General features: G+C 38.7%; 15 protein-coding genes, 3 long non-coding RNA genes and 4 pseudogenes across 31 annotated transcripts; 14 read left to right on the forward strand and 8 right to left on the reverse strand.

Annotated features, from left to right (window-relative positions):
• Positions 1-12,406: 12,406 nt before the first annotated feature.
• On the reverse strand, positions 12,407-229,830 carry LOC130077302 (SLAM family member 5-like). Of its 3 annotated transcripts, XM_056242508.1 has the most exons (7): positions 229,769-229,830; positions 229,391-229,513; positions 218,138-218,341; positions 217,235-217,546; positions 216,482-216,601; positions 216,284-216,345; positions 215,895-216,043 (listed from the first exon to the last, which is right to left on the reverse strand). In XM_056242508.1, exons 1-7 carry the CDS (start codon positions 229,815-229,817, stop codon positions 215,996-215,998), a joined length of 918 nt encoding a protein of 305 aa, XP_056098483.1. In that variant the 5' UTR covers positions 229,818-229,830; the 3' UTR covers positions 215,895-215,995. The 3 variants fall into 3 exon arrangements, with proteins under 3 accessions (XP_056098486.1, XP_056098483.1, XP_056098485.1); XM_056242510.1 differs by lacking the exons at positions 229,391-229,513; positions 229,769-229,830 and adding an exon at positions 218,683-218,979 and having other exon boundaries at positions 218,138-218,458; XM_056242511.1 differs by lacking the exons at positions 215,895-216,043; positions 216,284-216,345; positions 216,482-216,601; ... (2 more) ...; positions 229,391-229,513; positions 229,769-229,830 and adding exons at positions 12,407-12,744; positions 12,866-13,201; positions 218,683-218,979.
• Positions 31,560-62,720, forward strand: LOC130077293 (zinc finger protein draculin-like; annotated as a pseudogene).
• LOC130077306 (uncharacterized) lies at positions 67,421-68,417 on the reverse strand. The gene is made up of 4 exons (XR_008805729.1): positions 68,342-68,417; positions 68,033-68,088; positions 67,865-67,940; positions 67,421-67,563 (listed from the first exon to the last, which is right to left on the reverse strand). It is a non-coding gene; the product is annotated as an uncharacterized LOC130077306 (long non-coding RNA).
• On the forward strand, positions 73,301-95,024 carry LOC130077273 (zinc finger protein 271-like; annotated as a pseudogene).
• Positions 99,259-261,494, forward strand: LOC130077299 (gastrula zinc finger protein XlCGF7.1-like). 3 transcript variants are annotated; one of them, XM_056242498.1, is made up of 3 exons: positions 99,259-99,396; positions 101,641-101,817; positions 106,797-107,724. In XM_056242498.1, exons 2-3 carry the CDS (start codon positions 101,736-101,738, stop codon positions 107,690-107,692), a joined length of 978 nt encoding a protein of 325 aa, XP_056098473.1. In that variant the 5' UTR covers positions 99,259-99,396; positions 101,641-101,735; the 3' UTR covers positions 107,693-107,724. The 3 variants fall into 3 exon arrangements, with proteins under 3 accessions (XP_056098473.1, XP_056098471.1, XP_056098472.1); XM_056242496.1 differs by lacking the exons at positions 99,259-99,396; positions 106,797-107,724 and adding exons at positions 101,486-101,500; positions 260,080-261,494 and having other exon boundaries at positions 101,609-101,817; XM_056242497.1 differs by lacking the exons at positions 99,259-99,396; positions 101,641-101,817; positions 106,797-107,724 and adding exons at positions 255,861-256,083; positions 260,080-261,493.
• Positions 117,745-135,121, forward strand: LOC130077292 (zinc finger protein 585A-like). The gene is made up of 2 exons (XM_056242486.1): positions 117,745-118,096; positions 131,303-135,121. Exons 1-2 carry the CDS (start codon positions 117,826-117,828, stop codon positions 134,941-134,943), a joined length of 3,912 nt encoding a protein of 1,303 aa, XP_056098461.1. The 5' UTR covers positions 117,745-117,825; the 3' UTR covers positions 134,944-135,121.
• LOC130077295 (gastrula zinc finger protein XlCGF26.1-like) lies at positions 125,263-152,106 on the forward strand. 2 transcript variants are annotated; one of them, XM_056242488.1, is made up of 3 exons: positions 125,263-125,274; positions 141,149-141,331; positions 150,462-152,106. In XM_056242488.1, exons 2-3 carry the CDS (start codon positions 141,226-141,228, stop codon positions 152,009-152,011), a joined length of 1,656 nt encoding a protein of 551 aa, XP_056098463.1. In that variant the 5' UTR covers positions 125,263-125,274; positions 141,149-141,225; the 3' UTR covers positions 152,012-152,106. The 2 variants fall into 2 exon arrangements, with proteins under 2 accessions (XP_056098463.1, XP_056098464.1); XM_056242489.1 differs by lacking the exon at positions 125,263-125,274 and having other exon boundaries at positions 141,122-141,280.
• Positions 154,459-347,496, forward strand: LOC130077312 (gastrula zinc finger protein XlCGF7.1-like). Its single transcript, XM_056242516.1, has 2 exons — positions 154,459-154,498; positions 346,508-347,496. Exon 2 carries the CDS (start codon positions 346,513-346,515, stop codon positions 347,494-347,496), a length of 984 nt encoding a protein of 327 aa, XP_056098491.1. The 5' UTR covers positions 154,459-154,498; positions 346,508-346,512.
• On the forward strand, positions 179,408-199,379 carry LOC130077297 (gastrula zinc finger protein XlCGF57.1-like). 3 transcript variants are annotated; one of them, XM_056242494.1, is made up of 3 exons: positions 179,408-179,572; positions 186,020-187,109; positions 198,090-199,377. In XM_056242494.1, the coding sequence occupies exons 1-3, from the start codon at positions 179,500-179,502 to the stop codon at positions 199,144-199,146; spliced, it is 2,220 nt and encodes a 739-aa protein (XP_056098469.1). In that variant the 5' UTR covers positions 179,408-179,499; the 3' UTR covers positions 199,147-199,377. The 3 variants fall into 3 exon arrangements, with proteins under 3 accessions (XP_056098469.1, XP_056098468.1, XP_056098467.1); XM_056242493.1 differs by lacking the exon at positions 198,090-199,377 and having other exon boundaries at positions 186,020-186,398; positions 186,567-187,197; XM_056242492.1 differs by lacking the exons at positions 179,408-179,572; positions 186,020-187,109 and adding an exon at positions 191,266-191,575 and having other exon boundaries at positions 197,852-199,379.
• On the forward strand, positions 226,941-227,057 carry LOC130077329 (5S ribosomal RNA; annotated as a pseudogene).
• Positions 240,010-475,106, reverse strand: LOC130077301 (uncharacterized). 7 transcript variants are annotated; one of them, XM_056242506.1, is made up of 5 exons: positions 474,695-475,106; positions 474,237-474,572; positions 473,548-473,871; positions 241,522-241,850; positions 240,010-240,251 (listed from the first exon to the last, which is right to left on the reverse strand). In XM_056242506.1, exons 1-4 carry the CDS (start codon positions 474,741-474,743, stop codon positions 241,681-241,683), a joined length of 879 nt encoding a protein of 292 aa, XP_056098481.1. In that variant the 5' UTR covers positions 474,744-475,106; the 3' UTR covers positions 240,010-240,251; positions 241,522-241,680. The 7 variants fall into 7 exon arrangements, with proteins under 7 accessions (XP_056098481.1, XP_056098480.1, XP_056098482.1 ...); XM_056242505.1 differs by lacking the exons at positions 473,548-473,871; positions 474,237-474,572; positions 474,695-475,106 and adding exons at positions 421,464-421,805; positions 422,479-422,814; positions 423,106-423,264; XM_056242507.1 differs by lacking the exons at positions 473,548-473,871; positions 474,237-474,572; positions 474,695-475,106 and adding exons at positions 241,994-242,305; positions 242,462-242,791; positions 244,660-244,778.
• LOC130077294 (piggyBac transposable element-derived protein 4-like) lies at positions 252,620-255,327 on the forward strand. The gene is made up of 2 exons (XM_056242487.1): positions 252,620-252,921; positions 253,443-255,327. The coding sequence occupies exons 1-2, from the start codon at positions 252,773-252,775 to the stop codon at positions 255,319-255,321; spliced, it is 2,028 nt and encodes a 675-aa protein (XP_056098462.1). The 5' UTR covers positions 252,620-252,772; the 3' UTR covers positions 255,322-255,327.
• Positions 262,225-315,489, forward strand: LOC130077311 (zinc finger protein 845-like). Its single transcript, XM_056242515.1, has 5 exons — positions 262,225-262,392; positions 268,623-268,759; positions 301,222-302,256; positions 313,943-315,023; positions 315,077-315,489. Exons 2-4 carry the CDS (start codon positions 268,669-268,671, stop codon positions 314,938-314,940), a joined length of 2,124 nt encoding a protein of 707 aa, XP_056098490.1. The 5' UTR covers positions 262,225-262,392; positions 268,623-268,668; the 3' UTR covers positions 314,941-315,023; positions 315,077-315,489.
• LOC130077309 (uncharacterized) lies at positions 310,018-312,293 on the forward strand. The gene is made up of 2 exons (XR_008805732.1): positions 310,018-310,095; positions 311,762-312,293. It is a non-coding gene; the product is annotated as an uncharacterized LOC130077309 (long non-coding RNA).
• Positions 367,457-368,421, forward strand: LOC130077313 (gastrula zinc finger protein XlCGF8.2DB-like; annotated as a pseudogene).
• On the forward strand, positions 371,234-373,095 carry LOC130077296 (gastrula zinc finger protein XlCGF57.1-like). The gene has a single exon (XM_056242491.1). The coding sequence runs from the start codon at positions 371,244-371,246 to the stop codon at positions 372,765-372,767; it is 1,524 nt and encodes a 507-aa protein (XP_056098466.1). The 5' UTR covers positions 371,234-371,243; the 3' UTR covers positions 372,768-373,095.
• Positions 386,536-389,825, reverse strand: LOC130077298 (uncharacterized). Its single transcript, XM_056242495.1, has 4 exons — positions 389,127-389,825; positions 388,836-388,991; positions 387,094-387,186; positions 386,536-386,981 (listed from the first exon to the last, which is right to left on the reverse strand). The coding sequence occupies exons 1-4, from the start codon at positions 389,793-389,795 to the stop codon at positions 386,667-386,669; spliced, it is 1,233 nt and encodes a 410-aa protein (XP_056098470.1). The 5' UTR covers positions 389,796-389,825; the 3' UTR covers positions 386,536-386,666.
• On the reverse strand, positions 407,768-408,689 carry LOC130077305 (E3 SUMO-protein ligase ZBED1-like). Its single transcript, XM_056242512.1, has 2 exons — positions 408,384-408,689; positions 407,768-408,132 (listed from the first exon to the last, which is right to left on the reverse strand). The coding sequence occupies exons 1-2, from the start codon at positions 408,627-408,629 to the stop codon at positions 407,806-407,808; spliced, it is 573 nt and encodes a 190-aa protein (XP_056098487.1). The 5' UTR covers positions 408,630-408,689; the 3' UTR covers positions 407,768-407,805.
• On the forward strand, positions 413,118-414,276 carry LOC130077314 (zinc finger protein 501-like). Its single transcript, XM_056242517.1, has one exon. It carries the CDS (start codon positions 413,119-413,121, stop codon positions 414,274-414,276), a length of 1,158 nt encoding a protein of 385 aa, XP_056098492.1. The 5' UTR covers position 413,118.
• Positions 418,984-420,889, reverse strand: LOC130077308 (uncharacterized). The gene is made up of 3 exons (XR_008805731.1): positions 420,800-420,889; positions 420,642-420,703; positions 418,984-419,191 (listed from the first exon to the last, which is right to left on the reverse strand). It is a non-coding gene; the product is annotated as an uncharacterized LOC130077308 (long non-coding RNA).
• Positions 475,107-476,117: 1,011 nt separating the features above from the next.
• Positions 476,118-479,937, reverse strand: LOC130077300 (uncharacterized). Its single transcript, XM_056242500.1, has 7 exons — positions 479,837-479,937; positions 478,480-478,539; positions 478,008-478,343; positions 477,484-477,780; positions 477,011-477,127; positions 476,824-476,891; positions 476,118-476,216 (listed from the first exon to the last, which is right to left on the reverse strand). The coding sequence occupies exons 1-7, from the start codon at positions 479,877-479,879 to the stop codon at positions 476,166-476,168; spliced, it is 972 nt and encodes a 323-aa protein (XP_056098475.1). The 5' UTR covers positions 479,880-479,937; the 3' UTR covers positions 476,118-476,165.
• A 13,847-nt stretch (positions 479,938-493,784) lies between these two features.
• On the reverse strand, positions 493,785-495,540 carry LOC130077316 (CD48 antigen-like). The gene is made up of 4 exons (XM_056242518.1): positions 495,473-495,540; positions 494,988-495,311; positions 494,230-494,529; positions 493,785-493,849 (listed from the first exon to the last, which is right to left on the reverse strand). The coding sequence occupies exons 1-4, from the start codon at positions 495,513-495,515 to the stop codon at positions 493,785-493,787; spliced, it is 732 nt and encodes a 243-aa protein (XP_056098493.1). The 5' UTR covers positions 495,516-495,540.
• Positions 495,541-523,861: the final 28,321 nt, after the last annotated feature.

Consider the following 523,861-nt stretch of genomic DNA (forward strand, 5'->3'; position numbering starts at 1 on the left):
AGGGGATTTTGTCCGGCTAAAAACTCATTCTCTACGATGTGCTCGTCTAACAATTTGCGCTGAGATGTCCACAGGATTTGAAAGAAAATGTAAAGCCATTGCAACAAACACTGGGAATTAGTTACGTCACCTATATGTTTCTTTGCTCACAGCTGATTGGTCAAACTTCAGTCTGAGATCTCGAATCCAGAACTTAACCTGCCCCGGAGCAGGTTAGCCGTGCAGCGTAAGATACCATGGCAACGAACACCGATTAAAGCCGAGCTACTTTCATAGTACCTAAAACCCAGGGTTGGCGGAAACTAAGCTGAAACATAGCTGGCTAGCCACCTAAACCGGCTTCATGGTATAGGCCCCTGGAGACATGGGTAAGGAGAATGCAGAAAACAAAAGGTAGGTAAAATAAAAAGTGTCTGGATCCAAAAATCTAATTACGTACACGATGCACCCAATGCCCAGACCCTGTCTCTGCAATAATAATTAATAAGAGCTGGTTTCTAAAGTAGGCCTACTTCTTCCTGCCTCTATGTATTAATTTTCATGGGTAGCCTAAATGGGTTCCATTCAGACCTTAACATTAAGTCTTTTACTGTTATATGTCAACAAGACATTTTCGCCTGGCTATACCCAATGTTTAGATCTGTTTAGGTATTTATGCAAATTAGCACATACGTAATTAGATTATGCACCGTTTGTCCATGTTAAAGGGACACTATGCAGTTTTTTTTAGCTTAACTGAACAGCTTCGGAGTTATTGAAATGGTTATATAACTTCTTTCGGGTTGAATGGTGGCCGTCTCGCGCTTGTGATGTGCACAGACTTAACAGGACGCGCGCTTCAATCCGTTGCGGTGAGACTCTCTATATTTGTTACGGTGAAATCACAAAACCTAATGCACAAAAAAACGTGTCCCTGCTTGATATACAACCACTAATAAACAATCGGTTTTGATAGACAATAGGCCTAACAATAGTGCCTACTTAGTGCGGATTAGAACCCAGAACCTCTGGCACGCTTGGCAAAAGTTCTGCCACTGGACCATTAAAGTACATGGGAGGTAATAGTCGGATCTATGTATTTAATCATGTGAAAATTCTCACCATAATTCATATAATAATAATTCATTACATTTATATAGCGCTTTTCTAGGCACTCAAAGCGCTTTACATAGAAGGGGGGATCTCCTCAACCACCACAAATGTGCAGCATCCACTTGGATGATGCGACGGCAGCCATATTGCGCCAGAATGCCCACCACACACCAGCTTACTGGTGGAGAGGAGACAGTGATGAAGCCAATCAGTATATGGGGATGATTAGGAGGCCATGATAGACAGAGGCCACTGGGCAAATTTGGCCAGGATGCCGGGGTTACACCCCTACTCTTTCGAAAGACATCCTGGGATTTTTTGTGACCACAGAGAGTCAGGACCTCGGTTTAACGTCTCATCTGAAGGACGGTGCTATTTTGACAGTATAGTGTCCCCGTCACTACACTGGGGCATTAGGACCCACACAGACCACAGGGATAGCACCCCCTGCTGGCCTCACTAACACCTCTTCCAGCAGCAACCTGGTTTTCTCAGAAGGTCTCCCATCCAGGTACTAACCAGACTCAACCCTGCTTAGCTTCAGTGGGCAACCAGTCTTGGGCTACAGGGTGATATGGCTGCTGACCACCACTAACAACATATATTAGATCTCATTAAACGACAAATTAAACACAATGTACTATTGTATACTATGTAACACGTCACGCCATGCTCTGCGTGAGTGGTATTTACGACAGTTACATTAAATACAAGTACTCCACAGCGATTCTAGGGGTCGCTGTTTGACAAAAAACGGAATTCCTGCATAGCGTGCCTTTAACAGACAATTTAAAAAAAACTTGTAATACATTTTTTTGTTTGTCTTGATGCAAGTAATCAACTCAGTAATTTTCATGGTGATATCTAAATTTTATAATAATTACCCTATATTCACGTGAGAAAAATAAAGTATAGGCATATTAAAGGTCCCGTTCTTCATGTTTTTTTAAGCTTTGATTGTGTTTAAAGTGTGCAATATAACATGTGGTCATGTTTCGCGTGTAAAAAAACACAGTATTTTTCACACAATTTACTTATCCGTATCCAAAAAACGGGCTGATGACTTCCTTGCTCTATGAAGTCCCTCCTTCAGAAACACGTAACGAGTTCTGATTGTGCCAGCGGTTCCTGTGTTGTGATTCGACAGCAGCTTAGCGCACGTTGCTCGGAAAGGTCACGCCTCTTACCATAACGTGGAGATGCAAGCGCAAATGTTCGGGAACCGGGTTAAACATAAATTGTAACCATTGATCTCTAAGCACAGCGTCCCTGGAAAGGCCAGACACAGGTGAATTGACTCCCGCATGAAAATAACAGTGTCTCGACGACATGGCGACAAACACACTCTACAAACGAAACTCTTCCTCTTCTCCGTGGAGTGCAACAAGACAACGCCCCCTTTTTTGTGTATTCCCGTGGGCGGAGATTAGTCAAAAGACTGTTTTAGTGACATCATTAAAAACGGAAGTAGAGGGATGTAGTCCAAACCGGCCGTTCGGTGTAGGCTTTGAAAGTGGACTTCTGTTAAAAAAAATATCTCGCTAGGCATTGAACTTTGAGCTTTATAATTTTACAGGTATTATTTATGCTCTAACAGCTACATTACACACTAACTAAAGTTTGAAAAATGGAATCACGAAGAACGGGACCTTTAATAGACTATATTTCGAAACTTTCCCCTAATGAGATTCTTCTGGGCTTTTTTCCTTACTCGGACATATTGAGGATCAAAATCCGTTGAGTTTGCTTCTGTTGCAATTTGTTCAACCTTTTTTCATAAAATGACTGGACTACAAACCCGATGAGCGGCCACGCGCCATGCTAAGCTTGATTATCATACGGACTGTGTTGACATTCTGTGTCAAGCAAGGGAGTCCAGGCATTTCAAAGTAGGGGACATGTCGATATCCTTCTTCCCTGATCTCACCTCTAAAGTAACTACTTTAGGAGATTTCCTGGAATTAAATTTGGACTTCTGCATCCAGCCCGCGCCTGCGTGTCACATACGATGGCTTGGAGAAGCAGTTCAATCGTCCAGATGAGGCAGAAGCATATGTCAAGCACCCAGTGTCGCAGGTTAAAGGATCAGACTCATGAAAAAGACAGCAGCCTATATACAGTATCTAATGTTCACTTCTATACTGACACTGAGTTAGGTAAGCCAATTGGCTTTTTGATCTTCAGACTTGGTTCAATATACAGTACATTGTGCATATTAGTATATCTTATGTTTTTTTTATGTGTGTATATATGTGTACGTGTCAAATATCAGCAATTCTTTTTTTCTCTCTCTTTCCGTCTGAAATGTTTATTGTTTGTTTTCTGGCGACTAGGTGGCTCAGAGTTTGTATTGTTTTTTGTGTATTTGTAAATAGTTTTAATTTACTGCCTGCAGAGCTCCATCGGTTGATGGTAGTTCTCTAATCGTGAGCCTTAGACATCTGATGTGGCTCCATTGGAGTCTGCACAGTGGGTTACATCGTTTGGGGATGTGGACACTAAATGTGCAGGGGGGGGGTGGGACTTGTTTACGGGGTTCGTGAATGTTCTGTGCAATATTTATTTATTTATTTTATTTTTTTGCAGGGGATGCAGATTTACTTTCATTTTGTCAATAAGGTTTAGGGTAATATAAATAATAAATGACTGACACTATTGGTCACTCCAGAAATTACACCAGGTTTTTTTTTTCATCAGATTTCTGACTTGGAACGTTGAGGGTGTCTGTAATCTGATCAAGAGATCGAAGATATTATCTCATCTGAAATTCCTTAATAGTGACATTGTCTTTTTGCAAGAAACCCATTTGAGAAATGAAGAACACATTAAGCTCAGGTGTTCTTGGGTGGGTGAGGCTTTTCACTCAAACTTCAATTCAAAATCCAGAGGGCTGGCAGTGTTTAATAAAAGACTCCAGTTTTCTCTGACTAAGATCATAGCAGATAACAACGGAAAATATTTGATTATAGCTGGCATGCTATTTCAGAATCCTGTTCTCCTAATGTTTATGCACCCAACTTTGCTGACCCCAATTTCATAAATAGATTGTTTGAAACTCTTCCTTCTTTGAAAAGTTTTGATTTTTGCCTCTGATCTTAATAGTGTAATCAATCCTGCTTTGGATCATCCAAATCCTTGTGTGTTGACTCCATCTTCCATGTCCAAAGTGGGGTCAGAGTTTATGGCCTGCAATGGATGTATGGATCCATGGAGATTTTATAATACCCAGACTTTTCCTTTTTCTCACCAGTACATCAGTCGTACTAGTTTAGTCGAAGTTTTATTCCTAAAGTTACATCAGTTAAATATCACACTATTGTCATTTCTGATCATGCACCTCTTGGTGTAGACATTCAGCTGGACATTCAAGCTCACTGTTTACGACCATGGAGATTTAACACTCCTTTACAATATGATAACAAATTTTATTGAGTTTGTCTCTTCTTCAATTGATATTTATATGGCTAATAATCAGAACAGTGAAACCTCTTTTTCATTGTTGTGGGAAGCACTCAAGGCTTTTTTTTACGTGGTCAAATCATTTCATACTCTGAATAGAATTTGTTCCACTAAATTGCAGTGATATTTTTAATATTGATCAACAGCTAGTCCATTTCCAGATCTGTTCTCAGCATGTGGAGCTTGATCTTTTTACAACAATTAATGCAGAGCGTTTGTTGTTGCATTCTCTCAGTTCACGAACATGGTGAAAAGATAATAAAGACAATTCCGATGACTTAATTTCTGATTTAGATGGCATTAAGGCTACCTTTAAGTCTTTCTATTCTGCACTATATTCGTCTGAGTTCCCGTCTGATACCCGTATAATGACTTCTTTCTTACAGGACCTAGAAACCCCTACAATTAATTCTGCTGTTTCCAATACTCTCGAAGCCCCATTGGGTATGGATAGGGACTCTGTTTCCATACTTCCAAACTTTCCTTGTTCACCACCCAAGTTGGTATGGGAAGATTTTCTTGTGATGAATAATTATTAAATTATTGATGTAGAGGATTGTACTATTGCTAAGACTAAATATGCTTGGGAACACGGGTGGGGAAAAGAGTTTGCGGACGATTAAATGCTCTTAATAGAATTTACACAAGCTCAATATGTTCTTGGCTTGCACTCATACAGTTTAAAATATTCCATAGGGTTCATTGCTCCAAAGCTCAGCTTTCTGCAATCTATTCCAACATTGATGACAGTTGTGATAGATGCCACATGCCCTGTAATCTGAGTCATTTTTTTTTTTCTGTCCAATGCTTCATAACTATTGCAACAACTATTTTGAGACTATGTCCAAAATATTTAAAATCAAGGTTGATGTCTGCCCTACTACTGCAATCTTTGGGGTTCCCAAAGTTTGGTCTCGGTTTACATCCAAACAGTTAAATGTACTTGCCTTCACTTCTTTATTGGCTAGACGACGGATTTTATTTATTTGGAAGTCCACCCAGTGACAATGGCTTGTGGATACTATGTATTTTTTTAAGCTGGAAAAGATCAGATACTCCTGGTATGTCAACTGTATTTCTTTTCAAAACAAATAGCAATCTTTTATAATAAACTTTCACTTCCTTAAAACTTTGCATCTTGACTGTATTCCTTTAATCATCAGGTCAGATTTTCACTGTAATGGTTTCATATATTTTCCATATTGTATTAATCTACATAAACTTAGACATCCGAGGTTTTTTGTTTCCTTTCTCAAAAACATTGCCTGCTAGAGTCCTCATGTATTTGCTCCCTTCTCTTCTGTTTCACTCCGGATCTGATGTCATAAACCACAGTAGCAACAGCAGCCACGCCCACCAGCGCTGAGATGACCAATCGGATTACAGCTTCAGTAAAACCACAACAGTGGACATATTCTGAAGGAAGAAACAGAAGAACATTTAATTATTAGTGTACTTTAACTCTTCTTTGGGTGTGACATAAAACAAGCCACTAAAGAGTGAATCTGGGAGAGTAAAAAGGAATATTTTATGCTGATAACCTTTATAAAGAGCGACTCAACAGAACATAAAGCAAAAATTAAAGCATACATTTATTTTTTAAATACTTTTTAAATGACAGATATCTGAAAACTGTCCAGATAAGTAAAGTAAAAATAGATAAGTAAATGCATGCCACAGATAATCTCTAATATAATCAGTATAAATAAATAATACCTGCACATGTGTGACAGAGTTGCGTGATGTCCAGATGTGTGGTCTGGTTGCTAATGGGATTGTTGATCACACAGCTGTAAGTGTAAGAGACTGATGCTGAGATCACACACACTGATTCCTTTGTACCAGGAGAGAGTCACATGACTCACATTCAACACTGAACACACCAGTGAACATCTGGACTCTGAAGATGATGATGATGATGATGATGATGATGATGAAAAACAAGAACAAAAACAACTACACCGCTTTACAACTATAGGACAGGAAGAGCTAAATAAATGTATCATTGCATCTAAACCAACAACATGTTTACTAGATCCAATACCCACTAAACTACTGAAAGAAGTGTTACCTGTAGTGGAAGAGCCTCTTCTCAATATTATTAACTCGTCTTTATTTTTAGGTCATGTTCCAGGAATATTCAAGCTGGCAGTAATAAAACCTCTTATTAAGAAACCGCATTTAGATCAAAATAACCTAGCAAATTACAGACCCATTTCAAATCTTCCATTTAAAAATACTAGAAAAAGTTGTGTCCGCTCAATTGTGCTCTTTCTTGCAAGAAAATGATATCTATGAAAAATTTCAGTCAGGATTCAGACCGCATCATAGCAAAGAAACTGCGCTAGTTCAAATTACAAATGATTTACTTATGTGCTTGTGATATTTCATTTATTTGAAACAATACACTACAATATTAGGTAACATTTCATTATTTCAGTTCTCAAGTCTCCTTAAATTTGCTTGAGAAACAGTGAAAATCGTTTGAACTTTCTATCTGCAATCTCAGAAATGTCTGGCAATTCCTTCATTGCTGGGTGTAAAGTATGTAAGGGATTACTCTTAATTTTTCTTTCATTTAATTACAGTCACTTATGATGTAATTGCATTTGCATTGAATAACCTAAGACTATAGAACAATTATATATAAAATACAGAATTTAACATCAATGTCTAATGTGAAAATGTATGTTTTTAATGTAACTTTCTCCCTTTAAAGAGCCTATACTTACAAATCCAAAGTTTCTGGTCAGTTCCAGAATACTTTTCATCTCCTGGTTAGTTCAAGTATAATTAATGTAATTTTAAATTATTTATTTGAAAGAATCAGTTTCATCCTTGTATTGTTCAACTTTTTTATATGAGATTAAGAAAGTAATAAGTAATGCAATACAGTAATCTAATTAGACTGTTAAAGATTCCATTTAACTGCTACCGTGTTGAATAAATCCTAAAAGTTTCAAAGATACAAACAAAAGTTGTTTGCGATAATAGAGACAGAATGCAATCAGGTTCAGTGAGAGAGAATTGGATATCAAACTTTGACAGGATCTCCATTCTCCACTACAAAGTATTTTTCTTTATAATGGAAAGATCGGCACTGTTCATGATTATAATATGCTACGGACTGGAAGATATCAACCTTGAATCACTTGTGGAAACATGTCCTCCCCAACGGGAAATGCATTTACAGATAAAAGCATCTTGGTAAGGTTCAGTGAAATCATCCTGGATCAAATTGCAGTCTATTATATGTTAAGTGTTAAAGCACCTGAACACAGTACTAACAGCTACCTGAGCATTGTTAACATATAGGCTAGTTTTAGTAAAGTCCAGGAAAACCCCAAACTCCAAATTTGCATCAGACAGCACTTAGGAAAATAAAAATATTTATTTTCAAAACCATATTGTACAGCATTATATGTACATTCTTATTTTTTTTGAGCTGTAGGGACACATCAACTCATAACAAGTCTTGAGGACATAGTGTGATCTTCTCCATCAGGCATCTGTAAGAAAACAGACATGAAGTAAAAAGAGAAAAAGATTTAATAATATAGTATATATAGTAATATATTAGTAATAAATTAGTAAATATAGATAGACATGCTGCATGCATAACTTTATTAAGAATGCTCTTTTAAATTTGAGTTCAATTCCTGCGTTTGAATTGAATGTGAATCAAAGTAGCAATGTATGCGAATGTGAATGTAAAGTATGTGAATGTGTAGCAAAGATCAAAATGAACTGAAATTCTTATATCCCCATTTTTAAAGACCCAAAGTCTTTAAGTTTGAGAGTTCTAATTCCATTTCCTGTTGTTTGTGGCCAAACATAAAACAGAAACTAAGAAATACAGTGCCTTTATTGCAACATTGCGTGATTTCTGGAGAAAACATGAGACAAATCTCATGATCAATCATGTGTAAGCGAACAGACTCCTATGGTAACTCCTGAGGTTTCCACAGACAGATTTTTTTTTATACTGTACACAGAAGTAGTGTCTTACCATGTGAACACTTCGTGCACAAAATGTTGTTTCTGCATAATGAATCTCTTCCTTATCAGTCCAAACTGCTAAAAAAATTATTTCTTTATTGTTCAAAGCAGTAAAACTTCAATCTAAGAGTTATATATAAAATATCTCTTGAATGCGGTATTTCATATTAGATACTTGCCTTCGTGTCCAGCTTGTATGACCTTGTTGTAACAGCATTTCAGACCTACAGCTACAGCTCCAGCCAGAATCACAGCAACAAAAACTGATATTATGATATATAAATGATGCGGTTCTGTAAAAGACAGAAAACAATCATGGTTGTAATTGACTGTGGAAGATTTCAGGGAGATCTGAATTTCAAAAGCAACCCGTATGTGTTATCTGAGGTGAGACTACTTATACCTTACTCTTTATATCAGTGATTCTGATATGAAGTGTGAGAAAGGCGTTCAAGTACATGAATTAGTGGTTGGTGCTCTGTCTTTATAAAGCGGCACCAAACGCCAATTCCACTGAATCATCTTCAGACCGTTGACTTGTTGCCAGATTTTTTTAAGGTTTAAAGATCTCAGACTAACACATTGCCATTACTCATGTATACTTGGATTGTAGAGGCTAAAAATTGGTTTTCTGTTTATTGTTTTTAGACCAATCTAAATAGGGGTGAGCCTCAACCTCTGATTATCGTAATTCTTAACTAAGTGTACGTGGAAAGCCACGGCATGGTTATAAAAAGTTGCCATTAAATGAAGTTAAGTTGGTCAACTTGGTTCTATGGTAATGGCCATGACCTCTGGTTAGATATAATGTTACCTTTAATAAGTGTGTTCAGATCTATGTGGACTAAATCATATATTCTAGAATATTAGTCAACTCCCTCAGTCTAATGAGCAAGACTGAAGTTTGTGTTTATGAGATCGTATACCTGCAGTGCGAGACTGTCACAGTGTCTGGTTGTGTTTTCACTGGGTGTCCACTAGAGGTCCCTTCCTTCCTGTATCCATTCACTCTAGAACCACATTTCCCATAATCCTTGTTTGTTCCCATCACTTGTGATTGCACCCAGCTGTTCCCATTTATGTTGTTAGTGTCTGTGCATAAATACCCTGTCTGTGTTAGTTCATGTCACGGAGTCATTGTATTGTATGTCACTCGTCAACGCCAAGGTCTGTTTCAAGTCTGTTTCTCGTTTGTTCTTGCTTGTTTTGTTTATTTGTTATTCGGACGGATTAAAATGGTTTTCGACACTGGCACGGATGAGTATGATTCTGACTATTTGGATTACGACTCTTGCATGGATGACGATGATTTGGATTGCCCTGACTATCATGTTGCTGCTTTTGGATCCACCCAATTCTCCGCTAGCGATCGTGACAGAATGACTCCGTCCTCAAATGGGTCCAGCAGCATGAACATTTTGCAGGCGTTTGCTTTTGTGGCTCGGCAAAGGGAGGAGGCCATGACGCCCAGATTTCCTAAAGACTTTTCGTTCGACGACAGAGAGTCCTTTAGAGGAGAGCGTCTGGCCAGATTTTCGGGGACCCGTGGAGCTCGCAGAGGAGGAAGTACTAGAGGGGAGTCCCGGACTCAGTCTCTACTTCGGTCTTCCTTCGACCATGATCCGGTGACGCGCAGCCCAGAACACCCTTCGCCGCGGGGCCTGTCCCGTCCTGAACCAGCACCTCGCCAGAAGGGACGACGGAGGAGAAGAAAGACCTCCTCCGTGACTGTCCCGGTGGTCCCTAGTCCGGTGATCCCAGTCCCGGTGATCCCAGTCCCGGTGGTCCCTGTTCCGGTGGTCCCGAGTAAGGTGGTCCCGAAACGGAGGAGGAGAAGGAGACCTGCGTCTGCCCAGTCAGAGATTGTCCACGTCACGTCTGCCCAGTCAGAGACTGTTCACGTCCCGTCTGCCCAGTCAAGGACTATTCACATTCCGTCTGCCCAGTCAGAGACTGTTCCAGGGCCGGAGCCAGTGTCTGTTCCAGAGCCGGAGCCAGTGTCTGCTGTTCCAGAGCCGGAGGCAGAGCCAAGGCCTGTTCCAGAGCCAGAGGCAGAGCCAGTGCATGTTCCAGAGCTGGAGCCAATGTCCGTTCCAGAGCCAGTGCCTGTTCCAGAGTCAGTGTTCGTTTCTGTGTTTGTGTCTGTTCTTGTGACTGTTACAGTTCTTGTGGCTATTCCTGAGCCGGTGTCTGTTCCTGAGCCTGAGCCGGTGTCTGTTCCTGAGCCTGAGCCGGTGTCTGTTCCTGAGCCTGAGCCGGTGTCTGTCCCTGAGCCTGAGCCTGAGCCGGTGTCTGTTCCTGAGCCTGAGCCGGTGTCTGTTCCTGAGCCTGAGCCGGTGTCTGTTCCTGAGCCTGAGCCGGTGTCTGTTCCTGAGCCTGAGCCGGTGTCTGTGCCTGTTCCTGAGCCAGGGTCTGTTCCTGTTCCACCGCCATGGCCGCCCGAAGGGTCTTCACCACCATGGCCGCCCGAGGGGTCTTCACCGCCATGGCCGCCCGAGGGGTCTTCACCGCCATGGCCGCCCGAGGGGTCTTCACCTCCCTGGCCGCCCGAGGGGTCTTCACCGCCCTGGCCGCCCGAGGGGTCTTCACCGCCCTGGCCGCCCGAGGGGTCTTCACCGCCCTGGCCGCCCGAGGGGTCTTCACCGCCCTGGCCGCCCGAGGGGTCTTCACCGCCCTGGCCGCCCGAGGGGTCTTCACCGCCCTGGCCGCCCGATGGGTCGTCTGCTTCGCCCTGGCCGCCCGATGGACTTCCTCAGGAGTCTGTACGAACCCTGCTTCCTGCTCCGCCCTGGCCACCTGAAGGGTCGTCACCGCCCGATGAACTACCTGTCCCCCCCAGGTCGCCTGAAGGGTCGTCTCCGCCCAGGCCGCCCGATGAACTGTCATCCCCTGGTTCCATTCCCTCCCATGGTCCTGGCCCTCCGTCCTTCCCCCTGATTCCCCACAGCTCCACCTCCCTCATGGACTTGTTTTTTCGAGTGTTGTTTTCTGTCGTGGAGCGTCTGGTAGCCGCTCCGTAGAGGGGGGGTTATGTCACAGTGTCTGGTTGTGTTTTCACTGGGTGTCCACTAGAGGTCCCTTCCTTCCTGTATCCATTCACTCTAGAACCACATTTCCCATAATCCTTGTTTGTTCCCATCACTTGTGATTGCACCCAGCTGTTCCCATTTATGTTGTTAGTGTCTGTGCATAAATACCCTGTCTGTGTTAGTTCATGTCACGGAGTCATTGTATTGTATGTCACTCGTCAACGCCAAGGTCTGTTTCAAGTCTGTTTCTCGTTTGTTCTTGCTTGTTTTGTTTATTTGTTATTCGGACGGATAAAAATGGTTTTCGACACTGGCACGGATGAGTATGATTCTGACTATTTGGATTACGACTCTTGCATGGATGACGATGATTTGGATTGCCCTGACTATCATGTTGCTGCTTTTGGATCCACCCAATTCTCCGCTAGCGATCGTGACAGAGACTCAAAGTGTTATAAGATTTCGGATTAACGCACGGGTGTAATTTCAATCAAGAGTTAAATAGAATAATCAAATGCGCAGCTAAACTATCACAAATGACCAATAATCAGTTGGCATTCTAACCTAAAATCGAGGTCTTGATAAAATGGAGTCAGATAAAAGATTAATCGGAACTAAATTATTTTGCCACACTGAAAAGACAGAACATGCAGGAAACCGTCACCCGCTTATCAGAAACTGTCGTTGGACCGATTGGACAGGCCTTACACATTGTGATCCAAAGTAGACTGTAGAAACCATTGGCTCTAATGATCTACAATCTAATTAAGTTAGATTAGGTTTATGATTCTTTTGGGAAAAGCAGTCAATATCAGTGCATAACTCTAATATCACATACCTTCACATGTGTGACAGAGTTGTGTGATGTCCAGATGTGTGGTCTGGTTTCTGACAGGATTGTTGATCACACAGCTGTAAGTGTTGTTATCCTGATATTCCACCTCCAGAGGTAGAGAGAGACTGATGCTGAGATCACACACACTGATGCTGGACAATACACTGATTCCTGCGTACCAGGAGAGAGTCACATCACTCACATTCAACACTGAACACACCAGTGAACAATTCTGGCTTGATGATGATGATGATGATGATGATGATGATGATGATGATGATGAAGGACATTCAGAAGAATCACCATTGATGATAGGAATCGGTAGATGAGCTGAGAAAAGAGACCCCCCCAAAAAAGAATGATTTTTGGATAAATATCTCAGTCTGTGAAGATTTTCTATCACAGACTGATGACTGAGTAAAATGGCATGATTTACTCAGTTTTTACTCACCATGAACACTAACAGTGAAACTCCTGTAAGTGACCCCTCCTCTGACTCTGACCTGTACTTTATAAAGTCCAGTGTGTTCAGATCGGATGTTTCTGATGGTCAGAGATCCAGTTTGACTGTCCATCTGGAGTCTGCCTCTGAATTTATAATCATTATCAAATATAGAGATGATGAGTTTGTGGATTTCAGCAATACACGTGTCTGAATGGTTAACATTAAACATCCACAGTATCAGATCATCTCTCTGTAGTTCATTAACATCAGTGTTTAGAGTGACAGAATCTCCCTCCATCACTGACACTGACTTCACTTCATCTGTACCAGCACCAAACACACCTTAAAGACAGAGGAACAGTCATTCATTATTCAAATACAAAAAGTAGTGTGCACATTAAAGTATGTGATGTGGTACATGTGCTATGGTCTATCATGATATGTCGAATTCAAAACGATTAAATGTTTCAATAAAAACGTGTATGATACCCAGTGTCAGTGGTGGAGCTTTAGAGATCCCGAAAGTTATTAACAAACAATATAGGACTCAAAGTATTGTATTGCAATAGTGTATTCATTAGCGATTATATTATTTCAGGAGCTCAATAATAAAAGCAAGCAAAAAAAAAAACATAATGTCTATAATAACCGCAAAACTGCATTATGCACATGTGTATTGACGATCCAGTCTCTGATAGGCTAATTATAGCCTACTGAAAGAATCTCCATTCATAACAAAAACATTATACATGGTATAATCTTCACGATAGGCTACAACAAAACCATATTTAAACGATTTAAATTACCTTTATAAAAATTAGGTAACACTTTACTTGAAGGGGTGTGCATAAGACTGACATGACACCTTCATAACCATGACATGACATATGTCATGAATATGAAGTAGGGTTTATGCATGTTTATGACAATTGTCATTAAGTGTCATTCGCTCAATAATAACATTTTGAATGCAAATATGACATTGTTTAAGATGTCTTTGTTATGACATCTTGACATAAACCATAACATCATAACCTGTAAGTGTCTTTGTCATGACAACTTGACATTAAATTAAATTAAACTGTCATGTGGTTGGTTTTGACATTGGCTGTCATGAGGCCATTATAACTGTCATGAATATTTTTCGTGACCTCAACTACAGTGGTACACATTCAATTTGTCATTAAAAAGTTATAATGGCTTCATGACAGCCAATGTCAAAACCAACCACATGACAGTTTAATGTAATTTTAACCAATAAAGCCAAGTAGTTTCTTAAGTTTGATAATTAATCTGGTCATGTTTATGACAGGTTGTGTTGTCTTAGTAATGTCAAGTTGTCATGACAAAGACACTGACAGGTTATGATGTATTTGTTTATGTCAAGGTGTCATAACAAAGACGTTTCAAACAATGTCATATTTGCATTAAAAATGTCATAACTGAGCGAATGACACTTAATGACAGTTGTCATAAACATGCATACAACTTCCTTCATATTCATAACATGTGTCATGTCATGATTATGAAGGTTTCATGTTAGTCTTATGCACACCCCTTCAAGTAAAGTGTTACCAAAAATTCTACTGCACTGAATTTATAAAAGGACCCTGAATGCTTTGCAATTTTTATAAAAGTGTCTATAGGTGCATAAATATAGATATAGCTACTAAATTTATGCATACGGTTAAAAAATGGTTTGGCATGTTAAAAAACCCAAAATATATTAATATAACGAAACCCTAATAAATCGAAATATCGTTACTAGCCTACCGCAACATATCTTTAAGATGAAAGCTTAAGGGGAAAAAAGTGCATAGATATTTGTAGCCTATATGAAAATAAACACCAGATTAATATAAGTGCAAAACCTGCTTTACTAAACACAAAATGAAAACTGTTCCAAATGATAAAAAGAAACTACTTACCATTTGTTACAAGTAGTAAACACAAAACGACTGAAAAAGAGTTGAGACCCATGTTCTTTTACAGTTTTTTCAAATTGCTTGGAACTTGAGACTCAGTGAAACCATTGACTCGTGTACTGATGGCCTACACCCAATGGTCATGACTCAGGTGTGAAAACACTTATACATAAATTGATCACTAAAACTCTGTTTCGAGAAAGAAAGAAAATATTTTTACCCCCTTGAATTTCTGTATAAATAATATGTATAAATATTTACATATGTATGTATGTGTGTATGTATACAGTATCAGACAGTATACAACTGCAAGCAGCCTGTTTTATTATAACACATGAGCGCGTGTTGCTTCTGCATAGCATACTGCAAGCAACACATACCACAATACATACCAGGCCTACACACCGAGGAGTATGTGTGAAACAGGTGTTAAGCTCTTGCTGTGAAATGGTCCTTTTTCCGAGCACAATGAATTGTTCCACGTGGAGTTCAGTTACTAGAAATGGTATATGAATATTTTACAGTTTTTCAAATCGCTTACACACAATTTCTGAAACTATGGCTCAATTTCTTGAAACTCTACACACAAAACACAGGTGTGACATTTGTCACACATGTGACACACACACAAAACACTGTAAGACATTTCATGTTAGTTTAACTTGGAAATGCAAGTTCACCTGCTGCCCTGAAAATCGAAGTTCACTCAACTTGAAGACCTTTGTTTCAACTTAGAAATTAAAGTTAATGAGGTTGATGTAACTACAGTGTTCTAGTTTTGTTAAAGTAGTTGTTTTAGCTGATTTAACTTTTTATTACTTGGTTTAACTTCATACTTTAAGTATGGCTCTGCTCCCTCTTACCTAAACTCATTACTTCAGACTTATGTGCCATCCAAAAACTTGCGCTCTGCAAGCGAACGTCGTCTTGTGGTGCCATGTCAAAGAGGCACAAAATCTCTTTCTCTGACCTTTACCATGACTGTTCCCTGCTGGTGGAATGACCTACCCAACTCAACCAGAGCTGCTGAGTCCGTAGTCATTTTCAAGAAAAGGCTGAAGACGCATCTCTTTCGGCAGCACTTGTTCCAGTAATACTAACTTTCACTTTCTCTTTCTCTTCCTTAAAAAAAAACAAACAAAAAAAAACGGGTTCTGTGTTGGATCTAACTGAAAAAGGTTATAGCACTTACATTTTGTTGTCCTATTGTTAGTTGAACTGCTTCTATTGTTCTCATTTGTAAGTCGCTTTGGATAAAAGCGTCTGCTAAATGAATAAATGTAGCCTAAATAAATGTAAGTTAAAACAAACAATTTATTTTCTTTAATAATGCAATAAACCTTACTTGCCTAGTATAACATACATACTTTTTATGCTTTATTACAACTCACAGTTTCAAGTTATAACAACGTAACCACATTTATACTACTTTCCATTTCAATTTGTGAAGAGTTCAATTCCAAATGTGTTTCAATTTACATAATTATTATTATTATTAACTCTTTTTTTGTTGCAACACACACACACACACGCTTTTCTTTCAACTGATAACCCAAGTTCAATCAACACATACATATCTGACAAAAAAATTAAATAGTCGACCCAATGAATAAATGCAAGTTTAACTTTCAAAAACTCATAAAGTTGAGTTCAAAATCCACAACTTGTATAAGCTCGTTCAGTTAAAAATAAGAAATAAGTGGACATAACTAAATGGGTCTGTAATGTTTTACAGTGCACACACAACATCAGACATCTCTTGCAAATGTGACATAATCAGTTAAGTGATTGACAGTTGTGGTGTCCTATCAGGGGAGAGTATGATCTATTTAATGCGGGTTGGCTGTATCCGGAGATGCGTCACGTCTTTGCTCCGCCCCGCGTGCGTCATTCACTCGAGTCTCAGGTATGTGTTGATGGCGTCTGGTTTAAATCAGGTGTTTAGAACACTACTGATTTGTAGGGATGGCTGCCGCGAAACAGTCGTTCCGAAGCTTTGCGAGATCCCGAAGCGCAGATGTTTCGAAACACTAGGCTTGTTTGAGATGAGCAAAATCTGCGCAGAACCGATCACCGGTGATCAGCGCGAGATGCATGCCGGTTAGAAATGTGTCCGAGTGCGGTCCGCCTTGCTCTGATGTCATGCTGACGTGAGTCAAAAAAGTCTCGCGACCGCAAGGCGCACGTGTCGGATTCTGCAGTCGCGCGCAGTTGCTCTCCACCGACTGCGCTGATCAAAAGCATGATGGGAAACGACTTGCTGACGGCACAGCTTAATGCTCATTGGTTTAAACAACCGTGATGTATTGTTCTCTTTTAAAATGTTTGATTTTAAAACTCTGATATCATGTTTTATGTGTATATATTATGTGTGGATATCCCCAAACTCTCAGACAGTGCGATCTATTTGATGTTTTTTTTTTAAATTAAAAATAAAAACACATATCTGTAAAGAAACAAAAAAAGATTCATAAACATATAGGTCTATTTAAAATGGAATTAAATAAGTACTTTGAGTATCTTGTTTATTATATTTATTTTCATATTCAAGCAACAAAACTTAAAATACATCCAGTTTATTAGCAACACCGTGCACGAGTGTGAATCCCGTGAATCCCGCGATATCCGCCTTTGATCTCACAGGTGTCAGATCCACTGCGAGAAGAGCGATCTGTCCGGCTTGCCTGCGCTTTTTTCACTCCTCCTCTCACTGCAGCCGCCTACTCTCGACTACATTTCAGGCGAGGCAAGGCACATCTCAAACAAGCCTATTGATTCGAAGCGTGATTCAAAACACCCATGTCACGTGACTATGGCCAAACGAAGCCTCGAAGTGTTTAGGCTTGTTCGACTTCATGCAGCTCTGCGCAGACCGATCGGCGGCTGACTTGAAGCAGTGCATGCCGGTTAGAAATTTTGTCCGACTTGATACAGCGCCGACGCCACGTGACTGTGACATATGCCATCAAAATACCGCGAGAGCGATTCGAGAGTAGCCGGAGAACTCAGCCAGCGCAGCTTCTGAAGAGCGGCTGCTCTGGGCTGCACGAGCTCTGATGACGACACAGCTGTTCCACGATTGGCCGGATTCAGCGCATGACAACGATCACGTGTGTTTCGTGTTAATTCGAACTTTAGTTCCTTTTAAAACCTATGTTTAAAACTCACAAATCAGTTTTTTACAACAGTAAACACTCTTTTCAGGTAGTTGCAATGTTATATTGTGTCATGTTTATCTGATAAAACTGTTAACTTTAATCAGTTAAAGATTAAAAAACGTAGACTTGATCTTTATTCTTGTTCAAACAGACGCTGTATGAAGCAGTGCATTAATTATTGAATGGAAATGTATCTTAAACATCTGTGTATTATTTGGCTATATTGCATTTATTTCACTTCAGCTGTGGTTAAGTATGCAAACACCACGTGGTCACTACGGGAACCAGAAAGTGTCCGACTTCACGTCTCCTTTTGCAGCTCCTCCCCGCCTGCACGCGGCTACTCTCGCCGATCGCTTACATCCAGCCGCAGCCGATGTCGAACACACCTTTTCACTAGTGTTTCATCAGGTGTGATCCGCCGAATCAGCGTTTGATTGACACGGTCGGGAACAACAGACCACACAATCGCACATCTGTATAAAAGTGAAATCAACGCATAGTATTGACCTCGTGGGTTTTTGTGAGAGGAGTTTGATTTGATTTGACATCTTTATTTCGAACATGGAAAAGAAAAGAAAGTATATGACAACATTTAAAAACATAGGAGAAGAAAAAATAAAATTAAAAAATAATAAAAAACAACAACAAATGAGCAGCAACAAAATACATTTCTTTCCTGTTATTACATGTGCGAAAAGGAGTAGGAAGAAGTAAAACTTATATACTCCTACCCCCTCAATTCTTACGGTCATTCAATTTACAATTTTTATATTATTATTATTATGTTGTTCTATACATCCATACACACATATATATACATATATATATATATATACACATACATATATACCGTACATACACATACATACACATCATAGTGACTACTGACAAATATTTATTTATCTAACCTCCATTATGCCCTTATTCAAGCAGTATAAAATACAACCAAAATAACAAAACAAACAAACAAGAAAAACAACATAAGCAATGGAGCACTCATACTCTTACTACAGTGCTTCTTAATACCTCTTGAAAATAATATCTTTGTACATTTTTTTAAATAAGAATATGTTTGGGCATTGCTTTAGTTTCTCATTTAGTTTATTCCACAATTTAACTCCGCAAATTGATAAACATAATCTTTTCTTAGTTGTTCTAACTCTTTTATTCTTAAAATTTCCCCTTCCTCTTAAATTGTACCCTCCCTCCCTCTCAGAAAACATCTTTTGTATATTCCCGGGCAATAGGCTATTTCTTGCTTTGTACATGAATACTGCAATTTGGTATTCGATTAGATCTTTAATTTTTAGCAATTTGGACTGCAAAAATAGTGAATTTGTGTGATCCCGAAATCCGACATTGTGAATAATTCTCATGGCTCTTTTTTGCATTATAACTAGTGCCTGTATTGAATGTAGATAAGTGCTTCCCCAAACCTCTACACAATAATTAAAATAAGGTAACAATAGTGAACAGTACAAAATGCGAAGTGATTTAGGCTCCAGTGTGTGCTTAGCTCTCGCTAGGACTGCAATACTTTTGGACAGTTTGGTTTTGATGTATTTTATGTGAGGCTTCCAGCAAATCTTTTCATCTATGATCACTCCAAGGAATTTATTTTCATGTACTCTTTCTATGTTGACACCCTCTATCTGTATCTGTGCTTGATGATTTGACTTACAGTTTCCAAATACCATGAATGTAGTTTTACTTAAATTTATTGATAACCTATTTATGTCAAACCATTGTTTTATTTTCTTGAATTCTGAAGTGATTAATTCCAACAGTTGCTGTAAGCTGTCCCCTGAACCAAATATGTTTGTATCATCTGCAAATAATACAAAATTCAATCCTTCAGATACTTTACAAATATCATTGATGTATAATAAAAACAACTTTGGTCCCAACACTGACCCCTGGGGGACACCACAAGTCATGCCCAGACATTCAGACGAACAATCTCCCATCTTCACAAATTGTTGTCTGTCTCTCAGATAACTACTTACCCAGTTTAGAACTACCCCCCTGATCCCAATTTGTTCCAGTTTACCAATTAATATCTCATGATTTATTGTGTCAAATGCTTTTTTTAGATCAATGAATACTCCAACTGCATATTTATTTTTGTCTATGGAGTTTGTGATTTCTTCAATGAGTTCTGTTAGTGCTAGTGATGTTGAACTATTTTTCCTAAATCCATATTGGCTATCAGTGAGTAGTTTATTTTTATCTATAAATATCTCTAATCTGTTGTTAAATAATTTTTCTAAAATTTTTGAAAATTGTGGCAGTAGAGAGACAGGCCTGTAATTTGTGAAGTGGTGTTTATTTCCAGTTTTGTATAGAGGAATGACTTTTGCTATTTTCATTTTTGTTGGAAATTGACCAGTTAGAAATGATAAATTACAAATAGTCGTTAGTGGTTTGGCGATCCCATCTATTACCTTTTGTATAATTTTTATATCTATTCCATCATGATCAGTGGATGGTTTGTTTTTGCATCCTTTAACAATATCTATGATTTCTTTTTCATCAACTGCTGTCAGAAATATTGAACTGGGATTTCTTTCTATTAAGTTATTATATCTATTTTCTAATCTTTGTGGAACTGGGATTTGTTTAGCTAAGTTTGGTCCCACATTTGCAAAAAATTTATTGAACTCATTAACCACATCCTCCATATTATTGATATTTTTATCATTATCAATGAAGTAATTGGGATAAGTAGCCTGTCTAGTATTATTTTTAGTAATATTATTTAAAATGTTCCACATACCTTTAATATTGTTTTTATTATTATCTAATAGTTTTGTATAATATTCTTTCTTACAAGTTCTCATAATACTGGTTAGCTTATTCTTATATTTCTTATATCTATTTTCGGTCTCTATAGTTCTATGTTTTATAAATTCTCTATAAAGTGTATTTTTCTTTTTACATGCGTTTTGTAATCCCTTGGACATCCACGGTCTATCATTTTGTTTTTGTTTCCTGCTATATATTTTGATTGGGCAATTTTTATCATATAATAATTTAAATATTCTTAGGAATTCTTCATATGCTTTGTCAACATCTTTTTCATTATCAATAAACTCCCAGTCTTGTGCTAGCAGATCAACTTTTAATGCCTCCATTGTTTCTTCTGTTCTGACCCTTTTAGAAATTGGTTGATTTTCATGTCTGTTTAAAGTGTAGTTACTATCATACACTGTAAAAATTGGTAGGTGGTCACTGATATCGTTTATCAGTAATCCACTCACTGTATTGTTTTGTATGATATTTGTAAATATATTATCTATTAGTGTAGCACAATGAGAGGTTATTCGGCTGGGTCTGGTAATTTGGGGATAAAGGCCTAGACTAAACACAGTGTTGATAAAATCCTCAGTCATTTTATGTTTATTTGGGTTTAACAGATCGATATTGAAGTCCCCACAGATGAACATGACTTTTTGACTAGTTTTTGTAAATGTCTCTTCTATCCAATCCTTAAATGTGTCAATATTTGAACCTGGTGACCTATATATGCAACTTACAATAATATTTTTCTTTTTTTCCATACATATTTCTATTGTGACACATTCCAGTAAATTATCCACCACCATTGACATTTTTTCCACCACCTTAAACTTTAAATCCTTGTCCACATACAGGGTCACACCACCCCCACTCTTATTTACTCTGTTAATAGAAGACATTTCATATCCTTCAATTTCAAATTCTGATCCTTTTTCACTATTTATCCAAGTTTCTGTTATTGCAATTATGTTAAAGTGCTGTTTCAATTGGTTTAGATAGTGCTTGATACTGTGAAAGTTGGCATACAGACTTCTACTGTTAAAGTGGATAATGGATAATTGCTGTTCGGTCTTGATTGAACTGTTAAACTGTTCATCAGTGTAATAGTGTTAGTTATTGTTGATGGTAGCAAAGAAGTTGTTCACAGGATCAATGTCATTTTCCATGTCCTGCGCGTGGTGTTCAGTGTACTGTAAGGTGTTCAGTTCCAGGTGCTCATATTCAACCACCCTTTGTAGTGAATGACTATCTCCGTTATGTGTTTGCGTTTTATTTAGTGACATAGTGAGATTAAAATTTTTCATCAATGTATCATAGGCCTACCTGTTTATGTATTATTGTTAGCTGACCTTGGTTGTTTTGGTGTGCTGGACCGGGGATGAATGATCAGTTTATCCTGCCGTAAAAAAGCCACGTCCCCCCTTTCTCTCGCAGCTCTTAAATCCGGCATGAGTTCTTTTCTTTTCCTTCTGACTGCCTCTGTGTAGTCTTCGTTGATGTATATTCTGGAACCTTTCAGATTTCTGGTTCTTTGTAGTATTTCCATTCTGTCCTTGTGCCTTAGGAATTTTACGACAATTGGCCGCGGTCGGTCTCCTCCAGTTTTTCCCGTGCGGTGGGCCCTCTCCACCTCCACCTCGCGTTGCAGCTGTAATTTTTCCTTCACAAGGTTTTTTACCTTCTCCTCCGTCTCTGACCAGGTTTCTCCCTGTGACTCCTGTATCCCATCAAATACCAGGTTATTTCGCCTGGATTGGCTCTCCAGATACTCAATTTTGTCCGTGACAGCCAGCAAGCTGTCACAGACTTTAAAAATATCTGTTTGCATCAAGGTACTGCGTTCTTTCAGATCTGTTGTCTCAGTTTTATGGCATCCACTTCTTTTTGTGTGTATTGCAGACTGGTTTTTATTTCTTGTAGTTCCCTGGTTATTGATTCCAGTCTAGTGTTGGTGGATTCCATTATTAGTTTGACAAATCCTTTGAAGTTGCTGTGTTGTTGTTCCAGTAGTGCGGTAAACATTGTTTTTTGTTGCTGCAGCAGGTCATTTACACTGCCGATTGTCACATATTCGTCTTCCTGTTTTTCCTCTTTTTTTGGAGGCATGTTTTAGACTCAAAACGGCTCAGTTTGGGCTTTTTTTGTGTGGCTTTTTGCCTCGTTTGTCCGATGCAGGCCAGTGGTTAATGCAGCAACAGTGGAACTTTCTTCTTCCCTCTCCACCTCTCGCTGCTCTCGAGTTTGATTTTGAGATAGCGGATTTTTGGTGATATAGTGACATTTATAGTGCGATTTGTTGAGTTATATTTAGACTTAAATGTACACAACACATTGACTGATAGACTGACACAGAGTATAGTGACACATTAATAGATACATAGATATAAATATAGACAGCTAGATTATTAGATAGATACAGCTAGATTAAAGATAGGCTACATAATATACATAAATAGATTATAGATACATATCTAAATACATCAAGATACACATATCTAATTACATAGATAGATTAGAGATATCTAGATAGATTTGGATAGATAGATAAAATGGACGCTCCCCAGAAGAGATGCCGTACATCTGTGGTGTGGGAGCATTTCCATTTAGAAACCCCAAATAAAGTGAGATGTGTGTATTGTGATCGGCAGCTCGCCTACTGCAACAATACATCATCCAGTAGAAACACAGGACAGTTTATGGGAACTTTTTGATACTCGTATCCATCAAACCCAGATGATACACAATGCTACAGCTGATGCCACAGTGGAAGTGAAAAAATACATCAACGATGCGTATTTGCCCAGAACTCATGATCCACTAACTTACTGGAAAGAGAGAGAGCAGTAATCTTTCCTCATTTGTATGTATTAGCTAAAAAATATCTTTGCATGCCAGCAACAAGTGTCCCTTGTGAGAGGATTTTTTTCAAAGGCTGGAGAAATTATCTGTAAAAAAAGTCCTTCCACAGCAGATAAATTAATATTTTTGAATAAAAATATGTAAAAGAGTGAGACATTGTGGCTTGATTTATTTTATTAATATTCATTTTGCAGGACCAAAATAACATTATGCACAGTGAGGAGCCTATAGGTTGCAAGATTCACATATTAGAAAAGTACAATAATAAAAAAACAACACATTTTCATGGCTCGTCAAGGTTGTTGTCGATCTGTTGTTTCAGATCAACACCTCCAAGTGACCACTAGGTGTCACAGTGGAGACGGGTGTCAGATTGATTCGAAGCCTCGAAACAATATGAACCATTTGGTTCAACTGTTTCATTGCTTCACGAAGCCTCGATCTGCCCATCACTACTGATTTGTTGTCATCCCTTCAAATTGTAGCTGTCCATCCGCACTTTTCCGACGGTGCATGTTATCAGTTCGGAGTGAGTGTCTGTTCACCCTTCAGGTATGTTCTGTCTCTGTATTGAGTACTGGGGTGCGGTAATAGTGGGTCGCTATGTTACTATTAATGTGTTGCTTCCTGTACCCCAGTTAATCGGCGGTCTTGATGATCGCTGTAAACAGTAGCCAGAGGGAATTATATGTGAGGAATATTCTCTTGTGGTAAGTGTTATGTAAGATGGATGGAAATTGTAGTAAAAGAGCATTAGTAACATCTCGCTTCCTTTAAGGCGTGGGTCTTCTCTCTCATCCTCCGGACCGTTCTTCGCTCTCGTCTTCAGCACGATCTTCCTCCTGTTTCTGCAGTGAAGTGCGCTTAGTATAACCTGAGTGCATTTGAGAACCACGTTTACGCTGCGATCGCGCCGCCGTGGGCCAGCAGCAGGATTTGCATCGTCTACTTCCTTTCGTTTTTAATGTGATAGAAAAGTTATGATCAATAATAATTGATTGTTATTTGTACGAGAATCAGTGGGTGTGTGTGTGCACGCGTGAGCGTGTGTATGTGTATGTGCTGCACCAGCTCTATCTGCTGTGATTCTGTTCTGTTTCTTTAGTTTAGCTGTGTGTATTTTGTTTAGATTTTGTTTCTGTAATTATTTTTGTGTCGTTGTTGACCTTGATTATTATATTTTCTTTTGGCTATTTATTTTTAAGTTTTACTAAACTCTGTGTATTTGTTTTCTCAGGGACTGAGGTGGCCAGGTGGAAGGACCTTCTCGTGCATGGTGATAGTGGTGGTGTTGCAGTGGGTGACACTTTTGAAGTGCCTGTGTGTGTGATCTAGTGCACGGTGACGTGTGTGCGTGATTGCGCTTTTGGAAAAGCCATTAAGTGGTCCTTCCGCCGGTAGGCTCAGCCTGGTTGTTTTACTTTTTGTTTGACTGAAACTCCTCCTATCCTCGTGGGTAGAGGACTATGTAGGTGTGTGCCACTCATATTGCCCCCTGTGAGCACCTGGTTTTTGTGCCTCGACATTTGTGCATTGAGCGCTGTGCGCCCTTGTTTTAAGAGAAGATATTGTTTTTAACTATTTTTGTATGTCAATAAAAGACCTTTTTGTAATTAAGTTGTACTCTGGTCTCTAACCTCCCTGACACACGAACCTGTGTGACCTAATGCTAACTGCTGGGTTATTTAGATATTCCCTGATTTATTCAGGGTGGCGTAGTCGACAATTATCACCGAAAGCAAAGTAACTTATTGAAATCCTTTACCGCTCCGTCACACAAAAGCAAACACATCATTCAAAACTATAACTCAACACACAAACATCAAATGATTAGCCACACACCAAACTACACACAGATGTGAAAAATGTAAAATACCACTATCTTGTGTCTTATGCTTCAGTATGCAGTTACAGGAATTGTATGCACAATTGATGAATGTTACAATTATTGAACTGAATCAACACTGAAGTGATTTGGAGTGAATATTGACACTATTGGTGTTACAGTACAGGGACCCGGAGACAGAAGAGCAGGTGAAAGAGTTTATTTAGCAGCAGTGGGCAGATAAACAGGTAAATGGCAAACACAAGGTAGATGAGAGCACAGGACACAGACGCTGGAGATGAATGCTGGGGATGAAGACTGGAGGAATCATTGGAGAGGACACAGGAGATCGTACAGGTAAAGACACGGGAGGTATGGGTCCAAATGTTCCACACACTCAGGATAAACGAGACTGGACCATGAGGGAACACAAGGTGAGTGGTTTTATGGTGAAGTTAATGAGGGAGATCGCTGACAGGTGCAGCTGATTGTGAAGGAGGTGCAGGTGTGGACCAAGGATGATGCTGGGAAAGGAGGTGGTGACTAGGCTGGTGACCGTGACATTGGCTTGTTAGAGCTGCTTCTCAGGCGATTTATAATTTTTTACTATTGTGAAGCGGTACCTGGGGGTATGGACAGACGAGGCGAGAGAAAAGGAGACGGAAGCATGAGGAGCGACAGTCAGAGACGAGAGAGAGAAAAAATAATAATAATCTTGGTCCGATTTCCGGACACACTGCCGCTCAGTCCTCAACCAGCTGAGAGACTCACTCGCGGTGCCATGCGATGGTACTGGACATCCGTTGGGGGACGGCTCGACGCTCCCCCCCGAAAACAAAAACAAAAATAAAAACTATAACTAAAGTAAAGATGGCAGTCCCTCATGGTCGACTGCCGCCACACATAATAAAACAAAAAATTAAATAAAATTGTCCAGGCCTGCCCGCTCTCGACCTCGTCATGCTCGCCTTTTTATATATATATATATATATATATACACTTAACAAAATTATAAACGCAACACTTTTGTTTTTGCCACCATTTTTCATGAGCTGAACAAAAGGCCTATTTCTCTCAAATTGTCATGATTCTGCCTTAGTGTCCTTGATTTTCCCTAGTCGTGAGGCAGGATCAAGACAGAATCATGTTTTGTGTATAAGCGGATGGCTAATTGTTTGGGCCATGTGCTTGTGTTGTCTCGTTATGTCACCCCGCCCCCTTGTTATCCTCGTCTTGTCATTATTGTCTAGTCAGTTTCACCTGTCCTTGTCATTAGTGTCTCCCTTTATAATCCCCTGGTGTTTGCTGTCCTGTGCCGGTTCATTGTGAAACTTTGTGATTCATGTCTGAGTGCTTGTCTTACATTGTCATCCTTGTGAGTATCCTGTCAAGTGTATTGTCTACAGAGAAGTTCTGTTTCTTCGTTTGCTGTTTTGTTTACCGTCAAGTCATTATCTAGTTTTAGTCTATCCTGTTCCAGTCCTGTTTTGCCCCTTCGTGGGTTTTGTTTTCCCTGTTTTTGTCTGTCAATAAACCTTGTGTGAACGCATACTGTCTGTGCTTGGGTCCATCCTACTATCCACGTGACACAAATATTGTTCACAAATCTGTCTTAATCTGTGTTAGTGAGCACTTATCCTTTGTCGAGATAATCCATCCACCTCACAGGTGTGGCATATCAAGATGCCGATTAGACAGCATGATTATTGCACAGGTGTGCCTTAGGCTGGCCACAATAAAAGGCCACTCTAAAATGTGCAACGTTAGAGCCCTATCGCGTCTTACAATTTACGTTGTTACAATGTTGCGAGCACGTAGACAGTGACGTTGCCATAGCAGAAATGCAACGTGCCACAGACGTTGCCACAACATAAATGTGTTTGCTGGGTACTGTTTATGCATCAGTAAATCAAACCAGTGACTAAAAGATCAACCATATAGGCCTATATAGAAAGCTATCAAAGAACCCTCCCTTACCAGTAGCTGAAACTGTCAATCACACAGCGCGAGTTTATCTGGACACTTGTCAAAACTCGTTATGAAAGAAATGATGCTGTTACACTGCACAACGAAGCTCTTACTGTATTTACATCGTGTTTGCATTGTTATTTGGTGAAAGCATTCGTGAGAGTGCAAAAAATTGCATTGCAATGATGAATTCACGCGATCAACAGACTGTTTGTCATCTGCTCAATGCTCATCACTGCAACCTTTCATGTGATGGAAAAGATCTAAATATAATGCTTTAATCAATACTTTTCAAGATTCTTTAATATCGATGGCTGTAATAGTAAAAACTTTGTATTCGAGAGATTTCCACATGTAATGCTGGCTATTTCATATGCAAAGACGTCAGCCAATCACAGCAGTGGGCGTTTACACTGAAGTCTCACAGCAGACACGCCCCTTCAAACAGAGCGTTCAAATCAGAGGCTAAAATCAGGCTAGGAAAAAATGCCTTTTATTAATAAATTATGACAATTTTTGATGTAAAAATGATAACATTAATTAAAAACATTATAAGGGCACCCAGGAAAGATTATAAAATAATAAAATAGTCCAGTTCATGACCCCTTTAAAATAAAACTTACAATTGACACCCTAGTGAAAAAAGTATAGGCCTACTTTATTGTTTTTCAAAATAGATTCCCTTTTTCAATAGTACATTGCAAATATACTAACAAAAAAGTTCTATCTTTAAATATATTAAAAGTATATTAGCATCAGGCTTTACCTATTTTCACAATACAACTTTCAACACACTTTAAAATAATTGTACTTTAGTAGCCTATATTTTCTAAAAATATATTTTCTAAAAATATAGCCTAAGTGAAAATTCTGTTTATTTTTTACAAGTGTATTTATTTGCACTTTACTTAAAACATATTTTTAACTGTGTGCTGAAAATTATCATTGTAAAAATGCATTGAAAGTATTCTTTCAAAATACATTATAGTATACAATGGTATATTGTACAAAGTATAGCTTAGTAATATTTATTTATTAATGTGCATTTGTTATTAAAGACAAACCAATTTGTATTTGGAATAAGCCAAAGGTATTACTGAGCATATACTTTTTACTCAGATATAATACACTTGGTATATTGCTTGTATGTTATTAGTCTGGCTGCAGGTAGCATTTTTCTTTCTTTCACCAGGGCAAAAACAGCCCTGCTTTTCTAAACTCTAATGCTTTTTCTTTAGCATTTAAATCTTTATATAAAAAAATCCAGTCTTACTTCAACAACGAGTGTCATCCTCATCCATGGTGCAGCCTTCTTGTTCTGACTTCAGCTCAAGGTTTCAAATGTTGTGTCTAGCTCTATACTCTGACTCCCTCTAGTGTCACTGATCTGTAACTTTAAATACATTCCAATGAACGGTCAAACTGTGTTGTGTTGTGAGTTATGAAATATATATTTTATACATTATGTTTATCAGTTTGTGTTGGATTCAGTATGGTTGTGTTAAGCCTTCCATGACAAGTTTTTCCTCTGTATATTGACTTTTAATGGCATTTTGTTGTAATCAGTTTTTGTATATTTACATGCTCGCCTCGCTCTGATGACGTCAATTCTAGACTCTAGCGCCCTCACTCTACAGCGAGCGAGAAGTCACATCTGAGTGAGGTGAGTTCACGGCGTTTCGTATATTTACTGAATCATAAACGAATTTAACATTTTATTCTGCATCACTTCTGTATTATGTTTTCATTGCCGCTATTTGTGTGTCTTCTCTGGGTTGTGTTGACTGAAATAAACATTTAGCTTAGCGGCAATGTTAGTTGAGACCTCAGCGATTTTGTGTGTTTTTGTTTAGGTGTGAATGATAGTTACGATGTTTTGACGTTATAATGTCGATATTCATCAGTGCTTCAACAAAGCCACTTGAAGGCAAACCTGCAATCTTAGCCGAAAAAAACCCCTAACGGCTAACCTGATACAGGGGACGAGGCCGTTTGTGTTTAATGGATGATTGATGGACAGGCTTCACAAATGTTGAATAAACCGCTTTTCTAAGGAAATAGCTTGTCATTTAATAATTCGACTGTTATGTTTAATCTCTGACATGTTTTACGCTAAACAATATAATACCTTTGGTGGGAGCCTATAGATTTTACTATAAGGAAAATATAATTTTATTAGAGCAGAATAGGACTCATTTATGACATTACCACCAGTAAATGTGTAGCAGTATTTAATAATAGGCGTTGTGTAATATTGAGTTATATTATCTGAAGAAAATAAATCATATCTTTCTTTGGCTTTCGACTTGAATTGTAATTATGTGATTATGACTTCCATGTGTGCCTATAATGCTGATGTAATGCATTTTAATGAGTAAAGAGAAAATTAATAATTTAGTTATAAATATTATAATAATATATTGTATGCTGTTTAATGAAAATAAAAAAACTACTTTAAAAAAAATAAATTAAACTTGAATTGTAATGATTTCACCTCATTCTTTATGCTGATGTCTTCAGATCACATGTAAACTGCTACTTAAATCTCAATTTATTGGTGCCAACAGATTGAGTCAACCTACATGATTATCACTTTTGATACAAAATATAAATCTATTAACAGTATTTATTCTATTTAGTCTGATGAAACCATTTTTCATGCAAAAATAAAACAATAAAAATCAATGAACAAAACCAAAAAATGAAGTTGATCTCCATTGGTCTGTTATTTTTGCTCATCTGTACATATATTCCAGAGAATCTGTACATATAGGCTATTCCAGGGAACATTACGTGCTGTTTTTTTCTATTATCTCTTTATTAGTTTTGATATTTTTACATAGGATTTTTTTTTTTTTTTTTATAAAAATAGATACAATTAGAAATATTTAATAAAATAAATATGGTCATAAAAGAGGGACAGTCCAGTTCCAACTGTGGTAAAAAAAAAAAAAAAAAACTTGGTCTGAGGGTCAGAGGTCTATGAGAGGTGTCCATTCTCCAGAAGACATCAGTCTTGCTTCTTAAGTAGGTGCGCTGTTCCAGTCGTAATGTATCATTCAAAAGTTGTTTAAACAGATACATTTTTGTAGACCTTTGCTGATTCCAAATAAGCAAAATGCATTTTTTTTTAATGTATGATATTATGCCAATCCTTTTTACAGATAAAGGATCGAGTATACTGTCCAGTTCCATCCCAAAGAGATATCTTATAGGCATAATGTCCAATGGGGTTTCCAAAATTTGGCCAACAAATCGTGACCTCTTTCCGAAAATGTTTAAGTTTTCTAAATTCCCGGAAGATACATGCTTACGATGCTTGATCATGTATATGTTTTGTATCGGAGACATCTTGGTGATATACATTAGGATACATTTTACACAGACAAAGTGGGGTTAGGTACATCCTGTGCATATATTTGTTATTTTGTTACAATGAGGTAAAACATTCTTACATATAGTCCCCCACTGGTCTTCATCGAAGTTAACCCAAGGTAACATTTTTAAGTGAGGCCTGGGAAGAACTATGATGGTCTAAAAGAGCACAATATATATCACAGAAATTTCCCCCTTTTAATATTGTTGAATTCACCAGAATCTCCTCTATCTTGGACCACTCCAGTGATAGTTGCCCTGCCTTTTCAAAAGTGGTTTTCAAATGATGAATTTACAAATATTTGAACTCTCATTTTAAGAGGACCTAAGGGAGCAATTGGTAAACAAAATTTGAAACTACCATGTTCTTTCCACTTTATAACAAGGATTTTCCAAGAGCGGGCGGCAGGTCTGGATTGGAGGACAATATGGAGTTAACATAGATATTTCCACAGAAACTCTTTACATCTTGCCAGGCCAGAAGTGTATTGTTTCTGTTTTTTTTTAAAATATATATACATATTCAAATAATTTTTTCTATATTTCTTTGTCAGTATGCCCATATTGCAGATAAAGGTAATAATAAAAAAGTGGATAAAATCAATTTGTATAAAAAAAATTAAGTAATTTCACATTTCTAAATGTTTAAAATGTGTGTATTAATGAAACCGTTGATTTAATAACTGATATATTTTTTTATTTTGTTTTTTATAGATTTCATCTTAGGACCACAATTTAACAATAAATGCTGGAATATTCCCATCAAGTGAAGATTTTATGAGAGGTTAAGAAAGAACAGTGAGAACATGAATGATCCAGAACCCTGCAGAATAAAACATGAAGATACTGATGAACAAAGAGGTGATCCTGAAATCTGCAGAATAAAACATGAAGATACTCGAGAACAAAGAGGTTGGTGTTTATTCTTAATTCTTTATTAATAATGCTGAAGATTAAGATTATATCATTAAGATTATAAAACGTCTCAGGTTACGACTGTAACCTAAGTTCCCTTTCGAAGGGAACTCAACAATACGTCATTCGACGCTATGGGGAACGCCTCAGGCGTGACAGGTGTCTGAAATCACTATCAAATCACGTCAATCACATTGACCGGCGACAGCCCGTGAATCATTTGGTGAAATGATTAACGTGCGACCTGGAAGTATATAAGGGCGCCTTGCAAACATGACAAATCACCTTATCGTCTGAAGGGACTGTACGGCAGGCGGGCCCCGAGGCATGGCAGGGAGACGTATTGTCTCGTTCCCCGTTCTCAGGGAACAAAGGTTACAGTCGTAACCTGCGACGTTCCCTTTCGAAGGGAACTCAACAATACGTCATTCAACGCTATGGGGAACGAAATACCCACTCCGCCATGCTGAGGGGAGTGCATGCCCAAAGGCAGTGACAACTGTCAGAACCAGCAATTCAAATGAAACGCTAGAACCACTCACCATCAGGTCACACTGGGCTGTCAGTGACAGCATTCCCTACGGTCATAGCCCAAGCTATAAGCCTAGCAGGAAAACCTCCATAAACATGGTTAAATGAAAAGGCCTACCTGGGCCTGCTCAAAGGCCTAGGACCACAACTTCAATTAGAAGGGGTCCCTTCTAGGGAATGTGGCTAGGGAACCCGAAGGAACTCCAGCCAGTCACTATTCAGGGGAACGTACTCACCCCGAAGTGCCACCAGGACGTCCTGACCTGGCGTCAGAGCATAGACACTTAGTCTGGCCACTTCCTGTCTGTCCGAAGACAGCGCCTCTGCATACTTGCCTTAGGTAAGGCATCCAACCCGAGGGACTGAGAAGCTGGCAGTGAACCACTCGGCCCGGATCTCAGAGACGGGATATACCGGAGAGTATGACTCAGCAAGTGCTTTCCAACCCTTACCAGCGAGGGGAGTTTCTCTACTCGATCCATGGATCTACCCAGTGCTTGTGTTTCAAACACTGAGGAGGCCTGTGAAGGCCTAAGGGCTGATCTAACTGGGAGGCCTCACGAGAGGCCTACGACCGTCTGACCAGACTCAGGAGTCTGCGTGCTCATAGTGACCCTCTGTGAGGGGAGCACATGGTCCGCCTGGTAGGTAAACCAGGCTGTAGGCAGGAAAGAGGTTCCGGTAGGGAACCAGTAGCAGGGAATGAACACTTTAGTCGAGCCAGGGCGCAAGCTCGCCTTCAGCAGCTGCCTGATAAGGCCAGCTGAAATGATAGCAAGAGGCCACTAGCTTCCTGAACCCAGCACCGCTAGGAAACCACTCACAGGGAGGCCTGGAGAGGCCTACAACCTGATAACCACAGTATGTGGGGACCCTCAGGGAGGCCTGGAGAGGCCTACAACCTAATAACCACAGCATGTGGGGACCCTCAGGGAGGCCTGGGGGAGCCTACTACCTGACAACCACAATCTGTGGAAACTCACCTTCAGGGAGGCCTGGTGAGGCCTACTACCTGATAGCAACAGTATGTGGTCACCTACAGGGAGGCCTAGAGAGGCCCACTACCCGATAACGATAGTACGTGGGGAACTCACCTTCAGGGAGGCCTGGTGAGGCCTACTACCTGATAATCACAGCATGTGGGAACTCGTCTTCAGGGAGGCCTGGTGAGGCCTACTACCTAACAGCCATAATATCTGGGAGCTTTTTCTGCTACCCGATAGAAAGTCAGGCTAGCTGTTCAGTTGTCTGTCCTTGGGCTTGTCTCCAGGGAGGCCTGGTGAGGCCTACTACCTGATAGCCAATGTAGGTGGGGATTCGCCTTCAGGGAGGCCGGGTGAGGCCTACTACCTGATAACCATCTTAAATGGGAATTTACCTTCAGGGAGGCCTGAGTGGCCTACTACCTGATAGCAACTGGTAGCTGAGTCCGGGTGACAGTTCCAAGGCGGCCTGCTAAGGCCAGCCAGCTGGGGACTCGCCTATCAGGGAGGCCCGGTTGGGCCTACTAGCTAATAGCAAGTCAATTCTGCTACAAAGGAACACTGTTGGGAACCATACTACACCAACGTAACTATTGGGCCCACCCACAGGAGGCCTAGTACGGCTAGCTACCTGCAGCAGCTATAAAGTATGTCCCACAATGTTGGGACTCACCTCCGAGGAGGTCTGTTTAAGGCCTACTACCCACCGGTGAGTCAACTGCCCGAACCACCAAGGCCAAACAATTATCTCGAGAAGTAGCCTATAGCGCCCTCTTGGGGGCTGCTCATACAAGGAGGCCTGCTGAGGCCTACTACCTAATGGCGCAGCCTTCGTTGGCAGATAAGCTGTTTTAACAGCGCCTACAGCATCCTGGTGCCTAATCACATTGCCCATGGCAGTGTACTCAGCATAGAGAGCTAATACCCTTAAAACAAGGGGAGTACAACATACGCCACTCTGCCTCAGTGGAGGCCCCAGTTAGTCAGGGGCCTACCATCTATGCATGGGCGTCAGCACAGGGCAATGCTCTGGCTTCAGGGGAGCGTACTTCGACCAAAGAAGAAGTAAAGGCTTACTTCATACTCGACCCGAGCCATAGTAGTGCGAGGTAGGATAAAAACAGAACTGGGAGTGAAATGCTCAGACCTACTCTATATTACAGGGGAATACTCACACCTCAACCTGAGTTACCAGGGTTTGGGCCTGCCAGCGGCTCTAGGGGTAACAGAAATGTATCTGTGCCCAACCTAGGGGAGTGGGGCTTGAAAGAAAGCCACCCAACTACAACCCAAAGCTTGAGCAGTAGCTCAGCAAGGTGAGTGAAGCCTCTACTGGCAGCCTAAATCCGTAGGCCAGTTCTGCACGGCAGGGTCGGGCAGGTTTAAACCCAGTCTTCTTCGTGAAGCGAAAGACGGCCTAACCCTGCTCAATAAAGACATATATACCACGGAGGCCTGTTTGAGGCCTACCATGTCCTATAAACCATCCTCTGCACCACGCTGCATTACTCTAGTCACCCCAGAATGCAGAGAAGGGGGCGGGCCTTGGCCTAACGACTCCCATGGGAGGAGGCTGTTTATACAGGGATGCTAGAAACCTAGATTCACAAAGTGAAGGGTCAGAGGAAGAAATGCTAATTTTAGCAGAACGCCTCTATTATCCCTGGCACAGCCTAGGCCAGCTACAGAGGTGGCCCTGGTGAGGGCCAACCTGCAAGCATAGACCTATCTGAGGGCTCGGAGGAGCCACAGCCTAATAAGGAATAAAGTCTGTATTATTCGATACAAAAGGCTGCAGAATCGCTCAGCCTAATGAAAACCCAAACAGAGCTCAATGGGCGAAATACTCAGGAAAGTCAAACGGTCCCGTGGGCCGGACTTAAGATCTATCTGAAGCACTAGCGTCAGTCAACACTCTAAGTAAAAATTTTAAGAGAGAGACCAACTACTCTACCCTGAGGTGGCTAACAGCCCGAAGGCTAACATAGTTATCGTTCTGGCCACCTAACGGGGAACTTCAGGGCCCTGATAATCCAATAAAGTTCTCTTACCTTATTACCTTGACATGACCCCATAACTCTTTATACAGGGAACGAGGTCTGTAAAGAGAAATATGTTATTTTTTAATCACAACAAAATACTCTTTGAGAAGACCAGCAGCTCACCTGCGGCGTGCAAAGCGAAGACTCGCCAGACAGTTCTTTACGAACCTGGGAACCGCCACTTTACATGCCTGAAAGGGGCGTTTCCACTAACCAAGCCTAGGTGGGCCATCAGAACATAGTTCTCATCATTGGCCCATTCCCAGGTCTGATGTAATGAACACCTGGGGGTCAGAAGAGAGAGGGCAGATTTCGTGACCCTCCGGGGAGGTTATCCACTACCGACGCTGTGAGCGTTTGTTCTGGATAACCTCCCTCAAATCTCTTCTGTTGCGGGAGTCACGCCTCCTCTGCGACCTGCTCCTCGAGGGAGGGGGCGCACGAGAGGCGACACTGGCTCGCTGGCCCTGCCTACGGTCCTCAGACCGTGAAGGGCCAGGCTCTCCGGCCTGCCTGGGTGCGGACGCGGATCTCAGCGGTATACATGTCTTAAATGCTGCTGAGCGCGCCTTCGCCTCCCTGAACTTCCCCACCACCTCTTCTACAGAGGTGCCAAAGAGTTCGGAAGGCGAAACTGGCGAATCGAGGAGAAAGGTTTTTTCTTTCTCCCCGATGCCAGCTAGATTTAACCACAGATGCCTCTCCGTGGCCACCATCGCCGCCATCGACCGACCGATCATGGCAGCGGTTTGCTTGGTAGCCCGGAAAGCCAGATCTGTGGTGCGGCGCAGCTCAGCCACCGCCTCAGGGGACATCCCTGCCCCCTGGTACGCCTGCAACACCGCCATGGTATGCAGTGCAGCACCGGCCTGACCTGCTGCCGTGTATGCTCTGCCATTCAAACGAGCCGTTGTTTTCAGCGGCTTGGATGGCAGGGTTGGAGCTTTCAGTGTCGCTGCCCGCCCAGACACGAGATAGTTCGCAAACGTCTCGTCAATGGGCGGCATTGACACGTACCCATGCTCTCCGATCCCCTCAACATCAGCGAAACTGGCCCGCTGATGTTGGTGAATACGGGCAGAGTATGGGTTCTTCCATGCCTTCTCGATCACCATGTGCAGATCAGGAAGGAATGGAAGGCTCACCCGAGCTGGTGGTGTACGGCCGGGGAGAAACCGATCATCGAGCCTTCCGCGAGCGGTCCCTCCTCTAGCCCGCTGCCAAGGCAACTGCAGCCTGCCAGCAGCGCGCTCCATAACATCCACCAGCTCAGCATACACGGGGCAGGATGGCTAAAGAGGTTCAGGATCTTCCTGATCATAAACCTCCTCAACCATCTCCTGCGCGTCCTGAAGAGCCTCAGCTGCAGGCACAGTCGGTGAAAAATCTTCCTCATCGACCTGCAGCTCGCCCTCGTCAGCCGATGAATCATCTGAGAGGTTTACAGCCCTCTCAAGGTGATCAACGAGCTCCATCTGAGAACCCCATGATGTAAGTCGCCGCTCGGCCTCAGCACGAGCGGGACCTGCACCACGAGGAACAGATGCTGAGCCCCCTTCACTCGAGAATAGGGCCAGACGAGAGCGGAGCGTTTTAAGAGAAAAACGCTCGCAGTTCGCACAGAGGGTTCCCTCGAGAACCTCCCGTGCGTGCTCTTCTCCCAGACAAAAAACGCACAGCTCGTGTGTGTCAGCCGGTGTCAGAAATCTCGGACACGGGTCGGCACACTTACGAAAACAATCTGCTTTTGCTGTGCGTTTCATCTTACCTTTTGCTCGTAACTTGAGTAGCGTTTCATACAAAACAGTCCCTGAAGACGATGAGATGATTTGTCATGTTTGCAAGGCGCCCTTATATACTTCCAGGTCGCACGTTAATCATTTCACCTAATGATTCACGAGCTGTCGCCGGTCAATGTGATTGACGTGATTTGATAGTGATTTCAGACACCTGTCACGCCTGAGGCGTTCCCCATAGCGTCGAATGACGTATTGTTGAGTTCCCTTCGAAAGGGAACTTCTAGCAGTTCAGCAGATTTAGTGGTTTAAGTTAGATACGTCATAAAACATGTGAAATTACATTGAAGTTGCAAAATACCAAACACTTTCCATAAACAGGGTACTAGTAATATCATGTTTACTTTTTGAGTTTTTCATGTTTAAAAATAAAGCTTTTTACTTTCATTTTAGACATGATGAAAGAGAACAAGGAGAGTGAAGAAATTAGTGAAGCAGAAGAAAAATTTGTCAAAACTAAAGAAAGTTGCTCACAGACTGAAAGTAATTTTGAACTGAAAAAAGAAGCCAAAAATTATTTCACTTGCCCTCCTTGTGGAAAGAGTTTTCCATACAAGAAAAGTCTTAAACTTCACATAAGAATTCATAGTGGAGAGAAGCCTTTCACATGTGATCAGTGCGGGAAGAGTTTCACACTAAAAGGAAACCTTAAGAAACACACAGCAATCCACAGTGGAGAGAAGCCTTTCACATGTGATCAGTGTGGGAAGAGTTTTGCACGAAAAGGAAACCTTAAAGAACACATGAAAATCCATACTGGAGAGAAACCCTACACATGTGATCAGTGTGGTAAAAACTTTGGTGGGGCAGATGCACTAAAGGTCCACTTGAACGTTCATTCAAAAGAGAAGCCTCATGTGTGTCCTTTGTGTGGAAAAAACTTCAGTCGGGTGGTTTCTTTAAAATTACACCTGAAAAGACACAGTGGTGAGAAGAATTACATGTGCTTTGATTGTGGAAAGACCTTTTTTAAAAATGTTGAATTAAAAAAAGCACCAGAGAATTCACACTGGAGAAAAACCTTACAAGTGTTCACACTGTAACAAGAGATTCAGTCAGTTGGGAAACATGAAAACTCATGAGAAGACCCACACTGGAGAGAAACCGTACACATGTGATCAGTGCGGAAAGAGTTTCACACAAAAAGGAACCCTTAATGATCACATGAATATCCACACTGGAGAGAAGCCGTACATATGTGATCAGTGTGGGAAGAGTTTCAAACATGTAAGCGCTTTTAAATCACATCTGTATTCTCATTCTGGAGAAAGAAAATTTTTCTGTGATCAGTGTGGTAAAAACTTTTTTGGGGCAGATACCCTGAAGAAGCACCTGAAAGTTCATGCAAACGAGAAGCCTTACATGTGTTCTTCCTGTGGAAAGAGTTTTAAATGGCTGGGCGCTTTTAAAATACACCAGAAAATACATACCGGTTTTAAAGCTCATGCTTGCGTTGAGTGTTTGAGGACATTTGCAACACCTAACAAATTGAAACGTCACCAGAGAATTCACACTGGAGAAAAACCTTACAAGTGTTCACGCTGTGACAAGAGATTCAGTCAGTCACAACACCTGAAAGCACACGAGAGGATCCACACTGGAGAGAAACCGTATCACTGCCATGCATGTCGGAAGAGTTTCACTCAATTAGCTACTCTACTCACCCACACAAAAAACAGTTGTCCAAAGTCAAGGTAAGTACTTAATTACTTTTCAGAATCTGCACTTTCAGGTGTGACACTGCATCCTCTTCAAATATACGATAAGAGAAAAAAATCTGTATAAATCTAAATTTATGTCTTAACTGCTGCAGTGTGTGGCAGGACATATTTTTATCTCGTTATGATAGATAGCCCCACCTACCGGGACAATTAATGAATCATAAATCCCTCTCCACATAACAATGTTAAACATCAGATATGCTTCGGTTGGTTGTTATTGTACCACATCGTGCAGCATTGTGACTAGAATCACAGGAATCTTGTCATGTCACATACGGTTGGGACATGATTTGAGACTCGGATAAACTCAAAATTGGATATCAAAGTGAAACTATCTAGATTTGACAAATTTAAATTTACATCAAAGACTATTTTTTAAAAACAAATGGGCTGTTGTGGCTTTGACAAAATTGATGATCCATGTTATCCAGCATGACTAGAAAATCTTGAGTCACATGATCAATGTACAGTAAGTACATGTGTGATTAGTCACTAAGAAAGAGTGCAGAATCTGAAATGTTTAATATTTATCCTGCGTAATTTTTTTTGTAAACTGTTTTTGGCAGAACAATGACAGAGATCACAGTTACACTAGAAGAAGATGACATTGAGGAGTGGAAAGTTCTTCATGATACTGAAAAACAAAGAGGTCTGTCTATATTCTTGATTTCTTATTAATAATGCTGAAGGCTCACTAGATTAAGTGGCTGAAGATCATCATAAAAGTGAGGGGCATGTTAGTTTGGCTGCAACCTTGATCAAAATTAAACTACAAATCTTTTCATGTAAAAAACAGTTATCACCTATAGTACAATAAAAATTGACAACGGAGAGCACATAACAACCCAAATTAATTGATTATGTACGTTTGAGAAAAAGCCCAAAATACAGAAATTCTGGCAGTTGTAATGTCTACATGTAGCCTGGGAAAACCCAGACAACTTCCGGCAAATTTAGATTTGCTCTGAAAGTTAGTCTGGCAAAGAGCTCATTCAAGCCCATTTCCAATCTGTCGAAATCGAGGCACCAATCAGAAGCGTTGGGGCGGGCTTTACACGATGACGACAGCGCTGGGATTTTGAAGCAGATTTTGTAGCCTACATTACAAAGATGGATGCCGCCGTCGAACATCACTCGTTCGAATCAGCTATCGCGTCTGTTTTAAGCGATTTGAACGTTTCCTTTTTGTTAAAAACCGAGCAAAGAACAACACTCGGAGATGTTTCTCTGCCGCTCTGCATACGTCATCTCCTTCATCGCTCTGATTGGGTTTAGGTCTATCCGCGACGTCCGTTGGTGACGCCCCTCTGGAAATGATTTGTCTATGACGCTTTGCCAGACCATAACTCAGTTACAACTGAGAATGGTCTGGTTTTAACCAGGCTAGTCTACATGCCCTTTCACACAAAATTAGGAATTTTCTCACTCTTTTTTTTTTTTCAGGGAGTGTATTCATTTTCAGGCACCTTTGATCAGAAAGAGTGGGAACCCTGAGAAATGGGCTGGCCAATAACATAAGCTTTGGGTCACATGTCTATAGCTGCTACAAATGCATAGTGTATTTGAGATCATTTGGTGGCATTACCGCAGTGAACTTGGCTCAATCTAAAAACTTTAAGTTTATGCAGCATGAATAACTAAACTTTCAGATTGTGAATTGGCAATAAACAGAAAAAAGAGAAGAGCCTCCCTTTTAAATCACCAAGGCTTTCAATCTCTAAAGGGCAAGCTCACTAAATTCTGTACTCCGCGAAAACTCCCATTAATTGTCTTAATTGTACAATGAATGTTTTATTTACATTGTGTTTACACTTTGTGGGTTATAATGAAAAGATTTGCATTGAACAAAACAAAACCTTGTGCTTTTTCAGCAGTTAAGCAGTTGTCTGCTTTCTATTATTACATCATGACCTTTCCCTTCACATTTCTCTCAGATTTTTTTTCACGATTTACTGAAAATTGAAGCATTTTACTTTCATTTTAGACCTGATGGAAAGTGAAGAACTGAGTGAAGCGGAGGAGAAAAATCATTGAGTTGCTCAGACTGGAAGTACATTTTTTACTAAAATAAAGAGTACAAAAAAAAACCCTGCTCACATCTTGGAAACCATACAAAAAAGTATTAAACTTCAAATTCCTTTCACATGTGATCAGTGTGGGAGGACTTTCACACTAAAAGGATACCTAAAATCCATATGAAAATCCACGCTAGACAGAAGCCGCACACATGTAAGTGCTTTTAATTTACATCTGGAGAAAGACCATTTAACTATGATCAGTGTGGTAAAAACTTTTTTTTGGCAGATTCCCTGAAGAAGCACCTGAAAGTTCATTTAAAGAAAAAGTCTCATGTGTGTTCTTTGTGTGGAAAGAGCTTTTCACGACTGGATGGTTTTAAAATACACCAGAAAAGAGACAGTGGTGTGAAGTATCATATGTGCATTAAGTGTGGGAAGTCCTTGTTTAAAGATTTAGTCATCTTCAAGTCTTCTGAGGGCAGGTGAGTTGTTCACAGTGCTTCACAATTTCAATCACGGCAACTCCCTCTGGTGGTGTCTGTCTTTCTTTAAGACAGAGTTATCCTTCAAGTGAAATTGAGGAACGAACTGATGTGATGTCATTTCGAACAAAATCAGGCTAAAACGAAGTTTGCTTTGTGTTCGTTCTGGGAGGTCGAAACAACATGCCAAAGTGAACTTTCGATAAATTCGCTCTGGCTGGAAAAAACCTTCATACTGCCATTAAGTAATAGGTAGGTGTGACTCTAAAAGGCTCCTCCTTCTTTCATGTCGGAATCTTCTCTGTTTCATTTTAGTGATTGGATTTGAGTGAGATATAAATTTGCAATTGCGATATAAAGTCCAATTCTGAGGAAAGAAAATAATGACTTTACTGACAACTTTTGTCTCAGAATTGACCCTTCGCAGGGAGTTTGATTGACTGGAGATCTGACCAATCATAATCCGCTATCCGCCATTTTTGTCTGACAAAGCAGTCAGGAGAGGATTTAAGGAGGATTTGAACTTGAAAAACGGTGTGTATTGACATCTTTCCGCGGTTAAAACAAATTCCTTCTTATGTTCATTCAAGTTTATTTGATGCTATAAATTAGAAGGAAGAGATGATCGGTTCACGAGCAGCTTTAAGAGGCTCTACAGCGATCTGTCAGACACATTAAACAGCCACAAAACAGTATTGTTTAAATTTCGTTAAGAAATTACCAAATTTGAAAGTTGAGACTTTGTTTTATATCAAAAGTAACCGGGTCTGTCCTGTCTGTCAGCGCGTTGTCAGTGTCCTCTCTGCTCCGCAATGTATTTTTCACTGCGTGAGAACATGGTGTGGCGTGAGAGCGGTGTGGCTTGTCAGACATAGCAACAGTAACTAAAGGGGGCGGGTCTTTGCAAACGGTCAGTTGAGTTTATGTCTCACAATTCTGACTTTATAACTCGCAATTTTGTCTTTATATCTCGCAATTCTGACTAACTCGCAATTGCGAAAAAGTCCTCTCGAGTCTTCGAGTTTGAGTCGTTCGTTCATCACGTGACAGCATATGCTTTGGCAATCCAGTCTGTAGAAACAGATTTTTTTTTATTGAACGATGCCAGGAGAAAGGAGAAAGAAAGAAAAAAACACTACAATAATACATTTTCAGGGTTATTGAAAAAGTTAGTTCACCTCTCGAGTCTTTGGGTTTGAGTCGTTGTCGTATTGACTGTGTGTTGTATTATAGTTGTATAATAACATTTAATTATCAAAAGACATGTGCAATAAACATTCTCTGAAAAAAAAAAATCCACCCTGTTCTTGTTCCTGTCAGTTTCTTTTTATTGTTAAATGTTTTTGAGGATCTGTGGTGTGTTTGTGACTTTTCAGTTAAAAAGACAACTTTAAATAGGCTATTTTATGCGATTTATTGGACTAATAAACATAGTGAGTGAGTCAAAATTATACATGAATCCTTAATACATAACACTACATAACAAATGCAGTCCAGTCCATCCAAAATGAGTAGCCTATTTGTGTGATTTTCCCCATTATACAGATAAAGTTTAAAGCATTGATCAACTCTTTATTACCAAATTCAATGGGTTGATTCAAAATTAACGAATTGGCTTAAATCAGATAATCCTACAAAATCAAAAATAGAGGGGAGTTGGGAGACATTAAACTTAACAGGAACAGGGTTTGCATGGAAAGCAAAGGAATGGGCTACAAGAATGTCACTAAATAATATATTTTCATCAATGGTTACAATTTGGTAACCTTGGTTTTTCAGTCAACCTGAAGATGATTTTACAAATTCTTGATAGCATACAAAAAGGGCATATACTGACATGAACAGTTATACAATAGTATATTTTAGAACAGTTTACTATTAATTTCTTCCAATATACACAGATGGCTTAAGAAACCCATAGATAGGTACTAGAGCAGCACTCTATGTTCCTGAATTTAAATTAGGAAAAATACGGGAGGTTAACGGATGGGACTTCAGTATACACTGAAATGGTGGTGTCACGGTGTGGGTTTTGTGTTTTGTTCCTTGTTCTTGTCTGTCATGTGATTCCCTGTTTGTCATGTTATCCTGCCATGTGCCTTGTTTCATGTTCAGCTGTTCCCCATTTTGTTGATTAGTCTCCCCATGTGTTTCTGATTAACCACGCCCCCTTGTTATCTTGTTTAGCTTGTTTGTCTGTGTATTTAAACCCCTGTGTTTCAGTTGTTGGCTGTCGGTTATTGTTTGATGTTGTGAGGTTCCTAGTTCTGTGTACCTTGTTCTCAGTTCTGTGTACCTTGTTCTCTGTATTTACCCTGGATTACTCATTTGTTGGATCATTAAAGTGCTTGCGATTGGATTCACTCTCTGCTTCATTCCTGCCTGATCATCACAACAGGTGGCATTTCAGATGGCACTTTGTTGGGTTGAAGAACTGATGCCAAATAAGGTTGTGATTCCGTGGCATCACTTACCAACAAAGATTTCAAACAGTTAGATATGATATCTTCATAGAAATAATTAACATTTTGTATAGATTAAGACAAGCTGGAATAATAATTAATTTTGTTGGGGTACCAGGACAAAAGTGATTATGAAAAAAAAAAGTTGTACAGTATCACGTGCTGTTAGAGAGCTGAGGCGCAACAGCAATCTGTCACATTTAAAAGCAACAAAAACGGTATTTATTGTTTGAATCTCGTAAAAATATTACCAGAATATGAGAGCTGAGAATTTGTTCCATATCAAAAGTAGCCTATAACTTTTTCTGTCTGGTCTGTCGGTGTCTATAGCTACTATAGTGTCCTCTCTTTGACTCGCGATTTTTCTCTGCGTGAGAAAGATGTGTGGCGTGAGCGCGTGTGAAAAGGGTCAATTACATGAGTCTCACGGTCAATCCGGGAGGGTTGGCAGCTCTGCGAGTGGCTCAACGGGTAAATCTATAGGGAATGCGGAGGTACGTCACGCCGTGTTGCATTATGGGACGTGGGCGCCATCTTTACAGGCACGATCTCTGTTTACCTTTGGTATAATAGTGGGTGTTTGGCTAAAACGAGGTAAAATTGAAGAAGAACGGAAGAAATGGAAATGTTTAAAGAAAAAGAGAAGGGACCCTACCGGGATAAACTAAATGCCACTGCCAAAAAAACGTTATTTGGACAAACTATCCGCGATAAACAACGTTGATACATCTGATTTAGTTTTGGTGTTCAAAGCCTATGCTAAGTTGATGACTATTGTACATAAAGGTCAAGCTATTTACCCGAAAAGCAGCTCTCATAGTTAATGTTAGCTTGCTATTTTCAGCATATGTTAAGTTTTCATAGGTTGTGCAAGAAAAAAAATTGTACATTACTTTATAATGCCACAAGATGTGGTAACTTGTTAAATACAACTGTGCCTTATTGTCATCATTCAATGTTGCCACGTGTAAAAATGAGGGTATTTGGTAGTTTATTTTAAAATAGTTTGATGCATCTTTGCCCATTTATGTGTACTTAAAGGGTCTTTGTGGATGCATTCAGTACAGAAACATAGAAGTCACTTAATGTATTTATTAAGCAGTTATATAAAAACATGATTCACAAACATTTTGTAAAAAGATGTACAGAATATCAAAGCAAATTGTTAATTGAAAACAAAATAAATATAATTTGATTCATGCAATGTGTCCTGGCTTTATCATCTGCTAACATGAACCACAAATTCAACATCATTCATCAACTATCCTCCTAACTGTTAGTCATCGAGGAATATACAATACACAACCTCTTGCTTTGTACAATTTTTAACAAACGTAGTATAAAGTGGAGGACAGTAAAGTCAAGTTTTTCCTCATGATTGCGGCACCCCACGCGATCCGGCGTCTTCTCGTCAGCTCCTCGACCTGCTTCCCTTGTTGTTTTTTCCCAGAAAGAAAGGTGAAAAAACGTATTCCGTTGCTCAGTTTCCTCCCTGAACGATCGTGTGACCTGCTACGGCAGTTGAACTTAACAACCATATCGACGTTTATTAAAATCTCGACAGAAAATCCAAACACAGCTTCCAACACATGCATTTAAATACAGCGGTATTGGGCGCGATCCTGTAAATATGGCCGCGGACCCATAATGCAACACGGCGTGACGTCAGCTCCGCATTCCCTATAAACTCATCTTTCAGGCATTTTACCGACCGACGTCAGTAAAGCAGTCAGCAGACGGAAATTAGTGAACATGAGTGAAGAAAAAAATACAGCACAGAAGAATGTCATATTTAGCATGAGATTTCTTTGTTGAGCGTGAGAGCGTGAGATTGAGGCTGAATGCGTGACTGTCACGCCAGATGCGTGAGAGTTGGCAACCCTGAGTAACAGAGATCGGGCCTTTCTCAATCTGTGTTCTTGTCTGTACTTGTGTCCTTGTGTTCTTGTGAAACGTCATCTTTTGTGGCCCAAGTACTGTCCCAATACAGAAGTTTGCATTTTGGCAAGAACAGTTAAAAATCCCGGATGTGTTCTTGACACGCCCATTTTACCGAGGATGCATCGGCTGGTAACTTGTGTGAACTTGACGGCAGAAATATCCCAGCATTCAATTCGGCATTCGAGGAAGGAGAGGCAGGTCAATACAGTATTTCGTTTTTCTACAATTACGTACACTATTTCATCACTAAATTCACTTCTGAGAACATTTGATGCGAGAAATCAACTGTGTAGATTTCAAATATTGGCATTTTTACGAAAATGTATGGCTAATCGAAAATGTGCTCAAACGTTTTCGGAAGTGAGAATCTCCATAAGCGCCGGCGGGTGTAACGTTAGCTATCGAGCCAACCGGCCAGTTTGCTCACAGACTCGTTTTTCCCCACAGCCAAGAGACCATTGCAGCCTGGCTGTTATCGTCAATAATTCTCGTTATGTTTGGGTACTGCAGACGGTGTCTGTGCGGGGGTATTATTGCGCAATACCAGCAAGAACACTGTAACAGTATTAGCTGTTACTGTGATATCATACTCACCACTAGGGGGGCTCATGAGCGTTAGAACCTCTGGTATTTAAAAGGATGGGAGTATAGAAGAAGTCAGTTGTTTGGAAGAGGGAAGCATGGTTTTATTCAAGCACCTCCTGCAACACTTATTGGAGTCCTGATTGAGAAACATTGTTTCCAGTTCAATCATGTAAGTTTTGTTCCTCCTTATGTTGTGTAATTGTTTTTCATTTTGATTTATATAATAGTACTATAGATATCTTTTTCTTTTTTTGTTGTTGACGGTTGAGTCCATATGAATTGCTAAGGCCCAACTGAAATGGACGTCAAGTGGTTTCTAAACCAATGGATTGATATCACTGCATTACCATGTGGATTAACAAATATCCTAAGTACAAGACTGTGATTTTGTGGGCTATCTAGTTTTTTTATGGATTTCCTTGGACTACTGGAAGAGCACTTGAAGGTTGTTTTTTTTGTTTTGGACATTCAATTTTCTTTGTAGTGATTCCCTTAATTACTCAAAGAATCATTCAATTATAAGATTTCATTTGTAATTTTCTTTTCTACTGATTAAGTCTTTCTTTATAGACCATGAGAGTGGATATTGTTTTCATTTGTTGAACTGGTTTAATTTCAATTTATTTTCATATAAATGCATTGTTTTGTTTGTTTGTTGTTTCCTAAATTGATATAAATGTATAAAAAGTTCATTTCTGTCTTTATTGTTTGTGACTTTACAACTGGGTAACGTAAGATACAATATCTTAAGATTTTGCAACAATACGTTCTTAGCTGGTGGGCCCTTCCTATTATTCAGATATATATATGGCTGCATGCCACTAAAGTGGACAGTGGTTATATAAATGGCGCCCGAACAGGGACCACCAGACTTCATATAGGTTGTTGAAAATATTCCAGTGTTTGTCACCATATAAACCCTTACACGTTAGTAAATAAATAAATAAAATGGCTAGTCTAGAAGTGTTGGATGAGGATGAGCCCGTACCCAATACAGATTTCTCATCTGCACCATTTAGCACCCACAGAGAACCACTACGAGAGTTGATTAATACGTTCAGTGATCTGTACCTTGATTCAGAGGCGGAAGAAATTGTGGACGACGACCAAAAGGAAGTCCAATTTCTACCTCCACCACCACCTGAAATTTATGCAGAACCGACACACCATCCTTCCACAGCTGTTTCAGATATGTTAGAACAACTCACAGAACGTTTCACCAAACTCGAGGAGCAGATTACCGACATAAATCAACGTGTGAGTGAACAAGTTTCCTTCATTGATTTTGAATCGCAACGCAAAGCTACAGAAGATAAATTGTTATACCAAATAGACCGTGAGTGCAGCAGAGTGAAAAAACATCTAGAACTGAGCATTCAAGATCTTGGACAGTCAATGCTAGACTGTTTGAAGAGAAGAGACCAACAATTGGAACAGAGATTACAAGCTTTCCAGCCTTTTATATCCACCCCAAATCAGCCTAAGAATACCAGTACTGTTCACAGATCACTGAGAGATCAAACCTACAGTCTTCAGTCAAATAATCAATCTGTCATGGACAGTTCAAACCAGTACAACCCACCAGTCAAACTTGAGTTCCCTAGTTTCAGCAATAGCCCGGATGAAGATCCTATCTTATTCATCGAACGATGTGAGGAGTATTTCGCTGTTCGACCTTTGAAGAATAGTGAAATTTTAGCTTCTTTAACTGCTGTACTTAAACATACTGCAAAAGATTGGTGGATGGCAGAGAAAGGGAATGTCCGTGATTGGAAACAGTTTAAAAAATTATTTCTGCTATCTTTTCTCAGTGAGGATTATGAAGAGTTGGCAGTAAGGAAGCTGATGGAGAGAAGACAAGGTGCAAGAGAAAGTTTCAGAGACTTTGCTTTTCACTATCGAGCTCTGTGCTTGAGATGGAAGAAGGACATGGTAGAAAGAGAGGTAGTGCAAGCTATTTTACGTAACTGTAACCCACGGCTTGCTAGTTTGCTACGTGGCAATATAAAAGATGTAGGAGAACTCGTAAAAGTAGGTACACAGATAGAACGAGATTTTTTTGAGTCCAAGAAATACTGGAGTCAAGTTAATGGAGATGAGCAAAAGAAGAGAAATCCTCCAGATCACGATTCACAACGCAAATCAGCAGCAGCCAATACCAGAGTTGTCCAGACTTGCCAAAATTTTATGCAACACGACATCAGAAACCTTATCATTCCTATAACTCTACAAGACACGCATGTAACTGCTATGGTGGACACTGGCAGTACTTTGTCATTAATTCAAAAGTCATGCTGGAAACAGTTAAGCCGTCAAGAAATATACCTACCTGGTGGGGGACAAACTTTCCTTTTAGCCAACGGACAACGCCAAACCGCTGTTGGAAAGGTGGTGTGGAAGAGTGAAGTGCAGAATCGTCCAATAGAGCTTATCCTGTATATAATGAATGACACTGACTTAACAGTACCCATCATACTGGGCATGGATTTTCTGTTGAAATCAGGAATGGTCTTGGATTTCAATAATGCTCAGTATGGTTTTTTTCCAATAGAAGGCTCTGAACCACCAATTTTCTTTCCATTCCTTCATCAGGACATTCATTCTACCATTAACTTTTACCTTGCCATACCTTTACAGCCTTAAAGTGATGAAGTACTCCATTCTATACATCAACTATCGGAGAAAGCAGACACTGACATGCAGACACAGCAAGAGCTGGAAAATCTCATGTTAAGCTGGCCCACTGTTTGCAACCAGGAGATTGGATATACCAATTTGATCAAGCACCGCATCATCACCACAGATGAAGTACCTGTTAGAAAGAGAGCATACAAGGTTTCCATTGAAAAACAGAGTTTTATTGAAGATCAAGTCAAGGAGCTGCTTGATAAGAAAATCATTCGACCATCTTGCTCTCCATGGGCATCACCAGTGGTGGTGGTTCAGAAAAAAGATGGAGGATCAAGACTCTGTGTTGACTACCGTGGGTTGAATGCCAAAACTCATCTGGATGCATATCCAATGCCACAAATACAGGACATCTTAGAGTCATTACATGGGGCAACTGTATTCTCTACACTGGACTTAAAGAGTGGCTATTGGCAACTGGAAATGGAGTCTCATAGCATTCAAAAAACGGGTTTCATCACATCCTCAGGGTTATATGAATTTCTACGTCTTCCTTTTGGACTGAAAAATGCAGCAGCGTCTTTCCAGAGACTTATGGAACATGTATTGCGGGAGTTGAAAGGTAAATGTTGTATGGTTTACATTGATGATGTCGTGGTGTATTCCAAAAATGAGCAAGACCATCTCCAACATCTCCAACAAGTTTTCAATTGTTTCCACAAAGCAGGTCTCACACTCAACCTGAAAAAGTGCAATTTCATTCAAAAATCTCTCACTTTCTTAGGCCATGTTGTTTCAAGTGAGGGAATCAAAACCGATCCCACCAAGGTGTCAGCAGTTAGTTCATTTCCCATCCCACGGTCTCTCAAAGACGTTCAACGATTTTTGGGGATAGCCGGTTGGTACCATCGGTTCATTCCTAGTTTCTCAGAGAAGGCTGCTCCACTTCATGCTTTGAAACAGAAAAACTCTACCTGGACTTGGACAGATCAATGCCAACAGGCACTCGATCTCATCAAGCAAGACTTAATGCAAGCTCCCGTTTTAACCTCCCCTGACTTCACTCAACCATTCCGAGTTCAAACGGACGCCAGTGACGTTGGTTTGGGAGCCGTTCTTACACAAGAATGTGCAGGGAAAGAACACGTTATTGCATATGCATCCAGACTACTGAGAGGGGCAGAAAGGTCATACTCGGTATCTGAGAAAGAGTGCCTAGCAGTGGTGTGGGCAGTGGAGAAATGGAGGCCATATCTCGAAGGACGACTATTTGAAGTATTAACTGACCATGCCGCATTGACATGGGCTTTTCAACATCCCAAACCATCATCACGTCTCATCAGATGGACCATAAGACTACAAGGATTTCATTTTACTGTTAAGTACAGAAAAGGTCAGTGTAATGTGGTACCTGATGCATTATCCAGAGCTTCAAGCCTCACCATTTCACCTGACATTATTGCTGTAGCTCAAGCATCTAATTTAATATCATCACCAGTCAGTATGCCAGTAGATTTATCTCAGATAGCTATAGCTCAAAACAACGATCCAGAAATACAAGAATTGATTACCAAAGTACCATCTCAGATCCCACAAGACTCATCACGAGTTCATTATGTAACAGAAAATGGATTCCTGTTCCGTAGTGTTCCAGATGGACGGAAAGGTCAAAAACTTCAGCTTGTCATTCCCTCCATTCATCATCAAGCTTTTGTTCAGTATGCTCATGACAATCCTCTCAGTGGTCATCTAGGTAAACTCAAGACCTTGCTCAGACTACTGGAAACTGTATACTGGCCAACTATCAGAGCTGATGTTTGGAAACATTGTAAAGAATGCCAAGTCTGTCAAAAATACAAACCATCCATGTCAAAATTATCTGGTTACCTACAGTCTACACCCATTGTTGAACCTGGCTACATGATGGGCATCGATCTCATGGGGCCTTTTCCAAAAAGTTTCAAACAAAACGAGTATCTTCTTGTTATTGTGGATTATTGTTCTAAGTGGGTGGAGTTGTTTCCCCTTAGGTCTGCTAAAACCCCTCAGATAGCCCGAGTTCTAGTAGAGGAGATATTTACCAGATGGGGAACACCAGCCTACCTGGTATCAGATCGTGGTGCCCAATTCACCTCTCAACTCCTTGGTCAGGTGTGCAAGCAGTGGGGAGTCATTCAAAAACTGACCACAGCCTACCATCCCCAAACAAATCTGACAGAGAGAGTCAATCGAAACTTGAAGACCATGATTGCCTCTTGCGTCGGAGACCACCATAAGTTTTGGGATAGATGGATCGCCGAATTCAGGTTTGCTATTAATACAGCCTACCACGAAAGTACAGGTTTTACACCTGCTGAAGTAGCGCTTGGACGTAAATTAAAAGGTCCAATGGAGAGAGCCTTACCTAAACCGCCTGATCCTAATAACCCTGCATATCCCATCCTTGACAGACAACAAGAACTCCTTGCTATTGTGAAAGAGAATGTGAACCGAGCTCAAGCCAAGCAAAAGCGATACTATGATCAGCATCGTAAGCCAGTGCATTTCCAAGAGGGAGATGTGGTTTGGGCACGGACACATCCTTTATCTAGAGCCGATGAAGGATTCATGGCTAAGCTGTCTGCTAAGTGGAAAGGGCCAGCAAAAGTTAACAAAAAGTTAGGGCCAGTTAATTATTCTGTTTCTTTTATTTCTGATCCAGACAGTACTGAAACGTATCACGTGCAAAATCTTAAGATTTGTCATGGTTATGGCAAATCTCTTTCTGAGGAGAGGGGTATGTAACAGTATTAGCTGTTACTGTGATATCATACTCACCACTAGGGGGGCTCATGAGCGTTAGAACCTCTGGTATTTAAAAGGATGGGAGTATAGAAGAAGTCAGTTGTTTGGAAGAGGGAAGCATGGTTTTATTCAAGCACCTCCTGCAACACTTATTGGAGTCCTGATTGAGAAACATTGTTTCCAGTTCAATCATGTAAGTTTTGTTCCTCCTTATGTTGTGTAATTGTTTTTCATTTTGATTTATATAATAGTACTATAGATATCTTTTTCTTTTTTTGTTGTAGACGGACTCTTTATACGTTACTTTATATTTTGAGACGGTTGAGTCCATATGAATTGCTAAGGCCCAACTGAAATGGACGTCAAGTGGTTTCTAAACCAATGGATTGATATCACTGCATTACCATGTGGATTAACAAATATCCTAAGTACAAGACTGTGATTTTGTGGGCTATCTAGTTTTTTTATGGATTTCCTTGGACTACTGGAAGAGCACTTGAAGGTTGTTTTTTTTGTTTTGGACATTCAATTTTCTTTGTAGTGATTCCCTTAATTACTCAAAGAATCATTCAATTATAAGATTTCATTTGTAATTTTCTTTTCTACTGATTAAGTCTTTCTTTATAGACCATGAGAGTGGATATTGTTTTCATTTGTTGAACTGGTTTAATTTCAATTTATTTTCATATAAATGCATTGTTTTGTTTGTTTGTTGTTTCCTAAATTGATATAAATGTATAAAAAGTTCATTTCTGTCTTTATTGTTTGTGACTTTACAACTGGGTAACGTAAGATACAATATCTTAAGATTTTGCAACAATACGTTCTTAGCTGGTGGGCCCTTCCTATTATTCAGATATATATATGGCTGCATGCCACTAAAGTGGACAGTGGTTATAACACATCATCTCAAACTGTCAGCAGCGTTCTGTGTGCTCGTTAGCTTGTGAGTTCATTCTTCCAAGAACAACTAGCAAGAGCGTTCTCCCCAAGAACACAAGTCCGTTCTTTGCATTCTTGGTTTTGAGAAACACCCATCGGCTCGCGCTGCATTGGTCCAAACTGATAAACGCTCTGTCAACCACACAATAACGAGTGGTTTCGTTCCGCTTACATTACATTTGCCATTTGATGTTGGCTCGAGTGCGCTTGCCATGCGCAACGCGCGGCGCGCGCCTACATTTAAAATAACGAAATTTTGATCGGCAGGAAAAATGTTCCAACGAACCGTTCGGTTTGAAAATGCGTACCGAAAACCGAACCGAAAGCCTCATACCGAACGGTTCGATACGAATACGCGTATCGTTACACCCCTAGTAGACATGTATAATATAAACAGCACAAGACAAAGTAAAATTATACAAAAAGTAGAGAAGATCAGATAATTTTAACAAGACTAAGAATCAAACAAAATCAAAATATTACACTTCACATAAGGAAAACACAGTAAAGGATTATGTGATCTATGCCAAGTGTAGGAAACTGTTGATCATGTGTTGTTGTTGTTAATATGTCCTAGTAATGAACAGGAAAGGAAGCAACTACAGAGAGAACTAGAACATAAGATGCAAAGATCAGCAACAAATTAAAACGCAAAACAAGGATCTGGTCAAGTTATAAAGGCAGTTTTAAATTTTATAAGGATAGTGGATATAGATTTCATCATCTGAAATCACTTCACTCTCCAGCACAGGAGGTGGCGGTATGCACCTAAAAAGCTGGTATGTGACCCACCAGTAAGAAGAAGATGATGTGTCATTGCTCGCCAAACTCTTCTGACTGGGAGCTGTGAAAAATTTATTCTTCCCTTATTGTGAGTAATATAATAATATAAAGCAGTTTTATACTGTTTTAGCAGCTTCCTGACTCAAATAATCTCTTTCTACCTCAAACACTAGGTCAGATCTCTGATGTTGATCCTGTAAAGTTGGTTTCAGGTGAGTCACTATTAACAGCTGCTGCAAAGTCAATGCCAATTCTTCATGCCAATAGTTTGTTTCCCCACCTCATTCATTATCATGATGTGTTTAAATGACCTGTAAATTGCCACTTAAAGATCATTTCATTGTTGTCAGCCAGTGTTGGGTGTGATTAACATGACTAATAATTAAATTATTTTTTTACTTGAAAAAGTAATGGGATTACTCTTAATTTTTCTGTAATTTAATTAGTTACTGATGTAATTGCATTAAATACTGTATAGACTATAGAACAATTCTATAGACTGTAGAAACAAAATGGTGGATTTAACATCAGAATTTAACGTCTAATGTTAAAATGTATGTTTTTAATGTAACCTCTTTTAAAATACTTTGGTCAGTTTAAGAATAATTTATGCGGTTGTATTTTATTTATTTGAAAGAATTTAAATGCAGTTTCGTGTTTATTGTTGATATATGATTTAAAAAGTCATTATTAATAAGCAATGCAGTACTTTTTAGAGAGAATAATTAATACAGTAATCTAATGACACCGTTGAAGAAGTAATGAATTACTTTTAATTACTGGTGTCAACATACTGAGGCAAACTACATATTCACCACTTTTGATATCTATATAAATACACATACCTTAAGATAATACCTTTTTTATAGTCTGCACTGATTCTTCATTTTCATATAAAAACCAGCTTACAAAAGCACTGGTACATGGTAAGTTAGATGAAGTTGAAATCGATTGGATTGTTATTCGTTTCTTACAAATCTGTACATTTATTTCTAAGTTTGTTTATTTTTTATTATGGTATAAAATGAAAAACAATCCAGTAACTTTACATTTTAATAGATGAATATTTGAACAACACATAAATGCTTAAAATGTGAATTAAGGAAAACATAAATTCAGTAACTGATTTATATATTTATTTTTATTTTCACAGGTCTGTTTCTGTCACACAGCAATTCACCCCCAGTGAAGCTCCTCCTACAGGAAATTACCAATAAATGCTGGAATATTTTCATCAGTCTAAGAGTGATGAAGACAGAGTTGAACAGTGAGAACATGAATGATCCAGAATCCTGTAGAATAAAACATGAAGATACTGAAGAACAAAGAGGTTGGTGTTTATTCTTGATTCTTCATTAATGATGCTAAAAGTCATTAAGGTTATAAACTTAATCAGTGGTGTAAGCCCGTCTATTGGTCCAAAGAGGGTTTCCAATAATACGGGAAAGGTCTCTGCGTGTTGCTGTCTATCCTTTTACGCAACACAAGATTAAATGGAACACAGTTTCTCATTTTCTCGTTAATTCATCTGACTCCTGTGGTAGAAAATTTAAGCTGAATATTAAGAAAACCATGTTTTAACATTTGACCTTGTTTAACCTGCTAAATCTCTAAAACAATGTTCTGACGTTCTGTACATGAATGTATGTGTGTCGAATCCCTGACTGTGTGTATAAATAACAAATATGGGAAATGAAACTAGACAGATGACTAGGTTAGAACTTGTGATCAATGAAGTAATCGTTAAAACAAATTCTTCTCTACCCAGTAACAGAAGAGACTGTAGATGAATAACCAATCAAATTAATGTCATTATGCCATACCTCCCTATTCTATAAAAACTGTTGTTTCTGTGTTTTCGGTGGGATTCTCAATGGGATTTGTCTGAGATCCTCCGGCCATGCTTATTGCTACTTTTTGGGAGATTCTCTGAGAACTGCTCGAGAACTCCCAGCCGTAATAAAGAACATTTAAAGGACAATTGACCCTTCGCTAAGCCACGCCCGAAAACCGCCACTGGCCAATCGTGGCTTAGCAACCGTAACTAGGCGCGGGAGGTCTGTCAAGCTTTCGAGCGAGGGAAACTTGCCGAAGCGTTGTGTGTATGGATTGTGCAAATCTAATACCCGGTATCCTAAAAGTTTGGACGGTGGGGTGGAATTTTTTCCCTTCCCGAAACCTAAAAGCCAATCGGAGAAATGCCGTGCATCGATTAAGCAGTGTGGGAGACCCACTCACAACTAAATGTCAACAGGATTAACAAAAAAAAACTATTGCTTGGAAATAATGGCGGTTCTTTGTTCATAATGCATATATTTGAACGTAAAATAAGACGATTAAAGGCAAGACGGAGGCTCACTGACATAGGCCTACTTTAAAATATATTTCAGCATTTTGTTAATCGACGGCCTACTACCCCTGAGTAACTTTAATCAAATTAAAGTTTGCGACCGATCGCGGCTCTCCCGGTGTTAGTGTTTTAGATTGATTGATAAGCTGTTTGATTTATAATTATTAGATTATTTTCACATTTCACTTACCCTGCTGTGCATGAACATAGCTGTTCCTCAATTTGTGTGTTTCCCATTTGAATGGTCTGCTAAGGAGGCGGCTGCGGCTTGCGCTGGGACCTATAGGCTTTAGCTTCAATTTTGATTAAATTATTCTCTAATCGGTTGCATATTATGTCGAGAATATATCCCTCGAATGCATACTGCAGTCCCTTTTGTCTTGCTCTCTCAGATATTTCACCTGTTCGCCAAAAATGACTAATTATTCCCTTGGGAATGCCTGACACCAGTGCATTCCCACTGTAATAGACGTGGCAGCCGCGAAAGCTTGTCAGGCGTAGCAACAGTAACTAAGGAGGGCGGAGCTTAGCGAAGGGTCAATTACTCAAGTCTGTCTGTCATTAAAGCTGCGCAGCATAGAACAAGTAAGTTAGAATTATTAGCACCCAGCCGACGTCGATGAGTAGACGCGCTGAGGATATAGGACCAGTACCCAGCCGACAGGGTGGGAATTATGTAATTTTAGGGGCAAGGCCATTTGGCCTCCACCTTTTTTTTTTTTTTTTAGGGGCACCAAGGCCATATGACAGGGCACAAAGGCCATTGAGTACAATTCGATGGTTTTCCCATTCAGATTGATACCATAACATCCTAATTTGGAATAAGACGGCCTGGATTATGACTTTTTTAATAAAAAAAAAAAACATTTTTTAATGAGAGAGAGAGAGCCATTACATCCAGAAGGTATACACCCGGTCCCTCACACAACAATAGAAACAACATAAATGCCAATAAAAGCACAAGTATGATCTCATTTGAAAGCTGACACCTGGTAGTTTAATGTAAATGTAGAATTAATTATTGTCATAATGAAAAAAATAGTTATAAATAGATTTAAAAAATTAAAGTTATGAGAATTTTTTTTTTATGAAACATCTTCATGAAAATAAAATTGAAGTTGGCATTGTATCAATCTAGAAATGCACTGCAGCTAAAGCCACATGTCTGACCATGTTATACTTAAAATCTGAAGAAGATATGTCTAAAACTCTGTATTTAGGTAAATGTTTTTCAAGATCATGTCATATGACTTTATTTATTAGCTTAGCACACCATCAATATACGACAATTTATGAGATTAAAACCATGTTTGTGCTCTAAACTTACTTTATAACTCAAGTCGAGTGTTCTAAATAACCTTCTGTGATCTGATTTGGCTTCAGATAAAAAAAATCAGACAGAAAATATAATATTTTATGTATAATGCAACGATGATAAAGTCTGCCGATTAGCATAACATTTTACATATAATCTATTACAATGAAAATGCCTGACATGGCTCGAAGAACACAGGTAAGTCAAATATCATTGCAAAAATGTTTATTGTCTTCAAAACGACATAATCTGCATGTTACAGCGATCTGTTAGCTCTGTTTGTGGTCGGAGATTTGGGATTTCCTGCATTGTCGAACGCTCTTCTTCATGTGTTTCAAATATGAATAATGTGTTCAGTAGAGCGCCGGCGCCCTCAGGCTGCTGGTATGAATTGAAAACACAGCACACCAGTATACAGCGCTCATAATGATTACATCGACGCATTTGGCTATAAATTCAATAAAATATTATTCCTGTCAATAGAAATCTGATGTAAACTGATAATATATCAATATTTCTCCAAATCTGCACACTTTTGAGCTAAAAGCCGTGAGGGACGTTGTTTTGTGAATCGCTGTCATGACAGCACAGGAGTTTTTTTATGAATGGGAGCGTCTGACGCAAATGGTTACGTGCGTGTCGTTCTTCTGTTGGTGCTGACGTTACATGCTTCTTGCACTGCTGTTTTGAGGCGTGAGATCATCGATGTGATTATGACACTGCACCTGCGCGAATCCACGAACTAATTGAAGTTCAGAGACTACTTGGGTGGCTCGCTGTAATTCAAAGCAAGCCCACTATGCCGCACTGGCGCTTTATACATGGAACTTGGACAGGGCCAGGGCGCACAGGCCATTGTGGCCGTACGATGATTTTTTTTTTCATGAAGGCCAAAGTGTAGGGCAACGGCGGCCATGGCCGCGTGGCCGCGGTATAATTCCCACGCTGCCAGCCGACGTCGATGAGTAGATGCGCTAGGGTATAGAGTAGGACTTGGCTGATCTGATTAAGTGTTATACTAGAATAGTTAGTCTTAGGGAGACAAATCTAAAATAGTTAGGTTTGAAGATAGAAAATCCATCACACTCCATAAATGAAAACAGGTTTAATGATATCTGTGTATCATCAAATGTTAACGAAAGTTTGATTAATCTTTTTAACTCTTAATTATGTTTTACCCGCTCAGATTAGGAAACTATACCACTTCGAGGTCCGTGCTTCTTTCGCAGGTCTCCTACACAATCTCGTCAGTTTCCAGTCATCAAACGGAGGCGATTGGCTAAATATCTGAGATATGCCGTATTCACATGTACACAATCAAAAGATACTTTAATAACCCCCTTGAAATGCCTCCTCGTGAATTTAATTTAATCGTTTTAATTCAATAGAGATTTTGGCCACCATTAAAAGACATCAGTCAATCAGCTTCACTTCTCTCAAAATGTTTTTTGATTGGCCAAGCCCGTGATCACACACGCACGCGTATTAAAGTAACATTGAATCAAAACAGAGGTAAACGAGACACACCCGAATCTAAGCTGATCAAACAGCATTTGCTGCTACTTAGATGGAAAATATCTTGTCTCTGCACCCAAGCACGCTTGAAGTGATGCCGGCTATTAGTCGTCACTAATCTGACGCAAAACTTGTGGAAGTATACGAATCCGATAATCTATTTGGGAAAAATAATCTTAGAGTCAGTCAGAATAAAATCAAACGTTTACATTTATTGACCAGGTAATGAAGCAATAATTCAAATCCAATTAATGAAATCATCAGTTAATCATATCATAACAACAATTCAGAAATCGAGGAATCTGGAGAAATTATTACCTGGCAACGAAAATTAGACACTGTTGTGTGGGCAGTCAAGCTACAGACTCCCCGAACTTTTCTGCTCCTTTTCCTTATAAACCCAGATATTCAATATTCTTTACCAAATGGTCTTGTCTGTCATTATAACTAGATTTTGGTCCCCTCTAGAGGGGTTTACAGCTTGAATGGGTTCTTGTTTTACATACAGGAGATAGTTTGAATGGAGTATCTGGGGGAGGCGACACCTTTAAGGGACACATCAATTTCGCATACTTTATAACTTCTTTTAGCTTTTCATTATAGTTGGGAGAATGAGACCATTTTACTAGGTGCACTGAGACACTTAAAATGAGACCAAACATGTATAGTTACTTTTTGTACACACATAATGTTGCATGGGTTTTCAGTGAGGAAGAGAAGAGCCTAGAAATCTAGACGCACCCTAGCGGCAGCAAAAATTATTTTGCAGCAAAGTGTGGTCTAGCAACTCTTCATAGACTTTTGAGCTGGAAAACCAAAAACTGGTCCTGCCAATCAGATCGTGTAGAGTTGGTGGGCGGGCTTAACATAATGACGGCAGAGTTATGACGGTTCCGCGTGATTTCCATAGGTGATTTCCCTCTGCTTGAAAACAAAGAAGATGCTGCTGGCGAACAGCGGTCTTTCGAATCGGCTTTGGCCGCGACTCTGGATGACTTGGAGTTAAGAGAACGTCACTTAAGTCATTCCTAAAAAAGGAAGATGTGTTCAGAGTTTTGACGACCGGATACGGCAAAAGTTTAATATACCAACTAGCTGGTTCACTGGTGGAAAAACGCATGGGACTCACTCAGCCACAGCCGTTCGTTGCTCTGGTTGGTTAAGCACTGTCCTATTGCGTGCCGAGGGATATTGAAAGACAACCGTTTATGCCGCCCCTCGGATTGAGGTATGCCAATTGTGAGTTCCCAGACCTAACATCTTGATGTAGGTCTGGCTTGCCAGGCTAGGGAGCAGGGGGATGTGATGAGACTGTAAGAGTAAGGTGTGAACTGCACTGTGTGCTGCGTCTCGGATGTTGCTGTTACATATTGTAGTGTTACAAATTTTATTAAATGTTTAGTTAGGTTATATAAACTGAATTTAGCATTTGAGGTATAAATACAGAGTTTCCAGCTGTGTAAATGGCCAGTCCTGTTTTTGGGTATTGGTCAGATTACTGAAACTTTTAATGGCTCTTGAAGCTCCTGTCTCAGCAAGAGAGTTTCTGCCCGTCCAGTTCACCTGACTCAGTTTGAATGGTTATGCTTATTGGATTAGGATTGGTAACACTTTCAGTCTAGGGCAGGTTCCTAAACCTGTATACATCATTTACATGCTTTTTTCATCACAATGTAATGCTCCGCCCCCAAATGTTTATATTGTAATGGAGCGTTTCCCTTAGTCAGATTTGTCGTGACTGCAGCTACCAACAGCTCGTGTTCCTAATAAAGAATCCTGCTGAAGATACCCACCGAGTCTCCTGGTCTTCGCTTCTGAGTTTCCTACACTTTAGAAGGAAAAAAGTTCACAACAATATGCAAGAGGGAGTTCAAATGTTAATTCTCAGGAGAGCTCAGACGAACTGGCACCTGGCTTACAGTGGTAATGTTGAATGTGTTTTTGTTGTACTTAATAACATCATAATAGCTGTGAAATAACATAGTTAAAGTAGCAAATAATATTTGGGACACGTTCCATGAACTGGGTACAAAATGGAGCCTGAAACTCAATTTTCTTTTTTGCCTATTGCTTTAAAGCAGCGTTTTTTTTTTTAACTGGATTTTTTGGGGTAATTCTCTGAATGCGCGTTGTGCTGCAAAAAAGAAAGAGAGACTAGACCGGTTAGCAGGCTTGTTTCAGACAAACTGTCTTGCTGGTAGATCAGACAAACTCAGACTGATGATTCGTTCGTGTCATCAAGTTTTAAACTTTTGTTGTTTGACCGACCCCCTGAAAGGGGTTCTGACCAATTAGACATTGTCTTTAGTCTGGGTTGTAACTATGCTCTCCTCCCCTCACATTAATCAACATATTATCTTCTTCCCACCCATGCAGTGTACAATTCAGTCCTGATTTTTATAAACTATTCAAAAAATTGTCATAATGGCATGAACAATAAGTTGAATGGTTTAAATCGCTAGAAAGTTTGAACTGGCAAGGCCTAAAAACACATGAAATATACATTTTCACTGACACTGGTTTATCTGTTTACGAGTATATCACCTACCCATAATAACCTATAACCTACCCATTACCTATAATTGCATTAGTGTCCATCTCGAATTGCATGTTATAATTATTAATAATGTTTTTTATTTGTATAATTTTAATAATTATAATCAGTCTAGATTATGAAATACATGCTAACAGCACTATTTTTAGTAATTAAAGCAAAGAAAGTTACTACCTGTGAATACTGTGTGAATCCATCAAAGGCATTTCCCTGCATAGGACAAACAGTTTGGAAACTGGATCGATATCTGATTTAAAGAAAAAAAAAATGCTTAGATATCTGAAAAAAATATAGGTAAATTCACGGTCAAACGGTCAATCTCTAATACAGGGATGGGCAACTTCCGTCCTGGAGGGCCACTGTCCTGCAGAGTTTAGCTTCAGCCCTGATAAAAACTCACCTGCCTGTATCTAGTATCTAGTAATCCTGAACACCTTGATTGCCTTGTTCAGGTGTGTTTAATTAGGGTTGGAGCTAAACTCTGCAGGAAAGTGGCCCTCCAGGACCGAATTTGCCCATCCCTGCTCTAATATAAATGCTTCAAAATAATAGTTGTGTAATATTTTGTTTTCTGCTTTCTGCTATAACAGTACATCAGGGTAAATGTTTTATGATTTACAGAAAATTAAACCTTTCTTTCTTTCATCTTAGATCTGATTGAAGAGAATGAGGAGAGTGAAGAACTGAATGAAGCGGAGGAGAAACATCATCATGTCAAAACTGGAGAAAAATCTTTCAGCTGCTTGTGGAGTGAAAGTAATTTTTTATTGAAAAGAAGAGCCAAAAAATATTTTACCTGCCCTCAGTGTAGAAAGAGTTTCCCATACAAACAAAGTTTTGAAATTCACATGAAAATCCACACTGGAGAGAAGCCACACACATGTGATCAATGTGGGAACAGTTTCAGACAAAAAGCAGGCCTTAAGGAACACATGAAAATCCACACTGGAGAGAAGCCGTACTCATGTGACCAGTGTGGGAAGAGTTTTAGAAATGCAGACACTTTTAAATCACATCTGTATTCTCATTCTGGAGAAAGACCGTTTATCTGTGATCAGTGTGGTAAAACCTTTGTTAGGCCAGAATACCTGAAGAACCACATGAAAGTTCACACAAAGGAGAAGCCTCATGTGTGTTCTTTGTGTGGAAAGAGTTTTAGTGAGCCGAGTGCTTTAAAAATACATCAGAAAAGACACAGTGGTGTGAAGAATTATATGTGCTTCGATTGTGGAAATATCTTTTTTGATGATGCTCAACTAAAAAGGCACCAGAGGATCCACACTGGAGAAAAACCTTACAAGTGTTCACACTGCGACAAGAGATTCCGTCAGTCAGAACACCTGAAAACACACGAGAGGGTCCACACTGGAGAGAAGCCTTTCACATGTGATCAGTGTGGGAAGAGTTTCGCACGAAAAGGACACTGTAAGAGTCACATGAAAATCCACACTGGAGAGAAGCCGTATCACTGCCGTCAGTGTGGGGAAAGTTTCGCTTGGTTGAATTCTCTACTCAATCATACAAAAAACAAATGTCTAAAATCTGAGTAAGCAGTTCATCTTCAGATTCAGCAACACCGCGAACTTACCAAATGTGACAATGCATCAAGAAATATCTTCAATATAAATCTGCCGTAACCAGCTGCTACAAGAGACGGAACAAAGAAACATTATCATTATTAACATCATTAAAGTGAACAAAGTTCCAGCAGTTTCAAATGTGTTTCAGATCAACTCAAAAGATGGAAGTTTCTCCTAAAAGAGCAACTAAAAATGAAAACAAAAAAACAAATGACCATTCATTTTTTAATTACTTGAGCATGTTACTTTGTAAGAGACTTTTGGAGAAGCTTGTACAGAAATCAGAAGATAGAAACAAACCTACGGTATTATGATTCCTGTATATTTTTCACACGATTAACCCTGGGGCCTGTACCATGATAGTAGTTGAACAAACTCAGGGTTACTGGATTAATTTCGAGTTGACAACACCAAACTAGAGCCATAGAGAGAAAGAGTTGCGACACGATTTGATGTCGCCGCGACGGCTGTCACGTGGTTCATGTAAGCCCCAATAGTTCCAAAACATACGTGGGCTGTCATGTTCTTCTATGGACAGACAGCAGCGATTGCATTATTAAACGGTAAATATTAAATAAAACACACACCCAAGTACTTTTTCAGCTGTTATTGCATTTTGTTAATGTCAGTTTTGCATTTGGAGAGGCAGGGTGACAACTTAGATAAGTTTTAGGCTATATTTTTGGAGGGAAACGCTAGTGTTCATGTTCGCATGGGTAGTAGCACTGGCTTTAGCATCTCTAACTTAACTTTTCCATGTCATTCATCTGATGATGGACGTCTCGTGATATTTATTTTAGCACAACTGGGCTGTATTAGGCTATTGATTCCCGTGATCTTGCTTATAAATTCCGCTTCGTGATCACGCAAAGAGGTCTGCGGTCCGTTCAGAATTCCAACCAATATAAAATATAAATAATTACGCTGTGCATGTACAAATGAATGATTTAGGAGGGAAATAGACTGCTCCCATAACGTAGAAAGCAACGTTCGGTAAATATTCAACCGAAAAATATTCTTCATAAAATTAAACCGGAGAGATAGTTAATGAGTGAATTAACTGTTCCTAAATACATATAAGCACATATATGCATAACCCGTCCCTAACCCATTTAAATAAATGAATTGTGTGTGTGTGTATGTATATATAATATTATATATAGGCTATATATATATATATATATATATATATATATATATACATATAAAATATTATTAAAAATATTATATATTATATACATCAGTTACCGTAAGTTAGCCAACGTTAGTGAAGTGTTGGTCACGTAAGCTATCGCTGCAATTAACCTATTATCTTCCAATAAACATTTACTAAAACTGGCTACATAAAATATAACTACAGACTAGATTCACGAGAGGACGGCTAATGTGTATAAAAGTAAAAAAATACAGTAATTTCATTAATTTACCAGCGAGCGTACTTCGGAAGCACTGAAAATGAATGGGGTTCAATGGAGAAACTATCAGTGTTTGGAACTATCGGCTGCTCCACGACACGCGTTACTTCCGCATTCCAGAGTTCCTATGGCGGTCTATGGGAGTGTCGCAACTCTTTCTCTCTATGGCTCTGCACCAAACCAACCAGGCTTTGTTGGAACCATGATGCTGATCATCAACTTTCTCTCTCAACTAAAATTGTACATGTGTGATCGATTAAGGGTATGCTAATTACATAAATATTATCTAATCATAAAAAATTGTTATTCTAAATAAGCATTACTGAAAGCCAGACGATTTTGTCTTTAAAAGTCATTTGCTATGTAGTGACCTTTAATTTGGAGTAGAAACAGGTGGAGTGACTTTATCGCATCAGACGTGTGTCACTTTGCTCACTGCTGATTGGTCCAAGTTCGGTCTGCAACCTCTTACCTGGAACATAACCTGCCCCGGACCAGGTTAGCCGTGGAGCGTAAGCTACTATATGGTGATGAACACTGCTAAAAGCCAAACCACTTTCATGGTGCCTAAAACCCAGGGTTGGCGCAATATAAACTGAAACATACCTGGCTAGCCACCTAAACCGGCTTCATGGTATAAGGCCCAGGTTTAATATTTTTAGAATAAAGATTAGTTTTGATTGTGATCTGATTTCTACATTTTATTAGGCTAAGTACTTTGTTTCACTAATCTTAGTCATGTAATTTGAGAATATGTAGTTTAAAATTATGAAATGCAGATGCAAATGAAGTGTTATGAATAATTGTTTTAATGTTTTAATTTCCCAATAGAGCTTCTGAACGCCTAATAAATTATATTTCACCTGTATTTCAAACAACTTTCACTGTTTTACCCCTTTTTAAACACTTTTTTAAACACTTTTTAAAAACCCAAAATTATTTTGAAAGAATTTGTTCTAGTCAGGTAATGTGGACCATTATCATGTGGAATCAGAACAAGAACGGCACAGGTCAGCTCAAATTCTGAGGCTTTTTGCTAGCATGACAGTTTGCAAATGAATTAAGTGTTATTTGTATATATTGTTGAGATAATTATTCATTTAATATTCACTGAATACAAATGCTGAGGTGTCTCTCGTCCATCAGCTGATCTGATATTCCCAACTGTAATGAAGATGAACGTAACTTTTATTAAGCATTATTATTATTCCAGACTTTAAACAAATAATGATTTAAATGTTTTGAACATTTGCATTGTAAGAATGTACAGACTTCAGATATAAAAACACAGACTCGTTAATGTTTTCTCATAGAAAACAGGTGATTTCCATTAATTCAATAGAATTTGAGGGAATACCAATATGCCACCACGTGACGTTACTTGTCATGACTTACGATTTCTGCAGTATCCAGTATGTGCTATGTGTAGAATGCAGATTTTCTGTATTTGTCAGTATCTGCTAAATACAACTCAAAAACACTAAAATCGGTGTTCGGAATGGCATACTACCATACAACTACTATTTTACAATGTGTATATTGCGAATAGTATGTGAGTTTTCTGTATGCATGGAATTTGAGGAATTACCTACATTTGCTGAAATCTGATGTTTTCATCTGAAGACACTGCATGGGACCTGGCTGAGGTGGGATACTGTTTCCCACAACGCAACACACTTAACGGGAATAATTATAAATGTAGCCTAACATTTTTAGAAGTAGGCTACACGTTACACACTAGCTGTGTTTCCGACAACACTATCATTAAATAAATACTTTAATCTCTATGGCATTTTTCCTGAAAATAATGATTCAGTGATGCAAACAGAGTTCAATGCTTCAACAGAACAAGAACATAGTGTCGTTATTCATTGTTCAAAGTCCATTTAGTGTTGATCCAAATCGGTTCAATAACTGTGCAAATGTAATCAATTAGGAAATGATCAATTTATATCAATAACTTTTGTATGCTGACAAAATATAGTCTGCTTACCTAATGTAGGGCATAATCTACCTACCATATTCCTAAAATAATTATTTGTGATGTTTTGTAACCCAGCTATGAGTTATTTTATAATTAAAGTATTCTACACAGAAAGTGGTAGGTATGACTGCAGTAATAAGTTACCTGCATCCTTAAAATTATCCAGCCTAATAGTCAATTTCAAACATGATAATTATATTTTTAGCTTAAGTCAAACCAGTTAATTAATGTTATTACATTAAGTACATTTTTATTAAAAATATCCCTTACGAAAATTAACCATGGTTTTACTACAATAAAACTGTAGTTAACTATGACTGTAGTAACCGTGGTATTTTGGTGTGGTTACTGCGGTATCAAAACCATGGTTTTGATACCATGGTTCTACTACAGTAATATTGTAGTAATACTACAGTAAAACCATAGTAACCATGACTGTAGTAACTGGTATTTTTAAAAACCATGGTTTTGATACCTTGGTTCTACTAGTTATATTGTAGTAATGCTATAGTAAAACTGCAGTTTTACTAAATTATCTTGAATTACATATAAGCCATTTAATTACAACATCTACAAAATAAGAACGGAAAGAAGTTATCATTCTATGATACAGACTTTATTACAAAAATTACATAATCTGAAAGAAAATATAAACTTGCATTTGTTCTCACATGTGACAAAACAATAATTTGACTACAAAGTTATACAAATTTATTGGTGATAAAGTGGTGCTGTGCAATGGTAAAAAAAAACAGTTTCTTACAAATAACAAAAATAGCATTTTGTTCTACTGTAATAATGATTTATATACAAAAATAACATAGGCCTAGTACAAATAAACATGATTTAGAGCATCTTTAAATACACAGCATCTACCTCCTCTAAAATGTCTGTAACCTGTGAACACGTGTCCAACACAAGCATGTTTGCAATTTATACTGTACATACATTAAAAGGATTACAGCAATATTACTTGACAAGAACAATAAATACTATAAATTCAGAAGAAATGAGCCGATCTTTTAAGAATGTTTTAAATGATATCCACTCACAAGAGATGAAGACAGAGTCTCCTCATGGGGGATGAATAATCCACACTTTAAATTGGCTTTATGCACAGCTTCACTACTTCCTGAACTTCAGCCAGCCCTTTGTTTCCTGTCTGCCATTATTGGACAAACTGATTAATCCAGGTGTGCCTGGCCTCAGTAACAATAATCAGGCACACCTGGATTAATCAGTTTGTCCGATAATGGCAGACAGGAAACAAAGGGCTGGCTGAAGTTCAGGAAGTAGTGAAGCTGTGGCATTAAGCCTATTCTAGGTGAAAAAGGTTTTGTTGAAAAACATGTGATGCCGCATCCATGCCAGTAGGTGTCAGTATGAAGTCTGTCATATGGCCAGTAGGTTACAGTCCAGCTTTGGTTTGGTTCTGTCTCGACCTTCAGCCCAAATGGACGCAGGAGCTAAAATGAGAAGAATACACACCACATTAACACACAAGCTGGAATACTCAACTGCTATTGGTCAGTTGCACTATCGAGTAGCCATGTAATAATGTCCAAGTGTAATAATGTCCATTCAGCCAGTGTTTTCATAAATAACTCATACAGTATTAGGGCTCCAAAAGCCAAGCAGAAATAATGTAGTTAATGTTTAACACCGGGTTTCAATACCCATCCCTACATATGGGTGAGTTCATATGGATGAAGGCCTGTTGTGTTCTGTCTCTTGGTTTGTGATAGTGGCAGCTATTGTGAAACTCACCTTCGTCATGTACTGAGTGTGGATGGCATCAAGATCTTGTCCTGAAGAATCACAGGGCCAAACGATTATATCTCATCTGGTAACAAGAGCATAGCCATAACTTTAAGATCCCTGAATTAAAGAATTTCAGTATTTATCAGTAAAAAATACATAAAAATAAATAAATACCTTTGAGTTGGACAGTATGTTGTCTGTCTCATTGGCCAACATAATTAAAAACACACCTAGAGAAATAAAATAAAATATACCAATGACCATGATATCCTGTTATCATAATAGTTAAATTAATTATTATAAATATGACCATTATAACATTTGCCGTGGATTATTTGGCTGATTATTTAGCCTACAGGCTTCTCAAGGACAGTCTCACTGAAAAAAAAAAATGTAAAGTGTGAGACTTCATTCAAAAGCATAAATCCTACAGACCCCCAACTTTTGAACAGTAGTGCACTGTATGTTTAAAGTTTTGCTTACTAGTCGAGTTCATAGTCGTGGAGATTTTCTTGGACGGGGTGCAGCAGGCCATCAGCATGATGATGATCTTCTAGAACATAACATACAATGTGTCACAGAGCCAACAATGTTGCATAGGGTTTATTACAAGGAAGCAAGCTAGAGCAGAGATGAAATGCAGAAAAGAGAAATAATATATATATATGAAGAGTTTGGTTCCAAAACGCAATAAATCCATTTAGATTAATTTGAGTAAAAATGTGTTTTCTTTACCAAGAAAGTAAAAAGATGAAAACCACTATTTTCTGTTTCAAACTTTCACATTGCATTTGTAGGTCATAATAACAAAAAAAAAAAAAAAAATCCAGGTTTTGATTTTCAAAGTTTATTATAAAAACGGATAATTTTTTTCCCCAACATGCAATAAATCCATGTTTTTTTTTCAATCAAAATGCAATTAATCCATTGAATCAATATAAAAGTTTTCTTTTTCATATTGAAACTGTTGAAAATACACAACAACGTAAGTTTATTAGTATAATATTTTTATTAAGAACTGTAAAGAAGATTGAAAACATTTTTCCTCCTCCCGAGTGCCTCATCTTCTTAATCTCCTCACATAAATGATTCGATTTCGATGCCTTACATCTCTTACCCACCGCAGAAACAATCACAGGTTCATCAATGCCGTCAAAATTATTCATTTTTTGTTTGTTTGTTTATCGAAAAGTGCAAAATAGATAAGAAAAACTAGGAAGCCGGGTGTATTTAAGACGCTGCCGTTACTGTTTACATTGCGTGGAATGCTGCGTTGTGATTGGTTGAGAGCGGATATATCGCATTCTGCAGAGAAGGGAGACTGGCGTTTGTCGCGGTTTGGAAAGAAAGGGAGAAAACATGACAGAATAACACGGCGGATATCGCATTTTACTTAAAATTAAACATTGACTTTTCAATACCAACCAGATACAATACTGATTTTTGCAGTAACTAATTTTTTTTTTAAAAATGGCGTTTATCGCGTTTTGGAACCAAACTCTTCATATATACAACTTAAGGTAATAGAGGGGTTACACCAACGTCACGTTCTGGGCGGTAACCCGGATGCGCGGCCATTATGGAGGCACTCGGATGTAAACAACAGCATGGATTGCACTGTTTATGTACTACTGAACACATTGTTATACTAATAAACCACGGAAAAAACACGTGGTAGGTGCGAAATCATATAGAGAAGGACTTGGGAAGCAAGAGAGAGCGCAACATTTTGACAAACTAAAGTTAATATGTGGTAAAGATCCGAACGAGTTAGGTTCTCTAGCACGTAACATTACTGCAATTCTTCCATCTATTTATTATAATACCGACATAGGATACGGTCAGATTGTCAGTCCAAAAAAGCACATGAAATCCGTTTCAAGTTACATCCATATGTGGTTTGAAATCCTATTCAAATCACATATCAGGACATCAGCCTCAGTCTGAACGATCGGATTTCGCGTGGTATGTCTTAAAATGCAAACGTCATTTATAGGATACATGCTGAAAGTCACTGTCGAAATAATGCTGTGTTGTTGCAAAGTGCCGGACGAGCAGAAAATTATTATTTCTGAAACCAGCGCAGACGAGCGTGGGAAAAAAGCCGTACATGCAGCCTCCTACAGTTCTGCCGCAGTAGTCCAGCGCGGCGGCTACACATTTCCATTTGTAACATTCAAAAAAGACAACATCTAACATTATATTGCAAATGCAACCCCCTTATCAACGCAAAGTCATTGACATATTACCAAATAACATGCATGGACACACACGTCGGATCCGAACAGTTGCGATACACAGTGAGGACATCATTTTAGATCAGATTCCAATTTGATACAAAGATAATCGGATTTGGACTGACAGTGTGAATGTAGCCATAGTTAACTAGGTCGACATTTTAGCCATAGTCAACGCTTCATCATTTAGCAGCTACATGTGTCTGATGCTGTACCTCTCTCAACCACAAACGCCTTCTTTCATCAGTTTTTTTGCACTCTTCTCTTTAACTTTTGATAGTCTATAGCACTCGACATGTTTTTTCCCGATGTGACCGATTGGCACAGACCAAAACTCGACCATTTTTCAGCTGCAATAATCAGCCAAATTTGCGAGTCCATTCAGTTCAATGGCATTATTTACGTTCCTTGCCTCCAAAATGGCCGACTTCCGGATTGATGACGCGTCGTGAAACCCCTCTATATATATTGTGAAATAAATCATCTGGAATTATTATCATGATTAAACAATAATTTCCCCTTTGTTGTGGAGGGTTTTTTCTGTCCCTCCTGAAATCCCTTTTTTTTAATTATCGGTATTTGTAAGTGACGTCACTGATTAACAGTAACCGTTACAGTGAACTATTTTAGGTTAAATAGCTTACTTCTAATCACCCATTGACAAATTACCAGCAAAACAAAACTATCAAAAACTGTTATCAACACAAAAATATGGTTAAAACCCCAAACTTATGTAAAAAAAGAGCTCCAGTGTAACGTTAAATTAACTTACGTTACCTCTTCTGAAAACAGTTGAGATGCTAACGGACTTTTTCGAAGACACAAAACCATTTCTATAAAGTAAATATTCAACAGAGCGTATTAATTACACGTAAGAAGGGTGTCAGGAACGTTTGTATCTATTATTAGTGTGATTTTGTTAACTAAACTTACCTGAAAGCAGCGAAAACAACAGCGAGAGACGTTAGTTTTGCTGTGTCAGTTGATGACGTTTCCTCGTTTCCATCTGATCGCGCGCACGCTCCTGTCTTTGAATGCGACTCGAATGTTTACGCGCACGCGCATTAAAACCAGAACACTTCAAAGGCACGCAGCATTTAAATAAACATCTAGAATTATAACATTTTAAATCATGATTTTAAAACTCATTGTGTAGTTCTATGACCCATTCACTTCTATATTTTTCATACCATCACTTTGCTTTTGCTTTTATTTTTATTATATACCCGGTATACCTATTTTTCCTCCCATTCCCCATTCCTGTCACACTTATAACGGGACAAACATGTCAAGTGCTGAGAATTCAGTAGGCTAAGTATATATTGTGACACTGGACCTCAATTTATTTATATATATTATTTTATTTATTCAATTTTATTTATATATATATATATATATATATATATATATATATATATATATATATATAAATGAAGCATGGGTAAGCATAAGACATTATTAATATATATATATATATATATATATATATATATATATATATATATATATATATATATATATAAAACTATTATAATAAGATTATTTATGACATTAAGATTATTCTATTAAGAGTAATAAATAGCTAAATCTGTAATAAATATATACTGTAGTAAAACCATTCTTCATTTTGTAGTTGGTTCTGCTGCAAATGCTGTGGTAAAACCATGGTTCATTTTTGCATTTACTCTGGTTTTACTACAAAACAATATTAATCATGGTTACTGTAGTAAAAACCATGGTTATTTTCGTAGTTACTATGGTTTTACTACAAAAACCATGGTTCATTTTATGGTTACTATGGTTTTACTACAAAAACCATGGTTAAACCAAGGTTATTGTAGTAAAACCATGGTTCGTTTGTAGTTACTATGGTTTTACTACAAAAACCATAGTTAAACTATGGTTTATTTTGTAGTTACTATGGTTTTACTACAAAACCCATAGTTAAACCATGGTTAAAACCATGGTTAATTTTCGTAAGGGATTTGTTGTTGAGCATATCAACTTAATTAATTTTAAGTGAAAAACATTTCATTTCACAGAATCAACTTGACTTTACACCAACAAACATAATTGTTATAAGGTAAGATCAAGCCTGTTGGTGAGGAAAGGTTTCAATCAGGCTTGCACATACATTTATTTGTAAGGTAACCTGGACAGATATGCAGAGTTAATTTTCAATGATTGTCATGTAACTATAGCGTACGAAAAATTATTTGTTGAATATTGTAAATACTATTTCACACACTATTCTTAAGAATAGTATGCTCGGTGTATATTATGCAGTAAGCAGTAAGTTAGTGTGCCATTTCAGACACAGCCATTAGTCGTGTTTGCATAATTTTCGCCTCGCATTGATGACGTCACCGCCAACGCAATCACTGCGCCGATTCTCTTCTGATGTGAGGTAAGCAGTTCACAGTTCTTCGTATATTTATACTATTATAAAAAAACAGCATGTCAAAGCAACATTTACAGGGTCATTTCTGTATTGTTTTCATTTAGTACAGAGCTATTTGTGCGGGTTTTTTTTTCTGGCGTCTGCTGACTGAAATATACATATAACGTTAGCCTAGCAGGCAATGAGGAACTAAAGTTAAATTAATTAATTAAATCATCTGTTTTTGTATGTTAGTCTGTATGATTATTTCGATGTTTGGAGCAGTGAGGGGTTTGTCACTGAATGTTACTTGATCCAAAAAAAATAAAAATAAAAAAAGTAGTAAAAGTTATGGATTAATGAGAATCGATCTCGAGAATGACGATATAACTAAAAAGGCAAAAATGTGTTGTAAATTGAACTATATTTAGGTTCATATGCTGCTGTATGGTAGTTATTATAACTGGTTAATGAAACGGTATCTCCCCGATACGACTTAATAAGTGGGAGTGTCACAATAAACAATTACCTCTTCATGTAAAAAAATAAAATAATAATAATGTAAAAAAATAGACTGACCAACAGACACAATATAGATATTTAGAATATGTGAATTTGTTTTAAAACAAATGAAATAACTTTACATTTTGATAGTTGGATAAATAAAGAATTAATGAGAATTAATGAAAATATTTATTTGATAACTCATTTATATTTGTTTTTGGCAGCTCTGCTCCTCCCCTTCATCGAAGCTAGTTTCACAGCGTTTAAACCAATAAATGCTGGAATATACCCATTATTCTACAAGTGAAGGAGACAGAGTTTGAAAATGAACATTGAAAACATGAATTATCCAGAGCCCTGCAGAATAAAACAGGAAGATACTGAAGAACGAAGAGCTGATCCAGAACCCGGCAGAATAAAGCAGGAAGACACTGAAGAACAAGGATCTGATCTAGAACCCTGCAGAATAAAGCAGGAAGACACTGGAGAACAAAGAGCTGATCTAGAACCCTGCAGAATAAAGCTGGAAGACACTGAAGAACAAGGATCTGATCTAGAACCCTGCAGAATAAAGCAGGAAGACACTGGAGAACAAAGAGCTGATCTAGAACCCTGCAGAATAAAGCTGGAAGATACTGAAGAACAAATAGGTTGGTGTTTATAGATTTTTCAATAAGGTTAAAAAAAACCTCAAGCAGTTCATCAGATTTAGTGCAGTTAGAAAAGTCATAAGAGCTATGAAATAATCATAGTTAAAATGAAATGAATAATGAAAATAATTATTGTTAAAAGGGGCTTTTGCACTGCATAGTTATAAGAACTTCTTATAAGTTCTTATAAGCCAATGGAAGTTCTCCACACTTTCAGTAAAATGAGAACTCACTTAAAATACAGAAACACATCAGGAGATCACACAAAAATATGCTTTCAGTAACTCAGTCCACCAGTGCTCTCCAGAGCTTTCTCAGTCCTGGCTGCTCACAAGTCTCAGTCAGTCCCTCTCTGCCGCTTCTCATCTCCCAGTAGGAGTGTAGAAATTAATCGTTTCTACGATGCATCGCGATGCAGACAAGGACGATTCGGTATCGGTTCAGTTATAGACCATAACCGATAATAATGTACTGACGATTTTCTGACGTCATTTGTCGCGTACATGCTTTGTCGTGGTAGCATACAATGGCAGAGGGAGGCGAGACGCGGGTGCAAGTAAGCCTAATTAAAAATGCTCCAACTAGAGACTGCGCGGGAAGGATTTTTCAGTCCCGCTCCTGCCCGCAAAAATATGTTACCTTCTCCCGCTCCTGCCTGCAACATTCATGTTTTGTCCCGTTCCCGCCTGCAAAAAGTATAAATAGATTTTTTTTTTTTTGTAGCCTACCTCCATGAAATACTTTCAAGTTAGCCTGTGTGTCGCCACCACCTACACATCGCCATAAATGCTCCCGATAAATTATTTGTTATTAAAGCATTACCATTCACAAATGTTCATTTAACATAAAAGCAAGCAGGCTACTGAATGCGCGCAAAGTGCGCTCTCTTAATAATTCCCAAAAAGCTGACATCTCCGTTCATCACGATCTCACAAATCTCAGTTATTATCAATTAAGCTGACTGCACAATGAATCTTTTATAATATCTACACTTTGTTTATAATAATCAGAGGATTTGCCAGAATGCAGAATTCAGCACTGAACAAAAAGTCTGTTTTGAGCGGTGAGGGGATTCTAACTTAAATGCATCTGATTGGCCATTGCGTTCAAGAAATCAACACCTATGTGTGATTGGCTACATTGTTCAACGCTGCAAACATGTTTAAATAGAAACTCTGAATTGTTTCTATTTAGTTTTAGTTGTACTTGTTGCTATTGTGCAACAGATGAATAACAATTTATTCGTTTTTAGATGTTTTATTCATAGATATTTCTATTTTGCGGGAGTTCCGCGGATAGTTTTATTTTCCCACAACCCACACACACAAGAGTGCATTTCCGCCCGCGCCCGCACCCGCACTTGGCCTTCACACCCCTATCTCCCACGTTGATTTATACAGTCTCTTTCACCAATTACTGAATCAAGACACAGGTGTTTTGTCATTTGCTCTTGATCCACTTATGTCGCGATTGTATCCCGACTCCTCTCCCGTCACAGACCTCGCTGAACCCTTTCCCCCATTGCCACAGACAGTAATAGCCATATATTGTAAAATAAAGGAAAATTAATATTTCATAAGTATATAATTTTACCTACAGTGGGCAATTACAATACTTTTGTCTTAATTTCTACACTTGCAAGAGATAACCATGAAAACGGATTTACAAACATGTCTCGTTACAAATTTAGTGAAATGCTGTAATTATCTTTGTGGAATTTTTTGGGAAATTATGCAGATGTGAAAATAAAGCACAACTGGGGCCAACTTTGTTCCTCAATGCATGCTAAACTCGCAGCACATTCAGAGATGGAGTTAACTGCATTCTTTCACTAGCTATGTTTCCATCCACACGTTTTTATCCGAATTAAGTGATATCGAATGAAAAATGCCTTATGGAAACCGTAAAATTCGATTGAATTTCATGAATATCGACTCAAATGAAATACGTTCGGTCTCATCGGATTTTATTTTTATCGATATAGGGCTTATGCGATAAACGCTGATGGAAATGTTATTTGCCGAATAAATAATGAGGAAGTGCCATAGCAATACCATAGCAAGTGCTTGGGAGCACTTCGACTCGGCGCAGTAATATCATCACTCGTGAAAAATCCTCTCCCCCCTCTCCTCCTCCCTCTCATTTCAACGGAGAGATTCAATTTTCACGAGAGATGATATTACTGCGCTGAGTCGAAGTGCTCCCAAGCACTTGCTATGGTATTCTGCCATACAATATAGTTATCCATTTTACACGCTTAGAAAAGCGCAACGTTTTATTTTGGGTCACCGTTCTTGGTCGAGTTACACTACTCTAGTAACTGTATTTAAATAGGGAAATCGCGGAGGTGTTTGGTCGCTTCTCTGCTAGGCCGATATTGAATGAACAGGGCTGAGATAAGATCTAACAAAGTTTCGCCGCAAGACAGCGACGTAGTGCACGCACTGAGACGAGAGAGGTATGCATCAACACGTCTTAGTTAAGGGAATAACATAGTTTAATATGAAAAACCAGTAGAGTATCCCTTTAATAAACTAGTGTTTTCTAACTCGGTGTCGCTGCAAAGATGAAGGTGACGATGTTGACTTGCCTTCTCCGCTTTAGCCTAGTGAACGCGCTATAGAGAGAAATGCAACTTTAATATAGATCACGTAATCAGAAAGTATTTGTTTGCGAATTGGTTTGTCCAAAAGTTTGACATTTCAAGCTTTCTATATTTCTAATTTCTATGAGGCAAGCAGCCTATATGCTGAGTTTGGATAATTTTTGTGACGTGCTCCAGTTCACGGAGACTGAGACGGCAGAAAGCGCATTCTGTTTGTTTTCTTTGTGACCAAATTACAACGTTTTGTTGTTATTGTGAGTTCACACTTTACAATTAAACCCTTTTAAATTGTTTCAAATTATGTATTACTCTTGTCTTTAAGACCAAAAACAACAGAGTATTTTAAGTTGATTCCGTTGTTATTAGGAAAAAATGCAAGTGATGCGCCGGCGCCTCCATGTCACACTTACATGCTTAGTCATACATACATGTCATACTTTGGTTTCCACACTCCGCATAAACACTTGGATATGCAGCTAACAATATTGTACATTTATGTAGGTTAACGGCGGGGCCATGTAAAGTTGCCACTAATTGCATGTTTTAAATCATGTTTTATCTGTGACTAACGGACAAATAAAAGTTTGGTCGACTAAGCCTCTTCATTGTCGACTAACGTTTAGTAAACTATTAGGGGTAAATTTTAGTTTGTTCGACAGATACTTTTCCAAAGCAACGGTGCAAAACAACGTCAGAAAAACGTTTTTTTTATTTATATTTTTGGATAATTTTTAAACTTGTGGCGTCAAACATTAGACTTTGGCGATTCACCATAATTAATTAATGAGAAACACTTATTGTTTCATTGATTTTTGTTCATTTTAAACCAACAACTTCTGTATATTGCAGCTTTAAAGCAAATAATATCCGGATGACTTTCCATGAACTGTGTAAAAAAATTGAGCCTGAAATTTAATTTAATTTTCTTTTACTTTTGGCTTCCAACTAATCAAAGGAGGTTTGAGAAAGAATAATACTGATGGCAAACATTAGGAAGTCTGACTAAATATTTGTCTGAGCTGTTTAATTTACCTTTATTTATCTGGGTCACAATTTTTGCAACAATTTTTTTTTAACATTTTACAACCCTGACATATAGTATGTAATCGAACATACTCAATAGTTCTCATAAATGTAACAAAATTCTAATTAATGCATCAAAATGATCATACTTTCCTCTATTATGTCAGAGGTCACAAGTAATTTTCCTTTCACATTTCTCTCTTCGTATGCTTTACTGAAAAGCAAATTTTTTATATTTTTTTTTCTTTTTTACTTTCATTTTTAGACCTGATAGAAGAGAACAAGGAGATTGTAGAACTGATTGAAGCGGGGGAGAAACATCGTGTCAAAATGGAAGAAAAATCCTTGAGTCCCTCATTGAAAAAAAATGCCAAAGTGTGTTTCACTTGCCCTCAGTGTGGAAAGAGTTTCTCATGCGAGCACAATCTTAATCTTCACATAAAATTTCATCGTGGAGGGAAGCCGTACGCATGTGATCAGTGTGATAAGATTTTCACAATAAAAGGAAACCTTCTTGAACACATGAAAATCCACACTGGGGAAAAGACGTATACATGTGATCAGTGTGGGAAGAGTTTTACACAAAAAGAAAACCTTGAGGAACACAGGAAAATGCACATTGTAGTGAAGCCGTACACATGTGATCAATGTGGGAGGAGTTTCCCATATCAAGGAAACCTTAAAGATCACATGAGGGTCCACACTGGAGAGAAGCCATACTCATGTGATCAGTGTGGGAAGAGTTTCGCACAAAAAGGAAATCTTAATGAACACATGAAAATTCACACCGGAGAAAAGCCATATAAATGTGATCAATGCGGGAAGAATTTCACACAAAAAGCACCTCTCAACGAACACATGAAAATCCACTCTGGAGAGAAGCCGCACACATGTGATCAATGTGGGAAGAGTTTTACACAAAAAGGAGCCCTTATTGAACACATGAAAATCCACACTGGAGATAAACCGCACACATGTGATCAATGTGGGAAGAGTTTCACTCGAAAAGTAGCCCTTAACGAACACATGAGAATCCACACTGGAGAGAAGCCGTATACCTGTGACCAGTGTGGAAAGAGTTTCATAAAATCAAGTGTTTTTAAAGTACATCTGATTTCTCATTCTAGAGAAAGACTATATAACTGTGACCAATGCAGTAAAACATTTTTTAGGGCAGATTTCCTGAAGGACCACCGAAAAGTTCATACAAAGGAGAAGCCTTACGTCTGTTATTTTTGTGGAAAGAGTTTTAGACAGATGGGTGCATTAAAAATACACCAGAAAAGACACAGTGGTGTGAAGGATCATATTTGCTCTGAGTGTGGGAAAACTTTTTTTACTGATGGTGCACTGAAAGTGCACCAGGCTGTTCACACTACAGAGACACCTTACAAGTGTTCATACTGTGACAAGAGATTCAAACGGTCAATGTATCTGAAAATACATGAGAGGATCCACACTGGAGAGAAGCCACATGCATGTGATCAGTGTGGGAAGAGTTTCAGATTAAAAGGAACCCTTAAAGAACACATGCAAATCCACACTGGGGAGAAGCCATTCACATGCAATCAGTGTGGGAAGAGTTTTGCCCAAAAGGGAAACCTTAACGTACACATGACAATCCACAGTGGAGCAAAGCCATACACGTGTGATCAGTGTGGGAAGAGTTTCACACATAAAGGAAACCTTAACGTACACATGACAATCCACAGTGCAGCAAAGCCATACACATGTGATCAATGTGGGAAGAGTTTCAAAAAATCAAGTGTTTTTAAATTACATCTGCGTACTCATTCTGGAGAAAGACTGTTTAACTGTGACCAGTGTGGTAAACATTTCTGTAGGACTCATGCCCTGAAGAACCACCTGAAAGTTCATTCAAATGAGAAGCCTCATGTGTGTTTTTTGTGTGGAAAGAGTTTTAGTGAGCCGAGTGGTTTGAAATTACACCAGAAAAGACACAGTGGTGTGAAAGATCATGTTTGCTCGGACTGTGGCAAGACTTTTTTTACAGATAGTGAACTGAAAGTGCATCAGACAGTTCACACTAGAGAACAACCTTATAAGTGTTCACTTTGTGATAAGAGATTCAAACGGTCAATATATCTGAAAATACATGAGAGGATCCACACTGGAGAGAAGCCGTATCACTGCCATTCATGTGGAAAGAGTTTCACTCAATTAACTTCTCTAATCTTTCATAAAAAAAAATGCCTGTCTTAAAATACTTTATCATGATTTTCACATATTAATCATTAGGCTTTGATCAATTATTCAGCTTTTGCAGTTAGCTGAAATATTTAGTTATATCTGCTGGAATTTTCTGTACGAATGATGTCAACTGATGAGATGGTCCTCACTGCAGAAGATGAAATCCACGGGGAGGAGTCGGATCCAGATCCAACTCCTCCCACCTTACATATACCTAAACCTACCCATCTCCGCCCCCTGATCCCTAAACCCACCCCTAATCCCTAACCCCACCCCTAATCCTACCCATCTCCACCCTTTGGATCTTGATCCGACTCCTCCCCGTGGATCTCATGTACTACATTGAGGTGCTACTGCAACTGATTACCTATTTGATTGTATGTACTAGTGTTTCTGTATCTTTTGACAGTTCGAGGCTGGATCCTCTTACTCATTTTCTACGGCCTTTGAAAGTGTGGAGAACTTTGTCTTCAGTAAACTCTCTGTCAACTTCAACTTTGACTCCTGGTCTTCATTGAGTAGTTTGGTCTGTTTATGTGGTTTTACTGTAATTCCTTTAAAAAGAACATTAATATTAATCCAAATCATAGTCTCGGCAAGCAAAGCTGCATTGGTTAAGGCATTATTTTTTAAATCTCGGAATTGTTTGATTTTTAGAGACAATTCATAATAATCCCAGACGTAACTATAAAAATTAGCTGAATTTTGTAAGACCAGTCATATGATTCAGACTGACTAAACTTGCCTCTATCACTAAACACACAGTAACTTACAGAGAAATAGCTTCTGTGTTTTACCACTTTGTGGCAATATAGAAAACATCCATACCGGTTCTTTCACTTTTACTAATGGCGGAAACCAATGAGGAAGTTAAGAGGAAATTAAATATAAAAGAGAGATAAATGGAAGAGGGCGAGCGAAAAAAAACAAGGTTAGGTTTTCCGAGTGGGACACACGCCACCTGAAGGCAGTCACTAGTACTATCCGTTGCTGAAATCTCTATGCATGCGCTGACTGGTTGCGACGGAGGACATGAGCTCTGCATGGTTCGCCTGTCTGGTGCAACACAGTCCAGCCTGTTTCGGCTGCCTCAGGTATTGGTCTTGATGTCCATCATCTTTTAACCCCACGCCAAGTCTCAAAACTCTTTCCCAGGCCCTGAATTTGCAGTGGTGTGGCCGCTACACATCAATTCAGACGGCACCTTGTAGAAGAACTGATGCCAAATAAGCTTGTGATTTGTTCAGATTCAATGACATCACTTCCCAACCTGCAAACATTTCATACAAATTCATAGAAATAATGAATGTATTGTATAGATTAAGAAAAGCTGGAATAATAGTTCCATTTTGTTTGGCTAACAGGACATATTGATACCAGGAAATTAAAAATCTGCTAAAAATGGCTAAAATGTATTAGTTTCATTAAGTAAATACAGATAGACATTTTTTGAATATACAAAACCGTGCAAAACAAGGTAAAATGATACAAAACTTAAGTAGAGAAGATCAGATCACTTTAACAAAACAAGGATGGGCCATACAAAACCAAAATACACTTCACATAAAAGGGAAAACACATGATTATGTGAACTATGCCAAGTGAAGGAAACAGTTGATGTGTTGTTGTTATTATGTCCTAGTTATGAACAGGAAAGGAATGAACTACAAAAGAACTACAGAATGTAGGATGCAAAGAATTTATCATCAGCAACATATTAAGCAAAAAACAAGGATCTGGAAAAATTATAAAGGCAGTTTTCAAATTTATCAAGAATAGTGGATATCCACTTTATTTTTCACGCAAGAGCCGGCATTATTGTAATGAGTGTGAGCATGCTGGCAATGTGCATTGCTTGTTATATTCAAATAGTTAAAAGTGTATCTGTTGCATTAACCGTTCAATTGTCATTTTGAGTTCTCTGCAGGCACATGCTTAAAGGGACACTATGCAGGAATTCCGTTTTTGTCAAACAGCGACCCCTAGAGTCGCTGTGGAGTAGCCTACTTGTATTTAACATTACTGTCGTAATTACCACTCAAGCAGAGCGTGACGTGGCGTGACGTGTTACATAGTATACAATAATACATTGTGTTTAATTTGTCGTTTAATGAGATCTAATATATGTTGTTAGTGGTGAGAATTTTCACGTGATTAAATACATACATCCGACTATTATCCCCATGTACTTTAATGGTCCAGTGGCAGAACTTTTGCCAAGCGTGTCAGAGGGGGGGCGAGACGGCCACCATTCAACCCGTAAGAAGTTATATAACTGTTTCAATAACTCCGAAGCTGTTCAGTTAAGCTAAAAAAGACTGCATAGTGTCCGTTCAATGTGTGACACGATGCAGTACATTTGAAACAGTGCATGTGAAATGGCGTTATTAAGGTTCTAAACGTAGTAGTTTATGTATTTCTCTTTTGTGTATTTGAGCAACACATTTGTGAGCAACCACCAAAATTTCCAAATGTTGACCCATGGAAGATCATCCCTACAATATTTGCCCACTTCTTTACGGTAGAAATGTTACATCTTCTGTAATTTCTTATTACATGTGGACATCAAAACACGCAAACTCATGATGGTTTAATCTTTTATTTTGAAGTCGTGATGAATTAACAGTTCACATATATAGCAACATATTGGAGTATTCTCCTGTGTTGGTGTAGGTTTATAAATGATTTCCGTTACAAATCTGGTGAAATGGCACACATTGCGTTCCCAATAGGAACGTCAAACAACCCAAACTCGCAGCATATGCAGAGATAGCATTTGTTAAACGAGCTGATGAGACGAGCATCAAAGGCCTGTCTAAGAGTCACAACACAAAATAATTGAAAATGTGCTCATAAGAAGTCAGGCCTTGCTTTGTGCTTGCTCCCACAACATGGCTTCTTACCTACCGGCTAGCGAAACGGAAGTCTAACACATTAGAAGGAAGTACGTCATTCTATTGACTTCCGCGTTGCAAAATAAGGTGGATAGATCTCATCATGTACACCTATACTGAAATCAATTTACTCTCCAGCACAGGAGGGGGTGCCTAAAGGGTATGCACCTAAAAAGCTGGTATGTGACCCACCAGTAAGAAGAAGAAGATGATGTTGAAGATGATGTGCTCGCCAAACTCTTCTAACTGAGAGCTGTGAAAGTTTTATTCTTCCCAAATTGTGAGTAATAATACTAATACAGAGCAGTTTTATACTCTTTTAGCAGCATCAGAGGTCAGGTCAGATCTCTCCTGTTGATCCTGTAAAGTTGGTTTCAGGAGTGTCACTATTAAAAGCTGCTTAAAAGTCTATGCCAATTCTTTATGCCAATAGATGGTTTCCCCACCTCATTCATTATCATGATGTGTTTAAATGACCTGTAAATTGCCACTGAAAGATCATGTTATTGTTGTCAACCAGTGTTGGGTGTGATTAAAATTACTAAGTAATTAAATTACTTTTCACTTGAAAAAGTAAACGGTTTACTCTTAATTTTTCTGTTATTTCAATTACAGTTACTTCTGATGTAATTGCATTAAATACTCTATATACTACTCAGAATTTAACGTCTAATGTTAAAATGTATGTTTTAATGCAACCTCTTTTAAAATACTTTGGTCAGTTTAAGAATAATACATGCATTTGTATATTATTTCTTTGAAAGAATTCAATGTGCAGTTTTGTGTTTATTTTTGATATAGGATTTAGAAATGAATTGGTAATAAGTAATAGAGTAATTTACCCAACACTGCTGTCAACATACGGAGGCAAAATACATGATCACTACTTTTGATATCTATATAAACTTTATGTGAAACTTTAAATGAAAATGAGGATCTTATATATATATATATATCTTTTCTTATGATATCTTAAATATTTATAAATAGAGACGGAGAGGTATCTTATAAAGGAGATGTTCTTTATTAGGTCGCTGTAGCATCTCAATCTCGTCTAACTAAGGGAAATGTTCCCTTGCAATTTATACATTTAGAGGGGGAGGAGTTTACATTGCGGTGGAGTCACTCTGAAACAAAGCATGCAAATGAAGTAGGAACACACCCTACTCTGAGTGCATTACCAATCCAATTGAATCAGCATAACTATTCAAATGCTGATAGTGGCCAGGAACTCTGGTTCCTAAGAGCCATCCCAGAGCCATTAAAGACAAAAGGTGAAAGTCTCCCCGACAGCTAATCCAATCAACCTAACGATTCAACATCTAGGCTGAAAGGAGAGAAAACGTCTCGGTTACTGATGTAACCCTCGTTCCCCGAAGGAGGGAACGGGAGACGTGACGTCGACGTGACGACGTTAGGGGATCACTTCAGGGAGCCCTATCAACTTCGAGTATCTAAGAACAAGCCAATAAACGTTGGCGTGCGTGAACGCGCCACGCGCCCCCGCCCCGCAGCGCGGGTATAAAACAGGAAGCGGGCGCGAGCACCCACCGTTTTTCACTGAGGAGCCGAGTTTAAAGCCCATCTTTCAAGTTGAAGATCCCTGTGAATAGATGTGTAGATAAATGGTGTAGGAACTCGATTTGCGTGAAGAAATTAATCTTAAATGTGCATTAAAAAAGTTTTTTAAAAGAAATTGTGAGTAAAATTACTTCCGCTGTCAAAAACGCTCTGATCGGACGTGACGCAACAGCCGGTTAATCTCATCTCTTCGTAATGGAGTCAGCCATTGAAGAGGTTGCAGTAGGAGTTCATGTCAACTCTTCCGATGGGCCATTGCCGTATAATTATGAGCCACCTAGGCGAGAGAGGGGTCAGGCAGAGTTAAGGGGAAGGGTAAATGGACAGAGGAGAGAGATAGAGTTGTGGTGTGAGGAGAATCGGGCAGGTGTCTTGGTGAGTGACCACAGGCTATAGCTAGCTAATTGTGGCTAACGTTGTCTCCATGTTTATCACATTGCAGTATCTTTAATAAATCGTATTTAGCAATATTGCTGTCGACTTTGTTGTTTTTCAAGCATCCATGTATATTGTCACCATCTATGCTAGCAACATGCGTCTTAAAATGTTTAATTTAGATCCCAGATTTTCCGAACTTAGCCGGCTGTCATACTACTCCCATAGTATTTCCGAAGGACATTATGTAAATGAGTTCGCATGTACTGCGGAGTATGTGTATGAAAGCAGTTAGTGTTCCGGTTAGGACGGGAATATGCTGTTCATGTAAATATAGTCATTAAGGATCTTTTATTGTCAAGTGGACTGGGTGTAAGGCATGCAGATAAATGCCATTACCACCCGTTCCCGCCCGCCGAATTTCTGACCATTACCACTCGTTCCCGCCCGCGCCCGCCGAATTTCTGACCATTACCACCCGTTCCCGCCGAATTTCTGACCATTACCGCCCGTTCCCATCCGGTGTGAAGTGTTTTTCACATACCACCGTGTGTCTTGTCACCGAGGAGGCAGAGAAATTGCTTCTCTTTGCCTGGACGAAACGTATCCAAGCACGGAAATCTTTGTGTTTCTTGTTTGGAAATCGGTGGACCCGATGACCAGACAAGTTGGAGTGGTTGCATCCAAAACAAACACAAGAATTCACCATTGTGACAATTCAAACCAACTCAACTAACGTTATAACGATAACTACAAGCTCTATTTTCTGTACCACCTCTCAGACTACGTAAACCCACACACTGAGAACCAGGGCAGCAACGCCTATTTGTTTGCCTGTCGTTGCGTCATATGACGCGTCCTCTGGAAAAGGGCGGTTTTTTGAGCCTAGCTTAGAATAGGTACACTTTTTCCTGAATTTCTGCCTGTGGGTGTTGTAAAACATATGTATTCTTATGCATGTCTTTTTAAATTGACATTTTCATTCAAGATTCTGTATAAATGAAGTTATACAATTAAATTGAAAGATGGCCTTTAATGACGGCCGTACAGCGATGGTCAGCAACTGTGGCGGCGGGACGTCACGACCCCCGTTCCCTCCTTCGGGGAACGAGGGTTACATCAGTAACCGAGACGTTCCCCTTCAGTCGCTCACGTTCGACGTGACGTCGACGTGACGATGTTAGGGGATCCCATGGAAAACGCCACCGGTTGCTGCCACATCCAGTGCCCTACGCAAGACTCTCAGACCCCCAAAGCTGGGGCGGAAGACCTGCGTAGAGGGAGAACCTGCTGTTCCACATACCCACGCAGTGAACTCTTGAATAACACTGGGAAGCGTGCCTCTCCAAGGGAGAGGGACGCTGCGGAGCCACATCCTGCCCAAAGGGAGGTACCATGTGGAGAATACACATATGGACTGGCCGGTTGGGGCAGTGCAACATATGGAATGTCACTGGGGTGGCTCCACCTAAGGAGGGGGAGGCTACACCAGACAGTGACAGCAGAGCGAGCTCTGCCAAGGGAAAGACACGGGCTCACCGCAGGGAGCTGATCGTGGAAAATACTCATATGGGATCGCCGCAGGGATCACACATACGGAACCCAGCCTAGTACAAGTTACACAAGCATACGAGCACTAGGCCTGGCGTCGGACGCTCCGCAACGTCCAACTGCCGAAGGGGTGTGGAGGAACTCACAGGGTTCACCTGGGTGGGGAACTCGACTGGAGCAAAAGAGCGCACGTATCCGCTCCGTAGAGGGGAGTGGCGCAGCAAGCCGACACTAGAGCGGGAACTTCGGTGTTACCGGCTGGTTGAAGCGAGCACACAGGAAGAAACCGGCTCAACACGTAGGCTATAGAACCTAGCGAACGTGTTAGGTGTCGCCCAACCCGCAGCTCTACAGATATCTGTCAGCGAGGCGCCGTGTGCTAGCGCCCAAGAAGAAGCGACACTCCTAGTGGAGTGGGCTCTCAACCCGGGCGGGCAAGGCACGCCTTGGGCTTCGTAAGCCAAGGCGATGGCATCCACTATCCAGTGGGCCATCCTCTGCTTGGAGACAGCCTTCCCCTTCTGCTGGCCTCCGTAACAGACGAAGAGCTGGTCTGAGGTCCTGAGGCTTTGCGTTCTGTCCACGTACAAACGCAGAGCGCGGACGGGACAGAGAAAAGCCAGGGCTGGGTCTGCCTCCTCCAAAGGCAGCGCTTGCAGGTTCACCACCTGGTCCCGGAAGGGAGTGGTAGGAACCTTGGGCACGTATCCGGGCCGGGGTCTCAGGATCACGTGAGAGTTATCCGGGCCGAATTCCAGGCACGATTCGTTGACCGAAAATGCATGTAGGTCCCCTACTCTCTTGATAGAGGCCAATGCAACCAGGAGAACTGTCTTACAGGACAAGATTTTTAGCTCAGCTGATTGCAGAGGCTCAAAGGGTGGTCCCTGAAGTGCCGAAAGGACCAGAGACAAATCCCAAGAGGGTATAGAGAGTGGGCGAGGAGGATTCAGTCTCCTCGCTCCCCTCAGGAACCTAACGATCAGGTCGTGCTTCCCCAAGGACTTACCATCAACAGCATCGTGATGTGCGGCAATAGCGGCAACATACACTTTAAGGGTGGAGGGAGACAGCCTTCGCTCCAACCCATCTTGCAGGAAGGAAAGCACGGCTCTGATCGAGCATGATCGGGGGTTCTCCTCGTGAGAAGTACACCATTCAACGAATAGGTTCCACTTCAATGCATAGAGGCGCCTCGTAGAGGGGGATCTAGCGGAAGTGATGGTGTCAACTACCGCTGGGGGTAGGTCACCTAGAACCTCCGCGTCCCGTCCAGGGACCAGACATGGAGCTTCCAGAGGTCTGGACGCGGGTGCCACAGGGTGCCCCGTCTCTGAGAGAGCAGGTCCTCTCTCAGAGGGATGGGCCAGGGAGGGGCTGTCGCGAGGAGCACTAGTTCCGGAAACCAGGTCCGGTTGGGTCAATACGGCGCAACTAACAAGACCTGCTCCTCGTCCTTCCTGACTTTGCACAAGGTCTGTGCCAGAAGGCTCACTGTGGGAAACGCATACTTGCGAAGACCCCGGGGCCAGCTGTGTGCCAGAGCATCCGTGCCGAGGGTCCCCTCGGTCAGGGAATAGAACAACTGGCAGTGAGACGTGTCCGGGGCGGCAAACAGATCTATCTGTGCGGTCCCGAAGCGCCTGAAAATCAGCTGGACCACCTGGGGATGGAGTCGCCATTCTCCCGGTAGCACCTGCTGCCGTGAGAGCTCGTCGGCTGCACGGTTGAGCAGGCCCGGAATGTAAACGGCACGAAGCGACCTCAGATGCTTCTGACTCCAAAGGAGGAGATGGCGGGCGAGTTGTGACATGCGGCGGGAGCGTAGACCACCCTGACGGTTGATGTACGCAACGGTCGCAGTGTTGTCCGTACGGACCAGTACATGCTTGCCTAGTAACAACGTTTTGAAGCGGCCCAGCGCAAGATGTACTGCTAACAACTCGAGGCAGTTGATGTGCCAATGCAGTTGAGGCCCTGTCCACAGACCTGAAGCTGCATGCCCGTTGTACGTGGCCCCCCAGCCGGTGATAGAGGCATCCGTGGAGACCACAGAGTGCCTGGACACTTGTTCTAGGGGAACACCTGCCCGCAGGAACGAAGGGTCCGACCACAAGCTGAGAGTTTGGCGACAGTGCGGGGTTACTGGAACCCGGCACGAGCCGCTCTGCCACGCCCATCTCGGGACTCGATTGTGAAGCCAGTGTTGGAGCGATCTCATATGAAGCAATCCGAGCGGCGTTACCGCGGCTGCAGATGCCATATGCCCCAGGAGCCTCTGAAACAGTTTCAGTGGTGCCGCTGTTCTGCGTCTGAGCGTACTCACGCAGTTCAACACTGACTGGACGCGGGCCTCGGTGAGACGCGCTGTCATGTTGATCGAGTCCAACTCCATACCGAGAAAAGAGATCCTCTGCCCGGGGGTGAGTTTGCTCTTCTCCCAGTTGACCCGAAGCCCTAGGTGGCTGAGGTGACTGAGCACCAAATCCCTGTGTTCGCACAACTGCTCTCTCGACTGGGCGAGAATAAGCCAGTCGTCGAGATAGTTGAGAATGCGAACACCACGCTCGCACATGGGAGCAATGGCCGCCTCCGCAACTTTCGTGAAGACGCGGGGCGACAGGGCCAGCCCGAAGGGTAAGACTTTGTACTGATATGCCCGTCCCTCGAACGCAAAGCGAAGAAACGGTCTGTGTCGAGGGAGAATCGAGACATGAAAGTACGCGTCCTTCAGGTCGATCGCTGCAAACCAATCTTGGGGATGGATGCATTTGAAAATGTGTTTCTGCGTAAGCATCTTGAATGGTAGCCTGTGAAGGGACCGATTCAGGACGCTCAGGTCCAAGATTGGCCGTAACCCACCTCCTTTCTTGGGTACAATGAAGTACGGGCTGTAGAAGCCGGTCTTCATATCGGCTGGAGGGACCGGCTCGATTGCGTCCTTCGCCAGTAGGACTGCAATCTCCGCTCTGAGAACAGGGGCACTGTCCACCAGAACACGGGTGAACAGGATGCCCTTGAAAACAGGGGGGCGCCGGGCGAACTGAATCGCATAGCCGAGTCTGACAGTACGGATGAGCCAGCGAGACGGACTGGGAAGCGTTAGCCAAGCTCCCAGAGACCGAGCAAGCGGGACCAACGGCACCACAGACGTACCCGGAGTGGGGCAGCGTGACGGAATGCAGGGACCTGACTCGGGCGGCATAGCGGCCCGGAGTGGGGTCTGAACGTGTGGTGCGAGACGTACCTGCTTCCGCCGGAGGGCAGAGTGAGTGTGCGGAGGCGACAGTGCGTCCAGGACACAGCCACTGCTGCCGGCTGGCGATGGAAGAGGGGCTCGGGAGTGACAAGGCATAGCGTCGTCGACTGCCAAGCGCGCCCTCTTGGGGCCCAGAGGTTTCAGAAATTGCTCTTTCTTTGAAAAGGTGGGTACCACTGACCCGTGGGTCAGTGGCAGAACAAAAAGAAAAGGAAACAAAGGATTCTCCACCCGGCCCTCCACCGGGGGAAGGAGTGGCACGTCCGGCATCTCCTGAAGAGCAACTTGATCCACCTCTGGGCCGCCCGTCTCAGGGACGTTTGCACCGGCGCTTGACTCCTGGCTTGGCAGCGGCCTGGACGGGCGGGGTCGACTTCCTGCGGCTTGCTCCACGCCGAGGCCTGGATGATGGCTGCTGCTGGGGCTCAGCGGGAGCGGAGGACGCCGCAGGAGGCCGACCTCGGCGACGAGTAGACGGAGGAGCTGCGGCCGGCGGGCGGGTGGGAGCAGCAGCGGTCCGCCGGGGCAGGATGTGTCGCATGGCCTCCGTCTGCTTCTGTGTGGCCGAGAACTGCTGGGCAGAGCTCTCGACCGCGTCGCCGAACAACCCAACCTGGGAGAGAGGGGCATCCAGGAACCGGTACTTATCGATGTCCCTCATGTCCGCCAGGTTGAGCCAAAGGTGGCGCTCCTGGACCACCAAGGTGGACATCGCCTGACCGACTGAACGTGCGGTTTCCTTCGTCGCCCGGAGGGCGAGGTCGGTTGCCACACGGAGCTCCCGGAGGAGCTCTGGGTCAGAACCACCCTCGTTCATGTCCATGAGCACCTGGGCCTGGTGGACCTGCAAGAGCGCCATGGCATGAAGAGCGGAAGCAGCCTGTCCACAGGCCTTGTAAGCCCTCGCCGTTAGACCGGACGAGAACTTACAGGCCTTGGACGGGAGGCGTGGGTCACCCCGCCAGGAGGAGGCGGATGCCGGACACAACTGCATCGCGACAGCCTGCTCCACTGGGGGGATCCCCACATACCCCTTAGCTGCCCCGCCGTCGAGGGTGGCGAGGGGAGAGGAGCCACTAGGACGGCTTCGGGCACTATACGGTGCCTTCCACGTCCTAGAAAGCTCCTCACGCACCTCCGGAAAGAAAGGTACCGGGGCGGCGCACTGAGAACCAGCACGGCCCGCCCCGAGAAACCAATCGTCCAGCCGAGAAGGTTCGGGACGTGGTGGAGGATTCCACGCAAGCCCGACCGGCTCGGACAGCGCTACACACCCCGAAGGGGGCAACGCAGCCGAGTCGTCATCTCCAGATGACCGCTCCCCCTCCGATGCTGCGATCGACATCTGATCGTCAGCTGGTGCCCCAAAGGAAACGACTGGTCGTTCCGGAGAAGGACCGAGCCGTTCGCCAAGGGGCGCCGATGGCAACAGCACATGAGAGGCGTGAGGGGCCCGCGGAGATTGCCTCGGCGGGGAAGCCCTGACGGTAATCCTCAGATCACCCTGGTCATGCGCCGAAGTAGGCCTATTCTGCGGGGCAGAATAAGCACTAGATCGGGGCATAGGCGAGGGGACTGCACCTCCCTTGAGGTAAGCGAGTCTCGATCTAAGTGCTGTGATAGTCATATTCCCGCAATGGGAACATGAGCTATCCACAAAAGCTGCTTCAGCGTGCCGAACGCCCAAACACGAGATGCAGCTATTGTGGCCATCTGCTGGCGCCAGGGAACGACTGCATCCAGAAACGCACAAGCGGAATGACATCTTGAAAAAGACGCAGGGTCCGCTTGTGTTGCTCTTTTAGTAAAATAAAAAAAGGAAATTGCTCTCACAGTGCTGAGGCGCCCAGGGGTAGCCACTGTGTGGACACACACACACACACGCACACACACACACACAAACAATAGTGCTGTGAGAACAGCAGTTGAGAGCTGCACTGCTCGCGGCCACCGCTGATCGCGCCGTCACACCAACACTGGAACAGAGAGATCTTCCTTGAAGTCTTCAAAGGCGTTGAATCTTAGACATCAGTCACAGGAAACTCGCGCTCCGAAATGAAAGACGGTGGGTGCTCGCGCCCGCTTCCTGTTTTATACCCGCGCTGCAGGGCGGGGGCGCGTGACACGTTCACGCACGCCAACGTTCATTGGCTTGTTCTTAGATACTCGAAGTTGATAGGGCTCCCTGAAGTGATCCCCTAACGACGTCACGTCGAACGTGAGCGACTGAAGGGGAACAGGACTATCAGGAAAGGAGACTCAATAATCATCTAAATTTTATACCATTGGAGTGGAAACCTAAATTAAACATTTGACAAATTTGTATTCCTTCAATATACTACAATGTTTGACTCAAGAAGTCAGACGAGATTGAGATGCTACAGCGACGCAATAAAGAACTTCTGCTTGAAAGATACCTCAACGTCTCCTGGTCTGCGCTTCTGACTTTTCTACACTTTTAGAAGAAAATAGTTCACAACAATATCATAAGATAAGATATTTATAAGATCCTCATTTTCATTTAAAACCAGCTAACAAAAGCACTAGTACATGGCAAGTTAGGTGAGGTGGAAATCGATCGGATTGCTATTTGTTTCTTACAAATCTATACATTTATTTCTAAGTTTGTTTTTGGTATATATATAAAAAAACAATTCAGTAACTTTACATTTTGGTACATTGATGTTTAAACAAAACAAAAATGTGAATTAAGGAAACCATCATTTCAATAACTGAGTTATATATTTATTTTTATTTTCACAGGTCTGCTTCTGTCACGCAGCAATTCACCTTCGTGAAGCTCCTCCTACAGGAAATTACCAATAAATGCTGAAATATTTTCATCAGTCTAAGAGTGATGAAGACAGAGTTGAACAGTGAGAACATGAATGATCCAGAATCCTGTAGAATGGAACCTGAAGATACTGAAGAACAAAGAGGTTGGTGTTTGTTCTAGATTCTTCATTAATGATGCTGAAGGTCATTAAGGTTATAAAACTTCATCAGTTCATCATTGTGTGTTTTTGTTGTAGTTAGAACAGTCATAAGAGCTGTGAAATAACAGTTAAAGTAGCAAATAATATATGGGACAGGTTCCATGAATTGGGTACAAAATGGAGCCTGAAACTCAAAAAAAAAATTCCTATTGCTTTTTTTATTTTTACTGAATCTTTTGGGGATTTCACTGAATGCGTGGCGTGCTGTATAAAAAGAAGTAAGACTAGACCGGTTAGCTGGCTTGTTTCTTCTTAGTGGTAGATCTGACAAACCCAGACTGATGATTAGTTCGTGTCAAGTTTTAAACTCTTGTTGTTTGACCAAATCTAAAAGGGGTGCTGACCAATAAGACCTTGTCTTTAGTTCGGGGTGTAACTATGCTCTCCTTCCCTCACATTAATCAACATATTATCTTCTTCCCAACCCTGCAGTGTACAATTCAGTCCTGCTTTTTATAATAAAAATATGATACATTTTTTACCTAGAATTTATTAATATCAGCATTTCGGAGATTAATTACCAATCGCACACATACTAAACATTGCATACTTTCTATAAACTATTCAAAAGTTAGTTATAATGGCATGAATAATAAGTTGAACGGTTTAAATCGCTTCAAAGTTTGAACTGGCAAGACTTCAAAACACATCTACCCATATTCACTGGAATAATTAAACGTTTTCAGGAAAGTAAATACAAAACAGTAAATACATAATTGCATTAGAGTCCATCTCGAATGGCATGTTATAATTATTAATAATGTTTTTTATTTGTACAATTTTTCTCAGTCTAGATTATGAAATACATGCTGACAGCACTATTTTTAGTAATAAAAGCAAAGAAAGTTACTTTATCTGTGAATACTGTGCGAATCCATCAAAGGCATTTCCCTGTTTGCCGCCTGAGATACTGGGATCCAGCATCCCTGAGACCCTACATAGGACAAACAGTTTGGAAACTGGATAGATATCTGATTAAAAAAAAAAAGCTTAAATATCAGAAAAAAATATAGGTAAATCCAATTAACGGTCAATTTCTAATATAAATGCGGTAACACTTTACAATACGGGTGCACTAATAGGCATTAATTCATGCTTAACTAATGCACAGATAATCATGTGTTAATGTATGACTCATGTAGAACTAAACCATTAATTAATTATTACTGCATCAGCAACTAATAGAGATTCTATATGGTTAATATATTAATTAATATATGATTTGTTATTAATTAAATGTGTCATAAGGAATTCATTTCTTAATAACATATTTTATTAACTAAAAGTGGAAATGAATGCGTTAATTACCACAATTGGTCAAAGCAATGTACTTCAACTTCCAGTTGTCTGCTTTAATTAATCATTAACTAATGATTTGCAAATGTGTCATTATGTTATGACTACTTGTCACTTGACTATTAACTAATTGTTAAGTAATATACCATTTATGGGGTTTGACAGTTTGTACATGCAGTAAATGTAATGCAGTAAATGTAAATATCTTGGTTGGTGATGGTTGGGAATTGAAATCCATGGCTTAGTGTGGATGTCAAAACCAAAATGACATACTTAAATAGTTAATAGTCATGTGCCTCAACAAGTAAAGTCATAACATAATGATACATATCAATGAATCATTTGCTAATGATTAATTTAAGCAGACAATTCGAAGTTGAAGTACATGACTTCAACCCATTGTGGTAATTAACGCATTAATTTACTCTATTAGTTAATCAAATATGTTTTTAAGAAAATGAACACATTATGACACATTTAATTAATAAAAATTAATATATTACTTAAACTATTAATAATTTAGAATCTTTATTAGTTACTGTGATACAGCAATCATTAATTAATGGTTTAGTTCTTCATGAGTCATATATTAACACATGATTATCTGTGCATTCTTTAAGCATGAATTAATGCATATTAGTGCACCCGTATTGTAAAGTGTTACCATAAATGCTTCAAAATAATAGTTGTGAAATATTTTGATTTCTACTTTGTGCTATTACATCAGGGTTATTTTATGAAAAAAAAGAAAGAAAATTAAACCTTTCTTCCTTTCATCTTAGACCTGATTGAAGAGAACGAGGAGAGTGAAGAACTGAGTGAAGCGGAGGAGAAACATCATCATGTCAAACCTGGAGGAAAATTGCTTGTTGGAAATTTTTTATTGAAAAGAAGTGGCAAAAATCTTTTACCTGCTCTCAGTGTGGAAAGAGTTTTCCATACAAGCAAAGTCTTAAATTTCACTTGAGAATTCATAGAGGAGAGAAGCCTTTCACATGTGTTCAGTGTGGGAAGAGTTTCGCACTAAAAGGAAGCCTTAAGAAACACACAGCAATCCACACTGAAGAGAAGCCGTACTCATGTGATCAGTGTGGGAGTTCTTTTGCCTAAACTGCCGTATTGAAAGTGCATCAGAGAATTCACACTGGAGAAAAACCTTACAAGTGTTCATACTGTGACAAGAGATTCAGTCAGTCAGGACACCTCAAAACACATGAGAGGGTCCACACCGGAGAGAAGTTGTACTCATGTTATCAGTGTGGGAAGAGTTTCACACAAAAAAGAAACCTCAAGGAACACATGAAAATCCACACTGGAGAGAAGCCTTTCACATGTGATCAGTGCGGGAAGAGTTTCGCACGAAAAGGACACTGTAAGAGTCACATGAAAATCCACACTGGAGAGAAGCCGTATCACTGCCGTCAGTGTGGGGAAAGTTTCGCTTGGTTGAATTCTCTACTCAATCATACAAAAAACAAATGTCTAAAATCTGAGTAAGCAGTTCATCTTCAGATTCAGCAACACCGCCTCCTCACCAAATGTGACAATGCATCAAGCAATATCTTCAGTATAAATCTGCCGTAACCAGCTGCTACAAGAGACGGGGCAAAAAAAAACAACACAATCATAGTGAACAAAGTTCATCTTTATGACCAGCCGTTTCAAATGTATTTCAGATCAATGTAATTTGACAACATATTGTTATGGGAATTTTATTCTTTTCTCTTTCAAACCAATAATTGCTGCTACTACTGATTGATGTGAGCAGGTGAGATGGGTGGACGGGGAGAGACGGATGGACTTTGACCCCAAAGGTCAAAGGTCAGGCCAATTTTAGAGCAAGCAAGAGAGCATGACCAAACCCTGAAGCTCAGGTTATTATTATTATTTCCTGACGGTAGAGAACTGAACTTTAGTCCATCTATGGGTAGAAGAACAGACCTTGAGATAGCTGTATAAAAACTGCTCTCTCCCTCCTCTCCGGGTCTCACTTGCCTCGCAGAACTGTACACTGTCTACCTCTGTGGGCCAATTGAACCTTTCTTATAAGAAATAAATCATTTTAATTCTCAGACTGTTTAATGAATAATTTTGCGATTACAATGTAAATCGACAACATGTAGTTTATAATTATGAAATGCTGATGCAAGTGAGGTATTATGAATACGTTGTGGTATTTTAATGTTTTAAATTTCCCAATAGAGCTTCTAATTGCCTAATAACTTATTTTTCAAAGAACATTCACTGTTTTACCCTTCATATCCAGTATCATATAAAAACCCCAAATTAATTTTAAAGCATTTGTTCTAGTCAGGTAATGTGGACCATTAACATTATGTGGAATCAGAACAAGAGTGACACAGGTCAGCTCAAATTCTATGGCTTTTTGCTAGCATGACAGTGAAGGGTTGGGGGTCAGAATCTATTGTCTCTCCAATATATAAATATCTATATATCCTTCTGAATGATTACATTATTCCTATTAAAAAATAATAATCAAATATAAGCATGTTCAAATATAATCATTTCTATATTCAATGAGGGATTTAAATATACTTTTAACCACATGTTGCTGTGAGTGTTTACATTTACATTTAGTCATTGAATGAGAATGTTCTGGAGAGTAATTTTGTGGCTCTCTGTGATGGGACCATGAGCCGTCGCTCATTGACAGATCGTAGGCTTCTGGGAGGGATGTAGACTCGTAGGAGCGAGTGAAAGTAGGACGGAGCTGAGTCTGTGGTAGATCTTTAAGCAAGCGTCAATGCCTTGAACTTGATGCGAGCAGCGAGTGGTAGCCAGTGCAGAGAGATGAACAGAGGAGTGACGTGGGCCCTTTTGGGCTCGTTGAAGACGAGACGAGCTGCAGTGTTCTCGATCATTTGTATAGGTTTAGTTGCACATGATGGAAGTCCAGCCAGAAGAGCTTCTTACTAGGTGCATTCTGATGTCTGTGACTAATCCTTGTTGACCTGAAAGAGGGCGTTGAGAGAACAGGCTCTCTGGAGTGGAAAACATCAGAAGAGTTCAGGTCTGGAGAAGACCCTCACCATGTGTGGACTATATATCTGATCTAACTGAGTAGTTAAGGATCCATGGGTCAAACTCTACGTGACTTACCTGATTTGATTTACAGAATTGTATGCCTTTTATGTGTAGTTCTCTAATGACTAAGATGGACCTTATCTGTATTTCTTCCTGAGGAGGGAATGTGTTATCAGTATGTTTTGGGTAGTTGTCCTGATGATAGTGAGCTCAGGCCCTCTCCAACCTTGAGGAAACTGTGATTCGCTAGTGCTTTGTGTGTGTTGGATGTTCTGTGCAGGTGCTGTATAGCAGTTATGGAACACTCTTGTATGCAACAACCGACCCATAGACGCCTTTCCACGACCTCCGAGGTCACCACAGGACTAAGGCCCCATCCACACTACTGTGTTTTAGTTTAGAAACGGATAATTAAAACGAATACGATCTCCGTCCACACCAGCGTTTTAGCTGCGTATTAGAATTGATCTCCGTCCACATTAAAACGACTGAAAACGCGGATCACGTGACCATTCACCAACACTGGGCATGCGCGTGCCGGTGTAAACACAACTTCATTGATAAAATTATCCCACCATGCTCTGGGTTAACCCCAAACCGACGCTCCATGTACGGTCAACGACACCGCTGCACACGGGAATTGTCATAGATCGCTCGAATAATAGCTTGACTCCGGCGCATGTAGGCAGTTATAGCGTTGTAAAATGCAGAATTTACTTGTACAACAGCTGCTAGCAAAGATATACGCCATGACTGATGACACCCAATCATAGAGCCGAGCGTGAGCCTCTACTACGTCATCGTTTCTAAAGTCCTCCGTTTTGACCCGTCTACACTAAAACGCCCTCCGGAGATTCAAAACGAAAAACGGATCGGCAGCGTTTCTAAACTTCTCCATTTTGGGTCTCCGTTTTTGCCGTTTTAGTGTGGACGGGAGGTGCAAACGTAGCAAAAGGCCGTTTTTAAACGAAAACGCAGTAGTGTGGACGGGGCCTAAATCAAGGAATTGGACAGAAATTATCTTGACTAATGGCGATATACCCTCATATCTATTCATATGTGTAGATTTGTTCATGTTCTCTTAGCCAATCAGAAGTAGCAATGATGTAATGCATGCCCTTGGAAATGGTATAGTAATTGATGTGAGATTTTGTGTAAGGTAGAGTCTGCCCTGCGACCTCCTTGTGAGACTTTGACTCTTGCTCTACTGATGAAACTGCAAACTATTCTTCAGTACATTTTTCTCTATTTGATTGAACCTCATGACTCCTTGTTTTCTTTCATCATATCTGGTTCTGGGTCCTTAACTGTTACGCCCTAACAACAGTTTGCAAATGAATTAAGTGTCATTTGCATATATTGTTGAGCTAATTATTCATCATATTCATTGTAATACAAACGGTGTCTCCCGTCCATCAGCTGATCTGATATTCCCAACTGTAATGAAGATGAACATAACTTTTATTAAGCACAGGAAAATCCCGACTTTAAACAAATAATTATTCAAATGTTTCGAACATTTGCGTTGTAAGAATGTATAGACTTCAGATATAAAAACAATGACTCGTTAGGTAGTTTTCTCATAGCAATCAGGCGATTTCCTATTAATTCAATAGAATTTTTTTATGGAGCCCTATACTTTACAAAAATTTAAAAAAAAATACAGATTTTTTGCATGCGCACAAGAAACTTTTTTCTTACTCACGATAAACCATTGCGTTTGCACAATGTTTTTTTCATGTGTCCATGTGATCATGCGGGGAAAAAAAAGGTAAACTTCCCATGATGTAAACCATGTAAACCAAAGTCAGACAATATATAGATTTTGGTAACACTTTAGTTTAGAGTCCAATTCTCAATATTAACTAGTTGTTTATACCTTGGTTATTATAAACGTATTTCCAGCCACCCTCCAAATTGTGAGACATGTACCCCAAACCACAACCTTATCCTATTTCACCAGGAAAAAAGTATAGAGTCCACAGGTAACAATGGTACAGAAATAACCTAAAATCTGTACATTTAATCACATGGGAAAGGTACAGATGTTGAACAAACACTATTCTCCCATTCCATGTGAGGTCAGCTCCATCGATTACAACTTTTAAGTCTTATTTAAAAACGTATTTATTTTCTTTAGCTTTTGAATAAAGTATGTCTGTTTTGTTGTATGACTTTTATGTTATTATTCTGTAAAGCACTTCGGGGCAACGTCTGTTGTTTAAAAAATGTGCTATATAAATAAAGTTGCTTGCTTGCTATTCATTACATACAGTTTTAAAAAAAACAAAAAACAGAACAGAAGGGGATTTTCCACCACTAGAAAAAAGCTGGAAAGGTTTGTAACATGAGACTGGTAACTTTCAAATGTGGTCAAGCAGAAACAGTAGAACATAAAATGTGATGCATGTGATGGGAGATTTTGTCTAACTCAAGCTTTAAAGTGGAAATGAAGCGGTCAGTCAAGTTGACATTATTTAGTAAACTGATTTCCACTTTAAGATCTATAATCAATAATTTGTAACTCCCTGTTAGGAAATGGCCCAAATAATTTTCCCATTAAATATTGAATTGCTTAAAAGAAACCAGATCAATAGAATTTTAGGGTTAGTGACGGCCAGGCCAGGTACATCTCCCCTGTAAGTTGTTTCCCAGCTTTCCAACAATGCGCTCCACACTCCAATCCATTAGGTGGCAGGAATGCACCATTTAAGTTGGTGTGCCAACCACCATAAAAAACAACAAGAAGAAGAAAAGAAGTAGTCGAAGACTAGGACGAAGCAAGACGTCATCGTTGAATTAGCGGTGCTTTGTAGGCTTTAGTTGCTTTATGTTGTTATAATTCAAAAATATAGTCCAAAAGTTACTGACAAATACTTCATATTGAGCCTGTGAGTAGCCACGCGGGACCCTTTAAATATATCATCAAAGGTAACGTTAAACGTGAATGTATATAAATGTGAAGTAAGTTTGATAAAGGAAATATTGAAATATAGCCTAGCTCTGTCGTGCTCTTCATTTTTAAGGTAACGTATGACCTTTTCTGCACAACGATCTAGTTCTTTTATTGCTATGAATGTAAATTACTTATTTGAAACTCGAACTATAGATTCAATATTGACATATATTATGCTGCTGCACGTAAGTTCAGGGCCGGATTAACCATTAGGCCCACGACATCTAAGCGGCCCTGGGCCCCAGGGGCGGAGTGGCAATCGGGAGAGTCGGGAGTTTCCCCGGTGGGCCGGTAGTGTTTCGAAGCCGCGAGGGCCGGTCTGATAAAATGTATTCATTGCAAGTTCGCCATGCGCACTTGTGGCCCAAGCGAGGGGAAGGAAAAAAATATTTTAGATAACGGAGTGATTTAAAGAAAAGTGTGCACTTTGCTAAAGCGATCAGCATGGTTATCTGGTGTTTTCTCCTAAATAAAAGCTCAAGGGTTTATTTCTTGCAAGTGAAGAAATTAGGACAAAAGTATTTTAATTTTCCTGTATTATAGTGTAATGTAGACTAAAATATACTTTTGAAATATTCATTTATAGTACATTTATAGGCCATATGGATTTTACGTCATAGGAATAATTATATAAATCATTATTACATTATTATAATAATTGTTTGGCATCCTAAAACACCATTGATAATGTAATGTAGACTGAGACTCTCATAACTAAAAAGATGTTTGAGCCCTCTTTATTGTCCTGGTACAAATCAATGCTTTTTCTTTGTTCAACGAGCAGTTCATGGGTTGAAGCTCTTAATTTTGATCTCTCAAAGAGCACCAGATTGATGCATTTAACCTTAAAATGTACAAAATTTTCTTGCGGGGGAGCATGCCCCCGAACCCCCCTAAAGGCACAGAGGTCCACCCAACAAAGTTTGACAAATTCCTATGGGAAAGAACGACCATTTATGAACTTTACTCCAGCATAGTACAGCAAAGTTCCTTTAAGTCAGTAAAACTGTTAATGCCATATTAAAATGTCCTTGGACAAAATATACATTTGGCCTAAGGGGGGGCCTACAAGACATTGTGCCCAGGGCCCTCTGAACTCTTAATCCGGCCCTGCGTAAGTTATACTTATAACTGTAACTATAGCGGTTAATTTCTCTAACCGAGAGGGAATGGAAAAAACTCTTAAGATTAATGTCATTTGTATTTGTTTTGGATGCATTATTTATGTTTTATTGTGAGTATTATTGATAAATTTACTATTAGATTGTGTCAACTCAAAAGACAGAGGCAATCTACCATCACCACTTTTGATATATACTAGATGATACACATCTCTTAAGGGCATTTTTTTTTTTGTTATAGTCTGTGGCTGATTCCTCATTTTCACATAAAAACAGCTAACAAAAGCATTGGTAAGTTGAAATCAATTGGACTGTTATTTGTTGTTTGTGTTGGAGAATTCTACTGTCCTATACATGTATCTCAAGAATAAAAATATGTCTGTTAGAGAATGGGAGGTGACATGAGAAAAAGCCAGGTGGTGGAAAAACACCTAGAATCCTTGTATATGCCTGTGTATAGAAAAAACATGTGTGGACATGTATGTAATCAATATTGGTCCAAAGGTCATGTGAAGACATAGCTGGAAAAGTACCTAGAAGTACATGTATGTAATCATTTTTTTAAACACATGTGTGTTAAAGGTTGGCCACAGTTAAAAAATAAATCAGCAGTATGAAAACATAATTGTGGCGAAATAGTGGGGAGGAGCAAAGAGGAAAAGATAACAGAATGAGCACTAATTTGACACCAGGAGATACGAAAAATGTATAAGACCTGAGTACTGACCATTGTAAGATTCAGATGCCTGGCTACCATCTCACTTTGTTGAATTGCTCAATAAAGTTGATTCTTCTGAGACCTGAAACCTTGACTCTGCAATATTTCCTGAGATCTATATTTGATATTGAGAACAAGACTAAAGGACTCAGAATTTGCCACGACATTTGCAAATCTGGTCATTTATTTCTAACTTTATTTTTTTAATTCTAACTTTATATTTGGATCCTTTTAATTGTGGTGTATATTATATAATATATATATTTATAAAAACAATTCAGTGACTTGACATTTTGATAGATGGGACAGTCAACCATACACATAAATGCTTAAGATATGTAAATTAAGGAAAATATCAATTCAATCATTTATTTTTGCAGATCTGCTTCTGTCACACATCAATTCATCTTCAGTGAAGCTTCTCTGACAGGACATTACCAATAAATGCTGGAATATTTTCATCAGCCTAAGAGTGATGAAGACAGAGTTGAACAGTGAGAACATGAATGATCCAGAATCCTGTAGAATAAAACATGAAGATACTGAAGAACAAAGAGGTTGGTGTTTATTCTTGATTCTTCATTAATGATGCTGAAGGTCATTAAGGTTATAAAACTTCATCAGTTCATCAGTGGTAATGGTGAATGCATATTTTGGTTGTTGTTAGAAAAGTCATAAGAGCTGTGAAATAACATAGTTAATGTAGCAAGTTGTATATGGGACACGTTCCATGATCTGGATACAAAATGGAGCCTGAAACTAAATTTTCTTTTTTCTTTTGGACTATTTGACTATTTTTGTTTTCAACAATTAGTCAAGTTACCTTTCAAGTCACCTTTATTTCTATAGCACCTTATACAATAAAATGTTGTAATACTTGTAGTATTTTTTTTTCCATACTTGTAATAACGGCTGATTTTCAGCATGCCCAAGAGCTTTTATCATTGGGGAATATAAAGAGCATGATGAATCGACACATTTCATGAAAATTGACTAATTTACGTGATCGATTACGTCAACGCGTCATTCCAGCCCTAATTTTTTCATTACTAGGGGTGTAAATATTAATCGATTCGTATCGATCCATCGATTACACAGCCGGCGATTTGATGCGTCCGCAAGAGTATCGATTAATGTGTTTATTTTGCCGCCTGTCTATTTTCAGCATCAGCTCCGAAACATATGCGTACAACCTATTCCTAAGCTGCGGGTGGCGCTGACCTCATTATTTTCTTCTACTTCACACCGCTTCACACGCGTTACTTACGTTTCACAGTCTATCTAGTTCAAATTCACACACATTGTTGAGTCTGACTTTCAAGAGCGATGGAACCGTCAGAGCGAGCTGGCAATGATAGTGAAATGTTACACACTCCAGTCGGCGTCAAGTCATGGGTGTGGAAGAATTTTGTCTTCAGGAAAACAGATGGAGTTACTATAGTGTAACATACACATTATGTGAATAGAATACTGTGGCGAGCAGGACGCGGCCGACGTGAGAGAACGGCGCGAGGCCGGTGGTGTGAGTGTTTAGCCTAGTTCACACTACATGATTTTAAAACGTCGGGCTGAACTGTGCGGTTCACACTACATGACTTGCTCTCTGTGAAGTCAGGAGTGTTCAAGTTGTTGAGCTGTTTGCACCACACGACACAACGTGATTGATCCGCAACAGGAGATAACGCAGTACACGAGTTGACAACAACTGTGGGTGCTTCTCAATATCCCTCCTCGTCTCCTCGATCCTCCGTCCTCCATCCTATGACCCGGAAACCGATCGAGCTCAGCCATCTTGAAGGACATCTCAATTCTCTAATTGCACCGCGAGGAGGCGAGGATCGAGGAGTGAGGAGGCTTCCAGAGGAGCTATGAGCGAGGATGCACAGTTGTATGCTTTGCGGAAGTGTTTTATCGACTAAACGTGACGCAGGTATAAATTCTCCTCCCCCTTCACGTTGGTCACGACTCACAATCATTTTAATTTATACTTTACCATTGCAGTTTAAATAAACCACACATCTCACATATTTCAACAGGGTATCTTGCTTTATTATTATTTATTACTAATTTCTTAAATAACCAAACTTCAACAACATAAGGGCAGATCCTTTGAGCGCTGCTGATGACGCAGTGAAGTGACGCTCGAGTGATCAAGTATTCCAAAGTATAAAAAAAACTTTCATTTGATTCCTCTGTCCTCATTTTCTTTCCTTGCAGCCTTCCCTCGCATCCTGCAGGGGGTGGAGCTGAGACGCGAGGAAAGGAAGCGAGGAAAGGAAACGAGGATGCACAAATAAGAATTGAGAAGCACCCTCTGTCACCCTACGCTTCTATCTTGTCTATAAACCACGTTTTGTCATGAAAAATCATGTGATAAAACGAACCGGAAATGACGCAGAACAGCACGCACGCCAATACCCAGCAAAGAAGGAACGCAAGCCTTGTTCTGATTGGCTGTAGCTCAAAACATCACGTGAGCTTGAGTCGTGCGACAGCTCTGGATATCTAGCATGCTAGATATTTTTCTGGGCTCGGCGACGCGTCTGCGAGGCGTCTGGGAGCGTCTTTGATGCGTTGTTGGCTCTTTCATACTAAAAGATTGGTGAGGGTTCATCGCCCGCTAATCCCCCGCGATTTGCACGCGATAACACCCTGACCTGTCAGCGAGCTCAACGATCTGCAAATCGGGCTTAAAATCATGTAGTGTGAACTAGGCTTTAATGAACGTCACCTGTGAGACGCACCGGTCTCGCATCTCTCACGGAGGAGCGGCAGTATAAAAAGATGCTGTCCTGCTTGCCTCAAATGCTGTTTCTGTATTCTCAATAAAAGGCTAATTTTATTTTATTTATTTGAAATTTAATATATCATGTAAAAATATCTAGTATTGAATCGTATCGAATCGTATCGAAATTCTGAAGTATCGAAAATAATCGAATCGTTGGCTTAAGAAATCGGTATCGTATCGAATCGTCATCAAGGCTCCGATTTACACCCCTATTACTCTGCTGATTTGTTGTTAATGGTGGCATCCTGCCAGTCGGTTTATTATGAAAAAATAAAATAAAATGAAAGATTTGTGCTTTCAGCAATTTGCAATAAAAGAGACTGATAAAGATTAGTACATGCATGAATCATTGAGTCAATAGTGGACTTGCAATGTCTACATTCAACAAAATATGCTTGTTTTTAAGCAATCAAACAAACTTGTTTTTGTGAAATATTATAACTAGTGTACTTGCAGTGTCCTAGATTGGCCTACAGTTGCTCTAACACTTTCAAAGCATAAATATTGCTGCAAGCAGTGATGACGAACCAAAGCCCAGCCGCCGCCACCCAAAGCTCTCTTTTTTTTTTAAGTATCGGTCAAAGCTTAAGGTAACCTGTGCACGGCGGGCAATGTGCATTTAAAGCGGGCACATTTAAAAGAATCCTTTGAGTTTGACATCCTTTGAATATTTGCAGCTCAATTTTGTAATTCCATAAGTATTCATCTTAAAGCTGCAGTAGGGAGTTTTGGAAAAACGTTGACTTAGCCTGAAAATTTGAACAAGCACAACTTACAGGTCCCACCCCCTTGCTCTCTGCTGCGCTACAGCCCTCCCTCCACAGCTCGTCCTCCACAGCGGAGCCTGCCGTGAACGCGCAGGCTAGTAAGCAGGGCCACCGATGACGGCAGATAAACAGTTACGGCACATTCACTATAGGGACGAAACACCAGCAATATGCTTTACATTGACTAAGGCCTGCCCATACTTTGACTACAAACTTGGTCCTCAAATCATTACGTATTTTGCAATACATGTAATGCAACTTTATAACGTTGCACCCTTTCTATAAGTTATAAATAGCTAGTAAGATAATATAACGGTAACTAACGTAACAGTATGCAAGTAATTATTCTAGCGATATGTAGGCCTAATGCTAGATAAGGTTTGCTAGTACATTTGTAACGGGGTTCAGTTGTTATGGGAAGGAGGCGGGAACCGGCGAACGTTTTTGTCCGTTTTATTTTTGTCCATCAAAAGTGTGCTTTCACTTTAATTAAGCATGAGCAGAGCAGCAAAAACAGATTTGACGCCGAAACCCCCGCTTCACCGACGCTCACGCGCTCCTCCTGCTCCCGGTGTGAATGCACTCATTGATTAACATGCATGCCGAAAAAAATACACGCCGCTCACGCATGCGGTGTGAAACGGCCGTTAGATACACTCCATCGTGTACACATAAATCTCTGACCCATCGGCCATCGTCTTCTTCCTCGTCTAATTTCTGTCGCTCTGCATACGTCATCTGGTATAATTGAAACGATTGGCTATGAGCTACGTACAGGCGCATTTGATAGACTTTCTTAGCACCCAATAAACAGCTCTGGGCATTCGTAAACCATGCCTCAAATACGAGAAAATGAACATGTGGTTCCCAGCGTTAGCCAGGCTAACCTACAGCAGCTTTAAGTTTAAAATGTATATATATTTTATCAACCTTATTGTTAAGCTAATTATATAAAACTATGTTGCCAGTGTGCACTACAAATAAACTGGTTCTTGCCTGTATTTTGTCATTCAAAATCAGTCAATGTATTCAGAAGTTATAACACACTTCCAGTTTTCCCTTTTTCGCCATAAGTTCATTGCCTCGCCACGGCCAAACCCTTTGAGAGATCAAAAATCCCCTCACAATTCAGCATTTTCAAAGTCTTTGCTTCATGCACACCGAGTTTGGTGGTGATCGGATAAATCCCTTAGGAGTATATCAAATTCCAGAACAACCCATAATAGCCAACTTCTTTTTGGGCTGGCGTATGACTTAGAGCAGTGGTTCCCAAACCTGTCCTGGGTACTTTTATTTTATTTATTTGAAATTTAATAGATATCATGTAAAAATATCTAGTATTGAATCGTATCGAATTGTATCGCGGGAAATTCTGAAGTATCGAAAATAATCGAATCGTTGGCTTAAGAAATCGGCAAAAACCTGTCCTGGCGACCCACCAACACTGCACGTTTTCGTTGTCTCCCTAATCAAACACACCTGATTCAACTCATCAGCTCATGAGCTGATGAGTTGAATCAGGTGTGTTTGATTAGGGAGACAAAGAAAACGTGCAGTGTTGGTGGGTCGCCAGGACAGGTTTGGGAACCACTGACTTAGAGCACGAAAGTTGTTCGGTCCGATGAGGTCTATAACTGTATGTAGTTTGGTTACTGTAAGTGAAAATGGATGCATTACAGAGACCCTAAAATACAACCATATAAAACTGTCAGCTGCAGAGCTCCCCACGATCCCTGTGACCCTAAATAGGACAAGCATTTTGGAAACTGGATGGATTTAAAGAAAAATGCTTAAATAATGGAATTTTTTTTTGGTAAATCTCTAAGATAAATGCATCAAGATAATTGTTGTATAACAGTTCTCTTCATTCTACTATTACGTCAGGGTTCACTTTTATATCATTTCCTTTCACATTTCTCATGTTGATTTAAAAAAAAAAAAAGATTTACTGAAAATTAAACCTTTCTTACTTTAATTTTAGACCTGATGGAAGACAATGCGGAGAGTGAAGAACTTAGTGAAGCAGAGGAGAAACATCATCTCAAAACTGGAGAAAAATCTTCGAGTTGCCCACAGGGTGAAAGTAATTTTTTATTGAAAAGAAGAGCCAAAAAAACGTTAACCTGCCCTCAGTGTGGAATGAGTTTCCCATACAAACAAAGTCTTACGCTTCACATGAAAATCCACACTGGAGAGAAGCCGCACACATGTGATCAGTGTGGGAAGAGTTTCACAACGAAAGCAGGCCTTAAAGAACACATGAAAATCCACACCGGAGAGAAGCCGTACTCATGTGATCAGTGTGGGAAGAGTTTCAGAAAGGCAGACTCTTTTAAATTACATTTGCGTTATCATTCTGGAAAAAGACCGTTTATTTGTGATCAGTGTGGTAAACATTTTTTTAGGGGAGATGCCCTGAAGAACCACATGAAAGTTCACACAAAGGAGAAGCTTCATGTGTGTTCTTTGTGTGGAAAGAGTTTTAGTGAGCTGGCTGCTTTAAAAATACATCAGAAAAGACACAGTGGTGTGAAGAATTATATGTGCTTTGATTGTGGGAACACCTTTTTTGATGATGCTCAACTAAAAAGGCACCAGAGGATCCACACTGGAGAAAAACCTTACAAGTGTTCACACTGCGACAAGAGATTCCGTCAGTCAGAACACCTGAAAACACACGAGAGGGTCCACACTGGAGAGAAGCCTTTCACATGTGATCAGTGTGGGAAGAGTTTTGCACGAAAAGGACACATTAAGGGTCACATGAAAATCCACACCAGAAAGAAGCCGTATCACTGCCCTCCGTGTGGGAAAAGTTTTGCTTCTTCGTCTTCTCTACGCAATCATACAAAAAACAAATGTCTAAAATCACAGTAAGCAGTTCATCTTCAAAACCCTCACCAAATGTGACACAATGCATCAAACAATTTATTGTATAAATCTGCCAACGGAGAGTGGCAGATGGCATAATTGCAGTGCATGTTTAGAATAAACAAATTTATTTTCTGTTGGTGTGGACACTAGTTATCATTAAAGTCATTGTTCTTAGTGTGAACGGGTCTTTATTTTTGTTTGATATGTTTTGTAGAAAATTGTTTTTGATCGGGAAGAATATTTGGCATTTTTTATTTTTTAGCTGTTGGCGTGCATTGATGATGCCACCACTAGCACCCTCAATATTTGGCTTTTGATTGGGTTTTATTGGAGAAAAAGCCATTAGGCAGATGGATACTATTTGGGCTGTTGTTTAAAAAAAGTTTTTTTTTTTTTTTTTTTTTTTTTTGTTTTTTTTTTTTTTTTTTGAATGTGTATTTTAAAGCATCACAGAAAAAGAATGTGTATCAATCCTCGTTGTTTGAGTTTAACCAATCAGGGCCGAGTGAGGGAGACTGTTCAATCAGTTTGCAGTCCTGTGCTGGTGAGACGTGATGACTCATCATGAGTGACGGGTTTTGTGCAGTGGTATGAGATTTTCACTGATAATTGCCTTTGAAAATTTAATGATATTTAGAAGAGCACTTGCATAGGGGAAATGTTGATTTAGCTACTGTAGAAAATGATTTTTGTCTGATCACAACTTTTATTTGGGGTTGGTTGGGGGAATATAATCACCGGAGTGCAGTGCAATACTGGAGTTTCACTGGTTTATCGCCCTTTTTGCTAGCGGGGGCATACAAAATTGATGTTTTTTGCGCTTAAATGTCTATTTTTATAATTAGGTATATTTTTCTGTATAAAATTGACAAAGGAATATTTTAACTATAAAGTCCTGGTGGTGTTATACCCTCTGTCTGGTTAAACCTTTTTAAGGACAACTTTGGGTTTGTTACAATACCATGTTTGGGCATTGCTAGAATTATCTGTACTGTTATACTGTTAGAACCTGTAGAAATAACGTCAACAAATTATTCATCTGATTAGGCTGAGTACGCCTAACGGTGTTTCTGTCTCCTAAGTTTGAGGCTGAATCCTCAAACACATTTTATACCGCATTTGGAATTGTGGAGAACATGTCTTCAGTAACCTCTCTGTTAACTGATTTGACTCCTGGTCTTCATTAAAGGATTAGTTCACCTCAAAATGAAAATTTCCTGATAATTTACTCACCCCAATGCCATCTAAGATGGTCATGTCTTTCTTTCTTCAGTGGAAAAGAAATTAATTTTTTTGAGGAAAACATTTCAGGATTTTTCTCCACACAATGGACTTCAACGGTAACCAAATTATTGAAGTCCAAATCAATGCAAAGGAATTTGAAGAGCTTCAAAGGGCTCTGCTAGATCCCAGCTGAGGAATACGGTCTTATCTAGCGAAATGATCGGTCATTTTCTTAAAAAATAAATAAATAAAATTATATACTTTTTAAACACAATTGTTCATCTTGTGCTGGTCTGCGACGCGCCAGGCATTACGTAATCACGTTGGAAAGGTCACGCTGGATGTAGACTGAAGTACCGCCCCATTGTTTACAAGTGTGGAGAAGGATCGTTCAAATTTTATTGTATGTTGAATGACATATTTATGTCTTTGTGTCAGTTTATTGTTTAAAATGGTCCTTTCGTGTGCGTATCCTGGATGTTTAAAACAATGGGGTGGTACTTCCGCCTACATCCAGTGTGACCTTTCCAACGTGATTACGTAATGCCAGCACAAGACAAACAATTGTGGTTAAAAAGTTTATAATGTATTTATAAAGAAAATGACAGATCGTTTCGCTAGATAAGACCGCATTCCTCAGCTGGGATCGTGCAGAGCCATTTGAAGCTCTTCAAAGCCCTTTGAAACTGCATTGATTTGGACTTCAACAATTTGGTTACTGTTGAAGTCCATTGTGTGGAGAAAAATCCTGAAATGTAAAAAAAAAAAAAAAAAAATCTTTTCCACTGAAGAAAGAAAGACATGAACATCTTGGATGGCATTGGGGTGAGTACATTTTCAGGAAATTTTAATTTTGAGGTGAACTAATCCTTTAACCCTTTGATGCGCAAGCTATGGATACCCCTTCTAATGCGCAACATGGGTCTAAAAAGACCCGTATTCATTTCCTATGTTATTTCAGTCATGGCTGAATGTTTCTTTGCTGAATCTTTAAAATATATGTATTTTATCATTTGTTATTCCAGGTATTGATTAAATATCTTGTTTTTGATTTCCACAAATCATTATGTTTATGTTTTCTTTCTTACTTTATAAACAAACACAGTTTTTGTATTTCTACATCAATTTTACATACACAGGTCTAAAATGACCCGTATTCATTTCCTATGTTATTTCAGTCATGGCTGAGTGTTTTCTTTGCTGAATCTTTAAAATATATGCATTTTATCATTTGTTATTCCAGATATTCATTAAATATCTTTGTTTTTGATTTCCACAAATCATTATGTTTATGTTTTCTTTCTTACTTTATAAACAAACACAGTTTTTGTATTTCTACATCAATTTTACATACACGGGTCTAAAATGACCCGTATTCATTTCCTATGTTATTTCAGTCATGGCTGAGTGTTTTCTTTGCTGAATCTTTAAAATATATGTATTTTATCATTTGTTATTCCAGGTATTCATTAAATATCTTTGTTTTTGATTTCCACAAATCATTATGTTTATGTTTTCTTTCTTACTTTATAAACAAACACAGTTTTTGTATTTCTACATCAATTTTACATACACGGGTCTAAAATGACTGTATTCATTTCCTATGTTATTTCAGGTGGCTTTGACAGTTACAGATTTTAAAATCAAAAGGCGGGGAAAAAAGGACCCTAAACTCTTAACACATCGAACCATTTCAGCATAATGGCTTATTCAAGACTATACGGTTCTTAGTAAGGGGTTAGAACTAGTAGAACTTTTAGGCCTATTACATGTAAATAAGCTTTAAAGGGGCATTTGGCAATTTCAACTTAATGAAACCGTTTAGAAATCATTTGGATGGTTTAATAATTGTTCTGGTGAAAATGGTGACTTTCCCTGCTCCCCCCAACGTTCCTATGCGGAAAACCAACCTTGCAACATGGGGACTAACATCCCAGTAAGTTGGAAACAGGAAGTCTTGTGAGAAGCGAGAACGAGCGAGAAACACAAAATGCTTAATGGCAATTCGACATAAACACACACGCCGCCCTCAATGTGTATGATGTATTACCCACCTCGGTATAGCTCCACACGATAAAGTTGGCCGGCTCCGATAATAACAAATGCACATGAGCAGCGGTAGAAAGGGGGAGGAGGGGCCGCAAGTGAGTTTTTTTACAACATTGTTGTGAAATATACGTCCCACAGCTGTAGGGGGAGCTCGTTGAGAAAACATGCGACAACAAAAGTGAAAATCAGCGAAGAAATAGCTAGAGTTGCTGAGTTCCCCTTTAAAAACCCATCTTTTTTTAGTGTAGCTAACATTAGCTAGCTAGAATAGAATATGTCGACAGCTAGCTAGCTAATAGTATTGGATATGTTTCTCTTTCTCACAAGTAATTTCTCACTAGGATTTCATGGTCAAGTAACCATAGCCTAATATTCAAATATTATGTCCAGTTATCTTTTACAAAATATCAAATATTTTCTGTGGTTAAAATAAAATAAGACTTGCATCAAAAATACAAAAGCAGCAGTGTTGAGTTGTGAAATGTGTGGCAGGTGAATAGTATTATGTAATAATACCATAGTAATAGTATTTATGCAGTAAATATGTTCCTACTTGCAAATATGTGCAAATATCAAAGGTTTCTATATGGGTCATTTTTGACCCATGTATGTAAAATGTATAGAAATACAAAAACTCTGTTTGTATATAAAGTAAGAAAGAAAACATAAATATCAATATTTAATGAATATCTGGAATAACAAATGATAATGCATATATTTTAAAGATTCAGCAAAGAAAACACTCAGCCATGACTGAAATAACATAGGAAATGAATACGGGTCATTTTAGACCCATGTATGTAAAATTGATGTAGAAATACAAAAACTGTGTTTGTTTATAAAGTAAGAAAGGAAACATAAACATAATGATTTGTGGAAATCAAAAACAAGATATTTAATGAATACCTGGAATAACAAATTATAAAATACATATATTTTAAAGATTCAGCAAAGAAAACACTCAGCCATCACTGAAATAACATAGGAAATGAATACGGGTCTTTTTAGACCCATGTTGCGCATTAGAAGGGTTGTGATACAAAAACTATTTTTATTCAAAAAGTAAGAAAGTAAAAATAAAAATAAGGATTTGTGATGATCAAAAACAAGTTAATTGAGGAATACCTGGAATACTGAATGATGAAATTAATTTCTTGCAAAGATATAGAAAATTAAAACTCAGTCGGGTCTATTTAGACCCATGTTGTGCATCAAAGGGTTAAGCATGTTGGTTTCTTTATGGGGTCTAACTTTATGTTTACCTACAGATTTCACTGATTAAATGTGTTGCTTATTTTATTGGTATTCTGGTGAATCTATTTGTATCAAGAATACATGATTTCATAATTTTAATCGGTTAGTTATATTCAAATTAGTTATATCTGAAAAAACAGTATTATGGATACTTGATATTTCCATGTTTTAAATTTCCCGATAGAGCATTTTGAAGGGTTTCTCATTATTATGACTTAAAGCTGCAGTCCGGCGTTTTTCCTCTTTGACGCCATCTCTGTTCGAAATCTGCAATTGCAGTTATTCGCGGAATTATCAACTTTACGCGAGTTGTACTTCAACACCCTCGACACGGCACAGTGCGGATGAACACAATGTTTGAGGAGAATGTGCAGCTGTCAGTCACCGCGCCGGTGTGGATACTGGCATTCAGAATCACAGATTATTCTTTTTGGAAGTATGACCAACATAAGAATTTTCACCGGAAAATGTCATCTGAACTAGTAAGAAACATCCACTTTTGTTCTGGTTCTGACGTTGCAGTAAATCGCGCTGATTAAATCTAACAATCGCTTACAAGTTATCATATCATCCAAAACTGTGCAAATTATACTTTGTTCTCAAATTGTTAATGTTAACAACGTAAGCAAGCATTGCGTGACTACATGTAATGTCCTTCCGATATGTATCCTTGTTTTCGCAAGGGTCCGGTTGCAGTCTCTTTTTTTCTGTAGCCACTCCGAAGTCCGAACAAAGTCTTGCATTTTGTCAGCGGGTCACGGGTGAGCCTCCAGTTGTCACTGGTGTTTGTCGTTTGAACCTTTCTGGATCCGCCATCAAATTGATAAGTTTAATTATATCAAGTGCAGTGAGAAAAGGCTATAAATCTCCACCTCCAGCATCCTCACATGCAATATAGCCTACTAGCCGAGACTCTTCTTTATGTGTACAGATGTGACGTAATGACTCAATATAGCCTACTAGCTGAGACTCTTCTTTATGTGTACAGATGTGACGTAATGACTCAATATAGCCTACTAGCCCGAGACTCCTTCTTTATGTGTACAGATGTGACGTAATGACTCAATATAGCCTACTAGCCGAGACTCTTCTTTATGTGTACAGATGTGACGTAATGACTCAATATAGCCTACTAGCCCGAGACTCCTTCTTTATGTGTACAGTTGTGACGTAATGACTCATAGCCTACTAGCCGAGACTCTTCTTTATGTGTACAGATGTGACGTAATGACTCAATATAGCCTACTAGCCCGAGACTCCTTCTTTATGTGTACAGATGTGACATGCATAATGTAATGCATACATATGTAATGATGCAAAGACATGCTTGAATCTCCCGCGGAAATCCACCAGTACCATTGGAATTAAAAACATTATTACAAGCTTACCGCTTTGAATCGAGCTAAGGCAAGCAGATAGTTTTGAACACTGGCTGGTTATGTATTTTCTCAAATATGTATTTTGGATCATTTTTAACCCCAAAAAAGCTACGGACTGCAGCTTTAAAGAATCATATTTATATTTATTGCCCAATTATGGTGGAATTTGGCTTCCATAGGACAGCCAATAAGTATCAAATGATTTTTGGGCTTTTTAATTTTAAGTTTTAAAAAAAAAAATGTTTTTACTTTTCATGACTTAGATCGAATGAGATGTCTGTCTACATCACTGTTTTGATATGCAGTATAATGACACAATTAAAATAGTTTGTTCTTCTAACACTCACTTTAACTAAACTAAAATGGATTCTTTCTCCATCTCATAACATCCACAAGCAGCAGAAGGAATGTTGCTGAGAGCAAAAAGATCGCTTTAGCGTACAGTCCTCACTGTTAATTTCGTTTGATGTGTAATGTGAAAAATATCGTTTTGATCATTTCGCCTCGCCTTGATGACGTCACCGCTACCGCCATCACACAGCGTTTGAGTCTTCTGATGTGAGGTAAGCAGTTCACGGTGCCTCGTATATTTATACAACTATAAAAACACAGCTTGTTAAAGCAACATTTTACAGGGTCTTTTCTGTTTTGTATATTCATCTGCTACAGAGCTATTTGTGCGTCTTTTCTGGCGTCTGCTGACTGACTGACAAAAACATTTAGCCTAGCAGGATGTGATAAGAATGTTAAATTAATAAGTAGATACGATTATTGTGTGTTTTGTATGTTCGCCTGTATGATTGTTTCGATGTTTGGAGCAGTAATGGTATTTACTGATATGTCACTTGTTCAAAAGTCAAAGTATGATCAAGGATAATTCACAGTAATCGATCTCGATTTATCTTTTGTTTGTGGGTTAACGTTAGTCTATTTTGAACATTAATATTTCTGACATGAAGAGTCGTTTTAACGGCTTTAATTTAAATCCATCACAAGAGGTACATACATCTGAATATGTATATAAATGTGAAGAAAGCTTGACAATATGGTTTTGTGCGTGTGCATGTATTAAAAGAGCCGTTTCTGCCCCTAGAAAAAAAACCCAACATGTTTATAATATTTTTTATGACAGTATGCAATGACTGTAGTTGTAAATTGAACTATTTAGTTTCACATGGACTTATGCTGCTGTCCGGAATTTATTATAACTGGTAAATTAAATAATATCCCTGATAAGACTTAATAAGAGGGAGTCACAATTAACAGCTGCTCAAAATCCTCTTCATGTCAAAAATAGATAATACTGTTAAAGGAAAATGCCGATTTTTTGGGACTTTAGCTTATTCACCTTATCCCCCAGAGTTAGATAAGTCCATACCCTTTTCATCTCCGTCTGTGCTGTAACTCTGTCTGACGCACCCACCGCTAGCCTAGCTTAGCACAAAGACTGGAAGTAAATGGCTCCAGCTAGCATACTGCTCCTAATAAGTGACAAAATAACGCCAACATTTTCCTATTTAATATGATGTGAGTTGTATAGTCGGTTTCTGTTTTGAAGTCCATAAAGTGCATCCATCCATGATTAAAGTGCTCTACGCGGCTCCGGGGGTTAATAAAGGCCTTCTGAAGTGAAACGATGCATTCGTGTAAGAAAAATATCCACATTTAAAATTTGATCAACTAAAATAACTAGCTTCTGGCAGACAAACTACGCAAGTGGACTTACGCCAAAAGAGTAACACTTGATGATGTATGATGTGGGATGTAGATGTACTCGCGGTTCAAACAAACAGGGCTGTGCAACAAACCCAAACTCTGACATTTCTCTTTAAAAATTCTCATTTTAGACTTCTAATTTTTAAATAGTGTTTTGTTTTGCTATCCTCTGCATTACCGCGTTCGTCCATGCGTCAGGTCAAGGCTCACTCTTTCGCCGTAAATTGATGCGTACGGCCGTCTGCCGGAAGCTAGTTATTTTAGTCGATAAAGTTTTAAATATGGATATTTTTCTTACACAAATGCATCATTTCACTTCAGAAGGCCTTTATTAACCCCCCAGAAACGAGTGGATTACTTTTATCATGGATAGATGCACTTATATGGACTTCATAACAGAAACCGGCCATTCACTGCCACTATAAAGCTTGGAAGTGCCAGGACATTTGTTTGAGATGTCACGGATATGTCATACCTAGGATGGCTTGAGGGTGAGTAGCCTAAATCATGGGTTAATTTTCATGTTTTAAATCTAATTCATATGTTTTAAATCTAATTCACTTTTTTTTTTTACACAGTCAGTGCATACAGTCAAAAAAGTAGATAATTAACTTATTTCAGTTTTTTTCTAGGCACATAAACATCTCTTTCAATAAAATGAAAGTGCACGACAGTAATATTTTAATGTTTCAAATGTCATGCTTCCTTCTACTATTTATCTACATACTCAGATTCATGTACCTCTTGTGATGGATTAACAGCTGCTGAAAAGTCTCTTCATATAAGAAATGGATAATAATGTTAAAAAATAGATTGACCCACAGTAGGGATGGGACGATTACCGGTTTCACGATAAACCACGATAAAATGTACTGACGGTTTTATCGTTTAAAATTTAATTATCATTAAAACCGTGTTTGATTATCGCGATTTTAATAACTCACTATAAATCCTGTCCAGCCGGCAACAGTCTGACGCAGGCGCAGCGCGCAATGTTTTGTTTTGACTCGAGAAGGAATGGCGGAAGGCAGTGACCGTGCTCGGGAGATTTTCCAGCCTTTTAAGAGGACCAAATCTGAGGTGTGGTCCTATTTTGGCTTTTACAAAAGTCCTGAGGGAAACTTGATCGAGGATTGTCACCCTGTCTGCCGAACAAAAAGTCGCTGCAATAGAAACACTTCAAATCTTCCGAGTCGTCTTGTGTGACCATCACCCACTGTTGTATAGCGAACGCACGGCAAGTTAACTTTGACCTCAATACCAAAACTACGTCTGGGAAATAATAATTGGGCACAAAATGTTGACTAGCTTTCGTGAGGCACACTCGCAAGGTCTCTCGCTCTCTGCCGTGCTCGCGCTATGTATGTTATGCGCGCAGTATGTTCTGTCTCGCATGCGCGCTCTAGATTCCGGCAGATCTGAACTAATTTGCGGGCATCAGGGAGACGCAGGAGACTCCCGGGAGACTTGGGATGTATGCAATGGCCACAGACAATGTGAGGAAGTGGTGGGGGAAGTGACGTATCCCGTAAAGCAGTCGAATTTTGTATTTCTTTTTGTGCACGGGTTCCTACCCGAAACCCGAAGTTACATAGTGCCAGTAAAAGCGATACAGACCACGTCAGGCTATGGCAGACGTGTCATTTAACTTATTTTAAGTCGATGTACCATCACAAGGGTCTTGGAAATATATTATGAAGGTTGAAAAACTACATAGTGTTACTTTAAGGGATAGTAATGTACAGATTCATTGTACACTGATTACACCGATTTTTTTTTTATCACATAATTACGTGGACATATTGAATTGAGATTAATGTGTTAAATCTTGCCTGTTTATAAATCCATTTTGTACAGCGTACAAAACAATCGTCCAGTCAAGATGATCACAACAATATTATCAAACTCTGTAAACAATAAATCAACTCTGATTTCATTTTCAATACAATCAAAAACGGAGACGCAAGACGGCAAGTTGTATTATTTGAATGAAACAAGAGCGCGCTTAGATGCATAAGATGTGCGTTGTGTAATAATGCGTTGCTATTGATGACGGGCATTATAAAGAAGGAAATGGCACAGAATAGAATCTTGCTTAAACTGCATAGAGCTGCTTATTTATTTGTTGTTTGTTGATTTTCAAATATAAAACTTGTTGAAATGTTTTCAGTGTGAGCATCAGTTCTTTTTGAACACTTTCATCTCATTTTAACAAAACCGTGATAATATTGATAATCACGATAATTTTGGACACTTTAATCGTGATATGAAATTTTCATGCCGTCCCATCCCTAACCCACAGACAAAATATATGTGTAAAATATGTGAATTTGTGAACTAATTAAATATGTAAAGTTTGATACTTGGATAGATAAACACTAACAACATGCTTTAAGGCTGTGAATTTTTGAAAGCATTAATTTGATAACTGATTTATTTTTGCTTTTTGATCAGCTCCTCCTACCACAGTAATTCACCTTCAGTGAAGTTTCTTCCACAGTAGTTCACCAGTAAATGCTGGAATATCCCCATCAGTCTACAAGTGAAGAACAGAGTTTGCGAAAGAATATTGAAAACATGAATGATCCAGAACTCTGCAGAATAAAGCTGGAAGATACTGAAGAACAAAGAGCTGATCCAGAACCCTGCAGAATAAAGCAGGAAGATACTGAAGAACTTAGAGCTGATCCAGAACCCTGCAGAATAAAGCAGGAAGACACTGAAGAACAAAGAGCTGATCTAGAACCCTGCAGAATAAAGCTGGAAGATACTGAAGAACAAAGAGGTTGGTGTTTATTCTTGATTCTTTATTAAGTTTATAAAACATATCGTGCAGTTCCACCCCCTGACACTAACGTAAAACCAGACTTAAAGAGCAACGTGCAGGTTGGAGACCCCTATATAGCATAGTGCAGAGGTGGAAAGAGTAATAAAATATTCTACTTAAGTAAAAGTACTACTACTTCAATGAAATTTTACTTAAGTACAAGTAAAAGTACCGGTCTAAAAATCTACTCAAGTAAAAGTAAAAAGTAGCTCATTTAAAATTTACTCAGAGTAAAAGTTACTGAGTTACTTTTTTAACAGCGGGGGTGGGGGACTCTCCCGTGTAGGCTTGTAATGGTATGAGATTTTCACAGTATGATAACGTCTCAGAAAATATCACGGTTTACAGTATTAATCAATTATTAAATAAATAAACTGTATTATTAAATTATGGGTATTATTATTATTATCATCAGTTAAAATGACAGTTAAATTAAAGGGTCACTTCAGGATTTAGCATTAAGCTTTGTATCAGTAGAAAACCTGTAGTATTTTCGAATTTTCCATTCATTGTTTACATCAGGGGTTCTCAAAGTTTTGATAGGTGAGGGCCAATTTAGGAACCCAACATTGAACTGAGGGCCGCCAAAGTGGCGGGGGAGAAAACGAAGAAAAAAAAAAACTGAAAAGAAAATCCCATTTGAAATTATTTTAATGACCAGGTTGCATCTCTACAGTTTACATTAGTTGCAATAAACACATTTTAATTCATAACTGAGGCTAAACCTGGCAAAACTTGTGAACATTTTTGGGGGGAGAGAAAGAAACTTTTAAAATAGAAGCTTACCAAACAAGTCATCATCATCATTCATTTCTATCATTGCTTGTCAGTCGCGTTTCCATTATTGCAGATTTGCATATTATTATCTATCTTTTTTAACCCGTAACTGAAAAACGAAAAATGAACGTTTGTTGTCTTTTTAAAACGCAAAGTTGAACAAAATTTTAATTTGAACTGGCTTCACCAACTGCTGCGCAAAAAAAGTAAATATCGACAGACTTTTTCAGATTTTTGTTTAAATGACTTCTTGCCCCTTTATTAAACATTTTAAATATTCACAAATTAATATGGAAAACATGTCGATTTTACTGGTTTTCTAAGGCCAAATTAGAACCTGGAATTGAAATTTTTCCCGCAGTGATGAATGAGAAGAGCCATATAGCCTGTACGTGTCTGATCTAGCCTGATTTATAGGTGAGTTATAGGCTAATGATAATAAATGCGTCTGAAAAAACAGCGAGGCATTTTAATTGTTTATTAATAAACTATTGTTTTCTAAGTGTCGGCTAAAAACATATCTCCATCTCCGCTGTTAAGCAGATGCGCTTTTAGAGAGAAATCCACCTTTCATACGGATTACATAATCAGGTATTTGCTTTCGATTCGAGTTTGTTTGTTTAAAAGTGCACATTTTAAGCTTTAGCCTACATAGGCTATATTTTGTTTCAGTTCTCGCGCTCCAGTTCACGGAGATCATGAAAGCGCGTAGTAGCCTAGGCTAGGCCTACTGATTGTTTTATTTTATTTTACAAAAGCACGTTTTCTTGTTATGAGTTTACACAAATAAAAGTAGTTGCGAATAATGCATTATTATTTTCTGTATGACCAGAAATGATAGACTAGTTTAAGTTGTTTCCACTGTTGATAGGAAAATGCAAGTGTTCGCGCCCGCGAACATTTTGAAAGGTAATGGAAACGCGGCTATTAATAAGCTTGACATTGTTAAGATTATTATTAAGTCACATTGAATATTGATTACTTGGTCAACATACCCTTTTAAATTGCAATGGGATTTGTGGTGCTGGTTTCGGTTGGCCACGATTCCTATTCCTGTGTAGACAACCACTGTTCCTGGTGGCCTTGGGAGTGAGGTCAAGTGCGATCGGTCGGTCGGACCATGTAATTACCGCTTATGCCTATAGATGCCGCTAAACACCACTAAACGGAGATATTCATTTTTTCAAAGCAATAGTTTTAACAGTTTTACAGATGTTATCGCGGGCCGCCAGAAAGGTTTCGGCGGGCCGCCATTGGCCCGCGGGCCGCACTTTGAGAACCTATGGTTTACATGCACACCTTTTGTTTTAATCTAACTGAATTCATTCCGATTGGTGAATCTGAATGTAGTGTTTACATGAACGCTAAACATGTGATCGGTTCGTGTGTTTTGACATTGCTGAGAAAATTCCCGCTCCTCCGTGAGGGCCACGTTCTCCCGCGGCCCTCACTCGTCCTGCTCGCCAAAGTAAACATAATGAACGGCGACTGTAGAACGCAAAAGCCGAATCCCGGACATTTTGGGCAATCTCGAAATCCCGGGCAGACCGTCACGGAGACTCACTAGCCTAGACTTGTTGTTTAACTACTGCGCTCTGTTACCGGTAGGCATGGCCTCCTAGGGCAGCGAAGCAATTGCATTCTGGGAGTTGTTGTCTTTCATCCACATAAGCCAAAAATACATTTTCTGGCTTTTCTCAGTCTAGAAAGCTCCAAATTAAAAAATAATTTCACATTTCTTCAACATAAATGACCCATTTTACATACACATTCATCTTCCCAGAGGTGAAGTGCCCCTTTAATGAAAACAGGATTTTTTTTTGGTTGAACAAATGCTTTTATTATAACAAACTTGAAACCATTTGTTTGTTTTGTTTATTCAAATTTCAATAAAACATGTCTAATCAATTAAATTTGATAATTAATAATGAATTAGATTAACAACTTAATTTTAACATTAATAATTTATTAAAATGTTTAAGAAAAATATTGTCCTATGAAATTTTATTCAGAAAATTAATGTTTCTTTTTATGATTTAATCCAAATATATTATCAAAAACGGTTGTAATCAAATGTAAATTTAAAATTATGTCCTTTTATTTTTTGGGGAAGCGCTGCGAAAACAGATTTACTAAATTAAACCATGGACAAAAAATATATTCCTTTAAATAATGTTTAAATAAAATGTGTTATTATTGTTGTTATTATTATTATTTAGAGAAGTAGGCTACGTTATATTGTATCCCTATAATAGTAATATATTTCTGTCCTAATTTCTCCTTGTAAAACCAAACTTTTATTTTGACGGGTTGTAGTGAAGACCAAAAGTGTAAAAAAAAAGTGTTTCAAAGTGTATTTGACAATGGTTTATCTCAAATAAAATTATGAAAATGCTCATTTAGGCGTTCTCTCAGAGCAGCTCTGGAAATGTTCATGTATTCATATCCTCAAATTGTTTGTGAGACTCTGAATGTCACGCGTACTTGAGTATGTAGTAGACAAAGTGGCGCAGCTCAGCAGAACAAATAGGGTTATATTTACATGCAGTATTTGTGCTTAGCTTAAATATTCACAGACCATGTCGCGATTGGATTTATTGCACAGTTCTACTTTCCATGTATTCATCCATCCATTATTTTGCGTGTTTTACGTGACATCTGCGTTAAGTGAAATTAATTTTCATGACTGGATTCGGGGTTCCCTCTGCATCACGTACATCGGGACATACCTTTATCTGCAGGAGGGATGGTGTCCTATATCCTCCTTTTGCAGCCACTTTGCGTCCACATTTCTTGCAAATTGGATATCTATCCTCGAGGACAACCACGCTTTTTTTCTACAAAGTATTTTCATACTGGGCTGGCCATTCGCTTGGCGCTTCGGTTTCAGCTTCAGCTGGGTCTGCGTCACCTTTTTTGCGCGTTTGTTCTCCCGCCCTTCAATCAATGCAGTAGGTTTCCAGAGTGTGGTTTTTTTTTTTTCTTGTATTATTATTTTTTACTCAGTACCGGATATGATTTCAAATGTAGCGAAGTACAATACTTCAAAGAAAACGTACTTAAGTAAAAGTAAAAGTACAGATTTTAAAAACTACTTAAAGTAGAAGTACACAAAAAAACTACTCAATTACGTAACGCGAGTAAATGTAATTCGTTACTTTCCACCTCTGGCATAGTGTATGTTGATGATAAAACAACTAGATTTTCTGAACTGGAGTAATATATATTTAGCCATTAACGATATTTTGAGATAAATTGTGATAAAATAACTTCCGCGTCTATAAAGCACTAACCGGAAGTGACGATGGGCGAGGGAGTCTGGTCAAGTTCAAGCTCAGGTTACAATGGATGTGAATGAAGAAACCGAGTTCTCCGATGTAGACGAGCATGCCTATGGCCCACAGGTAGGGATGGGGCCGATACGATCCAGTATCGGGACCGGGACCGATACCAGCGTAATTCATGTATCGGATTTTCCCGATCCAACCTGCGGAGATATCCGATATCCTGCTGAAATGACTCCAAAAGTGATTCCCGCCGGCTAGTCTGCTAGCTGGCTGCAAACTGAGGAATGGATTTCCTGAACGGAGGAGCGGCTCAATGAGACACAGAGACCCCCCCTCAGGAAATCCATTCCGCAGTTTGCAGCCAGCAAGCAGGATAACATGTTCGCTGTGTGTAAATACTTCACACCGCAGAGCAAGACAGCAAAATGCAATGTTTGCGAAGCCGTATTAATTAAACCATCTGTCTGTGATGCAAAAAATCTCCAGGTCTATAATTCTCCGGAGTGAAATGTGCGCTACAAACGACCGAGTGTGTGGTGACAGACGCGGCAGTGAAGTCTGCTCTCTTCACCTGCACAAAACGCACCCAAGAACGAAAAGCCTTGTTTTTCCTAGAAGGAAAATGATGGACACGTTATCCTGACAGACCGGAATTCGTGCAACCAGCACAAACACAATAATTTACCATTATGGCATCTCTAAAACTCGATCTAAAACTTTCTCTGTCTCTCACTACCGCTCTTACTACAGCTGAACGCGAGCTTTTATTTGCCTCGGCCTACGTCATATGACGCGTTGCTAGCGGGAAAGGCGTATTCCAGAGCCTAGCACATTTTCATCAAAATTTCTACATCAAATGAGATTTCATTAGTAATTTCTACATATGTGTTTTTAAAAGACCTCTTCAGACAATGTCAAGTATTAATTCAGTTATAAATTCAACCTGCACGTTGCTCTTTAATTCGCCCCAATGGAAAGCATTTGTACACTGTCTGAATCGTCCCCTATCCCCTATATAGTGCACTATGTACCATTCACCATATAAAAAATAGTAATTGTGTGAACAAATGACCAATTTCAGCCGCAACTTCAGCGTCTATTTATAGTGTAGGGGGCGGGACACTTTCTATTCTAGAGAGCATTTGATTGGACAAGAAATCAGATGAGAAACTAAAGTGCAGATTGATGTCATCAAAATCGTTCACCCTTATTGGCGGAAGTGAGAGACTGTAAGTTTTAATCTAAATCAATCAATCAAACTTTATTTATAAAGCACTTTAAAACAACCGGATCAAAGTGCTGTGTAGAAAAATAAATAAAAGACATAAAATACATACTTTATATGACCTCCTGCGACCTGGCATCTACATACTGTACGTGGACATCACATTTTTGGTTGTGTGCACCATAATACTTGATTCTGTGTAAGTGGAACCTGTTGTACACAAACGTGGACACTTACACTGCCATCTGGTGATGTCAGAAGAGAAAACACTTTAAATAGAAATTTCAAGATGGCGGAGAACACATCTGAAAAGTCAGGCAGCCACACCAGACCAAAACGTCCACAAGGTAAAAAAAATCTAATAAAATTTCATTGTTGATTCTTAAGTTATGCATAATAGTGTCGTATGATTAATATGGCATGAAAATTTGACAAATGTTTGTAACAGTAAAGATTTACAATGCCGCTAAACTTGAGGTCCACTAATCTTTAACATTACTCTAAAAATGTTAGCAAAAAATGTTACTGTGAAAACGTAGTTTGGGAAGAATTTGTTTGAAAACATCAATTTACAATAGTTTACAACAGTATAAATTGCTATTGCATGTGTGATAAATAACTTTTTTTTTTTATTTATTTTTTTTTATGATATCATTTCCAGAGCGTATTCCAATGTCAAAGGCACTGGAATAGTACTGGAGTCAATTGCCGGGGACAACTCCGAGGTAGAGGACTTGTCTGACAATGATAACCCCGTAGAGGATTTCGATTACCATCCTCCACAAAAGGGGCCAAGCAGCAGTGAGGAGGAGAGTAGAGGTGATGAAGACCCCACTTCACAGTCCACTGAGGCCAGCCTGGGACGTAAACGTCTCCGTGGTGAAACTTATGGTTATCGTTCAGACCGTAGCATTGCCATTTTGCACACTCCCAGACATGGGACTAAGCGGGTTGAGTCTGATGGCTCAAACGATGATCCTGAAGAGCCAACACCAGGACCAAGCTTTCAAGGACAACCCAAGCAAGGACGAGGAGTGCACTGGAAGGCTGCTCAATTGACCCCAAACCAAGCCCAGTTTGAGCCTGAGAAGGAAACTGAGCAGGACAGAGAAGGCTGGGCCACACTGGACTATGTCAACCAGTATATTGATAAAGATTTAATGAAACTGATTGTATACTGCTCCAATGCTACAACACTAGCTAGGAGTGGGTACGCACTCAGCACATCAGTTGACGAGATATACATTTTTTGGTGCCTCAATTTTGATGTCTTGTGTCTAGGGGTGTAACGATATTCGAACCGAACCGAAAAACCGCGATACAGAACACACGATTCGAATCGCGATACTCTCATTGCGTACCGAACACGCCCCTCCCCGCCCCCTGCTACCCCGGCCCCGCCCAGCCCGGCTCAATGGACCTCATGTCTTGTGTACAGTACACAACAAATTCAGTTTTGTAGCCTAATAACCACCATTAACACCAAATAACAAGCTCCGTGTTTTGGTAAATGGTAAATGGACTGCATTTATATAGCGCTTTTCACAGACCGAATGGCCACCAAAGCGCTTTACAATTTGCCTCACATTCACCCATTCACTCACTCATTCATACACCGACGGGCGACGGCAGCCATGCAAGGCGCCATCCAGCTCGTCGGGAGCAGCTGGGGTTAGGTGTCTTGCTCATGGACACCTCGACACTTGGTCAGGTGGTACCGAGGATTGAACCACCAACCTTCCGGTTTTGTTACTTTCGATAATAAGCAAGGTGTAATCTTTCAAATTCTGTCTATTTGATCACGAAATTCAAACAATAAATGGCGTTTTGGCGCTCTTTGATGTGGCGTGACAGATCGCTGTATGCCTACTAAGCTCCTCATTTCAAACGGCAGCGTGGCGCGCGGGTAAACGCGATCATCTCTTCCTCAGTTACAGAATGGACACCTGAAGGTATGTTGAAAGATGCAGTATACTTACTGAAAGGCATCATAACTCGTGTAATCGCTCAATCGGTGTTTCAGCAGCGGAAAGACGTCAATAAAACAGCATAGCTTGTCACTAGCATTATATTTACCTCAACAGGCAAGTGATTCAGTGTCCACAACTTTGGTTCCTATAAATGAACTCTTGCACTAAATAAATGCACCATGTTAGCCTATATATTATATTTTACTTAACCTGTTAATGATATCTTGATTATTTAATGTATGTTTAAAATATCTTTCATGAAAATGAAAACTGTGTAAATTATTATATTTCAATAACAAATTAGAGTAAAAACACAAGTTAATGCAAAAACTGCCTTATGTTCAGTTTACATGTTTTCATACAATGTGTTGTGTGTTGATTATTATATCTAAAAAATAAATAGCATCTGAATTTAGGTTAAAAGTCTAGGCTACAACCTTTAATGTTATAGTAATGTGCGGCTCCCTATATAGTTTACAGATTTAGCAGATTTTTTTTAATCCTTGTGAAACGTTTAATTGTAATTGAATTAATTTAAAGAAAGACCATTTTTTCGTTAAACCACTGTTTAAAAAAAAGAAGCAATTTTAGCTTTCTAAACCGAACCGAACCGAGACGTCAAAACCGTGGTAAAACCGAACGGTCAATTTTGTGTATCGTTACACCCCTACTTGTGTCCCTTACCCACAGATCAGGATGTACTGGTCCAGCGCGTTAAGATTCCCAGCCATCACAGAAAGATTCAAACTCGTCAGATTTTACAAACTGAGGCAATCAATAAAGGTGGTCATTGATGATGACATTCCAGAAGACCTGAGGGAATGTGACAAATTCTGGAAGGTGAGGTATTTTCTTGACCGCATTCTGAAAGGCTGTAGGTCTCAGACAAGACCCAAGAGCGTTTCTATTCAAATTATACCATTTACAGGAGCCTGTCCTTGTGGACAATATCTGCCAATGAAGCCCCAATCCAGTTGGCATGAAAAACTATGTTTGTGCTTGACTTTGAATTATATCAGGGTGCAGATGCACTGATTGCACAGGTCCAGGAACCAGGTGAACTGGGTTTGGGAGGTTTGGTCATTGATCGTCTGTCTGAAACTCTCCATCCTGGTACAAATGTGTATTGCGATTGGTTCTTTACATCCATCAAAGCTGTGAATCGAATTATGGAGAAGCAGGTGTAGCTGACTGGTACAATTATTGAAGAATCGGGTTTCCGAAGCAGTGCAGAAGCTACCAAGTGACAAAACAATGAAAAATAATGGAAGAGGTATCTCAGCACAAGTTACCACTGAAGATGGGAAAATTTGTGTTGTAGAGTGGTATGACAACAAGCCAGTATTGATGCTGTCTGTTGTCCATGATGCACAGCCTGAAGACACCTGCCAGCGATGGGACAAGAAACAGAAACATGATGTGTCTATCAGACGACCAAGTATTGTTTGTGAATATAACAACAAGATGGGTGGGGTTGACCTCACAGACTGGATGATCAGCTACTATAGAATGAGTGTCTGTACCAAGAAGTGGACGCTTCGGATGCTCATGCACTTTAGATGTTGCTTTAGCCAACAGCTGGCTACTGTACCGCCACGACCACACAGTACACGGCACACCAAGAAAGGGCATCATGCAATTTCTTGAATTCCGAATGGAAGTGTCTAAGACATTCTTGGCCCAGTATAACAATGCACAGGAAGACAGTACAGACCTCTCAGAACAGGAAGACAACACAGACCATTCAGAGCCAGAGAAAAAGCGCCCTGTGAAGGAAGTGCCCCACATCTCAGTCTGCAGAAGAGCTAATGCACATCTTCCAGAGGTGGTCAACCTCAAGAATGCACCGTGCTGCAGAGCGACAGGCTGTTCTGGGAAAACTCGAGTCCGATGTGTTACATGCAAAGTGTTCTTGTGCTTGCAAGCTGAACGCAACTGTTACACAGTCTTTCACAGGGGTTAAATGTGATCAACTGTTCCCACAAACAAAAAGGACATTACTAGTTTGGGGTATTTAAAGTTTTGGGCTGTTCTTGGAAAACTTGAGTCCGATTTGTAACATGCAAGGTGTTCTTGTGCTTGCAAGCTGCACGCAACTGTTATACAGTCTTTCACAGCAGTTAAGTGTGATCTACTGTTCCCACAGACAAAAAGGACATTCCTAGTTTGGAGAAGTTGAAGTTTTGGAGTGTTACAAAAAAGCATAAACGAAACAAGCTAGTTGTCAAGGTTTTTTGGATATGATAGCTTGTTTCTTATAAATTTAGTTTTTCCATATCCATGTTCAGAAATTGAAACAGTTATTTATGCAACAGTAACAATGAAAAATGTTCAGGCACAGAGCTCAGGCTGTAAATAAAAGAGATTTGCACTTTGTTACTCAATGGTGTCTTGATTGTTTTCTGTGGATACAGACAGAGTGTCCACATATGTGGACATGTTTTTTTGTTTTTTTTAAAGAGCTTCATGTTCAAAGATCATATCTGGTTATTATATTTTTTGGTTCCTTCTAACCACAAATTGCTAGAAGAAATCTAAAATGCAAGCCAAACCAAAGCTCACCAAGACAGGCATGTCGACGAAATTTTTTGTGAAATTGTCCATTCAACTGCAAGATATGAAAGACAAATCAATTCAGTATTCGCATGCTTTCTGGGGGCTTCGAATGTGTTCACAAACTGCAAGTACCAAATTGACCTCTCTATCGCGTCTTCTTGCGCTAGAATGTTTACATTGGCAAGGCTTAAAAACGTGCAAATGATAAGCTTTCACGACGATGCAGCACTGGCCCGATCGAGTCCTTATTGTGCGTTTTCTGACCAAACTTGGTGTCTGTTATGACAACCATGACCTGAGGGTCCTGCACAGTTTCGGCGCAGTTCCACCTAGTGGTCAGGATATATGAAAAATGGCTCTTTTTTCTTATAACTTCTGAACACTTAGGCCAAAAAAAAAAAAAACAGGTCTTGTTAGATTCGTTACATCATGCAGAGTTAGACGATACCCAATTTTCCTTTGTTGACAATTTGGGTGTCGGCTATTATGACTTTTGTCGTAAAATGCTATATTTTACGAATACATTGGTGTATCGTTACGAAACTAGGTATGTATCTTCGGCACCATGCCTTGACAGTACTCCAAAAGTTTCGGGGCAGCGCCACCTTGTGGTCAAAAGTTATAATGAAATTTCCAGTAATGCTAATAACTTTTGATCAAATTAGCCTATTTGAATGAAACTGGTCTCAATAGATTCCGTAGGTCAAGCCGAGAACTTAGATACCAACTTTGCCATTGTTGGACAAACTTCCTGTCCGCATTTTGATTTTCTTTAAAAACCTACTTTTTCTAACTCCTAGACCTGGGGTTTTCAAATTGGGTGAATGTGAGCCTCCCCTTACAGTGGGTTAGGACAGCCGAGCCCTGTAAATATATTTTAATATTTTATTTGAAGACATTTTATTTCCACAACTTTTTTAAAAGTGCATTCATAAACTATTCTTTGCAACAGCAAATCATTTCCAACTTTATGCAGGCCTAATTGAGGCTACTTTTAAAATCACTGAACATCAGTAGGCCTAACCACAAGTCAACAAAACATGCTTAACATGTGTAATGCAATGAGTAGCAATGTTTCGCCGATGTTATGGGGTTTGCCTGCCTTCCCTATACGTGACAGATGCTTCTGTTGCCTTCATGTTAATAGTGCCAAACAACTGTATTATGCTTTTTTGTGACTGCAAATCATCACGCTTCCTCTCAAAGAATTCAACTGGCTTGTTCACTAAATTTGTGTTCATAGTTTCAATGTGACGCTGAAGTTTGCATTGTCTCATGCTATAATTTGCTAGCACCTCCTTGCAGACCACACACTGCGGCTACGACCCCGACTACTCAGGATCATATTTCCTAAGTTTTTTGCTGGGTCCTGTCTCCTCCATTAATGCTGACTTTTGTTGACTTGGGACAAGGAAACGATGCATTTTAAAGCTAATACACGCACACACAATTGACCTATGGCTAAGCCACACCCCCAAACACGATGAGCCAATCAGTGCGCATAGCTAACCCAATACACTCGGACATTCTCTGCTTCCACGTCCATTGAAATGCATTGCAGTTAGTCAGTTTTCACCCGTTGTTATATGTTTTTTCTTGTCATTTTAAGTTTAAAATGGTCAAACGGTGTGCATGGGGTACATGCAACTCCGACACTAGGTATCCCGAGAGGCTGGGCGACGGTGTGTATTTTTTACCCTTTCCCAAACCACATCTCGAGATAAGTGTCTGCTCTGGATTAAGTTATGCGGTAACGTTAGACCACAAGACCAACTAAACGTGGATAAATTAAACAAGAATTAAACAGGGATGTCTACATCTGTTCTAAGTCAACAACGTATTTGAACTAGATTTGAACGTTATCTTTAACATCTCTCACGTAACGTTAACTTCTAGCTGCGTTGAACATCATGCTTCATTAACGTATGTAAATAACCGAGATAACAAATGTTAGCAATGTTGTGCTGAATGATTCATGTAAATAATGCAGTGCATGAACAATGCTGATCCTCTATCTTGTTGTCTGAGATGGTGATGGCAACGAGATGCGGTTTATCACGTTTACGCTGTGACCTGTAAATTTTTGCCTGGAGCTGAAGCTTATTATCGACCTTCTCAACAATAAAATGATTAATATAACCCTCCAATGCATAGTTAATACCCTTTTGGTGACTTCGAGATGATACTTCTATTTAAGATTTTATTTAACTCATTTAAGACTGTTCTTGTGAGGATACTGGACAAAACGGACATTTTAGCATAAATGTGTGGGTTATTGTTCGTTCAAGCGCGAAATAGAACTCAATATTGGCGCGTCTTTCTGTGCGTCGTGTGTGTGTGTGTGTCAGGAGGACATTCACTGACAGTGCGTTCTCTTTTGTCTTGTCGCGAATTAATGGTTTAAAAGCGTTTGCGTGAATAAGAGCATGATCATATACAAAAATGTATCGCATGCATTGCCGGAATACTTTAAGCCCTGCGATATTAATAGAGCTGCATACAGAGTTATTTTTTCTTCGCGTGTCGCGCCTCCCCTGTGGCTCTTTGGCGCCGCCCTGGGAGGTGCGCCTCACCTATTGAAAACCGCTGTCCTAGACCATTTGTCAGATTTTCACCAAATTCGAGTAAGATCATCTTCAGACTGTGCCTACAAAAGTTATGGATTTCGTGTCGATGGACAAAATAGTTTTCATATACCGCAGCAACAAATTTGAGGCATTATGATAAAACAACCCTGAGGCTGTATCTCTGCAATGCTTTGGCATATTGGCACCAAACGTTGCATGTTTCATTGTCACCTCATCTTAACCACAACACATCAATTTGGCCACAGAACCACCTATTGGTCAAAAGTGATAAACCATTAAATCAAATTACTAGTGGTTGTATTCATAATTTTGCAGCCATTTTGCATAAAATCATCTTAAACTGTATTTAATTGCTCGTTGTTGCAGTTGGTCTGATGCTCCCAGCCATGTTGGCATGATTTATTGTGTTCTTTGAGCTTGACCCCGATAATTGCTGCTTGCAGCTATATTTATATTTATGTCTGATTTACTATCTTTGCAACTATATTACTACATTTTTTAACATGTTACAACCCTGACTTCTAAAATGCAGTTAATAAAACATATCTAATAGTTCTCACTACAAAGCCTGTAATTTATGCTGGTAATGTTTTAAAAAATTATATTTGGAAGATAAATATACCAAATACAAATGAATGCATCAACATGTTCATATTTTCTACTATTATGTCAGGGTTCACATGTCCTTTCACATTTCTTTCTTTGTTTTATTTTATGATTTACTGATTTACTTTTTTAAACTTGTTTTACTTTCATTTTAGACCTGATAGAAGGGAACAAGGAGATCGAAGAACTGTTTGAAGTGGGAGAGAAACAAATCAAAACTGAAGAAAAATATTTGAGTCCCTCATTGAAAAGAAGAGACAAAATATGTTTTACTTGCCCACAGTGTGGAAAAAGTTTCCTGTACAAACAAAGTCTTGAACTTCACATGAGAATTCACACTGGAGAGAAGCCTTTCACATGTAATCAGTGTGGGAAGAGTTTTACACAAAAAGGAACCCTTAGCGAACATATGAGGATCCACACTGGAGAGAAGCCGTACGCATGTGCTCAATGTGGGAAGAATTTCACACAAAAAGGAAACCTTAACAAGCATATGAAAATCCACACTGGAGAGAAGCCGCATGCATGCGATCAGTGTGGGAAGTGTTTCAGACAAAAAGTAATCCTCAACGAACACATGAGGATCCACACTGGAGAGAAGCCGTACTCGTGTGATAAATGTGGGAAGAGTTTTGCTCAAAAAGGACACCTTAACAAACATATTAAAATCCACACTGGTGAGAAGCCGTACACGTGCGAACAGTGTGGAAAGAGTTTCACACAAAAAGTAATCCTTAATGAACATATGAGGATTCACACTGGAGAGAAGCCGTACACATGTGAACATTGCGAGAAAATTTTCACAATAAAAAGAAATCTAAATGAACACATGAAAATCCACACTGGGGAGAGGCCTTACGCATGTGATCAGTGTGATAAGAGTTTCACACAAAAAGGAACCCTAAACGAACACATGAGAATCCACACTGGAGAGAAGCCGTACACATGTGGTCAATGTGGGAAGAGTTTCACACAAAAAGGAAATCTTAACAAACATGTGAAAATCCACACTGGAGAGAAGCCGCACACATGCGATCAGTGCGGAAAGAGTTTCAGACAAAAAGTTATCCTTAACGAACACATGAGAATCCACACTGGAGAAAAGCCGTATTCATGTGCTCAATGTGGGAAGAGTTTCACACAAAAAGGAAACCTTAACAAACATGTGAAAATCCACACTGGAGAGAAGCCGTTCACATGTGATCAGTCATGGGAGAGTTTTGCACAAAAAGAAACCCTTATGGCTCACATGAAAAGCCACAATGGGAAGAAGCCGCACACATGTGATCAGTGTGGGAAGAGTTTTGCTCATAAAGCAACCCTTAATGAGCACATGAAAATCCACACTGGAGAAAAGCCGCACACATGTGATCAGTGTGGGAAGAGTTTCACGCAAAGAGGAACCCTTAAGGATCACATAAGAATCCACACTGGAGTGAAGCCATACGCATGTGATCAGTGTGGAAAGAGTTTTGCACAAAAAGGAAACCTTAATGATCACATGAAAATCCACACTGGGGAGAAGCCATACATATGTGATCAGTGTGAGAAGAGTTTTACACGAAAAGAGCACCTTAATGAACACATGAAAATCCACACGGGAGAAAAGCCACACATATGTGATCAGTGTGGGAAAAGTTTCACACAAAAAGGAACCCTTAAGGATCACATGAGAATCCACACTGGGGAGAAGCCGTACACATGTGATCAGTGTGGGAAGTGTTTCACACAAAAAGGAAATCTTAATAAACATAGGAAAATCCACACTGGAGAGAAGCCACACATATGTGATCAGTCTGGGAAGAGTTTCACACAAAAAGGAACCCTTAAGGATCACATTAGAATCCACACTGGGGAGAAGCCGTACACATGTGATCAATGTGGGAAGAGTTTCACACAAAAAGGAAACCTCAACGTACACATGAAAATCCACACTGGAGATAAGCCGTACACATGTCATCAGTGTGGGAAGAGTTTCACACATAAAGGAAATCTTAACGTACACGTGAAAAGCCACACTGGGGAGAAGCCGTACACATGTGATCAGTGTGGGAAGAGTTTTGCGCATAAGGCAACCCTTACTGAACACATTAAAATTCACACTGGGGAGAAGCCGCACATATGTGATCAGTGTGGGAAGAGTTTCACACGAAAAGAAAACCTTAATGATCACATGAGAATCCACACTGGAGTGAAACCACACACATGTGATCAATGTGGGAAGAGTTTCGCACAAAAAAGACACCTTACTGATCACATGAGAATCCACACTGGAGAGAAGCCGTATACCTGTGATCAATGTGGGAAAAGTTTCCGAAAATCAAGTGTTTATAAAGTACATCTGCTTACTCATTCTAGAGAAAGACTATATGACTGTGACCAATGCAGTAAAAGATTTTTTAGGGCAGATTTCCTGAAGGACCACCTGAAAGTTCATACAAAGGAGAAGCCTTACGTCTGTTATTTGTGTGGAAAGAGTTTTAGTCAGATGGGTGCATTAAAAATACACCAGAAAAGACACAGCGGTGTTAAGGATCATATTTGCTCTGAGTGTGGGAAAACTTTTTTTACAGATGGTGCACTGAAAGTGCACCAGACTGTTCACACTACAGAGACACCTTACAAGTGTTCATACTGTGACAAGAGATTCAAACTGTCAGTATATCTGAAAATACATGAGAGGGTCCACACTGGAGAGAAGCCATACACATGTGATCAGTGTGGGAAGAGCTTCACACTAAAAGGAAACCTTAACGAACATATGAAAATCCACTCTGGGGAGAAGCCATTCACATGTTATCAGTGTGGGAAGAGATTCACACATAAAGGAAACCTTAACGTACACATGAAAAGCCACACTGGGGAGAAGCCATACACATGTGATCAGTGTGGGAAGAGTTTTGCGCATAAAGTAACCCTTTACAAACACATGAGGTTCCACACTGGGGAGAAGCCGCACACATGTGATCAGTGCGGGAAGAGTTTCACACAAAAAGAGCATCTTAATGAACACATGAAAATCCACACTGGAGAGAAGCCGCACAAATGTGATCAATGTGGGAAGAGTTTCACACAAAAAGGAAATCTTAACGAACACATGAAAATCCACACTGGAGAGAAGCCGCACAAATGTGATCAATGTGGGAAGAGTTTCACACATAAAGGAAACCTTAACGTACACATTAAAAGACACGCCGGAGTGAAGCCATACACATGTGATCAATGTGGGAAGAGTTTCAGAAAATCAAGTGTTTTTAAAGTACATCTGTGTGCTCATTCTAGAGAAAGACTATGTAACAGTGACCAGTGCAGTAAAAACATTTTTACGGCAGATTTCCTGAAGGACCACCTGAAAATTCATACAAAGGAGAAGCCTCATGTGTGTTCATTATGTGGAAAGAGTTTTAGTGAGCCGAGTGCTTTAAAATTACACCAGAAAAGGCACAGTGGTGTGAAGGATCATGTTTGCTCGGACTGTGGCAAGACTTTTTTTACAGATAGTGAACTGAAAGTGCATCAGACAGTTCACACTAGAGTACAACCTTATAAGTGTTCTCTCTGTGATAAGAGATTCAAACGGTCAATATATCTGAAAATACATGAGAGGATCCACACTGGAGAGAAGCCGTATCACTGCCATTCATGTGGAAAGAGTTTCACTCAATTATCTTCTCTAATCTTTCATAAAAAAAAATGCATGTCTGGTAATACATTAAGTAGTTTGAGTTCTGATCCTGTACTTCCAGGTGTGATGCTGCATAGTGCAGCATCAGAGATTATTTTGATAATCGATTAATCAAAAATTATTAGAATGATTAATCAACTGCTTGATTATTTCAAAGATTAATCAGTAGGCTTTGATCACTTATTCAGCTTTTGCAATTATTTAAATTGTTGAGTTATACCCATTCTAACTAATAAATAAAACAAGGAAACTTGAAAACTTCTTTGTAATAAACTTTGAGTAAATTGAATTGACCAATCTCCTTCCGGTTTTCGGCTTCAGAAGTCATCAATAAGCCAACTGCTCAGAACTGAAAAAGAAAAAGAAAACAAGCCACGCCGCTCTCACGCCACACTATGTTCTCACGCAGTGAAAAATTGCGGACCAGAGAGGACACTGACAACGCGCTGACAGACGGGACAGACCAGGTTACTTTTGATATGAAACAAAGCCTCACCTTTCAAATTTGGTCATTTTTTTAAAGAAATTTAAACAATAAATACCGTTTTGTGGCTGTTTAATGTGTCTGACAGATCGCTGTAGAGCCTCAGGTAAAGCTGCTCGTGAACCGATCATCTCTTCCTTCTAGTTAATTTATAGCATCAAATCCTCAACCACCATCAATGTGCAGCATCCACCTGGATGATGCGACGGCAGCCATATTGCGCCAGAACGCCCACCACACACCAGCTTACTGGTGGAGAGGAGACAGAGTGATGAAGCCAATTGGTATATATACATATATATGGGGATGATTAGGAGGCCATGATAGACAGAGGCCACTGGGCAAATTTGGCCAGGATGCCGGGGTTACACCCCTACTCTTTCGAAAGACATCCTGGGATTTTGTGTGACCACAGAGAGTCAGGACCTCGGTTTAACGTCTCATCCGAAGGACGGTGCTCAATTGACAGTATAGTGTCCCCATTACTATACTGGGGCGTTAGGACCCACACAGACCACAGGATGAGCGCCCCCTGCTGGCCTCACTAACACCTCTTCCAGCAGCAACCTGGTTTTCTCAGAAGGTCTCCCAACCAGGTACTAACCAGGCTCAGCCTTGCTTAGCTTCAGTGGGCAACCAGTCTTGGGCTACAGGGTGATATGGCTGCTGGTAATAAACTAGTGCTTGAGTACCCTGGCATAAACTTTCCCGGGGAGGCTGAGAAGTATGATCCCCCCTGTAGTTGGAACATCTGTATGCCTGTATGCGTGGCATCTACTTTGTATTTATTATAAAGCAATGTTTTATGCATTTGTCCCTGTCAAATAAATCTTAAAATAAAATAACACACCCTCCGGTCCCCCTTCTTAAAAAGAGGGACCACCACCCCAGTCTGCCAGCCCAAAGGTACTGTCCCCGACCACCACGTGATGTTGCAGAGGCGTGCCAGCCAAGACAGCCCCACAACATCCAAAAACTTGAGGTACTCAGGGCGGATCTCATCCACCCCCGGTGCCTTGCCACCGAGGAGTTTCTTGACTACCTCTGTGACTTCAGCTTGGGTGATGGACGAGTCCACCTCCGAGCCCTCAGCCTCTGCTTCCTCAGTGGAAGACATGTCGGTGGGATTGAGGAGATCCTCGAAGTATCCCTTCCACCGTCCAATGACATCCCCAGTTGAGGTCAACAGCTGGCCACCTCCACTGTAAACAGTGTTGGTAGGGCACTGCTTCCCTCTCTTGAGGCGCCGGACGGTTTGCCAGAATCTCTTCGAGGCCAACCAGTAGTCCTTCTCCATGGCCTCACCGAACTCCTCCCAGGCCCGATTTTTTTGCCTCCACAACCACCCGGGCTGCGGTCTGCTTTGGCCTGCCGGTACCCGTCAGCTGCCTCAGGAGTCCCACAAACCAGCCAGGCCTGATAGGACTCCTTCTTCAGCTTGACGGCATCCCTTACTTCTGGTGTCCACCTTGGGTACGGGGATTGCCGCCTCGACAGGCACTGGAGACCTTACGGCCACGGCTCCGAGCGGCCGCGTCGACAATGGAGGTGGAGAACATGGTCCACTCGGACTCAATATCTCCAGACTCCCTCAGGGTTCCGGTTGAAGCTCCGCCGGAGGTGGAAGTTGAAGATCTCTGACAGGGGACTCGGCCAAAAGTTCCCAACAGACCCTCACAGTACGTTTGGGTCTGCAGAGTCTGTCCAGCTTCCTCCCCCGCCATCGGATCCAACTCACCACCAGGTGGTGATCAGTTGACAGCTCCGCCACTCTCTTCACTCGAGTGTCTAAGACATACGGCCGGAGGTCGGATGAAATGACCACAAAGTCGATCATCGACCTCCGGCCTAGGGTGTCCTGGTACCACGTGCACTGATGGACACCCTTGTGCTTGAACATGGTGTTCGTTATGGACAAGCTGTAACTAGCACAGAAGTCCAATAACAGAACACCACTCGGGTTCAGATCAGGGGGGCCGTTCCTCCCAATCACGCCCCTCCAGGTGTCACTATCGTTGCCCACGTGGGCGTTGAGGTCCCCCAGTAGAACGACGGAGCACTTTCCAGCACCCCTCCCCAAGACCACAAGAGGGCCGGGTACTCTGCACTGCCGTTCGGCCCATAGGCACAAACGACAGTGAGAGACCTATCCCCGACCCGAAGGCGCAGGGAAGCGACCCTCTCGTTCACCGGGGTGAACTCCAACACATGGCGGCTGAGCTGGGGGCCCGCCGCCTCTCACCATGGGCAACTCCAGAGTGGTAAAGAGTCCATCCTCTCTCAAGGAGTGTGGTTCCAGAGCCCAAGCCGTGCGTGGAGGTGATCCCGACTATCTCTAGTCGGTACCTCTCAACCTCACACACAATCTCAGGCTCCTTCCCCGCCAGCGAGGTGACGTTCCACGTCCCTAAAGCTAGTTTCCGTGTCCAGGGATCGGGTTGTCGAGGCACCCGCCTTCGACTGCTGCCCGATCCACTTTGCACCGGCCCCTTACGGTCCCTCCTGCAGGTGGTGAGCCCACGGGAGGGTGGCCCCACGTCGCTCCATTGGGCTGAGCCCGGCCGGGCCCATGGGGGAGAGGCCCGGCCACCAGGTATTCGCATACGAGCCCCAACCCCGGGCCTGGCTCCAGGGTAGGACCCCAGCTGCGCCATGCTGGGTGACGTCACGGTCCTTGTTTTAATTTCTGTCATAAAGGTTTTGTGAACCACTCTTAGTCTGACCCATCACCTAGGACCTGTTTGCCTTGGGAGACCCTACCAGGGGCATATAGCCCCGGACAACATAGCTCCTAGGATCGTTCGGGTACTCAAACCCTTCCACCACGGTTAGGAGGCAGTTCAAGGAGGGGAACACAAGAACACTTCTCTTTAAATACGAACGAGACTTTGAGTATTCTAACATAAAAACAATACCTAACATAAACTCATGCACACACACACACATTCACACAAGTTGCAGAAAGAAAGAAAGTGAGGAAAGAACGAGTTTTAAGAGAGTGAAATTATAAAGTCCCAAGTTTCTAGCAAATATGCCTGTGTAGTGTTAATGCTATAGTGTTAATTTTGACAGCAAATTTGGATTGTTTTAGTCATAGTCTTTGGACTAAAATGCCATTTAGTTTTAGTCATCAGGATTATTTTAGTTTTAGTCTAGTTTTATCCGACTAAATACAATAAAATTTGCCAGTTAGCTTTAGTCATCTGAATTGTTTTAGTTTTAGTCTAGTTTTATCCGACTATATACAATAAAATTTTAGTCGACTAAATCGACTAAAATCTAATGGGTTTAGTTAAATTCTAATTCATTAAATTAGAATTTCTCTAAAATTTCCAAACACATTATATACTCCTGGAGAAAACATCTATTAACCTGTTAATGTGGATGATTTTAAAGTTTGAACATGCAATACAGACAGATTTAACTGCAGTGACATAATTTTTTTTAAATCTTAATTATCTTAAAATTAAATGAAACCACTTTTCCTAAAGAAGAACAGTTTTCTTTTCAATGAATGATGTATGCATTCTTTATAACAACTTGCATGCATCATTCTTTATTCTTTCAAGCAGACATATTTATTTATATAAATGAAATATAATTAATCCTTATTAAAAAGCAGTGAATACTTTTCTCTTTTTCTTTTGTTGTTTGATTAATATTAAGGGCACAGACGGCATTAGGTTTATTATGCACTGTCACTTTAAGACCGATGCACTGATGCACATCCTATATTCTGTTTACGTGAAGGCAGTATTAATCCACCACTGCCCTCACAGCAACGTTAACTAGTGTTTTTGTAATTTGATGCAAAGGTAATTTAATACAAAGTATAGCCTAGTGTTATAAATGTACATACTTAAAAAAAAAAATACAAAAAAACTTTGCAGGATTTACAATGCAACAGGACAGGTTAAAACGCGTCATCACAGTCTGTGAACAGGGTCCATGGTCCACCCGGGCGATAGGTGGCGGTAATGCACCGTGTCTGCGATCCGCCATAAAACAAGAAGAAGACGTCACTCTTTTGATGTGAGGTAAGCAGTTCACTGTGCTTCGTTTGTTTATACAATTATTAAAAATAACACAGCTTGTTAAAGCAACATTTTACAGGGTCTTTTCTGTATTCTATATTCATATGCTACAGAGCTATCTTTGCGTCTTTTCTGGCGTCTGTTGACTGGCAAACATTTAGCATTGCAGGCAACTATGTGAGGAACTATAATGTTAAATTCATTAAGATCTGAGCGATTATTGTGTGTTTTTGTATGTTCGTCTGTATGATTGTTTCTATATTTGGAGCAATAATGATATTTACTAATATGTCACTTGATCAAAAGTCAAAGTATGATCTGTAAGAGGAATTAATAGGGATTGATCTCTATTTATCTTTTGTTTGTTGGTTAATCTGACACGAAGATGCTTTAAATTTCAGATCCAGATTTAATTCATATCCAACACAAGTAGTAAATCTGAGTATGTGATGAATGTGATGGAAGCTTGACATTGGAAACATTAAAATATTGCTTTGTCGCGCTTGTATTGAAATAACCGTTTCTGTCCTTAGAATAAAAATGTTTATAATCTAATTTATTTTATAATAATACGTTACATTTATATAGTGCTTTTTCTGGGACCTCAAAGCGCTTCACATATGGAAGGGGGAATCTCCTCAACCACCACCAATGTGCAGCATCCACCTGGATGATGCGACGGCAGCCATAGGGCGCCAGAACGCCCACCACACAGCAGCACTGGTGGAGAGGAGACAGTGATGAAGCCAATTAGTATATGGGGGATGATTAGGAGGCCATGATGGACACAAGCCAAGGGGCAAATTTGGCCAGGATGCCGCATGCCAGGGTTACACCCCTACTCTTTTTCGAAGGACATCCTGGGATTTTTTTGTGACCACAGAGAGTCAGGGCCTCGGTTTAACGTCTCATCCAAAGGACAGTGCTTTTTGACAGTATAGTGTCCCCATTACTATACTGGGGCGTTAGGACCCACACAGACCACAGGGTGAGCACCCCCTGCTGGCCTCACTAACACCTCTTCCAGCAGCAACCGGGTTTTTCCAGAAGGTCTCCCATCCAGGTACTAACCAGGCTCAGCCTTGCTTAGCTTCAGTGGGAAACCAGTCTTGGGCTACAGGGTGATATGGCTGCTGGCGTATGACAATATGCAGTGACTGTAGTTGTAAATTGAACTATATTTAGGTTCACATGGACATATGCCGCTGTATGGAAGTTATTATAACTGGTTAATAAAATAATCTCCTTATTAGACTTAATAAGAGGGAGTGCTACAATTAACAGCTCGTCAAAAGTCTCTTCATTTCAAAAATAGATAACAATGTTAATAGAATGACCCACTGACAAAATATAGATATGTAAAATATATAATATAATTGTTTTAAAACAAATTAAATAACTTAGTCATAAAAATATATAATTAACTTGTTGCTGCTTTTTTTTCTAAGGACAGAAACAGCTCTTTCAATAAAGTGAAAGAGTATGACAAAGCAATATTTAAATGTTTCCAATGTCATGCTTTCTTCTACTATTTATCTACATACTCAGATTAATGTACCTCTTGTGATGGATTTAAATTAACAGCTGCTGAAAACCCTCCTCATGTCAGAAATGGTTAATAATGTTAAAAATAGATTGTCCCACAGACAAAGTATAGATATGTAAAATATGCGATTTTTTTTTTAAAACAAATGAAATAACTTTAAATTTTGATAGTTGGATAGGTAAACTAACAAAATGCTTTAAGTGTGTGAATTAATGAAAGCATAAATTTTTGATAACTGATTTATTTTTGCAGATCTGCTCCTCCGACAGCGATTCACCAATAAATGCTGAAATATTTCCATCAGCCTACAAGTGAAGAAGATTGAAAACATGAATGATCCAGAACCCTGCAGAATAAAACGGGAAGATACAGAAGAACAAAGCGGTGATCCAGAGCCCTGCAGAATAAAACAGGAAGACAATGAAGAACAAAGAGGTTGGTGTTTATTCTTGATTCTTCAATAAGGTTATACATCTTAAAGGCCCACTGAGGTGCTTTGAAATGTGCAGCGTTATTCAGTGTGTTGACGTAATCTCCACTGAAACGGGAAGACAGCCTGAGACATATTGCGCAGCTCCTCCCCATTTTTTAAAAAAGCCAATAGCGTTTCGTTTATGCGTCACAGCTCGGCCAGAGCCGTTGAGCTCAGCAAAGCCGCATTTGACAGCTTATGACAGCTACAGTGTAATAGATTCCCATTTTAGATTTAATATGAAATTGTTACTAAAGCAAAATAGTTAACTTAATGATGCTGAGAATGTGTAGTTTAAAAAGTGTGTAATTTATGTTGGTGCATGACACCGGTGTTATAACCATAATTTGTTACATTTATGTCGTTTATTACGTTTGTCTCTTCTACTCGTCATTAGTCAAGTCTCTCTAACCGTTTTTTCCTACTTATCTCCTCCTAATCTCCTACTTATCACTTTAAAATACAGCATTCTGTGTAGAATTCAGTCCGATATGTTTTGTGGTCTGCGCCGACTCATGCATATGACCTGCACGCACTTTGCTATCGTGTCTCTGGACTGGTACAGACTGTGTGCGCGTTGCTGCGGTTCGCGTGACACTAACGTGAAACAAGACTTTATTTGCCCCTATAAAAAGCATATTTACACTGTCTGAATCGTTCTGTTCGTGGCATCCAATAGCCACAAAGGGGCTACGTAACGGGATGGCTCGTAACTGGCTCGCACTTGGTCGTCATTTCATTACTTAAAGGAAGACTGTCGATCTTAGCTTGATTTTTACTTTTATTTTAGCTTGACATATGCAGACATGATTTACCCAACACAATACGGTCAACAGAAAGTTGGCTCCCGTTATTAAGTGATCACCTGTGCCCAAGTGACAGTGAATAACCAATAAGAAAAATCAAAGAAATAACGTTTCTACACGTTCCCTATCCCCTATGTATTGCATTATGTGCCATTCAACATATAGAAAATAGTAATTGTGTGAACAAGTGACGCATTTCCGCTGCAGCTTCAGCGTCTATTTATAGTAAAGCTGCACGATTCTGGATAAATTGAGAATCACAATTTTTTCTGTGTACAATGGAGATTGCGATTATCCCACAATTCAAAAAAAGAAAAAAGAAAAGACAATTAAACAAAATAACATGCAAACTAGAGGTTCTGACAAAATGTTCTTTGCTCTAGTCTATTTAAAAAATATATGAAATTGAACGGAATGATTACAAAATAATTTGTCTCGTCTCATTAGTCAACAATTAGTCAATGTCTCATTGATAAAAACTAAATTGTCTGTTCAAGCACAAAATGTGAAGGATAAAGCAATTTAGTATTTGCATGCTGTCAGACACTGCTTTCTGGGCGCTCACTTTCAATGACATGAGTACCGAATTGAGCTTTCTTTCGTATTTTCTTTACATTGGCAAGGCTTAATACATGTAAATGATAAACTTTCATGACAATGCAGCACTGGCCCGATCAGGACAGTGACTGTTCCGTCAACTCTTGCCGTTCGGGCAGTCCTTATTGTCGAGCCCTGCATTTAGGTCTAGAACGTCAGTTCATGTGTACGCCTCTTTCTTTCACATTGAGTTTGTGTGTGTGAGAGAAAGTACAGAAGGCTCTCTTGGCCAAGATTTCTTATAATTTACCATTCGCAAAGACCCTCCCACTTTAGTTTCTGTTGCTATGTCTGACAAGCCATGCCACTCTCATGCCACAAATCATGTTCTCACACAGTGAAAAATACATCTCGGAGCAAAGAGGACACTGACAACGCGCTGACAGACAAGACAGAGCAGGTTACTTTTTATATGAAACAAAGTATCAACTTTAAAACGTTGTAATTTTGTAAAGAAATTTAAACAATATATAACGTTTTGTATGCCAGGTTCAAGAGATGTGTTTATAGTCTAGATTTAAACTGACAGAGTATGTCTGCTTCCCGGACAATATTAGGAAGGCTGTTCCAGGTGCTACTAAATAGGAAAATGATCTACCGCCAGCAGTCGATTTTGATATTCTAAGTATTATCAACTGGCCAGAATTTTAAGATCGCAATAGACGTGAAGAATTATAATGCCTTTTTCAAGCACGTCAAAACTATATTATATACTATATTATAATATTATCATATTTAAATGATCTTTTTAATGTGTAGGAAAACTCACTTATTTAAAAATATTTTTCCTTTTAATATATATATATATATATATATATATATATATATATATATATATATATATATATATATATATATATATATATATATATATTTATTTATTTTTAACACAAGGAAATTTCTCTGGCATTTCTTTCTTTTTGCTGTATCGAAAACGTACCTAACCGTGACACCACTGTGACGTATGGAGCCGAACCATGAATTTTGTGAACCTACTTATTACAGATGTTGATCTACCTCAAAGTTTGCCTTGATTGTTCTACGTTAACACTTTTACATTGCACACATTTTGTAACATTTTATTTAAGTTCAAGGGTTTCTTTAACATTTACTTTTTTATCTTAATGTAAGACATAAAGAAGATATTTTTGGCTGAATTTGATAGATAATTATATAGATAAAAAAAAATAAAAAAACCTGTGGTTTAAATTCAAACTTTTCTACTTGTCTTTAAAAAAAAAGGTTATAAAAAATGTCAATAATTATCGAAACCGAACGTTATGAAACATTATATCGTGAAACATTTTTTTAGCTATATCGCACAGCCCTACTAAACCATTTAGTGCTTTGTAAGTAATCAGCAATATTTTAAAATGTATACGATGTTGAATAGGGAGCCAATGCAGTGTTGACAGAACCGGGCTAATGTGGTCATACTTCCTGGTTCATTATCTAATCTCATGTACACTTCATTTAGCCAAGGCTGCAAAGCCGTCTCCGTGTTACAAATATGTTAGACCTATCACTTCTGCCACTAAAGATTGCTTTATTAATAATATTCATGAACAGTTTCATCTCCTCAGCATCCCAGATAGATTAGAAGAACTCGATATTGCGACAGAAACTTTTGACTCTCTCTTTTCCAGCACTTTAGACACGGTTGCTCCTTTGCGCTTAAAGAAGATTAAAGAAAATAGTCCAAAGCCGTGGTACGATCGGGCCCTTAAAGGGTTAGTTCACCCAAAAATGAAAATGATGTCATTAATGACTTACCCTCATGTCGTTCCAAGCCCGTAAGACATCCATTCATCTTTGGAACACAGTTTAAGATATTTTAGATTTAGTCCGAGAGCTTTCTGTCCCTCCATTAAAAATGTATGTACGGTATACTGTCCTTGTCCAGAAAGGAAATAAAGACATCATCAAAGTAGTCCATGTGACATCAGTGGGTTAGTTAGAATGTTTTGAAGCATCGAAAATACATTTTGGTCCCAAAATAACAACAACTACGACTTTATTCAGCATTGTATTCTCTTCCAGTTCTGTTGTCAAACCGCGTTCAGTAATGCTGCTGACGTAAGACGCTGATGATGTTATGCTGAACCGCAATAAATAGATCTTAATTACGTCATATGTTCTCAATTAAAAATGCAGAACAATTAGTTCATGCGTTCATGACATCAAGGCTAGACTATTGTAATGCTCTACTGGGTGGTTGCCCTGCACGCTTAATAAACAAACTACAGCTGGTCCAAAATGCAGCCGCTAGAGTTCTTAACAGAACCAGGAAGTATGACCATATTAGCCCGGTTCTGTCAACACTGCATTGGCTCCCTATTAAACATCGTATACATTTTAAAATATTGCTGATTACTTACAAAGCACTAAATGGTTCACCTCCCCAGTACTTGAGCGAGCCCTGAACTCAATATATTCCTTCACGTCTATTGCGATCTCAAAATTCTGGCCAGTTGATAATACCTAGAATATCAAAATCGACTGCTGGCGGTAGATCCTTTTCCTATTTAGGACCAAAACTTTGGAACTGTCTTCCTAACATATTCTGGGAAGCAGACCCACTCTGTCAGTTTAAATCTAGACTAAAAACTAGGGGTGTCCATGGTTAACCGATTAACCGTTAAAAATTGCTTAACCGAGTGAAACATTTTGCTCGGTTAAGTGGCGTCAATGGCGTGCATTGAATTTAGTTGTAATACATTTTTGCACCACAAGAGACCGCCAGAGCGCTCCCATACATTTGTAATGTCCACAAGAAGTAGTCATGACCATTTTTTTAATATGAAGCGGGCAAAGAAAAGCACAGCGTGGGAGCGCTTTAAAATCGAGAATGACGGGGCAAAATGTAAGTATTGCAATGCAGTGCTTAGATATACTTCAAGTACAACCTCGTTGTTGTACAATCTCAACAGCCAACACCCGGGCATCATTATGGTCTGGTGTGTTCACACCGAACGCGAATAGAGTGTCAAATAACGTTACACGTCTATCGCGTCTAGCTTGAACATTCGCTCGAGTTCAAATTTTTCAACTTGCGCGGAAGACATTCGCGGCAAACGCGTCGCCCAATTTACGTCATTCGCAACGCCCGGCGCGAATGGTGCGTCTATTCGCGTCTTTGCATTTACTTTGTATGTAATCACTCGCGCATGTAATTAAATTCGCGTTCGGTTTGAACACACCATAACTGCTCTGTCCTTACCACTGCGTTTTATTTCTATAAATTAATTTTGTTTTAAATGTGGTCCAACCAGTTATTAAAGGTGTTAAAAATGAACTACCCCTTTCGCGTGTGTCTGTATCTCGGGGTTGCGGCGCGCACACTATGGTTAACCGAGTATTAACCGCTAAGGGCCTCGGTTAACGGTTAATGAAAAACTTGAAAATGTGCAGCCCTACTAAAAACACATCTCTTTGACCTGGCACACACATAACACATTATAAACTTATATAATTCAATGTTAGGCTGCATAGATTAGGTCAGCTGGAACCGGGAACACTTCCCATGAATCCTGATGTATTCATTACATCATAAGAAGAATGCCGTCTACGCTAATATTAGTCTCTCTGATTATCCTGAGGTTTACCGCAGTCCACCGTATCCAGACCTGATGAAGGACATGCGAAGGACATGCGCCTGGACATGACGACAACGCAGTCCTGAAATGTCAACTAGTCTGTCTCCTGTGAAGGCCTTCTTCCCTTCCCTTTACCTCTGTACAGATAAAACGTTGTCAAAATAATTCCAGTTCACATGGCTACGCGGAAGCGATAAACAATTCTGTATTATAAATTAAGGCCAGACAAGTAATTTGTTGAGGTCAATTTGTAAAGACTGATTACACGCCTGCACACATATATATATTAAATTGCGCATACCTATAGACTAAACACATAATACGCATGTGCACGCTGTCAGCGCTTTCACAGGTTCACGTTTTTGAAGTTTGCGCAGAGATTTTTTTTTTTTTTTTTTAAAGAGTTGCACCTTGGAACCTATTTCAAGGTTTGCGTTCTCGAGCCACCGGGCACTGTTGTGTGAATGAGCAGGCCGGAGCGCGTTAAAGGTTTTAGGACGGTGTCGTGTTAGCGGCCCCTAAGTTAATAACTAATTCACTTTAGCTGGACAATAATTTTATCCTAGAGCTGCTGTAAAGCTGAAACAATCTTTGTTACTTTAATTTCCTATTATCACTGTAAAGCTGCTTTGAAACAATCTATATTGTTAAAAGCGCTATATAAATAAGGTGACTTGACTTGACTTAATAAAATTTAGGTCTCTGAGTTGTTGCCATCTCTGAAAAGCTTTCTTCTTGGCAATGTACGTGACACCTAGGGCTGTGTATTGGCAACAAAGTCATGATACGATACGTATCCCGATACAGAGGCAACAATACGATATATACAGGGTTCTAAATTAACACCAAAATTTGCGGGTGTTAATAAAAACTTACTAGCCAGTTTGGCCGGTGATGCATAAGGTCTCTGTTCTCGGTCATTTATCCCCCTGGGAGTACTTCCTACATTTCCCATGAACACTGTGCCGTAATGCTACGTGATGACGTTTCATACGCCCATTGGCTGCGCGTGCGTGTAGTTTGCAGTGAAACCAGCGCGAGAAATGATCATGGAAATTGGAAACGAAAGGAGCGTACGCGTCCGTCCACCAGAAAACACAAGGAAGATGAAGAACGAGCCAGAGCAGGGAGCATAGACTGAAAGAGGAGGGAGGTAGTAAAGTAAAGTAAAAAGTTAAGATTAAACTAAATGCGGCGGTGGTTGGGACAGACTCCTGGGTTTAAATTTATATGTTGTTTAACGAGAGATACGTAATTTTTTTTTAAAAGGTTTTTGTCATTATTTCTGAACAAGCTTATACATTAGGCAATATACACAACAAGCTTACTATATATCTTAAGGTTTTCTTTTAGTTGAAAACATTAAACAATATGTGTGAAGAAAAAATATTAACAACAAAAGCATTTAAGCTCAAGCAGCGCAAACGAGGAAAAAACGCAAAAAGAAAAAAAGCAGCATATGATTATCATGTTCATGTTGAGAAAAACAATAATATCCACATGCTCGAGTGAGAAAACGCGCTGCGCTGACACAGACGTTGCAGAGACACGTGTGTGTGTGCAAAGTGAAGTAACAGCATGCGTTTTTCTGTTCTTAAACCTGTCTCCCTCAACGAAACTTAAAGGAAGCATATGTCTCAAAATCATTTTGCTACCAGAAGATATCGGGGTACAGCTGCTGACCTGCAGTCGTTAATGCAGTGATGGACAGCTGCTTCCTCAGTCGACTGGTGTTTTTTTGGATTTCATGTGATTTCTCATAGTGGTGGTGATATTATGATAACTCAGTTTAATTAATAATTGATTAACGTTATTCCATTACTTGGCTAGGCAGACAATGACATTATGTGATCAAATACAATCCACTTGTTAAACGCTCCACCCAGTGCATTTAATTATAACTGCGAAAAAAAATTTGAATAGTATTTTATTTTTTGAATAATAATTACAGATCAAAAATTCGAATATTCGTGCACATCCCTAATAGATAGATAGATAGATAGATCCCAAACTTGAAATGAAATGTTTGCACTTTCTGTGTTGTATTGTACTTTATATGTGTTTTCAGCCTGATCTCACGGCAATTCGTACGAATTTTACGAGGTGGCTTATTCGTACGAATTCATACGACCTCACTCGTACAAATTCATACGATTTTTGCTAATTCGTACATATTTTATGAGTTACCAAATTCATATGAATTCGTACGAATTACCTACCCCTGACCCCGCCCCTAAACCTACCCATCACGTAGACAAATCGTTCGAATTGTGCGAGTGAGGTCGTACGAATTCGTACGAATTAGCCACCTTTTAATCACTCGTACGAATTCGTACGAATTGGTCGTGAGATAGCGTTGTTGTTTTTCATGCCAACAATGTTAATAAAATGATCAAATGCATTCAGTGGCACTCATAATCTCTCTTATTTTCATGGGAAAAAAATTTGGCTAGTGAAAATTCTAAATGGTTGGTAACTTTAGAAAGTTACCAGCCACGTTGGCTGGTCATCAAAAAAGTAAATTTAGAACCCTGTATTTATACAATGCACCAGGGTTCTCAAGTCTCACGCATTGGCCGTGAGACACACGCAATTCAACCAGTTCACACGCTCACACGCCACACCGTGTATTTCTCTCGCTGAAAAGGCAATGCCAACCAAGTTGTCCTGCAAGCTTTATATATAACGTTGTATACGAGGCGCAGGCACACAAAGTGAAGTTTCCTGCTGCCAGCACGTATCTCTTGGCCAGATTGCGTTCGTTAGGCAACATAGACGCGCGTGAACACACCGAAGTTGACGGAACATTCTCGGCCACCGTACGTTCGTTACTAGGTAACCAACAACATCGCGCAAACACGCGTCGTGATGGAGAAGGGAAGAAAGCTTGTCTAACATTTTTAGGCTAGAACATTTAAAATTTAGCCCATCGTATACATTAGTATTAATGCAGTCAAAAACTCTACAACTACTTTGCAACCAGGCCAGAAGCTTTGGCTCAGTTTGGCTAGCTTACATTACCTGAAACTATAAGGGAAATGTTAGTGGGTATGGGAAGGAATGAAAATGTATTTCTTCATTTTATTTTAAATTAGCTATATATTATACTGTATTAATAGTCTTTCTAGTTACATTACGGCTACATGTATTAAAGCAGAGTGCTCTGGGTAATATTTTATATCCTGTCAAAACATTAATCATTGCCATTGCATTTGTATTTTTCAAAGATGTTAGGGAAAAAGCAAAAAGATATTTGTGTACACACACACACACACACACACACACACACACACACACACACACACACACAAACACCTTAATACTCTAATATGTCCATTTGTTCACAATGTCCCACCACACAATAAATCATTATACCATTTCGACACATTCAAAATGCAAAAAGATTTGTTTTTCCAAACTGTTTGGAGCAATTTGTTATATTTTTGTAATTTTTGTATATTTGTAATTTTGAAATATAACATTAAAGAGTAGGCTATATTTGATGTGACGAATTGCTCTGTCATTTATCAGATTTACCAATTGTTATTATTTCAATTTGTGCTGGTTAATTATGAACAATGGGTAAAATTGGGGGGCAGGGATGGGCGGGGCTCCATTGGGGCTCCTCCCCTAACCGCATGTGATCTCACTCCAAGCTTTTGATAAAACTTGAGAACCCTGAATGCACTAAACTTCAACTCAGCATAATTTAGTGTAACATTGCCAACTATGAAAACCAGGCATTTGCCCTCTGCATTATGAAGGGCCTCTGTAGCACTGTATAACAATATATTGATTTATGTCTGGTTCACTTTGTTGCAATCATATTACTAAAATTTTGAACATGTTACAACCTGACTTGTAAAATGCAGTTAATCAAACATATCTAATAGTTCTTACTACAAATCCTGTAATTTGTGCTGGTCATGTTTTAAAAATAATAATTGGATGATAAATGTACCAAATTCCAAATAATGCATAAAAATGATCAGACTTTCTACTATTATGTCAGGGTTCACTTGTCCTTTCCCGTTCACATTTCTCTCTTTGTTTTTATTATTATTATTATTTTATTTTTTTTACTTTCATTTTAGACCTGATAGAAGAGAACATGGCGATTGAAGAACCGTTTGAAGTGGGGGAGAAACATCATGTCAAAACTGAAGATAAATCCTCGAGTCCCTCATTGAAAAGATACAAATTATGTTTCACTTGCCCTGAGTGTGGAAAGAGTTTCCCATACAAGCAAAGTCTTGAACTTCACATTCGAATTCACACTGGAGAGAAGCCTTTCACATGTGGTCAATGTGGGAAGAGCTTCTCACAAAAAAAAACCTTTAACGAACACATGAGGATCCACACTGGAGAGAAGCCGTACACATGTGGTCAATGTGGGAAGAGTTTCACACAAAAAGGAAACCTTAACAAGCATATGAAAATCCACACTGGAGAGAAGCCGTACACATGCAATCAGTGTGGGAAGAGTTTCACACAAAAAGTAATCCTTAACGAACACATTAGAATCCACACTGGAGAAAAGCCGTACACATGTGATCACTGCGAGAAGATTTTCACAATAAAAAGAAACCTTAATGAACACATGAAAATCCACACCGGGGAGAAGCCATATGCATGTGATCAGTGTGATAAGAGTTTCACACAAAAAGGAACCCTAAAGGATCACTTGAAAATCCACACTGGAGAGAAGCCGTACGCATGTGATCAATGTGGGAAGAGTTTCACGCAAAAAAGACAGCTTAATGATCACATGAGAATCCACACTGGAGAGAAGCCGTATACCTGTGATCAATGTGGAAAGAGTTTCAGAAAATCAAGCGTCTTTAAAGTACATCTGCTTACTCATTCTAGAGAAAGACTACACAACTGTGACCAATGCAGTAAAACATTTTTTAGGGCAGATTTCCTAAAGGACCACCTGAAAGTTCATACAAAAGAGAAGCCTTACGTCTGTTATATATGCGAAAAGAGTTTTAGTCAGATGGGTGCATTAAAAATACACCAGAAAAAACACAGCGACGTGAAGGATCATATTTGTTCTGAGTGTGGAAAGACTTTTTTTACAGATGGTGCACTGAAAGTGCACCAGACTGTTCACACTACAGAGACACCTTACAAGTGTTCATACTGTGACAAGAGATTTAAACGGTCAGTATATCTGAAAATACATGAGAGGGTCCACACTGGAGAGAAGCCACATGCATGTGATCAGTGTGGGAAGAGCTTCACACTAAAAGGAAACCTTAACGTACACATGAAAACCCACACTGGAGAGAAGCCTTACACATGTGAAAAGTGTGGGAAGAGTTTTGCACATAAATCAACCCTTAACGAACACATGCAAATCCACACTGGAGAGAAGCCATACATATGTGATCAATGTAGGAAGAGTTTCACACGAAAAGAGCACCTTAATGAACACATGAAAATCCACATGGGAGAGAAGACACACACATGTGATCAGTGTGGGAAGAGTTTCGCACAAAAAGGAAACCTTAACGAACACATAAAAATCCACACTGGAGAGAAGCCGCACACATGTGATCAATGTGGGAAGAGTTTCACACATAAAGGAAACCTTAACGTACACATTAAAATCCACGCTGGAGTGAAGCCATACACATGATCCATATGGGAAGAGTTACAGAAAATCAAGTGTTTTTAAAGTACATCTGTGTACATATTTTTGAGAAAGACTATATAACTGACCAGTGCAGTAAAAAAAAAAAATCGGAGCATATTTGCTAAAGCACCATCTGAAATTTAATTCAAAGGAGAGGCCTTAAATCTGTTGTTTGTGTGGATAGAGTTTTAGTGAGCCGAGTGCTTTAAAATTACACCAGAAAAAAAAGACAGCAATGTGAAGGATCATGCACCAGACAGTTCACACTACAGAAATACCTTATAAGTGTTCACACTGTGACGAGATTTAAACGGTCAATATATCTGAAAATACATGAGGATTCACACTGGAGAGAAACTGTATCACTGCCATTGATGTGTAAAGAATCTTTCATTAAAAAAAAAGTAGTTTGAGTTCTGAACTTTTACTTCCATTTGTGATGCTGTCTAGTGCTGCATCCGAGATTTTGATAATCGATTAATCAAATATTATTAGAAAGATTAATCGACTGCTCATTGATTATTTCAGATAAATCAGGTTTATATATATATATGAAATAAATAAACCTTTTCATTTATTTCATATATTATGTATTTGATTTAATCAAAATTACTTTGCCACGCCAGAAACCTTCCCCCGCTGATCGGATGCCTCCATTGGGCCGATCGAGCACGAGTTTACAATTCACATGTGGATACACTGGCAAAGAAACTTAACATACTAACAAAAGAAACAACAAAAAAGGAAAACACAAAAGGGAAAAGAATACATAAACAATCAAAACGACTTAATATTTAAATCACAATTAATAATATTTAAAATCGTTCAAGCTGTTTTCAAGGAACCATGCAGACAGCAGGCGTGTCAATTTAATATAATAGCCCAAAAGACAAAAATGTCCAATAGTACTACGTATGTAATTTAGTCAAACGTAGGCTGAGTGTCCCTTTTCACATTTTTCCAGGTTTCTTAAAAGTGGAAGTCGTCATCGGGTAAACTAATATAGTAATATCACCTGGTAAATGAAGAGACTACATTATTTTTTATGCTCCCATTTGCTTAAATAGCTAAATAAAACTAAAACTGTTTTTTTTTTCACCACTTTAAAAAAGAAGAAAAAAAATAGAGAAAGATTGATAAAGACAGTCAGAAGAGAGAAAAATGTCAATATTACCACGTTTCCCCCACAGCCGTTGTATTAGAAACACCCTCACAGCAGCGCTAACTATTTTTTTTAATTATTTGATGCAAAGGTAATATAATACAAAGTATATTGTTATAAATGTACATACTTTTTTGTAGAACAAATCTAAAAAACTGCAGGATTTTCAATGCTCATGACATTTAAATCGCGTCATCACAGTCTGTGTGAAAAGGGTCCACCCGGGCGATAGGTGGCGGTAATGCACTTTGTGTCTGCGATCCGCCATAAAACAAGAAGAAGAAGAAGACGTCACCACTACCGCCATCACAGCGTTAGCCTTTTGAGCTAAGGTAAGCTGTCCACGGTGCTTCGTGTGTTTATACAATTATATGAAAAACGCACAGCTTGTTATAACAACATTTTACAGGGTTTTTTTCTGTAAGGTTTTCATCTGTTACAGATCTGTTTGTGCGTCTTTTTTGGCGTCTCGTGACTGACATAAACAGCCTAGCAGGCAACGATGTGAGGAACCAATGTTAAATTCATTAAAATCTGAGCGACTATTGTTTTTGCATGTTCGTCTTTATGATTGTTTCTATGTTTAGAGCAATAATGGTATTTACTGATATGACAGTTGATCAAAAGTCAAAGTATGTTCTTGTGAGTAGATAATATGAATAGATATTTTCTTTTGTTTGTTATTTTTAACATTAATATCTATTTCTGACACGTAGAGGCTTTTCAGCAGCTGTTGTTACTTTAAATCCATTACAAGAGGGAAGTCTGAATATGTAGATAAATGTGAAGAAAGGTTTACATTGTAAAGATAAAAATGCTGTTTTGTCATGCTCTTTAATTTTATTTAAAGAGCCGTTTCTGTTCCTAGAAAAAAACATTTTTATGATTTTTTTATGACAATGCAATAACTAGTTGTAAATTGAACTTTATTTAGGTTCATTGGACATATGCTGCTGTAAAGAAGTTATTATAACGTAAATTAAATCTCACTGCTAAGATTTAATAAGAGGGAATGTCACAATTAACAGCTGCTCAAAAGCCTCTTCAAGATAATAAGATTGACTCAGACAAAATATATAGATATGTAGAATGTGAACTTGTTTTAAAATGAATTAAATAACTTTATATTTGGATAGTTTGGTAGATAAACACAAACAGATGTTTTTGATTTTAACTGTTCTGCTCCTCCCACAGCGATTCACCAATAAATGCTGGAATATTCCCACCAGCCTACAAGTGAAGACGACAAAGTTTGTGAAAGAAAATTGAAAACATGAATGATCCAGAACCCTACCGAATAAAGGAGGAAGATACTGAAGAACAAATAGGTTGGTGTTTATTTTTTGATTCTTTAATATGGTTCTAATACTTTCATCAGATTCAGTGATTGCAGTTAGAATAATCATAACAACTTTGAAATAACTTGATTAACCTTTTCACACATAATTTTTAAATATTCTAGCTGAGTATCTTTATTATTTCCATGCCGAGGCGTCATGCTTGTCACGTGACACACCGCAGACTCAATAGAGCTGTATGACAGATGTATGGCTTTTAATTTTTCCTTTTTTATTAAAAATATTCACATTCTTGTAAACTAGATTTTGAAACATCTGATATTCCAATTGCCAAACACCTGTAAGTGAATGTGTTTTGTCGTTTAGATACCTTTTATAATGGTCATGTTAATTCTGTATTGCGTTATGGCCATCGCCATGTTTGTTCAGAGAATCGGATTTACAACATATTAGTTAATCTACTTCTCTCGAAATACATGAAACGGTGAACTGGGAGAAGAATAGGATAAACTTTACAGTTACCTACACAAAGTTTATCTGATATGAATAAAACACGGTCAAATTACAATGGAACAGTTTGTTATTGCCGCTAGCATAGACATCACTGTGTGTATTCCTTGATTAAATTAAAGTACTCAATTTTATAAAATCCTCGATTGCAATTTTCCCGTGTCGAGTAATGAACAAAACGCCAGAAGGGGTGTATTCTAGGCTTGCTATGATAGTCGGTGTTACCGGTGTTAGTGTTCAGTCAATCAAACTCCCTGCGAAGGATGAATTGACGCTAATTTAAAAGTGAAAGTGAAGTGCAGTGCACACTGTTGCACCCGCTTTTTATAAGCAATGTAAAAAAAAAAAAAAATTAACCCGGTATTACCGGTGATGTCACAAGTCGATTAACCGGTGGGAGAATATTATCACCGTCACATCTCTAGTGTATTACACGGACTAGAATCATTGAACCGCATTATTAGATTGTTTTCTAAGGCTGCACAATGTACTAAAACCGTTTAAAAACCATACTATAGCATAGTCCTCAGGGATGGAAATTAGCACCCGCCACCAGCCAAATGCGGGTGATTTTGTGTTGTGGCGGGTAAACTCGCTTCACCTACCGGCCACCGTGGCGGGTAAATAAAAATAGCATACTGTTTCACCCGGACGGCGGACACTTTTAGAGGAGGCACACCTTCAACACCCGCGCGCTGCTTCCGTCGAGGCTCGACCTTCTTTTACTGTCTATGGGCTCGACGAAGGAAGAAAACGTGGGTGCGCGAGAGGCGGTTTGCCGTTCAAAGGGAGAGCTAGCCGCGAGCGCATGGTGTATTTTTAGGGCGGGGTAGCTCTCGTGTGTCGTAAAGAGCTAGCCGCGCGAACATCTACCCGCGCGCTTCTTCCGTTGAGGCTTGAGCGCGAGAGGTGGGAGCTAGCCGCGAGCGCAAGATGTAAATGACAGAACAGGCATACCGTAAAACTTCAAATAATAGCCCGGGCTTTTATTTTCCCAAATCGTCGAACTGCACCGGCTTGTATTTGAGACAGGCCTTTATAATTTAGTGTTGAGATGTTGTTCCTAGAGTCTCTAATCACTAAAAATCCCCAAATGCTCCACGTGAAACTGCGGTCTTCCGACCTTTTACTATCGTGTCAATTGATTTTTATTAATATGCGCGAGGGAGAGAGAGCAAGACAGTGCTTGTGTTGTTTAAAGACGTGAGAGTGCGCGCGCGCGGCCGAGTCTCTCTCTTGCTCTGGTCGTTTGCGCCCTGTCAAGCGCAGCAGTCATTCTATTCTACATCACTCACCGATTAAAAAAGGCTTTGGGGGCGCCAAAAAGCGAGCGATCTGACGGGGTTTTAGAAGATTAAATACAACCCGAAATTAAATAAGCCTTTATTTACCCTGTCGCCACACCAGGCGTGTAAAAGAGACAGACTTCTATTTGGGACATGGCTATTATTTGAAGTTTTACGGTACTCTCGCAGAGAGAGCAACCTCCAGCATAGAGTGTGGTTTAGCATTGGTTCAGTTTTTTGTTTAAACTGCCCTACTCATTTAACGAAATGTATATCAGTTCATGGTTTGTGTGTATGTAAGAGAGAAAAAGAAAATGTCAGTATTTCATTGAGACTTGAGATTAAATAAACTGGTTAAGTATAGTAGATCTTGTAGTATTAATTTTCACATGCAGTTACACATTATCGGTTAAAAACAAGGAAGTGGCTGGTAAAAACATTGAGTGGCTAGTAGATTTTGAAATGTGGCCACTGTGGCTGGTGGACAAAAAAGTTAATTTCCATCCCTTATTTAGTGCTATTGTGAATAGGGCTGCAACAACTAATCGATAAAATCGATAATAATCGATTATGAAAATCGTTGTCAACGAATGTCATTATCGATTAGTTGGTCTGCTTACGTCACGGGGAGCGTTTACTGGTGATTGGTTGAAACAGGCCAATCAGGATGCTCTCTGTCTTACACGCGCTTCATGAGGCATACACACGCAAGTTCTCTCTCCCTCCGTTGCTCTGCCGCGCGCTCGCGCTACACGGTTTGGAGCACAGTCTCTTCTGTCTCGCATCCGCGGTCTTGCTTGCGCGCTCAAATCCCGGGAGTTTGAACTAATTTGCGAGCCGCTATCAATATGCGGGTGACTCCCAGAACTTCCGGGACACTTGGGATGTCTGTATTTTCAGGTTGCGCAATCAGTTCGCTCGCAACATAAGTGATGGATTAAAATAGTGCTACCGCAGAAATATTAAATTAAAATGGTCTTTACAAAGCGAAGCACTAAATATAAAGGCAGTTAATAACAGCAGCAGTAAAATATTGTTTTTTAGTCACTGTACTCAGTGGTTTTCAGCGAATGTTTGTGCACTAATGCATCATTTTTCCTGTCCTTTTAATCAAGCCTGTTAGCTTGCAGCGTACCTCCATTACGTTCTCTTTATATAGCATTTGTCTACTATTAAGTTTTAATTGTTTTTCAAACGCGATCTACAGCGGCTCTACGTTCACACGCTTGTTTTCAGTCTTTCTATATTTATTTTTTACAAATTATCCTTATAATTCAATTAATTTTAAATAAAAATTAAATGAATTATATATTTTAGATGTTTTTAGTTTATATCGTCACATATTATATCTTCTTTTTTTACATTAATCATGGTTGTCAACTTGCCATCAGCAATTATCATTAAACACAATGCAAATATTGATATTTGTAAAACTCAATGTGTGGCTTTTGCACTTTTTAAAGTACACTTTTACACATAAATATCCTAATTTAGGGTTTTAGGTAACACTTTATTTTACGGTGTCCTTGTTACATATGTTACATGTACTTACTGTAGTAATAACAGTAAATTATGCATAATTACATGCAACTAACCCTCAACCCTAATCCTACCCTATTCCTATAGTAAGTACATGTAGTTACTTAATATTACTCTGTACTTAAATATATAATTACACTGTAACAAGGACACCTTAAAATAGTGTAACCGGGTTTTATTTAGTCATAATAAACAAAAAATCGAATTGAATTTTTATCCGATTAATAGAAAAAATAATCGTCCGATTAATCGATTATCAAAATAATCGTTAGTTGCAGCCCTAATTGTGAATTCACAAAAACTGCGATTCAATTAAATAAATATATTCTCCTGTGTGTTCAATATTTATATATATATATATATATAAAAAAAGTGCACTTCAATTATTTACATGCGTGTAGGTTACGTGCGCCTCAGTCTTACGTCTTACTGTAAGACATATTGTGATGACGAACCTGGATGACGTCAGCCTAGTACTATTCTGTATTTACTTGATGTGTGTGCTGATCTTGTGATAAGTTTATTATTTGTTGCATGTTTACGATGTATTTGTGTTTATGGACAAAATCAACTTGTTAATGTTATGGAAGTTTTTTGGCTGTTTATTGTTAAATAGTAGTTATGTAAGGCTAATAGAGGGCCATTGTCTGTTTTTAATTATTTCTTTATTGGATATTTTTTTTTTAATTTTGCATACTATAGCACGTTAGATCTTACCTGTCTGATCCAGTGTTTTGGGGGTGGGCACACGTTAGTGTGTTTACACAGATACACACGGGAGCGTTTGAAAGCAGGCGTCTATCAGCGGATCCCTAATATATCTGCTTTCAAACGCTCCTGTGTGTATCTGTGTAAGCGCTCTGTGAAGACAACACGTTTTTGAAGCGTTGATCATTGTAGCGAATCACAGACATATATGTTTAGCGTGTGAACACAATGGCCAATCAGAGACATAAATGCTGAGCGTGTGAACGCAATGGCCAATCAGAGGTGTTAAGAACCTGTTCAACAGCGCTCAAAATGCAATTTTTTTAAAGTTCAGTACCGAATTGGTACCAAAGTCGGCACTTTTGCCAACACTAGTGCGCATAGCCAGAACTTGCCTTATGTACAGTTGTACAATTTTCCAAATTAGAGACCTGAGTGCTATGATGTGAATGTTTTATTTTGTGTTTGTATGTTGTGCTTGTTTGTATTATGATGATTATGTGTGTAAGTTGTTGTCATCTCCTGAAAAGATTTCATCTTCCTGTTTATGTAAATGACATCATTACGTAAAGATTGATGTGACATTTCCCAACCCGACCATTCAATTATAAATTATTATTATAAGCTTACTGTTTTACTGTTTCAAAACACTTTTTTATGTACTTTGTCAATAATTGATTGATTGATTAATTGTAGAGATGCACCGATTGATCGGCTGGTGACCGGAATCGGCCGATTTTCACGTGATCGGCCATGATCGGCGACCGGCTGGTCAGTCTGACATATTCCGATTTTATGCCGGTCAAATGCACTCGGGCGCCACATGATTAACATCGCGCAACATCAGCATCACACGCAGGGGCGGCCTTACCTATGTTTCACCCGTTTCAATTGAAACAGGCCCCGCCCTCCAAGGGGGGCCCCAACAGACCAGCAAAATCCCATTCATTTTCTCCGTAGGATATTGATTTTCAGCCATAATGTCTAAACCATTCAAGATAGATTGACTACGAGGTTGTGGAACAAAAGTTTCTGCTCCTATAAAAGCCACAAGGTATGAAATCAACCTTGTTATTCGCGATCTTCTGGAGAAATACTACACTACACACAATTCTAAGCAAAACACTGACGTCTCTGATTGGTCGAACTCGCGGTTACCATGGCGACGTTTACCGCCCCCGCGAACGGCTTAAGTGATCTGAAGTATAATATTTGTAGTTTTTATATTTATACCTTTGCCTTTTTTGCCGTTAGGGTAAAATGTTATTTTGAGCAGGAAAATAATTTTAAGAGGAAATGAAACGTACATATGCCAGTGGTGCTGAAAAACGAAAGATATCGGACAACAAAAGAAAAGCTTCAGTCTACCAAAAGTAAAGTTACCCTGCGTGAAAGGGCGAGGCTTATTCCAACGTAAAACGCTGTATAATTGTATATAGTTTTAATCAGGTTGGATTATTTCTATGTTGAGCTGCCTGTTCATGAAGCTGAAAGTGCACGTAATAAAATAATATACCATTGATGCAAACCAACAGGAATCCTTGCTTTTTCTGCTCTATTATGTTTATATTTTATGTGGGTAGGGCCCCATATTAGTTATTGAAACGGGCCCCCAGATGCTTAAGGCCGCCACTGATCACACGTGCACACGGAACGCACATGTAGGAAACCTCGTGAATTACGGTCGTTTCACACCGCAAACGTGAGCAGCGCGGTTTTTTTTTCGGCGTGCATGTTAATCAATGAGTGCATTCACACCGGGAGCGGGAGCAGCTCGTGAGCGTCGAGCAGGAGCGTCGCGTGAGCAGCAGTGAAGCGCGGGTTTCGGCGTGCATGTTAATCAATGAGTGCATTCACACCGGGAGCAAGAGCAGCTCGTGAGCGTCGAGCAGGAGCGTCGCGTGAGCAGTAGTGAAGCGCGGGTTTCGGCGTGCATGTTAATCAATGAGTGCATTCACACCGGGAGCAAGAGCAGCTCGTGAGCGTCGAGCAGGAGCGTCGCGTGAGCAGTAGTGAAGCGCGGGTTTCGGCGTGCATGTTAATCAATGAGTGCATTCACACCGGGAGCAAGAGCAGCTCGTGAGCGTCGAGCAGGAGCGTCGCGTGAGCAGTAGTGAAGCGCGGGTTTCGGCGTGCATGTTAATCAATGAGTGCATTCACACCGGGAGCAGGAGCAGCGCGTGAGCGTCGAGCAGGAGCGTCGCGTGAGCAGCAGTGAAGCGCGGGTTTCGGCGCAGAGTCTATTTGCTGCGCTGCTCACGTTTAAAGCACATTTTGATGGACAAAATAATTATGATTTCACACCAAAAGTGCCCAAAATGCACAGAATTTGCATGTCTGGTGTGTTTTAAAAAGAACTGGAGTAGGCTATGTTAGAAAAGAAAATGAATACTCAAAAATATTTATAGAAAATGTACCCATTTAAACTTGTTTTTATTATTTCCCAAACTATTTAAAGTGGTTAGAAAAAATGAAATCGGAATCGGCTAAAATCGGAATCGGCCTAGAAAATTGTAATCGGTGCATCTCTAATTAATTGATTTGTTTATTTTAAATTAGGGCTGCACCGATACCACTTTTTCCAGAACGAGTCCGATACCAATTCTTTAGTTTTTTGTACTTGCCGATACCAGGTACCGGTCCCTGGAATTCATTGTATTTGTAATTAACATAGGGTAAAAATATTTGTAAAAAATATTGGATAGAGAAGCCAAAGAATATTAATCAAATTAGTTAGCATAATTAGTTTAGCAAATATATATTTTATTCAGTTATTCAGCCTAATTATGCCTGTTGAAATGTACTGTAGAAGCTTCTGTTACTTTCATGGTTCATTCTATTGCTCTATCATATATTATCTTTCATTTAATAGCTTTTCACATATTTAGAACTGCTCAACGCTAAGGATTTTTTTTCAGCTGGCTAAGGAAATTTTAGATGCTAGTGAAACATCACAATTTTCAGGTACATAAATTGAATCAAGTAATAAAATGTAACATAACACGGCATAGTCTTCAATGTATAAAGTGAATATAGATAAATCCTTTTCAAAGTTACAAAAGTTATTCAGTTAAGGGCAGTGGGTGATTTATTTTTTATTTTATTTTTTATTTTTCTATTTATTTTGACAATAAACATGCCAGACTGAGAACATGAAAACACGGATGAAATCAACTAGCCACCTACCAATCCCTCCCTCCCAGCCAACCAACCAACCCACCCACCCAACCAACCCACCCATCCATCCATTTATTTTTGTCTTTTGTTGTTCGATGAACAATAAGGACAAAGACAAGAGTAGGTTTATTAAAGGTTCTCTAAGCGATCCTGGGTGACGTCACTTCTTGTTGACGTTCGAACTATTGTCAAACAAAACGGAGGCTAGCTAGACCCTCCCTCCTCCTCATCCGCACACTAACCCCCCAAACCACACCCCCAAACCCTTCTTGTCGGTCATTGGCTGGAACAGTTTGTTATGTTTTGGGGAGCGGGTCGCTGCAGTTTGCTTTTGTTGCTGTCTACAGAGATCGCGTTTCTTTACAGTGTGTTCAGGGGACAGGCAGCCAGCGGTTAGTGAGGAGATGTTTGCTGTATGTGACAAAAAATGTTTTGGCCATCGCTTAGAGCACCTTTAAGCTGTGGCCATGTTAAGAACTGCATGTATCCAACATAATGTGAGACACGCATTTTTTTCTGAACTGTTTACATTCACTTCAAACAATCGACTACTACTATGAAATTGATGCTTCCTTTACTCCTTGCTCCTCCGTCCTCCAGCCTGTGACACCAAAAAAACAAAGTTAACCATCTTGAAGGACATCTCAATTCTGATTGCACTGCAAGCAAGTGAGGAGTGAGGGATGAGGAAGCTTCCAGAAGAGCTATGAGAGAGGGAACATGGGTGCATCCTATGCGGAATTCTTTCTTGTCCAAAAACCTGGCGCTCATATAAATCTCCCCTTCATGTATAAAATCTGGCTTCACATCCATAGTGTCCACATTGATTTTGTGAGCTGGATTGTGCAATACAAGACTTTAGCGCACATTGTTTTATATCATGCCAATTTATAAATAAGTGATTTTAAACTATAAAGTACTGGCACACTCTCTGAGAGACGGTCTTCAGTCAGTCCGTGCTCAACCAAAGCGCATACATGTAGCCGCCTCCCGTGAGTGTCCGATTTTCGCGGCCTATTGCTCATAAACGTTAAAATACAAATACACAGTTCTGTCAAAATGCCCGTATTGGCAAATATTCCTGTCAGTTATGTGACTGTAAACAGCATGTGTAACAGTGCTGTTAACGCATGCAATTAATTTTTGTCCAGTTTAACGTTAAAATATTTAACGCCGCATCAGTATTTTCTGCCATCCTTTGGCTAGCATTACATTATATGATCACATTCTTATTCATGCAAATGCTTTTAAACCATTAAATCGCAACAAGACAAAAGAGGACGCTCTGTCTGTGAATGTCCTGCTTACGTGATACACACACGGCACAAAGAAAAACGCGCACCAGGATCGCGCTCGCCAGAATCGAGTTCTCTTTTGAGCTTGAACGAAAAATAATTCAAATATTTTTTGACATATAATATTTATATATGTCAGTTTTGTCAAGTATCCTCACAAGAGCAGTCTTAAATGAGTTAAATAAAGTCTAAAATGAACGTAAAGAGTTGTGAGAGAATGAGACGCGTGAGATCCGCGTCTCTGTCAGCAGCGGCTGGGCGGATCTTAAAGTGAGAGCAGCCTCTAATTCTGTCATTACAGTTAATCAAAGAACAAAGGTAACACAAAATCTCACTGCTCTTAAAGAATTTTTGTAGCTTTAATAAGGATTCAACTATATTTAATTTATAATTTATCCAGTGCAGACTGTTTGATAACTATTTAATTTCTGTATACAGAAATATGAAATTTATTATGGGTTTATGTGCCAAAACCTTCTACTTTATCATTAATAATACAGACATCCAATAAGAGAATCAAACAACAAAAGAATAACTTAAAGGATTAATTTATATTTAACCTATTCAGTTTTGACTATGCAGAGTTATTTTAAATTTAATTATTAAATTTCTGTGGTATTTTTACTTGAATACAACTAGACCGGCCTGAAAATATACAGCATTGTTTAATTTGTATCTTTGTTCTACTGTATTTGTGTATGCTACTGCTTCTAATGTGTTTATTCATTCTTGTTTTATTATGGACTATTGCAAAGAATTACCTCATAAAACATAAATACATTAAGAGAGCAAACATTTTGGTGAGATTTTTTTTTAAATATGTATAAAAATGCCCCTCCTTCCCAAAGTTAATGTTTAAGTATTATTATTATTATTTTTATTTTACCATGGTATCGACTTTGGTATCGAGTATCGTGTACTTTTGGTGGTATCGGTACCGACTATCTACTATTATGTCAGCGTTCTCATGCCCTTTTCCTTTCACATTTCACTTTTTTTTTTAATGATTTGCTGAAAATCTAATTTTTTTTAACTTTCATTTTAGACCTGATAGAAGAGAACCAGGAGATTGAAGAACTGATTGAAGGGGGGGGGAGACATCATATAAAAACTGAAGAAGCATCCGAGAGTCCATCATTGAACAGAGAAGACAAAATATGTTTTCCTTGCCCTCAGTGTGGAAAGAGTTTTTCATGCGAGCAAAATCTTAATCTTCACATAAAATTCCATCGTGGAGGGAAGCCGTACGCATGTGATCAGTGTGATAAGATTTTCACAATTAAAGGAAACCTTGATGAACACAGGAAAATTCACTGTGGAGAGAAGCCGTACACATGTGAGCAGTGTGGGAAGAGTTTTGCACAACAAAAAATCCTTGACGAGCACAGGAAAATACACACTTTAGCGAAGCCGTTCTCATGTGAACAATGTGGGAGGAGTTTCCCGTATCAAGGAAACCTTAACGATCACATGAGGATCCACACTGGAGAGAAGCCGTACACATGTGATCAGTGTGGGAAGAGTTTTGCACAAAAAGGAAACCTTAACTTGCACATAAAAACCCACAGTGGAGAGAAGCCGTACAAATGTGATCAGTGTGGGAAGTGTTTCACACATAAAGGAAACCTTAATGTACACATGAAAATCCACACTGGAGTGATGCTGTACACCTATGATCAGGCTACAAATAGTTTCACTCAAATAGGAAACCTTAACGTACACATGACAAACCATACTAAAGAGAAGCCGTTCATATGTGATCAGTGTGGAAAGAGTTTTACACATAAAGGAAACCTTAATGTACACATGAAAATCCACACTGGGGAGAAGCCGTACACATGTGTTCAGTGTGGGAAGAGTTTCAGACATAAAGGAAACCTCAACGAACACATGAAAAGCCACACTGGAGTGAAGCCTTTCACATGTGATCAGTGTGGGAAGAGTTTCGCACATAAAGCAACCCTTAACGAACATATGTCAATCCACACTGGAGTGAAGCCACACGCATGTGATCGGTGTGGGATGAGTTACGCACGAAAAGGAGCCCTTAAGGATCACATGAAAATCCACACTGGAGAGAATCTGCACACATGTGATCAGTGTGGAAAGAGTTTCATAAAGTCAGGTGTTTATAAAGTACATCTGCTTAGTCATTCTAGAGAAAGAGTATATAACTGTGACCAATGTAGTAAAAAATTTTTTAGGCCAGATTTCCTAAGGGATCACCGGAAAGTTCATACAAAGGAGAGGCCTTGCGTATGTTACTTGTGTGGAAAGGGTTTTCGTAATATGACTGCATTAAAAATACACCAGAAACGACACAGCGGTGTGAAGGATCATGTTTGCGCTGAGTGTGGGAAGCGTTTTTTTACAGATGGTGCACTGAAAGTGCATCAGACAGTTCACACTACTGAAACACCTTACAAGTGTTCACACTGCGACAAGAGATTCAAAAGGTCAGAATATCGGAGAATACATGAGAAGATCCACAGTGGAGAGAAGCCGTATCACTGCCATCCATGTGGAAAGAGTTTCACTCATTTATCTACTCTAATCGGACATAAAAAGAAAATGCATTCCTAAAATTACAATGAGAAGTTAGATTTCTTATCCTGTACTTCCAGGTGTGATGCTATGTAGTGCTGCATCAACAATGTTTTTGATAATTGATTTATCAAAAATTATTGCAATGATTAATCGACTGTTTCGTTGATTATTTCACAGATTAATCAGTAGGCTTTGATTATTCAGCTTTTGCAGTTAGTTAAAATATTGAGATATACCCTTTCTAACTAATAGATAAAACAAGGAAATCCCTTCAGTTTTTGAGAATGTCTAAACTTTGAGTAAACTGAATCTCTTTCTGGTTTTCTGTCCTCCTCAGAAGTCACTAATATGCCAACTGCTGAAGGATCTAAGCCACCCGTGTGTGTTACTTTACAGTTTTTCACAATTGCTAAGACACTAAACCCCATTCTCTGAACCAGATTCTCAATGATCTAAACCAATTTGTTGAATAAATTCCTCTTTCTGCAAAACCCTGAACAAGTTCAGGCAGTAAGACACTATTTGCGAATCTCATGCACTCTTTTTTGCAAAACTCTTAACATACTCAATCACTAAAATACATTGGACTGTTGCATTTGTTGCAAAACTGTAAACTCAAGCAGAAAAAGTTAAATCAACTAACAACATGGCATCATGACTTTGCGTAAACATACACGCCACTTTCAAGTCAAGTGGCGTGTTATCTATACGCATTTTGAGCTATCCGTGTGTATGTCCACGCCGAAACGAACCGTCATCTTTTGCGTGTAACGTTATGTCTACGCCGTTAAATGTCCGAGCGAAACGAAGCAAAATGTAGATCTACATCTGGGGAGCGATATTTTTTTTCCTAGGATGGTAGGGGAAGACCCATAAATGGTATTTACCCCAGTGACGGGGTTGGGGTAGGTCATATATTTATATATACAGTAATGTAACGTTAAGTCAACGGCGTTGATAAACACGCTCAAAAGCGATTATGCGTGTTGATAGCACGCCAAAAATGGAAATACGAATTGGCGTGTCATACATACGCCATTTCATGAGATCAGTCTGCAACTAAACAGTTTTCAGTCATCTACACATAACGACAAAAAATTCTAATGATGTGATCAAACCAACTGTACAAAATATAAGGCAGATCAGAGTGCACAGGTGCACTGATTGTTGATTTGAACAATGGATGGAAACAATGAGGAAGAGGTGAAAGAATACATGTAATAGATAGACAAGGAGGAAGAGGATGAGGACTAGAAAGAACAAGTGTTGTCAAGGCTGAATCCGTCAGTCCAGAGGATTTTTCCCTTTGCTTGGAAAGAGACAACATTGTGGACAGAATCAATACAATACTATACCTGCAGTACATTATACAATATATTCACCTTACTCTGTTGCGATTACTTTTTCCATAATTTTAAAATTAGTTTACTGTATGCAATATAAAAAAAATGTCTGTGACATGTTATGGATGCTGTGTTCTCAATTTCTTTGATGTAGTGTCTAATGAATAATCTGTAGTGTTTATATTATCGACTGATGTGTGTATGATCTGAAAGCTTTGTTTGATTTTGAGTACAGGTGAAATGGTTTTGAAGCAATTGTAAAAAAAAGAGCATCCGTTTGTTTTATTTTTTTGTTTTTTATACAATTACATTTTATAATTAATATTCAGTCATTTATGTAATTGTCATTTGATTTAGCTTTTAATCATATTATTATTAATTTGTCATCTTATGTTTTTATATATTTGTATTAACTTTTTATTTCCTTGCTCTTGCAATGCATGCTATTGTTGTTTAATCTTATGATTGTGTGGATAAGGGATTCAAGGCGTTTAATGTCACGGGACGATGTTGTGAAACAGTAATTTTCCATAGTTTTTGCTTTGGTATAATGACACCTGTCGGAATTGTATGAAGTCTTAGCATTGAGACATTGACATTTAGAAGAAGTCTGAGCATTGAAGCATATGCAACTAAAATTATTCAATAAACTTTGCTCTTTTTATTCTCATCACTTCGTCTCCTGCTTTTGCTTTTCCCTGGCTTTCTCAATCAAACTCTCAGGCTGATAGAAGACTGTTAATCAATGTTATGGGTACCTAACAAGACTTTCTATTGACAAGTTTTACTGGTTTTGGACACCAGACAAAAGGGATATTTCCTGGTAGGAATCTTATGTCTAGATCCATCCAATTTGTATTGCAATGCATTAGTGCAGTAATATAAAGCTTTTAACATATTTGTTCTCAAACAAAGCCACATTCACCACTTGCCACCATGATGGTAACTATCCTAAAACCTACATTAACAGAAATTCTTCTAAATTAGCATAACAAAACAATCACTACTAAATCTCCCACTTAACATTAATCTTGCACACACATACAAAAAAAAAAACACATTAATATTAGCATTTACTCTCTTCTGAGTGCCATGGGCAAAGCATGCTGGGAAATAGTAATTCAAGCTGTTTTAGTTATGCTTAAGTTCTACTAAATTAAAAGAAATAATTTCATAAAACTCAAAACAATGAAACAGTTTAGTTTAATTAAAATGTATCAGTTCTGTGAACTTAAAAGAAAAAGAAAGTGTTAATACTAAGTGCTATAAGTTAACTTGACTGAACTTATTAGTTTTTTTTATCTAAGTTTGTCCTACTCAAACCAATTAATTATTTTGAGTGTTAGGGTTTACAGTGTATAAAATAACAGGACTGTGGCAGAGTTAAAATAGGTCACAGATAAAAAAAAATATTTTCTTTTACTTATTGCTTACGTAGTGCTAGTTGTAATGTCTAGTTTTGCTTTTTGTTTCATGTCAGTCATGTTTCTTGTCTTGTTGCGTGATTCTCTTGCCCTCATGTGATTCTGCCTTGTGCTTCCCTAGTCTCATGTGTCATGTTGTCATTGGGTATTGTCTAATTATGTTCACAGGTGTGTCTTGTTTAGTGAATAGTCCATGTGTGTATTTAAGCCCTTATGTTTGCTATGCATCTTTCATTGATGTTGTGCCCCGAGACTCGAGTTTTAGTTTATAGTTTCAAGTCATGCCAAGTCTTTGTTTTGTATTTTGTATTATCAATAAACTGCAGGTTCTCCAACTTGCCTCCAAAGTAATTTATAAGTAGTAATTTGACAATTAAATTATTTTTGTAATAATTGATGTCAAATTTGATATTGTGGCTTTATATGTGATCATATACCTGCATGTGTCATTATATTACTAACACTTTACCAAAATCAAGCTCAAATTAAGTTAGGAAGTTTTTGTCCAGTGAATGTTGTTTTTTCATCATTAGAACGACTGCATCTGAGGCAGTCAGTCCATTATGTCATAGTTTCATCAGTTTAATTGTTATTAAGATTATTGTACACTGTAAAAAATGATCGTGATTTTAACGGTAAAAGACTACAGTGCAAAACTGTTAATTGGTTAACAGAAAGTTTCCTTACTATAAACGGTAACTGTGATAGATCTAACGGTACATTTAATGTAATTTTACTGTAAAATACCGTTAAATTTACAGTTTTTGAAAGTGAAAAATAACAACTCATTGTATAATTTACAGTGAAAAAACTTAAATTGACATTCCCACAATTCCCTGCGTGATATTTCACATTTGATGTATTTTTGTTGAAATAACTGTTTTTTCTTAGTTTTCTTAGTTCTTTTATAATCAGTTATGCACATTAGAGTTTTATGTTACATTTAATGTTGTTAAATTAATGTTTATTGCATTTTTTAAATTTCATGTGTGTTACCATGATGGTGTTTAATGTTTGTGCGAATGACACTGTGCAGCTTCTATATAATAGTATTAACTTTCTTATGGAAGAGCTGCTTGTGATGAGTTTTGATTTATCATGTGACTGTCATCACTGCTGTGATGATTGACGGTTGTCAGTATATTACAATGGTACAAAACAGATATTAATACATAAATAGGTTGGTAAATTAACATTATATCAGATAATGAAATACGGTTTATTACTGTAAATTTTAAGTTAAGTCTGTAAAACCAATAACGTCTCTACCATATTTTTGACGGTAAAGTTCTGGCAACCACAGCTCCCGGTATTTTACCGTAAAAATGGCAATTTATTTTTTACAGTGTAGCGGTAGCTGTGGGTGCTTTTTTTCATTTTATTTTCATTTGGCCAACATCTTACATTCTCCGCTCCTCAAATACATACAACATTTTTATACATAAAGTGTTTCAGGTAATGACAAATGAACTTATTCAAATAATTAGTTCTTAACTGTAATTTCATTTTAAAGAAGAACATTGGTGGATTATTGTTAAAGCAACAAACAAACAAACAAAACTGTAACACTTTTTTTTTTTTTTTTAAGACAAAATGTCCTTCTGGATGCACAGGTATTTAACTGTTTTTGTCTTTCTAAACAACATTTAGAGCAGTTTGGATAATGTACATTTTCGCTATGCTGTGATGTCGACATAGTACTAACTCTTGAGGTGAGTCTTAATGTAAGCAGTTGACTATGTTTTGTATATTTACACAATCATACAATTTTGCATGACTGAAATAAACATTAAGCTTGCAAGGCAACGATGTCTAAGACCCGAGTGACTTTCTGTGTTTTTTAAATGTTGATGGAAATTATTCTTTCGTTGTTTGTAGTGATAATGTTACAGGCAGTGCACACTGTCAGGGGAATTATTGGGAATACATTTGAAGGATTGCGTCTGCGATTTTAGTGTCTGCCTTTATTTCTCTGGACATTTAGGCTATACCTTTGCAATTCAAACTTGTCATAGTTACATTTTAAATATACATAAGCTACATTTTAAATTGTGTACATCAATACATTTTAAATTTTGTCTCAGATTGTGAGATAATAAGTGAGATCCTGTAAAGGAGTGTATTAACAGCTGCTGAAATGCCTCTATTGCATGTCAATAGTTCCTGTTTTCACCTCATTCATATGCTGATGTCTTAATCACATGCAAATGGACACTTATTTCATTGATGTCAACAGACTGAAACAAACTACACCATCACCGCTTTTGATTTCTACAAGATATCTCTTAACAGCATTTCTTTCTTTATAGTCTGTGAAAAACCATGTTTCATGTAAAAACAACAAAATGCTAAAAGCCAAATGAACAAAGACTCATTACCTTAGAATGAGACATTTCTTACATACACCGGGTCCCCTTACATGTTAAGTCACCATTTTGACCCGAAATGTTTCTACAGAAGCCCTAAACAGACAAGTGCGTTTCGTCATTATGTTGTTTTTCGTGCAAAGAAGCTATAGCTAAAGTCAGTGAATAAAACACTGACATAATGATGAACAAGTTACAATAATAATATTAATAATATTTGCAATAACATATTGTTTTACTGAATAATTTATTCTTAATCCAATTTCTTAATTTCTTTATCTTTGTAAAGAAACCTCATTGATTGGCTACTCCGCTGTCTCAGACATATTTTCCTGTCAGACTACCGTAACTTCTGTTGTTTTCAATTCGCAACTTCACCACTATGTAATACAAATTACACAGTGCACCTTTAATTGATATACAAGTTAAAACAGAAGTCAAATATCGACTACAAAGCACTGCACAAAACCAGCACCAACAGTAGCATTAATAGTAAGTAGTAGACTATTCAAGTCACTTGTATTTTAAATTGATACACCGTTTATTATGCAGCATAGATAATTATGCAGCAATAGTATAATAGTACAGTCCCACTGGCCAAATATTTGGACACTTCTATTTGAATGTTTTTTAAATGCTTTTTTCAGGATTCATTGATGAATAAAACATTAAATAGAACAACATTAAATTAAAATAGAAAGTCTTTACTGTCACTTTTTTTTTTCAATTTAGCACAAATCCTTGCTAAATAGTCAAGTCAAGTCAAGTCAAGTCACCTTTATTTATATAGCGCTTTTTACAATACAGATTGTATCAAAGCGCTTCACAGTGATAACATGAAAACAATATAACAAAGTTTGTTTCTAAAAGAAATTGCGTCAACGTCCACCTTAAGTAAGGCAGATCAATAATATTATTGAATATTAAATGTCCCCAACTAAGCAAGCCAAAAGCCAAGGCAACAGGGGCAAGGAACCAAAACTCCATCAGGTGACAGAATGGAGAAAAAAACCTTGGGAGAAACCAGACTCAGTCGGGGGGCCAGTTCTCCTCTGGCCAACGAAGGAACAGTGCATGATTCGGGCAGCATTACAAGTCAGATTGGATCGGAACATTTAGAGTATTTTTTGGAAGTCCAAGTAATCACGCCGGTCTTAAAGCCTGGAACACACCAAGCCGACGCCGACGAACTAGCGCCGATGAAAGCCAACTGTGTTGTCGCCTCTCGTTGCCTCTCGTCGGGGTAAAAAGCTGCACTTGAACACACCGAGAGAACTACAGCCGACTGTCAGCTAGAATGCGCGTTCTGCGCCTGCGTGTAAATGAGACAACTGTCTATTTCTGCAGATATATTCTCTATATTCGTCATTCAAAAAGGGGAAACCGACGCTGTCGGCTGCAGATACACAAACCATAAACAAAGCAGTGCGTGCTTACCGTTTTAAATATCAATCCTGCTAAACACTTTCTTTATTCCACTCCGCTCGTGTTAATATTTAAATATTCGCCAAGGAACACCCAGGTAAGATGACGTAACATAAGAACAGCCTTCTATCTGTAGAGTTTTGACTTATTTGCTCGCTGTTTTGCTATTATTCTCGTGCATTGACTCTTTCACTAAGCTGAACAGCCAATCAGAGTTCCCTCTTTCACCGACGGCCCGACGCCGATTCAACATGTCGAATCGGCCGAAACAAAGCCGACGAGGACCAATTTCAGCCAACGGCACGGAACCGTGTGGAACACACCGAGGAAACTCAGTCGGCCGACGCACAAAAACTGCCCGACGGCCGACCGTCGGCTTGGTGTGTTCCAGGCTTAGGGCCGTTACATAGTCAACGCGAGCAACGCGAGCAAGCAACGCGAGCGACGCGAGCTACGCGCTCCTTTTCATAGTACACAAGCGTCACCGGCGATGCGTGAAATGCAACACACCGATCGCGCAGCAGGGGGTAGTAGAGTCTAGAGTCGGGTCACGTAATATTCAGATCAAAATGGCAACTGAAGAAGAGTGCATATTGCTGATTTTACATCGGCGGCAACAAAGGATGTATACGAACAAGCTCGCATAACTTTTCCTCTTCGCCCGCCATTGTATTCAAATCTTCTTCTTCTGTAAACATAATAATATACCTTTTTATGTACATTACTTGCAATGTCGCCCCCACCGACAACGCATAGTATTGCGCGCATCGGCGCGTCGCGTATCAAAAACTAGGATGACACATTTGGCTACGCATCGACGCATAATGGCGGCCGAAGCGTAGCGATGTGTAGCCTTGCGCACGCGTATGCGTACCGATGCGTTGACTATGTAAGGGCCCTTAAGACGAGTAGTTGAGGATCAGTGCCGTCCACCATAGAGAGTCCATATCGCCCGTGTTGAGTCGTCACTTCACAGGCTTTGTGATTGGAGCATCTGAAGTCTCCGTGAGAGGCTGGATACAAACTGGAGCTGACGAACGCCATTTTCTCGGGACTCGCGTCCCGAGATAACAGCAGAAAAGCAAAGGGAAAATAATTAGCGTAGCTGCTGTTCATAATGATGATTTCCATAGCACAGTCGTAAATGATAAAACATGAAGACAGTGACTCTTGCGTCCCAAAATCACCCCCCTCCGTCCCCCACTCAACTCAGCCCAGCTTACTGACCTCTACGTCCCTCCTGCTGCTGAAACCTAACCACAATCTCACAATCTCTCCGCAACCCAACCATACGCGCCAACCCGTTGACTAAGGCTGTCGAGCCCCACTGGTGCGTGAATAGGCAGTTTCAGTGGACAACGGTTCCGTATGGCATACTACCTACCGCAACACAATATCTGCCCAACCACCCGTCATTCACGCAATATACACAGGAACGTAATGACTGCAAATACTATGCAACCTATACAGATAACCTACAGTCTCTTCAAGTTTTATAGTATTAAATGCATTTGATCTGATTCAGCAGTATTATAAAAGGTAAGCATTATGTAAATGCTTGGCTAAAGAGATGCGTCTTTAATCTAGTTTTAAACTGGGACAGCGAGTCAGAGCCTCGAACAATATCAGGAAGGCTATTCCAGAGTTTAGGAGCTAAATGTGAGAACGCCCTCCCTCCTTTAGTGGACTTAGATATCCTAGGAATGACTAGAAGCCTCGAATTTAGTGATCTTAAAGAACGCGATGGATTGTAGGGCGATAGAAGGTCCATTAAATACACAGGAGCTAAACCATTTAGGGCTTTATAGGTCAGTAATAGTACTTTGTAATTGATACGGAACTTGATAGGTAACCAGTGTAGAGATGATAAAATCGGTGTTATATGATCATATTTTCTTGACCTAGTAAGAACTCTAGCGGCTGCATTTTGCACTAACTGTAGCTTGTTTATTGAGGATGCAGGACAACCAGCTAATAAAGCATTACAGTAATCTCTCGAGGTCATGAATGCATGAACTAACTTTTCTGCATCAGAAACAGATAGCATGTTACGTAATTTAGCAATGTTTCTAAGATGGAAAAAGGCTGTTCTTGTAACATATGAAATATGATTTTCGAAAGACAAGTTGCGGTCTAGTATAACACCCAGGTCTTTTACCGTAGAGGATAAAGTAACAGGACATCCTTCTATATTAAAGTTGTATTGTAAGTGGTTTTGTGGATAGTTTTTTTTAACTATCCACAAATAAAAGTATTACTTTCTTTAAAAGAATAAAGAAAATTACTGACCCCAAACTTTTGATGGTAGTGTATTGGTACAAAATATTTATATTTTAAATAGATGCTGTTCTTTTTTTAAGAACTAAGAATTCTGAAAAAAGTATCAAAGGTTATAAGTATATTATAATAGAAAACAATTTGTTCAAATTGTAGTAATATTTCACAATATTACTGTTTTTTTTCTGTATTTTAGATCAAATAATATGCAGCCTTGATGAGTATAAAAGGCTTCTTTCAAAAACATTAAAAATAGTTCAGTGTCCAAACTTTTGGCCGGTTGGCTACTTATATACTATTAGACTATTATACTTATAATACTACATGCCCCTTTTTTACATTTTAGCCCCTGCCACTGAGGAACTCTCTTCACGTCCCTGATCTGTATGCCACTACGCACACACTCCCCACCCCTAATCCTAACCAAGGTTTTCAGTGCGTAGCATAGCCTATGCATGCAAATAATAATAATAATAATAATAATTTGTGGTATAGATAGCCTACTCACTTTCATGAGATCATGTTGGCCTGGTGCTGTATCACGCAGGCTGGGTAGTGCCCAGAGAGAGCATGTATGAATTTGTTTTGTGAAAAGTTTTAAACGTTTTTTTGTTTACTGAAGATGTCTATGTGCACCACGTTGACTCACTCTTCTGAAATAAGATTAGAAGTTTACAGTGCTTTCTATATTTACACAGTCATAAAATACGATTTAGTTACCCTACTTTACATTGTTAAAATGAAATTGAATACCCATTCTACATTTCAAGTTACTACTAAATATTTTATACTGAGTCTGTGAGAAATGAATGTTCTAATTTCTTTATTGCTAATGTAGCTATTGGAAAATCAAACTAAATTTAAGTTCAAATTGAATATTTTATCCCGCTGTTAGGGTAGGCTATTATTCATAAAAGAAGAAAAAAAGAAAGAAAAAAACGACTGCAAAGATGGGTGTCATTTGTATTTGTTTTGATGTTGTTGTTTTTTTGTATTACTGATGTTTTATACGTCTCAGATTGTGAGAAACAATATAGCCTACTGACAGAGAGGTTTTTTTTTTTTTTAGTTCAGCATATCCTGACTCAACTCCGCCAAGGACGGTCCCAAGCCCGGCTGCAAAAGGAGGAGGGTTGGGCGTGGGGCTAGCTACCCCACCCTATAAAAAAAACGCTAGCTACAGAAACGCCAACAGGAGATCAGGACATTTCAGCCCTGGGAGGAGATGGGACTTCGTCAAGAAGAAGTATGACGCCATGTAGTGAAAGCCGGAAGTCTCTGGAAGCTGCACGGCCGACAACCCTTCTTAATACCAGGACAACAAACATAGGAACATGGAACGTACGAACTATGTATGAGATAGGGAAGACTTTTGAGGTAGCAGCAGAAATGAAGAACTTCAAGCTCACCCTGCTTGGAGTCAGCGAGACTAGATGGACACAGTCAGGACAGAGGCGACTATCGTCAGGAGAGATGATGCTGTACTCCGGACATGAAGAGGAAAATGCCCCCCACACCCAAGGAGTAGCACTGATGCTGTCAAAGGAAGCACAGAGAGCACTGATAGGATGGGAAGCCCATGGATCAAGAATTATCACAGCATCCTTCCGAACCAAGAAAAAGAAGATAAAGATGAACGTAATACAATGCTACGCTCCCACAAATGACAGCGATGAAGATGCAAAGGACCAGTTCTATAATAGACTACAGTCTATAGTGGAGAAGTACCCAGAGAGAGACGTCACAATACTGATGGGGGACCTAAACGCCAAGATTGGGAGGGACAACACGGGGTATGAAGGCATCATGGGGTGCCATGGACTTGGGGACATGAACGAAAACGGTGAGAGATTAGCAGACCTGTGTGCATTAAACAACTTAGTCATTGGTGGCAGCGTATTCCCCCACAAGAACATTCACAAAGCCACCTGGATGTCGCCGGACCACAAAACGGAGAATCAGATTGACCACATCTGCATAAACAAGAAGTTTAGAAGGTCCTTGCAGGATGTGCGAGTGAAGAGGGGAGCAGACGTGGCTTCGGACCACCACTTGGTGGTGGCCAGGCTGAAGCTAAAGTTAAAGAAAAACTGGATGGCGGCGAAATCATCAAGACAAAAGTTCAACACAGCTCTCCTGAGAGATGCAAGTAAGCAATACGAGTTTAAAGTGACCCTCAGCAACAAATTCCAAGCTCTGCAAGACATGTTGGAAGAAGATGACAGTAGTCTTGAAAAGAGGTGGGACACGTTAAAAGAAGCAGTGATAGGGACATGCCAGGAAGTGCTTGGCACAAAGAAACACCAGCATAAAGAGTGGATCTCTGCAGACAGTCTGAAAAAGATCAAGGAGAGGAAGGAAAAGAAGATGGCTGTAAACAACAGTCGCACGCGAGCAGAGAAGGCCAAGGCACAAGCAGAGTATACAGAAGCAAACAAGCAGACGAAGAAGAGCATTAGAGCAGACAAGAGGAAGTACATTGATGACCTGGCAACATCAGCAGAGGAAGCAGCGAGAGAGAACAACATGAAAGAACTGTATGACACCACCAAGAAGTTAGCAGGGAAGTACAGCAGACCGGAAAGACCAGTGAAGGATAAGAACGGAAGGCCAATTATGGGAGATGAGCAGCAAAGGAACAGATGGGTAGAGCACTTCGAGGAACTTTTGAACAGGCCAACACCACAAAACCCACCTGACATAAAACCAGCGAACGCAGATCTGCCGATAGACTGTGAAGTACCAACTAAAGAAGAAATAAGGAAGGCCATCAAACAGCTTAGAAATGGAAAAGCAGCGGGTCCAGACAACATCCCAGCAGAGGCGCTGAAAGCAGACATAGAAACAACGGTTGAGATGCTCTACCCACTTTTTGAGAAAATTTGGGAGGAAGAACAAGTGCCTGCAGAATGGAAAGAGGGATACCTCGTAAAGCTTCCAAAGAAAGGTGACCTTAGCAACTGCACGAACTACAGAGGAATCACACTGGTATCAGTACCAGGCAAAGTCTTCAACAGAGTCCTGCTGAACAGGATGAAGGACCCCGTCGACGCCCAACTTCGTGACCAGCAGGCCGGCTTTCGCAAGGATAGATCCTGCATTGATCAGATCGCGACGCTGCGTATTATAGTTGAGCAGTCGATAGAATGGAACTCACCCCTGTGCATCAACTTTGTTGATTACGAAAAAGCCTTCGACAGTGTGGACCGCGAAATCCTCTGGAAGCTCCTCCGGCATTATGGTGTGCCTGCAAAGATCGTCAGCATCATCAGAAACTCATACGAGGGACTGACCTGCAAGGTCATCCATGGAGGACAGCTCACAGAAGCATTCCAAGTGCGGACCGGCGTCAGGCAAGGCTGTTTGCTGTCACCGTTTCTCTTCCTTCTAGCGATCGACTGGATCATGAAGACCTCAACAGCCCACAGAAAGCACGGGATCCAGTGGACGCTCTGGAATCAGCTGGATGACCTGGACTTTGCCGACGACTTGGCCCTATTGTCACACACCCAACAGCAGATGCAGGAGAAGACGAACAACGTAGCAGCTGCCTCAGTGAGAGTAGGCCTCAGCATACACAAGGGAAAGAGCAAGATCCTCAAGATAAATGCGAACAGCAACACCCCAGTTACACTTGATGGAGAAGCCCTGGAAGAGGTCGAGGCCTTTATCTACCTAGGCAGTGTCATCAACAAACAGGGGGGCACTGACGTGGATGTTAAGGCTCGTATCGGAAAGGCGCGCGCAGCATTCATACAACTCCGGAACATCTGGAGCTCCAAGGAACTGTCCGTCAAGACCAAAATAAAACTTTTTAATTCAAATGTCAAGGCAGTTCTCCTCTATGGAGCAGAAACATGGAGGACCATGGTAACCATCACCAAGAAAGTACAGGTGTTCATCAATAGCTGCCTGCGAAAGATACTCCGCATCCACTGGCCAGAGACCATCAGCAATAGCGAACTCTGGCAAAAAACAAACCAGCTACCCGCAGAAGAGGAAATCAGAAAGCGATGTTGGGGATGGATTGGACACACCTTACGTAAGCCAGCGACAAACACCACCAGACAAGCCTTAAAATGGAATCCGCAAGGAAAGCGAAACAGAGGTCGACCGAGAAATACCTGGCGCCGAGACTTGGAGGCAGACACAAAGAGCATGGGAAAGACCTGGAGTCAGCTGGAAAAAATGGCCCAGGACAGAGATGCCTGGAGATCCCTTGTTGGCGGCCTATGCCCCAGGAGGGGTAGTAGGCGAAAGTAATATCCTGACTCAAATAAAGTCATATCTCTGCTGATGATCCTGTAAAGCTTGTGTCAGGAGTGTCACTATTAACAGCTGCTAAAAAAACTCTATTTTGAATGTCTATAGTTTAATAGTTTTCAGCTCATTCATTATGCTGATGTCTTCAATCACCTGTAAACTGCCACTTAAAGCTCATTTCACTGGTGTCAACAGACTGAGACGAACTGCATAATCACCACTTTTGAAATCTACAATTTATTCTGTTAGTCTGTGATAAACCATGTTTTATGTAAAAACAACTACAGAATAAAAATCAAATAAACATTCATCTAAATGTGTTATTTGTTTCTTATTAATCTGTAGATTAATTTCTGAATCCGTTGATTATATTCTTACATTTTCTTTATATTTGGATTGTTTTAACTCTGGTATTTATTCACATTTTTCTAATGTCTACATGTCTTGTACAACTTTACATTTTGATAGATGAACATAAATGCATACAATGTGTAAAATTGTGAAAACAAATATGATCATTTATTTTGCTGTATTTGATATATATATAGGCTATATTTATATATATAAAATAATATATCTAAATACATATAAATAATATAAAAATGTTAAAAATAGATTAATTCACTGACAAACATAAATGCATAAAATGTGAAATTGTTTTAAAAAACTAATTCAGTAACTTTACATTTTGATAGATGAACATAAAACATAAAGTCATACAATTTGTGATTGGGTGAAAACCTCAATCTTATATAATTTAGTTTTGATTTTGGCAGATCTGCTCCTCCTACCACACAGTGATTCAGTGAAGCTCCTCCCACAGCAGTTCACCAATAAATGCTGGATTATTCCCATCAGTCTACAAGTGAAGATGGAGAACAGTGAGAACATGAGTGATCCAGAATCCTGCAGGACGGAACATGAAGATACTGAAGAACAAAGAGGTTGGTGTTTATTCTTGATTCTTCATTAGTAAAGCTGAAGATCATTAAGGTTAAAACTTCAAGCAGTTCAACAGATTTTGTGGTTGTAGTAAAAGAAAGAAAGAAAAACTAAAAGCTGTGAAACAACATATTTAAAGTTAAAATAAATACGTACAGGACACTTTCCATGAACTGAGTAGAAAATATCCTGAAATTCAAATGAAACATTTATATTGGTTGTCAATAGGGATGCACTGATCCAATATTCAGTATCAGCTCCAAATCTAATACTTCATGGTTGTTACTGTTAAGCTCCACAAAAGGCAAAAAAGCATAGTAAAGCTCCTGAAATGTTTTGTGGACTATGTTCCAAGTCTTCTGATGCCATTCAATAGCTTATAGTGTTGGACAGATTAATATATACTCTGTCTTAACCCTTTCGCGCGTACGATCTCACCGGTGTGATTAGAACGGTCAGTGCATCACGTGATCAACTGCTAAATTCAAACGTGCTTTGGTTTCGCCGTTGGCTGGCGCTGAGCCAGAGACAGACGCGGTCAGTGCTGTGATATATCACAACTATTCAGTGTTTTCAATCACATAATGTTTATTTTAGGTTTCAGACATTTAAATACACATAAGTTCTATATAAATATATTCTGAGTTTGTAAAATACACACTGATGTCTATGGAAGCGGCAATAATAATCCTTTCCATTATAATAAGACGACACGTTTTATTCATATCAGATACACATTGTATAAGTAGCTTTACATTTTACCCTATTCTTCTCCCAGTTCACCGGCCACTTACTTTCATGTATTTCGTGAGAAGTGGAGGAATTGCCGCGTTGTAAACTAACATGGCGCCGCCCATGTTCGCTCAACTAATGCTATCGTTATAAAGGTGTTTAAACAACAAAACACACCCACTTGCACATATTTGAAAATAAGAATATCAGCGTTTCATGTTATAGCTAATACATTTGTGAATAGTTTGAATAAAAAAGGAAAAATTACAAAAATGCAGATCATCATTCATCCAGCGCTGTGTTATGGTTGCGCTGTGACACGTGACAAGCAATGACGTGTCACCATGGAAACAAAGTGACAGGTTCTAAATAACAGTCGCCTAGAAAAACTCACAGGGGAATCAGTTAGAATATTTTAAACTTACGTGTGGAAACTCTTTCTCAGCCATCCTCCATTCAGCCTTTAAACAGCATGTCATATTCTATTACGACAGTCAGCACGGTAAAACCATAGACTGTAAAAAATATGGACAAAGCGTCTGTGACGTCACCCATAGACTTTCCGAAGAACGGTTTTGAGGCCGTTAATGGGGGGTATGGGCGGTGCCATCTTGGAAAATTGAATTGAATTGAATTGAAGTACAAGCAACAAAATGCAATTGCATCCATCCAGAAGTGCTTTAGCAAAAATGTAGATATTAGGGCTCTCAGTTAAACGCGTTATTAACGGCATTAACGCAAACCCATTTTAACGGCGTTAAATTTTTATCGTGTGATTTATATTTAACGGTCTTTTTGGTCAAGCAAACTTTGTAGTTTTTTTTTCACATGCTTTTGCAACAGGACAGGGCATGCGCGGGGCTGCGCTATGAAACCCATTCATTTCAATGGCTTGCGCGAGGACGTTGCAAGCGGATCTAGCAAGACCGGAAACAAAACAAAAGGCACGACACCGCACACACTTTTTTGGGCTTGCGAGCCGGCCAAATAGTTGGTTAACGTTACGTTTTGAGTGGATGACGAGCGCGAGACGCCGAAATGGATGCCAATAAGATTCTGAATGGAAAGTTTACTTTTAAAAAGTTGCCAAATGGTTCCATTGACAAGACAAAAGTGATCTGTGTGTTCTGTCATTGTGAACTGAGCTATCATCATCGCAGCACGTCCAGTCTGAAATACCACTTGATGATGGCCAAGCACACACACAGCTGATGCGAATTCTCCGCCCCCTCGTCAATATCAGGACCTCGTCAGTATTTCTTTCACCCTTTTATTGATGGACAGTGTTACATTGTGTGAGAGATTATTTGCTCCAAGTGAGAATGTTAGTGTGAAATTGAACACAGTATTGTCAATGTTGTTTTCAATAAAAAAAAACATTTGCACAAAGCAAGCCGATCTACTTTTCCATGTTGATAAGAGCATTAAAATGAGAAAAAAGAATGGGACAAACAGAAATCAAGAGACATTTAGAATAGATAAAAATGTGCGATTAATTGCGATTAATCGGGAGTTAACTATGACATTAATATGATGAATCGTGATTAAATATTTTAATCGTTTGACAGCACTAGTAGATATATTACAAAATGGTTATAAATATAAAAGGCTATAACAGACTATAAATATACAAGTATTAATAAACAGCTATAGAACTATAATTATTGTATTGTATTATACAGTATGATTGTCTATATAGTATTTACAGTAGGGCAGTTAAAAAGTGAGATATATATGGATAAATTATATAGTAATGATATATATGTTCAGTCCAAAAGTTTTAATGTGGGTGAGATGTCAGGAGGCAGAATTCAAGAGTCTGACAGCTGTAGGAAAGAAGCTGTTCCGGTACCTGGTGGTCTTAGTCCTGAGGCTCCTGTAGCGCCTCCCAGAGGGCAGGAGGGTGAAGAGTCTGTGTGCTGGGTGACTGGGGTCTTTGATGATTTTCCCAGCCCTTTTCAGACAGGATTTGAGGTGTGCTAGGAACAGCCGCTCTAAGCACTTGATGATTGGGGTGAGGGCTACCGGGCGGTAGTTGTTAAGGCTTGATGGGTTGGAGTTTTTGGGTATTGGAACGATGGAGGTGGATTTGAAGCAGGCCGGTACCACAGCATGGGCCAAGGACAGATTGAATATGTCCGTCAGCACCCCTGCCAGCTCCCCAGAACAAGCTTTGAGAACACGCCCAGGGATGCCATCAGGACCTGCAGCCTTGTGGACATTAATCCTGCTCAGGACCGCTCCTACATCAGTGGGGGAGAGAGTCAGTGGTAGGTGGTCTGACGTCACCACTGCCTTAGTCGCAGTTGTTGGATTCCCCCGCTCAAAACTAGCATAAAAGTTGTTGAGCTCGTTGAGGAAGGAGACATCAGAGGATGTGGGAGAGGGTTTGATGGTCCTGTAGTCCGTGATGATCTGGAGTGAGTCCTTGCCACATTCGTCGGGGGTTGGAGTTGGAGAAGTGTTCTTCTACCTTCCCTTTGTAGTGGTGTTTGGCATTTTTGATGCCCCTCTTCTGCCCCTCTTTTTGATCCCCCTCTTCAGAAAATCTTGGGAAATCCTAACCCCGCCCACCTTCTGGCCAATCCATATATGAGAATTGAGAAAAATACCCGTTTCGTGTGCTGCTTGGGGCACATAGATATATACACTAGATATATACACTCACCGGCCACTTTATTAGGTACCCCATGCTAGTAACGGGTTGGACCCCCTTTTGCCTTCAGAACTGCCTCAATTCTTCGTGGCATAGATTCAACAAGGTGCTGGGAGCATTCCTCAGGGACTTTGGTCCATATTGACATGATGGCATCACACAGTTGCCGCAGATTTGTCGGCTGCACATCCATGATGCGAATCTCCCGTTCCACCACATCCCAAAGATGCTCTATTGGGTTGAGATCTGGTGACTGTGGAGGCCATTTTAGTACAGTGAACTCATTGTCATGTTCAAGAAACCAATTTGAAATGATTAGAGCTTTGTGACATGGTGGAAGTAGCCATCAGAGGATGGGTACATGGTGGCCATAAAGGGATGGACATGGTCAGAAACAATGCTCAGGTAGGCCGTGGCATTTAAACGATGCCCAATTGGCACTAAGGGGCCTAAAGTGTGCCAGGAAAACATCCCCCACACCATTACACCACCACCACCAGCCTGCACAGTGGTAACAAGGCATGATGGTTCCATGTTCTCATTCTGTTTACGCCAAATTCTGACTCTAACATCTGAATGTCTCAACAGAAATCGAGACTCATCAGACCAGGCAACATTTTTCCAGTCTTCAACTGTTCAATTTTGGTGAGCTCTTGCAAATTGTAGCCTCTTTTTCCTATTTGTAGTGGAGATGAGTGGTACCCGGTGAGTCTTCTGCTGTTGTAGCCCATCCGCCTCAAGGTTGTGCGTGTTGTGGCTTCACAAATGCTTTGCTGCATACCTCGGTTGTAACGAGTGGTTATTTCAGTCACTGTTGCCCTTCTATCAGCTCGAACCAGTCTGGCCATTCTCCTCTGACCTCTGGCATCAACAAGGCATTTCCGCCCACAGAACTGCCGCTCACTGGATGTTTTTTCTTTTTCGGACCATTCTCTGTAAACCCTAGAGATGGTTGTGCGTGAAAATCCCAGTAGATTAGCAGTTTCTGAAATACTCAGACCAGCCCTTCTGGCACCAACAATCATGCCACATTCAAAGTCACTCAAATCAACTTTCTTCCCCATACTGATGCTCGGTTTGAACTGCAGGAGATTGTCTTGACCATGTCTACATGCCTAAATGCACTGAGTTGCCGCCATGTGATTGGCTGCTTAGAAATTAAGTGTTAACGAGCAGTTGGACAGGTGTACCTAATAAAGTGGCCGGTGAGTGTATATATACACTTGGCTACGGCAGTTCATTGGAACAAATGCGTCAATAGAGCCGACATCGTGGAACAGGGGAGCCCCTCCTCTTCAATGCATCAGCGTCAATGTAGGTAAAGGTCTAACAGAAATAAAATTACAATAAATCGTCATGAATGCGATTTTCTAGTTTTTTGGTTCGTTCCAATGGTCAGACATGTGTTTATCCAGAGTCCAGAGAAAATACAAATAAAACAATTTTTTTTTTTAAAACAATCTTTCTAGTTCAGATTTCGTTCGTGTGAACATTCATATGCAGCACAAAAGTCCGAAAATCCATGAATTCGAAGTACAGGCGGAGATAGCAGCGTTACCTAGCTACTTTTCTATGACAAGACACCTGTTCCAAGATGGCGGCGGTTTTGACGCATATTCTTAGACACAAAATAAAATGTTGCGCTTTTCTAAGCGTGTAAAATGGATAACTATATTCTATGGCGGAATATCACAGCAAGTGCTTGGGAGCACTTCGACTCGGCGCAGTAATATCATCACTTGTGAAAAGTCCTCTCCCCCTCTTACTCTCCGGAGTGATGATATTACTGCGCCGAGTCCATAGATATATATGCGCCGAGTCAAAGTGCTCCCAAGCACTTGCTATGGTATTCCGCCATACAATATTATCCACTTTACACACTTAGAAAAGCACAACGTTTTATTTTGTGTCACCATCCTAGGTCGAGTTACACTACTCGTGTAACTATTTAAATAGGGAAAACGTGGAGGTGTTTGGTCGCTTCTCTGCTTGGCCCATATTGAATGAACTGGGCTAGTTAAGTGCTATCAAAGTGTCTCGCGCGCCAGAGCGATTGAGTGCACGCACTGAGACGAGAGAGGTATGTATCAACTCGTCTTAGTTAAGGGAATAACATAGTTTAATATGAAGACGGTGGAGTATCCCTTTAATGTAATATACATTTTTCATGAATGTATTTTATAAGAATACAAATAGCTATTTTTAAGTTATGTTTTAACATTTAACCTGATTTCCACTACACTTATGGTCACTTTTTCCTCACTAAATTTAGCATTTCACTAAATGTTTCGATTTTATAAAATTACTGTGCACCAATTTTTTTGCTTCTGAATTATCAACTCTCCTTTATCATATATTTTGTGTTGTTGTAGATTGATAATTTTTTTTGCCATTTTTTGTTTTTCTCTATAATTCTCTTATTAATTAGTGTGTGTATTTAGTGCAATGTGTTTAGTAACCAATTCCACACAAAGAGAGGTATAGATATTCTACATACAATGATCAAGAAAAAAAACAGCAATGGTTTTGGATCGGTATCAGATCGGTATCAGCCGATACTAAGAATTTGGAACATCGGATGGGTTATGAAAAAATGGTATCGGTGCATCCCTAGTTGTCAACACCAGGGACTCTAACTAAATACTATCCAAGTGGTTTTATTTTACATTTTATATCTGGTTCACAATTTTTGCAACCATGTTAGAAAAAAAGAAAGCAACCATGTTAGAATTTCTAGAAATAACCATAACATTTCAAAAGTTTTTTTTTTTTTTTTTTTTTTTTTGAATAGGTAACATGAATGCAAATTTAGTGTAAATGATCCTCATTTATAGTGAGGGGTGCACATGCATAACTGGTGCATTTTACAGATTTTAAAAACAGAAGAAGAGATCTGGACTCGCACTGTTATCTGTGCCCAGTTACAACTTTTGTGTTTTTTTGTTGTACTTTTTGTACATTTGTCTACTTTCTGCTGTTACATCAGTGTTCACTTTTCCCCTTCACATTCTCTCTTTGATGTTTTTATAATTTACAGAAAATGTTTTTGCTTTCATTTTAGACTTGCTGGAGGAGAAAGAGGAGAGCGAAGAACTGAGTGAAGCGGAGGAGAAACATCATAATGTCAAAAAAGGAAATAAACACTCACAGACTAAAATATTTTTTTTACTGAAAAGAACATCAAACAAATCTTTCACCTGCTCTCAGTGTGGAAAGAGTTTCTCATGCAAACAAAGTCTTAAACGTCACATGAAAATCCACACCGGAGAGAAGCTGCACACATGTGATCAGTGTGGGAAGAGTTTCACACAGAAAGGAAACCTTAAGGATCACATGAAAATCCACACTGGAGAGAAGCCGTACACATGTGATCAGTGTGGGAAGAGTTTCACACAGAAAGGAACCCTTAAGGAACACATGAAAATCCACACTGGAGAGAAGCCACACACATGTGATCAGTGCGGGAAGAGTTTCACACAGAAAGGACACTTTAATGATCACATGAATATCCACACTGGAGAGAAGCCGTACATATGTGATCAGTGTGGGATGAATTTCAAACATGTAAGCGCTTTTAAATCACATCTTTATTCTCATTCCGGAGAAAGACCATTTATCTGTGATCAGTGTGGTAAAACCTTTGTTAGGGCAGAATACCTGAAGAAGCACATGAAAGTTCATACAAAGGAGAAGCCGCATGTTTGTTCTTTGTGTGGAAAGAGTTTTAGTAAGCCGAGTGTTTTAAAACTACACCAGGAAAGACACAGTGGTGTGAAGAATCATATGTGCTTCGATTGTGGGAAGACCTTTATCATAGATTATGAACTAAAACTGCACCAGAGAATTCACACTGGAGAAAAACCTTTCAAGTGTTCACACTGTGACAAGAGATTCAGTCAGTCATCATCTCTGACAAGACATAAGCGGATCCACACTGGAGAAAAACCTTACAAGTGTTCACACTGTGACAAGACTTTCATTAATTTAGGACACTTGAAATCACATGAGAGGATCCACACTGGAGAAAAACCTCACAAGTGTTCACACTGTGACAAGACTTTCATTCAGTTAGGAAACCTGAAATCACATGAGAGGATCCACACTGGAGAGAAACCGTATCACTGCATTCCATGTGGCAAGAGTTTCACTCATTCAACTTCTCTACTCTATCATACAAAAAACAAATGTCTGAAATCATGATATAATGTTTGAATTCATCTTCAGATCCAGCTCTTTCAACTGCAAACGTGTGCCCTGCGCCCTCATCAAACGTGACTCAATAACATGTTGAGCAATAACATTCCATATAAATCAGACATGAACTGCCCAATAAATGTTGTTTCTTAAGCTAAAACTGTTAAAAAAGCTAAAAACTGCCACCTATTACATATCTTTCTCTCTCTTGCATGGGTGACGTATCTGCATTGTATTCTTTCATGAGAATGTGTTGGAATGTAGTCCCTCATCCACCGCAGAGGATAGGAGTACTTTAATATCCACCAAACTTCTTAATGCTTTTTTTGTTGCTTACTCATTACCAGCTTAATTCCCTGTTATCCCAACATGTGTCTGTATCCAACAAAAGTACAGTTATACCCTCTGTTTTCAATCTATAAAATAATGCAGATATACTTTTGAGAGCTGACGAAGAATCAGAACAAATTTCAGAAAACCTTAAGACTTTTTCTTTAGGTCTATTGTGAGGCTGCTAAGAGCGACGAGCCGGTCCCCGATCTTCACGAGGGGAAGCACGACTCGCCACCCTCTGCTGTTGAGCCTTTCTTTTTTCTACATTTGATGCTAACGAATCGTATTTTGAGTATTATGTGTTCTCATTGAATTCTTGAAAATTGAAAGTTGTGTTTGACGGTTCATGTTTAAATCGTTTTGTGAGGGAACTATTTCCAATTTGATAATGAGGTCATCTTCTGGTTTAATGCTATTTCAGGGCATTATGATCTAGTGAGTCTTTAGTGTTAGATTTTCAAAATGGAATTTTTGGTGTGGGGAGTTTTTTTATTTTGGTGCTCGAGTAAATTCTGCGCAAACTGGGATTTAAACCCGGCTATGTCTTCTGCTGGTTAAATCAGCATTAACTATCTTAACTGCTCAATAACCAATATAAGATTAAAATAATATCTAAACATGAATGAACATAATACAGTTTTGCAATGGTTAAATAAATGTTCAGTGATAGGCTATCTCCCAAAGATTTCTACATTTTGGCGCAATTCTTTTCTCTAGAGTGTTGATATAGCAATTAGTAAATGCGCGTTTTGTCATGCTGGCGTGTGTGGAGGTATTTAAAACAAGTGTGTTATAACTAGCCCTGCATTAGTTTGTGCCCCGCTCACACCTACAATTATCTCGCCATTCAGATGCAATTACACCTTATTCATAGGACCGATAATTATTATTTTTTTTACTATAATTTTTTGCCACGACTATTCACTATCCCCTGTAAAGAAGTATGAAAAGATAAACAAAAGATAACGAGCGCTGCAGTGATGGCTTCATCGTCGTGTATTTACTTTGAATGAATTAATAAAAGCATACATGTATAACAAATACTCAGTACATTATATTATCAGTGCATGTATCACTTTACTTTTCACAGTATAATGACTGGCTGTAAACAAAAGTGACTTCAAGCATTTCTCATAACGTGTGGCATTTACAACTGACACTCTAATCTCATATTCCTACTACACATTTTCAGACTGAATGTTTACTCTTAGCCACTAAATGACAGTATGAAATTAATATCTTTTGTCTAAACAATGTTCCATCCATTGTCTCTGATATATTTTCTACCATAAACTTTAAAGTCATATACAAGACTGATAAAGACTAATGCAATGCATAACTCAATTTACATACATGGAGTTAATTTCCCAAATTTGCAAGTTTAAAATAACTCAAAAACTGAAATAACATCATGAACTTTTAAATACTCAAATATTATTGACATAAATGGCCCTCTCTCGTGTATAGCGGGCTGACGAGCTAATCGCGAAACACCCATGCTAACCATGTGCTTAGGCATACCAAACTCATGACACACTATTCATTTAATAAAAACAAAGCACTTTGAACACACACAACTCATCCGTATTGGATTAAAGAATGTTTTTACTCAAAACGAAGTATTAGTTACCTGTAAAGAAGTATGAAAAGATAGATAAAGAATGAGCACGAGCGCTGCAGTGATGTCTTCGTCGTATTTACTTTGAATGAAGCACATCACGGGCGCGCGGGCTACAAGGCGTGCGATGACGTCATAATCTAATTGTGCTGTCTTTAAAGATGGGTTAAATAAGTTATTCGTTGGAAAAAGTAAAAAAAGGTGAGCTTAAAAAGTTAAAATATTAAATACATTAAGTTAAATTTCAGTAGTTCTTGCGGGGTGCTGCCCTCTACTGGTCAGAGTTAATAATTCAGTGAAGCACTCTCTTCAGTTCAGTTGAACTCAGAGAGCTCTTCAGTTGACAGGCAAGAAAGACAGTGCTGGATTGATGTTGCTGTATTTATTTCTGATACGCTTCTGCCTTGGAGACCATGTGCCTGTAAGTAATGTGTAAATCATTTTCAAGACTTGCATTGGTAAGGAATGTCATGTTAGAAACGTTTTTATGTTTTGGTAAACATGTGCTCTGTTAGCTAGCAGTAGTTGTAGCTAGCTCTGCTATTTAATTTTTTTGTGAGTTGTAGGTGAACTGTGTTTTCATACAGTAGGCTACATTGCTTGTTGTATTCATTAGGCTACAGTGCTTAATTTTACACTTTGATAGGAATTATACTTATATGTATGCATATGTTCATATTTTGTGTACTGATTTATATTCTTATCCTGTAATGTTTCAGTTTTACAAAACAAAACAACAAGAGGAAACAACTTCAGTAAAATACAATAAAAGTCAAGCCTTGTGTGTTTATTGGAGGACTTTTGAATGTTCACTGGCTGTCTAGCTTTGCACAAGAGATCGCATTGCAAGGGCAGCACACTAATTGCATAAAGATAAATGACAAAGATAAATGTAATGTTGATTATGGCAAAACCTTTATTCAGAAATCTATGTATGAAGACAAAACCGTTTTTTCCAAAAGAGATTTTATTTGTAACTATTTCCATCACTGCAGTGTATAAAAACTAAAAAGGCTCAGAAAATTGCAGACAATAAGAGACAATGGTGATTTATAAGAGGAATGAAAATACTCCTTATACCATTTTTTTTCCAAGCTGACACGCTTGGATCCATGCCAAAACAATCGCCCCAAAACCTCCTGAACGAGGTGTTCTCGGACCGATTGCAAACAAACTCTTAAACGGTTGGGACCTGTTCACCTGAGGTGTGAAAGCAACCAGAACGGACCAACAAACCAAATGATATCATAATTCACGCTGTCCCGATGAAGCCTTGATTCTTGCTTTTGCTGCATTATAACATTTGTATAGTGTTTGCTTGTGTCTGTTTTGTGAAAAATGTAAGTGTTTTGTGTTTACTGAAGATGTCTATAATGTGCACCGCATTGACTCTTCTGAAATAAGATTAGAAGTTTACAGTGCTTTCTATATTTACACAATCATAAAATACGCTTTAGTTACCCTACTTTACATTGTTAAAATGAAATTGAATACCCATTTCACATTTCATGTTGCTACTAAACAATTAATGATCTAATTTCTTTATTGCTAATGTAGTTATTGGAAAATCAAATTAAATTTAACATTTTATCCCGCTGTTAGGGTAGGCTAGTTATTTATAAAAGAGGCAGAAAAGAAAAAAACTACTGCAAAGATGTCATTTGTATTTGTTTTGATGTTGTTGTTTTTTTGTATTACTGATGTTTTATACTCTCAGATTGTGAGAAACAATATAGCCTACTGACAGAGAGTTTTTTAGTAGTTCAGCATATCCTGACTCAAATAAAGTCAGATCTCTGCTGATGATCCTGTAAAGCTCGTGTCACTATTAACAGCTGCTAAAAAAAACTCTATTTTGAATGTCTATAGTTTAATAGTTTTCAGCTCATTCATTATGCTGATGTCTTCAATCACCTGTAAACTGCCACTTAAAGCTCATTTCACTGGTGTCAACAGACTGAGACGAACTGCATAATCACCACTTTTGAAATCTACAATTTATTCTGTTAGTCTGTGATAAACCAAGTTTTATGTAAAAACGACTGCAAAAAAAAAAAAACAGTTAATAAAAATTCATCTAAATGTGTTATATGTTGCTTATTAATCTATTCATTTCAGAATGAGTTTATCCCACTGTATTTATATTCTTACATTCTCTTTATATTTGGATTATTTTAATTCTGGTATTTATTCATGTTTTTCTACATGTCTTGTACAAATGCACATTTTGATAGATGAACATAAATGCATACAATGTGTAAAATTGTGAAAACAAATTTGATCATTTATTTTTGATTTTGGCAGATCTGCTCCTCCTACCACACAGTGATTCAGTGAAGCTCCTCCCACAGCAGTTCACCAATAAATGCTGGATTATTCCCATCAGTCTACAAGTGAAGATGGAGAACAGTGAGAACATGAGTGATCCAGAATCCTGCAGGACGGAACATGAAGATACTGAAGAACAAAGAGGTTGGTGTTTATTCTTGATTCTTCATTCTTCATTAGTAAAGCTGAAGATCATTAAGATTATAAAACTTCAAGCAGTTCAACAGATTTTGTGGTTGTAGTAAAAGAAAAGCTATAGAGCTGTGAAATAACATTTAAAGTCAAAAGAAATAAAGTACAGGGCACTTTCCATGAACTGGGTAGAAAATATCCTGAAACTCAAATGAAACATGTATATAATATTCAGTAGGCTATATCAGCTCCAAATCTAATACTTTGTGTACTCATGGTTGTTACTGTTAAGCTCCGCAAAAGGCAAAAAAGCATAGTAAAGCTCCTGAAATGTTTTTGTGCACTATGTTCCAAGTCTTCCGATGCCATTCAATAGCTGTTGGACAGATTCATATTTACTCTTCAGAAACTGTTTCTCAGCCATCCTCCATTCAGGATTTAAACAGCATGTCTTGTTCTGTTACGATAGTCAGCAATGGGGAAAGTCACTCTGATATGATTCAATACCCCGTATTTTATACTTGATCTGTAGATAAAGGTCTGTGGATTTGTATAAAATGACTTATCTAGCTGGAGTTATAATATACAGTGCCTAGAACTACATGGAAGCCTCCGTGGACTTACCCGTCCCATGTATATAAATATAATAAATTCTTCGTTTACGAGGATAAATCAGATAATTGGCAGAGATATTTGTACACCATTGGGGACATATTTCTGAATAAAAATATTGTTTTTAGAATATAAATTACCTAAAAAGTTACTTTTAGTCCCTTTAAATTTCCATAGAGGCAGGCAGATTTTTATTTTTAAAGGCCAGTTATTTCATGGATCCAGGATACTATGCATCCTGATAAAGTTCCCTTGGCCTTTGGAATTAAAATAGCCCCACATCATCATATACCCTTCACCATACCTAGAGATTGGCATGGGGTACTTTCCATAAGATTATCTCTCAATGCAAATCAAACTAGCTATGAGACTAACTTAAATTATGATTTTTTTATTCTTCTTTTTAGTCAACTTTAGCATGGGTGTGTTCACTTATGCTAAGCACTGTGTGTGTGTGTATATATATATATATATATATATATATACTTATATTATAAGTCTTAGAAGTCTATATATACATATATAGACTTATAAATATATATGTATAAATCTTAATGTAATATACATTTGTCATGAATGCATTTTATAAGAATACAAATACCAATTTTTTATTTAACCTGATTTCCACTACACTTATGTTCACTTTCCCCCCACTAAATTTAGCATTTCACTAAATGTTTAGATTTTATAAATTACTGTGCACCAATATTTTTTGCTGCTGACTTATCCACTCTCCTTTATAATATATTTAGATTGATAATTCTTTGTCATTTGTTGTTTTTCTCTAATTCTCTATATTAAGTAGTGTGTGTATTGTAACCAGTAACCAGTTCCAAAACACAGTAAGTTATAGATATTCTACAATTATCAAGAAAAAAAACAGCAATGGTTTTGGATCGGTATTAGCCGATACTAAGAATTTGGAATATCGGATGGGTTATGAAAATATGCTTTCAGTGCATCTCTAGTTGTCAACACCAGTGACTCTAAATACCTATATAACTCTATAACTCTAAACTCTAAATGCTAGCCAAGTGGTTTTATTTTACATTTTATATCTGGTTCATAATTTTCGCAACTATGTTACTAAACTTTTGTTGTAAATATTGAAAAAATTTCTTCACAGTCACATGACTTCATGATTTTATTAATTTCTAAAAATAAACATAAAATGTCAAAATGAAACAATTAAAAAGAAAATCCCTCCTGAATAGGTAACAGAAATGCAAATTTAGCGCAAATGAACGAAATACTCATATATATATAGTTTATTTTTACCACACATGTGCACCAATTATGTATGTGCACCCCTCACCATATATATATATATATATATATATATATATATATATATAGTGAGGGGTGCACATGCACCAATTATGTATGTGCACCCCTCACCATATATATATATATATATATATATATATATAGTGAGGGGTGCACATACATAATTGGTGCACATGGGTGGTAAAAATAAACTATGCGCACCATAAAACGTGGAGGGAAGCGCTTTTGAGTAGCCTACCAACATTTTTGGGGACAGGGACACGTTTACTTACTGGAGTAGGATATTTCTCCATCTTTGGTAAGATTTGGTAAGCAATCATGATGATAAGTGTGTTCATTAATTATTAGGGGTGCAACAGATTGTATGGTTGATCCGTAATCCATATGGAACAGGCCCCACGGTTCGGCACGCATGTGATTCGTGGATTAACTGCTAAATTTTTCTAGCCTGACTTCGTCATACTCATATTCTAGTCAGAATGTGAGTCTGATACTGCTCCATAGGGCTTTGATTATGAGGCGTGTCTTAACCGAACCATGAAAAAAAAAACTCTGCACTCAATTGGATAGAGCTACAACCAATCAGAGCAAAGCAGTAAGTGTTTTTTTTTTGTGAGCTACGCAAATTGTCAACAGAACTCAACTACACGCACGCTGGAAGTAGTAGTAAAATAATGAGTGTTGCTTCTTTTACTTGGTCCTCCATGAGTGCGACCAAAGGAGAAACCACAATGACCACAGGGTTTTCATTGTGTCCCATCTTCTTAGTGACCATCGGAGCCAGCTGATAAAATAAACTTTTGCCGAATCCCGTAGGAAGGACGGCAAACACATCTTTCCGATCGACAAATGACTTGATTGCAGTTCTCTGTTCGTCTTTTAAAATGAATGCGCTGTCGATTTCTTTTACAACAGACGCGATAGCGGAATCTATACATCTCGATTCTCCAGCTGCAGTCAACTTTGAGGGAAACCAGTTCAACCCAAGCGCTCTTTGATAACGTGATGATTACGTAACTGCAGATCATCTGTCCATCATCGTATAAAGCCCGCCCTGGCAATTTGATTGGCCCGACTAATTCTGAACCAATCATAATTACTCCTCAATGGATCGAGTCCAGACCGAACTTCCCGACCAAAAAATGTTGTGGCCGGGGTTCGGGCTGGCATCCAGGCTAAAGTTTTACCATCTTAGAGTGAAAGTTTATCATTTGGACGTTTATCATTTACACATTTTAAAGGGGTGATGAACTGAGGAATCAAATTTTCCCTGAGCTTTAGAAATATAAGAGGTCATCATACTATAAGAATATCCTGTAAGTTTCAGAACTGAAAACTTCCTTGTTAGTCCAATAAAAGCTTTTATTTGATCAAACACCGCCTCCGCAGAAGAAGATGAACGCCTACTTCAACACTGCCTGTTTAGCCCCTCCCACCGATTCGCGCATTACATGCAATACGCTGATTTCACGCAGCCGCCATTTTGAAATTGAAAGCGAGGCTCCGGTGGGAAGAACCCCGGAAGTACAGATAGACAACAATGCCTTGGACTACCAACCTGAAGCTGCTGCCGCGATTTACACTATTGGATGTTAATATCCAATATAGGATATGTATATAGTTTGTTCCTGCTTCCTTTTTTTACGTTCTGAATCATATATGAAAAAATAATTTTATTTATAAATGAATTTCACTGTATATAGTCTAAAGTATGAAAGAAATGTATGTACATTTTTAGAATAACTAATTTCTACATTAAACACAACAATATGCCATAGCATTCGCGACTCTCCTATGATTAAAGGCGACACTTCCGGTTTTCTTCCCACCGGAGCGATTTCAAAATTGCGGCTGCGTGAAATCAGTGTATAGCTGAATAACACGAGGTGATAATTGCTAAACCGGATCGAGATATCAAGCAATAAACATGCCTTTAACAAAATATTGTGCAGTGCCTGGCTGTGGAACGTGTCTGTGTGAGACTTCAGTGTTAACACCCACTGCTGTGATTGGCTGATGTCTTTGCATATGAAATAGCCAGCATTACATGTGGAACTCTCTCAAAAACTTTTACTGCATTTTTAATATTGCAGCTATTGAGAATAACAAATCGTGAAAAGTATTGTTTAAAGCATTATATTTAAATCTATTCCATCACATGAAAGGTTGCAGTGATGAGCATTGAGCAGATGACAGACAGTCTGTTAATCGCGTGAATAAAGATCTATTGCAATTTTTGCACTCTTACGAATGCCTTCAACAAATAACAATGCAAACACGGTGTAAAATACAGTAAGAGCTTCGTTGTGCAGTGTAACAGCGTCGTTGATTTCATAACGAGTTTTGGCATGTGTACAGATGAACTCGCCCTGTACGATTGACAGATTGGGGGATTTGGAAAGGGGATGTTCTTTAATCGCTTTCTGTATATAATTTAAACACAATTTAAATACGATTACTTTCATCCCACTGAGAGAAACGATGTGGAAGTTGATCGTTTAGTCACTGATTTATAAACAGTATTGAACGATATTGAGAGAAAGATAATCTATCTGAACTTAGTAGTAGTAGTAGTAGCCTTTATTGTCACTTAGTCACAAGTACCAGTGAAATTAGCCATCAACCTGTCCATACAGACATGCATACAATATGACAAGGGGGTAGACAGGACAGGAAGACAGGGCATTGAGGAAGAAAATACAGCATAACATGAGGAGAGGTGAGGAGAAAAAAAAAAAGGCAACCCTTTTAACCCCCAGACTATGCTCCTGTGAGGAGTACAGTTTGAGAACAGTAAAAAAATACCTCAGCAACATTAGCACATAATCGGTACACTCTACAACATGAACACACAAGACTTGCAACAGGGTAGGGGAGTGGGGGATGGAGGTAACCCAGCACAGGCAGGCAGCCACCCGGTCCTGCAGCCATTCTCGGCGCTGGTCACAGACCCGCCTGTCAGACTGGTGGTATAAAGCGTTGAAGGCGAGGCATGGGGGGTGGGGTGATTGCATATGTGTATATATGTAAGAGTTCGTGTATGTGTAGGCCTGGAGAGTCGCTGCCCCTGGCATCATAATCTAGGTGCCTCAAGTCCGCAGGATTGTCATAGCGATACACAGCAAGTTGCCATGGAGACAACCCTGATCAGGTCCCAGACAGAGTCAACAATCAGCAGGTGTCTGTGGGGAGTGGGGGAAGGAATGCAAGAGCGTCTCGCTGTACAGTGCTCTTCCGGGGGAGTTGTTGTTCCAACAGCGGCCTTGGCCAAGGCCAGTGCTGGATGAGGGGGGCCGAAAGCAGATAAGATTGGGATTGTTTGGTCTTGGGACGAGTAGCCGCATTCCGATTTACACAGCTCCTGGTCCATTTTGGTCTCCGAAACGATGCATTTGCCTTTGCAAAGCTGTGAGCTTCTCCATGATGTTATCCATATAGTGGTTCATAGTCAAAGTCTGAGTGCTGACAGCTCTGCCCACTGCTTCAATCATGACGGGCAGCCTTGTGGAGCTTTGGACAGCTGTCGCCGACTTCTTAATTCCTTGATAAACCAGGGCAATGCCTAATCCAATGAGCAGAAAACCTGTTATCATGGTTCCGAATACGTAGATATCTTCAATGTCCTCCACGGAAAGAGCCGCCAGACACACGACCCGCCACCTCTCCCACACGTCCATCGTGTATCCAGCTGCGAACGTTCCGGCAGGGCAGTCAGGTTCCCCCGAACCCAAGCTTCTCGTCGAGAAGATGGTGTCAATTGCGTTGAGAGACCAGTTGATCAAATCCATAATTTCTTATTGTGAACTTGAATAATTACACTTCAGAAATCACTGATCACAGATCAGGCATTAGAATAAAGATGGTTACTTACATGTTTGTGGCGTTGCTGGCAGATCCGTGTCGTAAAAGTCTGTTTCCAAAGCCTGTGTCGGACTCGGATATTGTGACTGATTTACTGATTTAATAAAGTTCAACCACGCATTCCTAATATTGGAATCCGAAGGAACCTTATGCAGTGACTGTCTTCTACGCCCCTTCAAACAGAGCGTTCAAATCAGAGGCTAAAATCATTTTATTTTCTAAATTATGACAATTTTTGTGGTAAAAAACATACTAACATTATAAGGGCACCCCAGGCAACATTATAAAATAATAAAACAATCCAGTTCATGACCCCTTTTAAACGTGGCAGAAGAGATGAAAATCTGGACTTGCGCTGTTATCTGTGCGCAGTTACAACTTTTGTATAGCGTCTGTCTACTTTCTACTGTTACATCAGTGTTCATTTTCCCAGGGTTCATGTCACTTCCCTTCATATTTCTCTCTTTGATTTAAAAAAAAATTATTTACAGAAAACTTAACTTGTATCTTTTTTTACTTTAATTTTAGACTTGCAGTCGGAGAATGAGGAGAGCGAAGAAGTGAGTGAAGCGGAGGAGAAACATCCTAATGTCGAAAAAGGAAATAAATCTTTGAGTCACTCACAGAAAAGAAGATCAAACAAATCTTTCACCTGCTCTCAGTGTGGAAAGAGTTTCTCATACAAACGAGGTCTTAAACTTCACATGAAAATCCACACCGGAGAGAAACTGCACACATGTGATCAGTGTGGGAAGAGTTTCACAGGAAAAGCAACCCTTAATAATCACATGAGGATCCACACTGGAGAGAAGCCGCACACATGTGATCAGTGTGGGAAGAGTTTCACACAAAAAGTACACTTTAAGCAACACATGAGGATCCACACTGGAGAGAAGCCGTACACATGTGACCAGTGTGGGAAGAGTTTCTCATACAAACAAAGTCTTAACCTTCACATGAAAATCCACACCGGAGAGAAGCCGTACACATGTGATCAGTGTGGGAAGAGTTTCACACTAAAACAAAGTCTTAACCTTCACATGAAAATCCACACCGGAGAGAAGCCGTACACATGTGATCAGTGCTGGAAGAGTTTCACACAAATAGGACACTTTAAGCAACACATGAGGATCCATACTGGAGAGAAGCCGTACGCATGTGATCAGTGCGGGAAGAGTTTCAGACATAAAGGAAACCTTAACAAACACATGAAAATCCACACTGGAGAGAAGCCGCACACGTGTGATCAGTGTGGGAAGAGTTTCACATATGTAGAAACTTTTAAATTACATCTACGTTCTCATTCAGGAGAAAGACCATATAACTGTGATCAGTGTGGTAAAGACTTTGTTAGGGCAGAATACCTGAAGGACCATTTGAAAGTTCATACAAAGGAGAAGCCTCACATGTGTTCTTTGTGTGGGAAGAGTTTTAGTCAGCTGAGTAATTTAAAAACCCACCAGAAAATACACAGTGGTGTGAAGAATTATATGTGCTTTGACTGTGGAAAGACTTTTATTACATCTGCTGAACTGAAACTGCACCAGAGAATTCACACTGGAGAAAAACCTTTCAAGTGTTCACACTGTGACAAGAGATTCAGTCAGTTAGGAAGCCGGAAATCACATGAGAGGATCCACACTGGAGAGAAACCTCACAAGTGTTCACACTGTGACAAGACTTTCATTAATTTAGGAAACCTGAAAAAACATGAGAGGATCCACACTGGAGAGAAACCGTATCACTGCTTTCCATGTGGGAAGAGTTTCACTCATTCAGCTTCTCTACTCTATCATACAAAAAACAAATGTCTGAAATCATGATATAATGTTTGAATTCATCTTCAGATCCAGCTCTTTCAAATGCAATGCTGCGTTCTCATCAAACGTGACTCAATAACATGTTGAGCAATATTATTCCATATAAATCAGATATGAACTGTCCAATAAATGTTGTTTCTTAAGCTAAAACTGTTAAAAAAGCTAAAAACATTCACGTCTCCTATTCGTTTTACAACCGGCACCTACTGCATATCTTTCTCTTGCCTGGGTGATGTATATGCATTGTATTTTTATGGGAATGTAGAATACATTCACATCCACCGCAGAGGATCAGAGTACTTTAATATCCACCAAACTTAATGCTTCTTTTTGTTATTTCTAACTACAAACCAGCTTCATTCCCTGTTATCCCAACATGTGTCTGTATCCAACAAAAGTACAGTTATACCCTCTGTTTTCAATCTATAAAATAATGCAGATATACTTTTGAGAGCTAACGAAGAATCAGAACAAATTTCAGAAAACCCTCAAGACTTTTTCTTTAGGTCTATTGTGAGGCTGCTAAGAGCGACGAGCCGGGCCCCGATCTTCACGAGGGGAAGCACGACTCGCCACACTCTGCTGTTGAGCCTTTCTTTTTTTTGTACCCTTGATGCTAACGATTCGTGTTTTGAGGATTATGTTTTGTCATTGAATTTCAAAGAGCATCGGAAAGTTGTGTTTGACAGCGGTTTGTGTTTAAATAAAGTGTTTTGTGAGGAAGCTATTTTCAATTTGATAATGAGGTAATCTGGTTTTATGCTAATTCAGGGCTGAAGGGGGTGGATTGAAATCCACTGCTGCTTCAATGTATATGCAATGATGAGTAATTATAATCAAGGTATTAATCAATATTTTTCCTTCTAAATATTAAATGAGTTGAATGACTTCTCTAGACTTGTGAGATTTTACTTTGTTATAGAAGTTCCCAGTGTGATTACTGAAATGTTCTTTTCATGTATTCTTTAATGTCTGTATTTGATATCTGAATGCAGTAACAGTGCTTGTTCATTTAGCCTGGCTTCCAGAGATGAAATAGGGACTTGTTTTGTGTTTGAGAAAGGTCTTCAGTGTGTTAAAACATATAGGGGTCATTGAAGCCAATAGTTTAAGGGACCATTTCTTTGTTAAAGCCTTACTTTCCAGTTAGACTAAAGTTGAGAGAAAGAACGTATTATCTTGATGTTTTGAGAGGACTCTCCTGTTTATAGTTAGAGCCTGGCCAAATCCAACCTTGGAAAAGCTGTGTGTTGGGGTGTGTGTTAGACTTCTTGGTTACAGGTTAAGGAACCACTGGCATTATTGGAGATTGAGTGAATTGTTGTTCGAGACATGCTGGCGCCCAGAAACCCAAAACTGCGACCACGACGTGCCTAACTTCAGGGTCCGAGTGTCAGCTGCACAATCGATGGAGATATGCTTCCGTCTATCTGTATATGTGAGGAAAATTACTGTGTTTACTGTTTATCTATTTCTTAGCCAATGAGAATCATTCAACCTGTAAGCAATGACGTAGCTAAGACCTTGGAAATGATATAACTGCTGTGATCTTTGTAACTGTAAGGGGGGCGGCCTACGAACTCCTGTGAGAGTCTTGAAGCTGACTTCTGCTGATGAAACTGCAAACTGTCTTCAGTAAAACTTTTCTTTCATTTTTTATAATTCTGACTCCGGGTCTTCATTCTTCATATCTGGTTCTGGGTCTTTGACCGTATACCCCCATTATATGTTGTGCGTTTTTGGTGTTATATTTTGGTGCTTGAGTTGGCGATTTATTTTGTAAATTCTGCGCAACTGGGATTTAAACCTGGCTAGTGTCTTCTGCTGGTTAGATCAGCATTAAGGAACTATCTTAACTGTTAAATAACAGATATAAGATTACAATAATATCCGAGTTTTCTCATTTTAAATAAACACAACAAAAATGGATGAAAAATGAACATAATACATTTTTGCAATGGTAAAATAAATGTTCAGTGATAGGCTATCTCCCAAAGATTTTTTTAATTTTGGCGCAAATTTCTTTTTTTCTGGATGGATAACTATGACTGAAGTCGGCACTGAGTCAATTATCTAATCATCTTTAATCATCCAAACCAGTTATAGAACCAACAAATCTAAATGAACATAACAAACCTATAGGCAGAGTTTAAAGACTGCTCATGTCCGGCTTAGAAAGAACCAATGAGCCGGTTCAACTAATGTTAAAGCTTTACGAGGACTTATATGTGTTGTGACGTTAATGGCAGTAAGTGAATAAAACATGTTTCTGTTATTCATGAATGATTTAAACCGCAAACAAAAGGTCTTAAGATGTAGAATTAAGTAGGCCTTTTACACAATACTGTCAACGTATTAGTAACATTTGCTTTCCAGTTGTTTATATTTTTTTAATTAGACTTAACTGATTGTTATGGATGTAAGTACCAACAATGATGAGCTATATGTATTTTAGTTGGCTCATACTAGACCTAGACCGATTGTTGAGCCAAAACCTAGCTAGAAATTAACAAATTAAACTTACAGGCAGAGTTTAAAGTCAGCGTTTTGGTTATGTCAAACTGAAAAAGAACTAAATGAGCAAACTGTTGAAGTTTTCAGAAAATTACAGAGGAGTCTGACATGAAGGGTTGGTCAAAATCCCTTGTCTCTTCAATATATATCTAGATTCATATATCCTTTTGAGTGCTTATATATTACTCTCATAATAATCAATAATCAAATATAATGCATTATCACATAATCATTTCTATATTTTTTGTGAAATTATAATGCATGTTGATGTAAGTAACCAAGCTTCTTTTAGGTGCATTCCAATTTCGTCCTTGTGCCCTCGCATGTAGGACACGTAGGCCACAAGGCCGTTTGTCTCTTTCTCTGAGATCAGTAGAAAGCGTCATGGAGGAATCCCAAAGGTGGGGTGGACACATATGGTTTTTCGTTGGACAGTCGGATGGTCAAGCTGTACCTAATTTTATCTGTTGTCATAAATTCTCTCCAGCATATTTCTCTTGGGAGTAAGTTGCATATTATCTGCCTTTCTTCCCGAGGAGTGAATGTTTTATTATGTTTTGGTTGACTGGACTGATAATAATGAGCTCAGGCTCTCTTCAGCCTTGATGTGAGCTGTTATTTAGTGGTGCTCTGTGTGTGTGTGTGTGTGTGCGTTTGACATTCTATGTAGGTTCTGGACGTTTGGATAAACATCACACACTCATCACGGCGCTCTTCTCTAACCTACGAGGTCACCGCAGACCTAAATCAAGGATCGGAAGACAACTATCTTGACTAATTGCGATAGGCACCCATATCTGCCCATATGTGTGAAATTGTTTAGGCTTTTATGTTCTCTTAGCCAATCAGGAGTGACAATGATGTAATGCATGCCCTTGCAAAATGGTATAATTGGTGTGTGATTTTGTGTAAGGTAGTTGGCTTGCGACCTCCTCGTGAGACTTTGACGCTCGCTCTATACCAATGAAACTGCAAACTATTCTTCAGTAAATTTTTATCTATTTGATTGAACCTCACGACTCCTGGTCTTCTTTCATCATATCTGGTTCTGGGTCTTATCACTGTTACCCACTAACAGTTAAGTGAGAGGCAGATACATGTGCAAGCCTATTGTTAGCCTAAATTACATTTTATTAAACCATGCAAATACCTAATGTTTAGAATTGATGCGCATCTTGTAATTTGCATCCAGATGTTTTTTTATGCAATATCAAACATTTTGCATAAAAATAGGTGGATGGAAACATCTTATGACTACAGAGGAAGAGAGGGAACATGCAGAACTGTAGAAGAGTGCTACTGAGTTTGAAAGTTCAAGTTAAAAGATAATGAGTGAAGAAGAGTAATAATAAACATTAGAGAACAAGTATTTCTGTTTTTATTTTACAAAACAGAAGAACAACTTCAGGGGTAAGTAAATGCTTAAAAAACATAAAAACAAGAGAAAGGTAAACAAACTACAAACTCAATGAAAAAAGAGAAAAGTTTATATACAAAAGAAAATGCTAGCAACCCTCATAAAGTAAATATTCCATTTTTTTTTAAGCAGCCAGTGGATATAGATGAAGATGAAGGACCCTTGTTGGGCTCAAAGAGCATCAACATGACCCACTCATTAATCCCCCCACCCTATAACCCACTTGAGAACCCAGGTCACAACTCTCCATGAGGAGGGTGAATAAGGTATGCGGTCAGCTCTTGGCTTGACTCAGGGAAGAGGATGCCTCCTGCCTTGCATAGTCCCGTGGGCAGCGCCATGTAATTAACCAGGCAATTGTCATGATTGGGCATGGGGACACAAGCTCAGGTTTGATCACCCTGTAGCTGGCCACCTTTGATGAGGGTGTTTAGTGTTGAAAGGCCGAAACACCCCCTGATTCAAAGGTACATTACTGATGATGTGTCCCGAAATTTACATCTTTCCCATGACTGAGGTACAGCTCCCACGCCACTCTCAACATCAAGGGAAACCTCATGTGCATACCATCCATTGGCACAATGGACAGTTTACCATCACGTCCCGTGTTTATGATTCTGACGGACTATTCCTCATTCTTCCGGCAACTTTGCTTTCAAGTAAACCGTTTGAACTTCCCGCGAACGTGCGTGCTCCGGAAGAACCGAAAGAACGCTTCAAACTCACGGACACAGCGAGGGTCATAACACGCCCACGCATTCTTGCTCAGCTACAAAGAACCATGCATGTATTATTTCTATCGAGATTTAAATGCGTTAAGATTGTTTGCCCCTGGTTTAAGGTGATTTGATTCTTTGCTGGCTCTCAAAGGTTAACTGTTTGTGATATTTGCCATTTCCTGAGATCTGCTCTCTCTCTCTCTCTCTCTCTCTCTCTCTCTCTCTCTCTCTCTCTCTCTCTCTCTCTCTCTCTCTCTCTCTCTCTCTCTCTCTCTCTCTCTTGCTGTCATTATTCTGTTATATGTATTCTTTGTTTAAATGTAGTCGTTGGTTTTCATTTATTAAACCCATTATACGCTTGATTGTCTCTGTCTGCTGCTCCCCTGATAAAGTCCCTTAAATGTTCGATCTGAAGCTACAAGCTTTATATTTGTTGAGTAGCCTAAGCTACTTTAGTTAGTAATCTTGTTGAACAGAAAAGTTATTTTTCATGGCTAGAAGAATAGTCTTTCTTGAGAGTCTATAAGAAGGATAATCCTTCCTGAGAGTTGATAAGAAGATCGTACGGATGGTTCGGTGGACGAACACATTATGCGGTGTGAAATTAATTCCGTTAAGGGTTGTTCTGAAAATTGGTCTATTTCTAGCCTATCAGTATATTAATAGTTAATTATAATTATTTGTAATTAATTATCCATATATACGATTGATCTATTCTAGCCTATCTGCATATTAATAATTGATTATAATTCGTTGTACTTAATTATCCATATATATGTAACAGGTACAGAAAGTGTACTGTTAAAACGTATGTATTGTTTATTATAATTTACACAAAATGGTTTATTTTCATATATCTGATATACTTGCCTGAAGAATGAGCGTTTTCCCCTTTAATTGCTGTGATGTCATCATGAGCCTACACAATTTCCTGTTTTGTCTCCTCTTCCTCTTGGCATTGTTAATGCACTGAAGGGGTGAGTTATTTTTGGCTCCTGTCAATCTTAATTAATCTTTATTTTAATTGTTGCTTTTGTGTCTAAATCTTCACTGCAATTTATGTGTATTATGTTATTTTACTTATCTGTGTGGTTATTTTTTTTATAAATTTTCCCTATTTAAGTTATATTTTTGACTTTGGTCTATATGTGGAGATGAAAGCACATGGTGATTAAATGTACATCACATTTGTTTTATAGAACAATTTAAGGGCGATTTACTCAGAGGCTGCTCTTGTTTTTGTATATCAGTAAATCCAGTGAAACCGCCGCCTGTTGTCCCATTCTATACAAATATAAAGGTGAATTGAATTGAATTTTTGATTCTGCTCTGCTCAACTCCATTATGCAGCAATCTGTTTGTTATATTAGGATGACACATTTTTTTTTTTTTTAAGTTTTCTGCTCCAGCTGTTTATCAGTGCTTCTCAGTTTCAAAATGTTTGAGTTGGCCGATCAAATCAAAGACGACATGTTCACAGACGATGAACATTCCCAGACAGCAACATAGTGTCGGCCCAGATCCGGCCCACTTCTTGTACACGTGGATTCCACACGGCCCAGATGTGGGCCGAATCTGGGTCGACACTGTTGCTGTCTGGGTTTCCAACGTAATGCTTCCTCTGCGTCTTCACCAAACGTGACCTAATAATAGGTTGAGCACTAAAAGCTCTCTTTTACATATAAATCAGGACAAAGAAACATCATCAAAAGTTGTCACTAGGATCAGAGTTAGACTTAAAGGCAGTTTCAAGTGTGAGATTCAGATATCACTTCTCTTCTTTTCTTGAGAAGCTTTGGCTATCTTGTACATCAATCAAAAGAAAAGTCTATCTCATTTGTTTTCATATTACTTATTTTTTCATGTCTCTTGGCTGCTTCACCAACTAACCCTTAAATAAACTTGTTACTCATTTTATCAACAACTTTTATTGTCCAGTTTTAATGTGTGTTGATTCTACAAATCCTCTGAAGGAATATGGTCATGCATTCCCCCATGAAATCTTTTGCGAGTCAAGGAATATGTTTGACATCTCCATGTCTCTTTTGAGTCCTCCATGTTCATCAGGAGCAGTATCCATGTTTTATAAACGGTACATGTTAGTATGGTGTATTTTAGAATAATTTGTTACATTTTTTTCTTTTCTTTGTAAAACACATATATTGAGTCTTTGGTATTGACTCTACCCATTTGGGAAGAGTTTCACTCATTTATCTTCTCAGTCACACACACAAAAAGTAGTTCATGTTCCAGCATTTACATTTGTTATTTAGCAGACTTTTGTACTAAATACAATTTATATTGCAAACATACACAATTTTAAGCATGTTTTAAATGCCATTCCAAAAATTTGTCATTAAAAATACTTGTTTACTGCCGGATGGATCATGTGAACTCCCATCCATCCTCTTTAAAGGTGCCCTAGAATGTTTTTTTTTATTATTTTATAATGTTTCCTGGGTTACCCTTATAATGTTAGTATGTTTTTTAGATAAAAAATAATCATAATTTAGAAATAAATGGCATTTTTCCTAGCCTGCTTTTAGCCTCTGATTTGAACACTCTGTTTGAAGGGGCGTGTCTGCTGTGGGATTCAGTGTAACCGCGGCCACTGCTGTGATTGGCTGACATGCTTGCATATTAAATAGCTACGCATTACATGTGAAACTCTCTCCCTAATACTTTTACTACTGCTATTATACGTTTTTACTATAACAGCTATCGAGATTAACGAATCGTGAGATGTTTTTAAAGTATTTAGATCTATTCCCATCACATAAAATGTTGCCGTGATGAGCATTGAGCAGATGACAGTGTGTTGATCGCGAGAATGAAGATCTTATCATTGCAAAGCAGTTTCTGCACTCTCTCTGCTTTCACCAATGCAAACACGATGATGTAAATACAGTAAGAGCTTCGTTGTGCAGTAACGTGCGTCATTGATTTCATAACGAGTTTGGCAAGTGTCCAGATAAACTCGCGCTGTGTGGAAAGATTGTTCTTTGATCGCTTTCTGTATATAATTTGTTCACAATTTAAATACGATTATTTTCATCCTACTAAAAGAAACGATGTGAAGCTGATATTTTAGTCACTGGCTTGACTTACTGATGCATAAACAGTATTGAACGATTTTGAGAGAAAGATTACCTGTCTGAACTTGAACAATTACACATCAGAAAGTGTTGCTTGGTAGCTCGATCCGAGGCCAGCTCTGTATTGGCCCAAGTTGAGGAAACAGTCGGTGAAATGTTTGGAAATTTCCAGAGAAAATAAAATTAACCCATTGTTTCTTCAGAGGCTCAGATGAAGGAACTAAAAAATACTTTTGTGTTCATGTGTACATCCACACTGAGCAACTGCCATGCTTCGGCTGCGCAGTTCCGCCTGGCATTGAGGGCTGGCATTATGCAAATATTTGGAGGCGTACATATTAATGATCCCGACTATTGCGTCACAGTCGGTATTGTGTGGAGAACCGACCGTTTTTCAGGGGTGTTTTTCATAAACGTGAATTAAATGAGAACGCGAAAACAGTCCAGTTTGAGATTCACTCTATGTCATGTCCATGCACTGAACTCTTGTTATTTGACTACCAAGGTAAATTCAATTTTGAATTATAGGTCACCTTTAAAGTAATATAATCATTTGGTTTTAACCAGGTTTCTGTCAAACACAGCACATCTAGATTATAATCTGAAATTATATCATTAACTATGAGTGATTTTGGAGTAAGGGATCGAATATTCAGCAACCCAAGCTTTATCATTTGCTCATCTGTATTATATCTGTTTTTTATTTGTTGAACATCAATTACATTTTTAACCTGACGTTTTTTGGATTTCCAAATTCGGGGAACAGACACAGTCTCTATATGATGATATCTAGGTGAAAGAGGCTCTTATGTGATGGGATTTATCTGACCTTGGTGACGTGAGGCCGCTAGCAGACGGTCGGTTTAGCCAGTCTGTCTGCTTCCTGACCTGAGCCCCAGATTGTCATGTTTTAACTCTAAGACTATGAGCCAAATTACTAGAGAGAAGAGCAGCACCATCCCAGGAGGGATGAATACCATCTCTTTTCAACAGGTCAGGCTTGCCCCAAAAACTTTTCCAATTGTCTATGAATTCTACATTATTTTGCGGACACCACTCAGACAGCCAGCGATTCAGTGAGGCCAATCTACTAACTATCTCATCACTCCTGCGAACAGGAAGGGGGCCAGAGCAAATTACAGTGCCTGACATCATACTTGCGAGTTCACACACCTCTTTAACCCTCTAGGCGCCACGGTCGAGTTTACTCGACGAGATGCGGCTCTGAATAAAACGGCCGATTTTGTCAAATTGGGTGTCAAATTTCGTTCGTCCTCCCTTCCACTGGATGGCAGACATGTCATACTTCATCCCCAAATCAAAAAAACGTCATGTTTCTATACAAAATGTTCGAATTAGAGCGCATTGAATCAGTGCGATCAAAAGCGGAGCTAGTGTGCGAGTGAGGCATGTTATCAGATCCTCTCCGCAATCGCGGCGACAGTATTGTGGTGGAGACTTTGTCTAATGCCACTGGGTATGTTAGACGAGGTCGAAGTATTCATAGGAGAGTTAGGAGACAACGTGGAGGCAGGGTCAGGAGTCGCAATGACAATGACAGCAGTCCGAGCTGTGCACACTCGGCGCGCTCGCGCGAGGCAGATCTGGCCGCGCTGCTCGTATCATCTCACTCATGATCAGTGATGGGAATAACGGCGTTATAAATAAACGGCGTTACTAACGGCGTTATCTTTTTCAGTAACGAGTAATCAAACGAATTACTGTTTCCCCCGTTACAACGCAGTTACCGTTACTGACAAAAAAAATGTGGCGTTACTATAATTGAACTCACTGAAGCGGCTTTCATCCGAGTAGGCTCTCTCTCCGCCATAGGACCTGCAAAGTTTTTTTCTCTGGTGTGTGTGTGTGTGTGTGTTTATGAGGCGCCGGAGTGGACAAAAGCGAAGCGATTGGCGCGAGCGCGCTCAATGCGCGAGAGAGACCGAATGTGTCCGAGAGCGCGCTCAACAGTTGCGCAAGAGAGACCGAGGGTGTCCGACTCCGAGCATTATATAGTTTGTTTATAAATAAATGACACATATCTGCAACGTTAATTAATTTACAGGGTTATACAAGTAAAATCTAAAAAATTACCGTCAGGTAACGTTCTGTTTAGGTTATAAAATAAACCCGAAAATAACCTGCAGGGAACATTCACAGAAAACATATTTGTTTGACCGGTTGGAAACACGTGCGGCAAACATGTCTAGAATTTGGCTTAAATAATCTCTGATGATGACGTTCGCTATTATAAAAATAAACCCCCAAAATATTATATTTTAGTATTATATATATTTTTTTTTTTGGTAAATTGTTCAGTATTATATTAAGAGAGCACTTGTTAAACTGTTTACTTTTGTTAGGAAGAAAATACTCAGGCTACAGTATGTCTACTAGTTGTGAAGTTGTGTAACAGTTTAATCATTTTAATATGCACAAAGAGTATGCATATTTTTTATTATTATTTATTCATTTTTGGTACATTTCTTAAGAAGCATAATTTATTTTTAAACTTATTTGTTGGCCAGTTGGGGTCTGTGCGATATTAAGTAAACCATCTATAATGTTTTATTGTTCTACTATAGTAATGCTAATATTTAGAATAATATATTGAATTTAATAGGCGTCTCTCACATTGTCCCACAGCAACATTAAAATAGTATAAATTATTATTATAAAACATTGAACACTAATCTACACTATTAAGTCTCCATTTCATTAATTTAACATATTTAATACTGGGGGCATCCAAATTATTTGACATAGGCCTATTTGATTTTTTTTTTTTTTTTTAAGTAACGCAATAGTTACTTTCTTTGGTAATTAGTTACTTTTATAATGATGTAACTCAGTTACTAACTCAGTTACTATTTGTGAGAAGTAACTAGTAACTATAACTAATTACTTTTTTTAAGTAACATGCTCAACACTGCTCATGATCTGTGCCTTGCCGTGGCGAGTGAGCGTTTGAACTAAACAGGTCGTGTCTACTTGTGTTTGTATGTCATATGAATAAAATATATTTGCCCCATACATGGAATCAGAGTGCCTACTGTATTTAGTAAATGGAAAATCTCTACAGCAAAAGGCCAATCACTACATGCATTCGGTTTGTTTCTACCATTTATTAGTAATGATTTACACAGTTTGTTTACTACTTACTATATACCTGAGCATTCAGTATTGTGCAATATAGCATACAGAAGGTGATGGACATTTTGGGGGAAAAGAAGTGCTGCATTTTATCATTTAAACATGTGACTTTTCATGAAAATTCTATAATACAAGATATGACCACCATATGACGTCATAATATGCAAATTCGATGGGAAAATGTAATCCCTACATAAACTTTGGGTCTTCCTTAATATTTCTCTAATTTACAGAAAGTCTCTATCTTTTATCACTTTTAAGATATAGCCTTTAGAAATTATGATGTCAAAATCGAACGTTTTAGGAAAAAACCTCTGGCGCCTAAAGGGTTAATATTAATTTTGGTGATCTCCGACTGGCGGAGTCGAACATCATTAGTGCCGACATGAATAATGATCTTAGAGAATTTACGATTAGCATTAGCCAGCACTTTTAAATTTGCTTTGATGTCAGGCGCTCTGGCTCCCGGCAAACATGTGACTATGGTGGCTGGTGTCTCTATTTTCACGTTCCGTGTGATCGAATCACCAATTACCAGGGCACAATCAACAGAATTCTCAGTGGGTGTTTCACTGAGTGGGGCAAATCGATTTGTTATGGGAATCGGAACGGAAGAGTGGTTCTTTGATCCGCGACTAGAGCGGTGATCTCTCACAATCACCCATCTGCCCTGCTGCACGGGCTCTACTTCAGCCGGAACCGAATCATGTAAAGAGTTCACTATGCTAGGCGCATCCAAAACACTATCTAAAGATCTAGCATTCTTACCATCCTCAATTAAAGTTTGGATGCGTGTCTCTAGTTCTGAAATCTTCTCCGTCAGCCTGACTGTCTCCTTGCATTTATCACATATAAATCCTATATTGCCATCGGAGAAGGCTATACTAAACATATGACACGTGACACAGGTGACAATAACAGGACAAGAAGACATTACTCACCGTGTTTGTTGAATGATTCTTACTTACCTGGACTTATGAACTCAAAGGCGCGAGAGAAAATAAATAAATAAATCGCACGGGTGGCGCGTTAACAGGCTAACGTTAGCGAGTTAGCGTGCTGTGTTAACAATAACGGAAGCTAGAGATGGGTTAATCTCAGATGTTGGGTAAGCTGTATTTAGTAGTATAAATAACTAGAAATGATAGTAAAAGATAAATGATGGCTCAAAACAGAAAGAAATACGAGGCTCAGGCGGAGCTTACAACCTCGAAGCAAACAAACACACAGCAGGCAGCGAGGCAGACAGGAGCAATCGATCAGCGATCCAGACAGCAAAAGTCATTTTCCTCGTTTTCCTCATTTTCCTCGTTCCTCTAAAGTCATTAGAGGAACGAGCAGAGATAAAAAAAAAAAAATTTGAAGAACGCCGAACTTTGAGTAGGATAAATATAGGGTCCACCATTGACCGTTGGAGAAGGCTTCAGGAAGATCTGGGACTAAAAACCGACGCTGACACGGCTGACTTTTTGTTGAGCAGGTAAACATTTATTTATACTTTTATGGACGTGTTTCAAAAATAGCTTTTTATCAGTTTGACAACTTGCTCATGCTGCCGGTCGGCATTGGAATGTTAGCTGTTTAGCATCGCCTATCACGGGTCAAATTAATTATATTTCTTGAAGTCCTTGAATATATTTCAGTTGGCCTAAATTAGCGGGTTTCTGTTCGAGCCGATCGAAATTTGAACAAGATGCGCTGTGTGCTGCAATAACAATTACTGTAAACCTTAGCAATACTAGTAGTATTATACTAATGGTGGTGGGGAGTTTAGAACATTTCATGTGTTGCTAATCTTGCGTTGACGTGAACTCAAACGTGACATTGAATTGTTGATGAAGCAAAAGTTCAAGTGTCTAAAGGCAATTTTACATATGATGTGTCTTTAGCGAGGTCATTAGATTGAACATTACATGAACTGACATTACATCTCAGTTCCGATGTTTACTACCGGTGATCACAGCTTGACTGAGTGACGTAGTTCAGTTCGTTTCCCGGTGGGAGGGATCAGGTAGCACAGAGGGGAGGGGTGTGTGTGTGGAGGGGCAGGATGAGTTTTTAAAAAATTCAGGCTTTCTCGACCGATTTTCAAAATCGTATATCATAGCTTTAACGTCCACCCCATGGCAAAACTCAAAAAACTCCCTCACATATTCCTCCATTGGGCGTCTATCCTGCCGGAGGCGGAAGTGACAATCTGTAGGGATGGCTGACGCGAAACTGACGTTCCCGAAGCTTTTCGAGATCCCAAAGTCCCGATGTTTCGAAACACTGATCCAAAGCGTGATTCAAAACACCCATGTCACGTGACTACGGCTAAATAAAGCTTCGGAGTGTTTCACAAGTAAATGGAGCTTCGGAGTGTTTCACAAGTGTTTCGCCAGGTGGCATGGTCCGCCGAATCAGCATTTGATTGACAGGGTCGGGAACAGACCACACAATCGCACATCTGTATAAAAGTGAAGTCAACGCATCTTGACTTCGTGGGTTTTTGTGAGAGGATTTTTTCAAAGGCTGGAGAAATTATCTGTAAAAAAAGAAGTAGGCTAAGTCCTTCGACAGCAGATAAATTAATATTTTAGAATAAAAATCTATAAAAAAGTGAGACATTGTGGCTTGATTTCTTTTATTAATATTCATTTTTCATGACCAAAATAACATTATGCACAGTGAGGAGCCTACAGGTTACAAACTTCACATATTAGAAAAAAGATCAACACCTGCAAGTGACCACCAGGTGTCACCGTTGAGACGGGTGTCGGATTGTTTCGAAGCCTCGACACAATATGGCACATTTGCTTCAACTGTTTCATTGTTTCACGAAGCCTCGATCTGCCCACCACTAACAATCTGCTGGATCCATGTTGGGTTCAGTCCTTCTGTCACGGGTGGTCGAAGCAGACGAGGAAGTATAGGATCCATTTGCAGCTTTTCTTTTATTACACAAACTTGTCTTGTTTCATGTTTAGCTGCTCCCTGTTATGTTTATTGGTTTTCCCAGGTGTTTCCTATTAGCCACGCCCTCTTGTTATCTTGTCTACCTCTGTATTTAAGCATGTGTGTCTAGTTCAGTGTTTGTTCAATCCTGTTTGCTCGTCGGTTGTTCTGTTCCTGGGCCTTGTTTCCTGAGTCTGAGGTTACGTTTGTGTAGTTTGAGTTTGTGCAATAAAAGAAATGCTGCAAATGGATCCTACTTTCTCGTCTGCTCCTTGACAGAGTTGTCACATGTGTCAGTGCTTGTAAATCAAACACGATACGCAAGGTTCAGTGGGTTCCCTGGTATTCCTGACTCAACTTTAAAGAATGTTTTATGTCAAAAAGGGTGAAAAAAACCCTTTATTTTTAAGCTAAATCCCTAAAATGATCACATAGTGGAAACCCCTAAAATGTACATAAAGCGCCTGACAGAACCCTTTAAGGTTCTAGAAATATTTATTTGTGAATATTTTTCGTAAATATTTTTTTTATTAATGTATTTTAAAGAAAATAATCAGCCTTCAACACATTGCAAATGAACTGGTGTGCACATAAATTGACATTTTGTGGTTCAATATCTTAGATCAGTATTTCAGTGAGCTTTATCTTGTTTTTACACTCACTACTCTTGCTGTGCAATGTGCATGCAAATGTGTCTTCGTCTGTCACAGGACTATTTGGATATGCAAAATATGGCAGTCAAATTATTTTAGCTGAGCTCTTCTGTCTTCCTCTTCTGCTTAGCTGGAATTCAAAAAAGGGACATTTTTCAGCTCAATCCACACATTTTCTGCTCAGCTTTAAATCAGACAAAGGCATTCTGCTGAAATGCGACAGTAAGCTTTCAATCAGTGAAACTTTAATCCTAACTCTCAAATGATGCTGGAGTATATAGTTTCCTCTGTTACAACAACAAAAGATAAACTACAACCAGACTAACCGGGGAACAATCTCAGAATGGTGGCTAACGTTCCAACAAAGTTCTCTAAACTCTCTTGAGTTATGAACAAACGCTCTCTCAGTAACTTTAATAGAATGTTTGTTCAGTTATGTGGTCTTTAACAATGATCTTATAATGTTAGCATGAAAACATTATTTATACATTAATCACGTAAAAAAAAAAAACGAAACAGTTTAGTTGGACGTTTAAATGTAACTACTTGTTTTCAGAATGTTCAAAGGACATTCAAAAGTAACATCCCATAAGGTTTGCAATTTGATAAAATGGAATGTTTCCTTAACGTTCCAAAACCAAGAAAAAATAACGTTTTTAAAACATTTGGAAAACTGGATGTTTAGAATGTTCAGAAAACATTCATAACTTAATATGAGCATTAGCAAAACACTCTTAGAACATAATTCTGTTAGCTGGGAAGGACTGTGATGAAACGTCAGCTTTAAACACTTCAAGAGAACATGTGTGACCACCACATGTCAGAATTCAAAGTAAGAAACAGTGCAGAGGGGGTGAATCGAAACAAGTAGTGGACTGGGAAGTCCCTGAATGGGCGGCCATTTAACTTCCTTTACATCACTTCACCTATCGGTAAGAGAAGAGGACTTTATTCACATTTACATACAGTGAATTGCTCATCCGTGAATCTCACAGCACATTACAACACCTTTTGGAAATGGGGAAACTGACACATTCTGAACGGCTACAGTGTTGTGAGACAAAACAACACCTGGTGGTTATTACTCACACAATGAGTTATTTTGTCGGTCACATTGGTGTGCATTCATCATTGTTATAGATCTGCCCAGTGAGAGTTAATGCATGAATCTTTCGGGTTTATCCAAAGTGCCTTACAAATGAGAAACATGACAAGCAATTTATCATATAAGAATATAACAAGTAGGCTTTAGCAGAACTGAAACTGGAAGGAAGAACAGCCTTTGTGTTCGTGGAAGAGCTACTTTCAGCTGTTTCTCAAACGTTGTGATGGAAATCGATGGAGGCTGGAAACTCCTTCCAACACTGAGGAACAGAGAGGATAAAGGGTCTGGAAAGCAACTTTGCACCTTGTTTCGATGAATCCAACAGGAGCTGATCGTAGAGGAGGGCACATAAATGTCATGTCTCATTTAGAAGGTTGCGTCCTCCAGGGGTCGCATTTGTCAGCCACAGAGAAAGCCTCATTTCAAAGTCATCAAGAAATTACAATTTAAGCTTCACAAGAAATATTAACAGGTCAATTTTATAATGGTTACCTTTCTTAAGTGAGACATCATTGACGAAGTATGCGGCCAACAAAAAGACGAGCGCTGATCCAGTGCAGCTGTTCTGAAGGTCCCAAAGTTCACATTAAAGATAATCAGAGCATAAGATACTGTAATTATCCCCATATAAAATATATAGGATGATCTTTTAAAGTCTGTTTTAAGATGAGGGTGGAGATACAATGTAAACTAGATCTTCCTAAATTTTAAAACATGTTTAAACACCAGTGAAAGCACAACTGCAGGGGTCAACAAAGGCAAAATAAACAAATACCAAACTAACACAGAACTAAATTACCAAATGAAAGAATAATAAAATAAAATATATAAAAACGTATGCAAAAATAAACAAACAAAACACAAAAAAATTATAATAATTAAATATAGACGTATACGTAATAAATGACACAAAGTATATAAAACAACCCCACAAGAAACAAGCAACAACAAACGCTGCACTATACAAAAGGTTTTAACAACAATATCAAGCTGAGCGCCACCTTTAGAAACCGTCCCTTTAACACTGATTTATTCTTTATGGAAATACTGGACTGGTATAAAAGGTGGAGTTAAACAATGAGACACATTGACAAAAATTACCTCACTAATCTGACTTCAGACTTTAACTTTAGCTGCTCCTAAATGAAATGTAATGAAACGGAGTAAAAACATTAATGATGTCAAAGTGATCAGATTGGGGGAATTGCCAGAATTCATGGCATTGACCTGCAATATAACAATAAAAAACAGTTGGATATTCATGTCACAACAGTTGAGTACACTGTGTGATCTGCTGCAATGATGTCCTGCAAGGAAACAGAGCCAGAATCAAAAATCAGACCAGGAAGATTAAAAAAGACGAGCCATACTGAAGTATACAAGTGACGGCAACATACAGCTCTAATTCCCACAAATGAGTGATAAAAACCTTTGGCATTATACCAGTAAGATGCTCAGAACACTACAGGAATTTAAAGAAGCCGAAGGAGTTTACATAATTAAAACCCGGCACAGTTCATTCAGAAATAAAATATACAGTATCTTACCGTACTCTGAAGTTTACAGAATGTTGGAACAGTGTAATGCACCTCTTCCTCATGACTTGTAACTGTTTTAATGAAAAAACAGACATTTAATAAACTAAAATACATTTAATTAACTTGAAATGGTCATTTACTATATATATATATCTATATATATATATATATATATATATATATATATATTTGGACGTCATTACTTACCTTTTTTTCCTGGTTGTTTACATCTTCTGTGGCACCTCCAACCTCCAACGACGGCTATTGCTGCCAGCAGCGCAAGAGTAACAGCTATTACCATCATGAAGCTTGAATGCTGGACCGGTGCTGTAATGAAAAGAGAAAACAGTCATTATTGTAATCTGAATATAGTACAGCTAAAGGGTTAGGGTTAGGGTTAAACCATAGTTATGGAAATGTGATTTAACATGTTAGGTTTCAACTAAGCAGGCGTTTAAGTAAAGTACTTGAATATTTTGACATCTATATGATAAAGAGTCCAACTATCTATCTGGTCTTTACTTCAAAGTTCATAACTTATATTTACAACTATTAAAAATTATTTGATAAACACCGTTGGTTTCACTGTTAAAGTATTTCCTTGAAACACGATGTTTGGGTGGGACAAATCGAAGACGTGTCATTTTTAAAAAAACCCGCCAATAGACTTCATTTTCTTGCAAATGTCACACCATGTTCATCTACCTGCTAGTCGGAAGAAGTTATTTATGATATAGGTGGAGGAACATTCAACAGAGCTCTTTATTAGACAAACATTTGTATATATGATAACATCTGCTAACAATGAACTGTCAATATTTAAGAGAAAATATTATCTATATTTTATATCTATATTTTTTTAGCATAGATGACCTCAAAGCTCATGGATATTAAATAAAAGCTATAAACGTAAACACACAATTTTGATTAATTTACGAAGTTAGAAGATAATTTTGATACCTGCACATGTGTGACAGAGATCAGTGATGTTGAGGTGTGTGGTTTGGTTGGCGAATGAATAAGACACTACACAGCTGTATGAATCATCCAGACACTGAATCTCCAGAGGTAGAGAGAGACTGATGCTGAGATCACACACACTGATGCTGGACAATACACTGATTCCTTTGTACCAGGAGAGAGTCACATCACTCACATTCAACACTGAACACACCAGTGAACATTTGGACTCTGATGATCTTGATGATGATGATGATGATGACGAAGAACAGTTCGAAGAGTTTCTGGTGATGACAGGAAAGGGCAGACGAGCTGGAGAACATAAAATATAAAAATCAATGACACCTTGACCTGGATAAGTAAACATAATTAGTATTTGAAACAGCATTGTACTGAAATTTGTAATCAGCATGCTCAACACACCGGTCCGCCTTTGTTGCTCTATTTCTCAATTTCACATTTTCAGAAATTACAGATTATATGAAAATAATAAAATCTCCCATTAACTTTTACTGGTGCTGTCAAATTGTAACGAACAGCATTAGATTGTGATATTTGCATATGGATTGCATACTGTATTATGATTGGTTTTCATTTTTATCTTAGTTTATTCATTTAAATGCATTTTACTATTAATCTCTATTCTTTCTAAATGTGGATTTGCAGCTTTTCTAACCATCATTGCAAAAATATCAACACTATTGTTTTGCTTCCTTGCACTGGCATTTCCTTCAGGAAGTGCAAAAGAATAGCACATTAACAATTTATATAAACTGAGTGCAGAAAATAGGTTTCAATCTCACTTTTGCTAGTTAAGCACTTATGAATAACCAGATTAATCAGGAGAAGTTTTATGTTTGAGTACTATCACCGTCTGAATCATCATGAGAATGATTTACTCACCATAGACAGTAACATTGAATCTCTTGTATGAAGTTCCTTTGCTTCTGATGACGGTCAGTTTATAAAGTCCAGTGTGTTCAGATCTGATGTTTCTGATGGTCAGAGATCCAGTTTGATTGTCCATCTGCAGTCTGTCTCTGAATCTCTCACTATTAAAATATTTGATCATCTGGTTATATATTTCAGCAATACGAGTCTCTTGAGGTCCAAACATCCACATCTGATCATCTTTCTGTACTTGAACATCAGTGTTTAGAGTGACAGATTCTCCCTCCATCACTGACACTGACTTGACTACATCTGTACCAGCGCCAAACACACCTGAAAAAAAGCTCCCTTTAAGTAGGCTAAGAAACATTCAAGATAAAATATTTGGAAGATTAACTAGCACAAAAAGATTGCACTGAATTTAACACCATGGAAAGGGATTTCAAACTAATAAACTTTTAGGAACTGACCCTTGACAAATAAACAAATAAAATAGAAACATGACAGGTTATTATTATTATTTATTATTATTATTTCAAAGGGTATTTATGACGTACCATTCAATAGCAATAAACACAGACCAAAGAAATATCCACTGTGATTCATTTTTCTGAATTTCTCAATGAACGATATACAGCCAAACAGGAGTGTATGCGATAAAAAAAAAATAAAAAAATTCAATGATCCGGTTTTCCGGTAGGAAAAATAGTTTCCATTCTCAGGTGTGTTTCACATGTTCCATCACATTTTTAGTAACAAAAGAATATATCCATAATAAGGATTAAAAAAACATTCACAAAGCAAAAAAATAATCAAATGAAGATTCCATTGGGTTCACAGTTGAGTCCGTTCTGAAAAAGGATCTAGGCGTAGCCTACACTATACTTTACACACATGCACCTCCCTCTCTCCCTCCCTCTCATACCTCCCCCTCCCGCTCTCTGTCTCTCTCGACCTTTTTTGATATAAATATCAGATATAATCCCCTTCCTCTCTAGAACAAACAGAACTTCAGATTAACTTTATTGTGAATACCTCTTCTAATTCCTGTTCTTTCACATTTATATGAAGTTGCCTAATATTGGATTGGATTATATGTTGTGTAAACTCAATATTCTTATCATGGTTCTAAAGAACCATGTAATATGCAAATAGCATGGATGGGTGTGAGGTACAGCAGACACTGCTGGATGAAACTTGATGTCGCTTGCAAATAGTGACCAGGAGTATATTCGGGATCGTTGGATAAAGATTTCCTTGTCTCTGCACTCATTTTCAGCAAGACAGCCATAAGCCGCGTTTCCACCGAAATTACCCGGACAAATTTGTCCCAGGAACTTTTTCCCCCAGACCTGTTGCTGTATGTGTTTCCATCGCGGTCAAAAGTACCATGGAGATTAGGCAAATTATTGCACCTTCATGTCTACTACTCTATTCCAGTGACGTAGAACTGTGAGCAACTTCAGTTCCTGCATGGATTTCGTCCTCCGCATATAAACTTAATAAAGCATAAACCTCGTTGCTGGCCAATCTGTCGTATTTTTAAAACTCCATTGTTAATTTGAATTGCAAACAACACTTACTGCACGCACCACAACAGACTTTTAAAAATGGTGGTTGAATCAAAATGCTGCATGAACTCTTCCCATCAGCATGTTCAGCGCCCGAGTCCCACCCCCAAGTTCCTGGTATTGAAAAAGTACTACCTCACAAGCAGGGCCTTTCTGAGGGGGATTTTTTTACCCGGAACTTCATTTAGACCCTGTTCCCTGCGGTGGAAACACACCAAGCACAACCCTAAAGTCCCTAGTTCCTGGGGGAAATTCCTGAGGTGGAATCAGCATTTGTAGGGTGTTTGCTATAGTGATGTTCCTTGCCATGATTCACTGAGCGATTCAATCAGATTGAAACGGTCATATACAGACCAATTCACACTGAATTGACAAACGCCGACAGTCAACAGTTTACAGTATGTCACTTGTCAGAAATTCCAACACCCTACAAACGCTGATTCAACATATTCAATTAGCAATAACAAGTGTCATGTTACATTAGGTAACATCAGGATGCTTCCAGGTATAAATGCAGAAATTTACATTATGTTCACAGAGTAAATAATATATACTGCATAAATAGAGTAGAATGGTAGCATGCTACAATTACAAACAGTGACAAAGTATGACCCTTAAACCACCCAGAAACCGAAACAGCCTTGTTCTTATTAGTTTACATCTCGAGTCTTTTTTTCTTATGAAACCTTGGGTTCTGGAATAGGCCACCATTTCCTTCACAGCTCAGACACAACATCTGTAAACTTTCTCACGACTGCACAAAAACAAGCGCCAAACCCAACAAAGGGTTTGTTGCTGCAGGTCAGCGTCTGTGGAGTGTGAATTGACCTTAAGACATCTGTTTTAAACATGAAAAAAGTCTTGTACTTTCAATGCTGTATACTTTAACTTAAATAATTTACAAATGTATCTGTGGAAATAAAATTAGTGGCCAAGCAACAAAAGGTTTTCTGTTCGTAATCTGCAATGCGAGACTCTCAAACTTAAACTAGCGCCACCATCAGGTCAAAAAGTTTCACAAACTGTTCAAAGTTTTCTGCTATTTAAATTGAAATGATTTGAAACAATGTTTTTTTCCCCAAGCTTCAAAATGTATGACAAGCTACATTCAACATTTAAACCTTCACCAGTTTTGGGTCACATGACCATTCTGATAAAATGGGTGTATTCAAAACCAACAAAGGCTAGAATGATGATTGCGTCATGTTTCCATATTTGCCTATCGAAACACACCATGAGCAGCTGCATGCTTCTTTATGCTTCGAGAACAGAAGCAGGTTTTCATCTTTGTATCTCAGTTAACACCTTGTTCACAAAAATAAATAACCAGACAATGCAATCATTCAACTGGGACATGTATTCCTTTTGTTCTGAAATAAAAGCTTGACACGGTGCATTCACTTTAATACAGATGACGTTCTGAGGCGTATTTATTTTGGCAGTATTTGCGTCATCAACACAAGCATAAGAAATGTTCCATAGTAAATGTCACAAAACAATCTATTTTCAAACTAATCTTTTACCTTTACCTGTATTGAAGTATTCATGCATTCTAGTTCCCACAACGTTCTGACAGCATTAGTTTCCAGTGAAGCGCAGAGGCCTAGTAAGGGAGTTTCACAAGAGCAGCTCTTCACCCACTCAGACACTCTTATACACACTAACACTCGAGTGCACTCTTGTGAGCTCAATAATAGGTACACCAAAAAAACACCAGCTGCATTCAACCAACAACAACAAAAAAACATTTGATACCTTACACTGACCTAAATAGATCTGACTTCTGACCACAGGTTTCATTCTGACTCACCGAGCTGCTAAAGGCATAAAGAAGCTCATGTTCATTCTACATTTAAAAAAAGAAACCTTTTGCACAATTGCTTCAATGCAAAAGTATCAAAAAAATATTTTTTTGTGATAAATATGTCAAGTTAATAATATTTTAATAAATACTGTAATTAGTGCTGCAGTAAGTATGTTCGGCATATGAGATACTTTGTAATGACTTACCTTAAAATGAAAGAATATCCCGACTTTTTCTATATATCTATTGATAGATTTTGCATATTTGTGAGCCGATACAGATTTATGGCCCATAGAAATATGATGGGTGTGAACCAAACAATGGAACAACAATACTCAGGAATTTCCGGTAGGGTATCTTGTGTTTTGCAGGATATCAGTGGGAGCTCCTATACACTCTAAAAAATGCTGGGTTGTTTTAACTCAATTTTGGGTCAAATATGGACAAACCCAGCTGTTTATAAATTTATAAATTGCATTTTTTAATCCAACAATTGGGTTTGTCCATATTTGACCCAAAATTGGGTTAAAACAACCCAGCATTTTTTAGAGTGTAACAATGCTGTATCTGTTGTTTAAAGCTCCCACAGACATAGCTTTGGGTTAAAGGGATAATCCACCCAAAATTGAAAATTCTGTCATCATTTACTCACCCTCAAGTTGTTCCAATCCTGTATGAGTTTCTTTCTTCTGCTGAACACAAAGGAAGATATTTTGAAGAACGATTTGAACTTTGGCACCATTGACTTCCATAGTATTTTTGTTTTCTACTATGGAAGTCAATGGTGCCAAACAACCGTTTGGTTCCAATCGTTCTTCAAAATATCTGAAAATGATGATGATGAAAGAATTTTCATTTTTTGGGTGGAGTATCCCTTTAAGGTTCTTTAAAGGCCGACACATTAACATCGCTGCTGAAGGACTGTGCTTCACTGCTACCTTCAATGAATTCTTCAAAACACAAGAACTTGTATGCATTGGCAAGCCACCCAAATGACTACTCAGCCAAACTCTATAAATATTATATTTCATGATCCCTGTGAAATTGTCATTGGTTTTAAAGCTCTTTTCATATTCCAAAACTATATCAAAATATAATGCTTATTAGTTGCGAGACCAAAATCTCTCCGTCGTCTTTCTGTACCATAATAATCATTTACAGAAAATTATACACAATCAAGATTACAGAGAAACAGAAATCTCATGACCATGACATAATGGAACTTAATACATTTATGTTACTTTATCTTGCAATAAAGATATCTTGCAATAAGATGTTTATCATAATATTTTTTTGACGTAAATCTTTCTCACCACAATGACTGTTGAGGAGGAGGAGAAGCATTTAAATTTAATCCTGCCTTCTAACAAATGTGTAAGGTTGGTATCAATCTATCATGGCGGCTGAACACTGAATCAGTTTCCATGATGGGTCAAGGTTTAGCTGGTTGTCATGAAGCCCCTGCTAGTACATGACATAACTACACCATTAAGGTATATAAAGAGCATTGCTCTCCATTCGAACGTACCTGTGTATTCATATCTAATACGTTATTATATAGAACTGTTAAACAAAGAAAGTAAACGGTTGGTGGAAAAGTATTGAGGGCACGCAAGGTCTCTCGCTCTCTGCCGCGCGCTGCACGGTTTGGAGCACATACAGTATGTTCTGTCTCGCATGCGCGCCTCTAGATTCCAAGAGATTTGAACTAATTTACGGGCATCAGAGAGCCGCTATCATGCGGGATTTTTATAGGTTAATTTTTTTAAACATTTCAGCGCAACTCCAAAAAGGAGGACAAATGAGTGTCCGGCTTGAGGCTGCGCCGGACGCCGGACAGGGGGCTTAAAATCTGGACTGTCCGGCCAAAATCCGGATGTATGGCCACCCTAGTCGAGTAGGACCGGTTACACCTGGACTTCGCCGTTGGTCCATGTATCAATGTTTTCCATGTTTTTGGAGTTAGCTTGTGGGGTTAATATATAGGCAATAAACTGTGTGTTTACATGGCTTTTTAAAAATAGTGGGTGCAAGTGTTTCACATGTGTTCGGCCAATCAGCGTGCACTTGTGTCACTGGCAGTTCCTGTTGTTTTGGGATAGACCCTTTTCTGAAGTAGGAGCTAAATTAGTCCCCCCAAAAGGCTTTCCCAGTTCCCTTCTGTGAAAACACGCCAAAAAAAGGGTAGTTCTGACCATAGTAACAGGCTGGAACATGTGCGGCCCTATGTGTCTCAGGACACTGATGCTGCGTCCCAAATCACATTCCATCCGTCCTAATCACACTCTATCCATTAAAATTAGAATTAGTGCATCCCAAATCGTAGTATGTTGAAATGAGTATTCCAAAGAGGATTTTAACTGTGATGAGATGATTGGCTGTGTCCAAGTTGACAGGCTCTGCTCTGCCTCCCTCTAGTGTTATAAGTTTTACAGACACAAGAAAATAAACTATTTTGAGCTATTTGTTAGTGAAATTATTTATGTATTTTAGTCTTCAAGAAATGACATACTTGCTTGGACTGAAGCAGTAGGCAAAAAGTAAAAGATTCTTTCTAGATTTTTGTTAAATGTTTATTGGAATAACACTGATATTAACACATGAAGCGTTCAGTGGAGTTTTTCTGCTGAGGTCAGAGCTAAAAATGTAAAATACAGTGGAAAATTTCCAGTATTAGCTGCACGAACATCTCCTATCTGACAAGCTGAACAAATAACCGCAGACAACAGCTGGTAGTGGCTGGATTAAAATGGGCGTCAAACATTCAGAATCTAATCTGTTTGAAAAAAAGGTCACTTCAAGTTATATTTTACTTGAAGAAAGTTATTAACCATTTATTTACAGAAAACATTTCACTTTTAAGAAGTGTTTTCTCAACATTGCATCTAATCAATTTCTGACACATTGATTTTTTATTTTATTATCACTCAGTCATTTAACCATGCATTACTGCATGCATTTGGTCAACACATTTAAATGTACAAATTCAAATCATTTCATATTTACATGTAAAGCTCCAACTTTTTTTGTCAGCTGAACCTCTTTGACCTCATATTTACTTGAAGTCCCCCTGAGATTTGAATAAGTGAGGTCAATAATAACATTGTCAATAATAATAATATATTTTTTGTAATTGTTTTATTTTGATTCATACTCTGCGTTCGAGCCAATTACCAAGATCAGAGCCCTCTCCCCGGACAGCACGCCAAATACGTTTTCCAATTTAATCTATCCGACTGATTTGTAAGTGTGAACTCATGAATTGGTATATGGTTTTAAATCTGTCTGTAGCCTCAGGTGGTGTTTGTTTAATATAAACTCAATGCGAAGATATTGGCTGAGAATTTCAAACTCAGAGATTTTAAACAATGTGAAATTTAAGCAATAAACTTCAACTAGACCAGCAATTCCAACATCACACTCTAGAGGAATACAAAACCTTCGTATGAAATTAAATTGTATAAGTCATGGTCCGAAAAGAGAAAATATCCAGTGAGCGCTGTTCTGTGGGTGAACATGCCTTGTTGATGCCAAAGGTCAGAGGAGGATAGCCAGACTAGGTCAGCTGATAGAAAGACAACAGTAACTTGCGTTACCATACGTTACTACCGACACCGAGTTTTGCAGAAGAGCATCTCTGAACGTACAACATATCGAACACTGAAGCAGAAGAGCTACAGCAGCAGAAAACACACCAGTGACACTCCAGTCAGAAAAGAACAGGAAACTGAGGCTACACACAGACTCACAGCATTAGACAATGGAAGACTGGAAAAATGTTGCCCGAGTCTGATTTGTGCAAATCTTTTCCAGTAACACAATATATTTTGATTTACAATAATAATCGTCACTGTGTTGATAGTTCACAGCTGTCTCTTTTCTGCCCACATCCAGCAATGGTTTCTGTTAGAGACGGACAGAAACATTCATATCACAAATTAATCAGTTCTCTGATCTATAACCATTGAATAGATATGATTTATAACTGCTTAAACCAAATATCCATGAGCCCAATGATGAGCAGTTTTGTTCATGGTTCTACGGTCATTCTTCCGCGAATGAGGGCGAAACACTGTACAAAAGTAGCCGACTCTGACGATAACTGCGTCCCAATTCAAAAGGCTGCATCCTCCGAAGGCGACGTGGGTCGGATCGAGCGTTTTAAAATGGGATGGTATAGTACTAGACTACGTTTGTACTGGACTTTTTTTATGAAAGTTATATTGACATGTCTGAAAACAAAACAAACAGTTCACAAACTGTCTAAATATGTTCACCGTGGTTCATTTCTGTATATATAAAGAGTATAAAATCGCAAGTAAGATATAAGTCAACATTTGAACCGCTTTAAAGTTTTTTTTATTTGTATCATAAGAAATTGTATTAAGTTGAAACCCAAATACTTATGTTTAAAAGTAATTTCTCAATTTCTCTCAAAGAAATCCTGTCGTCACTGGAGTGCAGTGAATTCTGGGGTGTAAGGCCGCAAAGGATCCATCTGTTGTATCCTTCATTTCACGGGAAACGAAGGAAGCATTTGGAGGATCCTTTGAATTGGGACAATTGGCATTTGAATGCAGCCTCTGAATTGGGACGCAGCTTGAGACTCCCACAATAAATGATCAAGTGTTTACTGACCTGTGGCAGATCTCCCATCTGAAGACAGTAGATGATCTGTGTGTATTCAGACTCTGTGATTGTCAGATCTACAAACACAAACACGTGTGGATCAGTGTGAGGAGAGTTTGTGTTTTTAACATCAGTATCACACACATCCTGCTCTGATCAGCAGTTATGAGTAAATAAAGCAATATTTCCTTTGACATCAGAATCGGTTGTAATGCCATCTAGTGGAACATGTTTAGAGTTTAAAGTTTAAATTGAAAGTGTACCGTCTGTTTTCATATGCAGTTTTAAAAATAAACCATTCACTTGTAAATGGAACATGAATGTACAATTTTAATTGCAATTGACTTATAAATCGGTTTTAACATAAATTGCAGCATCTTTTGAACACTCTATTTTGACCCAGAAAGTCTCATATCATTGAATGAATAAGGTAACACTTGCCCTCTTGTGTTGCTTGTTTGCAGTTCCTGCAGTGCAAGTATTTCACCAACACAACTACAGCGATGACCATCAATAAACCAGCTGATGCCAGCGGAATAAGAAGTGACGACTGAATGACATCTGTAATGTATGAAGAGAAAACAGTATAATCATATAAATGTAAGAGTCTTTCAATGACTCAATCAAGACATTATAGAACGCTGTAGATCTCAATAATCCATCATCTTGAACTAAAGATATTTGATGTGATGGTAACAGAAAAGACAAAATACAAACCAATAGTACATGAATAATCATGTACTAATACCTGAATTAATAATTACTTTACTATGAACTAAGTACGGCCAGCAGCGATATAACCCATATCACGCCCAGCAGCCATATCACCCTGTAGCCCAAGACTGGTTGCCCACTGAAGCTAAGCAGGGCTGAGCCTGGTTAGTACCTGGATGGGAGACCTCCTGAGAAAACCAGGTTGCTGCTGGAAGAGGTGTTAGTGAGGCCAGCAGGGGGCGCTCACCCTGTGGTCTGTGTGGGTCCTAACGCCCCAGTATAGTGACGGGGACACAATACTGTCAAAAAGCACCGTCCTTCGGATGAGATGTTAAACCGAGGCCCTGACTCTCTGTGGTCATTAAAATCCCATGGCACTTCTCGTAAAGAGTAGGGGTGTAACCCCGGTGTCCTGGCCACATTCCACCCATTGGCCACTGCCAATCATGGCCTCCTAATAATCCCCATCCACTGAATTGGCTCTATCACTCTCTCTCCTCTCCAACTATAGCTGGTGTGTGGTGAGCGCACTGGCGCCGTTGTACTGTGGCTGCCGTCGCATCATCCAAGTGGATGCTCACGCTGGTGCTGGTTGAGGAGAGAACCCCTGATATGATTGTAAAGCGCTTTGGGTGTACAGTAGTACATATGAAAGCGCTATATAAATGCCTCATTCATTCATTCATTCATTCAACTAATGATGAGTTAAGACATGTACTAATGAGGAACTAACCTTAACTACGACATGAGTCATATGAATTCTTGCATGAATATACCATCTTAACTACACGTTAGTACATGCTTGTTAATTAATGTATTAATTAACATTTCGGGGTAAACTGAATCAAACTTGCTCTAGAAAATGGACACATTTTGTGGCCCAAAAGAAGAGCAAGAACCCTAACTGACATCCAACTGCATTATGATATAAAGACAGTAAACCAATCCATAAAATAACCACATAAGTAACCATCATCTGCTAACACTGATTTTTTAAAATTGCATCTGTTAATGAATATGTTAGTATGTATTTCACTCTTGATGGCAGCAGTGGAATCACTTAAAACAGAATGAGATTAAATAGTTTTTAATGATGAATGCATCATTGTGTGTTCAATGAGTAAGGTTAAATGTAAACATTGCAAGACATCTAGTGTCATTCAATGATGTTTGTGACAGTTGCTGGTGATCAAATTTATAAACAATTTTACATTGTGCCCTTTAGTACATCTTTCTTCTGATCTAGAACATGTTTGATTTAGTTTACCCCGAAATGTTAATTAATGCATTAATTAACAAGCATGTACTAACGTGTAGTTAAGATGGTATATTCATGCAGGAATTCATATGACTCATGTCATAGTTAAGGTTAGTTCCTCATTATACATGTCTTAACTCATCATTAGTTCATAGTAAAGTAATTATAAATCCAGGTATTAGTACATGATTATTCATGTACTATTATTGTAAAGTATTACCCTGTTGATGTGACAATGTGTATATATGCAAGTTCAACTATACTTAAAGACACTTGAATCAAACTTTTGAAGAAAATCTTTAAAGCTAATTAAGATCAACTAATAGCAGTAACTCAACAGTTGTGTTTCCCTGCAGTATTTACAAACATTAACATCCAGCAAAATCTACTGAACTACTCTGAAGTACCTTCACATGTGTGACAGAGATCAGTGATGTTGAGGTGTGTAGTTTGGTTGGCGAATGAATAAGACACTACACATCTGTATGAATCATCCAGACACTGAATCTCCAGAGGTAGAGAGAGACTGATGCTGAGATCACACACACTGATGCTGGACAATACACTGATTCCTTTGTACCAGGAGAGAGTCACATCACTCACATTCCACACTGAACACACCAGTGAACATCTGGACACTGATGAGGATGTTAATGAAGGATTCTGAACTGATGAAAAGTTCCTGGTGATGACAGGAGTGGGCAGACGAGCTGGAAAAATATAACGTAAAAACTGAAATGTTATTTAAGGATCAATCAATGATATCTGGTACATTGGTAAGTAAGATTTTCAAACATGCCATAACTTTGATTAATTCTTTATTTTACTGTGAATCTCTAAACGTGGGTTTGCAGCTTTTTTAACATTGTTTCATACTTTAACACCAATGTGTTGAATCCTTCTATAAGAACTAGTTCCTCGGAAGTGCAAAAGAATAGAACAACAATTTATGTATAAAACCAAGTGTAGAAAATGGGTTTTGGTTTTACTTTTGTCAGTTATACTTATAAACATCCAGATTAATCAAAAGTTTTATTTTTGAGTATCATCACAGTCTGACTCATCATGAGAATTGTTTACTCACCATAGACAGAAACATTGAATCTCTTGTATGAAGTTCCTCTGGTGCAAGATCTGTAGTTTATAAAGTCCAGTGTGTTCAGTTCTGATGTTTCTGATGGTCAGAGATCCAGTTTGGCTGTCCATCTAGAGTCTGTCTCCAAATGTCACATTACTGTCATACATATCAATGCTCTGCTTATGGATTTCAGCTATACGAGTCTCTCGAGGTCCAAACATCCACAGTATCAGATCTTTACTCTGTATTTCATTAACATCAGTGTTTAGAGAGACAGAATCTCCCTCAGTCACTGACACTGACTTCACTTCATCTGTACCAGCGCCAAACACACCTGAAGGAAAAGACAATCAAACTCCCTTTAAGTAAATAAAAGACTGTTCAATATCAAATATTGGCAAATATTTATAAAAAAAAAAGCTAAAAAGAGTGCACGAAACAATTAAAATCATGGAAAGGGACTTCAAACAAACAACCCATAAATAAACAAATAACAGAGAAAATTGACAGGAATTTTGACTCGCAGTTTATTATTATAATTTTTTAATTCATAGTATTATTATTATTTTAAAGTATAATTATGACGTACCGTTCGATAGCAATGAACACAAACAGAAGAAAGATGCGTCGCAAATCATTTTTCTGAACGACCCACTCGTGCAGAAACCATTTAAACAATTCTCATATGTAGTCTAGTTCACTTTCCATCACATAAAAAAAAACAAAAAAAAACATCTATAGGATAATTAAAAACATTTACAAGCAATACATAATCAACTGAATGAATTTTCAGTCTTTTCTTAAATAGATCTTGGAGTTTATGCTAAACTTAGACACACAAGCCCTCCTCCTCCTCCTCCTCCTCCTCTCTCTCTCTCTCTCTCTCTCTCTCTCAACACAAGCGTTTTAGCATAGTGATCAGAATCAGATTTCGCACTTCCTCTCTACATGTTTGTAAGGGATGTACAAGTGAATTCACCGGATTGTAACTCACCCTTTAAACTTGCATTCGCATTAAATTAACATGCTTTTCATAATATCTGTCAAATAAAATAGCAAATAAGTGGACAAGTTGTAGTTGTATCCATTATTCTGATCATCTGTTTTTTTTTTTTATCTCAAACTATCCTATCGCTTAGTTTAATAATGTATAAAGGGCCCATCAATTCAATTCATGTGTATAGCGCTCTTGAAATTAGGCTACGCATTGGTCCAACGTTTTCCAGTGGCAGTGGAATGTGAATGTTTATTTGCTGTAGACGAGGAGGAAACCTTTGGAGGAGCCAGGGTTTATCTGGGAAGCTCTCCTCATGACACAGTTTTAAACACATTTGAAGCATGCAGACATACAACTTGCCTAATATCATAGTGGATTATTTGTTGTGTATTCAATGCTCTATTGTTAAATACCCTTTATGATATGCAAACAGGGCACAGTAGACACTGGTGACCACACTTGATCAAACGTGGTTCTTTCGTCCAACAAAGTGTGAGTGACCACTGCATAAATAGAGTAGAATTTTAGCATGCTATTCAAAACAGTGCCGATGTACGACCCCAGACCACCGAGAAACCGTAACAGCCTTGTTCTTATCAGTTTACATCTAGAGGGTTTTTTCTTTTGACACTTTGGGTTCTGGTAGGCCACCATTTCCTTCACAGCTCAGACACAACATCTGTGTTCTATGACCTGAGGTCACACCTTTTTACAAACATAGGGTTTTGGCTCAATTATTAAAAAAAATAATTAAGTTAGATTAATGTTTTTTTTAACACAACCAACATACACTTCTCTGCTACAAATGAACACTTAAAGTTTTTTTCTATGACTTACCATTTCCGTACAGTTGCACTGAAAGTGACAGAAGTGCAAATGTTACAACTTACCCCATATGCGGGGTTAATAACAGATAGAGGGGTTAGTTGTAACACTTGTGTGTAACACACATAATTCAGTACTATTTTATCTGTATAGTTTGATATTGTTTGTGCATCTGTATAGATAGATATCCATACATCCATCCCTCATCCAATCCTCCTCCTATTATGGATCAATATCATGAATAGAGATAGGAAAGGGCTGCACAGTTTTGCAAAAAAATAAATAAATAAATAAAATCATTTAAAATTGTAATTGCAATTGAATTATATTTGTGTGTGGCAGCTGCATGTAAGATTATATTAATAATAACAGTAATAATAAAAAAAAAACGAGCTCAAAATCACATTTTAAAGGGTTTATTGCATGAAAAACAGGCTATATTTTTAATAAATAAACAAGTGATCAATGCATAGTAAACTAAATAAAAAATTTTTAATTCCAACATTGTTTGTGAAAGTCCAACAAAGTTAAATGTGGTAATATATATATATATAAATACTCAAACCAGAAAATTTGTGTGGCTCCCCGTTTTCATTTGATTATCATTGTACACTTGGCGGCTTAGTTGTAACACTGTACTACAACTAACTGTGCAAAAAATATGTTAAGACTAGCTAACAGTTGCTATGAGTTCCTGACTATGTTTTGGCCAACAAGACAGTGATTAAGATAATATAAAGTTAGATTTGGTGACGTACACACCCAACTCAGAAACCGAAAAAAAAAACATATGATGAAAAAATGTATTTGCAGGGTGTCAAAACACTCTTTGTCCAGTATCTTCATGAAATCTTATCAAAACTTTCCACAAATCCGGAAACACAACCTGCTTGATCCTGACTAACTATGTAAAAGGCCCGTGCTACATTTAACCCCGCGCTCCCCTAAAGGACCAGCAAATGTAATCATTCAACTGGGACTTTTATGTTCTAAGCTTGTCTCGGTTTATTCACTTAAAGACAAAATGATGTATTGAAGTATTCATGCATTCTAGTTCCCACAACGTTCTGACAACATTAGTTTCCAGTGAAGCGCTGAGGCCTAGTAAAGGAGTTTCACAAGAGCAGCTCTTCACCCACTCAGACACTCTTATACACACTAACACTCGAGTGCACTCTTGTGAGCTCAATAATAGGTACACCAAAAAACCACCAGCTACATTCAAACAACAACAACAAAAAACATTTGATACCTTACACTGACCTAAATAGATCTGACTTCTGACCACAGGTTTCATTCTGACTCACCGAGCTGCTAAAGGCACAAAGAAGCTCAGGCGTTCTGCACAATTGCTTCAATGCAAATTTTTTGTGATAAGCATGTCAAGTTCAATAATATTTTTACAATATTAGTTAATGCATAGACAATGGTAATGCTGCAATAGCTATATGTTCGGCATTTGAGATATATCAAAAATTGCTGCAATGAAAAACAACAACTTTTAATGACTTACTTCAAAATGACCACATGCTATCAGAACTATCATAAGTACGATTTTCCTAGTTAAAAATTGTACATGAATGCCGTCTCAAGTTGTACACCACTGGGAAGTTAATAATAATTTTAATACCCAAGTTCCAAAGTTGGGCGAGCAATACAATTTAAACATGGAGGAGGAGAGAACTGACGATTGCTGCCATGACTGCTGTTTTTCATTAGTTTTTCCACAACAGCTACATCGCCTCGTCTTGTCATTAAAGTAGTGCATATTTACATATATGAAGAATCATTTGAAGCGTATTGTAGGTTTAAAACAGTGAAAATAGCCTGTATTTTCGACCGAAACTCCAGAATTGTCAGCTAGATAATGTGGTTTAATTTTTAGGCCTATAATGTTGACAATGAATGGGGCGCTAAATATCATTTTGTCTTTAATAAGATTTTCCCAATAAATAGGCAAGAATAAACCTGGTGTCCTCCACGATTCCTGTTCTGTCCGACAACAAAGCACTTGTAATCACGGCCTCAGAAGTGGAAAGTAAGACATTTTTGATAGTGTGACGGCAGCATAATTTCACCATTTTGTGCATTGCCCTTTCTCCCAATAATACAGTTTTACTGAATTGCTAAAACACTAAACCCCATTCTCTGAACCAAATTCTCAGTCAAATTTGTCGAATAAATTACTCTTTCTGTAAAACATTAAACAAGTTCCACACTGTTTGCAAATCTCATGCACTCTTTTTTCAAAACTCTAAACACATTTTCACTCACTAAAACACATTTCGCACTGTGATGCACTTATGTTTCAAAATGCGAAACACAGGCAGGCAAAAATTGTTCACAATTATTTCCAATGATGTGTTCAAACAACTGTACATAATACTAGTCAGTTCAGAGTCCCAAAATTGACTCAAAATGTTGCACTTAATGTTGATAATGGATGGAAACTATATAAGAGGAAGAGAAGGATGTGTATAAGAGGTGGTGAACAAGGAGGAAGAGAAAGAGGAAGAGCATGTGTGGAGAATGTTGTGAAGGCTGGATCTGCTTTAGGGATTTTCCCTTTGCCTGCAGAGATGATATTGTCTGTGATGTGGACAAACTCCTCAGACCGGACTCAACATGAAGACATGATGCTGAAGCAGAATCAATATCTCACTGACTGACCTTCATTTTGCAGTTGCACAAATCTTCTGAGTGATTATAACATGCCTTTCTTTTAGAGTTTTTTACTGTAATCTTTTTGGCTTTTGCGGTTGGGTCGCTGTATTTTCACAGTATGCAAGTGCTGAATAAACAGACATTTGTAAGGGGTATACAGTCAAAGACCCAGAACCAGATATGAAGAATGAAGACCCGGAGTCAGAATTATAAAAAATTAAAGAAAAGTTTTACTGAAGATAGTTTGCATTTTCATCAGCAGAAGTCAGCTTCAAGACTCTCACAGGAGTTCGTAGGCCGCCCCCCTTACAGTTACAAAGATCACAGCAGTTATACCATTTCCAAGGTCTAAGCTACGTCATTGCTTACAGGTTGAATGATTCTCATTGGCTAAGAAACATGAAAGCCTAAACAATTTAACACATGTGAGGAGATAGGGGTGCCTATCGCCATTAGTAAAGATAGTTGTCGTCCACTCATTGGATTTAGGTCTGTGGTGGCCTCGCAGGTTAGAGAAGGGCGCCGGGGTGTCTGGTCCGACCGTCCAGAACCTACATAGAATGTCATACGCACACACACACAAATAACAGACACTAGCAAATAACAGCTCCCATCAAGGCTGAAGAGAGTCTGAGCTCCTTATTATCAGTTAAGTATACCAAAACATAATGCTAAAACATTCACTCGTTTGGGAGAAAAACAGATCACTGGCATTTACTCCCAAGGAAGGAAATATACTGGAAGGAATACATTTTAATACAACAATTAAAGTTCGATATAGTAACGCTCAATATAGCTTGACCATATGGCCAACGAAGGATCATATGTGTCCACGCTGCCTTTAGGACCCTCTATAAACCTTTCTACTGATCCCAGAGAAATAGAAAGAGACATAGAAGAGAAGAAGAGAAAAGAAGAGAAATAGAAAGAACCTTGTGGGTTACGTGGCCTTCGTGTCCTGCGTGTACTGCGTGCAATCTCAAAGTAAGATTGGAATGCACCTAAAAGAAACTGGTTATTTACATCACATGCATTTAAGAAAATATAATTTCACAAGCACAAAGAATATAAAAATTATTATGTGATAATGAATATATTTGATTATTGATTTTTATAAAGGAAGTATATAACCATTCAAAATGATATATGATTATATATGTATTTGAAGAGGCAAGGGATTTTGACCAACCCTTCACATTCGATGGGCCTACTACTATACAATATCCATTACATTACTACACTTGCAGTGCATACAGTATTTATACCATTTATTCACCTTACTACTGTAAGTTGTCATTACTATAATTTTTTACGTAATTGGAAAATTAGTTTACTTTGTTAAAATATACTTTTTTTCCTGTAACTGCATGCTTTGGATTCTGTGTTCTCCATTTATTTATGTAGTGTCTAACGAATGATCTGCAGTGTTTATAATTTTGTCTCGCTGTGTGTGATCTGAAAGCATTGTTTGATTTTGAGCAGATAAAACGGTTTGAGGCAATTGTTTGATTCTGCCAGAAGAATCAGAGGTTCTCTGAATGTGGTTTATAAAATTTGGTTTTGTGTGTAAGGTTTTGAGAAAGTGAGTTTCAAGAAATGTGTTTTAGTAATTCATAAAAACGGTATTAGTGCACCATCTTAGTATAGGCTTATACAATCTTTTGCTGGATCCCAATTTGTGTACTTGTGCACTACAAACAGTGCCAGTAGTGCAAAATTCCCAAAAAGAAAATGTGCCCTTCAAATACCCGGACGATGCAGTTAACCAAAAGAAAAAAGTTAATTTGTGTGGAACTATAGACACTTTATGTACTCAGTCTATATCAGACTGACACTGGATGTCAAAATAACAAAACATATAAAATTCTAGACAGCTGGATATTACAAGTACATAGTGCATGTTAATTGGGACTAAATCTTTGATCATACTTTGAAAATCAACCAGAAATTGGGACACAGGGTTGCTGTTGTCAGCTCTGCTCTGGCTCCCTCTAGTGTGATGAACTCACTCCATTATACAATTAACAGAGTTTACACCCACTTTTCAGTTATGTATTAATCAATAATTAATTAATGTTACTCCATAACATCTTCATGTAGTTTTAGAACATGACAAACTTTGCCTGTATGGGCAGAAGTCAGTAAAAAGTAAAAGATTCTTTATAAATACTGGGTTAAAAAAGTTTGTATTGGCACAATACTTAAAAAAAACAATGTTAATATATGAAAAGTGTTTAGTGCAGTTTCAGATAACACTAAATATTGAAAAAATACCAAAGGGTTTTGTTAAGGGTGCCATATGTTACTACTGTATCTGTGACTTAAATTAAATTAATATTAGCATGTCAAGGTCAGTATGGAACACATAACACAAAACACTGGGATTAAGTACACTTTTTCTTGTTGAGGTTTTACATACAAAAAATGCGGTATACAACTTTTTTTTCTGCTGAGCTCAAAGCAAGCATCTTAAATAAGGATGTAAAGACTCCTGCATTGAGCTCAGCTTACACAAACATGTCCAGTCTGACAAGCTGACCCACTAAAAATAACCATAGAGAAGTAACAAAAGGTTTCCATAAAATGACCAAAGACACAAGCTATCCGTTAGCATCATCATTCATATCAATGGCAGTTTCTCAGCTGGAACAGGATTCAGAACAGCAGAAACCGGATGCTGTCTTGGCAGTGGTGACAGACTAAAACATCTTGGCCAGGTTGTGTAGATACATTCAAACTGTTCACACAAATCTTGTGAAAGATTTTGAGCTGTTGCTTAGAAATGCTGGTCTTAACATTACATTTATATTTACATTTATCCAAAACGACTTACAATTGCTATATATGTCAGAGGTCGCACGCCTCTGGAGCAACTAGGGGTTAAGTGTCTTGCTCAGGGACACATTGGTGTCTCGCAGTGGATTCGAACCCAGGTCTCTCACACCAAAGGCATGTGTCTTACCCACTGCGCCATCACCACCCCGCATTAAAGGCATAGTGAAGGCATAATAAAAATTTGGTCCAAAAATCTAACAATAAAATATACAAACGTAGGATATAAAAATGTACACAAAATGAAGTACACAAATATATAGCTAATAATAGGTCTATATATAATCAATATAAAAACTTCAGAGTTTAGGTAATTTTAAAAGAGCTGAAAACAGAGGTTTTTGTTAAGGTTGATGTGTACTGCTACATCAATTTACTTAATTGAGAGAGTAATATGATTCTGTATGTGTGTACATAATATCAGAGGTGGGTAGAGTATCCAAAAACTGTACTCAAGTAAAAGTACAAGTACTTATAGAAATATTTACTCAAAGTAAAAGTAAAAGTAATAATCTTAAAAGTTACTTGAGTAAGAGTAAAAAAGTATCCAATGAAAAAACTACTCAAGTAGTTAGTTACTAGTTACTTTACACATAGGCCTATATATATATATATATATATATATATATATATATATACTGTATATGTAACATGATATTATTTAGATTTTTTTTTTTTCATTTAAATGACTATTATTATCATAATTAGATAAGCTATCTTTGCAACAAAAACAGAAGAGACAAACATTATTTCTGTATATCTGTAGCCTGAAAACCATTGCCTGTCCTTTGGTTTGTATAATAGTATAGTAACTTATACAACTACATTTGGATTATTAGACAATGTCGGAATAAAGCAAGTGGTACTCGATGCAGAGCCAAATAGGAGGAGCTAGAGCTCCAGCTCTTCCCCTCGCTGGAGCTCTAGCTCCACCCGTTTCACCTCATTGCGGTGGACAAAAAATAAACGGGTGCACACACAGATAGTAAGCTTTCACATTGCCTTTTAAGTCTAGCAATTTACATAATCATATAGCAGACGCTTTTGTCCAAAGCGGCTTTAAATGTGAGGAAAACAATGAAACTGTTCAAAGAGAAAATAATATAGATACAAAGTTTCAACAGTTTTTAGAAACACACACACATAGTGTGAGCAATGTTTTTATTAAGTGTTTACGCGTTTGTCACATAAATGATAAATAATTAATCATAATCATGACAAATATTAGAGAAAAATACAATATTATGTATGCCAGCATATTGCGCATCAAAACAAACTTGTCCTTGTTGAACTCAAGGGGGTAATCTATCGACCGGAAGTTGAAGCCGGCCGGGTGCCGTCATCTTGTAGCAGAACTTCACTTGCGTTAGCATTTCCATTGCCATTCATTTTGGCGTCACTTTGACAGCAAATAACTTTACATCTGAGGCGTTTAAAGACTCCATTTGTCCATTATTTATTTCTAAAGAAACACGACAATGTATAAAGGGCTCCATTACCTTCTATGTTACATTATGGCCCCGTAGAAACAGATTTAGTAAAAATAGGCTAACGATTGCGTCATAACCACTCGACTCTCTGTCGCACTGTACAGAAATTACCGTACAGACAGGAGGAGAAGCTCGCAGGCAATCGGGGACGTCCCGTCAAGGGAGAAGCCCATAGATAATGAGTCCATAAAAGCAACGGAATACTTACTCCTGCTCACTCACGCCAAAGAACTCTTTGCTCAAGTTCCCCGTCTCTGCAAGATTAACGTTGGCAATTTTCACGCACAGCTACTAGAAGATTAACGTCTGTCAGACAGGTTGCTCACGTCATCAAGCTTAGTTTGAGTCGGTTTGAGTCTGCGCGTCAGGAACAGAAGTGCTCAAAAATCGCTAAAAATGGGCTTCAACTGTCTCAACTGAGTTCCAATGAGATGGCTCTGTCCACTTCTTATACTGTCTATGGTTGAACTCGCACAAGGCTTGATAGCGCGTCATGTTCTGTCCACTAGATCCAGCGAGGGTGAGCTAGAGCTCTAGCTCCTCCCATTGGACGCTGCAGCGAAGCCCCACCCACTAAATCTACATAGGTGGAGCTGGAGCTCCAGAAAGGGTGGAGCTGGAGCTCTAGCTCCTCCCATTTGGCTCTGCATCGAGCACCATCTCGAATAAAGTGACTCTATGGAGTTTTGCATTTAAGGGATGGGAACCATTGACAGATTAGAAAGTGTTAAAACTCTGCACATGTGCTCGCAGTCATGTCATGCCCAACACAAACAACGATCAAATACAAGGATCTTCTTCTGTCTGTTCTCCAAAATGTATTTAAATGTAGGCTATATTTATGAAAGCATCTTTAAACTGGTTAACTGTGTCTCATAAGGCAGGCAAAGGCATTCGTTTTCAAGTCGAGTTCGCACGCCACTGCGCAATACACACTCATTGTGTGTGTACACACATTCATAAACGGGACGAATGACGATGATAGCTTATTTAATGTATAAAGTAATGTAACTTATATGTCCAAAAAAAGGGTAATGCCTTTGTAGTAGTGCTATATGGCGTAATAATCTGTTTGGTTGTAAAATGTATTACCTGAATGAAATCGAATGTATCGTCGTGTGGAATCATTCATTCACAGACAGCTTACGAAGTAACATACGAAGATGTTCAAGTTCAACTAATAAAGATCTTCATCGCTGGCAAAAAATATGATGCATTTGCAGATTTACTTTCTAGACTGTGTAGACTGTGGACCGCCACTTCATACAACGCTCTTGATGTTCTTAAATCTTCCTGTTACGACTCCGAGACGATCCAGTGCGTGCAGGAAACTGAACAGATCATTCAAACTGATTCGCGAACCGATTTAGACAGATCTGCCCAACTTGTTTGATGAAGTCTTTGAACAGAATCGACTCAAAAGAGTGATTCATTTGTGAATTGAGCATCGCTCATGCCCAGAAAAAAGAGAGAGCGCGCGCTTAGAATAAACTACTCTTTTAACAACATTGCATTAAAATAAAGTAACGAGAGGAACGTCGCCAAACGTAACGAAGTAAAAGTACAGTTTTTCATTAGAAATCTACTCGAGTTAAAGTAAAAGTGCACAATTAAATCTACTCTTAAAAGTACAAATTTTCCAAAAAACTACTCAAGTAAATGTAACAAAGTAAATGTACTTCGTTACTACCCACCTCTGCATAATATACAGCATGTATACAGCTGACAGTTAAAATGTCAAATAAGGGTGGAAAGATTCCGGTAATAGAGTTGAGCTTGTATGAACACGTCTTGTCTAACATGTAAACATCTAACCACAGAACAAGTTAGAGCAGGATGGAAGGTCATTGTGGGATTCAAATGGGTGACAAACACTGAGCTGTGATTATTCACAAATATTTCAATGGCAATGGAAATTCTATAACATGGAATGTTAGTGCAAGCTATAGAAAATCCTGATATCGGGAATGCTGATAAAATCCTGATGACACTGAAGCTCAGGATTTTATTTAAGTCTGAACAACTGTTCATAACTCTGCAAATCTATCCTTATGGTCTCTTAAGATGCACTTGAGCCCACACACAGCAACTTTCTCTAAAATGAGTTACTTGAAAATTACATGGCAGTGTAATATTAGTCGCAGAAAATACTGAGAGGAATGTTTCAAGTAAAATACATACAGTATTTTTAACATGGACATACACTGAAAATGTCACGTTACATTAACAATCGAGTATATGATGTGGTCCTCTCCATTAGCCTTCTGAAAGAAAACAAAAGATAGGAATTAAAATGTTTAAAACGAAAAACTGTGTTTGTGTGTGTGTGTGTATATATAATGTATATCACACACACACACACACTTTTTATAATTTATAAAAATTTTATTATAAGTTAATAATTTTATTATAAGTTATAGTTATCATTAACAGACTGTTGGTGTGTGTCTGATATATATATATATATATATATATATATATATATATATATATATATATATATATATATATATATATATACCATATTTACACACCAGCTCACCAGTTCATGTTCTTGTAATCCTTCAATATAAAATATTGTTGCTGGAATAAAAAAAACGTGCTGCAACTGAAACAAAAATACATGCAAATAGAAAAAACATCATACTAAGAAAACTAGTCATCAGTCTGACAACACGTGCTGCAATTACTAACAACGCATGCAAATACAGAAATGAGTATTTCCAGCGTGTTTCTGTACTTGGTTGCGTTGTGTGAGGATTTGCAGCACATGTGTTGCAACACTGATGATGTTTTCCTAATTTGCATTTGCGTTTCTAAATTATTTGTTTTCTTCAGTTGCAGCGCATTAAGATCTCTCGGCCACTGTAATAAAAAAAACTATAAATCCAAATTCAACTCAAGGACAACGGCTGAATAATTTTTTTTTTACAAGCACAGGACATGAGAGCGGCAAAACATGATATTTTAGTAGATTGTGAAACAGACTTACTAGACTTACTAATATTTTCTGCCATAACGGGGTGCCTTCAGTATTGCTTTTGCTATTTAAATGACTTTTTGGGGGATTTTTTGTCTAATTAACAACATTATAATTTTTTCGTTGTTCAATGTTAATCACTGGTGGAGCTGCACAAATGTCAACTGGTGATTCCTAATCCTTTAATCTTGGTATAACTGAAAACCTCCACCCTCCCTAAAGCCTACTGAGCCTGAGAGATGAGAGCACATGATAGTATGTTGAATTGCAAGTTTCTAAAGTTGTCTGATATGGTTCTGTGCCTTGAGGCTGTGTAAATTTGAAACCTTAGCATGAAAAGTGCAAGCAAATACAGACATTAAGCAAAATGGAGCTCTTTAAAGCGCTTGAAAACAGCTTACTTGTCTTAGGCCACATTTTGCGCGGATAAAGTACGAACGCTAACATCAGCACAGGATGACACAGCTACTGCTTTGACACATAAGCACAAACAGCTCTTTTCTTAGCGCCTGTGGTAAAAGCTGTGGTTTCTGCACACAGTCAAACACTCTTACCGTACTGTGAACACTGCGTGCACGAAATGTTGTTTCGGCATAAAGTGCCTCTTCCTCACAAGACTGGACTGTTTTAATGATAATAATAATCACATTTTCAAACTACAAAATAAGTCTGAAATACTGTTTTAAAAACAGATATTGAGGCACATCTTAATTTCACTGAATGAACCCTGAATGTTCATATCTTTGATGAAAAAAGTAATACTTGCCCTTTTGTGTTCCTGGTTTACTCTTCGTTCTGAGAAAGATTATTGCCGCCACAACTAATACAGCCAGAATCACTAAACTAACCGATTTTCCCACCCAATGTGACGGCTGCACGAGTTCTGTAATGAACAAACAGAAAAAAGTAATAATTAATGAGTCCTGCAATGTTTGCATCTCAGTTAATACGTCTCTGTCTGTTGGGAATCTGTTTAAAACTAAATCTAAAATCATTAAATTATCAATAATATCAGCACTGCAGTACCTGCACATGTGTGACAGAGTTGTGTGTTGTCCAGATGTGTGGTCTGGTTTCTGACAGGATTGTTGATCACACATCTATAGGTGTTTTTATCCTGATATTCCACCTCCAGAGGTAGAGAGAGACTGATGCTGAGATCAGACGCACTGATGCTGGACAATACACTGATTCCTTTGAACCAGGAGAGAGTCACATGACTCACATTCAACACTGAACACACCAGTGAACATCTGGACACTGATGAACGTTCAGATGATGATGATGATGATGAACAGTTTGAAGAGTTTCTGGTGATGACAGGAATCTGTAGAGGAGCTGGAAAACATGGAAATGATTCAGGTCAGGAGCAGAATGTTCAATTAATAATCATCCCAGCAATCATAAAACATAAACATCTGTATATCTCCAACCCTCAATCCCCTACACCAGCCCACTATCTAGATTTCTTGATCAACACTTAATTTTACTCACCATAGACAGTAACACTGAAACTTTTGTGTGTGATATTTCTGCTGAAGATGCTCAGTTTATAAAGTCCAGAGTGTGTGGTTCTGATGTTTCTGATGGTCAGAGATCCAGTTTGACTGTCCATCTGGAGTCTGTCTCCAAATGTCACATTACTGTCATACATATCAATGCTCTGCTTATGGATTTCAGCTATACGAGTCTCTGAACTGTCATGTCTATAAACCCACAGTATCTGATCATTTCTCTGTACTTGAACATCAGTGTTTAGAGTGACAGAATCTCCCTCAGTCACTGACACTGACTTCACTTCATCTGTACCAGCACCAAACACACCTGAAACACAAATATACAATTTTTTTTTTTTTTTTAATACAGTTTTAGAGAAAATGACATGGCAAAAACCTACGGTTTCCACAGTTCACTAACTCAAACACACGCCCATAATAATATACCATTATAAAAAAAAACATGTTTGTTTATAATTTGAACACCATTTCTTCTGGAACTGAACTGCAGTCAGTTGTTTACTCTTTCACAGAGGATGATTTCCAGATGTTGTTGAGCAAGGCTGAACTCAAACATGTTGACACGAGTATGCCTTTTTCCCCCCTGAAGATTTTTTGTTGGTTGGAAGTTTACCACTTATTTCGCAATTCCTCCTCCACCCTTACTAGTTTTAGGCTTGCTTCCCTTTTAGCAATCAACTTTACTGGTTTGTTGATCCATGGCATTCTACCAGATTCAATGTTATCTATTCTGCTTGTCCCAGTTACTAAGGACAAAGCTGGAAAAGTTGGCTGCCTAGATAATTATAGACCTATAGCATTGGCCAGTATCTTGTCCAAGGTAATGGAAAGAATCCTCCTTGATAGAGTGAGTGGGTATATCTCTTCCCTGGATAATCAGTTTGGATTTAAGCCAAACCATGGCACAGACATGTGTATTTATGCTCTGAAGGAAATAGTGAATTTGTATAAGGCTAAAAATTCCACTATCTTCATGTGTTTTATTGATGCCTCCAAAGCATTTGATCGAGTGAATCACAAACAGCTTTTTATTAAGCTAAAGCAAAGGGGAGTGCCTGGGTATATTGTGAGGGTTCTTGCCTATTGGTATACCCACCAGCAGATGCATATCAAATGGGGGGGGGGGGGGGGGGCACCTTTAGAGTGTCCAATGGTGTTAGGCAGGGAGGAATCTTGTCCCTAGTTTTATTTAATTTATATATGGATGAACTGTCAAGGAGACTTAATGGTTGCAACACTGGCTGTATGATTGGTGGCATGCTGGTGAATCATATCATGTATGAAGATGACCTTGTTATTTTTAGTCCGAGTAGTGCTGGGTAGCAGGAGCTTCTTAATATGCTCTAAATATGGGGTAGAATTTGATATAAAATATAATTCCAGCAAAAGTGCTGTTTTAATATGCAGAACGAAACAGGATGAATGGCTTAATTTTCCTGTATTCATGCTAGCCAGTAATTGTCTTGAGGTCCGCAAAAAGATTAAATACCTTTGTCATTGTATTACAGATGATATGAATGATGATGATAACATATACAGACAGTGTTATAAGTTATATGCACAGGCAAACATCATAGCATAGCACGTAAGTTTAGTTACTGCTCTACTCAGGTAAAAGTGGCTCTGTTCAAAGCTTACTGTACACCACTTTATACTGCCCATCTTTGGTCGTCTTATAAAAAATCCAGCATGCAGAATTTAAAAGTTGCCTACAATGATGCAATGAGAATTTTACTCAAGGTTCCTAGAGGAGGGAGTGCTAGTCAGATGTTTGTATCTGTAGGAGTAATCACACTGAAAGCACTTTTAAGAAATTTGATGTTTAAGTTTATGCAACGTCTGGATGAGTCTACCAACAGTATCATGGTGGCACTCTCAAATCCCTTAGTGAGCTGCTCCAGGTACACATCCAGACTGAGAGTGCATTGGCTGAAATGTCTGTATGTATTTTAATTCTTGTAGGCCCATTTGTTTTTGTTTTTTTGTTGTTGTTATTTGTCTTGTCTTGCGTGGTTTTTGGACATGAGTCTGGCAAATAAACTAAACTAAACTAAACTAAACTAAACTAAACTAAACTAACATTGAAAATACCGAAAATGCATTCATTGTGTGAAAATATATAACATATCTACTTTGGGGAGTGAAACCACATTTAATAAAAATTAAAACACTTACCACGTGAGAACCAAATCCACAGACAGAAGAAAAATGATTTATGAATCATATTCCAAATTCCCTACATATCCGAGCCACCCAAAAAAAAAAAAAAAAAAACTCCTCGTGATTTAGAGCTCGTTTGTTTGATTGATGAAATCCAACAATGCGTTAAGAGCATTTCTATCCGCTTTTCTCAAATCTGTGAAAATCGAATAACTTCAAGTAATCCAACGTCTAAAAGACCATTTCGAAAAATTAAGTTATTAGTAGCTTAGGCCTACTACTAAAATCTGAATTCTAGCTTCTGAAAGCGGGATACACAAAAGCGTTACAATGAGGATGGGCTCCAGCTGATATAAGAACAGCACATATTCTTGACTCATCCACCCGTTTAACAATTAACGTTTTACCATTTAAAAAATGTTTTGCGGAAAATTAAATACATAAAAAGAAATAGGCTACAGAACCCAAAACGCTACTTCATGATTTCCGTTTCAGACTTCAGGATTTCAGCCCCGCCCCTTCAGGGTCTCCCAAAGTCTGAGTCTTCAGTTCAGTAGTAGCAGCTAGGCGTCTTTACAGTAACTATAGTAGGCCTATTAGAGGAAAATCAGCGCTTTCACAAGCGTTTTCGACACAAACAGGATGAAGACTGTGAGTTGGGACTGTTATGAGGGTGTTATAGTGCAGATGATTTTGCATGATTATGTTACTTTGATCTACTTGCGGTTTGTTTCTCTTCTAAAAGCTTTTCAACTCCTTCCTGTCATTTTCCTCTCAGAAAAAATAATAATTTCAGAATACATCAACAGCTCTATATAACTAACAGCTGACTGTAAACATTTTTCCAGCTTACATCAGTCTCTAATCTACCAAATATGACAGTTTTTATTATTTGCATATAACACATTACAAAGCTGCTGCTTAGCTAATAAATCACAGAGTCGGTTAACAGGTGTTTTAATCTGAAAAGACAAGGAAATGTTGGCATTATGATGTTAATGTTGGCGTTTAACAGCTTATAGCACACCCTGCAGCCCAAGAGGCCATTGAAATACAATATGAGATGTTAAATCAGTGTACAAAAGCTAGGCTAAACTTATTGAATAGTTGATGTCATTTCACTTCTATAGCCACTAGTTCACAATATCAAGAGATTTTCTGACACTTTGGGTTTTGGTTGGCCACTATTTCCTGTACAGCAATCTAGTTAAGTTGAAAAGAAGTGTGTGTGGTAAATGTTTGTGCATGTGGGAATAATGGAGAGCACTATTCCTGTGTCTAGCATTCTTTTAGGAAATTCAAATGACACATTAAAAATGATGTTCTTTTGAATACCATCAATAATGTTCTTAGTCTGCAAATTCTGATTCACAAAATCATCTGCACACATGCATGTTGTATTGTTGGAAATGTAATACAAATATTCAGAGTTTGTTCATTGTATTCAGTCTAATCTCAGTCGACTCATTGTTCTCACTGAAGGTAACATAAGGTCAAGGTCAGCCATCATCCTCAATGCAGCCTTTCATGACTTACATGACTTTCAAGTTCATGTAAGAGTTTCCTTCAGTTATATTTTCTCACTTGTAGCTTCTTCCGCTTCTTTCCATTCTTAGCTCAGTTCTTTGCATTTTTCGTAACTTTAGTTCTGTTCAAATCTATAGCCAGTCATTTTTACATGTTTTTTGGTAAAAGTGAATCTGAACAGCTTGGTCTGTGTTAATGTATACATATGATGAATTATGTTGTTTTAACGTAATGCAACACATTTTTTTGTTTAAGTTGCAGGCCGTGAGTTCGTCTGCAGCCCTTCACCCACATACAGCGTTTCCAGCACCTTCTGCTCATATCTCCAATAATAGACATCCGTACCACATCTCACCAAAGACCACATACACGTACATCTCATTCTGAGCGGAACAGGTAATGAATGTGTCACAGTGCATGAAGCTTCTCGCATTCAGTCTGTGCGTTAAACAAATACTTGTGCACGACTGCAAAATAGAAATAAGTACCAAAATAAGAAATATTGTGTTGTAATATTTCACTATAAAAGACTAACACTGAGAACGTGCATCCATTCAATCCTTTAGAAATCTAAAAGAACACTTTTCATTTATATTTATTGATTTATACCATTTTGTTTGCTTTTTTTCTGCAACTCAAACACCTGTATTTATAATACTTGTGAATATTAAAGTGGTCAAATCATGAAAACACACTGTATATCACTCAAAACTTTCTCCTAAGCCTAAAAAGTCAATTTTATGAATATAACATGCAATAAAAGGCTCAATTTGTGACAGAAATTGAATCAGAAACCTGAATACATGAAATGAACATTTGTCATTAACAATTTTTTTACAGTAACGTATATTAATTTTTGGCGTCTAAATTTGATTGGTTTGTAGATTATTATATTTTATTCTAAAACAAATGAAAGAATCCTTATTTTGAGGTGTTTTGGTTGCTTCTGTGACTTACCGATGCTCTTTATCTAAAATAATGATGCTTTAATGGTGTTACTGATTTATACTGGTGAGCACATGAATAACTTTATTGCTTCCTGTAAATAAAGATTTAAAAAAACATTGACATTTTTATCTTGAAAATGAGTCTTGAATGTGAGCCAAGGCCATATGACTTATTCCTAAAGTTCAGATTTAAAATGATAAACTCTTGATTTCTGTGTATTATATTGCTAGATATCATTTGTAACAGACTAACTGGAACAAGCCACATCCTGTAAACACTCTCGAAAAGCATGTGACATCATGACCAATTTACAAATCCACAAATCCATTACTTCTGCTTAAGAGGTTTATGATAAATGCATGAGATGTTTGATCTGGGATATTGAATCCAGGCTTTCGTTAGTCACAAGTATTTGTTTGCAGAACACGGACCTTCAGGCAGCCGAGCGGAAACTGAGATCTGATGTTTTGTTCAGCGTCACGAGCAGCTGCAGTTTTAAAACGGGTACAATGGGTCACCAATGGTGACATCTGCGCTAGATTCTCTTCATAGGGCCGAACAAAGAGATGGTGTGATGCGGAGAGTGTTATTCCCCTACAGTTACACAAAACATCTGCTTTATCTAAAGTGAAACCATAATAAAGCATTAAAGAACAATATAACTTTTTGTGACGGCAGGTGTTAACACTCAGAGGACCATTAGGGGGCGATCACACAGAACTTGTGATTTAAAAATGATTTTGTACCAGCTGCCATTGTTTTGTTTTTTAAATTATTATTCTAGGTAAATTATTTATGGATGTAATTTTTACCTCCCCCCCCCCCCCCCCCCCCCCCCTGTGTAGTGTCTTGTTGTGCTTGTTTTGATGATTGTATGGTTTACTGGCTGTGAAAACAATAAGGGATATTAAATACCGTACCTATGTGTTTTTTTTAAGTTTTTCTGCACTAGATGTATTCCTTTGATCATTGCAAAAAATCCACCCATTATAGAAATAGGCCCAAGGCCCATTATAAAGATAAATGGTATATGGTTTTAAATCTGTCTGTAGCCTCTGGTGGTGTTTGTACAAAGATGCTGTCTGAATTCATTTTAGAGAAAATGACATGGCAAAACCAACAATTTCTGACAAATATGCCTACTAAAATATGTGCCCATAATATTTGAAAATGTTAAATATGAAAAATAATAAGCCTACGTTTAAAACAAACAATGATTTTGATGGTTCCTGAAGTTGATCCTATAGTCAAAGGTGTTAAGTTAGTATATTTATAATTAAAATTGTTCCCACATGTACCAGAGGTGGGCCGGATCTGGGCCGACACTACATGTTGCTGTCTGGGAAACGCTAGTCAATTATAAGGTCGCATTACGTCAACCTTAGATTAAAATATAGCGTAGTTTATATTTTTTTTCAGTGTTGATGTTTTTCAGTGAAAGATATACAAATACAGAATCCAAACACTTGTTCTTGATTTCAGTTTCCAGATTTCGGGTTACTTTGCCCCGTCCCTCACTGGTCCTCTCTGCTTGAGTGATGAGTTCAGCTGAATAGTTAACGTATTCAGTGTGGATATATCAGTAAGATATCTTTACTGTAGCTAAATGAGCATCAGAGAACAATCAGCTCTTTCATAGACAAAAACCTAAAGATTGTGAGCTGGGACTGTGTTATATATATGCATTACTTTGCTCAACTTTGTGGTTTTCTGCTCTTCTCTAAACTCTACCTGTAATTTTCGTCTCAGCGAGAAAAAAAAATCATCAGATTTTACAGCCTGATAACTGATCAACTGAATGTTTTTATTTGCATAACATAAATCACAGAGTCCACTGGTGTTTTTGTGACGGTAAGGCTAAATAGATATAGATTATTTCAGCGCATTCATTTTTAAGCACAGAATCCCACTGGCATCTGATAAACAATCCTAAATCGGTGCACAAAAGTTACATGTAAGCTGTGCATTGAATAGCTAATGTCATTTCATTTCTATACCCACTCGTTCACACTATCTAGAGATTTTCTGACACTTTGGGTTCTGGAAGGCCACTATTTCCTGTTCAACAAAGAGACAGAAATCTTCTTTTAATGTTTATCATAACAGTAGTTTTGTTGAGGTTAATGTGCTAAAGTGCTACTAACACTTGATGTCTTGGATTTATGAGTCCATCAAACCATGATTTACAAAATAATCTGCGTACAGTGGACAAGGAACAGCACATTGTGGGAACTGTAGCCAAACTGTTTTGTATTCTGTTGCTTCTCAGTTGACGCTTTGTTCTCACTCATGGGAACTTGGCATTGAGAACACTACTTTAGTTATCGTTACAGACCAAGGGTTCATTTGCACCCCATGCAGAGTTTCAGCACGTTTTGCACTCCTTCTGGGTCTCATATCTCCAATTATAGACATGCCACATCTGACCAAAGACCACATCGGCCTACATCTCATTCTGACACATTTTATTCGACATCTGAAGGTTTTTATTTTTTTGCAAACACGTACAGATTTTAAATGTTGTCTATATCACCCTCTGGTGGTGTCTGCCTCATAGAAACTTGCAGTAGTTTATTATATTGTCTGAGATGCTGTAATGCTCACTGAACATTTCAAGCAGATGGAGTTTAATCAATAACGTACACAGGGTTTTTAAATCTTATTGCGGACACTCATTTTAGGTGGCGTACATTGAAAGTAAACATAACCGGAAATAAGTGAGACACTATTTCCAAACGGAAGAGCGTCACGAAGCTCAGTGCAAGTGGTCCATTGGGACACAGCCTTTTTTTATAACATACGTTGTTGCATTGCAGTGAGTGATGACGTCAACCACACTAACGCCATCAGTCAGCATCAAATCTTCTGATGAAGACATTTGTATAGTATTCAAAAGCTAATTGGCAATTGGCATGGAAAGGGAGATGAGTGAAAATCAAAGTGTACGTGAAGAAAGGATTATCACTTGTCTCAGATAGGACACATAGGGCTCAACAAGACATAAATGGAATGTGTTTACATTGCAATCAAACCAATCTGTCCAACTTGTGATGATAGATTGTTATATGAAAAGGAAATGAAGGAATTGCACTAGAAAAATTAAAACTAAACTTTTTGAAAGAAACAGGTCTGATGGAACGAGTATAAAGGTTATTGCTAATTATATATATTTTTCTTCCCCTACCTTCTGCCAAATCTTCTGATCCACCCTCCCGGTCAGTAGGTGGCGGTAAAGCACATAATAAGCTGGTTTGCTAACCGCCAAAAAAACATAAGAAGAAGAAGAATCTTCTGATGAGGTAAGTAGCAGGTCATGGTGTAGCGTATATTTATATAATTATAAACTGCACAATTACCATCAAGAAGCCTTTTAAACGGGTGATTTATGTATCGGTTTCCATATGTGCGTCTTTTTTTGGCGTTTGCCGACGGAAATTGACATTTAGCAGGACACAATATGTGTTAACATCAGGATGGTTGTGTGTGTGTGTGTGTGTGTGTGTGTGTGTGTGTGTGTGTGTTTTCTTTGTTCGTGTTCTTCGATGTTTGGAGCGATAATAGGCTGTTATTGTTGCCGAATGTGACTGTGAACGCATGGAAGCGATCTTAAATGCGGACACAATTTTATTCCACCTGTATTTCGTTTACACTTACCTTTATGATCAGTAGGATGAGGTTTTATAATCATTGCCAGTTTGTGCATATACAACAGTGCAATCCTGCTCTTATTTATCTATTTGTCATCTTATATTTTATTCCCTCTTTTTGTTCATAATGGAGCGCGCGTCGCGTCACGTCACCCAAACGTCGCGCCAGCCACACGATCTCTCGCTGTTTTACTGCCTGATACTCTGATTGACAGCTGAAGGGAAAAGCAGACCTCACTACATCCATTTGTTTGTTTTATAGGCCTAGGCTATTTTTATTTCCTTTTATTTACAGAATATTGCAGAATATCAACATTTAATGATGAGGTCTTCATTAAAAAGAAAAAAAAAGACTTGTTCAGGCAAAGAACAACATTCAATTTTAATAATTAAAAAGAAATAGAAATTTTAATAGCCTAATCATCATTACTCGCCCCATGGGGTTTTACCAGTCGGTTACTCTACCAACAACGGTACGGCAAATCCAACACAAATGGACTCACAGTTCGAGTGTGAAATTGACAGTATTTTAATGATTAATCTAAAATAATAAAATAAAAGAGAGGACACAACAATATTTTGCACTTGCCAGTTGTTATTTTGCCAGTTTTTCACACAAACATCTTATGCGAAAGTTGAATAAGAATAACTAACTGAATAGGCTAATGTAACGTAGTTACAGTAATGTAGTAATGTAGTTAGAGCGCCTGACTCTCATGCCGGAGACCCGGGTTCGAGGCCCGCTCGGAGCGGGTCGAGTGGGACTCGGGTGGAGGGGTTACACTAACTGTGACGGGTCGAGTGGTAGCTGCCCCTGCCACGCAGATATTTTACCCCCTCTCCATCAGTTTCTCCCGAAATACATGTAAGAAAGTGGCCGGTGAACTGTGCGAAGAATAGAGTAAACTTTACAGTTATTTCCACTATGCTTGTCTGATCTGCTTCCACAGACATCAGTGTGTATTTTACAAACTCCAAATGTATTGTTTTACTAGTGCGTCCGTCTCTGGCTCAGCGCCAGCCAACATGCAAAAGCACAGTTTGAATCTGGCAGTTATTATGTCACGTCACTGTACATTCTAAATCCCATATGTGGGACCGTACTCTCAGGGGCACAGAATTAAAAATTCCATATATGGGACCGTACTGCTCAAAAGGTTAAAACATTTCATTTCTATACATGAATACACAAATGAAACTGAGGGGGCACAAATCAGATCTGAGGGGGCAATGCCCCCTTTTGCACCCTCGGGGTGCCGGGCCTGACCTTAGTTGTCATATTTATTTATTTTAATGTAATAATAATTTTATAAATATCAGATTGATAGAAATAATACTATTATAGAGCAAGTTTATGCTCATTCGGCATATACCTTGTTTCAATCTGTTTCTACCACTATCACCTAGAATAGAGTAATATCTCTACTGATGCTTTATTAACAGAACTGTTTCACCTCATTTATTGTCTACAGATCACCTGTAAACTGCCACTTAAAGCTCATTTTAATAGTGTCAACAAAACAAAACACAATTGCCCCTTTTGAAGTATACAATAATTCTTAGCAGCAATAAAACACTTAAAATCAATGGACAAAAACTGCTAAATGACAAGTTGAATGAAGTTGAATCACTTGGAATGTTATTTTAACTAGTATTTTTTCATAATTTCAATATTTGTTTGTACTTATGACTATACTGCAGATAAAGATAAGAATGAAATTGCATAAAAATGTTATAAATTGATAGACTCACAGGCAAAATATAAACATGTAGAATATATTGGTTTTAAAAATACAAACAATAACTTTACCTTTTTGAAAGATGGATACAAAAAATGATGTTGTCAGATGTCCTAGGAACGTAAAAAAGGGGAGGGGTTTGGAATCAATTCCAGGTGTGATTCCCAAATTGTTTGCTGACGCAACCTTTTATACACGGTCTTTGGACGCGCACATTTGGAGATATGCTTATTTGTACTTGGCAATTTATTATTTTCAAAGACAAATATGGCACAACGAAGATTCACTGCCGACTCCGAGCAAGTTGCTGAACTGCTTTTTGACGACAGCGATGAGAGTGAGAGCGGATCTGATCCAGATCGGTTTGATTCGAGTGAAGAGGATCAAATCTTGGACGGAATCGATCCATTTGAGGAGTAAGTAGTTATGAATGCAATATTGCTGCTTATATATTGTCTAATATATAGGCTATTGTATTGTTTTTTTAGTAAAATTATTTTATTTTAGCTTTTCAGAAATAACAGAGCAGTAATCAAATATTGTGCGCCATCAAATAATGTGCGCGTTTTGGCCGCGTATAGTCCATCTTCATTTAAAAGCTATTTCGTTTACTTTGCTTGTCTATTTTATTGTAATGTTTTTTAGGGAAATTTTATTGTAGTTTTTCAGAAATAATGGTGCAGTAAGCCTTATCTAATGCCTGTACTATTTGTCTACTTGGGAGGGGGTTTGGTTGGTTTAGACTTTGTATTTACTCTGTGCATATAATACTATGATGAAGGCTCCAGTAATAATTTTGTAGTTAGAAGTCCTATGACTTGGATGTAAAAAATGCACACATGATGATGAATAGCTAATCTTTATTTCATTATAATAAAGGCTGTACAACTTTTGATATGTGGGAATCTAAACTAATGACAAAATCTGTGTGTTTTAGGCTAAATCAGGAAACCACAGAGCAGCCGAGTACATCAGCTGAACCCAGGACCCCGACCGCTCGCCCTCTTCCACACAGCACCGCTTCTGCTCCTCCTGCAGCCCACAGATCTAGGTCTCCTCCTGCAGCCCACAGATCTAGGTCTCCTCCTGCAGCCCGCAGATCCATTTATCTTCCTCGACCCGGCTCCTCCAGCACTGCCACAGAGCCACCAAGATCGTCTGCGACCCCTGCCTTGAGGTCGCGTCGTAGGGGAAGGAGGCCCTCTGTGTCACAGAGTCAGTTTGGTTCCCCAGTAGGCCAGTCACTTTCACCTGTCAGATGTCCAGCACCACCAGACCAGCCGGAACAAGGATGGAAGACCGAAAAGGATCCTGATGTGGCCCCCATTCCACATAGGTTTTGCCCCAGACTGAAACCTGGAGTGCAATTGGACACGTCTGTAGAGCAAAGCCCCCTCTGCCTTTTCAAGCACTTTTTTAGTGCTGATTCAATCAGGACATTGTGTGCCAACACAAACAAGCTGGCAGAGAGAAACATTGGTGCTGGGAAAAGGTACAAGTGGACCACCATCAATCCTGCAGAGATGTTCAAATTCATTGGCTTAGTTTTGTACATGGGAGTTCTAAAGCTCCCAGCAGTAAATGACTATTGGAAGAGAAAAAACATTTTTTCGGTGAATTTTCCAAACAAGGTCATGACAAGGGATAGGTTCTGTGCCATATCCTGGAATATTCATATGAGTGACCCAGAGGAAGATGTTGTGAATGACCGAAAGAAGCGGACTCAGCCAGATGAGTATGACACACTCTTTCGTTTGAAGCCACTGATGACTGAGATAAAGGCCGCCTGTCAGTCTGCCTACCATCCCAAGAAGCAGCTTTCCATTGATGAGAGGATGGTGGCCACCAAGGCAAGAACTGAGATGACCCAGTACATGAAAGCGAAACCCACCAAATGGGGGATAAAGCTGTTTGTGCTGGCAGACTCCAGCAATGGCTATACCTGTGACTTCAACATATACACAGGTAAAAGCAGGTTGGCATCTGGGCTAGGGCTCTCATTTGACTCTGTGGTGGAATTGATGAGGCCATATTTCCTAGGCAGTGGTTATCACCTCTACTGTGATAATTTTTACACCAGCCCAAAACTCTTCAGACACCTGCTGTCCCTCAATTTTGGAGCCTGTGGTACCATACGTGAGGGGAGGAAGGAGGCTCCAAAAACAAAAATAAACCAACTGACCAAGAAATCCCCCAGAGGATCTCTCAGGTGGATAAGAGAAGATAACCTTCTCTTCACCAAATGGATGGACAACAGGGAGGTGGCAATGTGCAGCAGTGTCCATGTTGCTTATGATGGGGACACTGTCAAGAGGAACCTGAAAAAGAGGGATGGATCCTGGGAGGAGACAAAAATACCAGTACCAAAACCGATTGTTGATTACAACATGTACATGGGGGGAGTGGACTTATCAGACCAGCTGATACAGTACTACTCGGTTCACCACACAACCAGAAGATGGTACAGAACCATGTTTTTTCATTTTATTGACATTGCTGTGACCAATGGCTTCATAATGTACAGAGAAATTCAAAAGCTGAGGAACACCCCAGCCAACCAGCTCATCACCCACAGGGCCTACGTGGAGCAGCTTGTGGCTGAGCTGTGTGGTGTCACAGTCCGGGCCGTGCCTGTACAGAGGAGAACTGGACATACACCTGTGCCAATCTCACAACCAGCTGCAAGGCTGAGGTGTGAGAAATGTAAGGCGGATGGGCTCCCAAGAAAAGACACCTCATGGAAATGCAATGAGTGTGATGTGCCACTCTGCCTACAGCCAGAGCGTAACTGCTTTCATATGTGGCACAACATGTAAGAAAAGAAAAGCTTTGACTGATGAAAAGCACATCAATCTTTCAAGTCTTTCAAATGCAGTGCACAGTGTCATCTAGGGGTGGTTTTTGGATGTTTAGTAAATTGAGACAGAATATTCCATTCAAATGAACATTTTGTTCCCTTTATATTGTCTTATTTCTGTGTTTTTTAAAAAACGTATGGTGACTACAGTCACAGAAATGTAGATAGTTGTTTTGTTTCTTTATATTTTTTCACCCAATTTTTTTTGAAGTTGTTCTAGCCTTTGAGGAATAAATATTTGTTGTAAAATCCCTTATTCATTTGTTTAATATTTTTTTTATATAATAAAAACAAAAAAAATTGAATTTCTGTTTTTGTATTTCTTGGTGATACATCACATCAGAACACATACAAATGTTTCAAGAAGTGTATTGACAATACGTCCACATTGTAGCCGATAATCTATAGAATCCAGAAATGTGACTCTCTTCACTCTGCTATGAAAATTGACCATTGCAGAAGCCAAAATGTCAACATGAGAGTGCGAGGTGGGCTTAAAACCCCTTAGACCTTGAAGGGTTAAAATGATCTGCTCTTCCTGCTTAATAAGATCTGCTCTTCCTACTACACAGGAATACCCCTCTTGTGAAGGTTCTATAACAATTCACCGATAAATGCTGGAATATTCCCATCAGTCTACAAGTGAAGAAGAGAAACACCGAGATCATGAGTGATCCAGAACCCTGCAGAATAAAAGATGAAGATGCTGAAGAACAAAGAGGTTGGTGTTTATTCTTGATTCTTCTTTAATGATGCTGAAGATCATTAAGGTTATAAAACTTCAAAGCAGTACATCAGATTTAGTGGATGTAGTTAGAAAATTCGCAAGAGCCCTGAAATAACATAGTTAAAGGAGCAAATAATATACAGGATACTTTCCATAAAATTAGTACAAAATGAAGTTTTCTTTACTTTAGTGTCAACAAATGGTCATTGTAAAGAGGTTTGAAAAACATTCATATTGATTGTTAAAATAAGTGGGTCAGATTACATATTATAAAAGCGGTTTAATTTATATCCGTTTCATAATCATAATACTTAAAAGATTAAACCATTTTCAACCATTCTTTATTAACTCTTTCTCAGCCATTGTGGCTAATTAGCATATTCATGGATCTGTGTATAGATGGTCCCGGATCTTAACGGGTTAAAAAAAATATTGTGTCTCTTCTAAATTTTATAATGGCAGTGGATTGCAACCAACAGATTGAAGCTCAAAAGTGTGCATCCATCCATTGCAAACATTCTCCAAACAGCTCATGTGGCAAAACGATGAGTTTGTGTAAGAAAAATATGAATATTTAACACGTTAAATGCCCCTAATGCGCAACTTACAAAATGTATTAAGCCAGAAGTAGCATACGTAGTTGCGCTTTACACGTAGGCCTAAGTGGAATCTGTATGTTTTTTTGGGCCGGAAGCTAGTTATTTTCCTTTATAAAGTTTTAAATATTAATATTTTTCTTACACAAATTCATTGCTTTGCTTCAGAAGGCCTTTATTAACTCCCTGGAGCCGTGTGAAGTATCTTTTATTTTTTACCATTCAAAATTGAATTTATTTTAAAACATTAAACTCATAGCATTATTTAAGTTGTGATATCTTATTTGTTGATATTATATTAATACACATGATCATTACTAATTATTGTTTATAAAAGTTTTATTAAATTGTTTATTAATATTTCAATACATAATTTAATATGAATATTAAAAAGTGTGCTTTATAAACTGTTAAAGACAATGAAGTACAATGACTGAATACTGTCAATAATATAGTAAATAAAAACAAACTACACAGGTTTTTAAGACTTTAGAAAAATTTCCTAGAAAATTATCTCTAAAAAAGAGTTAGTAGTGTTAGTGTTAGTAGTAGATGTATTTGGAATAAAAACAGGGTTACCACATTACCAGTTTGTCAACGAATACAACTTTAGTTACGCTGTACTATACTGTCATATCCACAACGTAATTAAACAGTTTGCTTTTACACACACAAGATGTTTTGTGCAATATCATAAGGACAGGATTTGAAATTAACACCCTTACAACCAAAAAAATGAAGCTATAACTATGATGGGTAACAATGTCAAATTGCAAGCCAATTGGGTCGGTTATGTTTCACAAATTATGTTCACTCAGTTTGCTGGCGAAGTTTATGTAATCTGCACTGATTTAGTGCACACTCAACTCGATATGAAGTTGATGCTCTGGTTTGTTTGCTTTGAAGGGAATAGCGCAGACCCAAGAAACATAGTAATGCGTGGATCGCGGTTACTGTATTTTCCGCACTATAAGGCGCACCGGATTATAAGGCGCACCTTCAATGAATGACCTATTTTAGAACATTTTTCATATATAGGGCGCACCGGATTATAAGGCGCATAAGATACTGCAGTCAAACGTTTGACTGGGTTTGCGTTATGCATCCACTAGATGTGCTAAAGGGAATGTCAACAAAACAGTCAGATAAAGTCAAACTTTATTAAGCGTTCTGACAACTCCGTTCACTCCCATGGTAACGTTGTTCAAACGTTAAAGGAAAACTCCGGTCAATTTTAACATTGAGCTCATTTTTTTGTAAATTTGGAGTGCTGTCAGTACAGATAACAACGACAAAAACCGGTGTTGCCTACACCGTGTTATCCTCTTTTTAAAATTTGCACCCTGTTGACTTAAACGGGACAAGTTTTAAACCTGTTTTTAGCCTCTTAACAACCTTAATGTGTCATTACAAGTGCACAGCCATGTGAGTGAACACGGTGAATCTGACGGCAGTAAATCTGAAAGATATGAATAAAAATGATGTTTATTCAGCCAGCTCACATATCCGTATTTTCTTTCTGTTTTCGGTCGAAGTCCACAGTAGGCGATTGTCGAGTGCGCGCGCGCGATCATTGGTAACTAAGCAACAGTGGAGACTCAGACTGTCAGCTGTCAGCCGATGACGGTGCTGTGTGGTGTTCTGAGAATATCCGCTCAAATGGATAGTTCATCCGAATCAGATGTTGAACACACGGAGGAGGTTTGATCGCGCGCACGAACTCGACAATCAACTACTGTGGACTTCGTGGACGTGTGTTCACCATCCATATATAAGGCGCTCCGGATTATAAGGCGCACTGTCGTTTTTTGAGAAAATTAAAGGCTTTTAAGTGCGCCTTATAGTGCGGAAAATACGGTATATGCGTGAGTCGGATGGGCCAAGTTATAAAAAATAACATTCCAATTAACTGCTGGTGGATCGTGGGCATATGAGATTAATCATTAATGTGTTGATTTTAATAAAGACACAGCACTCATTTCATTGTAAAACGAAATGAAAGTCAATCACTCTTTTACTTTCGTTTTCAACAACTTATATCTCTTCAGGAAAAAACAATCAAGGAAAACATATGCCTCGATCACCTCCTAGAGGTCATCATAAAAAACAGAAAGGGAAAAACTTACATGAGATTTTGCTTAAAGGGGTCATATAATGCCATTTTTGTACAAGCTAATATGATTCTTTAGGGTCTAAATTAAAAGTTTGTAATATACTTTAATTAAAAATTCTCATTAGTATTGTAAGAAAACACTTATTTTACCTGGTCAAAAACAGCTCTGTTTTCAGCACGCCGTTTCAGTGCATATGACTTTAAATGATCATGAGCTTTGCTGACTCCGCCTCTCTGTTCTATGCGTACACGTTTGTAACACAATACCATAACGTGTTGTTCATTATAAACGTGGGATTATGAATTATATGGAGAACGTCGTACATAGAAAACATGCAGTAATGTACCCTGAGTGTAAACCTTAGACTCATTCATCGTGAAGCGATTTGCAAAGATATAAATATTAATATAAAGTTTAATAAAACGTTACACTCACTTCAGTTGTTCTAGAGGTTCAGCAGGAACACGAATATCTGGTACCGATTCTTTATTCAGGAGCAGCTGCTTAGCAAAACCAGCTTTATACTGATCCTCGTTTATAAAGCAGTCTGGTGTGAAATGATTCGCGCAAACATGAGAGCATTGACGTTGCTCGTGGGGAATATTCCCTTCGAAAACAAACTCAGCCACTGCGTCTTCAGCGGTTCGGATTTAGGAACATTAAAATGACTGCTGTGTTCGTTATTACACCCAAGAACAGAACACCACAATCGCTTAGACGCCATTCTGCTCATAGACAGTGCTCCAGCATATCAACAATGACCGCGCCGGTCCGCGCAGACTATGATTGACAGCTCTCACGAGCGAGGGCGGGTCTGTGTTGAAACGCGCCTATCAATCAACAATCGCGGGAGGGGCGTCCGACCGTGTGACGTCACACGGTCGAACGGCTCGATTTGAGGCAGGGGAAAACATATAAGGAGATTAAAACAAAACCACTGGATGGATTTTTATCATTATATGATGGTTGTGTACAGGCACTGCCAACACACATTTCAGTACAATCAACTTAAAAAAGTGCATGTACCATTATATGACCCCTTTAATAACTAAACAGCTTTAACTAAAAATATACTCAAGCTTAACGGATATTATTCTAGGAAGAGTGTTTTGCATCTTTTTCACCTTATTTCACCTCTGATAAGTTTGCATTCCTGATTTTTTATAGCAGTTTTCTGTTACTTCTATCATATCAGTGATCACCTGTGTTCTTTTCCTTCATATTTCTGTTTTTAATTGTATGATTGACTTAAAATCAAACGTGTTTTACATTCATTTCAGACCTGATGGAAGAATCCGAGGAGAGTGAAGAATTTACTGAAGAGAAGGAGAAACATGATGCCAAATCTGTTAAACAAAATTCAAGCCACACACTGAAAAGAAGTGCTACACAATCTTTTACCTGCTCTCAGTGTGGAAAGAGTTTCTCATACAAACAAAATCTGAAACATCACATGAGAATTCACAGTGGAGAGAAGCCGTTCACGTGTGATCAGTGTGGGAACAGTTTCACGCGAAAAGGATCTCTTGAAGAACACATGAAAATCCACACTGGAGAGAAGCCGCACACATGTGACCAGTGTGGGAAGAGTTTCAGACATGCCAGCACTCTTAAATCACATCTGCGTTCTCACTCTGGAGAAAGACCATATAACTGTGATCAGTGCGGTAAAATGTTCTTAAGGGCAGAATCCCTCAAGAGCCACCTGAAAGTTCATTCAAAGGAGAAGCCTCATGTTTGTTCTTTGTGTGGAAAGAGTTTTAGTCGGCTGAACGCTTTTAAAATACACCAGAAAAGACACAGCGGTGTGAAGAATCACATATGCTTTGATTGTGGAAAATCCTTTATTAGAGATGCTGAACTGAAACAGCACCAGAAAACTCACACTGGAGAAAAACCTTACAAGTGTTCACACTGTGACAAGAGATTCAGTCAGGCAGGACACATGAAAATACATGAGAGGATCCACACTGGAGAGAAACCGCACACATGTGATCTGTGCGGGAAGAGTTTTGCACATTTAAACTCTCTTAAATTACATCTGCTTTCTCATTCCGGAGAAAGAAAGTATAACTGCGATCAGTGTAATAAGAAATTTGTTAGGGCAGATTGTCTGAAGAATCACCGGAAAGTTCATAGAAAGGAGAAGCCTCACGTGTGTTCTTTGTGTGAAAAGAGTTTTGGCCCTATAGGCAATTTTAATACACATCAGGAAAGACACAGCGGTGTGAAGAATCATATGTGCTTTGATTGTGTGAAGACCTTTATTACAGATAATGAACTGAAACTGCACCAGAGAATTCACACTGGAGAAAAACCTTACAAGTGGTCAGCATCTTTGAATATACATGAGAGGAGCCACACTGAAGAAAGGCTGTATCATTGTGGAAAGAGTTTTAGTAAATTAGCTTTTCTACTCAGTCGTACAGAAAACAAACACTTTTAAGACATGTATTTGGTATCTTTATTTTAACTTTTTCTTCATCCTTATGATTAGATCATCTAATCACTTGACCACTTCAGACATATTTACCAAATGCAGATGCGAGATATACTGCAACGATGGGGAAATATTTTATTTTATTATTCCTAATGCTTTACAACAACTTTGTATACATTATCATGTTCATGTAAAGTATTACATTCTAAAAGAGGTATCTTTAAATAATGAATATTTTTGCACACATTTGTTTTTTGGTTAATGCTAATTTATAAATACACTTGTCTATTGTGAAATCACGGTAGTTATTAATTATAATGAAGTGAAGTGATATATGATATGAAGTGATGTATAATTAATAACTATGTTATATGTACATATAATTATATGTAGAAATTTATATAAAAATAACCATGGTCTTTAGTGTTAGTTTTGGGGCTCCAGAAACAAAAAAACTACATTACATTCCTAGTCATCTGAGAACATACCAGATCATTGTGGCATATATGGACTTGTTTTACCAATTTAATCTTTGCTAGTTATTAAACTGTCTGTATGGAAAATAGCTAAAAGGGCCACTTTTAGTCCTAGTCCACCTCTGCTTTTATTCCTGAATATTAAATAAATAAGTGAATAATTTTAATTATGAAAGCAAATGTATTTTGGGGCTTTCCATCTTTTTAATTTCTCAATACAGCTTTTATATGCCTATTAAATGATATTTCACCCCAAACATGACTGAAGTAGCTGTCTGTCTACACATTAACATTCAATATCACAATCCAAAATTCATTTGTTCTAACAAACATCTCGACGCAGAGTGGAAATTATACCGTTATTTTTGTTTCATATTTCTATAGTACCTGTTTTATATGATAATTGAGGATAATATTTGGCGCATTTTTGATAACGGTGATGACGTCACCAGACGTCACTACTTACGCCGTCAGTGAGTCAGGATCGAGTTCTCTGAGGTGAGTTGAGCAGTTCACGGTGCAGCCAGCCGCGTATATTTATCTAACTATAAAGTACAGAATTACCTCAAGCAGCCTTTAAAGGGATGGTTTATGTATTGTTTTTATCGGGTACATCTCTAGTTGTGCGTCTTTTCTTGCGTTTGCCGACGGAAATGAACATTTAGTTGTCAACGATGGTGTGTGCTGAATTCATTAAGACGAGCGATTTTGTGTTTTTTCTTTGTTCGTGTGTCGATGTTTGGAACAATAATGTTATGGTTACTGAATGTCACTGGTCAAGGTATTGCCAGAGTATGTAAATTATGTAATTCCTATGTTGCTGTGTAGATATGAGAAAAATCGAACTAGGCTATATTTAAATATGGAGGTATTATGCTTAGATAGATTTCTTTTTCATGAAATGTTCTCCCACACAGAAAGGAAACAGAAGAAGAACTGTGTTGTATAGGTGTGGCTTGTAAGTTACTTCTGTCTCAGATTTTTAGAAATAATGCTATTACAGAGCACTTTTATGCTCATTCTGCCTATTCATAGATGCCACATACGTCACTACCAAATAGAACGTATATTACCAAATAGAATATTTATGACCGATATTGCCCGGTATGGCAGCCCCAAACGAGCCCGATCTCATGAAAGTGCGTATCTATACCACGAATGTCATTTCTCGTGCCATTTATAGGCCAAAAATGTTTTTTGCGTCTATATGATACGCCGTTTTCGCGTGCATATGATACGCACTTTATGGCGTGTAATACGCACGCACTCCCCACCCCCCTCCCCCCTAAACCTACCCAAGGGGTTTTCAGTGCGTAGCATATGCACGCAAAAAACATTTTTGGCGTATAAATGGCACGAGAAATGACATTCGTGGTATAGATACGCACTTTCATGAGACTGTGTTGCCCAAACTGCCCATTTGAATGAGAGAGAGAGACAGAGATACCTTGAGAAAATTTTAATTTTAGGCTCCGATCCTTATGTTACCCCGAGTTTTCTTTTGTCCATTATTATCTGCCCCAGACTTGCACCAATTTGCCTTCCATGATATATATATATCTTGTGCATAACCCCTCCCCATACAGTGGGGATCACTTGAAGGCTTTCAAGAGTACCGATGCATATCAATATGCTGTGGCTGGATGGGTAAAAGTGCGGCACTTGGCCACCAAGGATTTATATTTAATCATAGGAAATGTAAATTATATAAAAAAATTCAAATGTATGATTTTGGTGGTAGTTTGCTCTAACCAGGTAGCGAGTTGTTAGCTAGCTAAGTGGCTAACAGCTGGTAGCTTGCCAGCTGTTAGCCACAGCTCACGGCTAGCTGTCATTAATCGGGATTAGGCCTGTCGCGATAGTCAATAAATCAATTAATCGCACAATAAAAAAAATGAGCTCGATAATTTTTCCGGCCGCGATAATTTCCATTTGCATGCTTGTTTGTTTTCCTCGTCTCTCTCTCTCTCTCTCTCTCTCTCTCTCTCTCTCTCTCTCTCTCTCTCTCTCTCTCTCTCTCTCTCTCTCTCTCTCTCTCTCTCTCTCTCTCTACCAAAGAGACTGGATGACAACTCTGTTTAAGACATATCACATCCTGTAAAATTCAACCAATCATATCGCGACTTCGAAACTCCTGAAGTGCTTCCAGAAAAGTGTGCCATATGCATCAGATGTTCAGCCAATGGTCCGTGGACGTGACGTTTGAGGCTGAGACTACTTTATAGAGAGCCTAAGTCCCTCCCTTTCCGGTCGACCACCATGAGACCTTATTTTGGAAAAATATTGTATGGTAGTCAATGGCGAGAGACAACAAATATTTTGATCTCGTTTGAATTGTGCCCTGAATTCCACATGATGTTTGTCAATTTAAAAGATACATTTTAAAGTCAAGAAAGTCGCAGTTTGATGTAAAACTGTTGAGGTATAAGCAGTGATGGGAATAACGGCGTTATACATAACGGCATTACTTTTTCCAGTAACGAGTAATCTAATTGATTACTCTTCTCATCTTAATAACGCCGTTACCGTTACTGCCAAAAAATGCGGCGCGTTACTATAACTGATGAAGCTGTTTTTTTTTCATCAGACCAACTAGATCTCTGAGCGAGAGGCAAATGCTTTTTTTACTGCTGCATTTACATCATGTCATAATTATGAGATGACAACTTTTTTTAATCAGAATATGTCATTACTACCAACGCCACAATTAATCTGAAGTACCGATTTGTCCCATGCAACCTCTATACCAGTGGTCTCAAACTCGCGGCCCGCGGGGTGATATTTTGTGGCCCCCTACTTGACATTAAATTTTAATGTTAGTGCGGCCCGTCGTTGCGTTTGCCGCGTTTTTTAAAAAAAAAGATTATTTTTTAATCCCTTATGGGCTACCATATATAGTCTCGTGACAGCTTACGTTGGGTTTGTTGTCAATAGTTGTCATAGACAACCGCGAAGTACAAACATACTGCGCCTGGAAAAAATGAGCGCGTCGCTTCAATTATGAGCGCGCTTGCCGCGCGCCTACATTTGAAATGACGAACTTGAGCGCGCAAAATATGTGAGCGCGATATGTGAACAGGCCCCATGGTGAGGTACCACCAATCAGGCCACGAGCTACTGGTAGTTCGCGAGCGACGTGTTGGAGGCCCCTGCTCTAAAACAATGTGAGAATAATCATTTTGAGCTTGTAATATGTGTCCAACTGGTTGATAAGAAGGTTTGCTTTGATTTGTGCAAAGTCAATAATTTGAGACTCTATACATGTGTAGAAAGAATTCAATATGACAGGCAGACATGACTGCAAATATTTTTATTTCAAAAGCAATAATTGTTTTTCTAAGTATAATACAAGGAAATTTGCCTTCCAAAAAAAACATTCAATATCATTAATGTGTTGCATAAAGAAAATAAAAAGGACATAAGCAAATATAAATATCTCAAATATGTGTTATATGGAAAAGACAGAAAGTTTGTAAAATGAACTTCAACTGTCAGAAGGACAGCTCATGAAGAACCAATCATGTACAGAAAGTAATGTTCAAATTCAGAGGAACAGTTCAGAAATAACGTTAATAATAAATATTGAGAAGATTGGATCAGTTGTGCTCCTTTTTTGGAATACTTGAATACTATTTTTTTGTGGAATACTTGATGCGGCCCAGCCTGACCCAGACTCTACCTCCAGCGGCCCCCAGTTAAGTTGAGTTTGAGACCCCTGCTACCATGGTGGGATAGAGGTTGTGTTGTACAAGTCGGTACAAATTTCTACAATAAAGTAGCTCTCCAGTTTGTTTGTGTTCTTACTCGTGGACGTCGGATCTCGATGGACTGAACAGAAGAAATTAACCAATGTCAAAGGCGGAGTCACAGCGCCACACCTACCCTTTACATAAATGCTACAAACCAATGGTAGTTTGAAAGTATTTACCAGCCGGAGCCAACTTTTCTAGAATTTTGTCTTTGGCAAGCACGAGACAAGCGCATAAATGCTGACGATTGGCTGAGGTAGAGTAAAATGTCATTGTAAGCTAATCAGAGGTAGAGTTGGGCGGGTGTTCGAAAGCACGCATAGTAATGATGGGCATTCGGCTCTTTTGACTCAGCTCACTGAAAAGAGCCGGCTCTTTTGGCTCACAAACGGCTCTTTAAATGACTTTGACTATAATATTTAAATTTTTATTACATAATTATTTAATTTCTATAGGCTAAATTTGTCGAGAGTCGGCTCTTCAGATATGCGAGCCAGCTCCCGACGTTCACCTAAAAGAGCCGGCTCTTAAGGGGGTCCCACACCGGACGAGAAGCGCAGCGCCGCGTCGCGTGCGGGCCCGTTCACATATCGCGTCTTTTGCGCGCTCAAGTTCATTATTTGCGACGCGCTCGTTTTTTCCAGGCGCGTCCGCGCCGCATCGAGATAAAAACATCTCAACTTTTCAGAATGCCGCAAGCGCACCATAAGCGCACAGTAGGTCACGTGACAAGAACCAACCGGAGCGCAACCGCCCTAGCATTTTGAAAAAAAAGAATGCGGCGCGCCCAGCGTTTTCTACGCGTTTTTAGGCGCGATATGTGAACGCAGCCTAGGACAACTCGAGGTATCGCACACCGGACGCGCACTTTCTCAGTGTATTATGGCCAGTAAAATTGTTATGTTTAATGACATTATGAAATGAAGATAATGTCTGTACTATGGCATGATTGTACTGTACAATTAAATACAATCGTTGCTGAGTCTGCAGTCTGAAAACTTTACCTCAGAGCGTCCGTTGCCTGAATGAATTGAGAATCTCATCTGAAAATCCAATAACATCAGCAATTGTCATTCAAGCAGCTGATTTCTGTAAATGAATGCAAAACTAAATGTATATTACAGCACAGGGCGAAGTCAGGATACATTAACAACGATTTGAGACAAAAATAATGTACATTTTATATAAAACTATGTAAATGGCGCTGTGTGGCGCGGCAGGATTTTGAACACGGTCCTGAGCCGTTGCTGGGCGCCGCGCCGCTGAGCTTCTCGTCCGGTGTGCGACCCCCTTTAGAGTCGCGAATGACCCATCAAAAGCTCATTCACGAACGACCCATCATCACTAAAGGCTAACGCTCATGAATTGCGAACGACCCATCATAACGCATAGTCGGACAGGACAGGACACACAAGGAACTACAAAGAGTGTATATATTTGTTATTTCTTTTTGGTATATTACTTAACAAGCTTAATTTAATTTTGCCCAGTTGTGGCCTGTTGAGGGGCAATAAATATCGAAAGTTCCAAAATATCTATTGTGTTATTTGCATTGATCCACTATATAAACATAATATCTACATACATGGCATTTGATTGGAAGCTAGTCTCACTTTGTCCCACAGCAACATTTTTTTAGACGTGTGTACAACGTTTCATGTTTCTGTTAATAATGTATTGTATTAAGTGTCCATTTCATTATAATATTCATATTTATCATAAATAATTGAACATGCACATGTATTTTAAGTTCCGTTAAAGAGGGGTAGAGGTGGGGTCACATTTGAGCGTTTAAAATTTAATTTTACTTGAGAGTAACGCAATAGTTACTTTCTTAAGTAACTAGTTACTTTTAAAATTTGTAACTGAGTAACTAATTTAGTTACTTTTTGGAAGAAGTAACTAGTAACTGTAACTAATTACTTTTTAAAAGTAACTTGCCCAACACTGGGTATAAGACTGTGAAAATATGTAATTACAAAGACTACAAACCCAAAAGGCGCACATTTTCTCACAATGAATGAAGCTAACTTTACTGAAGCTAACGTCCGTCATTTTTTTCTATAGTCTGTCTTACTATAGTTATAATCGTAACGTTACACCGTCATGCCATAGTGTTTTGTACCAGACTGCACACATACGAGCAACGGATCTTGCTCGTTGTTTCGCTTCCCGGGAGATGTAGTTCATTGAGCGATTTTCACATAAAACTAAATGTTACTCTTCTGTTTTATGACAAACTGCGACTTTCTTGACTTTCAGAATTATCTTTTAAATTGACAAACATCATATGTGTAATTCAGGCACAGTTCAGACAGAATAAAAAGATAAGTTTTCTCTCGCCATTGACTACCATACATATTTTTTCCAAAATAAGGTCCCATGAGCCGAAGCGGAGGGGAGGGACTTAGGCTCTCTATACAGTAAAGTGATATACAATACAACACGCGCCGCCGCATTTGCGTGTGCATTTGAAGAGTAAGCCCTAGGAGCACAGAATAATGGCTGACAGGACAGGAAAGTCAGTTTTTCTGAGGTGAGAGACTTTTTATTTCGGCGTACACTTACATCACTGGTAGTTCCTATTTAGCTGGGTTCTCCTGAAGTAGTCGTGATTCGCCTCATAACGTAACAAGCTCTAAACGCAGAATATCAGTGGATTTTGTTTTGTAATCATGATTTTAAACAATTACGTAATCGTGACATCTGTAATCGCAATCACGATTAAAAATTCGATTAATTGTGCAGCCCTATAGTGTCAACAGATTAAGGCCAACTAAACAAAACACAATCACCACTTTTGATGTTTACAAGATACATACATTTCTTAACAGCATTTATTTAACTACAGTCTCTAATATATGTTTAATTTAGAAACAATAAAACACTTAATCAAGTTAATTCTGTTATTTATTCATAATTTCAATATTTCGTTGTTCATATGACAATACTGTTGATAAAGGTAAGAATTTAAACAAATTTAAAAGTTGAAAGAATATGTAGAATGTGAATAAAAAAAAAGCAATAATTTTATTCTTTCACCGTGATAAACAAAATTTAAATGGTTAAAATATGTCAATTAATATCATCAGTTTACTTATTTATTCATTTATTTAATGTTTTTCCATGTAACCAGATATGTTCTTGCTTCTACACAGAACTTCCCCTCTTGTAAAGCTTCTTCTACAATATTTCACCAAAAAAATGCTCAGCCTACAAGAGAAAAAAAACAGTGAGAACATGAATGATCCAGAACCCTGCAAAATAAAACATGAAGATACTGAGGAACAAAGAGGTTGGTTTTTATTCTTGATTCTTCATTAATAATGCTGAAGAGCATTAAGGTTATACATCTTCAATCAGTTCATCAGATTAAGTGGATGTAGTTAAAAACATAGTTAAAGGAGCAAATCATAATAAATAATAATAATTGTGCCTGAAATATTTAAATAATAACATTGTGATCATTGTGCAAATAAATTCATAAAAATATTTTTATAGCAGTTTTCTGCTGTCATATCAGGGTTTACTTGTGTGTTCTTTTCCTTCATATTTCTCTTTTTATGATTTACTGAAAATCAGACCTGACAGAAGAAAAAGAGGAGAGTGAAGAATTTATCGAAGCCGAGGAGAAACATGATGTCGACAAACAAAACTCTTTGTTGAAAAGAAGTGCCAAACAATCTTTTACCTGCATTCAGTGTGGGAAGAGATACTCATACAAACACATTCTGATACATCACATGAGAGTTCACACTGGAGAGAAGCCGTTCACGTGTGATCAGTGTGGGAACAGTTTCACACAAAAAAGAATCCTCAAGGAACACATGAAAATCCACACTGGAGAGAAGCCGTACACATGTGATCAGTGCGGTAGGAGTTTCGCACAAGCAAACGCTCTTAAATCACATCTGCGTTCTCACTCTGGAGAAAGACCATATAACTGTGATCAGTGCGGTAAAATGTTTTCAAGCCCTGAAACCCTGAAGAAGCACTTGAAAGTTCATACAAAGGAGAAGCCTCATGTTTGTTATTTGTGTGGAAAGAGTTTTAGTCAGATGGGTGCATTAAAAATACACCAGAAAAGGCACAGCGGTGTGAAGGATCACATGTGCTTCGATTGTGGAAAATTCTTTATTAGAGATGCTGAACTGAAACAGCACCAGAAAACTCACACTGGAGAAAAACCTTACAAGTGTTCACACTGTGACAAGAGATTCAGTCAGGCAGGACACATGAAAATACATGAGAGGATCCACACTGGAGAGAAACCGTACACATGTGATCTGTGCGGGAAGAGTTTTGCACATGCAAACACTCTTAAATTACATCTGCTTTGTCATTCCGGGGAAAAACAGTATAACTGCGATCAGTGCAGTAAAACATTTGTTTTGGCAGTATCCCTGAAGGTCCACCTGAGAGTTCACTCAAAGGAAAAGCCTTACACGTGTTCTTTGTGTGGAAAGAGTTTCAGTCAGGTGGGTGCTTTAAAACGACACCAGAAAATACACAGCGGCGTGAAGAATCATGTGTGCTTTGATTGTGGGAAGACCTTTATTACAAATTCTGAACTGAAACTGCACCAGAGAATTCACACTGGAGAAAAACCTTACAAGTGTTCACAATGTGACAAGAGTTTCAGTTGGTCAGCATGTCTGAAAATACATGAAAAGAGCCACACTGGAGAGAGGCCATATCTCTGTTCTTCGTGTGGGAAGAGTTTTAGTAAATTAGCTTCTCTACGCAGCCATTCAAAAAGAATATGTCCAATGCAATAAAAGCTTCCTTCCAAATAAATCTATCCTAGCCAGCTGCAACAAATGACTGGACAAAGAACCGTCACCAAAAGTCGTCACAGTGAACAAGTGTGAGATTCAGATCAACACAATGATGCTATAACACTTTTAAGTGAGACATGTATTTAATAAATATATAAATAAATGTAAAGAATTATAACTTGTTCTTCATCTTTGTACTTAGATCATTTAGTTATTTGGCCACTTAAGACCTGTTTACCAAATGCAGATGCAAGATACTATTATGATGGGGCAATGTTGGTGGTTTTGCATGTAACGCATTACATTCTAAATACTTTCATTATAAATAATATACTTTCACTTTCATTATAAATATAGGCTACTTTCACTTTCAATATAAATATGCTTTCATGCCCCCCAATAAGCATAGTTTTATATGTACTTAAACTGCTCAGCGTTCTGGTAATGTCAATGGTCCATTTCAGTGGCGGCCAAAATGTCAATAAAAAATCAGCATATAGCTTACGTTAGTCATACAATACAATATTAACATCAGTGAACTATCGTCAAAGCACGGTTTAACACTTTATCGCCCCGCCTTCGAGATGAACTTGAAAATTTGATTGGTTTTGCAAAGTTTTTTTTTTATAATGTACATTTTTGCCTTTGTCACCACAGCTTTTAGGTGGGGAGATCATTAAAGTCACCATGAAATCAAAATGTACTATTCTTATTTTTATGCAATATTGCAGAATTTATTCTAAATTATTTATCTGTGTACTTGATTATTTTCTATAATCCATGTGCCCTCGAAATCCTTGTTCTAAAAACCATCTTCTCCCTCTTGCGTCGATTTATATAATCATAACGGCAAAAGACAATACTTATCTTGAAATCAAAGAATATAATGACAGGATAATTGACAAAGTTTGAAGTTCAAATATCTTATTGTAACGGTCAGGCATGTTTAAAAACCCCCTCTCAAACAAATATCAATGATAATATTGTGGTCAATAAAACAAAATGCATTTGATTAAATTTAACATGACAATGTGTAAAAACTAAAGTAGCCTAAATTCCCGTTTATTTTTACATATTTGTCAGTCTGAGGTGTCGTTGACGTTGATATGGGTTGCATGTGTCTTGTTTCGAAGTTGACTGACAGGGTCTGCAGCGGTTTCAAAAGTCTCAGTTTTCGAGGGTCTAAAACTCCAGAGTAGTATGGACGGCAGGCATAATCGTAGCAAAAGTTATGCGTAACACACTTGTGTAAACGTAGTTATTCCACAGTCTACTTGGGAACCAAAGCTCTCCAGCCAAACATGGTACTTTCAGTGAGTAATGGCTCGACGGCAGGAAAAAAAATAAACCAAAGTATTTTCTTGAACTTTTTTTTTTTGTACAAAAATTAAAGGTAGAGGTGGGATTAATTAAAAAATCCACATATCACATATTTTGAAATATTATTAATGCCTGTTTGTCATGTACACTCACCTAAAGTATTATTAGGAACACCTGTTCAATTTCTCATTAATGCAATTATCTAATCAACCAATCACATGGCAGTTGCTTCAATGCATTTAGGGGTGTGGTCCTGGTCAAGACAATCTCCTGAACTCCAAACTGAATGTCAGTATGGGAAAGAAAGGTGATTTAAGCAATTTTGAGCGTGGCATGGTTGTTGGTGCCAGACGGGCCAGTCTGAGTATTTCACAATCTGCTCAGTTACTGGGATTTTCACGCACAACCATTTCTAGGGTTTACAAAGAATGGTGTGAAAAGGGAAAAACATCCAGTATGCGGCAGTCCTGTGGGCGAAAATGCCTTGTTGATGCTAGAGGTCAGAGGAGAATGGGCCGACTGATTCAAGCTGATAGAAGAGCAACTTTGACTGAAATAATCATTCGTTACAACCGAGGTATTCAGCAAAGCATTTGTGAAGCCACAACACGCACAACCTTGAGGCGGATGGGCTACAACAGCAGAAGACTCCACCGGGTACCACTCATCTCCACTACAAATAGGAAAAAGAGGCTACAATTTGCAAGAGCTCACCAAAATTGGACAGTTGAAGACTGGAAAAATGTTGCCTGGATTTGTCTCGATTTCTGTTGAGACATTCAGATGGTAGAGTCAGAATTTGGCGTAAACAGAATGAGAACATGGATCCATCATGCCTTGTTACCACTGTGCAGGCTGGTGGTGGTGGTGTAATGGTGTGGGGGATGTTTTCTTGGCACACTTTAGGGCCCTTAGTGGCAATTGGGCATCGTTTAAATGCCACGGCCTACCTGAGCATTGTTTCTGACCATGTCCATCCCTTTATGGCCACCATGTACCCATCCTCTGATGGCTACTTCCAGCAGGATAATGCACCATGTCACAAAACTCGAATCATTTCAAATTGGTTTCTTGAACATGACAATGAGTTCACTGTACTAAAATGGCCCCCACAGTCACCAGATCTCAGCCCAATAGAGCATCTTTGGGATGTGGTGGAACGGGAGCTTTGTGCCCTGGATGTGCATCCCACAAATCTCCATCAACTGCAAGATGCTATCCTATCAATATGGGCCAACATTTCTAAAGAATGCTTTCAGCACCTTGTTGAATCAATGCCACGTAGAATTAAGGCAGTTCTGAAGGCGAAAGGGGGTTAAACACCGTATTAGTATGCTGCCCTACAAAGCAAAAAGGCAGTAACTACGCAGAGTGCAGAACAGAGAAAAATGACTTTAAAGTTATTCTGTCATCCAGCCTAAGTAGTTGTAGGTAGATTATTGGACATGTGGCTGTTTTGTTACTTTATATTAGCTTATTCTTTGTACATATCAATCCTCATATTTAATTTGATATTTTACCCCTATTTTGCAGTTGCTGTATTCTTGCTTTGTATTACTTACCAAAAACGTGGCACCATACCAAGGTAAAAGGCAGTAACTACAGATTCTCCAAAAACAATTTTGCCACAACTTGGGCTCTGAGTCTGATACACTGTTTGAAATAATTGGAACCATTTGGACAACATTTTCAAAATTTTTGTGTTGCGAAACTAGTGTTGCGGAGCGGGCGTGTTACGGATATGTGGTGTAAATTTTTAGTAATCAAAAATCATGTCTAATTAATTGAAATCATGAAACTTTTATTATAAATTATTATTAAACTTATACAATATTTTAAAAACAAACATTTTTGGTCAAACAACATGCTGCACAATGAGCTTTACTGTTAAAATTAAAACATTGAAGAAAATTTTTGATTATTCCTTTAAAAATTAAGTTTTAATCTTAATTTATTTGTAGTGTTAGTATTATTATTACATTGAGACGTTTCTAAATTCTACTGTACAGCAGTAATATATTTCTTGTCAAGTTAAACCGAACTTTTATTTTGACGGGTTGCCGTGAAGACCGTGTCCTCATATAGGCAAAAAAAAAACAGCTCGAGCGTCACACACGTGCTTCAGGGCGCGTGTGTGTGTGTTAGTTTGGTAGGGGAACAATTAGGGCAAACACTGCATCTCAAACTAAATTTGTGTGAAGTTAGAAGCGTGAAATCGCAAATGTTAAAACCGTCCCGTGAGGATGCCGCGAAATCAGCTGTGTGTTCACCATGGCAACAGTAACTACACTGCGCAGCAACAGTTATTTTTTGTTAGGTAAAACATAGCAAGAATACAGTAATGGATGTTACTGCATGTACTCTTGCTTTGTTTCACTAGGGCTTTTTGCAGTTACTGTACAAACGACTACCATTTTTCTCCAAAACGACACACATTTGAGATAAGATGTTTTGTCACATAACAAAGGATGCCTTGGATGTCATGAAAATGATAATAACTCATTTTTGACCAAAAATGCAGTTACTGCCTTTTTGCTTTGTAGGGCAGTATGGTGTTCCTAATAATCCTTTAGGTGAGTGTATAATACACCGACCAATTGTCATCTGGCACAACAAGAAAATGTGAAGTGGAGCAGTATTTTCCGGTCATTCATAAAACGGTTGAAAATTACATTGGACAGACAAATTTACATTTATGAAGCAATCTGAATCTGAATTTACATTTATTAAGCAATCTGAATATGCGTCGTTGAAACAATGGATGCACTGCACAAAACCAGCAACAAAAGTAGAATTAATGGTAAGTATTCAAGTCAATTGTATTTAGTCTATGTATATTGATACACGTTTAGTTTACCATTTGATCAAACTGTCATTGTTGGTTAAATAAACCCCAAGTGCCACCTACAGGCCTATATGTGAAGTGTAGGCTGACCAGAACTTGCGAAATGGTGACTTGAAAGGACTTTATTATTTTATCATTTTTGTTATTATGCAGCAATATAATATAATATTATATTATGCAGCAAATAATATGTACAGTTCCGGTAAAAAATTTGGACACATTACTATTTTTAACGTTTTAGTGTTTTTAATGTTAAAGAAGTCTCCTATGCTCATCAAGCCTGCATTTATTTGACCCAAAATACAGAAAAAAAAATACAATTTAAAATAATGTTTTTTCTATTTTAACATACTTTTAAATATAATTTATTTATGTGATGCAATTTATTTTTCAACAGCCATAACTCCAGTCTTCAGTGTCACATGATCAGGGTTCTAAATTAACTTTTTTGATCACCAGCCAATGTGGCTGGTAACTTTCTAAAGTTACCAGCCAATCAGAATTTCCACTAGCCAAATTTTTTCCCGTGAAAAAAAAGAGAAATTTTGAGTGCCACTGCGAATGCATTTGATAATTTTATTAACAATGTTAGCATGAAAAACACATATAAAGTACAATATACAACACAGAAAGAGCAAACATTTCATTTCAAGTTTGGGATATATCTACAGTATCTATCTATTAGGGATGTGCACGAATATTCGAATTTTCGATCTGTAATTATTATTAAAAAAAATACTATTCAAATTATTTTTCTTATCTTTTTTTTCGCATTTATAATTAAATGTACTGGGTGGCGCTGTGGAGCGTTTAACAAGTGGATTGTATTTGATCACATAATGTTGTCTGCCTCGCGAAGTTTGGAATTACTTAGATGAAAATGATAGCCTATTATTACAAAATGGAATTACTTTGAATCAATTATTAATTAAACTGAGTTATCATAATATCACCACCACAATGAGAAATCACATTAAATCCAAAGAAACACCAGTCGACTGAGGAGGAAGCAGCTGTCCATCACTGCAGGTCAGCAGCTGTACCCCGAGGGAATCGTGATCCGAGATGATATCTTCGATCTGGTAGTAGCAAAATGATTTTGAGACATAAGCTTCCTTTAAGTTTCGTTGAGGGATACAGGTTTAAGAACAGAAAACTTCACTAGTTTGCACACACACACACACACACACACACACACACACACACACACACACAACACACACGTCTCTGCAACATCTGTGTCAGCGCAGCGCGTTTTCTCACTCGAACATGTGGATATTATTGTTGTTCTCAACATGAATGTGAAACAATATAAACACGATAATCATAAACACGCATTTAGTTTCATCTTAACTTTTTACTCTTTACTAGCTAACTCCCTCCTCTTTCAGTCTATGCCCCCTGCTCTGGCTCCGTTCGCTCTTCATCTTCCTTGTGTTTTCTGGTGGACGCTCCGTTCGTTTCCATGATTTCTCGCGCTGGTTTCAATACAAACTGCGCGCAGCCAATGGGCATATGAAACGTCATCACGTAGCATTACGGCACAGTGTTCATGGGAAATGTAGGAAGTACCGGTGTTCTGACGATTTGTGCTGCCTTGTCGAAAAATGCTACCGTAGTGCGAATCGATCACAGAATGTCGATTAATATTATATGAAATACAATTATAATACAATTCTAAGTTATGAGTAGCTACTGTATACTGTAGACTACTGTTTTTATTTTTTAAACAGTGTGAAAAGTACAAATTATCATCAAATATTGACTTGTCAAAGCACACCTTTCCTTAGTAACTGAAACTTTCAATTATTCTTCTTCAGCTGGCTGACCGTACAAATATTCATATGGTAGTTATCATTTTTTAAAGGGAAATTACTTTATAACACATGAAAATGTACCTTTTGTTGAGTCTGCACATGCGCATAACCAGTAAGTAGCAAATCTCGATGGGTAGCATGAATCGTCAGAACACCGGCCAAACTGGCTAGTAAGTTTTTATTAACACCCGCCAAAATGAATTTTAACCCGCATTTGGCGGGTTGGTGGGTGTTAATTTAGAACCCTGCACATGATCCATCAGAAATCATCCTAATAGGATGATTTATTATCAATAATGGAAACAGTTGTTGTGCTGTTTAACATATATTTTTAGGAACCTACAATACTTTTTTCAGGATTTATTGGATAATAAAAATTTAAAAAGACCAGCATTGAATTAAAATATAAATTCTTTTAATATAAAAGTTTTTACTATCCCTTTTTAAAAATCAATTTAGCACATTCCTCACATTTGACAGAGGACGATTCTTTTCCATTAATTTGATACACTGCTTCGTGTATTTAACATGAAAAACAAAATAAAACTTTGAAACAAAGATCACCAGCCTCCAGCAAAGACTCGGTCTCGATGACGTGGCCTGGAACAACGGCAACGGTCTGACGTGTCCCCCTCGACGCATCCCTGATGCTCCAGTCATTTTGTAAATATTCATCCATGTTGGTCCCCAACTGTTGATTACACACAATCACTTCGAGTGTTGCAATATAACTGACATGCAAGTTTTTTGTGAAAGTATTTTTTATTGCAAACATTACCAAATATGGCCAAATGTGAAAAACAAACAAAATGTATATTTACACATCTAAATAGACAATTAGCAGTCTAAAATAGTCTGGGATTCAGGATAAGACAAAAACACGATTTGGAAAATGGATTCATGATGTACTCGCTCATTATAAACATTTTGTAAATTTTGAACACAAAAAAAGTTATGGACTGCAGCTTTAAAAATTAACAAAAATCTATTTTTAAAAAAAATGCAATTTTATGTTGCAAACAGAGATTGCACCTTTAAATATTCTAAACCTAAATTAATTTCATAGTTATCAAGCATATCAAACTTACAGGTTGCATGTCAAGGACCTCTGAGCCTCTGTGGTGGGTCTGAAGCCCTTTCCTCCTCTCCTGTAACGTTAGATGGATGGGGGAAGCAGAGTTTGCAGGACCTTCAAAGCCAGCAGCTAAACAATATGGGCATAATACATAGTTGCATTAACATTTAAATAGTATGCTGTATATAACAATTCATATTTCTAAAGTAGCATTTCTGACTTTTCTGCCCTGCTGTTTAAAATGGCGCTGTTGTGACAATAGCAACAACTATTTATTGGCCTCAAACATCGCGCACACTTGATCCATGACCACTGTCTTAGTAGTACTAAATTATTCTTAGTAGGCCTACCTCAGGTCCTAACAACTTATAATGGGTTCAGGGCGAGAACATGCATATGAAATCGATTTATTTCTCATTGCCTCAGTCGCCGTTTGTAAAGATTGCACGTCAGACGTCATACAGTTATTATTTGTTTTTTTGGGGTAAAAACGATCCTGGTTCCGACATAGACATTACAGAAGAAACACGCAGACTGTGCTGGAACTTACCCCCGTCGCTTCTTCTGACGAGAATGTCTTAAATGTGCCAGCAGACTTTAGTTTCCACACAGACTAACGTTAGACTTTTTTCCCGCAGTTTTTACGTACGAGCCCTAGGGACATAAACATACTGCGCGTGCACGGGTTAATTCAAAACGCTTTCCTCACTTTTAATTACTAAACGTCCACAATAAATACGATATTTACGTGATGAAATTACAATTTAAACTACATATTTCATTAAGGCTGCTGATATAGCTGGTTTACAATGTGGCATTTTGTCAAAAAATCTAACCGGCTATAGCTGTTACTAATGTTTTACAGAATAAATACGTTATAGCCTACCCCTCGCACTTCCATATCAAAGACTGTATGCTGAACAATGAAATTATTAATGTTAAAAATATTGGTAAACATATTAACTTACCATAAAACACTGCCTGCTCCGACCTCCGAGTGAAGTCCTCCTCGAGTCAGAAGTGAAGAATCCAGAAAGTTCCGCAAAGAATAAACCGGTTGCTGGGTCAAAATAACCCAACCAGCTGTTTATGTGTGAATTACCCCCTTACAACTCATTTTACCCAGCATGAGCAACCCAATAATGTGTTTACAGTGCCCCAAACAACCCAGCATTTTGACCCAGCACAATCAACCCAACAATTTGTTTACAGAAACAACCCAGCATTTTTTTTAGTATACTTTTGACCAGTATATATATATCACATTTGAGCCCCTGCCCCTGTGAAACTCTGCATGCCCCTGGTAATGGTAGCTACACAATGGTACCTATTATCGTCTTCAAACATAGTTTTAGAAATGAGCAATTTTTGTTGTAAATATACAAGAATTTAAATGCATAAACATATTGAACACATGGCATAACGAGAATTACAATAACCTAACCAACAAAAACAAGATAAGGTTCATGACAGTGTGAAACAGTGGAGACATGCACTATATTTTAAAGGAGCTGTATGTAAGAAATGTATTTCAATTAATCATAAAATGGCCCTGAAATGTCACTAGACATTAAGAAATCATGTACATTTCAAATACTTATATCACTGACAACAGTAGTCTGGCCAGGATATTGTCATTTAAAAAGTGCAGTTGCAGCCCTCAACTGATGTTGATGTTGTCATGTTGTGTTTTGGTCTGATGCTCCACCCTTCACCTATCTACCAATCACAAAGTCAGTAGTGTTGCGGCACCCGGGTTGCCAGGTCTGCTCTAGTTACCACAGCTGCAGCTCGTCACGTTCCTGCTGGATCCTGCTGCCGATCTGGCAACCTCGAGTCAGGGAGGAGGGGGAAGGGATACACCACTCTACAGTAATTTGACAGTGATTGCAGTACTAGTTTTGGCCACAATCTTACATACAGCTCCTTTAAGTCTGGTCTATAAAACGTGACCCTGGTGATTGTCTCATTTAAATTCGATGTATTATGACAATGATGTTTTTATAGTGCTCGCTGAGCATTTCAATTACATGGGGTTTAGACAAAGTGACAATCCTATGTTTGTTGATCTGTTTTTTTTTTTTTAAATAGTTTTTTATATATCTTTTAATTTTTTCAGGTTTTTTGTATCTGGTAAGCTTTTTATAAACTGATTTCGTCTCGTGGTGATGACGTCATCGCTCAGTCTTGCGAGACTTAAAGGGTGCTTCTCATTTCTTATTTGTGCATCCTCGTTTCCTTTCCTCGCTTCCTTTCCTCGCGTCTCAGCTCCACCCCCTGTAGGACGCGAGGGAAGGCTGCAAGGAAAAAAAATGAGGACGGAGGAATTGAATGAAAGCTTTTTTATACATTGGAATACTTGATCACTCGAGCGTCACTTCACTGCGTCATCAGCAGTGCTCAAAGGATCTGCCCTTATGTTGTTAAAGTTTGTTTATTTAAGAAATTAATAATAAATAATAATAAAGCAAGATACCTTGTTGAAATATGTGAGTTGTGTGGTTTATGTAAACTACAAAAGTAAAGTATAAATTCAAATGATTGTGACAGATGTGAAGGGGGAGGAGAATTGATACGTGCGTCATGTTTAGTCGATAAAACTCTTCCGCAAAGGGTACACCTGTGTATCCTCGCTCATAGCTCCTCTGGAAGCCTCCTTTTTTTTTTTTTTTTTTGACAATTATCCTTATCACAATATACAATAAAGACGTCTGACAGAGAAGAAAACTATAACATCCTCAAAATGTACAATATAACCTTATTGTATTATAAACTAATAGTCACACCTCCTGCAAATCATCTGAAAAGACATTTTCTATACTGTTCACATGACAAGGGAGAACAAACTAGATTGAAAGAACTCAAAACAATAAAAATAAACTAAAACAAAATAATGACATAAACAAACCAAAAAGAGGGACTCAGCTCATCTGAAGTGTTATTAAACGATTATACAATTTTTTAGCCTGGGCATTCTCAACCTTTATAAGACAGTTTTGAAACAGCAAAAGATCATTTTTAAAAGCAGACCATGTGGGGGAGGACTTAGCGAATCGACATTTATGTATGTAATATTTTGTAGCAATAATTAGATTATTAACCAAAAATTCATCATTTTTATTTTGTAGAATTACACCCATCTGAATATTTTGATATGAAAAGAAATCTATGTTTATAGATCTGGAGGACAACATGCTATGAAGAGATTTCCATAAATTCTGAGCCATTTGACATTCATAAAACAGGTGTTCAGTTGTTTCAACATTAATGTTGCAGATATGACAATTGTCTACCTCAAACTTGAATCGTTTCTTTACAAACTCATTAGAGGGATATATGTTATTAATTGTTTTAAAATGTACTTCCTTAAATTTAGGAGGAATTGGATATCTTAAGAATTTTGTTCTAATTGAAGATATTTCATATTTGTTATAACCAAGAAAGAAGGGAGTGCTCCTTGTTCTACCCGGGTACAAAAATTTAACCAGAGTTTGCTTAAGGAATTTATTATTACATTTTGTATCTACCAGGTCCACATAATCAATTTTAATTTTGTGTAGTCTTGGCGATGCAATATTCATAATATTATTCTTTATTGCTTGAATAAGTACCTTTGGAATGTTCTGTGTTACTTTGTTGTAATCCCCAATTGAGCAGTTAATATTATATTTAGAATTAAATTCCTCCAGTTCAAGAATATTACCATTTTCATCCAATATATGAACAATTGACCATATTTGCTTTTCCCACCAGTCTTTCAGAAACATAGATTTCCTTCTACACAATATAACTCTGTTGTTCCATAATGGAACATTGTGGGGACTGAAATTATGTTTGAACATCAGTTTCCACTGTAACAACACCTGTTGATGAAAATTTGAAAGTTGTATAGGCAATTTAGATATTTCAAAGTCACATGTTATTAAAAATGTAATACCTCCCACTTTATCAAAGATATATGCCGGTAAGGAGAACCATATCTCTTCACCGTTCCTCAAAAAAGATTGGAGCCATTTAACTTTCAATATTCCATTCATAATTTCAAAGTCGATTGCCTTTATGCCACCTTCCTCATAATTTTTCAACAGATCTCCTTTTCTAATGTAGTGATGTTTATTTTTCCAAATAAAATTAAAATTGATTCTATTAATTTCTTTAATTAACTTTGGAGAAATAGCTAGAGAGTAGGATGGATATATCAGTCTGGAAATAGATTCAATCTTAGTCAACATCGTTCTTCCAAATAATGTTAAATCTCTTTGTAGCCAACTGTTTAATATTTTTTCACATTTATCAATATTATCTTGGATATTCTTTTTTTCACTTGTATCTGATGATTTGGAGATCCAAATACCTAGATATCTAATATCATTTTTGACTGGAATATTATATAGTGAGGTTTCAGAACAGTCATGAATACTCATCAGTTCACATTTACTCAGATTCAGATATAGACCCGATGCTAGTGAAAACCGCTCTATTACTTTTACAGCTACTGGTATTTGCTCTTTATTTTGTAAAAATAGAGTTGTATCATCAGCGAGCTGACTTATGAGTAACTTATGGTTGTTTATCTCTAAACCTTTAATATTTGAATTTTTAACTGCAATTGCTAGTAATTCAGTCACAGCAATGAATAAAAGAGGAGAAATACTACAGCCCTGTCTTATTCCTCGTTCAACCTTAAATCTAGGACATGTACCTTCTGAGAGGGAAACACAGCTATTAATATCCGTATGCAACATAATGATCATATCAAGAAACTTATTTCCAAAGCCAAAGTGTCTCAGTGTGTTAACAATAAATAAGTGTTCCACTGAATCGAAAGCTTTCTGGAAATCCAAAAAAAAGATAACACCATCTTCCTTAATTAAATAATTATAATCAATAAGATCCAGGACCAGGCGGATGTTATTATGAATGGATCTTCCTTTAAGAAAACCAGATTGTGTTGGGCTGATTAATTTAGATATACCTGTCTTTAATCTTGCTGCCAAAACTGTTGTTAGAATCTTGTAGTCTGTATTCAACAGTGTAATAGGTCTTAGATTGCTTAATATTTTTTTATCTTTTCCAGGTTTTGGAATCAATTTTATTATTCCTTGTTTCATAGTTTGCATCAGTTCTTTTTGATTAATACATTCCTTTATAGCCTGAAACAATAGGTGTTTTAAGTCTTCCCAAAAGTGTTTATAAAAGTTAGATGTAATACCATCTGGACCTGGCGAACGATCAGATGCCATTTTTTTTATAGCATAATCAAATTCAACAATTCTTAGATCCTCATCACAAACTTCTTTAAAATTTTCATCAATAACAGGAATCAAGTTGTTAATTTTATCAAAAAAAGATGAGGCATCTTGTTCTGAGTAGGAAGATTTATAAAGATTCCTATAAAAATCGAAAACTTCTTTTTCAATGCGTTTGGGTTCTGTACATTCTTCTCCATCAACTATAAGACTACAAATCGAATTATATTCTTGTCTGCGTTTTTCTAATTTGCAAAAGTATGCAGTATTCTTTTCTCCTTCTTCAATCCACCGGGCCCTGGATCTAATATATGCACCTTTAGCTTTATCTATATATATTCTATCCAATTTGGATTGCAAATTACTTATTTTTTCTTTGTCCTCTTCACTCCAATCTGATTTACTATAAAGTGTCATGAGTTCTTTAACCACTGTTACTTCTTGAGCTTTCTTTTCTTTATTCACTTTTTTACCAAACATTATTGAATGTTTTCTAATACTAAATTTCAAAAATTCCCATTTTAGTATAGATGTGTCTAGTGTATTGTCATTTATTATATCAAAAATAATTTTTTTAATGGAATGACAAAACTCTGAGTTTTTTAGTAACTGAGAGTTAAATTTCCAATAATCTTTTGGTTTGTTATTTTTATTACTGTTTCGAATTTTCAGGTTAATAATACAATGATCACTTAAAGGACAGCTAGCAATTTCTGTTTCTGTGACATGATCTGATATTGAGTTTGATATCAACCAATAATCAATTCGAGATTTGTTTTGACCATTAGGTTTATGCCAGGTAAACTGTTTCACTCCACTATGTAAACTTATCCAGATGTCTATCAATTGGTTATTATTAGCAAAAGCTTCCAAAATTATGTTTCTATGTTCACTCAATAACTTGGAAGGCCATCTATCCATCCACTCATCAGGGGATAAATTGAAATCCCCTCCAACAATAATATGATCTGTGGGGAATTTTGCTTTTAGTTCTATAATAACTCCTGATATTTGATGTAACAGATTTCTATTTTTGGTATCGTTGTTATAACCATATATGTTAATCAGAATAACAAGATTAGCATCAATTTCCAAAACACAGGCTACCCAGTGTCCCTCCATGTCTGCTTTTCCACCCAGAATCTTACCAGGGCATCTGTTGAAACATATGGCAACTCCAGCCGACCGATTTGTCCCATGACTGAAGAGAATTTTATCTCCCCATTGTTGTGACCAAAACTTAACATCAGATGTATCAGAATGAGTCTCTTGAAGAAAAGTGCAATGTGCTTGTTGCCCTTTGCAAAACAAAAAGACAGCTTTTCGCTTAACTGAGTCTTTAAGTCCCCTTGTATTAAAGGAAATAAAAGAAAGGTCAGTATTTAACTGAAATACAGAACACATGAACAAATGAACTTTTTGTGAAGAGAAAAAAAATAAATAAAAAAAGTAGGAAGGTGGAGTAAAAACGTTGAGGTAGAAGTCCCATCACCCGAACTGATCCACTATGTATTCATTTTAAGCACTAGTTTCATCCCCTAACTTAAGTGTCTTCCATAATACGCTTGCCTTCAATGAATCCAAACGGGCCCCTGAAGCCTGCAGCCTTTCCTTCCTTTCTAGCCTGGTCGATTTTGGGCCAGAGAGCCTGTCTGGAACGCCAGTCCTCTTGAGTCAAATCTTCAGTAAAACGAATCCCCTCTTCTTTGCAGATTGGAGAAGTTTTTGTTCGCCTCCAGATGTCATCTCTCACTGCTCGTCGCACAAATAAAATGATTATTTGTCGTTGCCGGTTGTCCATCACTCTTCCCACTCTGTGGACAACGTCGACTGCTTCATCTAACTTTACCGCCAGGTCCGGTGCAATCCTGCGAAGAAGCTCCACCACCTCCTCTCTTATGTTTTCATTAGCCGTTTCTTTTTTCCCTTTGATGCGCAAGCACCACCGTCTTTTGTATCTGTCATTATTCAGTACTCGACCTCTCATGTCTTCATTTTCTTTAATCAGTGTCTCCACTTTCTTTTCCAGGTGTTTTATTTTCGTTTTACACTCTTTTAGCTCTTCTGCGTTGAACTCCACCGATTTAGCAATAGAAGCTAGCATGGAACTGTGCTGTTGCAACTGCGTGCTAAATTCTTCCATGCGGTCGTCTACACGTTGACCGAGAGAGTTGATAGCATTCAGTATGGTTTCGGTGTTTGTTTCTTCTTGAGACAAACCTTTCGTTTTCTTCTCCGGGTGTGTTTTTTCGGGGGTTTCCGCTGGAGTTGTCGGCCCTCGTTTGTTCTTGCTAGCGTTAGCCATATCTGCATAGTCGTGTACACTCATGACCCCACAGCTTTCAAATGGGAGACTTTTTTGCACCGGAGGCTTTCCGCTGTTATGTTTCTTCATTTTCGTGCTGAGAACTGGACAAATGGCAGTTAATAGTGAATATGTATTTTAATTAACTATAACATCGGGACTTCTCGAGGAGCTCAGTGAGATGCGACTGCACGGACCGCCATCTTACCGGAACTCCCCCTGGAAGCCTCCTCACTCCTCGATCCTCGCCTCCTCGCGGTGCAATTAGAGAATTGAGATGTCCTTCAAGATGGCTGAGCTCGATCGGTTTCCGGGTCATAGGATGGAGGACGGAGGAGCGAGGAGACGAGGAGGGATATTGAGAAGCACCCCTAATGTGAGATGAGCTGGTCGAGGGACATTTACAGTTTACACAAAATATATATTTTTTTTGTTACATTGTTAAAATAATTATATACTTTAATCGTTACTACTAAGTACTTCCAGCCTGTGAGGAGCGACGCGTGACGACGTTTTAAATCATCACGAGAGGAATAAAAATGCGAGTAGCTTCTCTAAATCCTTTACATTACAGGACTGGCTGAGAAAAAGATGTGGTGGCTGAGTTTGACGGTTTCACCTTACTTACAGAATATAATGTATGAGATAACCAGTTATTGTTGTTGGTTATTTGATTTGATTAATAACATTATATGCCTATTATTGGCAAAATAGCCTACTTTATACATAAATGTAGATTTTTTAGATCCCCTCATTTGTTTAATAGCCTATATTCAGAAATGAATTAAAATACTTATCAGATCCCCTCTCTAAAATGAAAAATCGAAGTGCAATAAAATTTTATAATCTGTTTGTATTGTATAACCTGTTTGAAGGTTATTTCTTTTCCTTATCAAGCCTATTATTTCTTTTTTTCTTTTTTTTTTTTTCTTTACTGGTGTTGATCCTTTCACGCCTGTATTTTCTTTGTATAATAACTGTTTTGTGCCACTTTTGTTGTATTCAGATTTTGTATTCAATAAAAAAAAAGTGAATGTTGCAAAGTCCCTTGTAGACTTTAATATGTAGGCTAGTTAAGTATGAATTAATTGACTCTGGAAACTATTGACTCTTGCTTTAGTAGCTACAAGATTAACGAAGGTTTTATGATCGCTATTGTTTCTGCACATTCTATACGGTAACAAATTAATGAGATAATACCTTTGTTACTATAGTTATTAGGAATTATATATTCAAGCTGACATATTATGATGCTGTATTTTGGTGTATTTTTTATGTTTTAATAATCTCAAAACTACTTCCCACTTTTGACTAGATTTACATCTCTTTGCAACATTTATTTTAATGTAGTGTTTTACAAACATGTTACATGAAAAAAAACAGCAACAACAAACTAAAAATAAATGAACAAATACTCAGCGAACTGACAAAGTTAAATTAAGCTGAGTTCAATTGGTGTTATTTGTTGCTTACAAATCTGTATATTTATTTATACTGAAGTTTATTTATTCTTCCCTTTTCTTACATTGTAGTTGGATTATCCACCCAACAATTCACCTCCTGTGCAGCTTCTCCCTACAACATTTCACTAATAAAAGCTGGGATATTTACTTCAGCCAACAAGTGAAGAAGAGAGTTTATGAAAAAAACAGTGAGAACATGAGTGATTCAAAACCCCACAGAATGAAACATAAAGGTACTAAAGGACAAAAAGGTTGGTGTTTATTCTTGATTCTTCATGATAAAGAACATTAAAGTCAAAATAATTCGAGAATTCATGGAAAGCTGCAGGGACATAAACTTAATTTATAAAAAATAATTATAATGATTATAATATTGTATAAGAGTTGTCTACTTTCTGCTTTTACACCAGATTAAAATCGTCTTACTTTTATTTTAGACCTGGTAGAAGAGAATGAGGAGAGTGAAGAACTGAGTGAAGTGGATGTGAAAAATCATCATGTCAAAATTGGAGAAAAATCTTTGAGTCGCTCACAGACTCAAAGTAAATTTTTATTAAAAAAAAGAGCCAAAAAATCTTTCACCTGCCCTCAGTGTGGAAAGAGTTTCACATTAAAAGGAAGCCTTAGGGATCACATGAAAATCCACACTGGAAAGAATCTGCACACGTGTGATCAGTGCGGGAAGAGTTTCACAAAAAAAGGAGCCCGTAGGGATCACATGAAAATCCACACTGGAGAGAAGCCGTTCACATGTGATCAGTGTGGGAAGAGTTTCACATTAAAAGGAACTCTTACGGATCACATGAAAATCCACACTGGAGAGAAACCTGTGACGATGTTCGGCTGGATTGCACCACCTCTGCACTGCCTTCCCTTGGACTGTTCACGCACACAGCCTGGACTGATTACTCACACACCTGTTTCCACTGATCACTCTCACACCTGCATCTAGTTCCACACGCAGCTCCACACACATTTATACCTCACTGTCACTATCACTCTTTGCGTAGTATTGTATGACTGTATGTCACTGTTGTGGTCTATTCCTAGTGTTTCCTAGTCTTGATTCCTAGTCTGCTTTAGAGCATTTTCATGCCTGATATCCTGCCTGTGTTTCCCGACCTTCTGCCTGTGTTCCTGGATTTCGTATCGTCTGCTGCCTGCCTCTGATCTCTTGCCCGGTATTTGGACCACGATTTAGCCTTGTCTCCTATGCTGTGTCTGCTGTCTGTGACCCTTGCCTGTCTGACTACCCTGTAAATAAACCCACGCTGCACTTGGATCTACCTGTCTCTGGTTGTTCATGACAAAACCACACACATGTGATCAGTGTGGGGTGAGTTTCACAAAAAAAGGATCCCTTAAAGGGATACTCCACCAGTTTTTCTTATTAAACTATGTTATTCCCTTAACTAAGACGAGTTGATACATACCTCTCTCGTCTCAGTGCGTGCACTATATCGCTCTGTATTGCCGCAAAACTATGTTAGCACTTAGCTTAGCCCATGCATTAAATATGGGCCAAGCAGAGAAGCAACCAAACACTTCCACGTTTTCCCTATGTAAACACAGTTACTCGAGTAGTGTAACTTGACCTGGGCTGGTGACACAAAATAAACCGTTGCGCTTTTCTAAGCGTTTAAAATTGATGACTATATTGTATGGCGGAATACCATAACAAGTGCTTTTGAGCACTTCGACTTGGCGCAATAATATCTTCACTCGTGAATAGTCCTCTTACCGGCTCCCGCTTCCTCTCCCCCTCCCTCTGACATTTCCGTCAATACAACCAACGTGACATGCGCCGGTAACGTTAGTAGTAGTTCGAGCGGAGTTGACGAAGTAACAGGTTGTTGGAAGCTAGTTTGTGTACAATAATGGTTAAAGCGTGCATCGTAAAGGGTTGTGAAAATAAGGAGAATGTACATAGTGCTGTCATTTTTCACTGAATTCCAACACACCACATACAGCGGAGAGCTTGGTTAGCTGCTTTGAACAAGAATCCCAAAACACCATTGATGACTCTGAAGAAGTGGCGTGTTTGCTCCGAACATTTCACAAAGGAGGACTATACCTGCACAGGAACACGCCTAAAGGATGAGGCTACACCAACAATATTCAGATCACTTAGCTGCTACAGAAAGCCCGTGGTCTTTCGCCAGCTCCGGTCTGTTCTGGATCATATCTTTCTTGCCTCTCACGGTCCATAAGAGCTAATTCCTCCTCCTCCTCCGTGTACTCGGGTTCAAACAGATATGGCTCTGGGTCTTCTACAAAGAAGTCATAATCATCTACAAAGTCCGCCATTGCAAATGATCTGCAGTTTGCTAATAGCACAGGTAGTAAAAGTCACGTTGGTTGTATTGACGGAAATGTCAGAGGGAGGGGGAGAGGAAGCGGGAGCCGGTAAGAGGACTTTTCACAAGTGAAGATATTATTGCGCCAAGTCGAAGTGCTCAAAAGCACTTGTTATGGTATTCCGCCATACAATATAGTCATCAATTTTAAACGCTTAGAAAAGCGCAACGGTTTATTTTGTGTCACCAGCCCAGGTCAAGTTACACTACTCGAGTAACTGTGTTTACATAGGGAAAACGTGGAAGTGTTTGGTTGCTTCTCTGCTTGGCCCATATTTAATGCATGGGCTAAGCTAAGTGCTAACATAGTTTTGCGGCAATACAGAGCGATATAGTGCACGCACTGAGACGAGAGAGGTATGTATCAACTCGTCTTAGTTAAGGGAATAACATAGTTTAATAAGAAAAACTGGTGGAGTATCCCTTTAAGGAACACATGACAATCCACACTGGATAGAAGCCGTTCACATGTGATCAGTGTGGGAGGAGTTTCAGAAAAGCATGCAGTTTTAAAATACACCTGCGTCGTCATTCTGGAGAAAGACCGTTTACCTGTGATCAGTGTGGTAAAACATTTTTTAGGGGAGATGCGCTGAAGGACCACATGAAAGTTCACACACAGGAGAAGCCTTACACGTGTCCTTTGTGTGGAAAGAGTTTTAGTCAGATGAGTTCTCTAAATTTACACCAGAAAAGACACAATGGTGTGAAGGATCACATGTTCTTTGATTGTGGGAAGACTTTTGTTAGAGATGCTGAACTGAAAAAGCACTAGAGGATTCACAGTGAAGAAAAACCTTACAAGTGGCGTGCTCACTCTGCGACAAGACATTCAAATGGTCAGAATATCTGAAATTACATGAGAGGGTCCACACTGGAGAAAGACCTTACAAGTGTTCACTCTGCGACAAGAGATTTAAGTGGTCAGATTATCTGAAAAAACATGAGAGGGTGCACTCTGGAGAGAAGCCGTATCACTGCCTTCCATGTGGGAAGAGTTTCACTCAGTCAGCATCTCTGCGCACTCATGCAAAAAACAGTTGTCCAAAGTCACATTAAGTACTTCAGAATCTGCACTTTCAGGTGTGACACCAAACAAGTCCCAATGATACATAGAGCAATTAAATCTGTCTCTTCTATCTAAGCAGCTGCAAGAAGCGACACCACAGAGAAACATCATCCGAAGTTGTCAGTGATCTGATTTCAGACCAGCGGTTTCAAGTGTGAAATTATAATCAACCCCATGATGGTGCTTCTCCCAAATACAAAACAATATCTAAAATTATCTTCATTATGAATTTTGTTCAAGTTATATTCTTATTTCTTATCCATATGTATCACTCTTAAAGGGATAGTTCACCCAAAAATGAAAATTCTGTCAGTAATTACTCACCCTCATGTTCTGCCAACCCCGTAAGACTTTTGTTCATCTTCGGAACACAAATTAAGATATTTTGATTAAATCTGAGAGCTGGATCACTCCTCCATAGGTTTCTATGTAATTGAAACTTTCCGGCCCAGAAAGTTAGTAAAGGCATGGTAAAAATAGTCCAAGTGACTACAGTGGCTCAACCATAAGTTTATCAAGCAACGAGAATACTTTTTGTGTCTGTTGTCAGCTGCAGCGGTTGTTGTGCAATAACAAAACGAATGGATGAATCTGAATTGTCCAGGGTAAAATATAAATGAATGATCCATGGTTCTGCGGTAACGCATTGTTGCGTCCATTAGAAGCTGTTGCAATGGACCCTCGCATCAGGTGAGGACAGTGATAAGACAAGAAAATATGATGAGGCATACCTCGCCCTTGGATTCACCAGCAATGAAGAGAAACCAGTGTGTTGCGTGCCTCAAAATATGAACTTCTGACAGTATGAAACCGAACATAAGATACCACTTAGGCTGCATTTACATTACATGTTTCAAGTGACCCAATTCAAATTTGTTTTCCTCCCATGTGACACAGATCGGATATGACCCACACACATGTAAGCAGGAAAAAAGCACATGGATTCCGATATTCTCAGGCTGGTTTCAGGCCTCATTCATCTGATGTGGAAATAAATCTGATACAAATCAGAGACTTGCTTGCAACGGTGGCGAATGAAATCATCTCATGACTTTTCCATAAAGAAATTCCAGGCGAGATGGAAAAAGTGTAGTTTTAAGCCCTCGTGGCTACAGTGCCAACATAAATTCAAAAGCTTAAAAAGCAAGTACAAGGTGGTCAAGACCACAACAAAAAGATTGGTAATAATATCCGTATTACATTCCCATTCAGCATGTCTACCTTGGGTTGTTTCGCCAAGTGTATTGTGTAAATGCAGATATCGGATATGGGTTACTTTTAAAGATGTAAGCAGGTCGTTAAAAAATCAGATATAGTCAACAAATTGAATTGGGCAATTAGACTGGTAGTGTAAATGCAGCCTTAGAGACTTCACGTGACAAAACAAAGGCCACGTACACAGTTTCAAGAGTGACAACTGCAATTAAATAGGGCAGTGAAGCCCCTAAATTATCATTCTGTGTGTGTATGGAACTCCTAAAAATTCTCACGACTAACTCCGGAACCACTGCTATATGGAGTGATTTTAGTGAGTGATTAAAAATAAATGTAGAATAGAGTGTGTGCATGGTTTGAGTTGTTTTTGACTTCCTTGTTCCTACTAAAAAATTATGTTCTCAAGCAACTGTCGTGCTGTTAGTTGATCTAAGTTGTCTAAGATCACATAGGTCAGGGATGCCATTCTTTAGTCTCTTCCCTGTTTAAGAACAGATGTTAGATTCATATTTACCAAGAATGATGAATAATAAGAAGAATATTGTTCAAACTTTGAATTGGGAATTGAAAGTCTTTCTTTGACTCTACTGTTGTGGGAAAACACACTTCACTTTGAGGAAGCGTTGTGTGTGTTTCTTCTATCTCCCTCTTTTTCTGTCCTTCAATATGGGATCTGGACTGACACCAGCAAGGTGGGAGATGAAACAACTATGGAGGGGTTGAAAGTCCCATATAAGAAGATTGATCTGTTGAGTGTCATTCCTGGCTCTTAGCTGTTTTCAGACTGTTCTCCACCTCAAAGTTAGTTATTGTTTGCATTTATTACTCGCCATTCGCACTTCTAACTGCCATTAAAACACTTTTTTTCTCATATCGTCTTCGAGTCTGTGTTCCAGTCAATGTACATTTGAAATTGGGAAATGCGGGCCTTCAAGGACTGAAGCCGGATAAATATTTTCATGGATTAATAACTTAAATTCTGCTCTTTACCCCATACAAACCTATTATTATATACCTCCAGAGAGGACTGCAACTGCAACACATCGTCATTTGGTAGTACACTACTTTTGGTACAGCTTTTGACATTTTCACAATAAATAAATTGGGATTACACATGTCTGTCTGTTGTTTTTCTTCATAACTGTACATGGTTTTAATAAATGGTTATGGGTAGGTTTAGGTGTGTAGGATTAGCGGCTCAAAATATCTTTTTAATGCTATATTGTTATTAGAATTGTCATTTTCCTTCACATTTATGTCCACTACATTTTTTCTTTTTATTTTCTGAAGAAAATGGGTATGTTTAGGTTTGGGAGTAGGGTTAAAGGATAATATATCTATAAAACGGTAAAAGGGAAATTATACAAATATATTTATGATATAAAAGATTCGTGAATGTTTAACTTTTTGTAGCTGTAAAAATGTAATGATGCTACTGTATCTTTAAATGTTGTTAAAAAATCCATATTGTCAAATCACCTTTATTTATATAGCGCTTTTAACAATACAGATTGTTTCAAAGCAGCTTTACAGTAATAACAGGAAAATAATGCAACACAGTTGTTTTGGCTGTACAGCAGCTCTAAGAAAATAGTGTCATTGTCCAGTTTAAGTAAGTTCGGTGTTGATTCATTTCTACATACTGACTTTTCTATATACTCTCAAAGATTAGCTCTTTTAACAGCCATAAAATGTAAAATGTTGAGGTGGAAGGATCCAAACAGTCTGTTCTGCACATTTCACAAATGACTGCTTCGTCAATCAAAAACAGTTCAATGGCAGTTTTTCAAAGAAGCTCATCAAAGATGCTGCAGTCCCAACTCTTTTGTATGTATGTAAACTTCACTTTTTTCTTTCATCAATCAAAAAAAAAAAAAAAAAAAAAAGATGCTGCAGTCTCTACATTGTTGAGGCCTCATATTCGCAACCCGTAAATAAACTTCTAACACATTTTATGTTACATTTTGGAGCCAGCATAATCTGAAATTATAGTAAACTGATATGCAACACAAGGTGTTGCTAAGTGGGTGCTGACGTGTTGTTTTGTACAGTCTATGGTTGCCACAAGCTTTGATAGAATCTGTTGGAAACAAGACACAATACGTTATTTGTTTTCTTAAATTACAGACACCGACCCTGTTGGTGTGACCCTGTTGGTGTCTGTTGTTTTTATTGAGTTAAAGACAGTGAGATTGAGTTCACTCAGTCTCTGTGTCTTTTGTTTTGCTAACAGAAACTAACGTTTAGTGTACTTGCATGGGTAATGTTATTTCAAAAGTAGGCTATGAGTTTGTTTACAGACAGTTTAAATTAGCGTTAAATCTGCATGCAGCATTGATGCAATGGTTATTATTATACTCTTAAAATAACGCAGGAAGAATTACCATTCTCAAACATAATTTTGTAAACGCGTTTGAGGAGGTTGTTGGTTGTCTCCTGTTGTTGTCCGGCTTGAACATATAAGGCCAGATAACATTTCCCTCAGCAATGTCCATCATTAGAAGTGTTTTATTTACCTTACTTGTGAGCATCACCAAGCCACAGCAGGCTACTGCATACATGACCCTGGAACCCATAGTTACCTGTGATTGGCCTGGCAGTGCGTCACTCAGAAAACAACAGGCCAATCAGAAGAAAGGCTCATGAATATTAATTAGCCAGGCCAAAATCGACCTGTTCTTAGCAGAGCTCCTGAGAAAGGAGCTGTAAAAATATATTGAGATGGTTTTTGGTAATTATACCGCAAATATAAGGACATCAACACTTGAAATAAAACTCAAGAAAGGTGTACAATATGGGACTTTAATATCATAAAAAGTGTAGAGTTTGCGGTACTAGTGTATGTGACTTTTATTTTGACAACGGAAATCCTGGGTTTACGCGTCTGCACCTAGGTATCAGAGCCGTTAAATATGTGTTTCAACAGCTCTGATAGGTATATGGTCTACACGCAATAACGCGTCTTCGCGTTGTATCGTCTGTACACGTTAGGTCTAAAGAAATTGCTTTCTGCATGGCCTTCCATTCGTCTGAGGAAATATTTGTCTTTTCAGCCTTCCATAACATGTACATTTCGTCTCGGGGTGATGACGTCACCACCGGCGCGTTCTCACTCAGTCAAAGAAGTCTTCTGAGGTGAGTTACTCACAGCGCTTTGTATATGAACACATTCATGACAAAACGTACGGTTTGTATAAGCAACGTTTTTGCTGTCCTTTCTGTCTTGTTTTCATTTGATTCTGCGCTATTTGTTTGCCCATTTTCTGGCGTCTGCCTACTGTAATACACATTTAGCATAGCTGGCAATTTGAAAGATTTTGTTGTGTTTTTATTTGTTTGAGTGTATGATTGTTTTGATGTTTGAAGTAGTAATGTTACTCTTGTACGTTTGATGAATTAATAATGAAAACTTGACTCTTCTGTAATTACATCGTGCACTAAGACCGACGGAAAATGTAAAGTTGCTATTTTCTAGGCTGATATGGCTAGGAAATATTCTCTCATTCCTGCGTAATAATCAAGAAACTTTACTGCCGTACCATGAGTGCAGCAGACGCAATGATATAATCAAAGCCCGTCTACGGAAAGCCTGGCCACTCCCTATTAAGTCCTATTGTACCGAATTTTGGTTGTAGTTCCACCAGAATTCCACTGGGGGCGATCGTCCGAGTGCAAAATGAATGGGAGTCAATGGGGCTAGACGGCTAAATTTGTCTCTTTTACCCGATTGTCATTGAGAAATCTCAGATTTGAATGTAGGTTCTGCAAGTTCAACATGGGTTATAGGTCGAAAGTTGAATGAACGAGTGCTTATGTCCTTTCGATTTCTTACAGGTTGAGTTGTTGTTGCCCATAACACGCTAGCATTTTGCTAATGGACGCTGATTGGTCAGTGAAGGACTGATTACGACCAGAGACACCGCTTGATGGCATCGTGGCATCCGAAGCGGGACCAATGTTAAAGCTCCAGTCGGCAAGTCTGGCAGATTGAGTGGATTTAGTAAAATTTTGAATGTTTACAACTCTCATGCCCCTCCCCCACTATCAACGGATACCCTCCCACCCAGTTCATGCTCGTCAGTGCCAGCTCTGGTCAGTGCGTGTGCACCAGATTTTCAGTGAACGCCAGGGCTCTCAAGTGTCACGCATTGAGCGTGACAGTCACTCATTTCGGTCTTTTGTCACGCTCTCCCGCCACACATTGTATTTCTCACGCTGAAAAACTATTTGTAATATATTTAATATGCCGCAGCGCCCAAAACTCTGGCCGCGCCGCTCTCACTGTGGAACCGGCATGAATCAAGCGCGTTCCCTCTGGTGTTGTTCGTCGAGCTACACAATAGCCAATCAGAAAATAGCACTATTGTATCTGGGTAAGATTTAACGCAACAACCAATGACAAAAATGTATCCAACCCCCCGTCGGCTGGGTGTCACTCTTACCTGTCTTCAAAACTTGAGAGCCCTGGAACGCGCCCGTCTCATCAGCATCCATCACCACCATGGAGTATTTGGAGGTATGCTGTCCTGGCTAATGTACCGATAGATTGCATTTGCTGACGTCATTTATACTCTAAATGAGCTTACTTGATTTTCCGCCATCACTCTTCGTTACTGCGCGAACTTCCGCGAACTACAGGCGTGTGCATGTGATTGTAACGTGCGCGAGGGGTGGCGGGTGCCCGATCTGTGATTGACAGTCAGTTCTCACATCCCGCGCTGATTGGACATGATGAACCGGGAGCTGTGGATTTTTGCAAAACAAATAACAAGCTCCAGGTGGAGTTAGAAGCTCGGGGTTTTTTCTAAAACCACTTTATTTATGTTGTTCTGTCAGATTATAGTGTCGATTTCACTGAATATGATCAAAAAAATGTTGCCGACGGCAGCTTTAAGGCCATAGGTGGACTGAACTCTTTATATACAATAGACTGTAAAAAAGATATTTACCCGTGTCAGATGTTTAGTTGATGCCTCGAGAGAAAAGAAAGTGCAAAAGCATAAACATAATAAATACACAGACGCCCTATTGGCCGCTTTGTGGAAAAAGCATTTTCTGTGATTGACCCGATTTTAGCAATAACAAAGATAACTGATGGATCCTTTATCTATGGTAATACGATATGGTACAACTACAATGCAGTGCAAATAGTAAATATAATACAGTGAGTAATAGTAAATAGTTTAGTCAATAAAATAAACAAACAGTATACAGCAAATAAAATAGTAATGAAAAGGCTATATAAAATATAGGCTATATAAAATAAAATGACACAACCCTGTCTATTTTTGTTAAATTTCAGTTTTATTGATCAGTAAGAGACATTATAACAGTATAAGTAGCCTAAAAGGTATAATAAGTTATACAAGACAAGAAATAAAGTAAACCATTCAGACACAGCAGGATACAACGTTAAAATAGCCAAAATATAAAGTTATGAAACTTCACTTTGCCCTCAGCCAAAACGATTTGCCAGGGAACAAATGATACGATTAATAAGACCAAAGATCTCCCGTTAGATATACACAAGACGAATTATAGCTCGTTTAACTACTAGAGACATCAGAGCCAGCGGCACACGTCAGACGCACTAGCCGAGGAAAGGCTGTTCCAGGCGGGGTGCTGAGACCCGGTGAAAGACTGGTCCTCACAACTCCGAACACGTCAGATCAAACTTTTAAATAGGCGCTATCTTTATAAATAAACCACAGATTTGAGCTTTAAACAACTACATTGTCGACTGAAAAACTATTAAAACTACATTTCGTGACACAATAACAGTAGTATTTTTAAATTTCGCGGCTTCTCTCGTCTGTCTATGCGCGAAAGCACCAGTGAATGAAGGATTGCCGTAAAGCAGGTTTCTGGTCGTACGATGTGTATGACGTCATTGACATTTTAAAGGGATACTCCACTTTTTTTGGAAATAGGCTCATTTTACAACTCCCCCAGAGTTAAACTGTTGAGTTTTACCGTTTTTGAATCCATTCAGCCGATCTCCGGTTCTGGCGGTACCACTTTTAGCATAGCTTAGCATACATCATTGAAGTGGACAAGACCATTAGCATTTCTCATTAAAAAATGACCAAAGTGTTTCGATATTTTTCCTATTTAAAACTTGACTCTTCTGTAGTTACATCGTGCACTAAGACCGACGGAAAATGTAAAGTTGCGATTTTCTAGGCTGATATGGCTAGGAACTATACTCTCATTCCTGCGTAATAATCAAGAAACTTCACTGCCGTACCATGAGTGCAGCAGGCGTAAGGATATGACGCAGCGCCTGAAAATAGTTCCGTTGTGTTGACGGAAGGTGGCCTATTTTCAGGCGCTGTGTCATATCATTACGCCTGCTGCTCTCATGGTACGGCAGTAAAGTTTCTTGATTATTACGCAGGAATGAGAGTATAGTTCCTAGCCATATCAGCCTAGAAAATCGCAACTTTACATTTTCCGTCGGTCTTAGTGCACGATGTAACTACAGAAGAGTCAAGTTTTAAATAGGAAAAATATCGAAACACTTTGGTCATTTTTTAATGAGAAATGCTAATGGTCTTGTCCACTTCAATGACGTATGCTAAGCTATGCTAAAAGTGGTACCGTCAGAACCGGAGATCGGCTGAATGGATTCAAAAACGGTAAAACTCAACAGTTTAACTCTGGGGGAGTTGTAAAATGAGCCTATTTCCAAAAAAAGTGGAGTATCCCTTTAAAAGACTTTTTAAAGCAAATAAGTGACTCTAAAAAATCTAACACCCAGTAATGTGTAATTTTGTTGCATCTTCTTTCGAATACAACATTCAAATTACTAGACAAAAAATTATATCCTGAGAAAAGTGGATTTTTAGGGGTATTGCTCCATAGACCTCCATTCATTCTGCACTCCACCTGTGAGCGCCCTCATATGGATCTAGAGTGGAACTGCAACCAGTTCAGACCCCGGAAGTTTATTGTGAGTGGGAGTTCTCCCCATATTAGACATTCTCTGATATAATGCAGCGCCTGAAAATAGTCCCCAGCAAGGTTACTTCCTGCGTGACCATATAAGTTTGTGTTTGCGCTGCATCATATCATTGCGCCTGCTGCACTCATGGTACGGCAGCAAAGTTTCTTGATTATTACGCATGAATGAGAGAATAGTTCCTACCCATATCAGCCTAGAAAATCGCAACTTTACATTTTCCGTCGGTCTTAGTGCACGATGTAACTACAGAAGAGTCAAGTCTTAAATAGGAAAAATATCGAAACTCTTTGGTCATTTTTTAATGAGAAATGCTAATGGTCTTGTCCACTTCAATGATGTATGCTAAGCTATGCTAAAAGTGGTACCGCCAGAACCGGAGATCGGCTGAATGGATTTGAAAACGGTAAAACTCAACAGTTTAACTCTGGGGGAGTTGCAAAATGAGCCTATTTCCAAAAAATGTGGAGTATCCCTTTAAGGTTACAAAAAACTTTAAGCAGTTAATCAGATTTAATTGTTGTTATTAGAACAGTCATTAGAACTGTGAAGGTTCTCATGTGCCCTGTTTCCAGTCCTGGAAAACACATGTAAAATGGTCTTGGAAAATCCTGTTGATGCTCTGGAAAAATGAACAATTAACGTTAATTGCAGAAAGTAGTATGCGTAGGGATGCTGAGTTATGACATGTGAGAGAAGTATTTTGAATGGTGATGTTTACTCTTGAAACTTAGAACAGCAAACGAAAAAGGTGACATGTTTATGAAGTAAATAGTTGTACGGAGTCTGAGAGCAGCGTCGTCCCACAGGAGAATTTTTTTTGTGTTTTTACATGTAAACGAAGCATTCTGGTGCACTCAAATAAAGGAAGAGACAACATTTTCTTCAAGTAACAATATGTATTGATACTAGGGCTGGGCATTAACATACATTTCTCAATTGGATTCGATTTTGATTCATAAGCTTTCGATCGAAGTTTGCCTAGATATTGATTAATTTGTGGCCTATCAGGTACAGTGCATGGCAAATTTCCTCAAAGACAAAAATGTCTCTCATCTAATGCAGTAAACTTTACAGTCAACCACAGTTGGTACATTGTAATATTAAAGGTTAAAATTAATTTATTCGTAATTTATACATTTCATAAGGAAGTTTTAATAAAAATTTTGTAATACAATTTAATTACATAATTATGATTCTACTAGTTTTTTTAATATTCACATTCAAATGTTGGTTTTCATAAAATGGATTTATTCAAATATACATTCTGTTCCAAGATCTTGTGTGATGCAACTTGCCTGATTTCAGAAAGAGACAACAGCCTAATATTATTGTTGTTGTCTATGTCATTAATGTTAATAAAATAGAAAAAACAGCTTTAACAAAGATTAATCTATATTTAATTTCTACAGTGAACAAATAGTGTTATTTTACATTTAGACAGCTTTTAGGATAAGTGTGCCTCAAAGTGTGAGTACTGAGCATCATCTCCAGGTGCTCCTTGAGAACCATACCCAAAAAGTTATGTGCACCCTTGGTTTTGGGAGTATAACCATGATGATATTAGCCTGGCTCCGCCCTCCTACGCACTTCCGCTCAATTTTATTTTCCTTCAGTACTACGTCTGGGATTGTGCTGTAGACTTTGGTTTCCAGAAATAATTTTTTTACCGGTCCAATCAGCGAACAGAGGGAGTGGCTGAGAACGATGACGTTGATGTAGCGCGTCAGTTTGAGTTGGAGTTCAGTAATGGCAGCGGAGAAAGACGTGAGAAAATCTATTCGGTCCGTTGTTGCAAAACTGCCGAATATCCAGAAGTTAAAGCCGGAGCAAGATCAATGTTTGCTAAGTGTTGTTGGTGGCCATGATGTTGTGGCCCTCCTCCCCACGGGGTTCGGGAAAAGTTTAATTTTCCAGCTCACTCCGCTAGTGGTGAATGAGTTAGCTAAGGCGAACGATAGGATGCAAAGCCGATAGTTGTTGTCGTCTCCTCTTGTTGCACTAATGGAGGACCAAGTGAGGGAGGCAGAAAGGTTAGGAGTTGGTGCTGGGCAGCTCGGCGTGCACGATGATCACTGTACAGCATTTGCGGCAGATCCGAAACGACCGCAGCGGCGTATTGTTAATGATTACACCCAGCTTCGACAGTTGACTGAATACATCACTGTCCTTAGTGTCAAATATACATTTAGAATTGTTCCTTGAACTCTTAAATTCGATGAACAAAACATGCAGCTCTCGTTGACAGACATCTTATTCTAAACATAATCCTCTGATCATTCGGACTTGTTTTTTTTATTGCTTAAAACAATACACAAGTAATAACAGAAAACATAATACAAAAACAAACAAAAAATAATAATAAAAACAAAACAAAAATAAAACAGTAGGGGGATAATATAAAATAAACATGAACAAGTTAAGAGAATTACATGACACTGAAAAAAGGAAAATAATTACAAACAGATAATGTTTTTAAGGCTTTTTTTGTTCTCAGACAACTTAATTGAAAAGAGGTATTTTTTAAATTCTTTCACAAATATAAGAAAGAGAGGTTTAGCATTTAGATATTTAGATTTATGAATATGGAATTGGGACTTGTTGTTTCCAGCCGGTTTCGGCGCATGACATACGTCACGACCACACGTTAGCGATTGCCTATGTCAGATCCTGAGTGACGCTGGGCAGATCCAATAGTTTTGAACTTTAACAGAGAACCCGCCTACAAGGAAGTAAACGTTTCTCAATGGAGCGAGGCCAGACTCTCTGTACAAATGAAATGTACGAGAGTCTGGTAGAACCAGGCTATGATGATATAGTGGTTGTCAACTCTCTACGGGTTTATCTCTACTGGTAAATCACCTACCCCTATTTACTGGAATAATTATACATTAGGAAAGTAAAAAAAAAAAAAAAACAGTACACACATAACTTAGTTAGTGTTCATCTCTAATGGCATGTTATGTCACATATACATGCGGACAGCACCATTTTAACAATTAAATCAAAGCAAGTTAACTTACCTGTGAACACTGTGTGAATCAATCCGGGATGTTTTCCAGCATATGGCTAGAGATGCTGATAGTCTCCAGGATCACTGTGACCCTACAAAGGACAAGTGATTTGGGAATAGATGAATATCAGATTAAGAAAGGAAACTTAAAAAATATCATATTTATTTTTTTGGTAAAGGCAGTTATTGGTTTCTTTCTGATAAAATATCTGGGTTAAATTTGTTATTTCCCTTCTCATTTCTCCAGTTTTTTATGATTTACTGAAAATTAAACCTTTCTTTCATTTTAGATCTGATGGATGACAAGGAGAGTGAAGAACTTAGAGAAGCAAAGGAGAAACATGTCAAAGCTGGTGAAAATTTTTCAAGTTGCTTACAGACTGAAAGTAATTTATTGAGAAAATCTTTCACCTCGCCTCAGTGTGGGAAGAGTTTCACAGAAAATGTAATCCTGAAGAGACAGACGATAATCCACACTGGAAAGAAGCGCCACACATGTGATCAGTGTGGGAAGAGTTTCACAAGAAAAAGAGGCCTTAATGTACACATGAAAATCCACACTGGAGAGAATCTGCACACATGTGACCAGTGTGGGAAAACGTTCTTAGTACAAAAAGCCCTTAAGGAACACATGAAAATCCACACTGGAGAGAAGCCGTACACGTGTGATCAGTGCGGGAAGAGTTTTGCACATGTAAGCAGTTTTAAATCACATGTGCTTTCTCATTCTGGAGAAAGACCATATAGCTGTGATCAATGTGGTAAATCATATTTTTCAGCAAAATCCCTGAAGATCCACCTGAACGTTCATTCAAAGGAAAAGCCTCACTTGTGTTCTTTGTGTGGGAAGAGTTTTAGTCTGCTGAGAGCTTTGAAATTACACCAGAAAAGACACAGTGGTGTGAAGAATCATGTGTGCTTTGATTGTGGGAAGACCTTTATTACAGATGCTGAAGTGAAAAGGCATCAGAGGATCCACACAGAAAAACCTTACAAGTGTTCTCACTGCGACAAGAGATTCAAATGGTCAGAAGCCATGAAAAAACATGAGAGGATCCACACTGGAGAGAAGCCATTCAAGTGTTCACACTGCGACAAGAGATTCAGTCGTTTAGGAACTCTTAAAACACACGAGAGAGTCCACACTGGAGAAAAACCTTACAAGTGTTCACACTGTGAGAACAGTTTCAGTCAGTCAGTAAACCTGAAAAGACATGAGAGGATCCACACTGGAGAGAAGCCGGATCACTGCCCTCCTCCACGAGGGAAGAGTTTCACTCATTTATCTTCTTTACAACAAGCGTCAGGACAACGAAACATCATCTGAAGTTTTTACAGTGAACAGAGTTCATCTTTAAGACCGGCAGTTTCAAGTGTGATTTCAGATCAACTCAAAAGCTGTGTCTCAATTCATTAGCTGCAGAAGTAGCTTAACCCTCTGGGGTCTGAGGTGTTTTCGGGGTCCTTGAGATGTTTTGGCATGCTCTGACATTTGTGCTTTTTTCAGTTGCTTATAAACATATTAATGGCACAGGTGAAATTACACTCTATATAGCACACACAGGGCTACCATAATATGTGAACAACATGTTAATACATGTTTGTATTTTTGAGAGAATATTGTTTATGCGTGGTTATTGAAAAAACTAAAAACTAAAGTTTCTAATATAAGGCCACAAATAACATACTAAATATTTGTCCACAAGACTTTTGACTAGTGGATGTTGTTGCCTAGAGTTTTTGCTTTGAATTGATCTGAAAATCATTCTGCCTAATCATTCACATAAAATAATAGATTGTTTTAAATTGTGAAAAACATTTTTTTGTTTGCAAAGGCAATATGCGGATGGGCGGAACGGCCCAACCCCCTCATGAATAATTAGGCAGTTCTCACCTGAGCAGACTGCATACTAATGAGCCTTTCATTCAGGGGTGTCACACAAGAAAGAATGCAAGGACAATATATATATATAAATAAATAAATATTTATACACACACACACACACACACACACACACATATATATATATACACACTACCGTTCAAAAGTTTGGGGTCAGTGAGAATTTTATTTTTATTTTTTGGAGGAAAGAAATCAATACTTTTATTTATCAAGGAATAATTCATTTGATCGAAAGTGACAGTAAAGACATTTATAATGTTACAAAAGATTCTAACCCTAACCCTATTCATCAAAGAATCCTAAAAAAAAAAAAAAAAAAAAAGTACAACTGACAGACCAACAACTGTTTCAACATTGATAATAATAATAAATGTTTCTTGAGCATCAAATCCTCATATTGTACTGATTTGTGAAGGATCATTTGACACTGAAGACACTGACACTGGTGATGCTGAAATTCAGCTTTGATCACAGGAATAAATTACACTTTACTATATATTCACACAGAAAACAGCTGATTTACACTGGAGATAATATTTAATACTATAACTGATTTTTGTTGTATTTTTAATCAAATAAGCGCAGCCATGGTTAGCAGAAGAGAATTCTTTTAAAAGTATTTAAAATCGTACCGACCCCAAACTTTTGAACGGTAGTGTGTATATATATATACAAACAATCAAAATATAAATGAAAGCCAAAAGCACATTTTTAGTCACACCTTTTAGCCATCCACATCCCATTTTTAGCCATCCACCGCGGTCAAAATAAACCAGTCGCATTTCAAAGTCGTTCGCGAAACGACCGCCAGGTGGCGCAAAGGGACATTTAGCAAAACGTAAGTGGGGCTAATGTCTGTAGCCTATAAGGATGAAATACTACAAGTTATGGTAATTTCCAAATAAGCCTACAACAAACATTTATAGCCTACTCCATAATTGTTGGTCATACAGATAAGATATAATGTTTTAAAACTGTAAAAGGCTCAAGTATAGGCCTACACTCACAGGCTAAATGAAAAAATCGCTCATGTGAGAAACAGACGTTCGGGTATTTCTCAGTGAGTAAATTCATAGCCGAGCGGTAGAACTTACGGTTCATCATCAAGATGACGCGGGTTCAAATCCCGCACAAACATGGTCTGCTGTATATTTTAGATTTATTTAGATTTGTCTAGCTCTAAAACTCTGTTACACCATACAGTTTTTTTTGCTTATATTTATAAAATACAATTATCATGCATTTCCATTTTACACTATAAGGAACAAAATAGTAGCTATCCAACAGAACGACTTTGCATCTGTATAATAATAGGCTACCAATCGTAATTTCAAAAGCAGTTCTGTAAAAAAATTAATTATATATAGCCTATATATATATATATATATATATATATATATATATATATATATATTTTTTTTCCAGGGCTGCCAACTCTCACGCATTGAGCGTGAGCGTAGGCTACTCACGCAATTTACCCAAATCTCACGCTCTCACGCCACACCCCCGATTTCTCACGCTGAAGTGTCAACCCGGTCGGTCAAATTCCTAAAAGATATAGTTTATCTATAGATCTACCTGTTGAGATCACGAGTGGCTCAGCCACTCGTGATCGACTAGTTATACCGCAAATTAGTTAAAATATCCCGTAATCTATCTAGAGCGAGCGTGCATGCGAGGCAGACCATGCGCTTGCATGGCAGAGAGGTCTGTACAACCTAGAGTTTTTTAAAAACATGGTTTTAAGTAAAGTGTGATTTGCCAGGGGGGACTAGGATTTCCTTCTGGTCTAAACATCCCTGCTTCTGCTGAATTATTTTAACCCCCCCCCCCCGTAATTTTTTGGTCATACAGATAAGAGTAGAGTAGGCTTACATCGTTCAAAACTGTAAACTTGTATTCATATAGGCTAACGAGAGGTACAGAGGATCTACTCAAACATGCAATGTAAGCGCTTCCCAATGAGAAAATGACAAGACAAGGGTGAAAATCTCGCTCTATGTAGGCTAAATCGCCCTGAATTAAAATGTAAAAACAGATCAAATAATGTATTTGTCGAAATGTTGTGATATTGTTTCATTTAAGTTCATAATTATTCTATAAATGTTATTTAATTTAGCAGCATTACCACGAAGCACCGTGTTTCGATATTTATTTGAATAATACAAAATAAAATAAAAACTTAATTCACAAATTGCATGCCTTGTAAGGATCCAAAGATCCCTGTAGAATTTAATATTGAGTTGAACATTTTGTTCATGACAACAAATTAACAAGCGTTTTTTCAGGTTATATTTAGTTTTGCTTGGAAAAAGCTGGCCCAAACCAGTTTTATTTCATCAATTATTGAAATAATGAAATATTTAGTAATAAACTTTTATGACAGAAATATCACTAGGCTACATGTAACTTAAATCATTTAATTCCTTCATTATCAACACTGTCTAGAATAGGGATTTAAGTGTGAATTGCGACTTCTCTTTGTGTTAAGTCAGCCTCAGACTCCGATAGCCTGTGGGGGGTTGGAGGGACAGTTGCTGGACAAAGGTGTTAATGTTCCTCTTTCATATGGAGAGTGTCGGATAGCCAGCCTGATGAGCAGGCAAAATTATTGTAAGGATAAATCTGTGTCCAAATGTAGACCCCATATCTTATTAAATTATAAATATTGTAGTTTATTTATTGTAGCCTATTTTAAGTTTTTTTCACACAAAATTTCAATTGAAGTGATTGTAAGGTGAATTCAACAAGGCATGCTGTGTCTTTGAAGCAACAATTAAAGGTTAAATATTTTTTTCGTGATTTGTATGGCTGACACGCAGCGACATATACAGTATTATCAGCTGTATGATGTGTTTTTACCCTGAAATGATTAATTTCGAGAGAGAGACCCGCGCGCGTAGCGAGGGAGACTAAAATAAACTTGTTAAAAAGAGATCCAGCGCGAGAGAGGCAAAGAGAAACGCATGTTTTTAATTTAATTATGTTTCTTTGGACAATTTTCGTTTTGTACTGTTTTAATTGTTTAATTTAGCTGTAATTTCTTTGGCAATACACATTTAAAATGTCGCAAGAATAAGATTAGCCTAGTGTTTCTTATTTTGCATCGCAAAAGAAATAAACTCTAAACCCGATGCAACCCGATGAAAAAATGTAAACCTTGAAATGTTCGAACTTGGTTTCAAACTTAAGTAATTTTAGTGTTCTTTTACATTACACAATAATTTAGCAGACTAAAGACGAGCTTCTTCATTTTCATTTTCTGATGCAATCGGCTGACAATCTTCCTTCATCAGTTTTTGTCGTTTGTGCAGCGGCTGCGGTTCTACAGGAATGTAGCAAATTTATGTTGTAATGATAATTAAACAAAACTCTTGACTTTAAATAAGCAAACAGTTATAAACAGTTACCTATTTAAGCATCAAGGTGGGAAAATATAAACGCTGTAGGACAACATCGGTTAACAACATGTATGCTGCATTGAGATTCGATCTCGGGTCTAATGAAGCTCCTCGAAGCTCGTGTTGATGCGTTAACCACTGAGCTATCGTCTGTACACTGATAAAGTGGTAAAGCCTCATTCATGTAGCCTAAATGTTTTTTATTGCAATGTTTTATGTTGAAATGTTTTCATTATTTATTCAATTACATTTCAGTAGCCTAATTTCAGTATTGTGATTATGAATTATTTTAACTACGTTTCACTTGTTGAATTCTTCGGTGCGGCAGCAGATTACGCATTAGAGAGAATAAACCGGAATAAACGAACACTTTTCAGAGTCTATGATTGTAGCGCCTCTTAGCGGTAAAAGGCAGCAAATACACCACACATTTTACCGCCGCGGTGGAACGGCTGATGTGGGCATTGTCATGGCTTGCCGACATTTGCGTTTGAATAGCACGCGTCCTCCGTGGGCGTGTCAGATTAACGCGTAATGAAGTGTAATGAGCTGGGAAAAAAAATACTGACAGCACTCTCTTTTCATACAGATTGCATAAACTGAGAATATTTGTTTTTTATATAAATTACTTCATTTAAAAGAAGAGAATTTAAGCTTCATAAAGAAAAACCTCTCGTGCCTGTGTGACAAGTAATCGCGGAGTTACAGTTAATCTTAGGACGCGTTTCAGAATGGACTTCACTGACAGAGAGAACGCAGAACTCGCATCATGTTTGTTTTTCTTTATTTGGTGAAAAGCACAACACTTTGTTTTTATTGTGAGTATCCATAAAAAAAATAGAAACTTAACAGGATCTAATGATGTACAACACTTATATGTAAGATCAAAACCAACCGAGTATTTTGAGTCTCTTTTACACTGATAAGAAAAAAAGCAAGACAATCGCGCCGGCGCGATAGCCGACCCCAGGGGGGTAAAGGGGGGGTGAAATGCTGTTTCATGTATAGTGAGTTTTTTACACTGTTAAAGAGTTGGATTCCCATGCTAAACATGGACAAAGTTTCAAAAATGAAGTTGTAAGTTTGATGGAGTAATTCTGTTCCAAAAATACTCCTTCCGGGTTGTCACAAGTTTCGGAAAGTTTTTTTCGAATACGGGCGTGTATGACGTCAGAGTGGCCGGAATTTCCTTATACGGGTCTTAAGGGCACTTCTCCCGGAAGGGCGCGCGCGCATCTGTAGCCTAGTGCGTGCGAGAGTACGCCTATGCCCATCAGAGCGCTGGGCTCGGTCGGCTGCGCTGCAATTAAAAAAATGGCACCAAAAAAGTGTTTTTGGTTGCCAGGGCAAGACAACACTGCACAAATTTCCAAAGAACCCAGCGTTAAGGGACCTGTGGATGGATTTTGTTTTTCCAGAGCAGCAACGGAGTTGTGCAAGTGCTTTTGTTTGTTTCCTTTATTTCGACGGTAATAGTTTTATAAACAAGGCCCAGTTCAACGCCGGATTTGCAGATCGCCTAATACTTAAAGATGGAGCAGTCCCAACGATAAAGGTTCACGGTCGTGCGTTGGAACCGCAGGCGGTGAGTAAAACTGCTTCAAATGTCTGTGAGTTGTTAACTATCGGCGTGTAAGCACAGCAAGTAAACAACATGATCACATACAGTTAATGTATATCTATGGAGCATGCGATGTATGGTGTGTGTGTGTGTGTTTAAATACATTTGTTTAGCTGGCCACTGTAGGTGTCAGTTTGTTTATTGTAAAAATAAATCATGTCCTCATAAACCACGAGTCTGTCTGTTTACAACACACAAATGTTATAAAACTCGCGCATGACATGGTGTTCTAAAAACACTGCGCTCAAGTTCAAATCATTTCTATTTTTTTTTAAAAACGCTCGAGACCTTATGGTTTTCACCCATGCATTTCACTGCCCATCTCACGTTTTTGTGAGCAAAAACGCGTTCTGTATGAACGAGCCCTTAGTATTGTTTAGATCCTTGTTCTGCATGGGATTACTATCTGATTGTTAGCCATGGTTTATTTTCGGATGTCACTCACAGCTTCCAGACGCTCTCAACGCAAAAGCTTCGCGCGCTCGTGTCGTGATTATTTAGCTCCGCCCACACGGCAAGCCTCCACCCGCTCGGGTTTTTCCGGAAAGACTCGGTACAGCCTATCTTTCTTTTATAAATATAATAAAACTAAAGACTTTTTGGAGATATGAAGGATGCAATACTACTCTATAGGTACTCAAGATTAACATGAGATTGAGTGAAACTGAGTGTTTCACCCCCCCTTTAATCTCAGAGGCAAATATTGTACTTTTTACGATAAACTGACTTCGCACATGGATATTAGATTTTTATATTAGATATTGTAAAATTTAGGTTTCACTTTATTTTAATGGTCCCTTTAACACATTCTGTTTAATATAAGTAACGTTGCACCTACATGTCTACTAACTCTCATTAGAGTGTTAGTTGAGTATTAGTAGACTGGTAGGGTTAGGGTTAGATTAAGTTGACATGTAGGCCTAGTTGCTAAATTGTTTAAGGACCATCAAAATAAAGTGTTTGCAGATATTAAGCAAACCGTCTACTAATACTCTGATGAGAGTTAGTTAACGGTCCGTGTATCATCCGATCATTTGATTTCCAATCTGAAATGAAATAACCAGGAATGAGAAAACGGCACATCTCCAACCCCCGCCGCCCCTCCTTTTTTATCTTTTAATTCATTAATTCATTAATTTAATTATTTAGTTTTCTTTTCTGCAATGCGCTTTTGTACCTGTACCTCCATTCATATTGTAATTATATATTTTTGTTGCAATGTTGTTTGTACATGATATATTGGAAAATAAAAAAATAGACCATCAAAAAAAGTGTATAGATCGTCTCGCAGTGATGACGTCACCGGTTACCACCAGCGTTCTCTCACTCTGTGGAGGTGAGTAATTCACAGCGCGTTGTTTATTTACAAATGTCTTATCTTGACAAATAAATAAATACATTTATTAGCAACATTTTAGCGCTCATTTCTGTCTTTTCCCCCATCAAATGTGCTGTGCTATTTGTGTCTTTTGGCGTCTGCCTTCTATAAACATTTAGCGTAGCTGGTCATTTGAGGTAAGTTAACGTTTCTGTGCTATTTTTTTTGTCTGTTCGTCTTGTTTTGATGTTTGATGTTATGTTACTCATGATTTGAAAGTCAAGTCACTCTGTAAATGTTAAATAAGATACTAAAAACGAAGCAAAAACGTTTTAATGTATTTTCATTACTTGTCTCAGATTGTGGGTGAGAAATACTGTTATTGTGCAGTTGTAGCGTTTTTTTCAGAATGTATACCGACTCGTATTATGAATGAGTAATATAAAACGATAATCTCTTTATTTCATGACAACAAGTCCCTTTTCATCTCTTGAAAATTGTCATATCACTAGTAAGGTCACAAGTAATTTCATTGGTGCAGCAGACTGAGTACACCTCTCTTAACACCATTATTTTTGTTATAGTGAGAAAAAATGTTTCATATAAAATAAAAATACATAAATAATAACCAATGAACAAAAATACAGGCAAGTGAAAAGCTAAATTAAGTTAAATATAAAACAGTTATTTTACATTTTGATAGATGGATAGTTAAACATAACATAAATGCTTAAAATGTGTAACTCAATAACTGATTTATTTTTTATTCATCAGATCTGCTTCTCATATTCTCCACAGGAATTCACCAATTAAATGCTGGAATATTTTCATCATCTTACAAGTGAAGAAATTAGAGTTTAGGGAACATGAACGATCCAGAACCCTGCAGAATAAAACATGAAGATACTGAAAATCAAAGAGGTTGGTGTTTATTCTTGATGAATGATTCATTACTGAAGTACATTAAGGTTATAAAACTTGAAGCAGTTAATCAGATTTAGTGGTTGTTGTTAGAAGAACAGTCATGAAAACTGAAAAAAAAAATAGTTTAAGTTGCAAATTACTATATGAGATGCATTGGAAATATAAATTGAAAAGGCGGATTTACAATACCCTCTTTTATTATGTAATGGATAGAAACGTTGCTTAAAGGGATAGTTCACTTTGAAATTAATTTTTGATATGTTTTAGCTTACCTCAAGGGCATCCAAGATTTAGGTGTCTTTGTGTCCACAGTATTTTCAATTTTGATATTTTTAGGTCAAACCGTTCTTGTCTGTCAGTCATATAATGCAGGTCTATGGGGTCCTCCTCAAAGAGCATGCACAGAGAAGTCCAAATTAAACACATTGTACACATTGATGGCCTAAGACACGAAACGAGCGGTTTGTGTGAGAAAACGAACAGTATTTCTATCGTTTTTACCTCTTGTAAACACAGCCACGTCCAAGTTATCTGAGGTCGCCGGCGCTTCGGCCTTTTCCGGAAAGCGCCGGAAGTGATCTCTCGCGCGTGTACGTCACTCATTGTTTACACAGAACAGAGATTGTAGGTAAGACGGCTAATTAAAAGGGTACTAATTTGCGCTTATCCGGGATGTTTAAACCGTCGTAAGAGAAAACAATAAAAAAAAATAAAACAATTGTATGAGTGACGTACACGCGAGATCACTTCCGGCGCTTTTCCTTTACTTACATTTACGAGTCATTAAATCATGTTTAATTTGGACTTCTCTGTGCATGCTCTTTGAGGAGGACCCCATAGACCTGCATTATATGACTGACAGACAAGAACAGTTTGACCTAAAAATAACAAAATAGAAAATACTGTGGACACAAAGACACCTACATCTTGGATGCCTTTGAGGTAAGCTAAAACATATCAAAAATTAATTTCAAAGTGAACTATCCCTTTAAATCCATTTATCCTGGAATTAAATGTTACAGGTTATGTCTGTAGTTAACATCTGAGAAGTGAAGATGTTGCACTACTAAATGCTCTGACTTCCTCTGCCAAGTACAATTCCAACAAGTGTTATTATGCCAAGAAAAAAGCATGGAAATTGACTGCTTCATGACATCGTCCTGTGACGTTAAACTCCTTTAAAATTGAGACATTCTGTTATCTCTAACCCATGAAGACAAACATCCCTTCAAGCCAAACAATCATAAGATTGAACAACAATAGCAAACATTACAAGAGCAAGGAAATAAGTAAAATAAGTCATATAAAAGCACATAATGACATAAATGATTAAAGAAGAATAGTACTATGATAAAATGAGTAAATTATGGAAATATAAAATGAATAAATTGATCAATCAAATGACAACTACATGAATGACTAATGATTATAAATGATTATGAACCTACATATTAAAAACAAAGAAAAGAAATCTACGCTAATCTATGTTTGCTTGAAGTACAACACGCAGGTTGTTATTGAAAACTCTTTGATCCTTTTTGCTATTGGATGAAAATTTAGTCTGGCAAATATGCTCTCTTTAAAAAACCCACACACATTTGCTTAAAGAACAGAACACCATGTTTGGACATTGCTAGAATGATCTATGCTTTTAACCTTTCAGAACCTTTAGAAATGACGTCAGCTGATGATGAGTTCGAGGCTGGATCTTACTTATTTTCTGCGGCCTTGGTCTTCAGTAAACTCTCTGTCAACTGATTAAACTTCAACTTTGACTCCTGGTCTCCTAAAAACTGTGAAACAAAACTGGCCGACCGTCCGAACAGTGTACAAGAACCAAGTTAAATTCACTTCCGTATCTTAAGCAAGGCTTAAATTAAAAAGGATAAACTTTCGTGGAAGAGCAACACTGCAAGGTTTCGTGACCGTAACCACGATGTTAGTTAAAAAAATGTTAGCGGTTGTCAAATTTCTACTTATCACTTATCTATGCTGGCAAATCACCTATTCACTGGAAAAAATGATAAATTGTCAGGAAAGGAACAAACAAAACAGTTCATACAAAATTGAATTAGTTAGTGTTCACTTCGAAAGGCATGTTATCAGATTTATTAATGTTTTTTATTTCTAGGATTTTATCACAAATATATGCTTGCTGACAGCGCTATTTTTAATAATTAAAGCAATGCAAGTTACCCTACCTGTGAAGAAGTGCTGCACGATTCTGGATGACTTGAGAATAACAAAAACATTTTTTGTTTCAAACCGAGATCACGAATCTCCCACGATTCTGAACAGACAACTAAACAAAATAACATTTTCTAGAGGTTCTGACAAACGTTTAATTGCAGCAGTCAATTAAAAAAAAAAGTGTAATTTGAATAAATTGTTTTTAAAAAATAAGTTTGAGTGAAAGATTCAATGAATCACTCTTAAAGATTTGTTTCATTACTGGATGAATCAGACTTTTTTTTAATGAATATCTTGAATTAATTATTCAATGATAATTGACAAATACATTTTTTAACAGTCACTTGTTGCCACCTACTGGCGCAACAATGTAATCGATAAAATTGTTGTGAAGCACCAAGTTACTTTCAAAAGGGGAGTAAATGATGACTGAATTTCCATTTTTGGATGAACCATCCCTTTAACAGACACAGGCGAATCATTGTCATTTAGGAATAAGATCGCTTGGGTTTTTGAATCGAGATCACAATCTTTTAACGATTAATCGTGCAGTTCTACTGTGAGTGTTTCCCTGCCCATGGCATGAGATGCTGATGTGAGACACACAAAGTATGTACACAATTATTATTTTTAAATTTTTAATTCTTGTTCACTGATTACGCTGCTTTATTTCCTTTTTTTCATAGCTGATGTGTAAATTAACAAATGTATATGGAACTACATGGCCAACATGAAAAAAAAAAGATTCTTATAGGGCTGCAACAATTAATCGCTAAAATCGATTATCATCGACAATGAAAATAATCTACAACAAATTTGATTATTGATTAGTCGTGTATGCGCGCTGTGCTCGGAAACCATCAGCCAGTCACACCGTTTTACAGTAGTGAATAACCTATTTCTATAGAACAAACGCTTATAGAAAATAGAGGAGGTCACAGATTGAGTTGAAGCGTACATGGTATATGATCCAAGTTGTCCGAAAAATGAGAATCCTTTATATGTAAGTGCGTCAGACAAAAGCATAAACGTTTACTGGGTCTTGCCCTGTCTTGCTTTGACAGATGTGTGTGCTGTTTAATTGCCTCTGGCATGTGTTTTACTTATCGCATAACTTTCATTTCATGGTTATATCCTTATGTGTAAATGAATGAGTACCGGTGTGTGTTTCATCAGATTTATTGAATAATCAAAAAATAATCAAGAGATCAATCTATTAATCTAAAGAATCGTTAGTTGCAGCTCTAGACTCTTATTTTGTCATTCTGTGGAGTTGCGAACAGAATAGCGTACTGAGACCTCAAAGACCTGACGCAACTCTCCGGTTCTTCTAACTTTATCTTGTTTTACAGTATTTACAGTAATCTGTCTGCTGGGTCTCCAGAGGTGGGGCATGCAAATCTGATAGTCATCAGATCGCTGTGACCCTACATAGGACAAGCCATTTGGAAATGAATATATATCAGATTAAGAAAAAAGCTTAAATAACCTATATGGAAAACGTATTGGTAAAGGCAATCAATGGCCGATTTCTTATATAAATGCATCAAAATAATCTATTAAAATAAATATTGCAGTTGACTTCTTTATGCTATTACATCAGGGTTCACTTTTTAATGTCACAAATTTTTAATGATTTACTGAAAATTTAAACTTTCTTTTATTTTAGACCTGATGAAAGAGAACGAGGAGAGTGAAGCAAAGGAGAAACATCATGATATCAAAACTGATGAACATTTTTTGAGTCACTTTAATTTCCTGAAAAGAAGAGACAAAAAATCTTTCACCTGCCCTCAGTGTGGGAAGAGTTACACCGAACAAGGAAGCCTGACGAGACACATGAGAACCCACACTGGAGAGAGGCACACATGTGATCAGTGCGGGAAGAGTTACACAGATAAAGGAAACCTTCAGGTTCACATGAGGATCCACACTGGAGAGAAGCATGCATGCGGTCAGTGTGAGAAGAGTTTCACATACACACAGAGTCTTAAACTTCACATGAGAATCCACAGTGGAGAGAAGCCACACATATGTAATCAGTGCGGAAAGAGTTTTTTACAAAAAGGAGGCCTTCAGGATCACATGAAAATCCACACTGGAGAGAAACCGCACACATGTGATCAGTGTGGGAAGGGGTTTGCAAAAAAAGGATCCCTTAAGGAACACATGAGGACCCACACTGGAGAGAAGCCGCACACATGTGATCAGTGTGGGAAGAGTTTCAGAAAGGTATGCAGTTTAAAATCGCATCTGCGTTCTCATTCTGGAGAAAGACCGTTCTACTGTGATCAGTGCGGCAAAACATTTCTTAGGGCAGATGCGCTGAAGGACCACATGAAAGTTCATACAAAGGAGAAGCCTTACGTGTGTTCTTTGTGTGGAAAGAGTTTTAGTCACTTGGGTACATTAAAATTACACCAGAAAAGACACAACGGTGTCAAGAATCATGTGTGCATTGATTGTGGAAAGACTTTTGTTAGAGATGGTGAACTGAAACTGCATCAGAGAAGTCACACTGGTGAAAGACCTTACAAGTGTTCTCACTGCGACAAGAGATTCAGTCGATCAGAACATCTGAAAAACCACGAGAGGATCCACACCGGAGAGAAGTCGTACCACTGCCCTCCGTGTGGGAAGAGTTTCACTTAGGGGAAGTTGTGGCCTAATGGTTAGAGTCGGACTTGTAACCCGAAGGTCGTGGGTTCGAGTCTCAGTACCGGCAGGAAATGTAGGTGGGGGAGTGAATTAACAGCGCTCTCTTCCACTCTCATTACCAACAACTGAGGTTGCCTTGAGCAAGACACCTAACAATCGCTACCCAGGCGACGCAGCAAAAAAGGCTTCCCTCTGCTCCGGTTGTGTGTGCGAATTCTGTTCATCTGTTTAAATGAAAGTTTATCGATGGCCCTGTTTACACCTGGTATTAAAATACATTTTGGTAGATCAGATCACATGTAGACGCGGGAAACATACCCGTTTACATCTGGTGTTTTAATCTGTCTCTTTTGTCAACTTTCGACACTTCTGTCCTGATCTCTTTGAGGGGAGGTTAAATGTATGAGCCTTTTCAGATCTTTTGATCTAATGGACAAAATAAGCTTGCTTAATTTACATATGAACGTGAACGGAGACGAATATACGTATACGGAGAGCAGCAACTTTCATTTGCTCTGACAGCTGCAAGACCACGCTGAACATTGTGAGTGTGTGTTAGAAATCAGGAATGGTGAGAGAACATTGTGCTTGGTACATTTTTCGTCTTCAAACCAAACTTGGATCTTTAGCCAACAGAGTTTAAATCCCGTTTGGCTAGCGCGCTTCCCATAATGTTTATGCGTTAAGTAATTTTGCGGAGAGTAGGCGGTCTGTTGTGGCTGTTCGAATACATATTCGACCACATGAGCTATTTACACTACGAAAGCAATCCGGTCGAACGCATTTTCTACTACCTTTGGAAGTCGTGGAAAGTGGACAAGCTCAAAACATTTTAAACTCTGTTTACACCTGTATTTAGCGTCGTCCACTTGTGATAGGATTGATAATACCACATGTAAACAAAACCTATGTGTTGTTAACCATTTAGAGTCCTGTGCTCTTGGGACTCTTTCATAAATCACTGCTACCTGTTTACTATAAGTATTTCTGAATGAGACTGTAAAGCAGAAACGACCCACATACTGTGCTACTGATGTTGCAAAAAACTTTTTTTTTAAGTAAAATTATTGATTGAAATCCTTGACACCTGGTCTATGAGTCTTAACTTCCCCCTACAATATGCATCACTCTTAGTTCATTTACTGTCTTTCATAAAGGAAAGTATAGCATATTTTGTATAGGCCCACGTGTAAAAGTTCATTTTCATATCAGCAGAAAAAATGCAGCTGGAATAAAATATAGCAGTGTAAGACTGGAAAAACTGGAGGATAGTGTTCTCACTCTCTGAGAGAACAATGCAAATTAACATTTGAACTCCCCCTCGTGCTACACTTCTCCTCCTCATCCCACATGGGAAGATCACCAAAACTCACATAAGAATATATATATGGTTTAATGTGAATGATTATCATTGAGTATTGTGTTTAGTATCATTTTAAAGGTGCCATGTGTAACAATTGAGGTCAAAATATCCAAAAAATGAGCTACACGCATCAAAAGAATGAGAAGAAATAAGAGCGATGATGTCATTTAAAAAATGACAAGTTATAGTGCTGCAGAGATATCAACCTGAATTAGCATGCTAAATTACTAGCCACGGCCCGACAGGTGTCATAATACCAGTTTCGGCCATGGGAGGCGGTATGCGGGCAACATAACCACCAGACAAACTGCAATACACGAATAACTCGCATGGCTTGTGGGCGTACTTGAACCTGATGTCAATCGAGTGGAAAGTACTGCCCACTACTACATTTCAGTTCAGGGAAGAGAGCGGACCTATATTATGTTTATTAAATTGCTTTCCTGAGGTAAATCTGTTATATTTGTTCTCCAGCTATGTTATTGACCTCTGCACGCTGATTAAAAAAATGATTGGTCGATATTATGTATGAGGAATACATTTTGGTAAGTTGTAGCCTTCTGTATCCTTCAACAGTGTTCGTGTTTTTTTACTATTAGCTAGTAGAGATGATCGGTTCACGTGCGCTAGGGATGTGTCGTGTAACATTTATAAGCGCCAAAACGGTATTTATTGTTTGAATTGTGTAATAAAATTGACAGAATCTGAGAGCTGAGATTTTTTTATATCATAACACCTGCTCTGTCTAGTCTGTGTCCTCTTTGCTTTGCGATTTTTCTGTGCGTGACAAAATTGATGTGTGTCGTGAGTAGGGTTGCCAACTGTCCCGAATTAGCCGGGACGTCCCGATTTTTGGGCCTAATTTATTTGTCCCGATCGGGACCTCTCTTGTCCCGATTATTGAGTGCTACGCTGATCTGACTGATACAACAGCAACACGACACGTAAATTAGTTAAAATCTCCTAGAAGAGCTGCGCATGCGAGACAGAACATAGCCTACTGTATGTGCGTCAGCGCCAAACCGTGTAGCGCGGAGAGAGAGAGAGGGAGAGAGCGAGAGACCTTGCCTGCGAGATAACCCCTCCCACCCCCCCACCCCCCCGGTCAACAAAACCGAAATCGCCAAAATATAGTAATATGTCCCGCATTTTTCCTATCGGAAGTTGGCAACCCTAGTCGTGAGAGCGTGTGAAAAGTGTCAATTGCGTGTGTCTCACGGTGAATTCGTGAGAGTTGGCAGCTCTGAATGGCGCTAGCTTGGTCAACACGGTCAACATCAGCGAATGCTGTCTGTCAAATTAATGTAATTCAAAATAACAATAAAAATGTAATATGAACAAAACGAATATGAAAGGTGAAGGTGAAGGGGAGTAGCTTCACGATGTCATATTTAAAAATCACTTGACATCCACCAACGTTCCTCTGTAGTCAAAACGTCGGCTCGGCTTCGGCTATGGCTCTAGGGTCGTTGTGAAGGTAGGGGCGGAGCATAGAGACTATGCCGTTTCTCGTTTGTTACTCTAGAGTAGACCAACTCACTTTCTGGAGGTATACTGCCCCCGTCTGGTATGGAATGTGGAGTATGAATTGATTTTTTGGCCGATATGACACAGGGCACCTTTAAATGTCCCAGAGTGGGTGGTACAGATGTCTCATTCCAAAAGAGTAAAACAGGTAATAAGGTTTATTAGAAGTTTAGGGATAACTGGCACACAAAGGAATGTGCCCTTTAGACATGGTCCTTGCCCCAAAAAGGTGTAAACTCCTGAATGCAAATCCCCACTGTTAAAAAATGGTCAACTCGTACCTCCAGTAAGTCTGGGAGAGGGTTTAAGGTAAGTGTCCACTGTGAACTCATGTTTACATATGAAATGAGGTCTGGCTATATAATGAAATGCAGCGGAAGGATCAGGGCCTTTTCTGTATCTCAGATGAGCCCGTGAAGCTGAGAGTGCCGAGTCTCTCAGCTTCACGTAGCCTATTTCCTAATGTCGGGTTCGTCTTCTCTTTATTCCAGAATATTTGATATTTTGTATTGATTATCTTTGAACTGATGATAAATTTACCTGACATAATACATTGTTACATTTGATGATTCTTCTAACTGACTTTGATATTATTTCATTAGAGTTAAAAAGGAATTAGTCAAACTTTTGCTTATATTTAATGATGCACAGATATCATTAAAAACCTTTTCATGAGTCAGATGAAATAACGAGAGAATACATATGAAAAATGTATTGCATTTAATCAAAATCCTTTTGCCGTGAGAAAAGACGGAACACGTGTGAGACCTTCGCCGCTGATCGAATACCGCCATTGGATCGATTTAGTCGGCCTAACAGCAGTTCGACTTAGCGTGCCATCCTCACTGTTAATTTTATTTGATCTGTCATTTTATAGATATTTGTCATTACGAACAACATTTGGCACAGTTTTCATAATCTTCTGTTGATTTCGCCTACCAGTGTTGATGTTACCAATAGTGCCCTCACTCACTCAGTGTTTAGTCTTCTGAGCCAGTTCACAATGTTCAGTTATACAATCATGAAGACAATTTGCTTAACCAACAGTGATTGTTGTATTTGTTACATTATTTGTGCATCTTTGTATATTTTGGTATATGAATCCTAGAAGTTTTGCTAGTAAATACTTCATATTGAGCCTGGGTGTTGTGATCGAAACGGCCCATGTGGGTGACATTTCACTCGCTTCCTCTGATGCTCAATCTCAAAAGAAGACCAGAAAAGGTCATAATAAGAAAACTACAAATAGGATGACCAGAGTAAGAGAAATATCTGGGCGATTAAGGAATGTAGACATTTGAAATATACTAATGAATAAAAGAAATGATTGTGAACTGTGGATGACTTGCTTAAGGGAAAAACTTTAACCGCAACCACTCTTTCTAAAGACATGCTACTGTTGTCAGGGACAGGATGTAAACCCCCGCCCTGCCTGTTACAGCTTCCAAGAACCAAGACCACTGTTTATGATAAGAAGGTTTGCCCAAAGATAAGCACACCCTATATACTTAGAATTATGGTATGCTGTCGCTAGCTAAACGTATCCTGCTGTTATCTACTGAAATATTTTTGCTGTTAGCTACCGAAGTGTTTGCTGTTAGCTACTTAAGTGCTTGCTGTTATGTACGGAAAAATTTTGCTGTTAGCTGCTGGAGTACCGATGAAACCTTGCTATAAAAGGAGAAGGATCAGACGGACTCGTTGCTCGTCCTTGCAACCAACACTCTGACACGCCAGCATTTGTCAGAGGCAAGAAGCTTCAAGCCTAGCTAGTATCTATCTGTTAGTTAGTACTCGTTTATGATCTGTAACAAGTATTCCTTTTTCATTTGATTATTTTAATAAATTTTGTTAAATCATCTGACTGGACCTTGGATCATTGAGTGCTAAGTCACATTCCTTCAACTGGATCAGGAAGATCCTTTCTGGGGAAACCAACATCAAGCATTCTTTTGAGATAAGAATAATTCACTGTTAAATTTGATTGATCAAACAGCCTAGCCAAAGAGGCAGCATATAACATGTAAACATATATAGTGATATATGTACGACAAATTGTTATAGTGTGAACACGGTTGAAGAGTACCACAAAAGGTAGACTTATAATATAAAGGGGAAATCTATTATTTCTATAATAGAATACGAATTTATATAGACTGATCACCTAACTCTTGAGGACACGACTAAAGGATAGGCTCTTTAGTTACCGCGGGATTATATTGATGTCCTGAAAAGGATGTAATTTGGAACGGTATTAATCGTGAAAATCCATCGCAGTGTGAGGAGTAACATGGGACCTTTTAAATCCCATAAATCGCTAAATTAAGTCCCCATTAAATTGCTAAATTCTTGATACTGAATCTGCAATGAGCCACGTTGGACCTTTTAAATTGCATTTGATAATTTATGCATTTATTATTTTTGTTACAATATACGGTGACCCGGAGGGGACATGTTTGGTTCACTTGTGTGACACTTATTTCAATTGTTACTCAGTTACTAAAGTAACTCAATATATTTATTTGGACTAGCATTGTTAGGTTCGGCCAAGGAGATGGAGTGTCAAAATGAGATGATTAAAGAAAATAAGCCGGCTTTACTGACAAAACACAATACAATCAATCAAACAATCACCATGCAGTTGTCAAAATAGATACCACTTCCTTTAAGATAAATGTCCACCAAAGTTTGTTATATTCTCATTTTTTTCAGTCCTGTTGTGTGTGGAATGTCTTTAAAGATTTCTTTCCCTTTCGTTGAGGATGGATAGCCTACACGTTTGTACAATTTCTTCTTCAAATTCATTTTAAAATTGTTAAATGTTATTTTTCTAATACTTCTAAATATTGTTTAATTTCTTATTTGTGCTTTATGTGAAAAAAGAATGTTAGTGAATTAGTTATTTTCATTTGGCATATCGGCGTAATGACGTCATTTCACGCTTCACTTGGGCGCGCGCCTGTGATGTGCTTCATTATACAGCAACAGGAAGCGTGGCCAGCATTTACCCGCTATATCTCTATAAACTTCGCAGCTTAAAAAAACAAAACAATCATCATTCCTAATGCCGATACCTGACAGCCAATCCGAGTCAGAGTAGGGCAAAATTGTTTTCAAAGTATTTTACACCGCGAGTCTGACTGGACTCACTGCCGAACAAAGAACTGCACGTCGGAAAGCAAGCCTGAGGTAAGTTAGTTTCCTCAATGTTATAAAACGAGCGGTATATATATTCAGAGGTGTCAAAAGTATTCACATTCATTACTCAAGTAAAAGTATAGATACTAGGGTTTAAAAAGACTTCTGTAGAAGTTGAAGTATCAACTCAAGCTTTTTACTCAAGTAAAAGTGTAAAAGTACTGGTTTCAAAACTACTTAAAGTATAAAAGTAAAAGTAATGTAAGAAAAAAAAATACCATTAAGGACAAAAGCTTAGACCGCACCACAGGGACCTATAGTAGTAGCCTACACTGCTCCACCTCCTCAAAAAAAAAACAATTTTCTAAAGACCATATAATGACTATAATGTTATTAAAAAGTTAATGTTGAAAATTTTGGGATGCACTAGGCCAGGGGTTTTCAAACTTTTTGTGTGTGTGGACCACCATTTGAAATCAAGAATTTTCGTGGACCACCTCATAATACACATAATAAAATATGTCTACACAGTCCTACCTGAATTAATCCACACCTCTAAATAGGCTAACTAGCACTAAAACTATAACTGGTCATCACATCAGTACAACAAATTTGTTTAAAGACTTTTTTACTGCACACCACTGCTGCCACAAATTTAATTTATTTATTTACTCAAGCGCCCGAGGGCATAATCAGGTTCATTTGAACAACAGGCTTATTTCCAAAGCAATGGTGTATGACATCTATACAGTAATAAGAACACTTGGATATAGTCAGCATTTCAAAACCTTTGGAGATTTTAGGGGATTATTAACGTTAATCTTCAGAGTTTTACAAGTCCTCAAACAGTAGGCTTGAGTTTGTCCACTTAACAGCACATTCGCAAAACATTTCAGAAACACGAGATCAAGAAACTAACGTTAACTGGAAATTAAAATAACAACAAGCCTTATTCATTCCATTTATAAACATTTCGTTTCATATAGGCCTAAACTGCCTATAAAGGCTATGCATGTGATGTGATAATGAGAACATATTTGCCTCTGCCCTATAACTTTACACATTTAATGAAAACACAGTAGGCCTAACGTTACTCCAGGTTAAAAAATAAAATAAAGTTGTCAAAAGGAAAAGACATTGGAGTCTATTTGCCAGCCCGATATGAACGTAATATCCCCCTTTGTCACCCTCCACATCTTTCCCTTCCTCTTTGTATCGTCTGTCTAATATAGGCCTATATTAAAAACAAACAACTAAATAAATGCTCACCTAACCTGTTGCTATCATAGCTATCCACCGATCCATGTTGTGGTTCTGACGACACTGAGCTTGAACGTCACGGTCGAGCGCCACTAGCCTATTTTAGTAATCACACAATAACTTGACAATTTAATTTACATTTTATATAAATATAGGCCTACATATTCTTTTTACTTTTTATGGGAATTTCCTGGTAAAATGAAGGTAAAAAAAATATATTATTTAATATTTTATTTTGCCTTTTCACGGACCACCTGCAGTACCCTCATGGACCACTGGTGGTCCGCGGACCACAGTTTGGGAATCGCTGCACTAGGCTACCATCAGCCGCATAAGCCTATATGCCCATAGAAAATGAATTTCAGTTTCATTTCAATTTCAATTTTAGTACAATGCAAATACATTAAAGAACCATATATACTGAGCATTACCATGTTTCATGAAGCGAAATATAAAATCACCTATCACAGAATACTTTCTGCATTTTTACATTTTCCAAAAAAAAAAAAAAAAAAGGATTTCGGATATTGTCATCTTTGTGGGGATATTTTGACCCTATAATGTAGGGTTGCAAACACACACACACTCTCTCTCTCTCTCTATCTCACACTAACACATTCTCTTCTCCTCTTCTCTCTCTCTCTCACACACACACACACACACACACACACACACACACACACACACACACACACACACACACACACACACACACACACACACACACACACACACTCTCTCTCTTTCTCTCTCTCTCTCTCTCTCTCTCTCTCTCTCTCTCTCTCTCTCTCTCTGTTACGTGCGATGTTTAAATGGGATGATAACGCAACATTGACGTGAGATGCAACTGTTGCTGTATGCAGCAGTAGAAACAACCAAGACCAACACAGAAGTAACAGTTGAGTTATTTTATTGGTGGGGACTTAAAAAGGTTACAGTAAAGAATATTAAAGGATAAGAAACAAAACAAGAGTGTCGCCAAATTAATGAAATTATCAAAAGCCAAATCCCCCTTAACTATTAGCCCAACCCCTAAACTATCTACCAAAAGGAAAATGCAGAAACAAAACCGAATTCTTCAGCGTATATCGACGCCTTAGATGCACTATTTTAATTAGAACAAAAATACAATTAATGGCGATCACTCTCAAACTAACTAACACAGAATAAACCTACCTACCCGATGTTAATGTTGTTCTCAGATTAACGTCAAATGGTGTATCAATGGCTGTATTTCAACAATCAAGATATTCTTGATCATATTAGCAACATGTAGGTTTTTTGAACCAAACAGAAACAAATATAAATTAAACTAAACCGAGTGGCTTGTTACAACCCATCGCATCTTTCCTTGTCTACCTGGGTGTAATATCCACATCACGCGGCAACATAACTACATCAAAACCACATCAAACAAACCATAAACACAGTAAACGTACTCGGTTACTAACGTAACCTCTGTTCTCTCTAGAGAGGGAACGAGTACTGCGTAATATCTTACGCCATGGGGAAAACCTCTTTTCCTCGAGATATTGAAGCCAAAAATTATCCTTAATTTTTAATCAATGTAAAACGCTTTGCGGCAGCATGCAGACATAGGCGAGGCGGCTCGCGCGCCTATTGGCTGCCCTGCGGCAAAAGCAGCAGCCTATCGAGAGCGGCTCTGCGTGACGTCTTGACCAATGGGGGCACTTCGCACCCATTTCGTCACGTCCCACCAGAAAGGGCGTGGTCTCGCCCTATATAAGCAGGTCGATAGCTGATACAAACTGGTTTTCATCGCCGAAGCGAACCAGAGCGTATTGTAAGCACGGCAAGATACGCAGTACTCGTTCCCTCTCTAGAGAGAACAGAGGTTACGTTAGTAACCGAGTACGTTCTCTTACGAGAGTATCTCTCGTACTGCGTAATATCTTACGCTATGGGGAACACAGTGTAACACGCCGTGCATAAAGGGATCCAACACCAAAGTCCCAAGGGCAGAGGCCCGGGGCGCATGTAGTGCATAATCACCATAGACTCACAGAGAGTGAAGGAAGAGGGGCTAGAAGCGTCATTCCTTATAAAATAGCATCCAGAGGAGCTAATCATATAGATATTATACCACGCAGCCAGGGTGAAAACACTTTCAGCCTAAACTGGGTGGCCATTGTCAACACTCGTGGAGCTGCTGTATCAGTCAGTGAGCGATACGCAGGCCAAACTCAGCACCTGGGCCGACACAGCGGGGCAGATCGCACTGAATTCTAGACCGCCAAAAGCTTAGCTTGTAAGGCGGGGACCTCCAGGTTATAGTATTTTATAAATGTAGACGGCGAGGCCCAGCCCGCGGCCATACAAATATCTTGCAGGGTAATCCCGCTAGACCATGCCCTCGAAGAGGCCACGCCTCTCGTGGAGTGCGCTCTGACACCCAAGGGACACTGCAGGCCCTTAGAGGTGTAAGCCAGCGCTATGGCATCGACTATCCATCTGGATAGGCTCTGTTTTGATGCGGCAAGTCCCTTAGCACGTCCGCCAAACAAAACGAAAAGCTGCTCAGTCTGTCTAAAACCAGACGAGCGGGACACATAAGCTCTTAGTGCCCTGACAGGGCAAAGAAGACCCGCGTCCTTCTCCTCATTGAGAACCGGAAGGGTGGACAGCAGACGAGCGGGACACATAAGCTCTTAGTGCCCTGACAGGGCAAAGAAGACCCGCGTCCTTCTCCTCATTGAGAACCGGAAGGGTGGACAGGGAAATCACCTGGGCCCTGAACGGTGTGTTGAGGGATTTCGGCACGTACCCGTGCCTAGGTTTGAGTATGACCTAGGAGTCATTAGGCCCAAACTCCATACATGACGCGCTTACCGAAAGCGCTTGTAAGTCCCCTACGCACTTCACTGAAGCGAGAGCCATGAGAAACACCGTTTTGAAAGACAGATGTTTCATGTCTGACAAATGGATTGGCTCGAATGGGGCACCTTTCATGGCTTCCAACACCGTGGAAAGGTCCCACATCGGGACTGAAGGGGGCCTGGGAGGGTTCAATCTCCGAGCTCCCCTGAGGAAACGCACGACTAAGTCGTTCTTCCCCAGTGGCTGGCCAGACGCCTGTTTTGCAAACGTTGCTATGGCCGCCACGTATACTTTGAGCGTGGATGGGGTTCTGCCCTTATCCAGCAGCTCTTGAAGGAAGGAAAGCACTTCAGTTACCCCGCAGTCTACGGGTGAAAAGCCCTGAGCTTGACACCAAGCAGAGAACACAGACCATTTCGAGGAATAGAGCCGTCGAGTGGACGGAGCTCTAGCCTGCGTGATCGTGTTTAACACTCCCTCCGGGAGGTTAGCGGGTACCCGTTGATGGCCCATGCGTGCAGGGACCACAGATCCGGGCGAGGATGCCAAATCGAGCCCCCTGCCTGAGAGAGGAGGTCTCTCCTCAGTGGTACAGGCCACGGGGCAGTGCTGGCCAGCTGCATCAGGACTGGGAACCAGGTCTGGTTTGTCCAGAGCAGGGCCACTAGCAGCACTGGGCATCCGTTTTCCCTGATTCGTCCCAACACTTGAGGCAGGAGTGAGACAGGGGGAAAAGCATATAGGGGAACGCGGGGCCAGACATGGGCCAGCGCATCCCTGCTCTTCGAGAAGAAGTTCGGACACTGAGCGGTTTCGTGGGACGCGAACAGGTCCACCTGCGCTCTGCCGAACGTTTCCCACAGCAGTTGGATCGTCTGCGGGTGCAGCGACCGTTCCCCTGCTGGGACATTGTTTCTGGACAGTCTGTCTGGTCCCACATTCAGGTGACCAGGCACATGCGTTGCTCTCAGCGAGAGCAGGTTGTGCTGAGCCCAGACCAGAAGGCGTTTCGTCAACCTGTAAAGGTTTCGGGACCTGACGCCGCCCTGGCGATTTATGTGTGCCACCACTGACATGTTGTCCGACCGGACCAGGATGTGGTGACCTTTTATCTGGGTACAGAAGCACCGTAGCGCTTTGTCGACTGCTATCATTTTCAAGCAGTTCATGTGAAGGAGCTTTTCCCGTTCTGACCACAGGCCAGCGAACGGTCTGCCCTTGAGCAGCGCTCTCCATCCCGAGGTGGAGGCGTCCGTAGACACCACCTGCACACTCGAGGCGATCCCTAGACTCACACCTGACTGAAAACAGTCGGTTACTTTCCAAGGTTTCAGAGCTGAAACGCACTTTAGATCGACCCTGAGGCGAAACAGACCAGCGGTCCATGCCCGGGGCGGAACTTGCACTTTCAGCCACATCTGCAGTGGGCGCATGCGAAGCAGGCCCAGCTGGAATACAGAGGCTGCTGAGGCCATCAGGCCCAGCATTTTCTGAAACCTTTTGAGCGGGACTATAGAGCCGTTGCGGAAGGAGTTCGCGACGCGCTGAATGTCTAGTCCGCGCTCATGACAGGCGTGCTGTCATGGATAGCGAGTCCAGGACTGTTCCCAGAAAAGAAATTTTCTGACTGGGAGACAGCGAGCTTTTGCCCAATTGACTGTGAGGCCCAGATTCTCGAGGTGTTCGAGTAATGTGGCCCTGTGTTCTATGAGCTCTGAGTGTGATCGAGCTAGAATCAGCCAATCGTCCAAGTAGTCCAAAACTCGCATGCCCCGAAGTCTCAGGTGTGCGAGAGCCGCGTCCATGCACTTCGTGAATGTACGGGGTGCTAGGGACAGGCCGAACGGCAGGACTGTGTATTGATATGCCTGGTCCTCGAAGGCGAATCTCAAGAATCGCCTGTGATGGGACGCTATTTGTATTCGGAAATAGGCGTCTTTCAGATCTATTGACATAAACCAGTCCTCTTGGCGAACTTGCGCAAGGATTTTCCTGGTTGTAAGCATTTTGAACTGGCGCTTCACAAGTGCTCTGTTCAGCTGTCGCAGATCTAAAATGGGTCGCTGTATCTCGGCTCGAAGTAGATGTGCTACTTCTGTTTTCACCGTGGATTTGACGCGCGCCGTGTAACGGCGGGGGCATCGAGCGAACTGTAGCGAATAGCCTCTTTTTATAGAGTTCAGCACCCATTCTGATACCCCAGGAAGCTGTGCCCACACTTTCGCGTGAATAGCTAGGGGTAGAATGAGATCTGGGCTCCGGCCGTGACATAGTGACGGCAAGGGAGCTTCGGCGTGCTGTAACGCAGACACTGTGTTTATAGTGTTCAGCACCCATTCTGATACCCCAGGAAGCTGTGCCCACACTTTCGCGTGAATAGCTAGGGGTAGAATGAGATCTGGGCTCTGGCCGTGACATAGTGACGGCAAGGGAGCTCCGGCGCACTGTAACGCAGACACTGTGTTTACAGTTTGTGAGGCGGGGGGCGTGCCGATCGCGGCGGGCAGCCTGGCCGCGCTCAAATCCCTTATAGCAGTTTGCTGAGGGAGAGAGAGCTGGGCAAGCCCCGTGGGGCTCAACATGTCTGTGAGTGAATGTGGGCGCAGGACAGCTGGCACATTTACTGCACTGAAAACACCGTCGGCCTGAGCTGACTGAATGTGTGTCGGTTTCGTTTTTACAGAACCCGTGGGACATGTGGTGTGTAGTGTTTGTGGGCACTGAGACGTGGGCACATTCACTACGTTTAGTGCACAATCGACATGAGGCGATTTTGTTTGTGTGAGCCCTGCATTTTTGCGGGCTGTGTTTGTGTGTAGAAATGATCACTGGGTTGTGGGCATTTTTATTACACTCATAACACCATCGGCTGTGGCCGGATCACCAGAAAATACACTGCTTATGTTATTTATCTGGGTCGCCGTGGAAACAGCATTTGTGTGCAGGCAAGCGGGTCGTGGTACTTGCTTGCTTACTGCAAAATACACTGGAACAGTCGCATTTTCTGGAACTGTATGAGCGAAAAATTTCGGTGAAAGTCTGGCCGCGGCGAGACTGAAACACCGTTGATTTCCTAGGAGGCTAGGAAGACTTGTGTTGGTTTCGTTTTACAGAAACCGTGGTAGTGTTTGTGGGCACTGGGTTGTGGGCACATTCACTACATTTAATGCACAATTGACATGCGTCGATTTCATTTGTGCGAGCCCTGTACCGTGGCGGGCTGTGTTTGTGTGTAGAAATGAACACTGGGCTGTGGGCATTTTATTACACTCATAACACCATCGGCTGTGGCCGGAAAACCAGAAAATACAATGCTAATATGATTTTTCTGGGTCGCCGTGGAAACGGCATTTATGTGCAGGCAAGCGGGCCGTGGTACCGGCTTGTTAACTGCAAAATACACTGGAACAGTCGCATTTTCTGGAACTGAACGAGCGAAAAGTTTCGGTGGAAGTCTGGCCGCGGCGAGACTAAATTTATATCTGCTGCGAGAGCAGGGATCGAACAAGGGTCTCTCGCGCGAAGGCTTCGGGTTCCGCCACTGAGCCACAGGAGAGAACTACATTAGCGCAAGCAGATAAGAGAGCGTCATCACAGTTTTGTGTGTGTCGGCGTTTGTTTGCAGGTGTGCGTGTTATACAACAGGCTCATTGCTGCAATATTGACATTTTCAGCCGCTCAAACTAAGAGGAGCTGAGAAATGTTTGAGAAATGGAGATTAGTCCGGCCTCGGCGGGACTAAAACACACTCTTTCCTAATTTTGCCGGTGACGCACGCCCATGGGGGGCGGGGTAGATTTCTTATAACGTAAAGAAAGCTAGCCGCGGTTTTAGGGCTCGCGGTCTTGATGCTGGCCCGTTTCCCTGACGACTCGCGGACAGAAGGGGGGGAGGTCCACAGAGCTCGCCCAGTCCTCACTGTCCGACGCCAGGATAGAGCAGCAGGTCTCCTCTACAGATGCAGCCATCTCGTCGTCATTAATGGCGGAAGCGGCGGCGCGCGGCGGCCGTTATCCGTCAGCGAGCGACTCGAGTGAAGCTGGTGAAGCTGGCGGGCGAACCGGCGAGCTTTCACGGGCTGGAGAAGGCTCGGGGACCCGCTGATTACGGCGCTTTACGGCGCGGCACTGTAGCGGGTGGAAGTGCAGTCTCGCTGAAGGATGCCAGGCGAGTCCTCAGAGTCACCGTAGGCAATAGCTCGCAGTGAGGGCAGCCGCCGTCGGCGAGCGCGAGAGCTGCATTATCCTCTCACAGACAGGAAACGCATCACATGGCGGTCCCCGTCGCTGAGTGTGGCTCGGCACGAGCCACAGGAGGATGGCATCTTTAAAAAGACGCGGCTCTTTTAGATGATAGACGTGTGAGTCGCGGGGCGAGCACACACACACATACACACAGAGCAGAGTAAAGGATATATAGTACGCCGGAAAGTGCAGCAGGTACGGCGGCTGAAGGCGGCGAGGTGAAGGCCAGCGACTTCAGGCTCAAGGGCTCGTCCCGCTGAAGGCTTGCATCGACGGCGCGGCTTCTCACTCCGGATCCAGCGATGCGTGTAGCTATGCGTGTAGCTATGCGATCCAGCGATGCGTCCTCCTATGTCTGCATGCTGCCGCAAAGCGTTTTACATTGATTAAAAAATTAAGGATAATTTTTGGCTTCAATTTCTCGAAGAAAAGAGGTTTTCCCCATAGCGTAAGATATTACGCAGTACGAGAGATACTCTCGTAAGAGAACAGCTGATCGGCTCGACTAAGGACACAGGCTGTGAGTGAGGTCTGACGCTGATCCCTCACTACCCATTCATAGTGCACAGGGCCTTGTAAACTGCCGGCACGCCAGCGGATTGGTCGCGCCCCATGGTTCGCGCCGGTCATGACGTCGAGCATCCTGGCGTCACAGGTATGACACTAACGATTATCTTTGCCACTTATCCCGTGATTGTCATACAGTATATTGTAAAAATAGCTGTCCCCAAATCAATATTTGATGCGATTTGACCCGTATTCTTGAGCAGAAAACTGTTGATTTCTCCGTCGCTTACCGCATCTCTAGGTTTCCTTCAGAGAGTAACTTGCGCGCTGTTTTCTGTCGGCCCTACTAAGGCGTATTTTTGTCCCGCCAAAGCCTTATTTGACCGGTGAGTGAAGCCCCGGTCGCGCGTGCATGCTCTCTCACCGTCTTCAAACTGTCTTGCTCTCTCTCCCTTCCTCGCGCATATTAATGAATTGAGTTGACTGGATATCTTTGAGAATACACTATGGTAAAAGGTCGGAAGACCAAGTTTTTTATTTTCTGAACTACCGCTGGTTGTGAATTGTGCTAAAATAACGTTGCCTTATCTTCCCTGAAAAGCTTCCACACATTCAGATGACATAAACCACACTTTCAATAAACAAAAAAAAAATCTATCTAGTGATGAAATGTTTTCTGTGTTGAGACAAATCTTATGCGATATCCTAAACTGCCTGGATAATCACACAACGTGTGCCGTGGTCCGTTAATGACCAAGGGGGTAATCTACCAGCCGGAAACTGAAGTCTCCCCGGGGGCCGCCATTGGCTAACAAGCCTTCATCTGCAGTTAGCATTCCATTGACTCCTATTCATTTTGGCGTCACTTTGACAGCGAATAACTTTACATCTGAGGCGTTTAAAGACTCCATTTGTCCATTGTTTATTTCTAAAGAAACACGACAATGTATAAAAGGCTCCATTACCTTGTATCTTACGTTATGGCCCCGTAGAAGCAGTTTTTGTAAAAATAGGCTAACGACTGCGTCATAACACGCGACTCTCTGTCGCACAGTAGAGAAATTACCGTATAGACAGAAGTAGAAGCTCGCGCACAATCGGGGGGACGTGGAGGCATAAAGTCAAGGGAGAAGCCAATAGAGAGTTGTAAAGTTGCTCCTGCTAATAGCTCATGGACAGCTAATACTCACGATCTCCGGCTCTGCAAGATTCGGAAGGGAATGATTTAGATTCCTCTTGGCACAGCTACTAGAAGACATACAACTGTCAGACAGGTTGCTCACATCCATAGACTGTAAACACATCACATCTACGTCGTCAAGCTCAGTTTGAGCCTGCGCAGTGCGCTTGGCAATCAGGAAGTGAGTGCTGCTAATTGACTTCACTTTTCTCCGTTTAAGTCTATGGGGTCGCTGTGTCCATTTCTTTTACTGTCTATGTTAATGACACGTCCGGTTCGCGAACTAATGACTCATTTGAACCGATTCACTTTAATGAATGGTTAAAACAACTGATCTGTCCAACACTGACCTCAAGAGACATAAATCGGAAACACTTTACCAGGGTTTTTCCTGGCTCAAAATGAGGCGGAGGTGGTAAAATTGTTACACTAGGGGGGTCCGGGGGCATGCCCCCCCGTGAGAAAATTTTGTACATTTTAAAGATAAATTCATTAATCTGGTGCACTTTGAGTCACTCGAATCTGTTGTTAAAAATAAATAATAATCCACACGCCAACCACCCATATTCTTTGATTTAGATATCTGCATCTGATCATCACATTACAATTATTCAATTAAGCACGATAATATGGTAACATTTAAACATTTAACACAATTAACATTTATTTAAATTAAAAGTTCTTCTTTTGGCAAAATTACATTTTCTTTATAGGCTAAACAGAGGCTTTACTCCTTTTAAACTTATTGTCAATGTTTCATTTTTGAAAACACTCTTATCGGAATAATTTTTTGTACCTTTATAAAGGGCATTTTCCCCCTAATTTTATTTAATTTATGCTCTAAATTTCATTTAAAATTCTTACATTTTATCAATACATTCAATTAAAATAATAAGACACTAGGCTGTTACCAATCAAATTAAATAATTTACATTGAAAAATTATAACTGTATTAAATGAGATTATTTTGAATATTTTTTTAATATACAAGGAATGTTGAAAAGAATGATACTTTGAAACTAAACCGCCAGTAGGAGGGGGCAGGCGGCCGTCTTAATGAGTGAGTCATTGAGTCATTAATGTAAACGATTCGTTCAAATGGCTGATTGATTCAGAATGAGGCGGTTTAATAATGGGCAATTGAATCTTTGACTCAAGCGATTAGTTCAAAACGCTGAATGATTCAGTAATGAATCATGGATGAGTGTTGCTGTGAGATGCGATATGGTTCTGTTGTTTGGAACTATTTTCGCTGCTAAAACAGAACAAAAACAGTCTAAAAATGTAAGTAACTTAATTTTAACTATTTGTTTATTGAACTGTTATGAAATTAATATCTCGGTTTCAATCGTGATGTCATTCAGGAAAACAGCACTCTGGTCGTCTGTAGCCTATATATTGTTTCTTAACTATAATTAATGTTATAAATAACTGCGCGAGACTCAACAGCGCAACTTTGTTACCGTCCGTACATTAGGTACCATGATGGGAGTTCCGTGTCTTTATTACACTCATTTAGCTGTCATCCACCCTCGATTGAATGGAATGTTTTTATTACTCGGCCCGCTCGACCCGCGGATTATGATCCGTGCAGCACTATCGGCAAACTACACGGTTAGAGAATGGACACAAGCGGGAATCGCGACAGAACTGTCACGGTGGAAAAAGTGTATATGAGCACGTGACTGTCTGTCCGAATTTTGTCGAGAGGCGGAGGCGGCACGAAATTTGACGGAGGCGGCCGCCTCATAATTGTCTATGCAGGAAAAACCCTGCTTTACAACAAGGTTCCATTTATTAAAGTCTAGTTAACTACATTAGTTAACATTCTAGTAATATTAGTTTCTATGTGGATTTACTCCATGACAAAACCACCCCAGTCATTCTAGAATGATTAATTCTTTCCAAATAGAGCTATTCAAGCTATTCAGCTATTCAATCAGGTGAAATTGTTTTTTATATAGCAATATATATTGCAGAAAAATAAAATATTGCAATGTCATTTTTTACCAATATCGTGCAGCCCTAATCCTCGCTATGTGTTTTTTATACAGATATATCGACATCGGTAAATATCGGTATCGGCCATAACAGCAATATTAATATCGGTTATCGGTATCGGCCACAATTTTCACATTGGTGCATCACTAATAACGTTAATAATTTGCAAGCTGAGATAATGCTGCTAAATTATTTTTTTTTTTTACCTTGAATGTCATTGCTCTAATTTATTTTTTATATTTTGATATTTCATATTTTGTTCAAATGTTTAATATATCTGCTGTTCATATGTTCATTTATTAGTGTGTCATACGATTAGAATGTTGTTCCGGTTTTAAAATAAAGCACAGCAATGATATTTCAGAGTGTTTCTCCCTTTTCTGGAAAAGTATCGAAAAAGTATCATAATCGCAATTCTTGACTTGGTATCGGTATCGAAACAATAACTTTGGTATTGTGACAACACTAAGACCGATTATTAATTAATTAATTGTTACGACTGTAACACGAGGAAACTCACTCCAAGATTAATGTTCCAATTGTTATACTTTATTTGTAGAAAAAGGTCTAAGGTTTTTCATAAAAGGGGGAGAGCAGGGCACAACGTAATGTGGGGAGAGTTGTAACACACTTGTTTTAAATACTTCCACACATGCCAGCATGACGAAACTTAGTGTATTTACTAGTTGCCATATCAACACTATATAGAAAATATTTCGCCAAAATTCAGAAATCTTTGGAAGATATCACTGAACATTTATTTAACTATAGCAAAAGTACATTTCGTACATTTGTACATTCGTACATTACATTTGTGTAAATTTTGTTTTTGTTTACTTAAAATGAGACAAATCTGATATTATTTTAGTCTCCAATATGTTATTTAACAGTTGATATAATGGTTCTTTAATGCTTCGCTAACTAGCAGAACACACTAGCCGGGTTTAACCCTCTGGGGACCAAGGTGTTTTTGGGGTCCTTGAGATGTTTTGACATGCTCTGACATTTGTGCTTTTTTCATTTGCTTATAAACATATTAATGGCACAGGTGAAATTACACTCTATTTAGCACAAACAGGTCTACCATAATGTGTAGGGTTGGGTACCGAAACTCGGTGCCAATAGGGAACCGGTTCCGACGTAAACGGTAGTAACCAGACCGAATAAGAAAGAAAATTTCGGTGCCTGATTTCGGTGCCTAACTTCATTAGGCACACACGCGCACACACACACACACACACACACACACACACACACACACACACACACACACACACACACACACACACACAAGGTCTCTCGCTCTCTCTCTCTCCGCCGTGCGTGTGCTACACAGTTTGGAGCACAGTCTCTTCTGTCTCGCAAGCGCGCTCTTTCTCGCAAGGTTTGGCTGCATTTCACGTGTAAAATTACGTGTCAGAACGCCCTCTGGGTGTGCCGATAGTCTGAACCCCATATAGAATCAAGCCAATTCATTGGCTGATGGCGCCGCATCGACGCACTTACGTCGTCATACAATGCTGTCGCGCGCGCGCCATCTGCTCCTCAGATTTCTCTGCCGAAAAAGGAAGCTGGTCGGCAGCGCGAGGAGCTTGGCTGCGTCCCGTTCCCTATTGAGAGATATGTTACACCAGTAACCAGAGATGTTCTCTTTCATAGGTTCACTCAACGCTGCGTAGCTAAGAAGCAGTTGATTTGTAGGCTGCTGTATCACGTGCCGTTTGAACTGACGCGCTACAGCGATCTGTCACATTTCAAAGAGCCAAAACGTTATTTATTGTGTGAATCTCGTAAAAATATTGACAGAATCTGACAGCTGTGGATTTGTTCCATATCAAAAGTAACCTTCTCTGTCTTGTCTGTCAGTGTCCTCTTTGTCCGCGATTTTTCTGTGTGAAAAGGGTCATTTGCGTGAGTCTCACGGTCAATGCGTGAGAGTTGGCAGCTCTGCCTGCTAGTAATCTCTATTAATCTCCAGTATTATTACATTGTTTGATACAATATTGTTTCATTTGATATTATGTAAATATGAATTTTTATTTTATATTGGTTTTATTATTACCATATGTTACTTGTATTTATATTGTTTAAAGATTTAAGTTAATATTGTGTCCAGTTTGGCCCTGTAAATTAAAGGGTATTATTTTTTGATAAAGTGTGTGCGGTTTCATTTTCTTAAGTACCGATTTAAGAACCGTTTAAGCACCGGAACCGTTTAAAAAATACCGAGTAGGTACTGGAATCGGATAAAACCCAAACGATACCCAACCCTAATAATGTGTGAGCAACATGTATGTACATGTTTGTATTTTTGAGAGAATATTGTTTATGCATGGTTATTGAAAAAACTAAAAAATTAAGTTTTTGAAATAAGGACACAAAAAACATACTATAAATATGTGTCCACAAGACTTTTGACTAATGTACGTTGTCGCCTAGAGTTTTTGCTTCAAAATGATCTGAAAATCATCCTTCCTAATCATTCACATAAAACAATAGATTGTTTTAAATTGTGAAAAACATTTTTTTGTTTGCCAAGGCAATATGCGGATGGGCGGAACGACCCAACCCCTATCATGAATAATTAAGTGCTTCTCAGACAGTGACCCTGCATAATAATGAGCCTTTCATTCAGGGGTGTCACACAAGAAAGAATGCAAGGACAATATATATATATATATTGTCATTGCATTCTTTCTTGTATATATATAGCCTACATATATATATAAAAAAAATAATACTTTATAAGACATTTATGGGAAAAGACTATTTTCTTTTCAAGATGTTTCCAACTGTAACTTTGAACCAATTCTGTAGAATGGCCCATATAGCATTTGACCAGGATTTGTTTCCAGGTATGACTAAAAATGTGCTTTTGGCTTTCATTTATATTTTGATTGTTTGTATATATATATATATATACACACACACACACAGATATATATATATATATATATATATATATATATATATATATATATATATACAAACAATCAAAATATAAATGAAAGCCAAAAGCACATTTTTAGTCATACCTGGAAACAAATCCTGGTCAAATGCTATATGGGCCATTCTACAGAATTGGTTCCAAGTTACAGTTGGAAACATCTTGAAAAGAAAATGGTCTTTTCCCATAAATGTCTTATAAAGTATTATTTTTTAACCTCTTAAGGCCCAAGCTGATTTTTTACATGCATTTTTTAATTCTCTTTGCTATTTGGGCTTATTGGAACCTAATTAGAATAAAAACTAAGAATCATCTTTTGATATGATGTACTTTTAGAGAAAAATGATGTCCACATATGTGGACTCATGGTCCGAATTTCCATAAAACACAATAAAGTCACCTTTGTGTAATAGAATGAAAAACCCTTTATTTCTGCCTTGAACACAGCAGTTTTTTTCCTGACTGTTTTTTAATGTATTAATAACACATACACACATATTTTTTAACATGTTTTGACTATCAGAGAGTAAAAACAACATGGAAACATTGCAATATTTAAAAATGTATACGATGGTTAATAGGGAGCCAATGCAATGTTGACATAACCGGGCAATATGGTCATACTTCCTGGTTCTGGTAAGAACTCTAGTGGCTGCGTTTTGAACCAGCTGAGGTTTGTTTATTAAGCGTGCAGGGCAACCACCCAGTAGAGCATTACAATGATCTAGCCTTAATGTAATGAACTAACTGTTCCACATTTTTCATTGAAAGCACATGACGTAATTTAGATTTTTTAGTTTTAAAGTTGGTAATTGCTAGTCATCCAGATTTTATATCAGCAATGCATTAGGTTTTTTTGTATTGGCAAGTTTCGTCGGGGCGTGAAGAAATATAGAGCTGAGTATCATCAGCATAACAGTGAAAACTAATGCCATGCTTCCTAATGATATCTCCCAAGGGGAGCATGTATAGAGTGAACAGCAACGGTCCTAGTACTGAGCCTTCTGCCTTGTGGTACACCATACTGAACTTGTGATCAATAAGACATCTCTAAGGGATCATCGTTATCAGACACATCCAAATCTGTGTTATCTCCATCAATTAACCCAAAGTAGCTCCAATGCTCTGTGCACAGAAAAACGCTCTGGAAATAAAAACATGATAAAATCAAATACAAATTAATTTAATTTATGTAGGTTTGCATTATTTATTTGTTATTTGTTATTTTGTTATAAGCTAATTTACATGTGCACATTTTTACTAGCATATTACATTTTTACTAACATTTTCAACCCAACTAATTTAAGTATGTACGTATGTATTTAGTGATTTAATTGTTATTTATGTCATTGGGACCATGTGCACCTTTTTAGCTGCATCAGAGCTAGCTTTTTTCATAAAACCATTTTATGTTTGTGCATGTTTACTAGCATATTAGCTGTTTCGAGGAGCTTCAGTCCATAAGTACACATAAGTGTACTTCATGTTTAGCGACCTACAAAGTTGGTAGTTGCACTTTTTTTTTCAAATTTGCATGTCATGACAAATATACAAGGCTTTTATAAATATCTAAATCAGAATAAGCCATGAAATATGACAGAACTTCTTAACTGGTCGACGTTTGTGTATGGAGCTACCACTTGAATCTTTCCTTGTGTTTGCCGCCATTTTGAATTTTGACCATAGTGTGTTATACATTTCTGACACTACCAGATGGCAGTATAAGTACCCCCATACGTGTCCATAACACCACCAATTCAGCAGTGAACACAATTGTGGACATAAGAGCAAAAATGTGCTGTCCACGTATGTGGCCACTAAGCCTTAAAGTAGACCAATACAATAAAAATAAACCAGTCGCATTTCAAAGTCGCTCGCGAAATGACCGCCAGGTGGCGCAAAGGGACATTTATCAAAACGTAAGTGGGGCTAATGTCAATTAACAGTAAGGATGAAATTCTACAAGTTATGGTAATTTACAAATAAGCCTACAACAAACATTTATTTTTAAACAAATATTTTTTAAATATGCAACATGCACGTTTAAACAACAAACAATACAATCTGAACCAGCGCTTCCTGTATTGAGACATGCAGCGCTTTTCAGTTACGATCCTGGTTCCAGTGGCCTTAATACATTCACGGCTTTTTAAAATGTCACAAAGCGTTTTGAGATGGTTTTGAGTGAAATATTGAAGTTTATAATTAGGGTATTTTGGCACACCACGCCGAGTGGCTATGCATTATTCTAAAATCTGGCTTTATTCTGGCATGTTGAATTAGAGTTTGACAAACGCGGCGGCGCGTTCATTTGAATTTATTTTTCTCATAACAGCTAAAAGAACTTACTGCGTAATTGTTGGTCATACAGATAAGATATCATCTTTTAAAACTGTAAAAGGTCTACTTTTATTCATGTAGGCTAAAGTAGGCCTACACTCACAGGCTAACGACAAAACGTTTTCTCGCTCATGTGAGAAACAAACGTTTGGGCATTTCTCAGTGAGAAAATTCATAGCCGAGCGGTAGAACTGACGGTTCGATCATCAAGATGACCCGGGTTCGAATCCCGAACAAACATGGTCTGCTGTAAATTTTATATTTATTAATGCAGAGAGATTTGTCTAGCTCTAAAACTCTGTTACACCATACAGTTTTTTCTTATATTTATAAAATAAAATTACCATGCATTTCCATTTTACACTAAGGAACAATAGTATCCAACAGAACGACTTTGCATCTGTACCAATCGTACGAGGCTACCAATCGTAATTTCAAAAGCAGTTCTGTAAAAAAAGTAATTATATATATATAGCCTATATATATATATATTTTTTTATTAGGCCTATTATTATTATTTTTTTGATTCCCTACAACCTAGAGTTTTTAAAAACATGGTTTTAAGTAAAGTGTGATTTGCCAGGGGGGACGGGGATTTCCTTCTGGTCTAAACATCCCTGCTTCTGCTGAATTATTTGAATCCCCACACCCCTCCCTCCACAGTAATCAATGCTATAGGCTACTTCACCAATAGACCATATCAAATATAAAATAGAGATATGCAACAAGCACGTTTAAACGACAAACAATAAAATCAAAACCAGCGTTTCAGTTGTTCATTAGTTCCAGTGGCCCTAATGCATGCACGGCTTTTCAAAATTTCACAAAGCGTGTTGAGATTATTTTGAATGAAATATTGAAGTTTATAATTAAGTGTTTTGGCACACCACGCCGAGTGGCCCTATGCATTTGTCGGGTTTTATTCTGGCATGGTGAGTTAGTGTTCGACAAACGCGGCGGCGCGTTCATTTAGATTAATTTATTTTTCTCATTATTACAGCTAAAATAACTTAATAGGCGAATCCGTAATTTTTTGGTCATGCAGATAAGAGTAGAGTAGCTTACATCGTTCAAAACTGTAAACTTGTATTCATATTAGGCTAACGACAAAAACAGTATATCTGTCGTCTCTGTCTCCGGGAACTGCGCGTCACAAAAATGAACCGAAAGCCACTTCAGCTCAGTCACGATAAGAAATCGGCTATGTCTAAAGCCTTTAAATGTCTAAATATTTAGGCTAATAAATGTTATCTGATTATGTAGGCTAATCCATATGAAAACGAGAGGTACAGAGGATCTACTCAAACATGTAATGTAAGCGCTTCCCAATGAGAAAATGACAAGACAAGGGTGAAAATCTCGCTCTAATTAAATGTAGGCTAAATCGCCCTGAATTAAAATGTAAAAACAGATCAAATAATGTATTTGTCGAAATGTTGCGATATTGTTTCATTTAAGTTCATAATTATTCTATACATGTTATTTAATTTAGCAGCATTACCACGAAGCACCGTGGTTTGATATTTATTTGAATAATAAAAAAATAAAAAAAACTTAATTCACAAATTGCATGCCTGGTTGTAAGGATCCAAAGATCCCTGTAGACTTTAATATTGAGTTGAACATTTTGTTCATGACAACAAATTAACATGCGTTTTTTCAGATTATATTTAGTTTTGTTTGGAAAAAGCTGGCCCAAACCAGTTTTATTTCATCAATTATTGAAATAATGAAATATTTAGTAATAAACTTTTATCACAGAAATATCACTAGGCTACATGTAACTTAAATCATTTAATTCCTTCATTATCAACACTGTCTAGAATAGCGATTTAAGTGTGAATTGCGACTTCTCTTTGTGTTAAGTCAGCCTCAGACTCCGATAGCCTGTGGGGGGTTGGAGGGACAGTTCAGTGCTGTATCGTGCGTGCAGGACAATAGGCCTAGGTGTTAATGTTCCTCTTTCATATGGAGAGCGAGGGAGACTAAATAAACTTGTTAAAAAGAGATTCAGCGCGAGAGAGACAAAGAAAAACGCATGCTTTAATTTTGCTTTGGACAATTTTCGTTTTGTAGGCCTACTGTTTTAATTGTTTAATATAGCTGTCATTTCTTTGGCAATACAAATTTAAAATGTCGCAAGAATAAGATTAGCCTAGTGTTTCTTATTTTGCATCGCAAAAGAAATAAACTCTAAACCCGATGCAACCCTGTTTTAAATAAAAAAAAAACTGTCCCGACACTTTATTTAAACCTTGAAATGTTCGAACTTGGTTTCAAACTTAAGTAATTTTAGTGTTCTTTTACATTACACAATAATTTAGCAGACTAAAGACGAGCTTCTTCATTTTCATTTTCTGATGCAATCGGCTGACAATCTTCCTTCATCAGTTTATGTCCTTTGTGCAGCGGCTGCGGTTCTACAGGAATGTAGCAAATTTATGTTGTAATGATAATTAAACAAAACTCTTGACTTTAAATAAGTAAACAGTTATAAACAGTTAGCTATTTAAACATCAAGAAGGTAAAATATAAACGCTGTTGGCCAACATCGGTTAACAACATGTATGCTACATTGAGATTCGATCTCGAGTCGATTGAAGCTCCTCGAAGCTCATGTTGTTGCGTTAACCACTGAGCTACGGTCTGTATGTCTGTAAATGTTTTTATTGCAATGTTTTATGTTTTTATTTATTCAATTTCATTTCAGTAGCCTAATTTCAGTATTGTGGTTATGAATTATTTTAACTACGTTTCATTTGTTGAATTCATCTGCTACCAGCTTTCAATCGCTCTGAATGAGCCGCGGCGCGGCGGCAGATTACGCATTAGAGAGAATAAACGAACACTTTTCAGAGTCTATGATTGTAGCGCCTCTTAGCGGTAAAAGGCAGAAAATACACCCCACATTTTACCGCCGCGGTGGAACGGCTGATGTGGACGTTGTCATGGCTTGCCTCAACATTTGCGTTTGAATAGCGCGCGTCCTCCGTGGGCGTGTCAGATTAACGCGTAATGAAGTGTAATGAGCTGGGGAAAAAAATTCTGACAGCACTCTCTTTTCATACAGATTACATAAACTGAGAATATTTGTTTTTTATATAAATTACTTCATTGAAAAGAAGAGAATTCAAGCTTCATAAAGAAAAATCTCTCGTGCCTGTATGACAAGTATTTGCAGAGTTAGAGTTAATTTTTCGGACGTGTTTCAGAATGGACTGCACTGACAGAGAGAAGGCAAAACTCGCATCATGTTTATTTTTCTTTATTTGACAAAAAGCACAAAACTTTGTTTTTATTGTGAGTATGCAGAAAAATAATAGACAATTATCCCAGTTGTGCAAGTGGGGCACGTTGTAACACTGTTAATGTGCCCCTGTTAGAACTGTGCTATTCTATTCTATACTTTTATGAATTCAATTGAGAAAACATGAGAAAAATTTAAAGACTGAGAGTCAATGTTCAGAAATTATGAATTATTATTATTATGTTTTGAACTGTATAGCTGTGTTTTCCGGTGTGTTTGTTCACAAAGTCAAACATTTGTTTATTTTTAATTATAAAAAAAAAAAAAAAACATTATTTTATATGAAAAAGTTCATAATTGTATTTTATTGAGAAAATATTTTAGTTTGTCTTGTATATGTTTTTATTAGATCAGATAACATTTTAAGTTGTCATATGGTCATGTTACAATTTGCCCCTCACGTGTTACGATGTACCTAAATTATGGGGCATGTTGTCACATTTCACTTCCATTCTTTCGGGGGGTATATCAAGAAAAAACTATACACTGTATTAATAAAACAAAACCACAAAATTGTAGCCTACTAGACATGTGGGAAATTAATGTGGGGAAAAAGAAATACTCTAAATCCTCAGTAGATTTACACAAACTAAGAAAGTCAAAAAGTGTTAAGGGCCGTACACACCTGGACGAATATCGGCGCGCGTTATTCGCCAGCGTTTTTCAACGCGTTTTTTGTGTTCACACCCAAGCGATTTTCGCTGACGATGAGCCGAGTGAACATGCAAATTCATTCCCTGACATTAGATGGCGCTTAATGTAAACAGAAATAGTCCTATTTTGTAGTCGCTGTCGCGTTTGTCATATAGTTCTTTATGTTCCGACACCAACGAGACCAGCAGCTCTACATTCATCTTGCCTTGCATCTTCCTCGTCTTATTTCTTCCTGGCAGTGTAGACCAGCCTTTCTCAAAGTGGGTGCCGCGGCACACTGGGGTGCCCCCTGACTTTGTCAGGGGTGCCGCCAAAAAATTACGTAGGCTAAAAATATATATATATATATATATATATGAATTTACATAAATACATTCTTCTTCTTTTTAAACATATGAACGTATTAATAAAATTGTAAATTCATTTTAGATAAATATATATATATAAAATTAACCATAAAAATCCGTCTCACAAGACCGAAGCAAGACACACACACAACTTGACGCAAGTGACGCAACCTATAGCAACAACACCGACCGCGCGAACGCGCGTCACACAGCAACTGCAGGCTCTGACAAACACATACAAACTATACTATACTTCTGCATAACGTGTCTCTTTTTACAACAAAAATGTGAATTCTGCCGGTATTCAGACAGTCCCATGCATACAGATACAAATCCGGCCTACAATCGCCTACGTAGGCGAAATTTGTTTGACATATGATGTTTTATAAACAAAGTTCGGGAGGAGCACGTTCAAATAATCATTCCAATCAACTTGTCATCAAACAATTACCATGTCTACCCTATCAGCACGAAAGGAAGCATATAAATATTCACTCTGTCAACTCACCTAACATTCCTTGACAGTTTCAGCATCCCTCCACCACCCCGACTCCTCACTCTTGGCTTATCTTATTTATTTATTTCACAGCCAGGAATACGGGGGGGGTGCTTTGGGTTCGGGCCGAATACCTAACTCGGAGCCCTCTCCTTGGACAGCACGCCAAATACGCATTTATTCTATCTGACTTATTTGTAAGTGTGAACTCGTGAATTCTAATCGTAAACACAGCCATGTTGAAGCCTGCAGTAATGTTTTTCATTGATGTTATGGCAGTCCACTCTGCTTATTGTTTATCGAGAATCTTGCACTCCTGTTTGTCATTGTGCACGAAACTTCATGCCAATAAATCATCAGAAATATTGCGGACTTGTGCGCGTCTCAAGAGCACTCTTTACGCTCGTGCTAATGCCTGTTAGTTGTCCGTGGATTTGCCTATATTTGGCGCTGAAAATGGAAACGTCTTTAGACATGGAAAATCGATTTTACAATCGATTCAATGAACGTTTATGTCTCAAAAATCTTTCACAAATTTTTTCACAAAAGTGATAGCCCTGTAAAGTTGTTATTATTATTGTTATTGTTATTTACAGTTCGTATTATGCTCTGTTCATTACTGTTCTGTCTAAATAAACAGGACATTTGCATTTACATTTGGGTTATGCAGTGTTTTTAATTTATATTTTACACTGGGGTGCCTTGAGATTTTATGCACTTTTGAAAGGTGCCCCGACTGAAAAAAGTTTGAGAAAGGCTGGTGTAGACCATAGACAGTATAAGAAGTGGACAGAGCCATCTAATTGGAACTCAGTTGAGACAGTTGAAGCCCATTTTTAGCGATTTTTGAGCACTTCCGTTCCTGACGCGCAGACTCAAACCGACTCAAACTAAGCTTGATGACGTGAGCAACCTGTCTGACAGACGTACATCTTCTAGTAGCTGTGTGTGAAAATTGCCAACGTTAATCTTGCAGAGACGGGGAACTTGAGCAAAGAGTTCTTTGGCGTGAGTGAGCAGTAATTATTAATTTGTATAGTATTTATTTTAAAATCTGCTTCTCCCTTGACGGGACGTCCCCCCGATTGCCTGCGAGCTTCTCCTCCTGTCTGTACAGTAATTTCTGTACAGCGCGACAGAGAGTCGAGTGGTTATGACGCAATCGTTAGCCTATTTTTACAAAAACTGTTTCCACAGGGCCATAATGTAACATAGAAGGTAATGGAGCCCTTTATACATTGTCGTGTTTTCTTTAGTCTTTAAACGCCTCAGATGTAAAGTTATTCGCTGTCAAAGTGACGCCAAAATGAATGGGAGTCAATGGAAATGCTAACGCAAGTGAAGTTCTGCTACAAGATGGCGGGACCCGGCCGGCTTCAACTTCCGGTCGATGGATTACCCCCTTGGTGTAGACGCTACTTGGCGTATATCTTCTTCGCCGTTACGTATGTGTGCTCGGCAAGACCGTTTTGTGTTTGAGCGCCCCCAAGTTGTGTTTTACTTTAACTTCAGAAGCTCCAGACACGTGAGCAAAAGCGCCAATCTCATTGGTCGGATAGTTTTTGACGCGGTGCGTCAAACCAAAAAACCGAACCCGAGGCGGTTTTTAAAAAATGACGCTTTCACGCGTGGCGTTTTTCGCGTCTGTGTGCACACTCACATTGGCGCCCTTTGTTTAGTCAAGAGGCGTTAAACGTCGGCAATATCGCGCACAAAATTCGTCCCGGTGTGAACAGGCCTTTATGCTGTACCCCGCTCTCCCCTACTCAATCTTGCTGGAGTTTATTTATGTTTCTCAATCATGCTCTTCACGCACACAGTAACTGAAATTTAAAACTGTTATAAGAAAAGGCTCAATAAACTGTTGCATAGATATGATACACAAAGCATCAATATCTCTTCCTCTTGTTTTCTGAGCTTTTCAATGCGAAGTGCTGTGCGCTGTGAGCCAATGTTGCCTCAAGCGCATCATTCTGCGCGCGGGATGCGCATAGGCGCTTTACCACTCTGTATTCGCGCCTTAATTCTTTTGCGCAATGAAAATTAAGATTATTAATGGTCTTTCTTACTCTGTCCTATCTATCAAATGTTGTTGCCTCATGAAAAAGCTGCTCTATACTAGGGTTGGGCATCTAAGGTATAATGCCGATCCGATATGCATCTCGATACAAAGTATCCGATCCGATATATTAACGATACATGTGTGGCATGTTGCGATGCAATACGATACGATTCACAGTCATATCACGATACGATGCGATACTTCAGCACTAGCTAATTAGATCAAGTTTATGTGGGGATGTGAAAGAGGATGCGGTGCCATTGAATGAGTTTGATTTCTTGTAAAATCCATAGTGTTTCCAAACTTTAGATTTAAAACTCAGTGGAGGATAAATTATCTCGGCATCCGACATGTTTGTTTTGCTTACTCCTCGCGCTTCCCGACAACTACCTTTGGGCGCATCACTGGCTTCATCCGCGCAGCTGATACATTGAGTTGTAGTGTACACATCCGCAAGTCCGTTGCTTAGGCCTACTTTATGTAGGTCGATTAAATTATGTGCCAAAAACAAGTTGACAACACTTGTTAATAAATAAAGAAATACATTCTGTATTAAAAGGATAAGCTGTATCTCGCAAAAACCGATGCATCTCGATTTGCTTCCAAAATTTCATTCATCCTCTGCTGCTCTACCGATGCACTCGCATCGTGCACGCGCATGACCGCGTATCGATACATATCGGTTAATCTTCCCATCCCTACTCTATACATTTAAAATAAATGTCTTTTCATTTTATAGTATATGTAAATACATTTATTTGTTTTTCATCAATGTATTTTATAATAATAGAAAAAGCAATGTTTAGCATTTTACCTTTCATTTGTTCCAAACTAATTTGTTTTCCACTATAATAACATTTGCTACTGAATTATCCTCTAACCTTATTTATAATAGCATTTTAATAAAACGAGAGAACGTTTTGAACATTTTCATCTCATTTTAACAAAACCGTGATAATATTTGATAAATCGTGAAAATTTTGGTCACTATAATCGTGATATGTTTTCATTACATAAACATTATATCCCTAGTGTGAATCAATCCAGGGTGTTTTCCAGCCTATGGCGTGAGACACTGATGGTCTCCTGGATCACTGTGACCCTACAAGCGATTTGGAGATGGATGTCAGATAAAAAAAAAAAAAACCTTAAATAGACCATCTGAAAAAATAATATTGGTAATGGCATTTATTGGCCGATCTCTAACATTAATGCATCGAAATAATAATTGTATAGCAGTTACATTCTTTCTGTTATTACATCATGGTTCACCTTTGTGTCTTTCCCTTTACATTTCTATATATTTTTTTTGTTTTACTGAAAATGAACCTTTCCTTACTTTCATTTTAGACCTGATGGAAGACAATGAGGAGAGGGAAGAACTGAGTGAAGCAGAGGAGAAACAACATCATGTCAAAACTGGTGAAAAATCTTTGAGTCGCTCACAGACTGAAAGTAATTTATTGAAAAGAGGCAAAAAAAAATCTTTCACCTGCTGTCAGTGTGGGAAGAGTTACAGAGTAAAAGGAGTCCTTAGGGATCACATGAAAATCCACACTGGAGAGAAGCCGTACAAATGTGATCAGTGTGGGAAGAGTTACACATTAAAAGGAACCTTTAGGGAACACCTGAAAATCCACACTGGAGAGAAGCCGTACTCATGTGATCAGTGTGGGATGAGTTTCACAAAAAACGGATCCCTTAAGGAACACATGACAATCCACACTGGAGAGAAGCCGCACACGTGTGATCAGTGTGGGAAGAGTTTCAGAAAAGCATACACTTTGAAAATACACCTGCGTTGTCATTCTGGAGAAAGACCGTTTACCTGTGATCAGTGTGGTAAAAGATTTTTTAGGAGAGATGCGCTGAAGGACCACATGAAAGTTCACACACAGGAGAAGCCTTACACGTGTCCTTTGTGTGGAAAGAGTTTTAGTCAGATGAGTTCTCTAAATGTACACCAGAAAAGACACAATGGTGTGAAGGATCACATGTGCTTTGATTGTGGGAAGACTTTTGTTAGAGATGCTGAACTAAAGCTGCACCAAAGAACTCACACTAGAGGAAAACCTTACAAGTGTTCATACTGTGACAAGAGATTCAGATCTTCAGTTTATCTGAAAAGACATGAGAGGATCCACACTGGAGTGAAACCTTACAAGTGTTCACACTGTGACAAGAGTTTCACTGACTCAGGATCTCTGAAATCACATGAGAGGATCCACACTGGAGTGAAACCGTATCACTGCCCTCCGTGTGGGAAGAGTTTCACTCATTCATGTTCTCTAGTCAAACATACAAAAAACAAATGTTTGAAATCAAGAAATCATGTCTGAATTCATCTTCGGATCCATCACATTCAAAATGCAACACTGTGTCCTCACCAAACAATAAAACTAAGCTGTCAAATCTATCTCTTCTACAACCCGAATTCCGGAAAAGTTGGGACGTTTTTTAAATTTGAATAAAATGAAAACTATAAGACTTTCAAATCACATGAGCCAATATTTTATTCACAATAGAACATAGATAACATAACAAATGTTTAAACTGAGAAATTTTACACTTTTATCTCATTTCAAATTTGATGCCTGCTACAGGTCTCAAAATAGTTGGGACGGGGGCAGATTCAACAAATGGTTGAAAAAGCAAAAAAATTAGAAAGGATTCAGGTGGGAGAACATCTAGCAACTAATTAAGTTCATTTATATCAGGTCTGTAACATGATTAGCTATAAAAGGGATGTCTTAGAGAGGTAGAGTCTCTCAGAAGTAAAGATGGGCAGAGGCTCTCCAATCTGTGAAAGAGTGCGTAAAAAGATTGTGGAACACTTTAAAAACAATGTGCCTCAACGTCAAATTGCAAAGGCTTTGCAAATCTCATCATCTACAGTGCACAACATCATCAAAAGATTCAGAGAAACTGGAGAAATCTCTGTGCATAAGGGACAAGGCCGAAGACCTTTATTGGATGCCCGTGGTCTTCGGGCCCTCAGACGACACTGCATCACTCATCAGCATGATTGTGTGAATGACATTACTAAATGGGCCCAGGAATACTTCCAGAAACCACTGTCGGTAAACACAATCCGCCGTGCCATCTGCAGATGCCAACTAAAGCTCTATCATGCAAAAAGGAAGCCATATGCAGAGGCGGACAGAGTACAGAGCTTTGTTACTTGAGTAAAAGTACAGATACCCCTTGCTAAATTTTACTCAAGTACAAGTAAAAGTACTACATTCAGATGTCTACTTAAGTACTAAAGTACTTGTTTTTAAAAGTACTTGAGTATCAAGAGTACAAGAGTAAATTTTCTAAATATTGCATTACTAATCTACTGCCACAGTGCTTACATTTATGCACAGAAACGTCCTACATGGAGTTATGAAAAATGTTAATGTTAATACCTTGGAGAATGTAAAAGGAATTGAAAGTAAAATCAAGTCATTTTCATCTTTTTACCATGTTGCTTTATTTAATTAAATTAAATGTATGGGGGGTCCCATCTTAAATGCGGGGACAACACACACACACACACACACACACACCACATGTAAGGGTGGCGCTGCCAATAAAGCACCTAAAAGCTGTCACAAAGAACCGGCAAAAGGAATGATTATGAATATGTAAAATATAGCAAGGAGATATTTTAATTGTTTATTAATAAACACTTGTTAATAAACAAGTGTTTTCTTTGTCAGTGTCGGCTAAGATGAAGTTGACGATGCTGACTCGCGATCTTCAGTAGTGAACGCGCCAGAGAGAAATGCACATTTCATACGGATTACATAAGCAGAGAGCAGTCTGTAGTCTGTTTTCTTTCGTTTTGAATTTTTCTGTTTAAAAGTAGACATGTCTGTGAGAGGCAAGTAGGCTACCTTATACACTGAGTTTCGGTTCATTTATGAGACGAGATCCAGTTCACGTGCCGGCGCCTCCGTTTCTTATCTATCGTCTGCTATTTACTTCTTATTTATTAAACCCAGGCAATTGGTTGATGAAACATTGATTAAAATTAAGATACAATTAATGCAAAACGAAATTCAGGTTAAAGAAAGGTTTTGTGTTTTCTGTTTGATGTCTCTGTGAAAGTTTTAAAGCATTTTGTATGCCGCTTTCAGAGCGCTCACGTCCTTAACGGAGAACACGTCCATAACATTGTTTTTTCCTCATAAATGCAAACCCGAAAAATAAAATAAAACAAAATTAATATTTTATGTACTGTGGAGACTGAGCGCCAACCCTTCTTCATTCGCTGGGTAGTAGCCTACTTTGGTTTGCGCAGTGTAATTCATATAATCAGTAAAAATATATTTTGCCTCCTAAAGTTTTTTTTTTAAGAAATCAGAAATCCCTCGTGGCTACGCCACTGCCACATCTGTGTTAAACACACCACATACTCAAGAACATCAAACCAAATGCTTGGCTTACATTAATGTGTAATATAAAATCTGACCATGGAGTTGACTTTGGCGGAAAGCTGGAAGTGATTGCTGATAGGCTGTCCCAATCAGTGGCGCCTGCACAATCCAATCACGTTTGAGAGGGAAACAACAAATTGAGGGTTTCCGAGATTTTTCTTTTTCTTTTTACTTTTTTTTTTTTTTACTCGGGTACTCACGGTTATGGATAGAAATGTATTGGAGTAAAGAGTACAATATTTGCCTCTCAAATGTACTTGAGTAAAGTCATAAGTACTCCCCAAAAATGATACTCGAGTAAAGTACAGATCCCTCAAAATTGTACTTAAGTACTGTACTCAAGTAAATGTACTCCGTTACTGTCCGGCTCTGGCCATATGTGAACATGGTCCAGAAGCGCCGTCGTGTCCTGTGGGCCAAGGCTAATTTAAAATGGACTATTTCAAAGTGGAAAAGTATTCTATGATCCGACGAGTCCAAATTTGACATTCTTGTTGGAAATCACGGACGCCGTGTCCTCCGGGCAAAAGAAGAGGGAGACCTTCCATCGTGTTATCAGCGTTCAGTTCAAAAGCCAGCATCTCTGATGGTATGGGGGTGAATAAGTGCATACGGTATGGGCAGCTTGCATGTTTTGGAAGGCACTATGAATGCTGAAAGCTATATAAAGGTTTTAGAGCAACATATGCTCCCCTCCAGATGACGTCTATTTCAGGGAAGGCCTTGTGTATTTCAGCAGGACAATGCAAAACCACATACTGCAGCTATTACAACTGCATGGCTACATCGTAGAAGAGTCCGGGTGTTGAATTGGCCTGCCTGCAGTCCAGATCTTTCACCTATAGAGAACATTTGGCGCATCATTAAACGAAAAATGCGTCAAAGACGACCACGAACACTTCAGCAGCTGGAAACCTATATAAGGCAAGAATGGGACCAAATTCCAACACCAAAACTCCAGACACTCATAAATCGATGCCCAGACGTCTTCAAACTGTTTTGAAAAGAAGAGGAGATGTTACACCATGGTAAACGTGCCCCCGTCCCAACTATTTTGAGACCTGTAGCAGGCATCAAATTTGAAATGGGCTCATTTATTGGATAAAAGTGTAAATTTTCTCAGTTTAAACATTTGTTATGTTATCTATGTTCTATTGTGAATAAAATATTGGCTCATGTGATTTGAAAGTCGTATAGTTTTCATTTTATTCAAATTTAAAAAACGTCCCAACTTTTCCGGAATTCGGGTTGTATATAAATCTGCCCAAACCAGCCACAACAAGTGACAGGACAATGAAACATTCAAAGTTATTACAGTGAACAGAGTCCCTCTTTACCGAGATCAACATGAGTTTCTCCCAAATCAACAATATCTAAGAAGTTCTTGTATAAATGTTTACTTCATGATATAATACCAAATCATGCTTTATTATGATTTTTGTATTTTGATCTATTTATATTTAAACATTTTATAAAGTGAACGGGAGTGGATTCTTATGCTCCATCGCCTTCCCTTTGGCTTCTTATTATATCCTTTTACTCCATGTTTAATTAGCATTTATTAATCAGTATAATCTTTTATGCAGTGATTCAATAGACTGCAATGTTTGTAGAATGTGCTTCGTCGATCTGTAAAAAAACGCGAATTGCTTGTTAACTGCAGATTACTGGTTACTACAGTGCGCATAAAACCACGGTGGCGAGCAGGACGAGGCCGAGGGCCGTGAGAGAGCAGCGCGAGGCCGATGGCGGGATCACTGATGAGCGACACCAGTGAGGCGCACCGGTCTCGTATCTTTCACGGAGGAGTGGAAGCTTAAAAGGAGGAGCGACGACAGTGAAGGTTGAGAGAGGCCAGGACTGGATTTTATTTGATGTTTTTGTCAAATTTTTTGTCTTTACTTTCATTTTTGTATTTGTTTATTTTTTTATTAAAATTATTGATTGTTCGCCGTTTCCCGCCTCCTTCTTGCCATAACATCTAACCTTGTTAGAGAACCACATTTGAGATTAGATTTGGATCTTCATTTAAGACAGCTTTATTGGGTATACATATGATACACTGATGCAAGTCAGTAACAAATTTAACTCATTTAATTGTAGAAATCTGGAAGCCATAGAAAGAATACATTTATTACAAGCTTAATATTTTGTTTACCTTCATTCACTTTAAAAGTATTATCATTGTTAGGCATTCACAGCAGTCATATATCATTAAAATTCATGTCTAATTGTTGAAACCTGGAAGCCACAGAGATCACACATCATTACTTTATAAATTTTGTAATTAAAGACTATATATATATATATATAATTAAATGATTAATTTTCTCTTTATTCATTAAGATGCATTATATCAGCATAGTGCATGGCAGTCACAGTCATTCAAGTTTTATTATAATTGGTCAAACTTGAAAGCCAACATCAATATTGTTTACTTTCTTTAGACATTATACAATATCACTCAATACACAACGCCTACTATTAAATACTATTACACATTTGCTGGTGGAAATGCCGTGGAGTCCTGCCTGTCGTGACATTCCCTACTCTGCCTTCTCTTAAAAATAGCATTTTATCAAGGTAAAATCTGCATATAGTTCCCAACAAAAGTATTGCCTCTCCTTCATTGATATCCTATTGAAAAATACAATTTTAAAACATGTTTTTTTTTTATTTAGCTAAAGGTTGCAGACCCATTTAACTTGAAGATTTTACAGTTTGTTACCCATGTGTTTTGGATTTGTTTTGTTTCTTGAGGTATCTTGCTTTCCTGGCTATGTCTGCATTCTTTTTTGTTAAGTGTTCATTTATATACATTCGTCCCTTTGAGTTTGCAACCTTGTTTTAACAACACCGTCTTGTTTTTCCTGTTGACAAATCTCAGAATGACTGCTGGTCTGTCGTTGTTGGTCCTTCTTGGTAGAGGATGGCATGCTTCAATGCAATCCAGGTCCAGCCCTAGACAAGCTCCTCACAATGATGTGCGTTTACCTGATAGACGTGGTGGAGTTTAAAGTAGCACTACGATTTTTCATAGAACTGTACTGCTACCGTAGCACGCCTCCTTTACTTGTTCAGCCAGAGCTTCTCATCCATTTTATTTTTGAAGTTGAGGTTTATATTTGAAGTTTATTAATCACATAGGCTGTATCACTGTTTTCCATTCACAAATTGAAGACCTCTTTAAATGATAATTAAGACGTTTGTTAAATCATTTAAGATATTTAAGACATTGTATTAGCACTTGTGCTCCTAAATACATTTTACAGTTTGCACACATCTATTTTTGGTTGCAAATGCGAGTGGAATGCTCACACTTTCGAGCCCTTTGTTCAAGTTAAGAGAATAACTGATTGATTGATTCAGTCGTCTGACTCATTCAGATCACTAGATCATTGAACTCCACAGAAGAAAATCAGACCAACTATCCCTTTAAATATAATTTACCATTGCACTGATGCATTAACGCTTTCTGATACTTGTTTCCATTATCATTTATTTGTAACATTTCCAGACGCCTTGGAAACCACAATGAGGAGGAAGATATGCTTTAATAAAGAATAAGATATTTTTAACAATTCCTACAATATACATTTCTCCATACAGCACAAAAAAATCCAAACAATACTTCAAAATATACAGTAGAAGTGTTTTAAACTTTGATATAATATTGATATGATGATTTGTAAATTGACATTGATTTGCAAAGCATACAGAAGAACTCTTTTAACACCTACTCAGTGTAACATTGACAAAGGTTGTTTAAGTTCACCATCTTTTGACCACATGGGAGAATCTAGGATTAATAATTGAGGAACTGATGATGATTGACTGTTTTCTGTCTGTTTCCTCATTTTCTGTTCAACTTTCATGGATCTGAAGTGATCAACCAATACAGCAACAGTAGCCACGCCCACCAGAACACAGAGGACCAATCGGATCACAGCTTCAGTAAAACTACAACACTGGACAGAGTCTGAGAGAAAAAAACAAAAGAAAACAAAAAACAACCATTAGTGCGCTCAATACCTCATAAAAGGTCGTAATATGCTTGCACCAAAAGCAAAATATATAAAAATATCAATAGCAAAATGTTATGGTGTTTTCCTAAATAAAGCCTCACTGCCTGGGAATTACCATATCACGCATTGATACCTGAATATGGTTGACAAAGTTGACTGATATCCAGATGTGTGGTCTGGTTTCTGACAGGATTGTTGATCACACAGCTGTATGTGTTTTTATCCTGATATTCCACCTCCAGAGGTAGAGAGAGACTGATGCTGAGATCACACACACTGATGCTGGACAATACACTGATTCCTTTGTACCAGGACAGAGTCACATCACTCACATTCAACACTGAACACACCAGTGAACATCTGGACTCTGATGATCTTGATGATGATGAACATTGTGAAGAGTTACTGATAATCTCAGGTACAGGCAAAGGAGATGGAAAAGATGTGGAAGATGAGGGAAGTTCGATGAGGTGAGACTCGTCTCGATCACTCGGAGTTTGACTCTCCTCGTTTTGTGTGATTATAGTGATGATGACAGGTGTTGAAAGTGAAACAGCTGCTTTCAAACAAAAATCAACAATTGAAAGAGACACAACAAAATTTATGAAAGTAAGAGAAATAAAGGGTAAAAGACAATGTGGCAGTGATATTTAACTCACCATCTACAATAATCATGAATATTTCCCGCAAGGTTCTTCTAGAGCTGCTGATAGAAACTGTATAATATCCAGAGTCACTGAATCTGGTGTTTGTGATGGTCAGAGATCCAGTCGGATGCAGTTTCAGTCTGTCTCTGAATCTCTCATCTGCATCAGGATACATATAAATACTGTGTTCATTGTAATGTTTCTTATTTCAGTAATGAAACATTTGTATAACAGAACTTGTCTTTTATTATCTTTTCAGATCGTGAGCAGGAACAGCAACAACACATCCACTTCACTACTACCTCGTGGTCTGCACACTCTGCAGTCAAGTGTAATACTACTGACACCTAGTGGTTAGTTTCTGTACTCACAACTACACTATCACTACACATAAACTTCAGCAATACATGATTTATCAGATCCAAACTTCCATGTTATGTGATCATTTCTCTGAATGCTAATAACATCAGTGTGTAGAGTGACAGAATCTCCCTCCATCACCGATATTATCTCCATCCGCTTCCACATCTGCAATATATTTATATAAAAAGAGTCGATGGGTAAAAACGGTTCAAATGTTTAAAAAAAGGAAGTGATCATCAAAAGGAATTGTTTTATTCTTATTTCCAGAATTAATATGATCTTAGTTACCATAATTGTTCACTGCATGTTCATAAATCTGAGAACACAAATTCTAGATAGCATGAAAGCAAAGAGAGATTCCAGATGGCCAAGAGATTCATCAATGCACTTGCAAAACGCATTTATTAGAAGCAGAATAACTAATAATAATGATAATAATAATTTAAAAATACACTCACATGAACGCATATAAAATAAGTCAACAAGCTCCACAGAAACATTTTTGAAAGACTGGATTTAGAAGAGCACAAAAATATATCTGATAACCCTCTTATTGTTACGAGAAGGTTTTCACTGAAAATTACCACACGTTTAGAAGAACTGGGTTCACAACAGTCTCTGATTTGCAGAGTATAATCAGACTGAAGGTTTAATCTCAGGTTATCATCATTATCACTCACACACTGCAACTGAAACTAAAGTAGCCACTTCTTGTTCTGAGCAACTTTCAAAAACAACAATGAAAGATCTTGCGTTACTATTACTACTTTCACTATTGGCTCATTTCACCATGGTGAAATTAACCAATGTTGCACTGTATTTTATTTGATCATTTGAAAGATACAGAGATTGAAAAATAAAAAGTTTATGTGGTTGAGAGATGTATATGTGCTCCTTTGCCTCATGCATATTATCAATGGCCAACTCCCTAGAAATTTAATATTTATATTTTACATTATAAATGGGAATAATATAGTATATATTTTTTCTTTGTAGAAATACGTTTTTCTCACATAGCAAAAAATGCTGCCACTTCCAGCTCAACACACAAATGTTACAATATTAGTTCCTGAAATATTCATGATATTTCAGAGGGCGTGTTCTTGAGACATGCAAACGAATGGAACTTAAAATATTGATGCACACGCCTCAAATCACAACTTTTTAACCCTCTGGGGTCCTTCATTTCAGAGTCACACTCAGGACCTTCGGGTCCAAATGGGCCGGAAGGGTGGGATTAATATTTATTAAAAAAAAATCATCATTTTTTTTTACTTGTTTTTTATAATATATTTTCTTTTCTTTTTTTGGTGTTTTGAGATAATTTCATGATTTATAATTAATATTTATGCAATCATTATGACCCATTTTTTCCCATTGAATATAATATAATATTTTTTTATATATATAATTTTTTTTTTTTTTATTTATTAAAGCTGTATTTCATTTTAGAGTCAAGTCTAGGCCTCATGAAAGCAATTTTTGAAATGAGATGGATGCCATCTGGTGGATACACTGAGCATTTTTATCACGCAATAGCACATTTTTACCACTAGTGGATTTACAGCTCTCTGTAGAAAGGCTTGCGAATTCTAGTGATTTTTGCACATATTTGCCAATTTTTTTTCAGTTTGTTGATTTTAAAATATAATAACAGATTCTCAAAGACTATTTTTGTCTTTTTTTTTGTTTGTTTGGTTGGTTTAAATGGTAATTTGAAGTGCCAGTTTTACTTTATAATACAGATTATTATAAATATATAATACAGTGTGTGTGTGTGTGTGTGTGTGTGTCTGTTTTGCACTCTTGATGTTTTAAAGATTCACCCCTTCACTGTTGAGTCCTTTTTTTCTGCATCCTGGCTGATTTGTAGATTGTATGCACAAAAAAACTCTTGTGTTTTCATATTTTTGACAATTTCCCATTCATTTCCTATGGGGGTCATTTTTGACCAAAGAGCAGAAGTGTGACGGCCACTTAGCATGCTTGGATCATGACGTCAATATTTTTTGTGTGTTCACATACCTAATACCATAAAAGTCACCTAGTTTTGTAACATTCCGATGAAGCTGTGATTTTTAAAAATTCAAAACAGATTTATGTAATCTGAATTTATTAGTGTGTATGTGTATAAAAGTGTTTGTGTGTGTGTGTGTGTGTGTGTGTGTGTGGATGTGTCTGTTTTGCACTCTTGATTCACCCCTTCACTGTTGTGTGCTTTTTTTCTGGATCGTGGCTGATTTGTAGATTGTACACAAAAAAAAACTCTGTATTGTCACATTTTTGCCAATTTCCCATTCATTTCCTATGCGGGACCCGAAGGTCCTGAGTGTGACTATTTTTTTTACAGCCACTTAGACTATTCAAATCCTGTCCCCAATTTTTTTGGGTGTTCATATACCAAGTACCAACAAAGTCACCAAATTTCGGACCATTCCGATGAAGCTATGATTTTTTACATTTTTTTATTTAAATGCTTCGGGTCCATTTGGGCCGAAGGACCGATTGATTATTTTAAAAAGGTAATAAAAGATTCAATGTTCACATAGTGCTCTCCTGTGTTCTAACAGACACACGGTAGAAAGGAACATGGTTAAGGCCCCATCCACACTACTGCGTTTTAGTTTAGAAACGGATAATTAAAACGAATACGATCTCCGTCCACACCAGCGTTTTAGCTGCGTATTAGAATTGATCTCCGTCCACACCAGCGTTTTAGCTGCGTATTAGAATTGATCTCCGTCCACATTAAAACGACTGAAAACGCGGATCACGTGACCATTCACCAACACTGGGCATGCGCGTGCCGTTGTAAACACAACTTCATTGATAAAATTATCCCACCATGCTCTGGGTTAACCCCAAACCGACGCTCCATGTACGGTCAACGCCGCCGCTGCACACGGGAATTGTCACAGATCGCTCGAAAAATAGCTTGACTCCGGCGCATGTAGGCAGTTATAGCGTTGTAAAATGCAGAATTTACTTGTACAACAGCTGCTAGCAAAGATATACGCCATGACTGATGACACCCAATCATAGAGCCGAGCGTGAGCCTCGTTTCTAAAGTCCTTCGTTTTGACCCGTCTACACTAAAACGCCCTCCGGAGATTCAAAAAGAAAAAGGGATCGGCAGCGTTTCTAAACTTCTCCGTTTTGGGTCTCCGTTTTTGCCGTTTTAGTGTGGACGGGAGGTGCAAACGTAGCAAAAGGTCTCCGTTTTTAAACGAAAACGCAGTAGTGTGGACGGGGCCTAAGATACAGCAATACAGTCCAGCAATATAGTCCTTTTATGCGAAACCATAGAGCTTTATCTACAGATCAAGTATAATAATAGTAACAGTGAATCATCTTGGAGAGAGTTTCATCATGTTGACTGTCGTAACCGAACGCAACGCGCTGTTTGAACGCTGAATGGAGAATGAATGACAGACAGCCGCAGCAGACGGAAAAGTTTGCGTGAACTTGAATTTAATGACGTAAAAATTTATTTGATTGTTTTTGTTGATTGATTTCATAAATCAGATTTATTACTTTGTGCTAAACTACAACGAGTAAAATCATTTCCCGGAATCGATCGATTCCAACCATTGCATTTTGAACCTTTGGTAGGCTATCTACTCTCAATTCCCAACGCCTCGGAATCGATTCTTTTTGGACTCGATCCCCAGCCCTATCATTCAGATGCGATGCTTCTTTACTGTTGCTTTGAAAAGTGTATTGCGAGAACTCTCTCTGAACTGCACGCGCGGCGCGCACACACACACACACACACGTCCAGCTACAATAATCATATTAATTTGAAACAGCAACCCAGAATATGTGTCACAAGCATTGATTAAAACAATGATGACAATAATCACATAAAAAAACAAAACAAAAAAAACCGACTTAAATTCTGGACCTTTGGCAGTGAGGGGGGGTTCGTTCGAACCACCCGAACCCCCCCTGCCTACGGGCTTGAATGCACATAATGGATTACATAATCAGAGAGTAGCCTATTTCTTTTCGTTTTGAATTATTTCGTTTAAAGACATTTCAAACTTTGTGTATTTGATGTATTTCTCATATCTGTGAGGCATATGAGTTTCAGTTAGGTGTTAGGATGAGATGCGCTCCAGTTAACGTGCAATGCAAGTGACTGGGCGGGTGCTTATATTGTCTGCTATATTTGCTTCTTATTTATTCAATCCAGGCAATGGTTGATGAAAAATTGATTAAAATTAAGATACAATTTATCCAAAACGTAATTCACTTTAAAGAAAGGTTTTCTACAAAACAAAACTTAGGTTAATGAAGTGGTCAAAATCATGCCTGACCCACTCCATGTCTCTCGATATATTGACAATCAACATAGATGGAAAAAAAATAACATTATAATATTTTAACAAATATGAAACTAAATGTGCTTTTTTTAATGGCTACAACAGTATAGTAGGCCTACAGACTCTCTCATGGGCGTCATATAAGGGGGGAAAAGTGAGGACAATTCCAAGGGCCCCTGACTGACAGGGGCCCCAACAAATAAGTAAAAACTAGTTTAAAAAACCATCATCGTTGAGTATATTTCAAATAATAATAAAATGAATGATGTCTTTGATTTTACTCAATACAAGTTAAATATCCCCATTGACCAAAAAGTAAACATTCATATTGACCGACCACCCCCCTGTATCTGCATGAAATGGTTTGGTCCTGCCTTAGCGTGCGCGGTCTTTAGTTGCAGACAGTCAGTCGATGCGCCAGTTACAAAGAGACCACAATGTTGCATTGTTAAAAGAAAAACTGGTTTTCAAAAAAGGAAAGAGAAAAAAGAGAGGTAAGACAAAAGAAAGGGTGTCAATCTGTAACCCAGTTTTTCCCCAAGAAAGGTGGGTAGCCTTTAGTCTGTGAGTTGTCTATAGTGAAATAAGCTAGCTAGCTACAGGCTAGTGTTAGCCTACATTTCTTTAACATTTAATTAGTGCAGTGAAACGTTTAGCAAGATATTCATATTAAATCATTGTCCATGCCTCTTTTAGCAGACTTAACAGATGAGTCAGCAGCACCCCAGTCTCCCCATAACTGCACCCCTCCCAGTCCCAGTGAAGAAGGTGAGCAACACTGTGTTAATGACTTTTTTCTCTGACTGTCTCTCTTGCTCTTTTTACCATAACAAAAAAGTAAATTAAATATTTATTAATGACAAATTATTTTCTCACATAATGACCATTATGACATAAATAAAAAAACAACCTCCTGTCTGTACTGGATGCAGTTAGAAACAGTTAATGATGTTAATTTATTTTAATTGAAAAGTTAATATATATTTAGTTTTTAGTTTTTTTTTATTATCTGTCATTACTTTTACAATAAAAATACATTTGAGACTGTCACCCCTAAAATCCACTGGATCCGTCTACGGCGCAGAACGTCAGCGCCACGTTTTTGATGCGTCGCTAGCTCGGCGTCAAAGTCCACTGGAAGCGTATCAGACGCGTTTCAGCAGCGGAGCGTTGGTGACTTCTTCATTTTTCCACAGGGTGTTTTATTTAGAAAATCGACCTGATCCTCTATGCCGTTCTGTGTCTGACTTCCTGCCCGGTACGATGTGCTCTGCGAAAAAAGACCTGCTACCTATTCTCTGCGGAGCGGAGCGGAGAGACGCTTCTGGGACGCTTCTGAGACGCGCTGCGTCCGCAGCTGGTGGACTCACGGTGCGTGTCCACTACAGCGGCAAAACTCCGCGCAGTGCTGCTGGCAACGCTGTAACTTCCCCGCTTTGGGGTGTGTCTGTTGCGAGTGTGTTTAATCTAAGTTTTTTTCAACACACGGACAGTATAATCATCAGCGATGCAAGCGATTACATTTAGAAATAGACAAGCTTTGTTTCCAAATGCGCCACCAAGCAAAGATCCTTTAAATTTTATAAACTTTTACAAATCCAGCCAATATAATCATAATGAACACATCCAAAATAAAATCTTTAACATATATATAAAAACTGCAAAGCGTCTAATTTGTAAACAAAATTATTTACGCACTAAATCCAGCATTAACTCCGGCACAATTTGCATATTTTTAAACTCTCAAAACAGACGTCACATCCCGAACCTCACAGCAATTGGCTGCCGACTGCGTTTTTCGTTTGATATTTGCATAAAGTCGAGAACTGCCTAACCTTTTGACGCTCTCGGTCGCTCTCAACGCTTTTTCCAATCCGCTGTCAATCCCAAAATGCAATGCGCGAGTGTGAAGCTCGACTTCCATAGGAATGAATTGAAAACGCACGCTTCACTCCGCTCGCACCGTGCCAGTGGACACGCACAGTTAGGAGCATTGACTATAATGGCCGCGATTAGCTCCGGCATCCGCGACGCTGACGTTCCGCGCCGTAGACGGATCCAGTGGATTTTAGGGGTAAAGGACTGCCTTAAGGACATTTTTATGGTGGCTTTTAGTAAATATTGTGCTAGTACTAGTATTGAACTACAAGAAAAACAGTTGCAAGCCTTTGATTAGAGTTATGTTATGCTTTTGATGGGACAGTTAGGTCCTAGAGATGTGGTGACAACAGCTGCACAGAGGGGTCCAATTAGGTTTTTTTTTGTCATGGGGCCCAAAATTCCTGGTGGCTTCCCTGTACTCTCTATTTCAGTCCCTCCAGAAAAACGCGATTATGCGATCGCTGAATTCAATGCATAATCGCATTGAATTCAAATACTCCGCAATTTCGCCGCATAAATTGCTGATTTCCGCGCAAAATATGCGGGGCTTGCATGATTTCATAATCCCCGCATTTTCGTCGCAAAAAAGTCACATACATCTTAGCAGAAAGTTGGAAAATGTTGCGTTTGCTTCACACAAGAGCAGCCGTTTCCCCCTGTTGCCATAGGAACGTTATGAAGTGACGTAATTACGCGACGTGAACATCATCGAAAAGCTGTAAAACAGGAGCACACTTTATTTTTAAATATTTCATTTATTCATTTTTACTTAAGTTGTAGCATATTCCTCTAGTAAAGCTACAGAACTTGTTTGACTCATCAATGTTTTGTAAGTTTGATGTGTTTAAGGTCTTGTAACGTGTTGTGTCGGAAAGAAAAATAGGGATAGCTCACAGCTGAAGTTATTGCAGAGGCCAGACAGACTCACGGAGGCGATTGGCATCTCACAACTTGCACTTTATTCCCAAATCGAACTCGTATAACTGTCTGTCACTCGTTCTACCGTCCACATCGTTACTTAATAAACAAAATAAGATAAAAGAAGTAACATCAAACAGAAATTACCCGCACACATGGGGTGTTCGAGGCGCATGGCACATACATACTGCAGACAGTTCAACAGGGAGCCTGCAGCTCTTAAAGGGGCCACACCTTATTTCCACTCGTTACAATCTGAAATAAAACAAGATGAGAAATTAAATATTCCAGCACTTTCTGTGATGTAGTATGCTTGCTTATCATAGGAAGTAATAAGAAATGACTCTTTACATTAAGGTAGTAGCCTATAGAATCACTTTTATTTTCTCTTTTTCATCAAACCGCAGTTTTTGCAAGTTCCCGCAATTTTTGCAAGTTGCAGGTCCCGCAAAACCTGCTAGCCCCTCCCTAGCGCCGCCCATATAGACAAGACCAGACAAACAAGTCCTCAGAATTAAACGCTAGAATAGACCCCTTTTCAGTTAGTAAACATGGTGGCGTTTTTTGTGGGCGGAGCTTAGGTGGAGGCAGAATGATCCCTCTGGCCGCTTCACTAACGTTAGTTTGCAAGTTTTGTTAGCTTGTTTTTTTGACAATGACTGGAAAAAATCCAATTTTATCTTAATGTGCAAGGTCACTCAATGTCCAGGACCGTGATTGTTATTTGCAAAAGTTAATTTTAATGGACATCCCAGATTGACTGACCCGGCATACACGCTCATTCAATGGATGGACGATCTGACAGGATTAACGTCAATGCTACCTCCGGTTGAGTGGCCTGACTTCTACACCTACCCGATAGAGAAACTGAGGGTAAAGAGAAATTGAGGGCATACATATTTAGATGCCTATAACTGTACTAAATGGTCACAAGACTTGTGTGGTAGCCTACGATCCGCAGTTCTGCCTAGCCAGCACCAAGGCCAGTTGGTTTTAGTGACATTATGGTGCAATTTTAACGTTGTGAATATTTTCTAGAGATAAAAATTCCAGATACAGCATATTCATTTTTTAACTATGTATTTGATTACACTTTCTTAGCAGTTTCTTCAAAAAGTCTAGTCACAATCAATCAAAACAATGTTTACAATCATAGATGATTCACAAATAATCACAATAATAATTTAGAAAACATTATGCGATAAAATTTAAAATTGGAGCCTGTACTCCGTCGATTCTTGCACCCAACAGCACAACAAGATGACATTTAATAACAATAATAATAATTTAAGCTCCTTATTATGTAGCTGAATCTGTGCTGGTTTGTATTGGCCGCCTCCAATTTTCCCTTTGTTTTGCCACCAGCTAGTGCCGTGACGTAACTATGACGTCGGCTCGAAATTGGTCTAAGAGATGGTCTAAGTGTGCATCACATCTTCCTTCCACCACGGCCACGATGCAAAAAATCTATTACAATTCTATTCCACCAGGCGTCTTTATGCTCTAAAAGTGTTGTTTGTAGAATGGTGCACTGTTGCAGATATCGACCCCACGAGCTGTCCCGTGTCGGATGTTTTACATTTCCTGCAGCACAGGTAGACTACCTACCAAATAGTTAGTCTAGGGGTAGTCGATGCCACGTAAATTCTTAGTTCGCCCATGTAGAGATCGAATATTCAAACCGTTTCTCCAATTTGGTTTTATTGTTTTTCCATTTGACAGATTAGAACACAAGGTGATGAAAACAAAAATAAAAAATGTGAAAAAAAATTATGCGAGATATCTTTATTTATGTTAATGAGAAGGGTTGAATATGCGATACATGAACGGTTTCTTCTTTTTTCTGTTTAGGAGGAAAAAAACGAGAAAGTTATCCGAAAGTAAGGTACACTGGTCGTTTTGCGTATTTTTAGCCACAAGTAAACAATCTCATTCCTTTTTTGCTATGGGTTCAATAATTAGATGATCAAATTTACAATAACTGGTAGTAAAACGGTAATTTATATCTACTAGGCCTATATCTTAACTCAAATTATCTGTTTCTACCACAAAATCTAATAATAAAGTGAAATGTCTACTGATGATCCTGTAAGGCTTGTGTTGTTATGCGTCACTCTTAACAGCTACTGTAATGCCTCAACATTTCATATCAATACAGTTCTTGGTTTCACCTCATTCATTATGCTGATGTTTTCAGATCACCTGTGAATTGCTACTTAACGCTCAATGCAATGAGCATTAAGCATTTGCTCCTCCTGCAATTCTCCCCCTAAAACAATTCACCAGTGAAGCTCCTTCCACAAGAATTTACCAATAAATGCTGGAAGATTTTCATCAGTCTTCACTCTTCAAGTGAACAACATCAGGTGTGATCCAGAATCCTGCAGAATGAAACCTGGAGATACTGAAGAACAAAGAGGTTGGTGTTTATTCTTGATTCTTTATTAATGATGCTGAAGAACATTAAGATTATAAAACTTAAAGCAGTCACACAAGCTGTAAAATATATTATTAAGGTAACCAACAACAATCAGGACAGGGAACAATCTGGATCTTTTTGTTTTCAATAAATGTTAAGTGAAAGGAGGTTTGAGAAACGTTCATATTGTCAGCAGCAAGAGGTTAGACAAAGTTTTATCTGAGCTGTTTATTTTATCAAAAGTATAAAAAGTTTATTTCTTTTTATAAGGTTTTTTTTTTTTTTGCAAGGGTTTCAAGCATAAATTTATAGCTACTATTTAACTAATTTCGTCTTGTATAAGTTAATCATAGTTATAGGAGGTGTTTTCTTACAGTAATTTTGGTAACACTGAATTGCACATGAACACATGAATGCAGTCAACGTTTTTTATTGATTATTTTCTTATCTTCCCACCATCCAGCCTGGTCTCAATGTTAATATGTAGGAATTAATAAGTCTAATTTAAAGGTACAAACATACTTTTTTGTACATTTGGATACATGCGGAAACTTTCAGTATGGACATTTTGGCAAGATTTAAATGTAAACACTGGTTGTTATGTTGTGGCTTTTTCTTTCTCACAAACATCATCACTGAGTAAGAGACACTCTGAGTCCAATTTAATAGTTTATAAAGTATTTATTCTCTTGCAAGAGAGATCTTCGTCACCAATACACATTTGTGAGTCAGTGAGGAGAGATAAAGAGAAGCAGTGTCTGTCTTTTTTATATCTTATGTCCTCCAAGGCCTTATTTCTTCCCTCCCCTGACAGGAGAGATATACTTTGTTTTTGTCTATTTCTCCCTGGCCCTGAGAGGTAAATGCCCCCTTAACCCTTTAGGCTATAAAGTACAAATGCACTCAAGATGACCCCTTGACCACCTGCTTTTCCTTACCTCCACTGACTCCCAACCACAGTAAATTATCACCCAAAGGCCCCCTCTCACTACAAGCGAGAGAACAGATGAGGCCATCATTAGGAATCACTGAAATCAGAGTAATAACTGAAAAATTCCATAACAGTTAGAAGGCAGCTGCATGACTCTGAGATGGTGAACAGGATATGGCTGAACTAAACAGTATTTCCACTTGCCGTTGTGCAGCATTAACTACAGTTAAAATGACTGAGTGGATCTCTGTGCTGGTATGAGTGAGTAGAGGCGAAGCTAATTATCATATTTGTGGTTTTGCGCATACTAAATTGAAGCAAGGGTGTATAATTACATTCAAGCTATTTTAAGGCATGAAGATTTTTTTTTCATAGGTAAAAACATTTAAATATGTAATTTTGGTGATCAAAGATGAGTTTTAAGGGATACAATTATTTACTACAGGGAACTTTAAAAATATGTACAGTTATAAAGAAAACACAACAGCACCACAATAATTGATATATTGCAAAAATCAAAAGGGGTTCCAAAAGTAATCCAAATTATGTTGCAACGCAGTGGCATAGAGCAGAATTTAAGCTATTAATCGTTGAAAATCTTATCCTGATTAACTCCGTGAAGGCGCACATTTCTCAAACATACATCAACCTAAACGCGAAATGTGCAATCTGTTACAAAGCAGGTGAGAGCCAATGAACGTTTCTGTAAACCCTAACACTCAAAATAATGAGTTGGTTTTAGTAGGACAAACTTAAATTAAACTAATTAGTTCAGTCAAAATAACTTTTATGAGTATTTAGCACTTTCTTTTTTTTTCAAGTTCACAAAACTGATATATTTTAGGTAAACTGAACTGTTTCATCGTTTTGAGTTTTTAGGGCCCGAGCACCTATATGGTGTGAGGACCCTCTTGGAATTGCTCTGTTTATATGAAATTATTTCTTTTAATTTAGACAAACTCAAGTGTAACAAAAATGTTCAAATTTTTTAAGTTAAATGTATGTATTAATGTACTCTAACATTTCACGCTAAGAACAAACAAAAGTTCAGCTTACTTAAACTTTGAATATTTGAAACTTAAAATATTTTGAGGCAACTGATTTCCTTAAATGTATTGAGTTCTGCCAACTTATTCGGGTTTACAGTGCATCAACTGCCGTAAAATGTTGAGGTGATGTCAATCTTGAGGCACCAAATTTTACTTCATAATGTATACAGGATTTGATGTTTACTGAGAACATAAATAAATAATATAGAAATAAATATTACATGATAAATAATGGTTAAACAGTTACAGAAATGTTATTTTAAGGTTTTAGAGTGTAGTCTTGTTTAACATTATGCAATCCTTAAAAGTGAAATTCATATTAAACTCCATTTAATAAATGCGACTGAAAACATCATTGATATGAGGATTGAATACAATAGAATCAATTTGTGCCAATGCCAAAAATGTAATATTCATAAATAAGAATTTGTACATCTGCTAATTTGTTCATGCAAATAATAATAATTTACGTTTTAGTGCTGTCAGTGTCAATACATCAATATTCTTTGTTTCAGTGTGTGTGGAAATGTAAGTTAATGTACGTGTGGTAGAACCACATTTTATATAGAAATACACACGCATACTCATTGTAGAATCATGTCTCTTCTAATGCTAATTCTAATTGTAAAATTGTGCAAAATTATGCACCCATTGGGTCTCATTCATGAAACACGAGCAGAATGAATTTTTGTGTAAATCGTGTGTAAAGTGGTTCTGGCGTAAATTTTCCTTCGTTTGGTGTCATAATATAATGCCCATAAATAGTTGTTAGTCGGATTTAATGGGCGGGATTTATGGTAATTGAGAATGAACGTGCACGCCCATTTACGACTGATTGGAATTCATTAACACACACATTTCACTATCACATCTGACGTTTACGAAGTATTTGTGAATCAGGAGAATAGTTTTCGGGAAGGTCTCTTTACGCGCAAATCACTCTCATATTTACTCGTATATTTACGAATGTTTCATGAATGAGACCCATTGTATTTTTTGTTTTGTGTTAAGTTTATGTTAGATGGATTTGGTAAAAATTATTTAATAGCTCTCACTACAAAAACATGGGATTTGTTCCCACTAACCAACATTAAAAAAATGGTTTGGAGAATGGAGGGATGGATGAAAATTAATGTTTTTACTTTTCTATTAGACCTAAAGGAAGAGAACAAGGAGAGTGAAGAACTGAGTGAAGAGAAAGAAGAAAAATCTTCGAGTTCCTCACAAACAGCAAGGAATTTTTTGACAAAAAAATCTTTCACCAGCCCTCATTGTGGGAAGAAAAAAAAGTTATGCAAAAAAAGTCGTAAACATCACATGAAAGTTCACACTGGAAAGAAGCTGCACAAATGTGACCAGTGTGGGAAGCGTTTCACACAAAAAGTAAGTCTTACGAGACACAAGCAAATCCACACTGGAGAGAAACTGCACACATGTGATCAATGTGGGAAGAGTTTCACACACAAAGAAACCCTTTATAATCACATGAACATCCACACCGGAGAGAAACCACACATATGTAAGCAGTGCGGGAATAGATTCACACACAAACATTCCCTTAATGAACACATGAAAATCCACACCGGAGAGAAGCCACACACATGTGATCAGTGTGGGAAGAGTTTTGCACAAAAAGGAGCCCTTAATGGACATATGAAAATTCACACCGGAGAGAAGCCGAACACATGTAATCAGTGCGGGAAAAGTTTTGCACGAAAAGGAAACCTTAAGAAACACATGAGAATCCACACTGGAGAGAAGCTATACAAATGTGATCAGTGCGAGAAGAGTTTTGCATATTCAGACAGTCTTAAATTACATCAACGTTGTCATTCAGGAGAAAGACCATTTTATTGTGATCAGTGTGGAAAATTGTTAATTTCAGCATCGGCCCTGAGGAGCCACATGAAAGTTCATTCAAATGAGAAGCCTCACGTGTGTTCTTTGTGTGGAAAGAGTTTTAGGCGGCGGAGTAATTTAACATCACACCAGAAAATACACAGCGGTGTGAAGGATTATATGTGCGTATAGTGGGAAGACTTTTATTAGAAATGTTGAACTCAAAGGGCACCAGAGAATTCACACTGGAGAAAAACCTTACAAGTGTTCACACTGTGACAAGAGATTCATTTGGTCAGGTGAACTGAAAACACATGTGAGGATCCACACCGGAGAGAAGCCTTGTGAATGTGATCAATGTGGGAAGAGTTTCACACATAAAGGAAACCTAGGATTCATATGAAATCCCACACTGGAGAGAATCTGCACACATGTGATCACTGCGGGAACAGTTTCCCAGTAAAATCAAGGCTGATCAGACACCTGAAAATCCACAGAGATAATCCACAGTGATCATTGTGGGATCAGTTTCACACGAAAAGGAGCCCTTAAATTAGAGTGGGCATGAGGACCTGCATACTCAAAATAGAAAGCATAAATCAATTGCTGCAATTGAAAACTCTGCAACTCATGCTGAATGGGTGTAACATGGGAAGCTAAACCACAAAGAATTTACAACAATATACTGCTTGGTAAATTGTACATGCATTTTTACATCATTTTGTGCAGATGTAAGTTATAATAATACATTTTCTTTAGGATGCATTTGGTTGAGGTAATTAACCTGCTAAGTGCTTGAGTTTTGCTCTTCAGGTTCATCTTGACATTATTGACTATGATTGTTTTTTTTGAAACAATCGTATATTTTCTTTTCAAAAACATTGATGATGCATTATTAATAATTAGCAATGTTCATTTCCTCATCATATTTTTGTCAACAGAATGTTTTTTGTTAACAATGTTTAATCATGTTCATGAGTCATGGAAATAATTTTCGTAAACATCTTTTCTACTGTAGTCATACAAAACCACAAAATGTTATTGCGGCTGGTTCTTCAAAGCTTGCTGAAAAGATGGTTGGCTACACATCTGCATTGATGCGTGTTGTAGTAGCGTGTCGTCTAATACTCACACGTTTATTTATTTTTTTTTAATTTTGGGAGGAGTAAAATTTACAAATGTGGATTCAACAACCAGATGCATTTACATTTGTCTCGTTTTATTTGGAATGAGTCTCAGACCACTTCCTGATGTGGTCTGAGTGATCGGATTTAAATCCATCTTAAAAGTGTTTCAGAGGGCCTTTACACCTGGTCTTTACACAATCGGATAGCTATCCGTTCAAAGAAAAAGCACAAAGTGATCAGGTGTTAACAGGCCCATTGACATACATACACTGTTTTTTTATGGTCTCAAACACAGAAAGGAAGCAGAAAAAATGTATAAAGACGAGTGTGATTTGTATTTGCTCTGATGTATTGCTGGTGTTTTATTCATCTCAAATTGTAAGAAACAATAAAATTATAGAGCAGTTTTATACACTTTCAGCAGTTTTCTTGACTCAAAGTAATGTTTCTAACTCAAACACTAAAGTGAGATCTGTGCTGATGGTCCTCTAGCTTGTTTCAGGAGTGCCACTGTTAACAGTGAAACAAATTACCATTTTTGAAATCTACATGATATAAATCTCTTAACAGCTTTTTTTTTCATTATAGTTTGTGATCAACTGTTTCATGCAAAACTGAATTTGTTTATGCTTCGGTTTAATTTTTATATTATTCTGTTTTATTACATCATTTTTATAATTGGAAATTAAATATTTGTTCATATGACACAAAAGTATAAGAAAAGTTTATATTAAATCGACCAACAAACAAAATAAAAATATAATGAATTTGTAACTATCATTTCATCTATGAAAATATAAACAAAAAATGTAATGCAGTTTTAAAAATATTAGCAGATCTGCTGTTTCTACCACAGAACTTGAAGCTCCTCCCACAGCAATTCAACAGTGAAGCTCCTCCCACATGCAGTTCAACAGTGAAGCTCCTCCCACATGCAGTTCACCTATAAATGCTGGAATGTTCCCATCAAGTGAAGAAGACAGTTGAACATTGACAACATGAGTGATCCAGAGCCCTGCAAGATGGAAGATGAAGATACAAAAGAACAAAGAGGTTAGTGTTAATTCTTGATCCATCATTAATGATTAGGGGATAGTTCATCCACAAATTAAAATTAGTCCATGATTTACTCACCCTGAAGCCATCCTAGGTGTACATGACATTCCTCTTTCAGACGAATACAATCAGAGTTATATTTAAAAAACCTGGCTCTTCCAAGCGTGATAACCTGAACTGGGTAAAATCTAGAGCCTGAAACTGAAAATTTCCATGCAATCTTTTGTCAAAAAAAAAAAAAAAAAAAAGATCAGTGAAAAGTGTTTTTTCTAAATATTATCGGAGCTATTTTATTTACATTTATTTTATATCTGAATTTTTGCAACTGTGTTACTAAAGTTTTGAATGTGTAAATAAAGCAAAACCTAATTTAACTGATAAATGTTTTTCTATTGTTTCAATTTACAAGTTAAAAGTAACCAGAAGTTATTTTTCTGAAATTTTGGTAACAGGTTTGATAAATGCATTTAAAATAAAAAAAACTACAGTTTGTGTAAAAGCTTTTTTGTTAAAACTAAATCTGAGAGATTGTGTTGGAAACAGGGGATTTGTGCCAATAATTTATTTTTTTAAATAAGAACTTGAAAATCAATGTGCCCAATTCATGGAAAGTTCCAATGACATATAATTGATTTCATTTTGATATTCAAAATTCATCGTACCATTGTATTGTAGTTGTGTTCTGGTGTTATGTTAGTCTTCACTTCCTAATTATTATTTTTTACGGATGTTGTTGAAGATTTTATTATTCAGATAAGAAGTAATTTAGCTATATATTTGTATACTATCATTTCCTCTGTGAGTGACTTTGGTCCGACTTTTGGGGGCTTAAAGGAAGGCTTATGCAACAGAGAATGCTATTTCAGTAAAGTTACATGGTACAAACTATTTCTCAAAATAATCTATAGAATGGATTACCATATTTGGTACAAGGAAGTGTGTATATATGTTAGCTGGACACTTTTTCTGGAGGCGTCGTTCTGCAGAAGGGCACTCGGCTTTGTCTGATTAATAAACTGAAGAGAAAGAACTAAACCACAACAATATACATGTCAAACTTTTTTATTATTATTTCAGACTTAATGGAACAGAACAAGGAGATTGAAAAACTGAGCAAAGGAGAGGAGAAACAATATCATGTCAAAACTGGAGAAAAATCTTTGAGGAGAGCCAAAACTTCTTGCCTACATTGTGGAAAGAGATTCCCAAACAACAAAAGTCTTCAAATTCACACGAAGATCCACACTGGAGAGAAGCCATACACATGTAATCAGTGTGGGAAGAGTTTCACACGAAAAGAGACCCTTAATGATCACATTAAAATCCACACTGGAGAGAAGCCGCACACATGTGATCAGTGTGGGAAGAGTTTCACACGAAAAGGAAAACTTAATGATCACAAGAAAAGCCACACTGGAGAGAGGCTGCACACATGTGATAAGTGTGGGAAGAATTACACATACAAACAAACCCTTAATGATCACAAGAAAAGCCACACTGGAGAGAGGCTGCACACATGTGATAAGTGTGGGAAGAGTTTCACACAAAAAGGAAAACTTAATGATCACATTAAAATCCACACTGGAGAGAAGCCGTACACATGTGATCAGTGTGGGAAGAGTTTCGCACGAAAAGGAAACCTTAATAAACACACGAAGATCCACACTGGAGAGAGGCACACATGTCATCAGTGCGGGAAAAGTTTCACACAAAAAGGAAAACTTAATGATCACATTAAAATCCACACTGGAGAGAAGCCACACACATGTGATCAGTGTGAGAAGAGTTTCACACGAAAACAGCAACTTAATGATCACATTAAAATCCACACTGGAGAGAAACCACACACATGTGATCAATGTGGGAAGAGTTACATACACACAAACAACCTTGAGTATCACATGAGAATCCACACTGGAGAGAAGCTGTACACATGTGATCAGTGTGGGAAGAGTTTCACACAAAAAAGATACCTTAAAGATCACATTAAAATCCACACTGGAGAGAAACCACACACATGTGATCAGTGTGGGAAGAGTTACATACACAAAAGAAACCTTGAGTATCACATGAGAATCCACACTGGAGAGAAGCTGTACACATGTGATCAGTGTGGGAAGAGTTTCACACACGCCATCAATTTTAAATCACATCTGTTTTCTCATTCTGGAGAAAGACCATTTTACTGTGATCAGTGCGGAAAAACATATTTTTCATCATTTTCCCTGAAGAACCACTTGAAAGTTCACACAGAGAAGCCTCACATGTGTTCTTTGTGTGGAAAGAGTTTTAGTCAACCGAGTGCTTTAAAATATCATCAGAAAATACACAGTGGTGTGAAGAATCATGTGTGCTTTGATTGTGGGAAGACCTTTATTACAGATCATGCAGTGAAACTGCACCAGAGAATTCACACTGGAGATAAACCTTACAAGTGTTCACATTGTGACAAGAGATTCAGTTTTTCAGGAAATCTGAAAGAACACAAGATGATCCACACTGGAGAGAAACCACACACGTGTGATCAGTGTGGGAAAGGTTTCACACGAAAAGGACGCCTTAATATTCACAGGAAAAAACATAATAGAGACAAGCCACACATATAAGACCTCACATTGTCATTCTGGACAAAGACAGTACTTTTTGCATTACCCCAGAAGAACCACATAAAAGTTCATGTAAGAATTGAGAAATTAGGAAATGCTTGAAGTGCGACCAGACCCTGAGAGAACAAAAGGACCTCTCTGGAAATTAGCATTTAAACTCACCATTTGTGAGACAAAGTGTCACCTCAGAACACATCTCTCCCCCTCTTCCTCACTCCCCCTCTCACATGCTGAAACCACATGTAAATCACCCAAGAAAATGTATAGTTTAATGTGAATGATTACCACAGAGTATCTTTCATGTTTGGTATCATTTAAAATGTCACAGTGCGACTGGTACAATGTCTCATTTCCAAATAAGTAAAACAAAAGGTAATAAGGTTTTTAAGAGTTTATGAATAACTGACTTACAAAGGAAGGTGGTCTCTCAAGCAAATGGTCACACAACCTGTGATCGAAACGGCACATGTGGGTGACATTTCACTCGCTTCCTCTGATGCTCAATCTCAAAAGAAGACCAGAAAAGGTCATAATAAGAAAACTACAAATAGGATGACCAGAGTAAGAGAAATATCTGGGCGATTAAGGGATGTAGACATTTGAAATATACTAATGAATAAAAGAAATGATTGTGAACTGTGGATGACTTGCTTAAGGGAAAAACTTTAACCGCAACCACTCTTTCTAAAGACATGCTACTGTTGTCAGGGACAGGATGTAAACCCCCGCCCTGCCTGTTACAGCTTCCAAGAACCAAGACCACTGTTTATGATAAGAAGGTTTGCCCAAAGATAAGCACACCCTATATACTTAGAATTATGGTATGCTGTCGCTAGCTAAACGTATCCTGCTGTTATCTACTGAAATATTTTTGCTGTTAGCTACCGAAGTGTTTGCTGTTAGCTTAAGTGCTTGCTGTTATCTACTGACATATTTTGCTGTTAGCTGCTGGAGTACCGATGAAACCTTGCTATAAAAGAAGAAGGATCAGACAGACTCATTGCTCGTCCTTGCAACCAACCCTCTGACACGCCAGCATTTGTCAGAGGCAAGAAGCTTCAAGCCTAGCTAGTATCTATCTGTTAGTTAGTACTCGTTTATGATCTGTAACAAGAATTCCTTTTTCATTTGATTATTTTAATACATTTTGTTACATTTATTATAATCATCTGACTGGACCTTGGATCATTGAGTGCTAGTCACATTCCTTCAACTGGATCAGGAAGATCCTTTCTGGGGAGAACCAACATCAAGGGGTGAGCATTCTTTTGAGATAATAATAATTCACTGTTAAATTTGATTGATCAAACAGCCTAGCCAAAGAGGCAGCATATAACATGTAAACATATATAGTGATATATGTACGACAAATTGTTATAGTGCGAACACGGTTGAAGAGTACCACAAAAGGTAGACTTATAATATAAAGGGGAAATCTATTATTTCTATAATAGAATACGAATTTATATAGACTGATCACCTAACTCTTGAGGACACGACTAAAGGATAGGCTCTTTTTTAGTTACCGCGGGATTATATTGATGTCCTGAAAAGGATGTCTTATAATTTGGAACGGCATTAATCGTGAAAATCCATCGCAAACCCCAAAAGGTGCAACCTCTGAATGCAAATTTCTTTTGTTAGTACATGTTTCCATGTGAAAGGTTTGTCTAATGAAATGCAGCAGGAAGTTCGGGGCCCTTTTCTGTATTTCAGATTGGCCCGTGAGGCTGAGAGTGAGAGCTTCATGTTGTATGTTGGGTTTGCATCTTCTCTATTCCAGAGTATTTGATGTTTTGTATTGATTATCTTTGAATTGATTATGAAATTGGCATGATACATTTCCCCGGTGTTGAGGCAATAATTCTGTTAAACATCATCACTGCGTAAGAGACACTCAGAGTCAAATTAATAAAAAGAGAAGTATTTATTCTTGCAAGAATAGTTCCCACCCATCCTTACAGACCAGCTGCAGGTTTTAAGTGAGACCCAGAACAGGGGTTTCGAGTGACTTTATGACTACCTCCAAGACCGGGGGGGGGGGGGGGGGGGGGGGGGTCTCCTCACCTCACCTCTGAAGTCAGAGGTCACTGCCCAATCACCTCCTGTCTCACACAAACCTTCCAGCTTAATAAACATGATAAGGGAAAAACCAGGCTCTCTGTTCTCGTAATTCAGGAATACAGTTAAAGAGACCATACGATATTTCAGTGCAATGTTCATTATTAATCAGTCAATATTAAAATTTCCTCAACACCGGCATAATAAATTGTTACGTTTGATTATTATAACTGACGTTGACATTATTTTCATTGAAGAGTTAAACGGAATAGTCAAACATTCGCTCATAATTAATGATCCACATTCAGTATATCATTAAAAACCTTTTCATTTATGGAGTCAGATAAAATAACGAGAGAATACATATTCAAATGTATTGCATTTAATCAAAAAATACTTTGCCTTGAGAAAAGGACAGTAACACGTTAAGACCTTCCGTGCTGGTCGGATGCCTCCATTGAGCCGATTTAGCGCAAGCTTACATTCATATAAAGGAGAAGCCTCACATGTTTTTTTAATGGTTGTTTGTGGAATACAAATTCAAGATTGTGTTTTAGATCCACTGATTCTATGGCCTGACATGACATCACATGATAAACTAAGGTGAATCACATTGGATCGCACTGATACAATGTGAAGGTGAACATGATGGTGTCAGTTACTGATTCAATTGAACAGAGATTCCAGTGACGGTCTCTGATCTTCTTTCTGGGAGTCAGGCTATGTATGAATGTTTACATGTTACCAGTTGCCATTCAACCAATCAAAGAAAAGATTCATGCTGCAATGCATGCTGGGTGCCAACATAGATCAAAACTCCAAGCATGCATTGCAGCATGAATAAATTATGCAGTTGTCCTATTGTCTTCAATTCCAAATCTTACTTATTTACTCTTTTTTTTTGCTGTTGTTTGACTTTTTAGTAGCTTGTTTTGAGATATTCAGTGTTTATGTTTATCTAAATAAAAGAAATGTTGATTGTCACCATTGTTGAGTCTTGATGTCTAAATGTACCTCAATGCTCAATGCATCATTGGGAGATGATTTCTGTTCTAACAGCAGTTTAATATTATTTCAGTAATGTTTCATAGATTGAAATGATAATACAACTAAGCTAAAATAAGCTAAAATTTCCTGGTCCCAAAGAAAGACGGGGGTCTCAGACCCATTTTGGATCTAAGGCATCTGAACAAAGCGCTTATGAAACGCCGGTTCAGAATGCTCACAACCAGCAAAATCCTCGCGTAGATTTGCCAGGGGGACTGGTTTGTGTCAATAGATCTGAAGGACGCTTATTTCCAGATTCAAATAGCGTCACGTCACAGGCGATTTTTGAGATTCGCCTTCGCGGGCCAGGCATATCAGTACACAGTCCTACCGTTCGGCCTGTCCCTTGCACCCCGTACATTTACGAGGTGCATGGACGTGGCGCTCGCGCCTCTGAGACTTCAGGGAATGCGAGTCTTGAACTATTTGGACGATTGGCTGATTCTAGCTCGGTCCCGACCAGAGCTCATAGAACACAGGACCATGCTACTCAAACACCTCGAGAATCTTGGTCTCACAGTCAACTGGGCGAAGAGTTCGCTGTCTCCCAGCCAGGAGATTTCCTTTCTGGGCACAGAACAGAACTCGCTGTCTATGACAGCGCGACTATCGCCAGAGCGCAGGCTGAACATTCAGCGCTTCGCGAAATACTTCCGCTGCGGCACCATAGTCCCGCTCAGGAGATTTCAGAGGATGCTGGGCCTCATGGCCTCAGCGTCATCAACACTCCAGCTGGGTCTGCTCCGCATGCGCCCACTGCAGTGGTGGCTGAAAGCGAGAGTACAGCCTCGAGCTTGGGCCTCCGGTCATTTTCGCCTCAGGGTCAATCAGGAATGCGTCGCAGCCCTGAAGCCTTGGGAAGCGAACGACTGGTACCAGTCAGGTGTAAACCTGGGGACTTCCTCGAGTGTGCAGGTGGTGTCCACGGACGCCTCCACCTCGGGATGGGGAGCGCTGCTCGAGGGCAGACCGTTCTTTGGCCAGTGGTCAGAACGGGAGAAGCTCCTACACATAAACTGCCTGGAAATGATGGCAGTCGATCTCGCGCTGAGGCGCTTCTGTCCCCGAATAAAAGGCCATCACGTCTTAGTCCGCTCGGACAACATGTCAGTGGTGGCCTACATAAATCGCCAGGGCGGCGTCAGGTCCCAAAACCTTTACAGGCTAACGGAACGCCTCCTGGTGTGGGCCCAACACAATTTGCGCTCACTGAGAGCAGCACATGTGCCCGGCCACCTGAACCTGGGTCCGGACAGATTGTCCAGGAACAATGTTCCAGCAGGAGAATGGTCTCTGCACCCGCAGACGGTCATTCTGCTATGGGAGACATTCGGCAGAGCGCAGGTAGACCTGTTTGCGTCTCAAGAGAACGCTCATTGCCCGAAGTTTTTCTCCAAGAGCAGGGATGCGCTGGCCCACGTCTGGCCCCGTTGCCCCCTCTATGCTTTTCCCCCCGTCTCGCTCCTGCCTCAAGTGCTGGATCGGATAAGGGAAAATGGATGCTCAGTGCTCCTCGTGGCGCCACTCTGGACGAACCAAGCATGGTTTCCGGTCCTGATGCAGCTGACGAGCACTGCCCCATGGCGTATACCGATGAGGAAGGACCTCCTCTCTCAAGCCAGGGGTTCAATCTGGCATCCCTACCCGGAGCAATGGTCCCTGCACGCATGGGCCATCAACGGGTACCCGCAAACCTCCCCGAGGGAGTGCTGAACACGATCACACAGGCTAGAGCACCGTCTACCAGGCGGCTCTATGCCTCAAAATGGTCGGTGTTCTCTGGATGGTGCAAAGCACACGGCTTTTCACCTCCTGACTGCGGGATTAAGGAAGTTCTCTCCTTCCTTCAAGAGCTACTGGATAAGGGCAGAACCCCATCCACGCTCAAAGTATATGTGGCGGCTATAGCGGCGTTCACAGAACCTACGACCGGCCGGTCACTGGGAAGAAATGATCTGGTCATCCGCTTTCTCAGGGGAGCTAAGAGGCTGAATCCTCCCAGACCCCCCTCAGTCCCCATATGGGACCTTTCCACGGTTCTGGAAGCCATGAAAGGTGCCCCATTCGAGCCAATCCGCTCGTCGGATATGAAACACCTGTCGTTCAAAACAGCGTTTCTCATGGCTCTCGCTTCAGTGAAGCGCGTAGGGGATCTGCAAGCGCTCTCTGTGAGCGCGACATGTCTGGAATTTGGGCCAAATGACTCAAAAGTCATACTCAAACCAAGACATGGATATGTTCCCAAGTCTCTCAATACACCGTTCAGAGCCCAGGTTATCTCCCTATCCGCTCTGCCGGTCTGTAGCGAGGAAAGGGACGTGAGCTTCCTTTGCCCATTCAGGGCATTAAGAGCTTATGTGTCTCGCTCGTCAGTTTTCAGACAGACTGAGCAGCTTTTCGTTTCGTTCAGCGGGCGTTCTAAGGGACTAGCCGCTTCGAAACAAAGCCTATCCAGATGGATAGTCGATGCTATAGCGCTGGCATACGCGTCATTGGGCCTCGAGTGCCCTATAGGCGTTAAAGGGCATTCCACGAGGGGTATGGCCTCATCGTGGGCTTGGTCTAGCGGAGTTACACTTCAAGATATCTGTATGGCGGCAGGCTGGGCCTCCCCGTCTACATTTATCAGGTTCTATAACCTGGAAGTTCCCGCCTTACAGGCCAAGCTGTTGTCGGTTAAATAAGTATTATCTGCCCCGAACTTCGGCTCAGAATGCTGCATCCGCTTGAGCACGGCTCGCGGCCGACTAAAGGTAACATGGGCAACTAAACCTGTGATTGTTTGCACCGTTCAGGCTGAGTGCTTCACCCTGGCTGTGTGGAACACTTAAGTGACTAGCTCCCTTAGGATGCTAAATGTCATTGAGAATGATGCTTCCAGCCTCTCTTCTCGGACTCTGTGTGAGTCCCTGGTGATTGTGCACTATATGAGCCCCGGGCACATGCCCTTCGGACTTTGGTGTCGGATCCCAGCACGCACGGCATTTTGCATTGTGTTCCCCTAGTGTAAGATATTACGCAGTACGAGAGAACCTCTCGTAAGAGAACGTACTCGGTTACTAACGTAACCTCGGTTCTCTCTAGAGAGGGAACGAGTACTGCGTATCTTGCCGTGCATGCAGTACGCTGGTTCGCTTCAGCGATGAAAACCAGAGTATATCAGCCCATCGAGCCGTATTTATAAGGCTAGGCCACGCCCGTTACGGCGGGAGCGTGACGCAATGGGCGCGAAGCGCCCTCATTGGACTGTCACTGAATGGCCTCTCTTGATAGGCTGCTGCAATTGCCACAGGCCAGCCAATAGGCGCGCTAAGCCGCTGTGCCTATGTCTGCTTGCTGTTGCAATGCGTTTTGCATTAATACAAAATTAAAGGGATAGTTCACTTTGAAATTAATTTTTGATATGTTTTAGCTTACCTCAAGGGCATCCAAGATGTAGGTGTCTTTGTTTCCGCAGTATTTTCAATTTTGATATTTTTAGGTCAAACCGTTCTTGTCTGTCAGTCATATAATGCAGGTTTATGGGGTCCACCTCAAAGAGCATGCACAGAGAAGTCCAAATTAAACATGATTTAATGACTCGTAAATGTAAGTACACATTGATGGCCTAAGACACGAAACGAGCGGTTTGTGTGAGAAAACGAAAAATTATCGAGCTAATTTTTTTTTTGTCGTGCGATTAATTTATTTATTGACTATCGCGACAGGCCTACTAAATAGTCTCACTAAAAAATGCTCACTACAGACTCGAAATCCAGGGGCTGTCGGAAACGAAACGAGCGGTTTGTGTGAGAAAACGAACAGTATTTATATCGTTTTTACCTCTTGTAATCACAGTCACGTCCAAGTACTCTGAGAGCGCAGGCGCTTCCGTCTGCGCAAGCGCCGGCAAGCGCCGGAAAGCCCCGGAACGTTGTCTGTTGATATACCAAAATCGTCTTCCATTGCGATTTCCTGTATATCTAAATATGTTTAGATCTTCACAGTGAAAGGTAAAACTTCCGAAATCTCTGTGTAAACAATGAGTGACGTACACGCGCGAGAGATCACTTCCGGGGCTTTCCGGCGCTTGCCGGCACTTGCGCAGACGGAAGCGCCCGCGCTCTCAGAGTACTTGCACGTGACTGTGATTACAAGAGGTAAAAACGATATAAATACTGTTCGTTTTCTCACACAAACCGCTCGTTTCGTTTCCGACAGCCCCTGGATTTCGAGTCTGTAGTGAGCATTTTTTAGTGAGACTATTTAGTAGGCCTGTCGCGATAGTCAATAAATAAATTAATCGCACGACAAAAAAAAAATTAGCTCGATAATTTTTCCGGCGCGATCATTTCCATTTGCATGCTGTTTGTTTTTCTCGTCTCTCTCTCTCTAGCAAAGAGACTGGATGACAACTCTCGGTTCCTTAGCGTAGGAAGAGTGAACTAGAGCTTATTCTGCCCGAGCCCGAGCGATATTTCCGACACTATCCGACGTGCACTCCCAACGCAATAGAGTGCTGCGCGGCACTAGATCTGATGGCCGAGACTCCGAGCGCGGGCGGTATGCACTCACTCGGTGTGTGTGGGTTATAAATAAAACGATTCGCGGGACTCCCGCGAACTAGAAATATCTATGAATAAAACATAAAAACTAATAGATTTTTATTCATCTGTTGCAGAAAAGCAACAAGAACAACTAAAACAAAATAGAAACGATTTACAGGCCAGAGTTTCTATTCATAACATTTTATTCATAACAACGCTATAACATCGCATTGAGTGATGTAGCCAATCACAGTTATATGTGTTGCTTCTGATTGGCCATTGCGTTCAAGAAGTCATTTAAGATAGACTCCCTTTTTGGTATTTATTCAAGTGCATTTTTTGTAACAGAGACTGTTCTCTGCAACAGATTGACTCCGGTGCAGTGTCCATGCTCCGGCAGCTCACACACCCACACCAGTCACTTCGCCCCAAACGATCCTGTGCTGTATGTGGAGCCTGAAACTGATGTGGTGGTGGTAGTCAGAAACTACTGGACTGTCCCTCACAGGTTCAAATGCGTAACCCATGCCGTTAAAAGTGCTCATTTTCGTCTGTGGCCTTTTTCACGGAAGTTAGAGCGCACATCCGGTTCAGCGTTTGTTGTGTAAAGCGACTTCCGGTGAAATGGAGTCAGGAGCGCTAACGTTACTCTTCACAACTTCCCTGAAGAATCTACCGGCAATTACATCAGCGGATGTTTTTCGACTTGTGGAGCTTCATTCAATCGTTCCGCACTCAAAACTCAACAAAGGGTACAAGTTCTTCCACGAAAATTACATCTTTAATTGCGAAGGTAAGTAACGAACACATTAGCATTGTTTTTGCTAACGTGGTATTTCTAAACTTACCTTTATTTACATTGTAGACTGAGGAGTAACTAGTTAAATAGATAAAAATAGTAAGAAAATGTGTCATTAAAATAATATTAATGTGATTGTTCATTTTTTCATGCAATATTCAGTGTCGAGTGTGAGAAACAGGGAGGTTATCGTGAGGTGTAGGTGTTATAGGTCGATGAGGAAGCGTGAGGAGCCACATTCTCTGCAGGTTTGAGAAGAAATGAAGGCTTGGTTTCACAGACAGGGTTTAGCCAGGATTTAGTTCAATTAGAACATTTAAGTAGTTTATATATATATATATATATTTACATATATATATATATTTACATTTATACATGCATTTTAGTCTGAGACTGTAAAATTTATTCTGTCTTGTCTGTGGAACCGGGGGGATCTGTTATGATAAAAACTAACCCCTTACACTAGAAGTTCAGAATTTCTACACCTAACATGACCCCTACTTGCACTTATCAAAAGTGATGCAGTCCCATATTGAAACTATTAGGCTTGCAGTGTAAGGGGAAGTTTTTAATCGTTTATTTTCTTACTGCGGTTGCAATTTTCAATTTTGAGGGGATTTATCCCTTAAAATCTGTTCTTTTTTCATGATGTTCTCATGAATGTTCTATAGTCTAGTATAAAACTAAATTAAAATACACTGATATTGGCTTTTGTCTTTTACTTTAGATCACTTTGAATGCTGACACAGTGCCTGTTGAGTTCACTAGCTCGTCATGCTCGTGTACTGCAGGAAAAGCTTTATGCAATCATCTTGTTGCCTTGCTTTTCCAAACTGCCCACTTCAACATGATGCAGATGCAGACAGTACCACCAACTACGGCATGCACAGACACTCTGCAAACATGGCATAGAGTCATAGACCAAGAAAACAGGTAACATTACAACTAGCTATACATAAGTATAGCAAATTAATGACAGTTAATTAAAAATATAGGGGGGGGGGGGGGTTCAGGGAATTTCTGCAGAGACAACAGATCAGTTGGCGGTTAAAAAGCCAAGGATGTCTTCCAGAAGTGTATGCAAATCTACACTCTACAGAGCATACACAGGTAACAAAGAAACTTCATTAAATAAAATCTTATATCTTACATTACATAAGAACTAATCCACGGCCAGCTGTAAATAAACTATTTTAATGCACAACATGGAGGCAAAGAATCACCCGAGATTACATTTATTTGAATTATTGAGAGAGACTTTATTAATTAAATTTGGTGTGCACGCAGCACAATCTCCTATCTCTGTTTTAATGAAAGAAGCGCATTAATATAGAACAAGGATTAAACTGACTGGAACTAGCTGTGCATTAAACTGCACATTTTACTACACACCTCCAGCCAATCAGAATCGAGTATCCAAACAGACCATGGTATAACAGCATTTATAAAACCTGAGGTTCTGGAACGTTATTCTGAACTGTTCAATGTGAATGTCTCACCTTGTGGTTTTGTTGTGCACCCAGATGCGTCCTACCTTGGTGCCAGTCCTGATGCCAAAGTTTATGACCCTAATGCAGATCCCTGTTTTGGGCTTGCTGAGGTGAAATGCCCAGATATTCCTACAGTTTCTGAGGCTGGGCATATTAAAATTGTGAATGGACAGGCAACCCTGAAAAAATCGCATAAATATTACTGGCAGGTTCAAGGTCAGCTGGCTGTAACTGGACTCAGTTGGTGTGACTTCATCACTGACACTGAAGAGGACATGACAGTTGAAAGAGTGTGGAGAGACAGTGTCATGATAGCTCAGATGAGAGAAAATCTGGATATTTACTACTTTTGTACTTACATAAATGAATATCTTAAGGGTGGTATCTAATAGGCCTAATTGCACTGTATAAATTGTTAATACTGTAAAAAAAAAAAAAAGGTAGTCTGGAATTGTGTATATAATTTTAATTTATGGTGTATAAATGAATATCTTAAGGGTGGTATCTAATAGGCCTAATTGCACTGTATACATTAATACTGTAAAAAATAATAAGGTAGTCTGGAACGGTGTATATAATTTTTACTTATGGTATATAAATGAATATCTTAAGGGTGGTATCTAATAGGTCTAATTGCACTGTATAAATTGTTAATACTGTAAAAAAAAAGATAGTCTGGAATTGTGTATATAATTTTTATTTATAGTGTAATTCTAACGATTTCAAGATTTTGTATTTGTACAAGATGTATATTTTAACATGGAGATATGATTTTCAATAAATGTTTTATGAAATTACAATTGTTACTTTAATTGTCCAACAATGCATAGCTGATAATAATTGCCTATTACAATGTGAAAAAATATAATCTTGGGAAAAATATAATACAAGAGGTGTACATACATTTTAATACATAAGTCACTTTTTAAAGGGATAGTTCACCCAAAAATGAAAATTCTGTCAGTAATTACTCACCCTCATGTTGTTCCAACCCCGTAAGACCTTTGTTCATCTTGGGAACACTGATAAAGATATTTTTGATTACTTTTTGTGTGCAAAAACAAACAAAAATTACACTAGTGAACTGAAGGAAATTAATAGTTGAAATAAAGTCGTTATTTTTGTTTGTTTTAGCACAAAAAAAGTATTTCTCGTCGCTTGATAAACTAAGATTGAGCCACTGTAGTCACTTGGACTATTTTGACGATGTCTTTAATAACTTTTACGGGGTTGAACAATATGAGGGAGAGTAATTACTGACAGAATTTTCATTTTTTGGGTGAACTATCCCTTTAAAATTAAAAGGCTATGACGGACATACCCCTTTGTGACCTTTAACATCAAGCGGCCACTGAAAATTGCTCATCAAGCAGCAGTTAGTCCACAGCTGGTTAACTGTTCCAGACAAGGTTAAAGGTACAGTGGTGTCCCAGATGTGAAACTCCTTCACTCTTCTGATGGCTCTCTCAACAAGAATTCGAAGACGAGCTATCGCTTGTGTTCTCTCTGCATTTTCTTTGCTGAACTGAGCTTCTGTTTTAAAAGGTGGTATGATGAGTTTGGCCCCCCGTTCTGCCAGCATCTTCTCAATGGTGAATCCTTTGTCAGCCATACAAGCATCACCTGGCTCCAGCAAGTCAAGAATCCCTGACTGTTTCGTCAACTCTTGATCGGAGATGGAACCTGTGTACAGGCTGGATACAAAAGTAACTGCTCCGCAAGGAGCAATACCGATCAACCCCTTGAAGGTAGTGGTGTTTTTATATGAAGAGAAAACCTCAGACTGGAGCGTGAGTGAAGATGGATTCTGGCATCTTATCTCTGTGCAGTCAATGATGACCCTTACCTCTGGACAAAACTGCCTAAATTTGTCTGGCATGGTGGAATTCACTTGCTCTCTGCTCATCCATATGGGCAATGATCCAAGGACAAGGTAAAGATAGCTAGCCCAAGTTATGATGATGCGGCTAACAGTGGAGACACTTACTTTGAAAATGTCAGCCAACACTTTCTCCTTCAATCCTGCAGCAACACGACAGCAGTACAAAAAAAATTCATCAATCAGTGGCAAGCTGCGGTGATGACTGTGAGAAGCTTCCGCTGCAGTTGCCTGTTCTTTCTTCTGGGCCTTAGACCAGTAGACTAGCAAGGATGCTGAGGGCTCAATAGCCTTCCAGAATGCTTGGAAGACCCCTTCAGATGGAAACCTGGTGTAAAAACGTATGTCTTCATCTGAAGCACAGAATCTCTGAAACTGGGACAGAGAGTGGCCCATTCTCAGCTGCATGACCTCACTTTCTAGTTTTCTGACTTCAGCTTCCAAATCTTGTATTCGTGCAGCTGCTGCATCCTGTGCACCTAGATTCATACAAAAAAATAACAGTTTAACATAGTGGCAAAACAAATATTAATTAATTACGTAAACAAATATTATTATAACTACATATTATACCCAAAATTAGAACTTTTGCCCACTCAGACCCTGTGTCCATATCTCAAAGTTGTTGTGCAGTGATACAACCTGTCTGATTTACAAATTCATATGTATAATTATCTGGAATTTACTATGATTCAAAACAAATGTTTATTGTAATAGTCATTTTAAGACTTTGTTTATCTTAATTTTATTACTGCTCAGTTGTGGCAGCATTATGTGGAGAAATAAAGTATGGTGATATTTTCCTGTAACAGTAATTTGTGTCAAAATGAACTAAAATGATATGTCTTGAAAGTGAAGGAACATAAATGTACTAAAAGCTTCAATAACAGATTTAATAAAAAAAGAAGGGGAAAGCTGCTTCATAATTTGTTTTCAGAAATGCATAACTTAAACATACACTGTAAAAAGTGAACAGTTGGATCAACCTAAAAAAATTACTTCAATTGGTAACACCTAAATTTTTTTAGTTTTCTCAACTTAAATTATCACGTTTTATCAACTTAATTTCACTAGGTCAAGGACACTTATATTATTTGAGTTCATTCAATCCTGTTATTTACATTAGTCTGACTTAATTTCACTGCATTCCAACTTAAATGTATTACTTTTTCCTACAGTTGGTTCAACTTAAAAAAATTACTTCAATTGGTAACACCTAAAAAAATGACGTTTTCTCAACTTAAATTATTATATTTTCTCAACTTAATTTCACTAGGTCAATCACAGTATCACACAATAATCAAATTGCTTTAGACATATTTATTAACATTAATTCATTGTATACACCATCAGTATTTTCCATATTACAAACTTTGAGAAATCATTACAAACTGTTCATATTTGTTGTGCCAATGAAATTTAATTTACTGACACACTTCACATCCATTCCATTAACAGTCTTTTTGCAAAGTGGTCTTTGCACTGCATCTTGCTCAAAACTGAGCCACGAATACATTTATAAAAATAAATATAAAAACAGTGGTTATGCCCTTAAATGAGCCACCTAAAAACTATTAAAGGGATAGTTCACCCAAAAATGGTTCCAAGTTGTTCCAAACCTGCATGAGTTTCTTTCTTCTGCTGAACACAAAAGAAGATGTGTTGAAGAATGTTGGTAACCAGACAGTTGACGGCACCCATTGACTTCCATAGCAGGGAAAAACAAATACTGGAAGTCAATGGGTGCCGTCAACTGTCTGGTTACCAACATTCTTCAACACATCTTCTTTTGTGTTCAGCAGAAGAAAGAAACTCATGTAGGTTTGGAACAACTTGAACCATTTTTGGGTGAACTATCCCTTTAATATATTCTTAAAATAGAACCATATAAGTGTATGAGAAAAGTGCTTTAGAAAAGCTTACAGGCAATGCCCTAAATTTGAAGTGAACCAATCAACTACAGATTCGAACATCCAACTACACATTCAAACTAGACATATGAATGAACAAATGGATAGTCTACAAACATAAGAAAACAAATTAAACATTTTTTCAAACACAGACTAGGCATATGCACATTCAAACATTACTGCAAGTTCACTGTAGTTTACTGAAAAGACTTTGAACTTTTGGTGACATTTTGTGCTGATCAAGCTGCAAGAGAACTTTCTGGAATACCTCGAATGTCAAACGAAGTGGTTTTGGGTAAGCCAGATTGATGATGTATATCATCCCGAGAAGCAAGGCACAAGCTGATGTGAACGACGGCAGTTCATTCAAAACTTTAACACCCTCAATGATGATACCTATGTCAGCCGGTGGTTCATGATGTTCTCCCCCCTCCTTCCGAATAACATACACCGCCATGGTGAGCTGCTCCAGCTCACCCTCACAATCATCTCGCTGGTTCTCCTAAAGTAGTGTACATTAAACAAAATACATTTTGCGTTCATAACTACAAAACCCAAATTTAAACTTTCTGAAAAATCAAAATCGAAATAGAATATGCGGAATTTCAACTCACAAGGTACTCCTTGATAAGGTCTTGAGGATTTTCCCCCAGGAAAACGATGAGGGCCTTCAGGACACACTCTCTTTTCGTGTGAATATTTTCAGTCTGTGAAAAAGCAATTGTGATTATTTTTAAAATTCTGAGTAATCTGTAATAGAGAATCAGATTTCGCAAAGGACAAGAAAAGATAAACATTTACAAAACTATAAAAGTTTGTATTAATGAGTGGCCAAAATATATACATCACAGAAGTATACAAAAATCATTATTCAGATATAAACACTGATGTCTACGTTTAAAAAAAAAAAATCTTCATTTAAAATGATTTCAACGTAGAATAAATGACTTTGTTTGGTGCACATTCCAACACTTAAGACCAAATTGTAGGTGTTTAAAAGAGTTTGAGAAAACTAAGTTAAATTTAAGTTGTTACCGTTTTTGCTTTTATGGAATGTTTTAAAGGAGAACTCCGGCGCAAAATGAACCTTTGGTCTAATTACACATTGTTACCTAGTCAACCGTTATCTGAGATTTGTTTTCATGATTATCGAATGTAAATAGTTTTATCTCTAAAAACAGTTTAGCCTATAAAGCTAGTATAACGCTAGTATATTGGGCATAGATCAATGACAAATAAAAATCGCTTGTTAATACCACTAACTAGGCTGAAAATAGACCCACACTAACATGGTAGCATAATGAGGGTCCCTACCTTCAAACCGAAGCATTGAGAACTTTGTCAGTGTCCAGACAGTTTAATAAGAAGATATTTTAAACATACAGTCAACTTCGCGTATACAGGCAGAAGCCATCTTTGAAATACAGCCTTTACCAGTCGATCTACGAACGCCGATCCAAGTGCGCTGGTGAGATGTGAACGAGCTATAAGTTGTGATAAGGTGAGCGCGAACAGCAGGCTTGGATCGGCGTTCGTAGATCGACTGGTAAAGGCTGTATTTCAAAGATGGCTTCTGCCTGTATACGCGAAGTTGACTGTATGTTTAAAATATCTTCTTATTAAACTGTCTGGACACTGACAAAGTTCTCAATGCTTCGGTTTGAAGGTAGGGACCCTCATTATGCTACCGTGTTAGTGTGGGTCTATTTTCAGCCTTGTTAGTGGTATTAACAAGCGATTTTTATTTGTCATTACACTATGCCCAATATACTAGCGTTATACTAGCTTTATAGGCTAAACTGTTTTTAGAGATAAAACTATTTACATTCGATAATCATGAAAACAAATCTCAGATAACGGTTGACTAGGTAACAATGTGTAATTAGACCAAAGGTTCATTTTGCAACGGAGTTCTCCTTTAAGTTTTGTTTAGTCATTGAGCAGTGTAGACATCCTTCAGTGTCACTATAATTGTCATTTCAGTTATTAAGGCAGACTTTAAAAGCAGAAGGAAGAGCCATTCTAAGCTTTTTTAATTTATTTAACTCGTTTTTTTAATGACAAAAACTAAATTGTTTTTCAGTCATCACAACTGTTATAACACTGGTTATTCAATAAACAGATATTACTGTTACTAAACTCAGCTCAAAAGAAATTTAAATTCCGAATTGATCCATATCGTGATACGTATCGTATCGTGGCTTTAGTATCGTGATGCGTATCGTATCGCGACATTGTTGGTGATACACAGCCCTAGTTATGACACTTTCAAATTTCAAGTAAATGTTACTGTTAAACATACTGCGACTAAAATAAGATTGTGTAGTTGATATTAATGTAAAACACACAGACGTACCTGATCCAAAATCTGAAGAATTTCTGCAGTCTTCTCACGGGTTGCACCTCCTTTTAAACGGATTACTCTAATTAGTTGACTCATGTGCACATCTAACTGGGCAAGGAACGTGTCTTCTAGTGGAACAGCCATAAGCCTATGGAACTCTGCATTGATCTGAAATCAAAAACAAAAAAACAAAAACAAAAAAGTGTCAACAACAGTCAAACTGCACAAGCAAAATTTTATTATATCAACTCAAATAATGTATTTAGCCAGTAAAACTAGAACTTTAACTTCTTTTTTCAATACCTCGTAATGTCTGAAAAGCGCAGGCCACCTCGCCTTGAAATCCCTAACACTGGGCTCCTGGTTCACTACCTCCTGCCGTCTGTAAGCAAACGTGAGAGCCATTTTCTCCTTGACAACCCTTTCATTTTTCCTTTTTTCAGCCTCTGTTAAAAGTTCAAGTCTTTCTTTTTCAAGACTCTCACAAGTCTGTCCAACAGGAAGGGAAGGGTAAAAGTTTGCTTCTGCACGTTTCGGCTTCTTCATTTTTTTTGCAGGGAAACCATCTGTCGCTGCTTTGGCTTTCAGCGAGTTAACAGACACCTCTACACACCCCTGCATTTTGAGTTGGGTCCTGTAATTTCCCATTTTATACTTCAGTCGCTGTTTCCAACCAGACCATACACTGAAAGAGCCAGGTTCTTTCAGACAAGGGTACTTCTTGATCAAGGCCTCTGCGACTATGTAGAAGTGTGTGTCCTCTGGGTAGGCCTTGTATTTGAAAATTTCCTCTGCAAGTCTATTTAGGATATCAGACTTTGTACGAGAGCTGAGAGTAAGCAGTTTCCCGCTTGTAAGGTATTCAGCATTTCCATGCTCTAGCTGGAGTTCAGTCTCAAAGGAAAATTGAGGAATTGCAAAGTCTTTTGGCCACTGCTCTTTTCGTGAAAAAACAGATTCAGGGGATGACATTTTTAGTGTGACACTTGATGTGTCATTTGATGCCATAGAAACGGTGTCATTTGAAGCCATAGAAACTGTGTCATCTAAGTCAAATGAAGTGGAATGAGACAATACAGCCTCAGTGGTACTGAGATCTGTAGTGGTTTGATGAAGAATGACCTTGACTGTTCCCAAATCCTTAAGGTCAGTGGTAGAATTCAGATTGAAGAAATCACTGCCAAAATCTTGATCCATGTACTGAAGTCTGATGTTGCTCTTTATGCCAAAGGTCGTCTTAATTGAGCAGTGAAGGTCTTCAAGTGACTCCGGTATGCCACTAGGAAGGCTGAGTTTTTCAATGTTGTTCTCCCCTAAAACCACCTTCAGTCTTGCAGGTTTTGATACAGCCATGGCAATCTGCAAGACAGAAGTTACTCAATTAGTATGTGCCAAATGGGAAGACATTACATCTTTTTAATATGTAAACATTCAGAATACTGAACATTCATACTAAACATAAATTCAGAATGTTTATCTTTTTGCAATTTTTCCAGCAGCTAACCCTTTAACAATTTCAATTCACCATACATGCCTGCAGTCACATTTACTGCTAGTGGGTTTGGCATTAAAGTTTGTTCATCTTAAGTTGGCTCAATCTTAAGTTTCTCAAGCGACAAGAATACATTTGTGCGAACAAAACAAACAAAAATAACGACTTTATTCAAGTATTCATTTCCTTCTTTGTGGGCCTCGAGTGAGTTCACGTAGTGTAACAGCGTAGAGCTTCTGGTTGAACGTCACACTCATCACACACATGACCAGCGTCGGCCAATAGTGAGGCTACGTGTGACGTACAACACAGAAGCTCTACGCAATTATACTACGTGACTATCTAGAGGCCAAGAGAGAAGGAAATGAATACTTGAATAAAGTCGTTATTTTTGTTTGTTTTTTTGCACACAAAAAGTATTCTCGTCACTTGATAAACTTAACATTGAGCCACTGTAGTCACTTGGACTATTTTAACAATGTCTTTAATAACGTTTCTGGGCCGGCAAGTTTCAATCCCTTAGAAGCCTATGGAGGAGTGATCCAGCTCTCGGATTTAATCAGAAATATCTTCATTTGTGTTCCGAAGATGAACGAAAGTCTTACAGGGTTTGAACAACATGAGGGCGAATAATTACTGACAGAATTTTCATTTTAGGGTGAACTATCCCTTTAAATAGCCAACTAGATACTGACATCACAATTATAACTCTTAACTCAAAATATCATCAAAATAGCAGGGTCTTTTTTCTCTGGACAAAATCATAGGCCTTACCATTTATAAATGGACATATCTTTTAAGGGTAACAAGACGCATTCCTCCAACTCTGTAATCAGCCAGGGGATATATATCTTGCAGTTCCTGAGGCTCAATAAGGTCCACTTCCTTAACGGATGATGTTTCGAGTTTATAACCTCTGTAGTGTTCAATATACCACCCACTGAGTCTCTTGACAATGAAGATCAATCTTTGTTCTATAGTAACCATTTGGATTATTTCACAAAAGTCTGGCAGTCCTCCAACAGATCCATGAATCAAGATCATCCCCCTTTTGTAGTTCAAACCATTATGTGTCACATTGTTAGCTAGGTGCACGGTGTCCACATTTAAAAACTTGTCTCTCAATCCACTGGAGATCCCTTTGTCAAGGACATCAATGTGAACTGTGGAAGCATCTGACACTTCTAGTCGATGCCTGGGAAAAGAACATGTATACAAGTGATGTGCCATCTGATACTGATGTCTCTCAGAAAGCGAAAGGAGCACATTTCTGAAGTTCTTTATATTTCTTGCAACTCGCTTAAAAAAACTGTGTTTCGCTTCAAAACGCATAGTCCATAACGCAACAAGCGGTCCATATTGACGAATCAGGTGTGGATAATGTTCCAAGAAGTGGTGTTTAGGTTTGAGATCAAAGTCAGGGAAAACCTCTTGAAACCGAATTCTGTGCTCTGAAATCTTGAAACTGAGATAAGCAATGGATTCCTCTGTATGAATTGGAGAAACAACTAGATCAACAATATCCTTCAAGTCCGTTAAAACATGCCAAGCTGGTTCTTCACAGGGGACTTTCTGACCAATCAACAAAGGTACAAATCGGATTAAACTCCAGTTCTCATGAGCATTCCCTCCAACAGTTTTTTTTGATCCAAAATGAAGAGGGATTGGATGAGGTTTATTTGTTTTGTCCGTCCCCTTAAAATCGAAAGATGTTATTGCTGCATTCAGTTCAAGTAAGGTGAAGTATTTTTTTTTAATAAATACACTAAGACAAAGCGACAACTCAAAAGGTACAATTCCTTCAAAAAGATCATGGACAATGTCCGGTGGGAACCCAGATGTCACGTCAAAATATGAAAGGTGTTTCGACAAAGTACATTGTTTCTTTACACCATAATAGTTTGCCAGTCCATTGTCCTGAAGTTGTCTTAGATGTTCTTCATGAATTTCTTTGGTCCTGAGACAAAAACTTCCACTGTTCACTTCTGTTGTCTGAATTTGAACTTTTTCCGCAGTGCAAAATCTACACACATAAGACCCTGTGAAATTTTCAACGAATCCAGCAATACTGTGGGCCCCAAGGTTGTCAGCTATGACACACTGAACTGCCCCCTTTACTGTTCTGCCTAACTTTGACACAAAAATACCACTCTGTTCTAAAATGACAAGATCATTAATCAAAGGCTTTAACACCTTTTCATAACCAAAGGACTTTAGATCATCACTTTTGATTAAAGCAGCCAAATAGATGGAAGACAAAGATGAGTGATACAATGGTGGCAAATTGCCCAGAATCCAATAAATGCCACAGATTTTATGCTTCCGTCGTGACGTACCCAGCGGATTACAAATTTCAAATTCATCAACATATAATATCAATGAAATACTTTTCTGCTGGCATAAAAAATCATTCTCTTTGAAAAGGGCACCATCATAAAATGATTTGTAAACCTGCACAGAACCCCTTTGTTTAGTTGGTTGTTCCAGTTCATCTGTGTCTTTCAAATTCCTAGCCTGATCCAATACATTCTGGCATTCAAGAATTTGCTGCAAAGACTTTAGAATAGAAACGTACTGGAAAGTTTTCTTCTCATTGCGATCAAGTACAAATTCTACAGGTTCAACAACATTAAAGTGTCTCTTGAAGTAACTCTTTCTTCTCCACGCAGTAGAAAGCGGCCCTTTGTGTCCTAATGCTTTTTTAATAGCATTAGACTCACACAATGCGTTAGCTAATTTTTCAACGATTGATTGGTCAAACTCACAACTATGTTCCTGTAATATTTCAGTCAAAGTCTTCTGTGTGATAGGAAGCGATACAGAGCCAATCAAATAGCTCAACTCTTGTAGCAGTTCATCGATGGCTGTGTTAGATACAAGATAGATGTTTTCTAATTTTAAAAGGACCAAAGCAAGTTTAAGTTCTATTTCTTTTTCCAAGTTCACAGGATCACTGTCAATTGCAGGGTCAACATGCTCATCGCTGCAAGGTATTTCATCATCTGAAATATCACATGAAATACTTCTGAATGACTCACTGCCAGAGTTTAAAATTTTGTTTTCAACAATCCCATGCTTGAAATCACTTGCTCCAGAGTGTCTTCTATGTTTGTGACTTTTAAAATTCACATAAACATTAGTTTTGTAGGTACAGTCCTTGTACATACATGTTATGGTCTCCTTGTTTTTCAGATGGTGAAAGATGTGTTGAAAATAATCCTTTTCGGCTGAAAGTTGATGAAAACAAATATGACAGCTGAAAGTGGTTAGGGGTTCTTTGGGTAACCTTTGGACAGGGTGGTTTCTGGATAAATGGCTTAATAAAGCATTCCAAGTCTTGAATCTGCATACACAGTTTAAATAAGTGCATGGATAAGTGGATCCGCGTCCATAATGCTTGTGGTTAAGTTTGTAATGTTTGAGCAGTTCAGATCTTCTTGTATAGACCCCCCCACAGTCTTTACATTTCCACATTAAGTGCAACCCTGGAATGAAAAATAAAAATTACTCTTTACTTAAAGTAAGTTTTCTGGCAAAAACTCACTATCATGTCATCCAAACTGTGCCAATTGTATTTGAAGTGACAAGGAAACAACGCGAGATCACGCGTGTGTCAAACCGGAGTTCTCGCGCGAAACTGGAATTGTGCTGCTGTTGCGTCTGGTCAAGCAAATGTTTATGCTTTATTTCTGCTTGATATAATTGTAAATATATCTATTAAAATACTGATATTCTAGTCTATATCTCCTCCCTGAACCTCCCGCTGCCCTGTTTCTTAATCTCTTATTGGCTGTAGGTCATCGATAATGTCATTTTTTTTAATCACCGACAGGTCCAGATATTTAGCATGCCAAATATCTCACAGGCATCGGCGACTCATCTACGATACTCTAAGATCGCATCTTTGATCATTCACACTGCGTGATCATCACTCGGCGTGATCGAGCACTGATTTGCCTATGATTCCGGGCATTTGTTATTATATAACCGTGAGACCGACGGTTATAGTTGAACACCGTCATTAGAACCGCAAAAACCATGTTATTAAAATATTTTTTTACAAACATTTTTTATCATAGAGAATATTTAAATACTAATATCAGCTTACGAGGGAAACGGAGGCGGAGTTAGTGGTGCTTCGGAGGCTGCTACTGCTGGAGATGATTCGGGAGAGGTCTGTGCACCACCCCCTCCCCAAGAAGAGAAATCTTGGAGATCTCCTTAATAAACGGAGGTCTGAAATCTCTGCCCCTTTACCGATCAGAGCGCGCGCTGACACGTACGAGCGCGAAAGTGTGCGTGGCAAAAATGACGTCATTGCGGTGTGGGCAGTCGTGCGCTTTGGGTGCACGACTGCCCACACCGCAATGACGTCATTTTTGCCACGCACACTTTCGCGCTCGTACGTGTCAGCGCGCGCTCTGATCGGTAAAGGGGGAGAGATTTCAGACCTCCGTTTAAGCTTTGGGTGCAAGACCCCATTTCGCCTGCCGATGTGCACGGCTTTTTTTGTAACAGCGTGCGCTGCGCCGCATCCGAGGATGAACGACTTCAAGCCGAATCTGCCCGAGCATATATGTCTCACCGCACCGGCACCCAGTTTGCGCGTCTACATTGCAAAGTTCACTGCAAAGTTTTTTTGTTAAGGATTTGTTTACTGTGAGTGATTCATTTAATGGAAAGCACATTTCACTTCTAGTTGTCTTGCTGATTATTTTAAATAAACGTAGAGCAAGCTAATCAGTGTCTGCTCGTTTATTCAAACTAAGTTGTCCTATAGAGAGCCTAAGTCCCTCCCCTCCGCTTCCGGCTCATGGGACCTTATTTCGGAAAAAATATGCATGGTAGTCAATGGCGAGAGACAACTTATCTTTTATTCCGTCTGAACTGTGCCCTGAATTACACATATGATGTTTGTCAATTTGAAAGATAACTATGAAAGTAAAGAAAGTCGCAGTTTGTCATAAAACAGAAGAGTATGTGAAAATCGCTCAATGAACTACATCTCTCGTCTCGCACTATGTACGTCACCGAGCTTGTGTGTGTGCAGTCTGGTACAAAACACACATGACGGCGTAACGTTACGATTATAACGTTAGACTATAGAAAAGATGACAGACGTTAGCTTCATTCATTGAGAAAAAAGGTAAGACGTCACATGCTCTCCTTTTGGGTTTGTAGTCTTTGTAATTACGTATTTTCACAGTCTTATACCTCAACAGTTTTACATCAAACTGCGACTTTCTTGACTTTAAAATGTATCTTTTAAATTGACAAACATCATATGTGTAATTCAGGGCACAATTCAAACGGGATCAAAATGTTTGTTGTCTCTCGCCATTGACTACCATACAATATTTTTCCGGGCGCACCGGATTATAAGGCGCATAAGATACTGCAGTCAAACGTTTGACTGGGTTTGCGTTAATGCATCCACTAGATGTGCTAGATGTCAACAAATGTCAACAAAACAGTCAGATAAAGTGAAACTTTATTAAGCGTTCTGATAACTCCGTTCACTCCCATGGTAACGTTGTTCAAACATTAAAGGAGAACTCTGGTCAATTTTAACATTGAGCTCATTTTTTGTAAATTTGGAGTGCTGTCAGTACTAGACATGTGCCGGTATTCGGTAATGCGATAAATCGCGGTAATGAATATGCACGATATTGTTATCGCGGGGACTTCAAAATACCGTGAAAAATAATAGATCCGAATTTAGATTTTTAGAACGCGCATCAGCTTATTTTCCATCAACCGCTTAAAAAACAATGCGTATGCTGCGCAAAACACGTGCGCACTTTGATGTAAACAATCCCCACATCACATGTATAAGCACTGTGTGCATGCAGTGCGCACTCTAGTCTAACGTAAACAATCCTCACGTGGAGAAGAAGCACGGCGGAAGGAGGAACGCTGCCGACTATTTATCCCCCGCATGGCTGCCAACTCTCACGCATTCATCTTGAGACTCACGCAATTGACACTTTCACACGGTCTCGCGCCACACATCCATTTTCTCACGCAGAGAAAAATCGCGGAGCAAAGAGGACACTGACACCGACAGACTAGACAGAGCAGGTTACTTTTGATATGAAAAAAACATCAGCTCTCAGGTTCTGTCCATTTTATAACGAAATTCAGACAGTAAATACTGTTTTGCTGCTTGTAAATGTGACGTGACAGATCGCGCGCCTCAGTTCAAGTAAACCGATCATCTGTTACTTTTTATTAAAGATACAGTACAACCCACCGAAAGGTACGCACTTTCGATCAATCAGTGTTTTTCAACCACGGAAAGAGGTCAATAAAACTGCAGGAGAACAATTATGTCACAGAACGTTACATTTACCTCAGGAAAGCCATTTAATGTTAGTTGACTATAAGAAAATAGCTATAGAGAGGAGTATTTTGCTAAATATGTGCACTATATTACATATTTTAATATATGTTTACTTGTCATTATATAATTGTTATTATAATGAAAATTACGGCATATTACATTTTTATATTTATATTATTATTATATTTATATTGTATGCATTATATTTAATTTCTCTCTGTATGTTTACAGCATTATGTGAGATATTTTTTCTTGAGAAAAATTTAAATGCAGGCTATCTACTGTAGCCTACCTAATATTTATCCAAATGAGTCAATATTGAATCAAGATTGAAATTAAATCCAAGAATTTAATTGAAATCGTGAAAATGGTGTTAAGCAATAATACAAACAGTAGCCTCAGTAACTGTACCATGTAAACATTGTAACATGTTGTCACTAAAAAATAAAATTAATGTTTTGACAATCACAATTACACATTGTGATGCAAGTTTTTTTAGATACCCCCAATCCATCTGTTTCTCTTGTGCAATTAAAATATCGTGATAATACCGTATACCGTGATAAAAGCTCAATCAATTAATCGCAGCATGAAAATTTGATACCGGCACATGCCTAGTCAGTACAGATAACAACGACAAAAACCAGTGTTGCCTACACCGTGTTATCCTCTTTTTTAAAATTTGCACCCTGTTGACTTAAACGGGACAAGTTTTAAACCTGCTTTTAGCCTCTTAACAACCGGAAGTAAATACGGGTATGTGAGCTGGCTGAATAAAGAGATTATTCCTGCCTTCGTGAAAGCTCGGATCACAGTTGAGACTGATATATCAGCCCAGGCATCCACGATCCATTGGCAGATAGTGGCGTAAGTCGCCCGGCGCTGTCTCCCCGTCTTGGTGAACGTGTGTTCCATCCATATAGAAGGCGCTCCGGATTATAAAGCGCACTGTCGTTTTTTTGAGAAAATTAAAGGCTTTTAAGTGCGCCTTATAGTGCAGAAAATACGGTATAATATATAAACGTTCCTGGCAACACCATCACGCTCTCTATTAAGGTGCAGTATTTTCTTGCAGTACTATAAGGTGATATATTATTGGAAAGCTAAACTGGAAAAGAAAAAATGCACAATACATGTCACGCCATATAATCATTTCGAGCTTCAAAATTGGTTTACACTGTATAAACTAACAAAAGAGATATTTCTGAAAATCAAAAAAAGGCACATGCATTCGGGATGTCATAAGGGTGAGTTAATGCCAATTTTAGTTTGAAAATTCTTAATTAGGATAAAATGCAAGTCAATAACATTAGATGGAATTTATTCAAACATATCCAACATTAGTAATTCATATAATCTATTATCAATTATAGAAGAAATTAGAAATTGCTTAAATTAATAGAAATGACTTACCATGTAACGTTATAGCAAGGTGTGTCCTCAGTCGTAAAACAGGTAAAACGCTTTCGGTCCTAAGGGGAGAAAAATGTTGTAGTATTTAACTTAAGTGGTAGAAAATGGTTTGCTACAGGTCAAGTAATTCATTAGTTGTGAAAATACTACTATTTCTACAAAAAAAACATAATTTTCTACTAAAGAAAACCCTGACATTTTTTTTCTGCATGAAACACCTCGAGCTAGGCGGATGAAACACCTCGAGCTAGGCAAATGAAGCTAGCGTTAAGCACAGCTACCTAGTTCAGTAACTTAGTCAGGGCACTGATCAGGGAATCAGTCAATGTGCTGACTCCCTGATCAGTGCCCTGATTACCGAACTAGGGAGCTGATTGAGACACACCCAATGACTTTTATCACAGACTTTCAACATCATTTTGGGCGAAAAAAAGTCGATGAATAAATCAGAGCTAACGTTTCAAAGGCAAATAAAAGAACAGACAAACATTACTTTAAAAGCAAACTCAATATTATACTGCAGGAATTCAAATTCGAGCATTTAGTCCCGCTCCCCGAGCACTTCCCGCCCAAAGCATTTCCAATATCTCGCGCGGGCACAGACGGTTAAGGAGGCATCAATTTTAAAATTATTTTATTACACATACTTCCAAGATCCAAAATGAACACATTTTTATAAAACAAACGAGTAAATAGTATACCACATCCTGTGTAAGTTACATATTCAGTAACGTTAACGCTATTTCGCAATCGTAGGCCTACGATTGCGTTAGTATTCATGTTCACAAACAACATTAATTAACTCATAAACAACTAAAACACACGTCCAAAAGTTGCATATTCGAGTATATTAATTAAAACAAACTTCCAACCTACCTTATTCATCCGAGTGCGAGAGAAAAAGAAAATGGCGGTTGAGCAGAAGTTCCAGTCAGGCTCGTGCGTCATGACGTCAGAAAAAAAAAACCGTCTGACGCGGAGGTCCTTAAAGGGAAATTATACTTTGGGTGAAAGTGAGATATTTGAGTGTCTGTGAATTTCTATGCGTTCAAGTTGAATGAGTGTACAATAATCAATTACGATTAGGAAAGCAGAAATACGAAGTAAATAGACTCAAATAATTCTAGTTATCCAACTTACACCCATATTCACTTTTTACAGTGTACCTGGAAGAGGAGTGAATGCATAGTCATGATCTGCTCCAGCTGTTACCTCACTATCGATTTCGTCGTCTTGGGTGTCGTCAGAGGAAGGGATAGGAAAGGTTTCTATGGTTTGAACTCGAATTCTTTTGTAAACCGACTCTCGTGAAGTTTCTCCCCAGTTGTTCCACTTAAATCGGGACGGGACAGCCCCTTTTCTGAGGCGCTTACGACCAGTAGCGGCAGTGTAATTAGCGTCGGTAAAGTGCCGGCTACAAACAAACGTGCTGCCTCTAAGGATCTTAAACAGTGGGCCTTCTACGCGTCTAATAGCATGCATCCACTTCTTTGTCTGACAGTCGTCGCTTGGAAAAGCATGAAAACTCAAATATGGTTGTCGCTGCTTATTAGTTGTGCAATGAGGGACGCTACAGTGACACCTCGATGTTGCTTCAGCCATTGTTGTTTCGACCGGAAGTCGCTTTACACAACAATCGCTGAACCGGATGTGCGCTCTAACTTCCGTGAAAAAGGCCTATTAGGACCTACAGCTGTTGCCTATGCACCTTTGCGTGTCCTACCATGCCAGTGACGTCATCGAAACTGCCAGCGTAACAAGCGCAATTTTTGTGTTGCTTAAAAAAAGCTATATTGATATTTGTAATTAAAATTTTTAGTGTAATTTACTTTTAATTGTCATAAACAACACGTTATCAACGTCGATTTTTTTCAGTTCAGTTAATCTGGTATAGTACAATAAGCATTTTAAAACATTGATTTTGTGTAATATAATTCTATATAGTTATCCGTTTCATTGTATTATGAGAGTTACTTCCTGATCATGATGGTGAAAAATAATGCTTGAAACTTATGGGCATTTTATATAAAATATACTTTATTTCACAAGAACATGTGCAGCATGCATTTTTCTTTATGTAAAATAATGTCAAAAATCTAAAAAGAGAGAGAAAATCCAGCATTGTTTTAAAAGAAACAATAAAAATGTACCGTACTTCAAATAATAGCCGAGTCCCAAATAGACGATTGTCTCTTTACACGCCTGGTGTGGCTGGTCTGGGTAAATATAAGGCCGGTCTCAAATAGAGGTCGGGTCTGTTTTTTAGTTTCGGGTTGTATTTAATCTTCTAAAACCCGTCAGATCGTCCGCTTTTTGGCGGCCACCAAAGCAAATTTTTGTCCCGCCAAAGCCTATTTTGATCGGTGAGTGATGTAGAGTAGAATGACTGCTGCGCATGACAGGGCGCTTAACGAGCAGAGAGAGAGTAGAGAGAGAGAGAGAGAGCGCTGGCCGCGCGCGCGCGCACTCTCACGTCTTCAAACAACACGAGCTTGCTCTTTATTTGTCACATACCAGTTATAGTTCATACAACGAGCAGTGACTCACTGTGTAACAAAAACATACCCTAAATATTATTTAAAAGGTGCAACAATTTTAAATACTTGCAAAAATAACCATGCTTGTGTCATTGTAAATAATTCCGCCCCTCCCTCACTTCCGGTTCTGGCGCTGGGGTTCTGGCACTGGGGTTCTGAAACTGGTGGTGCTGCGGGTCTGCAGCTGGATATATCTCCGTTCTGCGCCTGCATGTAAATGAGACAACTGTCTATTTCTTCAGATATATTCTCTATATTCGTCATTCAAAAAGGGGAAACCGACGCTGTCGGCTGCAGATACACAAACCATAAACAAAGCAGTGCGTGCTTACCGTTTTAAATATCAATCCTGCTAAACACTTTCTTTATTCCACTCCGCTCGTGTTAATATTGAAATATTCGGCAGGGAACACTCAGGTAAGATGACGTAACATAAGAACAGCCTTCTATCTGTAGAGTTTTGACTTCTTTGCTCGCTGTTTTGCTATTATTCTCGTGCATTGACTCTTTCACTAAGCTGAACAGCCAATCAGAGTTCCCTCTTTCACCGACGGCCCGACGCCGATTCAACATTTCGAATCGGCCGAAACAAAGCCGACGAGGACCAATTTCAGCCGACGGCACGGAACCGTGCAGAACACACCGAGGAAACTCAGTCGGCCGACGCACAAAAACTGCCCGACGGCCGACCGTCGGCTTGGTGTGTTCCAGGCTTAAGACTTGCGGTATAAAACACCAGTACTTACACATGTTTGAGTTCGCAGATGCTGACGCTTTCATTCACCTCCATCCTCCCCACCACCACCAGGATGGTCCCTTCCCCTCCATCCTCCCCACCACCACCAGGATGGTCCCTTCCTATACCTCACAGGGGGTCGGCTGCGCCCCTGCCTTCGTCTTCAAGTAGGAAATGCAGAGTCCGGACCCTCGGATTGCGAGCTATGGACGGGGCCTACGCCAAAGAACTTTATTGCTTGCTGGGCTATCAATAAATGTATTATTGTTACAGTATTTATTCTCCCGAGTCTTTCTGGTAGAAATGGAAAAATAAGCCGGCTTTACTGACAAAACACAATAAACAATAAAACCATCAAACATCAACACGCAGTTGTCAAATGATAGAATTCCTTTAAGATAACCCACACAGCAAAAGGACTCCGCGGCGGATCTGCCGCGGAGGTATCGTGGCTTCCGGAACGGACCCGCGAAACGGACCCGTATCGGCGTCCACTTGCTCGCAGTGACGGATCCGCAACGGAGGCGGATCGCGGACCCGCAGTGGCTCCGCGTTGCATCCGCTCCGCATCCGCCATTAAAACCTTACCTCTGCGGCGGGTCCGTTTGGGACCCGCAAATTGATACATACATCCGCCGCGGACCCGCAACGGACTCATAAAATTCTGGCTCATCTGGCCCGGGTCCGTTTTGGACCCGTTTATCTAATTTTTAAAATCCCTTCTGTTCTTGCTGTAGGATAAAATAGGATAAACTAAACTATAGGATAAAACCAAAAACTATAGGGCTAGCCTAGGCTAGTAGGCTACTACAGCAATATAGACCTAAGCTTAAATCTGCATCGCCTTGTATTTTTAACCTAACAATATTGTAAATAGGCCTAACATAAAAGTTTCGATACAAGACATCAATTTACTGTACAAAAGTAATCACTACTCAATGGAAATATAAAATTTACATTTATGGAAAGTTATAGGTTATAACCTATTCTGGTTTGTTAAGTAGCCTCTGTGGGCCAGGCTAATCTACATTCATTTTGTGGTCAAAACCTAATTTAGTGCTTTATAGGCCTAGGTCGGTGTAAACATAACATATTTGATCTATTAGGCTACAACTTCAATGAAATACAGCACTATGTACAGCTAAAATATCAGAAAATGAATAACTGGTGAACAACAAGAAGTTCAATAAAAAGATGGTTTAATGTAATCATTTCTCCTATTACTCAGTTTGTGTGGATGGAGGATAGCATGCTTGGTGACCTCCGCATCTGTGGCTGACCGCGTCACCGAGTTTTTTCTCACAGCACCTGTAATCAAACAGACAGATATTAACACAATCATAAAATTATATTACATACTGATTAGTTAACACATCTTCCTTAGTAGTTAACAGTAGTGACTTAAGCGTTAATAAAGAATGACCTAATTCCTTATTAGTTATGCAGTAAGTAAGAAACAGTATTCTAAAGTGTTACCATAAAGTCAAACAAGTGTTAAGAATCAGGTTTGTGAGAAATATAAATATTGTAGCTTAGCTTGGTCATGTACCGGTCTGAAAGTAAGTGGCTTTCCTTGAGAAAGGAAGTCTGCATATTTGCAGATAAAAGCACCACAGTCATTTCCATTTGGCTGTTTGGGAATTGCCTAGAAACAAAATTCCAAGTAAGTATAACGGTAAACAAAAGGGCACAGTTTAAAGAATATTTGTATAACTTATTATATGAGGGCATGCATACGTTGGTTCTTATTCGGCCGATGGTCCATCTGGAAGCCTCAAAGCAGCAGGCTTTTTTGATTTTGTTCTCCTCCATGAGGTATTTCCTGTTAAATAATCACACGAGACATGCATACATGCCTTCAAAGCCGTTTCAGGTTAAAACCAAAGTTCTAATTGGACATAACTCACAACAATATCTGGCAGATCTCATCATGTCTCTGACCATGGAGTCATAGCACTGGAAATAAATTACCTGGTGATAAGCAATGGAGGTCAAAGGTAAAAAAAAATAGTGTAAAGGTAAATATAAAATTTTTACACTTTTAATCATACAGTATAAATATGGAAACAATGTGTTACAAAGGCATTACTATTCATAAATTACTTACAGCCAAAGCCCAGTGCAAGTCAAGGTGCAAAGGAACAAGAACTAGATCATAGAGGCAGTGGCGCAAAAAGTGGGTATGCGCTATATGCGGCGCATAGGGGCGCAGCACCATGGGGGGCGCCGAAGCGATGGTAAAAAAAAAAAAAAAAAAAAAATTAATTCATAAAAAAAAAAATATATATATATATATATATTGTACTGCTGTTGTGCGTTTTTAAAATAATTTCTGCATTTCTTGTTATATAAAATTTTAGAGGACTAACAGGCTAGAGTAGGCGCCCTCATGGAGAAGGGGGGCGGGGTGATATCGCGAGCGGGCGGGGGCGCCGTGAGCGCTGAGCGAGCAGGTACGAGTAGTGAGTTGTCGTCGAAAAAGATGGATAAAACAAAATGCTGTGGGACTAAAAATAGAAAAAGAAAGGGGGAAAATGAGATGGCATGTCAACTGATGCGACAGCAGCTAAATAAGTGCATGCTGAAAGCCACCAGGTAGGATTTAAAGTGTGACATGACATCCAGGCATGTAGGCTATCTATATCTCTGTGGCCATCGGGACTACCGGGAGATTCCCGGTAGGCCGATGTGTTTTTTCGGCCGATACATCTCATACTTTTTTTTTTGTCTTAACGGCCCATAAAACTCGTACATCGGCGGCCCATTCGGTTTTTTTTTTTTTTTTTTTTTTGCTTAATTGGCGGCGCTGGGTGCCGGTGTAATGCATTGGTCAAAAAAAGTCAGTGTTAGTTTTTTTTTCTGACACACATCATTTTTTTCATCATGTGCTTATATCTTTCAAGTATAGAAATTAGTACAAAACTAATTATGAAAGTTTCCTTTATTTTTCAGTGCATTTGTTTTACAATATAGGCCTATGGCTATTACTATCATGGGATTAATATTATATTATTATGTAGTAGTGTAATGTAGACAGACACTAACTAAAAGAGGCGCAAAAATTGTTGCTGCATACCCCTCTGACACGGGGTAGTTGCGCCCCTGCATAGAGGAAGAGATCTGTAACCACCCCAACTCGTAATAAGGGTGATTTACAGGTTCTACTCTTACTCACACACACGCTCACTTTACACACAAATGGCGCCGGGGGACCAATAGTTGCATACATAAATTAGGGCCTCCCCGGCGAAAAAACACAATACCAACACAGACATCAACCACAATCAAATGAGAGTGTACTGCTGGCTTCCTTACCCGCTACCGGACGTGGGTTCCCGCATTCAAGGAAATCAACGGCGGCCGCCAAACTTAAGAGGGGAAAACCCCAGCACAATATCCCTCCCAGTCGCTATTCGCACGCGTCTATCTCCAACCCACGTCCCGGCACGGTAGCCTCGGCGAGGAACTCAGCAGCAGCCACAGAAAAACCCCCCAGCACAACAACAAATACATCGTACCTTTATAACTTTGATTCCTGATTGCTAATGCAACACAGGTGTTTCTCTTCCCCGGCACATCATGAGTAAAACACTGTGGACGCTAATAGCGTTGCCACTCCCCTTATTTGGGATGCGCAGCTTACATCTCCACTGTTTTGGTCCATTTCTTCACTGCTGCATGGCCTGCAAAATGTCCGTCTCTCTCGTGAATCCCCTGTAAACACACACAGGTGTCTGATGCACATGTAATATGCAATTTTAATAACTGACAGCACATTTCACCAATTACCTGTTTTTGTATAAACAAGTGCATCATTTTTATTCTGTAAACGCTATTTCTGTCAAATGACGGTTATTAATAATTATGGCAGATTTAAAAAAAAAATTATTAAATCAATAATTATATCGATTAGCTCTATAAAATCTACAATGTTTTTATTTTAGATGTATTGAGGGTCATTTGTTTTGTGTGGATATTCATGCATGCATTACAGCACATTCATTAAAAATCATTAATTTAACCATTGTGAATATCCGAGGGTAACTTAACGGTTGCTTCACGACCAATTTCAAAGTTCCGTTCGACTGACACTAGGAGGCGAAATACGACAATCGTATGCGATCTGTCGTGTGCAGTGGAAAGCAGCGGCAACAGCACAACCAATGGCGCGGGCGCCTCTGACGTGCGAGCTGCGTGCGACCAATGAGCCAACTCTACGTCATTACACGTCAGAGCCAGCCAAGGGGGCGCCAGGTCCCCGAATTTTCCATTATAGCAGGTCTTCGTTCATTCATAGTCTGTCTGACATTTATATTTTAGAAGCTATATGTGTCTGTCATGGATTTGCACTGAAATTGATTCTCAAAAATACGGAACAAAGTGCGTTCCGTATCAGTTCAATACGGAATAAGACTTTTATGTGTCAAATAAGCTGTCATCCCCTCCCTCTCGAGCAACTGACAGGACGTCGTCCCACGCGAAGTCATGGCAACCAAATTAACAACAGGGCGAGTAGCTGCTAGGCCTACTACTTGTCACTTATTTATAGTGTATATAATATATTATAATATATTTGCCTATAGGCAAAGTGACAAACAGCGTTGAAATCCGCACTCACGTGGGTATAAATGTCCGCTAAAGTTGGTTATATTCTCAATTTTTTAAGCCCTGTTGTGTGTGGTATGTTTTTTAAGTCTTCTTTCCCTTTCCTTGAAGATAGCCTACACGTTTGTACAATTTCTTCTTCAAATTCATTATAAAATTGTTAAATGTTATTTTTCTAATACTACTAAATATTATTTAATTTCTTATTTGTGCTTTATGTGAAAAAAAGAGTGTTAATAAATAAGTTCTTTTATTTTGGCATATCGGCGTCATGACGTCATTCCTTGCTTCAGTTGGGCGTGCGCCTGTGATGTGCTTCATTCGTAGTAAATACAGCAACGGGAAGCCGTCACATCAGCATTCTTTCCCAACTATATCATACTTCTTTTCAGGTAACTGAAACAAAATGCACATTACACACTTTGAGTATAAACACTGATATACATAATACAAATGTAGCCTATGTGTCGAAGGCATTTCTTTTTACTTTATTAATAGTTTATTGTCATGAGTTCAGTGCTGCTGAGTACAGTTAGATTGGGTGCTCGCGGTTAGCGCGACAGACCGCTATATCAAAGTGGCTATATGTAACAGATGGTCAAAACAGCGATGCAATTCGAATCAATAAGAGTTGATGATGTTGTTTCAGACGAATTATCTTCAACTTCCATATTTGGTCATTTAACCCCCACATAATATAATTGGTGAACATAAGTTTACAAGTGGTTATATAACCACTTGGCTATAGCCAAGAATTTAAGGGACAAGTTTGGTATTTTACACTTAAAGCCCTGTTTCAAAATCGTTTCTGATGAAATAGAACGGTTAAGATTAAAATGTGGACACATGCTAGCCTGACTTCGTCATACTCATATTCTAGTCAGAATGTGAGTCTGATACTGCTCCATAGGGCTTTGATTATGAGGCGTGTCTTAACCGAACCAGGAAAAAAAAAACCTCTGCACTCAATTGGATAGACCTACAACCAATCAGAGCAACGCATTAAGTCAACTACTTTGCATAGCACAGTTGTCAACTACAGAATTTAAATGCACGCACGCTGGAAGAAGTAAAATAACAACTGTTGCTTCTTTTACTTGGTCCTCCATGAGTGCGACCAAAGGAGAAACCACAACGACCACAGGGTTTTCATTGTGTCCCATCTTCTTAGTGACCATCGGAGCCAGCTGATAAATTAAACTTTTGCCGAATCCCGTAGGAAGGACGTCAAACTAGAGATGGGATTTATGGCTCTTTGAGGGGATCCGGATCTTTGCGATCCGTTCCTTTCAAAGAGCCGTTCAAAAGAACGGCTCTTTTGGCTCTTTTTAAATATTTAGTCAGTTTTAAGAAGTCAGCTTTGGGGGCATCTCAGTTTATCCTGGAAATAATCACTGGGAGGAATGATGAGGTGAGATTTGTAGTCAAATAATTAAAACTCAGATATCACACACCAATATCTGAGTTTGAATTATTCTGAAATATTGATTATTACCTCATTTGTCATGTGTGGACTATATTCCATAGGGTTGCACAACATCCCTCTGCTTAGAAAGTGACATCACTATTTTGGATTTACCTTTAGTACAAAGTGTGTGCATGTGTAAAGCTATGTTGACTTATGTTATTCATACAATACCTACTCACAAATAAACATCAAAAACAAAGCCGGCTGCAATGAATTTCTGTGCAAAACAGCTTTTACTACAAACACTTCCACACAAGAACATTGTTATCACAAGAACATTTTGATAAAAAACAAAAAATATTTAAAGTTGTAAATATATACTGTAGATACAATAACATGAACATGAACACAAAATGCGATGTAAATAAATACAAAGCAGTTCCTTACTTTATGGCTTTTTCTGCATCTCTTTCTTGTCCTTGGGCAAATTTGCATTAAGGAAGACAAGAGCTCTGACCTTTTTGGGCTTAAGGCGACTTCTCCTCTCTGAGATTATCTGTCCAGTTTTCGAGAATATTCTCTCAGAGGGAACTGATGTCGCCACAACACAAAGCTTCTTGGCCATCAGCTTGCTAAGCCTGGGGTAAACAGGGGCTCGACTCTCCCACCACTTGAGGGGATCCTCATGTGTTGGAAGAAGAGGCTCCTCCAGGTAGGCTCGCACTTCCATGACAGCATCGGCGGTTGGATTCCTGGCTTCCACTGTTCCGGCTACCTGCTCATAGGGGTGGGAGATATAACAATGGGAGATACAATTTTTATGTGATTAGATTAGATTAAATTAGATTCAACTTTTGTCATTACACAGTGTAAGAGAACAGAGTAATGAAATGCAGTTTAGCATTTAATTAGTAGTGACAATAGTAGATTTGCATATGTACAGTATGTGCAGTATGTACAGATTAAACTGATTTCATTCTAGAGATTTTTAGAGACAAAAATGTGAATTATTGTTGCCACCCTTACTTCCTCATGGAAATAGCTCCAAACTATTGATCCAGCACCACTGCCTGCTCCTTCCAGTCCTTCCACAGCTGGTTGCTGTTGGATGGATGTGCCACTGCTAATTCTTGCTGCTGCAGTTGACAGCCTTTGAAACGTCTCATCTGCTGTTCTGCCATCAGGGAAGGCCATCCTCTTAAAGCGCGGGTCAAGTGCAGCAGACTCTGCTAGTATGTGGTTGGCATGAATCTTGTGGAATCGCGATGACATACTCGCACACAGACTGTCGATCACACCTTGCGCTGCCGCTGTTGTAGTGTTTCGCCGGAAATCAGCGGTGGCTCTTTGAAGTCCCCTGGCCAGCACTATGACCTTCGAGGCTGTCAAGTAGCTGGTAAAAAAAAAAAAAAAAAAAACTTTAATGTTACAATTTTAAAGCTGAAACAATGGTAAATATTACAATGTATTAAACAGATATAATTGTGGTATCAAATATCCATATTTTTTTTATCAGGAAACTGGCATGCAGGCTACATAAATCTACTGACAATGATATATATTCCAGTGTATTACACAGATATAATAGATATAATTCTAATATGGTATAAAATATTCATAATTTACTATCAGGTACTATGCATGCATGCTAAAGAAATATACTGCTGTGCAACCGAGCTACATACCTTTCTGCACTGAGTTCCACAGTGACTTCCTCAAATGGTTGCAAGATTGTGCACATTTCTTGCACTGTGGTCCATTCCTCCTGGGACAGGTGGCGGACAGGTGCATTGGTGACGGCCAGGGTGGAGATTATGGCATTTTTACTGGCAATAAAGCTTTTCAACATGTAGTAGGTGGAATTCCACCTTGTAGGACAATCCTGTTTCGGTCGGAGCTCCTCCATCTTCATTTGTAGTTGAGTCTCCTTCAGTTTTTGTGCCCCCACGGTGCTTCTGTGAAAGTATTCCACTGCCTCTTTCACCTTATCAATGATGGGCTTTGAAACTTGCAGGGCATCTCTTACCACCAGGTTAATAGTATGGGCCAGGCATGGTAGGTGCATCCATCCAATGGTTTTTATAGCCTTAGTAACATTTGCCGCATTATCGGTTAGGCAGCACACTACTTTCTTGTCCACCCCCCACTCTGCTGCAACACTAAGCAGCTGTTGTGCAATGTTGTCTGCTGTGTGCCGCTCACTGAATTCAAAACAGTCCAGGAGGCAGGAGGCCACACGGAAATCCTCGATAAAATGGCAGGTTACAGACATATATGATACTGTCGTTCTTGAAGTCCAACAATCTGTGGTTAAACAGACAGCTGGTACTTTTGACACCCTTCTCTTCAAAGATGCTGTCTCCGTGTCATACATATCCGTGACCTTCTGGGCTAGTGTCTTCCTACTTGGAGGAATGTAGGAGGGGTTGAGCGCCTGTGAATATTTTTTGAATCCTGTGTCCTCCACTATTGAGAAAGGCTGGAAGTCAGTGGCTATCATCTTTGCCAGCTCTTCGTCTATCTTCTCCTGTCTTAATGGGGTCAAGACAGGAGGTAAATATTGACTGATGGATGTCTGCTTTCTTTTTGGTCGTGCCTGGCCAGGCGATGTGGTGGGCCCAGTGGGGTCAGAGGCTGCTGTGGCTGCAGTTGCACTTGATGTGGAGGCAGAGGAGGCAATGGACACATCAGTGTCACTGTTGTTGTCTGAGTCTGGCTCTGCTCTCAAACCTGTGAGCTGCAGTGTTGGGTGTTGAGTCTTCAAATGCCGGTGTAAATTATTTGTTGACCCAGACTTAAATGAAATTACTTTGTGACAAATGCTGCATTTAGCCTTACTGTTTTCTTCGTGAGAAAAGTGCACCCAAATGCTGCTCCTTTTCCTCTGGCTCATTTTCAGACGTGTCACGTGTGTGTCTTCTTAGTTCGAACTTCGAACGACCCGCTATCCGCTATGACGTTGGCACTGAGAGGCACTCGCATGTGTGTTTTTTTTTTTTACTGGAGTAACCATGTGACGGCAGCGTGCACAAGTCATTGGCTCCGCTCCTACCCAATGACAGAGGCACGTAGGTTTTTTTTTCACTGGAGTACTCACGTAAAGGATGCGCGCGCGACAGCGCGTGCACAACTATCATGCTAGGCAGTAGCAGTGGCACCCCTGCGCTGAGTGCGCCCCTTCCACTATAACTGAGGAGCTAATTTGTGTGCATCTGTGTGAAACACGCATAGGAAAAAAAGAACGACAGAAAGAACGGCTCCCCTCCAGCCGCGACTCGGCTCCCATCGTTCATGTTTATGAGCCGTTCAAAAGAATCGGTTCGTTCGCGAACGTCACAACTCTACGTCAAACACATCTTTCCGATCGACAAATGCCTTGATTGCAGTTCTCTGTTCGTCTTTTAAAATGAATGCGCTGTCGATTTCTTTTATAACAGACACGATAGCGGAATCTATACATCTCAGTTCTCCAGCTGCAGTCATCTTTGAGGGAAACCAGTTCAACCCAAGCGCTCTTTGATAAAGTGATGATTACGTAACTGCAGATCATCTGTCCATCATCGTATAAAGCCCGCCCTGGCAATTTGATTGGCCCGACGATTTCTGAACCGATCATAATTACTCCTCAATGGAGCGAGTCCAGACCGAACTTCCCGACCCAAAAATGTTGTGGGCGGGGTTCGGGCTGGCATCCAGGCTAGACACATGCTGCTGTCCCGAGAAATTTCAGTTTCTGTGGTTGCACCTCCCCCACCTCTACAATGGTTGCATAGGTGCACAGAAACAATCCTTCCTAAAACGCATTAAACTTTAGTTTACAAAGACGTTAAACTCACCGAGTGGTCAGGGCTGTTCACTGATATGCTCACACAAAAATCGCTGCAAAAGATGCTTTACAACAGGTTTTGTCGTAGTTTTTGAACAACTCCATTTGACTTGACTTGGACAAAAACTACGATAAAACCTGTTGGAAAGCATCTTTTGCAGCAATTTTTGTGTGAGCATATCAGTGAACGCCCCAGACCACTCTGTGAGTTTCACGTCTTTGTAAACTAAAGTTTAATGCGTTTTAGAAAGGATTGTTTCTGTGCACCTATGAAACCATTGTAGAGGTGGGGGAGGTGCAACCACAGAAACCGAAATTTCTCGGGACAGCAGCATGTGTCCAAATTTTAATCTTAACCGTTCTATTTAATCAGAAACGATCTTGAAACAGGGCTTTAAGTGTAAAATACCGAACTTGTCCTTTAAGAGCCACAGACCTGTATATTAAGCTCTTTTTTTTTAAGATACACTTGGGTAACGTTACATTAAAACAAAACCCATCTCTATATTTCCAATGCAAGTTTGATGCAAGATGAAAAATGTATGCTGAAAAAAGTAAGAAAAGACGCATACCTTGATCGAACAGGATCAGTTTATTTTATGTTTAAGATAAAACAATCATACAATCTTACAGCATTAGCTGTAACATGGAGTCTGCAAGCCTAATGTAGGACTACTGGCTTTTAGGTGATAGTTCACCCAAAAATAAAAATTATGTCATCATTTATTAATGTATTTGTGTTTTTGGTCTTGTAGATTTTTCTTACGTACCTGGAACCTAATTACCTGGGGCGTCTCCAATCGACACCCAAGCGTCTACAGTCGACACTAAAGGTGCTATATGTAGCTTTTCTTCTAAAATGAATCCTTTTTTTATTGCCTGTGTGTGAAGGGGTTGTAATCACACATTACAATGATCCACTTGTCGGGTTTTGCTATTACCTCTGAAGGCCAGTATTCCTATTTCTATGTGAAGGCTCCGGGTCGGATTTACCGTGAAATCCATCGGATGTGACGTGCATGCGCGCTCCCGAGCCTCTCTCCTTTTTATATAGAGTCTATGCGACGGCACTGCAGCTAACTACGTGGAGTCTGATAACACCAAAAAACAACCTGCCTCCAGCTCAATAAAGACTCCAACACAAACTCCACATAAATATAAAAAACAAAAAAAAGTTTTATCTGCTGAAGCTCGTCAGGCCAAACGTGAATCGGATCAACTTCGGTACGAAAACACGGATCAACATCAGCAGAGCATTTGAATTATGGAGAGACCTCCGCTATTTTTATTGTGATAAATTACAAGTTTTCAGATATGCTGAAATAAATAATGGTAAACTGTAATGAAATAGCAAGGTAAACTGTATTGAAATAGCAAGGTAAACTACAACATACATGAGACATGAAATGAATACAAAAGACTTGTTCCAGGATAACAAAAAGTAGGTGCTTTAGGATGTAACTTTTATTTTATGTACTAGATCTACTGTCTAACGTCACTCATCCCACTACTATCATATTGTTTATAATACACATTTCCAGACACATTCAGTACATTCAGTACAGTAATGTTACTTCCTACGGTCTTACTGTTACACTGAAATTGTCTAAACGTTTTCGTTATCATATCATTCATTCACCTATGTTGACATTGCTGATTGTGAAAGATACACGAATAGTTCGTGAAATGCCTTATGCTAGATAACACCACAATGTCGGCTAAATGCAGTCAATTTGGGTCACTATAATCATGATATGTTTTCATTACATAAACACTATATCCCTAGTGTGAATCAATCCAGGGTGTTTTCCAGCCTATGGCGTGAGACACTGATAGTCTCCAGGATCACTGTGACCCTACAAGCGATTTGGCGATGGATGTCAGATAAAAAAAAAAAGAAGCTTAAATAGACCATCTGAAAAAATAATATTGATAATGGCATTTATTGGCCGATCTCTAACATTAATGCATCGAAATAATAATTGTATAGCAGTTACATTCTTTCTGATATTACATCATGGTTCACCTTTGTGTCTTTCCCTTTACATTTCTCTATTTTTTTTTTGTTTTACTGAAAATGAACCTTTCCTTACTTTGATTTTAGACCTGATGGAAGACCATGAGGAGAGGGAAGAACTGAGTGAAGCAGAGGAGAAACAACATCATGTCAAAACTGGTGAAAAATCTTTGAGTCGCTCACAGACTGAAAGTAATTTATTGAAAAGAGGCAAAAAAAAATCTTTCACCTGCCGTCAGTGTGGGAAGAGTTACAGAGTAAAAGGAGTCCTTAGGGATCACATGAAAATCCACACTGGAGAGAAGCCGTACACATGTGATCAGTGTGGGAAGAGTTACACATTTAAAGGAACCTTTAGGGAACACCTGAAAATCCACACTGGAGAGAAGCCGTACTCATGTGATCAGTGTGGGATGAGTTTCACAAAAAACGGATCCCTTAAGGAACACATGACAATCCACACTGGAGAGAAGCCGCACACGTGTGATCAGTGTGGGAAGAGTTTCAGAAAAGCATGCACTTTGAAAATACACCTGCGTTGTCATTCTGGAGAAAGACCGTTTACCTGTGATCAGTGTGGTAAAAGATTTTTTAGGAGAGATGCGCTGAAGGACCACATGAAAGTTCACACACAGGAGAAGCCTTACACGTGTTCTTTGTGTGGAAAGAGTTTTAGTCAGATGGGTACTCTAAATTTACACCAGAAAAGACACAATGGTGTGAAGGATCACATGTGCTTTGATTGTGGGAAGACTTTTGTTAGAGATGCTGAACTAAAGCTGCACCAAAGAAGTCACTCTGGAGAAAAACCTTACAAGTGTTCACACTGTGACAAGAGATTCACATGTTCAGTATATCTGAAAATACATGAGAGGATCCACACTGGAGTGAAACCTTACAAGTGTTCACACTGTGACAAGAGTTTCACTGACTCAGGATCTCTGAAATCACATGAGAGGATCCACACTGGAGTGAAACCGTATCACTGCCCTCCGTGTGGGAAGAGTTTCGCTCATTCATCTTCTCTACTCAATCATACAAAAAACAAATGTTTGAAATCAAGAAATCATGTCTGAATTCATCTTCGGATCCATCACATTCAAAATGCAACACTGTGTCCTCACCAAACAATAAAACTAAGCAGTCAAATCTATCTCTTCTATATAAATCTGCCCAAACCAGCCACAACAAGTGACAGGACAATGAAACATTCAAAATTATTACAGTGAACAGAGTCCCTCTTTACCGAGATCAACATGAGTTTCTCCCAAATCAACAATATCTAAGAAGTTCTTTTAAAGTCGGCATGAAATCAAATTTGACCGTTATAATCTTTAATCAAATACATTACCCTTCCCTTCCCCCTCGAAACGACCACTCTTCTCTTTCGGTCACGTGCAATGGCGAAAGGGTGCGGCCAAAGCCGATGAGGGTGCGGCTATCGGTGCAACGCCTCTCGAGAAGATACATTCAAATCTGCCTCCATTTTGTTTGCAACGCCCAACCTCCAACGATCCAATCAATTCCCGAAGGACGAAATCAAGCCCCGCCCTACATTTTTTTCTAATTTCAAAAGCCGTTTCACTCGGATATACGTCACAACAAGGAAAAAATGACAATCTCAACTTCCGTTTCATGCCGACTTTAAGACTGAAAGAACTGGTTGAAGATATCAACCTCACCACAGGTCTATAAGACAAAGGCCCTTGCTTCCAAATTAACATTTGAACACCTCTCACACACACACACCCCGCATCACCTACTCTTGCAAAGATCACCCAAACTCACACAAGATTTTATATGGTTTTAATGTGAATGATTATCATTAAGGATTGTGTTTAGAATGATTTTAAAGGTCTCAATGTGACGGGTACAAATGTCTCATTCCCAAAGAAGTAAAACAAAAAGGTAATAAGGTTTTTAAGAGTTTAGGAATAACTGGCACACAGAGGAATGTGGTCTCTAGGCACTCCCAAAAGGTGTAAATTCATGAATGCTAATTTCCACTGTTCTGAGCAGATGGTCAAACTTCTACCCCCAGTAAGTATGGAGGGGGAATACAGTAAATTTCCACTAAACTTATGTTTTACATATCAAATAAGGTCTGGCTATATAAGAAAAATGCAACGAGAGCTCAGGGCTGCTTTTTCTGTATCAGATCAGCCCGTGCATGCTGTGTCGTTGAGACTCATTCATGTCTCATAATGTCGGGTAAAGGATTTTCCACTTTGTTCTAGAACATTTGATGGTTTGCATTGATTATCTTTCAATTGATTATGCAATTGTAATAATACATTTACCTGACATAATAAATTGTTATATTTGATTATTCTAACAGACTTTGACTTTGTTTTCATTAGAGTTAAAAGGAATAGTCAAACATTAACGTATAATTAATGATGCACAGATATCATTGAAAAAACTTTTCATTTATGGAGTCAGATAATACGAGTTAATACATAAAATAAAATGTATTGCATTTAATTAAAAATCCCTTTGCCATGGGAAGAGAGGGAACACGCGTGAGACCTTCACCTCTAATCGAGTACCGCCATTGGATCGAATTAGACGGCCTTACATTCTTGTATTTAAATGTTTACTTCATGATATAATACCAAATCATGCTTTATTAAGATTTTTGTATTTTGATCTATTTATATTTAAACATTTTATAAAAGTGAACAGGAGTGGATTCTTATGCTCCATCGCCTTCCCTTTGCCTTCTTATTATATCCTTTTACTCCATGTTTAATCAACATTTATTAATCACTATTATCTTTTATGCAGTGATTCAATAGACTGCAATGTTTGTAGAATGAGCTTCGCCGAGCTGTAAAAAACGCGAATTGCTTGTTAACTGCAGATTACTGGTTACTACAGTGCGCATAAAACCACGGTGGGGAGCAGGACGAGGATGAATCACTACGAGGCTGAGGGCCGTGAGAGAGCGGCGCGAGGCCGATGGCGGGATCACTGATGAGCGACACCATTGAGGCGCACCGGTCTCGTATCTCTCACGGATGGCGGGATCACTGATGAGTGACACCATTGAGGCGCACCGGTCTCGTATCTCTCACGGATGGCGGGATCACTGATGAGTGACACCATTGAGGCGCACCGGTCTCGTATCTCTCACGGATGGCGGGATCACTGATGAGTGACACCATTGAGGCGCACCGGTCTCGTATCTCTCACGGATGGCGGGATCACTGATGAGTGACACCATTGAGGCGCACCGGTCTCGTATCTCTCACGGATGGCGGGATCACTGATGAGTGACACCATTGAGGCGCACCGGTCTCGTATCTCTCACGGATGGCGGGATCACTGATGAGTGACACCATTGAGGCGCACCGGTCTCGTATCTCTCACGGATGGCGGGATCACTGATGAGTGACACCATTGAGGCGCACCGGTCTCGTATCTCTCACGGATGGCGGGATCACTGATGTGCGACACCAGTGAGGCGCACCGGTCTCGTATCTCTCACGGAGGAGTGGAAGCTTAAAAGGAGGAGCGACGACAGTGAAGGATGAGAGAGGCCAGGACTGGATTTTATTTGATGTTTTGTTTTTGTCTTTACTTTCGTTTTTTTATTTTTTTTTATTGTTGATTGTTCGCCGTTTCCCGCATCTTTCTTGCCATAACATCTAACCTTGTTAGAGAACCACATTTGAGATCAGATTTGGATCTTCATTTAAGACAGCTTTATTGGGTATACATATGATACACTGATGCAAGTCAGTAAAAAATTAACTCATTTAATTGTAGAAATCTGGAAGCCATAGAAAGAATACATTTATTACAAGCTTAATATTTTGTTTACCTTCATTCACTTAAAAAGTGTTATCATTGTTAGGCATTCACAGCAGTCATATATCATTAAAATTCAGGTCTAATTTATTTGTTGAAACCTGGAAGCCAAAGAGATCACACATCATTATTTTATAAATTTTGTAATTAAAGACTATAAATATATATATATATATAATTAAATGATAATTTTCTCTTTATTCATTAAGTTGCATTATATCAGCATAGTGCATGGCAGTCACAGTCATTCAAGTTTTATTATAATTGGTCAAACTTGAAAGCCAACATCAATATTGTTTACTTTCTTTAGACATTATACAATATCACTCAATACACAACGCCTACTATTAAATACTATTACACATTTGCTGGTGGAAATGCCATGGAGTCCTGCCTGTCGTGACATTCCCTACTCAGCCTTCTCTTAAAAATAGCATTTTATCAAGATAAAATCTACATATAGTTCCCAATGAAAGTATTGCCTCTCCTTCATTATCCATTTTTTTAAAGTGCTTTTTTTGGCTAAAGGTTGCTGGCTTGCCTTCCAATGGCTCTGGTATGGCTGTGTTCATGTTGCATTTACAATTTCGACCAGCAGGTGTCGCTAGTGTACAGTGTTTCTGGCTCTTTCAATCAACTCCTTTTCTGGGTGTTTTTATTGTTCTGAATGATGGATTGGTTTTGCTATGACATTCACTGGTGTGTAACTCATTTGTCCTGTGGCTACAACAATGCATCTCTGTGAAATAGTGATTCTACTCTAAACTAGACCGAAAGAACACAATAAAAACATATATATGTAAATCATAATCCTGTGAGTTTCACAAATATTATTCAGTACAGTTCTCCAGCATGAAAAGCAGGGAATGCCAAGAATATACTGTATCGCTGAAGGCCAGACACTTCAAGTGGGAGGAGCCTGTGCCTCATGTAGGCGGAGCCTCACATTAGTGGGGTGAAGTTTAAAGTTGTGGTTGGGTATGGACCTTTTATACAACCCATTTGGACATGTGGTGCTCAGTGCAGAGCCAAATGACGTCCAGCTCCACCTCTGCGAATGTAATAGGTAGAGGAAGTTTTGGGTAAGGTTAGTGTATGGTTGGAACATCGCTCCACCTATTATTCCCATATTTCAAAGAGGGGGAGCTTGACTTCACGGGGCTGCAGTGATAAAGAATGAGGGAGGAAAACATTCCAGTGTTCCCGCCTTGGAGAAGAGCCAAACCTGTGGAAACACGTCCTATCATGCAGGGAATCTGCAGTATCTGCTATATGATAGTTCGATTAAAGCACGCTGGTTTTAATGTTAACTGGATGGAACTAATTTTTTTTTTTTTTTTTTTTTTTTTTTTTTTAGGGTTTGTTATGTTAAAAGCTATCAGGGACTAGATTGTTTTATGTTTGAGAAAATAGTATAAGAAAAGTGATTTAATAATAAACGCTTCTTAAAGTGAAATATAATAGTTTATTCGGTTGCATTCCATTCAGTACAATATTCATGAAATAATGCTGAAATATGGTAAAATACACACGCTGACAGTTGTTTTTAAGGCAGCTGAAGCACAAGCTCAAGTATCATCTCAGGTCTAGACAGGTTTTAAACATTCATAGGCAGTTCTTGTGGGATTATGAAGCTGTTATTGAATTCTCTTTTTTTTACAGGTCATAACTGACAATAACACAATGAAATGGCAGTGTGCAAATAAATAACTTAAAAAAGAATACATTTTTACATTCTGCTTCAGTGGTTCTCAACTGTTTTAATTTCCAGACCCAGATTTTACATTAAAAATAGTTAATAATACTAAAGTGAGAGTAGTAATACTAGAAATACTTCTACCGGTTAAGTTATAGTATTACAGTGAGCTGCATATTAATTATTAACATTAAATTGGCTGAATATTAAACTATTTTAGTTTCTAAATTCATCCATTTTCCAAACCAACTGTCCAAGTTTTCTTTTAACAGTATCTATGATTACAGTAAGGTTAGAAGTATTTTTATATTTGTATGCAGCATTGCTTCCCTCTGAACAATATTTGGGTCATAAGCCACCAGTTGAGAAACACTAATCTATACTGCAACAAGACTGAAGTATTGTAGGCAAAATATTAAAAGTAATTTTGTTCCTTAGATCATAACACTTGAGTACACTATTTCATCATCTTCCTTGCATTTCTGTAAGAAAACACAAAAAGTAAAATCAGGAACAGTGTTGAGGAACACATGCAAAACTGGAAAAAGAGGTTAATATTTCAGAGGATGACAAATTACAAGAAATCCATCAAAAACATTGATCTATCACGATTAATAAAGTGGAAAGTAAGATGCTCTGCACCCAAACTGTAATTTTGGCTGAAATTTCTCTTTCAAGAACAGTGACATCCGCTCTATAAATCCAAACAAGATGTTCATCCATTCCTGTAAATTTCACCCAGAGCAACTTTTCATTACAGTCAGTAAATGTACTTTAATGCATTATTTTGCGTGACACAAATGCAGAAGTTCAGAACATGACTGTTTTTGTGGCTCAGTGTAAATGAATAGTCATTTTATACTGAAGAGGAAGCTCTGAAAGAGACATTGTGCCTAACAATTGTGTTTCCTATAAAATCAGAATCCAAATCCCTGAATGAGATGGTTCATGCATCCATCAAAACTGACAAATGTCAAAAGAAAAAATGGTAGCAGAACATCTTACAATTGAGATGTCTATGAAAAATGAACCAATTTTTCATACATCTAGTCAATCTAGAACATACATGACATGATCTGCACACACAGATATGTGATCATGCAAGTGTATGCACACTACTAACATTCAAAGAAACTCACAAATCACAAGATTTTAGACATGATACAGTAAAGCAGCAAAAGACAACAGCAATAAAGTCTTCCTCTTGGTGTTCAATCAAAGGGAGTCATTTCAATATCAATTAAGCTTGATAATATTACATTTCTGTTAGATAATAGTGATTACAATAATGGTGTCCTTTCAGATCTTCACTAAACATCTGCTGGTAAATATAAACAGCTAATGTTTCGCCATTCTGTGTCTTTGTATGGCAAGTGTGAACAGCAGGTGTTAACATCACTACATAGTAACTTACAGGGAAATTTACAACAATGCAAAAACCCATGGACAAACTGCATGATTATTCAAAACAGATGTTTTTATATTTGGCTTTTTTTCTTTCTTTTTTGGACTGATTTGTTTATCCCAGGTAGAACAGGTTTCTTAAATTTTAACTGACAAACTGCCGTCTTTTCAGTCTGTTGCTTTTGAACAATTTGTCATTCTAATCTATTTCTTTCCAGTCAGATGTGTGAAGATTTGCGCACCTGTAATACAGGTGTAACTGAAATAGCCAAACCCTGTTAAGCAGAAAGGGGTGTGTCCTGATTCAAATGAAGTCTTTAAATGAATCACTAGCATTAAATCCCAAATCATCTATAATCCATCTTAACATAGAGCACATATTTGCTTAGGCTATGAAAAGAAACAAGCAAGCACAGACCGGCACTGAGATTTGATTTCTGAATGATCATGAATGATCCATCAATGCACTGGTGCGGAGCTTTACAGAGAGGCAGCGAGACACAACGCACACACAACACTGTATCTTACCGTATTCTGTAAATGACGCGCACAGAATGTTGTTGTAGCATAATGTATTTCTTCAGTTTCAACTGTTTTAACAATAATCACATTTTAACTATAACAATTATACATGAACCTGAAATGGTGATACACAAAAGACTCATTTCAACTGCAGTAATACTTACCACTTGGTGTTGCTGGTTTACGGTTCTTGATGTGCCAGAACACAAACCCTCCAGAAACTGCAATTATGGTCAGCAATAACAATAAACCTACCACTAAATATGAATGGTGATTCTGTTCTGCAATGAACAAACAAAAAACAGTATGTAGTTTATATTAGTCCTGCCAGTCTGACTTCAAATCTGAGACAGCAAATCAGGGAGATCATTTCATATATTACACAACTGGAGAAACTCTTAAAAATAGTTTAACTATTCAGCTTGACATGATGCTGACCAGCCTTTGTTTAGAAAGCTTGAACCCCAGGGGCCGGTTGCATAAACTGTTAGACTAGTCTTACAAGTTAGTCATCAAATTGTTTTCTTTAAGACTGACTGTTCATAACTTTTTTAAGTATGTTACAGAAAAACATAGATTGGCCTAATTTGATAGCAAAAAGTAAGATTGCCTGCCCCTTGACTAACTGCTAGTGGCTCATCCTAGAGACACTGTGTTAACATAATATGTTTATGTAACTGGCCCCAAGTGTTTAAAGTAATGTAAAACCTAATATGCAACCCATACTCAAATATACTGATATTGTGTTGAGGTTATAGCTCACAAAGATGAACCTACAAAATATCCCAATCAATACAGTTCATAAGACTAATACCATCGCTGACGTACCTTCACATGTGTGACAGAGTTGACTGATGTTGTCCAGATGTGTGGTCTGGTTTCTGACAGGATTGTAGATCACACAGCTGTAAGTGTTGTTATCCTGATATTCCACATCCAGAGGTAGAGAGAGACTGATGCTGAGATCAGACGCACTGATGCTGGATAATAAACTGGTACCTTTGTACCAGGAGAGAGTCACATCACTCACATTCACAGCTGAACACACCAGTGAACATCTGGACTCTGATGATCTTGATGATGATGATCTTGATGATGATGATGATGATGATGATGATGATGATGAACAGTTTAAAGAGTAACTGGAAATGTTAAGAATGGGTAGAGGAGCTGCAAAACATGAAAGAACATGAAGTCAAGTCAAGTCAAGTCACCTTCATTTATATGGTGCTTTAACAATATAGATTATTTCAAAGCAGCTTTACAGTGATAGATAATTAAAGTAACAGAGATTGTTTTGGCTTTACAGCAGATCTAGAATAAAGTTACTGTCCAGCTAAAGTTAGTTTTGATCGATTCACTTCCATTGTAAAGATCATTAGTTATTAACTTAGGGCCGCTTACACGACACCATTTTTTCCAGAAAACAGAAAACTTTTAATGTGTTCTTCCGGCCGTTCACTTGCCCAACAGCAGTGTTGGGTGGCTCGAGAACACAAACTGTGAAATAGGTTCCAAGGTGCAAGTTTTGATTTTTTTTTTAAACGTTATGAAGGCTTTATATCAGAATTATCCAAAATCAATAACAAAAAAAACATGATGCAGATGTTTTCTTGCAAGGCTAATGAAAAAGAAACCAAAAATGTGAATGCAAGGCTGAAAAAAAGAGAAATGCCTGCATCTAAACTAAAATACAGATTCATCATTTTAACAGCTATCGTGCATATCATATCTTATTAATTATTTAAACAATGTGTAGGTACTTTTGGCTGCAATTTTGGGCATTTGAATTATTATTTATCATATCAGAAATTATAGCATTTGTGATATGATTCATACTCACCATAGACAGTAACATTGAATCTCTTCTGTGTTTTTCTGCTTCTGATGATCTGTAGTTCATAAAGTCCAGTGTGTTCAGATCTGATGTTTCTGATGATCAGAGATCCAGTTTGATTGTCCATCTGAAGTCTGTCTCTGAATATTCCATCATTACTGACAAATATATAGTTCATTTGGTCTTTTCTAATGATTTCAGCTATTAGAGTGTTTTGAGGTCCAAACGTCCACATTATCTGATCCCCTCTCTGTACTTGAACATCAGTGTTTAGAGAGACAGAATCTCCCTCAGTCACTGACACTGACTTCACTTCATCCGTATCACCCAACACACCTGAAACTATATATGCATAAAAAATAGAGTGCAGTTTGAATTAAAATAGTTTAACTCAAATTAAACAAGTCAAACATTGAATTTTGAATGAATTTAGAATTTTCTTTTTTCATAACAAACAAACAAATAAATACAATAGGAAGCATGTATTATGTTTTATTAAATCAAGTTGAAAAGTTATATTAGGTGTTTCTAACTGAAACCAAACTAAATAAAAAGTAGAAATGTATTTGCATGTGTATTTATACTACATTTGTTGTACTACATTCGCTTTGCATGAGATTAAATCCGACTTACCATTTGTGGTCAGAATCAGAATGCATAGACAGATGAAAGCAGTGTTTAAAATCATATTCCTCAAAAGATGTCCGAACGATTTCTGATAAATAAAGTCCTCATAGCGCTGTTGAAAACGTGTTTTCAACCGGATAAACAAGCACTCTACAAAACTTCGCGTTTCTCTGAATGTGTCTGTCTGCTCGTGCTCACAGAGAGGAAGAGGAGATGACGGCATGACTCTTCATTGGCTCAGCAATACACCGTTTATAGAGATTATTATTTGAATTATTGGTAACAGTTATTTGTTCTTATTTTAGAACTATTTCATTTCACCATAAAATTATATGTCGAAAAAGCATCTTTGATCAATATCACTAATACAGTCTCAACTATAATCTAGAAATCCAGTCCAAATCTGACATGAACAGTTCCATTAATGGGTTTTTAATGCAGAAATAGCGTTAAAAACACTGATCTATATAATGACTAGTCTATAATGTCATTCTATATAGATCAGTGGTTAAAAAGGCGTATATTTCAGACTGGACCAGCTTTAGCGGTCCTAAGCCACTGTTTCTATGGCGACGTAACTTCTAACTGTACCAAATTGGCGATTGGCTAATTTATTTAGAAGGCGGGACTTATTCTGCGATATTTGGATATTTTGCGTCGCAATTTCTCGACTGCATGATCAAATGTATCCCCTAAATCTCATCTTTGATAATCAAAATTACATATTTAAAGTTGTTTCCTTTGAAGAAAATATTTTCTTCATGTCTTAAAATAGCTTAAATGTAACTCCACACTTGCTTATTTTAGATAATGGGGATTCATGAATATGCAAATGAGTCCCTCCACTCAATCACACCAGTTAAAGGTGCTCTAAGCGATGTCACGCGTTTTTTAGGCCAAAACATATTTTGTCACATACAGCAAACATCTCCTCACTAACCGCTGGCTGCCTGTCCCCTGAACACACTGTAAAGAAACGCGATCTCTGTAGACAGCCCAGGCTCCACAAACAGCAACAAAAACAAACTGCAGCGACCCGCTCCCCGAAACATGACAAACAGTTCCAGCCTATCACCAACAAGAAGGACTTGGGGGCGGGATTTGGGGGGTTAGTGCGCGGATGAGGAGGAGGGAGGGTCTAGCTAGCCCATAGACAGTATAAGAAATGGACAGAGCCATCTCATTGGAACTCAGTTGAGACAGTTGAAGCCCATTTTTAGCGATTTCTGAGCACTTCCGTTCCTGACGCGCAGACTCAAACCGACTCAAACTAAGCTTGATGACGTGAGCAACCTGTCTGACAGACGTTAATCTTCTAGTAGCTGTGCGTGAAAATTGCCAACGTTAATCTTGCAGAGACGGGGAACTTGAGCAAAGAGTTCTTTGGCGTGAGTGAGCAGGAGTAAGTATTCCGTTGCTTTTATGAACTCATTATCTATGGGCTTCTCCCTTGATGGGACGTCCCCCCGATTGCCTGCGAGCTTCTCCTCCTGTCTGTACGGTAATTTCTGTACAGCGCGACAGAGAGTCGAGTGGTTATGACGCAATCGTTAGCCTATTTTTACTAAAACTGTTTCTACAGGGCCATAATGTAACATAGAAGGTAATGGAGCCCTTTATACATTGTCGTGTTTCTTTAGAAATAAATAATGGACAAATGGAGTCTTTAGACGCCTCAGATGTAAAGTTATTCGCTGTCAAAGTGACGCCAAAATGAATGGGAGTCAATGGAAATGCTAACGCAAGTGAAGTTCTGCTACAACATGGTGGCACCCGGCCGGCTTCAACTTCCGGTCGATGGATTACCCCCTTGAGCTAGCCTCCGTTTTGTTTGACAATACTTTGTTTAAACGTCAACAAGAAGTTAAGTCACCCGACATCGCTTAGAGAACCTTTAAGAGTAACTTATCCACTGGGTAAACTAAACGCTACACAATGAAGTGGAAATATTGGTTTTATTCATATAGGTCTATGCGAGTTAGATTTGGGAATAAAGTGCAAGTTGTGAGATGCCAATCGCCTCCGTGTGTCTGTCCAACGCTCTGCATGCAATAACTTCAGTTGTGAGCTATCCCTAATCTTCCTGAAGCAACGCGTTACAAACTGTACTTCAGTTTCATTGCGGGGACACCACCTTCACCTGCCATCATGTCTATCGGCTCGTTTTTTTGGGGTAAACTTTCCGCGACTGCGCAACTGTGTTATAGGTTGCCAGGTTGAGGTGACAAACGGGTTGAAATTGTAAATGGTCTGTGGATTGTGTGAATATAATGCATTTAATACAATCTGGCAACTGGTCAACATTAGACAAACATATTGGTCCGATTATTCATAAAGGAGTTTGGGCCATGCAAATTACGGGAGTTTCCCGGGAGAAATAACAAACCGGGAGGGGTCCGGGAGATAGGGCTAAAAAACGGGAGAAACCCGGGAAAAACGGGAGTGTTGACAGGTATGGTCTATGCTTGAACCAGGAACTGTTTTTAAAAGAAGAAGAGGAGGAATACATGAATTTGCACACGGTTTGTCTTAAGGCATATTAAAACAACATAGACATATAAATAACATTAAACACTTGATTTTCTCAACAGGGGGTCTTTAATAACAACACCAATATTGATTTTGAAAAAAAAAAAAAAGACAGTAATTGGAAAAAATAATGAAATTTATTTATTGGCCTCTTCACACTTCTAGAGATTTTTTGACACATTGGGTTCTGGTAGGCCACTATTTCCTGTTGAGCAATGTACAAACACAAAGTGTTATCTATGTTCATCAAAATTTACAGTGGTGTGTGATTAATGCTGAATATCATTACAATAAATGGTTTCAGGCCTGCACTGCATGTAAATAATGCATATCATCATAATATACAGTTATGATATAAAAAGGAACAGGTGAAAATAAGAGGAAAGTCTGCTATTCTGAACCAGGATATCTTTACTAACACTGCCACCTGATGTTTTGGAGATCGAGGCTGAGCATGTAATGAATCTTTATCATCATTCATATGTTTAGCATGAAGCATGAGGACATATACAACTGACCTGAAAATCCTAAATTATGCAGAAATGCAAAAGAAGAGAAAGAGGTTAAAAAATGTACAATAAATAATTACATAATGTTTTCTACTCATACTAATGTGTAGGTCATGATGAGCCTGAGAACAGAAGTGGCCCACTGCCCAAATGCAGAAACACCAACCACATACATCCTATAATAGACAAGCATTCATTTAACTGCTGCGCGTTTACCAAAAACTAAACAAAACCACATGGGTTCAGTGCATGCATAGACCCTGTCCTATATAAACCAGACCACAGAAGATCTCGCTCTGACTCAGAAACTGAGTGTGTCACAGTGCATGAAGACCTTCATGTTGATTCCACTCAGAGTTAAAATAGACCATCTGAGGCCTTGAGCGAGTCCACTGCAACTGCAGATTATCCTTATCTCACTGAAAGCACACGTTTCTCCAGTTGTAAGAGCAATGGACTTTAAATGCTTATCAAGGGCGTGGGAACGATTTGAAAAGCTGGTGAGGCAAATCAATCCTTTCGGGAACATTCAAATTTCATTCAGCCCTTGAGAAATCTTCTGTTAACAAACTGGATTTTAGTATCAGCAATTTGATTACAAAATTAAATCATTTTGAGTGATTCAAGCTCAAGGACAGTTACTGCATTTAAGCACAGTGCATGTGTCACTCTTTTGTGTTTTTAGTAATAACATTACTTTAAAGACCTCCTGTCATAGACCTCCATGTTCAGGTTAAAGAGTTGTGACATATTCAAAACATGGATTCAAATATGTTACTGGCTGGCCTGTAAATTTTAGACTCTGACGTTTATCTCCAAACTGTTCAGTCAGCTTCAGATAATAGCAGACCATGTTGGCTCCTGCATGCTTAGCTGTTTTTTTCCATTGACGCTTGGTTATTTGAACTGTCTATATGTCTATAGTAGGCTACATTTTTTACACTGCCTTTCTATACCACAACTTTCAAACATGTTAACCATTTTATCATAATGAAAAAGCAGATATCTTTTTCTCTCTCTCTCTGTCTTTCCCGTAATGCATTAGCTTGATGGCAGCTTTTATTTCACTCAGATGATTCACTAATGCTCTTCACAGACGATCACAGGGCTTTAATACTTCCTGCTGACTGGACTTCTCGTCTCTGAACATGATAGTGAAAGTTCCCCGTTTTTTTATTTGAGTTCTCTAAAATCCTAAGTTCCCAAAAATCTTTTATGACTGTGACAGTTGGAAAAAAAACACAGCGTACTCTTCGGGAGTTGCTGTTAAATCAAAGAAATTGGTTTATTTGTTAAAATGAATAAGAAAGCATATAGGTCTATATCAAATTCTAGTCAAACAAACAGACAAACCCTGCAACATCAGCTCTGAGAAATGAATGTACTCCCTCTATTTCAGTTTCTGCATCTCTCCATCTCTCTCAGACAAACCACATCCTGACCACACTGTCAAGAGAAACAGAATCAGCACGTGACTTTGAAAATGATATATAATTCAAATGAAAACCCATATTTTAATATTACACACAATATTTTAATGTCATTTTTTTTGTACTATTTTGTCATATTTACCTAACCCTAATATATTTTATATATGGCTATATAACAATAACGTACACAAAAAACTTTAACTCAGACATGTAACTGGGCCCTCATTAAATTATGGAATAATTGTTAAAAAATAAATAAAATAGGCATATTTGTGGAAAAAATATCTAATATTTGAGTTCCATAAAAGCTTTTTATTTGTTTTCTTCCTAATTGTCCTTGAAATAGTGGTCAAGAACCCCCCCACCCCCAAAACAAAAATGGTTTGGCCACTGATCAAAATATTTGATTTGAAGTTCAGTAGGCTAACGTTACGCTCAAAATGTCCGGTCAGCACAAGTCAGCTGGAACTAACGTTAGTGAAGTCAACGTAGAGCAAGGTAAGAAACAGCGCCGCCAACGTTTATGAGTGTTGTCAAAGACCCGGTACTTCGGTACTCGGTAGCTACTAATTTTTTTAAAACGTCACGCCACGGTAGCCTACCAGGTTTTCTCAAACCCGGTATTTGATGCGCGTGCATGCCAGAAGCGCGTGCAGTTGCGTCCTCTTCATAAAAGCGCTGAGACATGTAAATCATGGCTGTAAATCTACTTGTTGATAAGAAACGAGGCTGAATCCAGCTTCTTATTCGCAGCTTCTTATTGACGCTATCCGTTCGGACCGTTCCACCTTAAATGACGCGAACTTCCGCGTTTGCTGGCTTCTTATTGACGCTCAACTTAGGGACCGTGCGGTTTTCTCTTTTTCGCGTTTTTAAAGGGATTGTGTTACTTTTGGGTCTATATTCCGAATAAAATGATAATAAAAAATGTTTAAAAGCAAATAACACTGATATATCAGCGAAAATGGACTGTACAAATATTAAAGCACATAAATATAATTAGGCTACATTATTCTTTAATTATTGTATGTCATCAGCTCAATTTAGGGACCGTGTGGTTTTTCACTTATTCACACTTATTAGAGACCCTGTTTGTATTGTTTATATTTTTCAGAAAAGAATAATAAAGTATTTTGAAAGGTAAATAAATAATAATAACACATAAATGTCTGTAAAAATATAATTAGGCCTACATTATTCTTTAATTATTGCAAATAACATCATTTGAATGTATTCAATACATGTTTTTTTTTTTTTTAATTATTATTATTACAAATTAGAATTTCACAAGGTACTGAGATTATGCTCCAGCTTGGATCCAGCCTCTTATGAAGACTTCAGATGACCCACCAGCACATTTGAATAGATGAAACCTACCCTTGCAAGGACTCCAGAACATCAAACATGAATGATTGTACAAAATGATCTATTTATAATTGCTTTAACATACACATTAATTTTGCTTAGATGCATATATGATATTTGTAAATACTATAATTTGTGGTATCTTATAACTGTACTTTCTGATATCATCTCATTAAATCCTATTGTGGTTTTGTAACATAGAAACCTGCATTTTCTGTAAAGCTGCCTTGAAATTATATGTATTGTGAAAAGGGTTATACAAATGACTGTATGAATTAAATACAATTGCATTGACTTGAAAGTGCCATTGCATGGTTACTGTACATTAGAAAGATATGGACCCAATCTGACAAAATACAGAAGAGTTATCACATTGTTTGCCTATTTGGTTTTACTGATGTTTTACCCTGTATCTGCTTGAATATAATCATGCACAATTTCACGTTTTACTGTATAAAAAGCCATTGCATTGTTGGCTCAATTGGGGGCTCTATATCTTAGCTGTATTTGATGTAATTTTTTAATTTTGCACTTTAGACAGTGCACAATAAGCCGCCTAATGCATTTTCTGCCCAATCTGCGGCGCTGTTTCTCGGCCGCCTCAGAGGGTGCGTTAAATTTGACATTGTCCCATTAGACTAGAGCTCCTACTCTGACGAAATCCACATTTTGAGCAGTTTTTACTGTAGAATATTTTTTTAATGAATTTTTGAATTTTGCACTTTAGACAGTGCACAATAAGCTGCCTAATGCATTTTCTGCCCATTTCGTGGCGCTGTTTCTCGGCTGCCTCAGAGGGTGCGTTAAATTTGACAAAGTCCCAATAGAGTAGAGCAACTACTCTAACGAAATCCAAATTTTGAGCAGTTTTTACTGTAGAATTTTATTTTAATGAATTTTTGAATTTTGCTTTTTACAGTGCACAATAAGCTGCCTAATGCATTTTCTGCCCAATCTGCGGCGCTGTTTCTCGGCTGCCTCAGAGGGTGCGTTAAATTTGACATTGTCCCATTAGACTAGAGCTCCTACTCTGACGAAATCCAAATTTTGAGCAGTTTTTACTGTAAAATTTTATTTTAATGAATTTTTGAATTTAGCTTTTTACAGTGCACAATAAGCCGCCTAATGCATTTTCTGCCCATTTCGTGGCGCTGTTTCTCGGCCGCCTCAGAGGGTGCGTTAAATTTGACAAAGTCCCAATAGAGTAGAGCAACTACTCTAACGAAATCCAAATTTTGAGCAGTTTTTACTGTAGAATTTTATTTTAATGAATTTTTGAATTTTGCTTTTTACAGTGCACAATAAGCTGCCTAATGCATTTTCTGCCCAATCTGCGGCGCTGTTTCTCGGCTGCCTCAGAGGGTGCGTTAAATTTGACATTGTCCCATTAGACTAGAGCTCCTACTCTGACGAAATCCAAATTTTGAGCAGTTTTTACTGTAAAATTTTATTTTAATGAATTTTTGAATTTTGCTTTTTACAGTGCACAATAAGCCGCCTAATGCATTTTCTGCCCATTTCGTGGCGCTGTTTCTCGGCCGCCTCAGAGGGTGCGTTAAATTTGACAAAGTCCCATTAGACTAGAGCTCCTACTCTAACGAAATCCAAATTTTGAGCAGTTTTTACTGTAAAATTTTATTTTAATGAATTTTTGAATTTTGCTTTTTACAGTGCACAATAAGCCGCCTAATGCATTTTCTGCCCAATCTGCGGCGCTGTTTCTCGGCTGCCTCAGAGGGTGCGTTAAATTTGACATTGTCCCATTAGACTAGAGCTCCTACTCTAACGAAATCCACTATTTGAGCAGTTTTTACTGTATACATTTTTTTTAATGAATTTTTTAATTTTGCTTTTTACAGTGCACAATAAGCCGCCTAATGCATTTCTGCCCATTCTGCGGCGCTATTTCTCGGCCGCCTCAGAGGGTGCGTTAAATTTGACATTGTCCCATTAGACTAGAGCTCCTACTCTGACGAAATCCAAATTTTGAGCAGTTTTTACTGTAGAATTTTATTTTAATGAATTTTTGAATTTTGCTTTTTACAGTGCACAATAAGCCGCCTAATGCATTTTCTGCCCAATCTGCGGCGCTGTTTCTCGGCTGCCTCAGAGGGTGCGTTAAATTTGACATTGTCCCATTAGACTAGAGCTCCTACTCTAACGAAATCCACTATTTGAGCAGTTTTTACTGTATAATTTTTTTTTAATGAATTTTTTAATTTTGCTTTTTACAGTGCACAATAAGCCGCCTAATGCATTTCTGCCCATTCTGCGGCGCTATTTCTCGGCCGCCTCAGAGGGTGCGTTAAATTTGACATTGTCCCATTAGACTAGAGCTCCTACTCTGACGAAATCCAAATTTTGAGCAGTTTTTACTGTAGAATTTTTTTTTAATGAATTTTTGAATTTTGCACTTTAGACAGTGCACAATAAGCTGCCTAATGCATTTTCTGCCCATTTCGTGGCGCTGTTTCTCGGCCGCCTCAGAGGGTGCGTTAAATTTGACAAAGTCCCAATAGAGTAGAGCTACTACTCTAACGAAATCCAAATTTTGAGCAGTTTTTACTATAGAATTTTATTTTAATGAATTTTTGAATTTCGCTTTTTACAGTGCACAATAAGCCGCCTAATGCATTTTCTGCCCAATCTGCGGCGCTGTTTCTCGGCTGCCTCAGAGGGTGCGTTAAATTTGACATTGTCCCATTAGACTAGAGCTCCTACTTTAACGAAATCCACTATTTGAGCAGTTTTTACTGTATAAATTTTTTTTAATGAATTTTTTAATTTTGCTTTTTACAGTGCACAATAAGCCGCCTAATGCATTTCTGCCCATTCTGCGGCGCTATTTCTCGGCCGCCTCAGAGGGTGCGTTAAATTTGACATTGTCCCATTAGACTAGAGCTCCTACTCTGACGAAATCCAAATTTTGAGCAGTTTTTACTGTAGAATTTTTTTTTAATGAATTTTTGAATTTTGCACTTTAGACAGTGCACAATAAGCTGCCTAATGCATTTTCTGCCCATTCCGTGGCGCTGTTTCTCGGCCGCCTCAGAGGGTGCGTTAAATTTGACAAAGTCCCAATAGAGTAGAGCTACTACTCTAACGAAATCCAAATTTTGAGCAGTTTTTACTGTAGAATTTTATTTTAATGAATTTTTGAATTTCGCTTTTTACAGTGCACAATAAGCCGCCTAATGCATTTTCTGCCCAATCTGCGGCGCTGTTTCTCGGCTGCCTCAGAGGGTGTGTTAAATTTGACATTGTCCCATTAGACTAGAGCTCCTACTCTAACGAAATCGAAATTTTGAGCAGTTTTTACTGTAGAATTTTATTTTGATTAATTTTTGAATTTTGCTTTTTACAGTGCACAATAAGCCGCCTAATGCATTTTCTGCCCAATCTGCGGCGCTGTTTCTCGGCTGCCTCAGAGGGTGCGTTAAATTTGACATTGTCCCATTAGACTAGAGCTCCTACTCTAGCGAAATCCACAATTTGAGCAGTTTTTACTGTAGAATTTTTTTTTAATGAATTTTTTAATTTTGCTTTTTACAGTGCACAATAAGCCGCCTAATGCATTTCTGCCCATTCTGGGGCGCTATTTCTCGGCCGCCTCAGAGGGTGCGTTAAATTTGACATTATGCCATTATAGTAGTGCTGTTCCTCTAATGGAATCCAGATGTTGAGTAGTTTTTACTGTAGAATATTATTTTTATGAATCTTTGAACTTGGCACTTTACACAATGCACAATGAGCTGCCTAATACATTTTCTGCCCAATTCGCGGCGCTGTTTCTCGCCTGCCTCAGAGGGTGCGTTAAATTGGACATTATCCCATTATAGTAGAGCTACTACTCTAACGAAAAACAAATTTTACGCAGTTTTTACTGTAGAATTATTTTTTGTATGATTTTTTTACCTTGACATGTTAAACATAGCTTGACTAGATACCTGTTAAAGACAGAGAATAATCATGCTTTACACAGGTTGCAGTGAGATTACACAATCAATTATTGCTACAGGTGCAGCTTAAATAGAACATCACATGGCATGGACACATGACAAACACACCTGAGAGGAATCCACAATAATTGGGAGCACACTCATTAACCAATCAATCAATTAACATTTGATTTACACATGATTCACATTACACAATGCACAAATACGCCTTTCTGCAGTGTGTTATGAGTTCAAAGCTTCACAAAACAATAATTCCACAGTAAAAACTGCTCCAGATTTGGATTTCAATAGGAACAGCTATCCTATAACGGGACAATGTCCACTTTAACGCACCCTCTGAGGCGGCCGAGAAACAGCGCCGCCAAATGGGCCTAAGGCGCAATACGCCTCTTTGTGCATTGGGTTATGTAAAGTTCAAAGCTTCACAAAACAATAATTCCACAGTAAAACTGCTCAAGATTTGGAATTCATTAAGAACAGCTGTCCTCTAACGGGACAATGTCCACTTTAACGCACCCTCTGAGGCGGCCGAGAAACAGCGCCACCAATTGGGCCTAAGGCGCAATACGCTCTGTGCATTGTGAAAAGTCAAGTCCAAAGCTTCATAAAACAATAATTCCACAGTAAAACTGCTCAAGATTTGGATTTCATTAAGAACAGCTGTCCTATAACGGGACAATGTCCACTTTAACGCACCCTCGGAGGCGGCCGAGAAACAGCGCCACCAATTGGGCCTAAGGCTCAATATGCTCTGTGCATTGTGAAAAGTCAAGTCCAAAGCTTCATAAAACAATAATTCCACAGTAAAAAAAAATCTAAAGTAAAACCTGTTTAAAATGTGGATTTCGTTAGAGGAGTAGCTCTACTATAATAGGATAATGTCAAATTTAACGCACCCTCTGATGCGGCCGAGAAACAGCGCCGTGAAATGGGCAGAAAATGTATTAGGCGGCTCATTGTGCATTGTGTAAAGTGCCAAGTTCAAAGACTCATAAAAATAATATTCTACAGTAAAAACTGGTCAAAATTTGGATTTCGTTAAAGGAGTAACTCTGTTATAATGGGACAATGTCCAATTTAACGCACCCTCTGAGGCGGCCGTGAAACAGCGCCCCGAACTGGGCAGAAAATGTATTTGGCGGCTCTTTGTGCACTGTAAAATGCAAAATTAAAAGATTCATAGAAAAAAAATTCTACTGTAAAAACTGCTCAAACTGTGGATTTCATCAGAGGAACAGCTGTCCTATAATAGGATAATGTCCAATTTAACGCAAACTCTGAGGCGGCCGAGAAACAGCGCCGCGAAATGGGCAGAAAATGTGTTAGGCGGCTTATTGTGCACTGAAAAATGCTAAATTAAAGAAATCATTTTAAAAAATGTATACAGTAGAAACTGCTCAAAATTTGGATTTCGTTACAGGAACAGCTGTCCTATTATGGGACAATGTCCAATTTAACGCACCCTCTGAGGCGGCCGAGAAACAGCGCCGCGAGATGCAAGTACAGCTCGCTGCATCCTGCGGTGGATATCCAACCCGGCCCACATCCATGTGTGACGTCAGAAGCCACGCCCATCCAAGTGTGACGTCGGAAGCCTCGCCCATGTCCAAATACGGCACGTGACTCGATTTGTTGTACGCATGCGCAAATGGCGCTGCTTCCTGTCGGAAAGGTCGGAAATATGTTTACGGCTGTTATCATAGTTATTGGTTTATAATAAAGATGAGGTTATTTGTATAGACGTGTGACGCTACAGATTATTGATGCAGTTAAATTGTGACGCTTTGGCAGGCTTGGAATGGTCTAAATCACAATCACTCCCTTAACAGTGAGCATTGCTCACTGGTTTTGTAAGTTAATGACATGGTAGTACAAGTAAACAATGTACCTTAAAACGATATTTTTGTATTTCTCTTGTATTTCTGTTACACAAATGGTAATCAATAATCATGGTTTTGCTATTATAAACGTATAAGGGAGCATCTATACTTAAACTAAAACGAGTTTTTGTCACTTTCTTAATTATATGGGATCCAAACTGCACTTATAGTTACCCCTTCTAAATAAAAATAAATAAATGTAAACTTTTTTTGTACATTTCTTTCTATGTGGTTATAGAAATATTGCATTTTTACAACCAAATTAAGAATTCACTTATTAGTTAATGCCTGTTATAGCAAATGACTTTGAAATCAAATAATAAAACAGCAGAATGGAATTTATGTAAACCTTAAAGAACCAATATGGTGAAACTCGAAAAATTAGAATATCGTGCAAAAGTTAATTTATTTCAGTAATTCAATTAAAAGCTGATACTAATATATAATATAGACTCATTACATGCTCATTTCAAGCCTTTATGTGTTATAAATTTGATTATTATGGTTTACAGCTATGTTGAATTACTGAAATAAATGAACGTTTGGACAATATTCTAATACATAAAAAACAGTTAATCTCTCGCTTCACCTACTGTACAGGTTTTATGAGTTTAACATATCAAAATATCATCATAGTTTAAAATATCTTGGTCACAAATTATTTTTTTATTTAATATTTTGTGTTAATACATCATCTAAAATGACCCATCTATGCAAGTGTGATAACTTTTTGTTAAAATAACCAATGTCACAGTTGTTCAGAGCAACACATTCACTATACTACTTAAAATCAATAGTATATTCCTGCACAATCGAAAGGCTGCAGCTTTAGGACCCCGGGTACAGGACCCTAGTTTTTTAGTTTGTGCATACATAGTTTGAAAGACATTTAATCTCAGGAGTATTTTTATAAAATGTGTTTTTTTTATTCAAAATGTATCAGAGGCATTTTGAAAATTTTAAATTTACACAAAACAAATTAAAAATGTATATCAACACAACTGAAAAAGTGGAGTGAGTCTTAGTTTCTTGAATTATACTGTATATTGATTAACCTCCTTAAGTTTAACTAATTTGCTCATTATCAGGTAAAATAACAATGGAATCAGCATATGCAGTCACTAAAGGATATGGCCAGATATCAGAAGGCAAAACTCGAGAATGATTCAAGCATGCATTTATTTATATATACACATGTATTTATTTATATTATATGAAAGAACAAAATTATTTGTGCTAGAACAAAAGCACCAAAAAGATCCCCTTTTCCACCAGTTGCTGCAAGAATGGCTTCAACTCTGAGAGAGAGAGAGAGAGAGAGAGAGAGAGAGAGAGAGAGAGAGAGAGAGAGAGAGAGAGAGAGAGAGAGAGAGAGAGAGAGAGAGAGAGAGAGAGAGAGAGAGAGAGAGAGAGAGAGAGAAATATATATTTCAGTTGAACATGTTAAACAAATGTCTATTTCTGATTTAACACTTATGAAATGTTGGAGTTGTAGAGAGAGAAAGTCAAATAGAATATTCATGTTACTGACGTCTAATTCCAAACTCCAAATGTGTAAATGTAAGAGCAACACCCATCAATTGAATGGTCTCCCTTCTTTCCTCAATTGTTTGTCAATTTGTCGGTTAAAATCTTCCACTTCACTGAAATAGTTTTCAGAGAACAGTCACTGTTGTGTTAACAGAAATATCAGTAACAAAAGGGTGCACTGGGCATTGTGCAAAAATAATTAATAATCTACTCTGAGCTGCAATGGATGAATAGAAAATGAGAATTTCTCTTTAGTCATAAAACTGCAGCAGGGACATTCGAACCACCCATCCAGGCAGAATTGATCTGCATCAGGCTTGAACTGAAAATGTGTAGGATGCTGTAAAACATGACAATGACAATAATTATGTGATCTTTCCATTAATCTAGAATAGATAGATAATTTGGCACATACACAGAGTTATCAAGTAAGATGTAGTGAAATGATTCGGTTGCTCAACCAAGTTACTTTGCAAGGGTTGTAAGGGATAAGTGATCAGACCAAAACGTTTTAACCTAGCTATCGTTAAGTTGTTAATTCCAATTCAGACAAACCTTTGGCCCGACAGTTAACAGTACGCTAACTTGATTAGGATACAAACCAAAGTTTATTTGTACTTACCGACATGGCAAACAATCACTTGCTTTCAAAATTGTAGTACTCCTGAAAAGAAGTATAATATAGTTAGGAAAGACTGCTGATGTGATGGCTGGCTTGCTGTCACTGTATTTACTATGAATCAATAATAAAACTTATTCATATTACAACAGTTTATCATCACATTACATTATCTAAACATGTTTGCATAGCAATGACTGAACAACTTCAAACTTTTTCAATATGGAGTATTTACAACTGACAAAGTGACAATCAAATCTCATATTCTTTACAAGCAGAATAAGATTTACAGGATGTAACGTCACACATAAGCACTGAAATAATATTTTTTTCATATTTACCCTTAATCCAAATAACAACATGAAATTGGTGATATAATAATGCAGTTAGTATAGTATAATAGTAATAGTATACAAAACAAAATTCTCAGTTGAGAATCTAACGTAGTTACTGTTACGAAATTCACTCAGCCAAATCTAACACACAACTCAGTTGAGACATTATAGGGGAGTTAAATGACCAAATATGTAAGTTGAAGATAATTCATAGCTCTAAAACAACATCATCAAACCTTATTGATTTGAATTACATCGATATTTTGACAATGCTAGTCAAGTGATCAGCCGCACCGCACTGACCTCATTACAAACTATTAATAAAGTGATAAGAGCTGCTTTCAACAGGTAACATCTCATTCTTATACAACTCATTCGTATTATGTTGAACAGTGTTTATACTAAAACCGCAAGTGTGTTTTGTGCATTTTGTTTCGCAGTTACCTTCGTCTTCTAGTCTTCTCTTCTCGATGCTTCTTCCTGTTTTTAAATGTTAATGAGAATGTGTCCAATTTGGGCATGGGCGTGGCTTCTGACGTCACACTTGGATGTGGGCCGGGTTGGATGTCCACCGCAGGCTGCAGCGAGAGGCTACTCGCGAGATGGGCAGAAAATGTATTAGGTGGCTCATTGTGCATTGTGTAAAGTGCCAAGTTCAAAGACTCATAAAAATAATATTCTACAGTAAAAACTGCTCAAAATTTGGATTTCGTTAGAGGAGTAGCTCTATTATAATGGGACAATGTCAAATTTAACGCACCCTCTGAGGCGGCCGAGAAACAGCGCCACGAAATGGGCAGAAATGCATTAGGCGGCTTATTGTGCACTGTCTAAAGTACAAAATTCAAAACTTCATAAAAAACTAATTCTACAGTAAAAACTGCTCAAATTGTGGATTTGGTCAGAGTAGGAGCTCTAGTCTAATAGGACAATGTCAAATTTAACGCACCCTCTGAGGCGGCCGAGAAACAGCGCCACGAAATGGGCAGAAAATGGACTAGGCGGCTTATTTTGCTCTGTCTAAAGTGGAAAATTCAAAACTTCATAAAAAAAAAAAATTCTACAGTAAAAACTGCTCAAATTGTGGATTTCGTCAGAGTAGGAGTTCTAGTCTAATGGGACTTTGTCAAATTTAACGCACCCTCTGAGGCAGCCGAGAAACAGCGCCGCAGATTGGGCAGAAAATGCATTAGGCAGCTTATTGTGCACTGTCTAAAGTGCAAAATTCAAAAATTCATTTAAAAAAAATTATACAGTAAAAACTGCTCAAAATGTGGATTTCGTCAGAGTAGGAGCTCTAGTCTAATGGGACAATGTCAAATTTAACGCACCCTCTGAGGCGGCCGAGAAACAGCGCCACGAAATGGGCAGAAAATGCATTAGGCAGCTTATTGTGCACTGTCTTAAGTGCAAAATTCAAAAATTCATTAAAAAAAAATTCTACAGTAAAAACTGCTCAAAATGTGGATTTCGTCAGAGTAGGAGCTCTAGTCTAATGGGACAATGTCAAATTTAACGCACCCTCTGAGGCGGCCGAGAAACAGCGCCGCAGAATGGGCAGAAATGCATTAGGCGGCTTATTGTGCACTGTAAAAAGCAAAATTAAAAAATTCATTAAAAAAAATGTATACAGTAAAAACTGCTCAAATAGTGGATTTTGTTAGAGTAGGAGCTCTAGTCTAATGGGACTTTGTCAAATTTAACGCACCCTCTGAGGCGGCCGAGAAACAGCGCCACGAAATGGGCAGAAAATGCATTAGGCAGCTTATTGTGCACTGTCTAAAGTGCAAAATTCAAAAATTCATTAAAAAAAATTCTACAGTAAAAACTGCTCAAAATGTGGATTTCGTCAGAGTAGGAGCTCTAGTCTAATGGCATAATGTCAAATTTAACGCACCCTCTGAGGCGGCCGAGAAATAGCGCCGCAGAATGGGCAGAAAATGCATTAGGCGGCTTATTGTGCACTGTAAAAAGCGAAATTCAAAAATTCATTAAAATAAAATTCTACAGTAAAAACTGCTCAAAATTTGGATTTCGTTAGAGTAGGAGCTCTAGTCTAATGGGACAATGTCAAATTTAACGCACCCTCTGAGGCGGGCGAGAAACAGCGCCACGAAATGGGCAGAAAATGCATTAGGCAGCTTATTGTGCACTGTCTAAAGTGCAAAATTAAAAAATTCATTTAAAAAAAATTCTACAGTAAAAACTGCTCAAAATGTGGATTTCGTCAGAGTAGGAGCTCTAGTCTAATGGGACAATGTCAAATTTAACGCACCCTCTGAGGCGGCCGAGAAATAGTGCCGCAGAATGGGCAGAAATGCATTAGGCGGCTTATTGTGCACTGTAAAAAGCAAAATAAAAAAATTCATTAAAAAAAATTTATACAGTAAAAACTGCTCAAATAGTGGATTTCGTTAGAGTAGGAGCTCTAGTCTAATGGGACAATGTCAAATTTAACGCACCCTCTGAGGCAGCCGAGAAACAGCGCCGCAGATTGGGCAGAAAATGCATTAGGCGGCTTATTGTGCACTGTAAAAAGCGAAATTCAAAAATTCATTAAAATAAAATTCTACAGTAAAAACTGCTCAAAATTTGGATTTCGTTAGAGTAGGAGCTCTAGTCTAACGGGACTTTGTCAAATTTAACGCACCCTCTGAGGCGGCCGAGAAACAGCGCCACGAAATGGGCAGAAAATGCATTAGGCAGCTTATTGTGCACTGTCTAAAGTGCAAAATTAAAAAATTAATTAAAAAAAAATTCTACAGTAAAAACTGCTCAAAATGTGGATTTCGTCAGAGTAGGAGCTCTAGTCTAATGGGACAATGTCAAATTTAACTCACCCTCTGAGGCGGCCGAGAAATAGCGCCGCAGAATGGGCAGAAATGCATTAGGCGGCTTATTGTGCACTGTAAAAAGCAAAATTAAAAAATTCATTAAAAAAAATGTATACAGTAAAAACTGCTCAAATAGTGGATTTCGTTAGAGTAGGAGGTCTAGTCTAATGGGACAATGTCAAATTTAATGCACCCTCTGAGGCAGCCGAGAAACAGCGCCGCAGATTGGGCAGAAAATGCATTAGGCGGCTTATTGTGCACTGTAAAAAGCAAAATTCAAAAATTCATTAAAATAAAATTCTACAGTAAAAACTGCTCAAAATTTGGATTTCGTTAGAGTAGGAGCTCTAGTCTAATGGGACTTTGTCAAATTTAACGCACCCTCTGAGGCGGCCGAGAAACAGCGCCACGAAATGGGCAGAAAATGCATTAGGCAGCTTATTGTGCACTGTCTTAAGTGCAAAATTCAAAAATTCATTTAAAAAAAATTCTACAGTAAAAACTGCTCAAAATTTGGATTTCGTCAGAGTAGGAGCTCTAGTCTAATGGGACAATGTCAAATTTAATGCACCCTCTGAGGCAGCCGAGAAACAGCGCCGCAGATTGGGCAGAAAATGCATTAGGCGGCTTATTGTGCACTGTAAAAAGCAAAATTCAAAAATTCATTAAAATAAAATTCTACAGTAAAAACTGCTCAAAATTTGGATTTCGTCAGAGTAGGAGCTCTAGTCTAATGGGACAATGTCAAATTTAATGCACCCTCTGAGGCAGCCGAGAAACAGCGCCGCAGATTGTGCAGAAAATGCATTAGGCGGCTTATTGTGCACTGTCTAAAGTGCAAAATTAAAAAATTCCATCAAATATAGCTAAGATATAGAGCCCCCAATTGAGCCAACAATGCAATGGCTTTTTATACAGTAAAACGTGAAATTGTGCATGATTATATTCAAGCAGATACAGGGTAAAACATCAGTAAAACCAAATAGGCCAACAATGTGATAACTCTTCTGTATTTTGTCAGATTGGGTCCATATCTTTCTAATGTACAGTAACCATGCAATGGCACTTTCAAGTCAATGCAATTGTATTTAATTCATACAGTCATTTGTATAACCCTTTTCACAATACATATAATTTCAAGGCAGCTTTACAGAAAATGCAGGTTTCTATGTTACAAAACCACAATAGGATTTAATGAGATGATATCAGAAAGTACAGTTATAAGATACCACAAATTATAGTATTTACAAATATCATATATGCATCTAAGCAAAATTAATGTGTATGTTAAAGCAATTATAAATAGATCATTTTGTATAATCATTCATGTTTGATGTTCTGGAGTCCTTGCAAGGGTAGGTTTCATCTATTCAAATGTGCTGGGTCATCTGAAGTCTTCATAAGAGGCTGGATCCAAGCTGGAGCATAATCTCAGTACCTTGTGAAATTCTAATTTGTAATAATAATAATAAAAAATAAAAAAACATGTATTGAATACATTCAAATGATGTTATTTGCAATAATTAAAGAATAATGTAGGCCTAATTATATTTTTACAGACATTTATGTGTTATTATTATTTATTTACCTTTCAAAATACTTTATTATTCTTTTCTGAAAAATATAAACAATACAAACAGGGTCTCTAATAAGTGTGAATAAGTGAAAAACCACACGGTCCCTAAATTGAGCTGATGACATACAATAATTAAAGAATAATGTAGCCTAATTATATTTATGTGCTTTAATATTTGTACAGTCCATTTTCGCTGATATATCAGTGTTATTTGCTTTTAAACATTTTTTATTATCATTTTATTCGGAATATAGACCCAAAAGTAACACAATCCCTTTAAAAACGCGAAAAAGAGAAAACCGCACGGTCCCTAAGTTGAGCGTCAATAAGAAGCCAGCAAACGCGGAAGTTCGCGTCATTTAAGGTGGAACGGATAGCGTCAATAAGAAGCTGCGAATAAGAAGCTGGATTCAGCCTCGTTGATAAGAAAGGAGGAAAGAGCCACATGGAAATATTTTGGATATTTGCTCATAACAGCGACGCGGCGCGCTCGTTTTTACAGGCGTGCCTAAGTTCATTGTTGCATAGCAACGACAGACGCCACGGGAGAGCACGCGCTTGTGGAAAGGAGAAAGCGTTGCGAACTGCGCTCTCCATGATGACGAGGAAGTATTAGCAAAGAATTCATTGATTTCTAGCCCTTGCATTAGCTTTACTACTAGATATGTTTATGGAGAAGAGAAATAAAAAGCCGGCTGAAATGCGTCACTGTCGGCATCGGTGAACAGATAATTGGGCCAGATCCGAGTCTATTTTTGCTGAGCTGCTCATGCTTAATTAAAAGTGAAAGCACACTTTTGATGGACAAAAAATAAATATGATTTCACACAAAAAGTGCCCAAAATGCACAGATTTTGCATGTCTAGTGTGTTTTAACAAGAACTGCAGTAGGTAGAGGGGGGGCCCATTTAAGATCTTGTCCCGGGCCCAGGCAAGACTGTCAGCTGGCCTGATTTAGGGACACTGGCAGGTCACCGTGATTTTGCCAAGACGTGTTCCTGGATTAACTGACTTTGTGGATACTGGAATAACATTTCTGTCCGAAAATTGGTCCTAACCCTATCCCTAAATCTTACCCTACCCATAACGTATCCATAAAATCAGAGGGAAATGATGGGAACACAGATGTAGAAGCAGCAAACCCTGACTGTAAGCCTAAACTTGTCATAAACTGTAAACTTGTCTCTCAAATCTGATTGATTGATAGGAATGTTGATCCAGCAACATGCTGTGCTTGGTGAAATCACGTTCACAGAATTGGCACACATCTTACAATGATTATACACCCAAATCTAAACATACAAAAGACATTATGACCAGTCACAGGTGAAGCAAATATCATTGATCATCTGCTAACAATTAAGGTCTCGGTAGATTAAGCAAACAAATCAGTTCTCGTAATCAACGTTTTGGATGCAGGAGAAATGCCCAGAAAGGAAGATCTGAGCTACTTTGACAATCCCACTGATCATCTGTGGGATGTCCTGGACCAGCAAGTTCGATCCACGGTGGCTCCACCTCGCAACCAGCAGGACTTGAAGGATCTGCTGCTAACGTCATGGTGCCAGAAACCATGGTGCCTATCCTCCCACAAGGCTTGTATTATTTCTGTCAAATGAATATTCTATGAGAGATTAAATAACATCTTCTCATTGTGCCTGGATTAAATCACCCTTGTCGTGTTTCTTCCCACAGGACAAACTATCAGGTCAGAAAAGTGATATGTGCACACCTGGAGTTTATTTACTAGCCGGAATCCACACACACATAAAACATCACCATCTGCGGCTCATGATGATATATATAATCAACAGAAAGAGAATGAGAGGAGGGGGGGCTTTATTTCCAAAACATCGCACAAACTGAATCTACAATAAAGAACAAAGTCCAGAGGGCAGAGCAGCTGTCGCACACCTCAATGGAGCTTTTGATATGAGGTTTTAGCTTGCAGAAAAAACAGGTGACAATGGTGGAAAGCACCTATCAAACTCTATTCAGCATTATTTCATTAAACTCTAAACCTCTACAGGTGCAAGATGATCACAACCAATGCTCAGGTCATCTTACAATGATTATTGTTCATCTTGATGATCTTCTGATAGTTCACAGCTGTCACTGTTCTGTCCACACTCAGTAAGGATATCTATAAAGAAGAAACATTCACCATTACAAACAGATACACTTCTGTGCTGACTGGAAGTAGGCCTTCAGACCTTCATCTATTCATGAAATATTTAAAGTAAAACCAGATAAAGTGTCTGCTGACCTGTGGCAGATCTCTCATCTGAACACAGTAGATGATCTGTGTGTATTCTGACATGCTTTGCTGTTCTGTGAATGTCAGATCTGCAAACACAAACACATGAGCGGAAATTACGGTTGAGTAATAAAAACGCCATCATCTCCGCATCTGCCAGCATTATCCTTTATTTAACCAGGTGAAAAACTCATTGAGATTAAAAATCTCTTTTACAAGAGAGACCTGGCCAAGATGCAGCAAAAAAACATAAAGGACAAATTTCAACATATGTAAAAAAAACAAATAAAAACACATCAGAATACACATACATATACATATATATCACAAAGACCTTGTGCTGAAAAAAATAATCTTATGAACAATTACACTGACCAATGTTCACCTGCTCCATACTTTTCAGAGTGGAAACAAACTGTCTATAAGAAATTAAAGTAATCATTTTTAACGATTTTTGAAGAAGGTTCCAGGCAGAAGGTGCAGCAAACATAAATGCTTTTTTTCCTAATTCTGTTTTTACACCGGGGACCGACAAGTGTAATACATCATTTGAACGTAATCCATAATGGCCGTGATTTCTTGTTAAAAGGACACTCATATAGGTAGGAGCTAGTCCAAGAAGTACCTTGTAAATGAAACATAGCCAGTGAGTGTATCTTCTTGCATAAAGAGAGGGCCATTTAGCTGTATAATAAAGGATACAATGATGTGTCCTATAACCACAACCAGTGAAAAAACGTAATGCACAATGATACACAACATCCAGTTTCTTCAAACATTTGGCAGAAGCATTCATATATATCAGATCACCATAGTCTAATATGGGAAGAAAAGTTGCCATCACCAGATATTTTCTTGCGCGGATGGATAAGCATGATTTTGATCTGTAAAGATAGCCAAGCTTTATCTTTAGCTTAGAAACCAGATTGCTAACATGATTTCTAAAACATAGTTTAGAATCAATAATTATACCCAAATATTTATAACTGTTAACTAACTCAATTTCATTTCCATCAAAAGTTGAAATACTTGCAGAAGAAACTGGCAGTTGTTTTGAGTTTGTAAATACCATTATTTTTGACTTTTGTACATTTAAGACAAGCTTAAGCTGTTTCAAACGTTCCTGAACAATATTGAATGCAGACTGCAAAAGTTCAAAGGCTTTTGCAATAGATGATGCAGTACAGTAAATAACAGTATCATCAGCATAAAAGTGATACATAGAATTCGATAAATTTTCACAAAGTTTGTTTATGTAAATTGAAAATAATATGGGACCTAATACTGAGCCTTGAGGAACCCCCTTGTAAATAGGCAAGAAAGAAGACACAGAACCAGCTACCCGAACACTTTGGGTTCTACCTGACAAATAATTTACAAACCAATCTACCGAATGCTTAGACAAGCCAATGCTCCCTAGACTATTTACAAGAATGCAGTGATCAACCGTATCAAACGCCTTCGAAAGATCTATAAACAGCGCAGCACATATTTTCCTATTATCCAATGCCCCAGCAATATCATTTATCACCTTTAATGCTGCAGATATGGTGCTATGCTGCTTCCTAAACCCTGATTGAAGAGGTGATAAGATTTCATTTATGTTTAAAAATTCCTTTAGCTGCTCACCAATCAGGCTCTCAAGGAGTTTAACTAAAGTACACAGCTTCGAAATGGGCCTATAGTTATTTAAAATAGATGGGTCGCCCCCTTTTAGTAATGGTGTAACATGGGCTGACTTCCATACTTTAGGAATTTCGTTTTCGACAATTGTTAAGTTAAAAATATATGATAAAGGCTCTGCAAGAAAGTCAGCTGCTAACTTTAGAAAGAAAGGATCTAAATTGTCAGGACCAGCAGACTTTTTTGTGTCTAATTCCTGAAGGGCTTTATGGACTTTATTAATTGATAAAGGAGAAATATAAAATAGTTTCTCTGAAGGTAAACACGGTTCTGAAGGGTTCTCCTGTACGCAGGAACCAGAAGAAGTAGGGCCTAAGGATTCAAATAGCGATCCTGAAGAAATAAAATGCTCATTAAAGCAAGCTAACATTTTTTGCTTATCAGTCACCTTGCCTGAATCAATCATAACATGAGGAGGAAGTTCACTACTGCTAATATTTCCAAAAGAGGCTTTAATAATTTTCCAGAACTTGCTTGGATTATTTAGATTTTTTGTAGTTTCATTTACGAAATACTCTGATTTTGACTTTTTAATGAGAGATGTAAACCTATTCCTCAATTTCCTAAAATAAACCCAATCCGTATCACTCTTTGATTTCCTGGCCCTTGACCAGGCAGCATTCCTATCTTTGAGAAGGCATGAAATCTCAGGAGAAAACCAGGGATTATTTCGGCCTTTGACTCTGAATTTACGTACAGGGGCATGCTTGTCTATGATCCTTAGCAAACCATCATAAAAATAATTCCAGGCCAATTCTACTTTATCTATAAGATAGATTTTATTCCAATCAAAATAAAACAGATCATGTAGAAAGGCTTGTTCACAGAAATGCTTCATATCCCTTTTAGAAATAATCCGTGGCCTCTGTTTCGGGATTTTAGCATTCCTAACTGCCGCAATTATACAATGATCACTCAGGTCATTTGCAAACACACCTATATCTGAGAATTTGTGTGGAGCGTTGGTTAAAAACAAATCAAATAAAGAGGACTTTTCAGGGCACTTGAGGTTTGGACGAGTTGGACTATCAATCAACTGAGTAAGATTAAAAGAGTCACAGACAGATTTAAAACTATCTGAAATAGAGGTCAACCAATCCAAATTAAAATCCCCGGCTAAGAGTACCTCTCCAAACTCAAAACTCGATAGATGATGATTTAAAGAGCAAAGAGCCTCAGTACTTGCTGAGGGTGGTCTATAGCAACCTATGACCGTCATTGTTTGCCCCAAAGTATATTCCATTTTTATGGCTAAAAGCTCTAGTTGCTTATTAATGGATACTGAATGCACAATATTACAAGAAAAACGATTTTTTATATAAATGGCGATGCCACCACCCTTCTGTTACGCGGCAGCAAGGATGAAACAGAGAGTGAATCCAATCGCAAGCACATTTAATTAAACAGAAACAAACAGGAAATCCAGGGAACTCAGAACAAGACAGTAGTAACATTAAACAACAACCGACAGCCAACAACTGAAACACAGTGGTTTAAATACACAGACAAACAAGCTAAACAAGATAACAAGGGGGCGTGGTTAATAAGAGACACCTGGGGAGACTAATAGACATAGACGAGGAACACCTGTGGACACTGAGCAACAACATGACAAAAGACAAGACACATGGCAGGATAACATGACAAACAGGGAATCACATGACAGACAAGAACAAGGAACAAAACACAAAACCCACACCGTGACATAGCCCCTCCCCTATGGGCGGCTCCCGACGCCCATAAAAACAAAAAACAATAGTTCAGGAGGGTGGTGAAGCGGAGGCGGTCTGGGGGAGGGATGGAGGGCCAGGCCCGCACAGGGGAACGGGACCAGGACATGGTGGACCTGGGCCATGGAGCGTGGGCAGACCAGGCTGTGCAGGCGACCAGGGTGGAGCAGGCAGTTCAGGTGGCCAGGGCGGTGAAGACCCTTCGGGCGGCCAGGGCGGTGAAGACCCTTCGGGCGGCCACGGCGGAGAGGACCCTTCGGGCGGCCACGGCGGTGAAGACCCTTCGGGCGGCCACGGCGGTGAAGACCCCTCGGGCGGCCACGGCGGTGAAGACCCCTCGGGCGGCCACGGCGGTGAAGACCCCTCGGGCGGCCACGGCGGTGAAGACCCCTCGGGCGGCCACGGCGGTGAAGACCCCTCGGGCGGCCACGGCGGTGAAGAGGGCCCTGAGCTAAGCAGAACCAGCGGCGAAGGAAACTCTGCGCTGGACAGGACTGGCGCAGGATCAGTGAGCTCTGGTGCAGGATCAACGGCCCCTGGCGCAGGATCAGCGGGCTCTGGCGCCGGATCAGCGGGCTCTGGCGCAGGATCAGCGGGCTCTGGCGCAGGATCAGCGGGCTCTGGCGCAGGATCAGCGGGCTCTGGCGCAGGATCAGCGGGCTCTGGCGCAGGATCAGCGGGCTCTGGCGCAGGATCAGCGGGCTCTGGCGCAGGATCAGCGGGCTCTGGCGCAGGATCAGCGGGCTCTGGCGCAGGATCAGCGGGCTCTGGCTCAAGATCAGCGGGCTCTGGCGCAGGATCAGCGGGCTCTGGCTCAAGGGTGTGCGTAGCCCACACACACCACATGGCTGTGGCCATAATGGCCAGTGTTGCGGTCACTGAGGGCTCAGGCGGCGCATGCGTGGCGTGATCAGTCTCTGGCTGGGCAGACGTGACGTGAACAGTCTCTGGCTGGGCAGACGTGACGGGAACAGTCTCTGGCTGGGCAGACGTGACGTGAACAGTCTCTGGCTGGGCAGACGTGACGTGAACAGTCTCTGGCTGGGCAGACGTGACGTGAACAGTCTCTGGCTGGGCAGACGTGACGTGAACAGTCTCTGGCTGGGCAGACGTGACGTGAACAGTCTCTGGCTGGGCAGACGTGACGTGAACAGTCTCTGGCTGGGCAGACGTGACGTGAACAGTCTCTGGCTGGGCAGACGTGACGTGAACAGTCTCTGGCTGGGCAGAAGTGACGTGAAGCTCTGGCTGGACGTGGCTGACGTGAAACTCTGGCTGGACGTGGCTGATGTGAAGCTCTGGCTGGACGTGGCTGACGTGAAGCTCTGGCTGGACGTGGCTGACGTGAAGCTCTGGCTGGACGGTCTCTGGCTGGACGGTCTCTGGCTGGACGGTCTCTGGCTGGACGGTCTCTGGCTGGACGGTCTCTGGCTGGACGGTCTCTGGCTGGACGGTCTCTGGCTGGGCAGAAGTGACGTGAAGCTCTGGCTGGACGTGGCTGACGTGAAGCTCTGGCTGGACGTGGCTGACGTGAAGCTCTGGCTGGACGTGGCTGACGTGAAGCTCTGGCTGGACGGTCTCTGGCTGGACGGTCTCTGGCTGGACGGTCTCTGGCTGGACGGTCTCTGGCTGGACGGTCTCTGGCTGGACGGTCTCTGGCTGGACGGTCTCTGGCTGGACGGTCTCTGGCTGGACGGTCTCTGGCTGGACGGTCTCTGGCTGGACGGTCTCTGGCTGGACGGTCTCTGGCTGGACGGTCTCTGGCTGGACGGTCTCTGGCTGGACGGTCTCTGGCTGGACGGTCTCTGGCTGGACGGTCTCTGGCTGGACGGTCTCTGGCTGGACGGTCTCTGGCTGGACGGTCTCTGGCGAGGCCTTTCTCCTCCTCCTCCGGGCCACCGGACTCGGAACCACCGGAACTGGGACCAGTGTTGAAGGCCTGGCGTACCCCGGGCTGAAGCTCTCCAGACAACTGGAGAGTGCCTCTCTCCAATCCAGGCCAGAGAGATCGGGGAGCTCCCTAGGGTTGACCGCCTTAGCCCCCAGCCGGTAACACAATTTTATAGCCTCATTCCCTAGGGTGCATGAGGCAGCAAGTGCAGCAAACCCCCAGGTAAACTGAAACAAATCCGGGCTGTTCAGGGCTAAGGCCGCGGTTTTCCCAGCAAACTCCCGGTCCATGCTGGGAAGATCAGACGAGATCCGTGCTGCTGGATTCATTGGCGGTCGGTTGTTCTGTTACGCGGCAGCAAGGATGAAACAGAGAGTGAATCCAATCGCAAGCACATTTAATTAAACAGAAACAAACAGGAAATCCAGGGAACTCAGAACAAGACAGTAGTAACATTAAACAACAACCGACAGCCAACAACTGAAACACAGTGGTTTAAATACACAGACAAACAAGCTAAACAAGATAACAAGGGGGCGTGGTTAATAAGAGACACCTGGGGAGACTAATAGACATAGACGAGGAACACCTGTGGACACTGAGCAACAACATGACAAAAGACAAGACACATGGCAGGATAACATGACAAACAGGGAATCACATGACAGACAAGAACAAGGAACAAAACACAAAACCCACACCGTGACACCTTCCTAGGGCGGTCACAACGATAAACATTGTAGTCCTTAATTTCTATATCCCTATCTAAAATAGATTTACTAAGCCATGTTTCTGATATTATAATAATATCAGCATCTGTTGAGTGAGCCCAAATTTGTACAAAATCGAGTTTGGGGAGAAGACTTCGGACATTAATATGAATAAAACCTAGTCCGGTTCTAGTTTTGAATTTTTTTGGACTATTTAAATTATTTGGCACTGGACCAGGATTTGGATGAACATTACCAGAAAGTATAAGAAGGAGAACAACTATACATTTTCTTTTTGTATTATAACCAGGCAGTACTATTTTTCTATAAGAACAGCAGCCTGGTTTAAAAGGATTAAAAGAAAAACATTTAAACCAATCATGTAGACTAAATACCCGAACTAGATCAGATAAATATAAAGTTCTGTAGTCACCAATAGTCTGTAGATTCCAATTGAAATTGATGTCCATAGAGCCATAATCCCAGATGGTGCCCAAATATTTTTGGGAATGTAGGGAGAACTCATCATATTCATCGTTTCTGCAGATCACCTCGCTGGTAATAGTCAAAGATAAAATGAGGACTACTGATAAAAGCATCATGCTTAAAACACTCCAATTGTTACTCCAGTTTATTGATGGAATCAGTCCAAGCTAGATTCTCCCTTTCAAATCCAACCGTGGCGATGAATGGCGTCACGATGTAAGCAGAAAAAGTTCTCTGGGATTTTGCAAACTAACACCGCACAGAGACGGGACACCCTCCCGGGGGAGCCGACAGATCAGCCCTTATGAGCGACCTCTCTACTGGATACCATGCAGTTGGCGAGGACAGTCGTCTGGAGAAGCCAGATTTCTTCATGCAGTTGGCGAGGACAGTTGTCTGGAGAAGCCAGATTTCTTCATGCAGTTGGCGAGGACAGTCGTCTGGAGGAGCAAATTCCCGGGGATACCTCCCGCCAAGATTATCCACTCTCAGAAAAAAACTCTGACAACTTGAACTCCAACAGCAAACAAAACCAGCAAAAGCAGTAAAAACACGTCCAGGAAAAACAGCATCACAATCTAATTTCCTTCAGCACAAACAGGGTGTCTTGTGAAATCATCAATTCCTTAACACGTCATTTACACTATTAAAAGCCGACAGATACGAGAAAGACACAAACACAGGTGAGACTCTCACAGCAGACTCTCCTATGTGCGTTGTTCATTTAAAACGGGTGATTCCCCAGAGGTTTGAGATCTAGCGGCTCACTGTCAACCTTTCTCGCTCATTGCGACAACTAACCTCTTCCACTAACATACCATACACATGTCAAATAGCCGGAGCAACTTTACTCGTGAATTGCCAGCAGCCATATCACCCTGTAGCCCATGACTGGTTGCCTACTGAAGCTAAGCAGGGCTGAGCCTGGTACCTGGATGGGAGACCTCCTGAGAAAACCAGGTTGCTGCTGGAAGAGGTGTTAGTGAGGCCAGCAGGGGGCGCTCACCCTGTGGTCTGTGTGGGTCCTAACACCCCAGTATAGTGATGGGGACACTACTGTCAAAGAGCACCGTCCTTCGGATGAGACGTTAAACCGAGGTCCTGACTCTCTGTGGTCACAAAAAATCCTTGTCTTTCGAAAGAGTAGGGGTGTAACCCCGGCATCCTGGCCAAATTTGCCCAGTGGCCTCTGTCCATCATGGCCTCCTAATCATCCCCATATATATATATATATACCGATTGGGTTCATCACTATGTCTCCTCTCCACCAGTAAGCTGGTGTGTGGTGGGCGTTCTGGCGCAATATGGCTGCCGTCGCATCATCCAGGTGGATGCTGCACATTGGTCGTGGTTGAGGAGATTCCCCCTTCCATATGTGAAGCGCTTTGAGTGCCAAGAAAAGCGCTATATAAATGTAATGAATTATTAATTATTATTATTATTATTATTACAGATTTGATGAGTGCCGCATGTATGCAATTTCCTGTGAAAACCATCCTGACAGGTCTAAAATATAAACACTTCACCTGCCAGGGTAATACAAAACACCTTAAGAAAAAAAAGTTACATAGTGCAGCTTTAACATCAGTATGTTCTGTGGTTTCCTGCCATCTAGTGGAGCATGATCACATGACATGAGTTTACATGACAGAGATGAACGTCGAGAGATATTGAGAACTTCTGATACATTTTTCTGTTTTCCCACCAAAAATACAAGAATTACATGCATTTATATACACATAAACCATTTTATTAACTCAATGAAATGTTTTATATTATTTAATGTTATATATTTAATAATTTTATTATATAAACAAAATGTGTATTAATATAATAATATTATGCCATATGGCGAACTTTGTCAGTTGTTGGTAATACTTGCCTTTTTGTTGCGCTCGACTGAATGTCCTGGAGCAACAGTATATGAGTATAACAGCAGACATGAACACCAACAGACACACACTGATTATTATCAGAATAAAATACGAACGATGGCTCTGTTCTGTAATGAACATAGAGAGAAAAACTTTCAGTCTTTCTGTTACGAATTCAGACAAAACAAAATACATCAGTCTATAAATAGAAAATATCAGCCTCAAAAGGAGGAACAGATCAGTAATATGAGCGCTGACGTACCTTCACATGGTTGACAGAGTTGACTGATGTCCAGATGTGTGGTCTGGTTGCTGATTGGATTGTTGATCACACAGCTGTAAGTGTTTTTATCCTGATATTCCACATCCAGAGGTAGAGAGAGACTGATGCTGAGATCAGACGCACTGATGCTGGACAATACACTGATTCCTTTGTACCAGGAGAGAGTCACATGACTCACATTCAACACTGAACACACCAGTGAACATCTGGAATCTGGTGATGATGATGATGATGATGATGATGATGATCTTGATGATGATGATGATGATGATGATGATGATGATGATGATGATAAACAGTTTAAAGAGTTACTGGAAATGTCAAGAATGGGTAGAGGAGCTGGAAAACATGAAAGAACATGAAGTCAACTCAAGTAACCTTCATTTATATGGTGCTTTAACAATATAGATTGTTTCAAAGCAGCTTTACAGTGATAACAGAAAATTAAAGTAACAGAGATTGTTTTGGCTTTACAGCAGATCTAGAATAAAGTTTCTGTCCAGCTAAAGTTAGTTTTGATTGATTCACTTCCATTGTAAAGATCATTAGTTATTAACTTAGGGCCGCTTACACGACACCATTTTTTCCAGAAAACAGAAAACTTTTAATGTGTTCTTCCGGCCGTTCACTTGCCCAACAGCAGGGTTGGGTGGCTCGAGAACACAAACTGTGAAATAGGTTCCAAGGTGCAAGTGTTCTTTTTCTTTTTTTTTACAAACGTTATAAAGGCTTTATATCAGAATTGTTATCAAAAATCAATAACAAAAAGAAACAAAACATGATGCAGATGTTTTCTTGCAATGCTAATGAAAAAGAAACCAAAAATGTGAATGCAAGGCTGAAAAAAAGAGAAATGCCTGCATCTAAACTAAAATACAGATTCATCATTTTAACAGCTATCGTGCATATTATATCTTATTAATTATTTAAACAATTTGTAGGTAATTTTGGCTGCAATTTTGGGCATTTGAATTATTATTTATCATATCAGAAATTATAGCATTTGTGATATGATTCATACTCACCATAGACAGTAACATTGAATCTCTTCAGTGTTTTTCTGCTTCTGATGATCTGTAGTTCATAAAGTCCAGTGTGTTCAGATCTGATGTTTCTGATGATCAGAGATCCAGTTTGATTGTCCATCTGAAGTCTGTCTCTGAATATTCCATCATTACTGACAAATATATAGTTCATTTGGTCTCTTCTAATGATTTCAGCTATTTTAGTGTTTTGAGGTCCAAACGTCCACATTATCTGATCCCCTCTCTGTACTTGAACATCAGTGTTTAGAGAGACAGAATCTCCCTCAGTCACTGACACTGACTTCACTTCATCCGTATCACCCAACACACCTGAAACTATATATGCATAAAAAATAGAGTGCAGTTTGAATTAAAATAGTTTAACTCAAATTAAACAAGTCAAACATTGAATTTTGAATGAATTTAGAATTTTCTTTTTTCATAACAAACAAACAAATAAATACAATAGGAAGCATGTATTATGTTTTATTAAATCAAGTTGAAAAGTTATATTAGGTGTTTCTAACTGAAACCAAACTAAATAAAAAGTAGAAATGTATTTGCATGTGTAGCCTATTTATACTACATTTGTTGTACTACATTCGCTTTGCATGAGATTAAATCCGATTTACCATTTATGGTCAGAATGCATAGACAGATGAAAGCAGTGTTTAAAATCATATTCCTCAAAATATGTCCGAATGATTTCTGATAAATAAAGTCCTCATAGCGCTGTTGAAAACGTGTTTTCAAACGGATAAACAAGCACTCTACAAAACTTCGTGTTTCTCTGAATGTGTCTGTCTGCTCGTGCTCACAGAGAGGAAGAAGAGATGACGGCATGACTCTTATCATTGGCTGCAGCAATACAGCGTTTATAGAGATTATTATGTGTGAATTATTGGTGAAACAGTTATTTGTTCTTATTTTAGAACTATATCATTTCACCATAAAATTACATGTGTCGAAAAAAGAATCTTTGATCATTATCACTAATACAGTCTCAATCTAGAAATCTAGTCAAAATCTGACATTGAACAGTTCCATTAAAGGGTTTTTAATGCAGAAATAGCGTTAAAAGGCATATATTTCAGACTGGACAGTAATAAGCAGTAATTTGCAGTAATAAGCGACTGTTTCTATGGCGACGTAACTGCAGCAAATTGGCGATTGGCTAATTTATTTAGAAGTTTATTCTGCAATATTTCGCGTCCCTGCCTCCACTCAATCACACCAGTTAAGAGTAGGCTAACTGATCTGGGTCAACTAAACGCTACACAATGACAAGTGGAAATATTGGTTTTATTCATGCTTGAACCAGAAACTGATTCAAAAGAAGAAGAAGAGGACGAATACATGAATTTACACATGATTTGTCTTATATTAAAACAACATAGACCTATAAAAAACATTAAAAACTTGATTTTCTCAACAGGGGGTCTTTAAAAAAAACACCAATATTGATTTTGGAAAAAAAAAAAAGTATATTGATTTTATTTGCATGAAACTATGTATAAATAAATAAATAAATAAATACAAAATAATGAAATTTATGTATTGGCCTTTTCACACTTCTAGAGATTTTTTGACACATTGGGTTCTGGTAGGCCACTATTTCCTGTTGAGCAATGTACAAACACAAAGTGTTATCTATGTTCATCAAAATTTACAGTGGTGTGTGATTAATGCTGAATATCATTACAATAAATGGTTTCAGGCCTGCCCACTGCATGTAAATAATGCGTATCATAATATACAGTTATGATATAAAAAGGAAACATAGAAGGTGAAAATAAGAGGAAAGTGTGTTATTCTGAACCAGGATATCTGTACTAACACTGCCACCTGATGTTTTGGAGATCTAGGCTGAGCATGTAATGTATCTTTATCATTATTCATGTTTAGCATGAAGCATGAGGACATTGATACAACTGACCTGAAAATCCTAAATTATGCAGAAATGCAAAAAAAGAGAAAGAGGTTAAAAATGTAAAATAAATAATTACATATACTAATGTTTTCTACTCATACTAATGTGTAGATCATGATGAGCCTGAGAACAGAAGTGGCCCACTGCCCAAATGCAGAAACACCAACCACATACATCCTATAATAGACAAGCATTCATTTAACTGCTGCGCGTTTACCAAAAACTAAACAAAACCACATGGGTTCAGTGCATGCATAGACCCTGTCCTATATAAACCAGACCACAGAAGATCTCGCTCTGACTCGATTTGAGCATATGTCAGGGTTTTTTTTTCTTTCCATTGACACTTGGTTATTTGAACTCTCTAAATGTATTGTATTTTTTACACCCCCTTTGTACACCATAATGTTCAAAACAACATGTTAACCATTTTATTGTGATGAAAAAGCCTCTCTCTGTCTTTCCTGTAATGCATTAGCTTGATGGCAGCTTTTATTTCACTCAGATGATTCACTAATGCTCTTCACAGACGATCACAGGGCTTTAATACTTCCTGCTGACTGGACTTCTCGTCTCTGAACATGATAGTTGAAGTTCCCTGTTTTTGATTTGAGTTCTCTAAAATCCTGAGTTTGCTAAAATCTTTGACAGTTGGAATAAAAACCACAGCATACTCTTTGGGAGTTGTTGTTAAATCAAAGAAATTGCTTCATTGGTTAAAATGAATAAGACATCATTTGTAGGCCTATATCAAATTCAAGTTATTCAAACAAACAGAAAACTTTGCCACTTCAGGTCTGAGAAATGAATGTACCCCCTCCCTCTATTTCAGTTTCTGCATCTCTCCATCTCTCTCAGACAAACCACATCCTGACCACACTGTCAAGAGAAACCGAATCTGCACGTGACTATAAAAATGATCTATAATTCACATGAAAACCCACATTTTAAATATTACATAAAATATTTTAATGTAATTTTTATGTACTATTTTGTCATATGTACCTAACCCTACAATATATTTTATATATTACATGGCTTGGTTGAATTCTAATGTAGAATGCGGTCTGTTATTTCTTGATAACAGACCGCTGCTAAGTATAACACACCGCTGCCATGAAAAACAGAGCGTTGCAATTGGACACAGTTCTGTTCACTCTGGAGCAATACAATCGTTTTTAAATAAATAAACTCCTTTTTAAATCAGTATTTTGTGTCAAATTATTGATTTTAGGTAGCCATGTAATAATGTAGAGCGATGAGGTTGTTATAGTGAATACAACCCCTTCAGGCTGATTCATTCAAGACCCCTCCGCTTCGAGGTTGTATTCGCTATAACAACCTCATCGCTCTACATTATCCCTTACATATAACTTACACAAAATACTTTAACTCAGACATGTAAATACTCATGTACACGCTGATGGCTTTACGAGAGATTGCACAGTCCTGTTCCCTTTAGGTTTAGGGTTAGGGATTGGGTAAGGAATACATTTTGGGACAGGAATGTTGATCCAGGAACATGTCTTACTTGGCAAAATCACGGTGACCATCCTGGAATAACATTCCTGTCTGAAAATTGGTCCTAACCCCATCCTTAAATCTTACCCTACTCATAACTTATCCATAAAATCAGAGGGAAAGGATAGGAACACAGATGTAGAAGCAGCAAACCCTGATTGTAAGCCTAAACTTGTCATAAACTGTAAACGTGTCTCTCAAATCTGATAGATTGATTGGAATGTTGATCCAGGATCAACAAAGATCCAGCTCTACTTGCTGAAATCTAAACATACAGAAGACATTATGACCAGTCACAGGTGAAGCAAATATTTGTTCATCATCTCTTAAGGCCACATATTAAGGTCTGGGTAGATTAGATGGTAAGCAAACAATCAGTTCTCATCAATGTTTTGGATGCAGGAGAAATGGGCAGAAAGAAAGATCTGAGCTACTTTGACAATCCCACTGATCATCTGTGGGATGTCCCAGCAAGTTCGATCTACGGTGGCTCCACCTTGCAACCCAGAGGACTTTAAGGATCTGCTGCTAACGTCATGGTGTCAGAAACCACAGGACACCTTCAGGGCTCTGGTAGAGTCCATGCCTCTGCGGGTCAGCGCTGTTTTGGCAGCACGTGGAGGAATAACAGCTTATTAGGAAGGTGGTCATAATGTTTGGCTTTGATATTTCATCTATGTATATATCAAGTCAAGTCACCTTTATTTATATAGCACTTTTTACAATACAGATTGTTTCAAAGCAGGTTTACAGTGATAACAGGAAAATAATGCAACAAAGTTTGTTTCTATAGGAAAATAGTGTCATAGTCCAGCTTAAGTAAGTTCAGTGATGGTTCATTTTTGTTGTAAAAAAGTTGGTAATTTAGTTCATTTATATATATATATATATATATATATATAGCCTCTCTGGAGAAAACTGTGATGTCATTGTCCAACTAAGTTCAGTTCTCACACAATGGTGTCAATAATATTGTTGAATATTAAATGTCCCCACTAAGCAAGCCAAAAGCGACAGTGGCAAGGAACCAAAACTCCATAGGTGACAGAATGAGAAACCAGGTTCAGTCGGGGGGCCAGTTCTCCTCTGGCAAACGAATGAACAGTGTATGATTATGATTCAGGCAGTATTGCTGTCTAGAAGTCAGATTGGATCAGAACATTCAGAATATTTATCCAATATCAGCCTTCTTCCTATGATGCTTTGAGCAAATTATGGATGTAACTTGTTGTAAACAATCATGAAAGATTCACTCTTTTTTCATATTGTTACAGTTACGCCGTAGGCACGATGGCAAAAATGTGGATAGAAATTCAGTTTGGTGAGCAGTGACAAATCCAGTCTCATTTATCTGCTTCCTATCCTCCCACAAGGCTTGTGTGTTATTTCTGTCAAATGAATATGAGAGATTAACTAACATCTTCTCATTGTGCCTGCATTAAATCACCCTTGTTGTGTTTCTTCCCACAGGACAAACAACCAGATCAGAAAAGTGATATGCACACCTGGAGTTGATCTCTCGCTATGCTGGACCACAGAAACTCGCACTTTATTAAAACCTATATCCAAAGGTTAAATTTCTTTGGAAATAAAGTCACGGATATAGGGAAATCATCAGAGCCATCGTTCAAGAAGCAACATCCCTTTCTCCACCTGAGGGAACTGCTGTTGTAATCTCTGTGAAAGATAAAAAGAAAAAAGAAATATTAATGAAATACAATAAAATGTGTCATGATCCTGGTTCTTTTCTCTCTTCTTTTCACTCTGTCTCCATCTGCTGGTTGCTCTTTACTCCTATTCTCTCCTGCTCTCACACACACACCTGTTATCACTCACTCATCTCCTTCAGCTGTTCCTCGTTCTCTCATTCCCACACCTGCTCTCAAGCCCCATCCACACTACTGCGTTTTAGTTTAGAAACGGATAATTAAAACGAATAGGATCTCCGTCCACACCAGCGTTTTAGCTGCGTATTAGAATTGATCTCCGTCCACACCAGCGTTTTAGCTGCGTATTAGAATTGATCTCCGTCCACATTAAAACGACTGAAAACGCGGATCACGTGACCATTCACCAACACTGGGCATGCGCGTGCCGGTGTAAACACAACTTCATTGATAAATTTATCCCACCATGCTCTGGGTTAACCCCAAACCGACGCTCCATGTATGGTCAACGCCGCCGCTGCACACGGGATTTGTCACAGATCGCTCTAATAATAGCTTGACTCCGGCGCATGTAGGCAGTTATAGCGTTGTAAAATGCAGAATTTACTTGTACAACAGCTGCTAGCAAAGATATACGCCATGACTGATGACACCCAATCACAGAGCCGAGCCTTTACAACGTCATCATTTCTAAAGTCCTCCGTTTTGACCCGTCTACACTAAAACGCAGAGATTCAAAACGAAAAACGGATCGGCAGCGTTTCTAAACTTCTCCGGTTTGGGTCTCCGTTTTTTGCCGTTTTAGTGTGGACGGGAGGTGCAAACGTAGCAAAAGTTCCCCGTTTTTAAACGAAAAAGCAGTAGTGTGGACGGGGTGTTATGAAGGTAATGGATGAACCCAAGCGCAGACAGTATGTAACACTCAACATTAAACAGAAAACAAAACCCACAAGGGGGCAAAACAAGACTGGAACAGGAATGACTAAACTAGACTGACACTTGACAAATAACTAGACGATAAACAAAACAGCAAACATAAAATCAGGATTTCTCTCTGGACAATACTCTTGACAAATACTCACAGGGACTCTCACAAAGTTTCACACGCAGATAAGAATCACAATGAACCAGCACAGGACAGCAAACACAAGGGGATTATAAAGGGAACACTAATGACAAAGACAGGTGAAGCTGACTAGACAACAATGACAAGACGAGGATAACAAGGGGGCGGGGTAACGTAACAACACAAGCACATGGCCCAAGCAATTGGCCATGCGCTTGTACACAAAACACGGGTCTGTCATGATCCAGCCTCAAGACTAGAGGAAATCAAGGACAAGAAGGCCGGATCATGACAGAATCCCCCACTTAAGTGCGGCTACCAGACGCTCCTCAAGAGGACATCAGACGCGAGACAAGACTGACTGTGACATTGACACAAACCAACAAAACATGACAAATAACAGTAGTGGCAAACACGAAAACACAACAACAGGGTTAGGATGAAACATTAAAAATAACAAACAAGGAAGAGGAAACACAGGAAACACAGAGTTCATGGGGGGTGGTCCAGGGTGGATGGGTGTGCTGGGGGTCTTAGGTCCACGGGATGAGGGCTTGGGACGAGGATTCCGGGCGGACTTGGGTGGAGGCACTCGAGGAGAAGCCATAGGGCAGGGATAGTCAACTCCGGTCCTGGAGGGCCGGTGTCCTGCAGAGTTTAGCTCCAACCCCAATTAAACACACCTGAACCAGCTAATCAAGGTCTCACTAGGCATAATAGAAACTTTCAGGCAGGTGTTTTGGACCTGGTTGGAGCTAAACTCTGCAGGACACCGGCCCTCCAGGACCGGAGTTGACTATCCCTGCCATAGGGGAACCAGACTGAGACAGGGTGACACGTGGAGAAGCGCTGGGGGAACTTGACTGGGACGGGGTAGGAGACGGCACAGGACAAGAGACGGGGAGAGAAGTAGGCGACTGTGGAACGGAGACGGACAACAACGTGGCTGGCTGCAGAGCCATCACAAAGGGATCAGTGTACCCTGTAGAAGAAACAGAACCAGCGCTCTTTACCTCAGACTCAGATGAAGTGCTCATATCAAACTCGGAAGCACTCTCCTGTGCTGTACACTCTGGAGCTGGAGCAGCGAGCTCGGAAACAGCTCTCTCTGAAGTTGGCTCAGGAACTGTTCTCTCAGCAGCGGGTGCTGGGGCCGCCCTCTTTGGAGCGGCGGGCTCGGGGACCGCCTTCACAGCGGCGGCGGGCTCTGTGACTGCGCTGACTGCAGCGGGCTCTGTGACAGCGCTTGACGAAGAACGGGAGGCTCCCCTCTTCCTCCTCTTTCTCCTAGGTCGAGAAGCAGAGACCATCGCCGGAGCGGAGACGGGTTGGGGAAGCACGGCGGGAACTGTGTCGGGCGAAGGAGGGGTTAATCTCTGGCAGGATTGACTCCGACGCTGAGGAATCTGAAGGAGAGTCCCACGAGGTTCGCCTCCCTCGAAGACCGAAGGGGGTAGATGAAGTGCCAGGAGTCGTGAGGGAGCCAGCCTGGTCCCCAAGCGTCGCGACGCCTATCACACGACCCTCCGGGATCACCGGCAGACTAGCAGAGGGTGGAGAGCCCGAGGAAGAGGCCTGCAGATCCTCCCCGGAAAAGAGATCCCATAGACGGGCATAATCCCTCATGATCCGCTCACCCTGGGACGGGATAGGGCAAATGATCCGTTCTCAGTTGGTTGGTGCGGACAACCAGCATCGCTCACGGAACTCCGATTGGAACTGGAGTTTGGAGGACATACTGTCTGCTGGGTTCTTTGATGGCTGGTTCATTCTGTTATGAAGGTAATGGATGAACCCAAGCGCAGACAGTATGTAACACTCAACATTAATTTATTGACAAAAACAGGGAAAACAAAACCCACGAGGGGGCAAAACAAGACTGGAACAGGAATGACTAAACTAGACTGAGACTTGACAAATAACTAGACGATAAACAAAACAGCAAACATAAAATCAGGATTTCTCTCTGGACAATACTCTTGACAAATACTCACAGGGACGCTCACAAAGTTTCACACGCAGATAAGAATCACAATGAACCAGCACAGGACAGCAAACACAAGGGGATTATAAAGGGAACACTAATGACAAAGACAGGTGAAGCTGACTAGACAATAATGACAAGACGAGGATAACAAGGGGGCGGGGTAACGTAACGAGACAACACAAGCACATGGCCCAAGCAATTGGCCATGCGCTTGTACACAAAACACGGGTCTGTCATGATCCAGCCTCAAGACTAGAGGAAATCAAGGACAAGAAGGCCGGATCATGACACGGGGCCTCAATCTCTTGTCATTAGTCTCAGGCCCCGTCCACACTACTGCGTTTTCGTTTAAAAACTGAGACCTTTTGCTACGTTTGCACTTCCCGTCCACACTAAAACGGCAAAAACAGAGACCCAAAACGGAGAAGTTTAGAAACGTTGCCGATCCGTTTTTCGTTTTGAATCTCCGGAGGGCGTTTTAGTGTAGACGGGTCAAAACGTAGGACTTTAGAAACGATGACGTAGTAGAGGCTCACGCTCGGCTCTATGATCGGGTGTCATCAGTCATGGTGTATATCTTTGCTAGCGGCTGTTGTACAAGTAAATTCTGCATTTTACAACGCTATAACTGCCTACATGCGCCGGAGTCAAGCTATTATTCGAGCGATCTGTGACAATTCCCGTGTGCAGCGGCGGCGTTGACCGTACATGGAGCGTCGGTTTGGGGTTAACCCAGAGCATGGTGGGATAATTTTATCAATGAAGTTGTGTTTACACCGGCACGCGCATGCCCAGTGTTGGTGAATGGTCACGTGATCCGTGTTTTCAGTTGTTTTAATGTGGACGGAGATAAATTCTAAAACGCTGGTGTGGACGGAGATCGTATTCGTTTTAATTATCCGTTTCTAAACTAAAACGCAGTAGTGTGGATGGGGCCTCACTATTTCTAGCTATCTCGCTCTCCACTTCTCTGTCGGATTATTATTACCCGTCACATATGTTACTGACACTTGTGTTTCATCGACAGATGTTAAGTTAAGTTCAGTTCTGTCTTGTCTGGTGCTGTCTAATTATTTTCTGCAGTACGTTACCTGATTTGTGCTGTGCCCAGTGTCGTGCCATGGAGAATTCACCGTTCGCAAAAGCCACGCCCCCTAGTTATTGTTACTACGCCCGTCAAACAAATGGTCAAACACGACCAGCGCGACAGATTGCCATGACGGGAAGAGGTATACCCGTGCGTGTCAGTGACCCTTTTTTGGAGCAATACCTCAGCGATATCCTCCAGATCGAGGCACAAGGGGTTACAGTATGCAGTGGAGGGATATATTCAAAATATAAAAATACGCAATGAAGGAGACACAACTACTATCGAGGCGAATGCTTACCGGTCTCAAGCGAAATCTGAGAAACCCCATTACCTGTACCTCAAATGCAACCAGCACAGCCTTGAAGAAGATTTTATAAGCTGGTTCAGTGTCTAATGTTTGGAGTTAGAAATATATAACTCGCACTGCATATTTAGTAATTTTGCCTCAGATACAGGATTATTCGCTTTAACAAGCAGTTGTTCATTACCACGGCAACCGCTTGCGTGTCATGCTGAATGCGATTTTCGTGTTTAAAAAGTAACTATACATAAGAGACGGAAAGATGCAGATAACCATACATTATTTAAGGTTATTTCTATTCGTTACGATATTGATATATGAACTGATGTTGTCAAGTAAGCTTCATGATTTCCCCGTTGCGAGCGTGCACTCCTCTAAACCGTAGTCTACAGGTGCTGCACTGCTAGTTGACTGCTGCTCATTTTCCCCAGAGAATATCATGTTAACAACAACCCTTTAGAAAACGTAATTCCTTTGTGGATCCTCTTGATCTGCTTTCTCCATGTTTCTTTGACTAATCTCAGTGTCTCAGTCTCACGCACGCTGCACGCGAGTTAACCATGTTCGACACATTTAACTGGGAGTGGGGCCGTCCACACTGTTTTATCCATTGTAGGCACCGCTCACGTTGTGTTTTCGGCTTTGGAAACGGAAAGAACACAACTCCTCCAGACAATCTCTCGGGGCACCTAGTGTCCGACTTACAAACGCCGTGGGCGCACCGCTTCACCATCTTGCTTGGAGTCAATGCTTGACGGACCTGCTCACATAGTAACGGTTGTTATGTTGTGTGATTGGACAATGGCCGTTTTGTGGGAGGGGCTTGCGAACGGTCAATTGCAGAGGGTTCAGCGCTCTATCTGCAATCCTGATCTCACCTCTCACGAGTCTCCCGGACCTGCCACTTGAGCTTCTCACTGCCTATCAGAACATTTTGGGATTCCTGTGTTAATCGGCCATCGCGGCTTTGCCTTATTTCTATTAAAGACTGTATTACCTGCTTTACGCCTTTTGGAATCTCTGCTTCAGCATACCGTGACAAAAATGCTTAAATGTCTACAATAAGACATTGTACATTTCTGAATACTATAAAGTGAAACAATGTAAGTGTTAAAAAATAGAGAGGAGCAAAAAAGTATTTTGCATATGTTGTTAGGGGGTTAACAGATTAAGACCCAGGACCAGATAGAAGACCAGGAGTCATGAGGTTCAATCAAATAGTCAAAAATTTACTGAAGAATAGTTTGCAGTATTATTGGTAGAGCCAGTGGCAAAGTCTCACGAGGAGGTCGAGAGCCAACTCTACCTTACACAAAATCTTACACCAATTATACCATTTTACAAGGGCATGCACTACATCATTGTTACTTCTGATTGGCTAAGAGAACATAAAGTCTAAACAATTCCATACTTAGAGACAATTAAGCGGGTAAGTCGTTATTAAGAAAGATAGTTGTCATCAGAATCCAAGATTTAATCAGGATTTGACCCCGGAGGCCGTTTCAGTTGGACCCTCTGTCACAACAACACCAGTCAATGTAGAGAGAGGGGATATAATTTCTCTGGGCATACCAGTCTATGCTCCATACTCGACAACAACGGAATCCAACGGCGTGGGCGAAGGTATAATGCGTGTATGAAATAATCCCGAAAAAAAGCACAAACACAGCAGAGATGGCAAGTACAGCAGCTGCTGGAATTAGCTGAGAGTGACGCTATCAGACAGCAGACAAACGGCCATAATCCGCCTGTCACTCAAGTGGCCACGCCCTTAATTATGCAGGCTTAATATAATTTAAACGGATGAGTTGTAAAAAAATTCACCCCCCTCACAGTTGTCATGAAGGGCAAAATAAGCTATAAAGACTAAAACCACGTTTTGCTCCAGGCTGTAAACATGTTTTTTTTCTGCTGTAAAGTTGGGCATTTTAACATGGGGGAGATACAGATTTGACTCACTTCTGCCTCCAGCCTCAAGCGGTCAGTAGATGAATTGCAGTTTAATTCACTTCGGTGTTGGTTTCAAGAGAGAGACAGGGAGGTTGCCGCTTGTGACTGCCGAGGAGGTTTGTATTTGCCGGCAGCAGAGATCACGTGGTTGGCTGGCTGCTGTCAGCGGCTACTGAGAGGGGCCCCCTTGATAACAAGGGGGCCCCGATAACAGTTTCATTGCACTTTACTACATTGACTATCAAAGGGGCACTTACACAGTTTGTCATCGCATTTTATTCTTAACCAGTCATTGGGGCCCCAGGCCAGCTCGGGGCCCCAAACAATTGCTTGGTTTGCTTGCCTTGTCGCGACGGGCCTCAAGCCCAATTTATACTTCTACGTCGAACTCACCCCGTAGCTACGTCGTAGGCTGTGTGTAGCGCGCGTACCCTTCGGCGTACCCTGACGTGCACCTCTCCAAAAATGTAACAACGCGTCAATTCTACGCGTACCGCAAGCGCTGTGATTGCTAGAACCGCTCCCCGGCTTTTACACGCTCCCTCTGCATGTGTAATTGCGCGGCAATGCGGACAACGACGCAGAAGTATAAATGAAAACCAATGCGTAGTCTATAGCGTAGAGGTTTCGGCGTAGGTCCAACGCAGAAGTATAAATCAGCCTTTACTACACTGATCACAGCAAAAAGAGTCCAATAAAACACTCAAAGCTTATACTTTTTTTTTTTTAAATAACCCCTTAAATGATGACTTCTGGTGAATATTGTATGCTATCATCCATTATAGCATATTATAATACAACTTATTAGGTCTATATATATTTATAGAATAGCAAAGTAGGCCCAATCAATGTACTGAACCACAGATATATAAAGGCTATCATGATCATTTTGCCAACAATGAACCATGAATTTGTTTAGTTTATAATACGTTTTATTTTTAACTTAAACAAATACAACTTATAAAATTCAAAACTCATTAGCTTAGACTGCATTTGAAGAAAAATAAACACAACAGTTTTCTGTAGCCTTGTGTGAACTTATTCAAAAGAATTAGACTTCTAGAATGTTCTTTCCAGTGCAAAAAATATTTTTAATTTTGTAGTTTTTCTTATCATAGCCTACAAATGTCTTCGGAAACTCCTTTTCCTTGATTTACTGAAGCCTTATGTAAAACGCAAAATGCATTTGCAGCTGCACAGCTAGCACATTGAGTGTCTGGCTCGCTCATAGGCGTTTTTTTTTGTTTTGTTTTTTACTTTAGTTTTTACTTAAATATAATAAAGTTCATCAAGTTGGAGCAAGGACAGGAGGTGTATGTTTATGTGTGTGTGAACGTGCGTGCACGCGTGCAGATGTCTGTGACCATGCATAACGTATAGTTAAAATGAAAATATTTGACTCCTGCACATAAGGCCTACTCATCTAGACAAATCTATAATTGTCATCTAATCAAAGCTGATGAATAAATAACACTGTAATATTATTATAACTTACATTTTTGATAATAATCATTTTTCTAACACTGAAATATATTGTAATATATTGTATTTATAACATGTTGCAACCATCCCCAAACAATGTTGGAACTGTCCCCGGGCCCGGGATCAGTTGGAACATCTGACTGCTTACATTCAAATGCAAATTGTGAAAACTGTATATTCTGTAATTATCTTTAAATGGTTTAGACTATTAACATACAGGTGTAAGTTTATTGTATAAACAATTGGTTTGTCTAATCCAAACCGTTTCTGAGTAACAGAGCCAAATGCAAAAAGTGTTGCAACTGTTCCCGGTCTCCCCCATGACATGATCTGCATACACAGATATGTGATCATGCAAGTGTATGCACACTACGAACATTCAAAGAAACTCACAAATCACAAGATTTTAGACATGATCCAGTAAAGCAGTAACATCACTTACTTACAGGAAAATTTACAACAATGCAAAAATCGATTGACAAATTGCATGATTTTTCAAAACAGATTTTTTTTATGTGTTTTTTTTTTTGTTTTCTTTTTTGGACTGATTTGTTTATCCCAGGTAGAACAGGTTTCTTAACTTTTAACTGACAAACTGCCGTATTTTCAGTCTGTTGCTTTTTTGTCATTCTAATCTATATCTTTCCAGTCTGATGTGTGAAGATGTGCGCTCCTGTAATACAGCAGGTGTAACTGAAATAGCCAAACCCTGTTAAGCAGAAAGGAGTGTGTCCTGATTCAAATGAAGTCTTTAAATGAATCACTAGTATTAAATCCAAAATCATCTATAATTCATCTTAATGATGTTTTAATAACAGTTCGGGAGGAGCACGTTCAGATAATTAACACGGGTGGAGGGCGCCTTCTCCACACTTCTAGTCCTAACTACTTACATGGGGGGAGTACTCTGGGTACTCTGGGCCGAACTCTGAGCTCGGAGCCCTCCCCCCGGACAGCACGCCAAATACACATTAAACTTTACCCCCTCTAATTGTGTAAGTGTGAACTCGTGAAACATAGATTGCAATAACAATAAAACCACTAGTATAAAATATGAACGGTGACTCTGTTCTGTAATGAACAAACAGAAAACACTATGTATTATGTTAGTCCTGCTAGTCAGTCTCTGTCCTTCTCCAGTTGTAAGAGCAATCACCCTTCAAATGCTTATCAAGGGCGTGGGAACGATTTGAAAAGGTGGTGAGGCAAATCAATCTTTTCGGGAACATTCAAATTTCATTCAGCCCTTGAGAAATCTTCTGTTAACAAACTGCATTTTAGTATCAGCAATTTACAGTTTTTTTCAATTGTTTACACACTAAAATAAAAATTTCCACACAATTTGCAAAATTCTACTCCAATGAGCAAAACACCTCCACAGATTTGCACAACATTACACACAATGTCTGCTTCACCCTTTTTGCAAAGCATTACACACAGTGATTTGTAAAACTCTAGACACATTTTCACACCTTAGACACAGATAAGGATTGCGAGGTTACTTCCTTGTCATTACAAAGCCCCGGACTGCCAATGACAACACTAATGGACGAATTGGATAAACACATCCACCAGGCGTGGAAGCACACATGTGCTAATTTGAAAACGCAGCACTCAGGTGTGCTATAAAAGGCAGCAGGTGAGTTCACCTGTCTTCAACAAAAATGGAAGGAGCTAGAAGAAGAAGAAGAAGAAGAGTGAGAATGAGAGGGGGAGCTCAAAGAGGAGATGAAGGAGGTAGAGGAAGATCGAAGATGAGAAGAAGGAGATAGAGGAAGAGGAGAAGGAGATCGAAGATGAGGAGATAGAGGAAGAGGAGAAGGAGATAGAGGAAGAGGAGAAGGAGATAGAGGAAGAGGTGAAGAAGGACTTGAAGAGTTGATAGAACCTGAACAAAGAAGACGAGGACCAAATTTGACTCAAGAAATCCGTGCAACACTTATTGACCATGTTATCAACCAATCAAATGTTAGATGATGAATAGTTACAGTATTCTTGTTGCTTTTACAGTAGTTTGTCTTCAGGGTCAAAGTGTATCTACTTTATGCAGTAATTTTTATTTGTCTACAGATTTTATTTGTTTCATTGATTTACAGTTTTTCTCGATTGCTTAAACACATTTGCCCACTCTGACATCACATTTTCAAAACAGTTAACACACAGGATAAAACTGAAGCTCAATGGCCAAAATGACTCATTTTGTTAGCAAAATGCTCTAACACTCACAAAACATTAAAAACATGCAACATAAGCAAAAATTCTCATCAAACACCACAACTTATGGTCAAATTAGTTTATTCTTTCAATTAATCATTACACAATGGACAACAAAATACAAAATACAGCCATCAATATGAAATATGATACTTTACAAACTCGGATACTGAAAAAGAAAGCTACCAAAGGCAAATTATCGGTGGAAATACCTTTAAAAAGAAAAAAAGATTTATACTGTATATATATTTTATCTTTCACATTTAGTCCATTCGTTCTTGACGATTATGCCACAGGTTCTCATCAACATCGCATTGAATGTTTTCCCTTGCAATGCACCGAGGGAAATACCTCCTTGCATGGCGTATCCATCCCTGGCAGTCCTCTGCACCTATTGCCAGGCAACCAGCATTCATTGCCTCCAGGAGGGGCATCTGCTCATATGGCCGGTGATCATACACCTTCCACCTCCAAGCAGAGAAGAACTCCTCGATTGGGTTCAAAAAAGGCGAGTATGCAGGGAGAAATTGCATCATAATACGAGGCTGTGCTGCAAACCATTCATTTACAAGGCGAGGTGGAAAGCCACATTGTCCCAAATTATGACATACAGAGTCATGCCAGGCCTCAACAGCCCTCTCTCCTCGGGTGGAATGAGTATTTCTTTCAATGCATCAAGAAATGTGATGAGGCGTTCTGTATTGTATGGACCAATAGTTGGTATGTGGCAAAGGACCCCATCATTGGAGATGGCAGCACACATGGTGATATTGGCACCCCTCTGACCTGGCACTGTGACAGTGACCCTCTGCCCAATGATGTTCCTCCCGCGTCTCCTCACTTTACAGAGGTTGAAGCCGGCTTCATCCACAAAAATGAATTTGTGATGTGCCCCTTCAGCTTCAAGCTCCATTATTCTCTAAGAAAAATAGCAAATTCATAGAGCAAATGATTACAGTCGCATGTAACTATGGTAAACAAGGTATTACAATAAAAAAAAAATCTGTACCTGCACATACTGGAATCGTGCCTCCTTTACGATGTCAGAGTTTCTTTGAAATGGAACTCTGTACAGCTGCTTCATTCTGACCTGGTTTCGTTTAAGGACTCGATCTATAGTTGCTAAACTCACACTGTTTATATTTCTAAATGCTCCCTGATCTGCAATTACTGCTGCCTGGATTTCACGCAGTCTGATTGCATTGTTTGCCACTACCATATCTACAATGGCTGACTCCTGTTCAATACTAAATATCTTTCCTCTGCCACCAGTGTGTGGTAATGTGTGGATTCTATAAAGTAAAAGCAAAAAGCATGTCAAAATTGACATTACTGTATGACAGTCACATAAATGGGATTGATAAAACATCATTACTGTAGACACAGTTTGTTCTGCTAACAGGGCAATACAGTAAAGCTGAAATACACAGTGGTATACATTACAGTAACACTGAATTACCTGTTCTCATTACGAAAAAGCCTGACAATAGATGCCACAGTGCTCCGACTCAGAATGGGCTGGACCCTTTGTCCAGCCTCTCTAAAGGACAAGCCATGATTGATGACATGGTCAATAATTGTAGCCCGAATTTCATTTGAAACTTGAGCTCGATTTCGTCCTCTTGCTGCTGCAGCTTCTCCACCACGCATACAAACTCCTCTTCCTCGGGCCCCTCTGCCATGGCCTCTTACTCTCCTTCCATACCTATGGCCTCTTTGATCCATGCTTGCAAATAGCAACACAGGGGTGGCATTTTTTATAGATGGATGAGGACTGATTGCTGATTGAAGAGTTGTGCAAACGAGTTTCACACAGGTGTATAGAGATTTATAATTGTGGAAGTACTTTCTATCAGCTGTGAATAGATGTTTTCCTTTTGTTCAACACAGTGAATCCAATAGAGTTTGGGATCTTTCAATGAGATCTGTGGTAACTGTTTTGACAAAGGGTGTGAAAAATGTGTGAAACAAATGAAAAAGTGTTAAAACATTTGCAAGAGAAGACTTCTGCTGTGCTAATAATGTGATGATGAAGATCAAGCGGATCCCAGTTTAATTTAGTGTGTCTTAGCAAATGAGAAAAACTGTAATTGTTGGTTGATTACTGTAACTGATTATGGTTAGAAATACTGTAAGTATTGAAATAAATACTTGAAATATTGCAGCATCAGTGTTGTGCAGTGCTTGGTAAGTTAGTAGGCCTATTTGTGTACATTCTCCCTATATCTCAAACTAATCATGAAGAATGTTGTGGGTTTGTCACTATTTTTTTCATCTAAATTATCCCTTACATAACAATGTCTGGCCAAAAATCTAGCACATGCTATTTCCTAAAATTAGTTTTTTTACAAATGTGTTTTTTATTTATCACAGCAGTGTGAAACTGTCTGCAATAGTGTCTGATCATTGAGGACTGTGTTATGTTAAATGAAAACTAATAGTATTTTCACAAATATGTGTATATGTTTTGACTGAAGTGTGTATGTTTTGACAGAAGTGTGTCATTTTGCAAACAATCTAGGAATTATGCAAATTCAGTGTGGTGTTTGGATAATTGTGATTATATTTTGAAAAAAATAGCCCGGTTTTCAAAATTGTGTGTAAACAATTGAAAAAAACTGTAATTATAAAATGAAATAATCTCGAGTGATTCAAGCTCAAGGACAGTTACTGCATTTAAGCACAGTGCATGTGTCACTCTTTTGTGTTTTTAGTAATAACATTACTTTAAAGTCCTCCTGTCATAGACCTCCATGTTCAGGTTAAAAAGTTGTGAGAATAATATATTCAAAACATGGATTAAAATCTGTTACTGGCTGGCCTGGAGTAAATATTCATGCTATTTACTGTAAATACTGATGTTTATCTCCAAACTGTGCAGCTTCAGATAACAGCCGGTTATGTGGGCTCATGCATATACAGTATGATGTCTTGCATTTTTTGTTGGTGTTTTTTCCGTTGAAGCTTGGTTATTTGAACTCTCTATATGTATTGTATTTTTTACACCACCTTTGTATACCACAATGTTTAAAAACAACATGTTAACCATTTTATCGTGATGAAAAGCAGATATCTTTTTTTCTCTCTCTCTGTCTTTCCCGTAATGCATTAGCTTGATGGGAGCTTTTATTTCACTCAGATGATTCACTAATGCTCTTCACAGACGATCACAGGGCTTTATTACTTCCTGCTGACTGGACTTCTCGTCTCTGAACATGATAGTGGAAGTTCCCCGTTTTTGATTTCCAAAATTTGAGTTCTCTAAAATCCTGAGTTCCCAAAAATCTTTGCATGACTGTGACAGTTTGGATTAAAAACCACAGCGTACTCTCTTTTATTACCAAAACATCACACAAACTGAATCTACAATAAAGAACAAAGTCCAAGGGCAGAGCAGCTGTCGCACACCTCAATGGAGCTTTTGATATGAGGTTTTAGCTTGCAGAAAAAACAGGTGTCAATGGTGGAAAGCACCTATCAAACTCTATTCAGCATTATTTCATTAAACTCTAAACCTCTACAGGTGCAAGATGATCACAACCAATGCTCAGGTCATCTTACAATGATTATTGTTCATCTTGATGATCTTCTGATAGTTCACAGCTGTCACTGTTCTGTCCACACTCAGTAAGGATATCTATAAAGAAGAAACATTCACCATTACAAACAGATACACTTCTGTGCTGACTAGAAGTAGGCCTTCAGACCTTCATCTATTCATGAAATATTTAAAGTAAAACCAGATAAAGTGTGTGCTGACCTGTGGCAGATCTCTCATCTGAACACAGTAGATGATCTGTGTGTATTCTGACATGCTTTGCTGTTCTGTGAATGTCAGATCTGCAAACACAAACACATGAGCGGAAATTACTGTTGAGTAAAATCATCTCTGCATCTGCCAGCAGACTCTCCTATGTTCGTTGTTCATTTAAAACGGGTGATTCCCCAGAGGTTTGAGATCTAGCGGCTCAATGTTAACCTTTCTCGCTCATTGCGACAACTAACCTCTTCCACACACACCATACACACGTCAAAGTAGCCGGAGCAACTTTACTCTATTTACAGATTTGATGAGACCCGCGCGGGGTTAAATATAAACACTTAACCTACCAGGGTAATACAAAACACATTAAGAAAAAAAAAAAAAAAAGTTAATTAGTGCAGCTTTAACATCAGTATGTTCTGTGGTTTCCTGCCATCTAGTGGAGCATGATCACATGACATGAGTTTACATGACAGAGATGAACGTCGAGATATTGAGAACTTCTGATACATTTTTCTGTTTTCCCACCAAAAATACAAGAATTACATGCATTTATATAAACATAAACCATTTTTTTAATTCAATGAAATGTTTTATATTATTTAATGTTACATATTTAATCATTTTAATATATAAACAAAATGTGTATTAATATAATAATATTATGCCATATGGCGAACTTTGTCAGTTGTTGGTAATACTTGCCTTTTTGTTGCGCTCGACTGAATTTCCTGGAGCAACAGTATATGAGTATAACAGCAGACATGAACAAACACACACTGATTATTATCAGAATAAAATACGAACGATGGCTCTGTTCTGTAATAAACACAGAGAGAGAAAAACTTTCAGTCTTTCTGTTACGAATTCAGACAAAAAAATACATAATAGAAATAGAATTTGTCTTGACATTGTCTATAAATAGAAAATATCAGTCAGAGGAACAGATCAGTAAGATGAGCGCTGACGTACCTTCACATGTGTGACAGAGTTCAGTGATGTCCAGATGTGTGGTCTGGTTTCTGACAGGATTGTTGATCACACAGCTGTATGTGTTGTTATCCTGATATTCCACATCCAGAGGTAGAGAGAGACTGATGCTGAGATCACACACACTGATGCTGGACAATACACTGATTCCTGCGTACCAGGAGAGTGTCACATCACTCACATTCCACACTGAACACACCAGTGAACATCTGGACTCTGATGATCTTAATGATGAAGATGATGATGATGATGATGATGATGAACAGTTTAAAGAGTGACTGGAAATGACAGGAATGGGTAGAGGAGCTGGAAAACATGAACGAACATGTAGGTTTTATCTCAGTATTATTATCAAAAATCAATAACAAAAATAACATACAGATGTTTTCTTGCGAGACTAATTAAAAAGAATCCCAAAATGTGAATGCAAGGCTGGAAAAAAAGAAATGTCTGCATCTAAACTAAGATACCGGTCAATCATTTGAACAGCTATTGTGCATATATTAATTATTTCAACAATTTGTTGGTCATTTTGACTGCAATTTTGGGCATTCGAATTATCATTTGAATTCTGCATTAAGAAAACTATTATTCAGCTCACTTGAGTTCAGCCTAGAATTAAAAATAATAATAATTAGCAATTTGTAATATGATTCATACCGTTTACTCACCATAGACAGTAACATTGAATCTCTTCAGTGTTTTTCTACTGCTGATGACGTACAGTTTATAAAGTCCAGTGTGTTCAGATCTGATGTTTCTGATGGTCAAAGATCCAGTTTGATTGTCCATCTGGAGTCTGTCTCTGAATATTCCATCATTACTGACAAATACATAGTTCATTTGGTCCCTTTTAAAGATTTCAGCTATTCGAGTGTTTTGAGGTCCAAACGTCCACAGTATCTGATCTCCTCTCTGTACTTGAACATCAGTGTTTAGAGAGACAGAATCTCCCTCAGTCACTGACACTGACTTCACTTCATCTGTATCACTAAACACACCTGAAACTACATGTATAACAAATATATAAAGAGTGCATTTTGAATAGTTTAACTCAAATTAAACAAATCAAACACATAGAACATAGTTGAACTCCATAAATACATCAAATTAAATAAAATCCACTTACAAGTTGTGACACACACACATAGAAAGAAGACGGCAGCGTCTGACATCATATTCAAAATGTCTCTGAAAGCAACACACTCCTCATAGTGCTGTGGTGTGATGAACAGAAATTCATGAAATATCCAACAACCACACACTCCACTTTCTAAAGGAAAATTAAAATCCTTGTAAAATGTAAAATCCTTCTAAATCCAGAACAAAGTAAAACACACTGAACAACTGCAAACGTCTAATAGGACACAGAAAGGTTTGTCGAGTAAAAGGTTACACTGACCTAAAAAATAGACCAAAGGTTTTACCGCAGCTGTTAGCGTCAGAGCATGAAACCTGAAGTGGAAAAAACTGGTAAGACAACAGATACTTTTCTGATTTTAGAGGTTTAAAATAATACATAATTGAATGTATTTTAACACAAGAGACTTCAAGGTTCTACTGTGTTTCTGCTTTTATACAAAAAACCCTTCCCGTGAAATCAACATATTGTTAATATAGAAACAACAGGATCACACAACCGAAAATGCTGGGATTCATATTCAATGGAATGAATATGCCCATGAATAGTCTTGCATGCACTAGATGAAGGCCACTGTCTTATCCATATCACCTCATCTCATCACAGTGTGTCCAACTTCATACTGATAAGTTTAGTGGAGACAAACACAATCAGTAGAGTGAAAGTTTAGAAATGTTTATTTCCCAGCAAATAAGCAAAACACAGCACTGATGATCATCACATGACAACATCACTGTTATAAAGTAGTAATGTACACTGAAAGCTTTTGTAAAAAAAAAAAACAACAAAAAAACAACACTTTAGCATGACATACATTAGCCCACTATTTAACACTACTTAATGGCATGAAAGCATTCAGTAGAAAATGTCTCTTTGCAAAATCTTCTTGCCTGGTGATTACAATACAATGTTTAATGTGTAAATTCACACACAGTACCATATTCACTGACATGCAATAATCAAGATAATCTCAGATTACCGTTATAAGATATTTTCCTCAGATCTTGTCATTAATGGAGAAATATGCTTTTGCTCCTCAGGTTGTCCAGTTACAGTTATGTACAGAACCAGCAGAGACTAACTTGATTACTTATCCATGATAACCAGCCAAATCCATCATAGTGATTCTTGTATGTCTCACTTACAGTCAGTAGAGGGAGGCCTTGGCTTTACCACACATATTCAACAGGCTTTACCACACATATTCAACAGGCTACTAAATGCATTTTTTCTCTTATTACTTATTAAGCAAAATCTTGATGGTTGCATCTACTTTTCTGAGTTAACTTTCTCTTTATCTCTGACTCTTGGAATAGGATAGTATCATGATGCCTGTATAATAATATAGGCACGCAAACCAGCTCTACTCACGTCTAGACATGACTGAGTAATGAAGCATTGGCAGATGCTCTGTCTGTCCTTTAATAACTGAGCTGTACAATAACAGTCTGTGTGGTTATCATCTCAAAACAACTCTTGAATACTCTGTGTCATCCCGTCTATTAGTCTCCTGCAAGAAAACAAAGTCAAGAGAGAGAGAGAGAGAGAGAGAGAGAGAGAGAGAGAGAGAGAGAGAGAGAGAGAGAGAGAGAGAGAGAGAGAGAGAGAGAGAGAGAGAGAGCTGAAACATGCTTAAAGCAGAAAGATAAGTGCAAATTCACAAAATAACATCAGCAGCTATAAAGAAAATGTAGCACATATGTTCCACAAAGGCTGTTAAAATAGTGAAACTAAATATATTAGAGAATTCACGGTATCACTATCAACATAATCCTACATCTAAATGAGAGCTTCATTATCATGTAGGAACATGCACAGAATACACAGAAGAACTGGACTGAAGCCGAGTCACGCATAATGCACAACCATCAGCATATCACGAGGGTGATGTGAGAGCGCAAATCATGTTTAAATATGGTTAAAAAAGAAAAAGAAAAAAGTATTACATAGGCCACAAGCATCAACAAAATAAGAACGTCATGACATCTGAGTGTTAAATTATGCAACATCAAGCATTTAAAAAGCAGCCACAGGCAGATACGCAAACAAACAATATCGACTCAGTGTTTTTCTACCAGAAGACAAAGAGATTTAGGTAAATAACAAACGTATCTTACCGTATCTGAAGATATGTGTCTGGTAAACGTCGTATGAGTATAACTGACCTCTTCCTCGGTTGTCTGAGCTGTTTAATAATCAATTCAGAAATTTAGAAATTTGTTGGCACTACTTCTACAAAAAAAAAAAAAAAAAAAAAAAAAAAGATTCATAGCGTGTGCATACCAGTGAGTTGCTAATACTTGCCTTCCTGTTTCACTCGTTTGTAGTTTTTACAGCAACAATACATCAGCACAGCCCCCGCTATGATCACTACCAGCAATACAACAATTATCAGCTCCGTGAGAAATGAATGACTGGCTCCTGCAATGCATAAGACAACAACAGCCATTACTGTAAATATACAAATACACAAAGGGAACGAGCAACTTAACTAAACACAGGAGGAAACAAATCAGCACATAGACACCATTGGAAACAAGTGAACATAACTAAAACACAGGTAATGCAAACAGAAAGGGAAAATTTTAAAAATCTTGCTTGTGACAATAAGAATACATCCATCCAATGTATGTTATGTAATGGAGAAAATGGCAATCAAATGCATTAAATAGCACATGCACTGAACAGGGTGTGATTAGTAAAACACTTAAATGTGTACATTTCATGTGAATGTGAGTTCAAGTTCAAGATGCAGAGTTTGTTGAATGTTGACGTACCTTCACATGTGTGACAGAGATCAGTGATGTTGAGGTGTGTAGTTCTGTTGGTGAATGAATAAGACACCACACATCTGTATGAATCATCCAGACACTGAATCTCCAGAGGTAGAGAGAGACTGATGCTGAGATCAGACACATTGATGCTGGACAATACACTGATTCCTTTGTACCAGGAGAGAGTCACATGACTCACATTCTCAGATGAACACACCAGTGAACAATTCTGCTTTGACGATCTTTCTGACACCGAAGGGTTTTGTGGAGAATCACTGATGACAGGAACAGTTAAAAGCGCTAATAAATGAAGATTTTTTTTTTTTTTAGGATGAATCAGTCATAAAGATGTCTGTAAAGATTCTCAATATAAAAAGCAATGCATGAAGGATGTCAACGTGACAGAATTTTTCAATATACTAAATAATATAAATGTTTCAAATTCTTCTTAAAAAAAAATTCCTCACACTAACAGCCTTCAATCATCCATATACTAGACCAAAATAAAGAATGAATGATTTACTCACCATAGACAGCAATACTAAAGCTCATGTGTTTGAACCCTCCATTAATGACCTGTAGTTTATAAAGTCCAGAGTGTAATGTGTTGATGTTTGTGATGGTCAGAGATCCTGTTTTCTCATCTATCTGTAATCTGTCTCTGAATCTCTCATTCTCACCACTATCATATATAGAGATGGTCCGTTCAAAGATCTGCGCGATACGAATCTCTGAATTGTGAAATCTAAATGTCCAAAGTATCACACCATTTCTGTATATTTCACTATCAGTGTGTAAAGTGACAGATTCTCCCTCCATCACTGATATCATCTCTGTTTCATCTGTATAAACACCAGACACACCTGGAAGAAAAGAGTCAGCACAACATAGACAAAGATTATCACCACAGATATCTTTTAGAGTTTATTTGGAGAAAGACAGCATAAAACACCACTGTAATTTCTTAAACCTATAGTTTAAGATCTTAGATCATCTTACCATTTGCTTTTGAGCTGGTAACATTATTTGATTGTTGTTGCTGCTGTGTCAACTTTAAAACTGCAAAAGAGTTTAACAGTTTAATGAAATGACATAAATAATATAATGATACACTGTAAAACCTACTGAGTTGAGATATATCCAGCTGCAGACCCGCAGCACCACCAGTTTCAGAAGCCCAGAACCGGAAGTGAGGGTTATTGCGGAATTATTATTATTGCATTATAGTTATTTTTGCAAGAATGTAAGGACAAAATGGGCCAGAGAGTGAGTTCCTAGTTGTATACATTGTACAGTAAGTTAAATGTAGGCGATTGTCATGATAAAATGGGCCTAGAGGTGAATTGGTCATTGTTGTATACATTTTTATTGTTTCTTTTAAAACAATGCCGAATTTTCTCTCTTTTTTAGATTTTTGACATTATTTTACATAAAGAAAAATGCATGCTGCACATGTTCTTGTGAGAAAAAGTATATTTTATATAAAATAAATGACCATAAGTTTCAAGCATTATTTTTCACCGTCATGATCAGAAAGTAACTCTCATAATACAATGAACGGATAACTATATTATATTACACAAAATCAATGTTTTAAAATGCTTATTGTACTGTACCTTAATGTATAATTATAACATACGTATAAAGTATGACGTTTCGTGTCTAAGCAAATTACGCTCCAAAACGTTAGGTGGGGTTACTCGGTTTAGAAAGTAAGCTCCGCCCCTCACTTCCGGTCCTGGAGCTGGTGTAAGAACGTAAGCTCCGCCCCTTACTTCCGGTTCTGGCGCTGGGGTTCTGAAACTGGTGGTGCTGCGGGTCTGCAGCTGGATACGTTGAGACTTATTCTAAACTGATTCCCTTAGTTCAATTGAGTAATGGGGAAATTGACAACTTAATTAAATTTACCTAATGTGGTCTTTTCAATTAACTTAAATGTTTAAGTATAGGTAACTTAAAAGGCAAACAGACTAAATTCAAAATTTCCTGTTCATATTTTGTCGTTTATTTGTATTAAATAATTTAGAAATCATTAAAACAAGTCTTGTTTTCACATAAACAGCTTTATTAGTGTTACACAACACAACAACTGAAATAAAATCATTTAATTTCATCAATAACAAATATAGCCTAATTACAATACATGCAGTAAAATTAATCATTTGATTAAAATATCTGCCATTTAAAAGTGAAATAAAACAATTAAAAGCACACTGTAATGAACAACAACAGACATGTTTGTCATCTAGGCTACTTTAACTTATATTTCACCCTTTGTCTAATTTACAATAATTCTGATACAAAGACCATGCAAGACTACATTAACTAAAGACATAAATAAAAATGCATAACTTACCTCCTAAAAGCCAAAAGCAAAAAAATAAATATGTGTAAACCATCTTCTTTAACAGCTCAAATAATTTTGCAACATTATGCAACTTTCTTGTTGTCGTCTTTTATAGACGGTAAGAAAAAAGGTTGGCTTTTCTGATGGAAAAGAAAAAAGAAGCAGGCTAACATACTTCGAGCGGCTCAATTGTGGTCGGGGCAGTGCAAATTAAATAATCCAGAGCTGAATAAATTCCGCTGAAAACCGTTGTTTATTTCAAGGCAAAGAGCGGTCAAATGATTAAGGACCCTTTATTTTGGCAGACAATTCTTAGGAAACCTTTAGATCAGAGTTATGCTCCATTCAGCGTATAAGCTCTGAATAACAGGCTTGTTTGAAATGCGCCTCGCCTGAAATGTAGACAAGAGTAGGCGTCTGCAGTAGTGAGGGGAGGAGTGAAAAAAGATACGGGGAGGCTGCATAGACGAAGTTTGACATTCGAGCCAGGGGGGGCAAAAAAAAAAAAAAACATTGTAGCAGCTGGGACCTGCATGGCCTATCAATTGGGGAACTCAGCACATATGGACAAAACAAACATGCTAAATAAACACATATTTATTTTTAACCCAAGAAAAAACAGTACAACAATACAATCATATTTGTAAACAGGTAGAACTTCGCATAACAGCCACTTGACTTCGCATCGCATCTTCGTTCGGACACAATTAGGATGAAATGTGGACCACTTTTGCACTGTTAAAATTTTATCTTCATAAGATAATTTATCTATAAAGGGCCCTTTAGAACAGTGTTTCTCAACCTCTCCTGCAGGGACCCCCTGACAGGCCATGTTTTTGTTTTAACTCTGAAATGGCACACCTGATTCAAGTAATTAAAGGCTTAATGAGTAATTAGAGTGGGAATAGTTCAATTAATCAATTAGTCAACTACTCATTAAGCCTTTAATGACTTGAATCAGGTGTGCCATTTCAGGGTTAAAACAGAAACATGGCCTGTCAGGGGGTCCCTGCAGGAGAGGTTGAGAAACACTGCTTTAGAAGAAAGAAACAGTTGTTCACAAAAAAGTTATTTATTAACACCGTTAATGAATTATGATGACTCCCGTAAATGACTCCCAGAGTGTACTTGCCACTCTTCTTTAACTGTTTTTCTATCCTCCTGTCAAAGTGCTCCTGCTCACTGATAAAAAATAAAATAAAAAAAGAAGCAAAAGTTGGATAGTGGTATAAAAAATGGTTATTATTTAAATATATATATATTAATCCAGCCCATTCTCATCCCAAGGCGTCATCTAACTGACACTTTTGACCATGCGTCAACATGCCGACGCACATGGTACCCCTTAAGCGTCAATATGAGACGCGCCTCCTAGTGGTCTAACAGTAACCCTACCCCAAACCTAAACCTACCCATAACGGAAGCGTCATCTAACTGACGCTAAAGGGTGCCATGTGCGTCGGATTTAGACGCATGGTCAAAAGCGTCAGTTAGATGATGCCCGAGGATGAGCGTCTCATATTGACGCTTAAGGGGTACCATGTGCGTCGGCATGTTGACGCACGGTCAAAAGTGTCAGTTAGATGACGCCTTGGGATGAGAATGTGTTGATTAATCTCATTCATAAGAAACAAACTCAAAACCAAAATCTATAGTAGGCTACATTCAAACCATATGGGCAGGCGCGCTGGAAGCTGTTTCATGCGAGGGGGGCTGAGGGCTGGGTTGGAAAATATGTGACGTCATTGTGTTATGGCTGACGACAAGACATGATATTTCTCTGTATATGTTGTAGCCAATAAAGAAAACATATTTAGTTTCATATTTATGTTTAAATATAATAGGCTAATGTTATTTTTTATTTAATCAATGTTGATTATGAAAGTGAGCGTGCAGCGTGAGAAAGACATGATACATGAGATCATGAGATACCCAAAAATGTCTTTGTTGTTGTTGTTGTAGAAAGACTCTTTTAAAAATATTTTCGTTTAGTATAAATTGTATCTTAATTTTGATATGTTTTATCAAACATTTGCCTGTATTTAATAGCTAATTAAGAAGCAAATATAGCAGACAATGAAAGGGGCCGGCGATCACTTGCATTGCACGTAAACTGGAGGGCGCCGAAACTCAGCTTGTGCCTCACAGATTTTATAAATATAGGATATCTATTAGCTTGAAATGTCTTCTTTTAAACGAAACTATTCAAAACGAAAAGAAATAGACGACTCTCTGATTATGTAATCAAATGTGCATTTCTCTCTGGCGTTCGAGTCCGCATAACTTCATCTTTGCAGCGACACAGAAAACACCTGTTTATTAATAAACAATTAAATGTCTCCTTGCTATTTTTGACACATTAATAATCATTACTTTCGCCGGTTCTTTGTGGCAAGGTTTATGAGTGCGGGCGTGCGCTTGAGTGCGGCTATATTAGGCTACGTAAACGCTCATCCTGTAGCCTATTTAAGTAATTAAATCAATATAAAGAGGGGCGATGTGTCCACAGTGGCTAAAATGAACAACTACTAATCGACTAGAAGAAAACTTTAGTCGGAGGCAGCCCTTATTCCACATATTTTCGAACCAGCAGGTCATTCAGGGTTGACCCTGAGCGGAATGAGCGAGCGGAGGGATTCAGAAATGCGCTCTCCGCTCACATGCTCTGATCGGAACAAACTAAGCATGACAAATTCAAACTTTATTTCATTTTCTCCGTAGCTTGAACACTCAAACACAGCATGTCTATTTTCATTTTTCCCCCCACGTTTTTTAGTACAATTAATGGCTGCTCTGTCAAGTCTTCGTCGTCGGTTAGGAACCTGGGTGTGCTATTTGATACCAATCTTTCTTTTTCAAAGCCACGTGTCTCTGTAAAACTGCATTTTTCCATCTTAAAAATATATCTAAATTACGCCATATGCTCTCATTGGGAAATGCGGAACAATTAGTCCATGCGTTCATGACATCAAGGCTTGATTATTGTAATGCTCTACTGGGTGGTTGCCCTGCACGCTTAATAAACAAACTACAGCTAGTTCAAAACGCCGCAGCTCGAGTTCTTACCAGAACCAGGAAATATGACCATATTAGCCCGGTTCTGTGAACACTGCATTGGCTCCCTATTAAACATCGTATAAATTTTAAAATATTGTTGATTACCTACAAAGCACTAAATGGTTTAGCTCCGCAGTACTTGAGCGAGCTCTTAACGCATTATAGTCCTTCACGTCTATTGCGATCTCAAAATTCCGGCCAGTTGATAATACCTAGAATATCTAAATCGACTGCTGGCGGTAGATCCTTTTCCTATTTAGCACCAAAACTTTGGAACAGTCTTCCTACCATTGTCCGGGAAGCAGACACACTCTGTCAGTTCAAAGCTAGACTAAAATAAAAACACATCTCTTTGACCTAGCATACACATAATACATTATAGACTTCTATAAATTCAATGTTAGGCTGCATAGATTAGGTCAGCCGGAACTGGGAACACTTCCCTTAAATCTTGATGTACTCGCTACATCATAAGAAGAATGGCATCTACGCTAATATTAGTGTCTTTGTTTATCCCGAGGTTTTCCCGCAGCCTGCCGGATCCAGGCCGTGTCCAGACCTGACGAAGGAGATTCGCCTGGACCCGATGACAATGCAGTGCTGAAGTATCCACTATCCTCTCCCTATGGAGGATCCCTTTCCCACTCTACAGATAAAGCGCTGTGAATTCCGGCTCGCGTACCCCGAAGTGATAAAATAAAACAAAATTCTGTATCAAAATTTATAGGCAAGAAAAGTAGTTTGTTTAGGCTGGGTTGTATGAATTACAAACCTGCGCACATATTTTAAAAAGCACATAACTATAGAATTCTGAATGAGCATGTGAACGCCGTCAGCGTTAATCACAGGTTCGCGTTTAAAGTCTGATCATTTCGACGGAGGTGAATCAATCAAAGTTAACTTTAGCTGGAAGTAACATTATTCAAGAACCGCTATAACGCCAAAACAATCTGTTACCTTAAAGGCCATGTTGCAGGTTAACCACCACTGTCGATTAATGGGTACATAAATCACTCAGGATATGTATATCCTTTTTAAAATGTCTCAAAAATGGTCTTAAAGACCAGTTTTTTTACGTTTTTGGTATTAACGTTTTTTTTTACGCGATTCGGCGATGACGTCACGTTGGGGAGAAGTGGAGGAAAGGCAGCCTCAGCCTAGTATCAGAGCCCGTATTAGACATTCTCAGCCTAGTATTAGAACTATGGCGACTGACTGGGATGAGAAAGAGTTGGTGAAGTGTCCTGGTGAGTTGCTATCATTTAGCACCGCAGCAATGAGCACTGGAGCTAGTCTACGAGCAGCAGTGCACAATAACGACACATATATATATATATTGTTACTGTCATTGAATAGGACCGAGTGAAAAATCAACGTTTTCTTTATATCTAGTGGCAGTGATCATGACGTTAGTTCAGATAAGTACCGGTAACCTTTGTCATAGTGTCTAGTACTGGTAAACTTGGTCTTTGTCATCTAGAAATAGAAGGCATCATGCTAGCTATATTGGCGTTTCTAAGTGTTTATCTCTTCCTCCGGTGAAAATGTTGTTGCAAACGTAACTTAGCCGCCGCGTGTCTGTCGCTGTCCGGTCGCTGTGTTTGGCAAGTGCTTGTGTGGGCAGTATAGAGAGAGATAGGCAGACATCCAGATAGCATAAACGTTAGCATAGATAGCTAGCAGCTAGATAGATAAATAGATAGAAATATACATAGTAGGTAGATTGACAATGTAGAGTTGGCTCATTGGTCGCACGTGCCGTTGGATGTGCAGTTGCCGCATACTAGCCTATCTATCTATATATCTGTCTGTCTATCTATATATCTAGACTATCTATTTACCTATATCTATGTATTTATCTATTGATCTATAATCTGCGCTATCTGAATACTCTCGTCTCTACTACTCGTCTCTCTAGTCACTCTAATGCTCTCAAGGCGGGCTTTGGTAAATTCTCTCCCCAAGGTGACGTCATCCAATGCATTGTGGTGGAAAGGAGAATCGTTGCAAACCGCTGTAATTTTTCGTATTATATTACGTTTTGTGATACCCAACGACATAAAATACAATGGATAACAGTTTAAATGTGTATTACCAACAAGCAAATTGCACAAATTAGTTGAAAAATTAACCCTGCAACACGGCCTTTAAATTATATGTTTATCTCTGTAAAGCTGCTTTGAAACAATTCATTGTTAAAAGCGCTATATAAATGAAGATGACTTGACTTGACTTGACAATATTATGTTAGTCCACAGCCCCCTTGGTGGGGGCTGTGGCTATGACGAGGGGGGCTGCAGCCCCCGCAGCACCCCCCTTCCCGCGCTACTGCATATGGGACCAAAGTTTTTAATGTGGGTTTTATCATATGACGTCGGAAATAATAAAAATATTTAAGTGAGTGTGCAGTTCAACTCTTTATTTAGAGAGAGAGATTTACATACTCTTCATACATACAAAACATGAATTACATCTGTGGTTGGAGATGACTCAAATGGCTCTTTGTAAATTATAACTCATTCAGAGCACAATTGTTTGATTTAATTGAAACTAATTGCACTCCTGTCCAGCATCAGGACTTAAACCGTCTAGACTGTGCTCTGGTAGGTTCGTCTATGAGAGCTGTTGGACTTGATCAGTTTTGACTGTGCAAATGCTTTATGTTCTGCAATGTATTCTTAAATCAGATGATGATGTCTCCAAATAAGTGCATCAGACGTTCAGCCAGTGGTCTGTGGGCATGATGTCTGAGACTGAGACTATGCGCACCCTGACATCAGCAACGGTTTGACTTTCAGAGTGGCTAAGTCCATATATTATACAAGACTTTGGGCAAATTTTTTCAAGATGTTGCTTACTCCTTCCTGTTTGCAGGAGTGATGAGATGGTTAGCCATGGCTGTCCACGTGGTGTCCGCAAAATAATAAAGAATTTATAGACAATTGGGAAAAGTTTTTGGGGTAGACCTGACCTGTTGAAAAGAGATGGTATTCATCCCTCGTGGGATGGTGCTGCTCTTCTCTCTAGTAATATGGCACATAGTCTTAGAGCTCAAATACGAATTGGCGCTCAGGTCAGGAAGCAGACAGACTGGGTAAACCGACCGTCTGCCAGCTGTCTCACGTCAGGTCAGATAAATTCCATCACATAGAGACTCTTTCACCTAGATATCATTATATAATATCTAGGTGAAAGCGTCACCTATTTAAGGCCTTAAGGCCATGGAAAGGCGCTATATAAATAAAACTTATTATTATTATTATTATTATTATTATTATAGAGACTGTGTCTGTTCCCCGAATTAGGAAATACAAAAAACTTCCAAACCCAGTTAAGGTTAAAAATTTAATTGATGTTCAACAAATAAAAAAAACAGGTATAATACAAATGAGGAAATGATAAAGCTTGGGTTGCTGAATATACAATCCCTTACTTAAAAAGCACTTATTGTTAATGATAATGATTACATACTCTAACCTAGACGTGTTGTGTTTGACAGAAACCTGGCTAAAACCAAACGATTACATTACTTTAAATGAGTCCACCCCCCAGGATTACTGTTATAAACATGAACCCCTCGTCTGAAAGGCAAAGGGGGAGATGTTGCTGTAATTTATAGTAATACTTTTAAAATTACTAAGAAGTCTAGTTTCAAATATAATTCTTTTGAAGTGTTGGTGCTTAATGTAACAATATATAGTGTAAATGATAAATCATGTTTGAGATTTGTGCTGCATGGCTACTGTATACAGGCCACCAGGGCACCATACAGATTTTATCAAAGAATTTGCTGACTTTCTATCAGAGTTAGTAGGCTGCAGATAAAGTCCTAATTGTTGGCGATTTTAATATACATGTAGATAATGAAAAAGATCCATCTGGATTGGCATTTAACTCTATTGGAGTTAGACAACATGTGTCAGGACCTACTCATTGTTGTAATCATACTCTAGATCTAATATTATCACATGGAATCAATGTTGATGCTATTGAAATTCTGCAGCAGAGCGATGACATCTCAGATCATTATCTAGTTTCATGTAAACTTCATTTAGCCAAGGCTGCAAAGCCGACTCCGTGTTATAAATATGTTAGACCTATCACTGCACTTCTTGCGACAGAAACTTTTAACTCTCTCTTTTCCAGCACTTTAGACGCAGTTGCTCCGTTGCGCTTAAAGAAGATTAAAGAAAATAGTCCAACTCCGTGGTACAGCGAGCACACCCAGGCCCTTAAGAGAGCAGCCAGAAAAATGGAGCGCAACTGGAAGAAAACTAAACTAGAGTTATTTCACATTTCATGGAAGGAGAATCTCGATTGCATATAGAGATGCCTTAAAAGCTGCTAGATCTAGGCCTACTTATTTTTCAACCATATTAGAAGAAAATAAACAAAACCCTTGGTATTTATTTGAAACGGTTACTGAACTAACGAAAAATAAAGCGTCAAGCCCAGAAGTGTCCAAGCAACACAGCAGTAATGACTTTATGAACTTCTTCACTTACAAGATTGATAATATCAGGGAGAAAATTATAACTATGCAACTATCTACACAGTATCGCATCAGGGAGTGCATTGTAGTCTCCGTTAGGAAAAATTCGATTCATTAATTGCTATAGAAGTGGAAGAATTGTCTAAACTCGTTAAAACATCTACAGTAAATCAACAACGTGTATGTTAGACCCTATACCGACTAAGATACTGAAAGAGATGCTTCCAGATGTCATAGATCCTCTTCTCAATATCATTAATTCATCTTTGTCACTAGGATACGTACCAAAAACTTTTAAGCTGGCTATAATTAAACCACTTGTTAAAAAAACGCAACTTGACCCTACAAATTACAGGCCGATCTCGAATCTACCTTTTCTGTCAAAGAAACTAGAAAAGGGAGTATTCTCACAACTATTTTATGTCTCTCATCAGAGTCACAAATGATTTGCTCTTATCATCTGATCATGGTTGTATCTCGCTATTGGTGTTACTCGATCTTAGTGCTGTATTTGATACTATCGACCACAACATTCTTGTTGTGTTGGCCAACCAAAACCAATTGAAATGGCGGGCTTACTATACACATGGCATTTCCCAATTTTGGGGCATTTTCAAATTAGGCGTTTTACAACCTCTTTGGCTGATTTGCTAAAATCGAGTGGGAGATTCAGAAAAACACAGAGATTGCCTGCTTATGAATGCAAGGGATTTGCTGTAAACTAGTAGTAACTTAACGTTTCATTTGTGTGAATGAATTCTGAAAATGATTCCAGTGATATCGTTCTTCTGTGTCATCATTATAGTTGTAGTGTGTGGGCTATTCTTTTCCATTTAGAATGATTTTTTTAAAACTACATTTTATCATTATCATTATAGTTATCATCCTTGATGTGAACGGGCCTTTGGTGTTTAAATGCAGTGAGCTGAATGAACGCAGTTCACACAGAACGCTTTTTTAATCTTAGAAATACGAGGCGCAGTGCAATGAATGGAATAAAAAAACTATAAACATTGTTGTATTTATATTTTCAACATAGTTTGCAGTAAGGCTGTTTACTCTGATGTTAAAGTTGAGGGACAATCTGCCCTGCACCTTAAACCACCAAACCACCCACACACACACTCTACGCATGTACACACATTCATAGCCTTAGATGAGACCACAGAACATCTCACTTTGAATCAGTAACTTAGCTGGAAAGTGTCACTGTTGCAGAAACTGAAAAGCATCTTTATTTTGATCGCTGGCATTTCCCCCGTCTCTCACTTTCAAACCACATCCTGTGAAACTCATGTGAAGTCATGTAATTAAAAACCATAATCCTATCACATTCTCAAAACACATTGTCTTTACAAAAAAAATCAATCAGTCATACCTCTTTATTTAAAACTATCATTAAACAAAATGAAAACAATAAGTAAAAATACATAAATAGTCAATTTTATAGTGTAGAAGAAAGAGAAAATCTGGGTTTTTTTCATGCATTTTAATAAACTCTTAAATAATATAAACGGTTTAATAAATAATAAATAATATAAACGATTTCACATTAAAAACAGGTTAGGTATAATAATGCCTTGGGAAATATGTTTTAATATATTTTGAGTAAAACAAAACAAGCAATAAAATAAGCTAAAAATAACAAAAAATAGAAATCAAGGTATTTTCTTTGGGCGTTTTTTATGAAAATATTATTTGTTCATATGCTAAACTCAAATGTTAAACATGTTTTTAAGTTTACACAAATGAGCTTTATGTCAAATACTGAATAGACACCATGAATTGATAACTAAACATAAGTGGAAACTGCCTGAGGTCAATCCATACTACAAATGCTGAGTTCAGAGACAAGAAAGCCCTCTGCTGTCAATAATGTGCCAAACAACATGTTTATATCAGTCAGTTATTGCAGTTAGTAAACAGACTGTTGGAGTGATGTTAACACAAGGTCAAGTAAACCCTTCAGCTAGCCTATATAAAATAAAATAAAAATAAAAACATGCAAATCAGACTTTTATGATCTAACTAAAATTTTGGTTTCCCATGTCGATGGCACAATAAAATTTGCAATGCAAAAGTTTAGTAAAGTTAAACTTAAGCGGTTATGCAAAGTTTATGCAAAACAACCATCAAAAACAAAAATGCATGTCATAAAATCTAAATCCACAATCTAACCTTATTCCAAATGCAAATTCTCAACAAAAACATTTAAGTAAAAATTCATGAACGAAGATATGAAGACGTCTACAGGACATCGACCTACAAGACAAAAACAGACCTTAAGAAATGTAACCATATTGACTTTTACTAAAGTAACCATAGTTCCACCATGGTATACAGTGACCAACTTTTAACTTAGACATTTGTAGTAAAACCATGACAATATAAATTATAATAAAACATTTTTTAAAATATTTTTTATTCATAATGACAAAGACAATGTGAATGCATGAATACTTCTCCTTCCTTACACACACTACTATGGACTACATTTCCCACGTTCCCAGACGTTAAATGCCCGAAACGCCACACGCTGGTGACCTCTACTGGTCAAACAGTGTAAATGCAACGAAACCTCAGTCAAAACATCCATTATAACTTTTACAATCCAATTGCAAATGTTTTATTGAAAGTGTAATCTATTAACTGGAATTTACAAATCACTTAATAATCTGAAATTTATGTATAGATGTTATAGGTAGGCCTATAACCATTGACATTTCAGCACGTTCTCAAACATTGTTCACTGAAATCACGTAGCCAAACTTTTGCAGTTTATTTGATACACGCTCCGAATCGCTGGTTCGAAACAAATGATTCACAAACGTTTCGAAACAAAAGCGCCAATTTGCTTGGCTAGTTGTTAGAGGCATTTTTGTAGCACGACTCACATTCAAAACGGAACACAACAGCATTTAGACACGGATTATCTTAATGGTGAAGAAGAACATTGTGAAGAGTCTCTGCTAAAGGCGGCAACAGCTAGCCTGTTTATTAATTTATTTAGGACTAGCCTACCTTGAAAATGTATTTCTAAAGATTGTTTAAGTTCAATAAATGTGTGTGTGTGTGTGTGTGTGTGTGTTTGTGTGTACATATATATTCAACCAGTAATAACAATGCATGTGTGAAAAATTGTAACTAATGAACATAAATTATTCACAGTGATCAAGATGGCAGCATTATTTCTGCTTTGAGGCGAGTAGAATCAGGGGACAATACAAGTTTGACAATGATATTTGTGGATAAAGGAATATAATTTTTATTAAATGATTAATTGGTGAAGCAAATACAAAAAGCATAGGGGTGAGTGAATGACAAGTGCACTGTAAACCCTAATAAGTTGAGACTACTCAAATGATTTGAGGAAAGTGGTTGCGTAAGTTTTTTTGAGTAATGGGAAAATTCAAACTTAATTAATTGAGTTGACCTAATGTGGTCTTCTTGTTGAATTAACTTCAATGTTAAAGTAAAGATAACTTAAAAGGCAAATGGAGTAAACTCAAATTTTCCAGTTTATATTTTGTTGTTTACTTATTATTAAATACATTTTAAATAAATTATAAATCATTAAACCAAGTTTTGTTTTTCACATCAACAGCTTTATTAGGCTTACATTACATATCTTAACTTCTATAATGCATACTGACTGAACATTGTATATTAACATTTAATCAGTAAAAAATACAATTACAATACTTGTAGTAAATTAAATCAATTGATTAAAAATTTCTTTAGAAATCGGTCATTTAAAAGTGAAATTGACCAGATCAGAACAATTTACCAGAACAATTAAAAACACAGTGTAATGAACAGCAACAGACATTGTCTGTTATTGTAAATATTGTCATCTACTTTAACTTATCTTATCTTTCACCCTTTGTAATAGTTCTGTGTGTCTCTCAGTTGTCCTCGGTGTGAATAGATAGATCTCAACATCTTACAGTCACTTTTAGAATGGGTTCAAATATTAAAAATATGCTGGAAAACCAAAAAATGTGTCAGTGCTGCAGGCTAACATCAGCGAGATCTCATCCTGGGTAAACTGCGGCAATGAGACCCTTTGGACCAACAGTGGCAGTCCTTCAGATGAATGGTTGGGGCAGGGATCGGAGGATCCTGTGATTAAAATAAATAAATAAAATTAAGACACATTTTCTCTATACATTGTACAGTACTCATTGTTTAAGCACCGGTTAGAGTGATATAATAATAAAAACAATACAAAGCAATTTTGCTATTTGGACAGCAACAAGAATGGAAATAATCAAAGCAAGTCAAAGTGCTTTCTTGCCGTTTCAGTAACTAAATAAAAATACAAGATAACTTGGGAAACTGAAATGTATTCAAACAAAAACTCTTTCTGTGTGCGTTACCTTATTGATGACTCAGATCTTTGAAGAGCAGCAGTAGCCTATTCGTGAAGAATGGCAGCATTTACCACCTGGCCTAAAAACAATCATAAATATACACAGTAAATTACATCATAATAAAACTAAGTACATGGTAGATTTCTACACTTACTAGAACATTGAAACAAACAAAAGGAGTGAAATTTACACTGCACTTTAACAATTATGATATCATTTTAAGTATGTTGCTAAAAAACACCTTTTCTGCCTTCTTTGCCTCACACAAATCAAAAGTCAGCAGCAGTTCTTCCTTCAGTGAGTTACTGTTTCTGAAGCCTCTGAGAACAGTTGAGAAGGAAGTGTCTGCTGATTTGTCAAAGGAGAATACGTTAACAACTCAAACATAAACGCACTCAATTTAAATCAACAACACTCAATATTATGTTTAGTTAAATACTCTATTTAAAAAGGTTTTATGAAAAGGTTTTTATTTGCACTTACCTTCGTCTGATATTTATGTCTGGAAAGGAAACACAGGACGCTGTCAGTGCACGCAGTAACTGAAGGCAATGGGCTAGAAAATACGGTTCAGAAAAAAATATGACATTTAAAAACTTTGCCGTTGTGTTATGGTAAACATGTTATTTACAATGATTTTATTAATTCACACTTACCTTAGTCTGATGTAAATCTCAGAGAAAATACCGGGCGCTATCAGCGCGCAAGATTTGAATGGAGCAGGGGCGGGAATAAACGGCTCGAAAACAACGTCGGGCTAGAAAATACAGTTAAAAAAACTGTTACAACATTGAACGAATTGTGATGTTATGTTCTGGCAAACATGTTATTTAAAATAGTTTTATGAATTCACACTTACCATACGTTTTCTCAGACTCAGAAAATACCGGACGCTCTGCGCGCGCAAGAAGAACTGCAGTGAGTCAGAGGGGCTGCTGCGGGGGAGGGGGGAGAACAGGCTCGAGTGTCGAGACTCGAGACAGTCGTCGATTAAAAAAAGATTCCATTTACAGGTGTCAGGAATTGAAAGTCTCGTTCCAAATGCGAAGCCTGAAATGTCTGTACGTGATGGACGGGCCGATTTAACCCCTAAATGACTGTTTTATGCAGTGTCAGTCCCTCTGGCCTGCTGCCTGCATCAACAAATTCACGATGAACAAAAAAAATACTGTCTTGTGTATCGACCAATCAGCGTGTTGTCAAGGCAGAATTTCGGCCAATCATATTAAACAGACATATAGCGAATCATTTAAATAACTTGAAATTTTGAGTTCATAAAACTTAAAATCTTAATCTGAAAGATTATTGCTGCCAAATGAGTACATTAAACACAACTGTTTAATTTTTGATGCAAAAACTTGCTATTGCAAGTAATGTTAAGTTATGATAACTTGATTTCTTTATTAATGATAACATTGGGGTTTACAGTGTGTAACGTCATTCTAAGTTTAGCATCTGCGCGTGGTTTCTACATCATAATAGATAGAGATAGATAACTGCTATACAAACAAGTTAAAGATAGATATGGGCGTTGCTTGGAAGAAGGTCAAGTGTGTGAAGTTTGTTTGTGGTTACACGACCCTGTTTCAGTCATCTAGAAATACTTTTACATCTCCACAAAACAAGAAAATAAGGCTGATACGTAAACATCTGATATGAAGCAGACACTAGCTGAAACATAATACAATAGGCAATCAAACATGATATAAATGATAATGGAAATTAAAAATTATAAGCACACTAATTATATAAAAAGAGGGTATTAAATGCATAATAAAATAACAATACTTGTTTTGTATTTTCCAATTCATTTAATCTCTTAATTTAGTAAATATTTAAAAAATCTTTAAATCATAAACAGTAACATTGAATCTCTTGTATGAAGTTCTTCTGCTGCTGATGACGGTCAGTTTATAAAGTCCAGTGTGTTCAGATCTGATGTTTCTGATGGTCAGAGATCCAGTGTGACTGTCCATCTGGAGACTGTTTTTGAATATTACATTATTGTTATGAATATTAATGATCTGAGTGATGATCAGTGATGGTGTGTGATCTGAAGACGGTAGATGATCTCTGTGTATTCTGACAGGCTTTCCTGATCTACAAACACACACATGGAGATTTTCAGTGTTTTTAACATTATTATATATTATTTCATCAGGTGACATTTCACACCGATATATTTTCTATTCTATAATAAGCATACTTGTTATTTTAGAACTATTAAATGTTCAAAATTCAAGTTAGTAATATAGTAATACTTGCCCTCTGGTTTTTCTCGGTTGCATTTCCTGCAGCAACAGTAAAACACACACGCAGAAATTAACAGAAGCAGCGGCACACACACTGTTATAATGGATATAAATGATGAATATGAAGTTGTTTCTGTAATAAAGAAAGAAAGAAAATGGTCAATCCTTTCAGTCGGACTTCATGAACTGCACATTTATAAAGAAAATATGTTGAAAATGTTGATGTACCTGCACATGTGTGAGTCTGACAGAGTTGAGTGATGTCCAGATGTGTGGTCTGGTTGCTGATGGGATTGTTCACCACACAGCTGTAAGTGTTTTTATCCTGATATTCCACATCCAGAGGTAGAGAGAGACTGATGCTGAGATCACACACACTGATGCTGGACAATACACTGATTCCTGCGTACCAGGAGAGAGTCACATGACCCACATTCAACACTGAACACACCAGTGAACAAGTCTGACTGGATGATGATGAATAACAGTCTGAATAGTTTCTGGTGATGACAGGAATAGGAAGAGGAGCTGGAAAACACAAAAGAAGAGGTTTATTATCAAATATATATAAATATTATACGAAGTATCTGAAGATTTTTAATAATTGCAGTTCAATAAAGGGAAAAATATGCACAGATGTGCCACAACAACTTCAACAAGATAGAAAAAATAATCGAATGAAAATGTTATTTTCAAAGTTATATTGTTTTGTAAAGTTTGGTGAATGTTTCTTACAGAAAAATCCAATAGTAACACAAGGAGTCAAGTTTGACACATTTCACAGATTCTCACTTTCTAAAACACTATCACATTAAAATAATTCAATTTTTTAATTAAACAATTAAAATACGACATAAAATAACATCATTTATTTTATAGTTCCCTATAAACAATAAATAAAAATGATCATTGGTCATACATATTTAATGGTCTCTGCCGAACATTAAACGAATACTTTAAAGTAAAATTGTATTCAATTTACTCACCATAGACAGAAACATTGAATCTCTTGTATGAAGTTCCTCTGCTGATGATGACCAGTTTATAAAGTCCAGTGTGTTCAGTTCTGATATTTCTGATGGTCAGAGATCCAGTTTGATTGTCCATCTGGATTATTTCCTCAAATATCACATCAGTGTCATCTATATAGATGTTCTGTCTGTGTATTTCAGCAATACGCGTATCTTGAGGTCCAAACATCCACAGTATATGATCATCTCTCTGTACTTGAACATCAGTGTTTAGAGTGACGGAATCTCCCTCAGTCACTGACACTGACTTCACTTTATCTGTACCAGCGCCAAACACACCTAAACAAGATATAAAAATTATATCTTTATCTGACAGACACTTATATAATCTAATTTCCTGTTTAATCATGTACTTCTAAAAGGTAAAACATTTTTATCTCTTGTACAAATGTATTTGTGTTTAAATAAATGATCTACGGCTGATTAAACGTGTTTCTCACCGCTCAGAACAAACAGGATCAGAACACACAGATGAGAAGACATCGTGACAGAAACAAACGTCCAGCCGAGAGTCAGAAGAGCGGCTTCCTGATTAAAAAGTTCAGGTATTTCCAAAGTCCAAACTGCTAAATCAAAAGCAAGCTAGTTTTAGTAGTCTCTGTTCTGTCTCGCTCTCCAGATAAAGTTGAATGTATTCTTTATCTTCCTCTTAATATTTCAGAAACTCTCACTGTGTATCTCATGAACAAATGTTTCATCACAACATCATTCTGGATTCCTCTTCATCAGAAAACTCTCATTTGATGTTGTTTCAGAGTCTATCAGGTTCTCAGAAGGTTTGCTTGTGGTTGTGAGAATAAACTGCATGTCTCACACTCTCACGAAACACAGACACACATTATTAACTGAACATCCGGCCAGCACATTCAGTTCAAACACATTTACTGACCTCAATAACACAAGAGCTGACTCCAAAACATGTCCTGGATCACACACACAATACAATTATGAATCTCTTTCACGCTATTTGAATAAGTGAATTAAAAGTTTATTGATTTAATTGTCTGTTTTAATTCAATTCATATAGTAGGCAGATTCATCAATTGTTCCTAAATTACAAGTTGAGCACATTTCATTATCAAATCAAATGCATTTTACACTTTTATGTTAATGCATAAATCTTGTAACCTCCTTGTTAAACTGCATGATGGTTTTGGTGAAATCAGTATTGAATGAGGAATTATGATCCGTGATGGTGTGTGATCTGAAGACGGTAGATGATCTGTGTGTATTCGGACAGGCTTTCCTGATCTACAACACAAACACATGGAGACTTTAAGTGTATTTATTAACATCAGGTGCTGCTTTCTGACATTTCACAATTATATGTTTTTAGATATTACCAATATACACAGTTTTCATGGTAAATCTATTAAAATGTGAAACTATGAAATTTAACTAGAAATTTATAGTTAAACTAATTTGCATATAAAGAGGATTGTTGTCTTGTCAGTTAGTAATATAGTAATACTTGCCCTCTGGTTTTTCTCGGTTGCATTTCTTGCAGCAACAGTAAAACACACAGGCAGAAATTAACAGAAGCAGCGGCACACACATGAATATCAAATTAAATTTATTCCCTGACATTTCTGTAATAAATAAAGAGAAAATGGTCAATACTTTCAGTCAAACTTCATATACAGTATGAACTGCACATTTACAAAGAAAAAGAGTTGTAAAATGTTGCTGCTGACGTACCTTCACATGGTTGACAGAGTTGACTGATGTTGTCCAGATGTGTGGTCTGGTTGCTGATGGTATTGTTCACTACACATCTGTATGAATCATCCAGACACTGAATCTCCAGAGGTAGAGAGAGACTGATGCTGAGATCACACACACTGATGCTGGACAATACACTGATTCCTTTGTACCAGGAGAGAGTCACATCACTCACATTCAACACTGAACACACCAGTGAACAATTTGATGATGATGACAAAGAGTCTCTGATAATGACAGGAACTGTCAGAATACCTTAAACCCATAAAAGAAAAACATATTTCAGGAATGAGCAATTACTGATATTGATGTGTGTAAAGATCTTCAATCATCATAGATCAATAATAAATAAAAGTGAACATCCATATGGTCAGATTTGCATTTGATTTAAAATGAAAACCATTTAACTTATTCAGTTTACTCACCATAGACAGCAATACTGAAGCTCTTGTGTTTGACCCCTCCATTAATGATCAGTACTTTATAAAGTCCAGAGTGTAATGTGTTGATGTTTGTGATGGTCAGAGATCCTGTTTTCTCATCTATCTGTAATCTGTCTCTGAATCTCTCATTCTCACCACTATCATATATAGAGATGATCTGTTTATAGATCTCAGCGATACGAGTCTCTGATTTGCGAGGTCTAAATGTCCACATAATCTGTTCATCTCTCTGTATTTCAGTAACACCAATGTGTAAAGTGACAGATTCTCCCTCCATCACTGATATCATCTCAGGTTCATCTGTATAAACGCCAGACACACCTGGAACAAAAATGAATAACAAATTCTTATCTTAGACATCTTTTAGTTTAATTAAAAATAAATAAATAAAAGTAGTAAATGTAAATGATTACAAATTCCTATGAGATTGTGTTGGTATCTTAACACTATTTTATCAATACACAATGTAAATCCTACCGAGGCATTGAATAGTCGATTTAAAAATATGTTTATAAACTTAAAATCATAACTTAACACATAAAAACCATAAACAAAAATAGATAAATGTGCAAACCGTCTTATTTAACAGCAGTTTGGAAGCGTAAAATGCAACATTGTACAATTTGGGGTCTGCCTCAGCCAGGTCAGTATCAGCAAAGACTAACTTGACAATAGTGCGACTGTATAGGCTACTACAAGATTTGAAGTCAATAAAATATAACTTACCACCCAAAAGCCATAGAAAACAACAGAAAAATTGATGAACCATCATATTCGCTAATAGCCCAAACAGTCTGGAAGCATAAAACGCAAAAAAAATAACTCTGAAACCCACGCAGATAAAACCTATCAAAAGGCGGTGTCTCACTAACTAGAAGCACTACTTACCACTCTCAGCCTCACTGCATCAGTTTTAACAAACACACTTGAAGAGCACAAGTTTTCCAGACAAAATTATATTATTTATACAGAGAAGATCTAGTAAATAAACTCTGTGCATCAGTAAACAATCCACATATAGTAATAAAAAAGTGCACAAACTATAAAAGTGATTTCTATTTACTCACTGCACAGACCAAACAGGAACAGAACACACAGATGAGAGGAAATCATACTCAACTTCAACAAACTGCTATAAGAGCATTTAAACTGTGAGCGGATCTTTCACACACTCATGTTCTCATTATGAGGTTTATATGGGGTTGAGAAAACAAACCACACACTTGACTTTACACTCACACAGACACACTCTTGTGATTTAACTTCACATCTACACAACACAATAAACCACAAACTAACACAGGCTAGTTGTAACACACATGGCTTAAAACTTTCCACACATGCCAGCATGACAAAACCTAGTATTTAGTTGCCATCTCAACACTATATAGAGCAAAAATTGCGCCATAAATCTGAAAATCTTTGGAAGATTTCACTGAACATTTCACAAGTTCTTAATCTTTAAGCTAATACGGTTATATTTGGCTTGCTGTCGGCAGTTCAGGCTCGAGGAAGCAGCTTCAACGGATAAACCCTCCAGTGGACTACTAATGCTAATGCCTAAATATGCCTGCATTACACTGGTGGGGCTGGGAGGTGGAGGGACGCTAAAACAGCGGATGCCGGAGCAAGGCGAGCGGCTGCTTATGATCCGCAGTTCAAGGAGAGATCAGATGGGTGCACTCCTCCCGAAATTAAGTTTGTGAACTTCACTTGTTTAACCATAGCAAAAGTAAATTACTTACTGAAGTTCATTTTTCATCCCAGTTCTTAGTGTTTATATACAATGAGACAAATCTAATATTTTTGTAATCTTAAATCTGTTATTTGACAGTTGAGATAGTTATTTAATGCTGATCTAACCAGCAGAAGACACTATTAAATCCCACTTGTGCAGGTGGGGCATGTTGTCACACTGCGCTACAATGTTATGCTATTCTATTCTATACTGTTATGAATTCTATTGAGAAACCATGGGAAAAGTTGAATAAAGACTGAGAGTCAATGTTCAGAAATGTATAATTATTATTATGTTTTGAACTGTACATCCTTGTTTGCTGGTGAGTTCGTTGTCAAACTCAAAAAAAATTGTTTATTATTAATTATTAAAATATTTCATTATTTTATATGAAACAGCTAATAATTGTATTTTATTGACAAAATATTTAAGTTTGTCTTGTTGGCTATATATATATATATATATATATATATATTTGATTAGATCAGTAAACATTTTAAGCTGTCAAATGGTCATGTTACAATGTATATTATGGGGCATGTTGTCACATTTCACTTTCATTCTTTCGGGGTAAATCAAGAAAAAAAGTAGGCTATACACTGTATTAATGAAACCAAAACAAAATTGTACTAGACATGTGGAAAATGAATGTGGGGGGAAAATACTCTGAACCTAAGTGTATTTACTCAAACTGAGAAAGTCCAAAAGTGTTAGGTTGTGCCCCGCTCTCCTCTATATGGAGCTCAGAGAGCAAGTCTGAACATCCAAAGACAGATGAAGACTGATGGTCATTACTGTGGTGACACTGACCTCTGCTGGTGGAAATGAGTCATTGGATGTGACAAGTTCTCAATAGATTTCAACATTGAATTCTATAGTGGCTTCAAAGTGAGCTAATAATATTATTATTATTAATATGATAACTCTTCCTGTTTTGTGTCTAATTCATTGTAGTACAATCTATGAGATTTAACAAGATGTTTGTTTTTACAACTATTATTCTCTTTCCATGAGAATAGGCTTACATGCATTAACTTGAACTTGAAGGTCGGGAGAAATTAATTCATACCTGTTTGTGGAATATTATATCCAACCACATTATGTCCCATTACATAACAATGGTCTACCTGTCAATCATATCCATCTGGTTGTTAGTGTAGCATAAGGTATGGGAAATAATAATAACATAATCAGAAAGAATATTTCAGAATAAGAGTTTATTTTCCTTAAAATACATACACAGTAAATCCCCTGTAAAAAAACAAAAAAACAAAAAAGCAAGTACAAAAGACCACAGAGCTGCTAATGTGAATATTGATTAAATTTAGCTCCGCCAGCGCCAGAAGACTGAATATATATATATATATATATATATATATATATAATTATATATATACAAATCAATGTGGATTTTTTTTATTTGTAAGTGAGAAATGAAGAACTTTAGAATTGTTCTCTAACATATAGGCGTAATCTGCGGGTTGGACATGTCCCCACAACTTTTTGAAATATTTTGCAGCACGGATGTTAATTTTTAAAAATAATTTTAATAATAATTATATATATATATAATTTTAAAATAATTGTCAATTTTTTAAAAACTCACTTTTTTTTTAAACAAAGTTTCGCCACTGTATTCTAATATTAATATTACTAAATACTAATATTTTTAAACTTTGTTTAAAAAAAAAAGTGAGTTTTTAAAAAATTGACAATTATTTTAAAATTATATATATAATTATTATTAAAATTATTTTTAAAAATTAACATCCGTGCTGCAAAATATTTCAAAAAGTTGTGGGGACATGTCCAACCCGCAGATTACGCCTATATGTTAGAGTATCTAAGAATAGAATAGAATATAGAATAGAATAGAATAGAATAGAATAGAATAGAATAGAATAGAATAGAATAGAATAGAATAGAATAGAAAACCTTTATTGTCATTATACTCACATACAACGAAATAAACATTATTCTTAAGAAAATAATAACTTAACATGAATAAGTGTCACTTTCACACATCCTTCTTGGAATGAAGCATTCAGTAGTGAATATAAATTAATTTCAATGTCACTAATTTAACCAGTATAACCAGCCAAACCAATGAACACATGTACTCCTCAACCAGTCTTCAGATTGAGCCATTAGCACAATGATTAAACACATTCAATACTGACACTGGGTCACACTTGACGTATTTACAATAGCTTATGAGACCTTAGTGAAATCTTACCTTTTTTTTGTCCTGTTGAGACTCTCGGTAACTGTCCCCATTATATAAGTCATCATCATTTTTATGTTCAAAATGTTATATTTAAAACAATCTCATAAGATTATTGACGCAACTGTTTATTCCAGTGTAAATTTATACCTTTAATCCTCATTAAACACACATCTATTTCCATTTCAGATGCAGCTTCATGTACCTCTGCTGTGCAAGCTTGATTTTGTTGATACTGATGATTGTGTTGATATTTTGATGATTTCATTTAACTGATGACAATCCTATAGTGTCTTCCTTCTAATTGATTTAACTGATTAAATTTCAGAAACTGACATCAAATATGACACATATGTAACAAGGCTAGAACAATTCTAAAGTTCTTCATTTCTCACTTACAAATAAAAAAAATCCACATTGATTTGTACAGCACTTTTCAAAATACATATCAAATCAGCTTTACAGAAAATGCATGTTTCGTGATCTGTTATAGAGTGAGTGTGTCCAAATAATGTCCATATTTCAGAAATGAACAGTTCTAAAACAATGGAGATCATGCGTTTAGCTAAAATCATGTATTAATATGAGCTCATTGAAGCAATTATTACAAGTTGTGATCCATAATGGTTACAATATATAGAAAAATTTGGTAGGCATCATCAAGTCCTTGACAGTCCACATACTGTGAAACAGCTTCAAGCACAATGTCATTTAATATTCAACAGAATCCAATATGGCTGAAAACAATCAAGTTTCCATGAATCAGTTGTATTTCCATGTATTTCATTTCACCGTGTTCCCTGTTAATATCTACATCTGAGGCTTACTTTGGCATAAACAGACAAACATAATCAGTGCAGAGAGAGAATATTTAATAATGTTTCTTAAGAAAATAGACATTTGCCAGCCTTCTACAGCCTAAAATATCAAGTATAAAAGAACAAATCTGCTTACAACAAAACTCAAATCATCAGTCACATTCATCTGGTGTCCATAAATGACCACATTACACAGACATAAATAATACTGACAGCAGTCGCAAAAACTGTGTTAAATATAGTGCACCATTTACTGTTTTACATTACGACACCTTTCACTACCGGTACTCACCGGATCCACGTAGAAACTTCTTGCTTGCCGATTTTATTACATTACACAGTTTACACCACATAGCTAAATTACTTAGTAAAAAGAATCTGAGATTATCATCTTGAACTGATATTTTGTTAATAGTGGTGCTGTAATAAATAAATGCCCTGTTTTAACCCTCTGGTGTTCTTCGGTCGTTTCCGACCGGAATTTTTTAAATACAAAAATGTTAAAAATCGTAGCTTCATCGGAATGGTACGAAACTTGGTGACTTTTATGGTACTTAGTATATGAACACACAAAAAAATTGGGGACATGATTTGAAAAGTCTAAGTGGTCGTAAAAAAAATAGTCACACTCATGGCCTTCGGTCAAAAATGACCGGCCATAGGATATGAATGGGAAAATGGCAAAAATATGAAAATACAGAGGTTTTTTGTGCGTACAATCTACAAATCAGCCACGATGCATAAAAAAAGCATAACACAGTGAAGGGGTGAATCTCTAAAACATCAAGAGTGCAAAACAGACAAATACACTCACACACACACACACTTATACACACAAAAACACACGCACACACAAATGAACGTGTGTCATTGCAAAAGCTAATTTTGGGAAATGTGTGAAATAAAAGCAATTATTCATCAATGTAAGGAATAAAAAGCACACAGATATGAAAGTATGAGACTGTAAGCAATCAAGGTTGCAAAATAGACATGCTCACACACACACACACACACACAGACACACACACATAGGGAAATATGAGACTGGTGAAACTGTAACAGAGAAATGTGAGAATATGTGAAATCAAATCAATGAATCAAATAAAGGGGAGACATTGGGTCCAAAATGCAAAGGTCACACACTATGTCTCTCTCTCTTGAACACACGCACACACACACACACAGTGTAAGATCAAACGATGGAATTCTTCCCTAGTAACCTCCAGGCCTATTGCAGCACATATGTGCTCTTTTGATGTGTTTATTAGAGGTTGAATTCAAATCAAATACTGTCAAACTACCCATACTACTTCTGAATAGGATGTCTACTTCATAAATTGTATGAAAATTATGGAAATACATGGTTCAGATCACTCAAAACATATATGAAAATGGAGGCGCCCTTATATGGTCAGTAAGGAAGCTTGGCGTTCCATGCATCTAGTGAAAAAGTTTGGTATGCGCCAAAATAAAATCTTGACTGAAAGCTTATTTTTTGAGATATCAACCTAAAATTTGGAACACAACTTCTTAAGATTTTTGGCTTTCATTTTCTTGCAGTTTTAGAGTAAAATATATTTTATAATATATATATTTTATATAAAATATAAATAATAAAAATTTTACATTGTTCATTTTTATTAACTCAAACTTTCATAACTTTTTTTCTGTTTCACTTTCATAATTTCTGTCACTTCTACAATAATCTGGCAAATGTCTTCTTTAAAACAAGACCAACCATAGGTCTATATTCCAAAGCATTCTTGAATTACAACCATTTAAGTTTGGATAGTGATTTTCATGTCTATGCGAAAATAATATAATTTTTATTTTATTTTTTAAAAATAAAATAAAAAAACCAAACAAACAAAAAACTTGACAAAAATAGTCTTTGAGAATCACTTATTATAAATTAAAATCCACAACCTGAAAAAAATAGGCAAATATGTGCAAAAACAACTAGAATTCACAAGCCTTTCTACAGAGGCTGTAAATCCATCTAGTGGTTAAAATATGATATTGCATGATAATTATGCTCACTACATCCACCAGATGGCTCCAATGTGATTTAAAAAAATGTTTTCTATAGGCCAAGGATCCACTTTAACCTGAAATACAGCATTAATTAAAAAATAATAAAAATAATATATATATATAAATTTTCTATTATATTCAATGGGAAAAAATTGATCATAATTATTGCATAAATATTAATTATTTTCATAAAATTCTCTCAAAACACAAAAAAGAAAAAGAAAAAATATTATTGAACAAAAATAAATTTCATTGATTTTACTGAAAAAAAATAAAAATTAATTTCAGGGGTCCGGTCACTTTTGACCGCGAAGGTCTTGAGTGTGACTGGAAAACGAAGAACTCCAGAGGGTTAAGGATCTTGTCTTTAGTATAGAACAGAAGTTTTGAAATTATTCAGTCAAAGGCCGTCATTTAAAACTTATGAAAGATGCTTTTTGTCCCAGAGGCAGTGTAGTTATGGTTATATAGCTACTAGCAGAGGCTAACTTAACCATGCTATCCAGCCAAACCCATTATAACATTGATTCCTGTAAATCTCACACAGTCGGCAGAGGGAGCCATTAACACACACACAGGACTGAACACATTTCATCTCATTTTATGTGTAGGCTACTACTGTCCCTGAAAATCCTTAAAAAAAAGTTGCATTTCCTTTGTGTATTATCCAGACATGTGTTCTTTCTTAATAAAAATGTAATTCTTTTAGAAATTGCTTAAAATGAAATGCTGAAATTCAGTCATTTGTAGCAAACAGAGCTACAATCAGTGCATTTGTGCTTTAACTTTGAGGTTTCGAGCTTTGCTACTGACATAAACCTCGTCATGATTTGTCCTGTAATAAACTGATCTTTATGATAATACAGTCTGAATGATCATCATCTCAAAACAACTTCTGAATACACCGTCTGATCCCGTCCATCAGCCTCCTGTAATGACATGCACTTTTAATAATTTCATTACTCAATTCACAAAAGAAAACAAGCAAGCACATTATTAATCATTAAATACAGATTTTTTTAAAAGTGTGTATGATGTGTGAGTGTTTAATTATACAACATCATGTATATTAAAACAAGTAGACACAAATAAACTGTTTTAGCTATAGCAAGCTTTCAGAGATTTAGTGCAGAGAATAACAGCCGTATCTTACCGTATCAGGAGATCTGTGTTTAATGAATGTCGCATCAGTATAATCAACCTCTTCTTCATTAGTCTCAGCTGTTTAATGATCATTTATAAAATTACAAAAAACATTTATAATATTGAGATGGTGGTTACAGGCTTTGTTGGCATTTCTGAGAACTACTTTTGCAATAAAACATTAAGCCTTTTTACATTTTCCTGTTGTATGTAATACTTGCCGTCTTGTTTTGCTTGTGTGTATTTCCTGCGGTGACAGAAGAACATCATGACTAAACCTGCGACGACCAGCAGCAACAACAACAACAGCGATACAAAGAGAAATGGAGTTTGGTTTGATTCTGCAATAAAACAAACACAGTCATTAATCTACTGTTAGAGATTCTCAACAAAGATGAAAACAGCAGGTCTGATGGGAAAAATATTATTTTAGTTATTTTGATAATCAATTAATCTGTACATTATTTGTGGTTAACAGGATAAAAATGATTTTCTGTAATGAAACAAATTATTCCAAATCTTGATGAAAGTTCTCCAATAAGCTATTTCCCAGCTAACAAATTTATGTTCTACAAACATTGTGGAAACAGTGATTTACAATGTTTCTGAAATTTCTTGCAGTGATTACGTTATTTAAAAGGTTACGCAATGTTAGTACGCATTCTCCTAACCGTATTATTACTCACAATATTATAATCTCTTTGAATGTTAATTGTAATATTCCAAGAAGGTCAACATTAACATTGATCGAGTACAAAATGGATGCTTCGGAGATGTTCTCATAACGTTCTCTCGACATATATTATCAGAAATTAATAATGTTATATCCTACGATCATTCTATAAATGTTATTTAAATGAAGTTTTATCTTAACATTCACATAACCTTTACAAAATATTAGTGAAAGAGAAGTTGTGGGAACTCTTCTTGTTCCTGGGATGTGTTACGTCCTACAGTGTAATTTTATCTAGTTTCTCTGTATATTATGTGTGACAGGCCACTGGGTGGCAGTAGTGGTTGTTTCTCTGCCTTCTTCTGTGCAGGTAAAGCCAGGTGAGGGTGATCACCTCTGCTGATGACTACTCGGTTGGGATTGGTTTTCAAAAGAAAAGAAGAATATAAAGCCTCACTGATCTCCACTGAAGGAAGGCTTGTTTTCCTGCTGGTTGGATTTGACTTTGTTGTGTTGCTGCTGCTGTTTGGTTGTGACCAATTTCAAAATCTACCCACTTTATTTTCTTGTTGTTAAAAGCCTCTAAAATAGTGTTACGTTGATGTATACACTTTTTGTTGCTGAACCCAACTGTTATACTGTTTATTTTGATGCTTCTTTTGTATACTGTATATAGATTAACTTGAAAGTCTAGGGAGTGGAGGTATTTTTATTATGTATTTTCTTTGGCTTTTCTCACTCCTGAAGTCTTAAAACTTCCTATACTTGTGTTACACCAAATAAATCTGGTTGTACCACATTTGTTGTTGATTGGTATGTAACCTTTGGAGCCAAACATTGTTTTGTTGTAATTTTAGTTCTTTAATGTTGCTTCCCCTATAGACTGGGTGGAACGTAACAGATGCTATACATTATGTGCTTTAAAAATGCTCACTTTATAAAACAAAAGAGCAACTTCTCGTCTGTTTGATAAACACACTCAACCGTCTATCAATACTCACTTGCTGTTAGTATCAGCTTCTACGAAACGAAAATTATACTCAAATGAATTTATATAATTTATAGGTAAGAAAGTATAACCTCCAAAGGATGTGCTGGGAAACGCTCTCAAATGCATTAAACAGCAGGTGCATGCAAAAGGGCGTAATAGTCAAAATGCTCAGATGTGTGTGAGAACACACACCTATAAAACATTTGAGAGATAAACAGCATGAAATTATTAACAAGTCCAATTATGGACTCTAAATTTAACTCTAAAATTATGGACAATAAATGTGCCCAGTATGAAAACCCCTGACGTACCTTCACATGGTTGACAGAGTTGCGTGATGTCCAGATGTTTGGTCTGGTTGCTGATGGTATTGTTGATCACACATCTGTATGAATCATCCAGACACTGAATCTCCAGAGGTAGAGAGAGACTGATGCTGAGATCACACACACTGATGCTGGACAATACACTGATTCCTCTGTACCAGGAGAGAGTCACATGACTCACATTCAACACTGAACACACCAGTGAACAATTTGATGATGATGATGATGACGAAGAGTCTCTGATAATGACAGGAACTTTCAGAATACCTTAAAAAACATGAAAGAAAAACATCTTTCAGCAACGAGCAATTACTGTGTGTAAAGATCTTCAATTATCAGATCAATAATAAATAAAAGTGAACATCCAGATGGTCAGATTTGCATTGAATAAGTTAAAAGGTTTTAATTTTAAATCAAGTTTACTTACCATAGACAGCAATACTGAAGCTCTTGTGTTTGAGCCTTTCATTCGTGACCTGTAGTTTATAAAGTCCAGAGTGTAATGTGTTGATGTTTGTGATGGTCAGAGATCCTGTTTTCTCATCTATCTTTAATCTGTCTCTGAATCTCTCATTCTCACCACTATCATATATAGAGATGCTCTGTTTATAAATTTCAACTATTACAGTCTCTGAACTGTTAAGTCTAAATGTCCACATTATCAGACGACTTGTCTGTATTTCACCAGTAAGTAAAGTGACAGATTCTCCCTCCATCACTGATATCATCTCAGTTTCATCTGTATAAACACCGACCAGACACACATGGAAGAGAACAGTCAGCACAACACAATCCACAATCAGATTTCTTTTGTTTAGTTGAAGACAGAAAATTAAACTCCATTATAATTTCTTAAACAGAACACAGACAAAAGCCAATAGAGCCCTTTAAAATAAGTGATTTGTCTACACTGGATGCGGCGCGAGACGACAAATCCCTGCAGTAAACTGATGTCTAGTTCTATTTCTGACGACTTTCGCTATTTCTGACACAGAACAAATAGGCTAAACGATCGCTTTGTCGACAACGAACAGCACCACTAAAATAAGATCACTTAAAGAGACAGTTCACCAAAAAAAAATAAAAAAAAAATAAAAATAAAAATTCTTCATAATTTATTCACTACGTTGTTCCAAACCTGTATGATTGACTTTCATCTGATAAGCACAAAATAAGTTATTCTGTTTTCTTTGTCAATAAGTGTAAGCCAATGCTAGACCCCAACGTTCTTCAGAATAACTTGTGTTCCGCATAAAAAGAACAACATTAGGCTATACGTGAACAACATGAGGGTGAGTAAATGATTTTCCCTATATTAGTTTACTTCCCTATCCTAGTCAGACTAACACTTACCATTTACAGTTGAGATTTGTTTCAAGGGATTTGGCGGAAGTTGCTGCTGTGTCAGCATTAAATCTGCAAAAGGTTTAAAAAGGTTGAATGAAACTGACAAAAAAATAATAAATAATATTAACCAGAGAAACAGTGACCCCCCCCCCCCCCCCCCCCCCATTTAAATTAACTTGAAATGTTTGTTTAAACATTTAGCCTACATTTATGCATTTGACAAACGTTATTCAAAGCAATTCAATAAACATTATGCATTCACATATTGCATTCAATATAAACATTTTATTAATTCAACTGAAATATTAGTAATAACCGTTTGATGTTAGAAATCAGTCAGGTTCACTATTGTTGACCCAAACATATTCTGCCCAACGCATTCTCATCCCAAAGCGTAATGTTAAATGTGGGTTTATTCTCTTTGGTGTTGTATGAATCACTTTTTTTGAAAGTAAAAAAAGAAGGAAACTACTACAAAATATCTTCTTTTGTGTTCCATATAAAGCAAATGATTAAAATTTACATTTTTGTGTAAAACTACTTTTAACAGTGATCAAATCTCATGAATTTCTATATATTTTGGTAAATATTTTGTATTTCAAAATATTGTGAATTGCACTTGATAATATCCCAATAGTAAAATTGCAATGTGTCATTAAAGCCATTTTCTTTTTTTTTGTTTCTTTTTGAGTGAACTCCTTTAACATTTCAGGGTCAACGTTTTGTTTTCAAACCCTAATTCAGTGAACAGTGAAGATGAGGCATGCACTTTTAATTCACACTGATATTATTTTAACAAAAAGGCTACTCAAAGCAATGCCCCAAAGCATTCTGTTTCCAGTCAAACTGTGACGACATACTGGAATAGTCCGACTATATGGTAGGCTAGACTATTCATGAATTGAAGCAATACAAATATAACTTACCACCCAAAAGCCATAGACAAAAACAGACAAATTGATGAACCATCATATTTGTTAATATCCCAAACAGTCTCGAAGCATAAAACGCATCATGTCTGAAAACAATCTATGAAAACGACAGAGAAAAAGGCGGTCTCTCGATCATCTCAAATGATTGTGCTTTATAGCTCAACTGACCGTTTGATGAACGAATCTCCTCCTCTTCGGGAAGCTGGCGTTATACACCAAATAATAAAATACATTTAACTATTCGACAGAATTAGTAAACATTTACTGAGTATTTTTACCCTTTGAATGTGTGTCTTTTGCCTAGAAAGTAGATGTCTAGTTCAGTCCGAAAATAATTAGGCTAAATACCACATAAAGACTGTTCTGCCTTGACTTTTATTATTTTTTATAATCTAATGCGTTTAAGTGAAGCTCAGAAATATATTTGCTTATACACAATCAACATTTTCTTTTGCAGATAATTGTTTAGAGTCCTACGTTTTATTCCAGGGTTTCTGCGGATACATCATGTAGGAATTCGAGCGTTTTTAACAGAATCTGTCGGAGGTTTTACAGGTGCGCATGTGTCTGGAGGAATACGCCGTGCATAAGTGAAGTCATCAGCTTCTTGCAATAAAGCGGCATGGATGCGTGTAAACGTTGATGAAATATGAGACATAGCCTATACATCAAGGTAAATATCACTATTTTTCATCATGGAGTAGCTAAAGAACAGAATTATGTAGAATAAACAGACTATTTTTTGTTTGGCCAATTTTTATTTAAAGAGATAGTGTGTGTGTGTGTGTGTGTGTGTGTGTGTGTGTGTGTGTGTGTGTGTGTGTGTGTGTGTGTGATAGACTACATAAAAGACCTTGTGAAAGTACATTGAAGCCGGCAACCACAAAATGCAATTAAATACATTTACCTTTACAAACACAATTATTCTCGCTTCACACTTTCAAGGCATTGCTTTCACACTTGAGGAGGTGCAGTTGTCCAGATATGACCATATTTCCTGTAGCTTTACTTCTCTTTGCTATAATATCTGCTTTAAATACATTCATGAGACCCAGATTAGAGTTGTAGTTGAGTCTCATATCAGGATGTGTCTAATGTAAAGTCAATTAATAGCATGGCGAGCAAGATGACAAATATTGATATAAGCTTGTTTGTGCTGTAACTTTTTTAAAGCTTTAAAAAAAAGTGTATAGCTTGTTTATTTTTGTTGACAGAATTATTTGCTTTGCATTACTTTTTCAGGTTAACAATGCTGGTATTGTTGAAGAAATTACACGGTTTCAGTTAGTTCTGCATAAAGGTTTATCATCTTGACCTGCAAAACTGATTTGGCTCCAGGCGGTAAAGTGTATTTTAACTCACAACATTAGTTTGCTGTAAGCCTGTTTACTCTGTTGAAGTTTTTGGACAAGCTGCCCTTCAACTAAACCCACTAACCCACCCACACACACGTAAGCGTTTACAGCACACCTACCACAATAATAGCCTCGAGCCAATAGCCTGCATAGACCACAGCATCTCGCTTTGACTCAGAAACCCAGCTGGAAAGTATGTCAAGGTGCATGAAGAACATCTTTCTTGTTTGCAGAAAAACAAAAAACAACAAAAACAAAACTGAGGTTCTGTGCAGAATTGCACAAATGCAACAGCGAACACAATGAAATATTTTTTTTCCAATGGCCGACATACGCTTTTGCATAGATGAGATCAGATGGCAGTTTGCGTTTGCATGTGCCTACATTTGTGCTTGCTGTTTTTTGTCACAGCCATGTGAAAGATCAGCATGAACTTAGCTATAAAAACTAGCAAGAGATTATTGTAGAAATCATTTAATCTACAACAAATAATAATAGATGAATGAACAGTATAGCTGATTATTATCTGTAAGTTGAATATTAAAAATGATAAATTAATATTCAAACTGCTCTCATTGAATACTACTGTCACGGTGTGGTGCAGGCAGAAGGAGCAGAAGAGGCAGAAGTTCCAATAGCAAAGTGTTTACTTACAAATACAACTAACAAAGGTACAGACAGGCATAAGGTTCACACACACTTGATAGAAAGTAGATCGGACAAGGACTAGATGAGCAGAGGGGACTACCGGTAAATACAAACACTGATGAACACAGATTAACAGAAACCAGGTGACATAGATGATGATGAACTTACACAGGTGAAGCAGATGAAATAATTGACAGTAACCAAGGAAACAGATGAGTGGCCGGAAAACAGAACAAAGGAAGACATGTGACCTGTGGGAACTGTGACAGTACTCCCCCGGACATGGTGAAACAGTCTTCCCCCGGGGGGTCACCAGGGAGTGATGACTCCAGGACGGTACCGGCAGTTCGGGAGACCAGGGAGGAGCAGGTTGTGCTGATGGGCAGGATGGAGACGGACCTTCGGGCAGTCATGGCGGAGACGACCCTTCGGTCGGTCATGGCGGAGATGTCCCTTCGGGCGGCCATGGCGGAGACGACCCTTCGGGCGGCCATGGCGGAGATGTCCCTTCGGGCGGCCATGGCGGAGATGTCCCTTCGGGCGGCCATGGCGGAGATGTCCCTTCGGGAGCCCATGGTGGAGACGACCCTTCGGGCGGTCATGGCGGAGATGTCCCTTCGGGCGGCCATGGCGGAGACGACCCTTCGGGCGGTCATGGCGGAGATGTCCCTTCGGGCGGTCATGGCGGAGATGTCCCTTCGGGCGGTCATGGCGGAGATCTCCCTTCGGGCGGTCATGGCGGAGATGTCCCTTCGGGCGGTCTAGCGGAGATGTCCCTTCGGTCGGTCATGGTGGAGACGACCCTTCGGGCGGCCATGGCGGAGATGTCCCTTCGGTCGGCCATGGTGGAGACGACCCTTCGGGCGGCCATGGCGGAGAAGTCCCTTCGGGCGGCCATGGTGGAGACGACCCTTCAGGCGGCCATGGCGGAGATGTCCCTTCGGGCGGCCTTGGTGGAGACGACCCTTCAGGCGGCCATGGTGGAGATGTCCCTTCGGTCGGCCATGGCGGAGGAGAGGGTCTGGCCACTATGGATGCACAGAGGATGTATAGCGCCTAGGCACAGGCTCAGGGACAATCTATGGGCACAGGCTCAGGGACAGCTATGGGCACAGGCTCAGGGACAGCTATGGGTACAGGCGCAGGGACAGGCTCAGGGACAGCTATGGGCACAGGCTCAGGGACAGCTATGGGTACAGGCTCAGGGACAGGCTCAGGGACAGCTATGGGCACAGGCTCAGGTACAGCTATGGGCACAGGCTCAGGTACAGCTATGGGCACAGGCTCAGGGACAGGTTCAGGGACAGCTATGGGCACAGGCTCAGGGACAGCTATGGGTACAGGCTCAGGGACAGGCTCAGGGACAGCTATGGGCACAGGCTCAGGGACAGGTTCAGGGACAGCTATGGGCACAGGCTCAGGGACAGCTATGGGCACAGGCTCAGGTACAGCTATGGGCACAGGCTCAGGTACAGCTGGGCACAGGCTCAGGTACAGCTATGGGCACAGGCTCAGGGACAGCTATGGGTACAGGCTGGGCCGTAGCTAGAGGATTCGGGCCCCCTGAAAAAATATTGATGTGGGCCCCCACCACCCTCCACCAATATCATATACTGTACAATAGATGAACATGGAGGCCCACATATAACAGAAGATGGTGATGTTGTTGTGAAACCTTTATTTTAAAAGTTAAATGTTTATATAAAAATTACAACTAATAAAAACTAACAAAAAGCAAGAAATTGTTAAATAATTTCCCCCCCCCCCCATCAGTCTGTTATAATTCATAAATCAAAAAGTAAACATTTAGAAATTGACAAGAATGCAGTCTAATTAAAAAAATAAAACCATATTGCCTTATTTTTTAATAATATGATAGATAATATGGAACTGGTAATATTATTAAAAAAAGCGAATACATTTATTCATCCAAGTGCAGCGTGTTTTCTCGATGTTTTAAATATCATCAGCCGGCAGGTCAGATGCATAATGCAATGCGTCGTGACTCGTGTAATTTTTTTTAAAACTCTATTTACAATAGTGTAAAAAGACAGGAATTTAGACCACGTAATCATTCGGTCGATTGTGGCGCGCACCGATAATAAAAAATGACTGTACACGGCAGACTGTAGACACAAGTTTTCTAATTCCCAGCGAAATAACAATATTTAACCGGTCTTTAAGAACGTCTTGATCGACTGGGATACAACCACTCTCCTTGCCTCCCTCTCCGTCTTTTCCTGGCATTTCTGGTACCTGATTTTTGTTTTCTTTTCCCCGACATTTTTCAGTCAGTCAGTCAGTCTCCTGCTCTTCCACCAAGTTCATCGTTAACTTCAGGCTCTGCCGCCTCAACTCTGATTGGTTCTGTTCACGAGCTGGGGTGGGACTTACAATTTTATTGGGTCCATCTGATGTTTGTCACTGACTCTGACTGAATAATAATAAATAATTTAGGTCGGACTAAACCATTTTTATGGAGGTAAGAGAAGCAGATATTTGGAAAAATATTTACCCAAATTCCACGTTTTTGTGGTTTTCATTTAAATCTCAGGCATACAATATAAATATTAGAATTATTCATACAACAGGGGCCTAAATAGTATAACTGCTGGATTTTGTGGGGCCCCCTGGGCAGCGGGGGCCCCTATAATTGTCACCACCTTTCACCCCATAGCGACGGCCCTGGGTACAGGCTCAGGGACAGCTATGGGCACAGGCTCAGGTATAGCTATGGGCACATGCTCAGGGACAGCTATGGGTACAGGCTCAGGGACAGGCTCAGGGACAGCTATGGGTACAGGCTCAGGGACAGGCTCAGGTACAGCTATGGGCACATGCTCAGGGACAGCTATGGGTACAGGCTCAGGGACAGGCTCAGGTACAGCTATGGGCACAGGCTCAGGTACAGGCTCAGGGACAGCTATGGGCACAGGCTCAGGGACAGCTATGGGCACAGGCTCAGGTAGGCTCAGGGACAGGCTGTGAGGGTTCAGGCAGCGAGGCAGCCATCTTGGCTGTAGGTAAGGGTTCAGTGGAGGCTGACCACGGGTGAACAGTCTCTGGCTCGGCGGGCATGACGTGAACAGTCTCTGGCGGTCTCGGTGGGACAAGACTCTGGACGGGCACCAAGGAAACAGATGAGTGGCGGGAAAACAGAACAAAGGAAGACGTGACTAGTTGGTGACTGTGACAACTACAGCAATGTTTAACACATTGCTGAATTAATGTCAGAGAAAAGCATTTTAATACCAGTAACTGGCTCCATGTTGGTATAAACAGATAACATTTTGTCAACATCACTACAAATACATAACAGTTTACAGTACAATTTGCTGTGTCTAATTTTGAACTCCTGACTCATCCATGTGTAGGCTGTTTCCCTCAACTCTAGCATAATAACGCTGTGGGTTTATTGCATACGGGCCTAAATCTGCTGACACACTCTTTGACAAAAGCATCATAAGGCTCAGAACATCTATCAGCCATGACAGTCATCTGACACAAGTTCTCATTTGATAAAACAAGACAACTCTCCTTAAATGTTAGAGTTGCGCCTGCTATTTACATCATCAATGTTTTCATCTGAAGTAGATGATCAGAAAGGCCCGAGGCACGACAACGAGATGCAGTGTCTCATTCCTTTCTCAGGGAAACATGATTACATCCGTAACCTGAGACATTCCCTTTTTGAATGGGAACTCTTCACTGCATCTGAGATGACACTATGAGGAACACATATCCACTCTGCCATGCTGAAGAAGTGCCTGCCGCACTGCCCGCTTTGTCTATGCACTGCCACATTGGGCATAGCAAAAATGACTCACCTCACAAAATGAAGACCCTCAGCCATCCAAAGGCACAACAGGACCTTTTTCTCTTATTCCGTGTATCTCACCCGTTTTCTTCCACTTGTTACCTTTCCTTCTCTGTCTCCACAATGCGCACACAACTGCAGTGAAGACACTGTCACATCGGCTCCCAAATGGTCAATTTCATAAATAAATAACAATGGTCAATTTAGATTTTTGTGCCAACTTTAATATAGTATAACACATCAACAGTGATGCTAGATATATTTATATTTTTTTTATGAACTCATTCTTAGGTCAATAATGTAGACCTAAGTAATAAAACTTCATTGTAATTAGTGTTATATATACAGTTGTGTATACAGTAAAGCTCAAAATCCTAATAATAACTTTTATTTCAATACACAAAAATGCGTTGGGAACACTGCACATTCTATTCAAGATCAAAACATGAAGAAAAATGTATGAAATTTGTTTTTACTTTATAGAAAGTGAAGAAAAAGGAATATTAGGCTGTTCAAAAAAATAGCAGTGTCTGCATTTTTCTTTACAAAGTCAAACATTTACTGTATAAACTGAAAAATGCTTGAAGATTTAGCTTTCTTGTGAATCACTGAACTAATATTTAGTTGTATAACCATGGTTTCTGAGAACTGCTTCACATCTGTGTTGCATGGAGTCGACCAACTTCTGGCACCTGTGAACAGGTATTCCAGCCCAGGACGATCGCACTACAGACCACAGTTCCTCTGCATTTCTTGGTTTTGCCTCAAAAACTATGAAGGTAAAATGATGCCTAAAAGAATCGCGTGCGCAGGGTAAGATTTGTGAAAGTGTACATAAGATTGCAAGCGTAAATTAAATTTGCGTGTGCAAGAGAAGATTTGTAAGCGTGTAAATCGCATATCAGGTGTAAGAAAAAAATATTTGCAGCATTTTACTGTTATTGGTAAGTGTAATACATGTATTGTGAAACTGCAGCTTCATGCTAACGCAAAATAAATAGGATCTGTATTCTTCTGACTTCCATTTTTCCGCGCTTACACTTTTGGCACGGTTTTTGCGCACAAATGCGGCCAAAAGCATTGCAAGCCTGTGAACAGCTATTTGCAACCGAAACCAACAGAGTCAAGGACTGCAAAACAGATTGATCGCGTAAAATCAAACTTTGTATAAATAAATAAACTGTTGCAAATGTCTAAATGACTTATTGTGAACATGCGGCAAAAAAGTTCCCGAAATAACCCGATTTGTACAGTTGCGTCTTTCTTTTACCTGCGCTTCCAATTTTGGCACAATTCTCTCACTGAATGAGTCTTGCAAGCGCGAAGAGGAGGGCGGGTCCACCTTCATCATGCAGCCAATCAGATGAGCTTCTCGCTGACAATCGATTTACTCTTATCTGATTGGTTCAATAAACACGTCAGTCTTCAGAACGCATATTTATCTTCATTTGGCTCATTCTCGTTACTTTTAATGCAAACATACATGTTAAATAAATACATAAATCATGATTGTTTAATATAAACAATCATGATTTACACGCTTACAAATCTTCTCTTGCACACGCAAATTTAATTTACGCTTGCAATCTTATGTACACTTTCACAAATCTTACCCTGCGCACGCATTTCTTTTAGGCATCATTTTACCTTCACAATAAACAGCATTTTTGATGTCACCCCACAGGTTTTCTATTGGATTAAGGTCCGGGGATTGAGCTGGCCACTCCATAACGTTAATCTTGTTGGTCTGGAACCAAGATGCTGCTCGCTTACTGGTGTGTTTTGGGTCGTTGTCTTGTTGAAACCATTTCAAGGGCATTTCCTCTTCAGCATAAGGCAACATGACCCCTTTAAGTATTTTGATGTACTCAAACTGATCCATGATCCGTGGTATACGATAAATAGGCCCAACACCATGGTATGAGAAACATCCCCATGTCATGATGCTTGTGCCACCATGCTTAACAGTCTTTACAGTATACTGTGGCTTGAATTCAGTGTTTGGCGGTCGTCTGACAAACTGTCTGCGGCCCCTAGACCCAAAAAGAACAATCTTGCTTTCATCAGTCCACAAAATATTACACCATCTCTCTTTGGGCCAGTCAATGTGTTCTTTGGCAAATTGTATCCTCTTTAGCACATGTCGTTTTTTCAACAATGATTTTGCAGGGGCTTCTTGCTGATAGCTTGGCTTCACATAGGCGTCTTCTAATTGTTGCTGTACTCACGGGTAACTTTAGATCTTCTTTGATCACCCTGGAGCTGATCATTGGCTGAGTCTTTGCCATTTTGGCTATTCTTCTATCCATTCGAACGGTAGTTTTCCGTTTTCTTCCACGTCTTTCTGGTTTTGGTTGCCATTTTAAAAAAATTTGATACCATTTTAGCTGAGCAGCCTATCATTTTCTGCACTTCTTTATAAGTTTTCCCCTCTCCAATCAACCTTTTAATCAAAGTACGCTGTTCTTCTGAACAATGTTTGGAACGGCCCATTTTATTATCTTCAGAGAGAAATGCACTATAACCACCATGTACAGTCCAGTACTGCCTTCGTCCTTAAATAAGGGCCACTTATTGACACTAGTTTTTTCACAGAATGATTAACCTCACTAATTGAACTCCACACTGCTATTATTTTGAACACATCCTTTTAAATTAATGATTCAATTATACAGAATTAGCAACAAACATGTCATGACTGTTGGGTCTGTTGTTTTTCTATTACTCTACTACACCTACTAGTAAATTATTTGCCATGTAGAAATATAATTTCTACCAAAAACAGTGATTGATCTGGTTAGTGATGTTGGACTGCTATTATTTTGGACACAACTGTATATATATATATATATAAACAAAGACATCTAAATGATATGATTGCTTTACTTTGAGGATGGAAAACCCATGTCTGTGGGTTGTGTGAATGTTTGCATCGCCCCTTTCACTTGTTTATACACCACATCCTGTGAAAACATTTGAACAACAAATCATGTCAAGTCAACCAAATAAACAAACAAACAAATAAAAAAATAACATTATCCCATCACATAACTGGGTCATTCTTCAATTTTTTATTTTTTTTATTTTATGCCTGTAATTTTCAGCTTTCCTCCATTGTCCACCAATCATTTTTACCAGGTTTTGTACGTAGTACTAATGTAGCAAGAAGACAGTGATATTAAAAGACCAAAATTAGGCTACCTTATTAATGATGCATACTATGTATAGATAAGACCAGAATATAAATGAAACACATTCCCGTTAAATGTTTTTCAATAGAAAACCATTATAAAGAACATGGCATTTGGTGCATTATGTTCATACTCTGGGTTCATCTACTTGCCTGAATACTTTAGGCACTTTGTTTTTTAGAATGTCCCGCTGTTATTAGTTTTTGAAATACTGCAACGGGTGCTGAATATAGATTACAAGTGCCCAAAACTATCTTTTTTCTTCTTCTTATGAGATGTACAATTGACAGGCCTGTGCTGCAGTTCTATGGATATTTTGTCTTCCGTGCCAGTCACATGACTGAAAACTATATGAATTGCAAAAGTGCTACCAGTTCAAGGGTGTGATTGGAGAAATATCGCATATTCTCTTGAGTAGATTGAATAATGAATTTGCGACCACTAAAAAAAGGATGTTGTTTTATATATAAGGAGTGTGTATTATGAATGTAATCCGAACGCACCACATTTGCCATGTTGTCATTATCATGTGATACTGTCCCCGTCGGCTGCGAGGAAGGATGAAACTGGATCCAAGTACAACAGTGTTTATTGAAAACAAAATCAAACTAGCCAAAATACTCAGGTATCTCATAAATTACAAAACGTGAACAGAACAACCGGTTAAACGCAGCAATAACAGACAGTGACCTGAACCAAACACAGAGCTTAAATACACAGCGGACATGACTAACAAGATAATGGATGAGGAACATGAGCTAATCTAGAAACACATGAAAAGGGGGTATTCCAGAAAGCAGGTTATGTGACATATGTGTAAGGGTAAGTAAGTGTACATGACCTCACTTTCGGTTCCAAAACTAAGGTATCTTTCAGGTATTTAAGTAGCCATAGCAGCCTACTCTCTGAACATATCCTGCTCAGGAGCAGCTCATGTTCCAGGGTTAGTTTACTTCAGAGGTGTTCAGCTCATGCGTGACCTATTGATGAAGCTCCAGTGGGTGTGACAGATTGCACACAATATAGTTATCTATATAGTCCATCGTATGCACACTCCAGAATCTTGCCGGAAGAAATAGGTCATCTGGGTTCTTTTTTGCCTTTACTTTAATGAGTACTGTGAATTCTGACATACTTCTTTTGTCGCATACTGTTTTTCGCCTATACTTAAGAAAAGAATGTGATTTCGGACGCAGCCATTTACTGTGCCCCACTGAAAAAATGTTCTTCCCAAGTAGACTCCTTATTTCCACAAGCACTGAATCCAGTTGATGTTTTCCCAATATTAAAAACAAAAGAAAAAAATCACTGGTGATTTTCCTCCCTGTAGTCATATACTCTTCTAGACAATGTTTGAAATAAATACACTGGAGAAACATAAATAAAAATAAATAGTCAAACCATTTTAAAAACAGATTATAGAATGATGCCTTTGGGGTTTTATTTGAATATTTGAAATATTTTTCATGAGGTTTTCAAGGGCACAACACCTAATTTTGAGAATGACTCAGTTATAAATTTGTTAGCAGACCATTGGCACAACCCATCTCTTTTTCCTCTTCACATTTTTAAAATAGAACGCATACAATGGCCCACCTGCCGTCTGTGTACAGTACAGATGATCTGTGGGGGAAGGGTGTATCAAAGAGAACAAAGTCATTTTCATGTTAATGTCAGATAGATGCCCACGGGGGAAGTTTCACAGACCTTAGCCAGGGGAAAACCATATTTGAATTTAAACAAATTTAAACAAATCTGTGAGGGACAGACAAGGCTCTAACCATCTCTTTTTATAAAGCTGACTCATTGGACCAAAGTGAAGTTAAAATAAAAGTGAAGGTATGGGAAAATAGCCGAGACTCGTTTGATTCTTTTATTCACAATGACAAAGGGTGATGTGTATTCACTCATATAATTTATTGTGTCACAACAAACTCTTTTCAATATACAAAATATAGATAGTAGGCGTCACAACGATGAGTTTCCATGTTTATATAATCCTTAAGTGAGATAATAGGAAAACATATTTAACTTGCTGTTCAGGCTGTTCAGCAAGAGTCCTGACTCGAGCTTTAAATTCCCACCTTGAATGAATTGAATGCATAAAATGGACATGAAGGTGGAGGTGGGTGGAGCATATGGCAGATGTTTATTTGCAGGATTATATGATCATGCTCATTCCAAACATTCAATTTCAATCTCCATCGAAAGTTATCTGTCTGATATCATTGGTTTGTTGTAATTTTGTTTGTACTGTAATAACGAGCTGATGAGTTGATTCAGGTGTGTTTGATTAGGAGCTGGATAGTGCGGGTGTGCCTGCAAAACAGGGTTGGGATTAACTCATGTAATCCTTCAGCATCTGAAAGAACCCCGAGCTTAATTTGCCGTGTTGTGTTCAGTGAAGAATATGGTGCATTAACAATGTGCATGTATACTTTGTACGAAGTCATGTGTGCCAACCACAGGTTGCCATCGAAGCCAATGGGGTGTGAGAGACATCTAGTGGTCGATGTGAAAGTGACATGTAAAGGCCAAGTATGGTAACCCATACAAGTTTTTCCTATGCATTTAACCCATCCAAGTTAGTGCACACACATTATGAGTAGTGAACACACACTGCAAACCATGGACACATACAGATCAGTTGGCAGCCATATTTGCTGTAGCACCCGGGAGGTTATAGGTCATTTAACCTCAGTCATTTTCTGCTGGTATTTAGAATCAAACCTGCAATCTTCTGGACTGCCCCAAAGAAGTGCGGGACACTGATATGGATCAGGTCATAAAAACAGGGAAAATGCCAGTAATTGAGTAAAAGCACTCAAATGTTTATTTAGTTTTTTTTTTTAAACCAAAAATAATAGCTAACATCATAATGACCTTGTTGATTAACCCAGATATATCAGATTACAATGATGAATAGAAATAAAGGGGAACATCCTGTATTAAAAAATCATTGTCATTTAGAATTAGTTTGATCCTTTAGTTCAAACTTGACTTCTGAGATTGAGAAATTAAGAGTGGGATATATACATGCTCTGTGCTCATTTCTTAAAACGCATTTTCTTAGTTCTCATTTTCAGGGAAAAAAAAAGTCTCTTGTTTAGAGACTCATGGTCAAGTCTGTTTTCTGCTGTCTTCAGTTCTTCTAGATCTGATGTCATAAACCAGAAAAGCAACAGTAGCCACACCCACCACAGCAGAGATGACCAATCGGATCACAGCTTCAGAGAAACCACAACAGTTGTCAGGGTCTAAGGGAAGACCAGCATAAAAAACAAAACTTCATAAAGTGACTAAACACAAGCTTGGCGGAACTTGCATAAACACCAGAGCACTGACAGTCAGATGTCAATTAATCAGAACAACAGGACAAAATTGTGTACTATTCTATTCTCAGACACTGACTGACCTGAAGACATCTGACAGAGTTGAGTGATGTCCAGATGTTTGGTCTGGTTTCTGACAGGATTGTTTCTGTGCATGCTCTTTGATCTGGTGACCAGACCTGCATTGACTGACAGACAAGAACGGCTTGACCTAAAAATATCAAAATTGAAACTACTGCTGAAACAAAGACACCTACATCTTGGATGAGGTCAGCTAAAACATCAAAAATTAATTTCAAAGTGAACTATCCCTTTAAAGGTAAAACATGCATTTTATTACATTTGCACAATTTTTTCAATGGACTTTAAAAAAAGCTACTTAAAAAGGTGCATTGCGCAACATTTCATGTTAAAAATACCCGTTTTTCTAACCCATACATGCTTAAACAATTGCCTGATGGGCTGAATGAGCCCTTCTCTGATCACTGCGATTGCCTCTATAATCCTGTAAAGTAAAATAAATAAGAGGGATTCGGGACGGAATTTGAGACTGGGCTTGACGTCATGCGCGTTCACGCTCACCTGGCTATGTCTGGCCAAGGGGGCAATCCATCGATCGGAAGTTGAAGCCGGCCGCGTGCCGCCATCTTGTAGCAGAACTTCACTTGCGTTAGCATTCCATTGACTCCCATTCATTTTGGCGTCACTTTGACAGCGAATAACTTTACATCTGAGGCGTTTAAAGACTCCATTTGTCCAATATTTATTTCTAAAGAAACACGACAATGTATAAAGGGCTCCATTGCCTTCTATGTTACATTATGGCCCCGTAGAAACAGTTTTTGTAAAAATAGGCTAACGATTGCGTCATACCACGCGACTCTCTGTCGCACAGTACAGGAATTACCGTACAGACAGGAGGAGAAGCTCGCAGGCAATCGGGGGGACGTCAAGGGAGAAGCCCATAGATAACATACTGGCGTTACATTTTAAAATAAATATTATACAAAATACTTACTCCTGCTCACTCACGCCAAAGAACTCTTTGCTCAAGCTCGCCGTCTCTGCAAGATTAACGTTGGCGGTTTGCACGCACAGCTACTAGAAGATTTACATCTGTCAGACAGGTTGCTCACGTCATCAAGCTTAGTTTGAGTCGGTTTGAGTCTGCGTGTCAGGAACAGAAGTGCTAAAAAATAGCTAAAAATGGGCTTCACTTGTCTCAATTGAGTTACAATGAGATGGCTCTGTCCACTTCTTATACTGTCTATGTGTCTGGCAGGTTTGTGTATTCGCCGCCATTCTCCGTATCAGCAAAGACAACTCGAGTGTCAAAACTTTAGTCAACTTTCGACAAAAGTAGAAGATGGATTCAAAGAGACCGGCTTGTAGTTCATTCCAAACCCCAACGCAAACTCCACGTAAGACAAAGAAAAGAAAACTTTTGTCTAGTGCCACCAAAAGGGTCAAATTGGAGTCAGACAGGCGTCGGAATAAGGCGAGAGTCAACATCGGGAAGGCTTTCAACAAATGGAGAGATCTCCGGTCTGCTCTAGGGCTCAAACGGGATCCTCAGTTGGCTGTTTTCTTGATAAAACGGTTCATGAACGTGTTTCCATAATAATACAATCATAAATGGATACAGTAAACACATAAAACAGTTCAACATGGAGATAGATGGAAACAAAAACCGAAGTTTTCTACTACCCCCGTTTTCCCCTCACACATAAGTGTGTAATTTACTCAAATGCCTTTCCTTTCATATATTTAAAATGACTTGCAGATTTATAACTTTATTACCTCTGAAGACATTATGACTAAACAAAATATTTGTGCGGCTGATGCTCCTTTGGTTATGAAGAGCTCGTGCAAGCGTGCGTGTGCGTGTGGTCCATAAGCGTGCACATCCCTGGTTGCAGTTTCGCTTGTCGCTAGAGGGGGCATAGTTCTGCAAAAACTCAGAGACTTGCGCAATGCACCTTTAAATCCCCTAATTGAACTAAGGCCTAACTGTGGCTTAATCTAAGCCCTGTCTGTGAAACTTTATGTTATTGCTTCTATGGACCACAAGGGGGACAGAACAGCCTTATTTACA

This window comes from Rhinichthys klamathensis, unplaced genomic scaffold (assembly GCF_029890125.1).
Source record: "Rhinichthys klamathensis goyatoka isolate OS25496 unplaced genomic scaffold, OSU_Roscu_1.1 h1tg000727l_1, whole genome shotgun sequence".
Taxonomy (NCBI): Eukaryota; Metazoa; Chordata; class Actinopteri; order Cypriniformes; family Leuciscidae; genus Rhinichthys; species Rhinichthys klamathensis.

Coding starts and splice junctions, on each gene's coding strand:
- LOC130077299 (XM_056242496.1), top strand. CDS start 101,736: ATGAAGACAGAGTTGAACAGTGAGAACATGAATGATCCAGAATCCTGT. Junction 101,818..260,079: donor AGATACTGAAGAACAAAGAG/GTTGGTGTTTAT, acceptor CATTCATTTCAG/ACCTGATGGAAGAATCCGAG.
- LOC130077292 (XM_056242486.1), top strand. CDS start 117,826: ATGCTGGAATATCCCCATCAGTCTACAAGTGAAGAACAGAGTTTGCGA. Junction 118,097..131,302: donor AGATACTGAAGAACAAAGAG/GTTGGTGTTTAT, acceptor CTTTCATTTTAG/ACCTGATAGAAGGGAACAAG.
- LOC130077295 (XM_056242488.1), top strand. CDS start 141,226: ATGAATGATCCAGAACCCTGCAGAATAAAACGGGAAGATACAGAAGAA. Junction 141,332..150,461: donor AGACAATGAAGAACAAAGAG/GTTGGTGTTTAT, acceptor CTTTCATTTTAG/ACCTGATAGAAGAGAACATG.
- LOC130077297 (XM_056242494.1), top strand. CDS start 179,500: ATGGAGAACAGTGAGAACATGAGTGATCCAGAATCCTGCAGGACGGAA. Junction 179,573..186,019: donor AGATACTGAAGAACAAAGAG/GTTGGTGTTTAT, acceptor CTTTCATTTTAG/ACTTGCTGGAGGAGAAAGAG. Junction 187,110..198,089: donor TGTGGCAAGAGTTTCACTCA/TTCAACTTCTCT, acceptor GAGTTTCACAGG/AAAAGCAACCCTTAATAATC.
- LOC130077302 (XM_056242508.1), bottom strand. CDS start 229,817: ATGATTTGCGACGCATCTTTCTTCTGTTTGTGTTCATTGCTATCGAAC. Junction 229,514..229,768: donor GTGTTCATTGCTATCGAACG/GTACGTCATAAT, acceptor CTTTTCCTTCAG/GTGTGTTTGGCGCTGGTACA. Junction 218,342..229,390: donor GATACTGTGGATGTTTGGAC/CTCGAGAGACTC, acceptor GGATGTTTGGAC/CTCAAGAGACTCGTATTGCT.
- LOC130077294 (XM_056242487.1), top strand. CDS start 252,773: ATGGCACAACGAAGATTCACTGCCGACTCCGAGCAAGTTGCTGAACTG. Junction 252,922..253,442: donor GGAATCGATCCATTTGAGGA/GTAAGTAGTTAT, acceptor TGTGTGTTTTAG/GCTAAATCAGGAAACCACAG.
- LOC130077311 (XM_056242515.1), top strand. CDS start 268,669: ATGCTCAGCCTACAAGAGAAAAAAAACAGTGAGAACATGAATGATCCA. Junction 268,760..301,221: donor AGATACTGAGGAACAAAGAG/GTTGGTTTTTAT, acceptor CTTTCATTTTAG/ATCTGATGGATGACAAGGAG. Junction 302,257..313,942: donor AGGACAACGAAACATCATCT/GAAGTTTTTACA, acceptor GAAAATTTAAAC/TTTCTTTTATTTTAGACCTG.
- LOC130077312 (XM_056242516.1), top strand. CDS start 346,513: ATGGAAGACAATGAGGAGAGGGAAGAACTGAGTGAAGCAGAGGAGAAA.
- LOC130077296 (XM_056242491.1), top strand. CDS start 371,244: ATGGAACAGAACAAGGAGATTGAAAAACTGAGCAAAGGAGAGGAGAAA.
- LOC130077298 (XM_056242495.1), bottom strand. CDS start 389,795: ATGTCATCCCCTGAATCTGTTTTTTCACGAAAAGAGCAGTGGCCAAAA. Junction 388,992..389,126: donor CGCTTTTCAGACATTACGAG/GTATTGAAAAAA, acceptor TTTTGATTTCAG/ATCAATGCAGAGTTCCATAG. Junction 386,982..387,093: donor ACCTTATCAAGGAGTACCTT/GTGAGTTGAAAT, acceptor ACACTACTTTAG/GAGAACCAGCGAGATGATTG.
- LOC130077305 (XM_056242512.1), bottom strand. CDS start 408,629: ATGTCATCGCGATTCCACAAGATTCATGCCAACCACATACTAGCAGAG. Junction 408,133..408,383: donor GGAGCTATTTCCATGAGGAA/GTAAGGGTGGCA, acceptor CCCTATGAGCAG/GTAGCCGGAACAGTGGAAGC.
- LOC130077314 (XM_056242517.1), top strand. CDS start 413,119: ATGGCATTTATTGGCCGATCTCTAACATTAATGCATCGAAATAATAAT.
- LOC130077301 (XM_056242502.1), bottom strand. CDS start 474,743: ATGATGTCAGACGCTGCCGTCTTCTTTCTATGTGTGTGTGTCACAACT. Junction 474,573..474,694: donor ATGTGTGTGTGTCACAACTT/GTAAGTGGATTT, acceptor TTATACATGTAG/TTTCAGGTGTGTTTAGTGAT. Junction 452,425..452,558: donor ACTCTGTCAACCATGTGAAG/GTACGTCAGCGC, acceptor TGTTCATTACAG/AACAGAGCCATCGTTCGTAT.
- LOC130077300 (XM_056242500.1), bottom strand. CDS start 479,879: ATGGTTTACACATATTTATTTTTTTGCTTTTGGCTTTTAGGAG. Junction 478,540..479,836: donor TTGCTTTTGGCTTTTAGGAG/GTAAGTTATGCA, acceptor ACTCTTTTGCAG/TTTTAAAGTTGACACAGCAG. Junction 478,344..478,479: donor TACCAGCTCAAAAGCAAATG/GTAAGATGATCT, acceptor CTTTTCTTCCAG/GTGTGTCTGGTGTTTATACA.
- LOC130077316 (XM_056242518.1), bottom strand. CDS start 495,515: ATGTCTTCTCATCTGTGTGTTCTGATCCTGTTTGTTCTGAGCG. Junction 494,530..494,987: donor ATTCAATGTTTCTGTCTATG/GTGAGTAAATTG, acceptor TGTGTTTTCCAG/CTCCTCTTCCTATTCCTGTC. Junction 493,850..494,229: donor TCAGACTCACACATGTGCAG/GTACATCAACAT, acceptor GTGTGTTTGTAG/ATCAGGAAAGCCTGTCAGAA.